The sequence below is a fragment of the Stegodyphus dumicola genome, chromosome X1, assembly GCF_044657685.1.
Source record: "Stegodyphus dumicola isolate Sdum_Otavi_A_Nest chromosome X1, ASM4465768v1".
In the NCBI taxonomy this organism is placed as follows: domain Eukaryota; kingdom Metazoa; phylum Arthropoda; class Arachnida; order Araneae; family Eresidae; genus Stegodyphus; species Stegodyphus dumicola.
Window position 1 is genome coordinate 200,259,281 of NC_140780.1, and position 576,716 is coordinate 200,835,996.

Consider the following 576,716-nt stretch of genomic DNA (forward strand, 5'->3'; position numbering starts at 1 on the left):
ACAGCTCTAATGTAAACACATGCACTATAGGAGCTCTAACATGCATCAACGAATAGATGTAGCTCTGAATTCTCATTTATCTCTACATATCGTGGAATACTAATTTTCTCAAGATATTTAATTTCATCCTGCCACTTCTGAAAAGTTTTCTGGCAAGGGGTCATCCCATTTTAATTTCATTTCTGCACTCCATTTCTGCACAAATACTTCGATCTGGAATATTCATTGCAGCTTTCGATATTTCATCAATTTCTAATGCTTCAATAAACATTTCACTTCCATTCAAATTATTTCGCAACTTCAGTTCCGCTTTTTGGTAAACATGGAATTTAGGAGTCTGCGCCAAATCTATATTCAATTTTTTTCTCTGCAGAAGATTGATTCCCTCAATTTTCAAGAAAATGTCGCCAACCAGCGGCCGAGTGGTAAAGTCGCTGAACACTGGTAGTTCAGTCCGAGGTTCGAATCCCGCGAACGGGCTGGCTGCATGGGCGTTTTTGTGGTTTTCCCCATGTGTAACGTGTATACGAGCCAGTTTCCCTTAGAAAGTCCTTCACGAAGGCATCCCTCCTCTTAGGCAGATAGCCCTCGAGGCTTTGCCATAATCACACACACACACACTCAAGAAAATGTATAGGATAACTAACATTTTCTTGACCAGGAAGCAAAATGTGGACTAGAGCAAGAGGTTTGGTTTAATTTAACTCATTACTTATATAAGTAACGCGTCTATCATTTAATTCCGGTTCGATTTCGGCAAGGATGGTCGTCATTTTCTCGAAGCTAAGACAAGCCTTTCCAGGGATTTTCCTCAAACGATCTTTTATACTCCGGCAGAATTCTTCATAATGGCGATCATCAAAACAAATATCAAAAGAGGAATGAAAAGAAAGATAAGAAACCTTTAAACTAGGTAGCTGTGCTGTGGCACAGAGAGGACAGTCATCCGAAAGAGAAGAAAAATCCTCTCACATTCAATTAAATACGATGCTCACTAAAAATTTGTTCCTACCGCTGATTCAAATTGTGTTAAATGCCATACCTTTAGATGCGTTATTGGACACGGTGGCGTAAAGTAATTTTTTAGGGTAAAATTTTTAGAAGGTACAGGTTGTTTGCTGCGGCGGGAAGCGCATTTTTATTTCCTCCCTAGGAAACGCAACTCGCGACTAATTTGGCGATTTACGAGGTCTTGGCGAAATTGTGTTGCTAGCGCATGCTCAAAGAGGAACGAACTATCGTTATGCAATGTCGTACTTTGTTGAGGGCTACGTGATCCTCGGTATTTTGTAACGTTAGGTTTTATGCAGTTGTGCATGCGTCAAATTAAGTACTGATGCAGCAGACTTAATGTATGATTAGTGTGTGGGGGGGGTATTAAATAAAGTTAAATGGCGGTTCATTTTTCAACAGAATGTACTTATGGTGCTTTTTTTTACGCTTGACTACGTGTCGAGCTATTGGCAGTTATTAGCACTGCATATTTTTAGCGTGCTTGCATTACAAGAATGATAAAATATTAGGTATACACGAAAAAACGCCTTCAGCTGAGCAAGAGTTCACAGGATATGATAGCAATGTAGATAGTAGTCCTTTTTTTCGGCTTATGGAATGCTGGAGTTGTACATACTTTGTCTCAGCACTTGTGTTATTACATCATTCCTGTAAATTTGTGAGATTTATTTAACCATGATATTAAATAATGAGTATACTTGATTGAAAGTGAAAAATAAAATAATAATTATTCTTTCTAATTTAATAATGATTATTCTTAGCTTAGCTTACATAGTTCAGTATTAATAATTCTCAAGCTATAACATGTATTGTATATATTTACCTATTAAATAGTTCTGTTAAGATATATATTGTTTCTTATAAATTATCAAATGGATGTATAAAAATTAATAATTTATTTCATTTTAACAGTCTTTAACTCATTTCATCTTCTTTTGCTTTCGTTTCCTAGTTCAAGACATAAGCATATACGCACATATATCTAGTTTCTGAAATGTATTTGGTGGTCGTGTGTGCTTAATGCATGATATAATTAAAGAAAATAAGAGTAGAATATCTCCTATAACAAAAGAATATATTAAGTACTAAATTACAATTTAAATTACATTGCAGAGATCAACGCAGAGCTCGAAACACAGTTTATGCTACCTTCGTGTACAGTTGTTTTGTGAGAAGTCTGAGTGAGTAAAGATGTCGCTTTGCTGCTCCGATTAAGAACTGGATTTTACACGTGGCGCCATCTCATGAATAGAAGTTGAAGTATCTGTCGGAACGCCACATGTATATATGTTACTCTAAAAGTGCGAATTCTGGTAAATCCTAGATTTTACCAGTAAAACCTAGCTTTTACCAAAGTGGCTTGGTAAAAGTCTGAAGTGTGCTTTAGTATAATTCCATTACGGACTTTTACCAAGCCTTTGCGGTAAAACCTAGGAATTACCAACGCCTTCCGGTAAAAGCCCGAAACGAGGGATTTAAATAGCCTCTGAATAAACCTGAGCACGCAAAGCCCATCACAATACTTTTCTGTTCCTGCTCCTTTTAATTTGTGCCATTTGCAGTCTAGCTTCGAGCGAATTCAAACAAGCGCAAGCAGCTACGATCTAAAATACAGAGGCATAGCTATGGTTTTCAGCACCCAGGGACAACTAAAGATTTTGCGCCCCTTTCTGTGTGCCGAGAATAGGAAACATTTCATTTTAAAATTATGTAACATAAATTTGGCACCCCCTGAAAGCTGTGCCCAGGGACAGATGTCACCCCTTGCCCCACCCTAGCTACACCACTGCTAAAATAAAAGCAGTATGTTTCTATTTCAACATATTTTGCATTTTTTATTTTGCTGAAAAAAAATGAGTAAAGTTATCCGAAGAAACGTTTTACGACATTTTGTTTGAATCTGTAAAAAATAAGCACGACAACAGCTTTTATTTAACAAATGATAAATACACTTCTTTAATAAAGAAGCAAAAACAATCAGTTCATTACAGAAGGTTGAAACTGAAGTCTGTACAGTAAAAACGTTGATGAAGTAATATATATCCTGCAGGACATTTTCACAACTTTTGGAGCCCCGAAAATTCTCCATTCCGACAATGGAAGCTTTGCAACCAAATCATAAACAGTTTATGTGGGGTGATAAAAAATAGTTCATGGTAAGCCGAGATGCAGTCAATTGCAAGGTTCTGTAGAACGGGTGAACAAGACGTTGAGAACATGTTGGCAACATGGAAAGGAAACAAATAAGATAGAAAAGTGGTCGAAAGGAGTAAACCTTGTTGAAGCAATGAAAAACAAAGCGTATCATTAGAGAATCAAATGTTTACCTTACAAAGCTATGTTTGGTTGTCCTATGAAGCTGGGACTTGCTAACTCAATTTTTCCACGTAATTTTATTAGTAACATGATCACTGAAAAGGACTTGGAAAACATTATAAATATTAATAATGAATGCATGGTTATTAACCATGATGAAGGCAGATTAACAGAAGATGAAGGCACTAATCTTGAATGAACAGTTAATATAGAAGCGCTCATAATAATAATAATACATATGAAAAAGAATCATGCATAACGATATAAGTAGATACCGAAGTTCAAATTGAAAGAAAAAGAACAAGATATATGCTTTGACACAACGGGTGCAATTATCAGTAAAGTTCAAAATGTGAAAGTGTTTCAAAAGGTAGCTAAGGAAGGACTTGAGAAGTACGCAAATAAGATGAAGATTGCGTCTACTAAAAACTTTCCGAAATCTGGTCTAGGATAAAATGTTAAAATAAAAGTACTTGATATTGATAGATCGAAAAATGGATTCAAAATCAATAACAGCTGTTATTATAGACATTATAGATGATGAGTTTTATGTTCTTGGTACTAAGTTTGGTAAATTAAAATCGTTGTACACACACACACACACACACACACAAAAAAAAAAAAAAAAAAAGAAAGAAAGAAAAAGAAAAAAGATTACCTTTTGCTAAGAAAATTTTTTAAACATCGAAGAAGTTGGCACACGAGAAATAAGTGTCCGTGAAGTAGTAAAAAACTTTCTTTAATTGGGTGACAGGGACTCAGAAAATGCAACTGTTTAAAGAAGTATACTACAAACATGTGTTAGTGGAGATCAGCTGATCTACTTTGTACTAATTCAAAATGCCATAACAGTAAACTTTGTTATAATAGGTAGTAAGAAGTATTAGGTGTATTAAAGAAAAACATACAACATTTTTCTTATTTTTTAAATTTCATAATTTTTATCAATTTTTTGAGCTATCGGTTTAATTTTTTTAACTATTGCTGAAATTATTTTAAAAAATTGTTCAAATCTCTTCAGTACTTATCGAGAGAACTGTGCATTAATTCAGCTTTTTCACGTGGGCTCTTATTTGTGAAATGGCATAAACATTGCATTTTTTTATTTTTATTTCTTGTAACTCTTTTTGAAAAATAATTGTAAGACAGTTTCATTGATATAATCTTAAATCATATCTTATTTTGATCACTTTTACAATTTAAATTCTCAATTAAAAAGTGTGTTTTAACTTTTTTTTTTTTGGCTACACTGTATACAATATATCTGCATGGAAAATCCTATCACAAGTAATTCCTCGTTTCGGGTTTTTACCGGAAGGCATTGGCAAGTCCTAGGTTCTATCGCAAAAGCTTGGTAAAAGTCCAAAATGGAATCATATTAAAGTATTAAAGCATACTTTGGACTTTTACCAAGGCAATTAGGTGAAAGCTAGGTTTTACCGCACTTCGGGCTTTTACAGTAACATATATATATATACAAACACTTACAAAGAGTGATATATTTTCCTTTATATATATATATATATATGGAGACATATCATGAGTGGCAATATATTCAAAATGTGTATTTTTGTTTTAAAGGAAAATTCAATCTGAGAAATACTTTATCGTGTAAGCAATGTTAATCATAAGTAACATAGTTAGGTAATATATTTTGAAAGATTATCTAAAGTAATTATTATGTTTATTTGTTTATTTTAGATTTTCTTTAACCTATATTTGAGTAATTTAAAATTACAGTCTCTTTAATAATAGATTTAAATAAATCATAAATGTATTTTTCTTATTTAGACATAAGTAATTATCATTTCTATAACTTTTTCCTCCATTAATTGACTGTTAGTTTTCGCGCTTTTAAAAATTTGATAATGATTTATAATTTAATAACTTGGCCTAATAAGAGATTAAAAAGTATATTCTATAACTCATAATGCTAGTGTTTTATTTTAAAAACTGTTATTAGAAATGTATTTTGAAATTGTATCACACAGAAAACACATATAATAGCTTATAAAGGACATCATCTATCACCTTTTCCCATCTGGCTTTTAAAACTAAGTAAAAAAAACCGTAAAGTTACTTTAGAAGCTGAATATTGTTTGATATCTTGTAACACAGCTGAGAACTTTGTTGAAATCAAAAGCATTGAGATTATAATATGTCTTGGATTTGGAAGTTGTGTGATTATTTGTTATTACGCATTACTAGGATTGTTTCTCCTTTACAAGGTAGAGGTAACCTAATTGTAACTTATCCTTAATAAATTACAATTTCTTATTCTCATTAAATAAATATAATTTACATGCCGTAACTCTTGGGTTGTGCATTTTTCCAATACTAACCATAGTCTTTGTGCATTGAACTGCAATATATAAAGCATTTGTAATGAAATCTAGAAAATGTTCCTTTTGATGTCATTTCAAAACAGAAGATGTATTTTATTTCCCAGTCCTCTATAAAAGCGTGCAGAACCTATTTATCGGGCCCTGTTTGACATTCTCATTCTGAGCATATGCGACAGAAATTAAAAAAATTATGCACGATGTTCCATCGATTTAATTTAATGCCCGCTTGACTTGTTTTTGGCTAGTGCTAAGCAGCATTTCCTAAACAACAAAATGTTCAGACCATGAACATCCTTGGAAAAGAAACTCACTGCAATTTTTTATATCCTGTATAGCATGGCTTTATACTGACTGCTGTTAGACATATAGTACAAAGTCAGAGATCTAGAATATTCGTGACATTGGCAATTTGGGATTTTGCTGCATATTAGATCTTAAGTTTAAATCCAGTAAGATGTTAATTATAAAATTAAAAAATGAAATGGTGATTTATGAAATAACAAAGTATGTATGACTTAAAGGGAATGTACAAAAAAGAAAAGCTCAATATGTATTTATTTGTTTGCTATATTAAACATTTATTTCAATGTAACTTGTTTAATTTTTTGTGCTAACACTCTCTCTTTAATTCTATAAATAGACAGAAATTCTTGTTCAATAGCAAAGTTCCCTGGGATTTACCTAAAAATGAGGAGGAAGCAGTGAAATTACTACAGAATAATTGGATTCCTCATAGCTGAAGATTTCGTAAAAATAATCCTGAAATGATGTGTTTTACCAATTCCAATACACCAAAATAACGTTGCAATCATAGATCTTGCCGAGAAAAAAAGTCTCAGATCTCGCACTTGGTTTGAAGGATCGCATCTAAATTTCCTTAGAGCTGTAAAATTGATGTCCCATTGGTACCATGGACTGACCTCAGTTGAGTTTTGTAATATGCAATACAGTTGTTGATTAGAACAATTATATGCGGAAATTTTTTTAACCATTTTATATCTAGGTATGTCTCATGCCTGTTTCTGAAGTCTGTTAATAAATGTTATTTTATCAAATCCTAGTTGATTGCTCATTTAAACTACTACAGTGCACAATCCTAAATGTTGGAAATTATTTCTAACAAATTTTAATTTTTATGAAAATTGTTGAAAAATATATAGAAGCATTTATCATGCCAGCAAATTGGAGTTAATGACAATCCTACGGACATTGAGCTGGTTAAGGCAATTCTTAATCGACATAAGATTTACAATATAGAAGCATTTACTGCAAGAGAAAAATTATTTCTAATGTGTCAGCTAAGTAATTTGACAATTGTCGTGTTTAATTGGCAAAATGACAATTTTATGTGCTACCTCTCTTGCAAGAAATACATCTCATTTTAAAAGCATGAAAATATTTTAAGACTTGTTTTTAATATTTTCCCCTCTTATTATACAGCAAGGACTATATACAACATAAGTTTGGCATATTATTGCTATTTTATGTTATGTGCTATTAATATCCACTATGCACTTACAAAAAATAACTATCTTGAAATTTAAAGTTTGAAAATGATGGCTATTATTTTAATTAATAGTGTCAAGCTGATATAATTACACAAAAATTTTGAAATTTTTAATTAAAATCAGATTTTTTAATACATAATGAAAGCAATCTTTCAATGAACACTTTTATAAACAAAATGGTATAAATCGAAGAACTATTTACCATTAATTTAAATGGAAAAAGGTTCTCGGATTAGAAAAAAAAAAAAAAAAAAAAAAAAACCTTTCAAATTATATTTAAACAAATTAAAATTACTAAAATATAAAATAATGTAATAAATATATAGTCATATATTATTAATTAGCATTTAAAAGGCCAGCAAGTGCATTATAATTATAGGTGGTTGAGTAATTATTATGTTTGGTATCCTGAGTTGTCAAAGATCTGATAGTAAAAAATGCAATTTTTTTATGCAGAAAGAAGAACGAGGATCATTTAGTAATATCTTAACCATTGCTTGAGTGTGTACTGTTCCTATGATTTCGATGCCTGTTTGCTCACAGCACTCGCAATTCAGGTTTATATTGTGCTATGGTTAGTATAAAATATTAAAATTAATATATTCAATATACAAAAATTTGTTTTCATGCATGATCAAAGCATTTTCAAAAAACTGCCTTAGATCAGTATACTTTCTTAAAAATTAAGGCATACATTTTTGCAGTTGTTACATTAAATAAATATTAAATAATAATTTCACTTTTTTATTAAAGAAAAATGAAAATTCATGCTTTCTTTTGTAACCCTTAGTTCTTTCTGACAGTAGATTTAAGACTTTTGTAAAACAAAAGTGGCATAAAGGATTAAATTATTATAGTTATACAATTCAGGAATTATAAATTTCCAAATATTAAAAATATTTATTAATCCTAAATATTTAAGGATTGTGTGGGCTTTCTACTAAAAATTCAGAATTTGCCATTGTTCAGATATAATTTCATTTTTTCTTTCAAATTATTGAGGCCATACAAGAGAGATTTTTGAAGAATGAAAAAAAAAAAAAATTGAGTAATACATATATTTTTGTTTTGATGCACTGTAAAATAAAATAAAAATGATAAATCTGTATTTATTTTGAGAAGTTTAGAATGAGAATTAAAGGAGTGCAGGTTGGTGGCATTTAAATTTCTCTTCCCTTTGTGGCATTTGTGTACTTTATATAGCATGGAACAAAAAGTCCCCAAGAATTAATGGGAACGGAAGAGGGGTAGGTGATCTTTGGATCTATCTCCTGGTCATTGTTTCAAAATCAGATTATGCTGGGCAAATTCATATCGTCACCTATAATGTGTCCAAGGTTTAAACTAATGACAGACATAACCAAGTGCACTCTTGGTCATAATGATTTCATAGACGTTCTTGATGTTACTGTCAGGAGTCTGTGATTCTATTTAGAATTTAACTAAATGAAAATTTACTATGTGTTATTAATTGCTTAAACATTCAATTAACTTACTATTAAATGATTCTTCCTTCTATCCTGTGTGAATAATTTTACATTCCGAAGCTGTCACTTCAATATACATATAGAAACTATAAATTTGTTCATTATTTTATAATGGATGCAGTATCCATAGAATTAATATGCTTAACAATTGCAATCTAATGTGCTTTCAGCTGTTGCAAAAAAATGTTTTCAAAGCTTCTTAGCTAGGGCAATTAAAATAATGCCAATATCTTAAGTAAAATTCAGTGTAGGAAATATGAAGTACTGAATATCACAAAGCATAATAAAACCCATTAAACATTAGGTAGAATTCCTACGTTCAGATACATGCTTATGAGACTGGCTTTATCCTCACCATTTTGACGTTATTTACTAACAGTGAACTCTGCGGATGTACAGTAGAATAAAAAATTTATTTTATTATTAATCATTATTTTACCAACACGAAAATTGTTGATAAACATTTCTTTCACCGAATGAATTGGGCGTAAGCAATTCCACGCTTCAAAAACATCACATCGATGTGTATGCCGAAATGATATTTTAATCGAAGTGCACAGATTCCTTTTGACATACTCATCACGACATCTCGTATACTTATTATTATATTTTTAATTCTGACATGAAAAGCAGCTAAACATTCTGCATTTCTAAAAATAGTCTCTTTCTTATTTAGTCTTGCATGTTTGCACACATAATCCTTCTTAAAAATAAACTCTGCTGCTTCCGATTTGCATTGTTTTGTTTTGGAAGATACAATCCAATGCACATGAGACAACTTCAGAATGTATTTTCAATTCTCCCAACGATCTTCGCTACTAAGATCGCATCTAATCTCAAAGTTGAAATCCTCTTTTCCTCCGAATTTAAAATACACTACTTTGTACGAACATCCAGCAAATAAAATTTTATAAAATTCATTTTCTACTTCGTTTAACACAGTTGAAACCATTACGAATTTGCAAAATAAAACACTTTCCCTTTTGTGTGTGCATGTAATTTCGCCAAGACCTGATAAATCGCAAAATTTAGTTGCGGGTTGCGTTTCCTACGAAGGAAATAAAAATACGCCGGCGGGAACAAAGGTGATAGCGGCTCAGAAGAAATATTGTGAATGGGTAGGTAAAGTGGCTTTAAATGTGCAGTTTAAAAAATGAGGATTAGAAGATGGTTTTTTGTGATATGAAATTTACAGTCAAATTAAACTCGCTTTTTAAAATCTGCTGGCGTGAAAATAAATTTTCATCAAACTTGATATGAACAAGCTGGTGAAAAAAGAAATCCAGACGCCGATCTTGCACCTGAAGGAGTTGAATTCTGAAGAGGAAATGAATTTGGAGCAGCTGGTAAGAAATATTTCACTTATTTGATGATACCCCAGGGTAAATCACTTGAGAAAAACAAGAAATCGTCCTTCAAATCGAGCAAAACCCTACTGTTACGATAAAGAGGAAATCATAAAATAAACAATTTCGCAAATGCTAAAAATCAAAATTATGATATCTGTAAGTAGCTCCTGTAGTTATATGCCAGAAGAAAGATAATCTCCCATTAACCGATATTAAATCGTGGCATTTCAGTGTTGATAACAGAAAACTAAATAGCTTAACAAAATGTCTGGTTTAATCCTCACCTATAATTGTAAAAATTATATCCACAACATATACAATAATGTCTGGATATTTTCGGATATGTATAAATCCAGAGGACGTGTTAAAAAAAGCACACTTATTACAAAACCAGAAAAGGTCACGCCTTCCTTAAAATGCCATTTGGTCTACACGGAGCTTCAACATTTGAAAGAGCTATGGACAGAATCTTAAGGTCTGTCCTTGGAAAAACCACATTTATGTGCTTTAGATGGCCAAATAGTCACAAGCGAGACAATTGATAAACACATTCGGGATCTGTAGAAATGTATTTCGATTCTAAAAGAAGTAGGTTTAAAAGAGAAAGCAACAAAATGTAAATTTGTAGCCAAAGAACTCCGATACTGGTCTAATCAGGTATCTGGGGAAGAATCGAAACGGAAGATTCCAAAACTAAAGCTATAAGAAATTATCCACTACAAAAAATGGCGAAATATTTGGCATCATTTTCGGGATTGTGCCGAATTTTCGGGATTTCGTTATTATCAAACTTTTATTTAAAATTTTGCTCACATAGCAGAGCCCCTATATTAGATTTAAAAAGGAGACAGGTTACAACCATTTGGCCCGCAGAAGCAAATACGGCTATTGATAAACTTAAAGTAGCATTAATCCAGGCAATCATCTTGGTATTACCTGTGCGACAAATTAGAAATCGTCACAGATGCATCTGAATTCCAGGTCCGTAGAAGAACAGGTTAGTTCACTCGGATAAACAAATGAAAAGATTACTCGCTCGGCTGTGACGTCATTGAAATTTGATGTAGTTGCTCGTAATAGCAGTTTTGAGTATCCTTTTCAAGATATTTTTTGTTTTTCATGGGGGAAATAAAAATTCTAATATTTCGAGTCGAAACATATTTGCCTCAGATACTGTTTACTTTGTAAAATAAGTCTGAATTACGAAAATTTTGCCGGGTAATTTATTTTCACTAGAAATCTCCCAAACCTTGTTATAGACTTTGCCTTTCAAGATTCAGCGCTTTATAAAGTTACTTATTTTAGCATGATCAAACTGAATACATATTTTCAAGAACTGAAAAATATGTAAATGCTGATATAGAAGAAATTCAAATTAAGGCAATTTGTTCTGTATCTAACTCTCTATCCGATATTTAAAACTGTACAAATTTTCCCTAATGTTTGGGATCTAACTTGGCTGCAATTTTAATTTATTTGTGTTGCTGGAGTGTATTACTTCGATCCGATCGGTTCTGCAATTTTTTTTCAAAAGAATTTTCTTCAGAAAGTATTTTTTATATTTTAAAGAATAATGCATTCAAAGCGAAAGTTAAATGCTCACCTGTAATCCCGCTGGATTATCGTTAATCGCTGATAATCGTAATATACCACCAATAATCCTGGTTAATCCAGTAATAAGAGTTCAATCCAAATCCGTTAAATTCTTTTACTTTAGCGAATAGGAATGTACAATACCTTGAACAGTTCTGTATTTTGAAAAGTAGTTAAAATATTCAAATAACGTTTCCCTAAATTTAAATGTGGCAGACATCTGTGTACCTCCTCCGTGGAATGGTGTACACACGTAGGTATCTGGGTGCGAGACCTTACCCCTAATCAAAGAGTTGTACTTTCCTAATCAATACCGAAAACATAAGCTAATCCGAAAATAATAACTTTTTTTAAAAAGAATAAATTAACAAAAATAATATGTGAGCTGAAATAATAAGTAAAGGCAAGGCGATGTGATACAACCACAGTGTTTGTACAGAATGGTCCACACATCACCTGTTCTGTGAAATTAGTGCTTCGCCACCATTTCGGTGCCGATAGATCATCAGGTAGCAAATTCCTACAGCTTGGCCTCCTAGATACCCCGACTTGAATCCTTGCGACTTTTGGCTGTGCGGATACCTCAAGGCCATGCTTTATTTAAGGTCAGATAGCGATGTGATCCTTGCCGGCACGCTACCTTTTAAAGTCGGAGTTTTGATTAAAAAAAAAGGTAGGCAGTCTAATCAGGCCTAGAGGAGTACACAAGTAAAATTTTGTGAATATAGCACTTATCATTTTAATGTGGGTGTGCCCAAAGTGGCACATTGAATAGAGCTTCGAAAAAGAGTGCTGAAACAAGCATTGTTGTCAATGAACTGACCGATGAGATGCGGAGCAACAAAGAATACAGACTCTCAGTTGTCCTAGATTATCGGTGAGCCCAGTCTGGGCACACCTAGGGTTTGCTGTTTGATTTTAGGCAAGATACGCTAAAAAAATAACAGAAATTTCATTTCAAATACTTCCTTTTATACCCTAAAAAAATCTGGAAGATTTCTTTGAAAAATGAGGGTCTTAAAAAACTAAACATGGCTAAAATATATGGACTGGTTTGTGTTGAGCTGCCATCTACAATAAATAAAGAAGTTTCAGAGTAACCTATAATAACATATAAATCCTTTTTCATTAAATTCTTCTATGCATACAGAAGGAAATTTTTAGGTGTGTCCAGACCGGACACTGTGCCGTAAAAGGTTGAAGAAAGCATAGGATGCCATGTGCGTAACATTCCCCAGTTCATGCTGCTTTCAACAGTCGAACATGCGATTTTTACGCTTCCAGATGGTAGCAGACAATGGTGGACATCATATCGAGCATGTTTTGTAAACTTTTGTAGATTATTTACATAAGCTATGATATGCCACCTAGGGGTGGTGAAACTCGTTTTTCTTTTCTTGGATAAAATTCCCATCATTTCATTCTGTTATTACCCAGTTTTCACGCAATGCCACTGTATAGTTTTCGCTGCGGATTGCTCGCAAATTTCAAGTTTAATTACGGACACCCTGCATTTTAACTCTTAAAACTACATTTTCTAAAACTTACCTTTTAAAGGCGTATTTTCACATTCCAATAGCAGACGAAGATGAAGAAAAAATTGGCATTATCACATCTTTTGGTCTTTACCCAATTTAATGTAATGAGTTTGGGTCTCAAAAATGCCCCTGCAACCTTTCAGAGGTTCATCAATGAAGTTGTTTTATGGCCTAGAACTTTGTGTTTCCATATTTGGATGATACGTTGATTGCCTCTTCTTGCACGGAAGAACAAGTTTTAAGTCCTTTAAAGTTTAAAGAAATTTTAAACGATATTCACTTTATGAACTGTTTGAACTTCGACACCAGCTTCGAGCTTTGGCGACGGATATTTCGCGCATGCGCACTTTTCCTATACGTTGGAACGGAGCCACTCCCATTGCAGAGTTTTCCTTCTTAACAATACATATTCTTGGATTCTAACCCCCATAGTACCGTATACTAGGATTAAACCGATTTTGTTTTATACGAGAATAAGCATTTTGTTTAGTTCAACATGCACTGCCCACGCTCATGAGATTCTCAAGGTTACTGGAAACTTGCTTTGCTTCTAAAAGACAATCTAATTGGAACAGCGAAAATTGGCTGTATGCTAGCTGCCCAAATGACGCTTACGCGAGCCAAGAAAGTGATCGCTTCCAACGTCGGCGCAAAACTCGATTTTTTTTGGGGGGGGGAAATCACAATATAAAATTCCTTGACTTTTTCTGGTCTTCCAGGTAGCGTGGCAACCTTGGTATGCAACCTTGGTATGCCTAAAAAAAACAAGTGGAAGTGTTTCAGTCCATTGTGCTGTATTATGTAATTTAAGGGCTTTTTGAGATGCCGATGGAAGCGTTCGATAATTCCATTTGACTGTGGGTGATATGCAGAGGTTCGAATCCGAACCGAAATCGCACCGAAGTTCGAATCGCACCGAAGTGTGCGAGTAAGATCTCTAAAAAGATTAGATTCAAAATTTTTACCCTGGTGAGATGTAATTGCAACTGGGCATCCAAATCTTGATATCCAGCCATGTACTAAAGCACGAGCAGCTGTTTCCGCAGTCATGTCTGTTGTTGTCAAATAGCTTCCGGCCATCTTGTGAACTGGTCTATGATAGCCATGCAAAACTGTTTTCTGTCGGACGTAAAAGAGCCTATAAAATCTATATGTATGTGTGCAAAATGAGCCGTTGGGTTCAGAAAATGCGCTGATAGGAGATTTGGTGATTTTAGCTCATTGACACTGACTACAGCTCCGCACAAAAGATTTTATTTCTTTTCTCATGCCTGGCTATACAAAACGTTTAGCGATTAAATCGATGGAGCATGAGAGAAAAAATGTAAAGTTTTGAAAACTATTAATCTCATAGACTGAGGAACAAATGGACGGGGATGTTTTGTAACATGTCACAATAAAGATGAATATCCTCAAGAGGAAAATGTTGTTTCTCTAATTTTAGAGAGGATGTATTTGATGCTAAGAGTTGAAGTTCTTCATCGCTTGATTGTGCAGCAGTGAATTTTTGAAAATTGATCACAGTAGATGAAATATCATCTATCTCAATTCGGGAAAGTGCATCGGTGACAATGTTATCAGAGCGTTTAGTATATTCAACATGAGTAGTAAACTGGGAGATAAAATCCAAATGTTGTAATTGGTGAGGACTGTATTTATTAGGATGTTGCTGAAATGAAAATTTAAGCGGTTTCTGATCAGTATAAATGAAAAAATTTCTCCCTTCAAGCATGTGCCTGAATTTTTTTACTGAAGAACACATAGCATAGAGTTCACGGTCGTAAGTGGACCAATTCCTTTGAGATTCACTTAGTTTAGCTGAATAGAAAGCTATAGGATCCCATTGTTTAAAAAATTGTATGAGCGAGCCGCCGATTGCTACATCAGATGCATCAACGTAATTGTGCACTGAGCATGGGATGCTGTAACAGGGTTGCTTTAGTGATAGCTTCCTTAGCCGCTTTGAAGGCAAGTGTTGCTTCATCGTCCCATTGTAATTGCTCAGTAGAAGCTTTGGAACGAAGATGTCTCTTTGTTTGTGTGGCCTTCAAGGAATTTGACTAAGGGTGCTAGAATATGAGCAGCTTTGGAAATACAATGTCTATAAAAATTAAATAAACCTAAGAATCAGCGTAATTGAGTGAGTCTGGGGCTGAGGAAAATCTAGGATGCATTTTACACAATCAGGGAGGGGTTCAATTCCTTCACCCGATAACTTAAATCCTAGGATCTATGGTAATCTATGGCAGATTGACCAAATTAGCATTTTTCTACATAATTTATATTCCTGAAGTTTAGAAAACAGCAGGTGTAAATGTTGTGCGTGTTCTTGTTCATTATTAGAAGCTACAAGTAAATCATCAATAACTGCGTAAACAAAAGGCAAGTCTCTAATGACTTCGTCGATATTCCGTTGAAAGATTAAGGAAGCATTACAAAGACTAAACGGCATTCTCAAACAAACCAAAAGGAGCACATATAGCTGTTTTATGTACATCGTCCAAATTTATGGGAACTTGGTGATACGCTTTTACGAGATCAATGTGATTAAACATTTGTTTACAATATAATTCCAAGGTAAAATCAGCTATGCAAAGAATAGAATATTTTTCTTTACCACTGTGCATTATGAAATCAACAATCGCCAACAGGTCTCCATTCAACAGACCCTTTCTTGGGCACCATGTGCAAGAGAGATGAATAGGGGCTTTCTGAAGGTCGGTTAAGAGCCATCTAGGTTTAGCAGCAACTGGAGGACCTTTAATATTTATATAATGCACAGCATCGTGCTTCACATGTTGATTGGGATCCGGTAATTTAGTAATATCAGGATATTGTGACAATAATTTACCAAATATATTATCAACACAAGAAGATTTTACAGGAAAAATATTACAAGTATTTAAATTGGCAGGTACTTTAAAATTTGTTGTTAAATCAATTAGATGCTTGTTGCATAAACTAGTAAATAAGTTAAAGTAATATAAAAAATCTGCACCTATGATCGAGCATGTAACATTACAAATATAAAAAGAAAAAGTAAAATTGCGTCTTAAACCGAAATTAAGTTATTGTTTTGCGACCATACACGTTAATGGACGAATCATTAGCAGCAGGAAAAGTTTGGAGTACTGGTGCCTTCAGTTAAGATTTATTTGCAACAATTAAACTGGCATCACTCCCCAAATATATTACAAAACACCTACCTGTTGATCGGTCACTAATGAAAAGGCGACGTGACGTTATGAGGATGGGAAGAGTCAGTCACCTCTACTCTTCCTTTTTCAAGTTTCCCTTCTAGGAACACGGAAAAACGCCCCTTTTTTTTTTGCATTATCCTTGAATTTTCAATTATACCAGCACAAAATTTTGTCATGCGATTTGGATCGTTCGTGGCCAGCAAAATTGGTACGAGATGAACTCCTGGAACGACGATGTTCGAACACTTCTTTTCGAAAAACTTTGATTTCTTCATGAAGTTGAGTTAAAGAAGGTTCGTTGTTAGAGACGATGGCGGATATATTAGTGTTGTTGATAGCTAAAATTCGATCAGCTACTTCCGCAGCTTTGTCTGAAGTAATTAGAGAGATGGAAGCTAAAATAGTTTGAACAGGAACATGCATCACTTGATTAAAGAGTTTAAAAAAAAGTGAATGGTCTATGTTAATCTCTGGAGTCTTGGATTTCGAACATCTTTTTATAACTTTTGATTTCATATCATCATATGGGTCGACTTTATCGGGCTGAATAATGACATTGCGAACAACAGTTACAATATTAGCTGGTAAGTGAGCTACGAAGTAGTTGAATTTTGTCTTTTGCTCCGCTGTCGGTTTAGGAGCTGCTAGTTCAAAAGTACATTCCAACATGTGAAACCAGAGATATGGATCAACTTGAATAAAAGGCGGAATCACTATAGCAGAAGTTTCGGATTCGGCCATTTTTCAGGTGGAACATGCGTCAGTGGGAAGAATCAAAACCAGATGTATCCGTTACTGTAATAAAGGATGGGTATTGTTGCACCTCTTGCTGATTGGCTACAAATCTTTGTATTGACTGCTTCCCCCCTTTCTATGCTAATTGCTTCCTGAATAAGTAAGCAAAATTTGGCAGTGTATTGGACCGTTGCCCTATTAATAGGACAGCCTGTAACTTAATAAAATCCAAACAATATCTGAACGTTTTTGTTTTACATGAGTTACTACATCAGATTACCGATATCTCTAAAGCGTTACATTTTTCCAGCGGAAATTTTTTAGAGTGGTCCAATATAGGTTAAGCAAAAGAATAACAAAGCCTCTCCCAGACAACTAAGGCAGCTACAATATAGCTCACAATTCTCTAATAATCTATGCCATATAAGTGGTCAACACAATGTGGTTCACACAGGCTATCTAGAATTGAGGACATCAATTCACCTGTTGTTGATTTTGGCCAGACAGCAGAAGCACAAATTAATGATGATAAACTGCAATAGTTGAAATTACATTTCGAATCATTGCTCATTAAACAGCACAAATTACCATGAGGGAAAACTCTTATATAGCGATCTCAAAATCCAATATCAGGCCATTCATACCTAAAAGCTTTCGGGTGAAATTATTTAATACAATTCATGGTTTAGCTCCCCTGAAATCCGAAGTACTGTAAAAGAAATTACTAAAAGATTCATCTATAACGATTTAAAAAAAAAAAGATGTTAAGCAATGGACCAAACTTGTATCGACCGTCAGAAAATTTAAGTAACTAAACATACAAAATCATAATATTCTCGATATCAAGACGAAACAGTAAGTGTCATGCACATTGGTTTAATTGGGCCTTATTCACCTTCTAATGGATACACGCTCTGTTTGACATGTATTAATTGGTTTACCTCTTGGATGGATGTAGTACTGTTATCAAATATCACTGCAGAAAGTATAGCAAGAGCTTTTTACGAACATTGGATTACCCAATTTGGTGTCCTTCTTGTGTTATTACTGACCTCCTGAAATATCCACGTGTATTTCAGAATTATTTCAAAATTTGGCCTTACTATGTGGTGTAAAAGTAAACCATACAACTTCTTACCATTCTCAATGGGAAAATTGAACGTCTACAAAGTACTTAAAAAGAGCTATTAGATGTCATACCTCTCCTCACTGAACAGAAACATTACCAACAGTTCTTATGGATTTGCAAGCTGCTCTACATGAGGACTGTAAATATACAATTGCTGAAAACTTTGTTTTGGTGCACATAATTTCAATTTGTAGAGATATTTGTGTCTTCTCTCCCATCATGTTTTCAGAGTAACGTAACTTCGTTACTAGTAGGAGAGTTATGTAGGCAACAATTATTATTGGTCATAATAACTACTACTACTTTCACTTCACCCATCGATAGCAACAAATAAAAGAAATGAAAAATAATTATTCTAGCTACTGAAGTGTCGTCAACAAGGAATAACCTTTTTAGTAAAAACCCAGCGCTACAGAGAAAAATAAAGATGTTATAATATGAAAAATTGAGTCTAGCTTTTTTTTTTTTTTTTCTGTAGCTGTCTAAATTTTATAAAAAAGATCATTGCAAGCGGCAATAGAACCAACTAATTTACGTAAAATGAAAATTCAAAATAAGTTTCACAACTATTTAAACATTGAATCACTTAACTTTAATTTAACAAAACATCTTAATTTAAGCATTAAATTAATTTACATTATAATTTTCTACATCTATGAAATGATACGCTTTGCTAATTTTCATTTTGACGACCTTGGAGCATAATGCAATTGCAAAGTGTGTACCAACATCATGCTATAAAAATTTAATAATATTTGTGATAGGAAAAACAAGTTAATTTTCACGGTCTTTCCTTCTACGGAACTTGATCTTAATTCGCTCTAGGTGTGCTATGCAAGATGGATAAAGGTCTGATCATTAGCCCCACTGTGCATGATTACACGTGTATTAGGGGTGTCGGTGCAAGATGGAAAGCAAGTAACATATTTTAGTGAAACACATAGTCCAACTCAAAAGAATTACACAGCTATGAATGGCAAACAGCATTTCTGTAGGCCATGTAAACATGTCGCAATTATTTTGGTATAGAAGCAGTTATTGTGCTGTTGTAGGCTTGAATTTAGGGAAGAATTTCTCCTCCAGACTCATCAGATAAGCTTTAAAATTACACGAACATAATAACTATACATACTCCAGGGAATGAAAATATTGTAACAGATGTTCTAAGGAGATTCATAGAAATGATGATTTCAGAACTGCAAGCACTTGCGGAATTTTAAAATATCTACGTGTATTTGAAACATCCTGATCATTATGGCATAACGGGAATTTAGGATTGTTAGGTTACAATATCATTTTGATATCGACCAAAAGAAATAGTTCTCTGATTTTGAGTAGAAAATTTGAAAATTGTTTGTGAGCTATAATACGGCTGTAGTCCGTAGAGTGTTTTCATTTATAATATTTTTAAGTTATAATTTTTAAGTTCTATGTTTTTTGCTAGCGGCGATTATAACCACGAAATTTGTCCAAACCACAAAAAAATATGCACAAGATTTAAAATTACGTATTAAAATGGCAGATAGCTCTTGGCAGCTTTGCCGTATTCAAATAACCTAATCTGTTTATTGTCAGGCTGCAAATTACGAAATCGTGGATAACTTGCTGTTCTATACTAAGAGAACAAATAATAATAATGAATTAGAATCTGTTATCCCAGCAAATTTAAGTATTTTCTAAATCAGGCCTATCCAAAGATTGCATTTGTATACTGTGTGAACATTTTAACTTTAGTCCTTTATTTCTTTTAAGTTTAAAATTCTTGTGTTTACTTTCAAAGTTCTACCTTTTAAAATTTATAGTAGGTTGTTTCTCAGCAACTTAAGGTGGGAGGATGTTTGATTTTAGATGACATTTAGTTTATATTTTATACATACTTCCAGTTTATTTTATTTACTCTATATTTTTCCACCATTAAAGAATGTTGTCTACAAGAGAGATGTTTTGTTCAAGATCCAAACCTATTTTCAAACATAAATGCTACATTAGAATATGTTTTATTAGTCTAGAGTCCATGATACACTGGTAACATTATATGCAAATAATCATATAGATGCAGATATTCTACTCAGCTTAAACTGCAGTTCCCAGTGTCTGAGATTAATTGTAATTTTAGCCAGAGCTCACCGGAGCCCTAAATAAAAAGGCTTTAGCTCTTCTTTTGTGTAACTGAACTGCACTTTTAACAAAAAATTCTTGAAAACGTTATTTTAGTATCACTTCTAACTTCAGAATGGAAATAAAACCTTTTGACAGAGGTTGGGACTTTTTAAGGAAAAAAGCCTTTGACATGACGAAGATTTATTCTCTAAGAAATGCAATGAATTTAATTTCCCGCTCCTGAATGTACTGGAAATGATCACTGGTCGTGCACTTCCAATGCTAACTTCTCATGGAAAAGAGCACATGCAAACTCTTTGAAATGATGTAACTAAACACAGGGAATAAAAACTGTCATTTTATACAGAAGTTTATTCTCAACTTGCAGATCTACCCTCATCTTTGGGTAATGTATTTTTTTTTCTTCTGGTGCATTCTGCTTCACAGCTAGAATTACACTGGCATGGAACCGTTGCCAAATGTGGTGGCCTCTTTTCTGCAACGCAACATGCTGACACCATGTATAACGGCGTTGAACGATCGTATGATACCGGGACGAGCTTTATCCAGTTGGAAAATGCCCCCAACTCATGAATTGCAGCACAAACAGTGCACTCACCTGCCTGATGTATAAATTTGCTATCAATATGTATGTGATAATGACGAGAGTGCTCCTAGTGTCACAGGAAATTTCTACCCATACCATAACTCTTGGTGAAGGTCCACGCCGCAAACAGCTTGGTTTCAAGCACTCAACTAAACTCCTCCAAACCAACAATTAGCCATCACAATACAGAAACGGCTTTCACCTGAAAATACAACAGATCTCTACTTCAACGTCCAATGAGCTCTATCTTGGTGATTTGGAGTTAGTTATATGGCAGCTACAGGGTTTCCAGCTCGAATCTGTCCCTCAAGTAAGCGATTTGTTACAGTTCGCTGCATAAGTCTGGTGCCAGCAAAATCTGGAATATTGGCTGCAGCTGCACCACAGATATGCAGCAGTGTGAGTGGTGGCACCTGTGTGGTAGGACAGCGGTCTTAATGAGACAGTTCCTTCCCTTCACCATTGGTGCCAACATGCATGCACAGTGGATCTTTGCAGTTTTGCGAAAATAAAATTCACCTTTTCGTAGCTCTATTACATGGCATTATTCAAGTTCAGTAAAGTGCTGATACTGCCTTCTCCTTCAAGACATTCTTGATTTAATTCTCGCTTACAACGCCCTATTGGGAAGATAAAAAGCACATTAAGTTTACATGGATTATTTAAAACAAATGTGATTTACTTATTTCACAGTGGTACAACCTAAAGCCAGTTATTCATCTGGCGGGAAATCTGAATAGATGCCATCCTTCAGACGTGCACATAAGATTCCCAAATTTCGTTTATCTAGCACAACTCCTTCTTGATGTTGGGACTTCATTTTCCATCAGTATATTTTAGAGGCAAAACTAAGGAGTTAACAGATCTCAACCTTTCTAATATTTCACTTCACAGCTTCTGATTTTCCCCAAAACAGTGTAAATATTTATGCTATTATAGCCAAAAGGTCACATAGAAAAAATTGAAGTAATCAAGAAGTTAAGATGAAAAACTAATCACTGTAATAAGAAAAGAACTTTCAAAGCAAAATTTACACACCTAGAGCTGGCTGATATTATAACCTGATGATTTCTCACTTTAGATGCTCGTCAGACCAGCAAAGAACAAGACGTGTGTTGCATTAAACTCGTTTTTCACTCAGATGCAGAACTACAGTAGTCATTTCTGATCAAAGTATTGCGTTACATAAAGGCAGACCAATTTCCGAATTGGTCAGTTTTATGGGAATGTCTTTACAATATCTCCCTAAAGATGATGTTAGCCATTTTGGCAGAGCCAGACTGTGACCTTTGTGAAGAGAGAAGGTCATGACACTCAGCAAACAACTGAAGGGGGGAGAGGGTGACCTATTCAGTCTATCGCTATTTGAAGGTGTCCTACAGCTAACCAAATGGTGTGTGGATGTTTTTATTTAGTGTTTACTTTTTCAATATAAGATAGCAATGTCTAATGCTGTGTACCAAAATCTGATTAATTATACTGGAACAGAGAATAATGAAAGTGTTTACAAATTTCCAAATGATGGCTCAGAAAATGAGTTGGGGGGGGGGGGAAAGAAGGTTGCTTGAGAAAATTTCGTTCAATCTAAATGTTGTTTGTAAATAGCATTTTTGCGATGACAAGATACACAAGCTGTCTTCAAGGGTAAAAATGGGAAGATATTGTGAATTCCAAGAAATAAAAGACTGTGCATATTTATCAGCAAATGACAAAAGTTAATTAATCTGAGGAAATGAAAACAAATAGTGACATCAAAATTAGAAAACTCGTAAAAGAAAATGTTAAATTCATGGTATATATAAAAATTCTGAATTATTTGTCATATTTTTGTCCAGCTCCAAGCACTTCAGAAAGCACATAAAGAAATAAATGCCAAAATATTTTATAAACCAGTTAATTTTATATAAAGAAAATGCGTAGAAACTTGGGGTTCAAAACAAATCCTTGCTGCGTTGAAGGTACAAGGGAAATATACAAAAAAATCTTCATTGCAGCAAATTGAAAAGGAAATTTTAATATACTACATGACCTAACATGGTGACAACTTGGGCATACACCTTTTCTGCGACGATACTTTGCAAGAATACAAACGCTGACTACTCACTAAGCTCCACCTACTAGGTACTTGTATCGCAATTTTGACGAAGACGCACAAATCTTTCTGCTTTCAGCCCTTGTGGATAAAGCTTCTGTCTTGTACTAGCTCAAGATCAGCAAAACTCATAATCCAGCACTCCCCGAGGGTACAACTGCTTTTAAGATGCCTCCTGCTATTAAATTTCAACCAGACATGAACACTGTCAGATGGTTTCAAATATATATTTAAAAAAAAAACTTCTGGTTATTTGGATGTCTGTATTCGAGATAACCGAGACTACAATACAACTGTTACACGAGGCCAGTACCTTGAAAATATCACTTCCAGCTTTCAAGACACTTTCAGCAACAGAATTGTAAAATTCCATGATAAAGAAGACTTAAACTTGAGTACTTCATTCGATGAGATCAAGGCAAGAAACAAGCTCACACGTGCATCTGTGATAAATGCGAAACTTGTTTAGTCGGTTTACATTGCCCTGAAGGCTCTCTATTCCGCCCCCAAATGTACCATACTTTTCCCCAATTACTGACTGGACCCACACTTGAAATGAAACGGACTCTAATAGTACACCCCTAATCGATCTTAACTAAAACCAGCCTAAAAAACACTTCAGACTAGCAATGGATTAGTTTTCCATAAGAAAACTATTAAACACATTAAAAACCAATAATCAATCATTTGTATTTGTAGCGAATAAATATTCGGCCTTGCAAAAATATGGAATCTACCTTGAATACCCTATGCACAAGACACAGAATATCACCCACAGCTAAAAGAACAACAGATCAATATTATTTTTCCTTTGTGGAAAAGAATAAAAAATGAATAATGCTGAGTTTATGTGCTTAATTTAAAAATCATTCCTAATTCAATCCAATACTTCAGTTTACTGAATGACTACTTAACTTGCAATTAGGTTGAATTTTTCTACGATAAATCCCCCCCCAAAACAATCAAAATACTCGTTAGAGGTCTTTAACTGCCTGCCGAATGAAATTAACCATTCATTTAAAGACCATAAGTAAAATGTAGTCAAAACTACCCAGCTCCACCACCTTAAAGCTGAAGTCTCAATTACCCATACTTTGTGTCCAACTTTAATCACTTGGCCTTGATGTAGCTCAAGAAATTAAATTGACTTTCATTCAGTTTGTTGTAACTTAAACGAACCTCACGAGACAAAGAAAAAGAGAGAAAAAAACTGCAACACTCCATTAGGGTTTTCTTTATGAAGGTGGATCATTTTGATTGCACATTTATTGATTTTATTTGCATTTATATATAATTTTCAAACATTTCATTCAAACATTTTTTTTTTTTTTTTTTTCAATTTCAGATTTTCACACCAATCTGCATGATTATAAGTTACTGTATGACTGAATAAATTTATAAATATATATGCTAAAGTAATTAATATGCATGCAATAAACCTAAAATTCATTAATTTCACAATACATTTTATGAACAAATACTTTTGGCCAAATTAAAAACATTTCAATAATAGCATTTATGATTTTTAAACACTTTGAAATAAAAGTTGTCATAAATTTGCATTTTGCCTGCATTTGATGGAGCTAAAAAATTATGCTATTAAATTTAGTCTAAAGTGAAGTACAAGCCTGGCAACCAAGGACTGAATCAAAACCCAAAGTGTATCATCACAGTGGCATCAGATAAACCCACATACCATTTCCATTTCCTTCTTGCATATGAAAAGGATGCTGAAAATTTTATATGCCCCATAAAGCATTTTGCAAAATTTAAATTGATTAAACTTTTGCTTCTCAAATACAGTCAAAATTCTTTAATCCGGACTCATCGGGACTTCGGCGAATCCGGATTATAGATCATCAGTTTAAATCTGGTAGGATGGAATGCAGAAATTATAAAATTAAAAATATGAAACCGCAATTTATGAAATAAAGAGCAATTCTGATCTAAAGCGTATCAAAATTTACAAAAAGCTTAATATTTGTTTACTTTATTAAACATTTCTTTCAACGCGCGCATGCATAAAGCATACATTATGCATAGACGAAATTAGAAATTGCAACCAGAAAGCTATTTGATGTGTATTCGTGATATTTATAATGACGAGGAATTTGATTTAAATCATATCAAAGACAGAGTACATCGAGATGAAATACTACATTTAGTAAGAAATTATAAGCCGAATAAAATAAAAACATCTGCCCTGAAGATAAGGATAGTGCTGACAGATCAACTTCCAGTTCACTGTGCCATTTTTTTGCAGCAATTCCACTTTTTATTTAATGGACTTCGAAACATACTTTCGTTTTGTAGATCCTTTACATATTAGTAAATATATATCAGAAATTCTATTTGACATAATCGAAAGTTCAAACTTACTTTTATAAAATTGCTCTAACAGTCTGAAAAAAGTAATAAGCCGAATCTAATTCGAAGATTAAGGACCAACGCAATCTGCAACATTAACTGAATTAGAAAATTTTAGCTTAGCTTATACTGTCCGTTATACATTAAACGCGCATTCATAAACGTATTTTGTGCACGCGCATACGCATATTCGCAGCCGTAAAGGTCTTGCAGGCATATGTCAATGCGACGCATGAGCAGAAAGTTTGTAGCTTTTAGGTCCGGATTATGGGTGTCCGAATTAACAACTTTTGACTGTACTGAATCTACTTCTTTAAGATTTCATTAATTTATTTTAAATTTAAGAGAACTGCTACAGATTTGGCTGAATTTCATGATAAAATTTGTACTGCTTTAATAGACACCAAATCTGAAGATTTTGATGCTGAATAAGAGAAAAAATTAAATGTAGCCCACATTCATACTAAAGCATGTCTTTATAAACTTTCAAAATTTTTACGAATCATTGGCAATAAATACGGGAGAAAAAAACAAAATTTAAGATCCCCCCCGCCAAATCTGGCTGAATTTAGCGGAGAACTGAAACATTGGCTCACCTTTTGGAGTCAATTCGGTAGAATTTGTGAAGATAAGTCAATTGGTTATCTCATCCAATGCATTGACAGTTAGCAGCAGAGCCCAAGAAATTGTAGACAACTATCCAACAGCTGCTGATAACTACGTAAAAAAAGGTTTGGATGCTGTATGATAAGAGTCACTTCTGAGGTCTTTAGAGTCAACTGGCATAACTACTGATTAGTATGCTGCCATGCTATTCTTATTTGTGGAAGTATGCATTCCCGAAAATTTGTTAAGAGTTAGTCCAGTGATCAATAAATAAAATTTTAAAAAAAAAAATACTCTTATGATGATAAACTAGCCCAATTATTTTCTTTCTTCACATGGAAGATGAAAAAATATTTTTTTTTTTTATCCAAAGCTGGTTTTAAATCAATTGAAATTTCAAATAAAAATCAAAGTACAAAAAAAAGTACAAAAAAGTACAAAAAAGACAAAATTTCTGTCCTGATGGATAATGATGTAGTGTTGAGTACTAAAGCTATGAAACCTGCTTGTCTATTTTGTGGCGAAACACACTATTCTCAAGACTGTTTTAAAGGCCAAAAAATTTCTTTTGAGGAAAATGAGGATATTTTAAGGAAAAAAAATGCCTGTTTTTGCATGTTTCAGAACTCTAAGGAAAAAGTAGATTATCAATCTATACATTCTGAATATTCAGATGGTTAAGCTAATTTTCTTTTTAGTTTAATTAAAAGAAGCATATGTTTTTGTTACTACTGTAACCTTGAACCAAGTTTTCTAATTTGAAATAAATTTATGTTTAAGTGATTTTGTGCAAATTCGCCACAGCAGAAATTTATAATGACAAGAAACAAAGGCCAATATTTTGGTCAAAGAGTAATTCTGATGATGATGATTTTTAAAAAATCCTCATCGCTATTCTGCAATTCGCAAACATAGACATAATTTCAATTTAATGTTACTTAAAATTTGAAAAGCATTTTTCTATAAGGCATTACTGATATATTTTACTAATAATGCTTTGATATTGTAATGTACTTAATTCCATTTGCTGGCATGTAGCTTTAAATGACATTTCAGTATATTCTACATAAAGTTACATAATCATTTTCACTAAATTTGCAATTATTATAATATACCAGAATTAATTATTTTATATTTATTGTAGCTGAAGGAAATATAACATATATTTTTACATTTATGAAATAAATAAAGTTACAGATGTCCTTGACAATATACAGAACTTAAAACTCTTCCTCTGTGACTAAATGTATAAAATGATGGTCTGTTTCCAACAGCTTCAAACGACCTATATAAAATAGAAAGTATATTAAATATGATTTACATATTTGAAGGTGAGTCTTAAGCAACTTTTAAGAAACATCACATAATTATAACTAATGAAAAATTTAGTACCATGTTCTTTAAAACTTAGACCATATTTAACATAATTTATACAGTTTCTTATGACTGAAATGCCATCTGAACAAATTAAGCATTTTATAAGGAATTAAAGTTTAAAATCAGATACATACTTGTGCCCAATTTCCCTAACAATATAACAGCATACTCTACATATAATTTTAAAAGCATGCTACAAGCAAAGATTAGAAAATGGAAAAAATATATTTCATTTTCAGATTAATGATTTTAAGAAATAATTATCTGCATTCTATTGATACAATGATGAATGCATCCTATTCCATTATCATTAATGCAACTCTGAAATTTAGCTATTTCAATATAGTACAGTAAAAAAGTATTTCACTTTGCAATTGACTCCTTATCACAGCCACTGAAGTAACAATATATTTATGTGGTTTTTAAAACTGTTTAAATCCTAAAAATACAAAGCAATCAGATCGTTTTACGAGATCACAAAGTCTTCTGTTAGGAAGATGAACTGTTAATCAACCAGCTAAGTACCTCATTTAACATGAGGATCTTTTCCCTACAAATGTATTGTTAATACCTTTAAAAAATTCATATTTTCTGGTATATAACAGTTATTGATAATCAGATACAAGAATTTGATAGCTAAGTGGTTTGTGTACATTTACAGAACTCTACCCCCCTCCAAAAAAAATCTGGACCAATTACTCATAACTACAAGAACTAAGATTTCCACTAATCAGAAACATAAAATTATTATTATTATTATTATTATTATTTTTTCATTTTAAATGCTCTCTACAAGATTCACTCTTTGCAAGTGATAAGACATCAGTGGTCATAAAATGACTAGCCATTACTCAAGGAAGTAATGAGGAATTGCTAGTAGCTTACATATATTAAGTACAACGTGACATAAACTGCTAATATACCAACAGTTAATATAATAAAACTGCATAAGGCATTTGATCAGAGTATTTAGGAAATATATATATCCCAAAGAATCAGAAACAAACTAGCGAATACCTCCAGCAGAATTTTATCTCCTGGCCTATTTGTGTAGATAAAACATGCAATTTTGCTTTTCCTACACTTTTTTGGATTTCATGGAACAGATGAATGATTGAGATTTCACAGAAACATAAATGAATGAAGCTGTACTAAATTGGTTACAATCCTGCAGAAATATTGCACAAATTCCATTGCATCCATAATTCATGCAAGGGTCTGTAGGCAAAGCAAGCTGTACAGAACTCAATGAGCTAGTTTCAAGACATGAGTTACATATGCAACTTAACAAATTATCACTAAATTTCAGTTTAAGTTTAAAAACACAACTGATTGTTGTAATAGCCTTTTAACAGCAAACATTTTACACTAGACAGCCCCTCTAATGCACAAAATTTACCAAAGATAACTGGAATTCCTCATGATTATGAAAAATGTGCAATGCCCTTGCAGAGACTTGAACCTGGACCTCTTGAAAATGCACCAAGTGTGATGACTGTTACACCACGAAGGCATGTGAGAAGCAGTGAGAAACTATTCAAATAATTCTATCGTAACTCCTACCCCAGCCTCAGGAAAACTTTGGGCTTCAAAATCCAAAAACATTAGAAAATTTAATTGAATTAGCCACGAAGTTCCAAAATCAATGCATAGCAGAGAAAATCAAATGACAGGGTATGATGAGAGGCCAAAAGAGCATGTTCTGCCTACTTCAGGCCAAGATGTACCATGACTATTAGTGATTTGATTCTGTGGCACTGAGTGCTTCTAACCAGTTGGCTTCTCTTGCCAGTTTTCTACAAACAAGTGTCTTTCCTGCATGTTTAAATTATTTTGTGAGCCATTAGGCTAATCTAGTAGATTTAAATTAGTTCAACATTATGTATTTAAGTTAAGACAGAAGTGTTTGACTTGTGCAAACCCAAGTTCGAACATTGTTATTTGTGTTTAAATAAAAGGACTATTTTACACCCTTCTTCTGACTTTGTCTGCAGTTTCAGACAAGAGGATTATTCTTCTGTAGTCTTTCTAGAACTCACAAGCTTATGCTACCAAAGAAAGTCAGACTCTACAATTTTATCTCAGCAACTCAATAATCAAGAAATATAATCGGTTGAACTGATTTTATTTCCTTTTATAATAAACAAAGTTACTCAGATATTACTATTTTATTTCTATTCCAACATTTGGTAATAACTGCAATTAAAAAGAATTTATATGCCAATCAATGGAAAACTATCCATAAAAATCACAGATCAAAGACAAATAATTGTTATGAAACTTCAAAAATAGATATGCAGTCATAGTTAATTTTTATGCATTCCATTAAAATTCTATTTGAGCACTCTTTTTGAATGACTTTATTTCCATATATAATTGTCGTCCTGATCAGTACACTGACTAGCACTGTTAGCAGCTGTATCATTAGGTTCAGGTTCAAATTCTAGATATGGCTCGGATATTTTTGCATTGCATTTGCAACGTAAGATCACTTTAAATATATGGCAAGTTTAAAGTCTTCTCAAGTGGTGGAACACCTTTGGATCTGTTCCCCAGAGGATTCTCCTTCAAAATTAGGATATCACTGTACAAAGTCATACTATCACCTATAAAGTTCCCAAGATGCACGCCACCAGATAGGATCTTGTATTCCTGAGCTCGATGTCACTGTCAAACAAATGAGACAATTTACAACACAAATCCAAAATAATATGCTTGTCAGTATATGGTTATAAATTAAGCAGCATTTCATAAAATGTCAGAAAACAATCTTAGGAAATCCCTATAGAGAAGTCCATTTCTTAAACTATCATAAATGTCGAGTGTTAGATTAAAATATTCTCTTCCAGAAGTATTAAAAAAGGTCACATTCATTATGTGTAGTTCCAATTTTGTAGTTTATAAATGCTCTGAATAGAACTTCACATATTTCCAAAATAAAATGTTTTGCCTTTTGGAACAAGCCTCAACTGCTAAAAATGTACTTCAGAAGGATGCATCAGGATCTAGTCACACATTAGAAAATCCAAGTCTACCAAGTTACAAATAACATTTACAGTGTAACTCAAATTTCATAAACTTGTGTGTATACATTACATGCAAATTCTTTCATGAATCAAAACTTAACAGTTTAAATTACTTGACATTAGGAAAGATAGAAGCAGCAGATGATATGAAAATTGCCAGCAAACAATGATTCACATAAATTATTAAAAAAAAAGCATACTTGTTCTCTAACTCTGTAGTAGCTCTTATTTCTTTAAAATCTCCAGCTATAAATGTTACTCCCCAAATTGTCACCAAAAGGCTCAATATAGTTTGTGCAATTATCTGTTAAAAAGTATTTTTATATATTACAGATTTTGAAAGTTACTAGAAATACATACACACACAAATGAACACATGAAAAGATTTACTTTCACTTAAACATATGAAATTTACTCTCAAACAAGCTAAATATAAATTTACACAAAAGCCACAGATTTAAAATATCAATTTGTCTACCAAAGGTAAAATCTCTATTTAATCAAATATTTTTAAAAAGGCAGCAATGTAATGACTATATTATGTTGGAATTTCCAGCTAATGGTTGCATCAAAATTTTGATATTTTCAGAAAATTCAAGACAGCGTATTTAACATCTTTTTCCCTTTATACTTATAGGAAAAATATATTTATGACATGCTTTGACTAAAGAAGCAAATTTATTTAATTACTGAAATTATCTGCATCTGCACTCTATAAAAACATGGACTGTGAACCTGCAAATTTTTTGCTCTAGATAACTCCTTACTTCTGAATGGCCATGCTCTTGTCTTATAATAATAATAAAATGTATGACTAATTAATTTTATAATTAAATAACATGTGCCCAAAGCTGCTGCATTCAAACCTTGAACTCGTAAGGTATATTTTAATTTAGTTGATTTTTCCTATTGTTAATCGTTTCAACCTACAACTCCCTACCAAAATGAGTTTTTAGAATCGCATTGAATGCAAATGAGTAAGAAACAGTATTAAAGGAAAGTTCAACTTACTTTGTGAGAGAGAGCTAGGAATGCTGAGTAGCGTGCATTTGCCTCTGGGTTAAAACCCTCTAAGCTACTGTTACATTCGGCTGTATGCTACATGCTTTTTGATAGTCGGCAGCTAGTTAAAAATTAAGGGCCAACTATGTTAAGAGTTGTGTTAGGTTCGACTAAATCTCTTAGATATACCGTAATTTCCGGAAGAAAGGCCGCATCAGCGTAAACTCGAGAAAAAATTAAAATTACACAGAAACGCCGCAATAGATTAAATTGCGCGTGACATCGTTGTGGGCCGTATAGATGCAAAATCTCAACCTATGTCCTGATATATGACATATCAGTTAAGAAAAATGCATGAAATGAAACCATAACTCAAAATATAAATTAAAGGTAAGAAATGTTGAAAATATATTTACATTCATGAATATACTTATACCCACTAAAGAAGTCCATATTTGTAATACTCAGACTATATTAAAAAAAAAATGTTGCAACAACGAAATATTAAATTTTACTTACAAAAGGAATTACAGCAAATTATACATCATATGAAGCCATCAATATCTGATTCTTCACTATCTGAATTAAAAAGATTTAGTAAATCCTGATCTAAATCCAAGTCTTCCAGATCATCACATTCATCCTCTTGGTTTGCACTCTCTTTATCTAAGGATATAATTTCAGCTTCTTTGAACCCTACTATTATTGACGATGTTTTTACCGATTTCCACGCACTTCCTACCCACTTTGCAACTTCTTCATAAGATGCTCTACGCAATATACCACTTTTGGTATATGCATGCAATCCTTCACTCATCCAACACTCCCACCGCTTTCGGCATTCAGCTTTGAAGGATTTGTTACCCGACAAATCTAATGGTTGTAAGATTTTTTTCAAACCTTCAGGAATTATTGCTACGGTCATAGACAATTTTTGATATCTGGTTTTCACTGACTCAAGTACATGAGCACGCATCGAATCCATTGTCAATAACCCTTTTGGTTAGAAAAAAGATCCCTTACGACACTGCCAAACTTTTTTGTAGCCACTCATGCATGATTGTTTCGCACATCCAGCCGTTCTCGTTTGTGCAAATAATTACGTCATTAGGAAAATCTCCCTTCGAAATAGTTTTCCGTTTAAAAATGATCATCGGCTTTAGCTTCTTACCGTTTGCGGCACAAGCTAACACACATGTAAATGATCACACATCATGCCCCGTTGTAAGCACAGATACAGTTTTTTCACCAGTTTCATCAACAGTTCTGTTTGCAGGAGAGTCGAAAGCTAACGGCGTTTCATCCATATTTATTATCTGTGACCAAAGAAGTTTTTTTTTTGTCAATAATATCTGTCACATATTTCAGAAAAAATGCCTTTTTATCCTGCCAGTCCATTGGTAATTGTTGCCCGTCCGTTGTTCTAGTACACCCAGAAATATTTTTTCTTTTCATAAATCTGCTACACCAGCAAGGCCCTCCTTTGAAATCATTTATGTTCATTTGTTTTGCTATTTTGTTTGTAAGCGAATTTTTACAGTCAAAATTGCCATTCTCTTTCCTCGTTGCTCCTTTATCCAGTTTGCAAGGTCGTCCTCTAAATTCGGCCACCTTACAGTACCACTTCTTTTGGCTCGTTTCTGTTGTGGCATATTTTAAAGTTTTCAGTTCTACAACGTCGAATACAACGTTGAACTCGTCCACTTCAAACTCTCGAGCTGCTGCTCTATTTCCAATTTGTTCAGCACGTGAAATTACATTAAGCTTAAAACCAGCAGTATAGCTTCTGTGCAGTTTAGGTGCCATTTTCAAAAATTTTTCCGCTCCCTTCTTACTTAAAAACTCTTCAAAAAGTACTTGTACCCAAACTGATGGGATCTGTATCTGACAGAATTCCTAGAAAAATCGATTCACGCTGAAGGGGAAATACGTCAGAGTTCATTATTGCGAGGCAGGTGGAGTTGTGTCCGCCATTAAAAAATTTGCAGAAAAGGCAGAGGTGGGGAAAGGATGGGTCCTGGAAGATTCATCGAATGACAGAGGAGAGAGACTATTCAAAATGATGAGAATGCTGATTTTAAAGGGGGAAGAATGTTATTGTTCTGAGATCCCATTTGGGGTGAATAAGGCATGTAGGTACGTTCAAGGAAAAGAATGTAAACAAAATAACGTTCGCAAAAAGCAACTGAGTAGTCTTTTGTGTGGGAACAACTGAGTGGCCTATGTACAATGACAAGACCATCCAAACTATGTACAATGACAATAGTATTCAAACTATGTACAATGACAGAGATATTCAAACTATGCACAATGACTATCATAGAAAATATTTTATTTTTAGTACACCTAAACGCCGCATGGGTAGAAACGCCGCACCCGCTGAAAATTTAAGTTTTAAACACGTAATAGCAGCGGCGTTTCTCCCAGAAATTATGGTAGTTATTTCTTATTTCTTATTTATGAGTTTAAGCCCAAGTGGAGACTTTGTTGTAAGCCCAAAGAAAGGGTCGATTGTTCATCTTATTTTGAGTAAATAAAGGATAATTAACGCTGAGTTTATGATTATTTGAAGTAAACGATAATTCGCTTAACAGTTCACTAGGTTCCTTGGCATTTAATTTAGCAGAATAAAAGTGAGGAACTCTACAACTTCATTAGAGATACATTTTTCATTCAATCAGTTCAGTTCTCACTTTGCAGCAAGGCAAAAATACATAAAAACTCAAAACATCTTAAAACAAAACACGAGTTTAAGATGTAAGCATACTTAGGCTTTGTTAGGCTTAGTAGCACTTGAGCAACATTTAAATTGTTGATTAACTCAAGTCATAAAAACCTTAACCGGAATCAAGAACAACATAATTCAGTCACTTTTAAAGCCAAAAAAAAAAAATTTACCAACATTATAATAATAAAAAACTGAGCTCACCATGCAGGGTATCAGAGTGGGAGTATATATATCTGTATAAATATACTTTTGACGCAACTGATAGCAACCAAAAAAGGGATGCGCACAGCTACATGTTAGAGCAGTCCCATATGCAAAATTTCAACGTTTTGAAGCTACTCATATTTGAGTCATGCGAGATACATACATACATACGCACATACAGACGTCCCTAAAAAGTCTCTTCTGAATCCCTTTTAAATCCATTTTGGGAAAAAGGTCCTTTACTCTTGCGCAACATAAAATTCAACAGTAAAATCACAACATTTTTTGTACATACAGATGTCATTCAAAAAAAAAAAAAAAAAAAAAAAAAAAAAACTCATGCGAAACAAAATTCAACAGTAAAATCATATTTTCTGTACATACAGATGTCACGAGAAACAAATCGTTCAAACGGATTCAAGAGCAGTCAAAATGAAAATTTTCCTTGAAATAGGGTATCTGAAATTTTTCGTGAATACAATACTTCCTTTACTTCGCACTAGGAAGTAAAAAATTCTCATTCTACTTTTCACAAGAATAAAGGTTTTCTGCAGATCTATATCTTTCCTACTTTCACAGAAGTATTCTAGGTTGGTTCATAGAAATTTTCAGTAGTGATCTTACTTAAATCTTAATTTTTTTCCTGTATATGTTGTAATTTATTTTAATTTTGGAGATGTATCGTTCTCTCAAAAATTGCCCAAAATATGAAACATTTATGAGCAAAAGTTTGCACTGGTCCAAAATATAAAACAAAATGCGCTGATAAATTGTGACAATGGGGAGATAAATCCATTGAAAAGTAAAGTACAACAAAACCGAAGAAATCTCCAATATTCTGGGACAAAATTATTTTTTTGCAAATGTTTAAAAACAGCTTTCAGAATTTTATGTTAGGTGAAACTGCAGTGAAGTTCTAAAAAGCAAAGCTCTTCGTAAGATCATAGGGTATAGATCCCATCACAAAAAATCTCACTGCCTCGTTTAAAAACGTATATGCTGTTCATCCTAGTTGCATCACCGTGGTATGATAAATTAACTGGATCTTGGCCCTCAAAACTTTGTGAAAGAGACAACGGCTGAAATGTTTGGAGACCCCTGTTCTAAAGCAAGTCTCTTTCTTTCAAATGCCAAAAATCGTTTGAGAAAATATTATTAAACATGCCAACACAAACTGTTTGTGCAGATATTTGCAGTGGTGGGAAACTTTTGTTAAAACCCAATATATAAAACAGAACTTAAATTCCTATCATCTGCATTCAGTAAAATATTAATAAAACAGATACTTTTTGATTATTTGCACCTCCACTGGAAAATCACAGAAAAGTATTGATGAAGCAATGCATTATGTCATCAAAAAGTATTCAAGAAGCAGACCACAATATTTTCATACTACAAAGAGACCTAGATAATGTGCGTAGCATACGTATGTTTAAGTACATTTAGATTTGCAGCCTGTAAATTCAATGGTCATTTTTCTTCTTATATTGCATCCATTACATTTATTTTTGTCTAACTAGAAATGATAAAATAGATCTGATAATCTAAATACATATGTTTGCCCTTTTTTATTTTCATACTTTGGACTGTTTTGCTATAGTGCACTGCTGATGTCTCAACCATTCTTGGGAAACAGACATAGTGGTGCACAAATAAACATTTATCTCCAAAGTTGCCAATAAGTTCGTGAATGCTCTCCAAGTCAAGAACAAATTTACTACCTTTTGGTAAGAGTGTGGATAATCAGAAAGAAAATAACTAGAAATGAAATAAACAGTATCCAGAAGAAAATATGTTTTGAAACAAGAGAGATGGGAAGAAGGAGGTAATTACATTTTGTTATTGCTTTACGTCATCTGTGCTTTATCACTTTTATGAAAAACCTCAAGGTTTGAAAAGACTGGGCTCACTGCGAGTTTAGGTCACTAAGAACAGCTGTATCTTTGTTTCACTGCAGCTCATTAACATAGAAAGGTGGGTCTACATCTGTGTTTCATTTCCCGTTTTCCTCTTTCTTCTTCCGCTCCTTTTTTTTGAGGGGAGGTTTGGTTATCAACTAAAAAATTGTTAGGGTGATTTTCAGAAGGTCAGGGATAATTTTATCAGTTAGCTGTTTGGTTTTTCACTAGAGCAGTTCTCTTTCACTTTGGTTCAAAGAAGTTTTCTTAGCGCTCCATTTAATAGTTTTGCGTTATAGACATTTATATTTTTATTTTATAGTTTATAATTTCAAACTGTAGATATAATATTAGTTTATTTTTTCGGATTTTTAATTATTTCCCAAGCGGATCAGAGAGGGCTGACCATTTCTAAAGCACTGAGTGCTAAATGAATTGCTTTCAGATAGCGAATCTGATACTGATCCCAGCACATGTGCAAAACGTGCAGTATCGGATTGTGCTTTTTCAAAGGTGGTGTCACTTTCTTCAAAATGTACTATGATGAAAAAATAGACTAAAGTGTAATTATGAAATGTAAATATCACATACCCAAGTTACTTTTTTATATCCCATTCATAAGCATGTAACCATTCATCATATAACCAAAAATGAGCTTTTTAGGGAGGGGTGTAGAATAGCAGATCTCCCCATGGCACACCTGGGTAATGCTAAATCTGCTATAGTATTCAGAATCTAGTGTTTTTTAATTGTAGGCAAAATCTCTTAATCTTTTATGTGCTTGCTTCCCAGCAATGCTCGTTTCAGCACTCTTTTTGAAGCTCTATTCAACCAGTGTGCCTGAAGCGGGCACACTAACAGAATTAAAACGATAAGTGCTTTCTTTGCAAAATTTTACTTGTGTACTCCTCTAAGCCTAATTAGACTCCCTACCTCTTTTTAAATTGAAATTCCAACTTTAAAAGGTAGCATGCCGGAAAGGGTTAAAGGAGTGAAGGTAATGATGGATTGGCAGTCTCCCCGTTTGAAATTAATCAATTTCTTGACTTATTTAATAACTTCGGACGAATGGTAATATATTTAGCAGAGAAAACCTTTTTAATTAACAACGAACTATTTTATTTAGCATTCTAAACATATCCAAAAGAATAACATTCCATGCGTTATCAGGCTCAAAGTAATATATAACATAACATCACTGTTGCCACAAAAAATCTACATTATAATGAACATATTAAATTATTGCGTATTAACTGAGTTCGTGCACGTTCCTGAACATCCTCCCACCTTGCAATTTTTAGGAAATTGCAACGTATTCTCTACTCAGTTCATCAGTTTCTAGTTCTGATTCTTCAGAGAGATGCCATTTATCTGGCTCTTTTTTAAGCCAATCCGGCCACTTCCACCATCTGCTCTGTAGCAACATTTTGGCATTGCACTCTCTAGAAGGAAGATCAGCTGGATTGCTTGAGTTTGGTACATAATGCCAGTTGTCCGGATTTGTGTATCTCCTTATTTCAGCTACATGATTTGTCACCAAAACACTCCAGTGGGAGTCTTTTTTTTTTTATTCATGTCAGAACTTCAGATGAGTCACTTCAAAAGTACACTTGGCACTTTGTCAATTTAAGAGCGTCAATGACTTGATGGTACAGCCGAGTAGCTATAAGTGCTCCAAGCAACTCTAACCTAGGAATAGTTACTTCTTTGGCAGGCGCTACTCTTGATTTACATAATACCAATTGTATCAAAAGTTTTGGAAGAATTTCTATTAAATTTGGCCCCTTTTTGAGGCAAGCATTCAAGGAATTCCCATTTTCATCCTTCAATGATGCATCCAATACAGGTTGCACTTTCGTAGTCAGACTGGAATCCTTGATTACTGCTTGATGAGACAAATAGTGACCAGTATCACTATTATTCGGAGCTATTTCAATTATACCTTCCTCGTGCCAGCCTTTAATAAAACCATTATATTCTTCGAAAAATCCCATCTTCTGCAGTCTTCGTGCATTGACGAAAAGTCTTTTTTTCGCTTCATCTTTATTATCTCCAAGAATCCGATGACTATCCTTCCAAGGCAAACAGACTTCATACCTATTGCCCTCGATTACTTTAATGTTCTCTAGGGAAAATTTGATCGTTTCAGTGTCTAAATTCTCCTTAGTTATCACTTCCGCCGGATCTTTTATGCTAATTGTCTCTAAATTCCATAGTTCTGCGAGATCCAAATAAAAAAGTCAGACGATATCAAGCAAGGTATTATGACTTTGCACTGGGACTTGTATGGTCCAACCCAATTTTCTTTCAATGGCAATAAGGTTTTTGTCAATTGGAATGATATTATTCGTCATCAACTGTCCCGAATAGTCGGCTCCTATTAACAATCCGACATCTGGTATATCTCTTCCAGAATCACAGATTTTGATTTTATGTTCTTGAAGTGAGGAACATATATGTTTGAGTTTCACTCTAGAAATGCATCCACAAATTTTGTCTTTATCTAAAACCGATAATTAGTATTTGAATTTATTTTCCGTTCCTTGTATTTTGATATCAAAAATACCATGGACCTGAGATTCAGTTTCAACTCCACCAAACAAATTGTGGCTCAAAGTCTCTTGATTTAATGGGACTAAAATCTAGTCTCTTTATTATGTCTTTCCGTAAGTAAGATCTTTGTGAACCACTGTCAAAAAGCGTTCTCACAAGTTCTTTTTTTCCATTATGGACAATCTTCACCATAATAGTTTGGAGAAAAGTTGTTTGCAGTTTTTGGTTAGACAACAAAGTCTCACTCGTTTCGTTAGCTGCTTCCTTTTTTGAACTTCTAGAACCTTTTAGTTCTCTGCACATCACCGTTACATGACGTTTGTAGCAAACTAGGCATTTCACAGAACTTTTACACTTTTCGACAGCATGCCCAATTTTTAGGCAGTTAAAACAAGCTTTTTTTCTTTCTTAGTAAATTTTTCTTATCTTCCAAATGAAAGGCTGTGCAGCTTAAAGCACTTATAAGAATGATGTGTTTCCTTGTCACATCAAACACAAAAATTAAGCTGTTTCTTTTTTGAATCTCTTGCATAAATACAAGCTGCTGTAGTTGGAACTGAGTCAAATTTGTCTGGAACAGAAAAACTTGTATGGGCCAACTGAAGACGCTCTTCTTTTTCAACTTCAATTCGGAGAGAATGCAATAAATTTTCCAAATTTTCAGAGTGTGCAACACTTTCCCTACGCTGGCGAGATGGCTCCCATGCCCTCAGAATTTCTTCAGGTAGTGAAGACTCTACAAGGGGATTCAGCATAGCTGCATAAATCTCACTTTTTACTCCTAACGTCTCCAAAGCTCTGAGTTGCGTCTCTAACTTATCATATACGTTGGATAGAATCATATTTCCTTTTTTGCTAACTTGAGCCAAAACCAACTTTAATAATTCACGAACATACATTTCTACAAGTAATTTGTTGCGTGCAAATCTAGATTTTAGCTGCTTGATAGCTTCTTTATAATTCGCGCCTGAGGGCGGATAACTATCTATGAGCTCTCTCGCTGGAGATCCAACGACTGTTGCCTGCAATAGGTACTGAAATTTATCATCGTCATCTATATTTACATCTTCGTCTATCTTCTTAAACTGTTCCCAAAATCCTAACCAATTTCGGGTCTCCCCATTGAATTTTTGAAGCTCCAACTTTGGTAATTTAAAGTTCCTTTTCGTGGAATTTTCTAAAATTCCAGGTGTATTCCAGGAGTGGAATTCACCATTTTGTTTTCTACTTTTGTTTTTAAACTGATATATTTATCACGATATGTTTCATTCGTGTCAAAATCAGCTAAATATTCACTTTCGCTTTCACTTTTCAACAAAAGTTCAGAAAATTGTGATTGAACTTCATCTAATCTCTTAAATTTTTCTTCCAACTGTGAGCTCAATACTTGGAGTTGATTAACCTCCACGTCAGGCTTCAGAATTTCAGCATCTAAAGCACTGGCAGTAATCGTAAACGATTGCCTTAGTGGCTTACGCTTTCTTAATAAAATTTCCATGATTTTAAATTCAATATGTCCAATATAATCAGATAATAAAGGATATAATCAAATAAATCATAAACTCACTTGATAAATTCCGATATGAAATCGATGTTTCGTTTTCTTCAAATAGCCATCGTCCTGTCACCGGACGCCAGTTGTTTGAAATTAATCAATTTCTTGACTTATTTAATAACTTCGGACGAATGATAATATATTTAGCAGAGAAAACCTTTTTAATTAACAACGAACTATTTTATTTAGCATTCTAAACATATCCAAAAGAATAACATTCCATGCGTTATCCAGCTCAATGTAATATACAGTTAAAAGTCGTTAATCCGGACTCGTCGGGACTTCGGCGATTCCGGATTATAGATCATCAGTTTAAATCTGGTAAGATGGCATGCAGAAATTACAAAATTAAAAATATGAAACCGTAACTTATGAAATAAAGAACAATTATGATCTAAAGGGTATCAAAATTTACAAAAAGAAAAAGCTTAATATTTATTTGTTTACTTTATTAAACATTTCCTTCAATGTAAGTTGCTTCGTTTCATGTGATAATACTTTCTCTTTAATTCTATTAAACAGACATAATTTCTTGTTCGGTTAAAAAGTTCCGCTGTTCAAGTCCCGTAATTGCTGTGCCGAGAATACCGACTTACTTGTCAATCGAAATGTTTTCGTTTTCAATAACCTCTGGGTCACTTTCTTCACTATCGGAAGCGAATTATAATCACGAGGAACTTGATTTAAATTATATCAAAGACGGAGTACATCGAGATAAAATACTACACTTAGCAAGGAATTATAAGCCAAATAAAATAAAAACATCTGCCCTGAATATAAGGATAGTGCTGACAGATCAACTTTCAATCCTCGGCATGAAATTGATAAACAGATTTCGGATTTCAAAACATACTTTCGCTTTGTAGATACAAATTACATATTAGTAAATATATATCGGAAATTCTATTTGACATACTCGAAAGTTCAAGCTTACTTTTATGAAATTGCTCTAACAGTCTGCAAAAAATAATAAGCCGGATCCAATTCGAAGATTAAGGAACAACGCAATCTGCAACATTAACTGAATTAGATAATTTTAGCTCAGCTTATACCTCCGTTACACATTAAATGAGCATGCGCACAAACATATTAGCAGCCGTAAAGGTCTTACGCGCTCTCGTAAACGCATGTGCGCATGCGTGAATGCGACGCATGCACAGAAAGTTTGTAGCTTTGAGGTCCGGATTATAAATCATTCCGGATTATGGGTGTCCGAATTAACGACTTTTGACTGTATAACAAAACATCACTGTTGTCACAAAAAATCTACATTATAAATAACATATTAAATTATTGTGTATTAACCGAGTTCGTGCACGTTCCTGAACTTTTTCATTCTGATAAGGCAACTATGCCATCCGGAACAAATCAATTCTTTTTAATAAAAGTTTCAGCTGTAAAGTAGGCCAAAGTTTCATGAACATCTCTACATATACCACTTTGCTGTTTCAATGTTGTAATTTAAAAATCCCTTGGTTTTGTAAAATCACACACATAGTCATATTCTACATTGATGTGTTTAATGTAACTCCTTTTTTCTTTTCTGAAAAGATTTACACAAGAGATATCCTTAAATATAATGTTACGTTAAATTTTTTGTTAAATGAAACTAAAATCTTCCATTAGTTGTCTCCAGCCCAAACAGCATCGCTGTATGCTTTTGCAACTGGCTTACCATTTGATTTTAAACATAATTTAACTGATTGTAGCTTTTAAATAGTGATTAAATTATACCATCTCAGTCCAACGTTGATGATTTTCCACTTTCCTGCTAAATATACTAACAGAATTTGCTAAGGTGGGTCTAAATATAAAAGTGCTCCCAAAGCTTCCCTTTATTTTTTATTGGGGAAAAAGTTCTCTTGTTTGTACTTCATAAAATCTGTACTCATGGGTGCATATCTTAGTTTCTAATTTGATTTGTTGCCAAATTTCTCAATTATACTCTCAATCTTGTTAGCTTCATGAAGTTTAAAGCTTCTATCATTTTCTCTTTTCATTATTAAATTTGTAGACACTTCTCCAAGATGTTGAATGTCAAAATATTCTTCGAGAATTCATTCAAATTCCTGAATTGACTCATCCCAGTCTCATGAATAATACATCATCAACATATACAATTATAAAAATTCTTATATATTCCTTGCTTAATGTGAAGGAGCGTGAATCAGCCTTTCCTTGGATATATCCTCATTTCCATAGAATTTCAGGTACTTTGTGATTCCAGTTTATGGCTGCTTGTTTTAGTCCATGCATACTTTTGTTAAAATCCACAGACTCTGTTTGCTTTCCCTGTAAAGCATAACCTTCTAATTTCGTCATACATGCTTCTTCTTTCAGGTTTCCATACAGAAAAGCTGCTTTGACTTCAAAATGATTTACATGCATGTTCTACTGAATTGCTATTGCGAAGATAATTCTTATTGTGTATTTTACAACCCCCTCCAAGTTCATGAATGTATAAAACCTCTGTCAAGTTTCATTTCCATTTTATTATTTTTGTCATTTATTCAGTATAAATATCCCTCCAATTTCATCCGAGTAGCATTAGCAACTCTTTTGTTTGCTCCATCTTACTTATATCTATACTTATATCAGTCCATGTACATGATTATATTATTGGTCATACGGCAACGGCATGCACCTCTTGAACCAACCGACCAAGTTTGAGTTTTGGAGTTTTAATCTCACAATCGTTCCTTTTCAAAATCATATCTGGTTTGCATTTCCATAGCCAATAATTATTATTTAATTTTGCACTGAATACTTATTTTTACAGCTTCTAGCACATTTTTGCTTCTGCTTTTCAAGTATGCTGTACACAAACTACATTAAATTTGTTTTGCTTTTCAAAAAGCAGGCTTCACTTCATCGATTCCTATTTACCACAGAGTAGATCTTCTGTTTTTATTTTTAATAGTGTATCTTGGTGTATGCATTCAGATGAAGTAAACATGCACTCAGTCTCACAATCAAATATCGAGGAGATGTGCAGTACATTTGGTTATCATTTAAATGCAGCTAACAAACAATAAGCAAATAATGTTAAGATCAAAATTCCTTACCTCTTTAGAGGTAATGTAAATGTAATATGTGAAAAAATAATTTAAATGTTTTCTAAATTTTAATTATTATTTTTTCACATATTTATTTCATAGCTGTAAGAAAGAAAAAGCAGTTGATGTCATCACAAGCATTATCTATTATCCACTTGCAGAGCTTGACAAGTTATGCAAGAGGGGGTTTTGGAAGGTCAATTCTATGTTTCAATTAAGAGGGTGAATGTTACATTGAAAGTGCTGTCTTCTAACTTTTGCTTCAATAAGTGATTCTACATAATTAACATAACAAAACTTAAAAGTATTCAAATTCAGAAACAAAGGCATTACTTACATCAATTGGTAAATAATCAAAGCCCTGCTCAGTAAGTCGCAAATATGATCGATCTAGAAATTAAGAAATTACTAAAAGTTAATGTACATTTTTAATCAACCATTTTAAAATTAAAGCATTTGCAGATGTATCTATCCTGAGAATAAAAATTTAGTAACAGAAATTAAGAAAAAATTTGGTAAAAGTAACAAAATCTATCACATCTTTCACTCCAGGGTTCATAAAGTAAAATCTAAAAATTTTAAAGATAGTATAAAAGTGAAAACATGAATGTCAGTTAAAATTGATCAATAAAAAACTTTGATACTTTTCCGTTTGGTCGGCGCAATTTTCCATTTCGCTGGCACAAGCGATAAAGTCGCCGAAAATGGTATAACTGATGCCAAACTGAATATCCTCGCTGATAACCTTTCATGCCACATTTTCAAAACAAGTCGCTGCTATTTCTTATCAGATTGAGTTTCTTTCAATATTGGCATACAGTTACATAGAATATTTTTAATTATAATATTGAAATAATTCTTGCATTTAAACTCATATTCCATACTAAGATTTAACTTGAAATTAATGCAGATAATTACTGAGAGAATCAGATTTCTGTAGCGTAGTTTACGTGAGATGAGATCATTTGGGATCACATGATATGATCCGGCGAATCAAGATGTTATACCATGAAAGCATAGTAAATTCTTAAATTAACGACTTTTTACAAATATGTCAAAAATGGATGAGAAACCAATGAAAATTTGGGTTTTGCCCAGGACAGAAGAAGAACCTGTCAAATTCTTTCAAGCGAAAGCCGTTTTGCCTAACATTGCTATTTGCGATAATAATCATGGGAAATTATATTTCGAGGACGAAATTCAATGGCGCTGCAACCTTTCAACTTGCCGCAGTAAAAGAAGTATATACGGAAAGGCACGTGGTTTGAATCATCGAGATTAAGTTTTTTGAAGTGTATAAGATTTATTTATGGTTGGAGTGAAGAATTAACATTAGTTAAATGGCGTGAAAAGGAGTTAGAAATCAGTCACGAAACAGTTGTGGATTGGAATAACTACATGCGAGAGATTTGTGTGGATTCTTTACTTAAACATCAACAACGCAAAATAGGAGGACCTGGTATGATCATTGAAATGGATGAAAGTATGTTCACAAAGCGCAAAAACAATGCGGGATGGATTTTACCACAATGGTGGATCTTTGGTGGAGTTTGTCGTGACACAAATGAATGTTTCCTTATGAAGGTGCCAAACTGATGCTTGACTATTATATTTGAGGCAATAAAGGAAAATATCGAAAAAGGAATTACGATATATTCAGATTCATAGAAATCATATTGCATTGAAAAATTGGAAGATGAAAGTTTCGAACATTACAAAGTGAACCATAAATACAATTTTGTAGATCCAAAAACTGGAACCCACTCACACACAAAAAGAAAGACTATGGGGTAGCGCCAAATGGCGGAATAAGAAACACAGAGGAACAGCACGTCACCATCTGGAAAGTTACCTCGCCGAATTTATGTGGCGAAAGGACACAAAAGACCCATTGGAAAAAATTTTAACCGATATTAAAATATTTAAGCCTCTAAAATAAAAATATTCTTAGAACTAACATTTGTTAACATTTTTTATGTGTATACAATGTGTTGTCGCCAATAAAGTCTCCTTGTCGAGATTTGCGCCAGCGAAATGGAAAAGTACCAAAACTTTTAGAGTGGATGTGAAATGTTTACGATTCCTATGAAAAGCGACTAGTTAACCAACAAATTTCTTAATAATCGATTTATTACAGAAAGCAAGTTAATTGGTAAGGTTGAGGCAAAACTCATTGAATTAATTGCAAATTTGGCTGATCTTTGGAATATGGTAACTGGTAGTTTGGCGACATTTTGGAGGCGATAAAGGTTACTACCTAGGACTTTGGCAATAATGTGAGAAGCACTCAGTTCCGATTACGCATTATTTTGTGTGAGGGAAATGAGATATATCATGTGACATTAATGGACAAATTACAGTTGTTTAATCGGAAAAGGGGGGAAATCTGGAAATTTCGTATTTAGCTATATTCTGTGTTGTGTGAAACGTGACATTAATGGACGAATTACAGTTCTTTAATCGGAAAAGGGGGTTAATTTGGAAAAGCTTCGTTGTGTGAAATAGTGTTGATTAATTTTCGGATTGCATGGCGCTGTGTAAAGTTAATTCTAAATTTTTAATGCGTTTATCTGATAATAATAATAAGTTGAGATTGTGTGAAAGGAAGGATATTACAGTTAAGTTTGAATGGCGGTGCAAGAAATATGGTGAAAATGGACATTTTGTGAAAAGGAGTGTAAGGAAGGGTACGTGGTTTGCTGAAAGTAGTTTGAGTACAGGTGAAATTTTATTAATTTCTTATTACTTGGTGAATAAACTTCCAGTTGACTACTGGATTTAGGATTTAGAAATTAGCAGTAGTACTGCAGCCACGTAATGGAGATTCTGAAGAAGATTAGTTAAGTTAGTATTTTTAATCATTTGAGGATATTATTTTTATGCATTGTTCTAAATGTAAGGAGTAAATAAATTAATGTGGTATTATTGGAAAATTGTTATTAGCAATGATTTAGTTTAAAGTAATTAGGATTGTAATCTAATTTTTATTAATTTAATGTATGTGCTTATTTGTATTTTAAGTAGTGTTTTTTAATTTAATTATATTTTAATTTAATGATCGTGATTTTGTGAGTTATATATTTGTAGTATTTTGGAATACATTTGAGTAGTATACGTTGAGTATTTTGATGCATTTTCGTGAAATTTTTCTAATTTATGAGAAAAAAGCAGTGTACATGGATATAGTGAAGAGTGTGCGCAATGCCATTTTTGTGCAATTCTGGGATTTTTTTTAAGTAAAAATAAGTCGACGTGTACATGGTTTAGTGATATTTTAATTAAATGATAGTTATTTTGTGAATTTTATGTTTGTAGGAATTTGGTATACGTTTCAGTTGAAGTAAACGTGTATGGAAATATTTAAATATTTGACACTAAGTATTTGTAACTATTTTTAATGTTTGCGTATAAATTCGTTAGTGACGTTTATAACATAATAGATAATTTAGAGGTAAAAGCTTTTGGATATTTTATTTATTTTATATGTGGAAATGTTCAGCCTTGGAAAGGGTATGTACTTTTTCGCAATCAGGTAATTTCATATATGTGCTTTTTATCGAGTTTAAAGATTAAGAAAATTTTCCTGCGTTTTCGTGCAAATTTTTGTAATTTATGAGAAAATAGCAGTGTAGATGGATAAAGTTAAGAGTGTGTGCAATGCCATTTTTGTGCAATTCTGGGATGTTTTTTTTAAGTAAAAATAAGTCGACGTGTAAATGGTTTATGTGTATGTGCTATTCTGAAAAACGCGCAAGGAATTTGCGATTCTGCACTTTTTCCCAATTTTGCAGTGAATATTTGTCATGATTAAGCAGTTTTGTTACATAAAATTTCTAGCATCAGTGTAATTCGGCTAGTAGATTGTTGGAAAAAGTGTTTAGTAAATAAAAAGAAAAGAAACATGTCTTTACTTCGTGAAGACAAAATGGCGGCGAAAAAAAATAGAGGGTTGCTGTAGCAGAGTTGGTCGCCAAATTTTCGCCAAAAAGTCACCAAGTTACCATAATCCAAAGATCAACCGCAAATTTTATTCAACATAAATTATCAATACTCCCAAACTATTAAACAGCAGTTGCTTAATGTTCATATTTATTCTGGTGAGCATTTATAAATTCCACCATATGAAACTGGTCAGAAATAATAATATTAACTAATATACACAAAAATTCTGCTTAAATTTCTTAAGCTGTTACAGTAGTCAAAGATGTTCAATATACTCACAAGAGAACACTTCTAGAGAAAATGGAGAAAATATCTTTCAGTGATCCATTTCATGATGTTTGGAGAATTTAATGAGACTGTTCTTTTAAAATCAAAAACTTTTTTTATCCATTATACACTTGAATTAAAACAAATAATATTTATATACCTATGTCTAAAAATCACATAATGTATGGTTATAACTCATGCAGTGATACAGCAAGGTTTAGCACATAGAAGAATGATAGAAGAAATTGAATTACAGAATAAATTTTATTAAACTTATTGCAAAAGCTGCTCAAATAAGCAACCACCAACATGAACGAATGCTTCCCAACTTTTCATCTCCTCAGTGAACTAAACGTCCAGTTGTAGCAGGCACCCAGGTAAAACCCTATTCCAGTAAAACAAATTTTTCACTTTTCAAATTTTAATATGCAACTTTCATATAATGATAAACATGTACTGGTGTGCGAGGCCAAAACAGGTATTTCTTGAATAGTGGCAGTGATATTAATATCCTGGCAAAAAGGTCTCTGTTGAAATCAGTGAAGATAAGAAAAAAGTCCCAAAATGAGAGACTGGACTATCATTCTGGCGAAGAAAAGATATTACCTCAAATGATCTACGGTCTCCTTACATCCAAAGTATTTTGCATGCCCCATGTTTAAAATGGGATGATGCTCCACATACATATTTTAACATTTGCTGGAACTATCAGGGTTCAGAAATTCTAACAAGATTTCATGTAAAAACACTAAATACATTTTCCCATGCAACTAATCTTGCAAAAGATATAGGCTAATCAAATAATCATGGATGATTATAGCCCAAGTATTTATTCAGAAAAGTGCACTAAAACAAATGCAAATGTATGCTATGCAAATTACTAGTTAGCCACACAAGAATGCCATCGATGAATTAGACATGTGCAGCAAAATCTGGCTGCCCTGCAATCCACTGAAGAAGTCAAGATGAAAAAAATAACCACAGAAATAAGCTGCAGGTGTCAAGGGCTGCATCCTCTGTGCCTTGCAGTATGCACCACAACATTAATTAGTCATGGGAAATTTTTCAAATGCTCTATCAGGATATCCAACACAATGCTGGATTTTTTTATAATACATAGTGTACTCGCACTCCTACTTCTAGTCTAGCCTAAGCTTTCCTCATATTCCCATCTGCAACTCCATACATAAAATGCATGTCCATCTCCTGATTCAAGAAATAACTATTTCTTTCAACCAGGTAAATGACAAGTTTAAGAATAAGTACTTAAATACACTCAATGGAAAATGTCCTCTATTGTTTTTAACACTCGAGTTATGCTTATGCATCGTAAAACAGAAAGTACTGTTTGGTGTGTTCTATCACCTCTTCGAATTTTGCCAAAAAGATCTAAATTGCTCTGCATATTTCTTCCTCATAAAACTGGTGAAAAATTAAATTTTAAAATATGAATACAAACTTAAATCTTTAATGAAGTTAAGCACAGCTACAGAATAAGGATTCAGAAACAAAGGAAAATTAATTTAAATTTATTTCACATATATCAGAATACTGCTATGAGATCATTAATGCTGGAAATATCTTTCATGTGTTTCCATATCACCTAAGTACAAATTTGGACATGCATAACTCACGATACTAAATTTACTCTAAGAAATAATAGTCATAGAATAAGAGCACGAGGTATTACACAGAAGCTGCAATTTATCTATCTAAATTGCTCCCAAGTAAAAATGCAGTATGACTAGAAATTACATATGCAGCGAGTCATTTACATGCAGCATTTAGATAGCTTGTTGCTTGGCACCTGCTGTAAAACCAGTACTTTCTGTTATTAGGATTGGATTCCGAAATGTATGTATGCATGCATGTGTATATATGTCTACACACACATGCATTTATACATATATATATATATATATATACATGCATACATGAAAACATATAACCATACATACATTTTGAATCCGGTCTTTATAACAGAAGATTACCAAAATTTTGCTCAAGGCTTAAAAAATTAGACTCTCAATTTCTCAACATTTATACTAGCAATTATTCAATTAAGAATTTTTTATTACTATTATACTAAGTATTTATTACTACTATAATAATTATAAGAATTACTATTTTCATTACACTAATATTACCCTAGAAAATTTCGTGTCTTCACGAATGGTAACACTGTCCTCACCCCCTTTTGTTTTGTTTGTACGATGCAATTTCAAATAGTTGTTTTCATATGTACTCTTTACGGTATTGTGTATCACACAGTGAGCGTTTATATTTTATGTTTATGGGAACCACCACTTCCTAGTATCGCCCAATGCCATTATAACGTTAGCACCAGTACAGAAGCATCGTCTTCAGGTGCGTATTTCCGACTAGTTATTTCCCACAAATTCACAAGTACTATTAACCCTAATACTATCAAAAATTGACATCGACATAACATAAATGACACAGAGTTATGCTGTGGAAGTACTTCCACAAAGGATCAGGTAAATGTAAACACCACCAACAATGGCGAAAATAGTTCAAACCCGGTTTTGCATGTTCGGAAGTAGTAATCATGCATGCCTCTTACATTATTTTAGGTTCCGTATACTGCTGTTCATAATTTTGTATGTTGTAGCATCACACTCAATGTTTGCCTTTACACGTATATTTATTCTTCATTTATTCACTATTATTTTGTCTTATTTCCAAGCTATCATTTCTGAATTTTTTAATAATAAATAAAAGGAATTATTTTTATTCAATTAAGGAAGTTCTCTGCAGTGGTGCATCTCGGAAAGATTATTGCCTTCATGAAAAAAACATGTTTACAGAAAACAGATCAGCGGTGATTCTGATACCACTTATTAAGAAGCATGTGGCAAAGGGAAAAACTTTCAGGACTGATGAACGATAGAATATTCATTCTTAGGCAGGCATGGGTATCATTTGCTCAGACTGTTAATCACTTCACAAATTTTGTTAATAAAACAACTGGTGCACAAGTACAAAGAATCAAACAGAAGTTCTTCGAGTATAAAATTTAAAAAAAGAAAAAAAAAGTGGTCCTCATAAAGGCAAGATCTATTCACCAAAAATTTAAACGTAGTTGCATCCTTTTACAGTAACTACATTTAGCAAGGAATTTTAAGGCAAATAAAATAAAAACATCCGCCCTGAAGATAAGGATAGTGCTGACAGATCAACTTCCAATTCATTGCGCGCCACGGCGTTTCCTGAATCTGAATTTTTTGTAATACAAATTCTATAAAAAAAGCAAGAGTACAATTTATATATAAAAATTTCACTACATGACAAACACTTAGATACTGATTTCAATGTCTTTAAATGTAATTATTATAAAGTTTAGATATATTTAAGTTCAGGTACACTCTTATTCTATTAAAAAATTTAATGTACTGAACAGAAGGCGCACTTTATGTTGTAGCATCAACGACTCAGTCAACCACTTGTGGCAAGATAACTTATGATAACAATTATGTAAAATTTAAATTCAAATAAATTTGTAGACAAAGGCTACACTAATCAATTTAATGCAAAGTTGGTTCAAAACGTAACTGGCATGGAATTCAACTATCAGCAATTATAATGCAGGACTGAAGACTACAAATCTTATCTTACCTAGCAACCTAGTAACAAGGCCTCTAAAGGCAAAACACAAGGCCTCTAAAGGTTTGTTTTACAAACTAAAAACTTCATTTAGATTTTGGTGAGAAAAAGGATGGGGAAATTGACAGTAAAGATGCCAAACATAAAAAAACTCTGGTTACAAAATAAAAGAACGTTACATTATACTTTGTTCCCTGATTAATTATTCACTACATGAAATAATGTAACGCATTTTTGTATTATTTTATTGGCTAATCTTTGGAATATGGTAACAGGTAGTTTGGCGACATTTTGGTAAGGCGATAAAGGTTACTAGCTAGGACTCTAGCAGTGTACATGGATAAAGTCAAGAGTGTGCGCAATGTCATTTTTGTGCAATTCTGGGATATTTCTTTAAGTGAAAATTGGGCGACGTGTGCATGGATACCATGTTAAAAATTGCGGCAAGCAGTGGGCGATTCTGCTCTGTCTCCCAATTTCGCACCTAATCTTCGTCATGATTAAGTACTTTTGTTCCATAAAAGTTCTAGCATAAGCGTAATTTGGCTAGCAGATTGTTGGAAAAAAATGTTGAGTATTAAAAAAAAAAAAAGCCTTTACTTCGTGAAAACAAAATGGCGTCCAAAACAAAACTAGCAAGTTGCTGTAGCAGGGTTGGTCGCCAAATTTTCGCCAAGTTACCATTATCCAAAGATTAACCATTTTATTTAAATGCTGTCCGAAACTGAACAGGATTTTTCAAACACATTGACCATATTTTTCGACCTATAGATGCAACACTTCTTCACTTCAGAAGTAAGATTTAGAATTAAGAAATAAGATGAGAGACCAGTATTTATGAATAGAAAATAAATATATATGCTGGCTAGCAGAAGGGTGCCTTCATACAGGACATTTTAAGAGAAACTGGCTCAAATTCACATTGCATGTAAGAAAAACCACAAAAACTCCTATATAGCCAGCCTGAACTACCACTGTTCAGTGGCTTATCACTCCACCACTAGTGGATTCCAATGACTGTTTGAATCTTTCACAGAAATCATCAGTTATGATGATTGTTGTTGTGTATGATTACCATTGGTACAAAATTTACTCATTATGATAATTTAATTTTAGCTTTTAAATTATAATCATAAATTACTTGTAATAAATTGAGTGATTAAAAAACACACACTTCGTAATATTTTTACCATTTACAAAATTTAATCAAACTATTTCTAACACTGGTACAAAATTTAATCAAACTATTTCTAACACTGGTACAAAATTTACTCGTTATAATTTAATTTGCTTTTCTTCACTTTGAAATATCTTGACTTAACTCGTGCTTAATATGTTCAATCAGTGAATTTTTTTGCTAAATTTAACTTACATATGCTTAATATCACGAAATAAATTAAATATAATGTTCAAAATCTTCAATATCATCATGATTTATTTTAAATCTTGACCATACATCGCTAAAACCATTACCCTTGGCAAGCTTGGAACCAAAAAAAAGGCACTGTTGACGAAAGAAGATACGGTTCAAAAAATGCAATCATTAAAATTAATCCAATATTCATGTTTTCTTAGACTAGCATAATATTAAACAAAACAAAAAATAAAATACTTTTTTTAACAGTAGCTTTAATATTCTATTAACTATTCAAAATACCCCAAACAGTACTTTTTTTAAAAGGTCAAGCAGAATTACTGTCTGAATAGCTTCATAATATTTTACCTGCTAAAATTTAACCTCTCCAAATTTTTTGTATCACTCATCAACCATAAAATTAAAGTTGAAATAACTTATCCAGAAAATAAATAATTTAAAATTTCATGAAATAAAAAATTTCATATATAATAATGGAAAAAATACAGATACATATGGAAACAATAGTATGCAAACTTACGCTGAGCAGCAGAATATGCAGAATGTATTAAAGATATTAACCCGACAGTAATGAAAAACTTTCCTATGCTGTTCTTCATTTTGACAGCAATATTTTACGAACTGATTTTTACTCTATGATTTACAGATCAATGAACAGAAATCTGAGCGACCTCGCCCGTTCAATCCCTCGAAAACTCATACATGATCATCCTCTAGCACGGTAAATTTCGCATGACTCAGCACTTGGCTTGCATCCACGCACTCATGTAAAAGGCATGTGCTGCCATCTACTAGCTGAGTAGTTTACTAGAAACCTTCTCATTCAATTAAAACTCTTGTTACCGTATTTGCCAGCGTATAAAACGCACTATTTTCCTTTGCAAAAACGGGATGCGTCTTATACATCAATATTCAGTTTTTGATAACATTCATTTCTGGAAATTTTGTCTATTCGGAGTTATGCTATTTTTTCTTGTTCATTGCGGAGTTATGCTATTTCTTCCTTGCGGAGTGTTACTTTGATACTTTGATACTTTTGATATGCCTGTTTCAGCAGGAATTATATCCCGCTATTACAGGCACCTCAAATAACCCCGGTTAGAGGAGACATAACATACAGTGCTTCGCAGGAATACCTTGATAAGGGACTGCAGGAAGATTGTGTAGATGTGGCCCAGGCCAGTGTAAATGAAGAAGTCATACTTTGAAACTTCAAAAATTGGCAGGCAGAAGTTAGGAGTATTTATGGAGGATTCCGATAAATGTGGGTTGAATAGGGCCTTAAATTGATGTCAATTTCTAGGAGCTCGTACTTAAAATTGTCAGAATAATTTACCTCCGCGTTGGTGATGGCTTTCTTGAAAAAATTATTATTTAATTTATTGATGAATAACGCCAGATTTTGGAGTTTAAGGTCTCTGTGTAGCTGTTCATTGCGAACGAACCAGGGTGCTCCTGTGATTTTTCGTAAGTAGTTGTTTTGAAAAACCTGCAATTTATTTAATACGGAAGGGGGAACAGAGCACCATGCAGGGGAGGCATATGTAAGGATGGGTCTTAATATTGATGTGTAAATGTGCTTCTTGCGAGCAAGATCCAGTGGTGAAGAGGAGTCAAGAACGTTTCGGAGCTTTCTAGAGACTCCTATGGCTTTCCCGATGGTCATGGAAATGTGGGGACCCCATGTAAGCGAGCGGTTAAAACGAACTCCCAAGTATGTAGCCTCTCTGACTTTGGGCACCGTTTCATTAAAGAGGGTCAGGTCTGCATCAGTGTTTTATCTTTTATGCCTTCCTATCAGTAATAATTTAGATTTTGTGGCATTAATGGACGTCCTCCATTTGCGACACTGGCTGTCACTTTCCTAATCACGTGTTTACCAATTTAAGATAATAAAACTACCTGCTCTTATTTTAGATGATTCATTTTCATAAGGTTGGATGTATTGGCCATTGTCTTGGAAAACGTGATGCTACATTTTTAAAAATGTGAAATGTGCTTAATATATGAAATATGCATAGAATTATATAAAATGTGATTAATTTTTTGAACAGTTTAATGTATTCTTTAAGTAGGTCCTTGATTATTGTACAGTCAAAAGTCGTTAATTCGGACACCCATAATCCGGAATGATCTATAATCCGGACCTCAAAGCTACAAACTTTCTGCGCATGCATCGCGTTCACGCATGCGCACAGGCGTTTACGAGAGCGCGTAAGACCCTTACGGCTGCGAATATGTTTGTGCGCATGCGCGTTTAATGTGTAACGGAGTTATACGCTAAGCTAAAGTTATCTAATTCAGTTAATGTTGCAGATTGCGTTGTTCCTTAATCTTCGAATAGGATCCGGCTTATTATTTTTTGCAGACTGTTAGAGCAATTTTATAAAAGTAAGCTTGAACTTTCGATTATGTCAAATAGAATTTCCGATATATATTTACTACAAAGCGAAAGTATGTTTTGAAATCCGAAATCTGTTTATCAATTTCACGCTGCTCTGCGGCAGAGGGGGGCAGAAACGTAATTATTAGATTATGATAGATTAGAAAGATTATGTCAAATAGAATTTCCGATATATATTTACTAATATGTAATTTGTATCTACAAAGAGAAAGTATGTTTTGAAATCCGAAATCTGTTTATCAATTTCACGCCGCGGATTGGAAGTTGATCTGTCAGCACTATCCTTATCTTCACGGCAGATGTTTTTATTTTATTTGGTTTATAATTCCGTACTAAGTATAGTATTTCATCTCGATGTACTCCGTCTTTGATATGATTTAAATCAAGTTCCTCGTCATTAGAATTCGCTTCCGATAGTGAAGAAAGTGACCCAGAGGTTATTGAAAACGAAAACATTTAGATTGACAAATTAGTCGGTATTCTCAACACAGCAATTATAGGACTTGAACAGCGGAACTTTGTAACTAAACAAGAAATTATGTCTGTTTAATAGAATTAAAGAGAAAGTATTATCACATGAAACGAAGCAACTTACATTGAAGGAAATGTTTAATAAAGTAAACAAATAAATATTAAGCTTTTTCTTTTTGTAAATTTTGATACCCTTTAGATCATAATTGTTCTTTATTTCATAAGTTACGGTTTCATATTTTTAATTTTGTAATTTCTGCATGCCATCTTACCAGATTTAAACTGATGATCTATAATCCGGAAAAATCGATAATCCGGAATCGCCGAAGTCCCGACGAGTCCGGATTAACGACTTTTGACTGTAGTCTATGTTCTGTATGTAATATAGATAATCCAGCTTTTTCTTATAATTTGCTCTGTGTAACTGTAGTATTATGTGAAATTTATGGATGCTGAGCTTCGAATATGGAACTTAAAATAGTTTTGTGCAGTAAAAAATGGTAAGTAACATGGGTATAAAATGCCATTAATTCGTTGTAATAGTTTGCGTATGAAAAATATAAACTTCTATTTTTGAAAAAATACCAGAAATGTATCAAATCAGGTAATAAATCTGGTTGGTCTTCAAGTTCGACTGAAGTGATATAACTTTACATAAGAATATCTAAAATTTTCAATGGGAATTCAGATTTTGAAAATAGTTTTCTATTTTTGATACTGTTTCATTGTACTAAGTCTTCTAGCTTTTACGAAATATCATTGTTATTCACAAATTTTCATGAAAAATGAAAAATATTTGAATTTTTCCTTGAAATTTTTAGTGTCATTCAGTAAGCACTTGAAATTAAACTTGTATAGCGCTCTCTAATTAATGTGAAATGATATATATTCTTTGAAAAAGATTGGGCTATGTTCTTAGAACCTACGAAATAGTGAAATGTTTGGTATGAAACGATAAAAATCTTACATGAAGTTCGGTATATGTTCACTCTCATTATTGAAGATCTCTTCCTAAATTCTGAAATAGTGATGTTTTTACTCTTATTATTTTCAAAATTTAGTACTTCATGAATTAAATAACTGTATAGATGTACAAAACTTTATCGAAAATTAAAATTTTTTATTAATTGGTTGGTTTTATTTAAATGTTTTAGAAGTAAATGAGCGGTATGTTAGGCAGTTTCTTTCAGAAATATATCTGTATTTGTAAACTCTGTAGATAATTTGCCTTTTCTGAAATTGTTCTAAATTTTTAAAAATATATGGGTGATATGATGTTATGTTATCATCTAGAGTGTCTTTTCTCTTTACAAATAGTGTCTAGAGTTATAATAGGATTTGAATCAGAATTATTAGTATCTCTAGAAGAAGAATTAGAAAAAAAAAAAAAAAAAGTCATGTTTTTGTAAAAAATAATGCGGTATCCGATTGTCATTATGGTAGAAAGTGTTATTCAAAAGTTTCAGAGTGGTAAAATATGATTCTGAAATAACGTTTTCTGAAAATAATCAATGCATTTCTCAATATTATAAATTAAAATAGTCAAAACTAGAAGGAGCATGAAAGCAATTGAAAACTCTGTTGCAGTCGTATAAAATTTAACTAGAAGATTAAAATTGTTGCTTGCATGATTAAACAATATCAAAATTTGGTTTGAAACTAAATCACTGAGTGCCACATATAGATGTCATCGTGATTGTTTCAAGGTCTTTTAGTAGAAGATATCCTGTTTTTTAAGTAAAATTGTTTTCCTTTCCGATGAAAGTAAGTCTGAAGCTAAATCTTTGGAAAAGTGAGATGTTCGGATTTTCGTCTGTTAGAAGAAATGCGCATGCCTACATAAAAATAAAATAGGAGTATCACTGAATTTTCTCGTTACTACTAAAGGGTAGATTTAGAAAATAAAGGAAAATTTCTAAAAACGTTGGTTCATTACCTTACTCTTACTTCTTAAAAGTTGATAAGTTATAAGAAAACTCTTTTTAACCGTATAACTGCTTATAGGAAATGATTTGTTATTCAGGTTTTATATTAATGCATTACATGATTTTACATTTCGTTTATGTATTGGTAAGGTTTTACTGTTCCTAACGAGGGGGGATTTTCTTAGCGTGTACGTGGATATTAATTGCATTTTCCTCAACAACGCTTGGGGGTAATTTAATAATGTATCGCATAAATATTTTTTTTTAAAATTCTAATTGAAAGTTAATTAAAATTATTTGAATTAGTAGTTAATGTATGTAAAGTGCTAATTGTACTACAGAATGATTCATGATTTTTCTGTGTATAGGCAGATAAAGTGAACTTCAGGTTTTTCCCACTGAAAGTAAATCTGGAGCCGATAAAAATCTGTTAAAACTCATTTTTAGGTAAATATATTGCTTTCTATCACACATTTTCTAAACATTTGTTGGGAATTCTGGGTAAATAACTTAAATTTGGTAAAGCTTATATCCTCATTTGGGTAAAATCTGAAATATTCTATAGTGAAAAATGCTTATATCATATTTAGTTCTTAATATTAAGAAAATAGTTCTATAATAGTTATTCTGTACTGTGGGAATACTGCAGGAAAAGTTAAATTATTTATATGGTCTTTGGAGTTTTTCTCTCAGAAAGAGGTAATATTTACCAAATTACAGTTCTCGAAAATGGATAGAAAGTTCCTATAATGCAAACATATATGTACAATTATAAGAAAACGTAACACTTATTTGGGTGTAATTTTGTATTGAAAAGGGGTTATTTCTCATCAAATGTGTATTAGTAAGGAATATTTAACTGCTATGATAAGTATTGTACGAAGAAAGTTCTGTATTTGTGATGAAGAAGTTTAAAATATTCGAAATTACAGTGGAGATTTGGGTAAAATGTCTCTTACTCATTCTCTCTTTGGTTCCTTCTGTAAATATAGGTATATTGGTAATGATATATGCTGTGTAAAGTACTTCACAAGATTTCGTTCATAAGAAAATAAATTTGTAAATAAATTAATGCAAACTGACATTTGCGAAAAGAAAAGAACATTTTAGTCTAAGAAATTAAAAATTAGACTAGATATGAAATTGTCTAGTGAATTAAGTTGGAACTGGACTAAATTTTAAAAAAAATGTGTTAACACTATGCGTTAAAAATAAATGTATATCAATAAAACAAACTTTCAAGAGATGAAATGATAACCAATGGGTAAAATCGATGGTCATTCATATTCATCTCTTATTCGATACTGGAAATGTTTTTCTTAGAAATTTCTTTTATACATGTAATGTCAAATTTCGTCAATTTCACATGAAAGTCGTTCATGAAGGCAGAAATATCCATACTTAGTGTAGGAAAAGGTAATAAAGTGAAGTAGTCGAGACATGCAAATTTTGTAGATGCACTCAATAAGTACAAATTACTGAATTAAAAGGTACTGAGCGTTCAAAAGAATAAGAAAGGTTGGTTTAGTTTGGCTTATTTAATTATGACAAAGCACACTAGGATTATCTGCCTAAGGGGATGGATGCCTTCGTGGAGGAATTTCTAAGGGAAATTGGCTCGTATACACGTTACACATGGAGAAAACCACGAAAACGCCCATGCAGCCAGCCCGTTCGCGGGATTCGAACCTCGAACCGTACTACCAGTGTTCAGCGACTTTACCGCTCGGCCGATGAATAATAAAAAATAATTTTGAGATTATGAGTACATGAAAGAATGAATATGGTTCTAAAATTATGAATGAAAGTTGAGATTTCCTTCTAAAAATTCGGAATCTATCAAACTAGCTTAATCAGAATCAAGATTAAAAACTGAACATTGGTAACAATGAAGAACATATATTCAGATATAAAGGGTATTAAGAATTAAAAGGAAATACTAGAATATGCAGGAAATGTTAAAGTTTGAAAATGGGAACGAAGTTAATAATGAAGTAAAATAGTAGGATCAATCATGGTAAGAGTACTACAGAATGATAAATTGTAGAATTGGCTAATTACACTGCTCGACATTGAAAATGCAACACCAAGAAGGAACGGTCAGAAATATAAGCAAATTTTAGAGTAGACGCACGTCACTGAGTTATGCGAATGATGTGAAATGCGCAGCTCTCCGACGCACGTGAAGTAAGATATAAGGGAAGGAACGTGCAGAATGGGCAATATTTGTGTCAATTTCTGCCAGACGAATTATCGAAGAAAGCTGGTTTTTGTCCCGGAGGATACGTGTAATAGGAGAGAATGCCAGGCCGCCGTCAACGAAGGCACTTCCAGCAGATAAAAGATTTTACGAGACGTATGGTGATCGGACTGAGAAGGGCGGGTTGGTACTTACGTCAAATCGCAGCTGATACCCACATGGATACAAGTACGGTGCATCGGCTATGGTGAACATGGTTGGAACAAGGAAATGTGGGAAGAAGGAGAGGTGCAGGTGCAGACAGAGTGACGTCAGCACACGTGGATCGACGCATCCGCCGACAAGCTGTGGCGGTCCCGCAAGTCACTTGCACCGCGATTCTGCAGCATGTGCAAGATACCCTGGATATTCCCGTGTCGACCAGAACCATTTCCCTGTCGATTGGTTGAACGTGGCCTGCACTCACGGCGTCCGTTAAGAAGACTGCCATTGACATCACAGCATAGACGCCAACGTTTAGAATGGTGCCGGACTGGAGCGATGTGGATGACAGAATGGCGAAACGTCGTGTTTTCAGATAAGTCACGCTTCTGTTTATCCAGTGATAGTCGCCGCATATGTGAGTGGCGTCGACATGGAGACAGATCTAATCCGGCAGTAACTGTGGAAAGCTCCACCGCGCGGACGTGGCATAATGGTTTGGGGCCCTATTGCCTACGATTCCAGGTCACCTCTAGTTCGTATTCAGAGCACCATGACGGACGAACGATATTTGGATAATGTTCTGCGGCCGGTGGCAATCTCCTACCTTCAGGGGCTGCCTAATGCAATTTTTCAGCAGGATAACGCCCGACCACACAGTGCTCGCATCTGCCAACATGCTGTGAAAGGTATACAGATGCTTCCCTGGCCACCGTACTCTCCTGACCTGTCACCAATCTAACAGGTGTGGAATGTGATTGGACGCCGTTTGCAGACTCTACCCCTGCCTCGTTCAGAAGACGAACTGTGGCAAATGGTTGAAAGGGAATGGAGAGCCATCCCTCACGACACCATCCGCATTCTTATTGACTCTATGCTTAGACGTATTTCTTCGTGCATCGCTGTTCGCGGTTGTCCTACGTTCTCGCTCTGTATTCTGACTATCATTTTGAAATAAAGATCACTTATTGCTGCTTGCTGTCTCTGTCTTTTTTCCAAATTTCATCACTTTCTGACCACTCCTTCTCTGTGTTGCATTTTCAATGTCGAGCAGTGTAAAATATTGCTATAAAATATGGACTAAGTAAATAAATAATATGGACTAATAAGGGCTATTCGACGAATTGGATATGAATAACAGTTAAATGTTGTAAAATAAAATGCTTAATTGAGATCTATCTCTATTTTTAAGAAATGTAAGCATGCTAATTTAGCTGAAATAGTAAAATCAAAAGTGCAATTACTATTAAAAATTATAGAACAGAGTTAAAGTTTAGAATATGTTGAAAACTAGAAACAACAACAAACTCTTACGACCGCTCCTGCTACTGAAAGCAACTGTGGTGTTTTGTAACTATTCTAATTGTTACAAAACGATTGTTAAAGTGTAACGATTGCTGCCAATAAGTGAGCTTGAATCCACGCTTCTAACCACTCCGTTATCTCACTTCGGATTAGGCAGGAGGAGACAGGTGCTAACTACCAAGGTGGGCAAAAGCCAATAGGCTAAAACAGGGCAAAGCCCGTCAACTAAGCAAAAGAGCTTAAAAAATTTTTTAAAAAATAAAAAAGCCAAGCGGTTAAAGAGGAGGGGATGCCTTTCGGCTAAAAATTAAAGAAACAAAAAGCTAAAAACTAGTCTAAGAAGGGGAGAGCTATTACGGCTAAAAGTAAGGGGAACAGGCGAAATGAAGCAAAGCCTATCGACTAAAAGGGGCTGAGAGGGAAGGCTAAACGGCGAAAGGGGAAGAGAAAGCTTTGTAAACTTAAAACAAAACAAAAAAAAAAGAAAAAAAAAAGAAAAAAAAAAAAAAAGAAAAGAAAAGAAAAAAGGAGGGAAGTCATGACGGCTAAAACAGGATGTGAAGGAATTTAGGAAAAAAAAAACACTTTTTACATAAATGAACAATTAATTAAAGCAGAGAAAAATTAAAATAAACATATATACAAACAAAATAATAATCATAACAAATAAAATAATAATCATAATCATAACAAATAAATTATAATAATAACAAAAATAAATAATAAATAACAATAATAACAAAATAATAGAAAAATTCAAATACACTTATAAACAGATACACAATTTCCTGCAGGTGTAGATGTTACGGTGAAACACCGAAATCTGGAGAATGTTGACTTTCACCGGTGAATGTCAACATTTACCTAGTCGCTTGGTGTGTCCAAAACATTTTCCAAATACTCTTACTTCTGACTTACACCGGTAAATGTCGACATTCACCATGTACTAATGGTGAATGTTGAACATACAAGAATATTATATTTTCTTTACCGTAATTCAGTCGCAAGTAAACGCACTTGAAACTTAAAATAAGAACTTAAAACACACAGTACATTCAAAATGAGAAAGGAAAATAATAGAAGCTAAAAACTTACTAAATTATGTGATTCAAATCTTATTTATTGCAACAACTTAAACTATTATGACACTTTGAATTGTACAGGAGGCCCTTGCTTTTACCACTGCATTTATTTGTGGAACACTTCCTTTTGCATTGACAGCGTGTACATACAGTCCTCTCTTTTCGATCTGCACCAGAGCATATCTGTGATTGTCGACATACACCGGTGAGGGTCCGAATGTACAAGAATGTAATGAAATATTCGATCTTTCACCGACGTATTTGGTGAATGTTGACATTCTCCGGTGAAAGTCGACATTCTCCAATATCGGACTTTCACGGTAACATATACACTGCACCACAACAGTAAACACTACACTACACTGACTAAATAAATGAGCATTACACTGAAGTGAATGGAAGAAAAAATAACAATCAGAATGACATAAACATTGTAGGATTAACGATAAACAATAAAGTCTGAGTCATTTACATGTATAAGTTGCATAATTGACTTCATGGCATTAAGAGTAGAACTGCATTTTGCCAATATTTCCAGTGAAGGCAATGGTGATGGAAAAAGAGTTGTACTTTCTTTTACTGTGATTGGACAAGACGTGATGTAACGGAGAGCTCCTGAAAGCTCTTCACTTGTCCCACAGCCACATCTTGTGTTCTTTTTATGAAATCTTTGCATATATTGCAGAAATTTACCATGATTTGTCAAGACCTTGATTTAAAATGAGATCTGATTGTATACGAGAGAGAGAAATTTGGGGAAAAAAGGCATAAGTTGAACGTCCTGTAGAGTCCTCATCCCATCTTTGCTGCCATGTTTTAAGCGATTCTTGCAGGATTTGATGTTTGGCCAAAATCTCTGAAAGTGGCACTTCAACATCTATCTGATCTTGTTGTGTTGCTCTTTTTGCTTCGGAATCTGCTCTTTCGTTTCCTGCGATTCCAATGTGAGCTTTAATCCAATTAAGCTCTAGAGAATGGGAATCTAAAAGAGTTTTTATGATTTCCTTTAAGCTAAGAATGCTTCTTTTCGTAATTTTATTACTATTTAAACTTTGAAGGAAACTACGACTATCTGTAAAAATATGAATAGGAATGTTGTCAGTTACTGTGGAACCTATCCAGATGAGTGCTTTTTTTAAAGCAAGAACCTCTGCTTGGAACACGAAGCCGTATCATTTAATCTATAAATTTCTGAATGAACTTCGTGCCCATTGTTGTACATAACGAAAGCCGCACCTACATGTTTATCAATCTTAGATCCATCTGTAAAGATTTCGATATTTTCCTGTGTTGGAGTATTTTTATGACAGGGAATTATGTCTTGATGAGAAGGGTGTGTGTGGAAGTGCGGGACGTTTTCTTCTAAGGTATTGTACCATATAACAAGATTGCTTATTTCCAAGTTTTCCTTATAATGAATTAGTCTAAAGAATTTTCTCTCCATCTCAGCTTTTATGTCTAAAGCTGAGAGCTTGCCCGAGAGAACTTGCAGGGCTGATGTGGGAGATGTTGAATAACACTTGGTAATACGTAAAAGAACTGACCTTTGTATTTGTGAAAGTTTTTGCTTTTGACGTACGGTTTCCGCGAACCACACGGGACACCCATAAAGTATTAATCGCTCGATAGCTCTGAGATAAAGCATTTTAAGTAATTTTCCTTTCTTGCTCCAGTTTTGAGAAATGATCCGATTTAGTTTATGAGTTAAATTTTGTGTTTTCTCCTTTAAATGTACTAAGTGTGGAATCCATGTGAGTTTCTGACCAAGAGCAAAACCCAAATATTTTAATGTAAAACTTCTTGAGATGGTAATGTTGTCCCACGTAATACGTGGAGACGATCTATGTAATTTAGTGCCTTTAGGAAACAAAATTAATTTGGTTTTATCAGTACTAAAATTAAGTTGATATTTATTGCACCAGTGCTTAAGTTTTTCTAAAGCTCTATGAGCCTTTTCTTCAATTCGCAGTCTGTTGCTACCAGAAATGATGACTAAAAAATCATCAGCATATGCTTGAATTTTTACGCCTGTGTCAAATTCTAAATTTAAAGCTGTATCAGCCAAAATATTCCATAAAGTGGGCCCTAGGTTGGAACCTTGAGGTGCCCCTTTCTGATAAGAATGTGAGATATTGACTCCATCTCTTTTATATTGTATTTTCCGGTTGCTCAAATAACTTCGAATTATGCGAAAAAGATTTCTTGGACATTTGACTTCATTTAACCTTGATAGTAATCCAGGCCACCAAAGGTTATTGAACGCTGATGCAACGTCTAAAGAAATAACACAAGTGTGAAGATTGTTTATTCTCTTGTTATGAATTTCATTAACTAGGTTATTTACTGCATCAATTGTGCTACGACCCGTTGTGAAACCATATTGTTGGCTATTGAGTATTTTCTTTGCAATCAAAAAATGAGTTAGTCGTCGTGCAATAAGCTTATCTAATATCTTCCCCCAAGCCGATAAAAGGCAAATGGGTCTGTAGGCATTGGGATTTGTAACATCTTTCCCTTCTTTTTGAAAAAGGACTAAATTACTAATCTTCCATTCTTCTGGAAAGTAACCAGTTTCTAAACATCTGTTTATAATTCGAGTCATTAGATTTGGATTAGCAATAAAGACTTCCTCTACGATATCTATGGAAAGTTCTTCGTCCCCCGGCGCTTTTCCTCTTTTTGTAGATTTCATGATATTTTTTATTTCTTGGGTAGTTATTGGGAGATCATCATCTGTGTCTGGAGTTATCATAGAACGATTTCTTATATCTCTGTGTTCTTCCTTATCATCATCAATGTTGTCCTGAGGGAAGTGAACACAAATGATATAGCGTAGAGTATCTTCAACTGTGCTTGTCCAACTACCATCTGTCCTTTTAATTTTACAGAGTTAAGTTTATATCCTTCTCCTTTAACTATATCGTAGTAAGTATTAAAGGGAGATTTCAGTTTTAAATTCTCCCAATAATCCTCCCAAGCCTGTAATTTGGCATTATATATATTTCTTTTATAAGACGCCGCTGCTTTTATTGTAGATTTGACGTTTATCTTTCCTCTCCTGATTCCTTGCATTTTGATAGTTTTTGCGCAATTTTTTTAGTTGTCTTCTTTCCTGCGTGAGAGCATGGCTCCACCAAGTTTTTGTAGTTTTGTGTGTTTTATTAGATGGTAAATGCCTTAAATGTTGTTTAAAGAGCGTCTTTAATTTTTCTGAAATTTCTTTAATTGTAGAATTAATTCCTGCATCAGAATTCAAATCAAATTCTGAACAAGAAAGATCTGTTATCTCCTGCCTTAATGTAAGCAATTGAGAGTTTTCAATTCTCAATTTGAATTTTTGAGAAGAAAGGCTCATATCCATGTGAATTTCAAAATTAATTGCTTTATGGTCACTTAACGTGTCTCTCGGATCAACTTCCCAATTTTCTGTTTTTAAACTTTGTAGCCCTTTGAGGAGAGTTAAGTCAGTCCATGAATTTCCCAGAGGACCTACAAATGTCGGGGGGGGGGGCTATTTTGTTCATTAATAACTGTGAGATTAGTTGTTGCTAGAAAGTCTCCCATTCATGTTCCACGACGGTTTGTTGGTACTGGACCCCACATACTATGTTTTGAATTAAAGTCGCCGCAGATAACTATTGGAAGATCACCTGCATCATTTATTATTCCTTCTAATGTAATTAATATTGGATTAGTTTCTGTGCTTGGTGTACAGTAGACCGAGATTAATATAAAAGCGGGCGATCCTTCTACTTTGATTACTGTTATTTCCTCCGTTGTGAGAATCTGAATGATTGAAAAAGAGCCTTCTTTTACAATTATTGCAGCTTTTGCTTGTATTTGGTGAGAATAGATCCTATATCTTTGTGGAAATCCACTTACTGCATTTTTAATGAGGTAAGGTTCTTGTATGCAAGCTATTTTTAAATTTGGAATATTTGCAATGTCAACTTTTAATTGTGCACTTGCACTCCGTGAGTGCTGTAAATTTAACTGTGTTATTTTAACTATATCCATAATTAATCTTTTTAATTAATAGATCCATTTCTCTTTGCTTACTTGCACAATTTTTACTTACACTACTATAATTGATATCCAAATTCAAATGATAATGCGTATTAGCATGCTTGCAGTTGACACATTTTTCTTGCGGAAAATTGCATTCTTTGTTAAGGTGTCCTCTTTTACCACATTTGAAACATCTTTGTTCTGTTGTACAAGATCTTTTTGTGTGACCAAATTCTAAACAATTTTTGCATTGAATTACTCGGATATACTCACGAATGTTTTTCCTTGTCCAACCAATATTAACCTTTTGAGATTGCATTATCGACTTAAAAGCTGTGGGGTCAAGTGAGAGAACCCAATTATATCCATGTTGACCTTTCATTTTGAATTTAATTTCCATGGTCGCATCACGTAGCTCATGATTCTGTGTTTTTAGAAGTTTCGTAATTTTCCTTAAAACCTTCCTCTACATTGTAGATTATGATTTTAGGATTAATTTTTGTCGGTTGTTTTGGTTCAACCAAGTCCTTTAATTTTGCATTTTCCTTAATTGCATCCTCCAGAATTTTAAGTTTTTTCTCTTTATTGGTTAAAATGCCTCCTTTGCGAATTTTCCTGACACTTTTAACTCCTATTTTGAGTTTTGCAGGACTTATACATTTTTCAACTTTTTCTTTTGTATTCTCTGATGTTGATCCATCCTCTTTTGGTAAACCAGCAGGATATGTTCGCTCTGGCCTTTATGTCTAGATTTTGATCGACTTCTTTCGTGCACTATCTTTGCAGCCTTCTCTGCATAAGTCTCTCGAATAATTTCATTGTTTTTTACCTCCACTAAACCTTGCAAATAGTTTTCTATGTTTTGTGATTGTTTTAGTTGTCCTTCGAGTTGTGCTATCACTGCATTTTGTTTTATTACAATTTTGAAAATATCCAAGAAATAAGATCTTAGTGTCTTAGAGAGTTTCTTTGAAATATTCTCTCGAGAAATGATACCCTCTAAATTTTCTAAGCATTCAAATACAGAATCAGTAAATTCACTGGAACAAGAGTCTTTGGAAGTAAAATTAGGCGGATTACAATCTTGTCCATTTGAAACTTTAACGCTAACGTCCTTAGCAGTACTATCTGTTATAACTGGATCTGATATATCTCCATGTGTATTACTAAAATGTGATTTTGAATGTGCTGAAACAGATCTTTCTGTATGTGGAGTTAAAAATGAAAACCTACCGCTATCCACACCTGGTGGCTTATGGTGTTCTGTGTTTTTCGTAGCTGCTATAGTTAAATAATAACTCTTATTAATCCTACTTTAAACCATTACAAAATATATAGTCAAACTAATACTTAAAAAGGGATGAAATGATGATAAATGATACCACTAAAGGTAATAACGATACTAGAAAAGAAGTTTTACAGGCAAATTGAAAGCTTTGGAAACTAGAAAGAAAAATAGCGTCAGAAAAGTATAAAAATTACATCTAAAATTAATTAAAGTTCATACATATGGTAGGAAAATGTAATAAACAAGTTAAAAATTAGAGTACTTTAAAATTACGAAATGTATAAAATGTACGAAACAAGTTAAAAATAACATCTAAAATTAAATAAAGCCCATATATATGAAAAGAAAATAGAGGAATTAAGCTAAAATTAGGAGCCTGTTTGAAATTAGGAAGGTTAAAACGTATGAAAGTCATTACAAATTAAATGAAAGTCATGTGAAAACATAACAAATTAGTTAAAATTCATAGTATGTTGAAAACTAAAAACGATAAAAAATAGAAAAGGAGTTAAAATTTACATCTAGAATTAAATAAGTCAGGTATATGGTAGGAAAATGTAATAAACAAGTTCAAAATTAGAGTACTTTAAAAATTACGAAGGTTTAAAAATGTATGAAACAAGTTAAAAATTACATCTAAAATTAAATAAAATTCATATACGAGTATATGGTCAGAAAATATAGGAATTAAACTAAAATTAAAAGTATATTTGAAATTACGAAGGTTAAAACGTATGAAAGAACTATAAATTAAATTAAAGTCATGTAAATAGTGTAAAAATATAGCAAAATGGTTAAAATTCAGAGTATGTTGGAAACTAAAAACATTAAAATATAGAAAAGAAGTTAAAATTTACACTTAAAATTAAATAAAAGTCAGGTATATGATGTGAAAATATAGGAATTATGTTAAAATTAGGACTATACTGGAAATTATGAAGGTTAAAATGCATCAGAGAAATCAAGTAAAAGTCATGTACATAGTGTGAAAATGTAGCAAATTAGTTAAAATTCATAGCATGTTGGAAAATAAAAAAGTTAAAAAATAGAAAAGAAGTTAAAATTTACACCAAAAATTAAATAAAAGTATATGATCTGAAAATAGAGGAATTATGTTAAAATTAGGGCTATATTGGAAATTTTGAAGGTTAAAATGTATGAAAGCCATCAAGTAAAAGTCACGTATATAGTGAGAAAATATAAATTGGTTAAAAATTAGAGTATATTAAATATAATGAAGGTTAAAATGTACAAAACAAGTTAAAAATGTTACATCTAAAATTAAATACAGGTCATCTAGATGATCAGAAAATAGTATATGAAATAAGTTAAAATACAGAATATGTTGAAGATCACTAACGTTAAAAAGAATGAAAAAAGTTAAAAATTATATCTAACAATTGAATAATATAATACAAGAAAACGCGTGTTTTAGTATTTACACTCATAAAATATAACAAATAAGTTAAAAGTATTGGCTAACAAGTCTGAAAAAACTCTGGGTAAAATGAATTTAATAATAAAAATGAGTAATGTAATTAAGATTACGGAAAGTATATCTGATATTACGAACAGAAGATTTAAGAAATAAGGTAAAATTCTGAGTGTATAGGATCACTCAATCTGTCAGGAATGCATACTCTTGGCAAACATAATGGTGACAGTATCAAGGTCCTGATCTCGAACAGTGAGCTGAATGCAGCTATGTTCTTGTGAGTGCTAGAAGAACTACAACATCAGAAGGGTGTAAAAGACCCTTTTATTTAAATCACTATTTACAGCAACTCCCAGCTCGGGAGTGATAACAGAAAAATAATGACCCCGCTTGAGTCTAAGCTGAACAATCAAACAATTTAAAGTAAAGCTTAAGTAGAAATTCAAATAGTCGCAGTTCTCAGAGCTTAAACGCGAGATTGGCCTATCTATGGTGCGTAGCAAGTCTTAGCTAAGTACTAACGCACTTAAATCACTTCAATAAGTATTACAATAATAGCGCTACGACGTAAGAATTTAAATACTAGCTAATTTGGCGAACGTCCACCCAGCCGAAGTAGCCTGAGACTAAAAGCTCTCTCACACTTGAGAAGTTTCTCACTAACCTTTAAATACAACACTTGGCTCCAACACAAATTAGCATAAAGCTGAACCGCGCGCTCATTCTGAAGGGAAGTTGAAATAAGAGTTTACAGGCAAGAGTAACTTAAAATAAAAAGAAATTTGGTTAGTTTAAATTAAAACCTTACAAATCATTAAATTTGAAAATAATCATCATATACGTAGTAAAACTGTTAGAATACGAAGAAAACACACAAAGGCTAAAAATTTATTAACGAAGGAAATCACATCAGTAAAATATAATCTCTTATTAAATTGTGATGACATGTAGCAGTTTTGTAGATATTCAGTCATAGGATAAATACAAGTAAGAAAATAATTATCTTCGAAAGAGGTTATACTGTGAAGGAAACATTTTATTATGCAGTAATTTCTGTTTAAAGAAAATAATTGTATGAGTCACTTAAAACACCAGCCTGATAAATATTTTTAAGAACGCAATATAAGTAAGTTTACACATTATCATATAACTACTAAATGCCAAATCATCAAATTAAAAAATAGTATTCAGTATTCTTTGTATTTTAATAAACTTCTGATTTGGTTTAAAATTTATTGCCTGTATTAAACCCATTATATGTAGCAGTATTGTAGATATTCAACCTTAGGCAACATGCAGGTAAGAAAATAATTATTTTCCAAAGACGTTATACTGTTAAGAAAACATTTCATTGTATACTAATACCTGTTTGAGGAAAATAACTGTATTAGTCACTTAAAACACCTACTTCATATACGTTTTTAAGAATTCAATATAAATAAGAAAGTTTACACATTATCATATAACTGTTAAATGCCTAAATCGCCAAATTAAAAAAGAAAAACCAAAGCACACGTCGTTTTTCTGTGACGTAGCAACTAACCTACTCGATAAGGCTTCCCTGTTCCCATTTTCAGATAAGCCTCCCTTCCACGGCTGCCCATTCCTTCTAGGGAGCTCCCTCAACTCCCGATCCCTAAGCTCCCGATCCAGAACAGTCACTTTTGCTCTACTCACGATCGATTCATCCTTCTGTTTGATGTGGTTTGCGTAACGGATAAAAAACATCAGCTCTTAAAACAGCAATCGATCTTGGTCGGTCTATGAAATTTTGTGTCAGCGTAACAAATATTTGTTGCCTTATCCTCCAGTTGTTTCGAAAGAGCGAGAACAGTAATATTATTTACAATTAAAAATTCAACATTTCTTTTAAAGTCTCTTTTCGAATTTTCCACTAATGTAGTGAGTGAGCTTACACTTAACAGTAAGAAGAGACTTGTTCAGGCTAGATATAGGAGTATCTATTATTTGTTGGTTTATTTGTAACATATCAGTGATTTCTTTTCGAATCACGCTGACTTGATTATCTACGTTAAGCATTGGCGAAATGTTTATTTTTTCTCCATTTTTCATTCGAATCAGCGAAATTATAGCAGTAGATAAAAATGTGTTAAGCGTTTAGGTCTTCTCTGGCGCCGAAAAGGATTTATGTTCACATTCATAGCTCCTTCCGACAAATGATTCACTTACGGAGGGAGACGCATTATTATTAGTTTCGAAACTAATCGCATTCAGGTATAATTCGCTTGAAATGTTTATTTCACTAGCATTATTCGGTGAGAAGGATATTTTTTGAAAATGTACATTATGGGATGAATTATTATTTCTTTTCTAAAAGTAAATCAGGTTGTTATGTTTTATACGAAAATTTTGAAGAACACACTATGTTTTGGAAAACGGTTCAAGCACACTCATTGCTTTTAAAGAAAACCAACCCTATCATTCACTGATATGTCTTAAAATTTAGGACATTTATATATAATATGATGAGCCGAACAGAAAACACACTTAGATGACTTTTCATTAATTAACAATATAGTACTTTTAGAATACTGCTTTTGGTTCGTGTTCTTAGAAACTCTAGACGCTTCTAAGGTTCTTGCGTGATTTCTTCGAAATTCAATTAAATCATTCAACTTGAACATTATTTTTCTTACCAAATTCGCTTTCGGACCATAATTTAGTTGATAGATCTAATTTTTATAATAAAACATATGTGAATATTGCATCAGCAAACCCATCAATTTTATGCTCTATAATTTCTAGCTATCTTGTACATTCGAAAGTAATGTCAACAAAGTTTAGCAAAGCACTAGCAGATCCACTCTGAATAGATGAGACAGACATAAATCGTTTAATGTGGGCAAAATCCTGTTCTCTATGATTTCAAAATCTTTCTTCCAACAGGGGCCAAGCAACTTCATAATTTTTATTCGAAACTGAGGCCGATTTTACAATTGTAAGTGCATCATCTTTAAGGGCTAATAATAAATATTGGATTGTCCTTTTGACAGATTATGGCTGTTAAATCATTAAAAGCTATCCATTCATAAACATTGCCGGTAAATGTAGGTAAAACTCAATTTCCGGAGCTCTACATTCGGGGCTATTTTAGACAATTATCAACATTTATTTTACCTTGTTCATTCTACGTACGTTTCACAGAATTTTTCACATTTGATTTATCTAAGAATGTTTTTAATATTATTTCGATTTTTCTAGATTGATTTCCATGTCTTCTAAATACCATTCGGCTTCACTAGTATCCACTTTTACAGGTAATTTAAAATAAGCCTTTTGTAATTCAGCTAATTACAAAAGGCTTATTTTAAATTCGGTGCACACAGTTTCTAATTTGACTTCTAATTCGGTTATAACATTTTCATTTATCGGTTCAGTCACCGGTGCTATAGAAGTTTCTAAACGGGAGATTTTTACCCTTTAGCTTGGCTTTTTCACGCTTTAACGAATTAATCTTTCTTCTATTAATATAAACATAAGTTATACAACAGAAAATTTTTGGAATTAAAGCAGTTTTGATTTTCACGCATTCACTATTAAATACGCTGATTCGTTTTTAACTCGGGTTCTGTCGGGATATGATAATTTAGTATTACTCACACTCGCTCAATAAAATCTCGAAACACATTATAATGCTAGACTCTATCTTTTATTTCGCAATTCTAGAACTTTTTCAACACTTACGCCACAAATGCGGGAACACACTCACTACTTTTCCTTTTTCGTACAGCACTGTCCATGGACGCAATTCCCAACCTTCCAGGAGCGTAGCTAGAGTTTCCAGCGCCCGGGGACAACTGAAGAATTTGCGCCCCTTTCTGTGTGCCAAGAATATAAAACGTTTCATTAAAAAATTTCGTAGCATGAATTTGGCGCCCCTTGGACGCTGCGCCCGGGGACAGATGTCCCCCCTTGCCCCACCCTAGCTACGCCACTGCACCCTTCGCAGTTATCAGGGAGGTAAGCCTGAAAAAAACCTGTCATTTCATAATAGAATATTATTCATATTTTAAAACGGTTAATAGGATGCAAACAGAGAAATAGACAATTTTGTTGGCATTTTGTTCTTTCTGAATGTGGAACAGCACTGGTTTCTGTGGTATTATTAATTTCCATAAAATCGAGACTCGGGATGAAAAATCCCACTCCCTTTTATCTGCAAGTATAAAATTGAAACCATTTGGAAGAACAAGGATTGACTTTCAAATAAGCAAGGAATAGGAAATGAATTATTTGAAGCATAATGCTGAAGTTCATTCATTCAAATAGAGAAATTATGAAGCTATAAATGTATGTTGCTTGTTGACAAGGTAAGAGAGTTCGCGATGAACGCGAAGATCCTCTCAATCGAGGAAACGATGTCCAGTTCGTGCAGACGCTTTTAAAATACTACTATAAATTAGAAATAATTAAAAAAAACCCCTCCTATTTAAAGCAACGTCAAACAAAATTCAAATTGACGTTATGGATAATATTGGAAGTGTAGTGCTGGATGAAATAAAGAAAGAAATAATGGAAACTACATTTGTAATAATAATGTCAGATAAAACTACTGATACTGCAAATCTGTTACAGTCTTCTATTGTTTTTCGATTTGTAAAAGATGGCAACGTTAATTGAAAGATTTCTTGGCTTTACAGATGTCAGCAGTGATCACTCTGTGGAATCCAAGTCGTCGTAAGGGCGTTTCTCCCAAACTGCAGTCGCATTGGGAGGGTCCCTATACAGTCCTCAACAGATTGAACGACGTTGTGATACGAATCCGTAAATCCCCCAATTCAAAACCCAAGGTCGTTCATTATGACAAATTAGCCATATACTATGTACTTAGTGCTTCTCATTCCGTAGGGTACATACTGGCGAAGCACGTAATAAATAAATATGGTAGTTCATATCTTTTACATTTATTTCACTATATGTAACAGTTTTTTTTTTTTTTTTTAATTTTTATAATGCTTTGCAATCCTGGGTACCCATAATTCTTGTGCATGAGTTTTTTTTACCTAGTTTCTGTGTAAAGTTTGTATGTAGTGTAAATGTTTGTTTCTTTAGTTATGTTATCTGTATGTTTTAAAACATTTCGATTCTATCGAATTTGGCTTCAGACCAAGGGTAGCACTGCCCGAGACGTGCAGTCCTTGGGAGGGGGCAGTGTTACGAAATTTACAGGCGCGGTGAGATAGCTTCCCCGCAAAGCAATTTTAGGGTTGCCATAAAAACGACAAAGAAAGGCAGGGTTGCCACATTTGACAAGAAATCGCCCATTGGGCGACATAATTGGCAATAAACCATGGACGGATGGAGAACCTTCTGGAACGAATTCTTACTGGTTTAGCCCAGAATGTTCTCGAACACAAGCCGAAAGCTATATAAACCCTGCTGGTCGTCAGTTAGTGTGTTGCCTCGTCTAGCAAGCTGATAGTCAGTCATTGAGCGAGTGTCTCGAAGTCTAGCGCCGAGTTGTTCGTCGAGTGCATCGCGAATTAGTGCATCGTCGAGTTTTGTCTTAGACTGTGCTGAGTCGAGAGTTATACTCTTGTGTATCGTCGAGTGCATCGCGTGGAGAGACTCGAGAGGGGTCCGTGACACTTAGCCGACGGGACACTTAACCGACACCAGTTAGCCGACACGGACATTTAGCCGACAGGACATTTAGCCGACAAGACACTTAGCAGACAAGGACTCTTAGCCGACAGGACATTTAGCCGACACGGACAGTTAGTCGACAGGACATTTAGCCGACAAGAACACTTAGACGACAGGACATTTAGCCGACACGGACAGTTAGCCGACAGGACATTTAGCCGATACACAGAATTCGCCGTCTGGGCATTTAGCTACGGGACAGTTAACTGTCAAGACATTTAGTCAACAGGACACTAAGCCTACAGTGACGTTTAGCTGACGCGTACCCAATCACCATTTAAATTTACAATCAATTACGAAATTTCTTGACTTCTCCATAAGTTCAATATTTAAGTTATTTTTTTCACCTATCAGTAAAATTCAGTTTTCGATTCTTGAAGATCTGATACTTGCTTTTAATTATTGTGTTAATTTAGCATTGTTTGATATGTATCGTGCTGTTTGGTGTATATTGGCTGAATTGAAAAAGCGCTGAAATTTCTCGTCAAGGAATATGAATTAAATTCCGAAAGGAAAAAGAATTTTTTTAGCTAAGTACGGCGGTCATTTAATTACATTTTAATATGGGATCTTCAAAAATTATCCGTAAAGCTTCTTCATTTAATCAACTTTCACATCATTAAAAATTTTTCTTGTTTACTCAAATTTCTAATATTTTTACGTTACATTACTATTTTGCTCATCACATCGTGTTACATTCTTTTCCTTAAAAAATCGTTTGGCTCCTCCCACTAAAGAAATTTTCTTTCCCTGTCATGAAAAATCTGAAAAATACAATAAAAATTATTGTTATTCTTGAATTATACATTTTTATAGAAACATATGGCGGTGAGGGTTAGTTTAGCAAATATATTTTATTTTGTTATTAAAAACAATTTAGAAAAGTGAATTTTTAAGACCAGCAAAGGTATAAAATTATTTGTGACCGCTATAATTTGCAGTTCATGCCACCATCCTTGAGATAAAAATTTTCTAACATTTTATTGACCACGCTTCTCGCTTAAAATACTTGCTTAAGTTAATGTTTATAGCCCTAAACTAGTGCTTAATGTTGAATTTAGAAATAAAATATTCTTTAAGGTTTTGTTTTATTCATAACTAAAGCTGCAGAAGGAGGCGGCAAAGTTCTTTAATATACTAAGGTTAGGCCAGGAACGGAAAAAGCGTGCCATTGGTTGCTGGTAGTGACGTCACCCGGGAGACAAGACGCATCGGCCGACGCGTCTGCTACATGATTTTGGTAATGGAAAAAATGTAAACTAAAGCAAAATGATCATTTTATATGTGGTAGATACACCGGAAATACCGGGTATATACTTTCCGATTAAGTATTTTGTTAAAGAAAATGTTTATTTTATGCACAGAATTCGTACGAATGCTGAAAATAATTGTAAACATTAAATTCTTTTCGTAAAGGAAAGCATTAGAAAATGAAAAACGTTATTTAAGTTAATTAAGGGAAATAAATATTGTAAAACAAGGTATTTTTCAATATATTTTCGTAGTATTGTTTGCACTAAATAAATCTTGTTGAACAGAACGCATGATGGCATAACTGCTAAGACCATGGCAAAAACATAATCAAAAAGTATTATTCTATTTATTTTCATTGCTCATGCATTTTTTTTAATACAAATGAACTTTGACATTCCATGAGAAATATATGATCGTGATTTTCAGTTTAAATTACTAATCTCAAGCAAAAATATATATAAAGAGATTTGACTTAACAAATTCATATTTAAATACCATAAAATTCTACAAATGTCTTAATATCCGTCATTATACTTTTAAATAGTATACTTATCACATTCTTTTTAAAGTGAAAATGCACTTCATACTGATTCACTTCAGATTTTAGCAGAAGTGCGTATATTTTCAGTATAATCTAAAAGTACTCTTATAATCCCTTCACTCCCAAGATTTCTATATAACATTTATCCTGACGTGATTATTTGCTACAGTAAAATGGAACAATTAAAATACATTTTCTTACACATATACGCACAATAATAATAATAATAATAAACTTGCCCTACATCTTAGTTTCGGCCCACCAGCGGTCAAGCGGTAAAGTCGCTGAACACTGGTAGTTCGGTTCGAATCCCGCGAACGGGCTGGCTGCATGGGTGTTTTCGTGGTTTTCCTCATGTGTAACGTGTATACGAGCCAGTTTCCCTGAGAAAGTCCTCCACGAAGGCATCACAACGCAGATAGCCCTAGTGTGCTTTGCCATAATTAAATACACCACCACATCTTAATTTCAATTCAGCCTGTACATAAATTAAATATTTTTAATTACTAATGTATTTTTATCAGGTTGTTTCTTAAAATACTTTTGTTATACTCGAAATATGCGTTAAATATTGAAGTATTTTTCTTTCTCTTATAATTAAAAACAAGTTATATGGAATCAAAATTAAAACATATGCAGCAGTTAAATAACACTGAACAGAATATCTTACTTACTCTTTCGCTATTTGTATTGTAGCATTATACACAGATTTCTTTTCCTTCAGGTTCAAGCATGTGTAAGTTATATCAATTAAATTACATCACACATACCTGTATGCATCAGTTAAACAACACTGAAGGAAATATGTCACTCACTCATTCGATGTTTGCATCATAGTGTGGTCGAGAAATTGTTCTTTCCTCACGGTGAGGCATGTATCAGTTTACTTAGTTCGCAAAGCTTAACCCAGACGCTGCTTCAATACATAGAATTACGTTTGGGATGTAAAGAAAGTAACCAAAAGATGTGAATGAAGTTGGATACGCGAATTTATTAACTAATCATTCAGGTACTCAGTATTGGTAAACATGACACTGAGTTTAAATATCTCACTACGATGTAAGTCTCATACACAAAATGAAGATTATGATAAAAATGATTTAAAATGAGAAATTTTTCAATTTAAATGTAAAATAGGAGTAAAATGAAAAATAAATGTAAAATTACATCACAGTTATGTATGAAAACTACATAACTTCATTAAAAAAATAGTTATTTTATCTGGTTGTAAAGAGTGTTTTCCGCTAAAAAACGTATTAACGTGTATAATTCTGAAACAACGCTATAGCACAATTTGCCACTTCCGCCTAGGTATAATAGCAAATTAACAACACAAATCAAATCAAACTGTTAATGCAACGAAAGTAAACAAACGCCAAGAACTAACGCTGTCACCCACATGACGTCATGCGTATGTGGCTTAACTTTCTCCCTGCACTGCGCATCGCTCTTGGGCCCCCCCTGGGAGGCGGTCACAAACCAAGTAGGGCGGAGCAAAGCGTATCAGATCTTGAAAAGTCACCGTAATGTGGAGCCATCTATCGATGCTAGATTTAACTAGATCCAGTCATGTCAATAGATAATATTATGTACTATGCTTTGAAAGTGGCGATGTGTAATTTTCGGTGCAAATCTCGCCAAGCAGACTTTATTGGCGACAACATACACATAAAAAGTTTTAGGAAATGTTAGTTCTAAGAATTTTTTTATTTTGAAGGCATAAACATTTTAATATCGTTTAAAATTTTCTAAAAAGCCAATAAATAAAGACAATAAATTTGTAAAAAGACAGTAATTTAAGAAGTTACTATGCTTTCATGGTTCAACATCCTGATTCGGCAGTTCATATCATATGACCCCAAGTGATCTCATCTCACGAAAACTACGCTACAAAAATATAATTCGCTCTAATTATCTATATTAATTTCAAGTTAATTCTTAATTTGTATTACAAGTTTAAATGCAAGAATTACTTCAATTCGTACGAACAGCTTATTCAGAAATTATGTAAAACCGCAGTGCTTTACTTCGCTAGTGCATTCTCAACTAGAATTGATGAATTTAACCCTTGACTTTGCTTTTTCTATATTTTCGCCTTCGGGTGAGCGGTGTGATTGCATTCTAATTGACTTAATTACCTCAAATAGCATTAGGGCATAAAATTTTACTATCTGATAAAAATTCTATGTAATCGTATGCCAGTATTGAAAGAAACAATCAATCTGATAAGAAATGGCTGCGACTTGTTTTGAAAATGAACAGTAAAAGGTTACCAGCGAGTATATTCCGTTTGGCATCGGTCGTACCATTATTGGCGACTTTACCATCTGCGCCGGCAAAACGGAAAGTACCATAATATGTTATATTAATGTTTTTCTTATAAAATAGAACTTTTCTCGATATCTGTTAAAAATGTATAAATTTTCATTTCATTTTTCATTCATTTCATTTTTTTCTCTCTCTCATTCCTTCTCTTTCTCGTTTTCGGTTTAGCTACACGGTAATGGGAAAATTTTTGGTGCCCATTTTTCCCAATGTAATTATAAAGTTCTAGCCTAAAATGGCAATTTTCATTGGAAAAGACTGGTTATGTATTAGGTAAAACGATCACTCTATTTCTGTTAGACTCAGCCGCTGCCGAGTGATAAAGTTACTGAACACTGGCAGTCCAGTCCGAATTTGAATCCCGCGAACAGACAGGCTGTTTTCGTGGTTTTTCCCATGTGTAACATGTATACGAGGCAGTTTTCCTCAGAAAGTCCTCCACGAAGGCATCCCTCCCCTTAGGCAAATAGCCCTCTGGCTTAAACATAATTACATAAACTTACTTGTGTTAGATGGCCGCTAAACCAAAAACGAGAAAGAGAAGGAATGAAAAAGGAAAAAAAAATTAATTAATGAGAAATGAAATGAAAATTGATACATTTTTAACAGATATTGAAAAAAGTTATATTTTATAAGAAAAACATTCATATAACATATTATACTGCAAATTAAACATCGCGACTTTTAAAACATAGTAAATAATATTATCTATTTACATGACAGATATAGTTAAATTTAGCATCGTTAGATGGCACTACATTACGGTGACTTTTCACGATGTGTCACTTTGCTCCTCCCTACTTTGTGCCCCCCTTCTGCAGCTTCAGTTATGAAAAAAACAAAACCTTAAAGAATATTTTACTTTTAAATTAAACATTATGAACTAGTTTAGGGCAATAAACATTAACCTAAGTAAGTATTTTAAGTGAGAGGCGTGGTCAATAAAATGTCACAATACCCCATCTTAAGAATGGGGATATGAACTGCAAATTATAGAGTTGACAAATAATTTATACCTTTGCTTGTCTTAGAAATTCACTTTTCTTAATTGTTTCTAATAACAAAATAAAATATATTTGCTATCAAGAATAACAATAATTTTTATTGCATTATTCAGATTTTTCAGAACGGTCTACTACTACGCTGAGGACAGTAGCCAGTTCAGTCTAGCCTACGATGTCTCTCAAGTAACTGCGCTTCGTAACACGAAATGAATGATCACACCTCACTGCGGATTTTCGGACGATATTCCTACAACCAAGTAATGCCTAAACAGTATCTGCCAGATAACTATAATTGCTCCCTACGAATGTGATTGCTCATTCATTCCTACTTCGCTAAAATGGTATCTGAATGCTTCGCATTCAAATCTCCTAAACTTAATGCTAGCACAGAAAAACCTATGCTCAGTAATTTCACTTGCTATATACAGGGTAAGGCAATGGCTGGATACCTACATCTGCGATTGCGTTGCTTCATAAGACAAGAAAAGGAAATTTCAATTGTGGGAGGAGCCAAACGATTTTTTAAGGGAAAGAATGTAACATGATGTGATGAGTAAAATATTAATGAAACGCGTAAAGATATTAGAAATTTGAAAGCATTTGGAAGAGCGAGATTGGAAAATTATTATCATTAAGTAAACAAGGGAAACTGATAATCATGTGAAAGTGTTCAAAAATACCCAGTTGCTTAAATGAAGAAGCATTACGTTTAATTTTTGAAGATCCCATATTAAAATGTAATTAAGTGACCGTCGTACTTAGCTAAAACAATTCTTTTTTCCTTCCGAAATTTAATTTACATTCCCTGACGAGAAATTTCAGCGCTTTTTGAATTTGGCCAATATACACCAAACAGCACGATACATATCAAACAATGCTAAATTAACACAGTAATTAAAATCACGTATGAGATCTTCAAGAATCAAAAACTGAATTTTACTGATAGGTGAAAAAAATAACCTAAATATTGAACTTATGGAGAAGTCGAGAAATCTTGTAATTGATCGTAAATTTAAATGATTATTCGGTACGCGTCAGCTAAACTTCACTATCGGCTTAGTGTCCTGTTGACTAAATGTCTTGACAGTTAACTGTCCCGTAGCTAAATGCCCAGACGGCGAATTCTATGTGTCGGCTATATGTCCTGCCGGCTAAGTGTCCTGTCGGCTAACTGTCCTTGTCGGCTATCTGTCCTGTCGGCTAAGTGTCCTTGTCGGCTAAGTGTCCTTGTCGGCTAAATGTCCTGTCGGCTAACTGTCCGTGTCGGCTAAGTGTCCTGTCGGCTAACTGTCCGTGTCGGCTATCTGTCCTGTCGGCTAAGTGTCCTTGTCGGCTAAGTGTCCTTGTCGGCTAAATGTCCTGTCGGCTAACTGTCCGTGTCGGCTAAATGTCCTGTCGGCTAAGTGTCCTTGTCGGCTAAATGTCCTGTCGGTTAAGTGTCCGTGTCGGCTAAGTGTCCTTGTCGGCTAAATGTCTTGTCGGTTAAGTGTCCCGTCGGCTAAGTGTCCGCGACCGTCTCGAGAGTACGTGGAGTTCCGAGAACGACCAAACAGAGTCGGAAGCTGTACTCTGGTGCTTTTCAGTGAAGCTATCTCCACCGTTACTGCCTGACAGTGTGAAGGCTGTGTCGCTTATTGTTCCAGCGTGTTTATAGTAGATTTTTGACGACTGTAAAAAGTGTTATTGGAGCTGTCCCTGATTAATATTAGCTAAATAAAGCGTGTTTCGATACTTCATCAAGTGTCGTCATTATTCACTCCAAATCTACAAACCCTGTACAAACGTGAAGGAAGAAAATAACGTAACAACTGGTGTCAGAAGAAAAGAAAAAACCGTAACAATATATATTTTTTTAAACTTCTAAATTTCCAGTGTGAAAAAAAAAACTTGCACTGGATATGACGGAGCAGCTACGTTTTATTGTTACTTAAATGGGGTCTGGGTCATAATCCCGACAGCCGAAATCCCGGCAAGCCAGAATCCCGACAGTCCAAAACCCCGACAGGGCCGAAATCCCAACAACCCAAAGTCCCGACACGGTCAAAATCCCGACAGGGTCTAAATCCCGACAAGCTACAATCCCGACAGGGTCAGAATCCCGACAGGGTCGAAATCCCGACTGTCCAAAATCCCGACAAGTTAATATCTAAATACAAACACTCAATTTAGCTTAATAAAATACAATTTTTAACTAACTATTACATATTACTAATTAAAAGTTTAAATCAAAAAATCATAAAATTTATGTCATTACTTAAATAATTTTTAACAAATTTAAATGACCGTTAAAATTTGAAATGAAGATTTATAAAATTCTTTTTATTAAGAAAAAGAAAACATCACTTACACATGCAAAAGACATATTTACAGTGACACATTGTGAGCGATAGCACGAAGATGTTCCATCACAGATCGATTATCACGATCGTCCGCAACAGTCATAATTCTCCTTTCTCTGTCATCATCTACCTTCCTACGTTTTGGTTGTTGTTCTCCGCGAAGAATGCCTTCAACTTGGTATTCCACATGCTCCTGTTCTTTTTGAAATCCTTCTATGATGTTATAAACGCCAACATGGCCCGTCCAATTAAGGTCTCCCATCTTCTGTGCCAATCCTCGACAGCATTTTGAGTGCGCGGAGTTATTATAGCTGCCTTTTCTAGATCACTAATGATTCTAGATGGCCTCAGTTCAATATTATTTTCTTCAGCGAAATCAATTAAATCTTGGAATAATCTTTTGTAATTTTCTTCAGATTTTCTAGTCATCAAAGCATATACTAGTTGCAGCTGTGGAAGTATGTTAAGGGGTCATTAGGCCTTATTGGGATTTCGCCCGTGTCGGTATTTTGACCCTGTCGGGATATTGGACAATCGGGATTTCGACCCTGTCGGGATTTTGGCTTGTCGGGATTTCGACCCTGTCGGGATTTTGGCTTGTCGGGATTTCGACCCCGTCGGGATTTTGGTTTGTCGGGATTTCGATCCTGTCGGGATTTTGGTTTGTCGGGATTTCGACCCTGTCGGGATTTTGGCTTGTCGGGATTCCGTCTGTCGGGATTCTGGCTTGTCGGGATTTCGGCTGTCGGGATTATGTCCGGATACCACTTAAATGGTATACAGTGAGTTATAAAATAGAAGTGCCCCAAAATAATTTTCGTTTCACACACACTTAACTACAGACTGAGAAAAACCTGTTTAGCCGAAACGGTTACTCTTAATGATATATTGCCCGTACCTATCCGCAACATTTTACGAGACAGTTCAGTACGCAAGCTGTCCAGTGAAGACAACCTGATTCATATGCTGTTTCTGAAATAAATATTTTTACCGTTTAAATATATAGATAAATATATAATATTTTTGATTGTATAATTTTTTACTTGTTTTAATTTTCGTGGAAATCTTTAATTTCAATTCTTAAATCTCCAAGACTCCACGGAAGACCATTTGCGAAACACACTGCTCTATCATATTATGCATTTTTCCTCTTCTCATTTAACCAGTTAAAAATTATCTTTTTTTTATACCTGAAATCCTTTTTGATGAATCCCACTGTCTCCGATAAGTTCTTACATGAAGTGAAGAAACCTGCAGCCGCATATTTTGATATATTAGATTCCAACAGAGTTCAGAAAAAATATTTTTTTGTCAGAAGTTGCGTGGAGAATTGCGAATTCGCTTCTGGAAGCAGTACCTAAGCCAGTTAGTGCAAAAAGCAAGAAATACAAATGGAGACTTGGAAGTTGGATACCTCGTTTTAGGGTGTGGAGAATCAGAAGGGGCGTTTTGTTACGTTACTTCCTTTTTGGTCGAGCCTGAGCGGACTGGAAGATCCGGTATAGTTTGTTTACAACGTTTCTGAAAATGAAGTCAGAAAATTGATTGCCTGCTTATATGTATTCATCTGAGTTTCTAATACATGTAAAAAATATGCTGATCATGTGTATAGAGTTGATGCAAAACACTTTTCACAATTCTGGAAAAAAAAAAAAAAACTGCATATTAAGGGTTCCGCGACATTTCATAAAATTCTTACGTCAATTTAATCACATATTTGATTCTGATATAATCCGGATATTTCACAGTTTTTCAAAGTTGACAATGTGTTTTGGATATTAGTTAATGGCGTTAAGACTCTTTCAAATGATATATTTATAGTTGAAAGTTTGGTTTGTGTGAATCTATTCATACAAATTGTGTTTCTCGAAATGAAATCTGAATACTAATATCCTGCTCATTTACACCGAAGAGACATTACATTATGACCTTTCATCTATAACAATGAGCTCGAACAGGAACGAAACCACTGCGCGTGCGCGGCTGATGTTGGAGTACATAAAGCGGCTATGCATTGTCTTTCCAAACATAGTGCGATTAGCGATAATAATGGGAAAAGCAGCTGATTTATCAGACTTCGATAAAGGTCTAATCTTAATGGCTCGGCGACTGGGAACATCAATAACAGAAATGGCGCGTTTACTTGCAGTTGTGAGCACATATCGAAAGTGGTGTATGGATGATGAAACGACAAGTGGCCGACCAGCAGTGTGTCGTCGACGGCGCATTAGTTCCAGAGGAGAACGGAGATTGCTACGCATTGTTCGCCATGACCGAAGAGCTACAACAGCCGAAATCACCATCAGCTACAACAATGGCGATCCAGACAGTATTTCTCAACACACTGTGCAGCGTACATTGCTGCGTATTTGTCTACACAGCCGGAGGCCAAAGCATGTCCCTGCGCTGACGGCACGTCATTGCCAGTTGCGTCTGCAGTGGGCCAAGAAACATCAGAATTTGACATTAGAAGAATGGAAGAAAGTTGCATGGTCCGTTTTCTGGTCCATCAACATCGACGGGCGTGTGCTAATACGCCGATTTCCGAACGAAACCCTGGCTCCCGGATGCACAGTTGGTGACGGGGATATTATGGTGTGGGCAATGTTTTCACCGAGCACATTACGACCCATAATCCCCATAGAACAATCCCTCACGTCTGTGCGCTACATAAACATCGCCGCAGACCAGGTTCATCCATTCATGACAACAGTATTTCCGGCGGGGAATGGTGTTTATCAACAGGATAATGCACCATGTCATAAGGGTTGAATCGTCAGGAAGTGATTCGAGGAACATTCAAGTCAAGTCTTGGATTCCAAATTCACCTGACATTATTCAATAGAGCATTTGTGGTCCCACTTGATAAAACCAAATTCGTGCTGCCGCGCTACCCCCTCGTAATGTGCGGGAATTGCAGAACCAGATGATGAGCGCTTGGTACCAGATACCTAAGACTACCTATCAGCACTTTAATGGAGTCAATGCCAAGCCGGGAGCTGGCAGTTTTGAGGGCTAAAGGTGGTGCTACATGTTATTAACAAGGTAGTCGTAATGGCCCTTCGGTGTATATTCATGGAGGTGTATTTCTGACTTAGATAATATGTCTTGAGTGTAGGTAGAGTTAATGTAAAAAGTATTTTAAAATTAATGTTGGAATTCCTCATTTAAATTATAAGAACTCTTTTTCATTCTCTGTTTAGCATTAAAACGGTTTTGTGAGTGTAATCATAAGATTAATTATGATACATAATTTAGATGCTTTATGCTGTCGGCAGCATTAATGTTGCGGTTACATGCCTAAAGCAAGAGAATCTTTTCAAACCATGTAATTAACATTCAAATGTTTGGTCTAAGTCAATTTAAAAAACTGATTACTTGCTTAAGCATCAGAATGATGTATTACTTATTCGATAACAATATGCTGTAACAAAGTAACTGAAAACAAAGTTTAAAATATTTGTAGTTATGATAAAATCCATGCCTCAGAAACTGCAAGGTAAATGTTTTTGTAAATGTAAATGTAATGATTTATTATACAAATCTGTTAAAATATACATCTATTTTTATGTTTTTCTAAATATAATCCCTATAAATCTATTTTTATATAAAATCTATTAAAATTTATTTCTCAGTTCTTATAGTTCCTTATTTTCAAACTCGCTTTATATGAAATTTACCTATAAGATAATTGATTTTGTGGTGAAAATAAAAATTTATATTTTTGATTGACTTTGCAAATTTGTATACATAATTTTATTGTATACATAATTTTATTATATTATTGGATGACTATTGCTGTATATGTTTCGATAAATTAATTCAAGGTCATTTTGTTACAAATAATTTCAAAATACATTTTTAAATATTTAATGCTGCGAAAATATAAATTTGGTGGATGGAGAAAGCATAAATGAAGAAAGGCAGGACACTTAAACATAGTCATACTGAACGAGAAACAGCTACGAAAGTTAATAAACATGTACTGACACTATTTTATCAATTCTTTTTGTGATTGAAATTTTGAGATTTTTAAAATTTTCTAAATGGGGCATAAAAATAAAATAATTACGTTTAAAACCTGATATAAGAAAACCTGGTATTATGTTATACCGATCTTTGGTTGAAATGATAGAGTTCAAGTGGAGCGAGGCCTACGTGATTGATATACACGTGTATACAACGTAGGCCTCGAGTCGGAGTTAGTAACATCACACGCCAGTTTACGTAGTTGTTATTGTCGTGTCTATGATGAAGCCTATTCAAATAGTGCCATGGGTGAAGTTGACACCCCTGGCAATCTGCAAAATGTTATCATTTTAGAGTTTTGGTCTCGTAAACAAGACCCCAATTTTTAAGGATAGCCGGACAATCAAAAGCGTGTGCAGTTGTCAATTCTGTGTCCGGACAGTTATCACAGTTTCTGTAGGTTTTCCTACATTCTTTGTCAATTTTCAGTCCTCTGTGATGGCCAGTTCTAAGCTTGGTTATGGTTTTAGTTTTCAGTAGATATCCATTAATGTTATAGAGCTGGTGCTTTATTGGAAGCGAATGTTCTTTCACTCTGCATTTGGCAGCGGCATTTGTGTTCAAGAGGGTGACATTTACGTTAGTATTACTGCTGAGATTTCGAGCCTCTACTCTCGAGGTTATTTGCGTTCTCGTTACCTGTGGTGGCAACAAGATGTACACTGCTTTCGAAAGCGCGACTTAGGATATGTATTAGATTTATATATAGCATTGTTCTAATATTGGTATTCTGACACAAAATCGGACTTTTTCTGAAATAACATACCCATTTTGTTTCCATATTTCGATTCTACCATTCAAATTACGCTAAACTGCCAAGTTTTGTAAAATTCCCAAGGGTAGTTTTTAAAAAATTAGCTCTCAAAATTTTAACTCCTCGGTGTTAATTGAGTTTGGTATATATTTATTAATTTCTCTTTTTTTATTAAACTTATTTGATTCTTCCTTTCACATTTCGAAATTTAGGTTCATTTCAAATAAAATTCCCCCATTTTTTATGATTTATTTTTTAAATTTGTATTTTTAAATAATTTTTATAAATTTTTCAAAAAATTTTTTAATTATAATCTATAAAATTTTTACCATCATCTTAAAGTAGACGCATTTCTAAGCATACCTGCAAATAATTACAGTTTTTTAATTCAAAATTTCCGAAGATATACGTGAATTTATATATTGGCGCGTTTTGAAATTTGGCATATTTGTTGAAAGCGATAAAACATCAAATGTGACTTACACTGCTAAAATTATTTGAAAGTAGAAATGATGTGACTTTTTTTTTGCGCTCATGCCCAATGTAAAAAGGTAGGGACGAGGTGGCCTTTTTTTTCCGCTCTAGCATAATGGAAGGGAAAGGAAAATTGGTTACCACATATTAAGAAGTACGCCAAGTAAATTATTCATGGCGCAACCTGAAAAACATTGTGCCAAGATAAATTTTGTTGAATTTCTCCGTAAATTTCGCACCAAATTTTACAAAATTTAATATCTACGCATAATTTGAGTCGTAGAATCGAAATAAGAAAAAAAAAAAAAAAAAAAAAAAAGGGGGTATGTTATTTCAGAAAAATGTCCGGTTTTGTGTCAAAATACCTATGTTAGAACAATATTGTATATAAATGTAATATATATCCTAAGTCGCGCTTTCGGGACATGAAAAACGCAATTTTAATTTCGTCAATCGGTCCAGTAGAACAGGAGATATAGAACTGCCCCCCTTTTTTTGCGCAGTGTACCTGTGATGATGAGCTTACGTGGTTGTGCCTAATAATGACTGTAGGTCATTATTAGGCACAACCACTACTGGTGATTAATTTAACATAAATCTACAAACTCAAAACTAGTGGTTCGATAATTGAAAATCGTTCCTAACTCTTGAATGACAGAGTCTATATATATCAGTAATCTAATATTAACTCCCTTGTTAATTTCTAATATTCAGCTTTTAGCGTCCAGTAATTAATGCCCATTAAGTTCTTTCCAAAGTCAAGAAAATTGGAGATACTTTGCTGCAAAATTCTTCTCCACGTTTACTTAAAATGAGAGCACAATAGCGGAGAGATCCGTGTATCTTAAGGCGGCTACGCACAGGTTGCAGAGTGAAAGCGGGCTTACAAGTTAGTAATTATTAATGAATTCCGTAATAATTAAGTTCGCTGACCGTAAAGAGGCTTCCGTCAACACATCCATCTTAGTTCAATATAACTTGTGATGTCAAATTTGATAGAATTGACTGAAAACCCTATAAACTTTTGTCAGGGGCTATCCACCGGCTGTAAACAGCACTTGCACCTGTAAGTCTTGCACTTAAATTTTAATAATTAGCTGAGAAATTGAATAAATGCGATAAAAATTGATATAGATGTGATCATATCGATGTTCTACATCCAGAAATACACCAGTTAGTGAGCAAAGTGCACTTGTGTCACGAATTTGGATACTGAAGGCGAGAGCGCAATATAAGTCAACCGTCATTCATCCATGACGTCTTCAGGAAAACATCAATGTTGGGCTGGAAATGATCACAGACAATTATCAAAAAACTATGAAAACAGAGAATAAACGTTTGCAGATATCGCCAAACGTATCTAATACATCTTCCATCAAGAACTACCCATAAACAAAAAGTCGGCTCGACTGGTTCCCAGAAATTTTAAGCACAAAAGGAAGAGAAATAAGAAAGGTTAATTTTGGCTAACTTTGTGACGAATCAGTTCTTCATCAATGGGAAATATCATGCCGATCTTATATACAAACTGAGAGATGGTGGAGAAGAGGCCAAGGAAAACTCAGAGAGAAAATATAGTGCAACACAAAGCATCTTTTTGCTATGCCGCAACTGCATGCTGCTTTGGTCAGTTTTGGCTTCACCTCCCGACCTGGCCCAAGGCTTCACCCCGTTGACTTGGCCTCGTCAAACAGCCGGTATAGTGGTTAGTGACGTTGACTCCCGTACCAAATGGACCGGTTTTGAATCCCGGACAAGACATGGATGTTTCTAAGCGTATAGTGTTTGCGCGGTAAGGGGACACGAGGAGCCGAAAGTGCTCTCGAGATGTTGGAAAAGAGGGATGGAAGGTCCCTTGGATCGGCCCGCCGGGATGTTCTCCCTCAAAATTGGAGCAGAAACTTAACAGTTAGCCAGGTTCAGCAATACCTCAATTGCTTGTGGTACTGGCCTAGCTTCTACCTGTATCTGTGAAGAATTCATTTTAACAGCGTCATCCAAACATGGAAGGTAATGTCACAGAGGTGGTTTCTTAAATCATTCTATAAGTTAACTGTAAACCAACAGCAACATAGAATGCATAAGTACATTGATATAGGAAGCGATTATGTAGAGAAATCATAATAAGAAACTGTATCTCAAAAACTTCTTTAACCGTGTGGCTTATACGTAACTTTTCACCTTTTCGCCGTAATTGATTTTCTTTCTTTTGGTTAATTATTTCCTTTCTCGAAACGGTTTGAGCTTCATTATGTAAACTAAGCACTTTATTTCTCTCAGTCATTTATTGTACTTTCAGTCGTGCCAATCACCTATCACAAACTGGCAGAAGCCAACTTCTTTTGCAACACATTCCCAGAAGCATTTTCAGCAACTTGTTGTAGTTTTCTAAAATTTATTATTCTGTATTTTGCTTGGCAGGCACCTTAATCTAAGGTTAATGAATCAGGATTTACGAGATGGGAAAAAAGGTTCATCTATTCACCGAATTGTCACCTTCGAAATAAATAGGACTCATTGCTTTAACGAAAAACAAATGAACTGCTTTAACGCCATTTGAATACTGGTATTCAGCCAGCTGCCCAAAATGAAATGAAAAAATAGAATAAACAATTAGGGAATGTAATTCATTGCATCATGAACGAATGCTGTATCATAACTATCAAATAAAACTTATATGATAAACTGCACCATGTAGAGAATACATAAAATTAATGCAGCTCTCCATACCAAGAATTTTTCTGTTGTAACAAAAATTTGTAGTTTTATCGATTGATTAGTTCAGCGCGAAAAAATATTTTTGTTTAGCAACAAAATCAGACATTTTGGTGCTCATTTCAATACATACTTGATGGCATCTGTAGGGCAAGGAGTGGAATGTTTACAGAATAACATTATAATTATCACCACTGATGCTTATTTATATTCTTAGAAATAATGGCCACTTTCATAACAGCAGTCACGAGAAGCTTCTTTCTATGTATCCATACATGTATAAAGTTCTTTTGACTGTTTATATATTTAAAACATAATTTCCATACATTTGATTAAATACACTGCTGGCCATCCAAAATACAACACTATAAGGAAAATGAAATAACAACGCCATTTTTATCAGACAAATAATATAAGGCGCGTAACATGATTTAAATTACAGCTCCATTAGAATTGTAGAATACAAAATTAAAAAAAAAAAAAAAAATTGTGCAGCGTCATGCTTGGCATTAACTGTTATGACCCGCCTCGTCAATGAAAGAAAGAGGCTCTTAGACACACCAGTCCAGGCTTCGTACGCACTTCTGCACGTGGAAATTAAGTACTTTTAAAGGATCATCAATGAAAAAATATTAAGGACCCATCAAGCAATTTGGAACTCAATAAACTAAAGCAATTATCTACATCCGAACTTCACTTTCATAATTTGTCAGAATACAATAAATTTGTAAGTAGGAAACATTATTATTAAACATAATCTAATATTTAACTTACTTACAAAACAAATTCAAGAATGAAATTAACTCCACAAATTGCTCCAACAATTAGTATAAAATTACAAAATTTCTTGAAACCTTTATATTTTACACTTAAAATAGTCTCACATAATTTAAAGAAGATTAGTGGCTTTTTATTTAAACTGTACTAAGCTAGCTTTATATTTATTCTTTCTTTTATGCCTCATTTTGTCACGTATTCGCTCAGTCCACACATCTATGCAAAATTTGCATAAAATTTATCTTAACATAAAATTTATGTTAAGTGGCGTAAGTTAAATTGTAATATAATAATTATACTATTATTATAAATATATTATTATATTGTTATTAAGTAGTATAATAATCAACATGACTTTTAACAGAAGCTTGGCTACTGCTACCTCTATTGTTTGCCTAGAGACAGAAAGCCGCTGATCAGAAAATTCGTGAATTCCAGAAATTTGTTCAGTTTTGAAAGTTAGTAACACTTTGTTTGACCCAGTTAGTACCATAGCTTCGTGTTCTGAAATTGTAACCCAGTTAATACTCATTATTTAATATGAAGTTCCAAGAGATGATAGGTTGTTCTGTATTATTTTAAATCATATTAGCTGTAAGGAATAAATCTTTATGTTAAATTTTATATTTTTGTGTTGCATCCTGCATACACAATAAGGAATAAGGAAAAGAGATGACTAACTCACCTTAACATGTAGAGATATCTTTTAAGGGTGAGCAATTACTTACAAATAATTAAATCATGTAGTTAGATACTCTTAGTCATAATAGATGTACACGGTTACAACTACAATTTTGTTTTTATTTCTAAAAAATATCCATTAAAAAGCACTAAGAATATTTTACAGCAGTTTTAACTTATGATAATGATTCTAAAATGATATTAGTATAACTATACATTAAATGCTACAAAAAATTTATGTTTGGTATCAATAGCAAACAAGAAAATGTTTATATGAGCCTTTATAGCTTGAAAATTTTCCAGACTCGTACTAAAACCATAAAATTAAATTCAACATCAATATCGCAAAATAATTAAAAAAGATAATATCTTTAGAATTTCCGATACACAGTCTTGCGCGCTGGAGATAATAATGGTCCCCCCCCCCGTACAGTCTTGCCATTGCTCATTTTGAAATCATTGAGTTTCTTAATGAAAAACTCATAAATGCTTTACAAAATATGAAATAGATAACAATATAAAAAGTGAACCGATATTTAAAGTTTTCAACGCAAAATGAAATTAATAGCCCTTTGGGCTCAGAAAACAGATTCCAAATTTGTGCTTCCAGATGCCCATATTTGGGTCGATACGTACGTTATTCAAAAATTTGGTAGCTCTAGGTACCGTTGTTTTATGACAATGCGAGAAACATACATACATTTATGCAGATTCTTAATTACTCGTATTTAATTTCTTTAAATATAATACATGGCGACAATATTTGGTGACAACAATTTGAAAAGTGATTCAGACTTTTAAAGTTTCCCATGCAAAATGCCGAAACGAAATTAATAGCCCTTCTGGCTTTTAGCCTTTGGGCTAAAAAAAATTCAGAAAAGAGAAGTGTAAATTGAATATTCAAGAGAAAACTGATACACATTTAAATATTCTGAAGCAATTACATAGAAAAAAACTTTTAGCATTATATATATATATATATATATGTATATGTATATATATATATAAAGATAAATGATATTAATTTTGAAATAATTACAGTAGCATTTTTACTTTTTTCTACTTTTTTCTAAGACGTGTTTCAGAAACTGTGGTTTATAGTATTTATTTTAGAACCAAATATTTCGAAGTCACCAAAATGGAAAGCAAGGCCACTTTAAAATACGACAGGAGAAAATAAAAACGTTTTACTAATGTTATTTTTTAAATACAGTTTTCATTCATTATCATTATTTTTATGACATTTATCAGTGTTGTTATGCTTATGAAAAACATAGTCAAAATCTCACAAATCTCCGAATAAGATATTTTGTTTACAAACTGATTTTGAAATATCCAATATGTTGACAAGTAGGCAAATTTGGCGCCGCGTAACGAAAGAAATTGTATCTCATAAATGGAACAGTTGTTTTTGATGTAATATTTTATGAATTTCTCATTCGCATAAAAAAGAATTACTTCGAAATGCTTATGTTTCAATCGAAGCAGGGCCTTTTATCTAAAGCTCGAGTATCAATCATTTGATTAAGAACTAGGAAAGAATCAAACGATAACCCATCAAATACATATTTGTCAATGCATCGCCAAAAATATTCGTTGAAAATGTTAATTCACTCTCACAATGCAGTTATAAAAAACGCACAGAAATCTCAGATGAGTAAAATAAAGGACCTTTTGCCGGTTTTCGCCGAAATTAAGACGCAAACCATATGAACCCTGCAGTCCACGCAGTTTCCATAAGTAGTAAGGGCCCGTACTCGTGCGGCGGAAGTGACGTCACAGAAAAGGGGCGTGGCCAGTATCCAGAGAGGCATGGAACCGAAAGTGACTATACCAGCGCCATCTTGTGATTTTTACGGAAGAGATGCCTTGGAATGATGTCATCAAAGTTTTGTTTTTATTTTGTGGCAACGATATTGTGTTTTTGAAAGTTTCTATTTTTTTGTGGCAACGACAATATTTTTTAGATTTTATAGCAACCATCTCTTGAACCACGTGTTTGGAATGACACCACTTTTAATTTATTATTTTTAATTATTTGACATGTGATTAATTATATTTAATTATGTAGTACATAATTAATTTTAATTATTTACTATTTTTAATAAGTATTTTAATTATTTAGTACGACATTATTTTAATTATTACCTTTCATTATTTTTTATTGAATTTAATATTATTTTCCCTGAATTTAAAAAATAACTCTACGAGCGGGATTCGAACTCGCCATCTTTGAGATGAAAAACCTGAGCGTTACCTCAAAGTTAGCCCATCCTCCTTACAACCATATTATTTGTTGATCCCATTTGTTCCTTTAACATTTGTGAAGCGGAAACAATTATAATGTCATGAAGCTGACAGATTGCGCATGCGCATTGACATGAAAACCGCGTCACACATTTGTACGCGACGTTAAATACAGACTCATTCCGTGCTTTTCCCCATGATAACAGTTCAGTTGCGCATGCGCAGAAATATGGGGTTACTTTAAATGTGTCATATTTGGCGCTTTATCTCGAAGAAAATACGTTTCAGTTATTTAAGAAAATGAGCAAAGCATTGCCGAGAGAATGAATGATCCGTATTAAGTTTATATAGCTTTTATTTAATTTACGTTATTTATTCTCATTTTTAGAGCCTTTAATCCAAAAAAATTGTTTGAAAATTTCAGGCTGTTTATGTCATAGGACATAAAATTTCGTTTCGGAAAGAAAAATAGTTTAGAAAATTAACAAACTTTTGAAGATACTTATTATTAATTTATAGTAACCATTAATTAATAATAAGCATCTTCAAAAGTTTGTTAATTTTCTAATTTTAATTAATAAACTCATATGACAATAAAGTGAATTTTTTTAGAAAAGGAATCGTTTGCCTAAAGAAAAAAAAATTACTCATGTATTTATAGTAGTAAACTTGAGAAACTTTATTTCAATCAAAATTTTATGTCAGTATGTATGTAACAGTAAACCAAACAGAAAACGTAAACTACATTCAGGAAGTCAATATGCATGATTTGTATGTATAAATCAAAATATATTATCTATATTTTGTATATATACATTTCTGAATGTGGCCCCGATAACAGAACAACTCTGATTTCTATAAACACTGGAAATGTAGAACTCAAATTTAATATTAATTTTCCTCAGTTGAGCTTTACATTACTCTAATTTTTTAAACACTCTGTTTAGTTTCAGTTCATGAAAAACTGTATTTTTCTGTACAATTAAGCTTTTGATTGTAGATAATTTTGTCATTTACTCTGATTCCCCCCCCCCCACAGACAAATAAATATAAGTAGCCACACATATTTCCATAAGATTTCATTCTTTATATTTATATATTGCATAACATCTGAAAGTACCAAGAATAAGCTGTGTAAAGCAGAGTACTTTTTAAAAAATTTATAGTTTAAATTAAGGATTCCCAGGCTTTTTCTCCATTAAGCCTTTTATATTTTTCTCTATAATGTATAGCATACAACATATCAATACAAATAATTGTGCATACATAGCTTAAGTATTATTGAAGTAGATTAAGAATATGCATAACAGATTTGGAAAAAAAATGATTTTTTAGATCTATGCTTTATTATTATTTTGAACTTTAGAGATATAAACAAGATGCAAAATAAACTTGCAAAAGATCCAAAATCATAGATTATAATTGCCCCAGAATTTGATTTTAACGAATGTAATGGCTGCACTTGATGTATTGAAATAATTTTTTTAATATTTGGCATAAAATTGCTTAATTCTTAAATCAGCTCGTTTAGAAATATTAAGCTTGTTTCTTGCTTTCCGTAGTAAGTTGTTGACTTAACTAAAGCTTCTTTCCAGTAAGTAAGAGGAAGAAATATTCTATAATATTGGTTTGGTAATGTCTATAATTTTGGGATATTTCTCTCTGATGATTTACCAAACTTAATGCACTCCTGTGTTTTGAATATAACTTGATTTATTTGTATAATAAGGTTTTATATCAGTGTACAATTACTTATCTTTTTTTATGAATCCTTTTTTTGACAGTCAGTGGAATCTTAATTGTGCTGATCAATTGTCATTGCGTATTTGGGTATCGAGTTGTTGACTATCATAGAAACCCTTTAAAAATTTATCAAGCCAAATGACTTGGTGTAAAGTCTAACTAATAAAAATTATTTTAAAACATTTTTAATATTAGAATTAATTTTAAATTGCTATTGGTTTGCATAATATCTCTTCATAAATCATTTTTATAAAAACCTTTTAGTAATTATTTTATGTAAGATCATATTGGATTGGATTATGGTAAAGCACTTAAAATTCCTATTGAGAATAAAAGTATTTGTGGAAGACTTTTTAAGTACAATGTAAAAAGGACAAAATTGAGTCAGCCTATTTATTTGCCAGAAATATAATTAATGCTGAACTACCAATATTTCAAAACTTTAACCATTCCACCATTTAAATTTACATCAGCAAATATTGCTAAAGATAAAATTTTAAATAATTGCCCAAGCTACTATACTTATCTCAGTATAAAATATGAAGAATGTATAATGAATTAAATTATTTACAAATTTGGATATTGTATTCCTCAAAGAATGAAACCAGTCTATACTGTTTATATGACAATTAATACTTATATATTTTTTAATTATATCCAAAGAATTCATTTTTTTCTGCGGGATATCTGTCAATGTTCTGAGGCAATATCAATATTGCATGGCACACTTAGATAAGAACTGAATTCAGTTTGGGCAATCCCTAGAATTAGAATTTGTGCCTTCTGGATTGATTTTTCATTCCTGAAATTATGTCCGATTCTTAATCCTATAATTACTGAATGACCTCTGGCATTAAATTCACAAGCCTGCAGTTTTTCTGTTATTGAATTTTCTTTGAATCTTCAATCTTACCTTCAGTTCTAGTATGGGCAGAGACTGTTGCAGTTACAGGATTTCTTCAATTAACAAATGATGTCAGATATTACTTTATTTCATATATTTTTACTTCTTTGTATGAAGTAAAGAAAGTACTGTAATCACAAAAAATGTCAGGTATTATATTTCAATAGAAATATCACTTTAGATAATTATTTTTACATATGGACAGAATAAAGGATTTTTCTCCCCCAAAACAGAATGGAATGTTTCATGACATCTGTATGCACATACATGTCTGGCATAACCAGAGTCATAGCTAGGGTTTTCAGCGCCTAGGGACAACCGAAGATTTCGCGCACCCTACTGCTTGCCAGGGATGGAAAACATTTAATTCTAAAATGTCGTAACATCAGTTTGGCGCCCCTTGGATTCTGCGCCCGGGGACAGGTGCCCCCCTCTAGCTATGCCCCTGGGTATAACTAAAAAATTATTGGCCGTAGGACATTAAAATTCTGTATACAGGACTGCTATAACATCTACTTGTGCACATCTTTTTTACTGCAGTCGGTGAAACTGAAATTGCACCTCAGCTTGGGTATATATACTGAATACACCATAACCGGTGGGTGTGTATATATATATATATGTATATATATATTGAAAGATTTTGCAGAGCAATAATGAAAATTATAAATACGAACAAAGATAGAATTGTAATTCGGCACTGAGACTCATATTTTGGACTTAATTTTTTTTTTCTGGCCAGTCCCATTTTTTTATCATACGGCTGGTTTGTGCTGGCTAGGAGGATCCGGGCTGTGCCCTTATAATAATAATAATATATATTCTGAAAGCATATACTATACTGAAAGTATATATATCTACCTCTTACCTGGCTTAAAAGTACCTCCCCAGTCTATATTTTCACAGTCGTTGGTCATAGTCATAAACTTCCAATGACAGAAGTGTATATGACAAAAATATTGATGTTTTAGCAATGTTAAACTAAAAAATTAATTTTCAACAAATAACAAAATCTAACTAAATTCATAACAGTTTATGCATGTTGTTAGTTTAACAATAATTAGCAACAGTTTATTTTTCTAAATATCTAACAATATTTAATAGCAATTTATTGTTGCAACAAAAAGTGTATATAATTAAATAGGACAAATTAAATAGTGTGTACAAGGAAGTGATGTGCTGTCCAAATCAGATTTTTTAAATTAAGTCACATGAAATGCATCTCATTTCATTAGTGTATGCCATTCTAATAATTATTCACTAAGACATCATTGCATTTACTAATGAGATTCCTATATCAACGAGTTTCATAATTTTGGTGTTTCAGGAAGAATGAAAATAAAATGTGCAGAAGATACATACTTACTGTACACATACACAAATAAAAATGAGGAAATACCCTCTAGTCTGGATAGCATATGTTTCACAACAACTGAAGTCATGCTTCATGTTCTTCTTTAAAATATTATTTAATTTCTAGACGATTTTAGCCAAATAAAATGTAAAAAATATATTGAATTTTTTTATACTGTAAAGCAAAGCTTCCTTGGTGATTCCAATTACTCGAGAAAATGTTTGCATACCTGAGTACAGAGCTATATATAAATTAGGAAAATTAATTAAAACATCTGGGGATATTAAATCATTAAAAAAATTATTCCATAACACATGCAAATCTAATTTTAAAGGCAAAGTCAAATATTCATATTAATGAGTTAAAATTGATTGAAAATCAATTAAAGAGAAATAGAAACCAATAATATTGATGATTTTGTATAAATTCTTTCTGTTATGGAGAGCACAATGCATACTTATAGTCCAAAGAAAGGCGTTCAGGTTGAACATTTCGATAATATATATTTAGATTTAAAATATTATTGAAATAGTCTCAAAATCATCCTAAGATTATGTTAGTACCCTCTGTACTTGTATCTGACACTGAATTCAAGAACAATTTTTATGAGATTGTTAATAAATTATACCTGTAAAAAATAAAATAGAAATTATTTTGCATAAAACAGCCTTATTTTAAATTATTTATTTGGTTTCTAAATGGTATATTTCATAAAATGTTTTCTGTGAAATACACGTCTTTCAAATTTCAGTGATAATATTCTGAATGTTCTACATATATTCCTCTTATTGCACGATACATATCCAAGCAGTACTCCAACTCAGCTCAGATGTATTGTTATATTTCCTAGCTGAAACTGTAACTACAGCAGTTGTAAGTAACAATAAGGCATACAGACTATCTCCCTATGTCAATAAAATGCCACCCCGATGGGAAAATGGTTAATGATGCTAACTGCTGTAACAAAGGTTCCAGTTTCAAATCCTAGGAAAGACATGAATGTTTATAATCATTTTGAATGCACCTGCACACAAAGGCACACTCAAAGTACATGGTAAGCTGAAGTCTTACTGAGAGATTGGTGTTGGAGACCCTCGGACCGCTACCTAGGATACTGTCCCTCCAAACTCTATCCGGGACAGAAACTTAGCAGTTAGCAACTGCCTAACTGTATGCACAGGTGCCAGCTTTGTTTCAGCCTGTACTTGTGTCAATAAGATATTGCAGTAAGTAATTCTGAAGAAGGCATGGATTATTGTAAGCATATAGTGATTGTGTAGTAAGGGTACACTCAACACACACAGCAAGGATAAATCTCCTTAAGAAGTTAGTGAACGAAAGACCCTCGAAATTCCATTCACAGTGAAGCTCAGCAATTAGCAAGACCCAGCAATACTTAATATGCTTACTTGGATGCAAAGTGCCAGTCTTGCTTCAACCTGTGTTAAGGTACTGCATTTTCTTATTGGAATATGAATTTTAGGTACTTACGTATTATCGCAACCAGGTTGGCGCGATTTGTAAGTTTAAGTAAAAAAGCATGAATAGAAAGAAAATGTACATTTTTTAATTACAGATAATTTTTAATACAGTTTTTATATTATTTTGTTTACTCTACTTACGGCAACCTTATGTTAATTTATTGAAGCGAGGAGTGCGTAGTTAGTAGATTCGTTCGTTGCCTACATTGTGCCATTCGTAGATGTTTTTTTTAAGTTAAAACATGTCGCTGTGTACATGGATTCTTGTCAAATATTTTTGGTTAGAAACTTTACGTTTTTGCTATCTAAATTTTTTGTTTTTGTTTCGGATTTTTAGCTTAAATCGTGTGTTCAAAACGTAGTTTTTGCATGTGCGAAAACCGCGTTTTTGGGAGACATTTTATGCTTAAAGTTCGAAATATAGACAAGAATCCATGTACACAGCGACATGTTTTAACTTAAAAAAACATCTACGAATGGCACAACATAGGCAATGAACGAATCTACGAACTACGCACACCTCGCTTTAATAAATTAACATAAGGTTGCCGTAAGTACGGTCGCCAAATTTGGCGATTTATGCAAATTTTGGCCTAGTTGCGTTAATACGTAAGTACCGAATTTTCAATCATCTTTTATTTGAGGAAACAGCCACAGTTATGATAAATAATAAAATAAACTTTTTCACCTCAAACTGCTGTGAGAAGCCATCAAAATAAATTACTAGTCTGGGCAGTTGATTTAATACGATTAAAAAGTATAATCTTATGTGATAAAGATACTGTATATATATTTTTATTATGATAAGAGTATATGTACTTATGCACATGTAAGTATTTATTTATAATAAGAGTTAGTATTTTATGTATATATTTAGTTATGTATGTATTTATATGATAAGAGTTATACATTTTGTGTACAAAATAAAATTTTTCAACTCAAGTTGCTGCGAGAAGCCATCAAAATACATTATTAGTCGCGGCAGTTGATTTATTAAGATTAAGAACTATAGTTTATGTGATAAAAGTACAGTACATATATATATATATATATTCATTAATACTACACATTCAGCTTTTGTGATAACAGTTATGTATACATTATTGCAGTAAATAGAGAAATCAATAAAAGTATCTCATTTACATTTCATACATTCAGTTTTTTTTCTGAAAGTACTATGAACTCAGAAAAAATTTACATTTATATTTTATTAGTATATTTATTGAAGTGCATATATGAAACTAAGCAGTTCAAAGGTTCACTTTTGGAATAATTTATTAATATTTCTTAAATGATTAAAATGTCTTACAGATGATAATATATACAAAGCGTTCTGAAGAAAAACGGTGTAGACTTATTCTTTATCAACCACGGGGCGAACCAACATCAATAAAAAGAAATTGAAAGGAAATCCATAAATTTATCAAAAAGCAGCAGTTAACACTTTTAAAATCTTAAATACAATGAGGAAGTTCATTTATGAAGACTTTATTTATAAATAATGAGGAAGTTTATTTATGGTTCACACGTGAACGCACTGTCATTTTGAATGAAACGTTTTCAGATAATCTTGAAATACTACTGGAAGATTTCCCAGACAGTCTGCTTCCAAATTCCATATTCATTTCATTTAGATGAATCATAGCCGATTTATAATTTCTAGCTTTTCAAACGCAAAAATAGAGTTTACTTGCACGTAATTTCTCATATCAATCACGCTTCATCACACCGTAATACGAAACTGACGGGAAAATGAGACTCTTTTGGCGCAATCTATGGCGAAATTTCGTACAAGTGGGAAGCAAGGATCAGTCTGTATTTAATGTGACCGCACATTTGTTTTTTCACGACGGCGAACGAATACAATCTGAGTGGCCAATCAGATTCTTGCTAACCACGAATTGCTTTGTAACCAGGAGTGTTTATTTCTTGAAACGGACCGGGATTTCTTTTGGCTTTCTAAATCACTCTGTTCTTTGATGTTTCAAATGTAATATTTTCCCACAGTTAAAATTCTCTTTATTTTATTGGGATATTTTTAATTGTTTTCTTTTTTCTTCTGATACTTACTAATAGTTAATTTATTAATTTTTCTATGTTTCCTTTTCCCAAACATAAATTTTAGTTTTAACTTTCGCAAATTGACGTTTATTTCTACAATAGTGAATTTACATTTTCATTTTTACTTTTTATTTTGCAAAAGTTTTTTTCTTTTTCCTTTTCGCATTTTTACTTTAATTTTTTTTATATTTAACTTTACTTTAAAAAAGTTTTTTTCTTTTGTTTAAACTTATTTTTTTTAGAAAAGTAATATTTATTTTTACAAATTTAATTTTTCCTTTTCGCTATTTATTTTAAAAAAAGGTGTTACTACATTTTTAACTTTATTTATTTTTACAAAAGTAATATTTAGTTTCATAAATTTAATTTTTTTCAGTTTTTGTTTGCACAAATGCAGTTTTTTTCCCCCTAATGTATTATAATTCTAAACGTAAATTTTAAATTTTTTCTTTCCTTTGAAATTTTTTTCCTTGTTATATTTTTATTTTAACCTTAACTTTTCCCCCTTGTGTTAAATACAACATGATGTTACACTTCCATTTCTCCAAAAGTAAAGTTACCTACATTTCTCTGTCTACGAAATTTTAAGCTGGGATTTACATGCATATTACTTCACTCTAGATGGATAATTGGGCATTTCTACCGAATTAAGTTTAGATACGTACCAAAAGTACTTCATTTCTTATTATTTTACTCTACAGACATTTATACGTATATATTCAGAACACTCACTTTTATTCAATAAGATTCATTTATACTTTTAACACACATTTTGCTAACTCTAATATTTTACAAAATAAACTAGATATTTTACAAAAATACCTTGTATTTTCTTGCACACATCGTACGTAAATCACCAAACATACACTGAACCTTGATTTTTCCTTAATGTGAAAACGTCACTCGGATTCTTAGTATGATTCCACCATTTACTGCAAAACTTTATAAACACTACTATATTTGAACTTATCACAGCCTTACTCTCTTAACAAGGTACAGAAGATTGAATTATATTTTAACTATAGAGAAGAATATCCACATTGTAACGTATTATTTTAAATTTGAATTATAGTCCCATTTTGTGAAGGAGAACTTAAAGTCTATAATACACATGGAATTAATATTCAGCCACGGAAATGAAACTTTATCGTCTTTTTCCCAACTTGGAATATAAAAATTTTTTAACTTGGAATATTTTTAACGTATTCATTGTAACTTAACTGAAAGGTACCCATATTTTACATTGTCAATAATTTATTTGGGACTGAACTCTTACAGCCTTTTGAGAAATTTAATTTATCATACCTGACAAATAACTCCTACATAGTTACGATACATTACACGAAATATTGAATAGAATTTCAAATAATGATCCGACATAGTAATTAACGTAAAAAATCTAACACAGTCATTTTAAGATAGACATTTCAAACTGACATTGCTTAACTCTTACAGCTTTATTTGACATTTAACTTCTCATAGATAATAAATAAAATTACACACAAATAATTATACATAATAGGTAATAATGACAGAAACTCCATATAATTATCTACTATAGTCATCAACTTTAAAAATTTTAACGCATTTTTAATATGTCATAAGAAAGACCACACTTTTTTGAAAAGCATTATTTTAATTAAACATTGAAACCACACAGTCCTGCGCACATGTATAACATTTTTATTTATCATGAGCATGACACATAATAAGTAAATAAAATTTTCACAAAGTACGAAACACATTTCTCTTTTAACTGACTGTACTCTTAAGAAAAATGCAGTATGGGATGCTTAGAACACTCAGTGCCACGGTTTCTCATTTCCCCACGCATTGACCAAAATATACATGTACTTTAAAATCAGTTAAATAAATTCAAATGTTAGTATTCAATCAGGAATGCTTCACAAATTAGATAAAAGAGAGGTACACAATGAACTTGAGTGATAAATACAGAAAAGCATGTAAGGACCGAGAAAAAGATGTATTCGTGGGGAACTTTTTTAAGATAAACTTGCTCTATTTTTGCACATGGGTTACATTTTTCATTTCAGATTAAGGAAACATTCAAGATAATTCCTGTATAACTAGGGATTTTATTCACACTTGTTAGTAATGTCATTTATTAGAACAGTCGCAGACAAATAGGACAAGTATGCCATTTCCAAGGAAAACAATTTTCCCAAGCCAGACTTTAATAGTGAAATATAAAATGGAATAAGAAAATGCCATATTTCCAACAAAATTAATATCTGAGTATGCAAAAACATGAAAAAGAAACGGATATTTTTTCTGAAAATGTTCCGAATTATTATGTGTCATGCTCATGATAAATAAAAATGTTATACATGTGCACAGGACTGTGTGGTTTCAATGTTTAATTAAAATAATGCTTTTCAAAAAAGTGATATTCTTTCTTATGACATATTAAAATTGCGTTAAAACTTTTAAAGTTGATGACTATAGTAGATTATAATATGGAGTTTCTGTCATTAATACCTATTATGTATATTTAAGTTAAGTCAGGTTTAAGTCAATACTAGTTTCATGAACAGAGCATGAAAAATAATGATGAATTTTTAATTTTATTTTGTCTGTAGTACATTTACTTATCCTAAAAACATCCACTTGGTTGACTGTACTTTACATTTAGACCTAAGTTGATAAATCAGAGTGATTTTGTGCTTTAAAGCTTCAAATTCAGAAATAATACAACTCAAAAGCAAAAAGATTAAAACGACAAGAGAATATACTGCAAGCAAGCGAGCGCGATAAATGACTTTTTGGGCTGATTTTCATGAATTCACAGATCGGGTGCAAAACTTTTAATGCACTGTGTATGAACTATTTATCAAAAATATTACGATCACTGTTATCCAACTTTACATAGACTTAAATTAAGCATTTCCTGTTAATTTACCATTTTTCCTGAGATTTATCTACGTATTTACTAAATTTTTTGCAATTTGTTTATAAATATAATACCAAAAGAACATAAGAGAACAGTTTTTTCTTGAAAATGTCCATAATTTTACCCAACTGTTATTTCTTTCATAGCTTTGAAGGAACCTATTAAACATATAGTTATCTTGTATTGACCAGACAGCCGTTGGTCTTGCCAATGTCTGAGGAAAGTCACAAAGCTAGGGAATTTAAGTAATATTTTACCAGTACGGAGAACTTCTTACGGCGTTTTTGATGAAAACTGACCGAATTTAGTAGTTAATTACTAACCTAGGAGCCTTTAACTATTTTTTTTTTATTCGAAAAAAAAAAAAAAAAAAACACCAGAAATTATCATTAAGATTTTCCATACAGATATATTGTATTGCTTTTCATGCCATTACATTTCCAATGAAATTTGATTCATTGTCAGATAGTTAAATGTTTGTTATTTTTTCGCATACGAATGCATTTCGTGTCTCACATACGCTCATTACATATGATTTAACAAAATTACAAACAAGTTAGAAGTTAAATGAATATTTCCTGAAATACTGTACATTTCATTCCGGAAAGTTTACATCAGTACCTTCATTTCGAAACCCCTAATGTTTCTTTTCCTGCATTCAAGGTAAATTTGAGTATAGAATTTTCAGTTTTGACGGAAGTTATTTGTGGGTGGCTGTGATGTGTTCGTGTTTTCATAAACCGTTTTCGTGAAACACCTTATTGGTAACCTTTAGAACAGTTTGAATATTACCATTTTTTACCTTACTGCCACTGCAAATCATTGAATTTTCAAATATTTTCCTATTTATCGTTTACAATGCCTCGTAAAGTCTTGAAAACAAATTTTTACTAAATAGTTATATTATTTGATTTAATTATTTTGTTACACGTTTGGAAGTTTTAACTTCAACAGCACTATCACGCTAAACGAGAAGTTAAGAAAAGGAATGTAATTTTTATCTTAGTAATCTATGGGAATAGATTAATTTTCTCTGACATATTCGTATGTAGATAATAGAGACCTTTAACCGAGCTCATACAGACTTGGAATATTTTCTCTAAGTCACCACGATCACTGACTTGCATTGTCATAGACTTTTTCTCGTGAAGTCTATTTCTTTCTTAAAAGTTTATGTACTAATTTCATTAGAAACATGTCTAAGAACATACCTCACCTTCATAGGAAACATAAGCGCTTTGATTGAAATTAATAATAAAATAAGAATCATTGTTTTGTAAATATATTTCTCTTTGACTCAAAAGTTTCTTCTTTATCATATTCGAAATGAACAATTAACTGTACATAACTAATATATTGTATTGATGAACCAGAGTTATATTTTAACTTACTGCATTACATTTCAAGTGAATGTGTTTTATTGCAGCTTTTAATAAAATCTTAAAGGCTTAAACGAGTGTTTCATTACTAAATGTGTACTTTCTAACTTCATTCTACTGAAACGAAAGCATTCATAACTTATTGCAAAAAAAAAAAAAAAAAAAAAAAAAAAAAAAATTCTACATAATTTACTTTTTGATTATACCATAGTATTATCTTTCAAAATTTGTTTTCTAGTCCACTGCTAATATATTACTAATTTTCGCTCTTTCAATACATTTCGTATGTGACAAAAAAAAAAAAAAAAAAAAAAAAAAAAAAAAAAAAAAAACCTCAGTTTAGAAACTTTTTTCCTTAACACCTTGTATTGCATTGCTAAACCGGGGCCATGCTTTCATTTTTATTACATATCATGCGAATATTTTAAAAAAAGCATATTTTTTCCTTCTGTTAGCACAATTTTAACCAGCATTTTACTATTACAGAGACTTCTTTAGTAAAATTTCAAGGGTTAAATTGAACGTTTCATTACTAATTTTGAAGATTCTGGATATATCCTATTTAAAAGTTCATAACCGATTAGCAAAATAATTTATATATGTACTTCGTTGTGCTCTTGGTTAATTTTTAAATCTTTTTTTCAACTATAACACTTGATTTCTAGCGAAGTATCGAAATGATTATTTGCTTTCCGCTTTTTCCAAAGAATTTCGTAGACACATATGTTCAGAAGAGAATATTTTCCTAACTTAAAAGTATTATTACCAAAATAGAAAAATATGCAAAAGTTTCCTAAAAATTTATATATTTGTTTTTTACAAACATGGACACGAATACCCACATTTAATTACTTAATGTGTACTTTCCTATATCGGAAGTAAAATTTCGAACAAAAAGTTTTTAAATAATGTCATATTCCATAAAACTTATGTCTTTGTGATGTCATTGTCGTTTCGCAAACGTTTTGAGAGTAGACGTTTAGACATTTCAAAACTGTTTCTCTTTGCTATTGGAAACTATTTTATCTTTGCTTTTGGTATATGCCAATGAATTCTCGATACTTTTTTCTCTTGGTTTATCTTCAGCTTATGAGTTATTTAAATACTTAAAAATATATTTCTAGATCTTTTATGCTGACACTTGCGATAGATTTTTTGGACGTTTTTGGAAAATGTATTTTATTCACGTGAATGGAGCTGATGTTTTCATAAAATTTTATTATTCACAGTATTAGTCAATTATGACAGAATGCCGGATTTGTTCTCTTTATGCAACATTCATATGAACTTCGGTATTCCAAATCCCTCACGCAAAATGTAATTTTTTTCTATCAGTAATAGGAAGACGAATGGAATAAATGCAGGTTATGCAGACATAAGGTAAAAACCTGGAAGTAAAAGAAATTCTCCAGATTTAGACAATTCAGTAGAATGTGCAAATATTCATCCTATTCGAAGTTTATTTTTTGAATTTGAAGAATATAAAGTGTAAATTTAATAAAAGGAGATATAAGGAAGATCAAGTACTCTGCAAAATCTGGATGGTAATTATACAAAATTAGTTATAAAGTAGGTTTTCGTAAAAAGCGGTTCCAGCAAAGGAGACATGCCAGCAATCTCCTGAAACTCTAAGTGGGCATTTGATTTTCGCTGTTACGTAGAATTTACAATTCTACTTAGCTTTTGTAAGAGCAAAGATCAGGTGCTCACTTACAGCTTCAGGAGACTGCCGGCGTGTTTCCTCCGCTGGAACCACTTTTTACGAAAACCTGCTTTACAACTAATTTTGTATAATTACCATCCAGATTTTGCAGAGTACTTGATCTTCATTATATCTCCTTTTATTAAATTTACACTTTATATTCTTCAAATTCAAAAAATAAACTTCGAATAGGATGAATATTTGCACATTCTACTGAATTGTCTAAATCTGGAGAATTTCTTTTACTTCCAGATTTTTACCTTATGTCTGCATAATCTGCATTTATTCCATTCGTCTTCCTATTACTGAAAGAAAAAAATTACATTTTGCGTGAGGGATTTGGAATACCGAAGTTCATATGAATGTTGAATAAAGATAACAAAACCGGCATTCTGTGATAATTGACTAATACTTTGAAAAATAAAATTTTAAGAAAACATCAGCTTCATTCACGTGAATAAAATACATTTTCCAAAAACGTCCAAAAAAATCTATCGCAAGTGTCAGCATAAAAGATCTAAAAATATATTTTTAAGTATTTAAATAACTCATAAGCTGAAGATAAAACAAGAGAAAAAAGTATCGAGAATTCATTTGCATATACCAACAGCAAAGATAAAATAGTTTCCAATAGCAAAGAGAAAACAGTTTTGAAATGTCTAAACGGCTACTCTCAAAACGTTTGCGAAAAGACAATGACATCACAAAGACATAAATTTTATGGAATATGACATTATTTAAAAAATTTTTGTTCGAAATTTTACTTCTGATATAGGAAAGTACACATTAAGTAATTAAATGTGGGTATTCGTGTCCATGTTTGTAAAAAACAAATATATAAATTTTTAGTAAACTATTGCATATTTTTCTATTTTTGGTAATAATACTTTTAAGTTAGGAAAATATTCTCTTCTGAACATATGTGTCAACGAAATTCTTTGGAAAAAGCGGAAAGTAAATAATCATTTCGATACTTCGCTAGAAATCAAGTGTTACTGTTGAAAAAAGATTTAAAAATTAACCAAGAGCACAACGAAGTACATATATAAATTATTTTGCTAATCGGTTATGAACTTTTAAATAGGATATATCTAGAATCTTCAAAATTAGTAATGAAACGTTCAATTTAACCCTTGAAATTTTACTAAAGAAGTCTCTGTAATAGTAAAATGCTGGTTAAAATTGTGCTAACAGAAGGAAAAAATATGCTTTTTTTAAAATATTCGCATGATATGTAATAAAAATGAAAGCATGGCCCCGGTTTAGCAATGCAATACAAGGTGTTAAGGAAAAAAGTTTCTAAACTGAGTTTTTTTGTCACGTACGAAATGTATTGAAAGAGCGAAAATTAGTAATATATTAGCAGTGGACTAGGAAACAAACTTTCAAAGATAATAAATACTATGGTATAATCAAAAAGTAAATTATGTAGAAATTTTTCTTCGCAATAAGTTATGAATGCTTTCGTTTCAGTAGAATGAAGTAAGAAAGTACAAATTTTGTAATGAAACACTCATTTAAGCCTTTAAGATTTTATTAAAAGCTGCAATAAAACACATTCACTTGAAATGTAATGCAGTAAGTTAAAATATAACTCTGGTTCATCAATACAATATATTAGTTATGTACAGTTAATTGTTCATTTCGAATATGATAAAGAAGAAACTTTTGAGTCAAAGAGAAATATATTTACAAAACAATGATTCTTATTTTATTATTAATTTCAATCAAAGCGCATATGTTTCTTATGAAGATGAGGTATTTTCTTAGACATGTTTCTAAGGAAATTAGTACATAAACTTTTAAGAAAGAAATAGACTTTGTAAAGTTGCGCGCTTCCAACTTGCACCCAACAAAGTGGTGACTGCTGACAACTGGAAATAGACCAAAGCACGGAGTATAATAAAGGAGGTGAAACTGCCTAGTAGAAAAACGGTCCTAAAATGTCGCATTCACTAGATGGCGCTGTTGTTCCATCTTAGTAGTTCCAAATGTAAACATTTATTGAGTAGCCAGGCGGCGAAGCTTACAACCGAATGAAAAATGTTTATGTTTTTAATGTCATGGATTGCGTTATTATCAACGTTATAATATTTTGCTCACTAACGATTGTATTTTATTCCTCATTCTAAAATTAATTTACAGCTTTCATGCTGTAAGGCTTGTAGTACTTTTTATGAATGATTAATTTAATGATCATTTTTCTGTCCCTCCCTCTCAGAAAAATAATCATATTACTAGTAATAATACTTGCTGTATATATGTTAAATTTAATTAGAATAGTTTCTTCGCGTCTCTCATTTTGTAAAATGCTTAGATACACAGATTGATATAAACTGTGGCGAAATTTTAATGAAGCTTATAGAATTTTTTGCTTCAGTTAGTAAACTTTCTGTACTATCATAATAAGTTATTCTTTTTTATGAATCAGTTAATTTTTTATGTCAGTTTTGATTTTGATATTTTTATCGTTTTCTGTTAAAAATTTCCATATCTTTGTTATTTGAGAAGTATGTTTCAAATTGATTTCAAAAGATTTTAAAATAGAATTCGGATTTGAATTCAGTTGGTTATGCTGAACTATATTATTCATAATTAAATATAAAGAGTAAAAAATATTGACTAATTCAATCTATCTTTAATTTTGTCTTGCTTTAACTAACTTCTAACCAATAAATGCAGTATTTTAACTAAAAATATAATGCAGATCTTTTTTATTTTAAAAGTACATGTCCACTTTTCTTTCCAAAGGAGGAAAATTCCATCCCATTCAATAGCCTAAAAGATGAATTTCTTATGTTCAGAAACATTTTATCACAGTTATAATGATATGATATTTTCTCGCTGTTAAGTTTCAAATTGGTACATGTAGCTTTTTTGAAAAAAAAAAAAATGTTTTCTATGTGTTATGTTTACTGAAAAAGATCCCCTATTTTTTATTTTCATTTGTTGAACTGATCATTTACTAATAGAGTCTAATTACATTTGTTGTAAAACTACCAGTTTAATATCAGAATACCTAATGTATGCTTGCTGCGGTATTTAAAGAACATCATTAACTATATAAAAGTCTGTTTTCTCTTGCAGTAATTATTTAGTTTTTTATTCTCAATTTAATATCTCTTTTTCAACGATTAAAGACTCGCAATGAAAGAAACAAGTTCAATTAAATAACAAAAATTTAATAAAAATGTAACAGTAATTATATAAATAATCCCGAAACAATCTTAGCAGTATTGTTTTATATTGTTACACACAAGGGTGAGCTATAGGAAGTGTGTGTAGTGTTAAGAGAATACTTCAGTAGTACAGTGGCTTACACAAGGTAGGATCATGGTATTTGCCATGTCATGGTGAGCTGTCCAATGAAAGGAAAAGAAGAGTCCTGGATACATTTTCAAAGATCGTTTATTTATCGATTCTCGTCAGACTTTGCTCCATATTGATTGCATGAAGTCCGCCACAGTAGAATCCCTCCTGGCACGTAAACAAAATTGTATTTCTCTGCACTGAGTGTAGTTTCACAGCCTTCGTTAACAACATTCAACATTTCTCATACGGTAAGTGGAGACAAAAAGTCAAACATACTCCAGAAAGAAAAGTATAAGGGCTGTCTCTCAAATTCGGAAAATAACGGCAGCTGTCATAACTTTTTTTTTGGGGGGGGTACATAAAACATCTCCAGTACTAATACCATAATGTAGTAGGGCTTATTCCGCTAACTGCAAAAGAGGGCGAAGAAATGCCAACCACGAAAAAGCCAACTACGACATATTTTGAAACAAGAAGAGTACACGCAGCAGAAATCCAGAGGGAAGCTAATAGGATAAAAACTTGGAAAGCCAAAACAAAAAGCTTTAAACGAATAAAGTCTTCACATGAGAAAAGAGGTAAAAACACTTAAGAAGGACTTTTTAATTAAATTTTGCATCAATACATTAAGGACCAGAATGAATTTAGAAAGGGCACTCATATCATAATTTAGAATAACGAAATAAAAAAAAAGGAATTCTTGATAAAATTAAAAGTACAGACAATGCAGAAGATAAGAAACAAACTGAAAATATTCCACCGCGAGAACAACCAATCGTAATATTTCTTTCACTTTGCAGACAAACTGAACTGAAATTAGTTATCTGATGACATAGCTTGGTTATGTTATAACAAACCTGTTGGCAAAAATATTGTCGCCAGATGAAATCCCTTATCTGGTTCTAGATGGCTGTAATAATTCCAAGGACATAAATTTAATGTGACCTCATCAGATATTCACCCCTTTTTGAGGGAAGGAGGAAAAATTAATTATGTGCATAATAAAAATTCCGGTATCATGGTGCCAGCCTCATATAAAATCATGACAATCGCTATGGAGCTAACAGTCTGAAATACATATTACATAGATTACATTTTAAATAAAAAGATTTTTTCATTTAGGTATCACCAAAACCATGCCATTTACACAAAAACAAAATTTTTAACATTAAAACATAGAACCACTTATTTAAATATTCCATAATTCAATACAAGCAACTTTTTATGCAAAATACATATAAGTGCATGATATAAATATGGTACATAAAATTTTCGAATATACCATATTGCAAGTACACAGTACAGAATTGTAAATGAAGTATTTCTATGATAAAGCAAAATGCAATTTTTGTACATCCCCAGTTACACTTAATTAGATAAATCACATACAAGATGAAAAAACAATACAAACCATTATAATCACATCATACCAGGAAATTTTGAAATCAAACACTTATGCACTTATATATTAGGCACAATGTCGTTGAATCTCGAAATGATATTTAAGGGTGATCAAGCCTTAAACTCTAATGATTATGCTCACACAATCAAGAAATCAACAAAAGACACATAAAATTAAATTTCGAACAATTTAACATATTGCATAACTTGTAATAATGTTCTATGATAGTACAAGAAATGAGTGGGAAAAAAAAGAATTAAGTGTACTGAAGTGTGGGAGAATCTTTTAGAAGCCAAACAAAGGCAACTGATGTGAATTCTATAAATGGCTGAGAAAAAATCATTGTCAAGTGCACAAATAACATAATTTACATCATTTACTTTAGAAGAAAAAGTTTTCGAAAACCTATGCTGGAATGTAACCTTAGATTTCACATACACTATATCATTAACATTGAATGATCTTAATATGGCATTTTTCAAGTATTCAGTTCTATTTGCTTTATTCCAACATCTCATAGGCATGCTCATAACTTAGTTTTAGTTGTGTTAAAAGATCACACAAATATTGTGATTTTTCCACCTGAATGGCCTTGGATCAGGATTAAACATATTAAAAGGTAATGATAATTTTCTTCCAAAATGCAGAATATTAGAAGAATAACCAGTTGAAGGATGAACAGTACCATTATAAATATTTTGATGGATAAGCAATGCATTTTCAAATGGAATACCTTTTTCATGAAGTATAAGCAAAGAGCTCTTGATTATTATTAACATGTTCATTATTAACATGTTCATTTTGTTCATTATACTCAGGTCTCTGAGGAATACAGTGAGATAATTTAATATCCATGCATTTGGTAATCGATTCAAACACCAGTGAAGGATAGTGTGTCTAAATCAAGATCATTTCTGGTCTTCCAGGTACATATATTGTAATAAATGTGCTGTAATAGTTTCACCAGCGAGATTTTTGAGAAGTCATAAAACAAAATGTTTAGAAAAATTATCTAGAATAATGAGATCATGTCCACAATTTTGTACAGGACAACCAATATACACGGAAAAAAGTCATTTGGATATTTAGGTATTCTGATAGCTTTAAATGGGGCCTGTTTAGGAGTGAAAGATTTGTATTTGTTACGTAAATGATACGGGAGAACAAAATTCTTTGTGTCATTATACATACCCTTCTAAAAGAATCTTTCAATAAGATTTCGTACGTTTTCTGAACTCCGAGATGGGATATATGAGAAATTGCTCATTTTCACAGGATTTCAGTGCTAGTGGGACAACAACTAATTCAGCATTAGGCTCTAGTGTAGAATTGGGTGCCCCTTCGATTGGCGACATTTTTTTTTTTAAGTTTGGCGATGAAACCTCACTTCTGGTTACCACGATAGTTTTAACTTTGTTTTAGCGTCCCGATTTTATTTAAATGAAAATAGATTGATGTGTACATGGACATATTTAAAGCAGTGCACCTTGCCTAGGTTGTGCAATTCTAGGATGTTTTTTTAAGTAAAAACAGATGGGATTTTTAAGTAAAACATGGACACAGATCTTGTGCAATTCTTTGACTTCTTATTTTGATTTTGTGTAGCGGCCACCTTGAAATTGTGCCTTCCTGGCGCCGATCTTGGCGTCAAAAAAGAATCACCAATAAACAAGGGGCACCCAATTGTAAACTTTTACCCAGCATTATTTCATTTATTCAAAACAAACATAAGAAGCTTATTGAATCATTTATGAAGAAATTATGTACTTTTGCTGAATTAAGCAAGGCAGCATTTTTCAAAATGTTGGTAATTTCTGAAGTACATGGATCAGAAATTTGCTGAGCAAGATTGCTGATTCACCTGGATCTAAAGTGAATTTGTGTTTCAAAAAGCATTGCAATCTAATGATATAGTATAACAATTAGCATTTGCATAACATTAGCCACATTAATTTTAAATTATTAAAATCAGCTATTGCATCTTTAGTACATATTAACATATCATGTTTGGATAAAAACAAACAGAACAGCAAGACAAACAATATACACTGGCTGAAAAATTAAAATTGGACCAGTTAGCACCCAATTATTTAGACATGGGAACAAAATACCATTATTAAATCAAAACAATGAGAAAGCAAGAAATATTATCTATAAATAATATACAATTAATATCATTGCTTACAAAGTATTACACACACTGACCAATGAATTAGAAATGCAAGATCAATATTTTATTGGATCACAGTGCATATTACCCTACGAGGAGAAAATTTTTAATAGCGATTTAATCAATGGATCTTGGCCATTACACTTAACTTCATGTCCAAACAGGTATTTAGTAGGTGATTAGCTAATTCTACTTTTCAAGACCACAATTTTGTACTCATAATTTCAGAGGCAGCAGGATTTTATAGACTAAGTGCATCAGTTGCAACTTAACAAAATTTGCGAGATAATTAACAATCTTATGCACATAATACCCATGCCTGCCATTTGTCAGTCATAATAATTGGTTCCTCTGCCATGTGCTTCTTAACCAGACAGTTGTTGGTTTCTTTCCTAAGGCATGAAACCAATGACAATGAAATATGCCTAATCCATTTCCATTGAGACATAATTTCATGTTATGTCTCTCAGAACACACATTCACACTTTTCACAGGCACATTTCTTGCAGCAGGTGCTTTTCTTTTACGTGACGGTTTGGATAAATATGAAGGCAGATTTGGAAAGATTGAGGGTATTTCTCCTTCTTGGAGTCTAGGGCGGCCCATTTTCAACTTGAATATTGTCCCATCGAACAATTTCGTCTCGTAAAATTGTTTTATATCACTTTCTGCAAAATGATGCTCACATACAACATCCTTCTCTGAAAGTATTCGGTCGGCCCGAGGAATTGCATGTCTCCATTTGTCTAGGAGCACAGGATCCTGTAAAATATATTTCAACAAGTATGTATAAATATCAGAATTCAGTTACATAAAAAATTAAAATACTCTTGTTGTATGCAATTTTTTTAACGTGACTTTGATGCAAATTTAATATTTAATGATTAAAATTTAATTTGAAAATAGTAATGGCAAATTAAAATTTAATTGCAGCACTAACGCTTGAATAGTTTTACACATTCAAATTTAAATTCCTTGTGCATAATGGTTCTCACTGTGCAGTGTATCAAGATTTAAATCTTAATTTTTAACAGCTATTCAATTATGTGATTAGGTGGCATGATTTTATAATATTCATAACTTATTTAATATGCTGAATTTATCTCATGGAAAATCAATTTTTCATTACACTTATCTGCTGTTATGTTTTCACTCAACCATGCAAGTGAAGTTAATTTTAAGCAGCACAGTGTTCATTTCCATTTATTATAAACACCTACTTCAAACGGAAAAGAAGGGGAAATGAATTAATCTTCTTTTCTGTAAATGAAATAAAGAGGCAAATATTCCATCATTCTTGCATAATTCCAAAAATTTATTTAACTTTAAAATCTCAGGATTGCCTACTTTCATGCACGAAATGCAAATGCACATAAGTTATGTGAAATATTTAACTAATTTCCAATTTAAAGTTCTGTGAAATATTTAACTAATTTCCAGTCTATTACTTTTTAAATACCCTCTTTTTTAAGAGGGTATTTAAAAAGTATACTAGCAATCCAGACGTTCTGTAAAGTTATATAAATTTGTTTGACTGTGATCAGGCATGATATAAATGTTGCTCACCTTTGAAGCTCTAAATATACTTGGATTCTTGATTCCCAAGCTTTTATTCTTCTGCCTAACAGATGTATAACAACTGTTGCATCCAGGGACGAAGCAGGTTGCATTACAAGAATTACTCATAATGGAAATTGATACCAAATCAATATTTTCTGTATTGCTGCCTATGGCAAATCCTACGAAAAGTAGAACAGCTAACGATTGCAGTGCCCTCTATAAATAATGCGACAAAAGTCGACCATTTTTCGGAAAAGTTGTAATACCAGTTTCCCCTCCTTGTTATACTCCGTGGACCAAAGTCTTGAGAAGGGTTTAAATCCCTTTTTATTCAACTTTAGAAATTACAAATGCGTGCTCTTGACGCTCACAAACTACGCCGACTCGGCGGTAAAATAAAAATAAGAAACTGAAAAGAGATACTAGCAAGTGACTAACTACGAGGCTCTCTAAACGTAACTAACCTCACCGCGTTCTAAAATACCGCTGATAATTCAGCAAACTCTGAATATTACGTTGAAAGATTAGCAATTTGCCGAGGCAAGCACACAGGCCGAAACGCGTGGTTCTTCAATTTCCAACTAGCCACCTCCACACTCGTGAAGCAAGAAAGCACCCTTTCGAACTCGTTTCCTTTCTATTTAACTCAGAGTACTTCCGCTGATAATTTGAATCCTTACGCGTTCTACTAAAATTTACATACTCTGGCATTGGCAATTCCAGAGAAAGTAAGGCTTGACAGGAAAGATAGTTTAAACTTAAAATAAATGTTAAAGTAAATATAAACCCTACATTTGCCGCTACCAGAATTTGGAAAACTTGAAAGCAGGTCCTACAAACGACCTGTTGAAAAGTTTCTACAATTGTGAACTAAATTTTAAGAGCCTCGTTTACATAAAAAAAAATCTGTTATCTCACAAAAGGTATAATAAATTTCTGTATATACTTATTTAATTCTCTCTTCTTACAGCAACTTTTCCTGGACTTCAGCAATCAATCTGTTCTCTTCCTTCCAGCATCTGGAAGGAATAAGTATCAGTATCTTTCTAAATACATTATAATTTACACTTTCTTGACACTGAATAAGTTTTTGTTTTTGAACGATTTATTTTCCTTAGTTACTGCTTAATTCACATTCATTCAACTATTCAAACATGAATTTAACTTTACCCTGGCTCTCCACCATGTGTGGTGTCAAACGGGAATATTCGTGTTTTAGTATTGCAACACTTCCCCTAACCACAATGATTTGTTAGAATTCAACGACCAAATAGACACACCTTACTCGACATTCTAAAACTCGATGAGCTATTTTAACATTCTTAAAATTCAAGTGTAGGTGGAGAACCCTACAAAACACATTCTTTCTAACTTCCCCCTCATTCATCTTTAGACATGCAGGCTTTCGCTCTAAAGCATGATTTTATCTACAGTTTAATACTTAAATTTGAATTCATTGCTTTTTGAGCATTTACTTTTAGCATCTAAAATTTTATGCTTCTAGACTAAATTCTACTTTTACATAACTTTGAAGTATTTACGTATATTTACAAAATTCTAATACATATGATTTTTACAATTTACCATAAAATGAATAAGAGAAAAATAAATTTTTACTTTACTGATGATTCGCCAAGCTGGCGGCACTGAAACTAAAGTTCTTATTAATACAAGAATACGAAGTTATTTATATCTTCGGCCAAATTTTGGCTTTAACATAACAGAATTAGTCTTTCGACCAACAGAAACTGCTTGTTCTTAGATTTTATTCTTAAAGAAAATAATACTTTTGCCTTAGCTAAATAAAGTAAAACAAAACTAAGTCTCAACCGAGATAACTTGACTTCCGTCAAAACATAGAATTTCGTATTTACGCATAACATTTCGGAACAAAAGAAAAAAAAAATATATAGAAGATTTTAACTTATCTTTGAGTTTTGGATGATTGGAACTCCGACATTATTTTCTGGCAGAACTGCTCCCACGTTATAGGTTTCATGGACGTCAGTCTTCTCCTTAATGTCCTCCGAGTGTCGTCCACGTTGCTTTTTCTTTTTCGCCCTCTGCATGCTGGCCTCTTGGAGTGGTAGTCGTCGGGTTGCTGTCTTTTCCGTTTTGCCCCTGGACGGCTGGTCTTGGCGTCCTCCGGTCTGGAGTCATGCTTGAATTTCTTCTGTTGGTGGTGGTCTTTTCGTTCCTCCTGCTGTCTTTTCATTTTCGGGAACGGCGGCCTTGTTTGCACCTGACTCTCTGGCCCTGGGAGCGTTCTCCTCGATGTAGAATTTCTACTGCGATACGTTGTAAGTGGTGTTTTCCTCTTTACCAAGGTTTCTTTACGCGGCGGCTTTGCTTTCTTGTTTTTCTTAAATGCTGGAGTCTGAAAGTTTTCGTTTCTTCTTTTCGGTACCGTCGCATGGGTTGTAGAAGGGCTAGGTTTCTCTTCAGTTCTCTGCTTCTTGGGTGGTGGAACGGGTGACGTTACTTTACAGATTTCCCCTCTCTCGTTCTTAAGGTACAATACGACTCCTTTGATTTCCTGAATTACATAGGGGCCTTCAAACTTTGGAGCTAGCTTTGCCATAAAATTGTCTGGGGCACTTGATAAAGAAAATTTCCGCTTCAATACTTTATCCCCAACTTTAAAATCTGCTTCACGGCGTTTTCTATCATAATATAACTTTTGTCTATTTCTTGCCGTATCCGAGGTTTTAAGCGCCTGATCAATCAACTTTTGCACATCTTGTTGTTTAAACTCCTGCTCTCTTTGTTGCACAAAGAATAATTTATCTAAAGGCGTAATTAACATTCTGCCTAAAAATAATTCTGCTGGAGTTTTTCCCGTAGTATCATGATGTGCCGTTCTTAAAGCATAAGCTAATTCATTTATGTAGCTATCCCAGCGCTTGTGATGTGTGCTCACGTAACTGCGAATTATTTTTACTATGTTTTTATTAACTCTTTCTGCTATGTTAGCCTGTGGTCTATACGGAACCATTTTGATATGGCGTATGCCAAGTCCATTGCATATGTTTTCAAATACTTGACTAATGAATTGTTTTCCGTTATCGCTAATGACTTTTATCGGTGCACCATATTTTAAAATGTATCTGTGTAAGAATGCATCTGCGACTGTTTTGGCTGACGCGCGTTTAAGAGGAACAATTTCTATCCATTTTGAAAAATGATCTACTATTACTAAAAGAAAACGATTTTTATTTAACTCGCTCTGGGGGAAGGGACCAAGGAGATCTATTCCTAAAATTTCATTCGGAAATGTAGCGCGAATGCTATTTAAGTACCCGGCCGGGCTGTAATTAATATCATTTATTAACTGACATTGATTGCAGGACCTGACATACGCCGTTACTATTTTGTATAATTGCGGGAAATATACCGCCTCGCGTACCCTTTTTAAAGTCTTTCTGACCCCTAAACGACCTGCTGTTTTCGCGTCGTGTAATTCCTTCAAAATGCTAAATCGAAGCGAGGCTGGGATAACTGGTTTGTACTCGAGATTTTCGTTTGTTGTTTTCGTATAAAATAATAAATTATCTATTATTTCATAGTTTTCTGCTCTATTTCTTATCGCATCGATATCTGTGTGCTCAAAGCTTTCGGGGTCTTTCAAATATGCATAGATACTTACAAATTCAGGATCAGCTTTCAATTCAGCAATAATTGTATCTCTAGAATCTAAAATTTTTGAAGTCAACACAGCGCATTTAAGTTCATTACCTTCATCGTCTAGTTTTATACGAGAAAGTGCGTCAGCTACATTGTTTTCCTTACCCGGTTTATATTTTATTATTAGATTATATTCTTGGAGTTTTAAAGCCCATCTTATTAACCTGGGCGTTAGGTTTTTCCCCGAGTAAAGTCTACCAACAGCCGCATGATCCGAAAAGACTGTTACTGGCGCTTTGCCGAAATAAACTCGAAATTTGTGTACAGCCATTAACACGGCTAATATTTCTCTCTCTCTGTAGCTGTATAATTCCTTTGTGTCTGATTCAACGTTTTACTAAAAAGTGCCAAAGGATGGCTATTTTGCATAAGATCCGCACCCACAGCATAGTCCGACGCATCTGCTGCAATTCCCAGGTTTTCGTCCCCCTCCGGGAATTTCAAAACAGGGGCATTGATAAGCGCTTCTTTTAACCTTTCGAAAGCGGTATTTGCTTCTGCTGTCCACGTGAATTTACTTTTCTTTCTTTTAATTACTAACAGTGGTTCAACAATATTAGCGAAATCTTTTATGAAAGCCCGATAGTAAGAACATAACCCAAGGAAAGAAGAAAGTTTCTTGGCGGTGTTGGGCGGTGGGAAATTCTTGATTGCTTTTATTTTTGAATCTTGCGTTTCTATACCCTTTTGCGAAATTTTATAATCGAGATATTTAAGTTCTTTAGTTGCGAACTTGCATTTTGAGGCGTTAATTGTAAAACCGGCCTCTTTTAATAATTTAAACACTTCTTCTATGTCTTTAGTATGTTGTTCCAACGTACTACTCGTTATAATTATATCATCTAGATAGATTAAAGTCGATTTTCCTAGGACAGGCTTTAGAACAATGTCGATAGCTCTCTGGAATGTTGATGGGGGCCCCACACAACCCAAAGGGCATGCGTAAAAATGCATAAGTTTTATAAACGCGGTTTTATGTATGTCTTCGGGTCTCATAGCTATTTGATAGTAGCCAGATGTTAAGTCCAAAGTAGTCATGTATCTAGTAGATTTAATCTTTCTAATAATTTCCTCTATAACCGGCAAAGGGTAAACTGGGAATTTAGTAATACTGTTCAGTTTTCTGTAATCGATAGCAAACCTCCAAGCCCTTTTATCCGACGGAGGAAACTCGTTCTTTTTCCTACATAGTACGACTGGACTCGCGTACTCACTATTTATGGGCGTTATTATTTTGTTCTTTAACATTTCCTGAATATGTTCTTCTATGATGAGGCCTTTCTGTTTATCATAGCGATAAGGTTTAGTTCTACAGGGTTTGTCTGCAGTTAACTGTATCTCATGCGTAACTATTTGACAGTTACCAGGCCGTTCTGAAAACAAGTTTGAAAAAGTACTCACCACTTGCTGGATGGCTTGACTTTCATGGTCATTCAAATGGCTAAGGTCAACTTGAGGTTGTTCCACTGGTTCCACCACCCTCCGGTCCATCTCCAGCACAATAGAACTGTTCTGAAAATTCAGTTTGGCCCTCGCGGCCCTTAAAAACTCCATACCTAAAATAAATGGATTTTGCAAATTTTTTACTACAAAAATTAATACTTTGAGGCTTTCATCTTTTACCTGTATGTTTAATGATAATTTCCCGATGCATTGACAGGTTTTTCCTTGCGCCGCTATAATTTCTGTGTTTTTATTTTTAAATAATCGTAACCTATTAAAATTCTTCTTGAAAAATGTATCACTCATAAAATTACCTTCTGCCCCTGTATCAATGAGGGCTTCTACTGGTACATCGCCAACCAGGACTTGTATAATTGGTAGAGGGGAGTTTTTTACGATGACCGAATTTAAGTGTCTTTTTGAGGGTTTTTTCAAAACGTCCGGGGTCTGGACCCTCGTTTTCACAGGCCCCCTCTACTCGTTTAAAGCTTTCCTTTCAACTTCTGGGTACGCGGACGGTTGTTTTCGAATTTCCTTTTTGGGCCTTGACCTTCGAGCTTCGATGAGTTAGCTTGATAGCTCTTTCCCCCATAAGAGCGGTTTCCATTTCTGGTCTGCTCATTTGAAGATTGTCTTCGGATACTTTGAGAATACGATGCCCCTCTAGTTTTTTCCGCTATTCTGCGATTTTGAAACTTGACCGCCAATTCGAAGAGCTCCTGCAATGTGCTTGGGTTTCTAATTTCAAAGTAATCTTGAACAGCAGGTAACAATTTTGGTAAGATTATTTCAATAATCTCCGCGTCGGGTTTCTTCCCATACAGCATATCCGTCAGCTTAATTTTTCGCAGAATAAAGTCCGTCAACTCTTCTATATTCCGTTGATAAAAACTATATAGTTCGGCTTCTAGCCTTGCTCGATCTTTCACTATGGGGAAGGCATCTAATAACGATTTTTTGAAATTTTCAAATGTATATGTCTGGCCTCCGAATGCCCCTAATAAAAATTTGCCTATATTCTTCCACCATAGCGCGGCCTGTCCTCTTAGTGCAGATGTGGCGATGGCAACTTTTTGTCTTTCAGGCACAGGGTGGAGCTGGAAGTGATTGTCGAGGCTTTCTAGAAATATCGCCACCGAATTTTTTCCGTCGAAATCGACGTTTGACTCTGGCATTGACGCTCTCAACGTCTGGACCAGGTATCCAAATCCTTCCAATTGGCTTGCCATTTCTTGTTGTTGTCCCGCAGCTTCCATCCAATTTTCGGCCATTTCAGTTCGACAAGTGTTCGGGCGCCAATGTAAAGTTGCGCGCTTCCAACTTGCACGCAACAAAGTGGTGACTGCTGAGAACTGGAAATAGACAAAAGTCTTGACAAGGGTTTAAATCCCTTTTTATTCAACTTTAGAAATTACAAATGCGTGCTCTAGACGCTCACAAACTACGCCGAATCGGCGGTAAAATAAAAATAAGAAACTGAAAAGAGATACTAGCAAGTGGCTAACTACGAGGCTCTCTAAACGTAACTAACCTCACCGCGTTCTAAAATACCGCTGATAATTCAGCAAACTCTGAATATTACGTTGAAAGATTAGCAATTTGCCGAGGCAAGCACACAGGCCGAAACGCGTGGTTCTTCAATTTCCAACTAGCCACCTCCACACTCGTGAAGCAAGAAAGCACCCTTTCGAACTCGTTTCCTTTCTATTTAACTCAGAGTACTTCCGCTGATAATTTGAATCCTTACGCGTTCTACTAAAATTTACATACTCTGGCATTGGCAATTCCAGAGAAAGTAAGGCTTGACAGGAAAGATAGTTTAAACTTAAAATAAATGTTAAAGTAAATATAAACCCTACATTTGCCGCTACCAGAATTTGGAAAACTTGAAAGCAGGTCCTACAAACGACCTGTTGAAAAGTTTCTACAATTGTGAACTAAATTTTAAGAGCCTCGTTTACATAAAAAAAAATCTGTTATCTCACAAAAGGTATAATAAATTTCTGTATATACTTATTTAATTCTCTCTTCTTACAGCAACTTTTCCTGGACTTCAGCAATCAATCTGTTCTCTTCCTTCCAGCATCTGGAAGGAATAAGTATCAGTATCTTTCTAAATACATTATAATTTACACTTTCTTGACACTGAATAAGTTTTTGTTTTTGAACGATTTATTTTCCTTAGTTACTGCTTAATTCACATTCATTCAAGTATTCAAACATGAATTTAACTTTACCCTGGCTCTCCACCATGTGTGGTGTCAAACGGGAATATTCGTGTTTTAGTATTGCAACACTTCCCCTAACCACAATGATTTGTTAGAATTCAACGACCAAATAGACACACCTTACTCGACATTCTAAAACTCGATGAGCTATTTTAACATTCTTAAAGTTCAAGTGTAGGTGGAGAACCCTACAAAACTCATTCATTCTAACTTCCCCCTCATTCATCTTTAGACATGCAGGCTTTCGCTCTAAAGCATGATTTTATCTACAGTTTAATACTTAAATTTGAATTCATTGCTTTTTGAGCATTTACTTTTAGCATCTAAAATTTTATGCTTCTAGACTAAATTCTACTTTTACATAACTTTGAAGTATTTACGTATATTTACAAAATTCTAATACATATGATTTTTACAATTTACCATAAAATGAATAAGAGAAAAATAAATTTTTACTTTACTGATGATTCGCCAAGCTGGCGGCACTGAAACTAAAGTTCTTATTAATACAAGAATACGAAGTTATTTATATTTTCGGCCAAATTTTGGCTTTAACATAACAGAATTAGTCTTTCGACCAACAGAAACTGCTTGTTCTTAGATTTTATTCTTAAAGAAAATAATACTTTTGCCTTAGCTAAATAAAGTAAAACAAAACTAAGTCTCACAAACTACGCCGACCCGGTGGTAAAATAAAAATAAGAAACTGAAAAGAGATAACAACAAGTGACTAACTACGAGGCTCTCTAAACGTAACTAACCTCACCGCGTTCTAAAATACCGCTGATAATTCAGCGAACTCTGAATATTACGTTGAAAGATTAACAATTTGCCGAGGCAAGCACACAGGCCGAAACGCGTGGTTCTTCAATTTCTAACTAGCCACCTCCACACTCGTGAAGCAAGAAAGCACCCTTTCGAACTCGTTTCCTTTCTATTTAACTCAGAGTACTTCCGCTGATAATTTGAATCCTTACGCGTTCTACTAAAATTTACATACTCTGGCATTGGCAATTCCAGGGGAAAGTAAGGCTTGACAGGAAAAACAGTTTAAACTTAAAATAAATGTTAGTTAAAATAAATATAAACCCTACAACTTCAGGAGAAAAAGTCTATGACAATGCAAGTAAGTGATCGTGGTGACTTAGAGAAAATATTCCAAGTCTGTATGAGCTCGGTTAAAGGTCTCTATTATCTACATACGAATATGTCAGAGAAAATTAATCTATTCCCATAGATTACTAAGATAAAAATTACATTTCTTTTCTTAACTTCTCGTTTAGCGTGATAGTGTTGTTGAAGTTAAATCTTCCAAACGTGTAACAAAATAATTAAATCAAATAATATAACTATTTAGTAAAAATTTGTCCTCAAGACTTTACGAGGCATTGTAAACGATAAATAGGAAAATATTTGAAAATTCAATGATTTGCAGTGGCAGTAAGGTAAAAAATGGTAATATTCAAAGTGTTCTAAAGTTTACCAATTAGGTGTTTCACACAAACGGTTTATGAAAACACGAACACATCACAGCCACCCACAAATAACTTCCGTCAAAACTGAAAATTCTATACTCAAATTTACCTTGAATGCAAGAAAAGAAACATTAGGGGTTTCGAAATGAAGGTACTCATGTAAACTTTCCGGAATGAAATGTACAGTATTTCAGGAAATATTCATTTAACTTCAAACTTGTTTGTAATTTTGTTAAATCATATGCAATGAGCGTATGTGAGACACGAAATGCATTCGTATGCGAAAAAATAACAAACATTTAACTCTCTGACAATGAATCAAATTTCATTGGAAATGTAATGGCATGAAAAGCAGTACAATATTATCTGTATGGTAAATCTTGATGATAATTTCTGGTGTGTTTTTTTTCGAATAAAAAAAATAGTTAAAGGCTCCTAGGTTAGTAATAAACTACTAAATTCGGTCAATTTTCATCAAAAACGCCGTAAGTTCTCCGTACTGGTAAAATATTACTTAAATTCTCTAGATTTGTGACTTCCCTCAGACATTGGGAAGACCAACCGCTGTCTGGTCAATACAAGATAACTATGTGTTTAATAGGTTCCTTCAAAGCTATGAAAGAAATAACAGTTGAGTAAAATTATGGACATTTTCAAGAAACAAATGTTCTCTTATGTTCCTTTGGTATTTATAAACAAAACGCAAAAAATTTAGTAAATACGTAGATGAATCTCAGGAAAAATGGTAAATTAACAGGAAATGCTTAATTTAAGTCTATGTAAAGTTGGATAACAGTGATCGTAATATTTTTGATAAATAGTTCATACACAGTGCATTAAAAGTTTTGCACCCGATCTGTGAATTCATGAAAATCAGCCCAAAAAGTCATTTATCGCGCTCGCTTGCTTGCAGTATATTCTCTTGTCGTTTTAATCTTTTTGCTTTTGAGTTGTATTATTTCTGAATTTGAAGCTTTAAAATACAAAATCACTCTGATTTATCAACTTAGGTCTAAATGTAAAGTACAGTCAACCAAATGGAAGATTTTAGCATAAGTAAATGTACTACAGACAAAATAAAGTTAAAAATTCATCATTATTTTTCATGCTCTGTTCACGAAACTAGTCCTGACTTAAACCATTCGGAAAATTTTCAGAAAAAATATCCGTTTCTTTTTCATGCTTTTGCATACTCAGATATTAATTTTGTTGGAAATATGGCATTTTCTTATTCCATTTTATATTTCACTATTAAAGTCTGGCTTGGGAAAATTGTTTTCCTTGGAAATGGCATACTTGTCCTATTTGTCTGCGACTGTTCTAATAAATGACATTACTAACAAGTGTGAATAAAATCCCTAGTTATACAGGAATTATCTTGAATGTTTCCTTAATCTGAAATGAAAAATGTAACCCATGTGCAAAAATAGAGCAAGTTTATCTTAAAAAAGTTCTCCACGAATACATCTTTTTCTCGGTCCTTACATGCTTTTCTGTATTTATCACTCAAGTTCATTGTGTACCTCTCTTTTATCTAATTTGTGAAGCATTCCTGATTGAATACTAACATTTGAATTTATTTAACTGATTTTAAAGTACATGTATATTTTGGTCAATGCGTGGGGAAATGAGAAACCGTGGCACTGAGTGTTCTAAGCATCCCATACTGCATTTTTCTTAAGAGTACAGTCAGTTAAAAGAGAAATGTGTTTCGTACTTTGTGAAAATTTTATTTACTTATTATGTGTCATGCTCATGATAAATAAAAATGTTATACATGTGCGCAGGACTGTGTGGTTTCAATGTTTAATTAAAATAATGCTTTTCAAAAAAGTGTGGTCTTTCTTATGACATATTAAAAATGCTTTAAAATTTTTAAAGTTGATGACTATAGTAGATTATTATATGGAGTTTCTGTCATTATTACCTATTATGTATAATTATTTGTGTGAATTTTATTTATTATCTATGAGAAGTTAAATGTCAAATAAAGCTGTAAGAGTTAAAGCAATGTCAGTTTGAAATGTCTATCTTAAAATGACTGTGTTAGATTTTTTACGTTAATTACTATGTCGGATCATTATTTGAAATTCTATTCAATATTTCGTGTAATGTATCATAACTATGTAGGAGTTATTTGTCAGGTATGATAAATTAAATTTCTCAAAAGGCTGTAAGAGTTCAGTCCTAAATAAATTATTGACAATGTAAAATATGGGTACCTTTCAGTTAAGTTACAATGAATACGTTAAAAATATTCCAAGTTAAAAAATTTTTATATTCCAAGTTGGGAAAAAGACGATAAAGTTTCATTTCCGTGGCTGAATATTAATTCCATGTGTATTATAGACTTTAAGTTCTCCTTCACAAAATGGGACTATAATTCAAATTTAAAATAATACGTTACAATGTGGATATTCTTCTCTATAGTTAAAATATAATTCAATCTTCTGTACCTTGTTAAGAGAGTAAGGCTGTGATAAGTTCAAATATAGTAGTGTTTATAAAGTTTTGCAGTAAATGGTGGAATCATATTAAGAATCCGAGTGACGTTTTCACATGAAGGAAAAATCAAGGTTCAATGTATGTTTGGTGATTTAAGTACGATGTGTGCAAGAAAATACAAGTTATTTTTGTAAAATATCTAGTTTATTTTGTAAAATATTAGAGTTAGCAAAATGTGTGTTAAAAGTATAAATGAATCTTACTGAATAAAAAAAAGTGAGTGTTCTGAATATATATGTATAAATGTCTGTAGAGTAAAATAATAAGAAATGAAGTACTATTGGTCCGTATCTAAACTTAAATGGGTAGAAATGCCCCATGCATTGGTTTGAGTGGGCTTCATACCATAAAAATTTATTGCTGCTTATAAGATTTGTTTAAAGTCGGTAGGTCTAGGAATAACGAAATGTGTAAAAGTCTATATTTAATTTTTTTGGGGAAAAGGAATCAGAAATATTACATAAAAATTACATTTGTCAGACATAGTTTGGTGAATCGTTTGAATAAAGGTAAGATGTGTAAAAGAGAATCCGCGAAGTTATGTATAGTTGGCCAGAAAGTTAGTATAGTCAATAGTACTTAATGCAATACATTAGAAGAGAAAGTTCTGAGTATCTCCATCTTAGGGGTATAAAAAAGTAAGAAATGTAGTAGGCCAGTTAAAGTATATAGAATGAACATTGTGCGTATTGGTTTAAAATTACAGAAAATATTATCCATCTAGAGTGAAGTTATATGCATGTAAATCCCAGCTTAAAATTTCGTAGACAGAGAAATGTAGGTAACCTTACTTTTGGAGAAATGGAAGTGTAACATCATGTTGTAGTTAACACAAGGGGGAAAAGTTAAGGTTAAAATAAAAATGTAACAAGGAAAAAAATTTCAAAGGAAAGAAAAAAATTTAAAATTTACGTTTAGAATTATAATACATTAGGGGGAAAAAAACTGCATTTGTGCAAACAAAAACTGAAAAAAATTAAATTTATGAAACTAAATATTACTTTTGTAAAAATAAATAAAGTTAAAAATGTAGTAACACCTTTTTTTTAAAATAAATAGTGAAAAGGAAAAATTAAATTTGTAAAAATAAATATTACTTTTCTAAAAAAAATAAGTTTAAACAAAAGTTAAATGTAAATAAAAAATAAAGTAAAAATACAAAAAGGAATAAATTTGAAAAAAAAAAAAAAAAAAACTTTTGCGAAAAATAGAAGTGAAAAGGAAAAAATAAATTCGTAAAAATAAAATATTACTTTTGGAAAACCAAAAAAGAAAGTTAAATATAAAAAAAGTAAAGTAAAAATACGAAAAGGAAAAAGAAAAAACTTTTGCAAAATAAAAAGTAAAAAAAAAAAAAAAAAAATGTAAATTCACTATTGTAGAAATAAACGTCAATTTGCGAAAGTTAAAACTAAAATTTATGTTTGGGAAAAGGAAACATAGAAAAATTAATAAATTAACTATTAGTAAGTATGAGAAGCAAAAAGAAAACAATTAAAAATATCCCAATAAAATAAAGAGAAATTTAACTGTGGGAAAATATTACATTTGAAACATCAAAGAACAGAGTGATTTAGAAAGCCAAAAGAATTCTGGTCCGTTTCAAGAAATAAACATTCCTGGTTACAAAGCAAATCGTGGTTAGCACGAATCTGATTGGCCACCAAGATTGTATTCGTTCGCCGTCGTGAAAAAACAAATGTGTGAAGCGGTTTTCATGTCAAGGCGCATGCGCAATCTGTCAGCTTCGTGACATTATAATTGTTTCCGCTTCACAAAGGTCAAAGGGACAAATGGGATCAACAAATAACATGCTTGTAAGGAGGATGGGCTAGCTTTGAGGTAACGTTCAGGTTTTTCATCTCAAAGATGGCGAGTTCGAATCCCGCTCGAAGAGTTATTTTTTAAATTCTGGGAAAATAATATTAAATTCAATAAAAAATAATGAAAGGTAATAATTAAAATAATGTCGTACTAAATAATTAAAATACTTATTAAAAAATAGTAAATAATTAAAATTAATTATGTACTACATAATTAAATATAAATAATCACGTGTCTAATAATTAAAAATAATAAATTAAAAGTGGTGTCATTCCAAACACGTGGTTCAAGAGATGGTTGCCATAAAATCTAAAAAATATTGTCGTTGCCACAAAAAATAGAAACTTTCAAAAACACAATATCGTTGCCACAAAATAAAAACAAAACGTTGATGACATCATTCCAAGACATCGCTTCCGGAAAAATCACAAGATGAGGCTGGTGTAGTCACTTCCGGTTCCATGCCTCTCTGGATACTGGCCACACCCCTTTTCAGTGACGTCACTTCCGCCGCACGAGTACGGGCGCTTACTACTTCCATATGTTGCCAAAGTTAAAGTACGCATAGACAGTGTATGTTGGGCCACTTGCTGCTAATTATCAACCAGACGTGTTAGACGGGCAAATATCCGAAGAATGGGCAGGCCAATGCAGCAGTGCACCTTGGAGGGCAATGGAAATTACGTGCCACATGGGGGTGCGTACTGTTCTGTTGAAACTTACCTCAAGGCAAGCATTGAAGTTAAAGGAGACAGCAGCTTCAAAACTCGATACATGTAGCACTGGATGTTCATTATGTCGACAACGCATATTAGATGGCTGCTGGAGAAAAATTCACTGGCACCCAAAACCATAATTTCAGGCGACGGACTGGTATGGCTACATATAATGCAAGGGTTATGATGTTTATCAACTCTGTATCACCAGACTTGGATACGACCATCATGGGTGGTGTTGCTGGAAGAATCAAGTTTCGTCTGAAACAAAAATGTTATGCCATTTGTTTGTTCACCTTCAGCATTCAACGCATCACTACAGTTGCATACAAGTATGTTGCAGAGTCAAAGGTTATTGCAGCACATAAAGCATTCCAAAGACTCCCCTCATATGTAAATAATGTCGAATGGTACGTGCTGACACAGGTTGTTATGCAATAGACACTAATTCTTGCGCTATGGTTATATATATTGCTGTGCGATTCATCACTGTATACACAACATACCTGATCTCTTATTCTGTGGTGTGACGAGGCTGTTCTCATCGCTCGGGTCCGTTTATCCTCCATCAACTGATCCTATATTTGCATCACTGTGCCTTAATTTCAGGCAACACGAGCATATACTTTTCGGAAAGATAATTAGCAGTTCATCCTCCGTCGAGCTCATAAACTTGTTAAAATGAATAACAGACTTTTTTTTTGCAGAAGCACAATGAAACATCCCATGGACAGGTGAGCAAGAAAATATTATCGAAGATGTATGATGGAAATTTCAAGTCCATTAGATGTTTCCTGCATACAATTGTATTTCGGATGGCCAGCAGGTGTACTTCTAACACACTTTCATTTTGATGCGAGAAAATTAATTATTATATTATTGAATAAAAAGAATTAGGAAATACTTTGTTTTTATCCCCAGCTAAGTGAATGACATAGTTTTCGTTTTTAATCGTTTGCTTCCAATTTTCCAACTCTTTCAACAAAAGGAAAATTATACATAACTAACTACCTAAGCTTTATCGTCACGTCTTATGTGATTGTTTAATACCTTAAGAGAATTTATTAAAAACAAAATAAATTTCAGTGCAAGCATAAGCCTTGTAATTATGTAAAACACCTTCAAATTTCATTTTGTATTATGTAAAACAGCTTTAAATTCCATCTTGAATTTTCCGTTCTCTGCTCTCCTCCTAGTTAGAAATATTTTCTGCCAAAGCCATGAATCAGAATTACCTATCTGTTATTAAATCATCACCTTAAGATAGTTAAACATCAGTTTTACATTACAGACGAGAGCCAAGCATACAGTTAAATCAACTTTATTTAGGTATGAAATTATATTTAACAAGAATATGTATAATATATAAAAAAACAACAAAAATTTTAAAAGCTAACCTTTAAAACAAAGGAAAGTTAAATAATGCACTAATTTCTACATTCAAATTAAAAAAGAAATAAAAATGCCCAAAGCAAGGCATTTTTTCTTTTTTGCATATATCTTTGAAATGACAGTAAAAACTTTAAAAAAAACTTTTCTCTTGTAAAAAATGAAATACCTTTCATCCTGGAACATTGGAAAAAATATTTACTTCTAAATAAAATATAACCAACTCACAGAAATTTAGTTTTATTAATATGCAGAAAATGAGTACAAATAACACAGAAAATAAATTCGGACACTTCTCAGTTTCGAAGGTCTCAGGTGAATAAAAAATGAAGTACTCAGTTTTTACATGCACAAATATTGCTGATGAATCATCAAAAGAAAATTCATTTGATATGTAACAGATATTTAGTATAAATAAAGGACAGTTTAATTTTCAGCTGATCACAGCTCCAAATTCAGAAGATAAATAAAATATACTGCTAATCTGAATATCAGAAACTACAGCACGAAATTATCCATTTCGATAAGAGCGAAATTTCACATGCATAACAAACATTTATAAAATTACTACACGTACATCAGGCGCTGCCTATAAAGACAATAAATAAGTGAAAAAAAATTCACTTAATATGTTAAACATGCAATTTTTTCAAATTCATTTAACCTTAATCATAGTCTCATTGAGACTTTCTATACCATGCTCTTTAACTAAAATTAAATGATGCATGGCGAAAACAGTCATTCCAAGTAACAAATACTGTTTTAACATTTTCTGCAAGACAATGTCAAATAACTGTCTCATCGAGACAACAATATAAAACTGAAATTTCTTTGGGAAACGTTTTTGTCAATGAGAAGAGGCTTCTCTACAGAACTCTAGGGTAAGTCATTCTACATAATAATTTCATTACACAGAAGCAATGTTTCTAGTCTCCTATTCAGTTTATAGATAATAACTGTTGTGCCTGAAAAGAAAAACTAGTATAAGTAAACATTATTTGTGTTCGAAAGTACAAGTAATATTTTTCAGATTGCATATCAAATATACTGAACATGCTCTTTCACGAAGCAAAACAATAAATATATAAGCAAATACACAAGCTGAAGCAAAGTTATAATTATAAAAGTGAAGACAAACTTGAAACATAATTTTACAGGAAATGGAATTGTTACGAATGGATACATATTTAGTAAGATTTTCAAAAGCAAACACCTCTTATGTTACATACATAAAAATGTTTAAGTATTCAAATTCGGCTAAATGTACTATTACATTATAATGGTGCTAAGTCGGCTGCTATACGCACCAGTTACAAATGATTTCACATAACTCTGCAGTCAGCTGTAGTTTCAAAAAATGAAACTTAACTGAAAGTTACTTCAGGCATATGATTCAGCTTTTTGAAACAATAATATTACAGACAGATCCTGTCCATCTGAATCCATTTCTATTGCATATAAAATAATTTTAGTGCATATGAGTAGACTACACAAATAGAGACAGCATATCTATGATGTGATAATAGTACATATAACAAAATAGTAATCAGTCCTTGCAAGATTGCCATAAAGATCAATTTTGCTATATATTATTTCAAAACTAAAATCTTAGAAATCAAAAATATTTTACTCCGTGACACACATTATTATATTAATGCATTTAAACACACATTATTATATTAATGCATTTAAACACACATTATTATATTAATGCATTTAAACACACATTATTATATTAATGCATGGAAGTATACTTCTCCTAATGTTTACATATTTTTCGAACGATTTCGATAAAGAATTAAAAAGTCCGATGTGGATACTACATGACTTCCTTGTACGGCCTATTAAATTATACACATTTTTGTTGCATTTCATTTAAACTTATTTCCTCGAATTTAATTGGAAATATATTTCTCATTCAATTAATCTGAATTTATTTTTCGAACGATTTCGATAAAGAATTAAAAAGTCCGATGTGGATACTACATGACTTCCTTGTACGGCCTATTAAATTATACACATTTTTGTTGCATTTCATTTAAACTTATTTCCTCAAATTTAATTGGAAATATATTTCTCATTCAATTAATCCAGTTCTCACTTCGTGGCAAGGCAAAAATATATAAAATACCTTCATTAAAAATCGAAAAATATGGAAAAACATTAAACACCACATGCAGTTAAAACAATCAAAAAATTTTTTACAATTAAAATTAGAAAAGCAATTCGGCCAGCGGACTAGAAGGCAGATTTTTCAGTGCACAAAAACTGAAAGCTTACTTTTGGTCCCACTCGAAAAAACACACCGAAAGTGCAGAAACTGACTTGATTCACTATTCTGCTAAGTTTCAAATGCAAACAAATATGGCTATTCCATTAAGCTTAGCCGCACTTAAACCACTTTTAAATTGTTTACAATTTTTTAACTACTGCATGTATATTAACTAACGGCATAAAACCTTTAACCAGAATATAAGAAAAACATTATTCAATAATTTTTAAAGCAAAAAATGCACAATTTACCAACATATAGAATACAAAAACTGAGTTCACCAAGCCGAGTAACAGGACAGATATATACGTATAGCACCAAAAGTGTATATATATACATACATATATACAGGATGATTCGCTACCAGATCGACAAACTTGCAGGGTTAGGGGGTACAGAGACGACTCGGAATCACATAGGAATGCAGAATCGCAAATGCCGTAGTTGCGAGCTGTGGTGCAAAGCAGAGAAAAAAAACAGAAACAGCAACACATTAACGGGACAGAAAACATTTTATTGAAAGGTTGTAGTACAAGAGGTATTTGAAATTACGACCAGAAGTCGTTTGGCAGGCCTGAAAGCGGCGCTGCATGGAATTCCTTACGTTCTGGAAGATTTCTGACATCTAGAGATATTCGAGCGACGAGGTCTTCAACTTTTTTTTTTTTTTTCTTTTCTTTTTTTTTTACACTGCTAAGGAGGACAACTGACCGGGAACAAGCCCTTGCAGTATGATGTCCGCCCTGCAGACATTTATTAAGTCTAAATTAAAAAAAAAAAAAAAAAAAAAAAAAAAAAAAAAAAAAAAAACTTAGAAGTACAAAGCTGCATTGATACAAAACTGGTAAAGGTAAAACAAAAACAGTAAAATTTAAGACTAACATTGGAATTTCAAGCCTGCAGTTATACATCACACTGACTTACTATAATTCCGCACATTACAACATATTATGCAATATATTACTATAAGACTGAAAAACACACTAACATAGTAAAACTGATACTACAAATAAAACACACTATATACACTGTTCGTATCAGAAAAGTACACACTGACATAGTAAAGCTGATATTACAAATAAAACACAACATATACACTGCTCGTATCAGAAAAGTAGACAATTCTGTACATGATGCTGTACTGTAACGCTAAAACTAAAGAACACTAGACAATAACCTTTGGAAACAGTCACAGTGAAATTAGGAATATAATATATTCTAGCAGAGTTAGAATACGAGTCATTTCAAAACATTAAATCCAGCAAAATATTTCAATACATATTTACAAAGTTCTACAACCAAGAAAGTCTGATTCAATACTACTATTATACATCACACTTACTTATCATTATACGACCCTAAACTATTATACTCCACATTAATAGAAAAAATTATTCAAGATACTTAATGGAATACTGTACATACATTGAAATAAAATGGCGAATACTACAAAATAACAATCAATATACAATGTGCTTATCAGAAAGTTGGTTCTGCGGCCACGAATATTTGTTATAAACTGTTGCATTTTGCACAGTACTAGAAACTGTTACAAAATATTTGCACACAATATTTCATGGTACTAGCCGAGAGCTCTATATATGTATTTACTATTATACCGCAGACTTAATTGAAAACATAACACAACGCACTTACTACTTAACAGGTCAATACACTAAGACAATATGTAAATAGAAATACACAGAATACAATACAAAAATTAAGTAAACACAATAAAATTTAAAGTCAACTGAAGAAACAGGCATCTCGTGCACCAAACTCTTCATATGATCCCAGAAGATGTCTATGCATGATAGGTCCGGTGATCTGGCAGGCCAGTACAACCTCTCAATAAAATGTTTTCTGTCCCATTAATGTATTGCTGTTTCTGTTCTTTTTCTGTGTTTCTTTGCACCATAGCTCTCAATTACCGCATTTACGACGCTGCATTCCTATGTGTTTCTGAGTCGTCTTTGTACCCCCTACACACCCTGCAAGTTTGTCGGTCTGGTAATCACCATGTGTGTATATATATATATATATTTGGTACGGCCGATTATAACCAAAAAGGGAGGGGCGCAACTACATATTATAGCAGTCCTATATAAAAAATTTCACCGTTCTAAGGCTAATCGTTTTTGAGTTATGCGAGATATGTACCTACGTACAAACGACATGAAAAATTATCTTCTGAATCCATTTTACATTTCGTTTTGGGAAAAAGAGTTCTTTATTCTGTCCTTAAGTACAGATGTCATTCAAAAACATCCTTCAATGGCATTCGATAGCGGTCAAAATGGAAATTTTCGTTGAAATATGATGCCCGAAATTTTTCCCGATTACAACACTTCCTTCACTTTGTACAAGGAAGTAAAAAATCAAATGTTTCGGAATAAAAATTTCCGGCAGCAGCTTATTATTTGAAATGAGGAATACTGTCTGTTACTTTTAAATTTATCTTCTTTCAAAATGTAGCACGCAAAGAAGATATGGATTGAAGGATATGTTTTTCCGAAGAGAAATATCCCTACTCCGAATTTTAAGAACTTGGTGAAATATTAAAATTATTATATTAAAATATTAAAATTTCTAAGGTCAAAATTATTAATCGGAAAAGGAAGCACCGTTAATCATTGCTTCTATACGGAAAGAAGACTCGAAATGAATACTTGAAAAAAGGTACGTACTGTTTCTAGTGCTGCTAAAGTTAAATCTTTGGTAACAAGAGAAAATTCGCCGACGCAGAAATTAATTGCAAAGCTTTTAAACACAACTGTAGCAAAAAAATAAATAAAATAAGATTTATAACTTAAAAAAGATAAAAAGCAGAATGCTCAACAGCTTTACCTTCTGCTCAACGCAGAACCAATTTGTAGAACCCTGTATGAAAACTAGCAGGGGATAAATGGATATACATAGTGACCCTTAATGGAGCATGCCTTACCTAAACGAGTTCAATAATAACAGCAAAAAATGTCCATTTATTATCAAAAACGAAGGGAAAAAAAAAGGGCAAACCTGGTTCCGTCAATGCAAAGAAAGTTTCAGTAAAGGGCTAATGATTGTCGCAGGATTTTCTTACAATGGAAAACTAAAAACAAGAAGAGTGAAAAACTAAAAAGTGTTAAAATCAACTCGATGTACTATGAAGAAAAATTTTTACGTCCGATATTTACAGAAGAAATTCCATTTCTTTACCCCAATGACTTTCAAAGAGTGAAACTTCATCAAGACAATGCAACAAGTCATACTTCGAAAGGTAGCACTGTGTTCCTTGAAAAAATGAAGACTGATACAGGAATTACATATATAACTTTTCAATGTATGTCTCCAGACGTTTCAACTATGGACTATTGTGCCTTTGATCTCTTGACAAGAGCTCTTTGAAGCGCAAACCCAAAACGATTGGATGCACTCTAGAAAGTAGTAGAAGAGTAATGAAAATCAATACCCCTGGAAATTTTATGAAAAACCATTTTATCATGGACATCACGGTGCAGACTTATAGCCCAGAAAAAAGGCTATCAAATCGAATATCTAAAAAAGTACTCTTTTTACTTTAAACATTAATTAAATGGACCTGAAATCCATCTAAAATGTGTAAATACCGTTTCTAAATATCTTTGGCGGTGATACCTATTTGTGTGAACGTGACACTTATTTATTTATTTTTACTAGAGTTCGATAATGGTGATGTCTTGAAATACAGCCACATTGGTTTCTTGTGAGTCAGAAATACTGAGAACTCTTGAGTCGGAAAAAGATTATGAGGATTGGGTTAGGAACAAAATTTTAGTAATACATTGTTGTATTACTAAAATTGTTTAAAATACAAGGTGTGACACAAAAGAAATCGAGACTGGTTCAATAAATCATTGTATTTACAGAATAATTTCTCCGTGACATTATCACCTTCAAAGTAGTTCCCTTCAGCTGCCATTGCTGGTAACAGTTCTGGAACGGGGTTTTTGGAAGGCCCTTCAGGAGATTCTCCGTTTTTGCCTGACCATCTTCAGCTGAGGTAAAATGGGTTCCATTTAAGTAAGATTTAACTTTAGAAAATAAAAAAAAAAGTCGCATGGAGCCAAATCAGGTGAATAAAAAGGATGCCCCATCACAGTAATGTTTCCATCACTCCACAACTGTGGCCTTTTTTCCCCTAATTTTTCCACGAAGTCTTTTTAGAACTTTAATGTAATAGTATTGATGAACAGTGTCCACTGGGAGCCCTTTCAACCAGGATGAACGTGCTGGGCGCCCCGAAAACCACTTATGCTATTCAAACACACCTGCATGAGACAAAGTTTCATCTCCATAAACCTCGGTTAACATTTGAAATGTTTCCTCCGTGGTTGATTTCTTAAGTTTGACAAGAAACTTGATGTTGATTAGCTGTTTAGCTTTTACATTACATTTTTCAGGCCGAATGCAATTGCACGTGTTTACTCAATGACGCAATTCTCCCCACTGGCGTGGTCGGTTAAGTCGGAAATGGGCTCATGGATACAGGAGGTATATGGCATGACGTCACCTAAACAATTGTTGCCAACCCCACTCTGTTTTCAAGCTACACACTTAGTTTCTTTTTCTTTTTCTTGTGTCATACCTCGTATAATTTAATCTTTCTGGTATAGATTAAAAGGGTTTTTTTTTTTTCCCTTTGTTATTTTGACCCCACTCTACTCCTCTGATTTTATATCACTACTTTAAATAATTTTTTTCTTAAATTTAATATTCTACTTCTTGTTAGATAAGATCAGTGGGGTTTAAATCCCAGCACTGTAGAGATCTTTTGAATATTTTAGAACATTTAAACAGGTATTCCAGAATGTTTAAACAGCAGAGCAGCCAGTGTTGCAATTTCATTGCAATATACTGTGGAGAACTCTTTATTATTATTATTTGTCCGCTGCCCCGAGAGAGGGCGCTACCAGCTTTCTCCCTCTTCCTGTCTGGAGGAAAATTTAAACTGGTTACTCGGTTCCTGGCTGCCGTCGGTGAAGCACGCACTCACCTCTCTTTTCCTCCGTGACGTTATCGTAGCTGTAATATGACTTTCTTGATTTTTACTCATGCGGACTTGCAAACTGAAAAATGCTCATCTTGTAACTACATGCAATATGATTGTGTATAAGTGAATATATGTTAAAATATATATCATCCTAGAATTAAATATAAATGTTAATATTACCGAGTCAGATTTTGTTAACATTCAACGTGCAATCAAAAATGGCATCCATTAACAACAGCCATAGTCTGGCCGATATGTCTCAAATCACACAGAAGATATGCTATAAATTCCCCAAGAATGAAAGCCAGAGATGAAATCTTTAGGAATTGAACAATGGATTTTATTGATAGGTGAGAAAATTACCCAAATTTCTGCAGAATGTGTTCAGTTTTGCAAATGGTACAAGGAAGACATGGAATCATGACACGGATATTAATGTTATTTCTAATAAAGGAATGTCTTCTTTGATGGTAAGACGAAAACTTTTTGTTTATTGGATCGCAATTTCAAGTTATTGATGAATTCTTTCATATTCATAAGTTTTCGAGTTTTTGCTTCTCAGTTTTTTGCATTTCTTGCCAATCGCGGAAGAGAAATTTTAAATTCTTCTTCATTTATTTGCTTCAGAACTTTAGCAAATTCTGAATTAATTGCATTGAAAACCTTTTCTGAATTGTCACGAATTTCTTATAGTTCTCTTAAAATTTTGTCATACATTTAAATAGCTGCAGTGAGATCTATCGATTTCAACTTTAAATCTTACTTAATGACAACATACATGAAAATGTTTTTGCAACGAAAATAATGAATCAATAAAGTACAACACTTCAATTAACTGAAGAATATATAAAAACTTGAAGATTCCATATCATGCCAGTTCTCTATTATTTCTATTGCTTGAACCAAAGGTATTAGTAATTCCTCCATAACCATAACAGATTCGCGTCTTTCTGTCCAACGAATGGGATAAATTTTCGAAAAATTTTCTTTAAGTTGGGCACAAATTTGATATGAATTCGAGCAAAATAGAATTTTAAAATGTTCATAAAAGAATAATATTTTCTATCACTTCGATGCAATTACAAATATATTTAATGAGACAACATCAGAATTTGCCAAATTGAGCGTATGAGGACGACAAATGAGCATAGAATGCTGAAGAAAATCTCTCTCTTCGTTTAGCTTACACGCCTTGGCTATTCCGCACATGGCTGCAGCACCATCCCAGCCTTGATTTATAGTGTATTTAAAATCTATGCCTATAGATGGAAAATTATCTAGAATAGCATTTTCCAAATATTCTAGGTGTGACAACTCTATAGATACGAATTGTAAGAAAACACTCTCTATTAAAACTTTGAAATTTTCTTTCTTTGAAAGAAAACGTTCTATTTTCTTTCAAATTCCCAAAAGCCAAGGCACCCAAAAAGTCGAAAAAGTTAGCAGACTGATTTACAAAGAATAAAATCTTACGCACAAATTCTCATTCACGAAAGCCAAGCAAGTAAGTGTTAAATGAACTACAAACGTTCGTTTCCGTGATTAAGGAGCAGGGCCTCACTAATTAATAAGCCAGATGAAAATAAACACCACAGCTCAAGACGGCCACCTCGAAACACCAACTAATGCATAAGTTCACCTCATCGTGTGCTCCCATCCGAATGATTGTATGGAGTGCCAATGGCCTCGTCAGCAGGTTATCGGAACTACAGCATTTTTTCTAAATCATGATAGCTCACCAGCGGCCGAGCGGTAACGTCGCTGAACACTGCTAGTTCGGTCCCAGGTTCGAATCCCGCGAACGGGCTGGCTGCATGGGCGTTTTCGTGGTTTTCCCCATGTGTAACGTGTATACGAGCTAGTTTCCCTTAGAAAGTCTTCCACGAAGGCATCCCTCCCTTAAGGCAGATAGCCCTCGAGTGCTTTGCCGTAATCTAATGAAACCAAAAACCAAACCATCTAAATCATGATACAAATATTAGATAATCACTGAAAAGCAAGACTCTCCAGGAAAAAAAAGAACTAAGTATCCCAAACTCAGAGGTAAAGAGAAGGGCTAGGTAATTCCTTTGAGTGACTCTTCGCCCATGCGATCCTCGTAGGAAGACATAACAGGACGTAGTCTGACATCACTATGTTGCATCAGCTCAGATATCGCCTGTTTATAACTGCAGTTTAATTTTGCTGCGAAGCGATATTCTAGCAATGTGGACATCCCAAATTAATTTTAATTACATTTTTTTTTTTTAATTTTTTTTTTTTTTTTTTTTTTTTGTAAAACAGCGTTAAATTCATCTGGCGGCCTAAAAGCCGCATGCAGCAATCGAATAACTTTATATATTGTAATTATATTAATTAGCATTATTATGGCAAGAATTTAAAGAAAACATTTAAGATTTTAATGCTCTCAAGTCCAGTTTTACGTTATTTTCATTACCAAAAGCGATCTGAGTTAACACTTCAGGAATGGAGTTATAATTATACTGTGATATAAATCTTATTCAAAGATTTGAAAATACAAATTTAATTAACTTTTAGAAGAGTTTGTCAAATGACAAAATAACTTATCTTCAGTTAACGAATTTTTGTAATACTAATACTCGCTATGTTTTTGAGCGCATTTACATGTGAACAGTTTTTTTTTTTTTTTTTCCGTACATGAAAATTAATTAAGTCTACGAAAAACTCCGACTGCCGATGAGTTTCTACAATTTTTGATAATACTTACTACAGTCAAAAGTCGTTAATTCGGACACCCATAATCCGGAATGATCTATAATCCGGATCTCGAAGCTGCAAACTTTCTGCGCATGCGCGTAAGACATTTTCGGCTGCGCATATGCGTGTGCCCATGCGCATAAAGCCTCGTTTCCACTACTGCGTGCAAATGCGTTGCGTCAATTGAAGACACGCCTATGGCATCCATACAAGCGTCTCCACTGCCGCCTATCCGTTAAATATTTTCATTTTCCGCCGCTAGATGTCACTGTAATATTTTGGCGCCAAACAAGCAGTTCGCGAGTTACGACACTGAACATCTGCATTTTTCCCGCTTAAGCGAGTATTGTTTCTTTTGGATTTGATATGGATCCTGACGTAAACGCAGAAAAGTTTTGTTTACTAAATTCCATGTTATTGGAAATTTTTATTTCTGCTTATGAACTGCGAAAGTAAAGCACGCTAGCAATTTTTTGATAAGCAAGTTATAATGCATATTATGAACATCACTTATTCCATAGAAGCTGAAGTAAATTTAAAAAAAAAATTGCGTTTCTAGAAGCCTTAAATATTAATGAAATAATATATATATTATTAAAACTAAAATGTACTGTTAGTGAAAAAGTAAATAAAATAAAAAAGTTAAAGGAATTAAAAAATAGTTGGTACTTTAAAAATACAGAACAACTGTGAAGAAAGGTTCACAATATTTACACAAAATTTGCTATGCTTGTAAACTCCAGACTTCAGGGTCATACCTGGACAATTCGTTAGAAATCTCGTTTGTTTTAAAATGCACTATGGGCAGTTATATTTTATGCATAATCCATAAAATATTATTTTTAATTTAAACATTTTTAATTCATTTCTCTTTTTATAGAAGAAGTTATAAAAATAAGATTTTTCTCTTTATATATATATACACATTAGGTAAAAAAAATAAAAATATTTAATTAATTAATTCCTGCGCTTCTGCTGGAGAGAACTGAATTTAAAAGCAATTATTATAGTAATTTTTTGTTAAAAATGTTTAGAGAAATTACACTGTCTCATGTTAATTGGAATGAAAGTTTAGAGTTGTAAATATCCCAAAGTCTGAGCACATGTATATACATTAACATAAAAGTGAAACAAAAAAAAATATATATATATCTACAGGGTCTCAAAATAAATTAAATTTAAATAATTCTCTTGCGCCATTGCTGCAAGGAATGAAATTTGAATTTAACAAACATTTTCTATTCATAAAAAGCAAATTTAAAGTTAATTAAATTTAAATGAAATTTAATGCAAACAAATAAATGATTAATTATTGCTGTGAACTAATATACAATATCATTTAAATTCTGAGAGCATATGTAAATCAAGTGCAAGTATCAAAATCCATGAATAAATATATAATTCCAAAAATTTATTAATCCTATTATTTACTTATGCATTTTTATAAATTTTTTAGGATTAAATCTATCCTATTATTCACTTATGGATTTTTATAATTTTTTAGGATTAATAAGCTATCCTATTATTCACTTATGCATTTTTATAATTTTTTTAGGATTAATAATCTATCCTATTTTTCACTTAAGCATTTTTATAAATTTTTTAGGATTAATAAATTTTTGGAATTATATATTTACCGTATATACCCGCGTATAAGTCGAGATATTTTGGACAAAAAAAAGACTTCAAAGTGGGGGGGGGGGTCGACTTATACGCGGGGCCATAAAAAATTAAAAGAATCGGAAGTTCAAAAATTTCTTTGTATAATGCAGTTGTTTTCTTCCCGCACTCGAATTGGACGACTTATCAAATAAGTCACTTACTTGAAGTAATTTCATGACTTCAAGTTATGTGACGAACTACAGTGGTGGCCAAAACTGTGGACACTTTTGGAAATTTTTATGTTTTTGCCCCTGAAAAATGCGAATGCCTGCGAAATACCCTCTGAATGATTATAAAATCATTTAAAAAATGTTGTATTAGCAATGAACTAGACGGCACGGAAGATGATACTTTTTTTGAAAGTGAAAATGACGACGAAGGCTGTAGTAGTGATTGTAACAATGCAGAGTTCGAGACTGAAAATATGTATAATGATGAGCCAATGACGACAGAAAAGTTCTATGAAATGTTTAGCGAATCTGACCATGAATCAATCAGACGTTGAAGGATTTTGTTTATTTACCAAGGTATTTTTTATTGTATATTTACTTTTTTTTCTCAGATGATTTTGAATAAATGTAGTACTTAAAATTTTTTTTCGAAGTTTCTCAATCGATTTCGGAAGTGGGGGGTCAACTTATACGCGGGTTTCTTATTTTCTACAAATTTTTTATGTCGAAGTGGGGAGGTCGACTTATACGCGGTATCGAGTTATACACGAGTATATACGGTATTCATGGATTTTGATACTTGCACTTGATTTACATATGCTCTCAGAATTTAAATGATATTGTATATTGTATGTTCGCAGCAATAATTAATCATTTATTTGTTTGCGTTAAATTTCATTTAAATTTAATTAACTTTAAATTTGCTTTTTATGAATAGAAAATGTTTGTTAAATTCAAATTTCATTCCTTGCAGCAATGGCGCAAGAGAATTATTTAAATTTAATTTATTTTGAGACCCTGTAGATATATATATATATTTTTGTTTCACTTTTATGTTAATGTATATACATGTGCTCAGACTTTGGGATATTTACAACTCTAAACTTTCATTCCAATTAACATGAGACAGTATAATTTCTCTAAACATTTTTTAACAAAAAATTACTATAATAATTGCTTTTAAATTCAGTTCTCTCCAGCAGAAGCGCAGGAATTAATTAATTAAATATTTTTATTTTCTTTACCTAATGTGTATATATATATAAAGAGAAAAATCTTATTTTTATAACTTCTTCTATAAAAAAACATATGAATTAAAAATGTTTAAATTAAAAATAATATTTTATGGATTATGCATGAAATATAACTGCCTATAGTGCATTTTAAAACAAACGAGATTTCTAATAAATTGTCCAGCTATGACCCTGAAGTCAGCGGTATACAAGCATAGCAAATTTTGTGTAAATATTGTGAACCTTTCTTTACAGTTGCTCTGTATTTTTATCAACTATTTACGTATAAACTATTTTTTAATTCCTTTAACTTTTTTATTTTATTTATTTATTTTTTCACTAACAGTACATTTTACTTTTAATAATATATATATCATTTCATCAATATTTAAGGCTTCTAGAAACGCAAAAAAAAAATTTTAATTTACTTCAGCTTCCATGGAATTAGTGATGTTCATAATATGCATTATAACCTTACTTATCTAAAAATTGCTAGCATACTTTACTTTTGCAATTCATAAGCAGAAATAAAAATTTCCAATAACATGGAATTTAGTAAACAAAACTTTTCTGCGTTTTACGTCAGGATCCATATCAAATCCAAAACAAACAATACTTACTTAAGCGGAAAAAATTCAGATGTTCAGCGTCGTAACTCGCGAACAGGGCCAGATTAAGGGTGTCGTAGGCCCTAGGCACTCCAGCAGCGTAGGCCCCGAAATAATAAACATTTTTTAACTGAAATTGACCGCTAATATTAAGTAATAATTTTGTTGTAGATATAAATCCGAAAATGTGATGATGCGGTAAAATAACATTATTTTATTTTGGGATTTTAATGTTTTTATTTTTCATAGAGCCATTTTCAATAGCCATAATTCCAGAATTGAGTTTATTTGCAACAATGCAACTTTTATATCTACCAAATTCCATGCAGAATTCCAGGGTTTTAGTACATGAACATGACAAGACATTAGCCGCCGGGAAAACCTCTCGGACGGGCACATGCGTTTGACACAGTTGGCCACGTTTCCATGCCCACTACCAAACGCTTGCGCGCGATCGAGAGGTTTTCCCTGCTGCTAAGGTCTTTTGTTTTAGTAGCTCAGTTGTGTAATAAGTTAATATGTAAACACTACGATAGAGCGTGTATGCCTGTGCTTGTATTTAATCATGCTCAACCCCAAGTCAATCTTTAGTTTAAAAACTGGAAGTTAAATTTATTATAAGTAAGGTAAGTAAAGGAAAGTTGTTTTTATACTCTACTTATTTCAACCTAGTTTTTGATTCTGGAATATTGCTTCATTCCATTATAAATAATAGAATTTTCATTTTATCACTTCTTATTAGTATAATAGTCCGCCGTAGAATGCAGCACAATGCAAGGAACTTTGAGTAGGCCTACTATGGGGTGGTTTGGCCATACTATTGTAAAAAATCTCCAGTAGTAGTCGTAGAAATAGTACAGTCCAAATCATTTTTGGAATAGCTTAATTTTAATCCATACTCGTAAATCCGGGTTTCGTTTTTACAAGTTTAAAATGCATTACTTAACAAATTTAAAATAAATTTTTAGCTTTCTGATAGCATAATAAAAGCGACGGGCGCAAACTAAAATGTATATTTAAAGGTGACGAGAAGAAGGAGAAAACAAGTTTAAATTTTAGTTTGTGCGTGCCCATCGCTTTTATTATGGTATATCAGAAAGTTAAAAAATTATTTTAAACTTTTAAGCGCAATTTATAAAAGCTTTTTTTAAATATTTTTTTTTAGCGAAAAATGTCTGATGGATATAAAAGAAAACACCAAAGTGGACATGAAAAACGCAAAAAGAAAGAGAAAGTGAGTGAGTCGCTTAGTAAAATTAAAGGTTCTTTATTGAAATATGTTAACATTTCTAAGGAGACAGAAGATAATGCAGATGCGGTAGATATTTCGTCGATCGAGGTTAGACCTAAAGAAGCTGAGGCTTGTTGGGACTCGCAAGAATGTTCAACCAATAAAACTGAGAATGTCACAGAAGACGAGGCTGACGGGGGTTTACGAAATTTTAACGACGCTTCCAAGCAGGTGGTGCCTGAATCACTACCAACAACATCAGCCTCAAGTATTTTCAGTTCTGATCCAGCACGGTGGACAACCATAAGCGCAGATCTTATCGATTACTTCTCTCGTAATCACCCTGTGCAGAAATTGGATATAAGTTTTAAGTTATACGCCACTAAATTTGGCGAAATAATGAGATGTCCATCACAAGATTATTTTTTCAGAAAACTGAACAACAATGATATTATAAAAAGGGACTGGTTGATATTTTCCGAATCTACTGGCAAGTTTTTTTGTTATAAATGTATTTTGTTCAAATCGGACCTACCTGGAAATCCAAACCTGTGTAACCAATTCCTTACAGGCTTTAATGACTGGAAAAACGCACATTCGAGAATTTCAAGTCATGAAGTGTCAAAAGAACATTTTGCATCTATTTCTGCTTTAGTGAACTACCAACAAACTAGAAAAATTGATGAGACGTTTGATATTGTCAAGGAAAAAGAAAGCACATATTGGACAACGGTTTTAAGAAGAGTAGTGGAAGTAATTAAGTTTTTGGCCGAAAGGGGACTAGCGTTTAGAGGCGATAATGAAATACATGGTGATCCTAGTAATGGCAATTTTCTTGGGTGTATCGATCTCTTAGCCAAATTTGATCCGTTTCTAGAAGAACATGTAAGAAGATACGGTAATCCAGGCCGCGGAAAAGTATCATATTTATCCTCCACAACGTATGAAGAACTAATAATTTTACTGGGGTCAAAAATATTGGAAAAAATAGTTACAGAAATCAAAGAAGCCAAGTATTATGGAATCACTGTGGATTCTACACCTGACGTTAGCCATACGGATCAACTCTCCATAGTTATTAGATATGTCTCAAAAACTGGAGATATATATGAAAGATTTTTGATGTTTGTTAAAATAGAAAAACATGATGCCAAGTATCTTTTTGACACTCTAATTTCAGTTTTAGAAAATCAGGGAATAGACCCAAAATTTTGCAGATGTCAGTCTTATGACAATGAGGCTAATATGAGCGGAGTGTATTCGGGAGTACAAACTAGATTTAGGGAAATCAACAGCGCAGCCACTTGGGTACCATGTGGAGCTCATAGTCTTAATCTAGTTGGCACAGCGGCGGCAGAAAGCTGCTTAGAAGCTGTAAAATTTTTTGAAATTTTGCAATCGCTCTACAATTTCTTTGCAGCATCCCCTCAAAGATGGTCCAAACTAAGGTCTTTGGGAAGTAAATTTGGTGTAAAAAGACTTTCAGAGACCAGATGGTCAGCACGTTATGAGGCTGTAAAAACATTATGTGCCCATTATGATGATATACGTGGTATTCTTACAAATATTTCAACTAGTGAAGGTATGAAACCTACAACAGTGATTGAGGCACAAACCTTAATCCATCAAATGAATACTTTGGAGATGGTATTACTCACAGTTATTTGGGAAGATCTACTAAAACACGTCAATATTGTAAATAAATCTCTTCAAGAACCTGGCATCGAGTTTAACACGATGGTGCGACTTTACGACAGTTTAATTCAATATTTATCTCACTGCAGAACTGAGGACATGTATAATAGCTATTATCTTAAGGCAAAAGCCCTTGCACCAGATTCAGAATTTAAAGAATCCGAAACTAGAGTTCGTAAGAGAAAACGACAGTTCGATGAAGGGCCAGATGAGACTCCCTCTCGCAGTGCCAAAGATTCCTTTAAGATTAATGTTTTTTTTATTGTTCTGGATGTGCTTTGCGCTGAAATGACAAAGAGACGCACTGCGTATACCAGCCTTTATGACACATTTAGTTTTCTTACGGATAATACACTGACCGAGGACATTATCAAGGTTAAGGCTCAAGCTCTGGTAAAAATGTATCCGTCTGACTTAGAAGAAAACTTTGTTGATGAGTATTTGATTTTTTCAAATTTGTACCCCAAAACCACCTCTATAACGGATCTCATCAAATTACAAATAAAGGATAAACTTGTGTCAAGTTTCCCAAATGTTAATATTGCATTGCGCATATACCTTTCGATATTGGGTTCGAATGCAGAAGGAGAAAGATCATTCTCCAAGTTGAAGCTTATAAAAAATTTTATGCGTTCAACTATGGGTCAAGAGAGAACTTCGTCACTGGGCCTTCTGTGTATTGAAAGTGATGTCGCTCGCGGCATTAATTTTGAAGATATAATACACGAATTCGCTGTGTCAAAATCCCGAAAAAAGGACTTATTTTAGGATCTACTTAGTAAACCAAACGTTTTGTATTCATATTTTTTGTGTATTTGTATTTACATATATTATTTTAACCTTCACTATATAATAATATAAAAATGTTTATAAGTTTTTGGGGTATTTTTATTTCAATATATTTTTTTTCAAAGCCCTAAGACCTTTGGCCTTCGTAGGCCCTAGGCACGTGCCTACTGTGCCTAATTGGTAATCTGGCCCTGCTCGCGAACTGCTTGTTTGGCACCAAACTATTACAATGACACCCAGCGGCGGAAAATGAAAATATTCTACGGATACGCAGCAGTAGAAACACTTGTACAGATGCTGTTGGCGTGTCGTCAATTGATGCAACGCGTTCGTAAGCAGCAGTTGAAACGAGGCTTTAATACGTTTACGCATGCGCGTTTAATGTATAACGGACGGTAAATTATCTATTTCAGTTAATGTTGCAGATTGCGTTGTTCCTTAATCTTTGAATTGGATCTGGCTTATTATTTTTTGCAGACTGTTAGAGCAATTTTACAAAAGTAAGCTTAACTTTCGATTATGTCAAATAGAATTTCCGATGCTGGACCTCCCAAAGGATCTACAAAGCGAAAGTATGTTTCGATGTCCATGAAACAAAAAGTGGAATTGCTGCAAAAATTGGATAAAGGCATATCGTTTGTTTCTCTAACCATTCCGAAATCTGTTTATCAATTTTACGCTGCTCTGAGGGGGTGACGGCGCGTTTATGTCGGAAATAATCGGCACTTCAAATCATAAAAAAAGCAAATTTTTTTGTAAGACATTTCGTAAATCAGTTTGTACTAAATCCTTGGTCAGTCGATGAAGAGTTTGAGCCAAAAATACTACTTCACGGGCATGACTGGCTTAATGGTCCCACCATACAGAATCTCAGCAATTTAACTACACCCCAAGAAATTACAAATACCATCAAGACTCTAAAAATCCGAAAAGTGGGAGGTATTGAATGCATTTTTAGCACAGCTATAAAAAACATGATCAGCAAACTGACCTGCGTATTGAATGCCTGCTTGATGAACTTTTATTTCTCTCAAACCTGGAGGAAAGCAAAAATGACTTTAACCCTGAATCCTGGTAAGGCTCTCACGTTAACAGGAGGTTATAAACTCATTAGTCTCCTACCAGCTCTAGGGAAATTTTACAAAAAGAATCATCCCCACAGAATGTGCTCTTACTTTCAACTATTCCCCCTTCCCCCCGGGAACAGTTCGAATTCCAGAAACATGTTTACAATGAAGAAGCAAATTGTCCGAATTACTGAGTTTGCAGGCGCTGCATTACATAGCAAACTTTATATTGCACTCCTCATGCTGGACGTGGCAAAAGCTTTGGACAGCCTCTGGCATGAGCGGCTTATCTATAATCTGATCAACCAGAATCTGAATCGGAAGCCTATCCTATTAATTAATTTGTTCATCAGAAATCGAATTTTTCATGTGGCTGCAAAAAATTGTTAAACTCAAACAAAGACTATAAGCGCGGGAGCAAAGCAAGTATCAATAACTGAGCTTTCCTCTATCTATTTTATATTACGGATTATCACAAATCACAACTCAATGATTGCGTTGAATGCAGATGACACCACCTTGGTGGGTTAAGTCCGCTATTTAAACCATGCAATAAGGGAATTTCAAAACTGCAGTCCCAGGAATAAACAGTGATGTAAATGCTGGAAAATCTGTATTAATAGCAAAATCTCAACTGCTCGGTTATAAAGATCAGAATGCCACACTAAACTAATTTTATTATTTAATCAGAGTTTTCTTTAGGTTTGTCATCATTAACATAATGTTTTAAGGGAAACAAAATATCAGATATTTGAAAACTTTTATTTAATGTAGTATTTTCTGTATTATTCTACATTATGTGTATAGTATAATAATAAAATGATTATTATTCTTTTAAATTAAATTAATTATTTAATTAGATAGTTTTCTCGTGTTCATTATGATTAATATAATCTTTTAGGGGAGGAGAGAATATAAGATACTCTACCTTTTTTAAAACGTTCCATATTTTCAGTATTGATCTCCAATGTGTGTTTCCTTAACAATAATAAGACATTTTTCAGTTTTGAGGAAAGCTATTTACAATTTGCAGAACTTTTTAACATTCTCGGAAAGCGAAGTTAAATTTTCAGGTGAAGAATTTTTGTTTTTAAAATCTAGCAGATCATCATATGGTAAAACTGAGCAAAAAATGTTGCATTTACTTTACTGGTTACGATTACAGCAACAAAACTAGCTCTATAAGAAGAAAATTATAATCAGAGCAATAGCAAACCATGGTAAAATTCCCTCAGTTGTCCCAACTGTAATCAGGGGATCACGCATAGCATATCGTCAGTAAGGGAGGAAATCCAGTTGGGTTAGTCTATTTCTTAAGGTTCATGTTTCTCACACCTTGCCATGCTTTCAATCTGGAACATCACCTTTAGTGATTCACACAGTCATGACTCTTATTAGCACAAACTGGAGAAGATACACAATCCTTGTAGCTTGACACAGAAACTGAAGCCTGTCTGTACAGAATTTCTTTTTCCTCCTGAGAAAAGGGGCCTGTATCTGTTTACCCCTGAAGTCAATAGTTTTAATTAAAATCTCAACCAAACACAAGGTTCCTGTTTTTCCTAATTTTAAGCTCTACTTTGGGGTGTTTCTCCCTTTCGATACTTACAACAGTTTAGTAACAAATGTGACACGTTCGTAGATTATATTTCATTTTTTTTTGTACATTTTTCACCATTTATTCTTTATTATGGTGACTGTCATAGTTGCCAGTTTTAGTTCAACACTTCGTCACTGACCATTTCAGTAGTCTTATAAATTCAGATGCTCTAAATCTTGAGTTCCACTAAACCAGAATTTTCATATTCTAGTTTAATACTGATATCTAGAATTCATTTTAATTTAACTAAAAACCAAAAATTTCAGAATTGTTTAATTATTATATATAAATTTTGAATTTAGTAACAATATAGTTAGTTACATGATGTTCAAAAATGTTAATTACAAGCATAAAAAACTTCCGTTTTAGAAATAGTATTAGTAAAGTTTAGAATTAGTAATTATTTCTAAAATAATGCTTCTTGTTAGTAGATTAAAGTGGTCAGATCCAACTGGCTCGTCAAGTACTATTTTAGACTTCAGTGTTAAAGTAATTTCCACTCATACATGTATAATGATTAACATTATACATGTATGAGTGAGATACATGTATGAGTGAGAACATTAACATTAAAAGTTTATTAATGGATGGAAAAAACAAGAAAATACTTTATTTACATTTCATTCCAAAATTGCAACATTCACTTCTTTGAAAGCAGCTTGATTTTGATTAGCTGACAATTTCATGAATTCATAAACTGAATTTTCAGTTTAATGAAAAAGGTTATAGAAGCACCTGAAGCACTGCATAAAAGAAAGGTTGTGTAGTGGATTTCTAATTCAGGAAGTGCTTTGTAAGGTTAGAGTTTGCTCAGAATATCATGTTATGCCTCAAATAACAAGAGGAAATGCTTATCAGCAAGTTTCGATATATTCAATACAGGCAAGATTATTGTCTATTGTGTAGATTATCGTTCCGTGATATTTCTAGTCTCACCGGTCGTTTATCCAGCCACTGTCATGCGAATATGAAATCAATGCACTGCTGAGGGTCATACTGAACAGCGCAGTATCTCAACTCCCTCGGCATTTTTGCAGCATGCCCAGCATTGGCTTGTAAGGTGCATCGATGTGGATTATCAGCAGGGTGACCATTACTTCGTCTTCCTTTGACAATACAGCATAGAGAGAGACAGCGACTCTGGTGTGCCTAATGACAAAGCTGGGTACAGGAGTGGTACCATGTTGCCTTTTTAAAGGAGTCCCGGTTCTACATGTAGCATAATGATAGCTCTGGTGTGCCTAATGACAAAGCTGGGTACAGGAGTGGTACTATGTCACCTTTTTAAACGAGTCCCGGTTCTACATGTAGCATTCTGATAGCTGTATAAGTGTCTGGAGTGTCTGATACGCTCGCACATCACCTGCTTGCATTTGATAGCGGTATAGGGGTCCTGCACCTGGTATGATGGTTTCGGTAGGGATTGGGCACATGACACACACATCTCTAGTTCAGATCGACGATAATTTGAATGCAGATGGGTACGTTTCTGACATCTTACATAGAGTGGTTGTGCCCTATCTTTGAGGCCCCCAAATGCCTTGTTCCTATAAGATAATGCAAGACCACATGTTGTACATCATGTTCTAACCTTCCTTGATGCACAGGGTATTTGTCTGCTTCCCTAGTCTGCAAGGTCTCCAGATCTATCACCCATTGAAAACATCTAACCATCGGTTGCTGAGAGACTGGCCTGCCACCCTTTTCCAGCTAATACGGTTGATGACATGTCGCATAGACTTCAAGCAGCATGGAATGAGTTGCATATTTCTGTCACCGAACCCCAGTTTGACTTCATGCCTAATGGGAAAAGGGCCATTTTAACTGCTAGGGGTGGCAGCTGTTCCTACTAATTTAACACCCCTGTAAAACTCTACAATGCTTTAAAATTTAATCACTTTGTCTTCATGCCATACTGTTTATGTGCAATAAATATCTTTTTTTGGATTTGTTTTCCTTCATGGTGTTGTAATTTTAATGGCCAGCAGTGTAATTATCTACACTCCCATAAAAAGTGTGATTGGGAAAATGTTTGGCTGTCTTTATGGTTCAAAGGTATTGGTTCCACCCATAAATAAAACTGCCATAAAACCAGTTTCCTACCTGCATAACACCACCTCGCTTGCAGTTTTTGATATTGCATTTTTTCAAAATATGATCATTCAGAATGTAAACCATCACAAAATGCAAAATTTTCGCATTTTATATTGCTGTCCAATTCTAAAGGTATGAAATGACTCCTTTCTTAAAAAAGATGGACAGGAAACACTGATCAGGGAAATTATGGATAAATACACTGCTCGACATTGAAAATGCAACACCAAGAAGGACTGGTCAGAAATTTAAGCAAATTTTAGAGTAGACGCACATCACTGAGTTATGCGAATGATGTGAAATGCGCAGCTCTCCGACGCACGTGAAGTAAGATCTAAGAGAAGGAACGTGAAGAATGGGCAAACAAATACTAAAGATAATAAGGAGTTAAAACTTTAATTTGACTTACAGCATGTTTTTCCAGTTCAAGATATGTGGATTAAACAGAAATTCATAGCTGAATGAAATAAAAAACAATAAAAAACAAAGAAGGAAAAGGCCGAAAAAGATGCACCACATCTATTGATGACAGAAGAATAAAAAGACTATGTCTCCAAGATAGAAAAATGTCATCAGAAGTGATCTGAATGATGCTGGTATTTCTGTCAGTTCAAGAACAATCAGGAGAAGATTAACAGATGTTGGACCGAGAGGTAGAATTCCACGGGGAAAAAAAAAAAAAAAAAAAAAAAAGACTGTAGTGGGCAAAGGAACACATTAATTGGACAGATGATCAGTGGTCACAAGTTATATGGAGTGATGAAACTAAGATATTGTTATTCGGTAGCGATGGGCGAAAATATGTAAGACGTAGAATAGGAGAAGAGCTACATCCTGACTGCATTCAAGCAACTGTGAAGAACCCAGTTAGTGTTATGATTTGGTCATGCATGTCACCAGATGGTATTGGTCACCTTCATGTCATCGATGGGACACTGAATGCCAGAACATACATTGACACTATTCTAGAACCAAAACTTCTACCTTCCATCAGAGATCTCTTTCCCAACAATGCTTCGTTTATTTTTCAGCAGGATTCTGCTTCTTGCCCCATGGCCAAAATATCGAAAGAGTGGTTTCGTACAAACAGCATTAAATTGTTGTCATGGCCAGGAAACAGTCCTGACCTCAATCCTATTGAAAATTTGTGGCACCGTTTGAAAACTTGTCCGAATGAGGCGCCCATCAAATAAAAGGGAACTAATTGAGGCTATAATTGTTTACTGGCATCATGTAATAATGAAAGAAGAGCTTAAAACTCTTGTCAGCTCAATGAAACGTCGACGTGAAGCTGTAATCAAAAATAAAGGGTACCCTACTAAGTACTGATAACTCACTACAATCATCACTATCTAATGTATATCAATAACTATTATCATTTAACTTTTTTGTATTGCAAATAATTGAATTTTGTGTTTTGTATTGAATTCAGTAATAAATTCTCTTTAAAATGGATATATACAAGTTTGCATTTTGTGAAACGTAACGTTTTCTATAAGCATACAAAGTTCAAAAACATAAAAATTTCCAAAAGTGTCCACAATTTTGATCACCACTGTATACATACATTGATGCTAAAAAAATAAGTGACAAACACTAAAAGATAATGTAAAAATGTAAAATGGGGAATTAAAACTTACAGTTCATATATGAGGTACAGGCTGTATTGGCAAATGGAAAAGGCAACTAAAATTAGGATAAAATGCAATACGATGGTCAAATCACATCGACTTAAAACGGGGTATGCTGGACCTATGTGTCAGTTCACAGACAGCAATAGATCTGTAAATCTGAGATAGCCAAAGTGGAAAGCATGAGCTGAAGATACCATCTGCAGAATGAAATGCATTAGAGGGCTGTCGGGATGTTGCAAACTGGTGCAAGAAAATTAGCCGTTTTGAAACAGCATGCATTCTACAGTCATCAATAGGCTGTGGAGTCATTTTCAAAGGGATCGAAACCCCTATACAAGATGTGGGTCTGGACGGCACAAGATTAAAATAATGGCAGACAATTGCTTCTAGTTGCTATGTGCAAGATGCTGTAGATCACTAACAGGACATCAGATGGCACTGCACCTCAGTGCTGCTGCAGGACAGCCCATATGCCCCCCAAAGTGTGTTGTGCCCACTGCATGTAGCTGAACTGTGGTTCGATGAGCTGTGGTTTGTGTTCCTTCGTACCCATCGCATGTCAGAATTGGCTGAATTAGTCCTGTGAACACCAGGGCAGTGAAGTTGGTGTACTCTTTATGGATAAGTCTTGATTTAACCCCCAGAAAGATTTCTAAAGGACAGTGATATGGCATGCTATTGAACATGCTATTGAATGCTAAACATTGTTGAAAGAGACTATTACAGAGGAGGAGGAGGCTTAAGGAAGGGTCGCACCAACCTCTACGTGATTCGTGGTGGTTCCGTCAGAACCATCCAATATCATGATGAAGTTGTACAGTGCACTAGGAGGAAGGAGCACCCAGACCTGACATTACTCAAGGCAACTTACACAGTTAATTGCCCCAACCTCTGGAGGCAACCCACAGGGAGACAATTTTTGTTTCACAAAGGTCTAGATTTTGAATCACAAGTTAAAGGTGGACAGCTATGCATCCACCGAAAAGCACAAGCACAAAGTTTGACATTGACCGTACCCCAGTGTTGACCAAGGGAGCCAAATCCTCCAAGGACAACCTTCAATATCAAACCACATAGCACCCCCACAGCCAAAGGGCAAACCAGTACCATACGGTACCTGCCAAGCCTGAACCTACCACCGAATAAACGATGGTTCTAGTCTTGTGAAAACTGTTAATTTTTTTCCAGAAGTCGAGTCTGTCTAGATATTGACCTAGCCAGAACACTGGGCTTGCTGCCAGTCGATCTCGGGGGGGGGGGAGATGAAATTCTACAGTCTTGTTCATTCTTTTTTATCGATGCAATGAAAATCAACGCAATATTTATGGATGATAATGTCAGCCTCCATGGAGCTCGAGTAGTGCACAGTTATCTGGAGAATAAAAAAATTCCACATCTGCCATGACCTGCTAGATCACCGGATTTGAATCCCATATAATGTCAGACATGTTGGGATGACAGATAGCAAGTCGCAGTGCACCGCCATTCAGCCTCCATGAGTTTCAACATGCATTACTACAGGAATGGGAACTACTGCCACAATAAGTGATCAATGACGCTATAGACAGCTTGATTCACTATTGTTAAACATGCATTTCAGCTAAAGGATATCATACCCATTATTAGTGTGATGATTCCATTGTACCTTTTTCTGACTTATTTGGTCTTCTGCGATGTGATAGTCATAATACATGTGTTTGCTTCATTGTTTGCTATGTGGTTTATAATGCCATGCCAATGTCTTGGATCAATTTCACGCATATACATTAGACAGGTTTTGTTTTATTCCGTGTTTTGCTTTTGTTGCTTATTTTTTTAGCAGGAGTGTATTAGATATGAATTTTGTGTCCTTAACTGCATCTAAGTAGCCTGTTAACTGCTTTTTAGTGTTCCTATCTAGGAACTCTATTATATTACAAGAAAATAAACATCTAAAAGCTAAGTTTAACCTTGCAGAAGTACATTGATGAAGCTAATCTTTCCTGAAATTCTGTTTTTGATACTAGTGGAGAAGACGTTACACATCAAGAATTTTATCCAGTACTCTTGTAGATTTAACAGATGTAGGTTTATATTCATTCATTACAAAAATTTCCAAAACTTTAGTTACATAGCTTTCTTGATTTAAAATAGGCTTTTCAGACTCTTGTCTAATGTCAATTCCCAAAAATTTAAGCATTTTTGTAATTCCTCACATGGTGAATGATTTATAAAATTCATGGACGAAGTCATCTATTTCAGAACTTAAATTTCCAATAACCATTAAGTCATCTTACGTATGCTGCGATGATAAGATATTTGAGCATATCTTTACAATATTTAATAAAAATAAATAAGAATTTATTTATGCAACACTTATATTAAAAATTTCTATTTGAATAGTTATAGAATGCTAGACGTATAATTTTATGGCATTTTTAAAATGAATTTTGTAAAAAAAACCGTATATATCAAAATATATAAAAGTTCAACAGTTTCATATGTAATTAAAAATAATAGCAAATCACAAAAAATTCTTAAGTTCACAATAATATTACCTCTTAATAGCAGTTTAGCCCATGGTAACTGCTTTTTGCTGACGAATCTGGAAAGAAACAATTTAAGAAAATATTTTTAAAAAAAATTACCAAAGTATCTTCATATCAGGAAATATAAATTCCTAAATATTTGTAACGGTTACAGCAGCAGAGACAGAAAAAGAAACAAACGTACAACAAACACAGGAATATATATATATATAAAAGGAGAGACAGAGCTGATTTTAACACTAAACAAACCTATGTGATTGTCTAGTGTCCTAGGAGCAAGTGCCTTACTTAAACTGTAACCAGATCGAAAATCGCTTCCATTGCTGTCTTATCAAACATAATGTTTTGAAAAATCTTTACCTACTAAGATTTTATAGAATTAGGTCCTGTGAACTCTCCGAGAGTCCAAAATTTTGCTGCTTTGATGTTTTGCTAAATTCTAAAAATTTTGTAGTTAAAAATTTGCCATCCCTAAATTCTGCTTCCCAGTAAACTCACTTTGGTTGCACAGGCTCTGACATCGTTCATAGCCAAAAGATATTTTCTGCTCCTTATCTTTGTTATGGTTAACAATATACCTGTGTTGCATAAATGCATATTAAAATATACATACTATTTAAAAATTCACTCTACTTTCATAATTATTGCAGGTTACAAATTTCAAGAATATAATTTCAAAACAGTATTACTATTCTACTAAAATCTAAAATGAACTTTGCAAATAAATTTCATTAAAATAATACATATATCGCTTACACACTACTCCTTATCTTTGTTATGGTTATCTACTCACACTATTCACATACTACTATCTCTTACACACTACTCACACTATTCACATACCATTACTTTCTTGCAGCCACACATCATCTTCTTCTTGCTCCAAAACTTCCAGCCATTGTTGTTCTATTTCATTAATTTCTTCCCCAACTTTAATTTCATACTCAGCCTTAAATAAATAATATAAAAATACACATATACATACAAATCTCTTTGTTAGTACAATGCAATTCACAAAATCAAAGTATGTTTGGAGGGAAAATCTAAGTCATAATTGAAATCAATGCAATGCAAATGCAAGTGTAATATATAGCACATTATTTTCTATACATACAATATTAGGAATTCTTGAAGAAGCTTCCACATCATTTCCAATTATCAGCTAGACACTTTCCTCTCAAACATATTGAATAAATAACTGAATGATATCTTTGTTTCTCTTCATATTAAGTGATTTCTTTATTACTTCAGTTACCAAAAGGAAAGCTTAATACACACTTAAAACTGTGTACATAGCTTTATGTACTTTTCGTGTTAAAATGTATACACACACATATTCAGAGTCGAATACATAAGCATAGATGTGTGTGTCTGAGGAGCTGTAATTATGGAGAGGTTATAAGCACAAAGGGGGTTTTTGGTGATTTAGGTGCAAAGAACATGTAAGTAAAGCAGGAAAGCTGCCATGGTCATAATGTAAACCAGTTTACTACTGTGAAGCTAAATCGTGGAGTGGTAAATTCTCTTCGCCAATTCGCGAGGTCTACACGAAACTGATGAATATGATACAAAACCAAAGAATTTAAAAGATTAATTCTTCAACAAAACTTTTCGTGATAATTAAAACTCAGATTTTCAAATTTTTTACTTAAAATAAACAATTCATTATTTACTCTACTTGCACGAATCATTGATTTGATTTACATCTATACAATGGAGGGGAACAGCATAACAGAAGTTTGAACTCTTAATAAACTTGACTTTCAACCTTCAATACTGGCTCAACAACTATTTTGTGCATGCACAAAAATGTATGAAAGATGGATGATCTGCTTAAAGTCCGGCTCGACAGCTGTTTTGCTCAAGTGCAAAAAGTATAAATGCTGGATGGATTAGCTCCTATAAAGTAAACAGAATATATTTTCCCCTCCAGTCTGATGGAGCCACTTCTGCACTGGCAAAGCTTTGGTTCTTAACGTACACATACCGTATTTGACGGCATATAAGACACACTTTTTTCCTAAATTTGGTCTCAAAAAAGTTACCTGCGTCTTATACGTGAAGGTAATTGCATTCAATAATTGTTTATTTGGCTTTTACAAAACATGAGAACTAAATGAAACCATGCTATTGAAACTGTTTTTCCTTCTGTGTGGCCGTCTAAATAAGGGTGCATCTTATATGCCGTCAAATACGGTACTCCTTTATGACAATCAGCATGTTTCTTGCAAGAGATGGGTAAATTTTAGAAGGTACCAGGTAAAATGAGTAGCCATGAATATATACACAATAGAATGAGATGGAGAACTGTCGGTAGATTGGAGGCAGGACAATCACAAGTGCAGGTGGCTACAAAGCTCAAAGTAATGCCCACTCTAATATGCAATTTATGGAAACAGTTTTAACACTGGATTTGTACTGAGAAGAGCCAGAAACAGAAACAAAATGAGAATCAAGGAATTAGGTTGACGGCATGGGATGGGTTTTATCTTTTTTTAAAATTAAACTTAAATAATTATATATATGTATGAAATAATAATAATTGTAATTATCTTGATAACTGGGGCATAGCTGAAACAAATTTGGGTGGTTATTTCTCTGCATAGTTTCACTGATGCATGATGAAGAAGAGACTTGAAGATAGATGTGACTGAAATAAACATAACTTTTATTGCCGGATAATGAAATAATTATTGAAATATATTCTTCTCCACACATAACCATTAGTGCCATATGCACCCCATTTTACATAGCATATCACATTTCAGATTACTTGCTGGCAGCAAGACAAAGCAAAGAGGGCAGCCAGGAAGAAGAGTCGAAATAAAAGAGTCAAAGCAAAAGAGAAAAAGACTGTGTAGCAAAGAACTTTTATACTAGATTACATTTCGGATCACGTAACAGATTAATATCCAGATGCTGGGTTAAGTTTTGATTGCATTCTAGGAATAACTGCGCAACAGAGAACAGATGACAGATCTTTTTTCAGAAACACATGAAGTAAAGATTATTTTAGAAAAGTTATTGCTTTATTATTTTTAGAATGAAGAAAGGACTTAAAGGACTATTGTTTATTTATTATTAGAAAGAAAGATATTTTTTCATATACATATATTCATAAGGCCGGCTAAAAGCCTAAAACCAGTTACAGAACTAAAAAAGCAAGAACTCAATAGTTCCATCAAATATTTCTAACATTCAAATACTGCACATCAGGGCTTAATTTCCAAAATTAGAAGTACCGGAGCCCTATGGAAGATCGTCAGCAAAGAGGAACAAGAGTAAATAAATAAATAAAATGACTATTAAACTCATTAATAATTTTAAATTAAATAGTTAATTATTATCAAATTAATTAATAGCTATTTAATTAATGTTTATAAATTGTTATTCAATCAATAATTATTATATAATTAATTAATTATAATTTAATTGATAATTATTGGATAATTAATTATTATTTATTGAAATAATTAAAGGTTGAAGTAAGTAAATAAAATGTAAAGAGATAAATTGAAATTTAACCCTTTGCGGCATGGTGGGTCAATATATGTCCCACCTAATTTATATTTATTTTCTCAGTTAGCAATTTCCGTTAGAAACTTTCTAATCTTTAAAAAATAATCTATTTTAGTTATTATCTTTCTCAGTAGATGTCACTACTATGCCAGGGCTTAAGTTTATACGCAAAAAATATTCAAAATAGGATCACAAGAGTGATATCCATTTATCTCGCATTTTTCAATATTTTAAAAATTTTGGTATACAATTTATGATATGTATGAATCTTTTTAATATTCAAAGGTATTTTATTTTCAAAAATCTTAATTGGATTCAATATTTTATAACATTAATTTTGCAGTTGAAATAAGTGGGTTAAAATTTGTCCCACCACTTGAATTTCCGCTCAATAGATGGCAGCACTCACGATTATTTTTCTTTTCTTTTTTGCATCTACTTTTTTCGTGATTGCGCGTGCTTTTACATCCGTTGTATGCTCTGATGTGCTAAAATGTCTAGAAAAAAATTAACAACTCAGGAAGCTTTGGATCTTTTTGCTGAATTGCCATCCAATTGCGACTCAAATGCTTCAGATGTCAGTTCTGATTCAGATGAAATTGAAATCCAGGAGAGAATAACTGAGGTTGAAGTTATTGCTGAAGAAGAAAGGGAAGTAGTTATAATTTGTTTTGCTTTTTAAAGACACAGACCCATCTATGCATGTAGCACTGTAAATATGAATCGGAAGTATCTACCCACAAATTTATGTCAAGAGAATATATAGACTTTTCAGTTAGCGATGATTCTATTTATTGCATAAAATGGAAGGATAAAAGATCCGTTTCTATCCTGTCTTGCTTGGAAAAGGCAACTGAAATGAAAGAAATTAATAGAAAAGAATGAGATGGAAAGACAAAAAAAGTACTGTGCCCAAACAGCATTATTTCATACAATAAGAACATAGGATATGTCGACTGATTGATCAACTGAAAGGACTATATGAAATAGACCACAAAAGCAAGAAATGGTGGCACATGATCTTTTTAGATGCGAGTATAGTAAACGCATTTATTCTATTTAAGTTTGTTCGCAAACCGATCATGATGTAAACACAATGAAAGATTTTCTTCTCTCAGTTATAGAAGGTCTAATGGCACTTGCAGGCAAGAAAGAGCTGAAAAGAAAACTGAAATCCCCAGTTCAAATAAAAACTAAAAACTCGTTCGTACAACCAGAAAAGAGACTAAAAAATGTAAGTCACACGCCAAAGATAACGAGCAGGAGAAGATGTGCATATTGCAGCACATCGAAAGAAGAACGACGAACATTTTGGATGTGTGAAACATGTGAAGTGTCTCTATGCTTACAAAAGAATGAAACAACATGTTTTTCAAAGTTTCATGAAAAAAGACCTTTTTTTCAATTTTAATCATATATAAATGTTTTTGAATCAAGTGCCAATTTTAATATTTTATTTAGTATCATATGTACGGGTATCAAATTTTAATCTTAAAATAATATTCAAGAAAATATTTTCTTTTGTTCTTAAAATTTAAAAATATGAAATATATATATGTAAAATGTGCATATGCAAAATTATACAAGTCATGCATGTATGCAATAAGTACAAAATGCATTTTAGTGTGTTTATTATGAATATTTTAGAATGCACGCTTTATTTTGTTTATTCATTCCACATATGATTTTTTTTTCCTGCTATACACCAATATGCTATAAGACATGTGCTAGTTGCATGGTGGGACAAATGGTATCCCACCTTTCCCCGTAAAAAATAAAAGCGCAGAATTTTTTTCAAGCTTTAAAGGCACTTAAGTAAGTCCATCTGACTTATTCTAAGGCATTTTTTCAAAGATTAAAATATATTTTAAATATACGTGTCGCAAAGGGTTAATAAGCGACTTTTAATATAATTTTATTGTTAAAATAAAATTTTCGAGATAAAATTTCTACTAAAATTATTATTCAATTATATAAAAGAAGTGCCGCAGCTTTCTTATTCAGGGCTCTGGTGCTTTCCAGATAGAATTATTTATTACAAAAACTAAGAAGCCGAAATCCGGTGGGCTCCAGCCCAATTTAAGCTCTGACTGAAAGGGGGGGGAGTTCTTCTATCATCACAAAAATTAAATATACTTAAAGTATAGCTGATGAAAATTCCAGGATGAAACAGAATGAGGGTATAAGTGGGTGGAAACAAAAAATGAGGGGAATCTTGCTGAGAGAGAACGTTCTCTTTGACAACGGCTCTGCTCTCTGCTGATATAATTATAGCCATCAAGCAGATGTGTGTCAGGGATAAAATGAGTCCTGAATCTGACTCCTAAGGATGAATGTAAAGTTGGTGGTTACGCTTTTGCCCCCATTAGTGGATACTGTGGGAAGATGATGTATAGGATGTGCTTGAGCAGTTTATCTCAGTATTTCACTCTTATTGTACTCACTGTTACTTAACGCACATTTAAGAACACAAATTTTCCTTCCTGCGAGGATAACTAACTGTAAGCACTGATACACTAGATACGATGGCATGGCGAAAAATTTACGCGTTTCTAAACAAACTTCCCCATATTTATTGCCTTTCTTAAAGGAAAAGGTTTCTGCATGTGAGTGAGGGGACTTTACTTGAACGTCTCATGTTCTCATGAGTTCATATTTCTAAGGAAATAGAGTATTGCAATGTCTGCTTATTGTTAAACTAAAACGTTAGGAATTCTAATTTTTTTCTCCTTTAAATAGTGGTTCAGATTTATAAAAAGAAGTACTGGAGCTCATCTTATTTAGGGCTCCGGTGTGCTCCAGCTAAAATTGTAATTTATCTTAAAAATTGAGAAGTACTGGAGCCGGGCTTCGGCGCAATTTAAGCACTGCTGCACACTGTAGTTTGAATTCCTCCCCAAAAAAGCTGAATTATCAGTTTCTACATAGTCATGTGCCCAGTCACTTAAGTGAAGAACTGTGCTTTTTACAGATGAGTTAAGACTAAGCTTGGACACTGATTCTCATCATACCTGTCTGCATCTGGTGAGAGCCTAGAACACAATACATACCTCCCTCATCAGGGAAAAGTATCATTAGGAAGGTGGCAATATAATGGTTTATGCTGGCATTAGGTTGGATGGCCACACATCTTGCTTGTGTTTGACAAAAGTTTGCTAACTGCTATGAGGTCCAGACAGGAGATCTTAGAGCCAAGGGCGCAGTTGGATCTGGGCTCTTCTTAATTGATAACAGCGCTTGTCATATAGGGCTCAGCTGGTCGACAATTACTTGGAAAGTGAGGATGATCGACAAATGGTTTGGCCAGCCTGCTCTCCTGACCTTAACCTTAAAAAGCATGTTTCGGATACTCTTGGGACAACAATTTCATCTTGCCATCCCCCTCTGAAAGCCACCTGTAGCTGAAAACTGCTTTGCTGCAGAAATGGGATCGACTACCAGTGACTCCTCATCTGGCTCCTGTCCAGCATGTAGTCACACTGTGCGACAAATCTGGCCGTGAAAGAGAGACAGAATCCCATATTAGACACATTTTCAGTTTGATACCATAACGCGGTTATCGGACACCCCCCTTCTGTGAACTTTTAAAACAATCATACATATATAAAATAACTTTTGAATGCTACATCTCTTTCTCTGATACAAATATACTCATATATTCATAACAAGCTTCATTAAAATCGATCCATTAGTTTTTCAGAAGTTCCATAAAATGCTGAAATTCTCTTAATTTTGCAAAGAAGCTTATATAATAGTTGTGCTATATTATTTTACAAAAAATGTTACACACAAGATATTGCAAAATTCTTCATATAAAGAGTGGCTGATTATTGAAAATAATCATTGATTAAAGAACAGACATGTTATACAAATTTATATGGGAATGGGAAGACTTAACATTGATGTGTCATAGATGCAATCACAGTTCACATCCACAGCTTTAGATATGCATATGAGTACTGCACTACCCTGTGTATGCTCCTTCTGAACAGAAATGAAGAAAACCCAAGATTTCCAATTTTCAATTTGGTATCCTCAGTATGAAATGAAGAAAAAATGATAAATTAACTTATCAAAGACACCTGAACCTTTGAGATCCAATGAATATCTTAATTTGAAATGAAATCTAAAAACTTCTGAACACCTTTGCCCACTGATATTACTTCATTCAAGGAAGGATCATCGCAGCACAGTGTGTTTCTGTCAAATTAATATTCATTGTGATTTTACCGCATTCAATGCTAAGTCACAGAATCCTTTTCTAAACTCTGAATTGACTTATTTTACATGGAAGTTTTACTGAGCGCTTTCGCTCTTCGATTTCTCGATTGAAAAAACATGTTTTCTCATGAAAAGTAAGAATTTTTCTTGTCTTGTTTTTGCAACAGAATCCTTTTCTAAACTCTGAATTGACTTATTTTACATGGAAGTTTTACTGAGCGCTTTCGCTCTTCGATTTCTCGATTGAAAAAACATGTTTTCTCATGAAAAGTAAGAATTTTTCTTGCCTTGTTTTTGCAACTTACTCTAGGATATTACATGTATTTGCATTTATTTCATATCAATTGTTGTGATTCATAGCATACATTTGGGAATTAATAAAACTCGTATATTTATTATTAATCCGTTCTTTCCACAATCACAAACTGTAAAACGCATTAATTTGATTTGGAAGCTGAACCTCCTTTAAATAAAATTCTAAAACATATTTTCCCAAACTTTTTGCCCTAAAAACCTCCTTTACTAGGTTTATCTTCTTTTTTGATCAGCGCTCCATAGTATTGATACAAAGATAAATTAAAAGCAATTTGAATGTGATCTGCAATTATTGACTCATAATGCTTTAAACACATCAAATTTATAATTAAAATGCTTTAAAAATAAGGAAACAGAATGCTAATGAATACATTCAAAAGCATTTACAAGAATAAACTTGACAAAACATGCACAGATTCATGTCACAGCAAGAACAGTTGTTTATATTGAGGAAAAAACCTGTTACAACACGTGAGTAAAATACGATTACATATGGACTTATCGTAATGTTTTTAGTATTTTAGATTGATAGTTAATAATGTCTGTTCCCTCTGAAATTAAAAAAAAAATTAACCTACATAAAACTCGGACCAATATGCACAAAGGGTTGACTGACATAATTTGTTATGGGTCTCGTAAATTTGCATAATGAACAATTGCATACACAAAAGAAAATTAAAATGTAATTTCAAAAATATTTACGCAACCAAATTTTCCAAGCATATTCTTATTGATTACTTGCTTCTCAATGCCCTCTTTTTCTTCAACTGAATAATACCTGATCCCAGAATTCTTCAGTGCTCAGTTAGGAAAACATTGCTTTAGAAAGAAAGAAAATGAAGAAAAAATAAATATGGACAAAACCACCTTAGTTTAGGATTTCATAGTTATAAATATCATCCTCAGAAAGAAGAAGCTAAAAAAATCAACTGCCAGAGTGACTGTGCATTATTGTCCTGAAGAAAAGCGTGACAGAAATCGCAGGTATAATCTCTTCCTTTAATGTTATCTAATGGAATATTCCTAACACACGAAAAAGCATGCAGCAGTTACAAAATAACAATGCCAAAGTTTCTAAAATTTAACACCTTCCACATTCACCATGATATGAAAACTTGTCAAAGACTGAAAGTTAGATCTCAACTGATGGTAGATAATCTGGTGGAAATTTATACACTTTAATTCAATAGCATCTGAATTTGGCTAGCTATCAGTTAATTAGGGCAAAGCAAAAGCAATTTATCTCTTATATAAAAGACATTTACACAAAAGACTTTCTAAGAGATAGTGGTGCTTGCAATTACGTTGAACATGGAAGAAACCATGCAAACTTCATGCATACAACCCATTCACAAGTAATCAAACCTTACAACAAACTATCAGTTTTAAGTCGCCTTATGATGCATGGTTGAGCATCTGGATTTGAAAAGTGTGCTAATAAGCTTAATGATATTATTATAAACATCTATAAATATTTAACATCTATAAATAGTTTTAAACAGATTTTTATTCTTTATATAAGTTCCGAAAGTTGCCATACCAATGTATTTCTTGAAACACAAAAATTTCCTAACAGATTTGAAATACCAAGTAATTATTATTAACAATAAATTAACACATAAATCAGTACACTGCAGTAATTTATATAATGCTGCAAAATGTCATATAAAACCACATTTTCAAGAAGTATCCAACACATCAAAACAAATATGAAAGCCACAAAGGTAGAATTCAATTATAATGGCAGAACAAGGTATTTTCTCTCCATCAAAAATAATTTAATGGTATTAATTAATGCATTTTCATCATAAATTAATTTACTTAACCTGACCTATATGAATTATAATATAGTGTCCTACATATAGTTCAAATAGATAAATTAATTTATAATAAAAATGCATTGAAGGAATACCTGCATTTAGAGAGATGCTTTTTGAAACTTTATTACTGAATTTAGTCATCACCCCCCCCTAATTGCAAACCTTTTCAAAATTGCTTCCTAAAATTTTTAATTGTTAAGCTTTTACATACTAAAAGCCTACAATTTACATAAAATTGCAAGTTAGAAGCTTGTTTACAGTAAATGGCTGTCTGTTTGCAGCAAACTGACTGTGACTGTCAAAGTTTAATTATAGCATAAATGTCAAGAAATATCACTTTCTTAGTCATACCTCTAAATGCTTCAGTGGAAGATTTTCAAGAGTTTGAGATGGCCATGGACCTATGGATGTAGGTACTGTTCCACCAGATTTAAATTCATGTTTCTGCCTACATGGGCGTTCTATGTAATGCACACCATCCTAAAATGATCAGTTTAACATATTTCAGTAGTCTGCTCAATTGCAAACACAGCAATAAAAAATATTATGCATTTGCTTACATTCAAAAAAATGATTTTGCTTTCTTTTTAAAAAATACCGCTAGTAGCAAATAAATACATCTGTAACTAATAAGAAAAACTTCAAACAGAGTTACACTCGTAATAGCTTATAAAAGAAGATTATCAGCGCATTAGATATGGAAGAAATGTAAAGCCACAGATAATAGCTGTCAATAAAATATACTAGGTGTGTGCATAAGGCTTATGGTTTTCAATGAAGGACTTAAGTTGTTGCAAAACATACTTATTTATAGAGTACAGCATGTTCATAAAACTCCTAATGCAGCCTCCATTTTTGCAACCATTGGTTGTAGACGTATACTTCCATAGACAAAGCATCAGTTTCTATTTGTTTAGTTTAACATGAGTTTGGACTACTGAGAGCTCCGTTACAGCTTTGCCTTTTTAGATGTTCTTTGCACTGCACTGCGTTTAACGTTCTTAGTAGTTTGCAGTGCAATTACTGATTGTGCTTTGTGATACTAAGAAGAGCTATGCGAGTATTTTTGGGGAATTCCCAGATCTGTGAAGGATTCCTTTTCGTGAAATAAATTTTATCAACTTGCAATTGGTTCTGAGTGCATTCAATACATTGCGAGTCCATAGGCAAGCAAGAATATTCTAGAAAACTGCAGTTAGCCAACTCGTAATATTATCTGAATAAATTAAAATAAAAAACATTTCTATCTCAAAGAATTTTTTTGTACTGCTATTAGAAATAAATCTTCATGTAAATATTATATTATCTAAAAACTTACACATTACTTGCGTAAGAATGCGTTTGGCATACCAGATGTAACAGAACTTCAAATTCAGGAATGCTGCATGATAGTAAATTATAAGAGAATATACCTGAATGAGATAGAATTTAAAAGAAATATTCTGAATTATTCCCAACCATCTCAAGGAAAGTGGTAAAACTTCCTTTTTGAAACAGAAAAAAATCTAATAAAACCCCCAAACTTTAAAACTAAATATCTCAGCGAATCTCTTCATACAATAGTCAACCTTATTACCTCTATTTTACAGAATGAGTACATACTTCTACTAAATATATCTATATGGGCCAGGGGACTGTAAAGAAATGTAGATTTCATAATTTTTACAAAACTGAATTATAAAATTTTAACATACGTAAAAATGTATATCATAATTTTAAATATTTTTGTTGGTAGAAGTAAATGGTTTTGACTAATGGTTGGCAAAATAAAGGCCACATAAAGATTTCAGGGTTTGTAGTATATTCTTCATTAATAATTATAATCTTCTGCCAGAGCCAGAATATACTACTTGTGTAGAGACATTAGGATTATTTTTCGAAGCCAAGTTGATGAAAAATTAACAGCGCCTTTGGCAGGAATCGAACTACGGACCTCTGGAATACCGCCCAGCGTGCAGAACCACGAACGCACGCTAGGAAAAGCGGGAGGGATACCTTACATACTCCCCTTTTTAAAGGGTGACTGGGGCTTTTAGGGGACCTAACTGCCAAATCCTGGGTGTAGAGAAACCTCATCCAACACTCTTTTAGTTTGGGCACCACTGTAGAGACATTAGGTATGTTTTGAAAGCAGGAGAATTGAAAAATTAACAATGCCTTTGTTGGGAATAGATCCACGGACCTCTGGAATACCGCCCAGTGTGCAGAACCACAACAACACGAAGGCATGCTAGGAAAATAGGAAAGATACCTTATACTTGTACCTAAAACACTTTTCGTAGTCCATCCATTTAATGAATTGTGGGAATGGTTTTATCATTCAAGCATGTAGTCAATAAAATGGTTCTGAATGAAATCCCTGCCCCTCCTCGTACCAGTACTTGTAAGACACAATTTTCAGAATTCTTTGTCCACACTGGATTTCAAACGAGCAGAATTTTCTTATCTTAAAACAATTCTCTAGAGAAGATGCAAGTAAATGAGTGAGGGTTTTTTCTCGAATACCAGATGATAGGAAGAGAAGTACAACTTCTGTATCCCATCTTGTAAGGTTTTAACATTCAAAATCTTCCCTTTGGATAGACACATTATGTTCACATAAAAAGAAGTTTATGAAATGCTTCTAAGGCTTACTGTTCATTAAAAGTCTTATGGAAAAGAAGTGGTAACTGTGAACTGAAAACCTGATAGACTAAATGCATTCTCTAGTCTAGAAACATGAGCTCTGAAATTGTATAAATCACTGGAAGAAGCATTCTATTAGTTTGTTGCATGTTAATTTATAACGTGTCAAAAATGCTTAAGCAAAAAGGTTTAGTCCCGAAAGAAATGGATAAATTACTAAAACATCTCGATGTTCTTGGTAAATGCAGCCCTTGACACCAAACAAAGCTGCATTTAAACTGAGAATTTCCTAAACAGCACTTTGCAATTTATTTAAACAAAGAAATATAATTGATTGATAAATGCAAATATCCCAAGAAAGTGCTCAAAAGACAGAAAATTGAGAGACATTGAAATTGCTTTTCTACAATGGTTTCAAGCTATAAAGCTAAAAATATTTCTATTTCTACAGCTTTCTCACTAATTCACAACATGATAAGAAAGAAATTTATCTAGTGACATAGGACTACAAGTTGGAGAAACAGAAATCCAATATTATTCATAAGAAATTGTATGGTCAGAAGAATGAAGTGGATCATCATACAGGTCATAATCATTAGTTAATAGATGTGTTACTTGGATTGCTAAGTTAATAGAAGGCCATACAAAATTTATAATGAGGATGAAACTGGCTGTGTTACAGAAGATTACTAGAACACACATAAATTTTTTAAGTTGGAATGAAGATGATTTAAAAAAACTAAATAAGTTACTGAATTAATAATGGGCAATATAAACCCAACAATTAAGAAGACAACATCAGTTATTGACAAAAGCAGAAAACATATATGTTTGCAAGTAGCCAAAAATTTACGTCTCACTTGCCATAGCAATAAGAACGCATGGATGACATATACTATTATTGGGCATCCTCAAAATCCCTGAACAACTTTAGCCTGTTACTGTGATCCTGTAAGAAGTAGTGCTGCAAATATTTTAGTGTTATTGCACATATATCAAAACTTTTCCCAAAAATTTGTTTTAGTTTAATATACTTAAAAATAATGTAAGGATCTTCTTTTTCTTCTTCTTCGTAAGCTCCACAGCCTGTTACAGGCCAAGGCTGTCTCTCCAAGATTCCTCAACTTGACCCCATTTGGTAAAATAGCCCTGCATTAGTTAACTCAAATTAACCTTAAATCCTCCTCAACACCATCTATCCATCTAGTGCAGGAATCCTCAACCTTTTTGTCCCTAAGAGCACATTTTAGAATATCTGCTGGATGGCGGGCACCATTTACTTTTCAAGGTGAATTTATAGTGGACAGAGTTAATAACACATGCACATAGAAAAAGAGATTGGTCGCATTTCACTTTGTGCTGGTGTATGTGTTGGATGCAATTTCTATTTCATTAAAAATGAGAAAACATTCATATAGAATTTTATTGAAAACTAAGACATTTTTATTGTGATTGCACAGCGTCGGGCACATGTTAAATGATCAGCAGGCGCCGTGATGCCCGCGAGATTAGGGTTGAGAACCCCTGATCTAGTGGTTGGTCTTCGTCTTACTCCCTCAATTCTTGAAAAAGTTATCTTTTTGGTTGGAAATGCATCATCATATCTAAACACACACACATTGGCCCATGTGTTAGATATCATCATATCTGACACATGGCCCAGCCATCTGATATGAAATGCTTTTACAATTCTCACAATAACAGTTTCAGTATATTTCCTATATTTTCCATATAGTTCATGATTACAGAGAATCCTCCAAATGCCATTTTGTTGTACATTAGAAGTCCAGAAATCCGCAAAACTTGGAAAAAGAGGTTGTGCAGATTTTAGGATTTTGCGAATTTCAGGACAGAAAAGATAAATCAGAATATTCAGACTAAAAGTGCAAAATAAATAAGACATATTAGATACATTTAATTAAATTATTAAATACATTATTGCAATAACTTATTATATGCATTAAATTAATATTACATATATAAATTGATTATATTATTCGTTGTATTATATGTACACAGCATCGAGGTTTGCCGATTTCGCCTCCTGCAAAGATTTCCGGTTTTGGATTCCGGTGTTAGAATCACTGTTGCTGTAAAATTTCAACAGCTTTCCTTTATTTTTTCGTATATTATAAACAATCGTGTCGAAATCCCATATGATTCTGCTATAAACTGAGGAGTAGCACCTGCCTCCATCTTTTGCAGAATTTGCACTTTTTGTATTACCATCAGTGCAATGTGTTTACGTTTTCCAATGTTGCAAACAGTAAAATGAGTACGTTTCTTATCTGTAATTGTATTAAAAAGGGCTTAAATTTAAAATAGTCTTAAGTTATCTACAGTATATCCAGGTAAAAAAAAAAGCAGAACAAAATAATCTCGTGAAATAACAAAGCTCAGAAAATACAACAACGTGAATCGTGAACTTGAAAAAAGAGTTGAGTGAATTGTCTGCTTTTTTACCTTGATGCAGATTAGAGGGGGGAAAACTTATCATGATGTCAATAATTTGGTATTTCCATGATGACTCATTATTATTCGGTAAGTATTTTTTTTTGATATTTTATACTCAATGTTGCAGTTTTCCGAACTTATAAACTGAATGTTTGTATTTTGAAAGGCATTGCGGATTTCAGGTCGGTGGATTTTCGGTATTTGACTACTGCTCCAAAGATCTTTTTTAGGATTTTTCTTTCAAAATTTGATATCAGGTCTTTCTCTGCTCTGTTTAAGTATCCAACATTCACTTCCGTAAAGGGCAACAGGCCTTATTAAAGTTTTAAATAAATTTAATTTAGTTTTTATGTTCATTAGGTTGGATTTAAATTGTTTTTTAAGGCTGTAGTAACATCTATTAGCCATAAACATTCTATTTTTTATTTCAATTTTTATATTGTTGCAATTTGTGATCAATGTGCCCAGATATTTAAAATGTTTTACGGTTTCAAAGGTTTAACTGTTTATCTTCAAGGTGGATAAATGAAGTTTTATTAGGTAAAATCATAAATTTATTTTCATCCTCATTTATGATTAGGCCCATCTTCCTTGCTGAATTTTCAAGCAAGACAAATGCCTTGATCACAGCTCGTTTTGATAGCCCAATGATATCAATATCATTATCAAAAGCCAGCAGTTGAACGGTGCTGTGCAAGATGGGTCCACTTACGTTTATTCCAGAGTCTCTTATGGCCTTTTCTAGAGCTACATTAAACAACTTTCTACTTTTAAAACTTTTTTAGAGCTATATCAATATAGCGAGTCTCCCTGTCTTAATCCTTTCTCAGTGTAAAAAGGTTTTGAAAGATATATTGAAATTTTCATTCTACATATCACCTTTTCAACAGTCATGCTCATGAAGCTTATCAGTTTCTTCGGGATATTAAATTCCAACATCGCTTGAGTAGTTTTTCTCTGTTAATATTCTCATAGGCAGCTTTAAAGTCAACAAACAGGTGGTAGGTGTTGATGTTACATTCTTTAGTTCTTTCCAAGATTTGCCTAATAGAATGCAATTATCAGTTGTTCTTCCCTTTTGGAATACACACTGGTCATTCCCAATAACATTAGAAGTATTTATAAGCAATCTTTTATACAAGATAATGGAGAAGATTTTATATACTAAATTCAGTAAGGTAATTCCTCAGTAATTACAACTTTCTAGCTCGTCTCCTTTTTTATAAATAGGACAAACAGATCCTTCTTCCCACTAAGTGGGCATTTGTTCCTGTGTTAATATACAACAAATTAGATAATGGATTGCTTTATTTCAATTTGTTTCATTGATATTTAAAAGCTACTCCTTGATGCCATCTGGTCCACCTGATTTATTACTAGAGTAGAAGTCCAGAAATCCGCAACGTTTGGGACCAGAGGTTGTGCGGATTTTAGGATTTTGCAGATTTCAGGACAGAAAAGATAATATTCAGACTAAAATTGCAAAATAAATAAGGCGTAATAGATACATTTAATTAAATTATTATTACATTAATACAATAATTAATTATATGCATTAAATTAGTATTACATATATAAACTGATTATATTATATTGTTCATTTACATTAGGCTCCTATTTTTAAATCAGCATGAATCTGCTTCCCCTTTTCTCTCAGGAGTAGTCCTGAAATAGGTACCTCACCACTCCGCCGCTGCCGGAACCACTCGTACAAGACAGCATCGAGGTTTGCCGATTTCACCTCACGTAAAGATTTCTGGTTTCGATTCCGGTGTTAGAATCACTGTTGCTGCAAAATTTCAACAGCTTTTCTTTATTGTTCCCTATATCATACATAGTCTGTATGGCAATTCCATACGATTCTGCTATAAACCGAGCAGTAGCACCTGCCTCTATCTTTAGCAGAATTTCCACTTTTTTTCATTACCATCAATGCACCATATTTACATTTTTCAACATTGCAAGCAGTAAAATCATGAGTGAAATTATCTGTCGTATTAAAAAGTGCTGAAATTAAAAATATTCTTAATTTATCCACGAAAAATCGGGATAAAAAAACGACATCACTAAACAATCTTGTGAAGCTCAGAAAGTACAACAATGTGAAGCGTGAACTTGAAAGAAGAGTTGAGTTAATCGTCTGCTTTTTTACCTTGATGCAGATTAGAGGGAAAGAGACTTTTATCATGATGTCAATAATTTGATATTTCTGGTATGACTCATTATTATTCGGTAATTATGACGTCATTATCAAGTAAGTATTTTTTCTTCGATATTTTGTACTTCATGTTGTGGTTTCCACAACTTATAAACTAAATGTTTATATTTTGAGAGGCAACGTGGATTTCAGGTCGGCGGATTTTCGGTAATTGGCTGTATTTAACTTTTCGATTGCCAGTTCAACATCATATAGAGTTGGTGGATTATGCTCCATAACCTTACCTTCACAACTCGTAGAGGGTAACATGTTATAAGTAGTTATCTTCTCTTTCCTATTTCTATCCAAAAGCAGACCCTTAAAATACTCACGCCAACAGCCCAGAACCTCCTCTATGTCTCTGGTGATTTCTCCATTTTTTCCACCTACAAATTTGAGGATCAAGGGCTCTGAAAATCATCATGTCACAAGGAAGTTGAAGCAGGACATTCAAAAGTGAATGTTTGGTATGGGATGCTGCATGACAAGATTTTAGAAAAATTTTTCTTCCAATGAACAAACAATAGCGTTAAAGTTTAAATTTGCCTACAGCTAAACGACCGTAAACAAGATGTCATTTTCTTATCACATGTCAAGGTTGTGTAACTTCAGCGACTAGTTATAAAAGCTTTGAATCTTGCTTGTGAAAGTGTGACAGTACTGAAGGTATAAACTGTTTTATTCCCAAGCAACAATAAAATCCTTCAGACATGGGTTATTCTCAGATGTCCTTTTTCTTTCATGACATGTGGATGACACCTTGGCATCTACTGCTGGTTTCACCATCATTTACCCACTTTGCACAAATACAAACCACAGCAGATCATGAACAACCTCCAAGTCATGCATTTTCGGAAATACTCGTTCTGAGTCTTCAGACTATTATAATCTGCCCTCTATCAAATTTGCTTAGATCAGCAACTTTTCCCATCACTTACAAAAGTAAGTTCAAGAATGATTCCTTACCTTCTCCAGCAGCAGTTAAATAACATTCACACTTAATCATGTGCTCTCCATGTCATCCAGATGAGTTCACTGAAAAATGTGGAGTTGGTCATAATGTTTTGGCTCATAAGTGTATGATGTATAAGTGTTGCAAGGTACAAGAAAGGTCAATAAGGAACTGGGATATTTTCTTGCATTCTTGTAGAAAAGAGCTTTCACACTGCTGAATTGTTTCTGATGGTGAAAATTGACTAGCAACACTTCCCCCTAGAATGTTCCACACATGTTCTACTGGGTTCATCTCTGAGGAACATGCTGGTCATTCTATTTGAAGGATTCCTTTTTTGAAAAGAAAATTGTTCAACAGCTGAACCCGATGTGGTCTCGCATTATCGTCTATCAGAATGAATTTATCCCTAATTGTTGCAGCATAAAGGACCACAATATGTCTAAGGATTTCATCCTTAAATATTGCTCAGCCATTGGTGCTCCATTCCTAATAATATGTAGGTCAGCACTCAGCACGGTCACTGATAGAAATACCGGCCAAGACCATCACTCTGCCTCCTCCAAATTGGACACTTTCATGCACAAATGCAGAAGTATTCCATGTACCAGGTCTACAGATGATGATTTGCCTATTGCCAAGTTGTACATGAAAGCAGAACTCGTCTGTGAAAAGCACATTGCTTCACTCATCTTGTCTCCCATATGCACCTGTGCCCACCTTCTGCTGGCAGCACCGTGGTCCTGTGTCAACAAAAAACAAGCCATAGGTCTCTGAGTATACAAACAATCAGTAGTTTTGGAATCGTTTTGAACAGTCCGAGTTGAAACGTTGGTACCAATAGCCCTCTAAAGGTGCTGGTGCAAGAAAGTGGCATTCATAGTGTGGTTTCTTCTGGCTATTAGTGTTAAATACCGATCCTCATTTTGTGTTGTTGTAGACATACAACTTTGTGCTGATCTTGGGCGAACATTTCCAGTTTCCAAAAATCGATTCCAAGCCTGAAAATGACACTTTGAGAAAGTGCTAACACTTCTGCCACTGTGGATTGCATCTGACCTGCCTCTGAACGACTGATGGCTATCCAGGCAACCAATCAGCTTAATTATCTTGCTGAGTCATTGCATTCACTGTTATACAACATTCAACGCATGTCAGTTGTTTCTAATCAGCTCCTACAGGAAGAATGCTGAAAATCATTTTTCATTCCTAAACTAAAATGCAGCTTTCAATGTCACAGACAAAATTTGCATATTCCCATATCTGTAAACATTATAATTTTCTTTTTAATCTCTTCTCTTTCATTTTTATTTAAAAACTTCTCGATTATATGGTTATTTCAAACTCCCAATGTACCTTAACTGTTTTGAGCAGTGTGTAGTTAGCTAGATTGTTCAACTGAAGGGAATAGCATATGACAGCAAACTACTGGTATATCATTACTTTAACCATTCATGTTTAGTTCTTGTTTCTTTCATATGCAGAAAGTTAATTTTAGTTTATTATTTTAAATTTCAATTTTAATGAAAAATTTTGATGTGAAGCCAAGCATAAAACAATGCAATAAGAATCTATTCAACACTAATATTTATCTGAAAACCATCTACCAATATCAATATAATCAATAAGAACATTAATAAGAAATAAACTGTACAAAATAATACACTATTGATAATGAAATAATTTTAATAGACGTATAGAAAACCATCAGAATATTGTTACTAATCAAACAGCTACTCTAAGAAAATTTAATTTAAATATAAATTTGACAAAAAATAGATAATGAAAAATAAGTTTTTGTAACAACATCTTACCTTAGCAACAGTTCGTTCTCTTTCCTGTATTCTTTTCTCAATTTCCCACAGCTCTTCTTTCAAAATACTGGTATTTGGATTCTTATCTGATGCATATTCACTTATCTAGAATAATTTCAGATTGAAAAAGATTTGTGTCATTACAACTCATATGCAGGAAAAATATCATGTGATTCTAGTTCTTCAAAATATTTTACTGGAACACTTCAAAGCATTTTACTGGAATAAATTTAAATAAAAACATTGAGTAAAAATATTTTACAAGGTGTTCCAGAAATAGGTGTGATAACATTACATGGGTATTCAGTAGGTTAAAGAAAATAAAATGCCAGTGGAATGATTTCAATGGACTGTTTCATTCAAGAGAAGAAACTTTAAAATCTTTTAATGCCACTACCAGTTAGACAAATGAAGGTACAGGGTGAAGTATTTGTAGGCCTGCAGAGTCCAATAAGATGTAGAGTAATCATCAATCATTTGATGTCAAAGCAAGCAATATTGCATCAGAGGAATATGGACTACCTGACACATTCACAGATGACATGCATCATCCAGTATGTTATGCTCCTATCAGATGAAATCAATGGATTCAAATCTGGTGATCTACTGATACACAGAATATCTCCAAGAATAAGTAATAGGTATCCCTTTGTTTTGCTATACAGAAATTACATCATAGAATTCTGAAATTGCATAATTATAGAGCAAAGCTGTACACTGAAACCATTCCAATGGCAATGACTCCAGAGAAAGAAAAAAAAAAAAAAAAAAGGGGGGGGGGAAGCAGAATAAAAAAAAAAAAAAAAAAAAAAGCTTTTGATTAGAGCATTTTGGAAACAAACAAAAACAAAATGAGACAGCGAGAAGAAAATGATGGAACTTCATTTGGTTTTTGTTCCAACTTTTAATTGAACTCGATTTTTGAGAGTTTTGATTCTGCGGCAGTTGGATATATATTGTTTAAATGATTATTGTTTTAAACGAACAATGTAAATAATAGTCTGTCTGCATAATACTAAAAAAAAAACTAGTTATGACTGATTATATCCGAGTATTCTAACTTTAATTAGCAACAGCCCTTTGCTCCATTTCAATGAGGTTATTTCCTTTTTCCCTCCTAAATAGCAAATGCTTGCAACAAATTTCTTTAAATGGCATCATTTCAAAATCTGTCTATGTCATATGGTTCTTGGATAATGTTCATGACAAATATACTTCCTTACAAAATTACTTGACAAAATTACTTGAAATTAATGTTTCAGTCAATGATGGCTCAGAAACATAAAATCAACCACTCAAAATAAAGCTAAACCAAAATTAAATTATTTTGAATCATGGTTTTATCTCAGACATATTACATTCTCTCTCTTGCTTCTATCCTGCCAACCTCTTTGCTCTTCGCTGTCATACTTTTTTTAAATTCCATCAAAATTAATTCTTATGAAGATGTAGAAAAGATTTAAATGTGATCCAGAACAGGCTTGCAGATTGTGAACATTGCACTGTGTAATTCAAGTTATGAATGTTTTTCTCAACAATAAAAAATTTAAATCTGCATGACTGCTAACACCTTTCATTCAACTACTTTATGCATCTCTTTGCTAACAACTTCTAAATTACTACCTTTTCCTCCCTTTTGACTAAAAATGTTTTTCCTGATTTGAGTTTCCTTTTTTTTCTGATGAACATATTCACTAAATTTTGTGACATCATGTACATACATATATATATAAAGGTGAAGCAGTTATTTTAGAAGAAACTGAAGTATTTAAGGTAAGGAATCGAGTCATCTAAAAAAAAAATGATCAAATGATGAACTGGATGCACTACTAAAAACACATAAACAGACCTAAGCTGAAAGAAAATGTAGTTTTGGGAAAGGCAAAGTAATAAGGCAAAATCTCACACTTCAATATACCCCAAAAAGCTAAATGTCCTTTGTAATTACATAAGTTACAAAAATAAAAAAAAATAAAAACAAGAACATGAAATGGAAGACTAAGGTAGTACAATGGAGCACGATGACATCACCAGGTTGAAAAAAGATAAAGAATGAAATGTTGCAAAAGCCTTCATTAGATAAAAGGCACATGTTCAGCTACATTTGCCATATTAGTGCATTTCCATTTCTACTCCAATAAACACACAAAATATTGAATTAATTAAAAAATCTCAACACTTTAATGAGTACGAAGAAAAACCATTTCCAATTTAGCACAGAAAGATTGAAACAAAAATGAAAGAGTGCAAAAAATGAATATATTGTCAGCATGCGCTTAATCTAAATGAAGAATTTTATTCTTCCTTTCCTCAGTTTTAGTTAATTTCAATATCTACTATGAACTTAATCTCAGGATTAGGCCTAAGATAACAGTGGTTAAGAATCTCACCAAGAGGTACTGGATGTATGGTCTTGAATATCTACAAATGTGATTCAGACACCAGTTATTGAATGTGGGTTAAATTGTCAGTCTTCATTGCCCCTTACCTAATAGGTCACTGCCAGGTTTGGAGCTTCCAGACACATTAAAGTTTCCTTTGCTAAGTCTTTCGCCCTATTAAATAGTTTCAGCATTCGAAAATTTGTGTCCTTTTATGCAAGCACTTGTGAAAAGTGACTTTTGTATTTTAGTATTTTGCTTCTAGTTCATTGTTTCCCTTTTTAATCTCTTCTCTTTCATTTTTATTTAAAAACATCTCGATTATATGGTTATTTCAAACTCCCAATGTACCTTAACTGTTTTGAGCAGTGTGTATTTAGCTAGCTTGTTCAACTGAAGGGAATAGCATATGAGAGCAAACTACTGATATATCATCACTTTAACCATTCATGTTTAGTTCTTGTTTCTTTCATATGCAGAAAGTTAATTTTAGTTTATTATTTTAAATTTCAATTTGAATGAAAAATTTTAATGTGAAGCCAAGCATAAAACAATGCAATAAGAATCTATTCAACACTAATATTTATCTGAAAACCATCTATCAATAATCAATATAATCAATAAGAACATTAATAAGAAATAAACTGTATAAAATAATGCACTATTGATAATAAAATAATTTTAATAGACATATAGAAAACCATCAGAGTATTGTTACTAATCAAACAGCTACTCTAAGAAAATTTTATTTAAATATAAATTTGACAAAAAATAGATAATGAAAAATAAGCTTTTGTAACAACATCTTACCTTAGCAAGTATTAACATCTTACCTTTTTAGTATAATTATTTTAACTAATAAATATTGAATTTTTTTAGCATAAATCCAGTAAGTTCCTAAAATACTTTGGTAAATACTAAATTAAGAACGATATGGTTTTTTTTTTCTCAATGTAACATTATGCAATACCTTTCCAAATCTACACAGATAATACAATAAGATCCCCAGGATGTAAGAACACAGATAATATAAGAAAAACTTCCCCAAAAAAGAAATAAAAAGGATAAAAAGGAACATTATTGAAAAAATAGCATGGAGCACAATGTGACAGAAGGCCGAAACACCCATGTGACAGGTTGCCAAGCAAGAAACTTCCAGCCTTTAGTAGGGGGTATGATCTCCTCTGACAATTGTGCAGGTTTTACATCGTCTGTCCACGCTGAGTATAAGGATGTCAATGAATTATTAAGGCATTGCTGCCCATTCTTCTAGTAGTGGCAATTGCAGCTCTGGAATCATTACTGGCAATAATTGCATGTTGCTATGCATCTCCCTAGAAAATCCCATACATGCTTGATAGGATTTAGATCTGGAGACCTTGCCCGCCAATCCATGCACGCAATATCTTTACTTTCCAACAGCTCTTTGACAGCAATTATGCTATGAGGTGGAGTGTTGTCGTCCATGAACTAAACCCCTTCACAAATTTTAGGAATGTGGACTATAACAACAAAAGAAAGCAGGTGTGTCGTAAATGTAATTTTTCTCCAGGTTAACTGATGTTCCTCCATGTCATGTTCAAACACCTACTAGTGAGGGCCAACAAAGGATTAATTGACAGTATTGATGTTGGCCAGGATCACACATTTCACCCTTGGATGCTAACGAATGTATCCTAAAATGTGTTTTTAAGTCAAAGGTTTGAAACTTGAAGGCTAAATATAAATCTAAAAGTATGCATGTTAAAATATTTGTAATTAGGCACACAGTTCAGTTAAGTTTTTATTAAATAGAGTAAGGCATGCAAGGGTTATCTGCCTAAAGTAAGAGATGCCATCGTGGAGGAATTTCAAAGAAAAACTGACCTTTGAGTGGTTATTAAAAATAATGCATGTAATTTTTATTCAAATTATATTTATACATATTTCTTATGTATTTTCTTAAAAATGCATGTTCATATTTCTTATTCAAATTATATTTATGCATATTTCATATGTATACGCTAAATTATTATAAATTACTCAAAAAATATAGTGAATGCACAGAAATTAAAGATTTGCACATGCCAGAAATGAAAAATACGAAATACGTATGGGAAATATGCATATGCTTGCAAAAAGCCTGTATCTGCCTTTAACAAAATGCTTAAATATTTATTAAATTATTCATAAATGTATTTGAAATGAAGGATTTATTCATTCATAAACTCCTGTGAAAGTTACTGTGAAGAACTCTAATTATTAAATGCATCTAAATTTATAATGATTATAAATGTTATCTAAATATATAATAACCTTAACATTGAATTGTAAACATAAATTGAAATCTTGTTGACAAATATGTTTATAAAACTATTTAAGCAAGAATTGTTCGTACTCGTCTATGAGATGCATACTTAAGGAAGTAATAAAGAAGAGTTTTAGAATATGTATTATTGAAATTAAAGGTAAAAAAATCTAATAAATATAATTAAAATAATTAGTCCATTACATTTTATAATAACTCAGTTACAAGTATTAAATAATATTTAAAAAAAATCTTTTTTTATTCCCTTTCAGAAATATTCAGAAAAATTCAAAGTTAAGTACATGGAAATAAGCACCAATATTTAACGTACTTTGCTATTACAATACAAGGAAATTAATTAGAAATGGACTGAATAGAGCATTAATTATAAATTGACTTAGACTTTCCGATTTAAAAATGCCTTAAAAGCTAAAAAATCATGTCATATTTGAGAAAATATTTTAGAAAGATCTATAAATAGAAAAGAAAGAATGCAGAATTTTAATATTAATAAAACAATAAACTTTTATCTTAATTTTTGTAACCCTTAACCAAATAAAATCGAATTATCTTAAATTTGTTTCTAATTAACAACTTGTGAAAATATTTCATTCAAACTAAACCCTTCCGAGCAAACTGTTCTGTGAAAAGTATAGCATTAATTCTGTTCAGAATGAAATGTTTAAAAATGTATTCTTTTCACATAAAAATACATTTTCATTCAAGACTCTGAAATATTGTAAAAAAAAGAAAAAATATATATATTTATATGTATATTTACGATGTAATTACAAAATATTTACATCCGATCGTGTCAAAACCATTGATCTTAATGGTAAGACACTAAATGTTTTGGTCACCACAAATGCATCACCAGTGCTTCATAGCAGTGTATGGGGGAAACCGGTCATGGCCTCTCCTTCTTACTTCTTACCTCCATGGATTTTCCCCCATTATTCCATGGACATTTATGATTTATTTGTGAACACATTCTTTAATTTATTACTTTGCCATAATCAGTTCCAAAAGAATTTTGACACAAGTAATTTATAGCATATGCCTACAACCAAAGTTGAGGAAATAAAGGCTGGGTAAAGACTTGCGGACACAGCATGTTCGTCTCTCTCTTTATATATGAGAATGAAACTAAATACAAAGAATACATATTTGCACAATTTGAGCAACATGTTTCTCTCTCTTTATATATGAGAATGAAACTAAATACAAAGAATACATATTTGCACAATTTGAGCAGCATTTATTTAATTAAATAATCTTCAGTTTTCTCTCCTTGTATACATATATGTAGTTCTCAGACACTAAAAATCTATTATTTTCATTTTAGTTTTATCACTTTAGGATCATAATATGTTAGTAATACAAAAATTTATTAAATTAGAAATATATTTAATTTATGCACATAATGTCACAAATAGCCTACATGCTAATGCTGAAGGCTGGCAGTGTTTTCTTTATGCTGATGAATATGCTGATGAACTTTATGCTGATCAATAGTTTTCATGACAATTGGCATAGAAATACTTGTTACTAAAATCTATGAACATCCGAAACCTTTTTTCTAAACCGATGATTTATTTTTAGTTACATACAATCATTTCGCTGTTCAGCTTGTGTATAGCCTGAGTATGATTTCCATATTTAAAATAAAATATCTTGGTCATTTTTGAATGCACAGGAGTTACCATTTTTGTGTTTTATTTTTTTATAATGACAACAAAATTTTCCTAAATATAAGGATCAAGGAAAACTATAAAAAGTTAGATTCTGTAACTTTTATAAAATTAATATTTTTCAAATTTAAAAATGCCAAAACATGACTATTTGCATGATTTAAACATTTTTGTAATTGGAAGTATGGACAAACCAATATTGTGAATATAAAGTCTGGGTAGAGACGTTTATGGACTCAAGAGTGTGTGTGTGCATGTGTACATATATGAAATAAAAATGCAAGAAAAAGACAGGAGCACTGAGGATGCGTAATACCCAGATAGGATAGATCATCAATCCATACTGAAGATGAAGCATTCCGATTGCGTAGTATATGTTGAGTTCGTAATATGTTGAGTTTGTAATATCTAAAAACTTGGCAGTCGAGACAGTTTTAATTCCACTTTTATTTGCAATTGATATTTGTGGCCGCAGTTCGCTTGGTACTCTAACCATGCCTATTCAAGAACATTTACATTTTTGATACTATTGCAATAGGAAGTAGCATAGTGAAATTACGTCCAAGCAGAGCAGAGAAAGAAGCTGAAGTGCGTAGTTAAGCAAGATGGAAGCACATGAAGAGAAAGGTTTTGGTTTGAGTTTAAAGTTTCAGCTCCTAATTATTATATCATCAATGCAGTGCAAGAAGGAATGATCTAAAAATGACGCAATCGAGAGAAGTTATTATGATTTTTAGAATCGAGAGGAATAATTAAAGAGTTTACCGTTACTTTAAATTATAATTTTGATTCACATATTTTTAATCTTACACACACACAAATATATATAAATGACATACGATATAAATAATATATGTCGTAAATAAAAGCATAACAAGGAAAAGCCGGAGCAGTGTTGATGCGTGCCTAGATCCATATTGAAGAAGAATTTTGATTGCGTAGTATTTAAAAAGCTTGGTGGTCGAGGCAGTTTTAATTCCATTTTTATTTCCAATTGATATTTGTGGCCACAATCACTTGGCACTCTAGTTGTGCCTTTCCACAGAAGATTTACATTTTTGATATTGTTGGGATAGAAAGCAAGCCAGCGAAATTACATCTTAGCACAGTAGAGAGCAAAAGCTGAAGTGCATAGTTATGAAAGATGGAAGCACGCAAAGAGAAAAGTTTTGGTTTACAATGACAGTTTCAGTTCTTAATTATTACGTCATCGGAGTTGCGTGGACCATAGAGTGATCTAGAAATGACGCAATGCAGAGAAGTTATTACGATTTTAGAATAGAGAGGAAGAATTTATGTTTATAGTTATATTATAATTCTGATTCATATATTTTTATCTTACATATATATATTTGCGCAACAAAATAAATGCTATTAATTAATTAAATAAATGTTAATTAGTTTTCTCTCCCTATATACATATAGCAGTTCTCGCACTCAAAAATGGAAATGTTATTTAACAGATACATCATGTGCCATGAGCATACGTTTTCACTGCCTTAAACCAGCATGCTTGTAGAGAATATTTACACAAGATGAAGCTGTGGTGGCAATACTGCCACTCATGACCTCCTGGAGAGTTTTAAAAGACCAGTTATTTTGGAATGGGGCTCCAGTATAGAGATAAAAGTCCCTTTGTTAGAAGCATAATTTTCAGTACAAATCCTACCTTAGTTGAGAAGAGATTGGGCTAAAAATTAACACCAATTATTTATGACTGCATACTATTTTCCTGCAAGAGAACTTTTGGGAAGCAATCCTAAATATCTGTTGAAGCAGATGCTAAGATGAATTGCAAGAATCTCCACACAAAATGAGCAGATGGAAATAACTCAGCACAACAGATTTTTGTCACTTCGTGATGAGGTGACTGACAAGTGAAGTAAGATACATAACAAAAGAAAAAGTCCCCCCCCCCCAATTGTGAGAATATAAACTGATGTCAACTAGGAACTTCTACCAAACTGCAAGGAAGACTTTGAAAACAAAGTAAAAAGATAGTCAGTTTTCATACATGCACAGAATTACAACCACTTCAACAGAATACAGGAAATATTAAGAACCATGAATACCATATATCATACCAGATGAAAAATGAGAAGACAGTCAAAGCAATCTTGAAAAACATCCCTCACTCAACTGTGGGGTGGGGAATTAAGAATGATTTAACCCAAAAAAACTTTCCTATCCTGTAAGTGAAACAAGTCACAGGGGAAAATGAAGACACCACAGAAAAAGTTTTGATTTATTTCCTCAAATAGAAAAGAAGCCGAAATGGCCGTGTACAATACAAACATCACGAGCATAAATGTACAAACTGAAAAATTCAAGCCAAGCGGACTCAACCGAGTGCTATAAATGCCTGTAGTTTTCCTACACTTAATCTTTATGCTTGAATATCACATGCTGTGTGATTTGTGGGAAAAATTAGAGAAGCTGAGAATGGCCATTAAAAAAAAAAAAAAAAGAGGAAACTAACCTCCATTTTTGCAGTAGACTACACATTACCAGTTAGTTTGGATTTCCATAAGACCTAAAGAACTTAATACAACCTCAAAGAAAATCAGAGCAGAAGACAGCAAATCCTATACAGAAGAGCAACGAAAATTTTCTTGAATTAATGAAAAACTGAAGCTACCTCAGCCTGCCAAATCTAAAGGAAATACAGTGAAATCCTAAGAAATACTAATTCCATAGAAAATTTAAATGAAGAAAGGCTGTCTGATACAAACCGAATTACCATGATCAGAGATATTACATCAATCCTTAATGAAAGCCAAATCTCCTGCAGAAATACTGATAATTATTCTCAAAAGTACTGAAATATTTCTGAATTAGACTGCTTCAGATTAAATGAAGATTGTCTCCAGCTTGGCAGCAAAATGGAAAATTATTTACTTTAACCATTGATTGGAGTCGGAGAAATAAACACTTCTCATGTCGCTAGATGGCAGAATAAGGTTAGCAAAAATTTTTTACCATTGGCACAAGCACTTTATTAAAATTGCTTTAATACTACCTTAAAGCCAACACCTTAAGATAGTGGGTTAAAACTTAATCGATTACATGCCCACAGCACCTTCACATTCCATGCTACACCAGTTATCAATTAGTGAAAAAATTTTATGAAATATGATCAGATAAGCTATCAAATGGAAGACTCAAGATTACAGCACCGAAGGCTAAAAATGACATCTAGCAATATATTCCAAACTCTACTCTTTAAAGATATTGAATCATTCACTACTGATTGTATAATACAAGCCAAGAATTCATCCTTTTCAAATCTGCAGTTTATGAATATGAGAATTCTTGAGCCATTTCTTGTTTAAACAAAACTTGAAATTATTCATATTACCTGAAGAGATTTTAAACTTTAATATTTCAACTGATTTTTAAATTCATTCTATCTCCTTATTTTTGGATCACACGTGCTTGAACTATGGAACAATACAGTGTGTTATTCAAAATTTCTGTGACAGAAAAATTTCACGTTACTACAAACATGCATATAGACACATTTCTATTCTTCCAATATGTTAAAGAAAGCATTTAAAACAGAAGCATATATTCTTGGACAGAATACTAACCTGTAATTCATATACACTGGTACCAATGCAGTCCTCAGTAGATTTAAAGCCTTTCATGCTGTTTATGCTGAAATAGTACATTGGAACTTAGATGTCACGCAAAAAGCAATAATACAGACAACTGATTGGTAAATGAAACAAAATATAGCTAACTATATAGTTTTTTAAAACATGCTGTAATAACTAATTCTATGAATATATATATATAATTTAATTTCTTTTTACAATTGAAATTTTGTTATTCATGATTTAATTCAAGTCCCCATTAAACATTTTTAACAATTTACATTCAAGTTACTTTAAAACATTTTCGGAATTAAACTTATTAACTATGGATTCACTTTTTTTAGATAATTCTACTAAAATTAATCTTAGGAGATAATATAATCAATATTTCTTTAGTACATAAATTATTATTAACTTACTTTGCAGCTATTGCGCAAGTAGTAGAATAACTCGATTTCGCACTAAGTGAATTTAAGATATATATATATATATATATAACAAGCCTATAGAAAGTTCTGTCTTTTTTCTTCCCATATCATCTGTAGTTAGTTAAAAAAAAAAAAAAAGAAATAAAAGAGAAGAAGCAATAATTTGATCGTACAATATTTCTTATTCATCAAAGTAGGTTTCAGCATATAAAAAAAAAAAAAAAAAAGAAAAGAAAAGAAAAAATCTTGTACCATGCAAAGCAGAACAGTGATTCCTTTTTTTGTAGAATTCTTTTGACTTTGACAGTATATAGTAAACAAACCTTTGGAAGACTTTTGCTTACAGATGTCCTACAACTGCATACTGTTTGTCATATTCGAGAAATTAAAATCTTTTAAGGGATATTATAAAATATTATGGGTGAGCCAGAACCACCCAGCTGAACTATAATGCTCGGCTCCACTGGGTGAGAACAGTGTTCTTCATAGTTCAGATTGTGGCTCTGTTCCATTCATAGAAATGAACACGCGACTGCCAAGTTTTGTCTATGCTCTATATTGTGCTTCATGAATACAGCTGCAGCTTTGGCCATAATCAAGATTTTAAAATTAATCATACAGTACAACAACCAAAAAACGTAATCTTCTTCTACTTACTGATTTTGGGATTTTGTTAAGGAACTTTTTACATGTTAAGGGTTTGACAAGATATTGAATAACCAGTCCAAATGAACAGAATGAATTTTTATTTTAGCTTCCGGCATTAACAAAACTTACAGCTCGATGACAATGATTTACATGAGTATCCCAATGGATTTTAAACCATCTTTAGAAAATATATGTCCCATATATTTCACTTCATTCAGCCCAAATTTACATTTATTTAAATTAAATTTAACATTCTTTTCTCTGGCTCTGTCCAACAACTTCTTTAATCTTGAATCATGTTCTTTTTTATCTTTACCCCAAACTAATATGTCATCTATATATATTTGAACTCCTTCTAAATCACTAAAAATTTCAGAAAAACTTCTGTAGAAAACTTCTGGTGATGAACTCAGTCCATATGGTAACCTCAAAAACCAATATCTACCAAACGGAGTGTTAAATGTAGTAAATTCACAACTTGAATCTGACAGTTTAATTTGCCAAAATGCTTTGTTTGCATCTAAAATACTAAAGGCCTTTGCATTTGTCATTTGAGATGAAATTTCTTCAAAGGTTGGTATGTGATAATGTTCTCTCAGTATATTTTGGTTAAGGTGCTGAGGATCTAAACACACTCTTAAAATACCATCCTTTTTCTTTACTACCAATAATGAATTCGTGAATTCTGTTGGTTGCTTAACTTTCTTTATAATACCATCATTTTCCATTCTTGCTAATTCCTTTTTTAATGGATTTAATAAGCTAAGTGGAATTTTCCCACAGGGTTCTATTTTACCAACAGCTCCTGGTTTTAATTTAATATGATATGTATATCCAGTTAAATTTCCAGTTCCTTTAAACAAATCTTGATATCCTTTAAAAGATTCTGGTAACTTTTCATTGGAATCAGGATTTACTGTACAAATCCTTTGTATTAAGTTTAATTTTTGCAATGTAGGTAAACCTAAATTAGCTGGAACAGTTTTATCACATGCTACGACTTGAAATTCTACTTCATCCTTGTCCCCTTTTGATGTTTCACATAATAATTTACATTTTTCGACTACATTAATTGTAGTACCATTGTAATTATTTAAAGTGACTTTTGATTTAGTCAAACATTTATCTCTTAAATTTAACTGTTGAAATTTAGGCAATGTTAACACATTAAACCGAGCTCCAGTATCCAACTTAACAAATAAATATTTAGATATGTTTATTTTTAGTTTTTCAAACCATTCTGTTTTATTTTTAGAAAATGGATTTGCATCTTCTACTGACCCTAAAATATATTCATTACCATTATTATGTAACTCATGCTCTAAATTATTCTGTACAACATTAACATTTTTATAAGTGCACATATTAGAAAAGTGATTTTTCTTTTTCCAATATAAGCAAATCTTATTATAAGCAGGACAACTGCATAACTTATGAAAAGTTCCACATTTTCTACATGGTTTTGGATGGTACTTATTTCCTTGATAGTTTGAAGAAGAATTAGTACTTTGTTGCTTTTGTTTTACATGATAGTTTTTCTTACAAGGCTGACCTTTTTTCCTGTGAAGGTAAAAAATTATTACGTTTCATCGCTTCTATTTTATTTTCTTCAGTTAAAGGTTTCAGCTGAAGTTCTGCTAATTCAGAAGCTTTACACATTTTAATACATTTTTCCAATGTTAACTGATCTTCCCTTAATAACCTATCTTTGAGATTTTTATTTAGAATTCCACTTACTATTCTATCTGTTATTAAACTATCTTTTAATTCTGCAAATCCACAGTTGCTACTTAATTTCTTTAAATCGGTTAAAAAATCATCAAATGATTCACCTACATGTTGTGTTCGACAGAAAAATATATGTCTATTAACACTTTCGTTTGCTTTTGGTATGCAAAAATTTTCTAAAGCTTCAATTACTTTGTCAACATCCTTCTTATCTTCTTCCCTTAAATTAAAAGTATTAAACTTTTCAAGTGCTTCTTCACCAATAATATGCAATAAAATAGCTACTTTAATTTCAGGTGATTTAGTAATACCACCAGACGCTAACATGTAAATTTGGAATTTTTGTTTCCATTTCTTCCAATTTTCACTTAAATTACCTTCGAAATTTAGATTACTTGGTGGCTTTAATCCATCCATATTTAAGTTAGGACTTTAAATAGTTTATATATACATATTTTTAGCCACTTCAAATAAAAATAAACAATGCATTTACCAGCGATAGAAGTTTCGATTTCACTATAAACAACTTCCCATCATGTTTTCGTTTTGAATATCTTTACCCACGCTGCATGTTTCTTCAAAAAAGATTTTCTTTTTTAATCTACAACCGACTTGACTTCGCCATGTGTTGTTTTTTTATACGTTGGGTATGTGCTCAGTGATGATTAAAAGATGTACACAATTATCGTTTATACTACATTGCTCATCTACTATTCTATATTACAGTTATGATTAAAGGTAATAATAGATACAGTTACAGTTACATATATAACAGGTTGCAGAGGACTGTTTTCTATTACACTGTAATCATGCAATCCATTAGCAGCTCATGTTCGTGCCACTGCAGGAACCGATTGTGAGATGATATGGCTTGTTGGCTTCAGGAAAAACATGCAGGATATATTCATCTAATTAGCAGAATTTTTCAAATGCACACAAAATAGATAATTCCTTTAGATATTATATTAATGAAAGCATCTTCTAAAGCACATATAGTATCTTCTAACGTCTCATTCCTCACAAGGACTTTCCCCAAACAGAATTTGGTCTCACTTGTTTCATGCATCCATACCAAAACACCAATGGTATAAAACAGGCCACCTCTATAACTGTTCTATGAAATTTGAACCTGCGTAGTAAAGCAGAATGAATTTTCATTTTATTAAAGGCCATGTCTAATTCCCATATACATTGTAAATTATTCAGATTATAGTTCTAGTGAAACACTGTGCTGATAATATGAAGTTCTATCAGATTTTTGCTAATGTGCACAAGATCAAAATCTTGAACTGGAAGAAAAGTGACAGAACAATCCCCTAGACCTGATGTTTTGATTAATCACAAACTGTGAAATAATCAAATACCTAATGACATCAGTCTCCTTGGATGGACATACAGCAACAGGCACAACAACTGATGCTGATTCAACAACTGGCAGATACTGCTCTGGTATAAGTGCTACTGGAACTGCAAAACCTACAGAATATATGCACACACATATATATACACACACACATAGCATATAAATTTTATCAAAATGTTTTGATTTCATTTCCTCAGAAGAAAAATTTTTAAGAAATGATAGAGGAAATGCATGCCAGATGCGGAGAAGAATTTTCTTATTGAATGGGTAAAAGATGCTAAAGTTCAAGAGAAAATGAATTAGAAATTTTTGCCTCAATTACACGAAAAAAAAACTAGCACTCTTCTTTTAGAAGGTAAATTTTAGAAATTTACTATCTGCTTGTCTTAAATTATCAGTAAAACAGCTGATGGAAATATATATATATTTTTTATTTTATAGGTCCTTATTATTTTTTATAAGATCTTGAATAACCAGGCCAGATGAAAAAAACTAAACTTTTATTTCAGTTGAGGTATTTGCAGTTCTTATAGTTGAAGAAAAACAGCTAAAGACATCTCAAGGAGAACACATAAGGAAGCTGAAATTTTCCTAATGAAGCATGCAAATCACAAAATCACCCACAGCAAAGACTAAAATCACTATTATACATTCAAAAGCAGATTACTCAACAACAAATTAAGTCTTAATTTTTAATTCACACAGCTGTTCCTCACCTATTTATATTACTATAAAAAAATGGGGAAGACATTATCAACATTACTGGAGCTTTTGATCCCAGGGTCGCAAGAGTATGCTTTCTGGAAGCTTTCAGAATGTTTTCAAATCGGAAAGAAATTGTCAAAAGCTGCTAAGGTCAGTAAGCATCTTTTAACTATTATCTCTGTTACCCATTGAACTATCTGCACAACTGTAATGCCATTTCATTCAGAAATACAAATTCTACGAAATAAGAAATTAACACAAATAAAATAACTAGCCAAAAATTAAAGCTTATGCAAAATATGTGATAAAAATTACTATAAAATAAATACACAAACAAGCTAGAGCAAATATACAATGCATAGCTACATACACACACAAAACATTTACAATATAGATTACACTAGCTTATAGTTGCATGAAATGACTTTGAGAAAATGTTCAAGCGTTTCATTATCCTTGAGGAAACGAATGACATTGCTGAAAACTAAAATAACTTCTCTGTTCTAAACTCACTACTCTAAAACATGACTGTAATATGAAGTCTTCATAGCGCTGCTGTAATGCGTGCAGTTAAACTTCACAGACTACCTGTGATTGCAGTTTCAACTTAAAAAAGAACTTAATCTTCAACGAATTCATGGTTAAATCTTCAACCAATTCATTGTTAGTAATTGTAAATTACCTATTTTACTTGTCCAACTAACTATAGAACATGGGTCTGACATGACTGTCCACGGTCATTATTCTTTCAAAATTTTGCACGGTATTCTGAAAAAGAGTTTAGTACCTATTCCTCCTGACCAAGTGCTAGTATTAAAATGCATTATCCCACCAACCAACTTGGCACTAGTAACTTCAACTGCTCCAGACTCGCTCATGAGTTCGCACTGATCGCGCACTGATCAAAATGGTATATAAGGATTTACATTCAATAAGTATCGTAGAAAATGAGGAATTCCGAGAATAATGAAAGGCTTTGAATTCAACCTATTCCTTACCTTCTAAATCCTTGCTTCCTGCTGCTTATGAAGGGAAAAAAAAAAAAAAAAAAGAATAGTTTAAAAAACGTTCTTACTGCTGTACAAAATATCTGGTTGACTGTAGACTGTTGGAGCAACCAAGAGGCTGAAAGTTACATGGCTGTGACAGGCCATTTTATTGACGAACACATGCAAAGGAAAGCAGTACTGATTGACTGCTCAATTTTTGATGAACGTCATTCAGCCAAAAATATTGCAGAAAATATCATACACATTTGCCAACCATTTTTTTTCGATGGAAAAAGTGTCTTTAATAGTGACTGCCAATGCCAAAAATATGATTAACGCTGTCGACAGCGAACTAAAGTTAAAAAATTTAGGATGCATTGCACACTCTCTCAATTTGGCTGTCACAAATTCTCTAAACGAGGTTAACGACCTTCTAACGAAAATTAGGGATATTGTGATAGTTTACAGGAGAAGTAATATCGCTGCACTACGTTATAGATCATATTTCAGACTTTATTTTTAAATTTAAACTATATGTTTTAATGACATCTGTAAATATAACAATAATAATGATTCATGCACTTATTTTGTATGAAATAAGAGAAAAGTTTACAGCAAAAAACATAATTAATACACAATAGCAATAAAATTACAATTTCTGCCACTACCCTATTCTCAAAACATACTCTGAATGCCTTTCTTTTTTGGAAAGAAAGGAATGTAAGTAAATAATAATAATAATAATAAAATCACATGAAAGTTGCTTTCACCCCAATTAAGAAAATACCTTCAAATTTTGGTAATTTTAAAATAACTTCAAAATTCAATCTGCTGATTTTAAACATTTTTATTTTAATCAAAATATGTCACACTTCTTGTTACCCCCTCCCCCCGCCTTGTCACAATTTCACTAACCCCCCCTCCAAGCGCGACATCATTTATGGACGACTCCTTTCACAAAATTGATAGACCACCCATCGATTTTGCTGCACCTGCACACAAGACACAACTGAAAGCGAAAATGTTTCCATCCATCCACTTCCCGCGCCAATCCTCCCAACCCACACTTGGCCATGAAAGACAATCTACACAAACCCAACACCAGAAACAACCCGCCGCGCTCTCCTGCTCCTCAGACACTTCCGTAGTTGATATGTTTTCTGATACAGTAAGACCCCGCTTAACGCTGTTTCGTTTAGCGCTCTTTTTTTTCAACCCGTGGATTCCACGAAATCGCTCGCAGCATACAGGGATTCCCCGAAATATTATGCAGCGATAGGTTTCAAATACATATCCGAAAGAGTGTACTTGTATTTCTTGTTTGGTGCGGTATTGTACAGACATATTTTGAAGGGGTAAATGTGGAAGATGTCGAAGAAATAATTCAAGAAGCAGCGGCTAGTCTTTCTAATGATGAGCTTAAGGAATTAACTGAACAAGAAGAAAACAAAAATGTTGACAGCAGTGATTCAGAAGAAGAGCAAAAAGAACTTTTGATGGTGTTTGTAAAAAGGAGTTGTCTACCATAACTGAAATAGTGGATCAATTCATTGAAAATGATCCGAATTTTGACAGGAGCTCAAAAGTAAGGCGTGGTGTTAGAGATGCTCTATCCATTTATGAAGAACTTTTAAGAGAACAACGCAAAAGAAAAAGGCAAACAACATTAGATGCTTTTGTCACAAAAAGGCAGAACACTGAAAACGTGGAAGGCTAACTAAATATGACTGACTGAGAATTTTATTTGTTTTTTTTTAAGAATATTCGTTTTGTTATTTATATTTTGTTTTTATTTTTGCAAGAAATAATAATGTGGTATTAATTTGGGCTTTAAGAAATAAATGTTTGGTTTTATTTTTATTAAAAAAACATACTTTTTAAATTTAATACCTAACCAATTTCCTAGCCATCTTCCCCTAACCCCAATATTTACATGTAAAGATAGCCTCGTTTAGCGCTGTTTCGCATTACGCTCTACTTTGATGGAACGTATCCCCCGCGTTAAGCGGGGTCTTACTGTATTCAAAATCTTACTCCGTACAGACAAAATCAAACACGTGGTGACGTGGCAGAGTTCCTTCAGTGCGCAAAATCGTTAGCTGCGTATTTCGGTACTCCAAATCGTTACTACGGTACTCCAAATCGTTACTAAGGTACTCCGGTACAGCAAACCGTTACTAGGGTACTCCGGTACAGCAAACCGTTACTCCGGTATTTCGTTACTTCGGTACTCCAAATCATTGCTTGGGTACTCGGTACTTGAAATCGGTTTTCGGTACTTTTCAAAGTAACGGTTACTTGAGTAACGGGTATTTTGTACCGGGTACTTGTCTGTACCTGTTATTGAAAGTACCGAAGTTGCCCATCACTACCTACAACTTAAATGCACAAGGAGGATGTATGAAAGCAACAGAGAAATAGTTAAGAGCAAGTGAATTAAGCTTACTTAAAATCTTTTTAAAAATAAACAATTTTAAATATTTAAACTTATATGATTAATTTGCATTGCAATCTAATTGCATACTAATACCCCATGCTTACATTAAAACTGTGTTTCCACACAAATTATTTTACAGTTAATATTAGAAAAATATTTCTTTTCTAATATTTCTTCCTTTCTCTTATTTTCTCTTTCTATAAAAACTATTTCTTTAAGTAAAAGAAATAAATTTCATCCGTTCATTACAGTATGACCAATTGCTGCTGCATTCAGCTATCACACAGGCATCAAAATATCTTATTTTAAATAATTTATCCTATAATTAACATAACAGAAAATATTTTTTCAATATAAAATATATAACCAAAATTATAAACACCTATTCTGTATGTGTGATTAATTTGTATTGGAATTTTTGTCGTACACATATTAGTAATACTTTTTTTAATATTACTTTACTGTTATTTTAAATTTTATATATATATATATAAGAACTGCTTATTTTACATATTCTTCCACCTCAAAAGATTTTATTCTGTGTAAGTAATTAAAAGATAGTACTATTATTTTCACAGAAGTACTAATCAATGTAGACAATAATCAATGTAGGCCTCCTACAGCTGAAGAAGTTCCTTCTCAAAACAGTATTTTAACATTTTGACACATTAAATAGAAAACTGTAATAATAATCAATTTACTATATAAAATTGAGAACTCTTTTTTTTTTCCCTTTCTTTCTTTTTTAAGTTGGCAAAGAAACAATTATTTTTTTAATACTAATAGATCACAAAAGTACTATTTCATGAAGAAATTACAGAATTGTTACATTATAACATAATACAACAATAATGCAGTGTCACCCTGCTAATACATTTTAGTACCTAACAATAAGTTATACAGTTATAAACTGTGTATAAAAACATTCAGTAGCCAGATTTGATTTCAAAAAACTAAATAATACAAGTAAAAAAAGTTTAAAATTTACTGATATTTCTATCATTACTGTTAGTAGATTATTATATGTCAAATAATCACAATAGAGTTTTAAAAATCATGCCTCTCTCAGTTTTAAAATTTTTAATAATTTCATTATGATAATTCGATATGAATCATTGCTCAAAACAATTATGAAGGGCTTTAACTTAAATTTGTGACGAATGTTAGATTTTAAATAAAATATATTTATTATTAAAAACTAATTTTAAATCGTAATAAAATTACACAAATAAAAATGACTTCTAAAAGTATCACACTAGTAGTCGTACTAAGAAATATTATAAAACTATTTTATAATTGCATAATTTTCTTTTTCATTTTTATTTTACAGTAGTCTGAATTTCATGTAATAATGAACAACATTCCTTATTGTGTTCACAGTATTGTTTGTAAGGTATTCCACTGTTATATTTTAAAATAAACTTAATTCTTGCTGTACATAAATCACTCTTCTTGGATGTCTATATTATTATTAACAGAAGAAATAGTATGGGCTAGAAATAGTATGTGTTTATTATCTTCTACATTTGTAAACTATATAATTACAATATATGTATAATATCAGGAAAAGTATAAATAACCTTTCTTTCATTAGAAATTGCGTTTTTGTTTTCTGAATGTGGCTCCAAGTACTCTCTCAGTTCATCATAAATTAAAATAAATATTAATTTTAGCAGTCTAAAACAGGCTATGAAAACATCTTCTGGAAGAGCAAATGCATATGTTTTCTATAAATTTGCTGATGATCTATGACCCTATTTTTCATTTAAATACAAAAAAAGTAGCAGTAAAAACAGTCATCATCTACATGGAACATTAATTGCATAAGCCTGATCCACAACTTCTGTACTCACAGAATGGGATGTTGATCAGATCTGTTTTTCACTAGCAGTGACACCTGGTGGCCGACAAATTACAGCTGACTCTTGGAGCGTATAAAAGGTGTCCTGGCTACATACTTAGGCATGAGCTGCAAAACCTGCACGTGGTAAGCTCAGATTTCTTTCCCAATAACTTTCGATCGGTATCGTACTTCTTAGTTTCTTTATCCTTTTTTCATGATCCAGAAAAAAATTCTTTTTTCTGTAAATTAAGCTTTCAGTGGGCTTGATGAAAATATGTGCACCATATTCGCAGACATTTTTTTCTTTTTTGGTGCATCGAAAAAATCAGGTGCACGTCTTATTTGGTGGTGCTTGGCATTCGTGAACATGTGGTATAACAACTTTTTATAAGAATTTAAATATGCTACCTTCAGCAGCTGGACAACCAACCAAGAACACATACATGTACTTGCAAAGAAAGCATTTTCAACATCTTAGTGCCATCTGGCTTGTAGTGAGAAAATTAAATGTTTATGGATCTAAAAGAATTATCATATGAGACAGCTATGCGACATAGAAAAAAAAGTTAAATTTACGAAAGAATGCTGAAAACGTGATATATCCAAAGAAGCATTTGCGCAGTATCCAAAGATTATATTTGAATTACATTCTTGCATCAAAAGAAGAGCTTAATGATTGCTTATGCAGATGGACAGATAAGAAAGAGGCTTTAAAAGGTAAACTGTCAAATACTAGAAAAAGCAAAAGAAGTAAGAAACTAAGAATTTTTTAGTCAGTAATGTTGATTAAAAGGAAGGCACAGATTGTTTTTAAGCAGCTTTGCTGAATATCAGTGTTCTTCATAAACTTTTCTAGTACTTTTACTGTGGAAGCAAAATGCTTGTGATGTATAGGTATTAATTTCTAAAATCAAAAGTGCCAGAGCTTCATAGAAGGCCGTGATGAAGAAGGGAAAATTAAATAAATAAAATAACTAATTAAAAAAATGACTGATGATTAAAATAAATTAAAATGTAACGATACAAATAAAATTTTAATAAATTATTAAATGCATGATAAATAGTTAAATAAGAGAAATAAAATATTGGGCCTCTTCTTAATTGAAGCTCTAGTTGGGCTTGAAGTTCATTCAGGAAACTAGGCAATAACTTAGCTGGTCTCCGGCTGAATTCAAGCCCTGAATATACATATAATGTACTATTGGGCATGCAAGTAAATTTTGGGTTTTTTTTTTTTTTTTTTTTTGGGGTAACTTTGAAACTTTACTCGGAGAAATTGGAAGAATGTATTTCATTCACAATATAGTTCATTATTAGCTACGACTTTTCCCCCACCTTTCAGGTAGCATATGGATTCTGCATTTAAAAAATTCATTTTTTCAAGCGATCCAAGAACTAACCCAATTTTTGACTTCTTCGTATGAAGTAAAGTGCTGCTCAGCAAGTCATGAGTCATTGACCGGAACAAGTGGAAGTCAGAAGAAGCAATGTCTGGTGAACACAGCAGGTGGGGTAGGACATCCCATTGAAGCACTTTTGAGCCCTAAACTAGATTTTGTGATGTAGCACAGACTGGTTGCCTTGGCAACGCAGCTCAGCTTCAACCACTTATGCCCTTTATGTCCCCGTCTGAATGCAGCCTAATGTTCCCCAGTGATGGGACATGAATCTTGGTTCAACCACCCTTCCAACTCAGTGCCTACAAACTTTAGTGGCCTTCCTTTGCGTTCTTTGCCGCTGGTGTCAAAACCGCACGAGCACCGGAACCAGTACTCACATGTTTTTAGCATGTTCTCCATATGCTTCACACAGCAATCAATGCCCATCAGCTACAGTTTTCTTCAAATTAAAACAAAAAAGAAGCACTTCCCACAAATTTTGTTTTGTTGGTAGAAAAGTTGACATGGGTTGAGCACAAGGAAAGTTTGCTATTTGCACTTCAGTGAAATGAAACAGACTAATTTTTAGACAGAAATGCTGGCGCTTTAACACAAATATAGTTAGAGGATTGTCCAATAGGATTCAATACTAGTAATGTGATCTTATGTAAATGCCTCAAAACTTATTTGTACACCCAATATTTCAAGAGATGAGAGAAAAACCATTTTTTTTTTACATCATCAGCGGAAAACCATAAAAAGATTAAAGCATCAGTAATGAGAATAGAGAGAATGGTAGAAACAATATGAGAGTAAGGAAAGAAATTTTAATGGAGAAGTGTAGCTTCAAAAACAAAGAGAGAAGATCCTATGCTTCTTGACCACGATGACCTATAATGTCGCATATAATTCTAACTATTAAGCAGATTGTGACTAGGCAAAAAACTTTCCCCCCGAATCTGATCCAAGGACAACATGAGAACAAATGTAAGGTCTGTACAAGTGACAAGTTTTGTACCCCATATTTGGTTACACAGTTCACATCTACAGGAGCTTTGCAATAAGAGGTCACTAGCACTGGACGTGCATGACCAAGGTAATCTTTTTTAGTTAAAACATTTTCCTAAACTTATAAATTCACTGTACTACCTGCAGAATAAGCCTTTGAAATGCAGATGGTGGATTTTCCTTCCTTAATAGTCTTAACACCTCTGTCCATCCCCCCCCCAAAGAAAGACAAGTAAGAATTCGGAAGTTATAATCAATTTTTAACACATATTTATTTTTAAAATAAAATTTGCCCACTGAAATTGAATTTCATTTACATGCACTCTGGCTAGAATCCCGATTTACCTCAGAAATGGAGAAGTTGTGGAGCTGGGCTGCAGCTCAATTTAAGCTATAGATGATGTCGGCCAACACACTGTGTGAGGGCACTACCTCTGAGCCAAATGGGTGCCAAAAGATGGTTGTTGAAGAAGAGACCTAGAAAGAAGTTTAAGTAACAGAAAAGATCATGAGAGACAATAGTTATAATGGAACTCAATTGTAAATACTGTACTTTATGCTCAGAGTTCAAGGTCATTACTTTAGTTCAATGTGTAGTGTGAGTGAAGAAATACCCAAGATATAAAGAGGTGTTAATTATTGATTTGAGAAATCGGAAAATAAATGGATATCACACATTCTCATTACAAGAAACAGATGGAATGATTCAAGCCCGATTCTGAGGTACGGAAACTTCAAGCTTTTTCCTCTTATTGAAAATAAAAGAAGTATATGAAGATCATATTATGTATTTTTGAAAATATAGTGAGCGGTTGGGCAAAGTATATAAGAAATGCTTCAGTAATTTATGTAATCAAATAATTTAGTAGCAAGAAAAATGTTTAAAGATTAAGAAAGGAAGCTTTAATTGTGGTGGCAAAAGAGTTAGGCCAAAGCATTGCAGTAAATCATAAAATAATTGATTTAAGTGATGACTGATGAAGAAAATGATTGATCAAGAACTTAATCGGAAAAAGTTCAGATTTGACAAAGATCTTGGTTTCTACAGTAAATGAACATATAAAAGAGAAAAAAATGTGATAATGAAAAATTAAAGGTGGATTCACCACGATGGTGAAAAATTAGAGGTGACCACGATGTGATATTAGAACTAGAGAAAATGAAGCTTGAACCTATAAAAGTGCAGTTGGAAAACACAAGAATTCACATGGAGGCTAGGAATTCGAACACAGGTAGGGATGGACAATAACTAATGCTAATTCATTAGAAACTCCAATAGAGAGCATTAAGAAGTTGATCCTTGTGTTACTGAGTTAGCTTGAAATTTGTAATTTATTTTTTACCTCACACATGAAGGAGATTTATCCATTAACATTGCATTTTCACATTATTAGTCAAAACCACTTTTTTTTTTCATCTTCTATATAGTGTTTTTCCTTTAACGTTTTTCTGTATATTGTAGATAAAACATCATTGTTCATAGGCCCCCCCCCAAAAATTTTCTTTCACATAAAAATGTTTTATAAAACTAAATGATAATCTTTGTATTTTTTGGTGAAGTCTTTTTCTTTTAATTCTGAGTGGATCTCATAGAGGACACAATCAATCAAACAATTTTATGAAGGCATGCCAATCTTCTAGAAACATTAGACTGTATAATGGCGTGAAAAAGTGAGGTTATTATTTTGTCTGTTAGAATAAGCATGCATTTTTTGTAATAATTAATGTTGCACAATATTAAATATGTTGCAAAAATATGACATCAGCTCAAAGCAGTGTTTTATGAATATACACAGATAGTGGTATTCTTTTTTTACAGACTCCACAAAACAATTGTTCTAAAATTATGAATATTTAAGAAAACAGTTTTTAACAATGAATGAAGCATTATAATTCATGAAGGAATCAGATGAATAAAATCTTATAGAATTTTCATTAGACGATGATGGACAAGGTGAAATGGATTTGATAGTGATTCCCTAAGAGCCAGGGCAGACCAGTGGTCGAGCAGTAAAGTCGCTGAACTAGTAGTTCGGTTTGAGATTTGAATCCCGCAAACGGGTTGGCTGCATGGGCGTTTCCCCCATGTGTAACATGTATACAAGACAGTTTTCCTTAGAAAGTCCTCCACGGAGGCATTCCTCTCTTTAGGCAGATAGCCTTTGAGGCTTTGCCATAATCAAATAAACCAAACCAACCTCAGAACCAGATATTGTGACCGATTGAGGATGTTTTACATGATAATTTGCCAGTGCTGAAAGATGTACATTTAAACAAAGAAAAAAGGAATTTCATGGGAAAATTTTCTCCTGCCCAGACCTGTGGACAAAGAATCCATCAGTATGCACATCAATGACACGTTCTATGGATACTAATATCAAGGCAGAAATTGTATTTAGCTTATAGTAATAGTTTTCCTGGTTTCCTTATAGTAATAGTTTCTGTGTTACGAATAATATCATGGTGTGAATTAGTTTCAGATTATTAATGTATAAAATCCTGCAAACTGATGAGTTATAGTATGTGAGATCTATGTCCTTAACAAAAGAGATATTTACGTGGAGGAAATTCTATGGAAAATGGGCTTACATTCACGCTACACATAGGACATTGTGTTTTAACCGCTTCCCTTACAAATTTGTTTGAAAAAATTTCAAAAAATCATCACATTTTTTAAATTTCATTATTAAATACAACAAAACGAAACAAATCAAAATATGAAGTTTTATGTTGAATTTTTAATTTTTTGAAGGTGTAAAAGCATTTATTAATATTAGTTTACTATCCCGAGTTATCTTGGGCAAACGAAAATAGTTAAATATTAATATTTGTATGATTGTTTTTGAAACAAGGGACAACACAGAGTGATACCTAACGTTCTACACTGGTATCTGGTCTCTTTTCTTACTGGCTTACCGCTGGAATCCCTTTCATGGGAGCACAGAGTACACTGTCACGTTGCATTTGATTTTCCCCCCTTCCCCACCTCTTCATAATCACTATCTGAAAAATCATCGCTTTCGCTATCTTGCATCATCAACATTATTTTATTTTTTTCCTAACGCATGCATCCTTCTTTATACATTACTAATCCACAAGCCAATGTATACTATACAATAAGGAAACACGCGACCAGTCCCTCCAAAAGAACTGCGCAACCAACAAAATTTCACAAGCTGCCAATCAAAGCTGAATATTTCCTCCAGACCGAGTAAAACCATGATAAAAGAAATTGTACTAACAAATTCTGCTTCGCCCAAGTTTTCTTGGAATAATAATTAACTACAATATATACGAACCCAAGATAACTCGGGATAATCAGGCAAGCGGTTAAAATACGGGCGCATCAACAAGCCTAGTGATTAGTTATCGGTACATGGATCATGGATAGGATATGCCTAAAGTAATAAAAGTTCTTTAACTTTTAAAATTAATAATAAGAAAAAAAAACTGAAAGGTTTTAGATTTTAAATTATGCCCAAAGGGGCTTTTTTTTTTAACGTTTTGTGTGTTAACTTTATTTATTAACTATCATATTATTTGCACTTAAACCATAAAATTCAATTCAACAGCAATATTGCAAAATAATTTTAAAATGAGCATATCTTTAGAATTTTCGATATGCAGTTCCGCGCGCTGGAGATAAAAAGGTTTTTCTTTTCCTCGGTAGAGTGTTGCCATTGCTCGCTTTTAAATTGTTGAGTTTGCTAATAAAAAATTCATTAAAGTTTTACAAAATACGAGATAGATAATAAAACAAATTCCAAATTTGGGCTTCCATGCCCATATTCAGGTGAAAACATACATTATTCAAAATTGGATGGCTCTAGATACAGTTGTTTTATCACAATGCGAGAAACATACATACATTTATGCCAATTCTCCATTATTTAATTTCTTTAAACATAATACAGGGCGATAATATTTGGTGGCAACAATTTGATTCAGACTTTTAAAGTTTCCCATGCAAAATGCCGAAACAAAATTAATAGCCCTTCTGGGGTAATGCCTTTGGGCTAAAAAAAATTCAGAAAAGAGAAGTGCCAAAACGAAAATAACAGTCCTTCAGGGCAAATTGCCCCTTTGAGCTAAAAATTAATACAGTACAAAGTCCGTAATCCAGACTCGTCGGGACTTTGGTGATTCCCGATTAGGGGTTTTTATGTATTATAGATCATCAGTTTAAATCTGGTAAGATGGCATGCAGAAATTATACAATTAAAAATATGAAACCGTAATTTATGAAATAAAGAGCAATTATGATCTAAAGGGTATCAAATTTACAAAAAAAAAAAAAAAAAAAAAAAAGCTTAATATTTATTTGTTTACTTTATTAAACATTTCTTTCAATGTAAGTTGTTTAAGTTGCTTCATTTTTTTGTGTTAATACTTTCTCTTTAATTCTATAAATAGACATAATTATTTGTTCAGTTACAAAGTTCCACTGTTCAAGTCCTGTAAATGCTCTGTCGAGAATGCCGACTAACTTGACAATCAAAATTTTTTCGTTTACAATAACCTCTCTGTCACTTTCTTCACTATCGGAAGCGGTATTTTTTGGATCTAGAACCATATTACAGATTTCGCCGTCCGTTAATTGATTGATGATTGCCAGAGCTTAAATTGCGCTGGAGCCCACCGTAGCCGGGCTCCGGTAATTCTTAGTTTTTAGGATAAATTATAATTCTACCCGGAGTGAACTGAAGCCCTAAATGAGAAGACGGAAAATAGATTGCTATACATTCTTTTATGGAACTGAACAACAATTTCAGTAGAAATTTGATCTCAAAAATTTCATTTTTAGCAATAAAATTATATTAAAAATTACTTATTAGATTTATTAAAATTAGAGATAAATTAAAAAAAGACAAAGAAAATCTGAAAGTTTTCAGACTTTAAATTACGTCCAAAGGAGCGTTTTTTTTTTTTTTTTAACATTTTGTATGTTACTTATTTAATATCCTGTTCTTTGCACTTAAACCATAAAATTCAGTTCAAGATCAATATTGCAAAATAATTTTAAATTGAACATATCTTTAGTATTTCCGATACACAGTCTCACGCCGGAGATAAAAATATTTTTTCTGTACAACGTTGCCATTGCTCGCTTTGAAATCGTAGAGTTCGTTAATAAAAAATTTGTTAAAAGTTTTACAAAATTATGAAATCGATAATGAAACAAATTTCAAATTTGGGCTTTCAGATGCCCATTTTCGCAGTAGGATTACGTCATTCAAAATTGGATGGCTCTAGGTACCACTGCTTTATCACAATGCGAAAAACATACATACATTTATGCAGATTTTTCATTATTTAATTTCATCAAATATAATACAGGGCGATAATATTTGGTAGCAACAGTATGAAAAGTGAAACGGTTATTCAGAGTGATTCGATGCAAAATCGCAAAATGAAAACAATAGTCTCTCAGAAGCAAAGCCCCTTTGGACTAATAATCTAATATATATGTTTAATTTAATAATAAAATTATTACATTAAATTATATTTAAAATCACTAACGAAATAAATTTTAATATATTTCTTTAATTATTGATCACTTTAATCATTAATTGTTTTAATTATAAATTATTTTATTTATTTATTTCATCTTGTTCCTCTTTCCTGAGGGTCTATGGTAGGGGTCCGGCTCTTCTAATTTTAGAAATTAAGCCTTGATGATTGGGGCATTGTCGCCACAATGAAAAACTTCTATTATACCATCTTCATTTATTACCGCTTCTCCACATTTCTTTACATAATCCAATAACTGGAAAATTTCACCTTGGTTTGCAATGTCCGAAAACCTTCAAATTCACAGCTATCATTTTCATTGTACTCACCATGAAATATGGTAGCTGGCCATAAATTATGCCAAGCATTTTTTAACGTATCTGGAGACACATCCTCTCAAAGCATACAAAAAAAAAAAAAAAAAAAAAATTGTGGCTTTTGAGGTCCGGATTATAGATCATTCCGGATAATGGATGTCCGGATTACGGACTTTCTACTGTATATGAAATAGTTTTGAAAATAAATAATTATCTTCAAAAAGTAAATTTAACTGTATTTATATTTTTTAATAAAAACTAAAACTCAGTGGCGCAACAGCACTAGTGGGCTATGGCTTATAATGCCCCGAAATCTGCTTTCTTGACCTTGGGCACTGGAGTGTATCAGCATAAGCCCTTGGCAAGTGGTCAGCTTGTTGCAGGACCTCCGATGTTAAGTGCCCAAGCGAACTTGGTAATCATGTTATTGACCCATTAAGGGATGAAATACTGAGTCAACTTTGCACAGACCAGGGATTGAACCCTGGACCAGTGGTGAAGCTGTGAGACACACTAGTCACTTCGCCTCCGGGTTGTCATTTGTTTTAAATACAATATAAATTTATTTCAAGTTCATTTGCTTGTTTAAGTAGAAAATGTTGTTTGAAAGAAATGAAATGCTAAGACTGATGTAGAATTGTAATAATCATTAGCATAAAAATATCTTAATTTTGGGTTCAAGATTATTTTAGAAATGAAATTTATTTTACTTATTTCTTAGATATCATACAGAACAATGTGGTAATATTTATTTTTCCCTTATGGCCTCACCAGTGGTTAAATGGTTAAGACAGCTGGATACATGCAGTTTGACCTAGGTTCAAACCCAAATGAATGAACAGGTTTGCCTGTTTGGTTTTCGCAGTTTTCTCCATGTGCAACAAGATCTAATTTCCCATGGAATGGGCTCCATGAAAGCTGATAGCTGTTGTGTGCTTTGTTATATTTAAATAACTCTAACTCTCATACTATGACATCTATCACACTGAATAAAGATAGAAGATTTTGAAACAAGTTTTTAAATAAGATTCCAGATCTCCACAGAAGAGCATCTAAAATTGCTAAGCACAGGTATAGTTCGACCGTCTATTGCGAAGCCTCTGTTGGCATTTCGCCAAAACACATAGAATCATCCCAAAGGGGCGTCAGTTAAGTGATGCGAGGTGAGGGATCATGTCAAAGTTCTTTCTTCGTTGGTAAAAAGGAATTTTTATGATCGACGGAGGGAAAATCCTTATGTCATCGGGTGATGATGTTGCATCAATTGTCTTTCGTGCCTTTAGTTTTTTTTCTTTTTTTTAGATTTGTAGAAAAAATATGAATAAATTATTAAAAAATAAATAAACTATTAAAAATTATAAAAGAAGCTCTTGAAAGCGTAACAATAGAAAAATGGAAAAAGTACTGTACTCATGTAGAAATAGTAGAAAATGACGACTGGAAAGAAGATGGTTTGATTGAAGATTTATGCGAATCTTTGATTATTTCCTCTGACGACGAGGAAGAGAACTTGGATATGTGTAGTGACTGTGATACAAAATAATAAGTACTGAGGTAAGAAATTTCGTTTTTTTAGCTGCCCAGTACATGTAATGCTCTGCATATGGCTTTCAGTGCAAAAATCAAAGTGATGTAATATTTATTTATTACAATATAGTTATTATAATTACTATAATTACTCAATAAATATAATAATTATTTATCACTGTATAATCATTATAATTAATTAACAGGAAATTTTTGTCAGTGTGTAATAATGCAGATAGATCATAGCTTGAAGATAAAAAAGATAAACTAATTATCAATTACAACGTAATTATAATAATTATTATTGCCATATAATTATTATAATTAATTATAATAATAACTAATTAATGAAAATCATAAATAAAATATAATTGAATAATTATAATAAAATTTACTTATTTTTTTATAAAATAATGTTATACTGCAAAACTAATTTTAGAAAACACTTGCATTTTTAAGAATATACAAAAATGCCTAATATTAAACACAATTTAATAAAATAGCTAATAATAAATGATGATCAGCATATCAACTTAGATTACTTAAAAGTAATTTTGTCTTCTTATGTCTGTGCCCTTTGAATGCTGTGGAAATAAACAGGGAAAAAGTAAAACAGAAAAAATCCCTATGACATGATTCCACCCTGATTCCATCCACCCCATTTTGAGAATAAAGTGGTGCAATGAATGCGTGTTTGAGCTCATGGTCGCCGGTAAGATGGTCGAACTATAGTTCGACAAGAATTCAAATCCTGGCGAACGAGCTGGTTGCATTGAAGTTTTCTTGGCTTTTTTTTACAAGTGCAATGTGAATACAAACCAGATCCTCTTAGAAAGGTTCCTTTCTCTTGGGTACAACTGTGTGCTTTGCCATAAACCAAATACATTAAATCTGTCTGTATTGTATACAATTATAATTCTATATTTTTAAAGAAATCTTAAGGCAAAAACATGTAAATATCAAAATGCATGAGATGGTAAATATTTTTAAGCAATTAACATTTTAAGCAGCAAAATTTCAATTAAGCAAAGCTAAACATACTCATGAACAACTGAAAATTAGAGGAAAAAAACAAAATAAAATTGGTATAAAACTCTACGGGCTACGAAAGCAATCTAACAAAACTTTCTTTCCATCAGGAGCTAAAAAATTCTAATTAAATATGAAGGGTTGTATTTTTATAGCATATTAGTTAGATTTATGAGTACCTACTGAATGTTTAGTTTTCATAACCTTCATCATAATGGTGAAAAGATCATTAAGTGTGGGACAGGTGAAAAAATATTTTACATAAGATAATTTTTTCAAAATGAGAAGAAATGTCACAAGTGAGTATAAGTAATTATACAACTCACGTAATTATACAACTCAATTAATTAAAAATATGCAAAAATTCTGACAACTTTTCCCAAACAGAATAATATTTCTGCGTACAAGAAGCACAAATTTAGTTCACACATGGTATTTGTCGCTCTGAAAAGTAGGTCATCAAAGAATTTTAAACTACTTCCTGATAGGCTATCAAGCTCAGATTTTCTAAACATATTGATTGCAGATGATAATACAATATGGTAAAATGAGTTTTAGAAAATTCTATTTAATTTTTTTTAATTTAGCACATTTAATTTGATTTGATTTAACATTTAATTTGACATTAATTTTTGCATATATTTTTATTTATAAAACAAACAAAAAAAGTCTCAAAACTTTAATGATTGCAGCTGTATAAAATACTCTTAATAAATGCATAGATAAAATAAAATAATAAATAAATAAATTTTATACTGCATAATAAAATCTGTATAAAATTTACACAGGTGCAAACATTAAAATTTGTATTAAACTGCATGAATAAAATTTGTATAAAATTTTTAACGTAACTTCTAATTTTTGGGCGAATTACTGAAAGTCAGAAAATTTTTTTGTCTATTTGAGATGAGAAAAAACATTGGAAGTAAAAACAAAATGAAAAATTTCATTGAAGACGTGTTATTAAGACTAAAAATACAAAAATTTTAAAAAGTTAAAAAATTTTTTTTTTTTTTTTTTTATAAAATAAGCTTTTATTCAAAACTTATAAAATTCTTAATATGCCAACAGCAAAAAACAATTTATGGCATATTTTAATTAGAACAAGAGATTAATTAAGTCTCATTAGAATATTCACATGTAATTTATACCATGAATCATAAAAGTGTAGGCATTTAAATAACGAAATCAAATAGTCGAATCACAATGTCTAAAACATAAGCCCTTTATAAATATATCAACACACCATTATTATTCATGATTTTTTCATGATTTTCATGTTTTTTTAATTATTATTCATGATATAAAGTTGTAGATTATTTTTGTAAAGAATATTTTTGAATCTCTAATTCCTATTAATCTATGTAATAAATTATGGTATTCTTCTGTTATCAGAACCGGATTAAAAAATGCATGTATATATGGATGTATGTGTTTACACATATATGCACATAGACACATACACATGTGCATACATACATTCCTGAATACTTCCTGATAGCACAATAGTATCTAAATTACTTTTTGCTTTTTTATTCATTAATCATTTTATGAGTTATAAAATAAAAGCTTATTTTATAAAAATCTTTTTTTTTCTTTCATTATTTCATTTCTTAAACAACTAACACAGAAATTATTAATTCCTTTTCTATTCACTTTATAACTGGTAACAAATTTCTTGTTTCTTTAGAACCAGTGTAAGGCTTTCATCATAAAACATAATAAATAGTTCTTCCAGTGCTATTGAGGGTCATTACCTACTGTCTTGTCAGGATTGGAGGGACGCTTTTTTCCCTTTGGCATTTGAAGGTGAAAGTAAGACAAAAATCTGGGATAGTCATTCTCAACCTATCTTTTAATTCTTTAAAAAAAAATAAATAAATAAATTGGGGGATATATTTGAAATGACAAATTTCAGTTATGAACTGTTTAGGAGCCTGAATAACAGAATGAAAAAATCCAGGGTCAAACTGTTAAAGGGCGAGAGGTGGCTTTGATGATAAGAAATAAAACTAAATCGACATGCAATGCATTCATGAAGAACTTTATGAGAACAAACATACGTCAGGTATTAGCTAGTTACTAAGGTACTAATTTTATTGCAATATTAACACAAGAATTTAATGCTTGGTTGGAAGTGAGTGTTAGGTTTGCAAACCAGGTCATCCACTAAGTTCTGGATTAGTTGATTGGAACAATTAAATTCTAAAGCATATGCTTATGACACTATTTGAAGCGACTGTAAAAGTTAGGACAAGCCCATCCCATACCCATTATTCGCATCTAGAGAGATCCCAAATTTTATTACTGGACTAACACCATTTAAATCGATGTATGGTAGGATGTCAGAGTTGATGATATTAAAGTAATCATGAGCAGGAGAAATTCCATTACCTATAAAACTGGGTTAAGTGCAGTTGGGTATCTATAGGAGATAAAAATTAATTTACGAATGGCAGCAAAGCAAGCATCCAGAATCGCACAATTGAAATAAGGCGTATATGGCAAATATGCTAATTGAGAGGCAGTGCATAAAGCATTCAAAGCAACAGATCAAGTGTATCTATTAACCTTTAAAGGTCATCAATGAGCTTGGCTCACATATCAGTTATTCACCATAGTGGAAAACAACATACATAGCTCACACTACAAATTTCTGCTTAAATGGTAGCAAATGACACACAGAAGTGAGCTTGTTCGTCAATATAATCCAATGGTTTCTAACGTTACAAAAGAGTTCAACAGAACAGATAGCAGTAGGAGTATTAGATAATTTCTTGCATTATAAGGATGAATTTGGAAGGTTTTTCAGGGAATTTTATTCCTATGTTTTGAACGCACATTGTAGCTAGCAATGGCATCAAAGGTAAAGCTGAAGCACATTTTTTTTTTAATGAGGAACCCACTTCTGAAGATGAAAATCTTTTATTACATAATGAAAATGATGCGGATTCAGATACAGATTCAGCATTTGGGGCATGTTATCGGTCTGGCAGTCATTAGGCTGATCCAGACAAAGTGGAGGCCATCCAGAAATTGGCTAGGCTTCAAATGAAGAAGTAACTGAATGATGCTCTGTGTCTGTGTAATTATTACAGAGATCACACCTCACAATATTCAGGGACAGTTTACCCACTAACAGAGCTAACTGAAAAGAGAAGTTTTGAAAGGTTGGAAGATAATTTTAGTAGTGTTTATCATTCAATGTTAGATAAATAAAAATATACAGTCATTATTTTTTTATTATTATGATATTATATGCTTTGTTGATTTGAAAATTAATGGTCTAACATGTCTTGCTGGGTTTTAAAAATTCAGTACAAAAACATCATTATGCTCACACATTAATAACACCTTAAACAATAATGGCAAATAAAGTATTATTTTTATTAAATTCATTACTTATAATAATACAATGTAAGTTTTTGTTATTTTTTAAAAATCAGAGTAAAGCAGTAATTTTCTATAAAGAAGCATGCAAATTTTCCTCTTCAAAAAGGTCTCCACTCAGAGACAGCGACATTTAACAAAGCATCTAGAGAGAAAACAAGTGTTATCTGTTCCCAACTTGAATGATAGATATCCTGCACATTTGGGAAGAAAGAACTGCTTAATCTCGCAACCGCCAAAGTGTTAGTTCTAAATTCTAGTAATATATTCTATGCTAGGTGGACAGGATACACACATACAGCAACTCACTGTAATGCAAATTCTTATACAGTGAAACTGAAAGATGGTGATTATAAAGAGGGTTTATGTAAATAAAATTAGGAAACTGAATCCAAATGTACAAGCAGTGGGTGTAATATTTGAGAATGAGAAAGAACTAGAAAGAGCCCATGCCACACCAAGCATGAATGATAAGTCAGATCATTTTTGTCTTTGCATGGTACACTTAAGTCATTTAGATGTTGATAAAAGGAAAGATATGATGAAGTTGTTGGGTAAATATAAAAACTTAATTCCTTAAGCATTAAGACCCCAAGTAGGCAAACAAGATGAAGAAATGTTATCAATGATACTGACTGAAGAAACTAATCTGCAAATTTCAAACTTTGTTGTCTGTATCATGCAGAAAGATGCTCCTTTATGAATGTGTGTTGATTTTAGATCTTTAAATGAAGTTAAAAAACTGAGCAATTTCTCCATGTGAAACCCAAAGAACTGCTACTCCATACTGGAAAAACCAATGTGATATCAACTGTAGATTTTTCTCAAAGAATATTGGACCATACCCTTGGAAAAGGAGAGCCAAACATTAGGGTGCTTCAAGAAACTCAGCCAAGTATTGATTTAAAGTCGTGTCTTTCAGGCTGTACACCACTACAGGTTCTTTCCATAGAGTAATGAATCGAAAAATCACTAACTATTAAGATTTCATTCAAGCCTATGTTTATGATATAGCAGTTTATTGAGAGAGCTAATATGAACACTTAGTGCATATTGACACTACTTTTTTAAACTGTTAAAACTAAGGTTTTTCAGTAAATCTTGAGAAATGTTCCTTTGCTAAGACTCATGTGAAGCATTTGTATGTTATCAGTCTGGCAGTCTTCAGGCTGATTCTGACAAAGTGGAGGCCATCCAGAAATTGGCTAGGCTTCAAATGAAGAAGTAACTGAACGATGCTCTGTGTCTGTGTAATTATTACAGAGATTACACCTCACATTATGCAGAGACAGTTTACTCACTAACAGAGCTCATTGAAAAGAGAATTTCTGAGATGAATGGAGAAATACAACAAGGCATCTGAGGAATTAAAAGGGTGTCTTATGGAGACACACAGCGTTTATACCACAGTTCTAAAGTTACCTTTTAGAATTCAGTATGATGCATCCTCAACAGGTATTAGTGCCTGCTTATCTCAATGGACTGATGATGTGATGTATCCAATTATTTATGCTAGGTAGAAATTAACCAAAGTGCAGCTATTGGAAAGGAAGTGGATGCTGTAATCTAGTGCTAGAAAAAGCTCGAAATGTGGGTGGATCTTTGGATTATGTGTAAAAACAAATATGGATCACAATACATTAACGTTCATCATCAGGAATGCATCGGAATCTTCTAAGCTGCAGTGATGGCCATTATCCAAATATGATACAACAATTTCATAAGGTCCAGGTGTCAAGTTGACCAATGCTGATACGATGTCCATATTGGAGACTATCGAGTGACTGGAGTGAAAAGGAACACTTTAGGCATCTAACTATCAAGTGACTAGCATGAAAAAAAGCTCTTTATATATATATATATAAACTCTTAAGCTTTTTTCTTTTTTCCCACAGCTATTATGTGGAAACAAAACATTGAATCATTCTATTGCATTCTACAATAATTTTGATTATTAACTGTTTATAGAAGTGGTTTTAGAATAGATGTAGATGTAATATACTAGCATAATGTAGTACTTTTATTATGTATCTTCCAGTTTCATTATTTGATTGAACTGGTGACATTAATATATAAGTGACTTTCTTGATGTTACCATTCTTTTGGTCATATTTTCAATACGATTTTACCCTGTTTCAATTTTCAATTAGGTATGTGATATATGGGTGATGTCAGCTAATGCATGGGAGTTTATTGCTCTCAGACAGAGAGGCACATAAAGTAAGTTGTTGAAGAGAAGACCTAGAGAGGGGTCTAAGTAGCAGAAGGGCTCATAAGAGCCAATACTTGTAATGGAACTATACTGCAAATATTGTAATTATGTATATAGTTCAATTATTTTTAGTTCAGTTTAGTCGAATCAATGTGTAGCTGTATGTGTGTGAAAAATACCCAAGATATAAAGAGGTGTTAATTATTATTTTGAGAAGGTAGAAAGTAAATGAATATCACAATGCTTCCCCCCAAAATAGAAAAAGTTTGTGGTGAATGAATTTTTACATAAGTATCAAGATTGAGATCTTTATAACATAGATGAAATTGGTTTTATCTTCTTAGGAAAGACAGTTTTTAGTCCAAAAAAACATTATGATCGTGAAACGAATCGGATATTGTGTACACATGACTAGCATCAAGAAATGAAATCTGTCACTGGTACATATTTAACATCAAGGTGCCTTAAAAGAATTAAGGTGGAATGCCTGTCTGTTAGCATTCAAAGCTGGGTTAGCATTTAGAGCTAACCCTTAACTATGGGCACCTTTTGCACTTTAAGAAGAAATAATCAAAGAACTAATAAAAAATCTCAAACTGAGAAGCAAAAAGCTTTTATTAGTGTGAAAAACTATAAAGTTCATACTGAAATCAAAGGACAGAAAGCCACTGGGTTGATACAGATGCTATTGCATGTCACATCAGTTATGTGACCTCTGGACTTATCTTGAGTTTTAAAGGTCATTTTTGAAAGTTCCAGGCCAAATATTGCATCAAAGCTACCGATGACAGCAATGACTTCTACCATTTTGATTATCAATACATTTTCAAAAGAACAACTCTCATAAGAAATACAAAAAATTGCTTTTAACACTACAGATTTTTTTGGCTGAAAATTAAACATTAGAAGGTAACGAGACTAGTGTGAAGTATAATTGTTTGCTTCTGTAGCGTTTGATGAAGTTGCTAATTGTGGGAAAATTGTACAAAAATCGTGCCTCCACCACTATCGTATTGCATCTGTATCAGGTGAAGCAATAATTCCTGACATCATAGCAGACATAAAAGCACCCGCTGACAATGGAACTTCCAAAAGTGATAACTAGGAAATTTCTCAAAAGCTCCCTGCTTAAAGAACTTTTTGCAATAAAAGACCTCTTTTGAGAGTTCACAGAATTTTAAAATGTGATGTTGTTGAATGAGGAAACAAATTCAAAAGATCAAAAATGATGCCAATTAATTTTAAAATAATTTTCTTTGCAATAATGTGATAGGTATTATGTTTATTGCTTCATATAAATGTTTAAAATAGACATAATACTTAATCAGAATTATATAAAATTTTGCTTCATTTAATTTTTTTATTCACTTGTAGCAATAAAAACTTACATTACAAGTCACTCTAGCTAACAGATGTTTTCTTGGTCCCAGGGAACAACAAGGGAGGACAACAACAAGGCTTGATTGAGATGACTGATGATACTAGAGTAGCTGTTTTACTTCACGTTAAAAATGAAAGCAACCTGTGATGTATTTTGTATTGTGAAAGGAAGCGTTAACTGTGATTAAGGCATGCATGAAAAGAATACTGACAACTCATACAAATGTATATGGTTACAGGAAACATTTAAATATGCCTTAGCTGTTCTACAATCCACGAGAATGACCAAAGGTTCTATAAAAGCCAAGTCACAAGCCTTATGCACCCTTAGAATTCCAGTCAAATTAGCATATTTTTACCAGACATTTTTCTAATCTAAATTCTTTCAGTGATGAAAAGCTAAAGGGTAAAAATTCATAGGGAAAAAATGACAAAATTTCCCACTCATCTAGATCATAATTCTGATTGTCTGCACAACTGAACACAGTATTCTGGCTCCAGACATCTACTCTCACATAAAACAGACCCTGAAAAATCTTAATCTTTGTGATATTTTGATAATGGTATATCATAGTTTACTATGAGTTTCGATTGCTACTTAAGAGCACATTATAAGGGTGTATACCTCATATTATAAGAAACTAACATATACAGTATATTCTACAACCATCTATATTTACTTTGCATGGAGTTTTTGCAGTTTTTCTCTACATAAGTAAATAACAGCTGATTTCTTCTGAGAATGTCTTTCATGAAGATATCTTTCCAGCCAGGCAGTTCTCAAGTGTTAATTACAAATAAACCAACAAACTGAAATCCTTTTTTTATAGAATTTTATAACATATCTACTCTTTTACTTTTTTTATTTACCTACAACTACTATATTAGACAGCATTCCCCTTTAGCAATGTATTTTTTTTAAAAGTTGAACTGCATTAAACTTATTTTTATTTATAGACATTGAATTTAAGCTTAAAAATTTCATTACAAAATATCTTTAGAGTTTTTAAATTCTAATTGCCTAATTCTATTTAATTACTAGAAGTTATTAAGTGATACTTAAAGCACATGGAAAGAGGAATATTCCTAAGCTCAAAAACTAACATTTCAATGACAATAAAGTTCTATACATAGAAAAATTAAAAACATTAGTGTAGTAAAACAGCAAAATACTAAAGTTCAGTTACAACAGGAAAACACATTTTTATACAAATAAAACCTCAAAATTGTGTTGTAAAATTAAGTGATTAAAAAATACCTACTTGATGAAGTTGCTGCATAGAAAGATGGTGCTAATGAAGCTGATGGTAAAGGATGTCTAACAACAGAGGTAGGACTAGTAAGCTCTCCCATTTGTGAAACAGCATTTACTTGTATAGGGGCAGGTCCACGTATAAGACTTTTTGAACATCGTGATATTGGCCCATACTTGGAAACCAATGGTGGATCAAAAGGAATAAATTCATCTTTTTCTGATGGACAGAACAAGGTGCAGTTAGGGCAGTCCCTGCAGTAGAGAAAAAAAAAGCAAACAACTAAAACTTGAATTCAATATATTATGAAAATATAATTGTCTATTGAAATAATATTTACACATTTAAGACAGAGACTGGACTGCAAATGAATATTATAAGACAATACAATGATTCTTCAACTATAGCCCCTCCCAAAAAAAACCATGCCTATCCTAAAAATAAGATGAAAGAAAAAACTGCAAATAGCTTTTCCAAACTTCTTTATATAATATTTGTAGTATTCTGCTAACTATTGTTTTCTAATGAAGATATAATTAGTGCTGGATGAATATGTAGGAAGAGCTGTCAAATATTTACCATTAAAAGGCCAAAATTTGTTTCATTATGTTGCATATTACAAATGACATACATTAATCAAAAATATTTCCTGTTGAAAAATTAATAATAATTAGACTTCACAACACATTAAGTTCAGTATTCTATATTACTGAATGCAGTATTAAACAAAGCACTTTAAATTCTAGAATGAATAAGGAAAAATATTGATACATATTAGTTTTTAACATTCATATGAAATTATGTTCTATGCAAATGGACTTTATGCAAAGTGAGTAATATAAATAAAAACAGTTTCCAAATTAACACATTAAAACAGATGAAGATTAATCACCATACTGCTAGCTTTCCAAATATTTAAGAATTAACATATAGCACATAAAATTTTGAAAAGCAATGAAACTGAAATTTGCTTTATTTGAAAAATTTCATTAGGTATAGCAAATGATAAAAATTTATTCTTCTGGAAATAGCACTTAAGTTATATATTTGAAATTAGCATAATAATAGTCACCGAACGATAAATGATACTGATCCTGCTTCAAAATTTTAACATTTTTGTTGCCATTTCACTCAATCAAGACTTACAGGAAGAAATAGAATTTGTGTGCTCCCAAAATAAGAGGTTACAGATGAAAAACAAAGCTATGGCATGACTATCAAATGTTTAAAATAAGACTAATAATTAGAATAAGTCTGTCCCAAACTTTAAGTGATGAGCTATTGGAAAGAAAGTACAGTACTACAGTTTATGTAGTTAGTAGTAACACTTACACAGGGTAATTTTATTTAAATTTACTATAACTTCAGAAACATCCTTAAAACATGAAAACTCTTCTAAAGCATTTATCATTTTTCATCCACACGTTACATTCAATGGAGTTAAAGGCTGTTGATATCCATCATATGTCATATTAACATATGCAATATTTAAAATATTTTTGCAAGTAAAATATTATTCATCTAAGGGCTCTAATGAGATTTTATGTTTCTGCTCTTCATATGAAGAATAAACACAGAAACAGTTACGATGCCACCGAATTTGGAGGATATTCTCACTCAAGCACCATGTGAATACACTGTTCTGAAAAAAAAAAAAAAAAAAAATCAAAGCACCAAGAAGAACTTTTGCAATTGGGACGAAATTTGGTATGCAAAAACATTTTGATCGAACATGCAAATGATCAAAGTTTCAAGGCAAATGAACAGGAATAGCAATAGTAGAAGGCATTTCTAGTGCGCAATTCGAAAAGTATAAAACCAATAATGGAGGTGGAAAAATTTATCTTTTTTCGCTGCTGCCATTGTAATTCTGTAGAGAAGAAACTAAAGATGCCATTATGACAATATCGAAGACCTTACATACAACTAAACGACTTCGAACATGGTCACATTGTAGGGTTGCGTGAAGCTGGGTGGTCATATCGAGCAATAGGCCGCCATCTGCAGCGTTCAGACACTGCTGTGCAAAAATGTTGGCAGCTATGGTTGCTACAAGGAAATTGCCGACGAAATGAAGACCATAGAGCAAAAATGCGAGGCAAGATAGGATGATTATTCGCCAGGCTTGACCCGCCCCCTACCGTATCACTGTCGACTATCCAACGCAATACAGCAATGTCTATACCTCCCGTGGCACCGCACACCATCTCACGGCGCTTGCCCGAGGTGGGATTACGCTCACAGAGGCCTTTAAGACGTTTGCTCCACAACATCAAAGGAGTTGTCTGGAGTGGTGTCGCAGCCAATCATCATAGATGCCATCAGACTGGCATCGTATAGTGTTCAGCTATGAATCCCGCTTCACTCTTGAAGCTGATGACCACCGTGTTCGTGTCTGGAGAGGACAGGGCCAGCGATCTCAATCAGGCTACTAATTTGAACACTCAATGGGTGATTGTGAGTCGTGAGCAGGTACTATGACCTTGATTTTTTAATCATTTTATTATCTGTGTATGAGCTAATAGCAACCACTTCCTTCATGGTGCTTGATTTTTTTGCAAGAGTGTGTATATCATCTTTTTGATGAATTCTGAAGTTTCAGCACATTTCATAAAAAGATTATAAAATATCTAAACATTCAACATAGATAAATTAAGTGTTGACACTTGATGCTTTGTAATCTTTATTATATAATACTCAGTTAAAATACAATTTGTTCAAGTACAAATTGTATTTAACTGTAATAAATAAAAATTGTATTTAAATAAATAAGTTTAAACAAATATTCGTAAGTCAAAATTATAGAATATTATCAATAAGCATGAAATATATGTTGGTATGCATATAGTGATGGACTGTCGCCAATAGCGCGATAAACTGTATGAACTGGAAAACCTGCAAAAGAGTTAACTGCGTAATTCTCTTATTCTTTACATTTACTTTTCTCACTCCTTCATGAAAGGACAGTGATATGACACTCTCTATAATATAACACCTTTTTCAATGTATATATTTGGAATACTAACGAATTTTTATCTATTTTCCTGTATTAATAAAGAATGTGTTTTGTGATCTTATTATTTCCGTCTACACCTATTTTGGATTACAAGTTAATTAGGTATGATCTCGCTTGATGCTGCGCTGGATACAAGGTAAGAAGAATCATTTTGCTCTCTATTTTTATTAATTTGTTGTGAAATTTCGAGGCTATAAAAATGTTTTACAACAAAAGATTATGAGTCCTGAAGAAAAGATCATAGCTAATTAAATAATAATAAAGAAAAAAAATCATAAACACTAAACTGTAGTTTCATATGAAAAAAGAAAATTAATTTTTTTGACGATACAAAAATGTTGAATTCAAGTCAAATGCAAATTGCAAAACTGAATTCTAGCAATTACTCAACATGGAAATTCAAAATGCAAATGCTACTAATAAAGGAGGTTCTTTAAGATGCAATCGAAGATGTACCTCCAAGCCCCATTACAGAATAATGGAATAAACGGGATCAGCAATGTCGTGCGATGATAAATTTATTTATCGAAGACAGACAATTAATTCACATTAAACATGAAACTACTGCTAAAGCCACCTGGGAAAAACTCAGGCAAGTACATGAAACGTCTAATCTTTCAAGTAAACTATTTCTTTTGCAAAAGCTTTACAGTTTGAAGCTTGAAGAAGACAGAAATATGTAAACACATATAAATACATTACTGGAGTTAGTCGATAAACTCAAATCAGCAGGTAAGAAAGAACATAAAGACGAACACGTTTCGGCACTTTCGCTTTGTTCAATGCCTAGTTCTTAATGCCTAGTTCTCAATGCCTTGTTTTACAAAGGCATACAGGCCTTAACTCCTGATGTGATCGTAAGGGCACCATTTATTATGACAGCAGGTCATCTTTAGTCATCCTCCATATATCTTTAACAGCTCAACGATATGTTGATACCATCCTGCAGCCGATTTCACTACCCTTCATGGCACGCCATCCCGGGGCCATTTTCCAACAAGATAATGCCAGGCCACATACCGCTCGCATATCTCTGGACTGTCTCTGTATGGCTGACACTCTTCCTTGGTCAGCAAGGTCAAAGGACCTTTCACCAATCAAGCATGTCTGGGGCATAGTAGGCCGCCAGATTCGGGCACGACAAAATATCACTGATCTGCAGCGACAACTGATGAATACCTGGCTGAATGTGTCATAGGATGACATTAGGAACCTCTACCATTTCTTGCCTCGAGGAATTCAAGCATGCATTGCTGACAGGGGCGGCTCGACCAACTACTAATTTGAACACTCAATGGGTGATTGTGAGTCGTGAGCAGGTACTATGACCTTGATTTTTTAATCATTTTATTATCTGTGTATGAGCTAATAGCAACCACTTCCTTCATGGTGCTTGATTTTTTTGCAAGAGTGTGTATATCATCTTTTTGATGAATTCTGAAGTTTCAGCACATTTCATAAAAAGATTATAAAATATCTAAACATTCAACATAGATAAATTAAGTGTTGACACTTGATGCTTTGTAATCTTTATTATATAATACTCAGTTAAAATACAATTTGTTCAAGTACAAATTGTATTTAACTGTAATAAATAAAAATTGTATTTAAATAAATAAGTTTAAACAAATATTCGTAAGTCAAAATTATAGAATATTATCAATAAGCATGAAATATATGTTGGTATGCATATAGTGATGGACTGTCGCCAATAGCGCGATAAACTGTATGAACTGGAAAACCTGCAAAAGAGTTAACTGCGTAATTCTCTTATTCTTTACATTTACTTTTCTCACTGCTTCATGAAAGGACAGTGATATGACACTCTCTATAATATAACACCTTTTTCAATGTATATATTTGGAATACTAACGAATTTTTATCTATTTTCCTGTATTAATAAAGAATGTGTTTTGTGATCTTATTATTTCCGTCTACACCTATTTTGGATTACAAGTTAATTAGGTATGATCTCGCTTGATGCTGCGCTGGATACAAGGTAAGAAGAATCATTTTGCTCTCTATTTTTATTAATTTGTTGTGAAATTTCGAGGCTATAAAAATGTTTTACAACAAAAGATTATGAGTCCTGAAGAAAAGATCATAGCTAATTAAATAATAATAAAGAAAAAAAACCGTAAACACTAAACTGTAGTTTCATATGAAAAAAGAAAATTAATTTTTTTGACGATACAAAAATGTTGAATTCAAGTCAAATGCAAATTGCAAAACTGAATTCTAGCAATTACTCAACATGGAAATTCAAAATGCAAATGCTACTAATAAAGGAGGTTCTTTAAGATGCAATCGAAGATGTACCTCCAAGCCCCATTACAGAATAATGGAGTAAACGGGATCAGCAATGTCGTGCGATGATAAATTTATTTATCGAAGACAGACAATTAATTCACATTAAACATGAAACTACTGCTAAAGCCACCTGGGAAAAACTCAGGCAAGTACATGAAACGTCTAATCTTTCAAGTAAACTATTTCTTTTGCGAAAGCTTTACAGTTTGAAGCTTGAAGAAGACAGAAATATGTAAACACATATAAATACATTACTGGAGTTAGTCGATAAACTCAAATCAGCAGGTAAGAAAGAACATAAAGACGAACACGTTTCGGCACTTTCGCTTTGTTCAATGCCTAGTTCTTACGATACGCTCATTACGGCTCTTGAAGCCAAAGCAGAATCGGAACTGAATCCAGAATTCTTAAAAGGGAAATTAATTGACGAATTTAACAAGAGAGTTGAAAATAATTCATCAGATTCAAAGGCATTTAAAGCCTCATTTAAAAACAAGACAAAGAGAGAAAAGTTTTGCTCATATTGTCATAAAAATAACCATTTTAGATCAGAGTGTTATCATCTAAAATCGAAACAAAAAAATGAACTGCGCCAAAACTCAAAGAAAAAGTACGCGGATTCTAAAACACGCCAAGAAAAGAATGTGGGTAACCTCGCGATGAATCTACAACTAACAAAAATTAAAACACCGGAAATCGAATCCAGACGTGATAGCGTCACTCTGTCTACTAACTACACCGTACATCAATCATCCGAGAGTTTTATTTTCGACAGCGGAGCAAGTAGCCACCTGGTAAATAATAAGAAATATTTCACGGAATGTAAACCCACAAATCCGTCAGATATTATAACTGCGAATGTATTAAATCGTATTATATTCAACGTATTAAATCAACGGCGATAGGAACTGTCCATTTTAAAACATTAAATGCTAAACAAAAAATAACTGAAGTTCTCTTATCAGAAGTTTCATATGCTCCTGAATTAGAAATGAATTTAATCTCAATTAAGAAAATAATGGAAAAAGGACTTTCGTTTCTGTTTAAAGGAAATAAATGTATGATCATGAAGGGAGATCAGATTATTCTAGAATCTCATGCAATTAACAATCTTTACCAAATTAAACCAATAGACAGGAATAATGAACCATCAGCTCATGTAGCATTTCAGTGCAAAAATGAGAACTGTGTTCAACTTTGGCATAGACGGCTTGGTCACAGAAACTATGATGCAATCAAACAACTTGTAAACAAAGAACTCGCTGAAGGAATTAAACTAGATAATTGTAAACATGACACCAAATGCATTCAGTGCATAAAATGTAAACTAACTGATTTTCCGTATCCCAAAGAATCGAAATTCAGAGCATCTAAACCGCTAGAACTCGTTCACACTGATGTTTTAGGACCAGTACAAACACCGTCTGTCAGTGGATACCTATACTTCGTAACTTTTATTGATGAATACAGCAGGTTCACAATGATTTACCTAATGAAAAAGAAAAATGAAGTAATTTCTAAACTAAAACAATTTATTGCTCTTACAAACAATAAATTCGGGACAAAGGTAAAAATGTTAAGATGTGATAACGGTGGTGAGTACACAAGTAAGGAACTTGAAGAATATCTTATAAAACATGGTATAAATCACCAGCTTACTGAACCGTATTGTCCAGCACAAAATAAAGTCAGTGAACGCAAAAATAGGTCTTTGATGGAGATGACAAGATGTCTTTTAGCTGACTCAGGTCAACCTCACAGATACTGGGCCGAAGCAGTGCTGACTGCAAATTATTTACAAAATCGTATGCCTACAAAACCAAATGCAAAAACATACGAATTACAGAATAACAAGAAACCCAACCTCTCTCATCTGAGGACTTTCGGGTGCAAGGCTTTTGCTTACATCCATAAATCTAAAAGAGGTAAACTGGATGATACTGCTATAGAAGGAATACTCATCGGATACGACAGCAGAAGTAAAGGCTACAGAGTTTTAATTCCTGGAGACAAAATTATAATAAGTAGATCGATACAATTTATTGAAGACACTGGAACTGACGAGCCTGTAATCATCTATTTAAACCAGGATGAAGAAAATTCTAAGGAAGAAAGCTCAGAATGGGAAGAAATAAAAAATAGAAGAACCCGAAGAGGAAGAAATAGAACACGAAGAACCGTTGGAACTCAGAAGACCGAACAGATCCACAAAAGGAAAACCTCCTGATCATTACGGATTCCATGTCAAATATCCAATCTTCCCCCCGAACCCAAAACCTGGAAGGAAATTCAAAGTTTCGAAGAAAATGAAAAAAGAAAATGGCTAACAGCTGTCCGAGAAGAAATTAATTCACTAGAAGAAAACAACACTTGAGAATTAGTTGATTTACCAAAAGGAAGAAAACCAATAGGATGCAAATGGTCTTTCAAGACAAAGCTCAATGTAGAAGGGAAAATTGAAAGATACAAAGCCAGATTAGTCGCAAAAGGATTTAGCCAGAAGTTTGGATCTGACTATGATGAAACCTTTGCTCCTGTAGTAAAATACACAACGCTACAAACCTTCCTATGTGCAGCTTCGTATAAAAACATGTCTGTCAGACATATCGATGTCAAAACAGCTTTCCTTCATGGAGAACTAGAAGAAATTTACATGACTCAACCCGAAGGATACTCAAAAGCTGGAAATGAAAATAAAGTTTGCAAGCTGAATAAATCTATATATGGTTTAAAACAAGCCACTAGAGCTTGGAATCTGAAAATTGGAAAAATACTTCTAAACATGTCATTTAAACAAAGTAAAGCAGACCCATGCTTGTTTTTCAAAAACATCAATGGAAAATTCATGCATATAATATTATATGTAGATGATATGCTTATAGGAAGTGAAAGAGAAGATATAATGGAAACAATCCAACAATTGAATGCTAAATTTGAAATCAAAAACCTAGGAGAAGTCACCTACTACCTCGGCATAAACATTGAAAGATTTAAGGATGGAACTTTTGCCATAAACCAAAAGAATAAAATCGAAGAAATAGCTCAAAAGTTTGGACTCCAGAATGAAAAACCAACATATACACCAATGGAAACAAATTACTGCAAACTAGAAGCTGAAGACAACCTTCTAGAGGATAATACAGAATATAGACAAGCAGCAGGGGCATTATTATATATTGCAACAATCAGCAGACCAGATATAGCATGTGCACTCAATCTACTGAGTAGAAGAAACAAAAAACCTCGGAACACAGATTGGAATGCTGTCAAGTAAGTCATTCGATACTTGCACACAACTAAAGACTTTAAGTTGGTCTTTAACAGAATTCAAGAACCTATACTAACTGCATATTCGGATGCAAATTGGGCAAATGACAGAACAAGAAGAAAATCCATTAGCGGATACATATTCAAACTAGGAAATAACTGCATTTCATGGAGCAGCAAAAGGCAAAACTGCATTGCACTATCTTCAACTGAAGCAGAATATATTGCAGCAGCTAATACAGCACAAGAAGCACAATCTAGGACTAAAACAAAATCTGCCGATTACTCTCTATGAAGATAACAAATCATGCATCAAACTATCAAAAATGTAGAATAATAGCTCCAGAACAAAGCATACAGACGTGAAATACCACTACTTGCGTGAACTTCAACACAACGGGATCCTGAGCCTAGACTACTGCAGAAGCTCCGACATGATTGCAGATCTACTCACCAAACCACTAGGGAAGCCTGTGTCCGAGAAACTTCGAGAATCACTGCAAATGGCAATCCTGCCCATCAAGTAGGAGTGTTGGTATGCATATAGTGATTGACTATCGCCAATAGCACGATAAACTGCATGAACTGGAAATTCCTGCAAAAGAGTTAACTGTGTAACTCTCTTATTCTTTACACTTACTTTTCTCACTCCTTCAGGAAAGGACAGTGATATGACACTCTCTATAATATAACTCCTTTTTAAATGTATATATTTGGAATACTAACAAATTTTTATCTATTTTCATGTATTAATAAAGAATGTGTTTTGTGATCTTACAATTTCCGTCTATGCCTATTTTGGAATTACAAGTTAATTAGGTATGATCTCGCTTGATGCTGCGCTGGATACAAGGTAAGAAGAATCATTTTGCTTTCTACTTTTATTAATTTTTTGTGAAATTTTGAGGCTATAAAAATGTTTTACAACAATATAATACAATGAATAAATAGAGCTTGTTATTTTACATATATATTTAAAAAATTAATTGTAAAAAACATGTAAGGAATAGAAATAAAACTGTAACTGTCACACATTGCTACTGTAAATAAAAAGGACTTGTACCTTTCGATGACTCAGCACAATGTTGCATCTTGAGAAAAGGATGTTTAAGCAAAAAATAAAAGTTTCTTTTTTTTATTTTTTTATCAGAAATCTACCCTTTCTTGCCATAACCACCTACTTTACCAGGCTGATTCTTCTCTGAGCCCAGTGTTCTCTCTGATCAAACTTGGTTCTATGAATACAACATTTTCAGCAATTCAAGGCTACCCCAAATGATGTGACAATGTGTAATCAGGTACTAAAAGTCCTTCTCCCAATGCTACTAAGAATATCAAAAGCACTGCAACTAACTGTATGTTCTGATGAATGCTATTTCAAAAATCATTATGTACTTCTTTTTAAATCTCAAACAGAACTGCACAAGCATCTTCTGTCCACATTTTCAACATGAGTACATAAAATCAATATTTAATCTAAGTAATGTTGGACATTTAATTACAAAATAATTTTTATTGTCCAATTTATTGATAATTTAGTCACTTGTGATGTGCACACTTTGATATTATGATTACAAATTTCAATAAAACCTCCCCCCCAAATCAAGATTTATATATACAATCAGAGGAATGCAGAACCATGGAATAAGATACCACCAAGCTGAGGATTCTGGATAATCTTGCAAAGTTTTACTATAAGAGGATGCCCTATTTTCTTGCCATACAATATCTATGCAAATAAAAAATCAGATAAATGACAAAAATTCTTCCTCATCCAAGTAAAAACGTTTGATAGCAAGTTTGGTAAAAAGAAACATCCAATGAAAAAAATTTGAGCTACAGTAATCTTGGTAATTTTCTTGTTTCTATTCTTTATACTTTTCTTCAACTATTTTTTTAAAATGTGTTATGGATTTTTAGATCACCTGTATCTAACTTGCAGAGAAGCATATAACTTAGTATTTACCACCTTCCACCCAACCCTATAAAATTATAAAGAGCCTTAAGTCAGCAAATATAGTTGCAAACACCTGGCCTGCACATCTGAGAAATATGCAAGAAAATCAAGGATAAAATTATAAGAAACATTTATATTGTGTAAATTTCTCCACTGGTGTGATTCCAGTGGTGAGGTCAATAACATATGAGAGTATCTAATCATGAAATCTTTGAATATTGTTATTCTGAAAAAATAAATAAATAATTTTCATTAGAAATGTTCTAATGAAAACAACCCCAAAATAATACTTGCAGCTACTTAGAACTTTTAAGTCTCAAGTTGCTTATTTATGCTGACAATAACTAAGGTCATTTACTCCTTTAGATTTAACAGATATACAGAAACAAATAACTATTTGCAGTAAACATGTAACATGGGGATCGGAAAGTAATGTCGTTTCTGAGCATGTCGATATTTCATTGTCATTTTTCAACTCATTATGTATCTCAAAGGCATGCCAAAGTCATTTTAAGGTTATTGTGATTTGCTCACTTTTGAAAAATTCAATATTAAACTTTTTTTTTTTTCTGCAATTTTGGGTGAAATGGCCAGCTAAATACCAGAAGAGCATATCCGGCATTGTATGCTTTTTGAGTTTCGTAAGGGTAGTAATGCAACAGTTGCGACCAAAAACATTTGCAATGTTTATCCACATGCATTATATGTTCGTAAATGCCAAAGATGGTTTTCCAAGTTCAAATCTGTTAATTTTGATCTCTCTGACTCCTATTGATCACGAAGACCAACAACATGGCTAAGGGCAGAAGTGGAAGCAAATCCAAGTCAGGCAATCGAGGAACTGTCAAACACCCTTAATGAACCTTGGTCGACCATCCAAGAACATTTAAAGCAGATTAGGAAAATAAGCAGAGCAGGTGTTTGGGTCCCCCATAATCTATCCAAAGAGAACAAAGCCAACCGATTCATCACATGCAACATATTGCTTCAATGGCACCATACAGAATCATTTTTTGATTACTGGAGATGAAAAATGGGTCCTACATGATAATCCAAAACACAAGAGGCAGTTTTAATAGGAGTTACCAAGGATTTACATCCCAAAATGGCACTTTTGTGCATTTTGCAGAAGTGTTCATTTTGAATTGCTGAAACCTGGAAAAACTTAATGCAGATCTTTATTATGAACAATTGGATCGAGTGAACCAATCTTTAATGGAAAAATATCCGGCAATTGTCAACAAAAAAGGCGTCATTCTGCAATACAAGAATGCAAGACCGCACTGTGCAAGACATGCATTGAAATTAATGAATTGGAGTGGGAGGTACTGCCTCACCCTCCATACTCGCCTGATACTGCACTCTTGGATTTCCATTTATTTTGATCCCTACAACATTTTCTTTGTGGCACAAAATTTGAAATTTGGATGACATCCAAAATGCCATCTTGAGATTCTTTACTCAAACATGAACTGATTTTTATCGGTCCAGGATTGAAAATGTGCACACTAGATGGCAAAAGATTGTTGATAACGAGTGTGATCATATTATTGATCAAAAATAAAAACTTGTTAAAAATTTATTCATTTGAATTTAATGCAAAAACATGACATTACTTTTCGGTCCCCGTACTATATTACCATGACGAAATTGCTGAAAATAAATCCAATAAGATAAATATTTCTTCAACCAGGAATTGAAATTTAATGCAAGAAATTACATTTCAGACAGCCCATTCTCCACTTGTGCTTTAGAACCAGGGGGCACAACATCCTTACAGGAAGAGCTCACAGATGTATAACTGGCCATGCTGCAATTTGATGAAGACGGGACATAAGAGAATAGGCTTGCAGATGTCCAAGGTGAATAAAATGATACTACATTGCCATCTTCCACAGTTTTGAACAAGCAGAACTGAAAGCAGAATTAAAATCAAAATACAGAAAACAGAAGGTCTTCTCCAAAGGAAAACAAGGTTCAAATATAATTTTTTTTGAATAGATTTAAACATTAGCCAAGTAAGAAAATAGTTTAGCTGTCGACAGTTAAACCTTAACAGTATAGAATTCTATGTGGCACTTTAGTGTCTATATAGCTGCAAACCTTGAAATATGAAACAGCAAGTTCTTGTGTGACAATGAGGAGATTTTAAAGCTTTCAATACTGTGCTGTGATACCATTTCAAAAGAACTCCAAAATGACTTAAATTCATTTTACGAGTTTCATTTTGTTTCATTCATTTTCTCGTATAATGCATGATTTAAATTACTAACTAATATTTCTAATGTGATTCTGATGTAAAATATATTAATAAGATATTCTAAATTTTATATTCCTTAGCTAATTTTATTTCACAATTTTCTTACAGAGAAAATTTTGAAAGGGAAAAAACATGTTATTTGTCAAAGTACTTTTAAATACTAAGATTACAATAAAACTAATAATTAAACTACTTTGTGAGTTACTTTAGTAATACACCATTTATTAACATAAACACAATTAAAAACAAATATTGACTGATTAAACATTAACTGAATTTCCATAAAAAGTTCTACAAATATCTAACGTAAATTATGACAATTCATATAAATAAAATTTAATAATTATCTGAAAATCACCAGGTAGTAGGGGAATGAAATTTGCACAATTTAAGTTTAATTAATTCAATAAATTAAGTTGAACTTAAGAAACTCTTTTCCCACTAAAGATTAAAAGTAAAAAATCAAGAGACTCAGTGATCTACTGAAATGCTGGAAGAGTTTGTAGCTATGTCTTTACTATCTACTTTAAAATTAATTGGGGACCCTGTAAAATTAGGTTAATTCTTCTACATCAAACTATAGCTGGAATACTTTCTTAAATATTAATATTACACTTGCTTCAAAAATCAAGCATGCACTGCAGACTAGCAACTTTCAAAAGCATAGCTGATTTTGAGTAGCTGAATATGGCTGCAGATGCAGATGGCAGTGGGCAAATCTATGTTTCACCCAATCATGATTGATTGCCTGAACATATGATAGTCAGACAGTTGATGAAGATGCCAGTATTCTGAAGGATTTGAGGATGTACATTTAAATGCTGATATGAAGAGTTTGTAGAGACATTAGGTATTTTTTGGAAAGCCGGAGAGATGAAAAATGAGCAATCGCCTTTGCCGGGAATCGAACTACGGACCTCTGGAATACTGGCCCAGTGTGCAGAACCACTACACCACGAAGGTGGGAGAAATACCTTATATACTCCCCCTTTTAAAGGGCGAGTGGGGTTTTAAGGGACCCAATCGCCAAATCCTGGGTGAGAAGAATCATCATCCAACACCCTTTTAGTTCGGGCACCACTGTAGCGATATTAGGTACTTTTTGGAAAGCCGGAGAGATGAAAAATGAGCAATCGCCTTCACCGGGAATCGAACCACGAACCTCTGGAATACCGGCCCAATGTGCGGAACCACTACACCATGATGGCCCGCTAGGAAGGCGGGAGAAATACCTTATAAGTTCATAAATTTTTCAAGATAATTTTTGATGGTATTCAACTATGTAAGGCTGAAAAAAAAAATGGCAGATAGTGAGTCACAAATTTGGGACGCATTAAAGAAGGACTGTACGTCCAACATTTTATTCTTCCATGCATATGTTAGCACTGGAAATATGCAAATTTGGTGACTGATAATGTGGCGCACAATGGATGCATGTTGGAATTTCGATCTATACTGTTACTTAAAGTGAATGCGGTTTCTGAGATTGATCAATATTGAGTAATTATGGCTCGAAAGCCTCATTTAAATGAAGGTCAAAAGTTGCGAATAATTGATAGAATCAAAGATCAAACAGAAAGGGAGGTCGCCCAATACTTGAAATCCTTTACAGTGTCATATTGAGTTTGCAGCCATCAAGCACTGGTTCAGTTGACAGACAGCCTCATCAAAGGTGAACAAGACAACTGCATCAGTACACTATATCTGTTGTACTGGGCTCAAAGAAACTGTGAAGTGACTACAAAAGATTTAGTTTTAGACTTTCAGGCTGCCACAGGACCTTGAACTAGCCATTCTACTGCTGCATGAAGGCTTGACAAGGTTGGACTGTATGTGAGAAAACCAGTGGTTTGTGTTTCTTCAGCTACGAGAGATGCCCATTTAAACTGGTGCTATTGTCATGTTCATTGGAGACAAGACAACTGGGCCCGAGTGCTGTTTACTGACGAGCCCAGATATAGACTAGAACATTGGTTCTCAATGGGAGTGGTACCAACCCCTAGGAGGCAGTAAAAGGGTGCTGAGGGGCAATGAACTTATTTTGGGCGGTAGGGGCGATGAGCATGTATTTTCATTCGAACTTAATTTAAAATCCCCAGAGAATTTATTAAATTTGTTCCATTTGTACCAGTAATAAAAAAAAACTTAACGCATTTTTATGAAATTTTAAGAATGGTGAGACAAATCAGCAAAAAATTAATCCTGACCAAAAAATAAAGATTTGTCGTTTTTCCTGAACATCAGAGCCAAGTTTCTGAAGGCACCGTTTGTTTCAGGGGTACTAGCAGCCTCACTAAAAAAATGTGACGATGGTTTATGTCAATATTAACTGCTAAATCGGTGAAAGCTCATGCCACGGGCAAAAAGTTGATATTGCCAGCTGTCAAGGAAGTTTTAAAAACAGTTTTATACCATCCAGCCTCACAAATGTTGTAAAAAATGTCTCATTAAGCAATGAAGAATTGATAACATGGCAGAAGATGTTAAAGCTTCATTTTGCAAAATTTTGATACCCACCGAATTTTGTCTTCAGGTTGATAAATCAACCTTGCCAGGTACTTATGAGGCTTTACTGTAAGCATATGTCCGGTTTGTGAAGGAAGGAAAAATTATTCAAGAAATGCTTTTTGCAAAACCTTTGACTGCAGATACTAAAGATGAATCTATTTTTATACTGTCAAAGATTATTTTAATGAGAAAAATATTCCTCTAGTGAACATTATGTCTGTTGCGACTGATAGAGATCCTGCAATGATGGATCAACATCATGGATTCATCGTCTTTTTGAAGAAAGTGGTACCAAGTATTTTAGCTGTTTACTGCATGATTCAAAGACAGCAATTAGTTGAAGAAAAGAATCAGCTACCGTTCGCATCAGTCATCAAAATATGCAAGCTCTACTGTGAATAAAATTTGCAGTAATGTTCTCAATGATCGATTATTCAGGCAGCTGTCTAAGGACAACTATGAAAAATTCAGTCGCTTACTTCTACACACCGAGGTTAGCTGGCTTTACAAAGGCGCCTGCCTCAATAGATTCTGGAATCTTTTCAGCTACATACTTGAGTTCCCAAAGAGAAAAATGTAGCTCTGAAAGAAAAATTACTAGAATTTAAGGCTGATATTGCTTACATGACCAATTTATTCACAAAATTCATTGGAATTAATTTGCAGTCTCAAGACGAAGAGCTCAATTTGATCACAACAAAACAGCCTTCATAAAAAAACCCACTTTGTGGAAGGAGAACTTTGGTCGCAGCAAGCTCAGCCAGTTTCCAGTCTGCATAAGAGCAGTGAATCCCCTTCGATGAAATATATATTTACTGTCGACACCTTTAGTCTTTGCACAAGGACTGTTCTGAGTGGTTTCAGGACATTTTGTCCTTGAAAGTCCTCAGTGGGTCATGAACCCTTTTATAAATATTGAGACAGCAGAGGTTCAGCTTCAGGAGGAAATAGCCGAATTTTCAACTAATGAAACTTAAAAAGTTTTGAAATTGGTTTCTCTTCCTCCTACCTCGTTGAGCGAGGCATCAGTGCTGTGACTGATACCATTACAAAACAAGAAGTCGACTCCAAATCATGGAAAGAGGGGATTTGCACCTTCATCTCTCTAAAAATACTGAACGCAAAGTTCAGAAACTGGCTCTGAACGATTAAACACAAACATCCCACAGATCATACTTGACTGTTTCTTGGGTATTACTCTTTTAGCGTACTTTTTGCTCTTCTTTTTTGATTATTTAATGAAGAATAAAGAATTTTTAAACATAAAACAATGCTTAAGGAATTTTTTCTGGCATTAGTCATTTCACTTTTAACAAAGGGAATGTAATTACCTTCCAGGCAAAAACTATTGAGTTAAATAAAAAAAATTTTGTAAGTCTACTGAAAAAAAATCCCTTTTCCATACCTAAATTACACGATTTTCACAAAGGGGAAAGCTTTTTCACTTCTTACAGGGCGGCAGCTTCAAAAAGGTTGAGAAACACTGGCCTACAGAGTGATTTTTGACATATTTTGACCTGGAGAGAGGAAGGAACATACAACTTGTCTTTCTTTGTCCATGAAATATCCCATTTTCACAAACCCGGTTTAATGGTTTGGGGAGGAAACTTGACAAATGGCTGCACGGAGCTGCACATCTTTTAAGAAAGTTTTGTAACTGTTCAGAGATATGTGGACGTATTGGAACGCCATGTTAGACTGTTTAAGAGTGCTGTTAGCCCATAGTTTTTGCTAATGGATGATAATGCTCAGCCTCATCAAGCATGTGTGGTGTCAGAATACTTACAAACAGAAGATATCACTCAAATGGATTGGCCACTTTACTCATGTGGCTTGAATATGAGTCAGTATGTGTGGGATGCCCTAAGGCTTCGAATTCCAGCACACGAAAATCCTCCCCGGACCCTCAAGGAGCCCAAAAGTACACTTTTAGAAGAGTGATGTGCGGTTACACAAGACTTGATCAGCACTTTGGTAAAGTGTATGAAATCAAGATGTGAGGTACGCATATTTGTCCAAGGTGACCATACACCATATTAAAGATAAATTATTTCCACAAGAGGTGACTTAATTTTTCCATCATTTTCCAGTTCAGATAAATTTGGTTTTAATTTCAACATTTTGTGAATAATCAACTGCCAAACATTGTAATTTATGTTAACTAATGCTTTTGTCCAAATTTCTATTAATATAATTTTTCATTATGTATCAGTTGCATTTTATTTCTGTCATTATCCTTCAATTTTGATGACCAGTGTATTTCACGAGCAAATGGATGTAGCAATTTAGTGCACATATTTGACAGACTGGTTCACCAAATTTAAAAGTTGCTATGGATATAAGACAGTTAAAAATGCCAGCTGAAAAATTTGCAGATGAAGTCATCAAACTAATTAATAGTGAAATGTCATCTGCAGAAAAACATTATAATTCTGATGAAACTGATCTTTTCTGACAGCATCTGTCTCAAAATACCTCAGCAAACTCTGCAGGAAAAGCCCCGACTTGCTCCAGAAATTCCGAAGTGAGATTAACGATTCTGGCACATGCAAATACTGCAAGAACGAATTTTCCATAATTGGGGAAAAAAAAAAAAAAAAAAAAGGACCTTGGGCATTTAAAGCAGCAAAGATTTTCCTACTCATATATCATTCAAATAAAAAAGTATGGATAACACAAATATTAATAACTGGTTTGAAAAATCATATCATACGCAAGACTTCGCAAAATTTGAAATTGACTGGTTTACTGGATGATGCAAAATTTGTCCTACTTATACACAACTGTTCAGTTCACACATCACTTAACCCTTTGTTGCATCATGTCCACTCTAGTAGACAAAAGTTTAAATTTCTTTATTCTTCTGTAAATGCCTTAACAGATTCCATTCCTGTGTTTATTCATTCTATATTATTAGAACTTTCAACTGTCGATCATAGACGGCTGTATAGCAGCACTAAGTAAAGCATTGCTATTTGGAAAATGGCTGCTACTTCTGTTTCCAAGTTAATACAATTTCTCATAGTAAACATTATATAATATTGCTTACATTTTCTTATACTGCCATTTTTTTATTAATAATTAGTAATTTTAGACATTTTATTTTAAATGTCAGTTTGAGAAAATTGTGGAGTGGATAGATAAAGATCTACTGAAAAGAGTGAAATGAAACCCAAATGTACTGCTTATCAAGCCAAAAAACCACTGGAAATGTTTATGCTTGGCAAGGAATTTCTAGAACATTTGACGTATGAGAATCCAATAGGTACAGGTTACAAAATCGTAGCACAATAAATTCAATCACAATCGACCAAATGAAGGTATTTCGGAGGATCTGTATGTACATGTCAGTTGTAGATTTACTTACCATTTAGAAGATGGTAATGATCACTGCACACAAGGCAGGAAATGATTTCAAATGCAATGACCGTAAATCGTTGGGAAGAGATTTGTATGCATGTACGTATATGCATGCTGCCCACTGTAGTGAACTAACTGTAGCAATTATTTAAAACGAAATTTGAATAAATTTTTTTATTATTATTACTAAGGTTATTTTAAGTAGAAAAAATACAAACATTTTCGTTTAACTTTTCTAGATTGTTTGTATGAAACAAAGGGTTAAAGGTTTTAGCAAAAGATAACATCTTTGCCTTATTTTTTTTAAATGTACATCCATCATTCATCCATGGATATCAGAATGCTGAACACACTGAAATACAGATACAGTACATTTTAAAAAGCATATTAAATTTTCTGTATAGTGGCAAGACCATTAAAAATTTTTTAAAATATTTTAATATAAAAATATATGCTGTATGGAGCACTATAAGGTCAAGAAAAGACATGACTGCAGATATTAAAAAAAATGCATGGCATAATTTATAGCTAGGTACCCCATTTCAAGGTGATAATGATCATAGTTGCGAATCTGAAGGCTTACACACATCATAAGTAAATTCTGAAATTTTTTAATTAATGAAATTTGTAGAGAAGGGATAATAAAGGAAAATGATAAATCAGAAGTCTTCCATTGTGACAACAATGTTCCAATCATCAATGAACTAGTGATGTAGAAATCAGAAAAAAAAAAAAAAACGTAGATTATATCCAGGCAATATTGCTACCGATAGTGAAGAAAGTGACAAAAAGGTTGATGAGAACAAAGATTTTTACAGATAGTTTAGTGGGAATTCTCGCAATGGCAATTAAGGGACTTGAACAATAAAACTTGGCAAGAAATTAAGCATATGTATAAAATTCAAGAGAACATACAAGCACAGAAAATGAAGTAACATTAAAAGAGATATTTGATAAAATGAACAAACAAATATTAAGATTTTTTCATGAATTGTAATTCTCTTAAGATCATTAACACTGTACTATTTGATACACAACTATTTAATATTTTTAGTTTTATAATTTCTACATGCCATCTTACTCAATTTAAATTGATAATGTGTAAAATTTGGAAACTTCTGGAGCTCAGAACTGGTGAAATCTCAATGATTCCATATGTCAGACCCTGTACTGCAATTGTTAAAAGCTGCAGTAATACCATCGCTAATACAAAATTAGAAATCTCCAAGAAAATTATTATGCATTGCAAATAAATAGAAAAAATAAGTTATAAGACATCTCTCATGCATGCGAAATAAACATTAAAAAATGATTAGCTTAACACTATGATCCGCTTTTTATTTAGTCGTGACAGCGGAAAGGTATATTTACACTTTTATGATAAAGGCATTAAAAGCTACACTTTAACACTAGCACTTTGGCTGTAATAGACATACCTCTGTTATTCCATAAACCATTGGTATGATACATGATCAACGTAAATTGAATTGCAGGCATCACGTTTTAATATACAATAAATTAGACAATGAATTAAATCATTCATGATTTAAACCCACTTTATTAAGAAATTGAAGTGCTAGAGACTTCTGGGAGAGTATTTTGAAAGTATACTCACCTTTTGCTTTTTCACTGAAAGACAGAATGTAATTAACTAGCTTTGGATAATTCATATGTATGTGCTGAAGTGTTGAAAGTGCATATGGTATGTTTTTTTCACTTCTTGTGTTGTAAATGGTGTGCAGGGAAATTAATACTGTTATTATTAATGTGTGTAAAATTATGATACAGTAAGACCCCGCTTAACGCGGGGGATACGTTCCATCAAAGTAGAACGTAATGCGAAACAGCGCTAAACGAGGCTATCTTTACATGTAAATATTGGGGTTAGGGGAAGATGGCTAGGAAATTGGTTAGGTATTAAATTTAAAAAGTATGTTTTTTAATAAAAATAAAACCAAACATTTATTTCTTAAAGCCCAAATTAATACCACATTATTATTTCTTGCAAAAATAAAAACAAAATATAAATAACAAAACGAATATTCTTAAAAAAAAACAAATAAAATTCTAAGTCAGTCATATTTAGTTAGCCTTCCGCGTTTTCAGTGTTCTGCCTTTTTGTGACAAAAGCATCTAATGTTGTTTGCCTTTTTCTTTTGCGTTCTTCTCTTAAAAGTTCTTCATAAACGACCACGCCTTACTTTTGAGCTCCTGTCAAAATTCGGATCATTTTCAATGAATTGATCCACTATTTCAGTTATGGTAGACAACTCCTTTTTACAAACGCCATCGAAAGTTCTTTTTGCTCTTCTTCTGAATCACTGCTGTCAACATTTTTGTTTTCTTCTTGTTCAGTTAATTCCTTGAGGTCATCATTAGAAAGACTAGCCGCTGCTTCTTGAATTATTTCTTCGACATCTTCCACATTTACCCCTTCAAAATATGTCTGTACAATACCGCACCAAACAAGAAATACAAGTACACTCTTTCGGATATGTATTTGAAACCTATCACGGCATAATATTTCGGGGAATCCCCGTATGCTGCGAGCGATTTCGTGGAATCCCCGGGTTGAAATAAAAGAGCGCTAAACCGAAACAGCGCTAAACGAAACAGTGTCATGCGGGGTCTTACTGTATATTGTTTTTCATTAGCAATTTTATTTTTGTGATTTTACTTACTATCAGGTACTTTTGCATTGCACTTATAAGCAATTTTTATAAGAAGTAATGATGTGATACATAAAAACATACACACCACAGTCTCATAAGATATACTAGCAATACAATAAATTTATAAGTTAAGTTTATTTACAAAATCAGAGACCTATTTCTTTTCAATACATCAGAATTCATTTATTAATCAAAAACTATGTTTACTTATTAAAATCATGCTCATTAATTAAAGCAGAGCTTAGTATTGGGATTCTCGGATTTTCAAATGTAGTTTACTGCATTTATTTGCAAATATTATTAAACATACAATTTTGACAGTAAGTTATTTTATGTAATTACATATCTTAATATAATGTGCTTATATATGAAACATTTTAAATTCTATTTTTATGTAAAATATTACTTTGCATGTAGGTTTACAGGAAATGCTAAGGTTTGTACAGTACAACTACCTAATATTAGTACAACTACCTAATATTAGTGTACAGTACAACTACCTAATATTAGTAATAACACAGATGTGTATAGAGCTGTATCTTTACTCAAAAGTTTGTCTTATTACAATAAACTATACTGCAGTCAAAATGAGTTATACAATTGATTCAGAAGAAATTGATAAATTGCTTCAATAAGAAAAATTTGAGAGATTTAAGTTCAATTATTTTATCTGGCTTTTCTTTACACTACTTCTTGCTTACTTTTTCAATTCAAGAAAATGTATTTATATTTGTCATAACAAAGGGTGCGGTAGCGTTCATAGCGTAATTTGACTTGCATAGCACAATGACGTACTGCATGAATGCGTGCCAGCTCGTGCCCTATTCGTGTACTAATGAGCTGCCATTTCGAGTGTGACAGTGCACAGCATTGTGCCTTTGCTGTTGAAAGTTATTTCAAGAATAACTACTCTGTTATTGCTACCCAGTGTCTATTTTGGCAACATTTCAACTTAAAACGTTATGGGAAAGTTCCAGATAGATGGACCATTGCGACAGACATTTCCAGGTAGAGTAATTTCCCATTTTGGTGACATTTCCTGGCCGCTTCGCCCACTTGATCTTTCATGTGTCGACTTTGGGGGCACCTGAAGCAAGAGGTTTTCTGAACACGTTGTGCCATCATTCCTGAGTTAAAGTATCGCATCCGAACTGCCGGAGGCAATGTCCCAGGGAATACGTTATGGTAAGCTTCCAACGCCGCCTAGATGAATGTGTTGTGCAGAGGGGGCATCATATTCAAAAAGTAATCCCCGCAATGGACAATGACTTACACAAATGGCATACCTTTAACTATTAATTGACATAAGAGGTAATAAATAAATTACAGTAACTGCCTTATGGTTTGCTTTTAATATCCTACTATGAACGCTGTCGCACCCTATATTACCTCCAATTTTGGTAATGTCAAAACATAAATTTTTTTGTTGTTTATGCTACACTCCTGCATTATGTAAAGTAATTTCTGCAATTCCAATAAAAATCTACCACTCTTGTATTTGGAAGAAATTAAGAAAAATGCTGTATCATCACCTTATTGCTGAGACTACACCCACTGAGAATACAGTCAGTCGCACAGACAGAACAAAGACAGGCAGATTGCCGCAGCAAAGAGGATGCTCATGAAGGAGCAAGATGGCAGGTAATGTGCAGATAGCCTCCAATAATTCAGTGTTGCTCACATTTCAGTTAATTACTCATAATATTTGTAACAGGAGTTAAAAATTATTGACTTTAAATGTGCTTGCAGGCATCAGTTATGATTGCATCCACTTCTTCCACGTACCCAATATCTTCAGCACTCATTTTAGATCAAATGTAATATATGCATGTGTATCTACATGCTGAATTTCTTCTTTAAGAATTTAAGAACACACTAACAGAAAATATTGGGAGCACGTTCAGGATTAGGGTACCAGAAGATATAGGTAGGTGAAGAAATTTATTTCATCATTAAGTCTTGTTAAAATGACTGTTAAAACGAAAAAAAAAAAAAAAAAAAAAGCCTATTAAAAGTGAGTGAGAAAATACGTTTAGTCGTACCTACTAATTTGAAAGTAACAGAATTGCAAAAGCTAATAGAGAGTTCAGATGTGTTTAAAAAGGACAATGACTCTGTTGCCAACTTAATTAAACAAAACCATAGAAGACAGACTAGAAAAATCAAAACTGGTTCAGTTGCAAAAGGAACATGAAACAAAAATTCCAAAAACACAACATGTTCAGTCAACTTTGAGAAGCTTGGAAAATAACAAGTCAGAGATAAATTTAGAACATTCATAAAATGTGTCAAAACCTTAACTATACCCGTTCTGGCAAAACTGGAAGCGTTGAATTTGTTCTTTGCATCAGTTGAAAGGGCATTCCGAAACAAAAATATTTCAGATAAGTTAAAAGCAGAAGTATTGATAAACATATTAGGGGAAAAGGCACAGAATGTTTTAATTTTCATCAGTAATGAAGAGTTAAAGGACTAGGATAAAGTAAAAGCTTTGAAGTTAAAAGAGTTTCAACCAACTCCCATAGATTGTTTAACCTTCTGAGTACAGATTTTTGGATCTGTCATGAAAATCTGTTTTTAAACAGCCTTTATTAGCTAAATTTGTATAATTACTTGTTCCAGTTGCTATTTTCATAAACTTACATTCATTAAGCTGACATTTATATAATTAAAGAAAGTAAGAAAACAAAATATCTTAAATTACGAGATAATATATATTAAGCGACAAAAAATCTCATGACTGGATAAAGCCCGGTCTTGGCGCTCAGAGGGCTAAAGAGTTTAAGAAAGCACAGAGAACACAAGCTGAGAATTTCAATCAGTTTTCATTAAGCTTAACTGCAATGTTTGAGTACTACTGTAATTTGAGAAGCATTAAAGATTTCAATACATTAAAAGAGCTAATTGTCTCTCACAAAATGTATGAAACAGTAGATTTGGAAACAAAATGTTCTGTTAGACGTAAGCAGGGGGAAGACTGGCTTTAAACCACATAATTTAGGAAGAGAACGTGATTTGTATCATTCTTCTGAAAGAAAATTTTTAACTGATGCCAATAGTTCGCGATTCAAAAACTTACTTACCAAAAGGCCTAGCTTTGTGAATACAATGTTAAAAAAGAGCCAACTAAGCAAAAGGAATCATCAAGAAATCCTATTAACCAAAAAAAAAAATAGAACCGATAAGACTTGTTTAAAGGTGGTTCGCTTAATTTTGCATGTGACTACCTGAAATGATTTGAAGGAATGAAGCTTCGTACAACGAAAAAAAAAAAAAAAAAAAGGAGTAGTGTTAGGAATTCAAAACAAGATGAATCATGTGCATTAGCGTGACCTTGAATATATTGATTTATTCCTCAATTGAAAAAGTTTCGAGAAGGAAATTAATAATTTTTAGGAAATCTCTTTTCCCAAACGTTAAGAGAACTGAAAAAGCAACACGTGTAAGAAATGACAACAAACAGAGATAATAATTTCATTAACAAAGCTGGCTGAAATTAAAAAGGAATTGAATGTGAAATTGAAGCTATCACATTCTGATTAGAAAGAATCCCATTCGAAGTTTGAGGAAAAGAAATATATGCTCAACATCAACTTCTAGAGAACCTTCACTAGATAAAGAGAAGCTGGAGAGAAAATTATCATCAAATAAAGGTGATGATGATGATCATAAATCACAAGTCAGAAGGTCTGCATCAAGCAAAAAATTCTTATGACCAACTTCAGGAATAGTCAGTTTTGAAAAGTCCGAGGTGTTGCAAAGGAAGGTAGCAATAATGATGTTAATACGTGTCATACTTCAGACGGGAAAAACAGATGCAAAGGGAGATAGCAATAATGATGTTAATACATGCCATACTTCAGATGAGAAGAAAGCAAATGTAAAAATTCCACAAAGAAAAGGCAATTAAACTGATATGACGTTGAGAAAGTTTGATGCCATGATGGACCAAACAAGATGTCCACTGCAGTTGACTACATAAAGCCATAATTTATATTTTACTAATGAAATGTTATTTATTTTATTTCTTTCCTTTATGTTCTTTTTTGCAATGTGGTTCACTCATTCCAGAATTCATGAAGATTTGAGTGGTAAGCAGTTTTGCTACACAGTAGATAAGAGAATTATGAATAGGTGTGTAAGAGTTTTGGCCTGCAGACTACTGCTGAGCTGAAAATTAAAGTCTGGGGACTTCAGCACTGGTCTTAATGTGAATTGTAGGTCTGAAGATAGATTATATTTAGGTAAGTTGTATGTTTGAGTTTCTGCCACAGGCTAGACAAGCTTGCAGCCACTAGTCAAGTTAGATTAAATTCTTGAATTTACAGCAAATGTGGAAACAGTTTGTGTTTGAACCAGGTCTGATCATCTGGTAACTTTTTGTGGTACTTTTCCTTTTTGCTGGCACAAACGATTAAGTCGCCAATAATGGTACAACTGATGCCAAACGGAATATCTTCGCTGATAACATTTTATGGCTCATTTTCAAAACAAGTCGCAGCCATTTCTGATCAGATTGATTGTTTCTTTCAATACTGGCATACAATTACATAGAATTTTTATAAGATAGTTAAATTTTACGCTCTAAGACATTTTGTGGTAATTAAGTCAATGCAATTAGAATGCAATCACACCGCTCACCTGAAGGCGAAAATATAGAAAAGGCAAAATCAAATGTTAAATTCATCAATTCTAATGGGAATACACTAGCGAAGTAAAGCACTGTGGTTTTACATAATTTCTGAGTAAGCTATTCGTATGAATTGAAGTAATTCTGGCATTTAAACTTGTATTCCAAATTATGATTTAATTTGAAATTAATGTAAATAATTGCTGAGAGATTTAGATTTTTGTAGCGTAGTTTACGGGAGATCACTTGGGGTCACGTGCAGTGGCGTAACTAGAACTCTTGGGCCCCCATGCAAAAAATTTTCCTGGGTCCCTTTCCCAGTAAATTTAATTTGCTAAAAAAAAAAAAAAAAAAAAAAAAAAAAGGGAAAAGTTTAAAAAAAAAATTAAGGATTCCAGGAGCCAATGTTTTCATGATGATTTTTACCACATCTGGATTAATTGTTAAAAAATAAAAGCACTTTCTTAGGGAACGAGTTGAAAGGTGCGTAACATGAAGAAAGAATAAAAAGGAAAATAATTTCCCTTAACCAACTGGTGAAATGAAAATTTGCTTTAGTCTGGGTATTTGACGTCAGATGATTTTAATTCAGTTATTTAAGAGTTTTTGTGTGAGTGCGAGAGACAGATTTTTCTTTCCTTTCACTGAGATGCATACTGATAATAAATGAATAAGTCTATATAAAAAAAGGAACATGTCAACGTATAGCATTTAGAAAATGAAGAAAGCCTAGATTTGGCGAGATATTTATATAAAATCCGAGAAGTTTTAAATACTAATATTTTAAATTTTTACATAAAATCTGTGCATACCTAAGTTTTTTCGCTTAATTTAGCAAACTTAAAATTAATTAGTTATATTATAAACTGACAGACAAGATAATTGATAAATGTACTGAAAAGCTATTACATTAATGTATAGTACTCTGTGATTTACTCGGCTTACGAACATGATTTATGCACAAATATACAAGTAATAAATAAGAACTTTTATAATGTAAATGATACATTTGTTAAATATAAAACATATTTATCATAAACTTCATAAAGAAAACTATTTAAACATACAATTTTTGTAGAAAATATGTATGGTAAAGTTTTTTACTGTCTTTTTAAAAAACCTTTTGGTACACTAAATTACTTGTATACATGATTTTTATAAAAAAATATGGATGCTAAAGTTTTTCACTGTTTCCTTTTAATTTTACTCAGTCTGTACTGCTCTTCTCTCATTTTTTCCTCCCTCAATAAGTGGAATGATAACATTGGTGGCCAAAATTCCTCATAAAGAAAAAAAAATCCTTCTTTTAAAATTTGCGTCTCCTAACCTTCCTTCATTTCCGCAAAATTATTTATCAATACTTGGACGTCCATTTTCTCAGCCATCTGAGCTTCAACGCTCAATAGTGATAGGTTTGACAACCGATCTTGTGTCATACTGTTTCTTAAATATGTTTTTATTAGTTTTAGTATTGAAAATGACCTCTCACTCGTGGCTGTGGTTACAGGTTGTAAGAATTATGTTAATTTTATTAACAGTTAAATTTTAAGTTAAAGTTCCTTTCCTGTCAAATTCTTAACTTCAACTTACTACTTCCAGCCAGAACGTAGTTTTGGAATCTTGCTGAATATTTAATGAGTAGGAGCAGTATTTAAACCACGAAGTTACTTACTGAGTGAGAGAGAATCGGAGTTTCTGATTTACGCGCGTCTGCCTTTTTGGCCACTCTCTCTCTCAGAGCTGTTATTACGCACGGCCGTATTCAGGCCCTGGCTAAGCTTCGTAGTCAAATAAGTTAAGGGGCCAGCTCAATTTGATATTCGAATATTTTTAGGAAATTCTTCACAAATTTATGATGAAATCATAAACAGTAGAAGGAAATTTTATTGATATGTACCCAAAGAGCTTTGAAAATGATTGTGTGATACGAAAGAGAAATTTTAAAATAAAACACAAAATACTTATAATATGAGGATTTATCTAAATTTAAATACCAACTGTAGCAAAATATGACGATTCCCTTCCAAGTTTCAAGGTCACAGAAATGTTTAATAATTTAGAGTTAAGCTTATTGACACTAACTTATATTTGAAGATGAGTACTCACACTCTGTCGGATGGATTCTAAAAGTAGTACACATAAATACTTGGTTAGGAAACAAGTATAAAATTTCTTCATAATTAGTAAAAATAAAATTGTATGAAACAAGTTTTGCGTACTTCGTAGAGAAATGCGCAAAACTTCATTTAATGAAAATAGGTTTGCTGTACCCCAGGTGGATCAGAAAACAAAAATCAGTTAGGAAAGGCAGATATATTTTTAGGAGCATTAATATTTATAATTATTGTTATCTGTTTTATTTGTGTCTTAGAAAGCTATTTATGTCTCAGAAATTAATGACCTCAGATTTCCAGTCTTTACATTGCTTACAAATTAAGCAGTATCTATTTTTTCATCTTAATCATTAATTTATTAATGACAAAAATATAAAAAATAAATATAATGTATGGGAACATATATTAACGGAAGCTATTTATGTCTTAGAAAAGTTAAGCAGTGATGTCGAAATAAAAGACAATAATGTACAAAGGGATTTTATGAGTGAAAATCGCATCATTTGCTATTAAAACGTGTTAATTAAATTTTTTAATTTGCAAAAATTATTGAAATATTACAATAATGGGGAGAATTCTTTTCTAAAATATTCCATTCGTTTGTGTAGTGAAAATAGCAATGTAATTCGCGTTCTTTCAGATGTTGAAATGCAACTCAAAACTATTAGGGCAACGCTGCCATTGATATGTTTAATATTTTCAGTAATTAATTTATCGAAGTAGAACAGTCAAAAGTCGTTAATCCGGACTCGTCGGGACTTCGGCGATTCCGGATTATCGATTTTTCCGGATTATAGATCATGAGTTTAAATCTGGTAAGATGGCATGCAAAAATTACAAAATTAAAAATATGAAACCATAATTTATGAAATAAAGAACAATTATGATCTAAAGCGTATCAAAATTTACAAAAAAAAGGTTAATATTTATTTGTTTACTTTATTAAATATTTCTTTCAATGTAAGTTGTTAAAGTTGCTTCGTTTTATGTGATAATACTTTCTCTTTAATTCTATAAACAGACATAATTTCTTCTTCAGTTACAAAGTTCCGCTGTTAAAGTCCTATAATTGCTGTGTTGAGAATACCGACTAATTTGTCAATCGAAATTTTTTCGTTTTCAATAACCTCTGTCACTTTCTTCTTTATCGGAAGCGAATTATAATGACGAGGAATTTGATTTAAATCATATCAAAGACGGAGTACATCGAGATGAAATACTACATTTAGAAAGGAATTATAAGCCAAATAAAATAAAAACATCTGCCCTGAAGATAAGGATAGTACTGACAGATTAACTTCCAATTCATTGCGTGCCGCGGCGTTCCCCCCCCCCCCGGCCACAGAGCAGCGTGAAATTGATAAACAGATTTCGGAATGGTTTGAGAAATGAAGGATGTGCCTTTATACATTTTTTGCAGCAATTCCACTTTTTGTTTAATGGACTTCTAAACATACTTTCGCTTCGTAGATCCTTTAGATATTAGTAAATATATATCGGAAATTCTATTTGACATAATCGAAAGTTCAAGCTTACTTTTATAAAATTGCTCTAACCGTCTGGAAAAAATAATAAGCCCGATCGAATTCGAAGATTAAGGAACAACGCAATCTGCAACATTAACTGAAGTAGATAATTTTAGCTTAGCTTATATCGTCCGTTATACATTAAACGCGCAAACATAAACGTATTACATGCATGTGCACACGCAGATTCGCAGCCGTAAAAGAAATATGCAGAAGGTTTGTAGCTTTGAGGTCCAGATTATAGATCATTCCGGATTATGGGTGTCCGAATTAACGACTTTTGACTGTATATACTTTTAGTTGTGTGATGGCATTTTTACTATCATTATTATACTATTATTGATGATTTCAAGTACTGAATGCTGTGGGAAGTAAATTAAAAGCAAAAGTAAAGTAAATTGTAAAATTTCATTTCAAATAATGGTTTGAAAGTACTCCACGAAGTCGTTGTTCCCCTTAGGCAAATAGTACTCGAGTGCTTTATATAATAATTCAATTCAGTTCCGTTTAAATAACGTACAAATTATTGCGCATTACTCAATTATACGCTTAAATGTTTCACGTTGTTAAAATAAATTGTAATTTATTATATTTTTTTCAAACGAAAGGAGATTAATATATTACTTTCAAAACAAATTTAATGTCTTCAGAATTATCTTTTACAGATAAGTGTGAATTTTCGGTAGATGGGTAATTTACAGGTTGAGACACACCACAGCTCTTCTCTTTTCTAATGCAAATCAAGTAAATCCTCAAACGAGTTCTGTGCCTTCAGATTTAATTCTCAATTTGGGATTTTAAAGAATTTCTAACCTGCATTTTATCTGCAATGTCAGAATATTTTGAAAATTCTGATATGAAAAATTGGATAAATATTTATTTACTCATTATTTCAAGTAAAAATATTCATCCATTCCCTTTCCTTTCCCCATGAATGAAGAAGTAATGAATTTCGAATTTACGCCGGAAATTAACTGAAATATTTGGCCGCTTAATGTTTGAGCATTTGTGTGTTCATAGCCTGTCGTAAAAACTTCCCTCCTTTTTCGGACCTTGAATTCATTCAAAGATCCCTAAGCCAAACGGGAAATCTCTCCTTTCCAAATGTGGTGTCATAAATTCTTTGCATTTCCTGGACTAGAATGGCATTTCGACATGGGGGTGGGGCAAAGTTCTTTCATGTCACAACTGTTCAACTTACGTCAATGATTTTGCATTCTTAAGAAAGAAAAGCAAGTAATCTGGAGTTAGCAATTAATACTTATGAATGATTCCCCCCTCCAGCTTATTAGTGTAAAAAACAGAGAACAAAAAAAGCAATCCGCTTTTAACTTTTCCATTTTGTACTGTCAATCGTGCTTCTAAATCCAAAGTGTTTCTGTCCCTCACCTTGCCTCTTTGTGCGACTGCACAGGTTGCAAGTACCATCATTTTTTACATTGTGAGAACTATACATTCAAACATGCAGATTCTTTCTTATTTAATTTCTTTAAAAATAATACAGGTTGAAATTATTTGGTGGCAACAATTTGAAAAGTGGTGCGCTGTTTATAGCGAACCAACGCAATACATGTTATATTAAATTGTAAGAATCATTCACATTAATAAATTCAATTTCAAATTGAATATTAGGACTGATTTTTTTGGACTTGCATTTAATGGAAAAGCTAGTAAGAGATTCAATATACGAACAAAATTAAACGCTATGGAATGAAATATTATGAAAATTATGAATTACAAATAGTCCTCGAGTGGAAATATGTCTACTGATTGTTCTACTTAGGAAATATGTCTACTGATTGTTCGATCATTATGCGAATTATACAGAAACAAATTAATATATAAAATAAGTACTTTATAATAAATAGTTACAATTAACTTTCATTTCCACTGCGTTTTGATTTGGGATTGCAAAAGAAGAAACCTTTCCTTTAGGGGGTCGCCTTTAATAATTTTTAGGTTTGAGACTAAGAAATACAAAGGAACTTTTCCTATTTTCCGCTCACTGCTATCCCTAAACTGGGGTAGGTCACAAAGTTACTATAGTCAAATGCTGGAATTTTAACTTTTGCAAACACTTGAATTTAGTTGTTTCAGGTGCTTCCAAGGGCCTCCTATCTGCGTCATACAGAGAATTGCATCACTGTACCATATAGGTAAGGGGCCCTTAGAAACTTAAAAGAAACGTATTCTATTATACATATGCTTAAAGATTCTAAAGTTAAAAGTAAAATGGAGTCAAATCAAGGCTATTCCTCAACTATATTAATATTAACAATCATGTAAAAGGGGTTTAACACAGAATTAAAACAAGAATTTATAGTAGTACAAATTCTAAAAATAAAAATGAAAAACAAATGGGAAAAAAATACAAGATAAAAAATATAAAAAAATAGTAATTAACCTTCTTTTATAGAAATTCTAATTCCGAACTCATCAAAGGAAAATGAATTAAAGCTTCTATATATATATGCAATGGAATCCGACTTTTAAGTTTAAACATGTAAATGTAGTTCAGCAGAATAATTAAGAGCCCCCTATGCGACGGCATTCCTTGCATACCCTTATTTACGCCACTGGTCACGTGAATCAGGATGTTGTACCATGAAAGCATAGTAAATTCTTAATGTCTTTTTACAAATTTATTGTCTTTATTTATTGGCTTTTTACGGAATTTTAAACCATATTAAAAAGTTTATGCCTTCAAAATAAAAAATTCTTAGCATTAACATTTTTTATGTGTATACTGTATGTTGTCGCCAACAAAGTCTGCATGGCGATATCTGCGCCGGCAAAACGGAAAAGCACACTTTTTGTTTGTATATTTTAATTTAATCCCTTACAAGTAGTGAGACAGCACAAAGTTTCCTTCTGTGTCTTATTACTTAGAAAATGAGAGATTCTTATACTGATAATTCACATAGGAATTTAGGTAACACCATATTAGTATTGAAATTTGAGCTAAGTTACTTGTACTCACAGCTGGTTGTTACAAGCATTTCACAAATAAAACCACTTCTGAGTCTGCAGCACCAATTCAGTCAACAATTTGAAAAAATGCTAGAATTGGGGCAGCTTGGCAAAGATCCTCTCTCCGAATAGGATAGACAAAGAATGTTACAAGAGCAAAGAATTTTACAGAAATAAATGTTGTTTGGCCTCTGTGAGTAATTTTTGAAAATATGTTGACCAAGAATTTTTCATATTTTTTTACTAGGTAGTTTCAACAGAAACCAACCTAAACTGAAAGACACCAGACTTTTTTCAAGAGAAAGCTCTACAGGATTCTGCTTCTCTGAAAAGTATGACAGCAATTGCTATACCTAATAATAAAAACGTAAGGAACCTTCCTACAAAATTAAAAACCATGTAGCTTCAGCTGGTAAGTTCATACCATTTCAGAAGCTATCATTAAACGTTGTACAATCAATACTGTCATCAGAAATCTTGATGAAAAAAGCCTGCAAATTAGCCTCCAACATCCCCCTTTGTCAAGTAAGATAGATTCAGTATGGCCAATGATGTGTTAGATACCTAAGACTCACATCATGTATATCAAATTGGTATTATAAACGGATGAATAGACTGATCTTGCTGGGCTGGAAATTAATTCATATTTGTTCATTTCTTTTACTTAAATAGCTATTACTTCAAAGATATACTTAAATATACTTAAAAAGCTAATAGCTTTTTGACCACCATCAGGGACTGAAATATTTAATATTTCATGTGAATTTTTCTCCTCAAATGAAATACCATTGGAAAACAATTCAGATATATAGAATATAGATCGCAATATTGCAGCGATTTTCAAAATTAAAAATAAGACAAGAAAGTATAACAGCAGCTACTGAATTCTTCAGAGACCTTGAAGCTTATATTACCTCAGGAAAAAAGTGTTTTCTGAGCTTATGATAGTTTTGAATGATGTTACTAGAAATTATATAAAATCATAACCTGTTAAATGCAGGCACTTCAAACTAATGTGCGAATATATAGGAAGCCACACAAGTCTTTTCTATTGCACATGGAACTGAAGTAGTTGTCTTGAGGAAAAGTGTTGACACATTTGATGGAGCTGCATACAGAGGTTCTAGTTCTAGCATCATTAAAGGACAATAACACTCTATTAGTGACAATTTCAAATAAAGACTGGAGGTGCAAGCTAATGTCTTTGGTCAATGTTTTTAGCAAAATAAATGGAATGAATCTATCACTGCAAGAGGAAAAATGCCATACTTTTTTTATGTAAATGTCATTGCACCTTGTGTAATAAGCAACATATATATTGGTTTGAATGCATGAAAAAACACATCAAACTGCTTTCCTCTTAAAAAAAGCATCTTTAGTGAAACTGTTATGAATTGAAGAAAAAATATTTGTGGTCAGATACATGCTTACACTAAGAGTTGTAGAACTTTTGTGAAAAGTTCTAGCTAATAAACAATTACCAGATTTTCTTTTTAATTCTAACAGCATGATCCACACAGAAAAATGCACATGAATTGACATACATAAAAATGTATGCTAATATGTAAAACATGGCAAACTGCAGGGCTGTCAAGGCTTATTCCAGTGTACTGATACATGGTAGCTATTCTTAGAATTCTAACAATAATAACAGAACTACCATATGTATTTGAACTATGTTGACATGATGACTGTGATCTAGTTTTCATAATTTCTAGTTATAATTAGTTATAAAAGGATATTTTTGCTTATAACTGTATAAATAAATATATAGAATAAACAAATCATATAAAACAGGAATAACTGATGAATAAAAACTAAATGTTGAAATTAAGGAGGGAAATACTTTAAACATATCAATCATACCAAGCAGTTCAGAGTAAAATGTTTCAATTTTTTGCTGAAGAATAATATCCTTTTTAGAAACAAATAATTCTGACAATTTTACCAGAACTGAGTTAATTAACACGATACATACTGATGCTTCAACACTGCAGGGAGGAATTGCTCCATTTTCGGAAGGAATAATACAAGCAGGTTTTGTGCACTGAGCTTTTTCTAACTGAGCTAGCAACTGCTTCCTTTTCTGCTGAAGAGCAGCTAATGTTTGGCATTCTAATCTCTAAAAAGGAATGAGGAAATGAGAACATTTTACAGTATGAAACTCCAGTTAGCTAGCAATAAAAAACGCCAACAGCTAGTTTAAAACAATAGTTTTATAAGAATAAGTTATGGAAGTCATAGCATAATTTCTGCTTGAATGGAGGTCCTAATAGTTTTGAATCAATTAAAACTGATTAGTCCAAAAGTACTCTTTTTAAATTTACATACATTAAAATGTACACTAAACAATATCTTAAACAAATTATCAGCTCCAACAATAAAATGAATTATACACACTGTGAGCGAAAAGTTTGTCAAAACTTTAAAAATTCATAAAAAAGGAAGAAATGATGATAAAGAAGTGTGGTTTAAAAGAAAGGGCTCGCAAGGAAGTTGGATGTTTTTTAGAAGCAAAAATATTAGTTAAAAATGTCACCAGTAGAGGGCACTAACATGAGAGATTCAGTAGAATTTTGCACACTAATCTTGCAATACAAGACCACGATACATAAGGATATCTCATTTGTTTTCATAATGTTATCAATACCCGAGTGAGCGTTGTTGGTGAAGTTCTATTTGGATGGAGAGTCAGCAACTGTTGCAATGCAAAAATTTTGCACGGCAAAATGATTGAAAACAAGAAATGACCTCATAAAGGAAGGATACAAACAGTGAGACAAAATATGTTTTATTATGCTTAGTACAGCAGAAACCAACAAATAAGAACAAAAACAAACAATGATCATCATTAAGAAGATGATGTCTCATCATCATTAAAGAAGATGTTCGAATATATGACTCTGGACCGTGATGCAGGGCCACACTTCTCCTGCACTTGTAAGATCTGCTTCATGAATGGAATACCTCATGGAAATGCAAAGTGCACAGTTGCAAAGTGCAATGAATTAGAAAACTATTTTCAGAAACAATGGAAGCTGAATGCCAGCTTTTAAGCACATGTTCATTTGAGACAATAGGGTGAGTGTTGCCAGATATATAGGCATCAACACCATCTAGTGGCAAAAAACGTGGAGACTTTTTATATGACCGAATATATATATATAAAAGAGGAATAGGAAAATCTCATTTATAAAAAACTGCAATTTATCTTCAATTAACAGAGACAGTAGAGAAAGAAAATATCAAATTAATAAATTCAAAAACCAGTTCCAACCCAAACCATCTTTTTATGAACCTTATAATGAAAACAAGAACTGTCAGTATAGCCCTGCTGACAGCTTTCAAATGCCTGCTTCAAATCTGAAAATTACATCTCCTAAATATTTTTTAATACTTTATTTCATACTGATATTTAATTTATCATATAGAACAATCATCTAATTTCAATTTTTTAAAGTTTAAAACAGAATAAGTAATATAAATGAATGTGTACATGAAAAAAAAAAATATTTAAAAAGATAAATAAAAATATATATACAAGAAATTTTAGAAATATGGTTAAGTTAATTGCAACTATGATTCATGTTCTATCCATATTTTAATTTTTTATGAGTGCATGTTACATTGTACTATAAAAGTTGCCAGGATTTCTAGCTTTTCATGTTATCATGGTCACTGCTTTTTAGTCAAAGATTTTATAACCATGTACATGTGTATGTATCTATGTACATATAAATATTGGGTCAGCCAAAAAGTTTAGTAGTTTTTGATGATAAATGAAAATAAAGCAGTACTGAAACATGAACATTTCATTTAATCACTATTCTGTTCTATGACCTTTTTGACATCAATTCAGCAGGTTTTTCAGCTGCCAAATTCCTCCTTTTAAAACATCATTAGGTTTATTCATAAAGAAGTTACTGGGGTGCTGTTTGACAATCTAGAAGTGAGTTCCAGGCTGTTCAGAAAATTTTGAAATCACATGAAAAGAGGAAAATTGAAAAGGGCAAGGTCTGGTGAATATGTCGGATGACATAAGATATTAAAAACATACTGTATAAATCTTTATCTGACATTTATGAAAACGTGGGACCAAATATTGTCATGATGGAAGACAACACCTAAATGATAGATCAGATCTGGGAGCTTTGCTTCGAATTCTGCTTTTAAACTGCTATTTTGGAATGGTATGTTTCCAGATTTATTATGTGTTACTATAGCAAGAATCCACAGTATACAATTCCTAGACCAACCATACACAAAGCCTTACTTTTTGGGGATGCAGACATTACTAAAGAAGGTTCTTTTGGCTAACCCTATACTCTTTTTCTCATAACATCATTACATAGGATCCACTTCTCATCTTCAGTGATAAGCTACTTCAAAAAGTAGCTTCTTTATTTCTTTTCAATTTCAGCAAAGAATCACATGCCAAAAACTCGAGCAAGCATATTCTGCTCTGTTAAAAAATGGTATAGCCATACATCATAACGACTTAAATATCAAATTTCCTCCAAATGATCATGTACTATATTTTGTCTGTCACAGAAGTCCATTAAGAGAAATCTTTAAGTAGATTTTCAGTGAGAGCTTCTTTTAATAGGTCCTTGTTTACAGAGGATGATCGTTTAGAGCGAGCATTCTTTTCAAAGCTGAAATTTCTATACTTCACAAATCATCTATGAACCAAGTCATCAGAAACAACATTTTATTAATATACAACACAAATGTTTTAAGCAGTCTGACTGGGATTTTTTATTTTATTAAAATAAAAGAGCATAATATGATAAAAATGAACTCCTGTGTTTTCCACTGTTGGTTAGACATACAAACAAAAATTATCCCATGACACATGTTAGAATACTACACTATGAGCAGAAGAGACCAAATTTAAACATCAGCTTCAGTCAAGATCATTTATTGCCAGCAGTAACAAAATAAACAGAAGAAAGTGTTTAATCCCAATTTAAAAAATTGCAGAATTAGAATGGTCCAATATAGTCCAAAATTTTTCCCACAGCTGAACTCGAGACTTCTGATTTACTTGACTGATGCGCTGATTATTACATCAGAAAAGCATAAAAGATAAATGCCATTCATTCCTTACAGTTTAAATTTTAACAAACTATAATAAAGGTTCCAACTAACTAGTTACATGTTTTACTTTATAAGTTTATAGTACAAAATCTAAGTTTTTTGTTTAATGGAGGGATTTTATATAGTTGAAATTAAAAGCCAAAACATAAAGTCTCAAAGTTCAAGTATATAATTTTCATTTTACACAGAGTTGGAAGGCTTTTTTTTATTATTTAAAGAAAAAGAAATCCTCGTGCATCACAACGTATCACATGAGACTTACAAATTGTAAGTAAAAAAAAAGCAAAATTGTAAATAATAACATCAATTTTCATTAATACAGTAAAATCATACACACACACACAAAAATAAGTATAAAAATGTATAAAGAAATCATTTACAATGTTTAAAGTAAAAGTCAACAAAATCGTCGAAAGCTCGGTAGGCTGAAGCTGAAGATACAAAATCACAACATTTGGGCTGCCAATGAATTCCAATTAATTTTAATCTGCATTTCAATAGATTTCTTGCTTTATCAAGCAACAGGCAGTCAAAAAGCAAGTGGAAAACACTTTGCTGAACGCTTAGATTGCAATAACACAAATTGAAAGACGTCAGCTTAAACAGTTCAGGATAAACTTTACACTTACACTGGTGTGCAAAACTTGAGCAACAATACAAATTTTAATCAGATAACCCTGCAGTTTCAGAAAAGGGTTTCTTGCTATCAGTACAACGAACACGCAATTCAGTAGAAAGGACATGCATATGCAAATGTCAGGAAAAAAATGTCACAGACTACGTGATCGTACGCAAAACACATGTGCTCCACTCGAGACTACCATAAAAGGAAGGACGGAGATGCAATTAAAGACATTCGCTGTAAGTACAGGTGAAATCTTTCATGAAATATGGCTAGAAGAAATTATCTGGATGACTTCACAAGTGAAAGAATGATCGGAAAGCTGGAGGAGGGGCGTAGTGTGACCAAAGTGGCTGAAGATTTTGAAGTCAACAAAAGTGTCGTTTAGCGGGATTGGAAAGCCTTCCAAACCATAGGTACAGCTATTAGAAAGGTTTGTGGTGGACGCTCCAGGACAGCAACTGCAGCAGATAACCGATATATCATCCTACAGGCGAGAAGAGCCCAAAACCAGTCAGCAAGCTCCATAGCTCAGCAACTGTGTACAGCAACCGGCGACAATTGTCGTGGTTTACTGTGTCCAGACACCTTCACAAAGACGGCCTATTCGCCCGCCATCCTGAACACTGCATCCCTTTGAAAGTTGGCTATCGGCGCCACCATTTAGAGTGGTGCAAGGAGCGCAAAAACTAGGCATCTCATCAATGGAGTCGTATCCTCCTTACGGATGAGAGTCATTTTAGTGCCCCAAGCGATTCTCAACGCCAACTTATTTGGAGAGAAGTAAGGACATGGTTTAATCTCAGTAACATCACGGAAAGAGACCATTACGGTGTCCTGGAGATCTCGTCTGAAGAGGCATTATGCTGAACGGGCGGACAGAGCTCCACGTTTTCGACATAAGTTCTGTAACCGGAGATCACTATTGTCAGGAGGTGATCCTTCCCTATGTGCGTCCGTTCCGAGGTGCAATTGGACCAGACTTCGTTTTTTGGATGACAATTCATGGCCACACCGGACTCCTGCTGTTCAGAAGCCACTGAAAAGTGAAGATATCACTTGAATGGATTGGCCAGCCTACTCCCCTGATTTTAATCCCACAGAACATGTGTGGGATGCTTTGGGGAGACGCCTTGAAGCACGATTACATCCTTTGGCGAACACCCAACAACTGAAACAGCTGCTGATTGAGGAATGGACACTCTCACCTCAAGATCTGTTGGACAATCTGCTGCTGAGTATGGGGAGATAGTGAGAAGCAACCATTGCAGTAAAGGGAGGGCATATCCCATACTAAGGAACATCTGCTTGTTGTTCTTCCTCTTATACAGACAATCATGTGTAATGTTACTATGAGTTCAAAAAAGCCTGTTTTTGTTTAATTCCATACTGTATGCATTGTATTCATTTTTGCACAATTATGCTTTCGTCATCATTAAAATACAAAATGCTGTTTCTTATTTCTGAATTTCATGTCTCTCAGATGATATCTCATGGATTTACGTCAAAAAGAACACCTGTTGCTTAAGTTTTGCACACCAGTGTACTATGTCCAGACAAAAATTGCATAACTTTAAAATTAAGCAACAAGTCCTTACTTTTCAGTCTTTCAAAAATAGTTGGGAAGAATGTTTTTGTAACAGATCCCTTATCAGAAGAGATATAATAAAAGTTCCACTGCTCAATCATTTTAGCTTTGAATATTTTTTGGATTTTGGAATATTTACATCAACATTAATATCATTTTTAGTTGCATTCTTAGCAAGCAGCTGGCAGGTTGTAAAGTATTTTATCCCTTCTTAACACATGTCTGTGTGGTATAACCGGAAGAACATCTGGCTGGCAATCGGGAGGTCTGCAGTTTGAAGCCTGGTGAGGGTAATGCACATTTTTCACCTTTCCTGCTTTGACAAACCTGAGGGTCTCTATAAGGGAATTATATATTTCACCTCTTTTTTTTTCCTCCTTTCATTAAAGCACCTTCAGATACCATTCCTTAAATTGCAATCAAATCTTTTCAAATTTAGAAAATTGCATAACTTAGAAAGGGGGATTCAAAATTAATGATTAATGACAGAGCAAAATAAATTAATAAAATTAGTGGTAAATTAATACATTACTGTATAGCAATATGTTTAATTAGTACCTGAGGTTTCAGAACGGGCTTGTATGGTGACGGAATTTCTTGGCAATGCACAGCATTCATGACATGGCTTATAGATTGTAAACATGGCAGAGACGTTGATACTGCAGCTTCCTGAGAAGAAAGACAAGGAGAATTTTGGGCAGATTGCTTTGCTAGACATTTATTATTTAGTTTCAACTTAGTTGAAGGTACATTTGCAACAGCAGTTGGAATGACACCAAGAATAGCAGGTGATAGTGATGAGCCACAATTTTCCGAACATAACAGACTAGTTGTAGTTAATGCTTGATAGGATGAAGATGTAGACAGAACTTGAGATGATTTTGTAGGCAATGGTTGAAATGCTGGAGTATCTGGATTAAGCATATGGAGGGATGAATGCACATCAATAAAAGTCGGACAGGAAGTAGATCCCATATCACTGATTTTGGAATTGCAGAAATGAACATTAGCACTTGCTAGAGATGAATCAGGAGTATCACAAGGAGAACCTTTAAAAAAGATATCTATTACTGATATAAAAAATATTTAAAAAACAGGTAACAACTTACTTTGTTGCACATTTTTTAAACATAATTTATTATTAATTATATTCTTTTTCTTGCCTTGTAGTATCTGAAATGCCATAAATGCCAAAAACAGACTTCCTCAGAAAATACAAGGATCATATTATTAGCACATGAATTACAATCTCTTAAGAACAGTGCATTTACCTTCTTACTAAATCAAAATTAAATTAAAGCATTCATTCTAACAGATATGCAGACATTTGCAATTTCAAAACATACTTCATTAAAAATGAAAAAGAGCACAGTAATTATTAAGGGGAAAAAACTGAATATCAAATTCATGACAGATAACATAACTTCCATTTAGCCCAGGATTCTTACCAGGGAGTAATTACTCCTGGTTTGATTTTATAGTTTCAGAAGGGGAATACTGTCAGCCTGTTCTTTATTTGTTAAATATTTAGTTTAGTTTATGAATATTAGACAGCACTCATTTGCAGGTTTTGGTATTTATCAACCTCTTCTATACTTTTTCTTGTTTAATTTATAAAACACATTGAAATAATATAAATTTAAATAAATGCATATGTATTTTTTGAGTTCTGAAAGGAAGGGGGATGATTATCTAACAACAGTAAAACAAAGGTGTATGGAGCAAAAAATGTTGAGAACCACTGATTTAGTCCCTTATTATTTCCTACTTTACTTAAAAAAAAAAAAAAAAAAAAAAAAAAAAAAAAAGCAGTACGCACTACAAGCGTGCTTACACAGGTTTCCATGAATTCAGGAAAAATTACAAAAATAGCAATAACTTTTTCAAAAATAACCTACTGATATCAAATCTGAGGTAGAATATTGCAATATGCAAAACAATGGCACTGCATTTCGGAAGCATCACCCGTGAGTAGTACAAAAATGCATGTACATACATGTAAATACATAAATTTACCTGTAGAACAACAGCGGAGAGCCATTGAAAGCTTAGAAGCAGGTCGTAGTTCATAGACTTTCCAACAATTTTCGAACCTCAAATTTACATTCACGAAGTTCAGCCTATGACGGCCAAGTGTTATACTGAATGCTGATGATCAACATTTATGTTTATGCATATGAAAGAATGGAACTGCAACTATTCTCCAATCTTGGGATGATGCTCACAAATACTTCTACATCGACCCCATACATAACACCTATTATTCAGCCATTTTGAGCGTGTAAGGTGAGACTCTTCCCTCTAATTGCTCAGAGCACCATTCCATCTAGAGAAAACAAATTACTCATTTACAAAATCATTTTACCTTCCATGTTAAGTTATGCCTGCCCCATCTGGGCATACTCCTGCTGTATTAATCAAAAATAGACTGCTCAAAATACTGTTTTATGGCAAATTTATAATGCATCTTGAATAAAATACATAATGAGCTGAAAGCTGTTCCACTCTGAAAAGCAAATAATAAATTGGCTAAGCAATTCCATGAGTAACCCCGTTTAACTGAAAACGGATACATTAAAGTATATAATTATGACATACACAATGTAAGCAATGTTAAAACTCCCAGGGACAATTCTGAATATAAATATAATTTAATAGGTAGCAATATTTATTCTCTCTTTGCCTTCTACTAATGTTTACTTTGCTATGTAGATATTCTGCTATTTAGATATTTGTGCCTAATGAACTGCTTTAGAACTTTTAAAGAACTTCAGTCTATGAATATTCTAGTGAATAGAATAAAATTTGCAATAAAAATTCTCATTCGATACGAACACTGCCTCATGCACAGGCACTCTTGTGTTTGCAGCGTTCCACTGAGATGAGAACCTCAACCTCAATCTAACATAGGTCTTCCCTTGTTGGAATCATCAGAAGAATGATGTCAACATCTACTTGGGGCAGGAGGCTTTACCAAGGTGGTCCGAACTCAAGGTCTACCCATGTGCTACTCACTCTGCACCACAGGAGGGAATGCTTGAGGTGAGCACATCAATATACACTGGTGTGCAAAAATTAAGGACGAGACGGTTTTTTTCAATATAACTTTGTACAAAAGTTTCCAAATCAACACATTTAATATCGTACGATCCCCAATACGTAAGGACATGAGTAATGTAAGCAACACTTACTAAAAGAGAAATCAGAGGGATAAAAAGAAGCTTTATTGAAAAAGTAGCATGGAGTGCAATGCGACTGAAGGCCGAAACATCCCTGTGATGGGTGTCCAGCAAGAAACATCCGGTCTTTAATAGGGGATATGACCTCCCCTGACTGCTAGGCAGGTTTCACAGCATCTGCCCATGCTGAGAATGAGGTTGTCAATGAGTTGTTGAGGCATTGCTGCCCATTCGTCTTGCAGCGCCAATCGAAGCTCCGGAATCGTTACTGGTGGTAAGGTACGAGCTGCCAAGCCTCTGCCTAGAAAATCCCATACATGCTCGATGGGATTGAGATCCGGAGATCGTGCCGGTCAATCCATACGTTCAATATCCTCACTCTCTAAGAGCTGTTCGGCAGCTACTGTGCGATGACATGGTGCATTGTCGTCCATGAAAAGGAACTGCAGACCCATAGCGTCTCTTAAAAGACGCACATATGGAAGAAGAATCTCGTTACAATAACGGGTGCCATTAACTGAACCTGCATCGAAGATGTGAAGATCTGTACGACTACCAAGCATGAAGCCTCCCCAAACGAGAGCACCACCACCTCCATACCTGTCCCTTTCAATGATGTTCGAGGGATGATTGCGGCTTCCCCGCTCTCTCCAGATGAGTATGCGATGAGAATCGCTACTCAGACTGAATATGCTCTCATCTGTAAAGAGTACTCGTCCCCATTCATTGTCTCTCCAGTTCCGGTGTTCCCGGCACCACAGAGAACGCCTTCTCCGATGGGCAGTTGTTAGAGGTACACACCGTACAGGGCGTCGTGCAAACAGACCACCACCGTGCAGTCTTCTGGCCACGGTAAAACATGATATCGGTCATCCAGTCGCCTGTGTCATATGTCTAGCTATTTCTCCTGCTGTCTGCCGCCTGTTTCTTCTGGCCTGTAAGGCAATATACCGGTCATCTGCAGGTGTGGTTCCTCGTGGACGACCACTACTAACCCCCCGGATAGCTGTTCCTGTAGTTTGAAATTGTCTCCAAAGTCGTGAAACGATGCTGTGAGCAATTCCGAACTCTGCAGCCACACTTGTCACACTGCGGCCTTCCTCCAACTTCCCAATGATTTGACCTCGGGTAAAAGCATCCAGATGTCGTCTAACAGATTGATTATTCACCATTTCTCGCTGAGGCAGCAACTCAGTGTGATTTTAACTGCTATACGTCGTGCAATCTCTTTGCGAGAAATACTGATCTTACACTGACAACATGCTTTATACTACTCAGACACTCCCCCATTACGTCTACCCGCATATCTGCGCATGGGCTACCGTACATCACCTTACTTAATCTCCTGATTGGTCTTTCTGTCCGCTCTGCCTCTTTGTTCAGCTGATATGCTAATGTTTCGACTTCGTCCTTAATTTTGGCACACCAGTGTATCTACTAGATGGCTGATCAATGGAGAGCTGTTTCCTACCTGAATGAGTCCAGGTTTAGCCTTCAAAGACAGAGTAGATGTTTTATTTGGAAAACTCAGTATGATCTGTGAAGCATCAATGATAAAGATTCTAACAAAGTATGAAGTATTTGTGCTTGGGATGAAATCCCTTCAAGTCGCAGACCACCATGTGGAACTGCTACAACTCAAATCTATAAAGAGGACATACTCGATGCCACTGAAATAGGTGATAATTTTATCCAACAAGATATTAATGAGACCACACAAGGCTTGTATTGTGGAAGATTATCCTCAGCTGCAAACTATTTAGTGGAGTGGCCAGCTTGATTTCTGGACCTAACTTCTATTAATCATGTTTGGGATGCTCTAGGACAGAGTTTTTCAAACTATGATACAGGTACCTCTCATGGTATATTATTGTTGGTGATACAACAGTTATACAAAAGATTGAAATGAACGTTCAAAATGAATGCAAAACAACACTCTTTTTGGAACACATGTTTTTAATTCTTATTTTTGCAGCACAAAATTTCAAACTTCAGAACCTGTGCTCTAAAAGATGTATTGCTACTCCTCAGACCCTTGCTACACTAAAAACTGCTTTGCAAGAATTATAGCCCTCACTTTCTATTGACCTCACAGCCTCCAAATTGATAACATCATCCATCACATACTGCTGAGAGAGCTGCTCCAGATGATGACATGGTATATTGAAAATATCTTTTCTATACCACACTGACATAAGTCAAACTGTCAATTTCCTACATGTGCTAATTTCTAAACTATCATAATTTAATTTTGTTTTCATATTACTTTCCCCTTACTATGTGATGTATACTCTACCTCAGTTTTCTTAAAATCAATATATAGTTTTCTGAGTCGTAACTATCTTTAAGACTTTTTTCTTAATATATGCAAACCAGAGTGTAACATATACCATGCTATCTATGGAACCATAATTTATTCTCAAAGTTCCTCGTCAACCAAATTATGCATAATGAGAAATAAGCTCATATAATATAGGAATGTCTTACTATAAGAGTATGCAGAACCAGCTGCACACATAGGGACCGATTCACAAGGGGCACCAACCAAGTTCTGAGAAGCGACATTATCTTGGTGAGAGACAGAAGTCAAATATTATATTGCATCAGTAAGCAAGCTTACAAAACCACTACTTGGTGTCATAAGTGAACGCTGATTAGTGAATATGGCAACTATTTGTTTGTCTAAAGAACAGAAGTATTTCACATATTTTATTTTTATAATTTTCCCATTCTAAACTTAGCTCCTTACTAGGTTTATTATTTCTTTGAGAAGCACACTTTAATTTTCAAAGTGATTTTCTATTTCATTATCTAGAAATCATATCTGTGCATTTTATTTTGCAAGCTTGCACATACAGTTACTTTGCTTTCTTTTTTACCCATATTAAAAAACCATTAAAATTCGATAAAAGAAACAAATTTTCGATTCAGAAATTTCCAACGAAGCTTCAGTAATTAGATCTAAAAAATAAATTTTAAAAATATTTCTTGCACTTTTTTAATAGATCAAGTACTTTCTTCATTGAAGCAAAGATCCTGAAAAATATGACAACTCTTGACTAAAAAATGTCAAAAATTTGCTATGTATAACAACTCAGTGTAAAGTAAGCAGCCATGAAGAGATGATCACAGTACCGTGCAGTGTACAGGATCTAATATTTCGAGGAAGTAAAAAACAACAAACACAGCTGCTTCCCTCATTCACACATATTTATTTCCAAGATAATTTTCCTAATGTATGATTAACCTACGAATTTTTTTAAAATTACAGTATTAACAGCTGCAGTGAAATGTTTTTGTCTATGCTGAAAGTGAAAAAAATTTATTTGAAGTCCTGCTTAAGTCAAAAGTAAAAGCTGAATTACCTTAAACCTCTGTGGACTGAAAACAATCTTGCTCAAAGGTAATACAGTCAAATACCGAAAATCCGCCAACTCCTGAAATCCGCACTACCTCTCAGAATATAAACATTCAGTTTATAGGTTCCGGAAACCGCAACATTGAGTACGAAATATCGAAAATAAAAATACTTACTGAATAATAATGAGTCAAAACAGAAATACCAAATTATTGATATAAAAAAGTTAAAAAAATAAGATAAAATAAGTAAGATAAGTTTTTTTCCTCTAATCTGCATCGAGGTAAAAAAAGCAGACGATTCACTCAACTCTTTGTTCAAGTTCACGATTCACGTTGTTGTATTTTCTGAGCTTTGTTATTTCATTTCACGAGGTTGTTTAGTGCTGCCTTTTTTTTTTATCTGAATATTTTGTGGATAAATTAAGAATATTTTTAATTTCAGCCCTTTTTAATACAATGACAGATAAGAAACGCATTCGTGATTTTACTGCTTGCAACGTTGAAAAACGTAAACACATTGCATTGACGGTAATGCAAAAAGTGCAAATTCTGCAAAAGATGGAAGCAGGTGCTACTCCTCAATTTATAGCAGAATGGTATGGAATTGCGACATAACTGCGTATGATATTCAGAAAAATAAAGAAAAGCTGCTGAAATTTTACAGCAATGATTCTAACACCGGAATCCGAAACCGGAAATCTTTGCATGAGGCGAAATCGGCAAACCTCGATGCTGTGTACATATAATACAATGAATAATATAATCAATTTATATGTGTAATATTAATTTAATGCACATAATAAATTATCGCAATAATGTATATAATAATTTAATTAAAGTATCTAATATGCCTTATTCATTTTGCACTTTTAGTCTGAATATTATGCTTTATCTTTTCTCTCCTGAAATCCACAAAAATCCTAAAATCCGCACAACCTCTGGTCCCAAGCTTTGCGGATTTCTGGAATTCTACTGTAGTACAATGACATCTTCGGTGACTTTGTAGAGACATTAGGTTATTTTGAAGCCGAAGATGTGAAAAATGAGCAATGCCCTCACCGGAACTCGAACCACAGATCTCTTGAATACCATGAGCCGAGTGTGCTGACCACTACACCACGAAGGCATGCTAAAAAGGCAGGAGAAATACTTTATAACTTTGCTTTACAAAAACCCTGAAGAGTTCATTTATAATACTTAGCAAATAATAAGAATATTGCATCTTTTACTAGCTAAAAAGTATATTTTGATTTGAAATATTAATAAGCTTAATTTATATGGGGTGACAATGTCTAAAGTACCAAAAATCGGCCTACGAGTAATAAATATCTTACTTGAGGAGGCAATATACTAACTTTTGATCTTTTGTCTTCCACCCCTTTCCTTTTGCTCACAAGAATAAATGCCCAACTTCTATAGCTTTCTGTTCTAACAATAAGGAACTTTAGTCATATGTTGAACTTTAGCCACATCTAAATTTGAATTCACAGATGTGTTGTCAAATAATCAATTTGAAAAAAAATCTAAGCCTCAATAATTTATTGCAGAATTACAAGGAAAAAAGGCTAAATCCTGGCATAAAGTACAAGATGAAAAAAATTTGCTTGCAAATGTGTTTAAGACAAATTTAGGCATGTGAAACTTTTTGCAGCATTTTTATTATTTCAAGAAAGAGATCCAAAAGACTGCTGATGGCACAAAATATTTAGAAAAATGGAGGTCTTTTTAGGCACATGGCTCGTATGCATATTACCCATTAGGAAAATCACTTTGCAGTTAATCTGTTTGCAATGATTTGAGCTGCCAACAAACTGTAATTTTACCCTTCAGCAGCCAGTGGTCTTGCATTTCGGAAAATTTCATAATTCGATTTATTTTGCTTATTGCAACCAGCTGCAATTAATGAGTGCTTTGATATATTTTTTTTTAAATCGCACCTCATCTGTGCTATACATTCAACAAGATATTCAGCATATTTGTCATGTAAAGTATATATCACTTGCATTTTGTTTGAGTAACTACAAAATGAGACAGCTTTCCACAATCAAGTGACTTCCAGAATTTCTAGTATTCTGGCCTAATTTTTAAAGATTAAATTTTCATCACTTTTATTTACATTTCATTTTAAATTACAGTGTATTGACAACCAAAATATAGCTTTTGCTTGTTATTTCTTCATTCCTTATCTTACATTCTCATTGCAGGAATAGATCAACATAGTGACTTTCAAATTTTTAAAACTGAATTTGTAAAATTTTTGCAAAATAGTGCTGTATTGCTGAAAGTCATTATTTTAAAATTTTTTAAATTGTTTACCTAAGCCTAATTCTTTTACAGTTTTGCATTTTTAGAAAAGTAGATTCATATATATATATCTACCTATTTATCTATCTAAATATATCAGAAAACATTAAGGAGCAAAAAATTTGTTAAAAAACCTAAATTACCTCAATTTTGATAAAAATATATTTTTATTCGCACTTTGCTATTTTAGTGCCCTGAAATAGAAGTACTAATAAGCAGTTTATCAGAGAGATTTTAATATTCTAACTTCATATCTGGGAAAAAGAGATTTAAATTACTGAACAACAGTCAGAGACAGTTATTACAAAACTACTTAGGAGTCCAGTCAGTTATTCTTAAAGATAAATTTGACATAATGTACACAGCAATATGCTAGAAATTAATACATTGTGCAAAAAAAAAAAAAAAAAAAAAAAAAAAAATTAAATGGGTTTATTATTAAGTCTAAATCAGCATACATTTCCTTAGGTCATATTTCTTTGTAAGAATTATGTTAATTTTATCAACAGTTAAATTTTAAGTTCCTTTCCTGTTGATTCTTAACTTCAACTTACTACTTCCAGCTAGAACATAGCTTTAGAATCACGTCTGAATAATGAGGAAGAGCAGTATTTAACCGCAAAGTTCTTCAGTCTCGGTGAGAGAGTTACCAGTCGGCCGTACTTCAGGCCCTTAATAGCTTTGGCTATATTTCTTTAGTTTTGATTAGTTTTAGTTTAATTCTCAGTCTCTTAATTTCAAGCCCAAGTGTCAGCTTTTATTGTAAAATCAGAGTTTGTTAAACTTTAGTTCGAATAATAAAGAGTTATTTACCCTTCCATCTTGTTGTTTCCTGTCACACGAACTCAAGCGATTATTCGCTTATCAGTTCTTAAGATTCTTCACATTCAACAGTAACTCAGTGAGGAACTCTACATCTTAATGTAATAATGCCAACATTTAAATGATAAGTAGTACAGTCAAAAGTCTTTAATCCGGACATCCATAATCCGGAATGATCTATAATCTGGACCTCAAAGTTACAAACTTTCTGCGCATGCGTCAACGAATAATGCATTAACGCATGTGCATAATACCTTTACGCATGCACAAAATACGTTTACGCATGTGCATTTAATGTATAACGGACGGTATAAGGTAAGCTAAAATTATCTAATTATCTATTACAGTTAATGTTGCAGATTCCGTTGTTCCTTAATCTTCGAATTGGATACGATTTATTATTTTTTGCAGACTGTTAGAGCAATTTTATAAAAAATAAGCTTGAACTTTCGATTATGTCAAAAAGAGTTTCCAATTCTGGAGCTGCCAAAGGATCTACAAAGCGAAAGCATGTTTCGATGCCCAACAAATAAAAAGTGGAATTGCTGCAAAAAAATGGATAAAGGCATGAAGAAAGTGACAGAGAGGTGATTTGTTTCTCTAACCATTCCGAAATCTGTTTATCAATTTCATGCTGCTCTGCGGAGGGGGGGGGAGGTATGCTGCGGTGTGCGATGAACTGGAAGTTGATCTGTCAGGGCAGATGTTTTTATTTTATTCGGCTTATAATTCCTCACTAAATGTAGTGTTTCATCTTGATGTACTCCGATATAATTTAAATCAATTTTCTCGTCATTATAAATATCACGAATACACATTAAATAGTTTTCTGGTTGCAATTTTCAAATTTTGACTATGCGTAGTGTATGCTTTACACATGCACGCGTTGAAAAAAATGGTTAATAAAATAAACAAATAAATATTAAGCTTTTTTTTTTGTAAATTTTGATACCCTTTAGATCATAATTGCTCTTTATTTCATAAATTATGGTTTGATAGTTTTAATTTTATAATTTCTGCATGCCATCTTACCAGATTTAAACTGATGATCTATAATCCGGAATCGTCGAAGTCCCAACGAGTCTGGATTAAAGACTTTTAACTGTATAGTTTATCATACTTAAATAATTTTTCAGATAATAAATAATGCACATGCAACCTGCTTTAATTCCGCTTTTCTTCCACTTCATTTCCTCACTCTCAAGATAACTAAAAACTGTAATAACAGTCTATTTCACATATTTTCCTTATTTAAGTTAGTATTCTGATAAATTTTCAATCTAATTTTGTCTGTGATTTTTCTTTAGTATTTACCCCAAATTTTTCACAAATATTTTTCAATAGGTCAGAAAAAAGACTCCTTATTCTGGCTAAATTTCAATTGTTCAAATACCTTAAATGAAAATATATATAACAAAAGAGATACTGCTAAAATACTCAATATTAATCAAAAATCTATCAACACTATTGATAAAGCCTTCTCAGAAAGAGGGATGAACTTGTGAGAAGAAAAAACTCTTCACAAGATAGAGCTTGTCAAACGAAATTTATGCTACATGAAAATACAAAGACTAGAAATACAGAGGTCTTCTGTGAAGTCATCATACATTACTTTAAAAAAAAATTATTAGCAAAGTGTACCATCAGAACATTTAATAACTGCTTAAAATAAGAATCCATACATGCATCTTAATGTTAAGCACAAAGCCCAAAATCCAGACATATAATATTCTGAATAATCTAATATCTGAATCTGTGGGCCTCCAGAATCTTTTAAAATTTTCTTTGCCATTTTTAATCAAACAATTTTTTTATACATTCTTAAAATAATCAGAACTAATGAATACTGTATGTCAGTAATATCATAATATGTATTTACAGGTGTTAAAACAAAAAATATCACCAGAACGATAGAAAATATTCTTGTATTCTTGTCTAAAACCAATAAATACTTTGTTATTACAAATTACTGAAAATATAAAATAAGAAATTTTTTAATTTTTCATATAGGATTAAATTTGATTTGGATAATTTATTTCCCATGACACAAATTCAAGCAATGAAAACAGTAGAACATTTGTTTCTTGTATCGAAATTCAATTTTAACACATGGGCAGTCCACCTTCCACTTTCATACCGAGCTACATCCCTGGTGTGGCCCAAAAAAACTTTTAAATGGGATTTGAAATCAGCACAAAAATACCAATAAAGTTAAATATCTAAAGGTTCAGTAACGAAAGAAATGTAAACTTTGTTGTTCAATGAAACTGTGTACAAATATTTCTTCCAAAGTTGAAAATGTTAAAGGTTACTTATGAACATACAATTCATCACAAGCTCCAATGATTTTCGTGCAATTACAAGTCAAAATCCTGTAGATAATGAGCTGTTGACAAATTACTAGATCCAAGCATCAAAATTTGACAGAAATTATTGCTTAAATGGACTTAATCAGCATACAGTTTTTTGGGTCATATTTCTTAATGCAATAACAGCAACACTTAAATGAAAAGTATATTTTTATAATACTTAAATCACATTTCAGATAGTAACGCATGTGCAAGCTGTTTTAATTCTGGTTTTCTTTTACTTAATTTCTCTGGTGTCAAAATAATTAAAAACTGTGATAACAATCTATTTCATATACTTTTCTTATCTAAGTTATTATTTTGAGAAAATTTTCAAATTAATTTCCCCTGTAATTTTTCTTGGTATTTACCCCAGATTTTTCTTATGTATTTCTTAATAGGTTAAAAAAAGGGCTTTTCATCTGGTTAAATGTCAGTTGTTCAAATACCTTAAATGGAAATAAATATAAAAAAATCTGTCAGCAGTATTGATAAGGCCTTCTAAGAAACATGGATGATAACTTGAGAAGCTCCTCATTAGAAAGAGATGGTTGAGCGAAATTTGAACTGCATGCAAATACAATGACCACAAATACAGAGAACTGTTTAAAATTAAAATCCATATATGCATCCTAAAGGTAAGTAGAAAGCCCAAAATCCGGACATCCAATATACAGCATGATCTAATATCTCAATCACCAGGCCACCAGATTCCCCCCTCCCTCAGTAGTCTATGAATGGAGAATAAAATACAGGCAAGTGTGCCCTAAAAATCACTTTTCTCCCGAAATCTCTGCACGTCACTTTCAAACACCGCTGGCTACAGAATCACAGCATGTCCAATAAGAATACATTGACTGGCATTACAGTCACACTAGCTTTCAGTCCCTCAGTGGCACTTTCTTTTTATCTGATTTGCACAGTTAGGGAAACATAATCAAGTTCCAAGGAACTTCAGTAAACTTTACAAACTGCACTTTTCCTCAACTTTCTAATTTGATCCTGCATCTTATTTTTTGTAGGCTATTATTATTAGAGCAAACTTAAAAAAAAAAATTGAACTTTGAATTTTTGATTATGTTAAAAAGAATCTCTAATTCTGCAGCTACAATGCAAAGTATGTTTTGATGCCAATCAAGCAAAAAGTGGAATTGCTGCAAAAAATGGATAAAGGCATACCCATTTCGTAATAATGCATGGAGTATGGCAATACAAAATCAAAAGCATATGACAGAAAAAAAAATTTTGTTTTTCACTAATCCCGACACCCCACTTGCCATGAATAACCAAAAAAAAAAAAAAAAAAAAAAAAAAAAAAAAATTCATTATGCTAAAAGTAACGGTCATGACAAAATGATGACTGAATGGGCGCAAACAGCACTGCTGTGAGAACATGCCATCGAAGGATCTAGTCAGTACCAATGGCTCATGCCAAAGCATTTTATGATGAAATGAACTTAAAAAAACCAGTATACAAATTTGACAGATTGGCTAACAAAATTAAAAAATCACTATGGCCAATTAAAAAAGCTTTAGATGAACAATTTGCAGAGGAATTCATCGAATTAATTTAATAGCCAAAAAAAATCACAAGAACATATTTAAAATGCTTATGAAACTGCATTATTCTGGGAATATGTGCCTTGAAAAGCTATGATTACTTGAGAAAAGGCCTCAAATGATAACAAAGGTTCCAAACCAAGATTAATGGTTGGTTGACATTTAATGGCACAAAACCTTGAAGGTTATTATGCACCAGGCGAATGGTGAATAAAATCCTAAAAGCACAAACACACTGTATCAGATGAATTGTTGAAATGAACCTGTAATGCTGATGAAGGCATGGAGAAATGACTTTGAGAAATACTCTAGCAACAGGTAGAGCAGGATAAAATGAAAAAACTTCAAATCATATAGTAAAAAGAGATGTCTTTTAAAAATCTTATGACGTTGATTTGAGGGTTTTTTCCAATGAGATCTGTTAACATTTGTAGAGTTAAAATGATATTCACATTTCTGACTAAAAGCAGGACAGCAGGTTACAATGAGATTGACTGAAACGGGAACGTTGCAAGTGCCACAAATAGGTTCATTATCTCCCTTCAAGAGATACTGATGTGTCAGTCTGTGTGCGAATTTGTAGGCAAGTTATTCTTCTTTCGATTCCCTCTCGACTCCCAATACTCCAAATTGGGTTTTACCTGACTTAATTTGTTAAGTGTCTGGCATTCCCAGAGTTCTTGCCACCTGGACAAGATCTTTGTTCTAATGTAATTTCGTATGTCTGTAAAAGGGACATCATTTTCAGAGGTAATATCAGCAGATTTTGCTGTGACATCGGCGAGTTCTTTGCCTTTGATGCCAGTATGTCCAGGCACCCAGCAGTAAGCAATAGAATAACCTGCATTTCTCAAATGGAGGTGTGCCAAGATTAATGATTTGGGCATATTCAAAAGCTAAAGAAATGCATGAATATAAACTTTTCACAAATGCATGAATATAAACTTTTCACAAGTGCATGACCTTGTGCATTTAACTCAATAGCTGCTGGTGCTGCGTTGAAGTAATAGTCAAAATAAATGCACATAAATACCAAAGATATTTGATACTAGCAGATGATATTGTGTAGGAAATAATATGAAGATTATTTCTGTAAAAAAATATTTCTCAAAAATAATTTTTTATAATTAGTCTCATACTTTAAGTAAAATTTAAGCAAAATTTTTTACCAGTTATTTTTGCCGAAAACATTTAACTAGAGTCGCCACTTTAGGGGTGATATATTTTTAGCCAAGGTCACTGCTTATCAGAACATTCCATCAATCACCTGTTTTGTATTTGTGTGGTGATGGAAGGGAAAATAGGTGTTGCACTGGTGCAACATTAGCGGGGAAAAAGGTATTCCCCTTTTTTACACATGCGATTTGATGCTCTGGTTGATATTCATCCCATGCTAAATGCATAAGAAGCCCTTCAAAGATTTTTTGATGAAGAAACATGATGATAATGACCGCAATGAAACTGACACTAGAAATTGCAGATGCTAGTGATGAAAAAGAATGAAATAATAATGTTTTGAATAATGATAGTGAAATTACTTTCTTGTACAAAGTAAAGAAAGTATTATAATCACGAAAAATTCTGAAAATATTTCGGCAAAAGTATCCATTCTGACCACCATTGAATGCAATTTCAATGATTTTTTGCATGGCATCTGTATGTGAGGACAGAATACAGGACTCTTTTTCCCAAACGAACTAAAACTGATTTAAAATGGGTTCAGAATGGATTTTTTTTTGGGGGGGTACCTGTATGTATCTCACATAACCCAAAACCAAGTTGTCTGAGAACGTTGAAATCTTGTACATATGACTGCTATAACATGCAGTTGCGCACCTCCATTTATAGTTCAATCAGCTGCACCAAAAGTATATAAATATACACACACATATATATACGTACATACCCACTCTGTTACTCAGCTCGGTGACATCAGTTCTTTTTATTCTTATATGTTGATGGATTTTGCATTTTTTGTTTTAAAAATTATTAAATTATGTTGTTCTTGTCTTCCGGTTAATATTTTTATGCCTTTAGTTAATCTGCATGCAATAGTTGAATTATCAACAATTTAAAAGTTATTTAAGTGCTACTGAGCCATTTTTTTACAATAGCAGCCATATTTGTTTACATTTGAAACTTGGCAAAATAGTGAATTAAGTCTTCCTGCACTTTCAGTGTCATTTTTGCAGAGTGAGACCATAACAATACTTTAGTTTTGTGCACTGAAAAATATGCCTTCTTGCCTGCTGCCCAAATTGCTTGTGTTTGCTTATAAACTGTAATTTTAATTACAAAAATTGTTTTAGCTGTATTTGATGTTTTATGTTTTTCTACATCTTTCAAATTTTAATGAAGATATTTTGGATTTTTACGTATTTTTGCCTTGCCGCGAAGTGAGAACTGAATTAACTGAATGAGAAATATATCTCTAATGAAATTCAAGGAAATAAGTTTAAATGAAATGCAGGAAAAATTGCATATACTATATCAATATTCTGTAGAAGAAAGTCGTGTGATGTACACATTAGATTTTTTTACCAAATAACTGCTGGGGAAGTTGAAGTTCACATAAGAAGTAAGTTTCAGCCTTCTAAAATGATACGAACAAAGTCACTAGTCATATGAAAAAGTTCAAAAAACAGAAAACTTGAAATGGATAAAAAAGGAATCCTCAGTTACGAATTCATCTTCTCGGTCATCTAAAAAATAAAGGTTTTAGTGCTACAGAAATAATTCAAGAGATCCTCATACAGATGTGCCACTAGAAACTGTGAAATATGTCCATAAGAAAGACAGGAGTTATTATGATGTACAATACGAAGATAAAAAGAAAATAATTTTTGTTCAATGGAAAGACGATTCAGTTGGTTTAACATTAGGAAAAATTCAAATCATTAAAAACTGTTTCCTGTTATTCAAGAATGCAAAGGAAAAAGGTTTTTGTATCTCAGCCTCACCTCGTAGAACAATACAATGCCAAAACAGGAAGAGCCGATTTATGCGACAATTCAGTAGCTAATTATGGAATAAGAGTTCGTGGCAAAAAATGGTGATGGCCAATAGTTGCTAATTACATTGATGTATCCTAGCACGACTTTCTGCTACTGGAAATAAAAAGTCTCTTTTAGATTTTAGATGCAAGATTGCATTATTCTTTTTGCAAACTCCTATTGAGAGTGTAAAATGGGCCAGAAACATATCAGCAACAGGAAGACCTAGTAAATTCAGCATTCAAAAGCCACTGCATGGAGATGGTAGACATTTTATCATAAAGTCCAAGGATAACAGAAGACTTTGTTGTAAAGAAGAATGCCATAGCCAGACTGTTTATAGATTCAAAGCATATAGTGTAGTTTTACATCATGACTGTAGTGAAGGTTTTCATACTTGAATCTTTCAATTGAAAATAACCTACATTTGTAAAAAAAATACAATGTAAATTTTAATATTAAAGAAATTACAAGAAAAGTGATTTCTGCATTTATAAATCATTATACAGCTAAAAAGTAATCCAGTGGTCCACTCAAAGAAAATTTCCCACAAGTACAATAAGACTTGCTCAACATCCGTATTCTTATTCTGCTGATGTTGCATGAATGCAATACTCGATTTTCCACAGGCAAGAGAATTTTTTAAAAACTTTTCAGTGTAAATTTATGTTATATATACTTAACTTAATACTTATTATTATTATTTCTATAAAAAATTCATTCCTTGTGGTTTTGGTGGTTAATGGGTTAAAGGAGTAAAGGTTTTACCCATCATTTTATTATTCAAATAAAAAGCATTAACCCTTTCTAGACTGGCATCCCATATATGCATTCCCTAGGAATGTCTCTTACAGCTGGGCATGCCACCCATGCATCACTGGAGAATGCACATAAGGAATGGCTTATGAATAAATGCATTTTAAGTTGAAACATTTTTCAAAGATGCACTGAATGATGTTCTGTGTCCATTAGTTTTGAACTTAACACAGTTTTAAAATCCTGACCTTCAGTTTGATCACTTTCTGTGTAACCTTGGTGTCAGCTGTTCCAAATGAGGGAGGGAAGCATCATATAAACAAACAGAGCTCGGGCTCTTTAACTTGCCATGTAGTGCTTCTGAAAATTATTCCTCAACGCAAACAATTTTTAATATATTTTCATGTAAAGGAAAAAAAAAAAAAAAAAAGATCATTAAATGCTAATTTTAACATATATGACAGCTTAAGTAATAATCTAAAATGGCATAAAAATTATGACATCAGGACAAACATTTTTTTTTTTTAAATAGTCTTAGCGAAGTAAAACCCCCATCCTATGCAGCAATTCCTTTGGACTCCCATCCATCCTGATGGAACATCTTAAACAAAGGCATGCTGTCTCGAAAGGGTTAATAAACTATATGTGTGAAAATCATATTACTCATTAATGTTTGTGCTCGAATCCAAGGGATGGCAACATTTGAAATCGATTTACCAGTCATGCAAAATATATCCTGATTACAGACCTCCTACTTCATTTAAAGTTTCTGTGAAAGATAACATCTCCATCTTACTCTTTCCTCCAAATATCACATCCATCATTTACCCAATGGATATCGGAGTTCCACTCAGGCTGAAATGCAGATATAAAATAGCTTTTTAAAAATATATGGTAATTTTCTGAATTGTTGCAAAACTATTCAGGAATTTTCAAGATATTTTAGCATAAAATCTTCTGTGTAGAGCATTGCAAGGTCACGGGACCATGTGTCTGCAAGTATTTAAAAAAATGCCTAGCATAATTTTATGGTCAAATACCATATTTACCATACCATAATACCTATGTTAGAATAACGGTGTATATAAATCTAATATACAAGGTGTCTCAGTACAGCGGTGACAAACTTTCAGGAGAGATAGAGTATACCTAGACGATGGGAAATCACATAGCAATGCATGGTTGGAAACGCTTCCTATCGCGGTAGTGATGACACAAATTACAAGATAGAAAGGACACGAACAGGGTGAGAAAACATGCTTATTATGCTTAGTACATTAGAAACCAAGAAATAAGAACAAAAACAGACAACAATTGTCATCAAAGAAGGTGTTCGAAATTAAGACCCCTGACCATGATGCAGGAACCGTATGTTATGCATCTTCCATGTATTGGAGATGTGACGCCTGCATCACAGTCAAGGGTCGTAATTTCGAACACCTTCTTTGATGACGATTTTTGTCTATTTTTGTTCTTATTTCTTGGTTTCTGCTGTACTAAGCATAATAAACATGTTTCCTCACCCTGTTCTTGTCCTTCCTTTCTTGTGATTGGTGTCATCACTACCGCGACAGGAAAGCGTTTCTGACCATACATTGCTATGTGATTTCCCATCATCTAGGTGCCCTTTCTCTCTCCTGAAAGTTTGTTACTGCTGTACTGATACACCTTGTATATCCTGTTGCACTTTCGAGACATGAAAAATGTTATTTGAATTTTGTCAATTGGCCCAGTAGAACGGGAGATAGAGAACTGTCCCTTTTTTTTTTTTTTTTTTTTTTGTGCAGTGTATATGTGATCAAGTTTATTATTACCACATATTACTGGATACAAATATTATTAATCACATACACACACATATACAATGTGAATGTGATAAGTAATATGTATGTATATGATTGATAACATGTAATGAATATTAATGCAATAAGAATAGTATATACATTGACATTTTTAGTGCAATGTTTTATGTGTTTTCAAGTTAGGGACTAGATTTGGATAATATTTGATTAAAATACAAGCAGTTGTGGATGCAGATTTTAGCTAGCTAATATATCAAATACGCCTGCGATCCCATAAAGCAGTTACTTGCACTTCTTCAAAACAAAACGCACCTACACACTAACGAACTTCTTTTCTGCAAAATTAATTTCAGAATTTTATACTAAGTTACCAAACAAAAAAACAAAAAGTTTGAAAGATCTCAAATTATGCTTCTCTCCCTCCCCAAAAAGTAGTGAATTTTCTATAAACTAAACAATTATATTTTGAAAGGTGGAAGGGTTTCCACAAAATATTATTTACAGCCCTGTTGTTCATTATAATATATCATTAGGTACATGTGAGGAATGAATACTTGAAATGCGACTTTTGGTAAAGGGAATACTTTAATTTTGATTTGAGATAGTTAATTCTATAAGGAGGCTAAATGGGTTTTACTAGAGACATTTGAAATTATGACGCTCTAAATTATGACTGAAATTATGACGCTCTAAAATTGTCTCCATTCTGTTTCATTCATTCAATGCATTCTGTTTAATTCTGTCAAGTTAATTTTTACACTTCTGACTTGGTCTTCTGAGATCTTTAAGATACTTAGAAATGACTAGACATCTCCTTTCTAATGCAGCCCCTCTTCTAGTAAAGTACTTTTTATTTGTACTATTTGCCATAAAATTTTGTGTACAGTTCAAAACAGGTTGTATTTATGAATTAACAACAATAGAAAGGATAAAACAGGGCAAATGATTACTTCAAGAAACGTTCTTTGATTGAAATAAGTGTTTCAAATTCCAGAGACAACAGGATTGTCTTGGTTACAAAAAGAGGAAAAAACAAATGGCCATCTTTTATTCCTATGGACACTGTGGCCATTGTATTGATCATAAAGAGTTTAAATTGCTCCTAAGTGGTAACTGCATCTTTGGCCATAGGTACTAAAGCAGTCTTTCTATCTGATGCCACGTTTAACTTCTGAATCGTTCATAAAATATCAACAAATAAATTAATGTCAATTGCATTCTTGTTTGCATGAGCTTTGTGTTGCACATTCATTTTAACTACACTGATATTTTTGTTGAAAATCAGTAAATGTAACTGTTGTAATTTAGCCAGTTTCATTCTAATAATTTCCTTGAAAAATTAAAGAAAAATGTTATTGACATATTTTGTAACTGGAAAAATCATCCTATTTTATCTGACAACAAGTATTGATTGGTGTGTAGCAATTAAGATATATTTGACTGCATGAACAGCATTTTAATTTAATTGGACTATGTTGATATAGCTAATCGTATACCAAATACAAAGAAGTCAGACTTTACTTACAAGACTTGATTTCTCACTAGTTCTTAAAGTCACCTCCAAAGATCTTAAAGCTAACAATTGATCACTAAATTTTGTAGTGATCCTGAGAGCCAATCAGATGCTTGCACCACAAAACAGTTAAAATATCAAATCTGTCACACAGCAGCTCTTTTACGATAGTGGTTTGATGTTTAACTCACTTAAGGCCATCCCCCCGATCGAACCCCATGGTCAATCATCAAGGGCACGAACATTCATATGCTACACTTTTCATCAGTGCTAACAGATGATGATATGAGCAAGCAAGAGAGTCTGAAAGTTACACAAGCAAGCTTCTCACCTTGGGACAGCTACAGTTTAAATATAAGAATGATAGCCATGACCGGAATGCAGAAAGTGTGAATTTGATGGTTCACTAAATGTCATGCAGCACTATCAGAAGCAATGCTATATGGTCATATAACTGCCAACTGCGGGAGGCAACCAAAAGTTCAGATGGGTTCCTCATCATACATCTGAACACTATTGTTAAAAAATACAAGATTATAAACTTAAAAAAAAAACATTTCAAAATTATGATGAATAAAATCTCAGAGATAGTTTATATTTCTGTGAATTTTATAAATTTGAAAGCTATGATAGAAATTTCAGTTAAAATAATTTAGTAGCTGTATAATGGATTCACATAAATAAATAAATAAATTATGATATATTTTCACATGATTTGATAAAGCCAATGAATGTTTTAATATTACTTAAGCTAACTCGGGTCACAGGTGAACAACACTGAAGCCCTTTGACTTCTTAAGTGCATTGAAAAAATCAAAGTAGTGACAGTTTCAAAGGTCATGTAATCTGTTAAAATTTTAAAGACAGACAATAAATATCAAGTTAATGCTCTTCTTTTGTAACTACAGTCCCCTTTTACAGCATTTTCTATCATTTCAGCCATTTTTTTTATTCTCATGTTCAAATTTCTGTTAAGCTTCTTCCTTTTTAGTATTTAAATTGCAAAAGATTAATAAATGGTGACTTTGAGATATTCATGAATATTTAAAAACACCATTATGTAATCTGTGCTTCTTTCACTCTTGTGAATTTTTCTGTAATAAACTCTGAAACTAGCTATTTTTTACCTCAATTTTCAACACTTTAATGAATAAAAACCATTACAATTTAGCATTTTTAAACTTTTGATCATGGTTCAACAACAAAACAGTACTAATATATCAGGTAACATGCAACTACATGCAACTATTCCATTGCTCAGACGATCGTAATAAATTTTACTTTAGTATGTTGATTAATATGTCTAAATCATGAATAATTTATGCAATTATATATTTTTTTAGTTTTTCAATCAACGAAGTCATCAGCTTAGAGGTTTACAGGTCAACAGGTTTTAGTTACACAAAAGTGGGAGATGGCATTAATTAATGACCATTTTTATAAGACGACTAAAAAGATCGCTATAAGAAATTAAAAATACATATATAGACACACACACACACACACATATATATATCTTTAATGATGTTAAGCTTAAATCTTCATATATAATAAAATTTCCACCAACATAAACTTGCATGAAACTAATTTAGTTCAGAAGTACTTGTTAAAAATATAATGGAAATTATATTTCTACCCCAAAATATCTAAGAAATGGCTTGTAGAATATTTCTACTTTGAACAACTTTAAGTAATCAATGATATGTTCTCACTTTCTGAAATGAATGGCCCATCAAAAGCACTGTTTGTTATTCCACACTCAGGTGCCATAACAGGTTCTGATACAATATGACTAGAAGGAAAAAAATATTCAAGTAGTTTAGATCTTTAAAAAAATTTTTGCTACACTATTAAGCATACAGTTTTAAACTGGCACTAATGTTAAAATGCATTACCTATTTGCATTAATGGATGGTGAATCATTTGGAGGCATAATGTCTTTTAATCTACACCCTGAATTTTCAGAATTAGGGCTTCTAGCATTAAGACCGGTATTCCGATTTCCAATATTATGCTTATTTTTTGCTCTGTACCTAAAGTAATACAGATAATGTATTAATGATGAACTGAAAGTAAATGTAAACATTATTTTCATTAGCTGCAGAATTTCACAAACAGATGTATAAAAATCTTTAATAGATACTTTATTAAAGAGTACATACTTTTCCAGTTCGTCTTGAGAATGAGCAAAAGTACAGTTGGCACCACGAGGGCAACTTCCACGTTGAGTTAAATCTCGGCACATACTTGTTTTATATTTTGCATTTAGACTTTGTCGGTCCTCTTGTAACTTACGACTGCCATAATTTTTTACAAAATCCACTAAACCTTTAACAACAATATTTGTAGCCTTTTGAGCATTCTCCAGATCTTCCCATGATGGTGGTAGTGTATCTAAAAGGCAAAAAAGGAAAAAATTATAACAAGCGATAATAAGCATGTAAATTGCTATAGAACAGCCATTAAAATAATGATGGACCATTTATTCAATTTTTAGGTTCATCCTAATTCATCATATTTGAGTTCCGATTGGCCACCTCAATATCTCACATATCATTTAACCCATTAGCTGCTGGTGTTGCGTTGACGCAACGGTCAAAATAAATGCATCCATAAATATAACTACCTAAGATATTTTATACCAGCCGATAATTTTATATAGGGAATATTATGAAGATTATTTCTGTAAAACAATATTTGCCCTCATCAATCATTTTGTTTATAATAATTAATCTCATACTTTAAACAAAATTTAAGCAAAAATTTCGACCGGGTATTTGTGCTGAAAATATTTAACGAAAGAATAGCCGTCTTTATGAGTGATCTATTTTTAGTCAAGGTCACCGTTTATCAGAACATTACATCAGTCAGATGTTTATATTTGTGCTGGGAAGGAAGGGAAAACAGGTATTGCGTTGACGCAACGTCAGTAGGAAACGGGTAGTCAATCTCCTTTTTCACTCATTCCTTTCAATGTTCTAGTTCATGTTCTGGTTGTTTAAAAATGTGTAGAACGAGGTATCTTACATTAGAAGAAGCCCTTCAAAGATTTTTTGATGAAGAAACAGATGATGATAATGTTAATAATGACCAGAATGAAACTGATATTGTTGTTGTTCCCCCAGAAATTGCAGAGGCTAGTGACAAAGAAGAAAGGAACGGCAATGTTTTAAATAATGATAATGATATTTTACCAAATGATACTGCTGGGGAAGTTGAAATCCACGTAAGAAGCAAGTTTCAGCCTTCTAAAAGCAGTTATAGTCATACTAAAAAGTTTAAAAAGCAGAAAACTGAAATCTTGAAGTGGATAAAAAAGGAACTGTTAGTTATGTCTCAGGAAGAACATGAAGAAAGAGATAGAAGAGAAATTATAAAAGACAAAACACAAGGTAAAACTAGTGCACAGATTTTCGATTTTCTTTTTGGTTTACACATTTACTCTCTTCTCATTGAAGAGACAAATATATACGCTCAGTTAAAAAAAAAAAAAAAAAAAAAAAAAAAAAAAAAAAAAAAAAAAGGAGCCCAGAATTTATTGCATCTGAAGCCTATATGAGAAGATTTATTGGAATATTATTCCTTACAGGATATCATTCTTTACGTCAAGAAAAAATGTATTGGTCTTTTGATAAGGACATTTCTGTTCCTGTTGTATGACAATTGATATCACGTTTAAAGTACAGGAATATGAAGCAGAATTTGCATTTGACAATAGTCAAATTGACAATACTATAAATTATATGAGGTGAGACCATATGTAAACTTACTAAAAATCACTTTTTACTACTGGAAATATAGTCTCTTTTAGATTTCAGATGCGAGAATGCATTATTTCTTTTGCAAACTCCTATTGACAGTGTAGAATTAGCCAGAAATAGATCAGCACCAGGAAGACCTAGTAAATTCAGCATTCAAAAACCATTGCATGGAGATGGTATACATTTTATCGTAAAGTCCGTTGATAACAAAAGACTTTGTTGTAAAGAGTACCATAGCCAGACTGTTTATAGATGCAAAGTATGTAATGTAGCTAGCTTTACATCATGATCGTAATCAAGCTTTTCATGCTTGAATCTCTCAAATGAAATAATCTGTATTTGTAAAAGAAATACAATGCATATTTTAATATTAAATTAATTACAAGTAAAGTGATTTGTAGATTTATAAAACGTTATACAGCTGAAAAGTAATCCTGCGCTCCACTCAAAGAAACATCACACGAGTACAATCCTACTCGCAAACATCCGTAGTCTTATTCCGCTGACGTTGCGCGAACACAACACTCGCTTTTTCCACAGATAAGAGCAATTTTTTAAATTTCAATGTAAATTTATGTTACAAATGCTTAATTTAATATTTGTTATTATTTTCATGAGAAAAGAAACATTCCTTGTAGTTTTGGCGGTTAATGGGTTAACATTATTATATTTATTTGATTAAGGTGAAACTGTTAAAATATCAATTTATTTGATACCAAACCAATAAATCAATAAAAATTCTAAGCACACCTAGCTAGAAAAAATTAAAGAACATCTATAAAAAGGTGCTTTTATGTTGATTCTGTTAAGCGTAGTTTGATGAATGATGGTTGGTTGGTAGCTCAAGCTCAAAAGTTATCACATAGTTCAATGGGATTTGCTTCTGTTACATAGAAATCTTTGTACCCATTATTTAGGCAAGTGTGGAAAGGTGCCTAAGAGGTGCTCCAGATTCGAATTTCAATGATTATATGAGTAACTGAATAAAATTTTGATGTGCCAAAGGTGGAACATATAGTTGAGAAGGCAGCAAATCGTGAGAAATAAGGGCAATTGGAAGAAAGAAAGCAGTACAGATAATGGCATCTAAAAAAAGTCAAAAGCGTCATCTGAAGAAACCTTAAAATGGTTTAAACACACTGATGATATATGCAGACAAAATTGTAGGGTTGAAAATGTGCCTCAACAGAGTCTCGAGATTGTTATTTGGCAATGACTACTAAAAGAAATCCACATATAACATGAGACAAGAAAGTAAGGAAGTTTGCTGAAGTTACAAGAAGTTTACTACCCAGACATACCGTGACACACAAGATGCATAAAAGAGGGCTATACACATAGAAACCCATGATTTGAATCCAACTAATTTGACCTGCAAAATATGTTTGATTGCACCAGAGCAGAGATCATCATGACCGAAGTATCATGCACTGGAGCAAAATTATTTTACTAATTAGTCTCGTTTTCTTTTGAAAAATGATTTCAGATGTGTTACGATCAAGAGGGAATAACATGTAATAAGAATAAACATCATGAAAAGTATCCGTACTAAGAAGGTGGAATCATGGCATGAAGGGCATTATTTTGAATACCCATACATACATACCTGTTTTTACTAGTGCAACTATGAGTGCTGAAATACACAGAGAAGAGGTTCTTGATCCTTATATCAAGTTGTTTATGATGCATATTTCCAAAACTTATCCCACTTTTTTAATTTTTGACATCACGGAAAAATATACTAGTTTTCCTGGAGAATTCTTGCGGCATGCACTAAGCAGTTGAAGTGCGAGACTTTTGCATTAGCATAAGAAGGTATTAGGGATTCTAATTAAACATAGCAGTAATATTCTCATCGAAAATATAACACACTATATATGCTTACACATTAACGAGCGATATGATAAAAAAGTTGATAAATTAACAATATTTGAAAATTCAGACAAGTTGGTGGTATCCTGGGGTATAGGAATTTAGTTAGTGATTAAATATCATATTTAAGTTCTAAAAAGATGCTCATTAACTTAAACAGAACTTAGTAAATTAGTGTATTCACTTGCTAACACTATTAACTATATAGTATGAACATGTGTTCTTTTATATAATTGCATACTTTGACTTGTTTCTGTAATGAGAAGACATCACTCAGATAAAATGTATTTTAATATTACTATCTGCACATAGGATTATACAAAATTCTGAACACTGTAGTACTACTATCAATCTTCAGATGCCTTTTACACTGGAGTTTGCTAATCATTGTAAAATATATCATATTATAAAAATTCAATCACAGCAATTTTGTTAGAATATTTACAGATGTGAATATTCTAACTGAATTTCCTTTCCATTTCTTAGTATTTATTGCATAGTTGATAAAATATTATCTCAACTTAAAATTTTTTGGTTGCTTAAAAAACAATAAAAATTGACTAATCTTCACAGATGAATATGAATACTGTATTCGCAATATTACAAAAATAGCATGTTAATATTTAGTTTGTAACAGATGCAGCTAATGGTACAGAGAAAAAATGTTGAAATAAAAAAAAATCTGCCTGTTAATTCAATAGCTGAATTATTCCTATTTCTGAGAGAAATTGAATTTCAATACCGAAATAACAGGTGAATTTAACACAAACATTTTGAGCCTTCAAGATATAAGCTAAATGTGTACCATAAAATTTTGTAATGAGAAGAAATAATTTGCTTTTATTCCCAGAAATCAAAGAATTTTTGCTGATGAAGATTTTACAAAATATTGCTTCATTAAAACAAATACGGGTATAACAATAATGAAAATATTATTCTATCTGCTTTCTCAGCTAATAAATTTTATGCATGTATATTAAATTTATTCCATATTTTATCAGTAATGAACTTTCAAAAGTTATCATGGAATGTCACTGCAATTCCGAACTGAATTTGGTAATTTACCTTAATTTTGGGTATAGGTAAGGTTACTATATCTAAATTATCAATTACAAGATATTCTTTCAAATAATACCTGACTTTTCATAAAAAAGCACCATTTTTTTTATTTCAGTATTTTTAAAATGGCTTAGAATTATAACTGCATTAATAATGGAGGGGTTTTGGTTACTAATCTGGAACTGAATAGTACTTGAATACTTGTCTACAGTCCTTACCTCTGACAGAAAAACAGTATTATTTTCTTGAAACAAATATCCCTAAAATTCTTTAAACATCATATGTTTGAAATCAGAGTTTACCATAACCTTTGATTGAAGATATTGCTGTGAGATTTATTTCTTTTCACCACTGAGTGTTGATCAAAGAAAACACTCTTTCATTTGCTGCATTACTACTCGGTATTGAGGGAGGGAGGAACTAACAGACTTTTAGATGTTCTCTGAATATTTTAATGCTATTGTTGCTTTGAAAAATTTACATCACTGCTCATTAAGAATTAAATTTTGATCAACACCAAAAGTTGTGACACATTTTTGCACACTGGAAAACTGATCAAAATACTTTATGTCATCCATAATCACACTTTTGCTATATACATATGAAAAGGTGTGCTTATATCTTTAATCACACCTTTGCCTACTCCAGACAAAGAATAAGTTCACAAAACTTTCCAATGAAAACATTCAAAGGTGTCTTCACTTTTGCACGTAGTCAATACACACTTCATAAAATTTAGTATTTTTTTTCTGAATGTACATTACATTCTGTTTTAAACTATTTTCATATACAGTGGAACTTCGAGATACGAGCACCTCTATATACGAGATATTCGAGACATAAGGAAAGTATGAGCAAAAATTTGTCTCTAAACATGAGCAATGACTCGAGTAACGAGAAACGAGCAATGCTGTTAGTATGCGTGGTGCCATTTTCCGATCCGGCTCAATTCGGGGCATCCCCTCATTAGATCACTCAGTAGTCTTAGATCTACTTGAATGTGCGTTTGTGACTTAATTGTTTATTACATTTAACGTGAAAATAATTCTTTCACGATGCCTCCCAAGAAGATTGTTGCTTCAGATAGTGCTGGAAAAAAAAGAAAAGAGGAAGCCATGGTTGTTGAAATTAAGAAAGAAATCATAGATAAACATAAGCGTGGTGTAAGAGTAACGGAATTGGCAAAGACTTGCGGCCTCTCGACATCGACAATCTGTGTTATTCTGAAGAGGCAGGAAGAAATTAAGAAACTTGATGTAGCCAAAGGAGTTACAGTTACTTCCATGCCCCATCCAAAACTCCTAGAAGATGATGAGAAGCTGTTGTTGATGTGGATTAATGAGAAGCAGTTAAAAGGTCAGTGTCAGAAGCTATCATAAAGGTAAACTATGGTTATATTATTTACCAGTGTTATTTATTAGAAAAATTGATTTTTATGTTGGTATATTTGGGGAACGGATTAACAGGATTTCATTATTTTCAATGGGGAAATTTGTTTCTAGACACGAGAAATTCGCTATACAAGCTCAATGCTGGGACGAATTAAACTCGTATCTTGAGGTTCTACTGTATTGTTTTAATTTTAGGATTATAAATTTATTCTCTAACCTGGCTTTCAGAGTTTGATGCTAAAACTAATGGACTGTTTACTTCTATAATAGAATTCTTTTCTAATTGTAGCAGAAATTTTGTTGTAAAAAATATGCATGTTGTAATGAAGAAATTACAGGGAGTTATTAGAATTTAATCCGTTCTGTTAATCCATTCCCCAAATATACCAACATAAAAATCAATTTTTCTAATAAATAACACTGGTAAATAAAATAACCATAGTTTACCTTTATGGCAGCTTCTGACACTGACCTTTTAACTGCTTCTCATTAATCCACACCAACAACAGCTTCTCAACATCTTCTAAGAGTTTTGGATGGGGCATGGAAGTAACTGTAACTCCTTTGGCTACATCAAGTTTCTTAATTTCTTCCTGCCTCTTCAGAATAACACAGATCGTCGATGTCGAGAGGCCGTAAGTCATTGCCAATTCCGTCACTCTTACACTACGCTTATCAAAGAAAAATATTAACCCTTTGCACTCGAGCGGTGCCTCTAAGGCACCACTGCATGTGATGCGATAACTCGAGCGGTGCCTGAGAGGCACCATTCGAATCGATGTGTTTATTTTTGTTTGACCTAAGGAATATTGCTTGAAAGATCTACTTGGCCTATTGTAGATCATATTACGAGGTGTCTGAATAGGATGCCTTATCTCAAATAAAGGTTGTCTTTGCAATGATTATGTGATTAAATGTCTTATCTAAAAAATACTTGCGACCACGGGTAGGACTCTGTCTTCGACATCAGTTCGAACTCAACCTTCTTACTGATCGCAGTATTTCTTTCAAAGTTACTGAGCCCAATAAGTATGGAACATGATGAAGAAGTTACTTCTAGTGAAGATGAGTTTAATTTTTCGGCAATAACGAACGAAATTACATCACTACACAGACAGCTTGCCCATGAGAACGAAGACGGAAGTGATAAAGATAGTGTCAATGTTAGAGGAGCAAGAAGACGAAAAATCCGAATAATCGATAGTGAACCTGGAAGCCAAAGTGATTGTACTTAAGATACTGAACCTTCAGAATGGACAGTGTGCACGGAATCCGAAGAAATCCCCAGAAGAATACCGTTTGTATCCGGTGAAAGACAAGTAGGACTGCATGTATTTGCACACATAAAAGAACCAAGAGATTTTTTCAAATTATTTTTCACCGAGGAATTAGTTATTGATATAGTGCAGGAAACTAACAATAATGCTGCAACGAAGGTGGAAGGGAAGACCTTATCATCCCGTTCTAAATGGCGATCATGGTACGATGTAACAGTTACCGAATTTTGGGCGTTTATTGGGGCAATCATAAATATGGGGACAATGCCCCTGGCAAACATACAAGAATACTGGTCGAAAAATGATACTAGTTATATTCCGTTTTACTCAGACACGTTTATGAGAGACCAATTTTGTCAAATAATTTGGAGACTTCACCTCAAGACAATACCCTCAGAAAACACAAACCCAAGAACCCGTTTGCAGTTAATATCTGGTTTCCTCGAGTATATAAATGAAAGGTTCTTGAATTATTTTGTACCCAGAGAGCAGATTTGTGTGGATGAATCGACTGTCAAATTCAAAGGCTGCACATCATTCATTACGTACAATCCAATGAAACCTACAAAATGGGGTATTCGGGTTTATACGCTCGCAGATTCAAATACCGGCTTCATTTGTGCTATTCTGCCGTATTATGGATTTCTAACAACAGAAACTTTGATAAGACCCGATCTACCGGTATCAAACAGAATACCACTACATCTATACAAAATGATACAGGATAAAATTCCCGGTGTTCAGGGACACCACATGTTCATGGACCGTTATTATACGAGTTACATATTGGTGGAAAAATTATGCAAACAAAAGTACCACTTAACTGGGACGATCATGACAAATAGAAAACACCTGCCATGTGAAATACGAAAGCCAAAATTTGAGAATCAAACCACATGTACATATCGTAAAGGTAATATTTTGGTTCTTGCGTGGAAGGACAAGAGGATTGTGATGGCTTTGACTACTTGGAATAATGCGGGAATAACTCCTGTAAGAAGAACTCTACGAGGCGGTATTGAAGTCATTATAAAAAAGCCCAATGTTATTGTAAATTACATCAAATTTATGAGCAGTGTTGATCGAGCTGACCAAATGGCTTCGACATATTGTTTTTTAAGAAAACCCGTAAAATGGTGGCGAAAACTATTTTTTGGGGGTTTGGAGATCTGCTCCATCAATTCATACATTCTTTATAAATCGGTAAAGAAGCAAAGAAACGAACAGCCGCTTAGTCACCTACAATATTTGAAAACTTTAGTGGATCAAGTGAGAGGAGACTTTCGACAAAGCACAGCTTCTACTTCACACAGCATTTCTGAAGCAATCCGACTAAATGGGAAGCTGCATATTATTTTAATGGGGAAAAAAAAAAAAGATTGCAAGATTTGCTCCCAAAGAATGTCCCAAAGGCGACAAACTGTATACTACTGTGACACATACCCCGACAAGCCAAGGATGCATATTGGAGATTGTTTTGTAAAATATCATATGAAGCAAAATTTTAGAACGTAATGTTTAATACGTATGTTTCATTAAGTTAAAAAAATATGGATAATGTTAAAATATATGAGTTTAAAGTGTTTTATGGTGTCTAAAATTATTTTAAGTTAAGAATAAGGAACTCATGATATAAGCAGGAGTGGCTGATTACTCTCATTTTGCTAGTTCACCCGACAGAAAAGTGCCTCGAGCATTAAGGGTTAATAAAGTAGAAACAGATTTTACAGGCTAAGAGAGAAACAGCTTTTAGAACAGGAAGTAATTTAATGATATCCTTTCGACTGCTGGAAATAAAGTCAAACTGTCCAAAGCTGATAATGCTATGAGATGAAAGTTGTTGAAAATTCATTTCAATAAACTCATAGAAGTTTTTGAGTTTTGTATGAATTGTATATATTTATACATGAAAATAATTTTAATTTTTAAGAACTACACTCTATGCATCTCCCTAGGAATGTAGCAGCATCATGTTGCAAACAAAAATGCATAATATGGACTAACACCATACATTCCTTTTAAAATCAGAAACTATATTTATTCCAGTTTTCTGAGTAAATCCACCAAAATTGGCATCTGCATTGACACCAAAGTAATACATTAGATGATATGTATTTTATAGTCTCAGATATGTCAGCAGAAATGGTCTCAAAGTTTCATCAGGACACACATTTCTCTTTCAAAACACCTGAAATGCAAGTGTATAAATATATGTATAATTTACAGATTGCTACAAGGAGTATTTATTTAACAAACTTGTAATCTGACCAAATTCTTCACACAGCATTTTCTTCATACTCTTCTCCCATCTTATCGTTGACATGGTTAAAATTTTATTTCTTGTTTATTGCAAAACTGTTCAAGTTACATCAGTTTTTATAAGATGTTTTTTTAACTTTTCCTGCCAGTGCACCTTTGCGTCTTCTGTCTTTCTCCGCAAGTAAAAGATAAAAGTGGTTTAAGATGTAGGTTGACTATAAAAACACTACATATGCAAGATATGAATAGTTATAGTTTACGATATGATACAAGTCAAATATAAAAATAGTGTGTAAGTAAGACGTAAAAATATTTTAAGTTGTAAGTGAGATTAAAAACAAACAACAGTTTCCGTTTTGTGCTGTCAAGATGGGAACGTGGTTACTGACTCTGACAGCAGTACCAAAAGGCCTGGGTTCGAATCTCGGAGAAGGCATGAATGTAATTTGTCAACGCCTTCATAGAGGGCAACAGTGGCCCATTTAACAGTGCCTCCCTAATAAAGCGACCACCACTTTTAGCCTTAGTATTGGCTAATGCCTATAAAGGTGAGAGCCTGCCACAGGGGGAAAATAAAGATTGGTTTTGTTCTAATTGAAATAAAATTGGCATTATTATACAGCATGTTTCAAAAAGAATATACGTATTTCGGATGCATATGTTTATTAAACTGTATGACATACGAATATGAAACTTTACACACATATGTACAAACCTCTCAAGTTCAGATTACGGATGTTACAGATGTTCAATATGTCCTCCATCAGCGACACGAACAATATCACATCGATACTCAAATTCCTCCCATACTTGGGCAAGCATGTCCGTTGTCACTGATGTTATGACAGTACGGATCTGGTTCTTCACCTCTTCCAAGTTCTGTGGGAGTGGTGGTACATAAACGTTGTCTTTAATGAAACCCCACAGGAAGAAGTCACAACGTGTCAAATCAGGTGACCGTGGAGGCCAGCTGAGACATGCTAAGTCACCAGCTCCTTGATAACCAATCCAACAGTTCGGTAGAGTTTCATTCAGATAATCCCACACTTGGCAACACCAGCGGGGGGGGGCATCTTGTTGAAAATTGAAGTTGTCTTCGTGCAGCCTCGGAAACAACCAGTTTTGTAACATAGTGAGATACTGCTGACCGTCAACCGTGTTTCCATCAAAGAAGAATGGGGCGTAAACAGATGATCGGGATATCAAAAACGCATTGACTTTGGGTGAATCTCGTACATGTTCAATGGCTGCATGTGGGTTCTGTAGGCCCCAAATTTGAACATTGTGTTTCTTTACATGACCACTAACATGAAAAGTCACTTCATCACTGAACACGATGCATTGTGTGAGAGTGTTCTCATTGTCAATAGCATCGATCCCACTGGCACAGCGAGTTGATTTTGAAGGGCTCTGTTGGGAAGCAGTTTGAATTCGTGGAACATTTTCGTCAGGAACACGAGAGCAGCCAGGACTCTTTCCTTTACATACACATCCTGAATTTACAAACTGTCGATACCATCTGCTAATGTTTCATCCATTCGGAGGATCACTTAGGTACCTAAACTTGAAACATCTTTGCACTGTAATCACGGAATTGCACTTCGCAAACTTGAGAATACAAAATGATTTCTGCTGCGGAGTAGCTATTTTAAACATGTGACAGTTACCAAGCAAAACGGAAGACAACTGACATCTAGTAGCTATTAATATAAAGTAGACTATGTATTCATTTCACCAATAGCCGAGCCGATGCACAGTGATCGATAGTTTGGACAAAATAACACTTTGTAATACGTATATTCTTTTTGAAACATGGTGTATTTCATGGTAATATTTTTCAACTTAGCTTTGTGTTATCTTCTTGTAGGTTCAATATAACATCTTAAATTTTATATATACAACAGAATCTCGATTATCTGAGATAACCAGGACCAAATGAATGACAACATGGGAACCTTCATGGTTTTCCCAATGTGTTAACATATGTATGAAATGAATTCTTTTAAGAGGTCTTCCACAAAGGCATTCATTTCCTTAGGCACAGAGCACTTTGTGTGTTTCACCGTAACCAAAACAAAGCAAGACCAAAGCATAGCTAATTTTTACGTTTTCCGTATCATCATTATCCCCAGTATTACTGCATTTCTCAAAATTAATGATTTGGAAGATTTCAGCATTCGAAACTTAAAAATTTAGTTTGTTTTCTAGTCTTATTATTTATACTTTTTACTATCTTTTGAAACATGCCTATGAATTAATTGCGAGTTAGTGTTGCTTTCAATTTGAGAATATGCCAACCACATTTTTTACTGCAATGCACAAGAGAAAGACTACTAAACACTAGAAATGGCTCCATACTTTGTTATTTCCCTCCTGTAATAAATAGTATGAAGGCAATGCTCATCACATCCATTAAGGTACTAGTGATTCCAAATACCAGTCACACATTAGGAAGGAAGTGATTTTGACAAAATTCTTTCTCTATTAAAGCATCTATTTTGTTGGCATATGTCTTTTCTCTACTGAGCTCTTCAATCACAGACATTTTATTAAGAAATAAAGATAGCATCTAAAACAATAAACTCTTGTCTGCAAAATTAAGAGAATTTGCACATTATGTTGAACTTCTGAAAAACTAGTACAAAGATTTTAATGAAATTTGGTATGAATATACATTTATAATAGAGAAAGAGCAGTACCTTTTAAAAACCATTTATGAATGCATGATTATCAGTAAAGCTCATAACACAGGAATGTCAAAAATTCACATTGATATTGAACTGAAATGTGTCTAATCTATGATATGGTTCCCTCTCACAGCCGGGCAGGTCTTCCAGCATGACAGCATATTGGACAAGAGGCAGTTGAGGAATCCCTGTGGCAGTTGATCCCACTCCTGCAGCAAGGCTCTTTTCAACTCTGGGATGGTTCTCGGAGAGAGAAAGTGTGATGAAATTGTCATTCCAAGAGCATTCCAGACAAGCTTTATAGGCTGGTCACTATACGCAGAGAATATCCTTGTTTTCCAGGTTATTATTGACCCACTGAGCTATATGTGGACAAGTGTTGTCATCCATTCACAAGAACCCAAGACCAACTACGCCCCTGAAAGGTCAAACATATGGTTCTATATATCATACCAACTATGCAGCCTTTGTCAAACACATGCAGATGTGTGTGGCTATCCAACATAATGCCTGCTCCAACAATTACATCTATGCCACCATAATGATCCCTTTCCCTGATGAGAGAGGGATGGTATGTTGTTCCAGGCTCTCTCCAAGTACAGGTACACAAAGAATCATTGTCCAGGCTGAATCTCATCTGAATTCGGGTCCAAGGTGCATGTTGTCTACACCATGCTAAATGTGGTTTCTTGTGTGCTGCAATGAATGGAACCCAAACAGCAAATCTTCTGGCATACAGCTCTATCTCATGAAGCATTTGCACAATTAATAGACCATGAAATTCAGGTTCCAGTGAAAGCATACAGCTCACGTGAGAACTGTGACAGTTCTGAAGTGAGCTGCATTCTATGCGCTGTAGCACACAATTCTATGTGCTGTAGCATATAGAATTGTGTATTACTGCACTGAAAGTGCCAAATAAGAATCCTCATTCATCATTGTGGATCTTGGTCAACCTGGTCCAGGTTTTCTTGGTATGGATCCAGTGTCCTGATACTGCTTCCACCAATTGCAGACAACACTGGGCATTACACTAAGCTCTGTAGCCACCTGTGCTTGTGACTGGCCTGCCTCCAGTCTACCAACAATTATCTATCTCATTAAATGGTCGTGGCTACTCATTTTATCCAACTCCTTATAAAGTTTATCAAACTGTTGGAAGAAATACGGCGAATGTCATGAAAGAATACGAGTACACAAATCATCGAAAAGTACTCATGTGCTTATATCCCTATCCAGAAACACAGTTCTACAGGCATGCACATATACGCTAATTTATCCAACTGAATATTTACATAATTAATACTTTTCATAAAAATAGACATAATTTGCAAATTCTTTTAATTTTGCACATGAGTGTATTTTGAAATGAATAAAAAATAATGTAATAATGATAGATTGTATTTTTCTCTCAGCTCCAACTTATAATTTTCACAGTATTATAATTTAGACTTCAGTTCATACCTTAAAAAGTTCACAGAAAATACTTATGAGGTAATTGTACAAGAAGTGAAAAAATATTATTACTTAGTTACTTCTGAAATTTTATAAATACATTAATTTTACTATATATTGGTTTGTATTAATGCATAATATGCACTCTACTGAACAGATGATACTAGTTTTGTCAACAAACTACTTATACACAGACAGATGAAGTTACATTCTAAAATTCTTGTCACTATTAAATTGCTTAATTTATTTTAATGCATCACCTATCCTGGATTTTTACTGCATTTTTTAGTACAGATTGAATGGTATTCACTTTTTCTAACAGCTCCCTTCATTTATATTCATATAAATAAATGAAAAATGTATTAATTTGAGCGATTCAAACAATATAAAATACCTTTCTTAATTCAATTCAGATTTAGTGCAGAATTGCCTACTAAACATTCCTATAGTTCACTAGCGTTATTAACATGTTTCATAAGTAAAATTCTTTTAGAAGAACTTAACGCGATCTGCACATTTTACTGGTAAACTTCTGATACAGCACTTACAAAGTTTAAGGCACAACAATCAATTACATAAAAACTGTTGCACTACAGCATTAACACATTAAATGCCAACCTTATTCTGTCACATCTAAAGCCAAGGGAATGATTTAGCATTAATTGTATTAAAAAAATTATCTTGTGACACTCATGATTCATACCTTCCATTACGCAGATGTGAAAAGATTTACCGAATTTAAAGCAATGTCTGAATAACAACACTGAAAAGCATCTCCTCCATTATGTGACATATTTTTAGGCAACATTCTTGTATAATTTGAAATCTCACTAGCTCTGAGCACATGCGAAAAGCGAAAACATTTCAATGTCAGAAAATCTGTCAGTCTTTTGTTTACAAATCGATTTTCTTTTGGGATATGAGGAAAAATCTGTTTTACTTTTTAAGGCATTCTCACAACTTATACTTTGCTCACATTATCTAAAATATAATGATTAAATAATAGATTGCTTTGGAAGAGTAAAACCGAATACCCATAAAAAGCTTTAAAATAATATTCACCTGGGCTTGGATCAATACCAGCTAATAATTCCAAATGTGGCCTCAGGACAGATAAATTACCAGGATCACCAGTACGTTGCAATGCTATGACTAATTCTTGAACACTTTGAGAAAATGACTGTGGAGTTTGCAACTGAAAATGGAAAAAAAATTGAAATATTCACTTGTTACAAAAATGCACAGTTTATTATGAGATACTATTAAAATCTGTGTGCATCTGTCTCTTTGTTTGTTAATAACATCATCTCCTCTGAAATGGTGGGGAGTTGAGTTTCAAGAGAGATACCCCCAGATTCTAAAAATACCTAGGAAGCCATTTTGACCATTCTCATCTTCCTATCACTTTAATCAACCAAGATATTAACTAAAACTTTGAAAACGCTAATTTTCGCACTTATTTTTTCCAAGCGGCTTCAGTGTCACATGCTGGAGATAAAAATACTGTATTTTGAAAAGTGTTTCTACTGCTATCTTTCAAATTGTAGAGTTTTAAAAAAAATTGTAAGTTTAAAAAAATTTGAAATAAAAATAGCATTGCTAAACATTACACATATTATTATCATATAAGGTCATATTCTGACACTGAAGAAAGCATGCAATTGCATGTGATGCATTGTATGTGTCAAGAAGTTTTTGTTAATGTCAGCATTTTAAATAAATAGCTGCTGTTGGAAACTTGTGTGTTTCAGGTTACAATAATTGACATGATATGTTATTGCCACATTAATTCATTTATTGATATTGAGAAAAAGTTGTTATATTAAATTTAAATCATGACATCATACGTACACTGAAGTGTCAAAAGTTTTTGTTTCTGGGTTTGGCAACAAAAATTATTTATGGACTGGTTGTTGCTTGGAAAGAATTAACTGATTTCATTCATACTGAAGTGCTTTCATACATTTTCTTTTCAGGTGCACATAGAACTTATAAATTTTGCTTTGGCAGCAGAGTATTAAAATATAATGCACATAAAGATTTGAAAAATTTCATATAGGTTTTTACATAAACTCCACAAATGAAAAATTTCAATCAGTTTTTGAAAATAGGAGCTATATTTATTATATACAAATTAAATGCAATACAGTAGACTGCCAATTTACCATAGTAATAGATAGGGCAACATCCACAGAGTACACTCATATTTTTTGAAAGCAAGAGACATGAAAAATTCGCAATGCCCTCACCCTTGAAACTGGACCTCTCGAATATGCACCGAGTGTGCTACCATTACACCACACAGGCACACTAGAAAGGAGGAAGAAAATACCTTATATACTACCCCTTTTTAAAGGATGACTGGGGATTAAAGGACCCAAATGCCAAATCCTAGCACTGACGAATTAAAGTCCATCACTTTTTAGTTTGGGTGCCATGGTAAAATCATTAAGTTATTTGGAAGCAGAAGTGAAAAATATGCAATGCCCTCAATGGGACTCGAATCTGGACTTCTCAAATACATATCAAGTGTGCTACCATTACACCACAAAGGCATGCTGGAAGAAGCGAGAAAATAGTTTATAACACTTAATTCAACAGCAGTTAAAAAAGAGGAAACAATAACTATATTATATGTAACAGAAAAACTATTAGCAATTTACTTTAGTTTTGAGCACTCTGAATTCATGAATATGTTCATTTAGTTAGATAAATTAGTATTCATAACAAGAACACATTTCAAAACACAAAGAGTAATGTTTTTGTTTATATTACTCTTGAATTTTATAGAGCAATGGGGAACAGAAAATTAATAGACGTGCACTCAATTTATTTTTATGAATGATTTAACTACGTTTTTACATTCCAAATTACGAGGGCTATCCAGAAAGTAGATTACGTTTTGGAATAAAAAAATAAACAAAGTATAGGAAACAAATTTTATTATATACAGATGAAAGCCACACTCAAATACTACTTTTCTACATAGTCACCATACAAATTAAGGCATTTATTGTAGCGATGTACGAGCTTGGAAATTCCTTCGTCGAAAAATTCGGCCGCCTGCGCCTTCAACCACTTCGTTACCTCTTCTTGCCTTCCATCTTGCACAAAACTTGTGGTAACCAAGCTTTTCGCTGATGATTTCGTGCAACAAACTTCGCGAAATTTGTGGAAAACTCAAAGAAAGTTCCGTTATTGTGAAATTTCGATTTTCACGGACTTTAGCATCGACTTTTTCGAGAAGTTCGGCGGTCACTATGCTGGGTCTCCCACTTCGATCTTCGTCGTGAACATTGGTTCGGCCATTTTGAAATCTTATGACCCACTGACGCACTCCACCTTCAGTGATAATGTTGTCCCCATACACTTCACGAAGCTGCCGATAGATTTCTATCGGTTTACAGTTTTTTGCAGTCAGAAACCTTATTACTGAGCGCACCTCGCAGCTCGCGGGATTTTCAATTAACGCAGACATTTCAAACCGTCACAGTATCTGAACGGAGCACAGCACGAACCTCTCACTAGCACGGCTAGATGCAGACTGAGCTGCGCAACGCTCTGACCCCAAGATGGCCGCGCTAGCCCCGCCCCTAGCGGACACAGACGGAAACGTAATCTACTTCCTGGATGGCCCTCGTATGTAAAATTAAATTATATGCAGATGTGAATAAAAATAATTCCTAAATGTTGAGATACCATATCCTATTACCGCTATTACACAATGGACTTTATACCCTTTTTTGTATTTTCCATAGAATTTTTTATTTATTCTGATGGTTTGTGACTGTAATTTTACTACTGTTCAGCAATAAAAAAAAAACTTACCCTTTTTTTAAACAGGGGCCAATTAATTCATCCTTGCTTAGTTAGGAGTTGAAAGCACTTCTAGACTCCAAAACATTTTTTTCCCCCTGCTCATATAAAAGCTTTTAAAAACAAACCAATTTTTAAAATGGAAATGTTTTCTACACTTAGTTCCTTTTCAGACATAGCATCGAGCACCATCTTTTCATGAATTTTGCTTATTTAATAAATTTTGCATCACCACTGCTTTGAATGCCTCAGGAGATAACATAGGAAAATGAAAACAAAGTTGACCATCAGATTCTGGTATTGCTCAGAATAAAATGATGCATGGTGTACAAACTGATATTTAGGTGCTACTGTTGACAGGATATGGAATTCTATTCCAACACAATATCTGTTATAGTTTTACAATTGATTTCATTTATTGAGCTGATTTTTTTTTTCCTTGTGTGAGCGTGTGTGCATGTATTAGTGGTATGAATATTAGGAAATGCATTTTACAACCGAAGTATTAGTTTCTGTCACTCAAACTTCGGAATTTTACAATTTATTGTTTATTAAAATGTCGCTTTATATAAAATTCGATAAAATTAAAAAAGAAATCACAAAAACCACTCATAAAACTTAATACACATATGGTGATCTGTATTTGAATAAGACACAAAGTTCTGTTCTACTGATTTTCTACTACTGTATGTAATTTCTTTGTAAACTTTCTCAAATAATGTATGTTGATATATTTGTATGCTAAACTTCAAACACCCCAAATAAGTTTTCAGTAATTATTCTTTAAATATAAAAAAGGGGGAAACCAAATTTCTGGAATTTAAATGTCACAAGCTGGGTGTAATTCAAGCACTCTGGCAGCAAATATCACAAATCTGCAGAACTGAAGTAACTTATTCTTAGAGTAAGATGAACTGCAAAATAAAGCTAAAACTTTCAATGGTAATGAAGACTTTTATGAGTAAATAGTTAAAGCACACATTTGTGAAGGGTTTCATCATTTTCAATGGGGAAGAATGTCAATGAAACGCCAGCAATGCTTCAGCTATTCTTTTACCTACATACTGGTGAAAATGTTAAAAAAGTTGCTAGGCACTTTACCAGCATTTATTTTATATCACTTCTTACATTATGACAATCAGTAACCATAAAATTTTAAGCACATAACAATTTTGTGCAAAAAAGAAACATCGTGGTTTAGATTTCCCAATTACTCAATCATTTTGTTTTATTCCATGGCAGTAACTTCCATGCTTTCTCTTTCAATGACAGTAATTTTAATATGCGACTTCTTTTACTCCTAATATTTGGCTCTTCTCATTCCATGGCAGTAACTCTGATACATGACACTCTTTATTCCATGGCAATAAAAGGGTTGCTCCATGCATATCCATGGCAGTAATTATTATACAGATTAATGATTTAATATTAAGTTCTAATTTACAATATTCAATCTCTTTAAACATCATGCAGCCAAATCCCTCACAGAACAGCAGTTCATTTCCTCAACTCTATATTTTATATTCTTGCATACAACATGTTCATCATAACAAATTCTTGCATACACACAACTGCATTTTTTTTATCTTAGTAAGTTACACACATAAAGAGCTTTACAGAAAAAAAATTCAGTTGCATAAAGCGTAGCCATTTATCACAATCGTAAAGGCTCTATAAGTCTGTGGCCCTATATACAACATATCACCCAGCCTGCTTGTTTTTATGAAGAAAATTCAGGATTATAAAAAATTACCTGACAATTTTTGAGCCCTCTAAAACTAAAAATATGTTGGTCATATTAATACTTCATATTAGAACCTAATATAAAATATTTTTTGACATTCTTCTATGCACATACACAGTATTTATACACTAATAAAATTTGTATTCTGACAGATGGAATGAAATTTAAATTGAATAGAGTGTACATGCATTTGAACATAAATACAGTACGGAACTTTAATGAAAATTAGGAACTTTTTACTGTACCTTATCAATAATGGACTGCATATGTGATTTATGAGCTGTATCACCATACAGAAGTGAGGACCATTGCTCTGGTGCAATACGTAACCCTGCCTCAGTTGCTATCTGTACTATCTGAGCATCATGCTCCCTTCTAAGAGCTTCATATGTGCGAAACTCTTCCTTTAGCTGCATAAGTGATGAATCTCCTTCCCTTTTCGAAACCTAGGCAGATTTCTGATTTTAAATATATATTTTGTCAAACATATAGTAAACTATATTTCATAAAATTATCGCGGTGTTGTTATAAAGTGAATATATAATGCATAAATAAAATCAATAACTAAAACAACAATACAAAAATTAATTAGCTTAATGGTGACTTCCCTCTTTCTTTCTTTCTTTCTTTCTTTTTTTTTTTTTGGTACAATTTTAAATAACTTAGGTAAAAGGTTTTTTAACTAGCTTTTAAAACACTTTGATTACCATTACAAATTCAGATACAATTTGAGGAAAGAAAAAATTAAAGGGAAAAACTGAAGCTGAATACATCAAATGCAGAAATTTATGAACAAAAATTTGCAAATCAACTCAGTTAAGGTTTTAGAAAAGCTTACAAACTTTTGAAAACTGCAAACACATTTTAGCACCATATACAACTCTCTCTATATATATCTATATAGAAATTTAATATATATATATAGTTGAATTTAACAAATATTCTATCGTTTGTATAAAGATAATTTAAAGCAAATTTAAATATAATTTTTAATTTAAATTTGATTTAAATTAGCTTTATATGAATGATAGAATATTTGTTAAATTCAAATCTCATTCCTCGCAGAAATGGCACAAGAGAATTGATTTAATTTTACTTTTATGAAACAATATATATATATATATATATATATATATATATATACAGTACAAAGTCCGTAATCTGGACGTCCATTATCCGGAATGATCTATAATCCGGATCTCAAAACCACAAACTTACGCATGCATGTTTAATGCGCGTGTCCGCTGCGGATGCACATAAAGCCAGTAAAGCATTTACCCATGTGCGCTTTTGATAGTGAAGAAAGTGACACAGAGGTTACTGAAAACAAAAAGAATTTCCATTGACAAGTTAGTCGGTATTCTCGACACAACAATTACAGGACTTGAATAGTGGAACTTTATAACTGAACAAGAATTTAAGTCTGTTTATAGAATTAAAGAGAAAGTATTAGCACAAAAAACGAAGCAACTTAAACAAATTACATTGAAAGAAATGTTTAATAAATTAAACAAATAAATATTAAGCCTTTTTTTTTTTTGTAAATTTTGATACCCTTTAGATCATAATTGCTCTTATTTCATAAATTACAGTTTCTTATTTTTAATTGTATAATTTCTGCATGCCATCTTACCAGATTTAAATTGATGATCTATAATCCGGAAAGACCCGTAATCCGGAATCGCCGAAGTCCCAAAGAGTCCGGATTATGGACTTATTATATATATATGATATTTTGGCAGTCGGGCACATCAGTGAAGGTTGGCATCAAAATACGGGCACGGTTAAGTGGCTAACAGTAGAAATAATGACATCGAAAGATTTCATTTTTTAAAACTCCATATCTTTATTCACTTAAAATGGCAGATCATTATTCCTTTTGATATTTCAAGATTGCCTATGTGATAGTAATTTAGACTAAATGCGATTAATTTTAAATTTACTGAGTGATATTATTCAAACAAAGACAGATGGAAAGAGCAGAAGCATATTACAATGGCAGGCAGAGAAAAGCAATCTTGGAAAACCAAAAGGAATAATGATCTGCCGTTTTAAGTGAATAAAGATATGGAGTTTTAAAAAATGAAATCTTTCGGTGTCATCATTTCTGCTGTCAGCCACTCACCCATTTTTGAATTTTGATGCCAAGCTTCATTGATGCGCCCAACTACCAAAATATCACTATAAAAAATAACCGGTAGGATTGTAACTGGTTTTTGGCATTGAACAGTTTATCAGTATTTTATTTATAAGTTCGAGGCCAAAAGCATGGACCTATTTATAGCAAAGTGAAATTCATGTTAATCGCATCGTTTTTGTTCTGTGATATGTTTTTCGCACACTGAATGCCAGTATTCAAAGATCAGGTAATATATTTGCTGTATCATTAATAGTGTAATATTCTTTAAAGGAAAAACCCTTGGGGTTAATGAATAGTTAACTAAGTGTAATTTTTGATAATTATTATGTTACACTCGTTAAGTTTTTGGTATTGATCAAACTTATTTATTGTACTTTTATTTATATATATATTGTTAATAAATTGGTTAAGTTTAAAACTTTTGTCTTCTGTGTCTGCACAGTATATAAACCTTAGGCAGCTTCTATTGCTATTTCTGCTAAATGTTTTTATAACTTTAAACTTTGGTTTTGCATCATTTTGGTTATGGGCCCAGCCCCTGAGTTATATCTAGTGCAGACTTTTGAAATTTAAAAATTAATTTAGGACTTAAGAGACTGAGGTGGTGGTTTTTGTTGAATTTCAAATATGGCTACTGTTAATGTTATGCACAGTATTGCTAAACTTGATGCATATAACTACTTTACATGGTCTAAAGATATGAAGTTTGTCTTAAAGGAGAAAAATGCTTGGCCTTTGGTTAAAGGTATTGGAAAATGTCCTGATTTAAATGATGTTAAGGGTATTACAAAAGAAATTGTTGCCGACTATCAAAATAGAAGTCGTTTGGCATTATCATTGATTTATATGAATGTAAGCCCTGAATATACGAACTTAATATGTGAAATAGATGATCCTGTAATTGCATGAGATATGCTTGCCAAATTCATTCAGCCAGATTATCGAGCTAGACATATGTCTTTGTTTTCAGAGTTCTTAAATTGTAAATTTAAGTCAAATGAAAGTATTAGTTTCTTTTCTTCCAGATTAAAACGAATTACTGAACACTTGGCTGATATTAATCAAGTTGTAAGACATGTCTATATATGTTTTCAATTTCTTAGGTTTCTTCCAGAAAAATATGATCAGGTAGTTCAGAATGTTTTGAGGTGGCCAAATGAAAAATTTATATTTAAAAATATTGAACTGGAAATACTTGCAGAGAAAACGCGTTTTAATTTAAGGGATATAGATAGGAAAAATTCTAATAAGACCACTTTGAACTTCTATAGTCTTATTAGAATAAAGTACTCACTTTGAACCCAAATTTAAGCAAAATAAAGGGTTCAAGTGTTATAAATGTGGCGGTACAGGTCATATACAAAAGTACTGTAGAATGAAAGGTAATTTTTCCAGATCACCCTCGCCTGCTTCTTCTGTATCCTCAGCTGTATCTAGTGGTAATAAAACATCTCCTAAACGTAAGTCTAAACCCAAGTTATGTAAAGGTAAAAATAATTCCCATGTTGAGTCCTTTTTCATAGCTCAAGTTTATGTTAACAACTTGGAGGAAAATGATGATAGTTGGATTTTTGATACTGCTGCATCTCATCATTTTTGTAAAAATTGTGAATTGTACGATACTTTTTCTCCTGTGAAGAATGAGAACATGCTAGTAGCTGTTGATGTGGCAACTTTTCCAATTCATGGGAAAGGCACTGTTAAAATGAAATTTGGGGATAGAATTATTTTGTTTAAAGATTTTTTATACTCACCTGAACTGAGACGAAATTTAATATCTGGACCTAAAATGGATATTAATGGAGCAAGATTTTATGGTAAAAATGGGCAAATTAAAATTACTAATGATGAAAATGAAACTATTTTTAAGACTAAGTTGATAGGATGTAATTATCACGCATTCCTGAAAATACTGAAAAAGGGGGGCAAATCTGTGAAACTTGAAGCATCCATAGTTCAACATAACAATAGTGAATTATGGCATGGTCGGTTTCGTCATATAAATTATGATGCTATTGTCAGGACTAGTAAGAGACATTAAATTCGAGGTCTTCCTGTGTTAAAGAATTTACCTAATTCGTTTTGTGAACATTGCCAAATCAATAAGCAAAAACGAATTTCCTACAGACCTTTAGAAGGTATTCAAGTGAAGAAACCACTTGAAAGGGTTTTTTCTGATGTATGGGGACCTATTAATATGCCAGGTAGGAATAATGAACATTATTTCATTTCCTTTATTGACGAATATTCTCATTATGTGGAAGTGAACCCCACTGTAGAGAAAAGCCAGGTATTTGAAGTCTTTGAAAGGCATATAGCACGTGCTGAAAGATGTCTGAACCTTAAGTTGAAATACTTTAGAACTGACAATGGACGAGAATATGACAATAAGCAATTCAGGACATACTGTAATAAAAATGGAGTAAAGCACGAATTCACAGATATATACACTCCGGAACAAAATGGAGTTTGTGAGAGATTTAATCAAACAGCTCTCAACAATGTACGTGCAATTTTACATGATAGTGGTATGAGTCCTGAATTTTGGTCAGATGCAGGAATGTTTTTTGCATATTCATTTAACAGAATTTGTCATAAAGGTCAAGATAGAACCCCATTCGAATTGTATACTAAGTGAAAACCATCAGTGCGTCACCTTAAGGCATTTGGAACGATTGCCTATGTGGGAATTCCAAAAGCTAAAAGAAACTCTAAGCTTGATCCAAAGGAAACGAAAGGCCGATTAATTGGATACAGTGTAAGAACAAAAGGATACAAAATTTGGTTGGAAAATGAACGAAAAGTAGTAGAAACCCTAAACGCTACTTTTAAAGAGTCAGTTGGAATGCAGAGAAGTTGCTGTGGAACTGCACTGGGCACCCTTCTTGATTTGGAATTTGAAGAGAGGGACGAGTTCCAATCTATTAATACTCCAGTTGGCTATTTCCCTGAAATGGAGGAAAGAATTGATACCAGTATACCCTCTTCTATACCTAGCACTGACACTCAATCTACATTGAGACAGGTAACTTGGCTTTGTAAACCTGTTCCAAGGCCAGACGGCACTCGTATGGATGTGTACTATTTTGAGAAGGGGTCTAATCAAAGACTACGATCACCAAATGATGTGGTTAAGTATTGCACTGTGAATAATATTCAGTATGATCCTACCTTGTTTGATTTCAAGGGAGGCAATACTTATAATGGTGAAATCGACCCAACCCAACTGGTACTCCTTCAACGTCATATACCCAAGATAGCTGACTACAGGTTTCAATTCCAAACATTTATAACCAAGCAATGAAATCCACAGAAAAGGATAAATGGATAGAGGCGATGGAAGAGGAAATGGCCAACACGCAAAAGCATAAGGTATGGCATCTTGTTCCACTTCGTAAAGTCAAGACTCCACTAGGTTGCAGGTGGATTTTCAACATTAAACGTGACGAATTTGGAAACATTGTTCATTTTAAAGCTCGTTTAGTGGCTCAGGGTTATCGGCAAATTAAATACGATACCTATGATAAAACCTACTCTCCTGTAGTTAACTTTTCAGTAACAAAGCTCTTTTTCCCTCTCCTGGTTGAACACCTTGGATGAGCGACGTAAAGTGTGATGTAAAAAGTGCCTATCTCTACGCTCCTTTATCTGAGGAAATTTACATGTCCCAACCTCAGGATTATGTAGAGCGAAATAAAGAAACTTTTGTGTGTCATTTAGATAGGGCCTTGTATGGTCTGCATCAGAGTTGACGATTATGGTACTACGAGTTAGATAGAACACTATGTAACCTAGGGTTTACCAAGTTTGAGTGGTGTAATTGTGTCTATCGATTTAAAGATTTTGTCATTCTGTTGGTTTATGTTGATGATATTGTTGTGTTCGGAAAAAGTGAAGTTCAGGCTAAACGGATATAAAAAGTTCTGAGTTTACATTTTGATTTGAAAATTTTGGGTAAAACAAGAAAGCTCTTGGGTGTAGAATTTGAATATGAGAACAACAGTGTCCTGATTCATCAGCAATTATATATAGAAGACATAGTTAATCGATTCATGTCTTTTAAAATACAAATTACTTCCCTTCCAATAGTTAAAGGTGTGAAATACTCAAAGTCTCAAAGTACCAGTACACAAGAAGAAACGACTGAGATGATAAATTATCCTTATAGAAATGTTTTAGGATGCCTATCATTTCTTTGCAATCGTACTCATCTGGATATAGCCTATGCTGTTAATATATTTTCTCAGTTTCAAAGCAATCCTGGTAGTTTCAAAGGGAAGGATTGCTTAAACTTTTAGGATATGTTTCAAATACCAGACACCACAAACTTAAACTGGTATGCAAGGAACTGAAGCTCAATATATATTCAGATTCGGATTTTGCTTCAAGCAGAGACGATATGGTGTCTATTGGCAGACAAAAGCTTTTTTGGAAGAATCACCTGTCTCTTGGCGTACATTTAAAGAAAGGAGAGTGAGTTTGTCCACTATGGAGGCTGAATTTATTTCCATGATTGAATCAGCAACAGAATTGGTTTGGTTTAAAAACATTTTGGATGAATGCATTCAGTTTAAAATTGCAAGTAACTATGTTTCAAAACCTATATTGTTTGCAGATAACATGGATGCTATAAGTTTTACAAAATCACCCATCAGGGAAATTTTTGATCTAAAATATGTTCCAAGCAAAGATAATCTGGCTGATTCCATGACAAAACCGCTGACTAAACATAACTTGATAAGACTTTGTGAACCAATTTTCTTGAAATTTCTTTTCGTGTGTATTTAACTTAAAATTAAGAGTTTTGTTTAGATATTTGAAGTTGTGATTTCCGGTGAGTAACGTTCCTGTTTCACGAAGGCAGCATCTTTAATACAAGTGTTTTTCCAGGTCTAGCAGCATTGTATATCCAAGCTGTGATTTTCCATGAGCAACTACAGTGAGTGGCTTTTGCCAGTTCAAGTGCACTCAATGTTTAGTTTAATTTTTCAGCTGCCTTCTTGGCCAAAACCATGGACCTATTTATAGCGAAGTGAAATTCATGTTAATCGCATCGTTTTTGTTCTGTGATATGTTTCTCGCATATTGAATGCCAGTATTCAAAGATCAGGTAATATATTTGCTGTATCATTAATAGTAACCCCTTGGGGTTAATGAATAGTTAACTAAGTGTAATTTTTGATAATGATTATGTTACACTCCTTAAGTTTCAGGTATTGATCAAACTTATTTATTGTATTTTTATTTTTATATATATTGTTAATAAATTGATTAAGTTTAAAACTTTTGTCTTCTATGTCTGCACAGTATATAACCTTAGGCAGCTTCTATTGCTATTTTTGCTAAATGTTTTTATAAATTTAAACTTTGCTTTTGCATCAGGAAACACAAGAAGTATCATCAGAACTAACCGTGCATTCTAAATGTGCGGTGAGCCAAAAGTCATCTTGAGAGGCTGGTGGTATGGGAAGAGGGGTGGGATACTTACAGACCCATCCTCCTGGGGTTCTCTTCTTCAAAATTGAGGGTGAAATTGAGCAAACTCGTAATGTCACCTATATGGTGTCCAAGGCTCTTGCCAATGACAGGTGCAATCATTCCTCCTTGCCACAAAGAATTTCATAGGCTTGTTGTGATATCAGAGAAGTGAGATTGGTCACAACAGAATTAATGAAAAGGCAAAATTTTTAAAAGAATCAAGAGAAACTCATTTGAAAAATCTATTGAGAAAAACTACAAATTATCCCTAGTATTTGCAGATCTTTTTTATATGACTGTCAGTTATTCGCAATCCCAACATGTTTTCAATAAAGAGTAAAACCAATATATAATGAAATAACCCACTAACAGCCTACCAGCGCACAAGCAGTAAAATCGCTGAACACTGGTAGTTCGGTCTGAGGTTTGAATACTGCAGACGGGCTGGCTGCATGAGCAATTTCATGGTTTTCCCCATGTGTACTGTGTATACAAGCCAGTTTCCATTAGAAAGTCCTCCACAAAGGCATCCCTCCCCTTAGGCAGATAGCCCTAGTGTGCTTTGACATAATTAAATAAACCAAAATAACCCAACCCACTAACTGTAAGAATAATTTGAATGCATCCTATTTTTATGATTAAGTTCATTAAATTACCTCACAGTAAATATCAGTTCAGCATTCAAAATTTTTATTAGCATAGTTTAAAATTGATTTTTTTCCAATACTCAGGCAATTTTAATGATATTCAAGACATTCTCTAAAATGACATCAAACAATCTTTTCATGATCATCAGGCTTAAAGTCATTTTAGACAATAATTCTTAATGGAGTATTTATTAATGTTAATGGAGTAATGGGATAATTAATAGTAGTAATAACAGTTAATGGGAGTATTATTCAAAAGTTCATAATTTAAATTATATTTAACTGGAAACCAAACATCACAATTCGGAAATTTCCTTTCATGAAATACATTCACTCACTCATTAGTTCAGGATCCTAGAAAGTAATGTTTCACACCCATTCTTAGAATTCACAAATAATTAAATAGATAGTCACTGAAAGTCACAGATAATATATAATCACAAAAAATTAGTTAAACAGATAGACACAGATAGTTATTGAAAGCTTTGCAAAGGGAGCAATGACATTTCTGTCTCAAATTGCATGAGGGTAGGTACTAAATAAGAAAATCTGCTCAACTGCACAGACTCATGATCCAAGTTTCATAGCTCACAAAAGATGTAATGACGCAAACAAAGACTTCAGGTTTGCTACACTACTGAGTTAAATCAGAAATATACAGGGTGGTTATAATAGAAGTCCCACTTTGAAATAGTCATAAAAAGAAAACTACTGGACCAAATGTTATCAAACTTAGTAATTGTGTCAAGGAGGTCATGAGAATTTATTTTCCATGAAAAAAAGAAAAAGTTTGAAAACTCGATCACCAGGGATGAAATGGTGCTGTATGCAATATTGTTAAACGAAATAAGGATCAGTGTCTAACTTAACCTTTTTGTTACATGGGTTTAACATGTTGTATACCCTTAAGAAAAACTGACCTAAACAGAATTGCCATTTAAAGGCATTAAAAGTGATAAAAGTCAAGTGCACCATCCATGTAATGGAGAAATCCATGCGTGAAAAACCACAAATTAGCAATTAGAAAATGTGAGATCACAAATCAGTCGGAGAAGTGTGTGCAATCCGGAAAATCCTTTTCTTACAGATCACTAATTCGTGATTTCTGAAGCCTGAATTTGGCCCTAAGACATGAAGGTAAACGTTTTTAATTGTTTCTAAAATGAAACTGTTTGTGGGTCTATGTAAAACCGCAATGGCTTGTAATTGGCTTACAGCAAGAAGAAGCAAATGATTAATGCAAATAATCTAAACAATTTGGCCGAATTGAAAAATGTGATACACCAAAATGCCCGTAACTTTCTTCCTGATATGCTAAGAGCTGCTTCTGAAAATGCATTAATACGATTTAACTTGTTTTCGGAAAATGGTGGAAGCTACATTAAACATGCTTCTAACACGTTCCAGAAACCATTAAACACATTTTAAACCGATGTCTTCACATCTTATTTAGTTTAACAAACTGCATACTGATCCATTTGCCCCTGGTGGCGAGTTTAACCTTTTTTTTTCACGGAAAATAAATTCCCATGACCTCTTTTACATGATTACCAAGTCTGATAACATTTGGTCCAGTAGTTTTCCTTTTATGACCAAAGTGGAATATTAATTATAACCATCCTGTATTTTTTGTTATTGGAATATCATTTTGATGAACGAATTCCATCATGGTGATATTTAAAATTCTACTTTACATGTAGAAGACAAAAGTATGCAATATAGTCCTGAAAAATCAAATTTCTCCAAAAATTTTAAGGAGACGAAAACAAAATTTGGTACATATTCGTTATTAAGACGAAATAATACAGCGTTTCTTAACTTCAACAGAATTTTATAGATATATTTTGTGCAGCTGCAGATTTTTTCAGCACTTCACTGCATGTGAGCAAACATCGAGTTACAGGCACACATTTGTTAACAAGCCATTCTGAAACACTATGACTGAGGTGCTTGATGCCATTCGCTCACGGTACATCTGGTACTGAACCTGTTACCCAGCCAGAGACCATCCAAGTTCATCACCACACGTCAAAGCACCAAACCTTTTCATTTTTAAAGTCCTTTGACCTTAAATTAAGAACAAAATTTGACACTGGTGCACAACAGGCAGTTAATCTTTTTATCAAATGGTCCAAGAAACACAAGCTTATCATTCTTTGTCTAAGAATAAGGAATGCTAATCAGTCAAAGAAGGAAGTACTTGTGTGCTCCCTGGATGGATCTTGATGGAAAACTATCAAAATAGATGACTGAAATACTTATGCATGATTACTGATGATTGTCTAACCTGGCATGATCATATAATGCACATAAAACAATGCTTGCACAAACCATCAAAGTTCCTGAATACAACCACAGCTACTAAGTGGAGAGTATCATCACAGACTTATTCAAAATGCTGGTATCAGAGTCTAGCAGAATAAGCAGCAATACATGGGGGTTCTAATGGGGTTACAATATTACCAAGAAAATGTTACAACAGCTTAGCTCTGTGCAATGTTCCTTTCTTCTGAGCATCTGTCAGGAATATTGCACTTCCCAACCAGTAATCTAAATATGACTGCTGGACTTCTCACTTCACTTATTCGCATAGCATGATAGTGCTCTGGTATGCATATTATGACTCAAAACCAATACAAATATGTGGAAGTAATTTTATCTCTACACAGACTATAAACACATGTTCAGGGTATGTTAACATACTGATATTGTCATATCACATGGCAGAATTTAATATTACAAAGAACTGAGAGCACCATCTTTCCTGGAGCCATATGCTATTTAAATGGAAGGCTCAAAGGCAGAACAGGAAATGGCTTTTGTGTGAACATACTACTTTCTTGAACATGAAATCTGGATCAAAATAATTCAATGTCTTAGGCAGAAATGGGTGCATTAAGAGCAGCTACGCAACTCTGTCTTAAAACTCACCACTTCATGCTAATCTATACAAACTCAATATCTGGCTTGCATGTCATTTAAGGAAGATTTTAAAAAAATATTGTCAAGGAAATTCAAAAGCTTTTGATCTCCCAGTGATATAACATGAGACAACTCCAGTGTGTCTCGGCTAACTGGGGTCTTTGGCAATGGAGAAGCAGCTCCCACATATATACCATTCACTAAACTGTGTGTGAAGATAACTACAAAACCTTAATTAATGGAGCAATATGAGATCTGGGATGATGAAGGATGAGTAGAAGAGTGTATGCTTTTGTACCAAAAATGAGTGAAAAGCTACATAGCAGTATATCCGAACTCAGAGAGTTTCACACATCATGGCCCATATAAGATTATCTATATTATTTCGATCTTCAGGACAGAAATGCGTGCACATGTGGAGAGGTTGGAAATCCTAACCACTATTTATTCTAACATTTATTTTGTTTGTATTATATCAACCTATGTTCACACCAAATTTTATTAAACACCGTCCCATAGTTCTCGAGATCGTAGACCAAATATGAAAATTCTCTTCATTATTCAACCAGTGTACTTTTAAGGGCCATTAATGAAAAAAATCAAGAACCTATCAGCAAATGGGAACTGAATAAATTCAATTAAAGATATTATCTATGGCTGAACTTCACTTTTGTTCACACTTTTTTTCACATTTCACTTATGACACACTGAGCAACAAAATCTAGAAATGGCAACACTTTAAGAATTTAGGACACACCATGGAAGCAGAATTTAAGACCTAGAGAGATTGCATCAAGTGGAAAAATGCCTGGTGCCAGTTCTGTTTATAATGCACTGAGACATATAAGATTAACCTTTTAAATGGGCAGTTTTCAATGTCTTTATAAATAGAAAAATTCCTTTCTGTAAATATCTGTCCATGTGATAAGATTAGAAGCCTTTTTGATCTTCTCCATGTTTGCGCCTAGCGAAAAATAGAGAAAATAAAGGGAAGATAAACATGTTAAGGCCCATATCACACGGCGGTTTGTTTCGGAAGGACAACTGTTTCGGACAACTTTTCTGCCTGGTTTAGTACTGAGCAAAAGATGCTCGATTTTTTGCTTCTGTTCGGCAAAAGTTGCAGGTTGTTCATTTTCAACCAATCAGCTATCAGCTTCGAATCCCTCATCATCATCATCAACCAAAACAACATTCAAGATGGCGGACTGCAATGGTAGCAAGTGGTGTACAGAAATCGAAGCTGAACTTATTGAAGAAGTGAGGCAAAGGCGATGTTTATGGGATATTACAGATCCCAGTTACACCAAAAAACTTCTGAAGCGGAATGCATATATCACAATCGCTCAGCATCTCGCAGACAAATGGCCTGAATATGGACATACGTTTATGCCTGGTAAGTTTATTATTGCATTTTGTGCTGTTAATTAAATATAAACATTTACTATGTATATATAAATATATCATTTGATGTTTTTCATGTTACGTAAGCATAATTATGTAAAGAAAAGTATGTATTTTACATTCGCGATATATGGGCAAACACTTGTAAAACACAGGCGGCTTTGTCGCCAAAACGAATGCCAAATTTTCGCTGAATCATGTTTGTAAACATTATCGTGATTCATGGTATTCACCGCGTTAACTTACCAGGTGAATTAAAAAATTTACTTATTGGAATAGCGTGTGACGCAATTACTTCCATACCCTTAATATCTGTTTTGGTATTTCTACACTCGTATGAAAATGATTTATTTATGCATATGGGTATAATCTATATTGCAAAGGAGCATATTTTACTAAATTGCAATGGATCACCCGAAAAGATGTAGCTAAGAATAAAAACCTTTAAATTTCCGAATATAATTGTACCAGTTAAAACTTAGAAATCTGATTTTTATTTCAGAAACAGATTTTCTGGTAAAATTATTATTTAAAAAGTAAATAAGGAAAGTTAAATTTAAGCAGAGCTGACTAAAACTTTAATTGATCAATATCTGAATAATATTTTAGACTATAAAAAGAAATGTATACTGCTTTTTGAGATTTCTAATAAATAAATAAAAAAAAAGATAGATAAATAAATAAATAAATATACACCTATGTGTCCTTTGAAAAATATTCAGTTAAATTTAAAAATATGTTTAAATCTAATAAAGGCCCTGTCAGGGATATAAATTTTTGAAAAGAAACAATCTTATACTGCAGTGTTTACTGAAATTTAGAGTGGCTGAGAATATTAATATATAGACATTTTTAATTTATGCATTTCTTTATATAAGCATATTTAAAAATATGTTTACAAATCTAATATTTATGTATATTTGTACATTATGTAATATACGTACACTGGTGAAATAAATTAAGAGAATTTTTATATTTGATCTATGATCTCCAAAACTAGTGGACGGCCTGTTTTTCTGCTGACTCGGCCTACACACATGTGTATGCTTATGTATTTGCCCTACAACACTTGCATTTTTATCCAGATGAAGTGGTTATTCTTTCAGTTCAGTTCTTTTCATGCAATTCGATAAAATATACAAATTCTCTTAATTTATTTCACCAGTGTACATTACATGTATTTCATTATTAGTAAATTTGGTGCATACAACTTCATTTGTGAAATAAGGTATACTCATTTATATATACATGCATGAATTATATATATATATTTATTTTCTTTTATGAAAGTAGAATATTCCTGTGAAATTTTTTATAATTTTTTACGGCATCGGCTTTGAATTTTTTTTAAAACTAAATATGGATAGTAATTCATATCTTCCATAAATCTATGGCAGTGAATCGGAAGATCAATTTATGTTCATACAAACAAGATTAAAAATATAATCAGGGGTAAAAAAGCAAACAAAAAAATTCTGAAAGCTTTCAGATTTTACATTACATTCAAAGGGGTGTTTTGGATAAAAAATTTCATTAAAGTCTGACAAAATATGAAATAAATTACAACAAAATTCGAGCTTCCAGGGGGAATGGAGGGCTACATTATTCAAAATTTGATGGCTCTAGCTATCATTGTTTTTTCAGAATGCAAGAAATGTATACATTCATTCATACAGATTCTTCATTATTACTTTTCTTAAATATAAAATAGGGTGATAATATTTGGTGGCGACAGTTTTAAAAGTGATTTTGCGTTTTTAGTAATATGATGCAAAATACCGTTTTGAAATTAATAGCCGTTCTGGGCTAATGCACCTTTGGGCAAATGATTTGTCAGAAATTACAAGAAAATGGCAGCTGTGTTAAACATCTATATGCAGGTATACAAATGTAATATGCATATATACAATTAAATGCATATAAAATTATATCTACATATGTTACATATGTACATATGTGATAAGGTGTCCTCATTTTTAGATGCATGTATGAATAAAAGCATACTTACAGACATATGTATTTCTATAAAACATATATATATGTCATTTTATATTGATGCAATTATATATATATGTGCATATTATATTTACATACCAGCAGATGCACAGCTGCAGCTTCTGTCAAATTATTTTTTATCATGTTTTTATTTTATTTACCACTAATTATATTTTTTAATTTATTTGTGTTAACATAGATTGATCTTCAGATCCACTCCTTATATTGCCACAGATTATAAACCCCTTTCTACAAAATCTGTTAGAATTAATAATACTACATAGAATAAAATTGTTCCATTTTACAGAGACTGTGATGACAAAATTTCAGAACCTCAGGACATATTTTAGGAAGGAAAGAAAAAAGGCGAAGCTGTTTAAAAGTGGAACAGGATCCACTGGATTTGTTCCAAAGTGGGAACGTTATGTACGGCTTCAATTTTTAGACGACTCTTTTACTGCTATGGCCAGTTGTAGCAATATGGATAATTCATCTGAGTGTATTGTAATGGTAATTTTTAAATCTATACATTTTTTATATTAAAAATACTATCCATTAAATTAGCAAATTTATATGTGTGCTGTAATATAAAAATCATACAATGTTTCTTTCTCTGTGTTTACGGCTCATGTGAAATTTAAAATTTTTTATCATTTGCCACTCTGGATTCATATCTTGGCAATCAGGGTGGTTGCATGTTTGTTTTGCCCAAGTGTTCCAGTTTCTCTTTCGGAAATCTACCATGAAGCCACCTCTGAGATGTATAGTCCTTGCAGAATCTACCATATTCAATAAAACAAATTTAAAAAAAACATATAAAAGTAATGAAATGAAATTTGAAAGGTTTCAGTGTTTTAATTACGCCTAAAGGCATGTTTTTTATCATTTCGTGTGTTACCTTTATTTATTAAATATCATGCTCTTCACACTTAAACCATAAATTTCAGTTCAAGAGCAATATCTCAAAATAATTTTAAAATGACCATATTTTTAGAATTTCTGATACACAGAGTCGTAGCTAGGGTTTTCAGTAGGTGCTTGCCAAGGATGGAAAACATTTAATTCTAAAATGTCGTAACATCAGTTTTGCCCCCCTTGGATTCTGCGCCCGGGGACAGATGGCCCCCCCCTTGCCCCCTCTAGCTACGCCGCTGATGATACAGTCTCCCATGCTGGAGATTAAAATGTTTTTCCTGTACAATGTTGCCATTGCTTGCTTTGAAATTCTTGAATTTGTTAATCATAAATTCGATAAAAGTTTTACAAAATTAAATCAATAATGGGACAAATTTCAAATTTAGGCTTCCAGATGCCCATATTCATAGAGGATTACGTTATTGAAAATTTGATGGCCTTAGGTACCATTGCTTTATCACACTGTGAGAAACATATATTTATGCAGATTCTTCATTATTTAATTTCTTTAAATATCATACAGGGTGATAATATTTGGTGGCAACAATTTGAAAAGTGAAACAAAGCTTATATTGAATCAACGCAAAATGCGAAAATGAAATTAGTAGTCATTCTGGACAAATTGATTTTGGATTGATAAACATGGTTTGAATTTATTTTACTCTGGTATCCTTCAGATCCTTTGCCACAAGAACCTATTAACCTACCTCAAATTTACATAGTCATCTATTTTAATTTAACTATTTTACTATTCCCATAATTTTAAGTCTAAGCACTTTATTCCTTTTATTAAATAACTTTATTCGTAATGTTAGTTGAATCGGATTTATTGTTCATTAATTAACACGTTGACTGCCAACTACGAGATAACTCGTAGATTGCGTTCTTTTCTAGGACGGCAACTACGAATTATCTCGCACTATGTTTACTTGCCATTTTTGTGCAGCTACGATTAAACTCGGAATATATCAGTGCTAATATTGATAGATTGCTTCTGGGAAAAGAAAAAAAAATCAATGCTAGCTTGCATAAACAGAAAATTTATTAAAAAATTAACAAAAAATATAATTATAAAAATTAATAACATATGATTAAATAGATTTGGCTTTTCGGACCGGAATCCGAAAAGTGCCATGGCCATCAACATGTTAATAGAGTTGATAATATTCATTTTTTAAATATTCTTTTTCTTTCAGAATTTTGTTCAAGAAACTGAAACGTTTTCAGAAAGTGTTCTTCCTCCTACAAGCACAGAAGAAACATGCAATCTATTAGAAACCCCCAAAATGTCTGGAAGTCAATTGGTTGCTCCAGGCACAAGCAAAAAAAGAAAAAAACCTGAAGATGAATTTTTTACTACAATGACAAAATGTCTAAAAAACATAACAGAAGAGAAAGATGTGAACGACTTGTTTGGAGCGTATGTTGCTGGTCAGCTGAAGACAGTAAAGTGTCCTGCTGATCAGGAACTGTTACGGATGAAAATTCAAAATTTGACTTATGAATTCAAATATCCACAATAAAATTCTGTTAAACGTGAATATACTTGTTTATTTATTTCTAATATTTTCTCTTTTTAATTATAAATTTGCAGTAATTTCATGGCAGTCATTAATAGATGAACTATAATAAAGTGATTCACTGTTTTTATGTGTGTTTGTATATATGATTAAGAATATACTAGAGGCTTTAATAAATTATTAATAATTAGGAACTACTTGAGATATACATGAGTTTTTATTGGAACATGCAAAATAATTTCAAACATGCCTTAGTGTATGTCACACATGGCTTCTTGCCAGGGAATGGATCCAATACCATTAAAATAATTGCAAAATCTATCTCTGACATCTTTTGTCTCCTGCGAACCATTGCGTGCACTTCGCTGCAATGAAATAAATTTAGAAGTACTTTCGTTCCATGTTCCTTTTCTTATACAATTATTTTCGAAATCCTCAGTATCTAAACTATGTTCAGGAGTGTATAAATTTGTTGTTTCTTTTTTGCTGTGCAACAGGTTGTGCAGACAGCAAGCTGCCAAAAAAGTATTGAGCCTTTTGTGGCGATGTCAATATTGTTGTTCCGAAAAGTCGAAATCTGGCAGCTAGAATGCCAAATGCATTTTCTACAATTCTTCTTGCTCGTGACAGTCTGTAATTAAAAATTCTTTTTTCTTTTGTGAGATGCCTTCCAGGATATGGCTTCATAATGTATTGGGTTAGTGGAAAAGCATCATCTGCCACTATGACATATGGAACATTAACATCTGTTCCTGGCAAAGAGTTTGGTGCTGGCAAAAATAATTCATCCCTTTCAACCAGTGATTTTAATTTACTTTTGTCCCAAACACCTCCATCACTAATTCTTCCATTCATTCCTACATCAACATATATGAATTTTAAGTTAGCATCAAGCAGTGCAAGTAAGACAATACTGAAATAACCCTTATAGTTATAGTACGTTGAACCAGAACCAGGTGGTGGTTTAATTTTAATGTGCTTGCCATCTAGGGCACCAAAACACATTGGAAAACTCCACTTTAAATAAAAATCTGTAGCGATTTCTTCCCAATGCTTGTTTGACGTAGGCGTGTCCATGTATTCAGCTTTCAAGACATCATACAGCGCTTTACACACAGCTGGCAAGATACCCGAGATAGTATTTTGGGCAATTCTAAACTGATATGCCAATGAGCTCTGAGTTTCTCCTGAAAAATAACAACAGAATTAACTGCATGTTATCTCTTCTTTCATTTTAAATAAGAATCAGCTCATATTTTTAATAATTTAATATATCGGACACTTACCTGTGGCTAGAAATCGAAGAGTGATAACCTTTCTCCAGCTGGTATAGATAATCTCATTTGTGTATCTTGTTTAGATATTATTGGCGAAACCAGGCTTAAAATTTCCTCAAATGTTGCAGTATCCATCCGCAGCCATCTTCGATAGCCTTCAGTGTCCTAAAAATTTAATAATTAACATTATTAAACTTCTAAGCAATGGCTAAGTTAATTACAGTTCATACCTTTAAAAGTCTGTATTTATGACCAAAACATCAAAAGCACAAACAATGAATATGTATTTAATGCTTATATCTATACAATCATTTAAGTAGATGTAAATTTCCTTGACATAAAACATGCCAAAATATACTAAAATATAAGAAAGTTTGAATTTGAAGCAAATATCTTTAAAATGCAAAACTGATAAATACCGGGTGATCAAAAAGTCAGTATAAATTTGAAAACTTAATAAATCACGGAATAATGTAGATAAAGAGGTAAAAATTGACACACGTACTTAGAATGACATGGGGTTTTATTATAACAAAAAAAAAAAAAAAAAAAAAAAATACCATTATCGGGCCTTTTTTCTTCGAGGAAATGAGTGATTCTGGTTTTGTAACTGCTATCGTGACGGGTGAGAGGTACGCTGATATGTTACAGAATCGCATCGTCCCCAGCCTGGCTGATAAACACCTGCTGGAACGTACGATTTTTATGCAGGATGGCGCTCCACCCCATATTGCTAGACGCGTGAAAGATCTCTTGCGCGCGTCGTTTGGTGATGATCGTGTGCTCAGCCGCCATTTTTGTCATGCTGGCCTCCCAGGTCCCCAGACCTCAGTCCGTGCGATTATTGGCTTTGGGGTTACTTGAAGTCGCAAGTGTATCGTGATCGACCAACATCTCTAGGGATGCTGAAAGACAACATCTGACGCCAATGCCTCACCATAACTCCGGACATGCTTTACAGTGCTGTTCACAACATTATTCCTCGACTACAGCTATTGTTGAGGAATGATGGTGAGCATATTGAGTATTTCCTGTAAAGAACATCATCTTTGCTTTGTCTTCATTTGTTATGCTAATTATTGCTTTTTTGATCGGATTATTGCTTTTCTAATAAAACCCCATGTCATTCTAAGTATGTGTGTCAATTTTTACCTTTCTATCTACATTATTCCATGATTTATTAAGTTTTCAAATTTATACTGACTTTTTGATCACCCAGTATATTATATACATCATAAAAATCTAAAGAAATTCCTGAAATTTATCATATGCAGTTGTATTATAACTGCAACAGATTAAAAATTGCAATAATTGCTAGGGAACTTAGTTGAATTTATAAGGAAGTTATAGCTGAGATAGGATGAATGTAAAATTTCAAAGAATATGGCACTTTTTGCTAGACTAACAGTATTATATAAAATTAATTACATGAGTGCAGCCTAGATATGGTGGAATTAATAAAGTTCCAGAGATTACTAAAGGTACTCTATATAAAAGGCTTTTGTATAAACATAATATTTATATTACTTGAAGCATGGGGAAAAATATATAAGTTGAAATGTATTTTTAACAGTAAATTCTGTGTTGGAAGTAAAACAGGCACTCTTCTGTTATCGGAACTGGATTCAGGTAATGTATGTATATGTGCTTGTGTGTATGAATATATGCATTCATTGCCTGCATGTATATAAGTATGTATGTGTGTGTATACATATACATAAATATGTACATATAAAATCTATACACGTGTGCATGCATACATACATTCTGAATCCAGTCCCATTAACAGAAGAGTACTGAATATTTGAACAATTAATTATTTACACGAGAATCAAATATAATCAGATATAATAACAAATATATAAAAATAATTAACATGATTTAACGAGGAATGCCAAATTGCTTTAACACTTTAGTGTGTCGGAATTAGTTTTTAGTGTGTCGGAACATTTTCAAGAAGAGGCAGACAAATCATCACAATTAATTTTAAAAAGGCAATAAATAAAATAATGAAATATTCAGTATAGCTAACTGGAACAGATAAGTGACACCATATATTACTTACTAATAGTTAAAATCAGCAAACTAAATAAGAATGCATGTACTCAAGCAGCATAAAATTTTAAAGAATATTTTGAACAGTCAACATTTGAAAAATAAATTTACTCTTCTGTTATTAGGACCAGATTCAGAAATGTATGGATGTATGTGTTCATGTACTCCATATGTATATGTGTGTACACATGTATGTGTATACATTTCTGAATCAGATCCCGATAACAGAAGACTACCATAAAACATTCTCTATATGTATGTACATATGTATGTGTATACATTTCTGAATCAGATCCCGATAACAGAAGACTACCATAAAACATTTCTTAAATTTATGCTTTTAATATATACACATATACTTTGTTATGTAGTTAAATACATATTTACAGTGCACATACATACAAATGCTAATACAACTACATAAAAATGAAAGTGAATGAAAATAAAATATTAAAAATTAAAGCATTTAGAAAAAAAATCTTGAAATATCTATCTACAATCATTTGCAATGAAATTCTGTTCTAAAAATTATATGGAAAGTCTTAAGTACGTTTCATGAGTTATAAACTATCCACATTTTATTTGTAAAACATTGGATGCATATGTGCACATATTTAAACTTAAAAAAGAAATAGCTCTTACCTCTAATGCCAGTTCACGCATTAAATTTTCATAGCAGCCCAGCATTTTACGTCTCAACAGCCATTGTCTTGCCCACATTTTTCTTTTAGCCTTTCTTTTTTTCTTAACGAGGAAAGCAGCTGCAAATATAGAGGCTCCTAAAATGAAACATTCTTTTGAATTCGACATAGCGTTTGATGGCCGTGTTTACTTCGCTCCCAGAATTGCTTCTATCTGTATTGTCACAGAATCACAAGCAGACGATTTAATTAATGTGTCGCCAACTACGCTAAAAATAACTAATTTTGGTAACCTTTGTGTGTAGTAGAGAACCAGTTTTCCCTTTACATGTTAACCCCAAAGTGATCTACGGTGATTAGCTGTTGTATATCACGTGACAAAGCAGAAAAATTGTTCCAAACAGTTGTCCTTCCGAAACAAACCGCCGTGTGATAGCCGCCTTAAGAAAACGACTTCTAGAATCAGAAGTGAAACATTCAAATATTATAATTAAGACACAATAACACGCCGAATAAATACTAATTCAGATGTCAAACAACAAAAATCAGCGTTATATTTTCAAAATTTTCACAGGACTAGTTTCGATGGTTTTACCACCATCCTCACCTGCAAAACTGCAAATGAACAAGATAGGAAATAATAATTAGATAAGATTAGAAAGCCTGGACAAGAATAAGCAAGTGGTGCCATCTGTTGGTGAAACCAGAACTAAAATATAATTTCTTTAAAGACCGAAGGCAAAGATGGATTGGAATTAGGATCGTTAACTAGAACAGAGAGATTTTTTTTAATGTGAAATGCCTCTAGAAAATCCAGTTCTCCAAGGGAAGATGTTTTTTGAATAATTTTGGCAGCAGAAAAATTGAAAGTGTTACTTTTGGACCCACAATGTTGCGCAACAGAAGACATCTGTGTTTCCTTTTTTCTAACATACGCCTCATGTTCCTTGACGCGAAACTTTAAGGCTCTCCTAGTTTGGTCAATGTAAATCAAACCACACTGGCAAGAAATCCTATAAATACCCCAAGAATTCATATCCAGAATGGGGTCCTTGAGTATGGAACTTGGAATTTTATTGATGGGAGAATAAACAACCCGAAAGTTAAATTTCTGCGAAATCTGTGCAACTTTATAGCTAATTGATGGAAAGAAGGGAATGACAACAGAATTTTTATAATTTCCTAAAACAAAAGTGTGCCTTTTAGTGTGTTGAGATGAGAATTTTTTAACCGCTTGATTAATAATGTTGGGTTAAAATCCCCTGTCAATAGCTATTGCTTTTAAATAATTTAGTTCTTCATCAAGGGCTAGTTTGGAGGAGCAAACTTGAAGAGCACGGAAAACATAGGAATAAAATGAAGCTAACTTTTGTTTAGTCGGATGACATGATTTAAAGTGTGGTGGAAGGCAAACCGATGAAGGTTTTACGGTAAACCGTAGTACTGAAGTTGGATGTGTTACGTGTGACCAGAATGTCGAGAAATGGAAGAGAATTGCAAGTCTCTAGTTCAAAAGTGAGCTGAATAGCAGGATCAATAGAATTCATTGTTGAAAGAACTTTACTTCAATCATCTTTATTACCTTCAAACAGGGTAAAAGTATCGTCTATGTAGCGGAACCATGCGGGGAAGTTTAAAGTTTGAAACAATTTTGATTCATAATAATGCATGTAGATATCAGCCAGGATGGAACTGAGGGGCCTTCCCATGGCTAATCCCTCAGTTTGTTTGTAATATTTATTTTGGAAAACAAAATGTGTTTGTTTCAAACAGAGTTGAGTGACAGAAATTAGCTCATCAATTTTGATGCAAGAGAAAAGAAATTCGCGAAGTCAGGTTTCTAGACATCTTAATACACCCTCCATTGGAACATTGGTGAATAATGATTTTACATCAAAAGAAACCATGCTTAAATTCTTAGGAGGAATGTTTTTAACCTTTTTTACAAACTCTATTGAATTTTTATGGTGTAAATGTTATTGTCTAATAGAGTTGAAAATCTAGAAACTAAATATTTAGCGAATGAATACGAGGCAGTACCTAAATTTGAAACAATAGAGCGGAAAGGAATACCACTTTTATGAATTTTCGGAAGAGCATATAACCTGGCACAATTCGCAAGAGATGGGATAAGCGAATATTTTAAGTTGCTTGAAATGATTTGTGAAGATTTGATTGTAGTTTTTATTTTGACAGGTCCAAAGGTGAAGGATCTTTAGGGATCGGATTATATGGTCCTTTGTTTAAGAGTTTAGTGACACCATCGATGTAAGTGTTCTTATCCAAACTGAGGGATTAGCCATGGGAAGCCCCCACAGTCCCATCCTGGCTGATATCTACATCCATTATTATGAATAAAAATTGTTTGAAACTTTAAACTTCCCGGCATGGTTCCGTTACGTAGACGATACTTTTACCCTGTTTGAAGGTAATAAAGATGATTTAAGTAAAGTTCTTTCAACAATGAATTCTATTGATCCTGCTAGTCAGTTCACTTTTGAACTTGAGACTTGCAATTCTCTTCCGTTTCTCGACATTATGGTCACACGTTACACATCCAACTTCAGTACTACGGTTTACCTTCCACCACACTTTAAATCATGTCATCCGACTAAACAAAAGTTAGCTTCATTTTATTCCTATGTTTTCCGTGCTCTTCAAGTTTGCTCCTCCAAACTATCCCTTGATGAAGAACTAAATTATTTAAAAGCAATAGCTATTGACAGGGGATTTTCACCCAACATTATTAATCAAGCGGTTAAAAAATTCTCATCTCCACACACTAAAAGGCACACTCTTGTTTTAGGAGATTATAAAAATTCTGTTGTCATTCCCTTCTTTCCATCAATTAGCTATAAAGTTGCACATATTTTGCAGAAACTTAACTTTCGGGATAAAATTCCAAGTTCCATATTCAAGCACCCCATTCCGGATATGAATTCCTGGGGTATTTGTAGGATTCCTTGCCAGTGTGGTTTAATTTACATTGTCCAAACTAAGAGAGCCTTAAAATTTCGCGTCAAGGAACATGAGGCATATGTTAGAAAAAAGGAAACACAGAAGTCTTCTGTTGCTCAACATTGTTGGTCCGAAAGTCACACTTTCAATTTTTCTGCTGCCAAAATTATTCAAAAAACATCTTCCATTGGAGAACTGGATTTTCTAGAGGCATTTCACATTAAAAAAAATCTCTCTGTTCTAGTTAACGATCCTAATTCCAATCCATCTTTGCCTTCGGCCTTTAAAGAAATTATATTTTAGTTCTGGTTTCACCAACAGATGGCACCACTTGCTTATTCTTGTCCAGGCTTTCTAATCTTATCTAATTATTATTTCCTATCTTATTCATTTGCGGTTTTGCAGCTGAGGATGGTGGTTCGGTAAAACCATCGAAACTAGACCTGTGAAAATTTTGAAAATATAACGCTGATTTTTGTTGTTTGACTTCTGAATTAGTATTCAAATATTATGTTTTCATTGTTCTAAAAATTCTCCAAAAAGTAAGAAATTCATTACAGTCAAAAGTCGTTAATCCGGACTCGTCGGGACTTCGGTGATTTCGAATTATCGATTTTTCCGGATTATAGATCATCAGTTTAAATCTTGTAAGATGGCATGCAGAAATTCTAAAATTAAAAATATGAAACCTTAATTTATGAAATAAAGAACAATTATAATCTAAAGGATATCAAAATTTACAAAAAAAAATTGCTTAATATTTATTTGTTTACTTTATTAAACATTTCTTTCAATGTAAGTTGTTTTAAGTGGCTTCATTTTATGTGATAATACTTTCTCTTTAATTCTATAAACAGACACAATTTCTAGTTCAGTTACAAAGTTCCGCTGTTCAAGTCCCGTTAATTGTTGTACCGAGAATACTGATTAACTTGTCAATCGAAATTTTTTCGTTTTCACTAAACTCTCTGTCTTATTCTTCATGTCTTTATCCATTTTTTTCAGCAATTCCACTTTTTTTTTTTTTAATGGGCATCGAAACATACTTTCGTTTTGTACGATCCTTTGGGAGCTCCAGAATCGGAAATTCTATTTGACATAATCGAAAGTTCAAGTTTACTTTTATAAAATTGCTCTTACAGTCTGCAAAAAATAATAAGCCGGATCCAATTCGAAGATTTAGGAACAACGCAATCATCAACATTAACTGAAATAGATAATTAGATAATTTTAGATTATATCGTCCGTTATACATAAAACGCGCACGCGAAAACGTATTCTGCGCTTGTGCACACGCATATGCGCAGTGGTAAAAGGTCTTACGCTTACGCGTAAACGCCTATGCGCATGTGTCAATGCGGTGCATGCGCAGAAAGTTTTTAGCTTTGAGGTCCGGATTATGGGTGTCCGAATTAACAACTTTTGACTGTATAAACTTTCTGTAAAATACATCCATTACATGTTTATATCATGAAGACATTTTTCATTTTGTTATATTCAAGGTCTAAAATCCTAAAGAAAAATTACCCCTACTATTTCTGCAATAGTAAACAGCCAAAAATATTTTTTCAGGGGGGGGCATGAACATAAAAAAGTGCAAAATTAATTTTATAGAGAAAACTTGTGCACATTATGAGAACTCTGAATATTCTGAGACAATAACAAGAGATAAATTCTTACCATGAAAAAATTAAAAAGAAGACATTTCACAGTAATTTTGCTTTTGCAAAGAGTTGTTTAGTAAATTGTGCATTTATTACCTCCTTTATTTTTCAGATTTAAAATATTGTACAATAAATCCCCCAAATGGAAGGTACTTTATGTAATATAACAAAAAATAAAAATATTTCATTTTAATGTTATTTCTTTAATATAATTTCAATACCTTACCATTAATTTAATGATTTACAATGTTGTAATTTTTAAAAAAAATCGTCGAAAAGTTCCCAGGCCTCCGAATTAAAAATCTTCTAGAAACTGATCTTAAAATCTCCAAAATGTTGATATGTCATCAAATTTAGAATGTTTAATAAAAGAATTCACATTCCTAAAAGTGAAAAGTTTTTTAAGAGTTCTTCATTAGAAAAAATGAAATAACTTCAAAATGCTTATGTTTCACTTCTTGCCCAGAAACTCAAGTATCCCAATGTTTATATTAGAAATGTAAACAAATTATAACCATTCACTTATTCAAAAGACAACCATACTTGTCAGTGAATCGGCAAAAATATTCCTCCAAAATGCTAATTCACACTCAAAATGGTAGTTGTAAAAACAAACAGAAGTTTTAGATGGTTAAAATTAAGGACATTCTGCCGATTTTTGTTGAAATTAAGGACTTTTAAAGGCCAAAAGTCTATTCCCCAAAACCAAAGGACTTTAAAGGACTGTATGAATCCTGATTCAGCAGAAAGCTTGCCCACCAGATAAAAGATTAGCACTGCCAATTAGCTAATCCTTGTTACACTCTATCAATACACTATTTTACAAATTTTTCTGATTCTGCATCTATTTTCTTTAAAATTCTTTACATACTGACATGATTCTTGAAATACCAAACAACAGCAGTTTTCTAGCAAGACACTCACAACGATTTTCATTCTTTTACTATTCAAAATGTTTGTTGTCTTCTGAAATATAAAGGAATATTTCAATGCATCATGTAGTTAATATGCTATAAAAAACTTTACAGAAAAAGCTAAAATAAGGATTGGAGCAAAGTACTTAAAAGCTGTCTCCGTTGGAGAAGGGGTATGCTTGTAGACGTCTTTCTAAGGAAAGCTGGCTTGTATTCATATTACATACAACAGGAAAATCATAAAAACTCTCATGCAGTCAGCTCATTTGCCAGGATACAAATTGTGGGTGAGACTACTATTATTTAGCAATTTTACTGCTTGACTGATAGTATGCCTTCAGATAACATCAGGATTTTAAACCAAGGCCTAATATTTCAATATTTTAATGTTATGAAACTACATATGAAAGATATCAAAATGATGCCTCTTCCCACAAAAACAAAAATAATGAAGTTGAAATACCTTAAAACAAGACGCTCTATAAAGTAACTGAACCACATGGCCTATACTAGTTTTAGATGCTTGAGGGAAATGAGGAGCTAGACGTTGTACAACAAACATTACTAAGACTTTCCTCGACAATGCTGATCCATCTTCTAATGCCAGTAACACCAGTTTTAAAACTTCTTCTTGCATGGCTATAGAAAACATATAAAAAAATGAAACATTTTAAAATATGCTTAGGAAACCTATATATTAATGTATTACAAGGTTTTTCAATGTATTAAACACCAGTAAGATTATCACAGTTAGCTAAAGGTAAAGAGGGTGGAAGATAATATTGGTTTGAAGTAAATATTAAAATTTTAATTTACTCTAAGCAATAATGGTAACAAGTACAAACTTATTTCTTGCATTCTGAAAAAAAAAAATTACTTCAGAATGAATTAAATCAAGTAAAAGCCTGCTAAATAACAGATGACTAGAATTGGAAAGTATTATTTTGAAGAATTTTCATGTGCTATGGAAGAAAATAATGAATAAATGGTTATAATACTCAGAATAAATGGTTTCAAGTATGGAACTGCTGGTTATTCACACACGAAAGACATATGTTTAAAAAATTACATATTTCACTGCATCCAGTTTGAAGCTGCACATAATTACTTTTGTCAGACGATGATGTTACTAATTTAGTAGATGCCAACTAAATCATAAACTATCTTTTACATAAAGTGATTTAAAATGCTTTGACAGAACTTAGAGATGGAAAAATACACCTACACAAGTACTTTTTATCATACAATGTATGGAAGTAATTCAAGTGGCAAAACGATATATGGCATATTTCAGTGAACACACTTCAAGGTAAATGAGCTATTTCATGAATCAGAAGGCAGACATACATTTTGTGGGTACAGCTGAGAATAGGAAGCTCAAACATTGTAACAGAGCATTTTCCTGCAAGACACATGCCAGATCCTAAGCCCAGTGAGCAACAACAAGTACCAGTTTGAACTAGTTTCTCTGCCACCTTCTTGTAAGGTACAGGGCAATCAAGGAGTGTGAGGACACCACATGTTATGGAGGAAATTCTACATAAGGATCATCCTAAATGCAACACTCAAGAAATGTCCCATGCCGTAAATGTATGCCAATTGACAATGTGCTTTCTCAGTTTCCTTCTCATACTAACAGTTAGTCTTAGCTAAACACTATACCATTCAAGATGGCATATGTATGGACAGATAAGTAGATACACTGGTATGTAAAACTTAAAAACAATAACATTTTTCACCTAAAATTTTAAATTGGAAAGGCCTGAATAACATAACCTCATATATAATCTGCTTAACGCCAAAGTGATGAGGAAAGCAACACAGTAACTTTAACAGATAAGAAATATACAAATATCTTTTTTCAACTCATGCTGCAATGAAAACAATCACTATCAGAGATTAAATAAAGATAAGGGCTGTTCTTAGCCTGGTACAATCCCTTAAACAGAGATACGTGATTTGCACTGCATGTGCACATTTCAAAAGAGACTATCAGTAAGTTCTAGTGACAGCTCTGACCATTCCTCTGTCAGCACAATACAAACTACTGAATGCAACTATAATAGCCCCCACAAAAAGGTGCTTTCTGATTATCAACACCACCCAACAAAAAAATTTTGAACTCTAAAGTAACATTAGAGAGTATTTGTAAACTTGTTGGCAAGTAAATTTTTCACCAAGATAATGCATAAAAGGCAAGAGCCAGTTTCAAAATGGCTGTGGAGTAAGAATTCCATACAAGTGTAATACAAAAGTGAAAAAGCAAGAAACACTTTCTCTTGAAAAAACTGAGAATTGCACAACCTTGACATCACACAATATCAACATTTCATACCAGTACATTTTTGCAACATCATGGGTTGCACACAAGTATTTGGATGACATGCTGCTTTACCTTGTGAACATTTTTTCATGACTTCTGGTAAGAAAAGTGCATATAACCAGAAAGTGCCAGAGGTTGCAATGATGAATTTCTTCTAGGGATTAAATACAGGCAAAAGGTAGTCTCAGTAGGGACTATGATCATGTTTAATGTTGATGTATCTTTTGCAATGAATTGCGTACTTTGAATGAGGCTGTCATTCAGTTCTTGCAGTAACAATGACATTCTCGTCTTTGTGTGCCGACTTGACCTATAGTCGATGAATGCAAATATGTGCCAAGGTGTCTATGCAGAGTACCCTAGATATATTCAATAGAATTTAGGTATGAGGAACAATTTGACCAGTTCTTTTGAGCAATGTTCTCTCGTTCCAACATCATATCAAAGCTACAATACATAAGTGTGTTACATTACCACATACAAATAATATCAGATTTATTTGTATGTAATAGAGAACCCAATTCATCTGAAATTGGAGTAACACCTCATGTTAAGGAGCAAGGTATGTTTACTATTATTTTATGCTTTTATGCCACATTTCTTTGAATTTAGTGAATGATTTGGAAGCAGCTAAAATGTGGTCTCAACTGAGACTCGCACAATTTCACAAATCTGTTTCTGACCATAAACTCGAGACAGGAAGAGCTACAGGCTACATGAAGTAGAATTACCTCACTACAATAGCATTTCACAAATTATAGTACTGCTTCCTCTATCTGACACTCTGTATAGTCATCCAGCAAAATGCATTCTTAGAAGAGAAAACCGCAAGATCCATACTGATTCAGCTAATATTTGTGGGGTTACATTATGTGGCAAGTTCTGGCTAGATTACATGATATACAGGACCACTGCTAAGACTAATTTGCTATGACTAGTAAACCTATGCTATTATACACTGTAATCCAATCCTCGAGTTCTTAGCACCACTCTAAGCACTAACAATGATAAACAGGTGTTAAAGAAACTTTTTTCTGGGCAAACTGTTCATCTTTATGCATCCACTGGCCAAAGCAAATTGCGATACCTGAAGCCCACAGAACTATGCAGTTAATTTACACTTTACTCTACTTTACCACACTGCAGCATCAAAAAGTGGTCTTCAGTGGGCAGTGCTGTTCATGGGCAATTAACATCACCCTTTGAATAGTTGTACCTAATGCTCTGATTGATCCCAAAGCAGAAGTTTCTTTTTTTATCTCCTTGATTTTAATTTTAAGTTGGAGTACCAATAAATATTTCAGTTGCTTTTATACACTTTTTATCATTAGTTTGCGTCATACGAATTCAAGTTAAAATGGGACAAAAATTTATCCAGCAGTCTAGTAAGATTAATTTGTGTTGATGTTAAATACAATTAGATTTACATTGTGTTCACGTTAAATACAATTAGATTGTGACCTTATACTGCTGCCCAAAGTGAAAATACAAAACAAATTCAAAGATCCAGTCTTGTCGGAATTTTTTCAGATATTAGGTCATGAGTTTAAATCTACAAGTAGTAAGATGACATAGAAATTTTAAATTAAAAATATGAAATAGTGATTCATGAAATAATGACGTATTTACCCCTTAAAGGAATGAAAATTGAAAAATAAAGCTCAATATTTATTTGTTTGCTTCATTGATGCAAGCTATTTAACTTGCTTCATTTTTTATGTTAATGCTTTCTTTCTAATTCTACAGATAGGCAAAATTTCTCATTCAGTCACAAAGCTTCATTATTCAAGTCCTGCTCCTGCAATTGTCATGCCACGAATTCTCACTAAATTGTGAACTGGAAATTTTTTCCTTATTAACAACAGTCACTTTCTTTACTATTGATAGTGATATATGGTATCTGGATTTAGAATCATACTACAGATTTTGCCATCCATTAGTTGATTATGATGAAGCATTGTCATGACAAACTTCTGTTATATAATTCTTATTTAATACTTCTCTACAAATTACATTAATTGGAAAATTTTGCTTTTTGTTCATGTTATCTGAAAACCTTCAAATTCATGGCATAAAGCTTAGCTATCTTCTGTAACACACTACTGGCGATGAGTCATGAGATTGGCGACTAAAGACATGTTCCAATGAATTTTGTCTTCCTTTTACAATGCACTAATTTTATTATATTATATATGACATCTGCACCTGTTCCCCACACATGCTTAAGGCTTATCTGAGTCCCAAATAAATAAATTTCCACATGTACTTAAGGCTTATCCAGAGACACCGCTACTTATTTTGTGGTCCGGTGCAGTGTCTGCATGTCCTAAATTCTGCTGCCAAGAGCCCCCTTAAATTCTAAAAATTTTGCTACCCTTAAATTTTGCACTCAGTGCCTTCCCTAAATTCTAACGTTTTTGCCATCCTTTTAACTTTGCTCTTAATGCTTCTCTAAATTCTAAAATTTTGCCTCTCTTTAATTCAGCCACATCAGCACTAAGCTTAGCTGAATAACCAATCAGTTATTCAGAATCCAAATAGCACTAAATGCAATTTTCCGGCCTATGAGTATCATGCTAAAATCTATTTTTTGCATATGGAAAGAAATTCCTGTTAAATTTCTCGTCAACACATTCAATATTTGGCAGCAGACTTAGCTGAAGACTGTAAGCATAATATCAACATGAAAGGTTACCATGGTCTTTGGTATTCAATTATCAATATTAAAAATTTAAAAAATTGTTTCGACATTGCTGCTTAAGTCATTTCTCATTGATAGTCATGCGGTGATGAAAGAAAAAAATAAATAAATAGTGATTCAGGAGACTAACAGGAGTGCTGAAGTGAAATTAAGAATCGGGCTTTCCACATGTTTTATTATGAAAAAATAGCAAATGTACAAGCACAAATTATACAAAAATTTCTTAAAGGAAAAGATTACTGGTTATCAGGAAGTCTGAATATTAGATCGTTTCATACACTGGAGATCCAGATTTGGGATTTTGTACTTACAGCTTTAGAGAATGGTAATATTATGCAAAAGGATATTAGTGCTGCTTGAACAATCACTCGCATTTCCAGTAACATGAGACAGTACATCGTTTATAATGATCAAGGTGTAGGATATTGTTGTATGGGTTGAAGCCAATAATGAAATAAACCAGCTGATAAGTTAAGTCTAAGACTGATTCTACAAGATTTTGCAGAGCTGCATAACACTAAAACTGGGAAGTATTATTTGAATTTTGCGAATTTTATCAGAAATTTGCGAACATTTAAATGCAGCGTCAGACTGTTTAAATATAATTTTAAGACTTAAAAATGTACCAGAAAATATTTTGAGTGAAATCATTAACGAAGGTGAACTATCAGAAAATATTTTAGCTACAGTCATAAACAGTGATGAAAGGTATCCAATCGCTTTTAGAGATGCAAAAAATGAAAGATATCCATCCAATTTTGGGCATTATCAAGAAATTCTTACAAAGGATAAGAAAGGATTTATTTTAAATTTTGGCCTTTGTAGAACAAAAGATACTGATTTTCATGAAAATCAAGACAGCAGATCATATAATGATTAATAACTCCGTTTTAGAGACAGATTTTTATTTATTATTTTATTCACTTGAACTTAACAAAGACTATTACAAACCATATTGGTTAATTTCAAATAAGGACAGATGTTGCCAACAGAAATACAGCACTGGCAAACATTCCATAAGGAAAAAAAAAAAAAAAAGTGTGACGGAAGTTGTCATCATATCACAAGCTGTATGGAAAAGAAAAACTGGGAAGCAAATAACTGCATTGATCAAATACTGGAAAACTCTGTAAAAGATGAAATCAATTTCAATAAGTTTTAGAGAGATTAAATCCAGATAATTTCAGCAAAAAATAACAATGGTTTTCGCAGACACAGAGAAAGTACCTCAGATACATACATAGCTAATTTTTTATCAAATGTCAAATTATTGGCAGAATATGACACTGTGATGAATGATGTTACAAAAATGCTCTCAAGCACTGTTAACTATTTGAATTGTGCAACATAAAATGAGTTAATTGGTTGTTTACGTATTACTAGTTGTTTGAAAACAAAACTTTTGAACGAAATTAAAAGTTCCCTTTTTTATTTCTTTGCACAAAGTAAAGAAAGCACCATAATCGCGAAAAACTTTGGTTATCATATTTCAACAGAAATATCCATTTTGACCTTTCCCGAATGCATCTGGGGTCCACCAGCAGCAGAGCGTTACAGTAGCTGAATACTGACAGTTTGGTCTGAGGCTCAAATCCCTTGAACGTGCTGGCTGCATGGGCCTTCGTAATTTCCTTCCCCCATGTGTAATGTGTATACGAGCCAGTTTCCCTAGGAAGACCTCCACGAAGGCATCCATCCCCCTAGGCAAATAGTCCTTAAGGTTTTGCCTTAATAATATATACCAAATCCCTTTGGACTTTTTTTTTTTTTTGTGCAACGTCCGTATGTCCAAACAGAATAACGGATTCTTTTTTCCAAATGTATTGTAAAATGGGTTTAAAATGAATTCAAAAGGGATTTTTTCTTGACATATGCATATTCGCACGTACATACGCATGTATGTACATATATATGCATCGCACAACTCAAAGACGATTAGTCTCAGAATGAAATTTTGTACATGAGACTGTGCACATTTCTTTTTTATTGCAATTGGCAGTATACATATATATATAATATAATTACACAACAATCCTTCTAAAAACAAAACAAAAACATGCCAAGTTCTTTTCGTGCATTAAGCTGCAGAAAAATTATCATTAAACACATAAAGTAAGAAATTTAGAACTAATATTTTACAAAGACTAGAAACTGAAATTCATAATTAATAAGGTTCAAATAAACATATAAATGCAACAATGAATTTAAAATATTAAACCAAAACATTTCAAACAAGCCAAACTCCTCTTCAAAAACCATGGAATTTAAAGAAAAATGAACAAAAACTGAAGAGGAATTCAATCAATCTCAATGTCACTTCATCAGGGGGTGAGGAACTTTGAAACTAATTGAAATCTCTCTTCTACAAAAATCCTTGCTTTTCTGTATCTAGAATTAGCCGATGAACCACCTCAATGTATTTCAATTATAATAGTTTACTCGAAAATTCTGGGCCTTCCCCAAAGTAAGGGGAGAAAAGTAAATCTAATTAGAAACATTAGAAAAAACTTTAAAAAAATAGAGAGAACTCCTTCTCTTTAAAAGAATTAAAAACAAAAGTGAAAAAAAAAAAAAAAAAAAAAAATAACAAAATACTTCAGTGAAAATTTTTTTAAAATTTAAATGTTAACCTTTAAATAACTAATCCAATGAATTAAGAAGTAGTTGATAAACCTATTTAGACCCTACAAAACGAAATTAAGAACTCCTTCCACTCTTATTAGCCATTGTCTAAATTTGAGATGCAAAACAGAATGATACGTACATTTTTGCCATTTCGGTATCATTGGTGAAACTAAAAAATCTTGTATGTAAATGTAATTTTTGAAACCAATTATTTAATGTAAAACCTAATTAAATTTAGAATAATCTTAAAAAAGAATTCTATTCTTTTCAAAGTATTGAAAACGAAAGTGAAAACACAAAAGTGAAAACTAAAATACTAGAGAGAATAATTTCTTAAATCAAAATGTTTACCTTTAAACAGATAATCCAATGAATTAAGATGTATTTGAAAAACCTATTTAAAACACAAAAAAAGAAATCAAGAACTTCCATCACTCTGATTAGACTCTAGTCTAATTTTTTGAGGCTGTACAGTATTGCTTGTACAGGTTTGCCATCTTGGCTTCATTGGCGAAACTAAAAAAACCTTGGCAAGAAAATTGGTTAATTAAGTTAGGATCATTTGAGGAAATAATTTTGAGATGCAGCAAAAAATGTGTATAATTTAACAGGCGGTACTAGAAAGCCATGTGTGTACATATTAGATTTTTAACTAGTATTAATCCTGATATGATAAAAGTCATTATTAAAATGTTGGCTTCTGGAAACCACGATTTTTTGGGGAAAGTACTGTAAATTTATTAGGGAAGCTCAAGAAATTTTTTTGCATAGGGGCCCTAAAGGTTTAGTTACACCACTGGCAGTGAGATCCCATGACAATGATAAAACTGTGATCATAATAAAATCAGGTATTTGTTAGTTTGGTACATTTATATTTACCGTATTGGCAACACCAAGTTCTCTCTTCTCTGTGTGCGAGCTATGGATGCCGACGTAATGTTGTGTACGCGTTGTTAAGTTTCAATAAAAAATGTGAAAAGATACGTTTCTTATTTTTCGATTTGCTTCTTCATATGACATCGATTTATTTAACATGGTAGCAGAGCGTGGTTTGTGAATATGAATGAAGAATTTAGTAGTTATAATTTGTTTTAAAAGTTACCGGTACTAGTGTAAAAATGGCATGTACAAGAAGCAGCGATATCGGAATACTGCTATTTGATGGTTCGTATTATTTTAATTAAGTGCGTATGATGAAATTTCTTCAATTTAAAAAGTGTAAAGATGTGGTTCAGCGAAAAGTCAGTGAAAACAATGACGTGGAAAAATGGGAAGAAAAGGATATCCAAGCTACAAATTACATTTACGGCGCCATAACAAACAAGCAGTTGGAATATATTCATGAGTGTGAGACCGCATTTGATATAATTACAAAATTTGATGCAATGTATTTAAAAACTTCAACATCTCTACAAATTGTTTGTCGAAATAACTTAGAATGTGTGAAATTAAAAAATTATCCTGATGTAAATATATTTTTCGATGATTTTGAGAAGTATGTGAACGAACTGAAACATGCCGGCGCCACCGTGACGGAACAAGAAAAATTGAACTATATGCTAAGAGCATTACCTTCAAATTACAGTCACATTGGTGACTTAATAGATGTATTACCAGAGAAGGACAGAACAGTCGATTACCTAAAGAGCAAAATCAAATCAAAATTACTTGAAGAGAAAAATGATTATGAAGATTGTGCACCAGCAGAAAAATCAAATGTGTTCAAAATCGAAACAAGCAAATTGGGTCCACAAGGGAATGTCTGTTATAATTGTGGAAAACCTGGTCACATTAAAAAGAATTGTTGGCATGTCCATCAAAGGAACTATCGTGGTAATGGCTCCACTAATTATCGCGGTCGAAGTTCTTCAAACAGTTGAGGACGTAGTTGTGCTTTTAGTGGACATCGTGAACGTGGAGCATACTCTAACCAGAGAATAAACACTCATCAAGGCAATAGTTTTCACACCACTATTATTGAAAGTAACATGACAAGTTCCAGTGCAAATACTGTGACGAATAAAAATGAAATCGATTGGTTACTGGATAGCGGATGCACAGACCACATTATAAACAGTGATGAATATTTCAAAGAGCAAGTCACTTTGAAGGACCCTATTCAAGTGAAAGTCGGTGACGGAAGGATTTTGAAAGCTACAAAGGTTGGCAATATAATAGTTTCTTTTCCTGTATATAACTCTGAATCTATTGTAACATTGAAGAATGTATTTTATGTAAAAGAAATGAAAGCAAATTTATTAAGTTATTCGAAGATTACTGATAATCATAAAATAGTTTCAAAAGAAAAGTTTTCTAAAATATATGATGAAGTCTCTGATTGCTTAATTGAATATGTAAATGAAATTCAAAATTTAACAGGGAAGACTATCACAGAACTAAGATGTGATAATGGTAGTGAATATATGAATAGCAATATATACAAATTTGCAAGAGAATACGGTTTCAAGATAAAGTTATGCCCACCATATGTACACGAATTAAATGGTACTGCTGAGCGTTACAACAGAACTATAATGGATATGGCAAGATGTCTTTTAGCTGAAGCAAAAGTTGACAGATGTTACTGGCCTGAAGTAATTAAAGCTGCTGCTTATTTGAAATCAGGACATTAACAAATACTATTGTAAAGAAGACACCATATGAAATATTTTTCAATACGAAATCATCTGCTAATGAATTGAAATTATACGGAAGTAGAGTGTATGTAAGAATACCAGAAGAAAAGAGAAAGTCGAAGTGGGATAAAAAGGCTGAATTTGGAATTTTACTTGGGTATACAGAAGTTGGATATAGAGTTTTGATGAATAACAGAATAATAGTTGCCAGACATGTTGATATTATTGAAGAAGACATAATGTGTGTAGGTTGTGATGATGAAGATAAGAATGATGATGCAAATAAGAAGAATGAACCTCAAGAAGTGTCGTGTGAATCGAGTAATGATAACTCCAAGGACAGTGTGATAAATGAAGATGAAACAAAAAGTGGAATGAGACCAAGAAGGCAAATCAAACCACCAGTTCGATTTCATGAAGAATTCAATACTACTGTGTTAGTGCAAATTTTTGTGATGCTACAGTTCCAGGTAACTTTGAGGAGGCGACAACATGCAGTGAGGATGGACACTGGAAAGAGGCAATGGACAGTGAAATGAACAGTCTTGTTAAAAATAACACTTGGACACTAGTGACTAAACCAGAGGATAAAGCAATTCTAGATGTGAAGTGGGTATTCAAAAGAAAACCAGGTAATGTTTTTAAAGCTAGATTAGTGGTTCGAGGTTTTCAGCAAAAAGATAGTATTGAGGACACTTACTCCCCTGTCATCAAGATGCAAACCTTAAAATTGTTACTTTAATATTCCTGTCAGTATAATTTAAATATTCATCAAATGGATGTTGAGACTGCCTTTTTAAATGGTTATGTTGTGTCTGAGGTTTATGTTAAACAGCCACAAGGCTATAATGATAATTCGAATAGAGTGTATAAATTAAAGAAAGCACTATATGGGTTGAAAGAAAGCCCTCGTGCTTGGTATGAGTGCTTTAACGAGTATATTGAGAGTCTAGGATTTCGTAGAAGTAAATATGATTATTGTCTTTATGTAAAATCTGAAAATGATGTATTGTATATATTCTTTTATTTGTTGATGATTTGTTGATATGTTGCAGAGATACTCGGGTAATTAATGATATTAAGGAACAACTTCATAATAAATTTAAAATGAAGGATTTAAAAAAAGTAAAAAGCTACATTGGAATTGATATTGAATATGATAATGAGAAAAGTAATATCTTAACACTGAGTCAGGAAAATTATATTGAATCTTTAGCTAAACTGTATGGTATTAAAAATTCAAAGCTTCATGATACACCAATGGAGACTAATCTTAAACTAAGCCAATCTAATTTAAATCAAAATGTCAAATATAGAAATCTAATAGGAGCACTCTTGTATATTAGTCATGGTACTAGACCAGACATATCTTTCAGCATAAATTATTTAAGTAGATTTCAAAATTGTTATGATGAGACACATTTCAAATATGCTTTGAGAGTTTTAAAGTATTTGTACTTAACAAAACATCTAAAATTAACCTATAGTAAAAATCTTAAAACTGATATTATGAATTGTTATGTTGATGCTGATTGGGCAAGTGATATTGTTGACAGAAAGTCAACTACTGGATTTGTTATTGAATTATTTGGTAATCCAATTTACTGGAAATCCAAAAAGCAAAATTGTGTGACAAAATCTTCCACTTTTGCCGAATATATTGCTCTATCTGAGGCTGTGACAGAAATTAATTTCTTGAAAAATGTTGTGAATGATGTTTTTGCTGATATAACTCACCCCATTAAAATTTATGAAGATAATTCAGGAGCTTTGGCCATTGCTAATTATGGGAACTTCACTAAAAATTCAAAACACATAGAAGTTCAATATCATTATGTTCACGAAAATGTTCAAAATGGAGTAATTGAAATTGTAAAGATTGATTCAGAATCAAATATTGCAGATATCTTTACTAAGTCTTTAGGAAACATTAAATTTATGAAATTTAGAGAAGGTTTGAAATTGAAATAAATTTTGTATACTGTTTATTTAAGTGATGTTTATTTAAATATATTTGCTTGAAATTAAATAGATTCTGGTAATGTCCTTATGTAAACTAAATTGTGTTTAACTTTGATTTTAACATTTAAGTTAATGAAAGAAACTTTTTTTAAAAATAATTTGTGTTAAGTGTTGAATGTTATTGTTTATATCTATGCTTAATTGTAAATGGTAAAGACGAAAAGATTGCTTATATCTATGTTTGTTTGTAATTAGTAAATATAAATGTAAGGAGGCATGTTAGTTTGGTACATTTATATTTACCGTATTGGCAACACCAAGTTCTCTCTTCTCTGTGTGCGAGCTATGGATGCCGATGTAATGTTGTGTACGTGTTGTTAAGTTTCAATAAAAAATGTGAAAAGATACGTTTCTTATTTTTCGATTTGCTTCTTCATATGACATCGATTTATTTAACAGTATTTATGCTTTCCTTAGATTGCAGTTTGGGCTCTATGGAACTGCTGCTACATTTCAAAGGAACATGAACATTATCTTAAGAGCAATATTAAGGAAGTTCACACTTTTTTACTTGAGCAACATAACGATAACAAGAATACAACTGAGGAACATATTGGTGTTTTAGAGAAAGGTTTTACATTGTTGCAATATGCTGGTATAATACTCAAAAATGCAAATTTACCCAAAAAGAATTTCATTACTTAGGGCACAAAATATCGCAAAATGGCACTGAAATAGTTGAATTGAAACTGTAGCAATAAAAAATTACCACCACTCACTAAAGTAAAAATGTGTCTTTCTTAGGACTGTGTTCCTATAAAAGTTCAGTGAAGATTCCGCAAATACTGAATACTGCATTACTACTATTACTACTAAATAAGAAACAAAACAAACAAACAAACAAAAACAAAACAGAACAACAACAAAAAAAAAAAAAAACCTAAGGCTTGTTTGCTCGGTGAAGGGTTATATGGTGCTTGAAAAATTAAAACTCTCATTGATTGCCACTCCTTTCTTAAAATTTCCCAACCCAAAGTAAAAGCTAGAAATTGCCACAGATGCATTTGATTTTGCCAATGGGGCAAAATTTAAGCAAGAAAATTAATCTGTCACTTATTCTAGTGAAATGCTGAATGAAATTCAATAGTATAGCATAACAGGTGCTTGCTTTTTTAAATGCCATTTAGAATTTTATGGCTTATTTTGATAAAAAGCCAGTAACAGAACACACAGATCACATCATGATCTCTTATCTTTATCTAGGAAAAACTCACTAGTACTTAATGTGGGCATTAGAACTGAAAGAGAATAATTTGAAATTTAAAATACACTAGGGAAAGATAGCATGGTAACCCATGCATTATCAAAGAGTAAATTAAATTATGAATGAAAGTAGATAAAGTGGAAAATGTTAACATCCCCAATTTCATGTTCCCATGAAAAAGCAGTAACTGAATTCAGAGCAGATTCTGAATTGAAAAACAATATTCAAACACATATTGATTTAGTAACAGGGATATTAAATAAATCAAATAATTATGAAACAACGAGCTTTTATGTTAGAAAGTTTTACAAATAGCAGTGAGGAATTTCTGGTAATACTCCCAAATACACAAAGATTAAATATTTTGTATTGAATCGCATGACTTGCTATCATCTGGCTTTTAAGAGTCGGAAAGACAGTATAAGAGGCAAACATTCTACAACTTTCAGTTACACAGTTTTTTTTTTTTTTTTTTTTTTTTTCATTCAACATTATCAACAATGTAACCTTAGCCAGGACAGATATCTAAATAGCATAAAATCAAATTTTCTTAATGAAACTACCAAAATTATCTACTATGGACTTATTCTAAAAGCATAACAAATACGCCTAGATTCCTTTCAATAACCATTGACCACTTTTCAATATGGGCAGGAACAATATCAATTAAAACAGCCTCTGAACAGACAGTTTCAGATGCATTTTTAAATGAATTTATTTTAAAATGTGGGGAGCACATTAAAAGTAATTTCTGACATCAGTTCAAAGTTTATTAATGAGGTATTATAAGACATGTGCACAGGTTCTGATATAAAAATTTAAAAATGGCTCTATATCATCTAAAAAGGAAAGGCTTCCAAACCTGAACTCTCTATTTTTCTCAAAGTATATATAAATATCCGCTAATTAAGAACAAATAATAATCAAAGAATATAAATATCTGCTAATTAAGAACACATAATAATCAAAGAACTAGCAGCTAATACTCTAAGGAAAATCGAAATTAAGATACTAAATATGGGATTTTTTAATCACGAATGATGAACTTTCTGATGAATATGAACACCCATAATGACCTTTCTGACAAAATTTTAAAATTTCAAGAAATCTCTAAAACAGCCCAATATTGCCAAATATTGTTCAATTAGTATATTTCAATTTCCCATTCATACTGATTTAGCAGCCAAATTTTGTTAACATGATTTGCTTCAACATGATGAAAAGAATCTGTAGCTATTTTAAGTATTGTGTTATTCCCAAATAATTCCAAATTTTATCAAAACATTCCCTCAGCCTTTCAATAAAACTGAGAACCACACTTACATTAATTTTAAACAAATTTAATGAAGAAAAATACAATGGATTCTATGCCTTCAGGAAGAAAGCTGTTAACATTAACATTTAACCCCTTCGCGCCGACTGTCACGTCTACGGGCCAGACACGAACACACTCACTTCCCGGCTGACACGCAGGCGTGCCAGAGCATTTTCCCATTCACTACCGACTGTCACGTATTTGTGCCAGTGTCCTGGAACGTTTTTCAAACTATAATTTCTGCCACAAGATGGCACTATATGTCCATATGGTTTCAGATACATGTACATTAGACCTTCTACTCGAAATGAGAGAAGCATGACTCATATACACGTGTTTTTGAGTATATAAACAAAAGGGGAAATAAATGTTTCCGAATGGCGTGATTTATGACATCTCTTTAAATCGCACTTTATTCGCACGTGGTAGTTGTTTATTTAAGTAGAGAAGTTTTATTTGCGCTAAAGCGTTGGGTATTTGGGTTTGCAGTTCAGTTTTTAGAAAATAATTAGATCTTGTTAGACGTGAATTCTTTCTGTTTTTACCATTGCAATGTCGAAGCGTCGAAAATGTTTAACAGAGTATGAAATAGCAGAAATGATGCAAAATATTTCAGATATTGATTCTGAAATTCTGATATTGATTCTGAAAGATTAACTGAAAGACATTTTCCAAAACTTTGTTCAGAAGAGATTTATAAGAAAATGAGACAACGATGCTTCGTTTGTTCACATTTCCGGAAAAATCCTCCAAAACGGCAAATGAGTGCAAGGAATGTAACGTAGAACTGTGTGTAGATCCCTGTTTTCAAATTTTTCATACGAAAAGAGAATTTTAAGTAATATATTTAGTTTTCAGATGTATAATGTTAAAAGTCATAAAATGGTGAGTAATGAAAATAAAATGTGTAAAATATGCATTTAAACAAGAAATAAGGTAATTAAAGTATATAGTATAAAAATATCTATAAAGCATAAGCCGTTTAAATACTCTATACAGCATTATTAAACAATGCGTTGATACTTCGGAAATTTCATGGATTTAGGCTTAGTAGCAAAAAAAGCCCCCTGCCCTGGACAGACGCTCGCGTAAGACACTGCCGGCCTCCATGATAAGCGCGTGTTTGCGCTACCCGGCTCGAAGGGGTTAAATTCCAATACATGAAATAAGATAAAACATCTTTACTAACTAAAGACAAGCTTCGATTTGCCCAACTTTCAGGATTATATTTGTCCCATAACATTGGATCAAGAAAATATTTGCACCAAGTTTCATCTTGTAAAAGACTATCTATCATTTGAATTAAAACCTTTATGATCAAATTAAGTCTAATTATTCAAATTCTTAATGTTTTATTAATGTTACATTGTAGAGCTATTAGGTTATTTGGAAGCAAGACACTTGAAAAATGAGCAACGCCTTTGCCGTGAATCGAAACACGGACCTCTGGAATACGCACCCAGCGTGCAGATCACTACACCACAAAGGCACATTAAGAAGGTGGGAGAAATACCTCATATACTCCCCCCTTTTAAAGGGCGAGTGGGGATTAGGGGACCCAATTGCCAAATCCTGGTGGTGGAGAAACATCATACACCACCTTTTTTAGTTTGGGTGCCACTGTAAAGACAATAGGTACTTTTTTGCGGGAAGCAGGAGATGTGAAAAATAAGCAACGCCTTCGCTAGGAATTGAACCATGGACCTCTGGAATACAAGCCCAGCCCAACGTGCAGACCACTACACCATGAAGGCATCCTAAGAAGATGGAAGAAATACCTTATAGCATTATACATGACTATACAGTAACCCCCTTAACACGAACTCATTTAAGGTGAACAAAATTTCGGTTCTGCAGAGATGTAGGTGATTTTATGGGAAGTTTTATCGGCTCACGTGAATTTTGGTTAGCACGAATCATGAACTGTTTTTTAGTCTATTGTGTCTTTAAATTATATCATTTAACATGAACTTTTAAAGTTTTTCATATTTTTCTCATTTTGTTTCTCAGCTAGAGTTGCATTCAGAGATATTCCATTCCATTTAATTAGAAAAAAAAAAAAAAAAAAAAAAAAAAAAACAGAATATACTGCATGCTTTAAAACATAGCCAGCAAAAGAAACTTTGCTCAGCAATAGTGATCATCGTGCTAACAAATGAACTTCAATCAACAAATGTAATTCTGTGTTCAGATATGATTTTTTACAAAAGTTAGCTATCATGACTAATATAAAACCTTGAATAATTCTGAATTAGCAAGGCAAAATTACATACCTGTCTTCTTCCATTGCTCACTGCGGTGAGTTAGCATCTTCTCTTCTTTCTAAAACTCAGTAGGACACAGCATACTAAATGAATAATTCCAGTTAAAATCTAAATGAATTCCATTTACTATAAAATATTTGCATAGATTTACTGGACTGTAGTTTAGTTACACATGAATTTTCAGTGCACACCAGCATGTCTATTTTTCAAAAATTCTAGTGGCACTGTTCAACAGACTTGTAGATAATACTCTGGTAGCCTTCAGGATACAAATGTTAAATTGGAAGCAGTTAAAGAGGCATGCATAGCCAAGAGGAAGAAGACAGGCATAGGATCTGCAAACAAAACTAAAATTCTACAGGAAGTAGACTGTTGTGTATTGAAGAAAAGTAAAATTATCCAAAAGTAAGGAATTGCCGAATTTACCTTATCCACAAGATTTAAAGATTGTGAAAAAAAAAAAAAAGTCTTAATGCTGCTGCATTGAGTAACAGGAAGAAATCTAAGCAATTTCGCAGTGCTAAGTACAAAGATGTTAAAAATTTACTTCACAGAATGGTTCAATCATATATGTGCATCCAATGTACTTGGAAGTACAAATATGATTCAACCAAAAGCAAACAAGATTGCAAAAAATTCATATATTCAAGATTTCAATTATTCTGATGGTTGGCTGTATCACTTTCAAAAGAGACTTGATTTCTTCATTTGAAAAAGGAGACAGAAGCACTTATTTGGACTATGCTGGATGTAAAAAAATCTATCGCCACATCCTGAAAATTTCTGTCACACAACAGATATGGAACTCTTAGCAGAGCCTGGAGACAGGAAGATGCTAATCCTGTTAACAAGTCAGATGGAAACAATGATAGCACTTCATCTGACGAATGGAAGTTTAGAAGACTTGCAAACCCTTGTGTTAGTTTTGAGGAGTTTGTTAGTGCAAATGATGATACTGTCGTGTGAGCTTCAGTGACAACTGAAGTGCAAGAAATGTTACCAGAAGGAAGTGAAAAAGACAATATGATTCTGCACACCCACTAGAAAATGTTACACACTTTAACACAGTAGAACACTGGCAACAGTTCATCAACAGGGCTCTGGAGAATTTTGTTAAAGTTTGTAAGGATCTGGATACTTGTCAAAAGGAATTTATATCATCTCCAAGATGGACTTTCTGGCTGGATTATCAACCTTTTCCAAATATGATGGCTTCTCAGCTGAGAATCTAGTCCATGTTGCTGCATTTAGTTGCAAGCACACATAAACAGTGTGTGTGTAACCTTGAGCGCACTGACAGGTTAAACTGATCCTAAGTACATTAATAAAATGTCTTTTACAAAGACATAAGTTAGTGTAAATAAAATTTTAAAAAAATGGCATTACCACAAACAAAATGTAAATTAATTACATTACGCAGATACAACTTGAATCATCTTACCTGACAACATATGGAATATTTATTTAAAAAATTTATAACAGATTGCAATTCTGTTTGCAAACTTATAAATTCATTGCTCCATCATAAGACAGCTTCACTAAGGTGATTATCTATTTCTTTATTAAATTTTTAAATTCTTTCTTAAGCATTTTTGCATAAGCCTTTTCCCAGGAAAAAAAAGAAAACAGCATCAAAATGAAAGTTCACCTACAGAGATTGCAGAATGAAAATAAAACCCTTGCATTCAATATGTAATATTTTCTTAATAAGATGTAACCCTCTTTTCGAGGCCAAAAGTTCAGAAATCAATCATTAAAGCGAGGTACTTTTAGCTAGTTCTCTTGCAAAATAATTGTTATGTCATTTCATGATAATGGAGGAAAAAACATTCTCCAGCTGTCCTCTTGTACTTCCCAAGCAGGTTCATTGATATTCAGTTCAGGAAACTGTGCAAAATATTGATGTTCATTTTGTGTTTTTCAAATTACTCTGTCAGCAGTTTTACTAGCACACAGTCATCTTCACACATGCATGTCCCTCAAATAATAGGTCTGAGCAATTTGCCAAACTTAGTCTATCGACAGTTTTTGAGTGTCATGATAATACAGAATAATGAGTTTTCCCACAGCATTCAAGATACTGTAGCTCAAATTGACAGTAGCCTGCCACCATGCTTCAGTATGCACATGGCAGCCCAGATAATGTGCTTCTGTAAGAACCTTCGCCACTGAAGCTTAGTGGCACAGCTAGAGGAGGTGGAAAGGCAGTGTGCCCCCACGTGCCACATTTTTGGGAGCGACATTTTTTGTGTGAAACCTTGTTTTATAGGTGTTAGTCATGTGGATCATTGAGGTATGTATAGAATACGGAAATTCTGCTTTGCATACCAAATTAAACTGAGAGGGGGAAAAAACACATTTTACTCGAGGTAAAATATTCAAAGAAATCACCACAAGATTTCAACAGCTTTATACCTTTTTATAATGTAGAAACTTTTGTATGAAAATGATGATTATGGTGACTTTAATAAAGAACTCCTCATTAAGAGAGAAAAATTTCATGAGTTTTATTTCTGCTACAGCTAGGAAAATGAAACAAAAAAATGTAAGAGTAATCTTTTGAACTAATGCAGTTTATTCTAAAATACAATCTCCAGAACAAAGTTCCAAATATCACAATATTATTACAAACTTTCCTCACAACTGCTACAAAAACTGCTAATTGTGAGAAAAGTAGTGTTTTCTACGTAAAAATCATATAGAAAATATCTTAAAACTATAAATGTTTATTCTGCATTTTAGAAATCTTTTTCTACTCTCTACATTACAGTAACTGCAGCAATTGAGTAGACTTAGTTTGGGGGGAGGAAGCATAATAATATAATATTAAAATGTTGGAAGTAAAATTTTTCTTCAAAAGTAAATGTAGTTTAATTTTTTCCCTTCATGTTATTTTCTCATATATTCATCATATCATATTCTAAATACCTTTCTTTCAATCTTGCCAATTACAGCAATTGGTCAAAGTTCTTCACTTTTCTAGGTATGTAGACATGAGCCTGGATACTGTAGCCTTCGATCCATTAAAAAGGATAAGTTACCTCGATAACAGAGACACTAGACAGTCAAGCACTAATAATTTATCCTCTTTTGAACTACAATACATTCTCAATTTAGAATCCTTTACTTCTCAAAGCTTGAAGTTAAAAACCTCTAATACATCTGAAAATTCCAGCTTCAAACTTCGCTGCTCTCGATAAGATTCAAAATCAATCAGAACTCTCAAATGGAAATGCATACACTGGCTTGGAATCTAAAGTGCTACATTCATCCAATGTTCCATTTTTATTGTCCAACCCCAGGACAGTTTATATGCACAGCTGATTATATAACATCATTATACTCAAAAGTTATATAACTGAACAGATATACTGTTTATATCGTTATGAATTTTGTACACACGTAAATAATTTTAGTGATATTATATGTAAAGTTTGAAAGAGAATATGCTCTGCTGGAAAAATAAGAATACAGAGGCAAGTCTATTTAACGTTGCGTAAATGGTTACCTCTATAAATTGGCAACATCTTGCCAAGCTGGGGATGATTTTGGCAACTCCTTTTTGGGCACAAATTTGGCGACAAACCGTAAAAGTCATGAAAATTGGCGAGAATTTGGCGATATTGCAGTCCAGTCCTTGTATAACTGTATTGGGTATTGTAACTGATCCTCTATGTAACTGTAACTGTATACAGCTCTTACATGCCTTCCAGTAATTCTGAGAAGTAGAAGGTACTAGAGACTTCTATGTGGCTTAGAGAAATCTATTCAAGACAGGAGAGAGCATCAGTTTCTCAGCAAGAGATATTTAGATAAAGCGTGAGTTCGGAGTACTGAGATACATCCATATGAGCTTCGCTCTTTAGATGTGCTTTGCATTGCATTGTGTTTAATGTTTTTAGTACACTGAAGTGTAATTACAAATTGTACTTTGGGATACTATGAACAGCTGTATGAGTATGTTTGTGGGAAGTTCCAGAACTGTAAAGTGTTTCTTTCGGTAACATAATTTTTATTCAGCTATCACCATTCTGCATGCATTTAATCTATTACGAACTCGTATACACGCAACAATATTCAGTAGTAGGACAACTGTAACTGATCATTCATCTCACCGTATTAAAACACCATCACACCATGTATACAAAAGATAAATTTCCAGCCTCTTTAGTCGCACTTATTTTTTTAATTAAAATGGATTAAAAAATTTATAAAACATATATTCTTAATTTATACTTGTAGGCTTGGTTAAGTTAATTATGGCTAAGCACTTAAGGGCTATCTGCATAAGGGGGATGCCTTCGTGGAGGATTTTCTAAAGGAAATTGGCTCGTATAAACGCTACACATGGGGAAAACCACGAAAATGCCCAAGCAAACAACCCGTTTGCTGGGTTTCCTACCATGGACCGAACTCTTAAGTGTTCAGCGATTTTACCTCTCGGCCGTTAATGAGTTTGATACTTGTAGAATTGGAAAAAATATGATTTAAAGTAGAGATGCAACCATTAATCTTACTTATTATATTTCTATAATTTTAAAAATATTCTTTTCCAAATTTCAAAACTATACTTCAACAAATATATATTATACAATGAACTACCTGGCCCTAAAAATTGGCAACCCCTGGCTCTTACTGCTGCCCATAGATTAGCAGATAATTGCTGAGGATTCTGATGCTGCAAAATTAGTTCTGTTACGGAACGCTCTCCAAGAGATCTGGCTGCTCTCATTCCTCGTGCTCTACCTTCCTCTTCAACCAGCTGACAATTGATCAATGTTACCAATTTCCTCTGCATAGGTCTAGTCAAAGGACTGTTCTGAGGAATTCCGTTTGTAGTGCCTAAAAAAAAATATTTCACACATAATTTTCAAAAAACTTAAAGGTAGCTTTCATAAAGGAGGTAAAAATTTGACAAATACATTAGAGAAAGTATTACTGATCAAAACTAAAAATATTAGAAGATTCTCTAGCATATAAAAGAAAGATATTAGAAAGATCTTATGAAGCAGGAATAAATCTGAATTCTTACAACACTATATTTCAAAATTTTCTCATAACAAAAAATAAGTAAAAGCTAATATTTCATACTGAATCTATAGCTTTTCTTGGAAAGGAAAGCTTCTGAGTGCCACTATGGAAATGAAATTTCTGGCCTTCATGTTTTCTTTTAAAAATCATACTTTTTTTTAAAAAAATTTAATCAATTAGAAATAGTCTAAAAATATATATTCTTAACTTATAAATCAAAATTGTGAATTCTAGTTCAGTAGTGCTTTAAATACTTTGCTTTAATATTTTGATTTAAATACTATCAATTTCGTTTTCTTAAAAGACAGAAATATCTTAAACCATCTTGAGTTCAATTTAGCATAAATAATATATTACTCTGATATTTAGCAATACTAATATTTAGCATAATAATATGCACATATATTACTCTCATGCCTATTTGTGGCATTTTGTGTCATGAAAACTGACGCAGACCACTGGAAACCTACAAGAAATGCTTTCAGGCTAAGTCATGAATTGTATTTTCTCAAAACTGCAGATAATCTGATTTTTTTATATACATCCTCTACGAACAAGATTCCACTCAGTAAGTTATTCCTTACACAATTATAATAGATCCTTTTTTTACAAAAGAGGTGCAGGTTACTAATAATAATATGCAAAAAATTACTAATTACTAATATGCAAAAAAGGCAACGATAAGAATCGCAAAAATGACATGATTTAATCTACATGCAACAGATCTGAAAATGCCCACATAAAATTTGATTTCGTAAAAGATAAAATTACGAGTTTTGCATTGGTGTGTAGCTCATATAAACGACGTCTTTTAGAAATCAGCGTATGGGAAGCTAACATACATACCTGTCTTCAGTAATGTATGAATAACGGTTCCCCAAAAATTTTAAATAAGACATTCACAAATAACTTTGATCACTGTTCTACACAATGAGTATATGAATTATTTAAACCGAGTCAAGAAAAAGAACTATGCGATTCTAAGTGAAAAGAAAAGCTCAAATCAGGAGGAATACCGTTAACCCATTACTCGCTGGTGCTGCGTTGACGCAATGGTCAAAATAAATGCGAATAAAAATATAACTACCCAGGATATTTTATACTAGCTGGTGATTTTCTGTCGGGAATATTATGATGATTATTTCTGTGAAAAAATATTTTTTTCAAGAATAATTTTGTTTATAATATTTGGTCTCATATTTGAAGCAAAATTTTCGACCAGGTATTTTTGCCGAAAATATTTAACGAAAGAATCGCCGCCTTTACGGGTGATCTATATATTTAGCCAAGGTCAGCTCTTATCAGAACATTCCATTAATCACCTGTTTGTATTTATGTGAGAATGGAAGGGAAAATAGTAGCGCTGGTGCAACATCAGCGGGAAAAGGGTATTCCCCTTATTTAATCATGCCTTTGCAAGCTCTTAATAATGATGACCAGAATGAAACTGATACTGCTATTGTTCCACCAGAAACTGCAGAAGCTAGCGCTGAAGAAGGAAATGATAATGTTTTGAATAATGATAATGATATTTTACCAAATGATACTGCTGGGGAAGTAGAAGTTCACGTAAGAAGTAAGTTTCAGCCAATAATTTTTGTCCGGTGGAACGATAATTCAGTTGTAACTGTTGGTTCAACATTTGGAAAAATTCAGCCCGTAAAAAACTGTTTCTCGTTATTCAAGAACGCAAAGGAAAAAGGATTTAGTATCTCAGCCTCATCTTATTAAACAACAGAATGCCAAAATGGAAGGAGTCGATTTAAGCGATAGTTTAAAAGTGTTCGTGGCAAAAAATGGGTGTGGCCAATATTTATTAATTACATTGATGGATCCTTGACAAATGTATGAAGAATATCACGACTTTCTACTACTGGAAATAAAATGTCACTTTTAGATTTCAGACGCAAGATAGCATTATTCCTTTTGCAAACTTCTACTGAGAGTGTGGAATTGGCCAGAAATAGATCATCAACAGGAAGACCTAATAAATTCAGCATTCAAATGCCATTGCATGGAGATGGTAGACATTTTATCGTAAATTCCGAGAATAACAGAAGACTTCGTTGTAAAGAAATGACGTAGCCAGATTGTTTATAAATGCAAATTATGTAATGTAGCTTTACATCATGATGGTAGTGAAGCTTTTCATGCTTGAATCTTTCAGTTGAAAATAAGCTGCATTTGTAAAAGAAATATAACGTAAATTTTAATATTAAACTACCTACAAGTAAAGTGATTTGTAGATTTATAAAACATTATACAACTAAAAGGTAATCCAGTGTTCCACTCAAACAAACTTTCGCACAAGTAAAATCATACTCACTTAAATATCCGTATTCTTATTCCACTGATGTTGCGGAACGCAACACTCGATTTTTCCACAGGTAAGAGCATTCTTTTTATTTTCAGTGTAAATGTATGTTATAAATACTTAATTTAATACTTATATTATTATTTGTATAAGAGAAAAAAATCATTCTTTGTATTCTAAATTCATTATTCATCTTAGTGAAAAGTAGTCATATAGTATTCTCTAGGAATTATCTACTTCTAATTAAAAACACATTATAGTAATATATAAAGAGAAAACTTTATTAAATAAGATTAATCACAAAAAGCCTTACCACATTATCCAAAACCATAATAATTTCTCTAGATGGCAAATACAATTTTTTAACTTAATCATTTACCATCAAAGAAAATATTAACGTTGCCAAAATATTAAAACTTAAAATTATACTTTATAAACATATACTATCAATTCCCGCCTTATTTGTGCTTAAAGATGTAATTTTAATTAGTCAGTCATGTCCATAGTTTAATAGTTGACCTTTCAATTTTATCGTATGTAGATATTTTGTTAAAATATCCACTTCTTGATTTTGTGAACACAACTGAAGTATGATTTGATTCATTTCATATTCTCAGATCTTTTACACAGAAATATTTTTGTTTCCTTGAACTACTACTTTGTTTTTTTTTTTTTTAATCCATCTATTAATGCTTGACAGTCTTTTCTTATCCAATCTGGGTAAGAAAAGGATTTTCTATTTTCCAATGCACTTTGGGGATGGCATGGATAGCTTAATTGAAAACTTCACTAAAGCAGTTAAAGATGCACATGATGGTGCTGAAAAGGAGGTAAAAAAGCACGGATATGCTTTAATCAAGAAATTACAGATTGCACTTAACAGGAGTCGTGCTAGGAAGGAAAATATGTCGGGATGATTCTAAGAAGGCGAGACGTTTCAACAAGATCATGTACAATTTACACCAGAGCGATTTACATAGGACTGTTAGTTAATTTAAGAGTTGTGTAACGTCGCGAATGTGCCAGTAGTATGGAAGGTAGCACTGATGATGCATCAATTTCTTTATTCACCACACAAGAAGCCACAGATACAACATTCAATTAATACATTTAGAAAACGTTAATAGATATCCGAGTTGGCGACACGGTAAGAGACGTTAAACAAGATAGCACTCGTCATCACTGGACGAATAAAAAATCTCCACACCTTAGTTCGCTGGCGGAGATTTCCAACTCGGATATGTATTAAAGTTTTCTAAGCGTATTAATTGGATGTTGTATTTGTGGTTTCTTGTGTTGTGAATAAAGAAATTGATGAATCACAAGTGCTACCTTCCTTACTACTAGCACATTCGCGCCGTCACAGACAAAAGAAATTGAAGGTTCCACCGAGATCAGTGTGACAAGAGACAAGGTATGCGTTTTCCACAGTATTCATTTCCAGGCCTGAAAAATATAATTTAGTTATTTATTGCTTTTTAGGGAAATCAATTCCCAAAGCAGAAGTAGCATGTCAGTGCATAAGAGTTTTAAACACTCAATGTGTTGCTTTTATATATCTAACAAGATATCTTCTTTTTGTGGTATATTTGGGAACAAATTTTCCCACTAACACATAGCACATCAGTGCATAAGCGTTTTAAATCAATCAAAGTGTTGCATTTATATATTTTAGGAGATATTTTTCTTCTGTAATATAATGGGAAAAATCCATTCTCGTAAATAAATAGCACATTAGTGTATTTACGTTTAAAGATTCGCTATAAATTGGTGTGGCGGAATGTAAACTGTATATTTGTGTATATGTAAAAGCACATTAGTGCAATATTGCAATTTTCAGTTTTAAGTCATTAGTTAGAAGAAAATTTATGTTAAATGTTTGTTAAGAAATAAGTTGTTGAATGTATTAAAAACTTGTTACTAACTTCTTGTTAAAAAAAGCACACCAGTGTTTTATTTTAATATGATGTGTATTTTCTGATAAGTAGAATGTTAAATTTCATCATTTCAAAAATTAAAGCTTTGAGCAGTACGGAAAAGTTTTAGTAGTGTTCTGGTTTAAATCTACTCTCATCGAATCACGTAGTTATTGCGTTGGCATATAGTTTGCAACGGAAATGACTGTTTATGATAACGAAAGTTAATAAGCGGTATTTATACTTATTGGCGCCAGTCTGTTTTTTCACTGTCTGGCTGTGCTGGATGAAAAGAATTTATTATTTTTTATACGAAAATATTCGGTAAGGATATTTATTCGTTTTGTGTTTTAATGCAAATAAATTCAAAATGATTAATGTTTTTCAATCTTTTATTTTCATTTGTTTAACTTTGTAAGAAGATAATTATGTTTTTTATAGGTCTGCTAAATTTTATTTTTATGTGTATTATTTGTGAATAACTATTTGTTGAGTTCTTGTTTGTTTTGAACAATTACTTTTGTGAAAATGGCATTTTTAGGGGAAGCTAAAAAAAAAAAAGGATGTATTCCTTGTCGCGACAGAACTTGGGGAAATAGCTTTAGAAGATATAAAAGTGATAGATTTAAAACAATTAATAACGAAAATAATAATAGTAAAAATTATGAAGAAAAATTTGTCAAAAATCTGTTAGAAAGTTTTATGAATGAAGGATAGAAAAGGAAAACTTAAGAGAAGCAAACAAAAGGCGAAAGAATTACAGTTAGAACAGGAAGCCAGGGAGAGGGAATTTCAGATATTACAACGAAATAAAGAAACTGAAAAGCAACGCCTTAAGGCAAAACAGAACACTGAATCTGCTAAACCTGGAGGTGAAACCTTATTTAATCAAAATTTTCAGAAACTTATGCCCAAGTTTAATTCAAAAACTGATGATACAGTTTATTTTTAGAACTGTTTGAGAGGCAAGCTAAAGTTCTAAAATTGCCCACGGATCAATGAGTGTCATATCTCATTGGTGTCCCTCCGGTTGAGGTAAATAATATAATTGCTACGGAGCCTGAAGAACAGGCTAGAGATTATCAACATATTAAAGGATTATTACTTAAACGATTTAAGTTAAGTGCTGAGAAGTTTCGCCAACTTCTTGTTAAGACTAAGAAAAATCCGGATTCTACGTGGTACGATTTTTATCACGAACTTAAGACATTTTTAGATGGGTGGCTTAAGAGATTAAAAATCGAAACATTTGAGCAACTTATAAGGCATTTCCGCCGCCTTCTTAGTGCGCCTTCGTGTAGTAGTGGTCTGCACGCTGGGCGCGTATTCCAGACGTCCGTAGTTCGATTCCCGGCGAAGGCATTGTTCATTTTTCACTTCTTCCTGTTTCAAAAATAACCTAATGTCTCTACAAATTAAAGGATTTAATGTTGGTAGATCAAATTCAAAAGCGCACGCCTAATGAGTTTAAGGAACATTTTATAGATGAATGGGCTACGATCACTTCGCCAAAACAGTTGGTGGGTAAAATTGAGGAATTTGAAGATGTGAAAAAGACGATGTTGGAAAAACGAAATTGGGTGAACTGAAAACGAAAACAGCAGGTAGACAAATGGGTGTTTCTCAGTCCCCTGTTTCAAAAAATAGACAAAACCCCTCAGGGCACAAACTTTAAAAAAGATGATGATGCAACACGCAATGTTGGGCAAAGGGTCAGACTCGAATTTTGATAAGAAAAAAAAAAAAAAAAAAAAAAAGACTTCAGTGCTATGAATGTGGATCTTTTGACCATTGACGACCTCAGTGCCCTAATTTTAAAACTCAAAAAGCAGATTTTTATCGGATAAGCGGGAAATCAGAAAAGAATCTGTTAGATCCCTATACATTAAATAGGAGAGTAAATGGTTTTGAAATACTTATCCTAAGAGATACGGGAGCAACGGTAGATATTATTTGTCATAAACACGTAGACAGAGATAGAATGAAGGGAGAACACGTACGGGTTCGACATTTGCTGGATGATCATGACTTGCTTACCTGTTGCTGAAGTGGATATTGAATGCGATTTGGGTATAGTAACCACCAAAGCAGCTGTTATAGGAAACCACTTAGACCAAGGACGATATATCTTAGACAACCAAACAGCGGCTCTTCTCAGAGAAAGTGAGAAAAATTATTCTTCATATGTCGGGAAAGTTAATGCTGTCGTTACTCGATCTCAAGCACGACAATTTAAGGAAACGGAAAATTTAAGTGAGACGAATCAAAATTCTGAGCAGAATGAGTCAGAATTGGAAGAGGAGGACGATGCTCATAAGAAGTCTAAAAACAGAGAGATACTGCCTTCTGTCGACCTTTGTGTCCCCAAAAGTCCTGCGATACAAATAGGCTCAAGTACTTTTATTGCTGAACAACAAAAAAGTAAAGAACTTGCCCCTTTATTAGAATTAGGAAAAAGCAGAAGTAAGACAAATTATGGAATTAAAAATGGGGTTTTAGTTAAAAAGAAAATAAATACGTTAGGAGGAGAGAAGAACACTTGATTGTTGTTCTAGAAAACCTCAGAGAGCAAATTAGTCATAAAGGAACTTCAGGTCACTTGTTCACTTGTTGGAACTTCAGTTCTAAAAACAAAAGACCGGTTAATAAGACACTTTTTCTATCCAAACTGTTATAAAGACATTGAAGAATTAGTTAAAAGCTGCGACTCTTGTCAACGTCTAGGAAATGTAAATGGCAAAAAGAAAGCACCGTTGGTAACTGTACCAGTGATATCTGAAGTCTTCAGCAATGCTTGCGGGCCTATGTCTACATCTACTGAAATATCTTATTACAGTAATATAATAAATATGGTGAAATATCTTATTACAGTAATGTGCTTAGCCTCTAAATATTCTGATGCCGTCCCGGTGCCGGATATAACGTCAAAATCTGTTGTAAATGCACTTTTGCAGGTATTTAGTCGGATGGGCTTCCCAAGCGAGGTTCATACCGATGAAGGGAAGCTCCGTCAGCGAGCTAAGGTGTGGAGATTTTTTATTCGTCCAGTGATGACGAGTGCCATCTTGTTTAACGTTTCTGATCGTGTCACCAACTCGGATATCTATTAAAGTTTTCTAAATGTATTGATTGAATGTTGTATCTGTGGCTTCTTGTGTTGTGAATAAAGAAATTGATGCATCATCAGTGATACCTTCCTTACTACTGGCATATTCGCGACGTCACAGTTGTTATGGATTTGGAGCTTTAGTAGATTAACTGTAGCAAAAATTTATTGCAGATTTGACCACAGCTCATATTAAAGTTGTAGCGATCCTCCCTTTTATCTATTAACTAAGTGTGGATGAACTAGTGAGCTACTAAGCGAATAATCGCTTAAGTCCAGAAAAAGAAAGGTAAAACTCAAGAAGGGTTAATTACCCTTTATTCCTCAAACTAAAGGTGTACAGACGGTCCCTTTCTCAGGACGTACAACAACGCCTCCACTTGGGCTTAAACTCAAAAAGGCAAACGGGCACTATTCCAGGAAATTTAATTCTCTCTACCGAAGTCGGTGGAACTTCGACTTAAATACTACTCCTTTTCATTTGCATTTAATGCGGTTCTAAAAACTCATTCTGGTAAGGAATTGTAAGTTGAAATCAAAAAAGATAGGAAAGCAGCTTAAAAATAACCGTTATAAACTTAGGATAAACCTTAGAAAGTATGGAAATTTCCCGGTATACAAAATACGCTCTAAAGAATTTTCTACAGAGAGATATACATGCCTATGCTGTTGCCTATTAGCTACCAGAAATTAAACAAGTTATTCCTATTTCCTAATATAGCGTTCTTGTTTCCAAAGCCCGAACAGGCGATGGGCATCAAGAATAAATGCTATTAAAGAACTGCATCCACAAATAACTGAAATATACCTTACACACAGAAAAAGAGGACAGTTCTATATATCCCGTTCTACGTACCGATTGTTGAAATTTAACTTGCGTTTTCCATGTCTCGAAAGCGCGACTTAAAGTATATACAGTGGTGGCCAAAATTGTGGACACTTTTGGATATTTTTATGTTTTTGAACTTAGTATGCTTATAGAAAATGTTACGTTTCACAAAACGCGAACTTGTATATATCATTTTAAAGAGAATTTATTACTGAATTCAATACAAAACATAAAATTCAATTATTTGCAATACAAAAAAGTTATGTTTACTTTAATATAAATAAAAAACACAGTTATGAAGTGGTTTGTGATGTCTAGCTTTCATGGCTAATCACTGTTCTTGTTCTGAGAACCAATCAAATGTTAGTAACTGCTAGAAGAAGCTGACATCATGTTTACACTTGAAGCAATTCATTATTTTGCTTTGTTCTGTAGAAGGAGGACCTGTTTCTTATACACTGCAATTACAAGTAGGAATTTTTGTAAAAATTTTTAATATTTAGTCAAGAGGCAATGACATCAAATAAAAGAGTAGATTGGACACCTAGAAGGAGATGTAATATTATTGTTTTACGAGAAAGTGGTCTTTCCTATGCTGAAATTGCAAGACAGGTGGGTGGTTCAGTGACTACATCTGGAGTCCGAAAGTTTTGTTTACGATATCAGGAGACAAATTCAATAAAAAACAAAGAAGGAAAAGGCCGAAAAAGGTGCACCACATCTATTGATGACAGAAGAATAAAAAGACTACGTCTCCAAGATAAAAAAAATGTCATCAGCGGCCATCAGAAGTGATCTGAATGATGCTGGTGTTTCTGTCAGTTCAAGAACAATCAGGGGAAGATTAACATATGTTGGACTGAGAGGTAGAATTCGACGAAAAAAGCCTTATCTTAGTTTTCAGCAACGAAAAAAAAAGACTACAGTGGGCAAAGGAACACATTAATTGGACAGATGATCAGTGGTCACAAGTTATATGGAGTGATGAAAGTAAGATATCGTTATTCGGTAGTGATGGGCGAAAATATGTAAGACATAGAATAGGAGAAGAGCTACATCCTGACTGCATTCAAGCAACTGTGAAGAACCCAGTTAGTGTTATGATTTGGTCATGCATGTCAGCAGATGGTATTGGTCGCCTTCATGTCATCGATGGGACACTGAATACCAGAAAATACATTGACACTTTTCTAGAACAAAAACTTCTACCTTCCATCAGAGATCTCTTTCCCAACAATGCTTCGTTTATTTTTCAGCAGGATTCTGTTCCTTGCCACACGGCCAAAATATCGAACGAGTGGTTTCGTACAAAGAGCATTAAATTGTTGTCATGGCCAGGAAACAGTCCTGACCTCAATCCTATCGAAAATTTGTGGCACCGTTTGAAAACTCTTGTCCGAACGAAGCGCCCATCAAATAAAAGGGAACTAATTGAGGCTATAATTGTTTCCTGGCATCATGTAATAACGAAAGAAGAGCTTAAAACTCTTGTCAGCTCAATGAGACGTCGATGTGAAGCTGTAATCAAAAATAAAGGGTACCCTACTAAGTACTGATAACTCACTGCAATCATCACTATCTAATGTATATCGATAACTATTATCATTTAACTTTTTTTGTATTGCAAATAATTGAATTTTGTGTTTTGTATTGAATTCAGTAATAAATTCTCTTTAAAATGATATATACAAGTTTGCATTTTGTGTAACGTAACGTTTTCTATAAGCATACAAAGTTCAAAAACATAAAAATTTCCAAAAGTGTCCACAATTTTGGCCACCACTGTATTAGATTTATATACAGCATTATTCTAACATAGGTTATATGACACATAACCGGACTTTTTCTGAAATAACATACCAATTAGTTTTTCCATATTTCGATTCTACGACTCATTATGCCTAGCTATTAAACTTTGTAATTTTTAATGAGGACTTTATGAAGAAACTTAAAAATTTATCTTGGCGCATTTTTTTTTCAGTTTGCGCCAAGAGTAATTCACTTGGGGAACTTCTTAATTTATAGCAACCTATTTTCCTTTCCGTTTTTTCATTGTACACGAGTGGAAAAAAGGTTATCGTTCATACTTTCAAATAATTTTAACAAAGTGTGTGAATCACATTTGGCTTTATTATCGCTTATAACAAATATGCCAAATTTCAAAATGTGCCAATATGTAAATTCACGTATACTTTAGGAAATTTTGAATACAAATCTAATATTTTGCAGGTATGCTTAGAAATAAATCTACTTTAAGATGATGGTAAACATTTTATAGGTTATAAATCAAAATTGCTTTCGAAAAATTTATAAAAATTATTTAAAAATACAAATTTTAATAATAAATCATAAAAAATGAGTGAATTTTATTTGGGAAGAACGAAATTTCGAAATGTGAAAGGAAGAACTAAATAAATAAAAAAAGGGGGGAGAGAGAGAGAGATTAATGAATATATATCAAATTCAATTAACATGGAGGAACTACAACTTTGAGAGCTATTTTTTTTTTTTAAACTACTCGCAGAATTTTTACAAAACTTGGCATTTTGGCATCATTTAAGTAGTAGAATCGAAATATGAAAAAAAAATTGGTATCTTATTTCAGAAAAAGTCCGATTTTGAGTCAAAATACCTATGTTAGAATACATGCTATATATAAATTTAATATATATTCTAAGTCGTGCTTTCGAGACATGGAAAAACGCAAGTTGAATTTCGGCAATCGATCCAGTAAAACGGGAGCTACAGAACTGTCCCCCCTTTTTTTGTGCAAGGTGAACTATTTAATTTAACGAGCAGATTCACAGTATGCCAAAAGTTCAGCTTCCATTGTAGATAGAGCAACTATTCTTTGTTTGTTGTACATCCAGTTCATGAAATTTTTACTACTTTAATAAAATCACTTCCAGATGATTTTCCATCACCAACTTGCATCTGAAGTAGCACTTAATTTCCCATTGTCTGAAGTGTATGTTAAACATGCATTTTGTGTTCCTTTAATATATCTAAATAGCCTCTTCACAGCTTTTCAGTTTTTTTTCTCTGGGATCTTGATTTGATCTTGACAAATTACTTATGGCAAAAGCTGGCCTTGTGCCTGTTGCTAAGTGCATCAATAAACTTAACGCTTCTTGATATTTTGTCTTCGACACTGGTGGAGAAGATGCTATGTCATCAATATTCCTGAAGTCTTGACAAGTTTATAATCATTCATTTCAAAGTTTTTTAAGATTTTAGAGTTTTCTTGGCTGAGTATAAGTCTTCCAGATTCTTGCTGGATGTCTATTCCTAAAAATTCGTGTGATTTAGTGACTTTTCATAATGTAAATGATTTAGATAGTTGAGATATGAAGTTATTTATTTCAGAATTTGAGTTTCCAATAACCATTAAGTCATCCACATATACTGCTATGATAGGCTAACTTTATCATTCTAAATATAAACACCACCATGGATCTGGTCTTAATTCCTTTTCTTAAGAACTTTACATAATTCTTCATTCCAGTATTTTCCTGATTGTGGTAATCCATATATACTTTTGTTCACAAAATATACTTTATTGGGATCTGATATAAATTCAGGTGGTTGTTCCACGTAAATTGGTTTATCCAAGTAGCCATTTAAATAAACAGTTTTTACACCCCCAAAAAAAAAATCTTATTTTGTATTTTTTGTAAACTGCAATCGATAACAATGTTCTAAAGGTTGCAAGTCTCATTATTGGACTAAACCCATCTTCCTAGTCAATTACTTTTCTTTGATTAAATCCGGTTGCTACTAATCTTGCTTTGTAAATTGTTTCTAAATTACCCTTGTCATCCCCTTTTGAGAATATCTTGCGGGTTTTAATAAATTTCTATCGATGGGTCTTTCAACTAATTCCCAAACTTCATTAGCATCCATTGAACTTAGTTAATCTGTCATTGCATGTAGCCAGACTTGACTTTCAGCGGATTCTACAGCTTCATCATCTGTCTTAGGTAATTCTTAATTCGTATAGTATACTACATAGTTTTTTAATTTTTCTGGTGGCTTCGTCGCTCTCGCTGGTCTTTTCTGTACAAAATTTTCATTACTACCATTTCCAGGTTCCTCATTTATTTGTGGATACTCTATTATTGGCTTTTTCAATGAATTGTTTTCGTCGTGTTTATTATCTGTGTTTGATAGTAAAATTTTCTCGGTTTCATCTGCTGTATCATCATTTCTATGGTATCTGCCAGTTATTTCTGAACTGTTTACACTGCCATTAGTTTGTTCCTTGTAAAAAATAATAAGTTATAATATTTGATTTTTATCGAATTTTAAGGACTTAATTTTATGCCTAACCTATTTCTTCTTTTGATCAGATTTAGAACGAATCCGATAGCATTTGTTGCAGATATCAAGATGGCTTTTCTCCAGATTGAAATAGATGAAAGTGAACGAAACTACACCAGATTCTTCTGGGAAGAAGATCCAGGAACTGATGACGAAAACAAGAAATTGGAAATTTTTCGGATGACAAGGGTGTTATTTGGGGTGAGATCTAACCCGTTCCTCCTTGCAGCCACAATCAAACATCACTTGAAAAGGTACGTAGATATATTTCCTCTGACTTCAAAGCATCTTGATGAATCATTGTACGTCGACGATTTTATTTGTGGGCTAATCACTGTTCAACAGGCTCTAAAGACTTGTAAAGAAAGTATGGATATTCTAAAAGAGGCAAGCATGGAGCTTCGAAAGTGGAGAACCAATTCTCCTGAACTAAGTAAAGAATTAAAGAATTTAAAGTTCAATGTAGATCAGGGTGAAGAGTCTTTAGATACAAAATTGATAGCTTCAAAAGTATTGGGAATTGGTTGGGATGAACAAACTGACACGTTTTATTTCAATACCAGAAATCTGGAAACATTTCTTTTAAAAAGAACTAACACAAAAAGATACTTACTCCAAGCAGTAGGTCGACTTTTCGATCCAGTAGGTTTTATAGAACCGTATACTATTAGAGTTAAGTACTTGATACAAGAAATTTGGTGTTTAGGATTAGACTGGGATGAAAAATTGCCCAAACAGTTAGAAATTGCTTGGAATAAATGGTGTGATGAGATCCAAGATGTAAAGGAAATAATTATTCCCCGATATTATTTTCAAAATTCTTTGCCTAGTCATGCAATCACTATTCAATTACACTGTTTTTCAGATGCATCTAAGAAAGCTTATGGTACTGTTGCGTACTTACGCATAGAATTAAAGAAAGGAAATATCATTTCTAGGTTTGGAGCATCAAACAGCAGGGTAGCTCTGTTAAAAACATTTCGATTTCTAGATTGGAACTCATGGGTGCACTTTTGTCTTCAAGACTGAGCAATAAAATTGCAACTGCACTAAGTTTTCCAGTTACTCGATATTTTTGGACGGATTCCTCAATAGCTTATTACTGGATCAAAGGCGATCCAAATAGACATAAGGTGTTCGTGAAGAATAAAGGAAATACAAAAATACAGCAATCCAGAATAATGGCATCATTGTATAGGAAAGAATAATCCCGCCGATTTGATTTCTAGGAGTTTATCCTTAAGCGAGCTCAAGAATAATCAGCTCTAGTGGCATGGACCCTGTTGGTTGACAATGAATAATACAGCATAGCCATCCTCCTTAGAATCAATGGAAGAAAGCGAAGTAGATGTCAATAAGTTAGAGTTTAAGAAGTCAGTTGTTGTAAATGCAACTGTTAAAAATAGTCAAAATGAAAACAATTTGATCACAAGATACTCCTCATTCAGTAAATTAATTAGGATAACTGCTTTATGTTTGAGATTTATAAATAACTGTAAAGCAAAACCAGAGTTGAGAACAGACTTCATATGTGCTTCTGAGTTAAGACATGCTACTGAAGTTTTAGTAAAACTCGTACAGTCAACTGAATTTCAAAGGGAAATAAAGTGCTTGAAAAACGGACAATCTATTCCAAAAAATAGTAAAATATCATCTCTGAACGTATTTCTTGACAAAAATGAGGTACTGAGAGTAGGAGGAAGACTGGAGTATTCTGAGTTTTCTGAAACATCAGATACTCTTGCCAAAGGCTCACCATTTCACTAATTTAGTTATTGAATATTATCACAGAAAATCCTCACATTCTGGGGTACAGAGTACATTATCTTTAATAAGACAGTCATATTGGATACCGTCTGGTCAAGATCGAGTTAGAAGAGTAATAAATAAGTGCATGACTTGCTTTAGAACGAAGAATCAAACAGTAAGCCAGATGATGGGTAATCTACCTAGGGACACAGTCGTGCCTTTTAGACCTTTCGAGAAGGTCGGATTAGATTTCGCAGGACTATAATCACGAAACCTAATTTGAAAAGGTCAAAGGTGACTTTAAAGTCTTATATTGCATTATTTATCTGTTTTTGCACTAAAGCAGTGCATTTAGAAGTCGTTTCTGAGTTAACAACAGAAGCTTTTCTAGCCTGTTTACGACGATTTATTGCTAGAAGATCCAAACCAGCCGTTATCTGGAGCGATAACGCCACGAATTTCGAAGGTGCAAGAAATATTCTTAATGCACATAATGATAGTTGCAAATCTAACCCAATTCAAGGATATAGTGCAGAAGAAGGCATCCAATGGAAATTCATCCCACCAGCTTCTCCTCACTTTGGCGGACTGTGGGAAGCAAACATAAAATCAGTGAAACGGATTTTGTTAAGGGTAGCAAAATCAGCTATCATGAATTTTGAAGAGTTAACTACTTTAGTTACTCAGATGGAAGTAGTTCTGAATTCCCGTCCATTATCACAACTTTCTTCCCATCCGAATGACTTACAGCCTTTAACTCCGGGACATTTTTTAATAGGAAGTGCTATGTTATCCTTTCCTGAACCACATACTGCTTCGAATTCTCTTTCTTTTCATTCCAGGTGGGAACTAGTTCAAAGACTCCAAGCCAAGTTCTGGAAAAGGTGGCATTAAGAGTATCTAAATCAACTACAGAATCGTGCCAAATGGAGCAGTTCGCAGCCAAACATGCAGATTGGTCAACTAGTACTGCTGAAGGACTCCAACCCCAATCCTTTGCATTGGACATTGGGTCGTATCCAACAAGTGTATCCTGGTGATGATGATCTGGTCAGAGTAGTTGAAGTTAAAACCTCTACAGGTGTTCTTCGGCGATCCATCAACAAAATTATTCCTCTACCATTTAAAGACTGAATGAACTTGAAAAACTTTTATTTTATATTTAATAGTTTACCAATTTAATATTTAGTTTAGTGTAATTTTAGTGACTTTAAATTTATTTGAATATCTGGAAATTGAAATATAAACTCCATGGCAGTTTAAGTGGGGAGAATGGTAAGACCCGCCTAACGCTAGAGGGCGCTGAGAGCGCCATTGAGAGTGTGCTGAGATTCGATGCAGTTACTCGATGGAAGGTGTGACGCAGTTGTGAGATTCTGAGATTGAGATATATTATATTTAATTAAATCAATTTATATTTTATTGATTGGTGGTTATTGAATTTGATTTATTGATATGAGATATAATGTTTTGCTGAACCACCACACTTTCGACAAACTTGGATTACCACTGAATCTTAAAACCACCGCATTATTCTGTGCCCAAAAACGAAGAATCACCCGAAGTTAAAAAGAAAACTGAGATTAGTGCTGAAGTGGATCAAGCTCTTTCCCACTTACCTTCTACTCCAGACGTAATGCTGCAAACATTCAAAGTTATAGTTAGAGGTAATGGGAAAAAATGTGTCGCAAGAGCTATTATTGATACAGCTTCACAGCAATCGTATTTATTACGAAGCACAGCTCAAGAAATGAACTATGAACCTCAGAACTGTGAACATTTTCAAAACTCTTTATTTGGAGGGAAAATTCAGGGGTATGCAAATATGAAGTTTTTATCAAGTGTGTGGAATTATAACTGTAACTTTAAAGTTCCTAGTCAACAAATTATTTGTAAGTCAGTGCTACCTAGTGCCAACAAACTTTGTCTGAAGGAGTTAGCTACTTAGAATATGAATATTGTGGATGATTGTGAAGATCCTATTGAAATTCTTATTGAGGCTGGAAAACTCATGACAGGTGTTCGTCGTGAGATACCTTGTGGTCTCGCAGCCATCGAAACAAAACTTGGATGACCAGTTATGGGACGAATGGCCAATACTTCGAGAAGCGAGTGTACATCATCATTATTAATTACGTCCCTCTTGTCTACAGTGGAGACAATAACAGATTTATGGACCTTAGACACACAGACATTACTGACCCATCAGTCAAGAAAAGCCAGATTGAACTGCAAGAAACTGCTCGATTACATTTCCTAAATACAGTCCATGTAGTAGATGATCGTTTTGAGGTTGATTTGCCCTGGTTGGAAGATCATACACCACTGCCAGATTATTTTGATTTAGCCGAGAGGAGACTGAACAAAACTGTTAAACATCTTAAAACCAAGACCAATTATGAAGCTTATGAAAATGTTTTTAAAGAATGGCTAGAAAAGGGAGTAATTGAAGAGGTTCCTAAAAACGATCAAGGTCAACTTTTTTACCTTCCTCACCGAGAAGTTAATAAAGAGACTAGTACTACAAAACTTCGACCGGTGTTCGATGCTTTGGCCAAAGTAAAGGAGTTTCCTAGTCTTAATGACTGTTTGGAAAAAGGCCCAAATCTAATAGAGCAGATTGCGAGTATTTTAACACAATTTCGAAAAGAAGAGATAGGTGTTATTGCTGATATATGAAGAGCCTTTCTACAAACAAGTGTTTCCCCCCACTGTTACAGACTTTTAGGTTCTTGGCTTGATAGTGATGGTCAGCTAAAAGAGTACAGGCACCGTCATGTTAGTTTTTGGTGTAGCAAGTAGCCCTTTTCTGCTAAACTCTACTATTCAGCTTTACTTACACACTGTTTTAGAGAAACTAGAAACTGGTGAATCCTCATATCCAAAAAGTATTATTCAAAAAATTATGCAGGGTTTCTATGTTGACAACTGTGTCAAAAATAAAAATGAACTGAATCTTTTTATGAATATATCAGCTGAAGTAATGGCTGAGAGAAAATTTGAGCTTAGAGGGTGGGAGTTCAATGACATTAATGATGATGCTTCTACTGATACGAATGTGCTCGGTTTAACATGGAATAAACAATCTGACACTCTATGAATAAATACTGGTAACATAAAAGAGTTATGTTCTGAAAAAGTAACTAAGCGGTTAATCTTATCTACAGATCATAGATTGTTGGATCCTCTTCGTATATATTGTCCTGTCATCCTTATCCCTAAATTATTGCTTCAAGAAACGTGGAAGCAGAAGATAACACGGGATGAAGAAGTTGATACCTGTACGAGAACTGTATTTTTAAATTGGCTGAAAGATAGTGACTATCTAGAAAAGATCTCGTTTTCCCAGACATTTTGGTTCAAGAACAACGAGTAAAAATACTTCAGTACATATTTTCTGTAGGATTCAGAGAATTAAATGAGCAGGACACCTGTGCAGAATGGATGAAAATCGTATAACTAAAAAGACCATTTGGCACTCGAAAAAGAGGAAGACTTAAACTTATGCGGATCGACTGTTTGGCTTAAGAATTTTAAAAATAACTAAGATATATTTTCTGCGATGCCAGATGCTTATGCCGTGGACGCTTTTATCCAAATAAAAACTTTTGACTCTGTTAAAGTACAACTGATACAAGCCAGGAGTAGAGTTTCACCAACTTGGAAAAGAAGAATTGCAGCTACTGTAGTATCACGACTTTCGTCCTCAATTTTATCTGAGATACACAGTGAAGAAGTTTAGTTCAGGACCGATTCTTCCAATGTTTTAGCATGGATAGCGAGAGAAGAAGCCTGTAATATCTTTGTCCAGAATAGAGTGAAAGAAGTAAGAAGACTAACAAATTAAAATTCATGGAGACATATTCCTGGATGCATGAATCCGGCTATCTCCCGAGTAGAAGTTGTTCAGTTCTAAATTTATTGAAATCTAACTGGTGGCTAGGTCCAAGTTGGCTTTACTTGCCTGACGAAGATTGACCAAAAGGTGATTTAAATTTAGATGAGAGTGAGATTTTTAGGGAAAAGAAAAAAGGGCATAGTTTCACCTGTAACAAAATGTTTAGTTTCTACATGCTTGGTTACCAAGAGAAATTGGTATTAAAGATATTTTTAAAGGTACAAAAAGATAGTTAATCTAATTGCCTGGATCTTAAGATTGAACAATTGTCGGTCTGAACAAATTGAGAGAAAACATGAAAACCTTGATTCTGATGAAATTTTTTAGGCTGAGAAGTTATTGATTAAAATGGTTCTAGAAAACTGTTTTGTGAATGAAACGAATGACAAATTAAAAACTTTAGGAGTATTCAAGGATGAAAGTGGAATCCTCAGACAGAAAACTAAACTTACTTTCGTGAGGATAGAGAAGAATTTAAAATGCATAGCTGTTCTTCCATCCAATCATGAGGTTGTCAAAAAATTAGTGTGATATCACGATACAAATGCACACGCTGCTACACAAATTTTGATAAATATTCTACAAGAGAGATTTTGGATTCTGAATGCTTGTAAAACTGTGAGATCTCTCATTAATCAATGCAAAGTGTGTAGAAGATTTTCGCAAAAAACCTAGAAACGTATACTACGCCTCCTCCAGAAAACAGCCTACGAGAAGTAGCTGTATTCAAAATCTGTGCAGTTGACAATTGCTATGACCAATTCAATGATTACACCCAGTTGAAGTATCCAATGATCATCCGATTACTGAGAAATTTTTAACCGAGAAGGTGGGAGACAAAACTTGTGAAAACTTTGTCTCTGATGACGTATGTGTACCTGAAGCTAAGATTCAAAAGACTAGAGCAGGTCTTACAATCAAAGTACCTAAGACTGGACTTATGAAATATTTATAATTTTCTTTTGTAACTTATGAATTATTTATAATTTTCTTTTGTAAGTTAAATTTTTAAGATAAAAAGTTAACTTAGGTGGGAAGATGTCAAGTTAAATTATCTTATTAGATCTCTATCTAATATTAACTTTGTTTAATGTAATTTAGATAATTACATATGGCAACAGTGGAGGGTTTTTATATTTACGTTTTTGAGCTTGTTCTTTTTTTATTAGAAAATGAGAAAAATGGCTTTGAGTTCCATTTCAGTGTATTTCATAATTAATAAGTATTAATCTTACGCCATTTATATTGTTTTGAGATGTTGAAGCTAGAGTTGTCACTTATTAGATCTGTAAATAAACTGTTTGTGTTGTAACGAGATTGTTTCATTGAATAAATGATTACACTCATTTCCATTACAAATTCTTCTGGTGTTCAAAGGCAAAACAAAACATATATTATACCAATACAGAGATATATGCCGAGTTACAAATGATGATCGAATGCACTATATAAAAGACATCATCTGTTGAATCTATGTCAGTACTTCTTGTTTTTATCTTGCTTTTGAGCAGACAAATATTTGATAATATAAATCTCAATTAATTGATGAAAATGCAATTTTTCAATTTGCAGAACATAATCTGAATGTATTCGCCAGAATTCTTCAGTAATGTATAAAAAAACCTCAAGAATTTTACATGATAATGCAAATGCTATTAGGAAATAATATAGAATGCATTCAGAATTGTACTAACATGATATTTGATCCTTTCCATTCCATTCTTGAAATGAAATTCATAAAAGAGATTATTAAAGATAGCATACTTAAGTATATAAATGTACAGACACACGTAACATAAAATTCATAATTTAATTTCCAAAAGCATTAAGTCCTATTTCTAATTATGCAATTCTCTCTCATTTGACACCTATTTAATATATGGCATGCCTAATCGTATTTCAGCATATTTTAATGCATCAATCTCATATCAGCTATCTGAATTTTTTGGGGGCAAATCTTTTTTGGACAGCTATCTGAAAAGACTAACATCAATCTAAGCAACGTATTGACTTTTCCTACAGCCCATTTTATTTGGAGTTGATGACATAATGATACCAAAAAGGGCATGAAACGTTAACCCGATTTTATATACAGGATTACCTTTTAAAAACAAACTGGGTAATTGCTCTGCTTGACACAGGAGAAATACAACAATGGCTTAAAAAACAAAACCTTAAGCTAACGGAACTGTCTCTCTATCTTACTTCCAACCAGGAAAGATGTAGTTACATGCTTTTGTGGTTGACAGACTCAAACATGAAGATCAATAGCTCATCCTTTGATCTACTGCAGGCACAGCAGAAGAACAGGTTAGCCACATGAGGTTTTCTTTATGTGTAAAATAAATATGATGGCTTACCTTAGCACATGCTCCACAAATAATTCCTTCCCCATAGTCAGATAAGCCGTAGTATGATTTGACGCAATCAAATAATCCAACCCAATCAATCACCTTTCCTAACCTATAAGCATATATATGCACTCCATTAATGAAATGAATTTATTTAAGTTTAATGAAATGAATGCTGCTTCCCTTCCTTAATTTTAAAACCACCAATAAGATATTTATTTTTCTTTTCAATAACTGTTATTCACTGGAAAGACAATGTGAAGACCTCAGTTAGCAGCATTTAGGCAAATACATTTTTACTTTTTGAAAGGCGATAGAAATGACGACAAATAAAAGACATGGTACGTTTAAAACACCCCAAACCTTTTTGAGATGTTTATTGTTTACAATAAATCACATTCACAATAAACTGACACTGTTTCCAAAAGATGATGCGTAAGATCTTCAGCATTATGGAAATTCACTGAAGTCATTTTACTTAAGACTTCTTTAAAAAGATTTTACAAGTGGTGCTATTTTCATCGCAAATATCATAAATAAAATTTGTGCTGAACATTCTATAAATGGTGGATTACAAAATTTCCAATTGCACTTTTTTAATACGCTACTGTCGACATGCTGAATAAAATGTAATGATTATAATGAAATTCTGTAGTAACAGATGAACTGCAAGCTGATTTCTATACACTTCTGATTTTAATTTTTTAAAATGGTGATACATGCTTTGATGTATATGTTCATAAGAGAAATGAAGAAAAAAGTGCTTTTGAAATTAAAATTCATTTGAGGTAATTTAAAATTCAATAGCAGAATTAATTTCAAGAGTTGTCAGAAATAGATATCATGCTTCTTTAGGAGAAGCAAATTATTGTCAAGGCTTTCCCCTCCGCACATACCATTTTATATATTTTTCAATGCTGAACTCTTAATTTTAGACATTCTGTTGAAAACTGGAGCTTTCCGATCGCAAGTTCCACCTCCCTTCGCAACCCAAGCTTTGCAAATACCATCAAAGCAGAAGGAATAACACAAGAAAGAGATAGCTCACATTTTTTCTTTTTTTACGCATGAACTCGAAACCCCTCTGGGTATAATACTGTTGATTACATAATTACAGAGATTGTAACTTTTTCCTTAGTATGTGCAAGAAAGTATTCTATTGACTGTAATTTCTTCATAAGAATAAAATAAACTAGTAATGCAATAAAATTAAGAGAAACATCATCATTACAATTAAATTGAATGGTGAAATTACAATAGAGATAGATGTGATGAGTTTATGCAAAGACCAACATGATTTAGGGATTAAAAAAGTTATCAGGTGTGTGTGGGGGTACACCTTTTCTTGAGAAGTCTACTGATATTCTCATTCTCATCAGAAAGATTTACAATATACTAGTACTACAGATATAAACAGCATCATAAATAAAGTCATAATAGAAAGGTTGATAATGTTTTCCGCAATTTGCCAAAAAATCTAAGTCCTCATAATATTATACTACTACATCATTTTAAGAACAGATATGTTTATTTTAACATTAGATGACTTGTGAATCAGAAATTTAACAGAAAAACTGGGTGTAAAACTAGTTGACCTTTTTCCAAGAAGTCTCAAAATTCTACACAAACTTCATTGATTAGTGTTGCAAATAACCTTTATTTGCGATTATATTTCCCATTTGTATTTTACAACATGTGTGGCAACATGCTTTTTATATTTTTCTCTTGGCAATGTTTTTTTTAGTTGTTGTCACTGTTTTTACTTTTAGCATGTAGAATTTACTGTACTTGTGCCATTTTGTGTTTCAATATATGTTAATTTAGATGAATCTCTGCTTATTTATTTGTCTCCATTCCTAACGTTAGACTTCATCAGGTTATGGGCCCAGCATGATACAACTGTGCGGGGAAATTTATGAGCGAAGTGGAGATAAACATTACCGGCAGTTTGTAAGCCTAACATGGCAGTTCTTAAGCCTTACGTGAGTCGGCAAATTAGTTCGCAAAAATGGAAGCTGCAAAGATATTGGTTCAGCCGTTATGCGGAAAAAGTGATTGGCCTATTTGGAAATACAGAATTAAGTTCGTATTAAATTATCACGAAAACGCTTTAGAAGTCATGGAAGGAAAACTGAAGAAGCCAGAGGAGCCTGATCACGCGGCCGCCGAAGAGATTCGAAAGAGATTTAGAGATGATATGAAGGTTTTTAATAAAGCAAATAATTGCGCTATGATGGTTCTTACGAACTCCATGACTGAAGACACTTTACAAAAGGTAATGAGATTTGACAGCACAAGAGACATTTGGCTGGAACTTCACAAAGTATTCGAAGATTCGTCCGATAACCAACTTTATAACATATGTTTACAGTTCTTCAAATTCAGTTGGTCAAATGATGATATGGCAGCTCATTTGTCAAAATTGAAAAATCTATGGAATGAACTGAACAGTGCTTGAAAATAAGGAAGAGAACAGACTGCCAGAAATGCTGTTGATTTGTAAAATATTGGATACTCTTCCTCCCAGTTATCGTACTTTCAAATCGAGTTGGTTACTTCTTAGTGATGAAAAGAGAACTTTAGATGAATTAACCACACAATTGTGCACCCATGAAAGAGAATTAAGGAAAGATCCAAATTTTTTAGAAACTTTAGATCAGGAAGCATTGATAGCAAATCCGGAATTTAAGCGGAAATCATCTATTAACAAGAAAAACAATGGCAAGTGTAATTATTGCCACCAGAAAGGACATTGGGTCAGAACATGCAAGAAATGGATAGCTGATGGAAAACCGCTGAAACCCAGTCCACATATAGGGCCGAACAAGGGAAGTAAAAACAGTGTTGCTGAAAATATGACACTTCTAGCTGTAGATGATACAATATTTTCTGCAGAAACGAATTCTGATGATTGGTTTATTGATAATGGTGCCTCGAAGCATGTCGTCAATAACAGGCACTACTTTATAGACTTCAAAAGATTTAAGCTTCCTCATAGCATCACTGTGGCAAATGGAAAGTCATTACCAGCAATTGGAAAAGGCACCATCAAGATAATGACCATTGTAAATGGGATGAATCAAATCAAAAATCTTGAAAATGTCTGGTATGTTCCAGAAATAAGTAAAAATCTATTTTCTGTGTTAGCATCTCAAGATAGAAATCAAAACAGTGTGTTTGAATCAACATTTAAGGACTGCTATTTAAAAATAGATGGTGAAATAGTTCTGCGTGGAACAAGAAATGCTGGTGGGGGTCTCTTCAAAGCCGTGATGAAGACCTTAGTTCCTGAAACTCACATTGACATCAACATGACTGAGAATAATGAATCAACTCTCCAACTTTATCATGAACGATGGGGTGACCAAGATAAAAGGCACGTAAAGGCCATTGTAGAGCAAGAGTTAAATATTAAGATTAAGTCTGATATGAAATTATGTGAAGCATGTGTATACGGAAAATCCCACCGTTTAAAGTTTGGAACCAGGAAAGCAGTTACAAAAGCTGGAGAATTGTTCTCGACAGATATTTGTGGGCCATTTGATCAGTCATTTAGGAAATACCATTACTTTGCAATGTTCAAAGATGCCTACACCAAATTTCGATACTGTTTTTTCTTAAAGCACAAATCAGAAGTAAAAGATGTGCTTGAAAATTTCATAGCTCACGCTAAGAACTTAGAGCATACGGTTAAAGAAATGCTCAGTGACAATGGTGGAGAATTTGACAACCAAGCCGTTCGCAAGATCTTGAACAAGCATGGAATCTCCCAGAGGCTCACAGCTCCATATACACCAGAACAAAATGGCAGTGCTGAACGAGAGAACAGAACAGTCCTAGAAATGGCCAGAACTCTAATACTTGAATGAGGAAGTGGACTTTCCAGCTTTCCTATGGGCAGAGTTAGTCAGTACTTCAATTTATATATTGAATAGAACAGGCAAGTCTTCAGTTCCTAATTCAAGCCCTTATGAATTATGGATGGGAAAGAAACCCAGAATAAAACACATGCGCATCATTGGATCGACTTGCTATACTCATATCCCAGTTCAGAAGAGGAGAAAGATGGACAAAAGGGCAACTAAAGGCTATCTCCTTGGGTATGATGGAGATGAAAGGTACCGCACCGCATTTACATCAAAGAAACCAGTACAGTAATCTGTTCCCGAGATGTCATATTTGAAGAGAAACCTTCCATGACTGGAAACATTATAACATTGCACCCACAACAAGTTTCTAAAAGAAATTCATCTCAAGATGATGAAGTGGAAAATAAAGTAATAGACGAAGGCCCTCAACAGGAAAAGAAGGAGGTGGAGGATATACCAGAAAAGGAGACTCGACCCAGAAGACAAATTTCAGCGCCTCAGTGGACAAAGGATTATATCATGGAAAATTCAGAGATTTATGAAGAAAATCCTCCAGAAATAAATGGAATTGCAAGTGGAATGCAGTGCAGCTGACAATCCGAGAAACAGAAATATGAAGGCTCAACACCCAAGAAAGCTTTCCAGAATGATCCTGAAACTTTAAAAGAGGCATTAACTAGTCCAGATGCAGAAAAATGGAAGTTAGCCATGAAAGAAGAGTTGGAAAATTTGAAACGAAATGAAACTTGGGACATAGTGCCTAGGCCAGAGGGAAGGAAAGTTGTGAAATGTAAGTGGGTCTTCAAGAGAAAGCTTAACAAAGATGGACAAGTGGAAAGATATAAAGCTCGTTTAGTTGCTCGTGGCTACACCCAAGTCGAAGGAATTGACTACAAAGAGACATTTTCTCCTGTAATAAAAACAAAATCAATTAGAACTTTATTAGCATTCTCAGTTGAGCAAGACTGGCAGGTTCATCAACTTGATATTACTGCAGCCTATTTAAATAGAAGACTGAGTGAGACAATTTTCATGGAACAGCCATCCGTGAGTCTGCATGAGAAAACACACAGAGGAGTTTGCTTGATAAAGAGAAGCCTTTATGGACTTCATCAGTCTGGGAGAGAATGGAATATGTGCCTCGATAAATTTCTGAAATCAACGAGCCTAACAAGATCCAGAGCAGATCCTTGTGTTTACTTCAACAAAGAAAAGGAGTTAATTGTAGGTGTGTATGTGGATGATCTTCTTGTAATGTCCAGCAAAGAATTCATCATTCAAGAATTTAAGGATAATATTGCAGCTACATTTAAAATCAGGGACTTGGGAGAAATACATCACCTTCTTTCAATTAGGATAAGTAGAAGGGAAGATAGCTGTGTGACTCTTGACCAAAGTGTCTATGCTAGTGAACTCTTGGAAACAACCAATATGCAAGATGCTAAAGGAGCATCAACACCATTAGCTCCAGGTATGAAATATACAACAGCCACTAAGGATAACATGTTGAATGCTGAAGGAGCATTAAAATATAGGCAGGCTGTTGGAGGGCTCTTGTACCTAGCAGGAGGAACAAGGCCAGATTTAGCTTTTGCTACTACTTACATGAGCCAATTCAATAATTGCCCAAGCAAGGAACATTGGGCTGGTGTACAACATATCCTTTGTTACCTAAAACAGACCAAGGAATTAAAGCTGACTTTCCAAAAGACAGGAAAGAATTTGGAAGTGTTTTGTGATTCTGATTGGGCTGGTGATAAGATTGACAGACGATCATTTAGTGGCTATGTGGTGCTACTAGCAGGTGGAGCTGTCTCATGGAGCAGTAAGAAACAACAGACGACTGTATTGTCAACAGTTGAAGCTGAGTACCTCTCAATGTGCCACACAGCCAAGGAAGTACTGTGGTTCCAAAATTTTTTTAAAGATATTGTGGGAGAACATTTTTTAAACCTTCCAAAAAGCATATTTGTTGACAATCAGGGTGCCATTTCTTTAGCCAAAAACCATGTCACTTCAGAGCGTAACAAACATATTGAACTCAGGCATTTTTTCTTGAGAGAAAAGGTTGAAGAGAAGTTGTTAAACTTTACGTATGTGCCTTCCAGTTCAAATGCAGCAGACATGTTCACAAAGAGTGTGCAAAAGAAAGCCTTGTTCAATCAAAGGTTCTGTGTAGGACTGAGGGAAATTTAATCAAGGGGGAGTGTTGCAAATAACTTTTATTTGTGATTATATTTCCCATTTGTATTTTACAACATGTGTGGCAATACGCTTTTTATATTTTTCTCTTGGCAACTTTAGTTGTCACTGTTTTTACTTTTAGCATGTAGAATTTACTGTACTTGTGCCATTTTGTGTTTCAATATATGTTAATTTAGATGAATATCTGCTTATTTATTTGTCTCCATTCCTAACATTAGACTTCATCAATTAGCCGCTACTATTAGAGGTTTAAGAGCAGCAATGCATATTGCTATATTTTTCACTGCATCATCTTTTATGTTATTATAGTTCTCCTGCTTGAGTGTTTCAGTTCTTGAATGAACAACACCAAAGAAATTAGAAGTGCAACTATTACAGAAGAAAGACCTATTTGTGTTACTATAATTTCTGCCCAGCTTCGCTACAGTTTTGATTGAAAGTGACACAGGTCCCCCAAACCCTTCGACAGTACTTTCCAACCAATGGTTTTGAGAGTAACCATTCTATAGACAAAACAGTCACAAATGAGACTCCGCTGATCATATACAGACTAGACGGTGCTATTTATGATTTCTATAGTATAATAACATATGGAACAGAAATTCAATTATTTGAAGTATCGAGAATCACTGCTATTTGAGATGAAACAGACATCCATAGCTATCTTGAATATAAAATCAATAATCTAAAAATTTCATATACTTATGGTTCTGTATCAATTTTACCTACTTTCATACTTTATTGGATTTAATATTATATTAAAAAATATTCGGTTGCATTTACTTGAGGTACGTTTACAGCTAGTTTAAAGCATAAAAGTGTATTCCATTCTAAATATATTTCAATATGAATGATTTGTCTGATTTTAACATGAATGATGTCTTGCACTGAAATTTTATATAAAATGATAAGAGATTACAAAAACAAAACTCTTTGTAGTATATTTCACAGCTTGAAACTTTCATAAAAACTGTGCTTTAAAATTTGCTTTATTGCATTTTTTCCCTCCCTCACCCCAGGTCCTCTACTAATAGTGTACCCGTTGTGTAAGTATGCAAATTATTTCATCATAAAGGCTTCTTTCATATGAGAGCTTTGAAGTCATAAGGCTAAAAGTCATTGAGTCTGTTCACACCTGCGTAACATGGCTTAAGCAGAGAAACTAAAGTTGAGTGCATAAATAAACTAGTATGATGATCTGATATTCAAACTAGGTAGGCCACTTATCATCGGGTCTTGTGCTCTTCCCTGGTACAGGTTCAGAGAGATACTTCATGCAAAGTATAATTTCTGCTCCCGTGAGGCTGGTGATGCCTCACGAGTAATCGGGTATTGTCATCAGCCTGATGATGACCCTTCACTGCGAGATTTGAGGTGGGCATATAATCCTATTATTTCACTAATTTCTTACTTATTTGTAGCAATGCTCTGTATTTGCCTCAGCGTTAAAACTACAGGTGCTGTACCTATCTGCTGTTAACACACAAAAATTCTGTTACTATTCCACTTTGAATAATTATACGCTAAATAAGGTGTGAATGTTTTGAACATTCAGAGCAGAATTCGTGGCAAAGACTTTATCAATCATTAGAAAAGCAGCATATTTACTTACAGATATGATTCATGTAATATGGAACCTCTACTGATCTAGGCTTTATAGCGCATTAGGTAAGTTTTAACTCATTATAACTGCATAATTAATTTACGTCACTTATCTGATTTATTTCTGATTCATTGTTAAATGTGGATAAAACCACAATCAATAACATTAAAAAACACTGTGAAAAAAAATGTAATGCACTTATTTAGCAAGAACAAGAAACTATTCTTGTGAAGAAATGCTTGAAGCTAAAGACTTAAATGCAAAACATTTTGTTAAGTAAGAGCCCTCTCATATCTTCTGTCATTATTTTTCAATGCTGTATGTTGATTATAAACACCTCTCTGTTACTCATGAAGGACATTTCAGCAATTCAAGTAAAACATCATAAACAAAGAGTTAATAGCTATTAATAAAATATAAGTTTATATTCCCAGAAAAGCAGATTTAAATTTTAAAACATGTACTGATTTGTGTAAAGTAATTGGATTTAGTCATGAAATTACGTAAAATTAAACCTTCATTTTCAAGACAAATTTGCTGAATTTCATAAGAAACTAACTTGCGATCCCTCTTTAGTTAATTTCAGTTAAGTTACAAGGTTTAGCGTAAATATGATAACACAGCCAAAAATCTGTTAAATCTCACCATAACAGGTCTTCAGTCCATTACATCTGTAATACATGTAATTAAAGATCTAGAGCAGAAAGTGGTAAAACAATTATTAAATAACAGAATAAAAGTTATTTAAGCAATTTCATTATTTTTGACACTTAATTCAATCAAGCATGAAATGTCTGAGCTTTGCAAGTACATTATTGTAGCTAATAATGCAGTTAACATTCACATAAATGAGCAATAACTCTGTACCACCTGTTCTAATTGGTCGATTGGTAGAGCTAAACTTGAATTTGCATTTTTATGTCTAAAAAGTGCAACTTAGGATGAATATTAGATTCATATACAGCACTATTCTAACATATGTATTTTGGTACAGAACCTGACATTTCCTGAAATGGCATACCGATTTCTTTTTCTCCTACACTTTGAATTACACCAAAATACCAAGTATATTCTAAAAATCACATGAGTAGCTCTTTTTAAAGGTTAATTTAGGTTATTTGAATTAGGCAGAACTGCAAACAATGTTATGTCCTCAGAGGCAGAACTCAGTTCGTTATTTTTAAAGTGCAAAGAGAAATTATATTTTTTAAAGTCTAATCAGAGAATGCAAGGGTCTGTAATAATGACACACAAGCCATGTGATGGTAAGCGGCACTTCCAAACATGATGTTAATGTTTATCTTTCCATGGATGTTGATTTTATCACCAGACACAGTCTGAGGGGTAACGCATGGCGGCATCCATATGAGCATTTCCAGATTTTTTTCAGATGATGGTAACACTGGCTCCTGTATCAATGGTCATATTGCAAGGAACTCCACTTATACACCCCATGATGAAAAGTCCATTACTGCTGCCACTCACTGCAGAAACCTGATGTGCTTCAAAATGGGCCTGCTTCATATCTGGCAACTTCTGCCTCACAAGATGGCCACTGAATTGTTCATGCCTCTGCCTAAGGAGCAGTCTTCACTTCTGTGCATTGGGGTGTTCTGCACTTCCTTCATTATGTGATCTTCACCACCACCGTTCCATCCCTTTAGGATCAGTTTGTTCTCACTCCTATTCTTCTTCAAGGCATTGACTTGCTTGGTTAAATCATCTAGACAAGCAATCACTTGATCTACTGGCTCCTGGACATGAGCAGCTCTGACTGTGTGGCAATTTCTATGGGTTGCTCACTAGGCTCACTCGAATTTCATGGCATACAGTAAAGCACTCTTTAGTTTGTTGACATCTGCCATTCGCAGGGCTTTCTGTATCTCAGGATCTTGGATGTCATTGATGAAATACTGCAGAGACAGTATTTCCCTTGTTTCTCTTATCAGTCCGAAAAGACAAGATCAGGCAACCTTTCAACATGCATGGCCAGATCCTGAAGTGTTTCCACGGGCTTCTGTTGGCGAGATTTTAACTGAAGCCTGCTACAGCCTTTTAAATACTTGCCTCGAAAATGCAACTCCAACACACTGAACAGAGCTTCAAAGTCTCTGGTTTTCAGGCAGATAGTGAAAGATATTCACTATAACTGCTCTCACAGAAGCAGCGAGATAACAGGCCTTAATTTCAGAATCCCATCCATTTGCCACCATAGAGAACCAAGTCTTGTACACTTGCCAGGTCTTTCCATCATATGTAGACAGCCTTAGAGAGGGTTGGAAAGGTGGATGTACGAATTTAAAGGGGTCAAAATTGTGAATTTAAAGCTGTCATTAAAGACGGATTCAAGTTGTCAACTTCCTTGGTAACAGCAGCAAAATTCTGTCATCAGTTTGTTGTTCGACAGCAGTAACTCTTTCTTTAATTTCTCCAACTCATTTTCAATTATGTCTATTCTGCCATCCATAGCCTCAAATTTGTTTTCTATTATGAGAATAATTACTTTTTATATTTCCTCTCAACCTGCTTCAGTCTTATCTTAAACTGACTTGACGGTCCCTTCTATCTTTCTTGACTTGCTTTCATTTCTTTTTGGCTTGCTTTTATGTCTGCTTTGGCAGCTTTAATCTCTTTTTTAACGGATTCTTGACTGGTTTTCATCACTTCTTTGAATGCAACAAAGCCAGCCACAGACAGTTTTAATTTCTCTTCCATCACTCTTATCACTGGCATTCGCCACTTCTGACACCAAAATCCCCTCAGTGTGTATGGGTTCGTAATAGATTGACTGAGTGCAAACAGATCCATTGATAGTTTGATGAAATTTATTTTCACAAAAGAAGCACTTTACAATTCAAAAACTTTTTACAAAAGTACTCGTATAACTCTTCTCAGTATGACAGAACAAAATCAGTCGTTACGACTAAGAATGTTAAAGAGAACGCAATGCAGAGCGAAGCTCGCACGGAGATTTAACCCTGAACTAAAAACTGATCCTCTCTACGGTCTTATATAGTTTTCCCATGGCAACCAGGAAATCTCCAGTATTTTCCCTTTCTTGAAATTACAGGTAGGCATACATGTTACAGTCACATACAAGGAACAGATATGATTACAGTTAAATATAGGGGTCAATTATGGTTATTCAATTACAGTTGTACAAGGCTTGGTTGCGATTTGGTGACAAAAATTACACGTCAAACCATCACCAGCATGGTGATATCTTGCCAATTTAACAAAATAACCATTTTCCTTAATGTTAAATAGATTCCCCCCCCTCCACAATCTTATTTTGCCATTGCGTTTCGCTTCTTCAAGGTACACGCTACATTACACAAGAAATATTAAAATTTTAATAATTTCACTAAAATTAATTACATATATATAATGCCCATAAGAATCAGGGGATGAAATTAGAAAAATTTAACTGTCTACTGTTAAAAGGGAAAGATATAAAGCTGAGATACCAGAATGAATTGGGGACTTAATTCAAAAACCTCAAATTTGAGAAATTGCAGTATACAGATGAGATATAGAATCTGTTAAAAATCACTATTATTGAAACTGGCAAAAGAGTCTTAGGAAAAGCAAAAGAGATCAAGAACATAGGGCTGCCACTTTGACCTTAAAAATAAGGCATACAAGAATATACTTCAAACAAAGCACACTAGATTAGCTGTTGACAAATAAAGATGTGTTAGAAAAAATGAAAAATAGAATCACTGTGCTCAAAAGAAGAACTTTCATGAAGATCTTCTTAGAGATGTTAAACATTTCAGTGGAATTGGTCTTCTGTGCACAACTTACAAAATACAGGATGCGGCAGCGTTCATAATAGGACATTAAAAACACACCATAAGGCAGTAACTGTAATTTATTTATTACCCCTTATGTCAATTAATAGTTAAAGGTATGCCATTAGATGTGTAAGTCACTGTCCATTGCACGGATTACTTTTACAATATGATGCCTGTCAAATGATGACCCCCTCTGCACAACACATTCATCTATGCGGCGTCGGAAGCTCGCCATAACTCGGCGTAATGTATTCCCTTGGACATTGCCGATGGCAGTTCTGATGCCATCCTTCAACTCAAGAATGGCAGCAAAACGTGTTCGGAAAACTTCTTGCTTCAGGTGGCCCCAAAGGAAAAAGTCTGCACATGAAAGATCAGGTGAGCGAGGCGGACAGGAAATGTCACTAAAATGAGAAATTACTCTACCTGGAAATGTCTGTCACAAGAAATCCATGCAAATTCTGGTTGTATGCGAGGTCACTCCGTCTTGTTGAAACCACAATTGTTCCACATCGACCATACCTAATTGGGGAAGAACGAAGTCTTGCAGCATCTTTAGGTAGCGTTCACTGGTGACAGTTAGAGTCTCACCGTGGTCATCCTCAAAGAAGTAAGGGCCATTAATCCCAAATGAAGCAACTTCACACCACACTGTGACATAAGAGCTGTGCAAGGGCTTGATATGCAGTTCATGCAGGTTTACATCTCTCCAATAATGCATATTCTGTTTATTCGTTGAACCACATAACTTGAAATGCGCTTCATCTGACATCAGGATGGTGTGCGACATTCGTGGATTCAGGCAAAGGAGTTCACGCATAGTTAAACAAAATGTTTCTCAAGCAATCCAAACGCGAGGCCTAATTTCCTGAACAACCTGTAGCTATATGGGTGAAAATAGAGATCTTCGTGCAATATTCTCCTGAATGGAGCGATCGGACATATGCAAAGTTTGCGAATGACCACGAGCAGATCTTTTTGGGCTATGCAATATTGCAGCATGAACATTTTCCACAGCTTCTGGTGTCTGCACAGTTCTTTTACTTCTTCCCAGTTTGCCATTGCAAACAGAACCTAGCAATAACAGAGTAGTTATTCTCGAAATAACTTTCAGCAGCAAAGGCACGATGTTGTGAACTCCACCGATCCATATCACTGTCACACTTGAAATGGCAGCTCATACGTACACGACTGCACAAAATGGCAGCTCATTAGTACACGAACTACATGAATGCACACCAGCTCGTGCCACATACATGACTGCATGTGGCACGAGCTAGCGAGCATTCATGCAGTTCGTCATTGTACTACGCAAGTAAAATTATGCTATGAACACTGACGCACCCTGTACTTTCACCTATTCTTTTCAACAGTGATAATGCAATCAACGATTATCAGAAAGGCTTTAGGAGGGAAAAATAGACTATTGAGCAAATTTTCAATCTAAGGCTGATTTCTGAAATATGCAAAGAATTTAGAATCAAAACACACAATCCTTTTATCGATTGGAGAACTGTATATGAATGCATTAACATGGAATTAATTACTCATTGAGGAATTGCATGAATTAAATATTCCAGAAAAACTTGTTGCACTACTCACTTTGACTCCTAAGGAAACCAAGATAAAAATTCGTTTACAAGGTGACCTTCCAGATCAACTGAGGTCAAGAATAGAGTGAGACAGGGGGCCTGCATTGCCATGTCTCCTGTTCTATACTACACTCAAAAAAGTTATCAGAGATTCTAGGATCAATACTAGAGGAAATATTTTTAATGAAACTGCTCAATTACTGGCTTATGCAGATAATATTTGCATTTGGTACTGTTCCTGCTGTTAAATAGGCATTCATGGCACTGGAAATAAGTGCACAAAGAATTAAACCTTTCTGCTAACAAAAATAAAAATAAATATACACCTTGTTTAAAATCTGACTCATCACTTAGTCATTTAAAATTGGCATTTGAAAAAGTCTACAATTCCACTTATCTGGAGGCAGAGATGAATTGTAAAAATGAGATAACTTCTGAAATACTTAAAAGAATCTCTGCTGCAAATAGATGTTTTCATGGTCTGAAGAGCTATTTAAAATACAACTTTCTCAAGTTAAGAACTAAATTACTTGTTTACCAGAGCCTTATAAGATCTGTTCTGAATTATACGTCAGAAGCTTGGGCACCAACTTTATGTGATGTAAGCTTTGGAGATTTTTGACAGGATATTTATTGCACTGCATACTTGGTGGAGGTCCATGTGACTGGATTGTATAAAAAAGATCTAATTTAGAACTATATAAGATCTATAGATAACCTGATGTAGTAAAATTCTTCAAACTACAGAGACTTACAGAGCCCAGATGGGCTGGTCATCAGGCCAGAATGCATGAAGATTGGTGTCATAAGAAAGCATATCTGGTAATGATCATGGGAACCAGATGTCAGGCTAGACCCTCAGTAAGCTTGATTGATAATGTTGAAAATGACCTAAAGAATCCAATCTGATTGATTTTTCTTATTATGCTAACTTTTTATAAAAATGTCCTAGTTTCTCATTCATTTCCATTTCTTGTATTCACTACAGTAAAATATCTAAAATTGTCGGGATATGTTTCAATTACAGCTATGTCAAACAAGAGTAAAGAACACAAGAACGCAAAAAGAAAAAAGAAAAAGAAAGAAAGAAAAGAGAAAAAAAAAAAAAAAGAAAGAAAAGAAAAAAGAAAATCTAAGTGTTCAAATGCATGTTTCAAGAGAAATGGGTAATCTATATTTAGAACAAAGTTTCTTAAGTAACAGCTTTGCATTGATGTGAATTGGTAGTTTTCAAAAAAAAAAATTAATTCTGTTCTTCCTATACTAACCTTTAAATACTAACATTCTAGCAACATATTACCTATTTAAGCACACATTAATTCTGATATTTCTTCATGTCTCTCCAACTGAAATTTAAAAAGACTGATCTCCTTTTTTTAATAACAGAAACTATTTTTGCAAGAATGCACACTAAATTAAAAAGATACGCATAAAAAATGATTTCATAAAAGGAGACCGAGCGATGGAATTTTGATATTCACAACATAGAAAAAGGACAGAAACAGAGCCTCGGCTAATTACAGGCTTCTAATAGCTAATCCATTATTAGTAGCTTCCAAATTTTAACTGCTAAATATTCACTGATGTAAAATGTACAAAGAAAATAACATGACTTAAAGGTGCTTCCATTAAAAAAAATTCATGATTGAGTGAAATTACACATATTATAAATATGACTAGAATTGCTTGGATTTTAAGCAGACATGTAGAGGACAACTCGAAAGATCTTATGCAAAGTTTAAAGAAAGATTAGGAAAACAAACATTTTTACAAAGAATGCCATGCATTGGAGGGTGGTATTTGCTAGAAACTGCACTGAGCATCAACTTCATTATCATTTCATACCATACGACAGAAAACATTTCTGATTCTCCTTTTTGACCACCATGATCTCCTGACCTAAGCCCTATAGATTTTCATCTCTCAGGTTACCTCAAAAGTTTTGTCTACTAGAAACCCATATTTTCTAACACTCAACTTCATTGCAAGTCACAGAAATATCAATACATCTCCAAGAGGCCTGCCTTTTTCAACACATTCTCCAATACATATGTAGATGTTGCAAAATATTTATTACAGCATATGGAGTGAATTTTGGGCTACTTCCTCAGAAATTCTAATCCTAGATGCCTAATTAGCATGTTTTTATTAACTTATTTGCATTCCTTTATTTGTTCATTTTTAACGTACGTAAAACGTAAATAATGTCTGTAAAACGTGAGACTCGTAAAATTACAATGTTAGACTGGCATTCATTTAATAAAAAACTCAAATAGCATTTTTGTAAAATCTAAACTGATCTTTCTTTTCTCTTTACCTGCTTAATTATACATGTTGTAAAGACTATACAAAAATGCATAATGTGTTTGCTTGATGGTCACATTGGCCTATAAGGCATTAAGTGAGAACTCAGAGATAACTAAAGACCGTTACTGCATGTTAATAATTCTGTAATAACCATAATTGCATGTTTGCATGTTAACATGTAATAATTCAGCAATAGAAATTCTTTTATCATTCTGTGCTTTATTATTTATAATAAAATATTACAAAACAGAATAAAATATCAACATTAAAAATTTTAAGGAAATCTGAATACACACTGAAAATTTATTAAAATTTAAAAATATTAATTAGTCCTCCTTATATAAATTTCATTACCAAACACTAAACTAGCTCATTCATGTAAAATTTATGATTTTGAACAACCTTACATGAACTAGTGCTTGAGTTTAATGTGAATCTTCTCAATAGAGTAATTAAGCTGGCTTTAGCAAATGGCACATATACGCCCCTTAATCTGCAAACACGTACACATAATGAAACAAAAAACATTAGTAAAAATTCATTTCTCTCAGTAATAGGTGAAGGTTGATTAGTGATATTAAGGGCATGCATGTAAAACAGACTATGAAAACAGGACCTTCATATTCAAGGGACCTATTCTAAGTGTAAGAGTATGACATCAAACTGCACAGGGAATTGGAATCTTACTCCTACCTTTTTACAGTACTTGGACAAATTAATAAACAAACGTCCAGGCTACACTACTTACTATAAGGAAGCAAAATCTGGTACTTTTCTGTTTTGCCGGCGCAAATCTCGCCAAGCAGACTTTATTGGCTACACGATACAGTATACACGTAAAAAATTTTAACAAATGTTAGTTCTAAGAATTTTTTATTTTGAAGGCATATACATTTTAATATCGTTTAAAATTTTATAAAAAGCCAATAAATAAAGATAATAAATTTGTAAAAATACATTAATTTAAGACTTAACTATGCTTTCATGGTTCAAAATCCTGATTCGCTGGTTCATATCACGTGACCCCAAATGATCTCATCTCATGTAAACTGCGCTACAAAAATCTAATTCTCTCAGTAATTATCTGCATTAATTTCAAGTTAAATCTTAATTTGAAATACAAGTTTAAAATGCAAGAATTATTTCAATTCGTATGAATAGCTTACTCAGAAATTATGTAAAACTGCAGTGCTTTACTTCACTAGTGCATTCTCATTAGAATTGATGAATTTAACCCTTGACTTTGCCTTTTACATATTTTCGCCTTTGGGTGTCCGGTGTGATTGCATCTTAGTTGACTTAATTACCGCGAATGGCCTTAGAGCATAAAATTGAGCTATCTGGTAAAACTTTTATGTAATTTTATCATTAACTTATTTATTGTCACATAAAATCTAAAAATGATGCATTTAGGATATTTTTTTTATGTTAAATCCACTGTATTACATATATTTATGACACCTGATCCATTGTACTTATGAATAACTTACTCTTGAGTAAGAAAGAGCATGTGTCTTCTGAAATATACAGTTTTTCGAACTGACAAATGTTCATTTTACCAAATACTAAAGTTGAAGTACACCATATATCCAAATATGGTGAAGAAGTTAAGCATTTTTCAAGATTAGTTGTGACTTTCAAAGGGTCTTTTCAAACTGACAAATGTTCATTTTACCAAATACTAAAGTTGAAGTACACCATATATCCAAATATGGTGAAGAAGTTAAGCATTTTTCAAGATTAGTTGTGACTTTCAAAGGATCTTAATATGATGCTCAATGTTTTAAAGCATGAACCTCAAAAAATGTTAATAGCAATATATAAAAACAGTTATCACTTTTCAGCTCAGTGTCTATTAAACTGACAAATATACAATAAATCTACAGTCAGGCAGATGAAAAGTTATAGTGAAAATATGAAAAATCACTTTTCTTACTATTTTCAGCTACACATATACATAAAAGTCAAGTAATCTATTAAATATTATGTTTGCAAATTTAAAAATAACTTTTCTTACTATTTTCAGCTACACATATACATAAAAGTCAAGTAATCTATTAAATATTATCATCAGCAAATTACAAATGTCTTTCATAACACTATAAAAATGAAGCAGATTAATAATTTACTCAACATAAGACTGCTGTATTACAAATGCAACTCATTTTGTATTTTAATAAATTACATTACGTATCTATTTAAAATCATTTCTAAAATAAATCTTACCAGGAGATGCAGACTTTAGGTATAAAGCTAACTCTTCCACATATTTCTTTGTTTGTAGATAATGTTTGTAGTCTTCCTTGGATACCAAAGGAACAACTGTAGGTGGTTTATCTGGAATTCTTCCACCAACCAGTTGCAAAAGTGCATAGTTTTCAGGTAACTGGTTAATGTCAATGTTGATGGTGGTTTGATCAAATGGGCACTGTTTTCTCTGAAGTTTTGATAAGCAATTTTTACACATAGTATGACCACAGCCAAGACTGATAGGACGACGGACACTACACTCAAATTCATTGTAACAGATAGGGCAGGACAAAAAATCTGTCCACTGTGGTGCTTGCACAGGCATGGCATAAAATTAACACCAGCAAAAATTATTATCACTGCAAACAAAATACAGCCAATTAATTATAAAATTTACAAGAAAAAATAGAGCATAATAATATATTTTCTGAAAATTAAAATAAATTCTTCCACTCAATTAAGGTCATTCTAACAGTCACAATGCATTTGAAACAAATATAACTACTAACCCTAGCAGTTAAAGTTTTACATATTTTTTACAAGAAGTATATTCTTTGTGGAAGACTCGAGAAATAATGATTTTTTGTTTGTAAAAAACATCCATAATTAATTAGAATCAATAATAATTTTTATTACAAATGATAATTAATTCATACGAGGGGGGATAAAAAAGGTTACAAGGGTTACAAAAAATTATTAACAATAGACAGAAAATACAAAAAGGAATTAAGAGGCAAACTTGTCTATCATTTTTCCATATAATCGGCAAATCTATTTAGGCATTTATCTGAACGCAGGAACAAATTGTTTAATATGGCTTTCTAAAAATCATGCCCACTGGGTAGTTCTCAGTGGCTGTTTTCACATCACTGTCTAAAAAGAACCTCATTTTCCAGATAAATGTTCCTTCAACTTCAGAAAAAGAAAATAGTCACTGGGTGCTAAACCTGAACTATATGGAAGGTGACTACAGATTTCCCACTTAAACTTGAGAAGTATGCAGGAGGATGGCACCATCACTCAAAATGACAGGGCGCTTGCGTCGGATGGCTTCACGTAATCTTGTCTAAGTAGCAAAGTAACGATCGGCAGTAACAGTAAGGCCACCCTCCAGATACCCAATAAGGACAATGAATCACCTCCAAACGAGACCACTTTTCTAAACGTCTTGCCATTTCAATCGCTCTGACGCATTTGCAAAATTACTCTACCTACCCGACCAACTGTTGCTGACAACCAGTGCCATCTGCCTACACTCTGGGGATAAAGTATTCTCTTCACAATAACTGCTGATGCTTGTAAGCTATATTTGGTGCTACTTACGTACTACACAGAATGAATCAATTGTCAGTAGATAAAATATGTTTATTTTTCTTTTCACTAAGGAAGGCCTTGAACTCCCTAATTATCTGGAAAAATATAAATGAATTTTCTCGTCCAGAAATACTTAACTATACCAATAGAATTAGAGAATGTAGAAATATATAAAAATTAGCTGCTAATATTCTAAAAATGAGCTAGAAAATTGAAAAAAAAAAGGGGGGGATTTGGTGATACAGGCCTATTTGCCAACTTTCAAAATTTCAGAATCGCAGGTTTAAAAATTTAAAAAGCTACTAAGCTGGTCTGTTCACTCAATGAAAACATAAAATAATGAATGAAGAGAAAAAAAATTTACAAAATGTGTTTTGGCTATTGATGCACAGTAATTTAAACCCTAGAAAATTAGGTCAGAATGGCAAGAAATTTATTACTGTGGTAAGATGCACTATATTTTAATCATTTTAGCACAATACAAACACTAACTCCTTTATGTAATAATAAATATGCTGATTATAGATTGAACATATAGCATAGATGAAATGCCATAAATCAGTGATAAAAGTAGTAAAACTGCTTTACCCCACTTGCAAAAGTTTCAAAAATGGAAATCTCTGGCAACCAAGCAATAAAACCACTGAATACAGGTAGTTTAACGTGAGTTCAAATTACAGTAATGGAGTGGCTGGATGAGAGTTTTCATGTTTTTCCCCATGGATAATGTGAATGTGAGTCATTTCCCATAAAAAGCCTTCCCTACCTTTTAAAATAAAAACCTGTAGATTTTTCACTTGCTTAATTTATTTTGAACTCATTGCAAGCTATATATATATTGCAATATATATATATATATAATATTGAAGTCTTTTTTTATACTGTGCCAGAATTTTACTAGTTTTTCATTTAATACGTTACATGATTAACCATTACATGATGGCTGGTGATCCTCCTCACAAATTCATTATTAAATAAAATAACTGTTAATTTGGTTTCAAATGTGTTAGATAATTCATTTTTAAAGCCAGTCTCATCTTTCTACAAATACTTTGTCAAAAATAATTTCCCTTGGATTTTAATGTTCTTTTAAAATCTCAGAAATCAGGTTTTTTAGTGTAAAATCCTCTTAGGTAAAATCTATTACCACACTACACGTATATAACCACCAAATGCAGACATAGTTTAAAATTAAAAGTCTACACCAGTGTCTCAAATTTTTACACTTTGACCATTAAACTGACAGCTAGTTAAAATAAAAGTTAGTTTCAGCTTGCAAAATACACATTTATAAATTTACATTTCAGTGTATATAAGATGGCATAAATAAAGTGTAAAGAATTGGATTACAATTAATTAAAAAAAGAAAAAGACTAGAATTTTGCAAGGTGACCACAGTGCAAATATTTTTTCGCCCTAATAAGGTTATAGAAAGAACAGAATTCTCAACCCTCCGTTGAATGTGATATAAAAAATCATAAGTTCAAGCACAATGCATCGACTAGTTTTGCATATGACATTTATTGACTTAAATTTAAAGTAATGCCACAACACATATTTTATTTATGCAGAAAAAAAATTTTATTTTCAATACATGGCATTTATTGAACAAATTAAATACACACATCAACAAAACATAAAACCACAAAAGTTAAACAAAATTTGCCAATAAGTAGGAGCAATGAATATGACAGATTCAATGCAAAACAAAATATGTAATTAATAAGTTTCAATAATAGAATCATACTTACAATTTTTTTAGAATATGTGAAAACATAGAATTATACAGAACAAAATCTTTTGAATAATACTGCAGTAAATCCTGAGAAAAAATTTGCCTTCGATGACTAAAAACATAAAAATATTTTGTAGGTTTCTTTTGAGGGTGTAAAATAATTATATTTTTTTCACAAACCCAATTAGAGTTCACATAGTGCAGATTGCAATGTTATTGGAAAGCTAATTATATGTTTGCAATAAAACATGAAAATTAATGGAAAACAACAATACACAAAAAACTGAAAATACTTTTGCTCATTTAGAAGTACATAATATTATAAAAAATTCATTTCTAATTAGAGTGAAGAGGAAATTCAAAATACAAATCTACTATATTTAGCAATGCAGCTCTGTTTTGGAGACCTCGTGAAACTTTCAAATTTATTCAGAAGGGTCATCATATGTGATCAAAATCATCAGAAAGTTTGCTACTGACCATCAAAGACTTTTTTTAACATTTTTTCTGATTATCATGTATGGTGTATTTGCAGCTAATTTTTTTACCATGCTAAAAAGAGATTTTGTTAATGAAACTCTTGGCCAGAAGCTTACATTTAGTGCTATTTTAATTAAGAATAACTGATATTGTTCATCATAAACCCAGAAGCGACGGTAGAATATGGCCACACCGGAAGGCAGAATTTAGGGAAGACAAAATTTTTGGAATTTGGGAAACCACCGAGCGGCAAAATTAAGGGATGAGAAGTTTTTTATAATTTATGGAAAGCACTGGGATCCAAAGTTTATGAGTGGCGAAAACTTAGAAAGGCATTTTGTAGCAGAATTTAGAGTCCGCAGAAACTGCACCAGGCAGTATCTAGTGCTGGCCCTAGATAAAGCCTTAAGTATATGTGGGAGTTTATTTATTCAGGACTCGGATTAGTTTTAAGCATGTGCAAGAAATAAACGTAGGTACAGTAAATAACTAAACTAATACAATTCAGGCTTAATTCAGTAGGCAATAGGAGCAAGACAAAATTTAGCGGAACAACTTGGCTTTCATTACCAATCTTGTGATACACAGCCAATAATCTATAACGGATGCTATTAAGCTAAGCTAAAATTATCTTAACTGATTCTAAGGCATTTCAGTTAATGTAGTAGACTACGTAGCTGCTTTATCATCTCATTTGATCCAGCTTATTATTTTTTGGAGACTGTTATTATTACAGCAATTTTATAAAAATTAAGCTTGAACTTTTGATTATGTCAAAAAGAGTTTCCAATTCTGGAGCTGCCAAAGGATCTACAAAGTGAAAGCATGTTCCGATGTTCATTAAACAAAAAGTGGAACTGCTGCAAAAAATGGATAAAGGCACATCCGTGTCAAAATTATGCAATGACATGGCATTAAAAAGTCAACTGTATATGACATTAAAAAAAAAGAAAAAGAAACTTTTTGAATTTTTTGTGGATTCCAACACTGCACTTGTAATGAATAACAGAAAAAATATCCATTATGCTAAAAGTGACGATCATGACAAAGTGATGATTGAATGGGTCAGACAGCGTCGCAGCAAGGGCGTGCCATTGACGGGTCCAATGCTAATGGCTCAAGCCAAAATATTTCATGAGCAAATGAACTTAAACACTGAGTGCACATATTCGACAGATTGGTTAACCAAATTTATGATATAAGACAATTAAAAATTTCAGGTGAAAAAGCTTCAGCTGATACTGAAGCTGCTGAACAATTTGCAGATGAATTCATTGAACTTATTAGTAGTGAACAATTATTTCCAGAACAAACTTAGAATGCTGACAAAGCAGATCTTTCTGGCAATATGTATTGCGAAATACCTTGGCAACATCTACAGAAATGTCTCCAACTGATGTCAAAGCAAGACTAACAATTTTAGCGTGCGCAAATGCTGCAGGAACACACAAGTGCAAATTTTTCGTAATTGGTAAACATGTAAGAACTCAAGCATTTACAGGAGTAAAGATTTTGCCCGTTATATATCGTGCAAATAAAAAAGCATGGATAACAGAAGCGTTAATGAATGACTGGTTTGAAAATCATTTTATGCCCGAGGCTCGGCAACATTTGAATTTGGTTGGTTTACCTGATAACTCAAAAATAGTCCTGATTGTAGACAACTGTTTGATTGACTCATACTTCACTTAAAGTTTTAGAGAAAGATAATGTATACATATTATTCTTTCCTCCAAATTGTACGCCTGTCATTCAGCCTATGGATATTGTAATAGTGCACAAGCTGAAATGCAAATATAAAGTAGAATTTTTAAAATTTATGTTAAATTTCTTGAAAAAATGGCAAGACTATTCAAGAATTTTTGAAATATTTTAGCATAAAATCTGCTGTGTGGAGCATTGCAAGATCATGGGAGGATGTGTCTCCAGATACGTTAAAAAATGCTTGGAATAATTTATGGCCAGCTACCATATTTCATGGTAAGGATGGCGAAGATGATAACTGCGAATCTGAAGGCTTTCGGATATCGCAAACTAAAGACGAAATTTTCCAGTTAATGGATTTTGTAATGAAATATGGAGAAGCGATAATAAATGAAGATGCTATAGCAGAAGTTTTTCATTGCGATGACAATGCCCCAATCATCAATCAATTAACAGACAGAAATCTGTAGTATGGTTCTAGATCCAGAAAATACCGCTATTGATAGTGAAGAAAGTGACAGACAGGTTATTTATTGGAAACGAAAAAATTTTGATTGGCAAGTTAGTCAGTATTCTCGACACAGCAATTACAGAACTTGAACAGTGGAACTTTGTAACTGAACAAGAAATTATGTCTGTTTATAGAATTAAAGAGAAAGTATTAGCACAAAAAAAGTAACACAAAGCATCTTTTTGCTATGCCGCAACTGCATGCTGCTTTGGTCAGTTTTGGCTTCACCTCCCGACCTGGCCCAAGGCTTCACCCCGTTGACTTGGCCTCGTCAAACAGCCGGTATAGTGGTTAGTGACGTTGACTCCCGTACCAAACGGACCGGTTTTGAATCCCGGACAAGACATGGATGTTTCTAAGCGTATAGTGTTTGCGCGGTAAGGGGACACGAGGAGCCGAAAGTGCTCTCGAGATGTTGGAAAAGAGGGATGGAAGGTCCCTTGGATCGGCCCGCCGGGATGTTCTCCCTCAAAATTGGAGCAGAAACTTAACAGTTAGCCAGGTTCAGCAATACCTCAATTGCTTGTGGTACTGGCCTAGCTTCTACCTGTATCTGTGAAGAATTCATTTTAACAGCGTCATCCAAACATGGAAGGTAATGTCACAGAGGTGGTTTCTTAAATCATTCTATAAGTTAACTGTAAACCAACAGCAACATAGAATGCATAAGTACATTGATATAGGAAGCGATTATGTAGAGAAATCATAATAAGAAACTGTATCTCAAAAACTTCTTTAACCGTGTGGCTTATACGAGGGCTATCCAGAAAGTAGATTACGTTTTGGAATAAAAAAATAAACAAAGTATAGGAAACAAATTTTATTATATACAGATGAAAGCCACACTCAAATACTACTTTTCTACATAGTCACCATACAAATTAAGGCATTTATCGTAGCGATGTACGAGCTTGGAAATTCCTTCGTCGAAAAATTCGGCCGCCTGCGCCTTCAACCACTTCGTTACCTCTTCTTGCAGCTGTGCGTCGTCATCAAAACGCTGCATAGCCAGCCACTTCTTCATTGCTGGGAATAGGTGGAAGTCGCTCGGTGCCAGGTCGGGACTGTACGGCAGATGAGGAAACAACTCCCACTTAAAAGATTCAAGAACTTTACGAGTGACATTTGCCGTGTGGGGCCGGGCGTTGTCGTGAATCAACAAGATCTTAGAGCTCAACATTCCTCTGCGCTTGTTTTGAATTGCTCTTCTGAGTTTTTGGAGAGTTTGGCAATACCTTTGAGAGTTTATTGTAGTGCCTCTTTCCAGGAAGTCCACCAAAATTACACCTTTTCTGTCCCAAAAAACAGTCGCCATCATCTTCCTTGCCGACATTGTTTGCATGCATTTCTTGGGTTTTTGGGGAGAACTTGTGTGCCCCCACTGCATTGATTGCAATTTCGTTTCACAGTTCACATGTTTCACCCATGTTTCGTCACCAGTAACGATGCGATCGAGTAAAGAGTCACCATCCTTATGGTAAGCGTCCAGAAAGTTCAACGCTGCAGCCATTCGCTGATTTTTGTGGTCCTCTGTCAAGATTTTTGGAATCCATCTTGCACAAAACTTGTGGTAACCAAGCTTTTCGCTGATGATTTCGTGCAACAAACTTCGCGAAATTTGTGGAAAACTCAAAGAAAGTTCCGTTATTGTGAAATTTCGATTTTCACGGACTTTAGCATCGACTTTTTCGAGAAGTTCGGCGGTCACTATGCTGGGTCTCCCACTTCGATCTTCGTCGTGAACATTGGTTCGGCCATTTTGAAATCTTATGACCCACTGACGCACTCCACCTTCAGTGATAATGTTGTCCCCATACACTTCACGAAGCTGCCGATAGATTTCTATCGGTTTACAGTTTTTTGCAGTCAGAAACCTTATTACTGAGCGCACCTCGCAGCTCGCGGGATTTTCAATTAACGCAGACATTTCAAACCGTCACAGTATCTGAACGGAGCACAGCACGAACCTCTCACTAGCACGGCTAGATGCAGACTGAGCTGCGCAACGCTCTGACCCCAAGATGGTCGCGCTAGCCCCGCCCCTAGCGGACACAGACGGAAACGTAATCTACTTCCTGGATGGCCCTCGTACATAGAAAGAAATGTTTAATAAAGTAAACAAATAAATACTACTTTTTTTTTTTTTTTTTTTGTAAATTTTGATATCATAATTGCTCTTTATTTCATAAATTACGATTTCATATTTTTAATTGTATAATTTCTGCATGCCATCTTACCAGATTTAAATTGATGATCTAAAATACGGACAAATCCCAAATCCAGAATCGCCGAAGTCACAACAAGTGCGGATTTCGGACTTTGTAGGGGTGGTACTAATGGTTTTCAATTTTTGTTTAGATGGTACGGCATAGTCAAAAGGTTGAGAACCGCTGCCATAGAGTAAAAATTCTATTCAGGGAGATAAACATAAAGTTGCATATATTTATGCCTTCAAAATTCATTCGATATGTTTAATAAATATTTGCAACTGATTATGAATACTGTTTTATAAAAGATTATATTCCACATGGAGCTTTAGATTAAAACTGGGACAGACCTTGGACTTAAAGCTCTTTGCATGCTTCACCATAACTCAATATTCGATGCCAATCTCATTCAAAAGTGAAACTATTAATTGCCCTCTAAATTTGCACTCAGAAATCTTAAATGTGATTTGGTAAATGGTAGGCAATGATGCCATAAGTCAGCAACTTTATATATAAAAATACCTGCACATAAAAGTACACGTATGCTTGAGTAAAATTATAATTTTGCACATAAAGTTGTCAAACTAGTTGAATGTTGCCCCCTTACAGCATAACTTGAGTATTTATTCAATAGGATTTTTATTTTTAAACAGAACTCTCACTATTTACATAGTTTAGTGCATTTTTATAGAATTCAGCACTTTATTTTTGATGAGCTGCATAAACAGAAATATAAATGTAGACCCAATATTCGAAGACATGAGCATATAACCACTCTTAGCATCCTACATGGGATATGCTCTTTTAGTTTCACACATATATTTTTAAGTATAGAATAACAAAAAAAAAAAATAAATAAATAAATAAATAAATAAATAAACAATACATATAGGCATATTTGGGCAAAGTTACCTAAACCTACTAGAAATAGTGGATTTTCCAAAAGCATGGTATTTCTCATAGTAAAAGCCTTACTTACACAAATAGCTAAATTTTAGGCGAAGACAATTTAATAAGCAGTTTATTTCACTAGTTTGCCTTATCATTTCCACACACAGAATTACGAGTGCTGTTTGCAAACGTGAAGCTTTCAGCATTTATCTGCATCCTGAACACACATTATACACCGTTGGCCACCCAAACTGTAACACTAAGAAAGATAAGAGATATCACAACAAAATTTATTTTGTAAATAACATGTTGACCAAGTATCAAATGATTAAATTTATAAACTTCTGTGAAATGTGGTTCCTTTCAGAATCTGTAGTCAGAGTAGCCAGCCGCTATTGCTGGAGATCACCGCTGCCACACGCCTCGGCATTGATTCAAAGAGACTTTGGATGTGTTCTTGGGGCACAGCAGACCAAACAGCTTCCACGTGTTGCCAAAGTTGATCTGGTGTGGCAGCTTGGGATGTAATCTGGGTCAATCATTCAGCAACCATAGACCACATGTTTCTATCGGTGAAAGATCCGGAAAGCGAGCCGGCCAGGGAAGCTATTCAATCTGGCAATTGACAAAGAACCCTTGGACAATGCGTGCCACATGTGGTCGCACATTATCCTGTTGAAATATGGCTGTGGGCAAGCCCTGACAGTAAGGTAGGACAACTGGCTCCAACACCACAGAGATGTAGCACTGGCTGTTTAAAGTATCATCTTAATGGCAATGCGTACTACAGGAGTGCAAGAGTGATATCCAATACCGCCCCATACCATAATACCCGATGCAGGAAGAGTGTGGCGGTGCATAACGCAGCTGTTCAGCATCCTTTCTCCACGGTGTCTCCAGACTTGAATCCGACCATCGTGGTGTTGCAGGCAGAAGGGTGACTCGTTACTAAAAGACAATTTCATTCCATTCTGCCGTCCACATTCTTCTTTCATCGCACCACTGGTGGCGCAACGTCTGTGGTAAATGAAGCAATAGGCGTCTTGCGGACAGACCACTCTACTGCAAACTATTGGCAGTGGGGATCTAGGCAAAGCATATTGTGCTTCCCTTAAATAAAGCTAAGACTAAAATAAAATTCCTGCTTTATTCCGTAAATCAAAATAAAATAAGCTAATACTGTAGCCTTTACATTTAAAAGCATTTGAGGGAAAGAAAACTAGCATAATGCTAACTCAGAACACACATTCTCCGATACCGGCGTACATATATACATACTCGACCAACCCGCCAATCTTGACGTCATCAGCAAATCAGAGTCAACCATGTTAGCTTAACGTTGATTGACCTCTGATCAAAATTTCCATAAGGAAAACTAAAGTCAACAAACAGCCCTCTTTTCCTCATGCAAAGACAAAAACAAAACTTACACAGAATTACAGAAGCTCATAGTTTAATTCTATTATAAGAAAACACTTATTGCCTTTAAACACTGAAAACATCTAAACAAAATTTCCTTAAATTAACAGCAGTCACCGCTTTTGTAAATAAATCCGCAGTATTTAATTTACTGGTGATAAATTCAAGGTCAAACACTCCATCATTTACTAGTCTTCTAATAAAGCGATATTTTATGTCTATGTGCTTAGTCCGGCGATTTTCTACTGACGATCTAGAAAAATCAATGACAGACTTGTTATCGCAAAATAGTTTACATTCTCTTAAATTAAACTTTAAAATTTCATTTTGCAATACATTTTTTGTCCACATTAATTCCTTCGCTGCCTCCGATAAGGCGGTATACTCCCACTTCCATGGTTGATAAACTTATACATTTTTGTTTAACAGTTTTCCAGATTACCGGTACTTCATCTAAATATAATATAAATCTTCCCATGGACATGCGGTCATCCCTATTACTTGCATAATCAGTATCTGAATAACAATATAAATTTAGATGTTTAACTTATATAATTTAGTACTATTGAGATAACCAAGCAATTTCAACAATGTTTCCCAATGCCTAATTCCAGGATTTTCCTGAAATTGTGATAAGATATTCACTGCATATATAATATCAGGCCTTGTCCTCTTAGCTACAAAAACTAAACATCCTAACAGATTTCTAAAGGGTAATTTCTGCACTTGTAGATGGACAATCTAATTTTGTAAGTATAGTGCCTTTAGCTATGGGAAGTGAAGTTATTGGTATCTGGGAATGTTTAAATTTTTCAAAAATTTCTTTCAATATATTTTTACTGATGTATACAAACCCCATTCTCGTTCTCTAAGAATTCAATTCCAACTAATGTTTTAGTTTTGCCTATTACTTTAAGATAAAAAAACTTACTCAGCTATGAAATTACTTTATCTATACTATATTGATCTTTACTAAATATCACAATATCATCTACAAATAACAAGAGAATTACATTTGAACTCTTATACAACAATTACATACACCATTGCATTTTCTTAAAATGTACATTTTCTAAAGTACTTTCAAATTCACAAAACCACTCATGGCCACTTTGCTGTAGATTGTAAATGGCCTTGTAATAAACACACTTTATTTTCCCCTTCAATAAATCCCTCTGGTTGGGTCATATATATTTCCTCAGTTAGGTTTGCATATAAATATGTGTTCTTTACATCTGACAATTAATCCACCCATATAAACATACCAGTATAGTGAAAAATATTCTTATGATTGAAAAATTTACTACAGGACTGTAAATATCAAAATCTTCACCTCTTTTCTGCCTGAATCCCTGTGCTACTAAACATGCTTTATATCTAACCACTTCATTCTTTTCATTTCTTTTTAGCATATATTACAGTCCTATAGTAATATTTACAGTCCTGTAGTAAATTTTTCAATCATATGAAAACTTTACTACAGGACTGTAAATATCAAAATCTTCACCTCTTTTCTGCCTGAATCCCTGTGCTACTAAACATGCTTTATATCTAACCACTTCATTCTTTTCATTTCTTTTTAGCATATAGACCCATTTGTTTCCTAGCATAGTTTTATTTTTTGGCTTTTTGACTAATTCCCAAACCTTTCTTTTCTTCGTTGTGTCAATTTCTTCTTTCATTGCCTTATCCCATTCTTCGGCATTTACTGATTTTCGTGCTCCTTTAAACTTTTGTTGGATAACAATTTCTACAGCATTTGCCTCTTCAGACATGGAACTAGTCTCCTGTTCTACAAAATTAACTTTCCTCGAGGATTCGTTTTTTCCACTAAAATCAAACTTATCTTTTTCAAATTTAATATTTATTGCCTCACAATACTTTTCAATATCATTATAGGATCTAAAATGGGTGTCTGTTCCCTCTACATAATAATATATACGTGTTCCGTCTGGTTTTTTAACTGCTTTCAATTTCTGGTCCAGGATGCCATTCGCTGCATTCAGTTTTTCATCAAACTTCTCATTACAGGTTTCTGTGAATCTGCGTTTTTCTGGTACACATATCGTATAACCCCTAGTTTCCTTCGCATATCCTACCATGATTCCTTCTTTGCACCTCATTTGTAATTTATTTCTAATCTGTTTTGGCATGCCAACATAGACTTTACAATCAAGTATTTTAAAATAAACAACACTGGGTTTTCTGTAGTATATTTCATAAGGGGTTCAGTTGCTTTTATGACATACTCTGTTCCACGTATGTATGAAATAGCCAAGAGCTTCTGCCCACCATTTTTTCTCATTTTACCATCATTAAGCATAGATTTAACTGCATTTAATGATGTTAAGTTAAAACGTTCACACACACCATTCTCTTCTGGCATGTACACATTTGTGCATTCAACACTAATTCCGTTTTTGGCTAAGTACCCTTCGAATTGCCTGTTACAGAATTCCCCACCGTTATTGGTGTTTATATTTATTAATTTTCTATTCATCAGTCTTTCCATTTGCCTATGATAATTCTTAAAGTTGTAGAAGGAATCATTTTTATTTTTCATACAAGACACTGTTACTAATCTACTACAGTCAAAAGTCGTTAATCCGGACTCGCTGGGACTTCGGCGATTCCGGATTATTGATTTTTCCGGATTATAGATCATCAGTTTAAATCTGCTATTGGCATGCAGAAATTACAAAATTAAAAACATGAAACCGTAATTTTTGAAATAAAGAATAATTATGATCTAAAGGGTATCAAAATTTACAAAAAGAAAAAGCTTAATATTTATTTGTTTACTTTATTAAACATTTCTTTCAATGTAAGTTGTTTAAGTTGCTTTGTTTCATGTGATAATACTTTCCCTTTAATTCTATTAAACAGACATAATTTCTTATTTAGTTACACAGTTCCGCTGTTCAAGTCCTATAATTGCTGTGTCGAGAATACCGACTAATTTGTCAATCGAAATTTTTTCGTTTTCAATAACCTCTGTCACTTTCTTCACTATCGGAAGCGAACTATAATGACGAGGAACTTGTTTTAAATCACATCAAAGACGGAGTACATCGAGATGAAATACTACATTTAGTAAGGAATTATAAGCCAAATAAAATAAAAACACCTGCCCTGAAGATAAGGATAGTGCTGAAGATCAACTTCCAATTCATTGCGCGCCGCGGCGTTCCCCCCGCCGAGCAGCGTTAAATTTGATGCTAAAGCAAAGTTTAAAGTTTAAAGAAATTAAACATTTAGCAGTAGTAGCAATGAAAGCTCCCTGAGATATGTTGTGCAGACACTGAAGACAATAAAAGATTTTGAACTTAACCAATTTATTAACAATATAATAAAGAATAAAAACACAAAAATAAATGTCAACAATATTAGAGTATTAGGAAAAATATAATATAATCATCATTCATCAAATATTTTTACCTGGTCTTCAAAACACTGGCATTCTATACAAACAAAAAATGTCCTAAACAGTGACTATGCGGCCTAAAAATAAAGCTGGCTACCCATTCAATAAGTCCATAATGAATGGTCAAGAAAAACACCTGAAAATTTAAATGAAGTTCTTGAAAACACTTAAAACCGGCCTAACTCCGTTTGCACAAGGAATCGCCGTTCACGTATTTTTAATTCCGCCTTCATTGAAGAACATGGATGCCACCCACGGCAGTCACTCGAATGGTAGCCTCTGGAACCAAAGAACTTTATTCTCGAACCATCATCTCGCAAACCGGAATCAAGGCATTTTTATTCACCGGACTGCATGCATCCTTTTGAAGGGGCTGGAAACCGCTCACGCACTTGCCGGTAAACCAGGAACTAGAAGGGTTGAGCCAGAGCGACGCGAGATACTTATAGCAGAAGTAGGAATGACGTCATCTCACGGCAACCAATCAGCTATCGGCACGAATCGGCTTTTCAGATGACGTAACATCATGTTTCGTGTTTGCATCTCACTTAGGTTGAAACAGTCCGTTCTCAATGCAAACAGTGGCAGCAAGAAAAAGAAGTAGAAGTAACTACTTTATTACATTAAAATAAGGACTAAACTAAATAAACATTTCAAGGAGGAGAGATGATGCAGTAAAAGGTTTAAAAATAAGCTATATTTTCCAACAAAATTGATAAACAGATTTCGGATTTTGAAACATACTTTCGCTTTAGATCCTTTATATATTAGCAAATATATATGGGAAATTCTATTTGATATAATCGAAAGTTCAAGCTTACTTTTATAAAATTGCTCTAACAGTCTGCAAAAAATAATAAGCCGGATCCAATTCGAAGATTAAGGAACAACGCAATCTGCAACATTAACTGAATTAGATAATTTTAGCTTAGCTTATACCGTCCGTTATACATTAAACGGGCATGCGTAAACGGTTTATGCGCACGCGCACACGCATATTAGCAGCCATAAAGGTCTTACGCGCACATGTAAACGCGACGCATGCGCAGAAAGTGTGTAGCTTTGAGGTCCGGATTATGGGTGTCCGAATTAACGACTTTTGACTGTATAGTCATCCACAATAGCAAGGAAATATTTTACTCCCACCCTTAGATGGAGCTGGGAGTGGGCCACAAACGTCTAAATCAGGGGTCGCCAAACTTTTTTGATCATCGCCCCCTATATAATTTTTCGAAATCTCCATAGACCCCCAGAAAGGTAATTTTCAGGTAATTAAAATGAAACTATATACAGTCAAAAGTCGTTAATCCGGACTCGTCGGGACTTCGACGATTCCGGATTATCGATTTTTCCGGATTATAGATCATCAGTTTAAATCTCGTAAGATGGCATGCAGAAATTCTAAAATTAAAAATATGAAACCGTAATTTATGAAATAAAGAACAATTATGATCTAAAGGGTATCAAAATTTACAAAAAAAAGAGCTTAATATTTATTTGTTTACTTTATTAAACATTTCTTTCAATGTAAGTTGTTTAAGTTGCTTCATTTTATGTGATAATACTTTCTCTTTAATTCTATAAACAGACATAATTTCTTGTTCAGTTACAAAGTCCCGCTGTTCAAGTCCCGTTAATTGCTGTGCCGAGAATACCGACTAACTTGTCAATCGAAATTTTTTCGTTTTCACTAACCTCTCTGTCACATTCTTCATGTCTTTATCCACTTTTTGCAGCAATTCGACTTTTTGTTTGTTGGACATCGAAACATACTTTCGTTTTGTAGATCCTTTGGAAGTTCCAGCATCGGAAATTCTATTTGACATAATCGAAAGTTCAAGTTTACTTTTATAAAATTGCTCTTACAGTCTGCCAAAAATAATAAGCGGGATCCAATTCGAAGATTAAGGAACAACGCAATCATTAACATTAACTGAAATAGATAATTAGATAATTTTAGCTTACACCGTCCGTTATACATTAAACGCGCAGGCGAAAACGTATTCTGCACTTGCGCATACGCATATGCGCAGTAGTCAAGGTCTTACGCGCACGCGTAAAACGCCTGTGATCATTTGCCAACGCGGCGCATGCGCAGAAAGGTTTTAGCTTTGAGGTCCGGATTATAGATCATTCCGGATTATGGGTTTCCGAATCAACGACTTTTGACTGTATTAGTCTAAATATTTAATAAATCAGAAACAGTAAGTAAAGTAGCTACAGATTTTTTACTTCTTAATGAGATGAATGTGCCTGGTGTTTCTTGGCAAGGTTCGCTATAATGGGTTCGAAATTAGTCAATTTTAACCGTAAATCCCCTCGAAGCTCTACATTTAATTTATTTCTGTTTTTAGTTAAAATTGAATTAACGTGACTGAAACCGGCTTCAACCATATACGAACTTGGAAACGCCAGCATAAATGGCTGAGCCATTTCGTAAAGTTTCACATATTTTTGCTTTATATTTATATTAGTCCAAAATTTATGTATTGTCAAATTTTTAATAAGCGTTTTTGCTTCAAGATCGGACAATAGTTCAGCAAGCTCATCTTGTATGTTGATGTCGAAGTTATCAATTTGCGCCGAAAATGGCACAATAATCCAATCAGGGATGTCGATGTTTTCCAAATCAACAAAGCGCAGTTTAAAATCGTCGCTTAATTTTTTGAGATGATTTGTATATATTTCCAAGTCTTCTTCTTTTATTTTTAATTGTTGCAGATTTGAAAAATACTTATAATCCTTACGTAGCAATGAAGATCTAAATAAATTTAATTTTACTTGGAAGACTAACAGTATTGTCCGAGCTTGGATAATTGTTACATCTTTTCCTTGCAGTTTTGTTTGAACGTCATTAAATTTTCCAAATAAGTCTGCTAAATAAAAGATATGGTTCTTATTGTTTTGGAGTTCATTGCTTAGAACAGGATTTATTTCGTTCAGAAATTCTGTCGTGGAGTCAAATAAATTGACGAGCCGTTGCAAGCATACACCTCTAGACAACCATCTAACCTTGGTGTGCAGAAGTAATTGGTTAAATAACTCATTGTTTTCCTCACAAAGTTTGGCAAATAATCTTGATTTAAGAGGTTGAGCTTTAATTTGATTAATAGATTTAATACAAAACTGTAAAGCTTCATGTAACTCTGAACTCAGATATTTTGCTACTAAGTTGTGTCTATGCAACACACAATGAATAGTACGAATACCGGGCACTTTTTCTTTCAGGCATGTAGCAAAACCTCGGTAACGCCCTACCATAGAAGGTGCGCCATCTGTGGCTACTGCTATTATATTTTCAAGCGGAATGTCATATTTATTTAAATATTCTTGTAAACATCTAAAAATTGTCACTCCCTTCCCATCGGTTTCAAGATATTTAGCAAATAAAAATTCATCAATGACTTCTCCTTTAATTTTATTGAAATATCTAACATACGCCATAAGAATAGCAGAAACGCCAAAAACAGATTCATCAAGTTGTATAGAGAACTTGCAATTTTTTAGCTACTGTGTTTTCTATTTCTTCGGCCATTTCGTCAATACGCCGTTTTACAGAATTTGCTCTTAATGGCAAAGACTTTAAAACATCAGTAGAGTCTTTTTTCATCACATTCTCAATGACGTCTTTAATTAAAGGTACTACAATTTCTTCTGCGATCGTGTGGGGTTTTCCCCTCTTTGCTATATTAAGCGAAATCTTGTACGAAGCAATTAATCCTCCTTCATTTTCAGTTTCAGTAGACTGTTTCATAAAACTTTTTAGAGTTGGTCGACATGTGAATTTTTCTTTGAGTTTTTTGAAAAATTCTAATTCTTCATTTATTTTATCTAAATGAAGCCTTTCAAGATGATCTTTCATTTCTGACGGTTTCATGTATTCATTTCCAAAAGTTTTTTCGCATATAAGACACATAGGAATAGTTTCATTTGTCGGTGAACAAATAAATCTAAATTTTAAGTAATCCAATGAATAATACCGACATTTCTTTTTAGATACTGAAGCTGTCATTTTTAAATTAGTGTTCTGTAAATAAGTTAAAATTAAGTTGGTATATTATACTAATCCACATTATTAAAGCTTACCTTTTCACAAGTAACAATAATTAAAATTGATATCAAAACTAAACGAATAGTTTATAGAAACAATAACTAATTATCCAATGTTAGATATAATAGTAGCAATAATGACACTACAAGCATTTAATACTGTTCACAGTTCACAAAGATAGCTGAAAATGCATATGATATTTGCGTTTGTAGCATCCAGTGTAGAATTGGACAAGCGCACATATGCATCTGACTCGTATGCAAGGCTCGTATGGTTTGCGATGGAGACAAAGGGCGAACCAACGACACGATGCGTAACTGCCGTATAAAAAAGAAAAAAACTAAAATAACTAAAACCACACACATAGGAAGAAAGAAAACGGAGTACTGAAGATTCCCTTTGCGCTTAATGCATAGAAAGCAAAGATCAGTGTCGTCGCTCGCCAAGTCTGCGCCAAAGGCTCCTAATTGGTTGATGGGTTCGCCAGCAAGAGACACGGTTAAGCCTCAATCGCTCTTCTGGCTACATACTATGAGTCATGAAAATTACAAACTGGTCATAAGGTCAAGTTGTGACGTCACGGTATACATACGAAAACCCATAAGGAAAAAGGGGGCAGATTGTTTTCTGATTTATTATTTTATTTTCTATAAAGAATATAATATTAAGTCAATTATAAAAATATTTTAAATTTTTACATACGCAGTTAGATATGTGTGATTTGCGTATTAAGAACTGTTTTTCCTTCGAGTCCCAATAGACTCCCATTCGACCCCTTGGGTCAGATAGACCCCTACTGTTGTTAAATAGACCACTAGGGGTCTATACAGACCACTTTGGTGACCCCTGGTCTAAACAAACCAACTGCAATGGTTTATCCGATCTCTTTGAAACAGTTTTAAAAGTTATTCTACTAGATTTAGCAATAATACACGGTTCACGTTTCTCCATTGGTTTTTCAATTTTTGGTAAGCCTATCGCACTTTGATTCTTACTACAGTACAAAGTCCGTAATCCGAACTCGTCGGGACTTCAACGATTTCGGATTAGGGGTTTTTCCGGATTATAGATCATCAATTTAAAATGATACAATGCAGAAATGATACAATTAAAATATGAAATCGTAATTCATGAAATAAAGAACAATTATGATCTAAAGGATATCAAAATTTACAAAAAAAAAAAAAAAAAAAAAAAAAAAAAAAAAAAAAGCAAGCTTAATATTTATTTGTTTACTTTATTAAACATTTCTTTCAATGTAAGTTGTTTAAGATGCTTCCACAAAAAATTCAAGAAGTTCCTTTTTCTTGTGTCATATATAGTGGACTTTCCAATGCCATACTTCTCGCATAATTTTGAGACGGATAGGCCTTTATCCATTTTTTGTTTAATGGGCATGAAAACATGCTTTCGCTTTATAGATCCTTTGGCAGCTCCAGAATTGGAAACTCTTTTTGACATAATCGAAAGTTCAAGCTTAATTTTTGAAAAATTGTTCTAACAGTCTGCAAAGAATAATAAGCCTGATCCAAACAGAAGATTAAGGAACAGGGCAATCTGCAACATTAACTGAAATGCCTTAGATAATTTTAGCCTAGCTTATACCGTCCGTTATACATTAAACGCACATGCGTAAATGCATATGAGCATTATGCGTTTATGCATGTGCATAAGTTTGTAGCTTTGAGGTCCGGATTATAGATCATTCCGGATTACGGACTTTGTACTGCAGTATTCTTAACATAATCGAAATTTACGTGGTAAAATCTCCAATGCCATAGCGTCGCATCGTCTATTTTATTTAACTTTCCAATTTCTGTACCGTAACCAGTTTCCCTTTTATCTGTTGCGTATCTAAATGGTTTTACGTGATAAAGTCTGTCATATCGTTTAGCGTAGCATACTCTATCCCAATTATTACAGTATATCCACATCTTCCCTTTTGAAATCACAAAATGAGCATCTGTTTTCTCTAACCTTGCTCCCGATAGTAAATTTTTCCTTAGATTTGGATTATATAGCACATTAACTAATTCAATCCAATTTATTGAATTGCCTAATTTTACTGCAAATTTGATGATACCCTTTACTAGCACTTTACTTTCACAATTTCCTACAGCTAAAGACATATGTATACCGTTTATTTCTTTAAAATTTATCATTAAATTTCTATTACTACAGAAATGAGTTGTAGCTGCAGTATCTACGACCCAATTAAATTTATCTGCGTTATCTCCTTTATCTGTACTTGTTACATAATTTTCTACTCATATTAATTCTTTATCCTTAAACTGTTCATTTTTATCGTCTATTTAGTGTCATTTTTACTTACATTTTCTTTACATTGAGCGATTACGTGTCGAAATTTATGACATCTGAAACAAGGTCCTATTCTCATATTCTCCATTTTTTTTTTTTTTTTTTTTTTTTTTTTTTTTTTTTTTTTTTAGATTTAGTTTTATTTTCAACTCTATCTCTCCCTGCACTTGAACTAATAGTATTAAACACACTTACCTTACTGTCTTCTAAATCGGCATTTACCTGGCGAAGTCGGCTTTCTTCCCTTACCAGTTCTTCAGCAATTTTTTCGAGCATGAGATCTTCATCCTTCCACCTACAGATCAACTGTACAATGCCGGAGTATTCCTGGGGTAATCTCCTTATTGCCTGAAATCCTTTAAAAAGATCTGCCAAGTTGTGACCAGCTTCAGCCAACTTCTTTGCAGTCATTCTTATCCTCGTGATGAATAAACCTATTTCTTCATTTGGTGTATATCTAATGCTAAAAAATTCATCCAGTAACTGAAGTATCCTTGCTCTTGTTTTGGGTTCGAATTGCTTCAGTAGAACATCTCATGCTTCTTTACCACTTGAGCATTCTTGTATCAGTGGCCTGAACTCAGTTTTAATTCCATAATATAATCTAGTGAAGGCTGTATTCTCTCTCAATGTGAAGTCCTGCTTTTTACGCCCTTTTATCTAATTCTTCTTCTTTGTCCTCTATGAAGCTCCAACAATTTCTATCCAGTAACAGCATTTTCATTCAACTTTCCATCGATCCCAGTTGTCATGGTTTAACAGCTCAAAACCTTCAGGTAGTAATGAGATCTGCAATTAAGTGTAAGCACAACAACTTGAACAAACTTTTAAGATAGGTCAGCCTCTTTTCATGGATAACAGCCCTCTTCACCTACACTCCTTCAATGCTGAGTTGAACTGGGTAACAGACTAGCTGTTGGTGCCGGACCCATAAGCCTACGGGCAGTGGGGATCTAGGCAAAGCGGTGGCCGGAAAAATGCCCAGAGGAAAAATGCTCACAGGTATAAAAGCTCACAGGAAAAAAGCCCACAAGGAAACATGCCCACATAGAAAAAAGTTCACATGGAAAAATGCTCACATGGACAAAAGCTCACATGAGATATGTTCACATGGACAAATGCTCACATTAACCTTTTCAGGAGCGGTAAATAAAAGCATGAAAACTACAGTAAAATTTTGCATGTACTCTAATATTTTATACCACTGCTGTGCGAAATTTTTTCCTGTAACTGCTAATAATTAATTTTTGTTTCTTTACTCTATTTTTGCATACTTTTGATGTGTATCTATAGAAATTGATGTTTGAATGTAGCTATTCAAGTTTGGAGCCAAAAAAGTTATAAAATTTCTGCAGAAATTTAAAATTTTAGAAATAAAATTAACATTTTTAGGCACTTTCATGATGCCTCTCAGTTGAACATTATGAAGCAGCCTTCAAAAAATCTCCTAAAACCACAAACTGTTGCGAAGGCTTTCATAACGCACTAAATTCATTATTTAATTGCAGCCATCCCAGTATGTAGTTTTTATTTGATGGACTGAAAAAAGATTTAGCCTTTCAACGTTTGTTATTAGCTAATGTAAATACAAGATGTACTGAAGTAAATGAAGTAAAAAAAAAAAAAAAATGAAAAACTTACATTTGGTAATCGTGAATCATGTAAGAAACTATGATGAAATCGATGATAAAATTAAATATTTTAAGTAATTTAAATAAAATAATCATTCTAAATTTGCATTCATTATTCTTCTAAATGTTTATATTATAAAATGTGTAACTTATATTTATTATTTTTTTAACAATTAAAATTGTAATAATTTTTCACTGTATAATTCTGTTTCATGTTTACTTCCTTTCTCCTCTCCTTTTCTTAATTCAAAACGGCCCATTTGTTAATCTTATATAGCAACTGAATCTACACATAAGTTATAAAGTTTTTGAAATATATACCATAGATGTTTTGGTAATTTCAAATAATTTTTCTTCAGAAAATTCAAGTAGGTGTATGATGATCAAATTAATAAATTATTGATTCATTAATGTAAGGATATTTCTATGTGAATTATTTATCAGTGGGCTTATTTCCTTGTGAGCATACTTCTGTGTGAGCTTTTTTCCATATGAGCATTTTTCAATGTAAGCTCTTTTCTATGTGGGCATATTTCTGTGTGGGCTTTTTTCCTGTGAGCATTTATACCTGTGAGCATTATTCCTGTGGGCTTTTTTTTTCCTAGAACCAGGCAAAGCATATTTTGCTTCCCTTAAATAAAGCTAAGTCTAAATAAAATAAGCTAACACTGTAGCCTTTACATTTAAAACCAATTGAGGGAAAGAAAACTAATAAAATGCTAACTCACAACATATACATTCGCCAATAACGGCGTAAATATATACATACTCGGTCAACCCGCCGATCTTGACGTCATCGGCCAATGAGCGGCAACCACATTAGCTTACCGCCGCTAGACCTCTGATCAAAATTTGCAAAAGGAAAACTTAATTTGCATAAAGTCAACATAAACGGCATTGAATGGTATGCACAGACACTGGATGATGTGTTACAGACTAAATAAACTGTGCTATGGTTCTTGATGTGACTGAGAGATCTGTCACTGCCTTGCGCACAATGTTCCTGCCATCATGTGAAGTGGTGCACTGAGGTGGATGCGATCGAACATGTCGGTCCGTCGTACCCTTCTACATCCAACAGTCACATATCCGCATTACAGTTGTTTGGTTTCGTCCAACACGACTACCGATTTCTTTGAAAGATAATCCACACTCTCGGTAGGCCACTATCCTTTCTGTTGGCTTTAGTTTTTCCTTATTCAAATTTTGATCGGAGGTCAATCGGCGATAAGCTAACGTGGTTGCCGCTGACTGGCCGATGACATCAAGATCGGCGGGTTGGCTGAGTATTATATATATGTACGCCGGTATCGGCGAATGTGTCTTATTATGAGTTAGCATAATGTTAGTTTTCTTTCACTCAAATGATTTTAAATGTAAAGACTACAGTGTTAGCTTATTTTAATTAAATTTACGGAATAAAGCATGAATTTTATTTAGATTAGTCTTAGCTTTATTTAAGGGAAGAAAAATATGCTTTGCCTTTATCGCCACTGCCAACACTTTCTCTGTCGAACTCGGATGCTTGATCAAACGATGATCGCTGTTTACTACGAGGCATAATTTATCATTTTTTAAAAAAAAGTCACAAGAAAAACAGAATTGCCGAACTTGAAATCATTGAAAACTCCAAGCCTTAAATAGCACTTTGAAGTGGCACCACAGGCGTGCGTGATGTGCATCTGCGCTGAAATTCTAATCATTTGCATATCTCACCTCTGCTAATGCATGTTGTAAATTTCATGTTATTTGCATGCTTCCTTTAGGGTGTTGCATTTACGGTGGCCAGCAGTGTACTTACTGCAAACATGAAAGCTGCCATAGATAATATAAAAAATCTGAAACTTTTCCAAGAATTTCATTAACAGATACAGATAACAGGTATCTGGACTCTGCGTATGCTTGCGCATGCTCTGCGCATATATCTCTCTATGCTTATAGCTCTGCTTATAGGGTGTTGCATTTACGGTGGCCAGAAGTGTACTTACTGCAAACATGAAAGCTGCCATAGATAATATAAAAAATCTAAAACTTTTCCAAGAATTTCATTAACAGATACAGATAACAGGTATCGGGACTCTGCGCATGCTTGCAGCCATGACAGGGTTCATAGCCACATTTTAGTTAAAAAAATAAGCACCTATAAGCACTTTTCAAGCACATTTTAAGAAAAAAAAATAAGCACCTGCCTAATTACATCATACACAACTGCATAACCTTAAAAATTAGACTTGTAATTTAAAATATGAGAAATGAAGTACTTATTAAGAGAGAATAAGCATTACCTCAACCATGGAAAATAATTACTTTTTTTGGTTTTTAATTTTAAATAATAGTTCAATTTACAGAACTAGTTTAGAATGAGAGAAAAAAAACTATGAAGAACTAAACTATATTACAAGATTTAATGATGAAATTTCAGTTCAAAATAGAGAAAATAAATAATAATAAAGCATATTTATTGTATTCGCTTGGAACCTAATATTAAATAAAATTTATTTTCCCACTCATATTGCTATTTAAATAATTTAAATCTAAATTCTGAACATTTTCTAAATTTTCATTGTATATCAGTTTTCTCTTAACAGATATTGCAAGCAAAGTAATTTAAGTAAAAAAGAGGAACATTTCTGAAATCAGAAGACAGAAATTTGCTTCATGCAGTCATCTTTAACAGTAAAAGCTTAACTAACTCGCATACTTGGAAATTGGCGAATATTCGGACAGTCGAGCGTAACTTGAAGGAGCGTAGGGGGGGGGTAGACTGTAGCCGCTCTTTAGATTTTTCCGCTAAATAAATGCTTTTGACATTTCAATATGTGCATCATATAAAAATAAGCCAACCAAACTAAAAAATATTAAGTTTAGTAAGGACAGTAAAACTCTTTTAAGTGCTCATAAACAAATCTCGGACTGAACATCAAAATTAATTATCTCTGCAAAATATCGCAAACGCTATTGCCCAATACGTGCGCCGTAATTCTTCCCTACGTGATATTACGCAATCGGAATCAACAACTGCCGGTATTGAGAGAAAAAAGAACTAAATAACTGGAGTGTTTTTCATTCTAATTTTCAACAGACGACGTTAAAATTCCGGAATAGAATCATTCTTCGCTTGGGTTGGTAGACCGCAGAACTTTTAGTCCTATTCAATCCAGATTGGAAAGTGACCCCCCTCCCAAAAGAAAGGTCCGTTGCTTGTTTTGCAGCGAACTGTAACAGTTTCAATATTCAAGATTTTGCGGAGAAAGGGGAGACATCCCAACCTTCGTACTGTTTAATGTATTGGCCAAAAAATATGAAACTATTTTGACTATTCGATTACTTTCCCTTTATTTAGCCATTCCGAATATTATTCCTTAGAAAGCTAATCTGTGTTAAAACACAACCATTTTTGGAAGTTTACTATACTTCAGCAGTTACTGCAACTATGTTGTTATAAACATTCATACATATGCTCATAATATAAGCATAACGATCATAATAAACACGAATATGAACTGACCAAGCAGAACGAGAATGCAAATCTTTTTAAGATCTTGATATAAATTCAAACGTGTGTAGTATTTGGGTGGGAGGAAAAGAATGCCGAATATAGCGGAATTTTCTACTGCTTTCGCAATTCTTTGACCAATAGAACGACGGGCACCTGTCTGTACTCTTCGTGCCGCAATTCTTTGACCAATAGAACGACGGGCACCTGTCTGTACTATTCGTGCACACCAAAGGTTATGTTAATGCAGAGAAAGGGAGAAAAGCTATTTCCGGGAGTATGACTCACCATCTGACATTCCATATTAGGAAGAAAAGTTGTTTATTTAATTTCGGCTTTGTTACGGCGAAAATAGCATGTTCATTAAAAAAAAAGCACTTAAAAGCAAAAAATAAGCACTAAAAACAAAAAAATAAGTGCTTTAAAGAAAAAGTAAGCAGCTATAAGAGCCTTTATATTTTATTTTCAAATATAAGGACTTATAAGGACCGCTACGAACCCTGCATGATGCATGGTGTTGTTTGAGTGGAGAAATAAAATGCTTGTATCTTAGTAAATATTTGAATTAAGTGAGTGAAAGTGCATTTTTCTGACTTGTTTTGTGTTCCAATCTGTGTTTTATAACTTTATTTCGAACTAGAAGTCGTATTTTTGAAGATTCATGGACTTTGAATTTCTGCGAGTGCTAGCCGGATCATTAGCATACGATGAATTGATTTTTGCTTATTATTTCATGGATTTACTGCGCAAATGAATGTCGACTGAAAAAATGATGTTGAGAAAGAATTTACAGGTGTTGATAGTGAAATATTAGATTGTTCTGATATAACGAAAGAAAAGATGGATTGTGATAATGAAAAATTAAATGGTGATGAGAAGTTGGGAAGCATCCTTTCTGCTGTTAGGGCCCTCTATGAATTTGTTGATAAATTAAAAGTTAGAAGGGTCTCACGTGAGATTACTGAAGGATTGGCAGGGGGAATCGACAAAGTTGTTGAATTACTTGTTGCACAGAATTTAAGAAGTATTGAAGATAATTTTATACATTTAAAAACGCATGTTTTATTGGACATTAAGCAGGGCATTGATGAGATTAAAGGTACTCTTCGGGAAAATCGACATAAACAAGAGAATAAAAAGAATAGATTTATGGATAATAAGAATTGGAAAGAAAATGAATTAGTTGTTAGACCAGCGATGCCTGGAATTGATGTCTATGATGAATTAATTGTGAATGTAAAACCTGATGATATGGATGCACAGATTATGAGTTCTTTTGTTAAAAGAAACGGTGATTTAGTTATGAGATTTAAAGAGAGTAAACAAGTTGATATGGTTCAAAATGTTATTGATCCTAAAGAAAATTTAAAAGATAAGTTGTATAACACAGAAAAAAAGATTTATACAGCCAAAACTTATTGTATATATTGTGTACAACTATGTAGAAGATGATGAAATTGCTGATAAAATTAGGAGTGAGTGTGGTTGTTCCGGCGACTGTGTGCGTCCATTATTTAGGATAAAATGTAAAGAATCAAGTGAAGTTACTCATAGAGTTTTTCGTGTAGATCCCCCAGTGTCAATCCTCAATTTTAGAGGATAACAGAGTTCGTGTTGGATGGAAGGCCTATGTAGCAAAACTTTATCTTAGGCCAAAGAGATGTTTACGTTGCTTCAAATTTGGACACACCACTAAACACTGTAAAAATTATGTTACTTGTATCAAGTGTTCAGAATCTCATGTAGTTAGAAATTGTATTAAAGAAAAGGAAATACTATGTGCTAACTGAAATGATTCGAATTTGAAATATGGTACACGTTTTGATGTGAATCATCATGTTTTGGCAAAGGATTGTGAACTTTATAAGCGTGAGATTAAATTTATTTCTCAACATTTGCATATATTGGAATAGTATTGTTTTGGATTTTAATTAATTATAACTGCGATTGGGCTGTTTTTTCTGTGCTTGTCATTATTTTAACTGCTTTATCTGTTTTATGGCATGTAATTTTATATTTGTAATTGTTTTATTTTTTATTAATCCCTTGGATATGAAAATATTAAATATTTATCTGAATCATTGTGCGGTAGCAGCTTGCCAGTTGGCCGCGGTTGAAAATATTTTAGATAAAAATTTTGATTAGATTACAGTGCAAGAGCCTTATTTTATAAATGATAAGATGCCATATTTAAATAAAGGGTGGAGAGCGGTATATGATGAGAAAGGCAGATCAGCCATTATTGTCACAAATGATGAAAGTGAATTTATTGTCGACTGTAAAATGAATGAATTCATAGCCATTTCTTTAAGGATGGATCAATTTGTTTTAGGAATTGTGTCCGTTTATTTTTTCCCTACAGAAAATTTACATTTACATTTAACAAGGTTGGAACAAGTTTTGGAAATGTATAAGTATTTTATTATTATTGGTGGTTTAAATTCCAAAAATTTTAACTGGGGGGCAAGAATAGTTGATAATTGGGGATCTTTAACTATGGATTTTATAATACAGAATGATATGATTTTATTTAATCAAATGGACTCTTTACCAACTTTTGTATCTGCTGTCGGGGAGGGTTGGACAGATTTAATCCTAGGTTCTTCCTCATTATCGACATTTAATACCGAACTGAAGATTTATGAAGAGGAAAGTTTAAGTGATCACCGGTATGTCTCCTTTGAAATCTGTGATGTCCAGCCAATATATTATAAAAATATTGTGTTCACAAAGAATATTTATAGACTGAATAAATTTTGCAGAAAACTAAGACCAAATATAGATCAGATGAGAAAAAGATTGGATGGAATTTCTGCTATCCTTGATGAATTTGTTGAGGAATTTGAAAACTTAATAGTAAAGAATGCTAAGAAACATCTAATTTTACATAAAAGGAAAGTAGAGATGACATATTGGTGAAACGCTGATTTACAGAGATGTAAACGAAGAATAAGGGCTTTAAGAAAACATTATCAAGTTAGACAAATTGATGAAGACACTCGAAAAGAAAGAAAAATATTATATAAAAAGGAAATGGCTCTCTATCAAAAAAAGATTAAAAAGACAAAATATGAATATAAGATGAAGCATTTTTTGGATAATAAAGACTACTATGATTGCTACTTTCGATTGGCAACACGTAAATCTAGACCTTCCCAAATGATTATAAGGAAAGATGAGCAGAGTACTGATGAATTTTCTGATGTTATTAGAGATTTTTTTATGGAAAACTTTGATTCTGGAAATCCTGAGGATGGTATTGCTAAAGATGAACTTTTAACATCTCCAAACTTTGGTGCTGATCATGTTTTATTTTCTATAGATGAGATTCGTTATGTTGTGGGAAAATTGAGAAATAAAAGTGCTCCTGGAATTGACTGTATACATGCTGTTATGGTTAAATGTTTATTTAAAAATTTTGAGAAATTTTTCGTTCTACTTTATAATAAATGTTTTAGTTTGTTGACTTTTCTGGGAGTATGGAAGATCTCAAGAGTAATATTCATTCCAAAGGGTGACCAGGCAGTTAGACGTATTTGTTTATTGAAGTTCTTTAGAAAAGTTCTGGACAAATTGCTTACCAATAGGTTATATCATTTTTTCTTGGAGAATAATTTTATTTCAAATAGACAGTTCGGTTTTGTTTCGGGAAGATCAACAAATGATGCACTTTATGATTTAACAAACACTATAGTTCAAAAGAAGAAAGATTTTCATGTGATAATTGTTTCTTTCGACGTTTCAAAGGCTTTTGATTCTGTTATTTGGAATTCATTGCTCTCCACCCTTGAGAATTTTAAAATACCTAAAAATATTTTTGCAATTTTGTGTAATTATTTTAATAACAGAAAAGTTGTATTTTCTTATGATGCTGATTTTAAAATTTTTAAAAATGTGTATAAAGGATGCCCTTAGGGCTCGCCTAGTGCTCCGCTGCTCTGGAGCGCCGTTATTTTTAAGTTATTAAATGTTTCTCTTCTTGAATACGTAAATGTGATCTGCTATGCAGACGATATTTTATATGTAATATATGATGTATCTTTAGAAAAATTAGAACAGCGTTTTCAACTGGTGAGTGATATTCTAAAGAACTGGGCCGAGGATGAGAAGTTGATTTTTAACTTGCGAAAGACTTCATATATGTTTTTCCCTAAGGCCGGCCAAAATACTAGACCACCCAGGCTAAGATTTTATGGTACCCTGTTGAAAAGAGTAGATCACATGAAATATTTAGGCATAATTATAGATGATAAATTCAATTTTGAACTTCATTTTAAAGAAATTCAGAAGAAATCTGATGCCATTTTATTATTTTATAAAAGAAATTTTCCAAAAAAAATATTGATTACTAAAAGAAATATACTCAGAATGATTTATAATGCTGTTATCATACCTATAATAATGTATGGAATAGGTAGTTGGGGCTCTAAGGCGGCGAAACTCCAAAGAATAAGGAATAAGTTATTAACAATTCAGCGGCCCTGGCTTCTGTCACTGACTAGGTGTTTCAAAACTACTCCATCCAAAATTCTCTGCATCTTGGCCGGCACACCGCCTCTTTCTATATTTTATAGGTATTATTACGATAAATTTTTATTATCTACTAATAAGATTGATTTTATTCATTATGAGGAATTTTTTGCTTGTTGTACTGCTTTTTATAACTTGGATCCTTATTGTATACACCCTGCTAAAAGAGTTATTATTGATTATGAATTTCTTTTTGTTGAATTTGGTGAAATTGACATTTTTACAGATGGTTCTGGAATCGATGGTAAGATAGGTTTTTCTTATGTTGTATATTACTATGGTACTGAAATTTACAATGATAAAATTAAATTGGAAAATTTTAATTCAGTGTTCCAGGCAGAATTGATAGCTATTTTTTATGCTTTGAGATGGATAAAGGATAAGACATTATAAAATATCAATTTATAGTGATTGTCTGTCTGGTCTCCAGGCCTTAAAAAATTACGAATGTAAAAACTCATTAATTGTTGATATTAAATGTCTCTATGAAGAAATCACCAAAATTCATGTTGTGAAATTTAAATGGGTTAAGTCCCATGTTGGGATTTTGGGTAACGAAAGGGCCGATGTGTTGGCCAAGGAGGCAGTTTTGGGCGAATCCGGGGAGTGTTCCATTGTCCAACCATCCAGAAGAATTCTTGTAAATAAAATAAAACAATTTTATATTGATATGTGGAAAAAGGATTGGAATGAGTTTGATAGAAAAAAAAAGGATTACAGTTATAATTTGATCCCTACATATAATAAATATATTTCATGCTGCCTGGATCTTAATCAAATTATCACAGGACGTGGACGCTTCCCAGAGTACCTAAAGAGATTCGGTCTACAAGAAAATGAGTTATGTTATAATTGTGGAGTTACGAGTTCAGTTAAACATTTTGTAAATGAATGTGATTTAACTTATGATATAAGAAAAATTATTCCGACATTTACTGGAAAAAACACTGAATTTGAATTTGCTAGGGAATTAATGAATTTTATTAATAATAATCATGTTAATGTCGGAATTTTGATTTAACATGTGTTTAGTGATTTTATGATAGAACATGGTCTGTGTCTTGTCCTTTTGTTTAGTTAGTTTCTAACCATTGATTCTATTTATTTTAATCATTATTGTGCCGTTAAGCTCCATTAGGTTATATCCTAATGGGCGTATTTTATTATGTGTTTAACTTGGCACCCCCCTGGAAAAGTCATAAAATCAAATCGATTAGGTGGATGGGGGGCTGCGTCTCTTTCTGTACAGATAACAGGTATGCTATCTTCCTCAGGAAGATTTAAATAGTTTCATTCAAACAGCATTTTCTGTTAAGATTCTTTGGTATTACATTACCAATGAATCTTCATTGTGGTCACAGCAGATAGTATGGAACAATGAAGCCCGTTTTCATGTACGTGGAGCAGTTAACATCTATAACTGTCGCATTTGGGACACGGAAAACCCCCATACCTTCCAGGAGATTCCACTTCACTCACCAAAAGTTAGTCTGGTGTGGATTCACAGCTTCATTCATTCTTAGACCTTTCTTTTTCAAACAGGCTATGTGCAGTGGTCTTGTGACATACACTGTGATGGCCAGGAGATGAGAAAACATGCTCAAAAATTTGGTTGCACCCCAAATGCAACAGCGCCAATATCTTGATTCAATTACCTTTACACAGGATGTAGCACCTACCATACATTGGACTCTGTGTACAGCAATTTCTTATGTAGCATTTTACTAACGATAGAGATATTAATTTTGCTTTTTCAATAACCTGCTCATCTCATTATCCAGATCTTAATCCCTGTGATTTTTGGCTTTGAGGTAACTTAAAAAATCATGTTTACCAAGAACGTCTGAAACCTTGGCAGATTTGAATCACTGGATGTGAGAAGCATCTCAATCAACCAATTACAATCCGCAGTTGAACAAGTTGTTCACAGACTGCAGATTTTACATCTTGAAGAAGGGAACCATATTTCCCTGCATTGATAAGGTTGTTCCGATATGAATGCTTGGTACGTTCGAATGAAATGTCTTGCAAATGTGTATTTTGTGTCTTCATAGCATACTTTCTGTTGTACAGCACTATCTGTTGGTGTTTCTGAAACGAATTTTTTTTTTTTCCGTAATTTGCTTTCCCATGCCTTGAATAGTATATTCAATAATTCTGGAGCCTTTTCACTCAGTTGTTCGATGCACAGATAGCTCAGAGCAGGGGTGTTTTAATTCTGACCACCTTGTACTTCAAAAAATTTTAAAGCTTAGAGAAGATACATTACCATAATTTAGCTAATTTTAAATTCAAAATGTGCCACTGACTTCCCTCCTTCATTCTACATCATTACATAATCTAAAAGAAGTGGCATATAAATTTTCTACATACTTAAATTACACATGCTTAGTGTTTTATTTCTGCATGCATTGCTAGGGTTCAATTCTCACATCAGTTTTCTCTCCATATTTTTTGTATCAGAAATATACGTTCCTAGCTTATTTCCTAAACAAGACTTTTTTTAAAGTTTCTTTGAAACATATTTATAAAGTTTCTTGCAGAAAAATCTGCTTTGGTAATCCTTAACTAAGTAACTTACTTGTACACTGCGCAAAAAAGAAAGGGGGAGACAGTTCTATATCTCCTGTTCTACTGGGCCAATTGAGGAAATTTATATTGTGTTTTCCATGTCTTGAAAGCACGACTTAGTATATATACTAGATTTATATATAGCATCATTCTAACATTTTGACACAAAATCATACTTTTTCTGAAATGACATTCCAATTTTTTTTCCATATTTCGATTCTATAACTCAAATTATGCCTAAATATTTAATTTTGTAAAATTTGGTTTGAAATTTACTGAGAAATTCAAAAACTTATCTTGGCATATTTTTTCAGTTTTCGCCAAGAATAACTTACTTGGCAAACTTCTTAATTTATAGCAACCTATTTTCCTTTTCTTTTTTTCATTGTAGACGAGCTGGGGGAAAAATCATCGTTCATACTTTCAAATCATTTTAACAAAGTGTGTTTTATCATTTGGCATTACTATCGCTAAAAAAAAAAAAAAAAAAAAAAAAAAAAAAAAAAAAAAAAATTTGAATAAATAGTTTGACAAATTTTGAATAAAAAAACTCTAATTTTTTGCAAGTGTGCCTAGAAATACATCTGCTTTAAGATGATGTTAAAAATTTCATAGGTTTTAATGCAAAACGTTTTTCGAAAAATTTATAAAAAATATTTTTAAATACAAATTTAAAAAATAAATCATAAAAGATGCACGAATTATATTTGGATTGACAGTAAATTTTGAATTCTGGAAAAAGGAATCAAGTAAGTTTAATAAAAAAAAGAGCTATTAATAAATATATATCATATTCAATTAATATTGAGGAGCTAAAATTTTGAGAGCTAGTTTTTTTAAAAAACTACTTAGTTTGGTGTAATTTGAGTCAAAGAATTGACATATGGAAAAAAAGTGGCATGTCATTTCAGAAAAAGTCCGATTTTGTGTCAAAATACCTATATTAGAAAAATGCTATATATAAATCTAATACATATCCTAAGTTGCACTTTCGAGACATGAAAAACGCCAAGTTGAATTTCGGCAATCGGCTCAGTAGAACGGAAGATATAGAACTTTCCCATTCCCCCCCTTTTTTTTGGCCTGTTGCTGCACACAGTGTACATAATCCTCCATTTATTACAGCTAGAACAAAAGTGCTATAAAATATTTAGATTGACCAATACCTTGAAGATAACTGTTAAAATGCTTCACCATTTTTCATAAAACATTCATGCAATACCTTGCAGCGTTTTAAAATGCTACTGTTTCTGGAAACACAGTCATTGTTTCTTCATATAAATGTAAAAAAAAGGGAGTCAAGATACCGTAATTTCCGGAAGAAACGCCGCGGCGTTTACGTGTTTAAAACTTAAATTTTCAGCGGGTGCGACATTTCTACCCATGTGGCATTTAGGTGCACTAAAAATAAAATATTTCCTATGATGCTCATTGTACATAGTTTGGATGGCCTTGTCATTGTGCATAGATTGGTGCTGTTCCCACACAAAAGACCACTCAGTTGCTTTTTTGCAAACGTTATTTTGTTTACGTTCTTTCCCTTGAATGGATCTACATGCATTATTCAACCTAAACGAGGTCTCAGAACAATAACATTCTTCCCCCCTTTCAAATCAACATTCTCATCAGTTCGAATAGTCTCTCTCCTCTGCCATTCGATGAATCTTCCAGGACCCATCCTCTCCCCACCCCTGCCTTTCTGCAATTTTTTTCAAAGGCGGACACGACTCCACCTGCCTCGCAATAACGAACTCTGACGTATTTCCCTTTCAGCATGAATGGATTTTTCTTGGCATTCTGCCAAATACAGATCCCATCAGTTAGGATACAAGTACTTGTTGGATAGTTTTTAATTAGGGAGCGGAAAATTTTTGAAAATGTCTCTAAACGGCACAGAAGCTATACATTTCTTACCTTTAATTTATTTTTGAGTTATGGTTTCATTTCATGCATTTTTCTTAACTGGTATGTCATATATCAGGACTTAGGTTGAGTTTTTGCATCTATACGGCCCTCGACGATGTCACGCGCAATTTAATCTATTGTGGCGTTTCTGTGTAATTTAAATTTTTTTCCAGCCATTTTTCTCAAGTGCGGCGTTTACGCTGATGCGGCCTTTCTTCCAGAAATTACGGTAATTTCCTGTTTGTCTGATACAGTCAAATGTCATTAATCCCGACTCGTCGGAACTTCGCCGATTCCGGATTATCGATTTTTCCGGATTATATATCATCAGTTTAAATCTGGTAAGATGGCATGCAGAAATTATAAAATTAAAAATATGAAACCGTAATTCATGAAATAAAGAACAATTATGATATAAAGGGTATCAAAATTTACAAAAAAAAAAAAAAAAAAAAAAGCTTAATATTTATTTGTTTACTTTAATAAACATTTCTTTCAATGTAAGTTAAGTTGCTTCGTTTTTTATGTGGTAATACATTCTCTTTAATTCTACAAACAGACATAATTTCTTGTTCAGTTACAAAGTTCCGCTGTTCAAGTCCTATAACAGCTGTGTCGAGAATACCGACTAATTTGTCAATCGAAATTTTTTTGTTTTCAATAACCTGTGTCATTTTCTTTGCTATCGAAAGCAAATTATAATGACGAAGAATTTGATTTAAATCATATCAAAGACAGAAATGCTACATTTAATAAGGAATTATAAGCCAAATAAAATAAAAACATCTGCCCTTAAGATAAGGATAGTGCTGACACATCAACTTCCAATTCATTGCGCGCCGCGGAGTAAAGATAAACAAAGTTTAGATAAACAAACGTTAAAGTTTAGACAAACAAAGGATATGCCTTTATCCATTTTTTGCAACAATTCCACTTTTTGTTTAATGGACTTCGAAATATACTTTCGTTTTGTAGATCCTTTACATATTAGTAAATATATATCGGAAATTCTATTTGACATAATCGAAAGTTCAAGCTTACTTTTATAAAATTGCTCTAACAGTCTGCAAAAAATAATAAGACGAATCCAATTCGAAGATTAAGGAACAACGCAATCTGCAACATTAACTGAATTAGATCATTTTAGCTTAGCTTATATCGTCCGTTATACATTAAACGCGCATTCGTAAACGTATTTTGTGCATGCGCACACGCGTATTTGCAGCCGTACGGGTCTTTTTCGACGCATGTGCAGAAAAATTGTAGCTTTGAGGTCCAGATTATAGATCATTCCAGATTATGGGTGTCCGAATTAACGACTTTTGACTGTATATGATTGTACTCTGTTAATGTTTTTATAGTATTCAAGGCATAAAAAGCAGCTCCGGAATATTATGCTAGAAGCGGTACTTTCCTTCTAAAACTTTTCAATGTTCCAGCCTTTTAGACTTTAAATTACAAGCAGAAAAAAAATCAAAAGATATTTTTAATACTGAAGTTTCTTTCCAGTATTGAGGTGCAATCTTCACATATACTGCTGGAAGGTCCCCCCCTAAGGTTAACCAGAATCAAGCCTAACGAACCATCTTTTTTATTTATAAAATTCATTCTAATATATGTTCTATTGTGACTTCATATAAATGTAAAAGAAATTTATTCTATACATTCTAAAAGAAGTATAGAATGTAGCTTCAAAGTAAAGCAACAGGATAGAGACATTTCATTCACATAGATCTTTCTTAGCATATTGGAAAGTGATCTCACAGGACCATCCATACATATAAAAATTTGACATAAAATTACTGGGTGCCCACCAGCGGCTGAGCAGTAAAATCGCTGAACACTGGTAGTTCGGTCCGAGGTTCGAATCGCACAAACAGGCTGGCTGCATAGGCGTTTTTGTGGTTTTCCCCGCATGTAATGTGTATACGAGCCAGTTTCCCTTAGAAAGTCCTCCATGAAGGCATCCTTCCCCTTAGGCAGATAGCCCTTGTGTACTTTGCCGTATTCTCAATACACCACCACCACACCATATAATTACTGGTTCGTGTGGTGTTTGCACCCATTTAGCAAGATGATTTACTTATGCCCACATTATTTCACTATTCAGAAGATTAATTTATGATGAATTAATTAGTTTTGTATGAATAATTTAGTTTCTTAGGAAGATATATTGATACAGTAGTCATACTGTAAGGTTTTATTGTTCTAGATGCAGATGTCACGAAATTCAAATCTAACGCATATTTCTTTTTGAAATTTTACATGTTGAATATTTAGGTAGTTTTGGAAAAGTTGCACAATTTCAACTTCTAAGTTTAAGCACTTTCGGAATTAAATAGATACAAACTTTCCCAGCAGTTAATCTGACTGCTGCAGCAGTTTCTAGTGTTAAGGAGTAACTGAAAATATCAGACTGTCTACTAGAAATCTGGACACGTTTAAAAAATTTCCGTAACCACCCAGAACTTCTGAAAAACTTCTATATCTGTAGTTATAAATACTTTAGGTGTTTGTTGTATGTAACTAAATAGTATCAATGTACTTGCAAAAAATTAGTTGAAACAGATTTGTTCTCAAATAAGTGAGACTGCTTATATTCCACAATTTCTTGTTAAGGCAGAGCCAGCTTGGGCAGATATAGACACTTCAATGACTAGGAGCCATTCTATCACAGCAACTTAGTAGAAAATTGTAATTTTTTGCCATTATATCAGTAGGTGAATAACACAATAAATTAATTTTTTCATCATGTCACAGCAGAGAACTGTGATGTATCTGCGAAGTAGCTGGTATAAGGCTATAGAAAATGATGATCTATATGTTCTTAAACACAGAAATATACTTTAGTATAAAGATTTATTGTGTCTAAATTTTTATTAAATTGTCCAATATAATTAACTGCAGGAATTTATTCATACCTCAAACTGTGCTAGCAAGATTTTGTCTCTTGTAAGAGTTATTTTATTTTATTATAGAAAAAGCATAATATGTATGTTATCTGTTAAAGTAATAAACAAAATAATAGTGATGTATAATTTAGTTTTTAGGTTTTTGCAACACAGTGTTTTTGTTGTCAGTTGAAGTTAACTTGTTTGACCGCAATTTGTGATGTTGTAAACGTCCAACAAAGTAATTATTTTAGTAATTCAAATTATTATTTTTACCCTGCTGTTTGTTTTTAAATTTTAGTTTTAGACACACTTTTCTATAGTCAATTAAGTAGAAAAATTAAATCTAAATTAAGATGTTGCATTACAAAATGCTTTTATAATTTCAGAATAATTTTTAAAACCTATTAATTCATATGCAGTGCAATAGACATACAGAAAGATTATGTTCCTAGTTAGAAGCATGTTTTATGAAAGTACTCTTAAGTATATCTTAAAAACTTTCAGTTTAGGGCTCTAATGGAAGAAAATTAACTTCACGGAGAGCTCCAAAAGGACAGCATGAAATTTTTCAGACTACTTCTGTGCAGATATATTTTCAAGATGCTTATGCAAACCTGTAGGACTTCCACACTTTAAAGAAAATATCTAAATTATAAAGTATCACTATATATGCTGCCACACAAATGTGCATTTAGGTGCAAATGTGCATTATATTGACAGATAGTTGGCACCTGCAAAATAAAATTCAATTGTAGCACTTTCTGCAAACACACATTATTTGTTCAAAGGATGGTGAAATAAGCAGCAAAAATTTACGTATAATTACCTTAAGACATGTTGGGATAATCTTAGCTTAAAGTTTATGAACCTCTATATAACCAGATGATTAGCAGATTTTTCAATAGGTTACACGGATCTACATTCTTCTTGCTTCTGATTAGTTAAATAGCGATTTTATAGGGTCCTTTACTGTGACATTTTAATTTAAAGTCCATCAGATCATATTAAGACTGTTAAGCAAGTTATCATCCCATCTGAAAATGTACAAAAAAGTCTTATGGTAAATATTTAAGCTCAAACTGAACAGAAAGTGCAACTTATGTGTACAATCAAAACTCTGCCACTTAAGTATACTAAAATAATATTAAGTTGAACTTACAGTTTAAAAAGGGATCGTAACCAGAGGCTAAAATCTAAAATATGGCCTAACTAAGCTGGCTCAAACTTTAATGGCGCTACTTAACTCTGGCTAGCAAATGACTAATGTCGGAATATTAACTGGCAAAGCTGGGTGACAGAAAGTAACGCTGCCAAAAGCTTTGTATCCAAACCATTCAAAACTCTCACCATAAGTACTCTTTAAATCATTTGCATTCTGATAAAGGCTAACAAGAAGGAGAAGTTGTGTTAGAGATCGAAATTGTAAAAATTGTTTAATAACATATCTTTCAGTTTAATCAATCATATTTACCTGGCACTAGTCCTATATAGTATACAACAGGTAAGCAAAATTAATAGCCACAAATGGAGAAATATTAAAGTGCATCTTTTAGTAGTCATTATCAAACATGGAGTTTTCATCCAATTTTACCTTATCCTACTACAAAGCATATACAGTATAAAGTCTTTAATCCGGACTCGTCGGAACTTCGACGATTCTGGATTAGGGGTTTTTCCGGATTATAGATCATCAATTTAAATCTCGTAAGATAGCATGCAGAAATTATAAAATTAAAAAAATGAAACCATAATTTATGAAATAAAGAGCAATTATGATATCAAAATTTAAAAAAAAAGCTTAATATTTATTTGTTTACTTTAGTAAACATTTCTTTCAATGTAAGCTGTTTAAGTTGCTTCGTTTTATGCGCTAATACTTTCTTTTTAATTCTATAAACAGACATAATTTCTTATAATGTCTGTTTCATCATATAAATGATGATACAAGTATATTTTTATCCCAATTATAATCTTCATAGCCTAGTGTATATAAATGATAAAAGAATTCAGTTCTAATGAGTTATAGAAGTTCTCGTCACAGTATTTTAATTGCAAATTGCAAAGTTCCGCTGTTCAAGGTCCTGTAATTGCTGTGCCGAGAATACCGACTAATTTGTCAATCGAAATTTTTTCGTTTTCACTAAACTCTCTGTCACTTTCTTCATGCCTTTATCCATTTTTTGCAGCAATGCCACTTTTTGTTTGATGGGCATCAAAACATGCTTTTGCTTTGTAGATCCTTTGGCAGCTCCAGAATCGGAAACTCTTTTTGACATAATCGAAAGTTCAAGCTTACTTTTTATAAAATTGCTCTAACAGTCTGCAAAAAATAATAAGCCGGATCCAATTAGAAGATTAAGGAACAATGCAATCTGCAACATTAACTGAAATAGATAATTAGATAATTTTAGCCTAGCTTATACCGTTTGTTATACATTAAAATGCGCATGCGTAAACGCATATGCATGAGTGCTACGCATGCACAGAAAATTTGTAGCTTTGAGGTTTAGATTATAGATCATTCCGGATTATGGACGTCCGGATTAAAGACTTCGTACTGTACTAGACATATGTATACCAGATACATGTAAGCCATACTTCAAACCAAACCCACCGAAAGCCATATTTCAAACCAAATACACTGAAAACTTAGTTGTTGCATACAAAATTCCTAAAATAACAGAAAATAATAACAGTTCTATTTAAACTAGTTAATGTACATCAAAATTCAAGAATTATGCAATACTTACAAGTTAGCCTTTCGGTGACTTTTCATTTTATTAAGAAAAAGAGGAATCTGTAACTTAAGTAAAAAACAAAATGCTCTGCTACAGCTCTGGAGTAAAAAGATTTTTTGTAATCTAATATCATTCTAAAGCTTTAAAAACAGATGTCCAGAGAACAGCAGCATGACTATAGTGAGTATCAAATGAAATGGTGATGATGATGAAAAAAGTGCTTGAATAGCAACTTTTTAACACTCAAGTCAGGTATTTTCCTTTTTTCTTCAAAATATGCAATTTCCATTAGTAGATGAGTATCTAATAATGCAATTCCAAACCTAAAAACAGAAATAATGTGTGTCTTAAGTTAAACATCCAAGATATGAAATTATATGCAATATCATTAATATGTTATTTGCAGAATGTTTTACAAGATGCTCAAGGTATCATTTCAGTTTTTATAATAGAAGAGACACAGTGACCATTAATACACATTATTTTATCAATACTTCTAACTATTTCAAAAATGCTTAAGAAATCTGTTTCAATATTTTTTCCATCAACATGTAAACATATGCTTACATGCTACATATAATACACTACAAGCATTATTCCTGTATCATATAAATGATGATACAAGTATATTTTTATCCCAATTATAATCTTCATAGCCTAGTGAATATAAATGATAAAAGAATTCAGTTCTAATGAGTTATAGAAGTTCTCGTCACAGTATTTTAATAAGCATCATAAATAACCCCCCCCCGCCCTCCCCAAAAAAAAGCTAAAAAATAGAGGAAGTTCCTTAGAGCTAAGCCAAAAATTACAGATTTCCAAGTACACTGATACTGCACATAATAAATACCTTGCATTAAGAAACACAGGCAAATACTCTTTCATATTATTATCATGTTGCACACAGTGTTAAATTTGTTTTGGTTTCTGTTTAAAAGGCATATATAAGTGTAATGTACAGAAAATGCATTCCAAAAAAAAAAAAAAAAAAAAAAAAAAAATACTGCTTCATATTATATTACCAAAGAAGAATTGCAAGTCCTTCTGTAGAACAAACAGATGTAACCAAGATGACATTTACACGGGTTTACTGCATCCAAGCTGAGTGTAGGGATTATGTCATTAATGCATTGTGCATACAGAAAAATTACTTTCCACAAAGTTAATTTTCTAGAGAGAAAATGTCTTAGGTACAATTCAGATTAAGAAAGTATATAAAATTTAAATAAACCTAATTATTGTTGTCATTAAATGGAAAAAATAAAACTAAATTTATTGGGTTTTTATTCTGGCTTAATAAGTATGTGATACAATTATAAAAAAAAAAAAAAAAAAAAAAAGCTGCTTGGGGCAGTGACTGACACAACTCCCTAGGTTTTCTGCCTTCACAGCAGTTTTCAATGCTTCTCATAAAGTGCCTTTTTTCTTCATTTGGGTCAATTTCGAATGCAATATCAGACAGTTCCAGCAGCTTTTTTAACTATTCATTTACCTTCTTGCAAGTTAAAAATGCATTGTCTTCATGATCAATGCCTTTATTGTCTGCAGGTGTTCTAAGATCATCTAATCCTTCACTGTCATTTCTTGATTAATTTTAACTTTGCTCTCTTCCTCTCTCTGAAAATTCTTTGCTGCCATTAGCTTTTGTAATAATCTGTATGATTTCTTTGGCTTCATTTTCAAATTGAAATCCTTTAAACTTGCTGATTACTTCTGGCTACAGCTGATACAAGTAAACATTCGGTGTTTATAAATGAATACTGAATGCATATAAATGAAATTCTAGCAATTGACAAATTAAACGGAAACAATTAAGATAACACACATATGCAAAAGTGTGTCCTACAAATCTGTGCTTGGCAAGAGCTTATATACAAAGCTTTCATGCCTGCTGAAACCATCAAGGACCTAATGAAATGGGAATAGCTCCTAGGCACATCCAAATGGTGAAATTCCAATCAAGCTGAGGTGAACAGAATGACAGATCTGTTCAAAAGAAATGCCATGTATTAAAATCATGTTGATGAATATGAAAAAGTAAACAAACAAATCTGAGAAGGGATGCCCCCTCCCAAAAAAAACCTGCCCCCTCCCCAAAAAAAGTAATCCCAAGAAGATGAGGAACTGCTGAGTTTTCCACTTTTAATGAAAGACTGGGAACATACTACACACAAATGAATTGAAAAAATATAAGATTATGTACATACCTCATACATGTAAACATTTAAGTAAATTCAAATTCCCAGCATTTTCAACACTGGCAGTATTTTTAATATTCTTTGAAATTTTGCTTTACAGTATTGAACAATACAGGTCAGAGTCAGAAACAAAAAAAAAAAAAAAAAAAAAACTCTCAAAATAACATAGAGGAACATACACTGCACAACGAATAATCTGCATTATGAACACCACCTTTGAAAGGACTGCACATTGTGCTAGGCACCACTGTAATGCAAAATTTTGGAATTTATCTTTAACTTCAGAGTTCTATGGGGCATGACTGGCAGGTACACAGATTTAAACAAAATGTAAATGCAATCTCTCTAACAAGAGTGTTGACTTTGTGGAGAACTTTCTAATGAAAGTTAGTTCCAGCTCTTGTTACAAATAAGGAAAATTATAAAAATGTGCCAGCTACCCATTTGCCAGGATCTGAATTTTAGCTGAACTACTAATATTCTGTCATCTTACTCACTTAGCCACTGATGAGCTCTATGAAGCAAAAATATAAGATAGTTGTAGTATGTTAATATGTGACAAAATCTCTATTTACAGAACATAAGAACTTTATAGCCATTCAATGCAATCATCTGCCACATTTATAATTTTCTACCAGAGATTTAAAAAAATAATAAAAATAAATAAAAAATGTTGAATGCCATTTTGGTGATGCAGGTACAAAGTCCGAAATCTGGACCTGAAAACTGCCAACAATGTTTTTCTCGTAGGCTTTACGCATGCGCATTCCCCCTCCATGCATAATAAAACATCTGGAGGGTCCCGATTCTTATTTTCATTTCAACACTAAATAAAATACCTTGTTATTGAAGAAACAGTCATTTTAGCATAAATTTGTACGATCAGTAATTTGGCTCCACTGCTGACACACATCTCAAACCTAAACATCCCACATATACACATCGTTGATCTGACTCCAACCTGGCGAATCATTACTTATACTTTCCTTTCATCATCACATGTTTATCAAAACATGACAACTTGAGTAATGATTCATATAGTGATGCCTAAACAATTTTTTATGTTAGTAATTGAATAATAAAGAAGTATGGTACTCCTTTATGTTGACATTACGCTTGACGATGAATACAGATTTCAGTTAAATACGCTAAAAAATATTGACAACGGAAAATTTACCAAAAATTTCTTTCCATATGCTAAAAATAGATTTTTTTGATGATACTCATAGACCTATAGATTACATGTAGGGCTATTTAAGAATAACTGATTTGTTATTCACATAAACCCAGAACGAGCGCCAGGGCTCGTATGGCCGCACCGATTCGCAAAATTTAGGACCACAGAGACTGCATTAGGTGTCAAGATATCTAGCACCAGCCATAAATAAGGCTTAAGTATATGTAGGAATTTATTTATTCAAAACTCTGATGAGCTTTAAGCATGTTCAAGAAATAGACATGAGTATAATAAATAACTAAACTAATACAAGTCACAATCATCTCAGTATGCAATAGAAGCAAGATAAAATTTAACAGAACAACTTGTTGTTAGTCGTCAAGTTCCAAATATGTATAGTGAAGGATAGCTAAATTAGATGATGATAGCCTCTAATTTTAAAGGTTTTCTGATATCGCACAACAAAGGTGAAACTTTCCAATTAACAGAATTTGTAAAGAAATGAAGAAATGTGAAGAAGCAGTAATGAAGTTTTTCATTGTGATGACAATGCTCCTCAATCATCAATCAATTAATGAATGGCGAAATCTGTAGTATGGTTCTAAATCCAGAAAATACCGCTACCGATAGAGAAGAAAGTGACAGAAAATTTACTGAAAACGAGAAAATTTCGATTGAGAAGTTACTCGGAATTCTCAAAACAGCAGTTACAGGACTTCAACAATGTAACTAAACAAGAGATTATGCATGTCTACAAAATTAAAGAGAAAGTATTAGCACAAAAAAAAAAAAAAAAAAAAAAACGAAATACCTTACATTGAAAGAAATGTTTAATAAGGTTAAACAGATAAATATTAAGCGCTTTTTTTTTTTTTTTTTTTTTTTTTAAATTTTGATACCCTTTAGATCATAAATACTTCATTATTTCCTAAATCATGATTCCATATTTTTAATTTTATAATTTCTACATGCTATCTTACTAGATTTAAACTGATGATCTAATATCCAGAAAAATCCCAATCTGGAGTTGCCGAAGTCCCAATTAGTCTCGATTTCGGACTTTGTATTCTATTAGTAAATCAGAATCTTACAGTTTGAGGCATTTATTTTGGTGAAAAAGCTCAACATTTCATTCAAATTTAAGTTAACTTAGGTCTGGAAAAGATAGAAAATGGCTATGCACCTCCCACTACTATCATGATAACGAATATCTCGAAGAAGCAGAAATGTAAGATAGTTGTAACGCAAGACAGATTGTTCAGAAATTTCAGAAACAGAAAGGTGAGATAGTTGCAACACAAGATAGAACTTGTTCAGAAATTTCAGCACTTTGCCTTAAAGTCGGGTTAAGACAGCATTGCAAAAAATATTGTAGCATTCTGAATTGACAAGAACAGTGGTGAGGAACTGCATAATGAATTGCCATGTGCAACCTTAGAGATTCCATATGCAGTACAAAGTCCGAAATCCATACATTCACTATCCAAAATGATCTAATTAATATCTGGACCTTCCAAACACCAATATTTTTTTTTAATTTTTTTGCAAAGTCTAAGAATGAAGATAGCAGAAATGACATAAAAGTGATTTTTCTCCCGACTAACTGAGATTCTTTAATATTGCTTTCAAACATTAGCTGGCCACTGTGGCCAATGGCAGTACATCAGTCATGACCGCACTTTCAGCCCTTGAAGTGGTTGTGAGAGGGTGAACAGTTTTCTTTTGTTGACATAGCAGCTGGGAAGTGAGAGACAATTAGATGCTCAACAACTTCAGTTCAATTAACATAGCAATTGCTCATACTGGCTTTCTTTTGTTGACATGGCAGCAAGGAAGACAGAAAAAATTAGATTCTGAAGTAGTTAATTTCAGTTAACATAGTAAATTGTGCTCTTCCATTAACTTTCTAAAATTTTATCCAGCTTATTACTGTTTGCAGGCTTTTGTTATTACAACTAATCTAATCAAAATTTAAGATTGATATTTTGACTATGCCGAAAAAAGTTTCTGGAGCTTCAGCAGGATCTGCGAAGTGAAGGCATATTTAATACTTCTCTTCTATAATGACTGCTGCACAATCTGGGCTTAAGAAAGTGAAGTTTTAAAATTTAGGTAAAAACAATAACCTTATTTTGGTGTAGATTTTGAAAGCGATAGAAGGTGAAATTTTCCAGTAATGGAATTCATGAAGAAAATGATAATAAATAAAGATGATAGAACAGAAGATTTTCACTGTTATAACAATGCCCTAATTAGCAGCAACTAATGGACAACATAACCTGTATTACAATTTTAAACCCAAAATATATTGCTACTGATTACGAAGAAACTGACAAAATGTTTTTGATAATGAAAAGATTTCAACTGCAGTTTTAATGTGAATTCTGGACATGACAATTACAGGATTTGAGCAATAGAACTTTTTAACTGAACACGAAATTAAAGAAAAATTATTAGCAAAAAAAGAAAGAAAAAAGAACTTAAACAACTTACATTGAAAAAAAATGTTTAATAAAACAAATAAATACATATTATTTAACTTTATTTTGTACATTCTGATTCCTTTAAAAGCATAAATGCTCCATTATCTCATGAACAGCTATTTCATACTTCTAATTTTGTAATTTCTATGTCATCTCAATAGATTTAAAATCTGGAAATTTCTGTAATCCAGAATCATCCAGGTTGATGATCCAAAATGATGATTATCTTAAGGGACATGCTTTTATTTTGCAGTTATGGTTGTAAATGCTTGGTTAAAAAGGCACAGTAGAGGAATTTGTGAACTTTACTGAACTGACGAGGCATTTACAATATCAAAATGCTGCACTAAGAATGTACCAAAATGTTAAAAATCATTTGGGACCATGGTCCTACCTCAACAGCAAAAGATCTCACTGCTGATCTACCTCCATCTGTGACTAAAAGAACTGCAGATATGATCTTGGATGCCAGGCCAACCTTATGTGCTCCATTTATTCTCTACTATATCACAAAATGAGCTAAATGCTGTCAACAATCATACTACTGTTCATTAAGATAATACAAAGTGTTTTTGATAATGAAAAGATTGCAACTGCAGCTTAATGCGAATTCTGAACAATTACGGTATTTCAGCAAAGGAACTTTGAAACTGAACACGAAATTATGTCTATAAAATTAAAGAAAAAGTATTAGCAAAAAAGGAAAAGAAAGAAAAAGAATTTAAACAACTTACATTAAAACAAATAAATACATATTCAGCTTTATTTTGTATTTGCCATAAGCTTTCAAAGAGTTTAATAAAAGTATTTTTAGTTTCAATACTTAGTTTATTATAATAAAAGTATATTGTCATTAATCAGTACACCTCTTTTTCAAGCAATCTCCTGGAAAAAAAATAATTCAAAGCTTCATAATTTCCCTTTTTCCTCTACCAAATCTCTGTAATAACAGAACAGCAATGGAATAATAATGGAACAGCAAATCCCTTGTACAAACATAAACAGTAATGACCTTGTGTATTCCCATATAGTGTGAAATAAATGTTTTCATTATGTAACTCATCTCTGAGTATTTAAACTTTTGGTTTAGCTTATAGGTGACCAAAAATTTTAATTAAAATATACCAGGGATACATACCTTTCAGTAAACCCAATACATACAAATATTTTTTTTTTTTTCAATTATTCTTTACATTAACCTTTAACTTCTGTGAGCGGTCTGAGAGACCACTGAGGATTTTCTAACCATCGTTTCCACCCCTAAAAACGGAAAATGGTCCCTGTCCTTCCTTCTACCTTCCCAAACCCGTTCCACAAGGTTACATATACAGTTTCACACTTCTAGCTTTATTATGGTTTCAGTTATCACATTTTTTTTACTTTTTAAGGTGTCTGGGAGACCGCTCACAGCAGATGTGTACCAGTTTTAGTAACGATAGACGCTATTTATAGGATGCTTGTTTTTTGTAAAAATGATAAATATGGCTTCAAATTTTACAAGAAAACATCCCGTATATCTCACTCAAAAAGAAATTGAATATCTTGTCAATATTTTCGATGCAGAATATTCTGATTCTGAAGAATTATGTCTGAAGAAAACAGAAAAAGCAAAAGTTTCTGCAGATGAATATCAATTTTTCTAATGACTGTGAACAAAACGATAATTATTATGGAAAAAAGCACTTCAAATGGAGCAAAAAAGAACCACTATCATAATAGAATACAACACCTCAAAGATTGATCAATTCTGGATACTTTGCTCTGATTTCTGCTCTTAAAAGTACCATTTGGGAACAGCATTTTTCCTAACTTATCATCTGATTTGATGGCAACAACTGTTAGAATATACTTCCTTTGTGGTCCCACAAAACACTACTTTTTCAGATGTAACCCCTCTCACAATATTACTAAAGGTTTTTTTGGCTTACCCTATGATCTTATCATGATACACTATTGTATCAACTTTTCATCTCCAGTACTGAACCATTTCAAAAAAGAAGCTTTTATTTCTTTTCAGCAAAGAATCACATACCAAAACTCAAGCATGCATGTTCTGCTTTGAGAAAGCATGTAACCCATACATCATAGCAACTTACACACCCAGTTTTCTTCAAATGCTCATGTTGTGCACTTTTTGGAACATTTTGTCTACTTGATAGAGTAATTTCTGTGTTTAAACATCTTAAACCATCTCTGAACTGTGTCATCAAAAACACCACATTGTCCATATACAGCATAAATTTTATGAGGCGTCTGACTAGCATTTTTTCTTTTTTCTTTTTTTTTTTTTTAACTAAAAGAACATGTGACGAAACGTAACTTTCGAGTTCTTCATTTTTGACACTGCAGTGAAAAAATACGCCACAATACATGCTAGAATCATGCAATGTGAGCGGAAAAGATCAGATTTAAATATCTGCTTCACTCATGCTCAGTCCTTATTAGCAATAGCAAAATAATTAGGAGAGAGCATGCTTTCAACCAAAAAAAATCACAGCTGGATGACCCAATATATGGTTGGCAAAAGAGTATTACAATAGTTTAGAGCCCACCATGGTACAGAGCAGGGTTTCTTAAACTTTTTTTCAGTCGTGACCTCCTTTTATCACTGAGATTTTTTCGCGACCCCCCAGGATCCCATATTTTTTAAAAATTTGTTGGGACCCCATAAGTATTGCACAAATCTGACACACAGGTGAGTGAAATTGTCAATTTGTTCACTGGTACTGTAATATACTATTGCAGTTTTAGGTCATCAACATTAATTTCTAATTTTAAGACAGAACAATGTGAAAATTTTAAATAAGTAACAGACGAAATGACAGCATTACGTGCAAAGCAAGGAAAATGAACGTTTATATTATACAGAGAATGCGTCGAAACAATTTCGTTTTTTTCTTTGTCTGTATTGTTTATCTATTTTCAGATACATTGTGTAAAAATATTTAGTAACTGTAAAATTATTATATTAAGTTAAAGAAATATCAAAGCTGCTAGAATTTTTGGCAACCCCCTGCTGCAGGTCCCGCGACCCCCAAAGGGGTCGCAACACACTTTTTAAGAAACCCTGGTATAGAGGAAAATGAAAAAGCACAACAGCTGAATAAGAAACAGGTAACTAAACTGTATAAACCCCATAGGGCAGTGGCACAACATTTAGTAAAACTACCTACAAGATAATTATAAAATTTCAGGTAAACATCTAAAGGCAGGTAGAGGAGACCTAAGCAGAGTTTGAAATGTAATATTGGTACAGAAATCTTGAGTTGAGATGAGTAGTTGGAAGTGGTCCATTGGCATAAATTATATTTCTCCAGACAGATTTTGAACCAAATGCACTGTTATCCAAACATGATGCTTACTGACACGCATTTTAAACAGCTATTTAAAAGATATATAGAAAATAATTTCCCAATAACCAGGGCTGTGGAGTCGGAATCGGGTAGATTTTTGGGTAAAAGGAGTCGGAGTAGGAGTCGCTAAGAAACACATTGACTCCGACTCCAGTTTTTACTGAACAGTTAAATTTGAAGTGAATTGAAAAAAAATTAATGACAAACTGAGTTAATATTTTTATTTATGAAATATATACATTAATAAACAGTTATTTTCTATTTTATTGACATATTAGTAAATAAATATAAGGGAGCAAGATGGACATGATATTTGCCATTATTAATTAAACTGATTCATTTAGTTACTAATCTCATTGGTGAATTTAGGTAAGCAGCGAGAATTCCCAAAATTGATGCCATTCTTAGGAAGCGAGCAGGAAAAAGAGCAATGAAATGGAGAAGTACATATTTAATGATATAGTGGTTGTTAGGATTAAGAACTTTTTCAGAAGATGTAAATAACCCTAACATTTCACTAACAGAAAGACTGTGGAATGATCTTGCAGAACTGGAAACCCTTCTTTCAACACCGTATATAGCCATAAAAAAGCTACAATCTGAAGAATTAACAAGAGACGAGAATGTTAAAAGATGTAGATAACCCCAATGGTCCACTAACAGAAAGACTGTGGAATGATCTTGCAGAATTGGAAACTCTTTTTTCTATACCGTATACAGCCACGAAAAAGCTACAATCTGAAGAAATAACAGGAGGCAAGACTGGAAGAATGAGATGTTTGTTCTTTCTGAAGTGGAAGGTTTATCGCAGAAGGAATCATTTCTTCAATGAAGAAAAGAGAAACTAGTTTGCTAGACAATAAGATCATGCTGGGTTCAATATATATAGATCCAAATCACCAAATTTTGTTGTATGACAAACAAATTAAAAAGGCAAAGAAAGCCATCTATGAACTTCCATTAAGAATGAAATTATTATCAGAACAACTGGAGTCTTCAAATCAGGACAGTCAAACTGCAGATATTGTAACTGTGTCTCAATCACAGTCTTCCACTGATGAATTAGATTTTGAAAAATATTTGGATAATATCGAAAAGGCAAAGGAAATGAAAATAAATAACCAAGAGCCTTTAGATATAAAAATGAAAAAATACAAACAAGATTTATACACGGCCTTTGAAGAAATAGATAAATATGATTGCTCTTGCAAGATCGCTCTTTTAGAACTTATAAAAATCTATCCTGAAAAGTTAAAGGCAGTAGCCCTAACAGTAACAGCTCTTTTTCCTACTCAAGTCAGTGTGGAAAGACACCTCTCAGATCTGAAGTTTATCAAACCAGATCTATGGTCCTCTAACAAAGAGGATCTTGCTGAAGTTTTACTGTTTCTTAGAAATTACTAATGCCAGTTTTTCCATTTCATAATAAATGCTAATTAATATAAAAAATTTGCTATGCATCAACTTTTTTCTGTAGCATCTATTAATTCTTTTATATTAAAAAAATAAGCTGTACCCCTATGTATATGTTTACATATATATGAAGGAGTCGAAGTTGGAGTCAGAGTCGTAGTCATTAAAATTCCAGGAGTCGGAGTCAGTCATTTTCCCTACCGACTCCACAGCCCTGCCAGTAACACCAGTGGAATCTCCAAATGCTCAACCAGTTAACAAGGAGCTGTGCAAGAATGGATCACTTTATGATTGCAATCATGATGTGAGAAGAGGAAAGATACTGCAGAACTCCTGCAGAAGAAAATGCTATCATATTTACAGTTGAAGGTAATTACTGCTACAAGCTCAAGAGATGTTGGACGTGCATTGGGTATGAGCCAATAAATAATCTGGATGATTTTAAATGAGGAAGTGCATATATATCATTTGCCAAGAATGCAGGCATTGAAACTATACGTTAATATATCCACATATTAATATGCACATATCCTTCACATATTAATTCTGTCTGCTAACACCTACAATAGGCAATAGGAAATCTTGAATTTTCTCTATATGTCTCATTGACTGATTAAAGAAAATGTATGATAAATTGTCAGACTAAGTCACAAATATAAACAGAGAGCATTTTCAATGCTACACTTATCCTTGAATATTCAAAAGCCAAATGATAACCAAACATGCCATCACAGTTTGGATATATAATAAACCATACACTTAAAACTGATGAGGCTAATTTTGGATATTTGGACATGTTTAACACTTACAGTTCTTCCCTACGGATGCATGATAATCCAAACAGCATGAGATCACATACCTACTAGGAAAGATTTTCAATTAACGTTTTGGCTAGCTAGATACAAAATTACTCAGTGGAAACATACATTCTACCTAGTCACATAAACAGCCACATGAATGGCATCTTTCTACAAGATATCTAGACAGAACACTTTCCAATCCATCAAATACATATTTGTCAATCAACTGCTAAAAAACTATTCCTTCAAAATCACACTCAAAATGGCAGTCATAAAAATCAGACAGAAATGTCAGATTTTTGAAGACCTTTTGAAGATTTTGGCTGAAATTAAGGGCTTTTAAGAACCAAAATTTATTTTCAGAAGAACCTAAGCACTTTTAAATACATTTAAGGACCACAAAAACCTTGTTTATAATATGCAGTATAACTCCTGTTAGTCATTTTTATTAGCCTTTTGAAGGATACTTTGCATGTGTGTGCATGTTTTCATTCTTTACTCAGTTTTACCAAAAAAATGTAGTTAATATGTTTCATAGAAATAAAATTTTTTAACACCATTAATTCTACTCGATGGAAAAAAAAAATCACTATAAATGACAAACTAAAACTTTCGTCTACATTCAATTTTCATTAAATTAGAGGAGAGAATTTTTTTTTTTTTTTCAATACCCAGATAGTGTACAGTTTCACTTAGTACTGATACTGGTGGAGCTATGGAATAGAAAGAAGAGTGAAACATAAATGTAGCATAAGAGATTTAATAAATTCTCATGCCAAAAAAGCATATTTATCAGTTATTAAATGCAAATAAAATCCATCACCCTAGAAAAGTCTAAAAGATTACTAATAAGAATGTGTTGATAATTCACTGAAAAAATTTAAATAATAGAAACTGTACAAATGAAATTTAAATGTTAATTGGTGAGTCAATTTATTAAGGCAAAGCATGAAGGATTATCTGTCTTAGTAGAGATTTCTTCATGAATGAATCTCTAAATGAAATTACTTGGTTTATATTCACATCAATGATGGAAAAAATTATAGAACTTGCATATTAATGCAACTGCCTTAGTAAATGTAACCAAATTCTTAGATTGCACAAAATTCCAACAACCATACACATAGTAATGTTTCAGGCAATCAACAGACACAATAATACTTCTGTTTCAACAAGCAGCATGGTCATTTTTTTGTGCATTCTTCCTGCATTCCAAGTTCCAGCAGTCTTTTTTTTTCTTTTTTTTTCGGACAAATCATAATAGATTTCTCTCAATTTCAGAATATGCACTTGAGAGATTTGCCTAAAGTGGAAGAAACTGCAGTAAACTTTCTAGGGGAAGAAAGCATTTTACCACAAAATTGCTACAGGAGACAATTGCTTTGAATCAATTCAAGTGATACCATCAAAATTTCCATCAGAACAACAAAACAAAAAAAAAAAAAAAAAAAAAAAAGTCTCATAAATAGGTTACTGACTCATTTCTGGAATAAATGCCTAATTAAAACATAAAATATGTATATAATAACCATTAACTATTTGCAAAGCTATTTTAGATATTTGCTTATAATTGCAAATATCTAAAAAAATATTTGCAATTATATGCAATTATTTTTTTTTTGTCCGTAAAAAAACTACTAAATTGCACAAAGGTAGCTGCACTAACACCTAAGTATCAAAATCATCTCATTCACACAGAGCTGAGTTTGCAGCATTCAATGGTCTTGTTATTTAGCCACTGGACAACAATAAATATGTTTACCCAACATGAATCAAATCACAGTTAGAACATATAATATATCAAACAGAGTATATAATTACTATATGTCTACTTCCCCAAAGCACAGCTATTCAAGAATAGAAAGAAAAATTCACAATTCAGTTTTTCAGTACTTTTTAATTATTAACTATTTCAGTATCATATTATATTTGTGATTTTTGCTAATGGACTTCAAATTATTTTTTCCCTAAACTCATATTCAAAATTATACCACTTAATGAAGTGATATCATTGAAACAAATATCACTGATTGAAAGATAGTATCATTCTACTCTGTGACAAATAGTTAATGGTTATGCAACAAATGGAAAAAAGTACATTGTCAAAAAAAAAAGGGGAAACATGAACTTGGAAAGAAATAAAAACTCTGCTTCTGCAAAAATTTCACTCAGGGAAGTGGGAAAAACGCTGCTTTATATAAAATCTCATATACTGTCAACCTGTCTCGCATGTTGTCAGACAGCTGACAAGCATAACTTCAAATATTCAAAATAACAAGGTATAAAGTCTTATTATGTCATCTTTAATCTAACACTATTTTTAATCCTGTCGTCCTACTATAGATGGAGGGGGAATTGCAGTACTCTTAAAATTACACCTGCCCATCGGTGAGAAGTTAAGTACATCAGACTGCTCAACACATTTTGATTTAAATCTCATCAAATGGTATGGCTATATAAGCATTTTCAGGGCTTCTCATGTGTAATATAAATAGGAGACAGTGTGTCTCAGAAAATCCTTTAATAAAGTAACCATCCTCCGTCAACCTTACGTTGAACGACCTAATGGGTTTTATAATACTTATAAATGGGTTTTATAATACTTATAAAATGCACAATCCAATCTTAAAACTTCAAAATTATTTGTAATTCTTAATTTTTAAATATAATTATAATTTCATAAAATAAAATAAGAAACCTTTATTTTAAAGGCTTAAAATAAATTTCAAAGGGTTATTAAATTTTCCATTTTTTCTGACTTGACTTTCCAAAGTGGAAGTTTCATAAAATCAAAGATAAGCAAACTGATTTTGCCTTACTCATATCTGACACCTAACACAGCAAAGGATAAAATGTATTCATGCTAAAATGTTACATTTCTTTATACCAGTGGTAATCAAAAAATACACTGGTCAAATTTATTCTTGTAACTCTGACTATCCCAAATTACTCTCTGTTGCAGAAATTGCTTGAATAAATGAGTAACTCTTTCTGCTGGATGCTACATATGTTTTTCTGCTGATAATACAAGAGTCTAACACGTATATTATCAAATTCAAATCAGAAATTCTATTTATGTCTACGAAAACAGACTCAAATTTTAGAAACTTTAATTATGTCTTTACTTTTTTAAATGCAAAAAACAAATAAAACGCATGTATAGCAAAATACTTTCGTTATTTTTAATTCCTCTCTGTTCTTTCCATAGACAGAATAAAAACTCGCATTTTAATTCTGTGCATGGAAAATGAAATTAATGAAACTATTAAATATACTAAATTCCTTAGTGTCTTTTATAGAAAAGATGAAGGGAAAAAAAGGGGGGGACTGTCTGATGTTATTTCCTTTTCTACCTTACAATCGCGATTTTATCCAAATACATGAAAAATAAAAAAATAAATTAAAAAAAAAAAAAAAAAAAACTAGTTAAAATTGAAATGATTTCACACGCTCATATTCTTCTCAGTTTAACACAATTTCGTGGCTTTTAATTAATTTTAAATGTAAAATCTTACCAGCTGCCATAAGTAAATCAGAAACCATTATTTGAGAATAAAATTCACTACAGAAATAAATTTTCACCTACAGCCTTTACATGTGAAGCCCTAACTTTCGACTATACTATATATAAAAGGAAATTTTAATACATTTCATACAAACTGTGAAACATTCAACATATTTCTTTTCAAATAGTTCAATAATTGTTTTACAAATAAAAATGTAGCATTTAAGCGACTTACGACAGAGTATCGGCTTGGTCGGTTGTTCTAACATTCTACAAACACATAAATACGCGCTAATGTTTATAAGTGATGTTATACTAAATTACAAAGAAACGGTGTAATCATTACTATTGTGAAAAAGGAAAAGGGTATACTGAAGAAACCTTTTTTCTTTTTTTTTTTTATCGACAGTACCATTCACAGTACTCTTCACTCTAGCATAGTTACACTATTTTCTCATTAAATAAATAAATAATAAAAAAAAAAGAATAGAAAAGAAAAGAAACAATACTAATTCTATGTGACGTGCAGCTTCACTTCAAAGCGAAGCAGTCAAAAAGAAAAATCACAGTGCTGTTACTATTAAAGAATTTAAGCACTGTTAACTTCAAAATAAAACCTTTTTCAGAATAACTGCTTTTTATGTATCAGATGTAGATAGTAAATATTCTCGTTTTTAATTCCGCATAAAATGAGATACATACCGAAAAAAAAGAAGAGGAAGCTAGTGGTCACGTGCCTTATGAACAACAACCTTCACATGTTCAATGTTTACAATGGAGTCTATTGCAAATGTTCCACTAAATGCAGGGCTGGAATAACCATTGAGCAATATAAGCACTTACTTTAGACATACATGAACGATGGCACCAGAAAAAAGTCTTTAAAAATTCAGGGAAAAAAAAAAAAAAATGTGCACAAATTTTCCATTTCCGGTTTTTCCATGAAATAGTATAGCTAAACCCAAACCGAGAAAGAGATGGAATTAAAAAAAAACTGGCGTAAGCATATGTGAGGGCACCAAAATCTTTTAGCGCTTAGGGCATGTAAAATTCTTAATCCAATCCTAAATTAAAGTGTTGATTTTTTTTAACTTAGAATTTTATTGGTATTGAGAAAATTTTTAAAAGTATGTGGAGAATCGTTCGCTTTTTCCCCAACATATGGCAGCATTATTCTGAACTTGATTACTTTCGCCCAAGGTCCGTAGAAATGGACTAGCGTCTCAAAACAGGGATGGCTGTGAACGGCTCCTTATGAGAAAATTTTTTTAACGAACTGCGCATGCGCCGTTTCTTTTTTCACCAACAAATGAAGGTAAACCTATTGTAATTTCTCGCCAGATTTTCGCGTTTGATTTGAATTAGCGTAGGTGTTGTCAGTGAGATTAATAACAGCGATAATAAAAAAAAGTCATTTCAAATGCAAGGAAATATTTTTTGCTCTTTTTCACACTATATATGCTATCATCGATAGAATTCAAGAACTTTTAGTAATTAGGTCAAAATTAATTTTAACGTGTAAATTTCAAACTCACAAATTTGAGTACAGATTTTCATCAGATGTCTGAAGGCAGTTACTATATTTCAGTACAGTAAATCCTGGAATATGAAAGAAAAAAAAATTTAATTGAAGTCTATTCTTCAGCTTCATTGTAATTCCTATGGATACATCTCTCTAAAATAGTTTATTACAGAAGTTTCAGATCTAAAAGAAGTTCATAAAAGTATTGATCAATGAAATTATTTCCAATGGTCAGTAAAATTGGTTGCAGTTTCAGACACTGTTGCAGAAGTTCTCACATACAATTGCTGTTTATTGTGCAAGTAATATTGAAACTAACTAAAGTGCTTGCATAGATTTCTGCATCTTGGAGGAACAAATGGAACATTAGTGGAAACAAATTATGTATATATTGATACTGTATAATTTGGGAGGTTTCAAAGACCCAGCAGAAAATATGGTGGCATTGATATCAGTTGCATATTTACTTTTCCAAACTATTATATCTGAAAAGTACGAAAAGCATTTCATCTACACTATCAGCTTCTTACAAAAATAACTGAGGCTCATCTTAGTTATTTTTGTAATATAGTATGCACGTATTAGTAAAAGATGCTGTGAATATAATTTGCTGTACAAGATAAAAAACATGAGTGTTGTCAGGATTTCTAAATATATGTTTGAACAATTATGTACAAAACATTCCTTCAAATTCACTTGAAAGAAATGAGGAAACGAAACTGAAAAAATTCAAGAATCAGTAAAAAGCAACTTTGTTTTATATTTGGATGATATTGTCTTAATGCTATGTTTAAAATCACAATTTCTTAAACTGTTTGTTTTAAGTATACATTTATACTTCTTGCAAGGTTAAAGTGGCCTTAAATCAACATAATTTATTATATTATAAATAATGAAAATTTGTCATTGTACATTACTTATATAAAGAGAAACATAAAGTGACATAGTGTGATAAGTTAGGTTTGTAAAGGTAATAAATATTTTCATTGTGCAAGACTTGAATGTTCAATGAAGAATTTTTCAATCTTGGTATTATTTATCGTATAAAACATCACAATTCAAATAAAAGTACTATTTTGTGGTATAATTCCATTATAGGAGCCGTAGCAAATTGCAGCGAAAATATATGCGCAAAATCTAGCGAAAGCGGCGATTTCACATCACGTAAATTTAAATAGTTCTATATTTGTAAGTCACCGCCCACACGATATATTGTTTAGGGAAGTTGACTGCGATACCACAAGGCCTGGGCCACAAGGACTTCGATACCACAAGGAGAAGGCATGGTTATAACTGCCGGTTCCTTCATAGATTTTTCCGCACTCCCCTATTGGTTTATTAGGTGCCTCCATAATAAAGTGACCACCACCTAGCCTTAGTTGTGGCCAAGCTGAAGGCCCGCTGTTGGGGGAAGGGGAATATTTGTAAGTCGCCATTGAAATACTGGTTTATTTTTTTAATTCTTTTTTGATAATGATATGGATCTAACAATTTGCCAATTGCCCAATGACAAAATGTCTGCAATAGAATTTTTTCAAAGAAAAGACATCATTCATTATAGAATATTATGATCGAAAAACCATGAGATGAAATTATGCTTTAGCGGTAACTCAGTAGCGAAATGGAGGTGCAGGAATGAACCTGTATTCTGAAGAAAGGATTAAGAAGTCAGATATTGGTTCGAAGGAACGAAAATCCCCTTCCTTTTAACTGTAGGCAGGCTCACCTATTTTTGGTATCAAGAGATGACATCTATTGAATTTTGTGAACTCCAATTGAAGATGAACCACAATACAACTGTAGACTGGAAGATATGCGTGAGGTGTGTGCCATAGCTTTAATTTCTCAGCCTAAGAAATTAAAGCTATGGCACACATTGGACATGGCAGATTGTATCTGCCATGTCCAAATGCATAATTGATGTGAATTTAATCACAAGTTTGATTCTAATATATGGAGTTTTTCTAATTTTGAAGAAAGTGTTTTGGATATTGATTAATAGCATTAATACTCTTTCAAATAATGTAGTTATTATTTAATGTAGAGTTTATGTGAATCTATTCATGCATGTTGTTCCTGAAAATTACATCAGAACATTAAATACCTGTTTATTTATATTCATGAAAAAAATATTTCAAACCTAGGTAATTATTTGTTACGATTGTATGTAGACCTAATATAAAGTGTTTCGCATTTGTGTTAGAAGTTGGATGTTTGAAGATTTTGCTTTGAAAATTATTTCAAACCTTAAAAACTATGTCTTTAGTATTACAAAGTTTGCTTTATCTAAGTGTAATCATATAACAAGTTAGGATATATAATTTAGGGCCCTAGTCTGGACACGGTCGAGATAGAAGAACGGGTCGTTTTTTACGATCTACTCGACAAAAAGCGAGTCTAGTGTCATCGTCTCGATCATTACAGAGATCGACACGTCGGAAATTTTTCCGTCAGCTGGACAGCTGCCGTTTATGTTTCTGACTGTCGTTTTAGAGCTAAACTGAGGACGGCGGAGGTCACGGATTGTTTTTAGAAGTGTACGTAATAGATATTTTAATTTCTTAAGATTTGTGAAAAACTCGAGTATTTCGGAATAGAAATAACGCATTTGATGCTGACGATTCTACATTATTTATTTATTCTACTTTACCAATGCCATAATTAAATTTTAGTGAAAATAATATATTTGGTGTTTTCCTATTTCACATATAAAGAAGGGTGCATACTTTTAATTTAATATTGTAATTTTTAAACTAATGTATATATCAATGTACTTAATTTCATGTTTTGATGAGTAGTTTGTAAATTTTGTGTTTTAAATTATAATGTATTTTCCTCTACTTTTATTTTAATTTGCAGTGTATAAAAATGTAATACATTAGACATGCATTAAAGAATCTGCAGTATATAATTCAAACTATGCAATCCTAAATTCAACATTTACATTAAATTGCTTTGAGTTAAAAAATTTATTTAAGTAGTTTTAACTGTACCGATATCAATGTCAATTTCCAACAGTTTTTAGAATCTCCTGTATAAAACAAGTTAAATTTCTATATAATTTTAAGTTAAACTAAATTCTTGTAAATAATATAATGCATGATTTATAATTAGTTATCAGATTTTTTAATGTGGTCTACTTTTAGATATTACATCAGTTTTCTGTATTTTTATTCAGATCTAAAAAGTGCTTCGTTTTGGTTTTATGTAATTACGGTAATGACTCGAGGGCTATCTGCCTTAAATGAGGGTTGCCTTCGTGGAGGACATTCTAAGGGCACTAGCTTGTATACACGTAACACATGGAGAAAACCACGAAAACGTCCATGCAGCCAGCCCGTTCGCGGGATTCCAACCTTGGACCGAACTTCCAGTGTTCAGCGATTTTACCACTCGGCCGCTGGTGGAATCGATTTAAAAAGGGTATAAATAGGAATATGTGCTGCAATTTCTTTCACTGCATCTGTTAATATATTTATAATACAGTATATATATATATATATTATTTCCTAAACCGTATTGATTAATTGATTATATTATCTCCTAAGTTTAATTAAAGTAGAATTATTTTAAAAGTGTGCATCCATACTGGTAAGTTATATTTTGAAAGATGTTTTGAAGTAATTTGAAAGCAAAATGTTAATAATGTTTTAACGGGGACTGGAGTTAAATCATCACGAAGAATAATATTACAATTGTAAAAGTAAAAATTAAAACATGTAATTATTGTCATTGATCGGAAATTAGTTGACTTTTCAAGGGGAACTTCGCACTAAATGGATTTAAGTTCATACAACATTATATATATATATATATATATATATATATATTTAAAACAGATTTTGTGTGCCTTAAACTTCTATGCTTCTGGAAGTTACCAATGATATATTGGTAATGACAGATACATTGATAATGACGCCCATGCGTCCAGCCCGTTCGCGAGATTCGAACCTCGGACCGCACTACCAGCATTCGGAGATTTTACCGCTCGGCCACTAGTGGGATCGACTTAAAAAGGGCATAAATAGGAATATGAACTGCAATTTCCTTTCACTGCATATGTTAATATATATATATATATATATATATATATATATATATATATAGGTTATGATATGTTTTATGATTTAACCTATAGTTATTTAATTCTTTTTATTTTCCTTCCTATTACTTTTGTTAAAAATTTGTTATATTTTTACTCACTAGTAAATCGTCTTTTAATGCATGAAACCAAAGTTTTCTGCTTATTAGTACCTACGATACATAGTATATTTGTAGCTACGTGATAAGTATAATTCCTGAATAAATAAAATTATTGATATAATTATGGATTGCTAAAAATTTAAAATTTTTTTTTGAATTATTATTGAATAATTTAAAAATTATTATTTTCATTAGCAATATTAAACACGCGTACGCGATGCTATATTTCAATGATTTGACTTATGACGTTGTTGCATAACCTTTTCAAACAAAATAATGTATTTTAATCATAAAATTCCTGTTAACAAATAGTTTACAAACATGTAACCTTTTAGAAAATTTCCATTTTGCAAAAGATCATACGTAAAATTTTGTTTACGTTTCTTCACATACCTGAAGTTTTGAAAAGGCCATTTGTTTCTGCGTTTAAAATATCCATTAACATTTTTCCATTTCTTTTTTCCATACTATTTACTAAATGTGCTATCCAGCAGCTTAATAGCAGAGGATGTTTTCGGAAAATGTCACCATTTACTGGAACTCGTTGCTTATTTTTTTTTCTTTTGCTACCGCCATCCTCAGTAATAAACACGTGCGAAACTACCCCCTTCCCCTGAGCCTCGAGCAATGTAGAGGTGAGGACTGGTTGCTATGCAATAAACGTCACTTCCGCACGGAATTTCCACTTCATTTTCCGTCGACGGAATTTGAAGGGCCAGACTCGCTCTCCCTTCTGATGTCGAGTGGAAAGAGAATCCGGACTGGTTATCCGATATCGATCTCGACCGGTGTGCAGACTAGACCCCTAAGATCTTTTATGCTTGTTCTCAGCATTAAATATCAAGTTATGGTTATATGCCAAAAAAAAAAAAAAAAAAAAAAAAGAATCTTTTCAAACTATGTGTCTAACATTCAGATGCTTGGTTTAAGTCAGTTTATTTGAAAATGAAACTGAAGAAATTTATTGCTTGCTACTATTATTAGTATGCGGTGTAGCTGAAAATTGAGTAAAAACATTTTTGTATCTGAAACTGCAAGATAATTTTCTTTTTTTCCCTTTTTGTAATTTATTGTGTACTTTTCTTTATACCATTCTATTAAAACTTGTTATTGAGTTCTTACATTTCCTTATTTTTCAAGTGTTGGAATACAATATGAAATTTTTCTGCAGTATAATTGATTTTTTAGTAAAATAAAAATGTATTTTTGATTTGTGCAATTTTCTTACTTTATGAAATCACAAAACTTGTTTAAGAACTACAAAACTTCTTTAAGAACATCTTATTACAAATAATGTTTAAACACTTAATACTTCTAAAATCTAAATTTATAGGTGATGAAAGCATAAATGAAGAAGTACGTCATACTCAATTAATCACACTACATAAGAGAAACATTTACGAAAGTCAGTAAACATGTATTGCCACTATTTCACCATTTTTTTTTAAATTTGCAATTTTAAAATTCTCTAAAATGGGGCATAAATAATACAATCATAGAAATAAAATGACTGCATAATAGGTATATAAAGCGGTTGAAATCTGATGTAAGAAAGTGCATTTTATTATATTACGCAACGATGAATTTCAGTCATGAAGTTGGAAGGTTTGTTTAGAAGGAGATTCTGATGTAACCCTAGAGTTTCTGTGGAAGCTTCTGTTGTTGGCCGTGAGGCATCCCTCCTTAAGGCAGATATCTGTAAAATACTTTTCCATAATCCAAATAATCCTAATCCCTTAGTTCTCAGTGAAGGTATTTCTTCTGTTAGGTAGCTAGCACACATTTTATCATTCTCAATTAAACTAGCAAACCTCTTTAAATTTAATAGCTTTCATCCCCATAGAACATTTTAAAATTTAGGAAAATATTTTTTGTAATCTACATGAGCATTAAAGTTATATATGAATGGAAAATACTCAAATAATTATACCAAAACTAAATAAATATGATTATGGTTATTAGAGGAAAAAATTCTGAAATTCGTAGTTTTTTTTTTTTTTTTTTTTAGTTTGTTAAAGATGTCTTCAAATCAATCCATAATAAAATTAATACTTTCAGGTTAGGTTAACTTCATATGAACTGTCTGCCTAAGGGAAGGGATGCTTCCATGGAAGACCTTTCTCAGGGAAACTAGCACACAAAGTATTTATTTTTATGACAGGAATTACTCTTACTTTGATCTCAGAAGCACTATCATAATATTCGAAAAATGTCTCTTCTGCCTAGTGATGGCTCGGAAACTGAACGTGAATGTTTTTACGGAAAGAATTTTAATATTTAACTGTTCAGTTTTCATTATTCGCAATGAACGCTGTCTAAATAGCAGATCTTTCATTTTCAGCATTTAAAACAGTTATCATATGCGTGAAAAATATTATTTATATATAATGTGAAAAAGGAACCACTCTCACATTCGAATTTACCGATAATTGATAGAAACAACGCCAAGTGGCGTATAATAGCCAAATGCAGTAGCCCAATGATCATTTGAAAATAAATACATTTCACGATGTCCGTGAGCATGCGCATAACATGCCTTCCGTAAGGAGCCGCTCACAGCCATCCCTGTTTTGAGCCGCTAGTTAGAAACGGACCTTGACTTTCGCCCACGGAGTATAATGAAGGAAGTATGGTGTATGGTGTATTTAATTATGGCAAAGAACACTAGGGCTATCTGCCTAAGAGGAGGGATGCCTTCGTGGAGGACTTTCTAAGGGAAACTGGCTCGTATACACGTTACACATGGGAAAAACCACGAAAACGCCCATGCAGCCAGCCCGTTCGCGGGATTCGAACCTCGGACCGAACTACCAGTGTTCAGCGACTTTACCGCTCGGCCGCTGGTGGGCCCTAATGAAGGAAGTGAAACTGCCTAGTAGAAAAATTTCTAAAATGTCGCGTTCACTAAATGGCGCTGTTGTTCCATCTTAGCGATTCCAAATGTAAACATTTATTGAGTAGCCAGGTGGCAACGCTTACTACCGAATGAAAAAATGTTTAAGTTTTTAATGTGATGGATTGCGTTATTATCAATGTTATAATATTCTGCCCACTAATGATTGTATTTTATTCCTCAAATTATAAAATTAATTTACAGCTTTCATGCTGTAAGGCTTGTAGTACTTTTTATGAATGATTAATTTGAAGATATTTTTCAGTCCCTCCCCCTTAGGAAAATAATCATATTACTAGTAATAATACTTGCTGTATATATGTTAAATTTAATTAGAATAGTTTCTTCGCCTTCTCTCATTTTGTAAAATGCTTAGATACACAGCTTGATATAAAGTGTGGCGAAATTTTAATGAAGCTTATAGAGTTTTTTGCTTCAGTCAGTAAATTTTCTTTACTATCATAATAAGTTATTCTTTTTTATGAATCAGATGTCAGTTGTGATTTTGATATTTTTATTGTTTTCTGTTAAAAATTTCCATATCTTTGTTATTTGAGAAGTATGTTTCAAATTTATTTCAAAAGGTTTTAAAATAGAATTCGGATTTGAATTCAGTTAAGTATTCTGAACACTTGGTTATGCTGAACTATATTATTCATAATTAAATATAATGAGTGAAAAATATTGAAACTAATTCAATCTATCTTTAATTTTGTCCGGCTTGAAATAACTAAATGCAGTATTTAATAAAATAGACTAGAAGAGAAACACGCTAATGTGACAATCAAAATCGTAAAAACAACCTTGTATTTAGGACCACGTGTTTCTGAGACTCCTTCCCCCTTCATTTTTCTTCTTTCTAGGTATTTCTTTCTTCTGATGAGGAGGGACCTTTAGCTGCCCTCGAAATCGATTGAGTGTTTCAATATACTTACGCTAAATGCAGTGCTGATAAGGACCACGTGTTGAGACTCCTTCCCCCTTTATTTTTCTTCTTTCTAAGTATTTCTTTCTCCTGATGAGGAGGGACCTTTAGCTGCCCTCGAAATCGATTGAGTGTTTCAATATACTTACGCCAAATACAAGGTTGTTTTTACGATTTTGATTGAATAAAATGACAATAAATCCAGTATTTTAACTAGAAATATAATGAAGATCTTTTTTATTTTAAAAGTACATGTCCTCTTTTCTTTCCAAAGGAGGAAAATTCTATCCCATTCAATAGCCTAAAAGATGAATTTCTTATGTTCAGAAAAATTTTATCACAGTTATAATGTTATGATATTTTCTTGCTGTTAAGTTTGAAATTGGTACATGTAGCTTTTTTGAAAAAAATGTTTTGCATGTGTTATGTTTTACTGGAAAAGATCCCATATTTTTTTATTTTCATTTATTGAACTGATCATTTACTAATAGAGTCTAATTACATTTGTTGCAAAACTACCAGCTTAAAATCAGAATACCTAATGCATGCTTGCTGCGGTATTTAAAAAATATCAATAACTATATAAAACTAAAGGCTGTTTTCTCTTGCAGTAATTATTTACTTTTTTATTCTCAATTTAACATCTCTTTTTAAATGATTAAAGACTCGCAGTGAAAGAAACAAGTTCAATTAAATAACAAAAATTTAATAAAAATGTAACAGTAATTATATAAATAATCCCGAAACAATCTTAGCAGTATTGTTTTATATTGTTACACACAAGTGTGAGCTATAGGAAGCTAGAGTGATTTGTTAAATTTGTGTTTAATTTGCAAGTGCCTTGTTCTTTCCCACCAGCAGTTGAACAGCAAAAGTCACCAAACACTACCGGTTTGTTTTGGGGTCGAATCCCGCCAACAGGCTAGCTGCATGGGCATTTTCCGGTCTTTCCACGTGAAACATATATACAAACCAGTTTCCTTTAGAAATGAAGGTATCTTACCCTTAAGCAAATCGCCTGCAAGTTGTTTGGTGTAATTAAATAAAGCAAACCAAATGTGAAAAAATAACAAAAAAATAATGTGTCTTCAAGATCTTTAATTAACATATTATTGTAAGTTCAATTAATTCAACATTTTAAATAAATTTTGGTGCAGTATTCAGGAAAATCCTGAAGTTTCACTAAGGGTATACTGCTGAAGAATATATTTTTTTAAAAAAATAACATTAATGAATGGAAGTTAGAATTACATATATTCCAAAGTTGGATAGAGTATCAGAGTATTAATTATACTGTTAAATATTGCATAACATGTAAAAAATGAAATGCATAAAAGAAAAATTTTAATTAACAAGATTTATAGACTGAATTGGAAATTTTGTTCAGTAATATTTGCAAACAGTTTATAGTTACAGTTTATAGCATAGAATCATAATTCAATTTTAAGGATTGTTCCGAGTTGGAAATTTTGTGGGGTCATTATCGTGGTGTGTGTGTGTAATATCTGTAGCGTTAAGAGAATACTTCAGTAGTGCAGCGGCTTACCCAAGGTAGGATCATGGTATTTGCCATGCCATGGTGAGCTGTCCAATAATAGGAAAAGAGAGTCCTGGATACATTTTCAAAGATAATTTATTTATCGATTTTCGTCAGACTTTGCTCCATATTGATTGCATGAAGTCCGCCACAGTAGAATCACTCCTGGCACCTAAAAAATTTGTATTTCTGTCCACTGAGTGTAGTTTCACAGTCTTCGTTAACAACATTTAACATCTCTCATACGGTAATTGGAGACAAAAAGTCAAACATACTCCAGAAAGAAAAGTATAGGGGATGCCTCTCGAATTTGGAAAATAACGGCAGCTGTCATCACTTTTTTTTTTTTTTTTTGTTTGGTACATAAAACATCTCCAATATTAATACCATAATATAATAAATAGTGTTTACTCCGCTAACTGCAAACGGGGGCGAAGAAATGGAACCCACGAAAAAGCCAACTACGACATATTTTGTAACAAGAAGACTACATGCAGCAGAAATCCAGAGGGAAGCGAAAAAACAATGAAAAGACCAAGAGATTAACTAATTCCCGCTATTTATAAGCTACCACAGTTACGCATCTCAACCAATGAAAATATCAAGGAATTTTAATTTATGGAGTACTTAGCACGAAGCCTTTATCTCCACATCATCAAAGATTAAAAATTTATCATCATCAAAAGAGGGGTTCATCTAATAGGATAAAAACTTGAAACGCCAAAACAAAAAGCTTTAAACGAATAAAGTCTTCACATGAGAAAAAAAGTAAAAACACTTAAGAAGGACATTTTAATTAAATTTTGAATCAATACATTAAGGACCAGAATGAATTTAGAAAGAGCACTCGTATCGTAATTTAGAATAGTGAAATAAAAGCTTGGAATTCCTCTATTCTTGATAAAATTAAAAGTACAGACAATGCAGAAGATAAGAAACAAAATGAAAATATTCCACAGCGAGAACAACCAATCGTAATATTTCTTTCACTTTGCAGACAAACTGAACTGAAATGAGTTGTCTGATGAAATAGCTTGGTCATGTTATAACAAACCTGTTGGCAAAAATATTGTCGCCAGATGAAATCCCTTATCTGTTTCTAGATGGTTGTAATAATTCCAAGGACATAAATTTAATGTGACCTCATCAGATATTCACCCCTTTTTGAGGGGAGGAGGAAAAATTAATTATGTGCATAATAAAAATTCCGGTATCATGGTGCCAGCCTCATATAAAATCATGACAAACACTATGGAGCTAACAGTCTGAAATATATATTACATAGATTACATTTTAAATGGGAAGATTTTTTTCATTTAGGTATCACCAAAACCATGCCATCTACACAAAAACAAAATTGTAAAACATAGAACAACTTATTTAAATATTCCATAATTCAATACAAGCAACTTTTTATGCTATTTTGCATAATATAAATGCATGATATAAATATTTATTAGTATTTCTATGATAAAACAAAATGCAATTTTTGTGCATCCCCAGTTACACTTAATTAGATAAATCACAGGATGAAGGAACAATATAAACCATTATAATCACATCATACCAGGAAGTTTTGAAATCAAACACTTATGCACTGGTATATATTAGGCACAATGTCGATGAATCTCGAAATGATATTTAAGGGTGATCAAGCCTTAAACTCTAATAATTATGCTCACACAATCAAGAAATCAACAAAAGACACACATAACAATAAATTTCGAACAATATTAATTTAACATATTGCATAACTTGTAATAATGTTCTATGGTAGTACAAGAAATGAGTGAAAAAATAGAATTAAGTGTACTGAAGTGTGGGAGAATCTTTTAGAAGCCAAACGAAGGCAACTGATGTGAATTCTAAATGGCTGAGAAAAAATTATTGTCAAATGCACAAATAACATAATTTACATCATTTACTTTAGAAGAAAAAGTTTTCGAAAACCTATGCTGGAATGTAACCTTAGATTTAGACACTACAGACAAGTATCTTCATCTCTGACAACTTCCTTAATTAAAAAAAATCCATCTATTCATAGCTCAAAAATTCAGAAAAGATAACATAGAAGTCTAAAAATAACAATAAATAAGTGAAGAATAAATTACACATGAAAAAAAAAAAAAAAAAAGCAATGAATGTGCAGCACAGTAGTACCAAGTGCAGTTTGACGCGCAATACTGAAATTATAAAAATGTCAAAACAAAACTAACCTTTATAGTCATATGTTTATCAATTATAACCCATTTTTCACACATGTAATTAGTTGTCCATCGAGCAAATAAAATGAATTCAACTACAGAATTTACAGTCCACAAACAATGCGGTTTGGAAATCTTCTGCAGACTTTCAGTCAACAGTGGAAATGTAAAATCCCTTTTAGTAGCAGCAGCATGATCTGCAACCAATGGAGCGTTCTTTTTATTCACAGGCACATTTCTTGCAGCAGGTGCTTTTTTTTTACGTGACGTTTTGGATAAATATGAAGGCAGATTTGAAAAGATTGGGGGTATTGCTCCCTCTTGGAGTCTAGGGCGGCCCATTTCCAACTTGAATATTGTGCCATCGGACAACTTGGTCTCATAACATCGTTTTATATCACTTTCTGCAAAATGATGCTCACATACAACATCCTTCTCTGAAAGTATTAGGTCGGCCCGAGGAACTGCATGTCTCCATTTTTCTAGCAGCACAGGATCCTGTAAAATATATTTCAACAAGTATGTATAAATATCAGAATTCAGTTAGGTACAAAATAAAAATACTCTTCTTGTATGCAATTTTTTTAACGCGACTTTGATGCAAATTTAATATTTAATGATTAAAATTTAATTTGAAAATAGTAATGGCAAATTAAAATTTAATTGCACCATGTAACGCTTGAATAGTTTTACACATTCAAATTTAAAATCCTTGTGCATAATGGTTCTCACTGTGCACTGTATCAAGATTTAAATCTTAATTTTTAACAGCCATTCAATTATGTGATTAGGTGGCATGATTTCATAATATTCATAACTTATTTAATATGCTGAATTTATCTCATGGAAAATCAATTTTTCATTACACTTATCTTCTGTTATGTTTTCACTCAACCATGAAAGTAAAGTTAATTTTAAGCAGCACAGTGTTCATTTCCATTTATTATAAAAACCTAGTTCAAACGGAAAAGAAGGGGAAATGAGTTAATCTTCTTTTCTGTAAATGAAATAAAGAGGCAAATATTCCATCATTCTTGCATAATTTCAGAAATTTATTTAACTTTAAAATCTCAGGATTGCCTGCTTTCATGCACGAAATGCAAATGCACATAAATTATGTGAAATAATTAACTAATTTCCAATTTAAAGTTCTGTGAAATATTTAACTAATTTCCAATTTAAAGTTCTGTGAAATATTTAATTAATTTCCAAACTATTACTTTTTAAATACCCTCTTATTTACTAACAATTACACGTTCTGTAAAGTTATATAAATTCGTCTGACTATGATCAGGCATGATATAAATGTTGCTCACCTTTGGAGCTCTAAATATACTTGGATTCTTGATTCCCAAGCTTTTATTCTTCTGCCTAACAGATGTATAACCACTGTTGCATCCAGGGACGAAGCAGGTTGCATTACAAAAATTACTCATGATGGAAATTGATATCAAATCAATATTTTCTGTATTGCTGCCTATGTCAAATACTACGAAAAGACGAAAGGCTAACGATTGCAGCGCCCTCTATAAATAATGCGACAAAAGTGGACCATTTTGGGGAAAAGTGGTAATACCAGTTTCCCCTCCTTCTTTATACTCCATGCTTTCGCCATTGCTAAGCGCATTCTTTGATTTTAGAGACCGATCTACTACTACTACTACTAAGAACATATAGTGCATTTGAGTTTTAGAAGGCAGTGCTTCATTTTACTCTGCATTTAGTGAAGTAAGACAAAATTAGTTCATATATCAGTAAAACAATCAATATAATAAAATATCATATTATTACTGATATGTAATACTATTATATTACTACTGATATGTATGAATCAATATAATAAAATATCATGTTACTACTGACATATATAATCAGTAATCAATCAATATAATAAAAATATCAGTAAACTAAAATTAGTAGTGTGTGCAAAATATGAGACGAAAGTATTAATTTAAGTGGCTGCCACCAGTCGATGAATAAGTGAATTTCTGGTGGAAGGTCCAATTCAATGAATTTAAAAGTCTAGTACAAGGAGGTTCTATTTTAACCTCCTTGGTCTAGTATGAGTAAACATGTTAAGGATGGAGACGTTCTGTTTTTTGGACACTGCTATGCAACCAGCATGTGATCTAGCTTCTTTAATGGCAAAAGCAATTGTAAGGATCCTAAGTTTTACTAACGTTTATTTTATTTTAAATCTTAACTATCACTTCTTATTTTCTACTTCCGGCCAGAATTAAAAGCTTTAACTTATTTATGCAAATTTGTCTTGCTAACGCCAAGTACTTAAGTTGTGGCTTTTTGCCAAACAAAAGAGAGGAAGGAGTTATTAGAAGCACGCCGCTTGCCATAGTAGGTTTTACTCGGTTGCTGGTTGCCTTCAAGGCCAGAGGTTTAATCCTCTTGATAATTTTAAACGTATCGTAGTTTTAGCAGTTCTCTGTACTACATACGGATTTTTGTTAAATAACGGCCAATCTTAAAGTTAGGCACTTGTATATTAATCCAAAGTTAGTTTTAGTTAGTATTTTTATATTCTTACGTTCAGACCACAAGTGGTTGTATTCCGAAGTTCCGGAAATCGCTGTAAAGATAGAAAAATAAAGGGTTTCGTATACCCTTCCTGTGTGTATTGTCTACTTCACAATTTATTGAACATAGCTTGAGTAAGCTCCCTGTTCCGAGTCAGGACAGTTCATGTTTCCAAAGCAAGTAAAGAGGAATACAAGTCCTGATAGTGGTGCCCGACGAAGAAGAATAACCATGGCCGAGTTTCAAGAAGAACTTGTGGTGCCTGCAGAAGCGGCTCAGAATCCAGAAATGCCAGCTGCCGCCCTGCAAGGATTTGGTTACATCGTCCAGACCATGCGCGCATCGATAAAACCAGAAGCAACATTCAATGGAAACTCACCGGTAACCAGTTTTTTAGAAAAATTGGATGACCACTTCATGCTGTATCCAGTCCATGAGTTCCAGAAAGTCACCTTTCCAGAAAGCTACCAGCGCTTTGAGGGGCCAAGCGCTTAATTGGTTCAAATGTATAGGAAGAAACCTCTTGGGTCAAGCGGGAAGCCCCACCTATACTTACGAAAATTTCAAGACTGCCTTAGTAAAAGCCTTCCCTGTCGTAAGAAATCGTTCAAAGTTAGAAACGGAACTCTTCAGCATATACCAGCAGTGAATCGAAAATTATTCTACCTTTATTTTAAGAAAAATTCACGTCTTTAAACTCTTGTATGGAAACCGTCCGGATCCTGAGATAATCCAAGTGATTTTGCCGAGGTTACTTCCCCAAGTACAAGACTTTATTGAATTAAGGAATCCGACTACACTGGAAAAGTTATTTGAGCTAGCAATCCAGTTTGAAAGTATAAGAACGGCCGACATTGAAAGAAGACGCCAGTATGAGCAACGAAGCCAATTTGGTGCGCCAAGACCACAGCAAAGGCAAGAACACGGCTACGGAAGCAAATCGAATCAGTGGGCAAGGAAACCTGAGTATCCAAAAACAACCGGCGAACGTCGACAGTTCAATAGTAAGCCAGAAAAAAAGTCTGAAGGCCAGCGGAAAAAGAAGGAAGGCATGGAAAGGAAGAAAGAAAATGTAAACTAAAACGGATTTCTGCTGACGGGAGGGTGCGGAAATCCGAAGGCCAAGAAAACCCCTCTTCTTTCAAGTTAAATACAGTTATTGTGAAAAATTTGACTCTTCCAAAGATTGAAGTTTTGGTGAACAACATTCCAGCAACCGCACTCCTGGATACAGACGCGCAGTGTTCCTGTGTGGCAGAAGATTTTTTTAGGTAGTATTTCCGTAGATACAGAATATATAATTCGGATAATACGACAGTTTTAGCTGCGCAGGGAGAAAGATGCAAATGCATAGGTAAAATACCACTATATATTCGCATCAAGGACGAGCAAGTAAAGATTATGTTTTTTGTCGTAAAAAATCTACAAGCACATGTGATTCTAGGGATAGATTTTCTTTCAGAGGCAGAAGCAACGCTGGATTTTAACCAAGCGTCCCTTAAGCTGACCATGAAACCAGTTCTGGAAGAAAAGAGAGAACCACCCACGTTGAATCTCAACCACCTGCCTACGGGAGAGCAACAAAAAATTCGCCAAGTGGTAAGTGAATTTGCTTCGTTATTTAGTGATATTCCCGGATTTACTCAAGTTACTAACCATAGTATCGACACAGGAGATTCACTGCCAGTTCGCCACAAGCCGTATCGGTACCATAAGAATTAAGAAAAAAATTATAGAGTGGCCCATTCGAGATATGTTACGTAAAAGGATCATAACGCCCATCTCAAGTAGTTATGCTAGCCTGGTTGTGTTATGTAAGAAAAATAATGACTATCCAGTAACACATCCGAAAAGGTGGCGTTTTGCAATTGACTATCGTAAATTAAACTCCATGACTAAATATCCGGTATATCCGTTACCTATTATTGAAGAAATTTTAAGGAACATAACTTCTACGAAATACATGACTAAGTTAGACTTACCGACTGGTTATTTTCAAATAGGTGTTAAACCAGAAGATGTGCCTAAGACTGCTTTTATAACCAAGGTCTGGCACTTATGCATTCTTGCGTATGGCGTTTGGCCTTTCAGGGGCACCGGCAACATTTCAGCGATGTATGGACATTGTGCTAAGGCCTGTTCTAGGAAAGACCACATTTATCTATTTAGACGATATCATTATTACTACTGATAATCTGGACCAACATGTACAGGATTTAAGACAGGTGTTTTCATTATTAAATGAGGCTGGTCTAAAAGTTAATGTCGAAAAGTGCAAATTTGCAGCCCCTGAATTAAAATACTTAGGTTACAAAATATCTCAGAAAGGAATCGAGACAGACGAATCAAAAATAATCGCTGTGCAAAAGTATCCGCCGCCAAATACGACGAAGAAGCTCTCTTCTTTTCTAGGACTTTGTTCATATTATAGGTCCTTTATAAAAGATTTTGCAGCTATTGCTGAACCATTGTTAAAATTAAAAAGGAAAAAGGCAAGATTCTCGTGAACGGACGAAGCTATAGTGCTTTCAAAAAATTAAAGCAAGCATTAACGCAAGCCCCTGTTTTGAAATTTCCTGAAAACGATGAGAATTTAGAAATTTCAGCCAATGCTTCGGATTATACGGTAGGAGAATCAGCAGCCCGTGGCATTTTTTAGTAGAACTTTAAATCAAACACAAAGAAATTATTCCGGGACTGAGAGAGAGGCACTTGTAGTTCTATTAGCAGTGCAAAAGCTCCGAGTCTATTTTGGAAGAGCGCCAACAACAGTGTATTCTGATCATGCGGCGGTAACTAGACTGTACTCAGCGAAAAACTTATCCCCAAGGTTAATAAGATGGGCACTCAAGTTACAAGAGTATAATCTGGTAATTAAGCACACCCCCGGAAAGGAAAATATCGTAGCAGATGCCCTATCCAGAATAAAAATAGATGAAGAAGGTAATACTGTAAAGGTGGCAATGCTCACAGCATGTACGATACATTCACGAGAAACTGTAATAACCGAACTGGGTAAGGATCCGGAATTTAAAAATATTTATGATTATTTAAATGATCCTGAAAATTTTAGCCACCAAGATATTGTGGCGATAAGAAATAGGGCGGCACATTACGAACTAATAGATGGTCTATTATTTTATACAAAAACTACGAATTCCAACAACGTATTTCGACCTGTTATCCCAGCTAGTCTTAGATTAAATATACTGCAGGAGTTACACGACTCCCCTTTAGCTTCTCATGCTGGTATTCGAAAAACCATCCAACGCGTACGCGAAGCAGTTTATTTTCCTGAGCTGCAAAAGTTAACAAGGGCGTATGTCCAGTCCTGCCCAACATGTCAAGCAGTTAATTATATTAATTTCCGCCCGGCCGGGTTTCTTAATAGCCTTAAATCGGAATTTCCAAATGAAATAATTGGCATCAATTTATTGGGCCCTTTCGTAAAAAGTCAGTTAAATAAAAGTCGGTATCTCCTTGTTATGGTTGATCATTTTAGTAAGTGGACCGAAATTATTCCCTTAAAACGAGCCTCCGCGAAATTAGTTACTGATTCTATTTTAAATAAATATATTTTAAAATACGGGGCGCCCCTAAAAGTTATATCGGATAATGGTCCTCAATTTGTAAGTAATATATTTGAAGACATGTGCCAAAAACTGGGCATACGTCATTTAAAAATGTTCCCGTATCGGCCGCAATCAAATATAGCGGAACGGGTCAATAGAAATATAGTGAAAATTATCCGCAGTTATGTTAAAAATTTTCATAAGAGCTGGGATAACTACGTCAATGAATTAGCTTTCGCCCTTAGGACCGCAAAACATGATACGACGGGCAAAACTCCTGCTGAGTTATTTTTAGGCAGAAAGATTATAACGCCGTTAGATAAATTATTTTATGTTCAACAAAGAGCCCCAGAATTTAAAATGGGCGATAGAAAAATTAATTAAAGAAGCAAAAAAGAACACTGAAGTAGCACAGAGAAAACAGAAGCTTTATTATGATATGAAACGACGGGGTATAACTTATAAAGTAGGGGATGAAGTGTTAAAAATTAAGCATTCACTTTCTTCAGCACCAGAAGATAAAACTGCCAAATTTTATCCACGATTTGAAGGACCATATGTCATAGAAAAAATAACTCAGGTTGTAGTAGTGTTAAAAGCCAGGAATGGTGAAACCTGCACCGCAAACGTTGACCATATAAAAACATTTTATAATCGTAATAAAATGCCAATATTTCAAGATCTTTTGCAGGATCCGGCACGGCAGGCACAAGCTCCAGAGGTGGAACAACGAAAATTACAAGGGCAAGCCATTAGTAGACAGGAGCAGTTGAAAAGAAAGTTCCCCCGTTGGAAAACTGAAGGTAACAAGAAAAAGAAGCCGTTCCACCGACCAGAAAAGAGACGGAACGACCACCCCCAGAATGAAGAAGGGAGAAGTACGACTAATCCAAAGAGAGTCAGAAGAAATGACAGCAACTATAACACGGCTCAAAACGGAAGATCTACCCATCGGATAGGAGTCTAAGCAGCAAATGTCGACGAATTGATGAAGGAAGACCAGCTGCAGATGCAAAGAAGCAAGAAAAATTTGAACAGCCAGCAACGAGATCCAGGCAAGAACGAGAGAGAGTTGTCCCGGTTCCGCCAAGACCAGCTGCCATCAAACGGCCGAGACCACAAGCAGATGCTAAAAAGAAGGTCTTCAAGGGTGACCGAACTGGAAGAAAAAGAAAGCTCATGGAGGAAGGACCGAAGGGCGAACCCGCACAAGAAGGAAGATAAACCAAACGGTAGTCTTCGATACTTTCCAGGACTGGGCAGAAAAAAGGATGTCTGAATATCACAAAGATATGTAAAACTTTATGTTACTTTGAAACCTTAAGTTAATTTTTCATTCTTACTCCAAGTGGCAGAATTCAAGAAGTTTTACCTCATGTGAGGCCTACCTTTATCGCCAAAAAGGCGAGAAATGAGTTGTTACCTATTTTGGTATTATGTTTTTCAATTACTCGCGAGTAAAACTAAAATTAATGTATAATAGGAATGTGTAGATACTTGAATGTTGTAAAAACATTGATAATCTTTGAGAAAGGTATCTTAAGAAAATTGTAAAAATTATTGTATAAAATTTTATTTAAAAGATTCTGGCAAGAAAGAAGTTTTAGTTTGAAAGACTTTTGAAATGTAGTATTTCAATGTAGAAGAATTGGCACTTGCTTGCAAAAGAATAGAAGTTAACAATGTACTACTAATGTATGTTTTAAAATGCGTAAAATTAACGGCATGTTAATATGTCCTTATATACAGTGTGAACTGTTATCTTAAAAGTTAAGAAATACTGTGATATGTTAAAAGTGAAAATATTAGAGTAATGCCAAAAATTTTAACTTATTGGTGTGGCTGTAAAAAGAGCAAATTATTGTGAATACGTGTTAAAGGTTGAATGAATGTAGTTAGGCTCTCTGACGCTACACTTCAGAGTTAGCCACTTTTCAGAATAGTACCTCAGGGTTTAGAGATGAATATTAGGTGTGTTCTGAGGTCTTGTTATGTTGAATTTTAACACGTTAGTGTTTTGTTTGCAGGCGGTAGTGTTGAACACTTGTACATAGACACGATCGTGTTTGGTGTTTTTATTTACAACACATGTCAGAGAGCACGAGGAGATAATTAAATAACGTCATGAATGAAATAAGAATGTTAAAAGAGAAATATAAATATTCATGTTACTTGCCATTTGATTGTGTAACATTTAATTAAACTAGTTTTCCTTTCAGATCTCTGGAAGGAACCAGATTTCAACTAAAAAACTCCTGTTTATAGATGCAGTACAGATGAAAAATACTTGTCCATGGAGTTGATAATGTAAAAACGACTTTTTAATTTCTAGCTTCTAGAGAGAAATGTTTGTAAAAGATTAGCCTCGCGGTAGATTCTAGAGCTAAAAGTTTTCAACAAGGTCGTTTTAGACCTCAGTTTCAAACTAATTAACTCTGGCGGGAAGTATGTAAGGATCCTAAGTTTTACTAACGTTTATTTTATTTTAAATCTTTACTATCACTTCTTATTTTCTACTTCCGGCCAGAATTAAAAGCTTTAACTTATTTATGCAAATTTGTCTTGCTAACGCCAAGTACTTAAGTTGTGGCTTTTTGCCAAGCAAGAGATAGGAAGGAGTTATTAGAAGCACGCCGCTTGCCATAGTAGTTTTTACTCGGTTGCTGGTTGCCTTCAAAGCCAGAGGTTTAATCCTCTTGATAATTTTAAACGTATCGTAGTTTTAGCAATTCTCTATACTACATACGGATTTTTGTTAAATAACGGCCAATCTTAAAGTTAGGCACTTGTATATTAATCCAAAGTTAGTTTTAGTTAGAGTTTAATTAGTATTTTTATATTCTTACGTTCAGACCACAAGTGGTTGTACTCCGAAGTTCCGGAAATCGCTGTAAAGATAGAAAAATAAAGGGTTTCGTATACCCTTCCTGTGTGTATTGTCTACTTCACAATTTATTGAACATAGCTAGAGTAAGCTCCCTGTTCCGAGTCAGGACAGTTCATGTTTCCAAAGCAAGTAAAGAGGAATACAAGTCCTGATACAATAACTAAAAATTAAAATTATGCACTTTTATTGAATTGTACACTATGGCATTAGCTTCTCATTTTCCTTATACAAGAAGCTCACGCAACCAATCTGATTATTAAAATATGTGGAACGTATACAAACGCCGTTACTACAACGGATTACTAGGACAGATCAAAGCGAAACTGCCTCGCAAGTGACTTACAACGTAGACAGCTACTCGGATTATTTGCTATTACGTTCTCTGCTTCCAAAGAAATATGTGAGAAATTTCTTTTTTTAATCCCTGTGGACTATAAATAATATTCCTAATCGGATTTTAATAACGTGTCTAACTAAGCTATGTCGTTGAGTTTTAAATAATTATTTTCCTTGGATTATTTCTATTTTATGCAAATAATTTATCTTTCTATTCAAATCTTTCTATGCAAATAATTCTATCACAAATTTTGTTTTTTCACCTGTTGCATTTTATCACCGCTAGTGAAATTCTCAGTATTATACGTGTGATATTTATGTAAGCTATTATTTCACTTTCATATTTCAATCTTGTGTCATTTTTTACACTACCGGAATTTTCTATATAACACGTTGAATCAATTCCGTTACCATTTCTTTCTCGCAAGACAGTACATCCGAACAAATTTCACGCGTGCCGGTAAAACCACCACCGTTTTGGAAAAACATGAGCCGTATTCTCCTAGCGTGCGACGAGATCTCGATACGAGAGTGACGTAGCAAGCGACTCCTTCTCGTTTGACTGCTACTAACGATTGAGCAAAAACTAGTATCCTGAAGCGTATCTACCGTGCGAAACGTTAGGCTTTCGCCGATCGAAAGAGGTAGTAGCTCCTCCTTCGCACCGCTCCCATTTTGACGTTAAACGATAGTACAACAACCAATAAGAAGGCTTTTTGAAATCGTAACTTTAATTTTTTTTTTTCGTAAACAGATTTGGGGGAAAGTGTTTTTTCATCTCCTTTTAAAATAATCCTAATATATAGAAATATGCCATCATCGTCGTCTTTCCAAAAACCGGATCAAAATTCTACGTTTCCCCAGAACTATCTCCCAATCAGCCTTCTCAGTCAACTTTCTAAAATAGTTGAAAAAGTTATTCTTTATCATCTTAACCCATTAACGGTTTGACCCGGATTTTCTCGTTCTTTTATGCAGGTCTCTTAACGGTTCGTTACGGATTATTGTAAGTTTAAATGTACCCTCGAAAGCGGACAGTCCCGTGTTTTTGTATTATCGAAAAAACACGCCAAAAAGATTAGCCCGTATTTTTGTATGTCTTCCGACCACCAATGCCTAAGGGGACAAGGGTCCATGCAATCCTGACGACAATGGGTAATGGCTGTCATTAGCGTGGGGAGAAATCTTCTTGATGTTTTGGGATAAAGGCCTTACACTGACTCTAAAGAAACAAATTTATTACCAGTTACAAAGTGGATGCATATATAAAGGGATTTAAGAATTTCCGTTTTAGAGCAGTTATTGAATAAAAAATAGAATTTTTTACAAAATGAACGTTTACCTATAAGAGCATTAATGAATTAAAACGAGAAAAATAAAAGTAATAAATGCAAACATAAAAATCTGAAAATGCAAATCTTTCAGATTTTACATTACGTTTGCGTTTTTTTAACGGTTTGTGGGTTACCTTTATTTTTAAATATCATGCTCTTCGCACTTAAACCATAAAACTTCAGTTAAACAGCAATACCGCAAAATAAATTTTAAATGAGCATATCTTTAGAATTTCCGATACACAGTCTGGCCCGTTGAAGATAATTTTTTATATTATTATTTTCATACAGTGTTGCCTTTGCTTGCTTTAAAATCGTTGAGTTTCTTAATAAAAAATTCATTGAAGTGTTACGAAATATGAAACATATAATAAAACAAATTCCAAATCTCGGCTTCGAGATGCCCATGTTATATTATGTTATGTTACGTTATTTAATTACGGCAAAGCCTCGAGGGCTATCTGCCTAAGGGGAGGGATGCTTTCGTGGAGGACTTTCTAAGGGAAACTGGCTCGTATGTACTCGAGATGCCCGTATTCGGGTGGAAATGTACGTTATTCAAAATTGGATGGGTCTAGGTACCGTTGTTTTATCACAATGCGAGAAACATACATATATTTATGCAGATTATTCATTATTTAATTTCAAGGCAGATAGCCCTCGAGAGCTTTGCCGTAATCTAATAAACCAAAACCATTATTTAATTTCTTTAAATATAATACAGGGCTGTAATATGTGGTAGCAATAGTTTGAAAAGTGAACTGACATAGTTTTCAACGAAAAATGAAAAAATGAAGTTAATAGACCTTCTAGGCTAACGCCCTTTGTTTTAAAAATAATGTATCGTGTAATTTAATGGGAATACGAGATTAAATAATTCTCTTTAAAAAATTCTTCTACAAATTTATATCACGAATAATAAAAATGTGAGGCTGTCTTGATAAATTTATAAATATTATACATCTGACAATGCGATTCAATTATTTGATAGAGGACTTTTTAACGAGAAAAGTCTCATATTCATGTTATATATAGGAAAAAACATGGAAAAATACCATTCAGCCATCGTATTCATTCGTCAGGGTGTAAATCTATGTCGAACTACCAGTATTTACCGGCCACTAATATGGCCGTAGTTTAATAGGGAAAATAACTGTTGGATTGTAAGGCAGCTAAATTAAGGAAAAAAAAAAAAAATCTCTTCCCAAATTAAGTTTTTTATTATAATTATGAAAGAGTTCAACTCATTTGTTAATTTTCAGATCGTTAACATTAGTGTGGCTTTAATGAATGATTATTTAGACCTGTTACAGGAAACAAATACATCAAAAGTTTCCTTTAAAATATCAGGAATTATTGAAAAATCTTCTGTAATTTATAAACGAGAAAACGTATTTAACCAGATTTTACATGTGTGAAAAAATAATGAATTTTGATCTCCCCTAGTAGAGACATTTGTAATTATAGTTGCAAATTCAAAGTGAGAAATCGAGGTGCCTGAAGCCAGAAAACACTATCGATTCTTCTTGGCCTCTATTTTCAGCGACGAAATAGATCAACTGCATGGAATTTTTATGATTTTTCTCAACATGTAAACTAAATGCGTGTAAGTGTTTCTTAGAAAGCTCGTCGGAAGTAGAATATCTTTATCTCTGTAGATAGATATCGTGTGCTTTAGTAAATTTAGCAAATCTAAACACAGGGCCGACAGTACTATGTTTGAGGCCTTTCTCTAACATAGTCGAATAGTGTATCGAATAGTCGAACAGTGAAATCAACCTACATCACCCTCTTTTACTTACTTTTACCTCAATATTATATATTGCATCCACAAAAATTTCTCTAAATTAATGTTATTTGGATTCGAAAACCATTTTATGCTTAAATACATCTGTGCAGATGTTTGTCTTTTACTCACTGAGAGTTAATGCTTCTTGAAGATGTCAATTCATGAATGAAAAATTATTTCTTGCTTTTCCGGTTTCCCTAACCGTTCCCACAAAGGCCGAACCTTTGGGCAAAAACAGCCCTCCTATGATGTTAATTCCTTAGCAAAAGAAAAAGCACTAAACGGGGTAAAGTAGTAGAAATCTTGACTTTCCTTTTCACTCAAAATTCAAGCATTCCCAAAATCTACTATAAAAGATATACTCCCTAAGGTATAAAATTTTTGTGTAATGAAATTATAAAATGCAATATATATATATATGCATTCTAATATATACATATGCTAAAATATGAATGCATATATATATCATTGATTATATATATATATATATATATAATCAATGATATATATATGCATATATATATATATATATATATATATATATATATCATTGATGACAATTAAACCATTAGACACACTCACACACATACATACATCAGTAGGTGAAAGAAGAAAATAAATCCTACTGGTGAAAGATTGCTGAAGAAATTCAAAGCATAATGAAAGTTTCTTTTATCTTGGAATCAAAGAACTTTTTTATCGCTTTAGTTTTTGGGAGACTATTAGATTAAAATGTAATAAATAAATAAGTATATGGAAGAAAAATAAATCTTTAAAGGAAGAAAAAGGAAAAATAGAACCAAACAATCAAATCATTTTCAGCATTAAAACCAGTTTTAAATGCGACAGTATATTTTTCTACCGATACGAAAACTTAAAAATAGACAGAAATCTGCATTGTTTCACCTATCAATATACGACAAATGGAAAAACGATACAAGAAAAAGTAAATTTGAAAAATTTGCAAAGCGGAATAATTTCGAATGCTGCACAAACAGAAAGATACCATGCAGAGACATTGGATTATTTTCGAAGCAAGAAATGCGAAAATTCAGCAGTGCCCTCATTGTGCTTCTAATAAGGAGGTCTTCCAAATTCTAGCTGGAAGGACTTCCATTTATAACAAGATAGTGAGAATGGCATAATTCCTTATTATTTGTTTTCATTTAAAGGGCGAGAGAGAAGAAGCACGAGGCACTGTCGGAATAATTCATGTGTTAATGAATTATCGTCTGGCATGTTTTCGTTGGGGTGCCATTGAAGAGACATAGCGTTTTTACGAGAAAAAAAAAAAAAAAAAGAAAACACGAAAAATCCGTTATCCTAACAGCGGAATACGAACCATAGTCATTCCGACTGATAGTCCGATCTACTGTCACTTACACCCCGAGTTCAAATTCTAGCTGGAAGAAGCTCCATTGAGCAATTTCCAGCTCAAAGAAGATTGAGATAATTTCTTATAATCAATACGGATATATAACTGATGATTCTAAAATTTTATTATCATTAAGACTGGAAAAAATACACGATTTAATTCATTTTCATACATTTTAAAAGAAGTTAAATTTTTCAGAGAGTTACTATAAAATATTTATTAGACTGTCAAATTTAAGCATTTCAATTATTTATATAATAAAGGATAAATTTTATATTTATATAATAAAGAAAAATCGTTAATAATATCACTCTGATTTTAGTGGAGATATTTTAAGAAATAAATAAGTGAAAGCTGGAGGAAGAAAAACTATTGCAAGTTATATGTTTATCTTAAAAGTAACGAGAGAAAAACTATGTTAAAAGAAAAGGCACGCATATCGAAATTGTTTCCTGTACTGCTGACAAATTGTTATATGGCATACATACTATAATGTTCATGAATAATTGATTGCTACTAGATTAATACAGGTATAGCATATTTCTAGGGACTGATTTGCTGTAATTTCCAATTTGATTTTTACATACTTCTATATTTAGGACACTAATTACATCACACTGAAGATTACTCAATGCAATAATTGAATTGCAGTTTTATAGAAAATTATAAAATTATCAGTTTCAATAAACAAATATATAATATTTCGATGACTCAGCAGGTAACATAATTTATTACCTTTCAAGGTTTTTTCGAAACCACCTCGGCAGATATAGAATCAGCCGCAGACTGTACTAACTTTAACAAGCGCAGTATCTGAGTGTTCACATTTCTGTTTATAACTGCAATAAGAACAAGTATAAGTTTGAAAAGCTTACCAATGGCTATGTGGATAAAAGAGATGATTATAAGTATTTTGACCTGGTTTTGGTTTCTGGTCAATACGTTGGCTGTAGGGAAGATTTCGTGATTTTTTCCATGTGACTAGTTTTCTTTATAAATTCCTCTAAGTCTTTCGCTAAGTACATACAAAGTTGCTACATTAAACATTAGTAAGTGTTTACATAGGTAAACATTTTAAAAGCGACTAGCGTAAAGAAAGATTATTTAAATTATGTTTTTAAAATGCAAATTCAGAACACTGAAAACCAAACAGTAAACATTATAAGACTAATTTAATAATCTTTGGTTTGGTTTACTTGAAAACTTTACTTAAAAAACGTTGAAATTTACAATGTTTACAACAAACTATTATTCTGCCATATTCATCGATTGCGTTAAACAAAATCTAAAATTATTTAACGTAAAATGTAATTATCCGAAAATTATGTAAAATGAGAATTTTTTCCCACTATATCTGTAGCTTAAAATGGCTAGAAAAAAAGATAGCTCTAGATAATGAGTATTTCTACAATGAAAAAACTCTATTGACTAGAAATAGTCTTTGGAGACCTTAGTGTCAGTTAGCCTGCGGAGGTCAGGTTCCCTTCCAAGTCGTTTTCTTTTCTCAGGAGGCAGGGGTAGAAAGAATTCTTCCCGATTATTATTACTTTTAGCAAAGACGTTTACAATTATCTATTCAATCCTTGCTAATCAGACGAATTTGAGAAGAAAGGGAAAGTTGTAGATAAATTTTGCTTCTTCCAGTGCCAGTTACAAATCGTACAGTTGTTCAATAACATTTGAACTATATCATTAACGTTGCATATTACTGAAATGTACTTGTTCTTTAAAGTCCTTGATCTGTTCTAAAAATAATACCGCAGAAGTTTCAAAAGTGAAGTACAATTTAAAGCTACTTAACATTTCTATGCATATAAAAAAGTAAAACTGTTTAAAATGCATATAGTTTAACGCTTCCTGTTTTATTTGGAATAATATTTCAAAAATAAAACTCGTGTTGGTTACGACCCAAGCAATACTTAACGGGATAAAGAGCCGTACTTTGATAATGCTAGGATCATGCATTCAGTTTCGCCGTTTTAATAAAATCCATTATGATACTTATGCTGGTAATTATAAACTGCATATACGGATACAGAAGTATGATTAATACACTAATATCACAGAATATAAGCTTTTTATGCTCTGACAAGTTTTGTCAAGATACCAGTTTTTAGTTCATATACAAGTCGTAAATTCCCTAGCCAGATTCCTTTTTTATATAAATAGATGCATAGAGGACAAAATGAAACGGTTAATTATATTTTTTATTCTTTTTCAAAATTTAATTCTTTTAGATATAATTTTTAAAGGTAAACGATATTCTGCTAAGTTATAATACAAAAATTATTACTAATAATAATTTATATCCTAATATTTATATCCTAATTTAATAATATTTATATCCTCATTTATATCACTCAAAACAGAATTGGAAAACTCATTCAAATCATATTTAATCAAAACATTTTACGAAGTTATGGAAAAAAGGAATTTTGGATTTTGTTTGATTTTTAACGGTGAATTCAATCATTAAAACATTTTTACCGTGTTTCCTCATTCATAAAACATTAGCAAAATAATTTACTAAATAATTCTTAGATGTAATAGTATTCTTGTTTATCTTTTGTTATATGACTAAAAATAAATAAAAAAGCGGCTGGTATTCAATATTTATTTTTATTTAATTACAAATACTTGGCTATTGGTACTCAAGACATAGTCTTTTTATATTATCACTTTTCTATTAGGTCTTGAAATTATGTTAACGACCTAATAGAATTCGGAAAACCCTATGATTGCATAAAACTGCGGGAGGTGCTAATAATGACAAATTTTAAATGAAAATAGAAATTTATTTAAATAAATTTATTTAAATTCTATTTGTGAGTGTCTGCTTTATGTATTTAATGTATCAAATGCAGAAAAGTGAGAAAAATCCATCCAACACAGAGAAATAATTCTTTCTAGTCTGTGGTAAGATTGTATCAAATTCATTTAAACTTCCGTTTCAATTCGAAATGCGATCTCTCAAATCAACGAAGGAATACATTTTTGGCTTTAAATTCCACATTAGTAGCAACTGTATAATAGCTAAACTTACCAAAATATTTGTCAACCGCCAAAACTCTAGAAATTGCTATAAAATCCCGAAAAATATTAGGAAGATTATTGCTTGCCAATTCCACGCTGAAAAGACGAAGATGAGCTTGACTGTTAACGAACAACTTGTGGAAAAAATTCAACGCTAAAATATAAATGCATATGCCAAATTTTCCAAAAATTTCTGATAAATATTGTACTCTCATCCTAAATATATATGGACTTATAATGTGATGAAAACTGTAAAGATTTAAAAAAAAGGTGAATCAGAGGCCGATGATAATTAAGTAGAGGCTTTATTAAAAGATGGAATTTCACGCACATGGCAGAGCACGTTTCTACATATCACACCATGACCAAGAACACTACAACTATTGCCAGATCAGCCTAAGCAAAACTATAAAACAGTTACGGTTAAAATACATGACATTAAAACAAGAACGGGGAGTAAGTGTGATTATTCTCAACACCCTCCCTTAATCACATATTATTTTACATTTATCTCTTAAATAACATAATCTTGGTTTAGGCAAGCATTTAGTAAACAAATCAGCTAACTGATTTTCACTAGAAACATATACAAGATTTATATCATACAATTTTACAATATCCCTAATATACTTTAGTTTAATGTCCAAATGTTTTAGTCTAGCACAATTACTTTCATTTAATATTGCTTTAATTACAGACTGATTATCCTCATAAACTGAAACTTTAATATTGTCGACTCCTAAAATTTCTTTAGATACATTATAAAATACAGTTAGGTCTTGAATATCTTTTGCTAAAGCCAAAATTTCTGCCTCAGTAGAGGACAGAGCAATAGATGTTTGCTTTTTAACAGACCAAGCTACAGGACAATCATTAAAGAATATAATATACCCTGAAATAGATTTTCTATCATTTGTATCTGACCCCCAATCAGCATCAACATAAACATTTAACATAATATCAACACTATTATTACATTTACAAAATAATAATTTCAATTCAGATGTCCCTTTTAAATATCGAAGAATTTGCTTCAGACCAGCCCAAGTATTGTTAGTGGGTTGTTCTTGTATCTGACTCAGACAGTTCACAGAAAACAGAATATCAGGACGAGTTGTCATAGACAGATACAGCAAAGCACCTACAAGTTCACGATAAGGGCCATGAAATCTTTCACCATTCACAAAATTTGATGAAGTTGACTTAGGCACTAGAGGAGTATCAGATGGCTTACAATCTAACATTTTAAATCTATTTAACAATTTTTCAACATAAGATTTTTGGCCTAAAGTAAGTTTTTTCTGTGAATATTCAAAACTTATTCCAAGAAATTCATTTGCAACTTCAGCCTTGGACATCTCAAATTCATTTCTAAGTAATTCAATCACAATTTTTACCTCTGAATCATTAGAACCAGCAATTAGCAAATCATCCACATACAGCACAATAAATATTTCACTCTGTTTAGTTCTTCTTACAAAAGTACATGCTTCACAGTTAAGTTGTTGGAAGTTTAACAGAATTATAAAATCAGTAAATCTCTTGAACCACTGCCTCGGTGCTTGCTTAAATCCATAATGACTCTTAAGAAGCTTGCACACACGACCACTGTTGTCACTGTAGCCCATTGGTTGTTCCATGTAGATTGTTTCTTGGAGATCACCATTCAGAAATGCAGTCTTTACATCTAATGCATAGATTTCAAGATTCTTTTGAACAATGATAGCCAGCACAAGTCGAAGTGATGATGTACTAATTACAGGAGCATAGGTCTCAAAGTAATCAATACCTGGCTTCTGTTCAAAGCCACGAGCAACCAATCTAACTTTGTAAACATTGTTTCGTTTGATGCGCAACACCCATTTACAGGATATTGGCTTTTCATCCTTTGGCAAGTTGACTAACTCCCACACTTTATTTTTATTAAGAGAAGCTATTTCCTTATCCATGGCTTTCCTCCATAGGACTTGCTCTTCTGTTGGCAATGATGTTATATCCTCATATGTTACTGTATCAACAGTTGCCACATTAGCTTCATACACAAAGTAATCATTCAACTTTACAGGTAATTTTATATTTCTTCTTTGCCTAGTAATTTCTTCATGACTTTCTTCAAGATTTCTGGATTCTACATCACTTGAATCACATGTTACTTCATCTTTAGCAGGATCTTTACTTTCTATGGAAAAATCATCTTGAACTGAGATACATTTCTTTTCCTCTTCATTGAACAACACATTTCGAGAAACCACAACATGATTTGTGACTGCATCCAGTAAACGATAACCCATGGTAGAGTATCCAATAAAAATCATCTTTTTTGATTTTGGATCCAATTTCTTTCTTAAGTTATCAGGAACTCTCATATATGCATCAGATCCAAACACCTTAATAATATTCAAATCAGGCGGCTTCCCATATTTGAGCTTATAAGGTACATTTTCAACAGTTTGATTTGGAATTCTATTCTTAAGATATGCAGCTGTCTGTACAGCATAGCCCCAGAAGGATTTAGAAAGCTTTGCTTCACATATTAGAGCTCGGGCCTTCTCTAAAAGATATCTGTTGGCTCTCTCAGCCACACCATTTAAAGGAGGTGAATATGGAGGAGCAGGATCTATCATAACACCACTTTTCTTGCAATGACGAGCTAGTTCACCAGACGCGTATTCCTTGGCATTATCACACCGAATTTTGTAGACATCAGAATTCTGCTTTAGGAACAATTTAAACACTTCATTTACGTCACTCTTGTGCTTTAAGAGATGCACTTCAGTAAATCTAGAAAAATCGTCTATGATTGTAGCAAAATACTTTTCACCTTCCCTAGTGGGTGGATCAATGGGACCACATATGTCAGTGTGTACCATTCTCATCGGCACATGCTCTCTGCTTCTAGGACCTTTGTTCATAGGAGTGTTGGAATGTTTTGCCAATATGCACTCTTCACAAAAGCTTGAAGGTGACTCAGATACTGGCAAACCCATTTCTTTTAATATTTTATCAGATGAGTGCCCCATGCGCCTGTGCCATAATTCTGCACTATGATTTGCAATGTATGTTGAAGCTTTAACTGGTTCAAATTGACTCACATACTGTCCTTTCTCATTGAGTTTAGCAAACTCAAATTTTTCATTCCTCTTTTCAATAACAGCTACATCATTCTTAAAAATTACACTGTAACCTGCTTTTTGAATATTCTTCACAGATATTAATTGACCGTTCAAATCAGGCACATATAACACATCTTTAAGTAATATTTCTCTTCCATTTAATGTTCCAGGTACTGTACCAATACCTTCTACCTTTAAAACATCATTTTTCGAAGCACATGCAACAGTTCCAGAAAAAGGTTTAATTTCTTCAAATTACTCACCTTTATTACACATGTGTGTAGATGCTCCAGAATCCAGAATGAAATTTCCAACAGGCTCACCAACCATGAATGTTACTGCAGCCGATTCTCTATAATCTGATTTATGCTTAAATCTGCAATCCTTCCTGTAATGCCCTGGGCGTCCACATCCAAAAGAAACTAATTTTTTCTTGCAAAGCCTGGCAATATGACCTTTACTTTTACATTTGTGGCAGATAATATCACGCTTATCAGCGCTAAAAGCTACGTTATTACTTGAGCCAGAAATACGAGAATCGCAAGAATTTCTCTCACCTTGCAATTCTTCAGCATTCAAGAGCCTTTGCATAACAAAGTCCAGCGTAAGCATTTCATTTGGCTGGTTCTCAATCGTCGATTTAATAATGTCGTACTCAGAAGGTAGCGACATCAACAAATAAATAATCACATCCATATCTTTGACTTCAGCACCCGAAAGCCGCAGTTCATTTACGATAGCCAACAGTTCGTTAATATGTGACTGCATACTGCAATCTCGGCGTTTCTTCAGTGTCGATAATTTCTTTCGTACTAATATTTGACTAACTGCACTCACCTTATGGTATTTATTCTTTAAACTGCTCCAAATTTCACATGCAGAAGATTCACTCGACATGGTCGCCAATATGGCATCATCTAGAAGGGTTAGCAGCAATGCGTAAGCCTTTTTTGCATCTTTGATTTCAGCAACTTTCGTTTCATCCGCTTCAACGTCTAAATATTTATCAAGATCTTTGGCTGCAAACACAGCTTCTACACGGCGCTTAAACAGAGAAAAGTTTTTACCGTTAAACGGCTCAACACAATACTTTGTGTTCTCATCACGTGCGGCCATTTCAAATTTCACTTAACGCGCGATTCCGTTCCAAATAATAAATAAGTTCCACAAAACAAATATAAATGCTTCGCCTCTAGCGTGTTCAATATCAGAACCACGCTCTGCTGTAAAGATTTAAAAAAAAAGGTGAATCAGAGGCCGATTATAATTAAGTAGAGGCTTTATTAAAAGATGGAATTTCACGCACATGGCAGAGCACGTTTCTACATATCACACCATGACCAAGAACACTACAACTGTTGCCAGATCAACCTAAGCAAAACTATAAAACAGTTACGGTTAAAATACATGACATTAAAACAAGAACGGGGAGTAAGTGTGATTATTCTCAACAAAAACTGAGTCGGTAAAAGAATGGATTAAAATTTAATTTCCAAAAATAAATTGGCCTACTAAAACTAAATAAAATAGATAAGTAAATAGTAAAAAAATTGCGTAACAAAATAAATAATGATCTTTCTTAAAATATTGCCCAATAAAACATGTCGAATAATTGAAAGTTTACAAGCTTGGAAGCTAAAATTCTAAAAAGATTTCGGAAAATTCGGCCGTCACATGTTAAAAGAAACAAGTCTACAGGCTACTAGTACAAAGAAAGAGGAGGGAGACGAAACTAAACGCAACAACTACTTGTCGCCATTCAATAGCGGAGGCAATTTTATGGCTTATCCATCACACTAAGGGGAAGCAAACATACTGCCTTAGGCTGGGCCATCTTAGAGAGATTTCAGAAAACGAAAGCGATTTTTTGGAGGGGTTTGTTGTCTGACAACGCGACCGTTTTCAAAGCATTTCGTTCCGAGAAGCGGGCTCGTTGATGGGTTAAGGAATGTATATATGTATGCATGTGTGTATGTGCATATATGTGTACACATATACATACATACGTATGTACATATATATACATATACACTCATTTCTGAATTTGGTTCCGATAATAGAAGAGTACTGAAAAATCTTATTTCAAGATTATAAGAATTGAGGAAGTATTGATAACTGACATTCAGTTTCTTGCCCTGTCCCTGAAAAATGCTTATTTGTGCTTCATTTAATTTGTCAGAATATAAATATGTTTGACAAAATGTGCTTATTTCTTTCCTCAAATAATTTTATTATAAAATTTTAGGCACATATCTATAAGCCAATAGTTTGTCCCTTCCTGCAGTGCCAAGAAGTTATGAACTGCACTCTGTCTCTATATGAACGTGTCATGAAGACAACAAGAACATTTTGCATTTATTGCCAAGATCTTCATATTACGATCAGAAACCTGCAAAACATTACTGTTGTGCATAAAGATCTTATCTAAAGCTTAAACAAGAATAAAGGAAATATATGCTATCAATAACAGAAAATATAATGTTTGTCAGGATTTTAGAAATACGTTTGTTTGATAACTTTCAAATGTGTTTTGAAACTTATTAACTAAATGATAATAATCTACTTAATATGAAATAATATTCTATAGTATAAAAAATATAAAATTATTGAGGCGTGTTAATTAAAATCCTTTGGTTTACTAAGAAAATAAATTACATGAGCATTATATAAATCTCCTTTCAAATTTACGGAAAGACATTTTTATAACATTATGAAAGCTGAATTATTATTCAAAATTAATCCTACTTCAGAAAATTCTCAATACACAGTTTTATAGTTTTACATATATGTAACAATTATGAGTACAATCTCATAAAAATATATTAACATAACCTTCTCATTTGTGGTGCCAAAAATCAAGATCCGAAAGAGAGCTACATTGGAGCTACTCACATTGTAAGCATTGTAATTATGCACAAAAGTACTTTTATGGAGCTCAGAGCAAATTTACATTTTAGACAAGACGATAACTATGCCCCTAATATAAGCGAGTACTATTGCAGTACAATAAGGTCTTGTCTAAGTCACAAAATGCTACTTAAATGAAAACTGAACTATTACATTAATTCAAATATCCACAATATTATTCTACATTATTATTCTACAGTCATTCACATTGTATGCACAATACATTGAAACATTATAGACTAAACATAATAATACCTTTCATACAATTCAGAACTAAAATACATAGTATGCAAGACAAAAACTAAGGCCTCTATTCTAAACTAGTATTACTCCAATACAATAAGAACTAGCCCAAATCACAACATGCAACTGAAATAAAAACTGAAGTACCAATCACAGAAATCTTAGGATAGATTTCGATACCTTTACAAGACAATACATTAACTAATAAATCAGCGTCCTTTTGACCTTTTCACATTGTAAGCACACTGCATTAAAACATTATAAACAATATACAATAATATACAGTAATACCTTTCATGCTATAAAGCACGTTTGCATAGAAAGCGGGACAATAGCTATACCCCTAATCCAGAGAAGTACAATACAGGTAGAACAGGCTCTATTAATAATGCGCACTTAAAATGAATATAAAATTATATTACTCTAATCCTAGGAAACCTAGTATAAAGCCGGTTATCTTAACAAAACAATACATTGTCTATAAACCAATAATAAAGCAACTCCCACTGACTAAGAATCAGGATGTGCAAGAACACTGAACAAACTTTTATTCTAATAAAAACAGAGTTACTCACATTGTAAGCACAATATATTAGCATGTTTTAGCTATAATAATACATATTACACAATAATATCTATTTTAGCTATAAACAATAACTTACATGCAATTAAAAGCAGATTTACATAGTTTTACAGGACAATAACTATTCCCCGTACATGAACATGTACTATAGCAATACAATTAACTCAAGTCTTATTAAAAAATGCATCTCATAATACTACTCGACGTGTGCATACCCAGGGGAAGAGGGGGAGTATGTCAGCACTTACTGATGCATGTTTTTCTGCACACTTCTTTATAATGTCTCTCAGTTTTGTTCGCAACCCAGTGAAGACCCCTCTGTAGTTTATCATTTTATTGAGACTAAAGGACCACCAGTTTTTGCTACGTCGCGGCGTCTGCCCGCCGATATGCTACAAGCCGCGCGACTAGAATTCGAATTCCTTGTGTTTCAGGGTATTATTCGGTCATTCAAAAATCCACGGGTCAGCCCTCTTCATATGCTCAAAAAGGCAAATTTGTGAGTGGGGCCCCTGTGGTGATTACCGTCGCCCTCAATACAATTAATTCTTCCCCCACCGAAGACTGTCCACAGATTTTTTTATGAAAAAATCATCTTTTCCACTCTCGATCTTGCCCAAGTATGTCATCAGATTACCAGTGCATTCTGATGATATCGAAAAAACGGCAATAACTACCCTTTTTAGCCTATTCAAATTTGTCCGTATACCTTTTGACTTGCGCAACGCTGGGCAAACCTTCCAGTGTTACATTCACCAAGTCTTGTCCGGTTTAGACTCTGAGTAGCCTATTTAGACGATATAATAGTCGCTTCCAAGTATGACGACAAACACACTAGGCCAGGGGTTCTCAGCCAGTGGTACGCGTAACACTGGTGGTACGCAAAGAAGCAAAGTATTTTTAATTAATAAATTCAAAAATTAAAACCCCGACATCTTGATCGAGCTTTTTCTCTAACACTCGTAAATTTATGCGATCTGAGCTTTGTTCAAGAGTGGTCGTGGTAGTAGTACTTTGTACTGGTGGTACTAAAAGTTTTCAATTTTTGTTTAGATGGTACGCGTTAGTCAAAAGGTTGAGAACCGCTGCACTAGGCATTTACATGAAGTTTTCTCCCGTTTACGTGACCATGGCTTATAGCTAAACAATGCAAAATGCGTACTGGGACAGAACATTGTCACATTCTTGGTTGCCTAATAACCTCCTCTGGCGTTCAACCCTCGCCGCAAACATCTAAAGTCATTACTGATTTCCCCAAGCCAGGATCTATAGCCCAACTCCAACGCTTTGTTGCAATGTTAAACTTTTATAGGAGATTTCTTAAAAGAGCTGCAAACACTCAGGCTCCCTTAAATGACTTTCTCAAGGACTTTACGAAAAATGACAAGCACACAATCCTTTGGACTGAGGAGACCTGCGAACTATATTTATTTATTTAAGGCCAGCTGACTTCCGACCTTAGGTGATATACCAAACGGAATATATCAGCTCAGCGGAGATATCTAGCACTAGCAGCCTCCACCCGCCAAGGTAGGGGCTGGCTGATCAACGGCATTTATTATCATTTTTCAAATTTTATTCAGAGTAAGTTGTATGTACAGATTACATCTTTAGATTACAATCGGATTTTGATATGTATACAAGGTAATTTTAACAATCTGTTTCAATATACTAGCAATTGTGACATTTGGCTATAAAACAATTTTGACATCTTTCTATAAATATTATACAATTACTACAAATGACATTTCACAGTTATTGGAATACATATTGATATTATGTTACTAATAAATATACTTATAGAAAATATTGATATTTACTATATACAAATAATACCGTATAATATTACAATATTACTGAAACTAAGTTTTGATATTTACAGTATACAAATATTGGAGTATAATTTTACAATATAATATAAAAAGCAATAAATAAAATTATAATATAATGTTATTATTTACAGTACACAAATACTTAATACAATAGTGTGTGTATTTAATTATGGCAAAGCACACGAGGGCTATCTGCCTAAGGGGAAGGATGCCTTTCGTGGAGGACTTTCTAAGGGAAACTGGCTCGTATACACATTACACATGGGGAAAACCACGAATACGCCCATGCAGCCAGCCCGTTCGCGGGATTCGAACCTCGGACCGAACTACCAGTGTTCAGCGACTTTACCGCTCGGCCGCTGGTGGGCCCTTAATACAGTATACAATTGCTTAATTTCGCTTAATTAATACAGTTGCAATTGCTGTATTATTACTATACAATAAATTTCAACTGTTATAGACTTTGCATATTTGTGTCTTTACAGATACAGTACATAATATGTTTACAATGAAATTAATAATATTATTATTAAAATAATAGAAATAGAGTAAATAATAGAATTAGTACTATAATAAAAAGTCATTAACAGAAATTAATATAGGAATAAATATAAGAGTAATTAACAAATAAAACAAATAGGTATTATGACATTTCATCCTTAGCATTTCTACTGTTAGACTGAATGGTCTTTGTGCGAGAGTTCAAGCTGACGCAGATGTTAAAAACGTTAGCACAAAGACTGCTGTATCACTTAGATCAGATATTTTTTGCTTTGACTTCACTTCTTGTACGAACCCCAAATCTATTGCAATCTCTTACAATGTAAATGAAATTTTTAAATGACAAGTTTGTTCATTGGAGTAAAAATAAATTCATTAGCTAGTATTACCTATTTGAAATATCCTTAATTTTGTTTTATTTTTTTTTTTTTCTTGATGCGCAGTAACAAAACTAATCATCGAATTATTTCCCGTATATTTTTATATATTTAATTTAAAATTTATTTTTTATATGAGAAAAAATCTTTAGCTTAGATATTTAAGGTTCTGATTTAAAATTGCAATTATTTAATTTAGAGTTTTTTAAGTTATTGTACTTTTCCTACAGCAAAGAAAGTTTGAATTATGCAAAGTACCAGTTTCAAAGATTAAGAAGGTAGTAACCGTTTTTAGTTGTTCTTGATAAAAAGATTACTAGAGCAGTGGCACTTCTTTTTTAAAATTAGGATGAAAATTCAACAATAATCATAATAAAATTTGGCAGCAATTTTTTTACCATTTCTAATTTTTAAATATGTAAGTGTTGCAACTATCTTTCTTATTCCGTTAATATTTCCTTTTTCTTATCCTCATAAAAAAAAGTAAATGGCTTCAAGAATTGTATCTTCCGAGACTATCCGCACAAAAACTTTTCAGTGTCCTTAAAATTAGATTAGGCGAACCTAAATACTTATCTAAGTTTATTTCAAGGTTTTGGTATAGGGTGTACTCCAACTGCGCTAATGAAAATCCCCTCCTCGGGTCGAGCTATAGTCCAACTGCGTTAACCAGAATTTCTTCCCCCTGATGCCTACAGGGTTACAATTTAACTTTTCGAAGCCAATTGTAGCCAAGAGGAAAATAAAAATAAATAAATAGAATTACATATCACAAGACCAAGTAAAAAAACTATATAACAAGCAGGCTAATTACTTGAATAACAGTAAAAAATGCGAGAGCTAACAAAGAAAATAAAAGGTATTGGTAAACATACATATTAGCATTACAAACATCTTTCATTTATTATAATAATATCATAAATTAAATAAATATAAAGCATACAAATTATATTTTTAATAAATTACATCAATAAGAGTCAAGATGTCTGAACTAGACTGGAAAATTTAATAGAGTTTACTAGCGTGCAAAAAATGATTTCATATCAAAGTGTGTTAAAGTGTGCTAAAAATATTTTTTGTTAATTAAAGTAATTATGTAAATGTTTGCAGAAATTAAATTTAGTTAAATTTAAAAAAAGCTTAGCATGAAACATATTATAACAACATTACTATGCATTTGGAACACTGACGTATAAATTGTAAATAAATTTAAATTATTATGCAAAGAAGTTTTTTCTAAAATTTATCTAGAAGAAAGGAATTAGATAAACAATACTGCAAATTAATATAATCAGTCAGGCCTCTCAATAAATAAAAGTTTATTTTTTTAACCAAAAATTAAAAATTGGGATGCAAAAGTTTGAGTAATATACTTGGAAATATCTGAACATATAATTAATTAGAAATGTATAATTAAATTAATAACAAGCTAATTAACAGTAACATTAAGCTTAATTTCATTCAATCTAAAACAAGAAATCGATGAGGAGCTCAGCATAACTGAAGTTTTCATGCTATTTTACGTAGATTTGCGTATAAAATAAATATTTGCACTTGTGAAACAAGTGAATAATGTACTGATAGTCAATAGGAATTAAAATACAGTGGTTAAAAATATGGTGGTGTGGCTAGAGCGGACGTGGTCAGAGCGGACAGTGGTTACAGCGGACACGTGAGGGGAGCTGGGTGGGCAGAGCGGACATTCTTGCACCTGTTGTGTTATTTCCTTAATCAGTCAAATGTGATCTATTGTGTAGTTTCGAGCTTTGCACCTGCTGTAGAGATAAGCCGATACTTTTGAGAGAGAAGGCCTTTCTCATTTTCTCAGTAGATGTTCGATTCTGAAGTGTGTATGTCGTTTTATATCGTCGAAAAAATCTGTGATGGAACCTATAGCCATTTCAACACAATTACTCTCTACAAAAAAAGGAAAAGAATGTTTAGTTGTAGATGATTACCCACACCGTTTACACCGAAAAAATAAATTAGGAATGAGTTGGGTATGTGTAAAAGAAAAGACACATCATTGTAAAGGAAATGTGAAGACAAAATTTCAGTACGAAGTACTGAAGAAAACTGAACATTCCTGCCCGCCCAACGTTGCTGAGATCGAAGTTAAAAGGAAGTTAGAGACTTGCAGAAAAAGAGTCCGAGAAGAAACATCAGTTCCCGTTCCCCAGATATTTCAAGAAGAACTTTCAGAATTATATCAGAAAGGTTATGATTTCGTTGCTAAAATACCGACATACTCCAATGCCAAAACTGCTTTATGTAAGGAGAGGAGAAAGGCTTTGGGAGCTACTCAAAATCCCCAAAATGCCAATGACATTAAGTTTGCAAACGATACACTTTTGCTTTCTAATGGAGAAAACTTTCTTCGCTTAGACTTTCAAAATGACCAAGGTAACAGGATTTTAGTATTTGGAGGAGAAGAATCTCTGTAACTTTTGGAAAATGGAAAGACGTTTTTCTTAAATGGAACATTTAAAAGTTGTCCGAAACAATTTGCTCAAATATATACAATACACGTCGATTTAAGGAGTACAGCAACTGAGACCAACGTTTACCCAGCGCTTTTTGCATTTCTGCCTGATAAGAGACAAGCAACTTACATTGCAATGCTTCAGGAAGTGAAACGTTGGTGCCCTAAGTGGAAGCCGGACATTATAAAATTGGATTTTGAAGCCGCAGCCATCAATAGTTGTATGTTAGAATTTCCCAGTTCGACTATTTCCGGTTGTAACTTTCATTTTAATCAATGTTTGTGGCGTAAGATACAAGAAGTGGGTCTAGTAAAGGAATATAAAGAGAACGAAGATATAAGAAATGTTTGTAGAATGATTTCTGCATTAGCTTACTTGCCAATGGAACACATAGATGATGCTTGGAGCATTGTATGGGAAAAAGCTTTTAGCATTGACAAACTTACCACATTCATTGATTATTTTGTCGAGCAGTGGATGGACAATCCAAATATGCCCATTAAAGTATGGAACGTATATGGACAGCGTCATAGGACAAATAATTCTGTTGAAGGGTGGAATTCCAAATTAAATGCAATCACTGGCAGAAACCAGCCTAATGTCCACTTATTAGACAGAATACTAAAAGAAGGAACACAAAAAGTGTCTTTTAATTTGAAATCCAGAGAATTAGGCGACCCTGGAATAAAAAGGAAAAAAACATACGTAAAACTGGATGAAAGAATTGAAAACATCCTTAAGGAATTCGAAACATCAAACAATTTAGAAAAATGTCTGAAATCTTTAAGTTTTGTAACTAGGTTGGACTAAATCCAATGGTAAATGATATTTATGCCTTTATAATAAAGGTTAATTAGTATTTATTTACTTGTATTTATTTTTCTTTTATTTACTTGTATCTGTTTTATATATTTTACTTTTAGTATTTATTTTTACTTACATTAATGAAACTAATTAATTTTATGGCAGTTGCATCTGTTCTAATATTTATTTGACTCTAAAATACAGTTTTCCACAAAATCCCTGGAGTTCGTTCATACCCTTCATTCTATTGTTACTTACTATTAATTTTTAAATATTTCTCTGAAAGTTTTTATTTTTATTACATTTTGCTATGTTTAAAATGCATTTGCACTATAATATCTTAACAATTTAATATAAATAATTAAATTTGATTGGCAAAAATGTATTTATCCTTGTAATTCGATAATCGAGTGCAAAAACAGAAAACTTCGGTGAAAAAAACGTTCTCCCACGTGAAAGAGATTTGCCACTTAAAATACTGTTTTAAACTATATTTGTGATTTTTAAAAGTATTTATTTACTTATTTATCTGCACCCTTTATCTATTCCATGATGGGGAAAATAATGTGTCCGCTCTGACCACGATGAGTTTCGCAGTGTCCGCTGTAACCACTGTCCGCTCTGGCCACGTAACCAAATCTACAACTTGGAAAGTTTTTAACTCTTACAGAGAATAAAAAAGATCTGGCTCATCATTCCTTTAAGCATCATAAAACTTTAAAATGAGTGTAAAAGAAATTTATTTTTACTTTAGCACACGCCAGACTTTAAATTAATATTTGTTTTGCATGCACAAATTTTACAATATTGATAAACGAAAAGAGGTTCCCGAAAAGAAAGATCAGTCTTAATAGAATGTCCCATTAATGGCGATAAATGACTTTTTGTAGCACCCAATCTTTCTGAGAAAGAAATAGGGGACAGGAAACGTCGCGCAGTTCGTGGATTAAATAAGAGGGAGACGGGTATCTTTGATCAAATTTGGCGCATCTCGTACCCTACCTTGGTATATGTAGGTTAAAAATATGAAGCATTCCCAATATAACCCGTATATTTTAAATGTCATAATAATACATAAAATCGGGGATTTCCATTTTTTAATTAGAATTTAAATACATTAAACTTTTAAGTTTTAAGGTAAGTCTGTAAGTATTAAATAAATAACGGGAACTATGCATAACAAATTATACATTGTAAAATACCAGAACTTTATTCTTATTTACATATTTCTATACGACTTTTGTAGTCGTATAGAAATATGTAAATAAGAATTAAGTTCTGTAGTTTTCTCAATTAATCAGATTAAAAAAATATAAAAGTATAAATTGAAATATAAAATATTAATTAATAATTAAAGTTTTGAAAAATTAATTTCAAAAATTTCATTTCACCAATGTCATTCATAATTGGCGCAACATAGTCATAATGAAACTTAAAGCTAATAATATTTCCATGTGTGCAGGTAAGGTGATAAAATAAAATGCAAGTATTAGATATAACATTTCAATGCAATTCATAGATCAGAAATAATAAACTGATTATATCCTCAGAGAATCATTAGGAATTGAAAAGAAATTTAAAACCTTCAAATCTCTTTGTTCATTAATGAAAGGGAGGAATTTATTGAGGAACTCACGAGATGTGTTGAGGATGTATCCACTCGGAGAAAGTGATTCCCCATCCTTTCTTTTCCTTATACAGTTCCGCTGTGATCCTAATGCAACACCGCTAAGAAGATAAGGGCGACTAAGTAACGTATCAATCACCCCTTTTCATTTTCAAGTGATTCTAGGGGGTTGGAAAAGACGCTGCGACGTATGTGTGTCGGAGCTTCCGGTCTAGCCGAATATCTTTCACGACGAGAGTCAGCCTACGCTAACGGATGACGTTGCATTTCCTGTGAACGTATCTCTCTCGGGGCAAACGGTGAACTGGTTAATTTCCATGCATGTTTCCTTGTAGTCTCGTGCCTGTTTCCAGTGCCAGCGATCCAAGATCTTTCGACATACTAGAAGTCCACTTCAGACTTTTCCACCCACAACACAACGGTTCGACCATGCATATGTCGATTTGGTTGGCCCTCTTCCTCGTTCTAAATGGTGCAACTTATCTGCTTACTTGCATTGACTGGTTTACACGTTTGCCGGAAGCCGTTCCTTTGCCTGACATTTCTGCCCAGACTGTTGCCCGTACATTTATCGAATGCTGGATTTCCCGTTTCGGGGTACCCACCATCATCACCACGGACCAAGAAACGGAATTCGAATCAGCGCTTCTTCTCTCCCTGACGTCTCTACTTCGAACAAATTGCACCCGCTCGTCTCCGTATCATCCTGCCAGTAACGGACTTGTCGAACGCTTTCATCGCTCCCTTAAGCAAGCCCTTAAATGCCACAGCAGCCCTCGTTGAACAGAATCCTTTGCTCTAGTTCTTCTTGGATTTAGGTCTGCCTTTAAGTCCCATTAAGGCACGGTGGCAGAACTGGTGTGTGGTTCACCTCTTACAGTTCCCGCCGATTTCTTAGATCCTGTGGCAGCAAACGAAGTTGAACCATCGGAGTTTCTCAGCCAATTACGTAAAATCCCATGACGTCTCAACACCATTCGTCCATCCGGATCTTCAAACATGTACCCATGTCTTCCTTCTTAGAGATGGCGTCCGGAAGCCATTCCAAGCACCTTCCTACGGCCCTAATCATGTGCTTTCTCGAAAAGCAAAGCATTTCAGCATCTCCATCCACAATAGGACGTCAACAATTAGTGGTGACCGCCTTAAGCCTGCATTCCTCCTGGCTGATGACTACCCGTGTCCACCTGGAACTTGTTTCCCCAGCCGTCGGTTCTCAAGTTTCAAATGCATCACTCAATCTTACGCCTTTTTCTGACTCTAAGCCTTCTGAATGCTCCAGCAATATTACGACTCACCCGACAGTCACCCGCTCCGGACGAAGGGTTTAAATCAACCCTTGGTATCTCTAGCTCTTCGTATCTTTGGTACTTGGGGGAGTACTGTGGGGAATCGTTCTGTTTTTCCCGAAGAGATGGCAGCACTCTCCGGAACTTCATTTCTTTAGCCGTCGCAAAGTGCATTCTGGGATTTTAGAGAACATTCTGTTTTTTGGACACTGCTATACGACCAGTATGTGATCTAGCTTCTTTAATGGCTAAAGCAATAATTAATAATCAAAATTACATGTTTTTTATTGAATTGTGCTCTAAGGCAGCATTTCTCAAACTAACGCGTACCATCTAAACAAAAATTGGAAAACTTTCTTATCACCACTACATTTTAAAATGATTATTTTTCAATCTATGAATAGAAATATCAATAATAATATTAACATAAATAAAAAAATTAAAAAAATAAATAAATAAAAAAAAAATTTAAAAAAAAAAATCTGAAAGCTTTCAAATTTTACATTACTCCCAAAGCGGCGTTTCTTTAACGTTTTGTGGGTTCCTTTATTTATTAAATATCATGCTCTTCGCAATTAAACGATAAAATTCAATTGAACATCAATATCGAAAAATAATTTTAAAATGAGCATATCTTTAGAATTTCCGATACACATTCTCGCGCGCTGGAGATAAAATTTTTATTCCTTTACAGTTTTTCCAATGTTCGCTTTGAAATCATTGAGTTTTTTAATAAAAAATTTGTTGAATTTTTACAAAATATGAAATCGATAATAAAACAAATTTCAAATTCAAATCAGGGTTTCCAGATGCCCATATTCGGTGGAAGATTACGTTATTCAAAATTGGATGGCTCTACGTACCGTTGTTTTATCACAATACGAGAACCATACATACATTTATGCAGATTCTTCATTATTTAATCCCTTTAAATATAACACAGGTCGATAATATTTGGTGGAAACAATTTGAAAAGTGAAACGGACATTAAGTTTTAAACGCAAAATGCCAAAACGAAGTTAATAGCCCTTGTGGGCTAACGCCGTTTGGGCTTAAAAAAACCTGAAAGCTTTCATACTTCATATTACGTCCAAAGGAGCGTTTTTTTTAACGTTTGTGTGTTACCATTATTTATTAAATATAATGCTCTTCGCATTCAGAACACATAAAATTCAACAGCAAAATCACAAACTATTTAAAAACAGCATACCTTTAAAATTTCTGATACACATTCTCGCGCCCTGAAGATTAAAATGTTTTTTTTCGTACTGTGTTGCCATTGCTTGCTTTGAAATCGTTGAGTTTGTTAATAAAAAATTCGTTAAGTTTTGCAATATTTGAAATAGATAATAAAACAAACAAATAAGATTGCAGTTAAGTAATTTGGAAACTATAATTATGTTGATTTACAACAAAAGCTTTTAATTCAAAACGAAAGATTCAAATAGGTCAATGTCCTATAAATATATAACAAAATATTCAAATAGTTTAATATCCTATAAAACATTTTTCTTTCATCCAGTTATCAAAATAGCATATGGAATCTTTTTATGGAAGAAAAGCAATTAAGGAAGACAGAAACGGAGAACAGAAAACAGTATTCAAAGCTAAACAATTAAAAAAAAATATTCCAAGCCAAGTAGAATTTTTTAAAAAAGTATTTCTGTTTAGAATGAGGGGAAAAAGGTATCAAATTAAGAAATGTAGTTATTATAAATATTGAAAGCCAAACAGTTTTTTTAATATTTTTATTTTGAAAGAGGGGGAAAGGTGTTAATTTAAAAAATATAGTTACATTTTTAATAAGGTATAATAAGAACTCAGATTTTTAACACCATTTAAAAATATTGAAAAACTATGAAGCGCCTTTAAGTATTAAATTCTAATGAATGAAAACAAAATTATGTAGCTTGTGGACAGGTAATACTCAAGAGTATTTGCAATATAATACGCTTAGAAAATCACCAAACGATCACTTTTGCATCATATACACTAAGTTCTGCATTTTCTGTACGCTTTGGTTCATGCATATATATAATAAACATAAATGAATTACAGTTATATACACTTAACAGAGCGAGATACAACCTTAATACGATGAAAAAGTTTCAAATGGTTATGTTGAATATTTTTAATAATTTAAAAATTCCGAATATTAAGGAAATATTTTAATACCTTGAAGAGTATATTTCCTTACTGGATCACTAAAACATTGTTGTAGTTACCTGTTCACTAAAACAGGGGTAAATCACGCTTATCATTTAGAAAGTAATCTTGTGCTGCCTGACATGCATTTGCATCTTTACATTCATGACATTACATTCATTGCATTTTATTATGTTACATTCATGCCATTCTATGGCGTTATATTAAAGCTGCAATAAATCGACTCAGGCGAACGCAGTTCGCAAACATCAGGCACCCGCGCGGCAGCGCTATCCCGGGCTAACCATGTTGACGATTTTCGATCTGTAATGTGTCCGAGCATAGAAGAGGGAGAACATTAGGTTGAAAAAATTGTAGGGAAAGACAATTATAGAATTTCCGAAGTAGACATCACGTCGATCAGGAGCAGTGTAGGAACAGTGTCTTCGATGAAATGTTTCAGAGCTACGCCAGTGGCGCCGCTCAAATTAGGCTGGGAAATGCAAGTAAAATGAGGAGTACTTTAACTTAGGAGGAAGCAAAAATTAAGGAGTGCAAAAATACCCAGCACTCTTAACCAAAGCAAGAGATGGTACCAAAAGTTAAACATAAACATTTAAATACAGAAAATTACATATTTTTAAAACATTCTATTACATATTTTTATAAATGTATTAAAGAATTAATTTTTTAGAGACCTACTAAGCATTAGCACAAAATAAGCGACATGGGAAGTTAAGTTAATTTAAAGCGTTTATTTCCTCTATAACAGAGTAGACGATGTTAGATTTAGTACTTAAGTCATTTGCAGCCTGCATAACAAGCAGTTTACTAATTCAGAAGTCAAACAACAAAAATCAGCGTTATACCTACAAAATTTTCACAGGACTAGTTTCGATGGTTTTACCGAACCATCATCTTCAGCTGCAAAACCGCAAATGAACAAGATAGGAAATAATGATTAGATAAGATAAGAAAGCCTGGACAAGAATAAGCAAGTGGCGCCATCTGTTGGCGAAACCAGAACTAAAACATAATTTCTCTAAAAGCCGAAGGCAAATTTGGATTGGAATTAGGATCGTTAACTAGAACAGAAAGATTTTTATGAATGTGAAATGCCTCTAGAAAATCCAGTTCTCCAATGGAAGATGTTTTTTGAATAATTTTGCCAGCAGAAAAATTGAAAGTGTGATTTTCGGAGCAACAATGTTGAGCAACAGAAGACTTCTGTGTTTCCTTTTTTCTAACATATGCCTCATGTTCTTTGACGCGAAATTTTAAGGCTCTCTTAGTTTGGCCAATGTAAATTAAACCACACTGGCAAGGAATCCTATAAATATCCCAGGAATTCATATCCGGAATGGGGTCCTTGAGTATAGAAGTTGGAATTTTATTGATGGGAGAATAAACAACCCGAAAGTTAAATTTCTGCAAAATATGTGCAACTTTATAGCTAATTCATGGAAAGAAGGGAATGACAACAGAATCTTTCTGTTCTAGTTAACGATCCTAATTCCAATCCAAATTTGCCTTCGGCTTTTAGAGAAATTATGTTTTAGTTCTGGTTTCGCCAACAGATGGCGCCACTTGCTTATTCTTGTCCAGGCTTTCTTATCTTATCTAATCATTATTTCCTATCTTGTTCATTTGCGGTTTTGCAGCTGAAGATGATGGTTCGGTAAAACCATCGAAACTAGTCCTGTGAAAATTTTGTAGGTATAACTCTGATTTTTGTTGTTTGACTTCTGAATTAGTATTTATTCGGCGTGTTATTGTGTCTTAAGCAGTTTACTTTTAAAAATTTGCGTGACCTTGTGTAGGTTAGTTCCAAATGCTCTTTGAAATTCAGATAGAATTTTCATTAGTTCCAATAATTCCATCAGATTACTGCCGTTTGGCAAACTACTGGAGTTCATGCCGTTTCTACCGTTGTTGAGATTTATAGAAAAAAAATTAAGTCCATAGCATCAGGTTCCGAAGAGGAATAGGCATTTTGTTCTTCACTACCTGATTTTAAAGTCCGAGCATAGCTCACACCATTGCCGCGATCAGATGAGGGCTTTTTAGGTCTCTTAAGGCCAAGGAATTTTTCTCAACCCCTATACGAAGCTGGGTGACCCTCTTTCCCGCAGTTGCAGCACTTAGGGACGTCTAAGCGTCCTTTATCGCAGTCCTGACTCTTATGATGTCCAGCGCATTTCAGGCATCGTGGAAAAACATGACAATTCTCCGAGGAGTAGTACCATTTCTGGCAGTTAAAGCACTGCGGAACTTGGAATTTCGAAACATATTTTTCCACCGTACCTGAAAAGAGGCACAGGTCCAGTCAGTTTATGGATTAGACCGATTACTTCGTTTTTAAATAACTGTACTTGAAATAAGGACATGAAGTTGCAATGTGTCGTTGCATGAATATCGCAGTGTCACTTCACAACAATATCAACAGTGTAATTTCACAAGAAAGTCGCAGCGTGACTACGCATCAACGTCGCAGTGTGACTTCTCATCAAAGTCTCAATGCGACTTTTAATCATCGTCGCAAAGTGACGTCACAAAAAGCGGTTGTGCCATATCTACAACGTCAATGCGACATTGAGATCGCCGTAGGGACGTCACCGTGCTGTTGTGGAGGCATTTACTCTTACTTTAATATATGGATTAGCATAAACATTTACGCTTGTAATACTAAGGCATTAAACAGATTTCATGGAACATCTACATTAAGATAATCATGGAAAAATTACGTTAAAGAGAATTCAGTTTACCCTTCCCGTCACATTTACATTAGTTGCTAAAATTATTGTACAATTTCACTAAAATTCCTCAAAAGTCAGTCTCTTGGACTAAAATCAAATTTTCTGCCCTTAATCTAAACTGAAAATCATTGCGCATAAATGCTTAATTAAATTCAAAAGTGTCTTGCTACATAATAAAAGTGAAATGACTTCGCTTTATGTAAAACTGAAGATAACCAGCAACTGCTACACTTTTAGATCTGTCGCACTTTCAGAATACGTGAAAAAATAAATTGTACTTATCTTTTATTTCCCTAGTGGTCGCTCATCTTCTTGGTTATAAATTCGTCTCACGACGGATAAATCCCAGCCGTCTGCGCTCGAAATCGCCTCCTGGGACGTGGTTCACCTTCTGGCTGAATCGAAATTTCCTTTTCTGAGCCCTATCCTGTAACCTCTAGAACTTGCGTTGTCCCTGGAAGAACTCTGCTGCCGCTGCACTCTTCCTAATCCGTTGATTAGCTGTAGTGGTAGTTTGATTTTTGGGAATAATCCTCTGTTTGGAGTTTCGGTCGTAAAGCTTGCAGTGCGGAACCATCGCTTTCATTTGGACTTGGAACATTTCCATTGATCTCTTAGCTATCGCTGGTCGCCCGATGGTTGTTCGCTAGCTCTCATGGATCGTCGTCCTTTCCGTTTGACATTTGCTTCCTCTGCAACTTCTTTCCTCTTGAATCTTCAACTCTCGGCTTTTTCGACTGTTTTCCATTAGTTGTAGTACTTTTTTCTATTAGAAATTTGCGTTTTCGATGCAGATGGGAATTTTGTAACTTTCCTTGCGAATACCGTATTTCTGCCAGGCTGTGAGTCCTGGAAAATATCTTAAGAGTCATGTCAGAATGTTCGTATCATTTTTTCAACAGGATAATATATGCAACCAGCTCTTCAACATTTTTCCGTATCCTTTGAATCCAGCTTCTCATATCTTTTGAATTACAATGGGCTTTCAAATTTTTGGCAACGTTTTCCGATTTATCTTCAGTTGCACACGATAAAGTGTGCTTAACTTTTAAAACTTTCTCCCCCTTTAATGTTAATGTCCATTCTTTTTTTTTTTTTTGTCATAATACAACTTTTTCTTTCTTCTCGCTAAATCTGAAATACGGATAGCTTCGTCGACTAGTTTTTGAATGTCCGTCATTTTAAATTCCGGAGAAGTCTCCTGAACAAAAAGTAGTTCATCCGAAGGGGTAATAAATTTTCTTCCAAAAAAAAAAAAAAGAAAAAAAAAAGAAAAAACAATTCTGCTGACGGTTTCCCCTCAGTATCCTGTTTAGCCGTCCTCAAAACAAATGCTAATTGGTTGACGCATATATTACAACACTTACGATATTTTTTCACATAGCAACGTATAATCTTAACTATATTCTTATTTAGCCGCTCTGCTGTGCTTGACTACGGCCGATAAAGTACCATTTTTAAATGCACTATGCCAAGCCCTGAACATGGTTCCTCGAAGATTAGACTATCAAATTGCTCTCAATTATCCAAAATTATTTTTAATGAAGCTTCATATTTTAAGGTGTATTTATTTAAAAAAGAATCTGAAAAAATTTCTGTGCAAGCTCTTTTGAGGGGAAGTATTTCTACCAGCTTAGAAAAATGATCTAAGGTAACGAGTAAATATCTATTATTATTGAATTCACTACGTGGGTACTAACCTAATAAGACAATTCCTATTCATTCATTTGGGAAAGTAATCGTTATACTATTTATATATTCGGTTGGACTATAATTAAGATACTAGAAAGCTATAATTAACTAACTAGAAGATATCGTGTGACTTGACATACTGACTAACAAAGTGTTGTAGCTGTGGAAAATAAACCGCCTCAATAACTCGTTGTACTGTTTTCCTTACGTCAGGGTTCCTTAAACGTTTTCCAGTCGCCACACCTTTTTATCACTAAGATTTTTTCGCGACCCCAGGATCCCATAATATTTACAAAACTTTTGTGGGACCCCATAAGTATTGCGCAAATTCGACACACGCGTGAGTGAAACTGTCATTTTTTAACTTGTACTGTAATATACTATTGCAGTTTTACGTCATTAACTTTAATTTCTAATTTTAAGACATAGAACAATGTGAAAGTTTTAAATAAGTAAGACGGAATGACAGCGTCACTTGAAAAACAAGGAAAATGAAACGTTTATATTATAAAAAGAATGCGTCGAAACGTTTTCGTGTTTTTCTTTGCCTGTATTGTGTTATCTTTATCTATTTTCAGATACATTGTGTAAGAGGCTTTAATTTTTCGCGATTTTCGCGAGCCTGTCGTAATCGCGAAAATTTAAGCCTCGCGAAATACTTTTTTTTTCCACCTCAAATAATAATAAAAAATCAGAAATTTTTTCACTTACCCAAAATTTAATGATTTATTGCACAGTTTCAAGCTTTTTCTTAACAACTTTCTTTCTTATAACTATTTTTTGAATAATATATAACTATATTTCTCGAATATAAAAAAATAAAATTAATAGAAGGCAGCTCATTCACTTAGAATACTATTTATACCAGCTTCTTTGAAGCCATTCAAAATTATCTCATGTTTGGCTTCAATACCGTTAAATACGCGCACAAACCAAGAAGCATGAATTGGTTTTAGTCGTGATATTCGCAAGGTCCACAGATTCTTTTTCCTCTAGAAATTGAAGCTCATTAGAATACCACTCAATAAACTCATTCTTGAGCAAACGCTTGAAATCGCCATTTAGATGGGAACGGGGCGACGAACTTTTCGAAGAAAAGGAAGTTTCTTAAAATGCTTTATGCAAAAGATGTACTTTTGGAATTTTTCAACTTTCCCAACGTTACTTAGGTACTTTTGAAAATTTTCAACTTTTGGTTCTGTTCATATAAAATTCGCGAAATTTTCAACTCGCGAAATCACTGATATATTCATTTTCGCGAAAATAAGGGCCTTTACAGTAATTGTAAAATTATTATATTAAAGAAATATCAAACCTGCTAAAATTTTGGGCGACCCCCTGTTACAGGTTACGCGAAGGGGGTCGCGAATCACATTTTAAGAAACCCTGCCTTACGCCAAGGTGGCCTGAAATTGGCGAATCAGGCAATTCCTGCAAAATGTTCAACTTTAAACTATCTGGGAAAACCGGTCTTAATTTGTTGTTTTCCTTAGTAGCTTTTGCATAAAATAAGAGGTTATCAATTATTTCATAATTCGTGGCTCTATTCCTAATAGATATTATGTCCTGGTGCTCAAAGAAATCGGATCTTTTAGATAAGTATAAATGTCTTTAAATTGGGTGTCCCTTTATAATTCAGCAATAATAGTTTCTAGAGAATGAAGGATTTTTGCAGAAAGCATAGCATATCTTAGTGCGTTCCCCTTTTTCATGTATTTTTATTCTTGATAAGGCGTCAGCGAATACATTTTCTTTTCCTGGCGTATGTTTAACGATTAGCATAAATTCTTTCAATTTAAAGGCCCTTCCAGTAAGTCTTGGCGATAATGGTTTTCCGGAACACAAACGACCCACAACTGTGTGATCTGAATAAATGGTAATCAGTGTCTTTCCAAAATACACTATATATTTTTTAACTCCTAATAGAACTGCTGAGGTGTCCCTTTGTATAGTCGTATAATTCCTCTGTATGGGATTAACAGTTTTACTGAACTATGCCACCAGCTGTCTCTCTTGAGTGAGCATGGCCCGAACCGTGTAATCCGAGGTATCTGCTACAGTTTCTAAGTTCTCATTACCTTCGGGGAATTTCACTACCTGTGCTTGAATTATCGTCTATTTAAGCTGTTGAAACGCTGTATTTGATTCGGATGATCAAGTAAATCTGACTTTCTTATAAATTTTAACAGTGTCTCAGCAATCTTAGCAAAATCTTTGATAAAAGTTCTATAGTAAGAATACATGTCTAAAAATGAGGACAAACGTTTCGTTGTATTAGTTGGAGGGTAGTTTTTTATTGCACTTATTTCCGAATCTTTTGTTTGAGGTCCTTTTTGCGACATCTTATAGTCTAAGTAACGAAGTTCCTTGACAACGAAGTTACATTCCGAAGCATTTATTTTTAACCACGCTTCGTTTAGAAGCAAAAGCATTTCTTCCAAATCCCTAATATGTTCATCTGTAGTGTCGTTAGTTATGATTGTATCATGTAGATAAAGAAAAGTGTTTTTGCCGAGGAAAGTTCTTAATATCGTATCCTCTGAAAAGTAGGGGGAGCTGCGCATAAGTCAAATGGCGTTTTTAAAAATGCATAAACCTCTGTGATAAATGCGATTTTCGGAACAACCTTTTGGCTTTACACACATTTAAAATATGCCGAAGTGAGATCTAACGTTGTCACGTAATTTATAGATCTAATTTTTCTAATAATCTCCTCTATGACGGGCAGCGGATAGACAGGATGTTTAGTAATACTGCTTAATTTCCTGTAATAACAACGAATTCCCACGCTTTATAGTTCGTAGGTGGGAGATTATTCTTTTTACAGCATAGTACTACATAGCATTAAATATATACTACATAGTATAGTATAGTACAGCATAGTATTAAAGAAGCTATTGCATCAGTTCTTCCTCCTAGTAAGGATGGAGATATTCAACCTAGAACGCCACTACACCGTCCCGACGCAAAGGATAATTGGGTTGTACGATTGGATAAGGACCTTGGTTCACAGGGTAGGGTGTATCTTAGCTTCTTCTCTTGTCCATTTCGTAAGTACGTACGACTACAACGCTGCTTTAATTATCAGCGTATTGGACATCTAAGCAGGCAGGGCACGTATATATCAGCCTGTGTACAGTGGTCGGCAGCACAAGACCATCCCATCCCCGACTACAAAGCATCTCCATTTTGTGTAAATTGTTCTGAAGCCAACCAGAGAGATAACATTGGTTTAGATTGCGCTCAGGCTTCAAATTCGAAGATATGTCCATCTTATTGAAAAGCTCTTCAGCGGCTGATATAAACTACTGCCTAAGCTTAACAATATATGGTTTAAATCAGATCTTCGTGACTGTAAGGAACAAGGATACCCCGATTATTTTGCATTTGACTGTACTTACACTAGCCAGTTTCACCTAACAAAGCCTCTAATAGTCTATTGGACGAAATGGGCACAGCAACTATTGATAAATCAAATTTTTGTCAATAAATTATTACGAATTACTGAGATCCATAATAGCCATTACACCTTCGCTGCCAATCAATAATTGAAACTTAACACCTTCTTTCCTTTTTAGTCCCATTCTACCCTCCAGTATAACTTGATTGTAATGATATGAACTGTAACATATATGTTTACATGATATTATTATAGCAAATGCATAGTATTGGATATTTAAATTATATATTGTATCTGTGTATTATTATCTGTATATATGTTTTTTGCCCCGTATACAACACTGTCTGCGACATGTAAACCCCATATAAATGTAAATAAATGCATAACTCGTTATATAATATGTGTGGATAGTGATTGAACGTTAACATTGTAAGTGTTTCATTATTAGTAGCATATCATGTCTGGTATAATGTCTAATGTATAATGTATATCAACATGTATATCATGTATCACCAGATTATGCATAACGTTCTAAATGTTTATCATACTTCAAACTTTGAATGACATAGTTAAACTATACCATGCTATTCTATGCCCGAGTGCATAAATGCAGTTCATATTGTAGTGTGATCGTATTAAATATTGTATCATGTATAAGTAATGCTGTCGTTATTTGCATGCATATATATAGTAATTAACATCCTATCTTCTGTCTCTCAGACATTACAATGTCTATGGAATTATTTTAAAAGTGACACAATATGATGTAATACTTGTCTTAACTTGTGGGTCTGAGCAAAACGTTATTATATTCTGCCATGAGTGCTGCTATAATACTGTTATAATATGTAAATTATACTTTCTTTAGTAGTACACTTATATGTTTTATTGTCTTTATATTTACTGGTATGATTTATTGTATAACGTTATATAATGTAATGATTTGTTGTATAATGTTAGAACTGCCTGTAAAACGTTTTGATTGACACATTTGTAGGGTTTATATTTATTTTAACTAACATTTATTTTAAGTTTAAACTATCTTTCCTGTCAAGCCTTACTTTCCCCTGGAACTGCCAATGCCAGAGTATGTAAATTTTAGTAGAACGCGCAAGGATTCAAATTATCAGCGGAAGTATTCTGAGTTAAATAGAATGGAAACGAGTTCGAGGTGTGCTGTTCTTACTTTACGAGCGCAGAGGTAGTTAGCCAGAAATTGAAGAACCCCGCGTTTCGGCCTGTGTGCTTGCCTCGGAGAATTGTTAATCGTTCAACGTGATATTCAAAGTTTGCTGAATTAGCAGCGGTATTGTAAAACGCGGTGAGGTTAGTTACTTTTAGAGAGCCTCGTAGTTAGAGTCTTGTTATTATTTTCTTTTCAGGTTCTTATTTTTGTTTTACCGCCGGGTCGGCGTTGTTTGTGAGCGTCAAGAGCACGCAATTGTAACTTCTTAAGTTGAATAAAAAGGAACTTAAACCCTTAGCAAGACTCTGTCTAAATTCCAGTTTCAACAGTCACCTCTTGGTTGCGTGCAGGTTGGAGGCGCGCAACTCTACATTGGCGCCCGAACACTTGTCGAACTGAAATGGCCGAAAATCGGATGGAAGCCGTGGGACAACACCAAGAAATGGCAAGCCAATTGGAAGGATTTGGATACCTGGTCCAGACTTTGAGAGCGTCAATCAAGCCAAACGTCAATTTCGACGGAAAAAATTCGGTGGCGATATTTCTAGAAGGCCTAGAAAAATCACTTTCAGCTCTAACCCGTGCCTGAAAGACAAAAAGTTGCCATCGCCACATCTGCACTAAGAGGACAGGCCGCGCTATGGTGGAAGAATATAGGAAAATTTTTATTAGGGAAATTTGGAAGCCAGACAGATACATTTGAAAATTTCAAAAAATCGTTAGTAAAGGCCTTCCCCATAGTGAAAGATCGAGCAAGGCTGGAACCCGAACTATATAGTTTCTATCAACGGGATATAGAAAAGTTGACGGACTTTATTCTGCGAAAAATTAAGCTGACGGATATGCTGTATGGGAAGAAACCCGACGCGGAGATTATTGAAATAATCTTACCAAGATTGTTACCTGCTGTTCAGGACTACTTCGAAATTAGAAACCCAAGCACATTGCAGGAGCTCTTCGAATTGGCGGTGAAGTTTCAAAATCGCAGAATAGCGGAAAAAGCTAGAGGGGCATCGTATTCTCAAAGTACCCGAAGGCAATCTTCAAATGAGCAAACCAGAAATGCAAACCGCTCTTATGGGGGAAAGAGCTATCAAGCTAACTCATCGAACCTCGAAGGTCAAGGCCCAAAAAGGAAATTCGAAAACAAACATACGCGTACCCAGAAGGCAGAAGTTGAAAGGAAAGTAGAGGGGCCTGTGAAAGCGAGGGTCCAGACCCCGGAAGTTTTAAAAAAAACCCTCAAAAAGACACTTAAATACGGTCATCGTAAAGAACTCACATCTACCAATTATACAAGTCCTGGTTGGCGATGTACCAGTAGAAGCCCTCATCGATACAGGAGCAGAAGGTAATTTTATGAGCGAAACATTCTTCAAAAAGAATTTTTATAGGTTACGATTATTTAAAACCAAAAATACCGAAATTATAGCGGCGCAAGGAAAAACCTGTCACTGCATCAGGAAATTATCATTAAACATACAGGTAAAAGAGGAAAGCCTCAAAGTAATAATTTTTGTAGTGAAGAATCTGCAAAATCCTCTTATTTTAGGTATGGAGTTTTTAAGTGCCGCGAAGGCCAAACTGAATTTTCAAGACAATTCTGTTGTGCTGGAGATGGACCAGAGGGTGGTGGAACCTGTGGAACAACCGCAAGTTGACCTTAGCCATTTGAATGACCATGAAAGTCAAGCCATCCAGCAAGTGGTGAGTAATATTTATTTTTCTAACTTGTTTTCAGAAAAGCCTGGTAGCTGTCAAATAGTTACGTATCAGATACAGTTAACTGCCAAAAAACCTTGTAGGACTAAACCATATCGGTACGACAAACAAAAAGACGTAATCATCGAAGAACATATTCAGGAGATGTTAAAGAATAAAATAATAACGCCCATAAATAGTGAGTACGCGAGTCCAGTCGTACTATGTAGGAAAAAGAACGAGTTTCCTCCTTCGGATAAAAGGGCTTGGAGGTTTGCTATCGATTACAGAAAACTAAATAGTATTACTAAATTCCCAGTTTACCCTTTGCCGGTTATAGAGGAAATTATTAGAAAGATCAAATCTACAAGATACATGACTACTTTGGACTTAACGTCTGGCTACTATCAAATAGCTATGAGACCCGAAGACATACATAAAACGGCGTTTATAACAAAATCGGGCACTTATGCATTTTTACGCATGCCCTTTGAGTTGTGTGGGGCCCCATCAACATTCCAGAGAGCTATGGACATTGTTCTAAAGCCTGTCCTAGGAAAATCGACTTTAATCTATCTAGATGATATAATTATAACGAGTAGTACGTTGGAACAACATACTAAAGATCTAGAAGAAGTGTTTAAATTATTAAAAGAGTCCGGTCTTACAATTAAAGCCTCAAAATGCAAGTTCGCAACTAAAGAACTTAAATATCTCGGTTATAAAATTTCGCAAAAGGGTATAGAAACGCAAGATTCAAAAATAAAAGCAATCAAGAATTTCCCACCGCCCAACACCGCCAAGAAACTTTCTTCTTTCCTTGGGTTATGTTCTTACTATCGGGCTTTCATAAAAGATTTCGCTAATATTGTTGAACCACTGTTAGTAATTAAAAGAAAGAAAAGTAAATTCACGTGGACAGCAGAAGCAAATACCGCTTTCGAAAGGTTAAAAGAAGCGCTTATCAATGCCCCTGTTTTGAAATTCCCGGAGGGGGACGAAAACTTGGGAATTGCAGCAGATGCGTCGGACTATGCTGTGGGTGCGGATCTTATGCAAAATAGCCATCCTTTGGCACTTTTTAGTAAAACGTTGAATCAGACACAAAGGAATTATACAGCTACAGAGAGAGAAATATTAGCCGTGTTAATGGCTGTACACAAATTTCGAGTTTATTTCGGCAAAGCGCCAGTAACAGTCTTTTCGGATCATGCGGCTGTTGGTAGACTTTACTCGGGGAAAAACCTAACGCCCAGGTTAATAAGATGGGCTTTAAAACTCCAAGAATATAATCTAATAATAAAATATAAACCGGGTAAGGAAAACAATGTAGCTGACGCACTTTCTCGTATAAAACTGGACGATGAAGGAAATGAACTTAAATGCGCTGTGTTGACTTCAAAAATTTTAGATTCTAGAGATACGATTATCACTGAACTGAAAGCTGATCCTGAATTTGGAAATATCTATGCATATTTGAAAGACCCCGAAAGCTTTGAGCACACAGATATCGATGCGATAAGAAATAAAGCAGAAAACTATGAAATAATAGATAATTTATTATTTTATACGAAAACAACAAACGAAAATCTCGAGTACAAACCAGTCATCCCAGCCTCGCTTCGATTAAGCATTTTGAAGGAATTACACGACGCAAAAACAGCGGGTCATTTAGGGGTCAGAAAGACTTTAAAAAGGGTACGCGAGGCGGTACATTTCCCGCAATTATACAAAATAGTAACTGCGTATGTCAGGTCCTGCAATCAATGTCAGTTAATAAATGATATTAATTACAGCCCGTCCGGGTACTTAAATAGCATTCGCGCTACATTTCCGAATGAAATTTTAGGCATAGATCTTCTTGGTCCCTTCCCCCACAGCGAGTTAAATAAAAATCGTTTTCTTTTAGTAATTGTTGATCACTTTTCAAAATGGACAGAAATTGTTCCACTTAAACGCGCGTCAGCCAAAACAGTCGCAGATGCATTCTTACACAGATACATTTTAAAATACGGTGCACCGATAAAAGTCATTAGCGATAACGGAAAACAATTCATTAGTCAAATATTTGAAAACATATGCACTGGACTTGGCATACGCCATATCAAAATGGTTCCGTATAGACCACAGGCAAACATAGCAGAAAGAGTGAATAAAAACATTGTAAAAATAATTCGCAGTTACGTTAGCACACATCACAAGCGCTGGGATGGCTACATAAATGAATTAGCTTATGCTTTAAGAACGGCAAATCACGATACTACGGGAAAAACCCCAGCAGAATTATTTTTAGGCCGAAAGTTAATTACGCCTTTAGATAAATTATTCTTTGTGCAACAAAGAGAGCAAGAGTTTAAACAGAAAGATGTGCAAAAACTTATTGATCAGGCGCTTAAAAGCTCGGATACGGCAAGAAATAAGTAAAAAGTGTATTACGATAGAAAACGCCGTGAAGCAGATTTTAAAGTTGGGAATAAAGTATTGAAGCGGAAATTTTCTTTATTAAGTGCCCCAGACAATTTTACTGCAAAGTTAGCTCCAAAATTTGAAGGCCCCTATGTAATTCAGGAAATCAAAGGAGTCGTATTGTACCTTAAGAACGAGAGAGGGGAAATCTGTAAAGCAAGTCCCGACCAGGTGAAAAAATACTATAATCCAAATGATTTGGAAATCCTTAAAAGTTTCTTGTAGGACTCAAGCCTAAAAGAAGTAGAAGGTCCAGAAATAACGACAACCGTTCCCCCACCCAAGAAGCAGAGAACTGAAGAGAGACCTAGCCCTTCTACAACCCAGACAACGGTACCAAAAAAAATTAAAACTTTCAGACTCCAGCATTTAAGAAAAACAAGAATGCAAAGCCACCGCGTAAAGAAACCTTGGTAAAGAGGAAAACACCATCTACAACGTATCGCAGTAGAAATTATACATCAAGGAGAATGCTCCCAGGGCCAGAGAGTCAGGTGCAAATAAGGCCGCCGTTCAGGAAACTAAAAAGACAGCAGGAGGAACGAAAAGACCATCAACAACAGAAGAAATTTATGGACTCCAGACCGGAGGACGTCAAGACCAGCCGTCCAAGGGAAAAACGAAAAAAACAGCAACCCGACGATTGCTACGCCAAGAGGCCAGCATGCAGAGGACGCAAAAGAAAAACTAATGTGGACGACACTCGGAGGCCAGTAAGGAGAAGATTGACGTCCATGAAACCTATAACGTGGGAACAGTTTTGCCAGAAAAGCATGACGGAGTTTCAATCATCGAAAACTCAAAGATAAGTTAAAATCTTTTTGAAAATTTTTTTCTTTTGTTCCGAAATGTTAAGCGTAAGTACGAAGTTCTATGTTTTGACTAAAGTCAATATGTCTCGGTTGAGACTTAGTTTTTTTTTACTTTATTTAGCTAAGGCAAAAGTACAAAATCTAAGAACAAGCATTTTCTGTTGGTCGAAAGACTAATTCTGTTATGTTAAAGCCAAAATTTGGCCGAAGATAAAAATAACTTCGTATTCTTGTATTAATAAGAATTTTAGTTTCAGTGCCGCCAGCTTGGCGAAGAATGAGTAAAGTAAAAATTTATTTTCTCTTATTCATTTTATGGTAAATTGTAAAAATCATATGTATTAAAATTTTGTAAATATACGTAAATACTTGAATGTTATGTAAAAGTAGAATTTAGTGTAGAAGCATAAAATTTTAGATGCTAAAAGTAAATGCTTAAAAGCAACGAATTCAAAATTTAAGTATTAAACTGTAGATAAAATCATGCTTTAGAGCGAAAGCCTGCATGTCTAAAGATGAATGAGGGGGAAGTTAGAATGAATGTGTTTTGTAGGGTTCTCCACCTACACTTGAATTATTAAGAATGTTAAAGTAGCTCATCGAGTTGTAGAATGTCGAGTAAGGTGTGTCTATTTGGTCGTTGAATTCTAACAAATCATGGTGGTTAGGGGAAGTGTTGTAAGACTAAAACACGAATATTCCCGTTTGACACCACACATGGTGGAGAGCCAGGGTAAAGTTAAATTAATGTTTGAATAATTGAATGAATGTGAATTAAGCAGTAACTAAGGAAAACGAATCGTTTAAAAACAAAAATTTATTCAGTGTCAAGAAAGTGTAAATTATAATGTATTTAGAAAGATACTGATACTTATTCCTTCCAGATGCTGGAAGGAAAAGAACAAGATTGATTGCTGAAGTCCAGGAAAAGTTGCTGTAAGAAGAGAGATTTATATAAGTATCTACAGAAATTTAGTATACCTTGTGTTACATAAGATTTTTTTGTGTAAACGAGGCTCTTAAAAGTTAGTTCAGAATTATAGAAACTTTACAACAGGTCGTTTCTAGGACCTGCTTCCAAGTTTTCCAAATTCTGGCAGCGGCAAATGTAGGGTTTATATTTATTTTAACTAACATTTATTTTAAGTTTAAACTATCTTTCCTGTCAAGCCTTACTTTCCCCTGGAACTGCCAATGCCAGAGTATGTAAATTTTAGTAGAACGCGCAAGGATTCGAATTATCAGCGGAAGTATTCTGAGTTAAATAGAATGGAAACGAGTTCGAGGTGTGCTGTTCTTACTTCACGAGCGCGGAGGTAGTTAGCCAGAAATTGAAGAACCCCGCGTTTCGGCCTGTGTGCTTGCCTCGGAGAATTGTTAATCGTTCAACGTGATATTCAAAGTTTGCTGAATTAGCAGCGGTATTGTAAAACGCGGTGAGGTTAGTTACTTTTAGAGAGCCTCGTAGTTAGAGTCTTGTTATTATTTTCTTTTCAGGTTCTTATTTTTGTTTTACCGCCGGGTCGGCGTTGTTTGTGAGCGTCAAGAGCACGCAATTGTAACTTCTTAAGTTGAATAAAAAGGGACTTAAACCCTTAGCAAGACTCTGTCTAAATTCCAGTTTCAACAGTCACCTCTTGGTTGCGTGCAGGTTGGAGGCGCGCAACTCTACACATTGATTATTATCTACTGTCTGCCATCTACGACGATATGAATCAAAAATGACTATGATATGATTATGGCAAAAATGACTATTACAACTCTGACAAAAATGACTATGACGAATGACTATTATAACTCTGACAAAAATGACTATGACAACGACTATGATATGATTCAGTTGAAAGTGACAACTATTATGTCATGATGGCAAATGATTTTGTACAAGACTCTGACTGTATATACTCTGCATAGTATTATTTATCTTTTGTGTTGTATGTCTATGTTGATTGTATTATCACTGCACTGTGATGACAATGATATCTTTACAAGCTATGTACCTAAAGCTGAATGTAAACGTATCACCTAGTGCTGGTGTCCGCCGATAACATCGCGGCAAAAACATCGCGGACGAAAACGTCGAGGAGAAAACAATGCAAGGCGAAAACGTCGTGCTACAAAACATCGTGGGAGAAAACATCGCAAAGAGAAAACATCGCAGTTCTAAAACATCGTGCTACAAAACATCGTCGTCGAAAATAAAGCGATTCAAAAACTTCGCAGTTTAAAAACATCGTCATCGAAAATATCGTGGTAAAAAATAAAGTATCTACAAATCATCGCATGACGATAACTTCGCAGACATGCTTTTTTCAGGTTTTAATTATTGTAAATGTATATTCCCATAATGATTTGTGAGCGCAAGATGTAAAGAAGGATAGTTTTTATTTTCACATATTTTATTAACTAATAAATGTTTACTGAAAAAGTAAGAAGGAAACTTAAGCATAAAAAATTAAATGCAAATTACAGATTATACTTTTCGTGAAAAATTACCAGTAAAAACTTTATAAATAAGATTTATTAATGACCTTTGTTAGTTAACTATGTCGGTTTAAAATTCTATTAAGTGCTATAAGTTGCATTAATTTTCTATGCTTAAGTTTCATTCTTATTTTCTCAGCAAAAATTTATTAGTTAATAAAAAGTATGAAAGTAAAAATTATCCTTCTTTCCATCTTGCGATCACAAATCAATATGGGAATATCAATTTACAGTTATTAAAGCCTGAAAGAAGCATATCTGCGATGTTATTGTCATGCGATGATTTGTAGATACTTTATTTTTTAATACGATATTTTCGACGACGATGGTTTTAAACTGCGAAGTTTTTGAACCGCTTTATTTTCGACGACGATGTTTTGTACCACGATGTTTTAGAACTGCGATGTTTTCTCGTTGCGATGTTTTCTCCCACGATGTTTTGTAGCAGGACGTTTTTGCCTTGCGTTGTTTTCTCCGCGACGTTTTCGTCCGCGATGTTTTTGCCGAGATGTTTTCGGCTGTAACCCCTAGTGCTAACTTGTTATGTACATCTGTAACTATTACTGTATATATCAAACTATTACTGTATATTTTTGTTCAATAAATGCCCGCCATGAGAGCATTCTTCTGCTTAATTCCTTAGGTCGGGAGCTCTCATGGTGGCGATCAGATCAGCATAGTACTACTGGACTAGCCTAGCTTAAGGGACACCCACTGGAGTTATTTTTAGAATTTCTTGTATCTCTTGTTCTATAATTTGTTGTTTAACATTGTCATAACTATAGGGCTTTGCTCTTATGTAGGAGGCATTTCCGTTGTTGGTACTGTGGCTCAAAATTTGCGTATGGCCGGGTTTTTCATCAAGTAATTTACAGAAATGACTTATTAATCATTCCAATTTCTTTTTTCCCGTCGGTAAGTACGTTAACTCAATTTCAGGGGTGTGTGCTTCCTTTTCCATTATTTCCTTCCTACAAAAATTTATTTTGACACACGCTGACTTTAAAAAAATCCATCCCTAGAATTAATGGTCCCCGGAGATTTTTTACAAAAAAAACCGGACATTTTGCTGTTTGTTCTTTATTTGTACATATAGTGTGACTTTCCCTACACATGTACACCGCTTGCCCTGGGTGGCAACAACTTTTACTCCCGCTACCACAAATGTTCTATATCTTCTGAAATATATTTTGCTAAAAACGTTTTCTCATGTGAAACTGTATTGTGCTCCGATGTTTAACAGCGCATCCGCTGGAACATTATTTAACAGTATTTGTATTACAGGCACAAAATACTTAATTACTACTGGATTTAGCTGAATCCTAGAGGGATTTTTCTTACCTGCGAGGTAACTGTATCCTCTCATCTTTAAATACCGCTGATTAGTTTAAATTTTGTTCGTTTCCTTTTCCCAGTTTCCTTTCATGCCCTTTTTCTTGGCGATCGGCGCTTGTGGATGTAGATTTTCCCCTATTTTCAAAACGTTTGTTTCCATTAAGTTGTGGTCTGTCATGCGGATTAGACCTATGAAATTGGGCATTCGGCCTCTGGTCATATTCTATTGTAAGCGTACTTAAAGAAACCCTCCTGCTTTCGAGCTTTAAACTAATTCTTGAGTGCGCTTGTATTTTTTAATTCTGCAATTTGAGGCAGCTACCTAGGCAAAACGACTTGAATCACACCCGCGTCGGGCCTTTTTCTATATAACAAAGTAAAAATTTGAATTTTTCTTAGTATTAACTCCGTCAGTTCTTCGACCTTCAAACTCGTATTTACTGAAAAGCTCGGCTTCTAACTTGGATCTATATTTTACTACATGGAATGCTTTTACGATGGCATTTTTAAATATTTCAAACATGTAGGTGCGACTTTTCTGGAACACCCAACAAAAATTTGCCAACGCATTTGTACCAGTTTTCTGCCTGTCTTCTTAATGCAGCAATCGTAAACTTTGAACTTCTGATACCGGATAGAGCAAAAAATGCGAATTAAAATGTTTAATAAAAGTTATTACTGAACGCCTTCCATCAAAAGTCAGCGTTGGTTTCATATATGCCCGCATGGGGTCTACGACGAAGCAAAATCCTTCTGTGGGTTTAACTGGTACCTGAGGATCATGTGAGGACCAAGCTAAAAGTTGGAGCTGGCTTGCTACATGGTTCACTAATAAGTTTTGGTTACAATATTTAATATTTTTTCGAAATACAAACGACCCACAGCTGCGTGATCTGAATAAATGTTAACAGGTCCTTCCCAAAATACACTCTAAATTTTGAGCTACTAAGGTTTCCCTTTTTGCAGTCGTATAAATCCTCTGCGGAAGACTAAAAGTTTTACTGAAATAGGCCACCAGCTGTTCCTCTTCAGTGAAGACGGCGCGAGCCACGTAATCTGAGGCATTCACTACAGTTCTCATAACTTTTAGCAAATTTTAATACCGGTGCTTTGAATTAACGCCTGTTTAAGCTGCTCAAACGCTGTATTTGCTTCAGCCAACCAAGTAAATATGTCTTTCCGTATAATTTTCACAATGGCTCAACTATTTTAGCGAAATCTTGAATAACAATCCTTTAATACAAATACATGCCTAAAAATGAGAATAACTTTTTTGCAATATTAGGTGGAGAGTAATTTTCTACGGCTATTACTTTGGAATTTTCTGTTTTAGTTCCCTCTGTCGATATCTTATAGCCTAAATAACGAAATTCTTCGGCCGCGAATTCACACCTGGATGCATTTAATTTTAGTTCTGCATCGTTTACAAGCGTGCAGAAACTTCCTGAAAAACCCTTAATATGTTCGTCAATCGTCTCGCTTATAATTATTAGATCATCTAAATAAATAAAAGTGATTTTACCCAGGTCAGATTTCAGAATTATGTCCATGGCCCTTTCAAAAGTTGCGGGAGCTCGGCATTAGCCAAATGGCGTTCTTAAAAAGGCATAAACGCTTTATTTTGTGATATATGCGGTTTTTCGGAACATCTGGATTTACGCAGATTTGAAAGTAGTTGAAGTAAGTTGTAAAGTTGTAGTTCGCAGATTTAACTTTCCGGATGATTTCTTCTATTGTGGGAAGTGGATAAATAGGATATTTAGTAATACTATTAACTTTTTTATAATCACCTGCGAATCGCCATGCTTTGTGATTGGTAAGTGTGAATTTTTTTTTTTTTTTTCGACATAGAATTGCGAGTTAGCGTAAGAGCTACTTATTGGAATTATTTTCTTTCTTAACATCTCTTGTATACGAACTTCTATTACTTGCTCTTTAACAGGACAAGGAACCCTTGTAAGGACAGGACTTAACAGCGAAAGCATTTCGGGTGTCGATACAGTGGCTCAAATTCTGAGTATGGCCTGGCTTGTCATCGAATAATGTAGAAAATTGACTTATCAATCATAACTTCTTTTTACTTTCTGCTGATAGGTGCTAAACTCCAGGCTCCGGGGCTTGTGCATCTTCATCCCCAGCTGCAGTGTGACCTGAAAATAAATTTTTGCCGCTGCTGATTTCAGAAAGTCCATGCCTAGAATAACTGACAGTTGGAGATTTTTTACAACGAACAACACTACTTTTTGTTGCTCATTCTTAATTTGGACGTGGAGTGCAACATTCCCTTAGCACATACACTGCCTGCTTTGAGCGGCAATAACTTTTGCTCTCGCAAAGCCAAACAAACTATATCTTCTAAAGTATTTTCGGAAAAATTTCCTATTGAAAACTAAATTGAGCCTCAGTGTCTAACAATGCTGCTGCAGGGACATTTTTCAACAATACTCGTATTAATTCAAATAAACGTTGTATTTGAGGCAGGAACCTAGCCAAAATAACTTGAATTACCTCATCATTAGTTTGTTTCTGTCGTACAGCAAATTAAAAGATTGGATTTTCTGTAATGTGAACTCATTCAGTTCTTTGACCTTACTGATATTTAATGAAAAGTTCTGCTTCTAACTCGGCCCTATCTTTTACACTGCGGAACGCTTTGACGAGGGTATTTTTAAATATTTCTATTTATAGAAGTGACTTTCTGGAGACACCCAACAAGAATTTGCCATTGCATTTGTACCAACCAATTTAATGCCTGTTCTCTTAATGCGGCGACTGCTACCGTTTGTTTTCGAACTTCCAGCACTGGATATAGTGCAAAAATAGAATTTAAATGTCCAAGAAAGTTAATTACTGAACTTTATCCATCAAAAGTCACCGCAGATTTCATTCAGGACCGCATTAGTATCCACAATGAAGCTAAATTCCTCCACGGGACTAACTGGTGCTGTTGGGGGTTTGAACCCTTGAAGGGGGCTTGACTAATATTTGGGTTTCCTGGTGATATGGTCCGCTATGGTTCGGGCAGCACTGCAGAGAATATGCCTTTTCCTAAATGTAACTTGTGGCAATTCCTCGAACTTGTAAGCGGCTTCGCTATATCTAACATGAAACAGAAAGGTAAGAAGGGTGTAAAAGACCCTTTTATTTAAAACTAAATAAGTTGAACAGAAGGTACACTTTGTGCCTATAAATCAGCCAGGTAGTGAACTCAAGATCGAATTGCATTCTGTCAGGAAAAAGGAGAGAGAAGGGACAGTACAGATTCAGAACATAACTGATTAATTAGCGTAAATAAACCTTACAAATGAAAATGCAATATCTTAAACTCACAACTAATATTACTTGGAAGTGTAAAGTAAAGAATTATGTCAAATGCAATAGTAATGTATGATGAATAAGAATATAATGTAGGAATTGATAAAAATATCCCACGTTGCTTGGAAGTGTAAAGTAATAAATTAGTATCATGTCGCATACAACTCTAATGTACGATTGGTAAGAACATGCGACACCAGTGTACAAGTCTCATATTACGTAAAAATATAAAATAAGAAATCAATATTTACATCACATGCAGTTGTAAGGTACGCTTGGTATGTATGGAATGTAAGGTTTCCATATAAATGTCCCCTGCCACTTGCAGGGGCGTAGCTAGAGGGGGCAAGGGGGGCATCTGTCCCCGGGCGCAGAATCCAAGGGGCGCCAAACTGATATTACGACATTTTAGAATTAAATGTTTTCCATCCTTGGCAAGCAGTAGGGGGCGCGAAATCTTCAGTTGTCCCTGGGCGCTGAAAACCCTAGCTACGACTCTGGTCACTTGGAATGTAAAATAATAGATTACTATCTATGCCCACATGCACCTGCAATATAAGAATTAGTACTCATTTCATATGCAACTTGTCATGACGTGATGACCACGCATGCGCAGTTCAGCCGAACGGCCTGCAACGCCTCTCTCTCATGAGACTTACTAGAGAAGAGTAGTTAGTAGGTAGTAGCGAAGTAACGAAGGAAACGTGCTGTATGTCAGCTTAGATGTAAAATACGCAGTTATACTTGTGTGTGTTAATCGTTTGCACTTATTACTTTTTTTGTGTGTTAATAAAGTTTTGTGCTGTTAAAATGGCTGGTTTATGCAAGGCCCACATTACGATACACCTACGGTAGGAATTAAACATATATACAGAATCTACAAGCCCAACAAGAAGGATATGACAGTGGTGTCAGAACAGGAGGATATGTCATTCTGCAAAGTTCTCGGATAAATGCGTAAGTGAGTCTTCAGAAAGGTAAGAAATTTGTTCAATTTATTTTGCGGTAAAGTGGAATTCAAGGTTACAAAAATGCCTGAAGAGCTAACGAAATCTAAGAAGGAACGAAAAATTATTCGTTCAGCCATTACTAAAGGAACAAATGCTATTGAATCATTAATTGCAGCCGGTAACCTAGAAGACCTTGAAGAATCACTGGAAATTTTAAAAGTAAAAGCTATTTCTTTGAGAGCGTTAGATGAAAAAATTAAAACTTTGACTGATGTTAATGACATTGAAACCGAAGTCGAAAGTGCCTCGGAATACGAAGAAAGGATTGCGAAATGGAGCTTTAGAGGCACAAAATTATTGAAAGAAAAAAGAAATAGCAATAATTCGCTAGTTTCTAATGGTTCTTCTAATGATAGTAACAATTTATCTATTTCTGGTGTCGATAAAAGTTCTGATTATAATGTTAAATTGCCAAAGATTATGATTGATAAATTTTATGGGAATGCTGAAATGTGGCAGACATTTTACAATTCTTTTGACACGGCAATAAATCAAAACGAAAAACTATCTAAAGTATATAAGTTTAATTACTTGCTTAGCCTGTTAGGCGGTGCAGCTTTAAAAACAATAGAAGGCTTTTCTTTATCTCCAGAAAACTACGACGAAGCTTTTAAAATTCTCAAAGAGAGGTATGGTCGAAAAGATCTCCTTATTAATTCTTACATGCATAAACTTTTAAATTTACGGCCTGTACAAAGTTCTAATGACATTAATTCTTTGAGGGAATTGTATGATACCTGCAACGTACAAGTAAGGTCACTAAATTCGATAGGGGTCAAGACCGAATCGTATGGAAATTCACTATACCCTTTGTTAATGAAATGCATACCTCAGGATATAACGCTTGATTTTGCTCGTCAAAACGCAGATGAGGAAACTTTTAATGTCGACAACCTCATGAAATTTTTAAAACGGGAAATTGAAAGTCGCGAACAAATTTCATTAAATTTATTTTATTCTAAGAGTCACGCTAACTCTCTTGGAAGGCATTCTCAACCAAATGAAAAGCGAAACAACTTCCACACTCGGAATTCATTCAACGCCAACAAATTTGGCGCCAGCTATTCTCCTAACGTAAGCAAAATTGCAGTTGTTCGAACTTTCCCTTGCTTATTTTGCGAAAGCGAAAATCATGCTTCGGAAAAATGCGTTATGTTCCGGAAGAAAGGAAAAAGAGTTTAAGGGCTTCTAATCGGTGCTTTCTTTGTTTCGAAAGGAACTGTAGAATAAAAAATTGTCCTTCTCAATTAAAATGTTCAAAATGCAATTCTAAGTATCATAATATATTGTTGCACGAAGGTAAGGAAAGGGTTGCTAAAGAAGAAATTAAGGATAGTTCTAACGCCGTAACTGCGCAGATTTCTTCTAAATATTTTACTGCGAATCAAGAAGTTAAAGAATTAATAGATGACTTGCCAACCGTTAAACTTATAGGTGATGGTAAATTAATTAATGCAGTAGCAGATAAAGGCACGCAATTAACCGTTGTCAAGGCCGACAGAGAAATACCGTACGCCACATGGAAGTGTTATCCTCACGTCAGCTTTCGGGCAAACTTTAAAAGCTCCTCTCATTAACCTACCTTTAGTAATGTATTCTGAAAATGATAAATTTATGTCACCTATTTTTATAACATGTGCAATGGTGGATAAGTTATGTAATGGTTTACTCTTGTCGTTAAGTGCTTTTAATGAGTTAAGGGGAGATGATAAAAGAAAGTTTAATTTTGAATGTAGAAATGTAAACATTGCTACTGATAGTTTCGGTGAAATGCCTTTTCATGAAACTGAAAATTTTGACGAAATACTTAACCATGATAGGGAAAACCTAATTAATGAAAAATGTAATGAAACTGTTAAGAAGATAATAGAATGTTGTGTTCTTCTATATGAAGAGACAGGTAAGGATGATTCCAAAGGTAGCACGAGACACGGTCAATGTGTTTCGGATTCAGACGGTCAATGTTTCGAGACACGGTCAATGTTTCGAGTGCAACAAATGAATGACCCATCTTTAAAAACATGCGGGCAAAATGTTAAGAACGGAAGTAATAACTTTATTGTTATTGACAACTTTTTGTATCATAAAGATAAAGTTCTAGGAGAAAGAGTTTACCAGTTAGTCGTTCCTAAAGAAACGTTCCTCCTTTCTTCTTTCGAAACTTCTTTCGAAAGTTCTTCCTTTCTTCTTTCGAAGAAAACAAATTTTGGACTTAGCTCATTCTAGCTTATGGGGAAGTCACCTGCGAACCAAGAAGACAGTCGAACGTTTGAGACATTCGTTCTATTGGCCTGAAATCAAGAAAGAAGTAAATGAATACGGCAGTGCTTGTACTTCTTGTCAACTTCAAGCGAAAAAGCGTCCCTTTGATGAAGTTCCGATTACGCCAGTAACACGTCCTAAAGAACCATTCCAGGTAATTAATGTAGATATCCTGGGACCTGTAGAGCCGAGCTGCAGAGGTTACAAATATATTCTGTGTGCTGTTGATCAATGTGCAAGGTGACCCGAAGCGGTGCCATTGAAGAATTTGAATGCCAAAGCAACATGCGATGCATTGTTGCAAATCTTTTCACGCACAGGAATTCCTCAGATTGTTGCTTCAGATCAAGGAACTAATTTTACTGCTTCGTTGACCCAAGAGTCGGATCGTCCCCAAGGTTCTCGACTCCTTATCATCCAAGTTCAAAATGCCTGGTAGAAAGATTTAATGCTGTTTTAAAGGGAATGATACATCATATCGTTAGGGAACATTCCAAAGATTGGGAGAAATATCCACCGTACTTACTTTGGGCTTATCGAGAAGTTCCTAATGCTACGACTGGTGTTAGTCCGTTCCAAATGCTTTATGGAAGACGTCCTAATGGCCCGTTGTCTATTTTGAAATCGTCATGGACTAATGAAACTCCTGTTCCTCATGAACAGTTAAGTTCATTTACCGATTATCAGAATGATTTGAAGACGAAATTGGAAAAAGATGCTGAATACGCAGGACTTACAGATGTTGGAAAGCAACAAGCTTATGCAATCTACCGTAATCGAAAGACTCGTCATAAAGAATTCAAGGAAGGTGACAGGGTTATAGTTTTAATTCCTGATAGCCAAAACAAAGTTTATGCTAGATGGACGGGACCTGCTACGATCATCAAAAAGCATACTGATTATAGTAGAAATGCCTGATATTTCCTCGAAGCACGTTCACGCAAACACGATACGAGAGTTCAATACCGCTGTGAATAATGTCGATGTGATATATGATACAGATATTGATTTCGGCGAAGTTGAAAACGTTCCAAGAATTGTTCCACGGAAAGCAAAAGAACACTATTCTAATGAAGAATGTGATTTTACTCATCTTGAACCGCATAAGAAGAAAGAACTTATGGAAATTTTAAGAAGGCATAAGAACCTAAGAACTGGTGTTTCAGCCACCACTGGTTTCTCTGCCTGTCTGTGAGATATTATTTCGCAATGCGCAGATTGTATGCGTAGTTCGCATTTTGTTCTTGCATTCTTAAAAACCGCTAATTGTAACTCTGTCGTTTTACTTTGTGCTGTGTTGTGTTCGAAAGTTAAAACCGCCGAATAAAGGTTAAATTTTACAGTCCACTCGCAGTGATGTATTCTTAGGTTTATTAATTTAAAGTTAAGATACCGCTTCGCAACATTATTTGGTCGTCATACGCCGGAGCTTCGAGAAAAACCCGCGCTTGTGAATAAGAATTCTACGTGTCCGTAATGGAGTTGATAATGCAATTTCGGTTTAGAATTCTCAAGACTTACGGAATGCATACAATGTTCGAGGTGAGTGAAATAGCTAACGCATTTTAATTGCATTTGAGATTTCCTTATTGCTACTATTGTTGTGTTTAAAGTATTAGTAAAATCGAGAATTTAGAATATTTTCAAAATGTCAGATATAGAAAAAAAACGAAAGAAAATTTTGAAAACACAGTTAACTAAATTCATTGAGAGAATAGATTATGATAACTTAGATAATGCTGAAGCTGAATTAATCTTAGAAAAATGTAAAATCTTTAAGGAAGATTTTAAATCTCTATTTAGAGAAATTTATACAAATTGTGATGATGAAAAAATAGACACTTTCGTTGACGAAGAACAGTCGATTTTAGAGAAAATTGAGGAGGTTCACTTAAAAATTATTCGTAAGTTAAAGATTTACAAGGTAGTAAATGCAAATGGCGACAAACCTGTCGTACCTGAATCAATCTCTGAAAGTTTAAAGTTACCAAAATTATCTTTACCCACATTTAGCGGAAATTTAACTGAATGGATAACATTTAAAGATTTATTTAACGCTAGTGTTCGCAACAATCCAAATCTTTCTGGAGCTCAAAAATTACAATATTTAAAGAGTTCTTTGAAAAATGATGCTTATCGCATTATTCAGTCAATTCCCATAGCTGATCAAAATTTCAGTATTGCTTGGAATTTACTAGAAGAGAGATTTTCTAATAAGAGAGAACAGATATTTGCTTTTATTAAAAGAATTCTTAACGTTTCACAATTACAAACGGAATCTGCATCCTCGATATTAAGTTTAGTAGATAACGTAAACGAAATAACTCGCTCATTGGAAATATTAGATCAAAGGATAGATAATTTTAGTGATACTTTGTTGTTGTATATTATGTTGCAAAAACTTGACGTTTCGACAAAGTTGTGGTGGGAGCGTCAATTAAAAAAAGATGAAATACCAAAGTTGAATGACTTGATAGAATTTTTGAAGAATTACGCTAGAACATTACAGAACAGTAAACCTTTAATTAGTAAAACGCATAAATCAGATAAAGCAGTGTATAATAGGGTTACTTCTCTGATTACTAATTCTACCTGCTTATTTTGTAAAGAAGATCATTTTTTATACAGGTGTTCTAATTTTTTAAATTTACCAGTGCAAAAACGAATAGAGTTTGTTAAGACTAATAAACTTTGTTTTAATTGCTTGTCTAATGTCCATAAAGTTAAAATGTGTAAGAGTGTAAACACCTGCAAGCATTGTTTTAAGCATCATCATAGCATTTTGCATTTAGAAAATAATTTCAAACCAAAAAATGCATCTAGATTCCCATCACCGGAAGCACAAGTGTTTGTTCCGAAATCGCAAATTAAACCAGAAAACAACTTGAGTGAGGGTTCTCCAACTGCTTGTGCAAACAACTATGAAAATAAACATTTTGTAGCTCATGCTAATGGTAAACGTAGTCATGTACTTTTGTGTACTGCTTTAATTAAGGTTCAAAACTCAAACCAGGAATTCATAAATTGTAGATGTTTACTAGATTCAGGTAGTGAAAAATCATTCATTCGTCGGAAAACAGCTATCAATTTAGGACTGAGCATAAAGGATTCGAAGATATTAGTGTCATGCTTAGGTACTTTCAATACAACTACTACTGGAGAAGTTGACTTGTTGTTTACACCTCATTTTAATACCAATTACAGAATTTCAACATCCGCTTACATAATAGACAAAATTACAGGAAACATTCCAAGTGTAACATTACCTTTGAATTTATATGAAAATTTCCAGGATTTAACTTTAGCAGATCCTACATTTCATGAATCGGGAGAAATTGATATTTTACTTGGAGTTAATGTATTCCTTACTTTAATAAATGGCGAGGTAATTAAAAGGGGCAAAAATCTTCCATTTGCATGTTGTTCTAAGTTAGGATGGATAATTGCTGGAACTACACATTTTGAATTCCCAAACCGTAAGCAGGTTTCAGTCAATACGCTAAACGTAAACACGGAGGAATTAGTTAAATCATTTTGGGATTTGGAACAAATTCCCACATCGAAACCTTTAACTAAAGAGGAAAGATTGTGTGAAAATCATTTCGTGGAAAATCACGTGCGTAGTGAAAAGGGTCGTTACTCAGTAAAACTGCCATTCAAGCCTAAAAGAAATGAGTTGGGTAATTCCAGACCATCAGCCTTTCGCAAGTTTCTTAGTCTGGAACAAAAATTAATAAAAACTCCTGAAGTATATCAACAGTATAAAGACTTCATGTCCGAATATTTATCACTTGGACACATGGAAGAATTATCCGATGATAATCCAGATAAAGTAAATTTTCGTTATTATATACCTCATCATCACGTGCTAAAAGAATCCAGTCTTACCACAAAATTACGCGTCGTTTTCAATGCTAGTGCCAAAACTACATCAGGGATATCGCTTAATGACACGCTAATGAATGGTCCCAAGGTACAAGACGACTTATTTACTATTCTTTTGAGGTTTAGATGCTATCCCATAGCCATTACTAGTGACTTATTGAAAATGTATCGACAAGTTCAAATTCATGATGAAGATCGCGATTACCAAAAAATATTTTGGAGAGATGATCCATCGAAGCCGATTAAAACTTACAGGTTGTGCACAGTTACGTACGGCACTACTTCCGCTTCATACCTGGCTACTCGCGTACTCAAACAACTAACAATTGAGGAAGGAACTAAATTCCCAAAGGCAGCTGAAATAATATTACACAATTGTTATATTGATGATGTCCTATTTGGTTCAGACACAGTAGAAGACGCAGTAGAGTTAATTTCACAACTGAGTGAACTTTTACAAAAAGGTGGCTTTCAATTTCATAAATGGTGTACTAATGATCGCTCGATTTTGGAAACTGCTTTGAGTGCTCGGAACTCAAATTCTTCATGTGCAGTAGTTGATACTAAATCAATAAAATTATTGGGTTTGGAGTGGTATCCAACGCAAGACGAGTTTACTTGCCACTTTGGAAATCTCGAAAACAGAGAGTGTTCTACTAAAAGAATAATTTTATCTTCTATTTCGAAAATCTTTGATCCACTTGGTTGGTTAGCACCTTTTATAGTTGCAGCAAAAATCTTGCTTCAAGACATATGGAAATTACAAATCTCGTGGGATGATCCCTTGCCAGATGAAATCAATCAAAGATGGAAAATCTATTGTGAAGATATCGCAAATCTTGAATGCATTCATATTCCTAGGAGAGTATTATTGCCCAAATCTACAAATGTAGAACTTCATTGTTTCTGTCACGCATCAGAGAAAGCTTACGCCGCAGTAATTTATTTAAAGTCTTCAAATCATTCTTCAATTTCGGTGCAGCTACTAACATCAAAAACTCGCGTAGCTCCCCTGAAAGTAATCTCTATTCCTCGTTTAGAACTCTGCTCTGCAATTCTATTAGTGCATTTGGTTCAAGCTGTGCAGAATTCATTGCAAATTCATGTTGGCAGTATTTACGCATGGAGTGATTCAATGATAGTTTTGTCCTGGATACAATCAGAACCAACACGCTGGCAAACATTTGTAGCCAACCGCGTTTCAGAAATTCAATCAGTCTTACCTTCATCGCATTGGAATCACATAAAAGGAAAGGAGAATCCAGCTGATTGCGCATCAAGAGGTCTTTTGCCTTCAGAGCTTTCTACTCATGACTTGTGGTGGACAGGTCCTCAGTGGCTTAATTCAAATAATATTCCGTTCTCTATCAACTTACCATTTTCAGAAGAGTCTTTAAGGGAACAACGGAAAAATATTTCTTGTTCAATTGGAACAGTCGCTTCGCAAATTCCAGTCCTTAATGAAGTTTCATCATTTTTGAAACTTAAAAGAATCATCGCATGGTGTTTTCGGTTTGCGAATAATTCAGCTAAATCTACCGCAACAAGACTTAAGGGTTACCTTAAAACCGAAGAATTGCAATACGCTAGAAATGCAATTGTTAGAGTAGTTCAAATGGATGAGTTTTTTAATGAATATAATCTTCTGAAAAATAATCAACCGTTAAACTCAAATAGTAAGATCCTTTCTTTGAACCCGTTTATCGATAAGAATGGACTTATACGCGTTGGAGGAAGATTAAGACAATCCAACATCGCGCAGGACAGAAAATATCCTATTTTGTTGCCCAAGAAACATCACATAACACAGATTATAGTGAATCATTTTCATATATTCCATCTTCATGCAGGCCCCCTGCTATTGCTATCAGTAATTAGAAGAGAATATTGGATAATCCACGCTAGGTCAGTTGTAAGACAACAGATTTGGAAATGAGTGAAATGTCATCGTGTACGAGCTAAAACATCTACCCAGATAATGTGTGATTTACCATCGTCTAGAGTCGTTCCGTCAAAGGTTTTCTCCAAAGTTGGAATTGACTACGCCGGGCCATTTCAAGTGAAGCCCAGGCAAGGTCGAGGAGTAAAACCAATGAAATGCTACATTTGTGTATTCGTGTGTTTTACTACAAGAGCTATACATATTGAATTAGTAGGTAATCTTACATCAGAATCATTTATTGCCGCTTTAATGCGCTTTGTGTCTCGAAGAGGAAAACCAGGAAGATTTTCCTAGCTCAGATAATATTGTGCGTATCGTGAAGATCAAAACCGCTAACGGAGTTTTGAAAAGGCCAATTCACAAACTTAGTGTTTTGCCTATCAACGATTAAGTTTTTTTCCTAAAGCATTATAACTTTGTACTTTGCTTTAGCTATATAAGTTCCTGAATTGTATCAAGGCTTCTGTGCATCTGTTTTGAGAACAATTTAGTTTCATTGCATAATTTCATATTATGTTTTCTTGTGAATATTTTGATGATACATTTTTGCATAATTTAATATTGTTATGATAATTTCATTTTGTAAAAGCTATTTATTTTGAAACGATGTTTCAACGCCGGGCGGAATGTTTCAGCCACCAGAGCTCTCTGCCTGTCTGTGAGATATTATTTCGCAATGCGCAGATTGTATGCGTAGTTCGCATTTTGTTCTTGCATTCTTAAAAACCGCTAATTGTAACTCTGTCGTTTTACTTTGTGCTGTGTTGTGTTCGAAAGTTAAAACCGCCGAATAAAGGTTAAATTTTACAGTCCACTCGCAGTGATGTATTCTTAGGTTTATTAATTTAAAGTTAAGATACCGCTTCGCAACAACTGGTATTCCGAAAATCGCCAATGTGAGAGAACACAGTATCAAACTGAAACCTGGAAGTATGCCAAAAAAGCGCAAACCGTATCGAATACTTGAAGTTCCAAGAAATGAAGTTGATCGTCAAATAGATAAGCTTTTACAGCTAAAGCTAATCGTTGAATCAGAAAGTGAATATGTGCATCCAGTAGTTTATGTATCAAAAAAATATAACGGTAACATGTGCAGACTAAAAGACTATGCTGAGTTTATTGATGACGTGACTTAAAATGACATGATTATATTCCCCAGTGAGTGAAGCATGACTGACGTTATGAACTATGAACTATAAGACATTTTGACTGTTTAGTTTGATTTTTTTTTTTTTTTTTTTTTTTGCTGAAATGCTAATTTTTTTCCCTAACGTTATGTTATAAGTTTAAAGATTTAGCTAGGGTTTGCTAAAGTATTATGTTTAATTTTAAATGATTAATTTGTATTGTCTCGTTTATATGATAACTGCTTATATGATTATGATTATGTGAAGGATTTAAGTTTGAAAAGTTAATTGAATGTTACATCCTTTTTAAATGAATAGGAGTACTGAATTTATGTTGAAGTAATTTTAATTTAAAATGGTAAGAATTGGTTAATTAAGTTCGAAAATTTCATGAATGTTATTTTATTTTGTTTCAAGAAATGTTTATATATGTGGATTTGACAGGTCATTGAAAGACGCAATCAAATCTTTTCGAGGGGAGGTGTCATGACGTGATGACCACGCATGCGCAGTTTAGCCGAACGGCCTGCAACGCCTCTCTCTCATGAGACTTACTAGAGAAGAGTAGTTAGTAGGTAGTAGCGAAGTAAAGAAGGAAACGTGCTGTATGTCAGCTTAGATGCAAAATACGCAGTTATACTTGTGTGTTAATCGTTTGTACTTATTATTTTATTTTGTGTGTTAATAAAGTTTTGTGCTGTTAAAATGGCTGGTTTATGCAAGGCCCACATTACGATACACCTACGGTAGGAATTAAATACATATTCAGAATCTACAAGCCCAACAAGAAGGATATGACACAACTGTAATGTAAGATTGGTAAAATGTAAAGCACTCGTAAGTCAAACGGAAAGCGATGTATGTATTAAGAAATTGTGAAACCAAACGTATATTAGAGGATACTGTAATGTTTTTAAGATTTAAATAAATTATTCAGGGTTTTAAGGTAAGAAGAATAATAACTTTGCAAGACTAGTTTCCAAAGTTTAAATATAAAACTTGCTTCTTCAACTGCGGAAGTACAAATGATGAAAGTGAAGCCTGTGCTCAGGTGATAACAATGAGAGAAAGGAAGGTCAAGATACTTGCCCTTTCCCTATTCACATCTTGTGCATATTTAAAAAAATAAGATTTTCTAAACCATTTAAAAAACTAGGAGAACTATATCCCAAGTAGCACATGACGTTGCAAACTGGTCCGAGAGGTTGCAAAGTGGTCATGGTAACTTTTACGACGTCTTTACAACATTGCGAAGACGCAAAATATTTGCCGTTGCATCTTGGCAATATGTCGACGTCGCTGAAATGAAGAGAGACTAAATATGCCCTTTCAAGGATATGAAATCCGCATAAGATTTACTTTGCAATGTTTCACTACTTTATTTCATCTAAATATATTTATCTAAGGTAGATTCATCTAATGAAATATAAATACTTTTGATTTATTAAATTTAATTAGTATTAAAAATATGTGCTAAATAATTGTTTAAAATTTTGTTAAAATAATTAATGCTTAAAATATTTTTTATAAATATTATAGCAAAATATTTAAAAATGAAACTAATCTATAAAGTAAGTTAAGTTACGCAATTTATATATTTTGAAAATTCATATTTCCGAAATCAATGCAAATCATGTTAGGAATTATTTCACTACTGAAATATGACTTTATTTATTATTTTTGACTTAAGGACGAATTTATTTGAATTAATACGTTAACATTATATGAAACATTTTAACGCATACAGTGGCAAAAGGTACAATTTTCGCGAAGATATGATTGTGCGTGAAGATGTATACACGGATAAAAATTGGGCTATTTTAAGAATTCCGAGAAAACATCCAATGTTAAAAGACGATGCATATTTAACAGCTTTCCAATATATATGACGGAAAATTCATAGACAGTCAGGAGAAGCAAAACGGTACATTATTTACTGGATGGCTTATAGTATAAACGAACATCTCGAGATTTGAGTGCTTTGGCTAGCTGCCAAATTTGAACAAGTAACTGCGCATTTAATTGAGATTCTAGCAGTTCTTTCAAGTAATTTGGTAAAGATGCCATCTGCAAGGCATTTGAAAAGACTGACTTCATGTTTGAAATTGAATCAAGCAATGACTGATATAAATAATATTGCTTATATTAAAAGTAAATGTCAATCAAAGAACGCATTGTGAATCTTCTCATCATTCTGTATCTACTTACTTCAACTGCCTTCAGCGAGTGAAATTCCATTGCTGTGAGCTCCTGCTTGGAAGCCTCTGAATTGAGGAGAAATCGTGAGAAAGCTGAATTTGTTCTTATTTTGTTTGTGAATATCTGTTCTACAAGAAATATTACAATGCTAACCGTGAATATAGTGTTGTGTTTTGGTGTTTTATGATTACATTTTCCAGTGATTAAAAAGCTACAGTGTCTCAAAAAAGTGGTGGGACACTTGTGCTTTACGAAAGGAAACTGTAGTAAAATAAAATAAAAAAACATGTAAAAATTTTTTGTGGGTGTGTTTCATACTTAAATTTAGTAACAATTATTACATAACATACATTTTCTCAAAATATTAAAATAGCAATTTAATAAAAATAGAATTGTTTAGAACGGAGCAAAAAATGGCTCACATAAGTGATGGGACACTTACTTTTCCATCAAATATTTATTCAAAAATTTTACTTCTTAAAATGTTTTAATATTTTGTTGGATTTCCTTTTACTTTTAAAACGTGATTTAATCTTCTTGGGATGGCTTCGACTAATTTTTTTTTTTTTTTGTGATTTCTGGAGTGATTTTACCCCTATTCTTCTTGAAGCAGTGATTTTTTTTTTTTTTTTTTTTTTTTTTTTTAAGAAATGGTGTGTGCGAATTCTTGATTCCAATGTTTGCCAAATATTCTCTATGGGATTTAAGTTTGGAGATTGTGGTGGTGTTTTTATTATTTCAGGACAGTTATACAGCAGCCAGAGTCTAACGTTCAAAGCAGTGTGCTTGGGGTCATTGTCCTGGTAGAATTTAAAATCGTTATGAAGGGTCAATTTTCGTGCTGAAGATTTCAAATTTTGATTTAAAATGTCAATATACTTGTACTGATTCATTAGTATACTTTCAATAAAAACAAGATTACCAACTCCAGCGGACGACATACACCCCCATACCATAACTCCTCCTCCACCATGTTTTACTGTTGGCACCAAGTTCTGTTTGTTTGCGAAATTATTTCTTGGGTTTTCTCTACACCAAGATTCTACCGTCAGAACCAAATATATTAAATTTACTCTCATCAGCAAATATAACTTCATTCCAGTAATCAGAGTTCTTATTTATGTTGGATTTTGCGAAAGCCAGTCTGAGTTTTCTATTCTTACGAAGAATTTTTTCCTGGCTGCTCTACCGTGACATCCAGCTGATCGAATTACTCTTCTAATAGTCTCAGGATTAACAATTATTCAATATAATGCTTGTAAATTAGCAGCAACTTTAGGAGCACTCATTCTTCGATTTTTTTAAATATTTTGAACAATAATTCGCTTTATTCCATTGGATAGCTTTGATGGTCGGCCAGGTCTTCTTTTATCCTGAATCATATGATTCTTTTTATATCGTTTAATGATATTGAAAACTGTTGAATGACTCATGTTAACTGTTTCAGCAGTTTCTCTAATAGATTTTTCACGTTCAATATGCAAATTAATAACTAATTTTCGAATTTCAGGAAAAGTTTCTTTTCGTTTAGCATTCATGGCTGCACAGAGCTAAAAAACACAAAAATTCCAAAACAAACTGGAGAGAAAGACTGCAGACGATTTTATAAATTATTGCTAATTGCTTTTGAGTAAAAATAAAAACCCAAAAAAATATTTTTATCGTAGTACGTAGTAGTATCTAATGGTGTCCCATCACTTATGTGAGCCATTTTTTGCTCCGTTCTAAACAATTGTATTTTTATTAAATTGCTATTTTAATATTTTGAGAAAATGTATGTTATGTAATAATTGTTACTAAATTTAAGTATGAAACACACCCACAAAATATTTTTACATGTTTTTTTTATTTATTTTATTACAGTTTCCTTTTGTAAAGCACAAGTGTTCCATCACTTTTGTGAGACACTGTATATGGAATCTGCAATCTCTGATGTATGATAGCAAAACTAGTGTTAAGGAAACATTAGCATTTCTATGAAATATTGTAATCTATAATTATGTGATATTTAGTTGTGTAATATTAAAAAGCACTAAATATTTTTTATTGATTGCAAATTGCAGTTTTATTACTTTTTGTTTGGTATCTATTCTTCCAAACACTGTGTAATTCGCGTTTTTTTTAAATATCGCCATTATGTATTTTTATTAGATTATCTCAATAATTGAATGTTGGAAATTAGGTTTTATTTTTTATTAAATTTAAGTATATTCCATTTTCTTCGCTTACTTTTTATGTGCTTGTGATAACAAAGAAATTCATAATAAATAGAAACAAAAAGTTTCATCATATGCTATTTAACGAAGAGCTTACTTTAACGTACTATATCCTATACTATATTATTTAAATTACTTCTGTACAGTAACAAAAGGAAAGTTACCGATTATAAAAAGTGCATGAAATAATCATTGTAATCTACCACTATTCTAAAATGTAGAAACTAAAAATAAGTAAATACATTAACATATGATCGAAAGAAATGGTGTTAAGAAACATCAGCTTTACAAGTAAATACTGCAATCCATAATTTTTTCACTTTTAATTGCTTACTATTTAAAAAACACAAACATTTTTTTATTAATTGGAAATTTTAGTTCTGTCACCTTCCTTCTGCTATTTATACTTTCAAACACTACAAGTTCATGTTTTTTCTTAAATAGTGCTGTCATGTATGTTATTTGTTAGGTTATTATTTCATTTTAGATATGAATATGGCAAGTTATTAGATTTAGGTATATTTTTGTATAAAATACTTTTGATTACATTTATTAACTACTTTATACAGTCTTTCATTTGCATATCTTGGAGATATTAGAGGTTAATGGTTATATTTTTTACTGTGAAATGCGAATAAATTTATACTTGAGTTCAGGTAAAATACTGATTATGTTACCTTAAGAACAGCTTCCTAATTTATCATGACAGGGGCAATTTTCAATGTATCTGAGATTTAACAGAAATAAATGTGATAATGCTGTGATCAGAAACGCTCTTTTTTTTACCCACATATATATCTTTACTTTTATTTATGTCTAATCGAGTTTTATTTACTTAAACCTACTACAGTCAAAAGTCGCTAATTCGGACACCCATAATCCAGACCTCAAAGCTAAACACTTTCTGCGCATGCGCCGCGTTCACACATGGGCATAGGCGTTTACGCGTGCGAGTAAGACCTTTATGACTGCGCATATGCGTGTGCGCAGAATACGTTTTCGCATGCGCATTTAATGTACAATGGACGGTATAAGCTAAAATTATCTAATTATCTATTTCAGTTAATGTTGATATTTCAGTTGCGTTGTTCCTTAATCTTCGAATTGGATCCGGCTTATTATTTTTTGCAGACTGTAAGAGCAATTTTATAAAAGTAAGCTTGAACTTTCGATTATGTCAAATAGAATTTCCGATGCTGGAGCTCCCAAAGGATCTACAAAACGAAAGTATGTTTCAATGTCCATCAAACAAAAAGTGGAATTTCTGCAAAAAATGGATAAAGTTATGAAGAAAGTGACAGAGAGGTGATTTGTTTCTCTAATCATTGCGAAATCTGTTTATCAATTTCACGCTGCTCTGTGGGGGGGGGGACGTCGCAGCGCGCAATGAACTGGAAGTTGATCTGTCAGCACTATCCTTATCTTCAGGGAAGATATTTTTATTTTATTCAGCTTATAATTCCTTACTAAATGCAGTATTTCATCTCCTTGTACTCCATCTTTGATATGATTTAAATCAAATTCCTCTTCATTATAAATATCATGAATACACATCAAATAGTTTTCTGGTTGCAATTTTCTAATTTCAACCATGCGTAATGTACGCTTTACGTATGCGCGCGTTGGAAGAAATGTTTAATAAAGTAAACAAATAAATATTAAGCTTTTTTTTGGTAAATTTTGATACCCTTTAGATCATAATTTATTTCATAAATTACGGTTTCATATTTCTAATTTTAGATTTTCTGCATGCCAACTTACGAGATTTAAACTGATGATCTATAATTCCGAAAAATCGATAATCTGGAATCGCCGAAGTCCCGATGAGTCCGGATTAACGACTTTTGACTGTATTAATGTTATATATTTATAATAACCACTTTCATAATAACTCTCAATTAAGAAAAAAATTATGAAATCTTAAATAATCGTAACTTAGAATTTAAGTTATTAAAAAAATTATAGTTTAAAGTACTGAAAATAATTAAAGCTATTATTAATTATGCATATTTAGTCTAAAAGAAATTTAAAAACTATAGTTTAAAGTGCTGAAAATAATTGAGGCTATTATTAATTATGGATATTTAGTCTAAAGAGAAAAAATTGTATTATCTTCTGATTTTCAAAAAATGATACATTATTTAAACTTTAGAAAAATACAAGGAATACAAAATTTTAAAAAAGAAGAAAACTATATTAATTATTAAGCTTATTTTTCTGCATAAATCAATATGTAACACAAGGGCATAATAACGACATTTTCACAACTGTTGCAAAAAGGTGGAATTTTGTGAACATTTAGGCGTTGTGATACGATGCGCTCACAACCAAAGTATCACCTGCGAAAAACGCAATAACAACGTCTATGCAACAAAAACCTCATCTGCAAAGACGTAAGAAAGATGTCTTTGCAACGGTTGCAAAACAGTGGAGTTTCGAAGACATCTGGGCATCTTAAAGATGACATATTGCAATGTTTTTGCAACACGACTCGCAACAAGTTTGCATGGTTGTTATGACGTTGCCGTGATACTTGGGATGAATAACTAAGGTAGGTACGAATGCAATTATGTTAGAAATTTCAGTGTTGTGAAGTGGGAAGAAATTATGCTACTATATTAAACACACTTGACAGGAGGATACCAACTTACATCAAGATATAATTCGGCACATGTGGGTAAGTATGTTTATGGGCAGAGATGATATTCTTGTCAAATGATGTGATGGCTTGCTATGCTGAACATCCTTTGTAGATGAAAAGATTGAATTAATTATGGGCAGTAATGTCTCCATATTTTTATCTCACCCCTCAGCAAAAAACTTAAAAAGTTCCAAGGTTTAATATAACATTACTTAACATTTTGACTACCCCTGTTGTCAATATTCCTTTGAGAAAAGTAATAACCACTATAAAAGATCCTAAACAACTTTATTACAAAGTTTAACTGCAGTATAAGGCTGTGTTAATATACCAAATTACCTAATCAACTGCAGGGGGTTAATTAACACACTGTATACATAAAAAGCAAGGAAAATCTAATAATTTTATGCTTTTTTGCAATGTACTACAATTTATTTCCCCCTAGAACCCTTATAAATAATCCTTTTTTTAAAATAGATGTTAGACTGGGAAATGAACTAGTTCAGAGTGATCTCAGATTACATTACTTTAAACACATAGCCATGTGTATAAAACAGAGCTTATCCCTTTTAATACAAAGTAGTAATTTTTTTAAAAGTAATCACTGAGCTAATGTACGATTAAAAAGTGACAGCTTTAAACATCTAAAACTTTTTTTAATCATAATATAAAAATACTTCATTCAAAACACAACTTTCTTTCTTCCACTCTAGTCATGCACAAAAATTTATTGCTATTTTGAACATGGTTAGTATCTAATAATTTAGAACATAGTTTAGCAAATTTTGGCATTACATTCAAGAAACAAGCAAGAAACTTATAATATAATTTTAATAATGAAATTACATGCAGAAGTATAATAAATACAGTAGAAATCTAACAGTTTAACAAAAGCACTGAATTTTTTTTTAAAAAAGGATATCTTACACGTATCAAGGTGAATAAATCAGACTTCTCCTTTCACAAAAAATGAATGAACCATAAATGATGCCAGTTAATTTACTGCTATTCATTGGTCCCAAAAGAGCATAAAATACATATTCTATATGCACTTAATTCATCCTTAGTGACTTGAGAAACATTTTGATTTAAAAAATTTTAACCACGAGCTCAAGATAAACCCTCTCACAATTTTTAATTAAAATAATCAGACCTAGAATTCAATTAAATGCATACATTCAGTCACATAAATTCAAATTCGATAACAATTTTACAATATTTCCTTAGATTCTCATACAAACTGAGAGAGGATATATCAACTAAGAGCCTGTTTTTACAAATTACTTTTAAGATAATCTCAATGCTGATTTCATTTAATGAAAACCTGATTATTTGCAGGCGGTAGCTAGCGTTTTTCTCAGTTCAAACATTAATAGGAGACAAAGATCACTAACACCACTAAAGTAAAATTTCTTCATTAATGAATGGATGTCTGTAGGCTGGATGCTTATGCTACCGGCACATAAAATGAAAGGCACAAAATATTTTTATTTTGAGCATTTCTAGCACTAGTTACATGCTTACAATGACTGTTTCAGTTTTACACTTCTGTATTGTCTTACAGCACTGCTTCCATATTTATACAGTCTCATATCATCATACATATTTGCAATCTCAATGCATATAAAATACTTTTTATTGCAAGTATGAAGTCATGTATTATGAGCTGCAGCAATGTAATTCTGCCCTTTATTACAGCTTCCCATAAAGCATGATGCAGTAGGATATACATTTATTAACACATAAAAAATGTTTGATGTTCACTATTTGCCATTCAGATTTATACCCAGAATTTTGAACCATGTACTTTATCTTTTTATACAGTTATCTAAAGCCATGCTTTGAAGAAAAATGCTTAATCTATTCAACTTCATTTTTTAACTGAGTAAAATTTCTGGTTTTCTTTTCTAAATATAAAAGCAAAACTAAAATTTCTGGAGATGTCAAAAATCAGAATCATTTGGTTTTTCTCATTTCAATGCTATTTCAGTAGTTCTGAATATTTCACTATCCATGTACGTACTGCAATTTTTAACCCAGGTTGCTTTTCTCTGATTTAACTTACTGCTTGAGACTGTTCTCTCAGCTTCTTTAACATTTGTGCTTTCGAAGGGTGAAGGAATGCCGATGTTTTTAACTTATGCTTTTAAAGGGTGAATGAATTCTGAGGTTTTCAGCATCATTAAATAATCAGAGAAGTACCTGCCACTGCTTTTCCTCATTTATAAGGAATGTCTTTTAACACTGAACTCAGCATTTGGAAAAAAAATACAAAATAAGACTGCTCATCTAAAAGTACAAAATGAAAACTCCAGTTGCTAAACACTGTAGATTGAAGGCAGTGTGAGGGAAAACATAAAATAACAGATACAAACAGGATCATAATTTGCCTGCATCTCATCGTTAGTTTATAGTATACTTATTATACATGGACCCTGCAGTACATTGGTTTCTAGTTTACACAAAAGATGTGCACTTTTCCCCCAATATTAATTAACTTAGACCCAAAACTGCAAATCATTGATTCATTTAAAAACAACTAGCTTAATAATAATAATAATAATAATAAAACCAGCTTTTAAATAAATAGAATAACTAAAAATGTTTTAGTTTATCACTATACTGAGATGCGGTGCTCTTTGGTAAGATTCCAATATTTTAAAATGCTATCAAATTTATCAAAAAGCTCACCTTTGGCTACCCAAAATGTCACATATAATAATTTTTCCTCAATTATCTATATGGATTTAGCAACTAATTTTAACATTTCTTTTCAATGTACAGACTCAGTTTTATATATATATATATATATATATATATATTTTCAAACCAATCTGAAGTTTAAAGTTAGAAGAATTCTAGACATCCCTATTTTGGAACAATTAATACTGTGCAGAGTAAGTACAGTAATTCCTCAAGCTATGTAAACAATGCATTCTGTGAACCTTCACATAACTCAAATTTTAAACGATTTGGAAATTACTTAAGCGTAACTTCAAAAGAAACTACATTTATTAATATATGTTTAACACATGCATAATATATGTTTATATTAACACACGCATGTTTATTATTTACACAGTTTTATTTTATAAAAGGAGTATTATGCAGCACTACACACAGTGGTTTATGTGAATATAAGCTAAAAAAAGTATGAAACACTCTTAAAAAAAAAAAAAAAAAAAAGACTCGGGAGTAGAAATTTGGCTCTGTACTGGGAAAGACAGGATTAGAGGTGGATAGTTGTGAACAGAAATGCTGCTCTCTGACAACTTTTACCAATCTTGATATTGTAGTTTGAGAGCAGTTGTGGGTAATTTCAGTTGTAATCTTGAAACTGGTACCAACAGAACCTCACAATTATGTCTTAAACTGTGTTGTCACATACTTTTTGTCATTATAAGTAGCATTGGCTTAATATATGAGAATGAATACAATTGCTAAAATTTCCAAGCCACTTTAACTGCATTCAGATGGCAGTCTTCTCTCATTCGGTTTATGTCAAGACCTAGCCTTCTCCAGGATAACCAGAAAGCTCAGTGGTCCAGTCAAAAGTCGTTAATCCGGACACCCATAATCCGGAATGATCTATAATCCAGACCTCAAAGCTACAAACTTGCTGTGCATTCGTGAACGCTATTAATGCATGTGCGCATAATACATTTACGCATGCGCGTTTAATGTATAATGGACAATATAAGCTAAGCTAAAATTATCTAATTATCTATTTCAGTTAATGTTGCAGATTGCGTTGTTCCTTAACCTTCGAATCGGATCCGGCTTATTATTTTTTGCAGACTGTTAGAGCAATTTTATAAAAGTAAGCTTGAACTTTTGATTATGTCAAATAGAATTTCCAATATATATTTACTAATATGTAAAGGATGTACAAAGCGAAAATATGTTTCAATGTCCATCAAACAAAAAGTGGAATTGCTGCATATCCTTTGTTTCTCTAACCATTCCGAAATTTGTTTATAAATTTCACGCTGCTCTGCGCGGGGGGGGGGGACGTCACGGCACGCAATGAACTGGAAGTTGATCTATCAACACTATAATTATCTTCAGAGCAGATGTTTTTTATTTTATTTGGGTTATAATTCCTTACTAAATGTTGTATTTCATCTCGATGTATTCCATCTTTGATATAATTTAAATCAAATTCTTCGTCATTATAAAGATCACGAGTACACATCAAATAGTTTTCTGGTTGCAATTTTCTAATTTTGACTATGCGTAATGTATGCTTTACGCATGCGCACGTTGAAAGAAATGTTTAATAAAGTAAACAAATAAATATTAAGCTTTTTCTTTTTGTAAATTTCGATACCCTTTAGATCATAATTGCTCTTTATTTCATAAATTACGGTTTCATATTTTTAATTTTATAATTTCCGCATGCCATCTTACCAGATTTAAACTGATGATCTATAATCCGGAAAAATCGATAATCTGGAATCGCCGAAGTCCCAATGAGTCTCGATTAAAGACTTTTGACTGTATTTGATTCTATATCATATCCTCAAGCTAGAGGGGCAATTATTCAATCTCTGAAATCGATAACATACTTTTTGTTGTAATCATAGTGCCTTTCATGCTTTCAACAATGCAAACTTTATCCTACACTATGATATTCAGATTTGAAACATGTCAACTTATAGCCTGAGCTATTGATGTAATTCTTCCATTTTCATACATATGAATTATTTTTAACTTTTCTTCAAATTCTACAATTGTAATTTTTTTAATTTATTACCAGCATGCTTCTGCATATGAAATTTAAGGGTAAATAACACTAACAATGATAAACAACTGACTAAATTTATCACTTAAATACTATTTGAATGCAACACAGTTTGGGGCAAACATTATTCTTATTGGTTCTTATTTCTTACTGGTAGGTTTCAATTTGAATGTTATGGTCTTTGCACCCTTACACAACTGCAAATTTATGTAAATGGGAAAGGGATTAGTGCACTAAATGCATTTCTATTCAATGTATTCTATTCTCCTATTTCTCTCCCCTTTATTAAAAAATCCAGCCTCTCCCCATACAAAAAGTGAATTCTAAGACATAAATCGGCGAGATTAATAAAATGGAAAATACTCCTGTGATATCATTACTGAACAGGCAATCAGAGATATTACATTTCTTGGCTGAAAGGAGAACGGCATCATTTGGGATATATCACAACCCTGATTTCAGAAATGAATTCTGATTAGGAAGTGCTTCTGTTCCATCCATATATTGAGAATGTTAATTCTGAAAATCAGCATAGTACACACCGCAGTTAAACCACTCCATTACTTCTGTTTATCACAGCTTGAGAAACTAGGAATACCATCACTATGTGTAACATCCTGTCGCTTAAACTTTCATCTACATTAAATATGATGACACAATCCTCAGAGATAAAATTTCAATTCCAATATATAAAATAATGCTTTCAGAGGGCATAAAAAATACTTCATGAGTAACAATTAAAAAATGTGGAGATAGAAAAATGTACCACGTAATCTCTAATATAAAGTACAAGCAAAGGAATGCTAATGAACAAACATTTCTGTTTCAATTACTTCCAGTATTTTTTTTAAAGATTTTTCAATACGATTTGTACAGCTGATTACATGAAATTAAAAATTTTCTTGCAAATGTCTGTTACATTTTCAAATCACACACCTTATAAGATTTAAAGAAAAAAATTGATATTTGGGGGAGTGGGGACTGTTGAAAAGAAAGAACGTACATATAATTGGGTTTTAAAACTATATTTCACTAAAAATATTCAGTTAATCATGCCCCTGCATCCATTCATTCAATATTTCAATGTTAAGTGATTTTAGCATGCCTAAGGAGGGTGCAGAGAGGGAGAGAGAAAACTTTGCACATATAAATAAAATAAAAGAACCACATAAACTGCACAATCTATTCTATACACCAAACGAGACAATGATTTGTAATATAGTCATTTATCTTCCTACAACACGAGCAAGCTCATTTCAAATTTACACCATCAAATAATGATGAAGCTCCACCAGTGGCTGTGTGGTTAAGACCACTGAATACTGGGAGCTCGACCTAGGTTTGATACCCGGCAAGCAGGCTGACTGCATCACTGGCTTTAGTGGATTTTCCCAGGTGTAATATGAACATGAGCCAGTTCTTAGAAAGTACTCCATGAAGGTATTCCCATTCTTAAGCAGGAAGACCTCATGTACTTTATTCAAATAATGTAACTTAACCAAACAGTGATGATAAAATTAGTCCATCTGAAAGTCTGCACATGATCTCAAGTTAAAGGCCAACATTCAGATACACATTTTTCTCAGCCTTGTCCTCAGCTGAATAGCTGATGGCTAGGCTTCATAACTGTCAATGACGAGACAGTATTTGACATATCATCCTTTGTTTACATATCAGCATATTACAAAAAGAATGATTTTTTTATTGCCACCACGCATTGAAAGAGCAAATATTTTATGGTGTACGTAACAATTATATCATGCCCAGTGCCACAGAGGCTAGTGCATCGCGCAGCAGCACCACAGGTCCGAGGTTCGATTCCCGGGCTGGGCAAGGTCGACTCAGCCTTTCATTCCTTGATTTACATCACTTGGGTTGATAAAATGAGTACCAAGTTTGCTTGGGGACTAAACACTGGGGGGTCCTGCGACAAGCTGACCACTTGTTCAGGGCATATGCTTATGCACCTGGGGCCCATGATCAAGAAAGCAGATTTTGGGCATTGCAGGCCTTGGCTCATTAGGGCTGTTATGCCACAGAGTTTTATTTAGAGGAGGTAACAATTATTCACTTCCCAGTCATCTTTCTGAGGATTAAGCAAAAATATCAGAATTCATTACATTAATATGCGCAAGGAAGAGAGGAAAAATGTATAATTTGTATGTATACATTTTTGTAGTAATGAATAAAATTTGTATACTTTTAAATAAAAAAAGTTAGTTGTACAGTATTCAAAGTATTATTCAATATACTTTTGTGACTAATATATTTAATGTTAATGCTTTACTGAGACTAATTTATCTATTAAAAACGATCCTATTTACATATACACAAATATTATGTTTTATACAGTGTTTGTATTAACCACAGTATTAGAACATATTACTTACAGATACAGGGGCACTTTCATACTTATAAAATTCAGGGGGGGGGAATCATGCAAGTTAATATCAACCACTGCAGGGAAAATTTATGAAAAAGTGCAAATGCATAGGCTTTTTAAAAATACCACTCATTTAAAAAAAATATGGTTACTATAAAACTTTTCAAAATTCTCCATAAAGTATTACAAATAACTTCAAAATACCAAATTTCATACTTATATCATCCTTTTATAAGTATACACATTCATAATTAAAAATATTTCATATTAACAGTATTTTATCTGCATTATAAACTATAAAAATTTTAAAACCCATTAAGTGCTTCCTTAGCTAATTTTAATGTTTTAAGGAACTCCACTTTAGAAAACCAAGTTCCACTGCGCAAAACATGAAAAGGTGAAATTCTAAAATTGCAGAAAAATTCAAGAGGAAAATGAAAATTTGGTTCTTAGTTAATATGCTTTATCTTTAACACGATTAAATAAAAACAGAAGAAAGGAAAACAGTAACAGAATATTTCAGTTCATAATTACTAAACAGCAAATATTTTTTCTTTTATTAACATGTATAAATGTGAATTAGTTTCAGAATCAGATGTCTAGAGTTCATTTAATATAAAAAATCTTCTACGAAGTAGGTAAGCCTTATAATCAACATATAATTTTTTAATACAATGCATAGTACTATGGACACATATTCAAGAAAGCAGTTGTAAATGCAAAATGCATAGTATGTTTTAGATATTATGTTTTAAATAATTATGAATAATATGAAAAACAAAGTCAATTATCAGGTTTTGGCATTCCCACACAGAAAGTTACTCTATTCCTGAGAAAGGAAAGCAACAATGATTTCCGTAGTGATTGCTTTGTTAAAAATTCAGTAACATGACATGAATGCTAAGAGATGAACTCCTTCCACATTGTTCTGTGACTAGATATTTACATGAAAGGCCTTTGTTTTCATTTTGTACAAGAAATCAATTAGGAGTCAAAAAAGTTAAAAAAAAATCACTGGAAGCAACTGATGAATATACAATGGATCCATGGCTCTCAGAGCAGTATGAAGAAAACAGTTCTTTTTACATTTGCAAGGAGTGCTGAAAAATTGCAGCAGTTTCTTATAAAATTTGTTCTTAACTCATTCACTTAGCATTTGTAAGCATATTTGACAACCTGCAAATAAAAACAATAAATAATAAAGGAACAAATCAAAGAAACAAACTCACAAAATTAAAAGCATGAATTACACATAAAATGTCTTACATTAAAGTGAATATATTGGCTAAGGAAAGAGGTAGTTCACCAATGCATAATGATGCTTGAAACAGCTTGTATATTTGCAGCCACTGATTCGAGTTCACATCCCTTCAAATACTATTTCTGATTGTGTATATATATTTTTTTATTTCTGTAGACATGATTTATATAATTTCAAAGAATTTTTTCCCGTGCTACCGCTGATGGCACAGTCCTGTGTAACACGTCAAAAACTGAAAATTGATAATTAATTTTCAAGAATAGATCCACTACAGCATACTTTTTTTATATTGCAGTGTTTTTGATATTTCAATGATAATAACTATCTACCACTGATTTTGGAGGTCAATACAGTAATGAAATGAAAGAAACATATCTTCTAATATGTTTTATGATGATGATGTGACAGCAAAATGTTTATTAACAGTCATATAGATGCATATGATATGATACATTGACGTAATGATGCAATATAAGCAAATGAATATGACAAATTATTCATGGTAGAAAATGCTACTAAAAAGGGTACATTACCTGATCAAAAAGAAATGAAGTATTTACTGACAACCTATGCTTCAAAGTACACTCATGTCCATAAATTAGGGATAATGCCAGCTTCGGCAATTAAAGGTTCAGAAACAAAACAAACATGATTTATTCATAAAGCCCATTTATTAAACTAAAAACAGATAACAAAAATGATGGTGTATGTATGATACTTTTTACCATAAAAACCTTGATTTTTGCTCCTAGGAGCAATTACAAAAAATACCTCCTTTACAAAAACTTAATATTATATGGTTGGTATGATGGTCAATACATTGTATGTCTCCCAGACAATGAAATACAGTCTGTACAACACTTAGGCAGGCTGAATATCAAATTATCGAGCTGATCTTGGGAGAAGATTACCCCACTCAGCAAGCAATGCTCTCTGAAGTTCCGATACACATGTAGGAGATGCTTGATGGGCTGCAATTAGCCGGTCAAGCATGGCCCACACATACTCTATCAGATTCAAATCAGGTGAGAATGCTAGCCATTCCGTATGGTTGATATCTTCCGATTGAAGGCATTCCTTTACAATGTTTGCGAGGTAGAACGGGTGTTGTAATTTATAGACACAAATTCTGCTCTTACGGCACCCTTAAACAAACATACATGTTGTTTCAGAATGATGTCCCAATAAATTTGGCCGGTCGTGGTTCTGAACATGCAAATATTTTCAGGAGCCCAGTATAATTCCACCCCAAACAAGCAATTTTGCACTACAATAGCACCATTATTCAATGATGCCTTGGTGTTAGCGGGTACCTGGAGTTCTCCATATGAAAGTCCAATGTGAGTTAGACTGCAAGCTAAACTTGGACTCACTGGCAAACATCACACAAGCATACTGTGACGATGTCAACATTGCACGTTCTCTACTCCAGGCTAACTACTGGCAACAGTGGGTTACCATGAGCGGAACACATCTGACAGGCCCAAGAGTAAATACACCAATTTGTCCCAAACGTCTGCACATGGTTTGACTTGAAACTGTTGCACCCACGACTGAAGATAGCTGGCAATACAGGTCTGATGCTGTGCATCTTTTGGCAGTTACTGCTAACACCAGTCGCCATTCGCTGTTGTAACTTAAGGGCGACTTGTACTGTAACGTCTACTGACAGTTTCATCATTTTGGAATCGTTGCCCAACCCTAGAGATTACGTTTTGGGCTATTCCAAGTTCTTTTGATACTTCCATCTGAGTATGCCCCCATTCCAAGTGGCTATTAATTTTACCACATAAAAAATCATCCACATTCGTCTTGTGTGTGTGTGTTATAACTTGTGTGTGTGGCACCAAGGTGCTTATAAAATGCTTGTGAACAATTTTACTTTGCCCTTATAGACACTTCTCTTACACTCTCATCATTGTGACGTACTACTACCGGCGTCATCGGATGGCTTCCTGTAACTTGGAGATTATTCTTGAAGATGTGTGCAATAATTCTACAGGTGAAATTTTTACTTTAGCATTTGATTTCCATGTGATTCTGAATTGCTTTTAATTTATGGGCAGGAGTGTATTTTCAAATGATCCTCAAAATCTAAGTGAAATTGCTGGACTATTATAATCACAGATGATTTGGCAGAGATGATTGCAAATACATCTGATATGTATTCACATCTGTTACATAAACATCAGAAGTAATTAAGTAAAATATACTACTGTGCTCGAAATAAGAAAACTTCTAGGACTAAATATTTTGATGGCATAAGTATAAAAAACCAAACCTTAATTTGTAATATTATATTCACTTGTGTTACATAAACATTAGAAGTAATTAAGTAAAATATACTACTGTGCTCGAAATAAGAAAACTTCTAGCGCTAAATACTCTGATGGCGTAAGTATGAAAAAACCAAACCTTAATTTGTAAACAAGAAGATCTGGCCATTGCAATACCTATTTTCCAAAAAATAATGACATGAATTAGATTCCAAGAACTTTCAGTTTTTTTGTAGTTTCATAAATACAAATAAGCTATGTAAAAATAAAATATTATTAAATTATGTTTCATAAGCATGTATGCAAAATTACATCCACCATATTCATATAGTCCTAGAAAAAACTAAAGTTTTCAGAATAGTTTTTTTCTTTTCAATTTTTTTCATGGATGAAATTACACTTTTTTTAAGACTTAACATTTTTAAAAGAGCAATTTCTTACAAGCTTGTTGTTTACAAAATAAATTTTATAGTTGTTTTCCTAGTTTTAAATGACAGAAATCCACAACTAGATTTTGAAATTTTCAAATTCTGATATTGTTAAAGGCTTTTAGAATTAAGACAGTTAAAAAAAACACTACTGGCTACAAATGTTTAAATAGGGGGAGGGGGACCTTTTCAAAAAATTGAATGATTTTTGCCAGAGATGCAAAAATCATGCAATACTGCCAAATGGCCTGCATGGTGATTAATATTAATTGGATATTATAAATATGTTTAATTTACTGTATAATTATAAATTTACCAGGAAGCTCTCTCCCCAGCACTGTAAGAGCTGTAGAAGAAGAGAATGGAGTATATAAGATAGCAGAAGATGAAGAAAGAGGAAATGTTGGTGAAAAAAAATGGAAGAGACAGAAAGAGTCAATACTAGTTTATGTTTGTACAGGGAGGTCGAGACAAGGAGGTGGGCAGAACATTGCTTGATCTAGTATAATTATATATTATCTTTGTATAATTATCTGTATTTGTATCTTTGTATTTGTATCTTTGTATAATTATAAATTTACCAGGAAGCTCTCTCCCCAGCATTGTAAGAGCTGTAGAAGAAGAGAATGGGGTATATAAGATAGCAGAAGATGAAGAAAGAGGAAATGTTGGTGAAAAAAAATGGAAGAGACAGAAAGAGTCAATACTAGTTTATGTTTGTACAGGGAGATCGAGACAAGGAGGCGGGCAGAACATTGTTTGATCTAGTCAACAGTAACACTATGACATATATTACATTGTAAGAGAGCAGTTAATTAGTTGGCCTATTAGAATAGCACTGATTATCGAGTTAAATGTTACAAGACTCCTCAAACATGAAACATGGAAATTTCATTCTGTACGAAAAACTAAATAAAGTTGTAGCTGCTTAAATTTTTACTTAAAATTTGAGAAAAGATTTTCTTTTTGGATTCTGAAATGATTTATAAGCTGTTTATTATTAAGAGCTGTTTCTTTGTCAGACTGGGCTGCTGACATGAACTCTTAATAAATTTTAAAAAATCATGTACAGCAAGGAATATATTTTTTGTTGTCTTGATTATAAAACAACATATCAATATGTAGTATTCAACTGGTATTTCAGTTGCTATACCTTGAAAGCAAAAATGAATGAGGTATGAATAATGCAAAGGGGAAAGGTCCATTTATCTTAAAAATGGATAAAAAAACATTTAAGGTATGAATACTGCAAAAATAAAGTAGAAAAAGAGGAAAAAATTGAAAGATAAGTAGGTGAATTTTAAAAAGAACTTTATCAAGAGAGTTGTAAATACATATAAGGAAATCACCAAGATAATTTGTCTATTTAACGTTTTGATTAATGGTTTGGTCGCAAATTACAGATATCAAAATCATTTAATTTCCACGGCATTATCTAGAGAACACAGAAAGTTTTTCGAAAGGTCAGAGCTACTGAAAGTAGATCATGATGCAATGAGTCAATGTCTTATTTAAAATCGAGTTGATTTAGTCTGCAAGTAGACAGAAAATGACAGTTCATCTGATATAAAAGGGATAAGGTATAGAGCAAGTATCATGACTGATGGATACATTGAGCTACAAATGAGAGACAATGGCAATATGATGGGTTTATATTGCACATCATGTTTATACGCTTCATGGTGCCATTGGCAAAGCATATTTTTTCACAGATGAAAATGTCACCTCATAACACCAAAGCAATGCAGAGTGAGGATATCTCTGAGGATATTTAATATGCTATGAGACTAATTGCAGCTCACAGTTCAATGGTAGAAAACAAGCAAGAAATAGTGGCTAAAACAGAGTTTTTATTTATTTCTGTAAATCAAAATTAAGAACTTTTAAGAACCTTTAAGGATTGTGCATGGCATAGAAACTAACAACCTATCAGCAAATAGAATGGAAGAAATTAAAGTAATTATCTATGCAACTGCATTCACTCTTGCAATATTATTCCGAGCATAAAACAGAACAAATGCAATCTAATATTTAATATAAAACAGTATAGCATAGATTATTATTAAACAGTTAAATATTTAACATAAAATAAGCTAACAAAACTAACTTTCTAAAAGGTTTTAGGAAGATAATATTAAATTATTTTCATGAAACACCCACAATGATTCGCTCTCTGCCCTTTCACATTTTTTTTTGTTTTATTTCTGAACATAATATCAACTACTAGTTTATTGGGATAACTAACAAGGGCAATGTCCACAATAAACTCAAAATCACACTTAATCTTGGGGCTACTAACAAACAAAGGAAAGAGGAATAACAATAACCCATATTACTATTAATAGAAAAATATTTTCAATAATTTAAATAAATTTTTGTATTTGTATTGTACTTTAAAAGTGTACATTAAATACATTAAAGATGAATAAAAATTAGAAATGAGGCATTAAAAACAATATTTACACAAATGTTACAACAACACTGAATTCAAACTGATGTAAAAAATTGGCTGAAATGTTTTGCTTCATGGTACAATATTCAGACACACTAGAGTACGTAAGATTAAATTATATCCTGCTGCAGATAGAAACAGCTCCAAACACTAAGCATCATCTGCAATCACTGGAGTTACCCGACAGATTGTTTCCTTTTTATATTTTCCACTGACAGTTAAGTAATTTATACAAGATTAATAATCTTAACACTTTGTTCTAGATAGGGCCTAGTTAAGTAGTAGTAGGCTACATTTCATGCTATCTGGAGCAAAACTTTCATCATTTGTTTTTACTAATGAATTTTAAAAGACAACGGTAAAGAACACCAAACATGTCCCACAAGTTCCTAGCCCAAATAGGTCTTAAAAGATTCAACTATGAATTTTATTATACAGAGTAGAGAAATTCTTCATGTTTAAAAGCAACATAAATACTTAGAGACAATTTTGTTACTCGTGAAAACATCCTGACAAAAACTTCCTGATGGAAACACTGTGGAGCAAAAACATCATTGAATAAAATATTACAACAGAAAAAAATACAGAGAAAACTTCACACTAAAACATCATTGTAGAAAAAGTAGTCATGACGAAATTTTGCAGTTTAAAAAATATCATTGTGCAAAACATTGTGGAATAATAATAATAAAATATGAACATAGAAGAAAATTTCATGTGTTTAAGATGTTCAGAATTTTGTAAAACATGTCTTTGACAGTGAAATTTTGAGTCCATTGAACAGTCTTCAAGACGACTACTTATGATGTAAGCTGATTTTAAACTTTTGTGAAAGTGGTCGTCTGATAGATGATGTTTAACATATTGAATGCCATGCTAATTTCACATGATTTGCCTGCCTGGCCAACATATTTTGGTGAAATATTAATTACAACAGACAAGTTAATGAACTTGTTAACTCTTACCATGTCATGAACTTGAAAATATGCCTGCTAAAGCTAGAGTCACATGATGATTTTGTAAAGTGCTCTACGAAAATAATTCGAAAAACCTAGGTAGGCTAAAGGAAAAAAACTGTACTGAAAAAGTTGTGACAAACTGTGGAAACTGAATTAGCTCCTCTTCATTTGCTTGGAGTATTTCAATGCAACACAAATTAGGAAATTTACATTTGATCTTCTAGAGGCATTTCACATTCAAAAAAATCGTTTTTAGTTAATGATTCCAGTTTCAATCAATCTTTAGTCTTAAACTTTTATGGAAATTATGTCATAATTATTTTTCATTTTTCATCAATAGATGGTACCAGCAGCTTGACTTCCTTCCTCTCAATCTTATTGTCTGAATATTGGATTCTCTTTCATCATTTGCACTTCTGCAGTTGAAGAAGTTCTATACTTAAAACCTTGAAACTAGTTTTGGAAATTTATGAATATTACATTGATTCTTGCTGGTTTAACTCTTCTAAAAATCCTACAGATGTTCATTGGTGTTAAGGTCAGACTATGGGTAGGAGTCTTATAGGACAATAGTAAAAGACGCATAACTTTTTATGTCAGCAGTACGTTTTGGGCTATTATGTTGATACAATTTAAAATATCTAGAGTCAACCGGGGTGAATTTCATAGTTTCAGGGGTACAGAGTTAACTTTTTATTTAGTTAGGTTGTGGGTTTTGGAGTTCTTATTGTGGCCTCATGTTGTTACCTTCTGTGACAGTGAGGTTTCTTCATTGTTATTTGGTGACTGTGCTCTCTTTTGTACTTTGATGGTCATGGAAGGAAACAATTTTCCTCTGCTACCAGGTAAGACTTCAATGGTTGCTCTCCACTATGTGGCTCATCTCACTGAGGGCATTTGTTCTTATGGGAACAGGATCTTGGAAGACAACTGGCAGGACTTACGAAACAAGGATTCTTATATTTTAAATGGCTATGTGGGTACTTTGTTCAATATGGAAAAATAGCGTGCAAAGTTTGTTAAATTTCTTCAGATTACTTGGGCAATTTTCTTATTATGTTAGAGAGAAACAGTGTTACGGGAAAAACCTGTTGTGGGAGGGTTCTTCCAATTTATGAATCATGTTATTACAGGATGCAGTGTTGTAAGAGGGCTGGCTACCTGTATATGTATTTTTGAAGTTTTAGAAAGGAGGGGGCATAGACTTCTAGCACTGCTGAAATGGATGCATGGGTCGAAAACGTTTGAGCAGCCCTGGTCTAGAGGTTCCCAAATAGCTTGTACTTCACTTAAATTTTGCTTGACAATGTCAATAATAGCCATAATTATTTACTGTACCATCTATAAAGTCTTAGTTCCCTAAGTAACAGCTTGCCATGCAACTCCAGACCATTTGGTTGCTGCCGCCATATTTTACAATAGGTCCCACATTTTTTATATGGATCATGGTGTCAGCCAAACATTTTGCTCACCATCCAATTTGAAAATGTTATACAGTCAAAAGTCGTTAATCCGAACTCGTCGGGACTTCGGCGATTCCAGATTATAGATCATCAGTTTAAATCTGGTAAGATGGCATGCAGAAATTATAAAATTAAAAATATGAAACCGTAATTTATGAAATAAAGAACAATTATGATCTAAAGGGTATCAAATTTACAAAAAAAAAAAAAAAAAAAAAAAAAAAAAAAGCTTAATATTTATTTGCTTACTTTATTAAACATTTCTTTCAATGTAAGTTGTTTAAGTTGCTTCGTTTTTTTATGTGATAATACATTCTCTTTAATTCTATAAACAGACATAATTTTGTGTTCAGTTACAAAGTTCCGCTGTTCAAGTCCTATAATTGCTGTGTCGAGAATACCGACTAATTTGTCAATCGAAATTTTTTCGTTTTCAATAACCTCTGTTACTTTCTTTGCTATCGGAAGCGAATTATAATGACGAGGAATTTGATTTAAATCATATCAAAGACGGAGTACATCGAGATGAAATACTACATTTAGTAAGGAATTATAAGCCAAATAAAAACATCTGCCCTGAAGATAAGGATAGTGCTGACAGATCAACTTCCAATTCACTGCCCGCCGTTAAAGATAAACAAAGTTTAGATAAACAAACATTAAAGTTTAGATAAACAAAGGATATGCCTTTATCCATTTTTTGCAGCAATTCCACTTTTTGTTTAATGGACTTCGAAACATACTTTTGCTTTGTAGATCCTTTACATATTAGTAAATATATATCAGAAATTCTATTTGACATGATCGAAAGTTCAAGCTTACTTTTATAAAATTGTTCTAATAGTCTGCAAAACATAATAAGCCGAATCCAATTCAAAGATTAAGGAACAACGCAATCTGCAACATTAACTGAATTAGATAATTTTAGCTTAGCTTATACCGTCCATTATACATTAAACGTGCATTCGTAAACGTATTTTGCACACGCATATTCGCAGCCGTAAAAGTCTTACGCGCATGCGTTGTCGAAGCATGTGCAGAAAGTTTGTAGCTTTGAGGTCCGGATTATAGATCATTCTGGATTATGGGTGTCCGAATTAACGACTTTTGACTGTATATGCTTTCATCCACAAAAATGACATTTTCCCCAAATTCGTTTTACTGCTGTATATACATTTTAGCAAATACCAGTCAAGATTTTCGATTTTCTTTGCTAATGCAGGGTTTTCTCTGAGGTACTCTACCATATAGCTTAGGTTCTTTTTTAAACATTTCTGACAGTCTCAGGATTTAAAAATTTCACAGACCTACTTTTACACTGCAACATAAATTTTGCTGCACTTGGATTAACGTAAATTTGTCTCACAATGCACCTCTCATCATGTTCACTAAACATTGTTTGACACCCTGATCTTTGATTGTTTTCAACACCATTTTCTTGAATGTCTGGATAACATTAACAACAGCAGACTTACTTCAAGATTTATCTTATATAATGATCTGATTTTGCATTTTCCGAATGAATTATTACCAGATTCCATACATCAATTGAAATATCTTTGTTTCTTGCCACTGTATCATAAGTAATCTTTCCTACTGAAATTATAATCTAGAAAAAGTGGTAGTTAATGAAATTTTATCGATGCAGTATATAGTATTTTTTTAATTTCTCATTTCAAAAGAGTCCCAATACATTTGTGTTTGTAATTAAATTATATTTAAAAGGCTAAAAATTTTTTCCAAGTATTGCACCATGTCCTAATTTTATTTTTGTTTTAATGTGATTCATATTTTTATAAATAGCTGCACATACTTTGCACATAACATGTCCCAATACTTTTGAGTGATTGTATGATAGTTCTGCTATGGAAGTTGAATATTGTTTAATGTGCACTTTAAAAATCACACGTCAGAATCTTTTGATTTCCCTGTTTGTACTGGACATCAATAGTTTTAATTCACGATTTTCATATTTTTAAGCATGTCTGTAATAGACTTATGAATAATTACAAAAGAACTTAGAAAGAACCATTAATCATCCAAAAATTATTGCTAATTTCCTGTGAAAACTACTGATTGCATTAAAACACAATTTTTGTGCATTTTGATATTTTTATTTGTCAACATTCTGAAGGGACTTTATTTTCTACCACAATGTTTTCAAACTGAGAAATTTCCTTCAACGATATTTTGTACTGCAATGTTCAAGAACGGCTAAATTTTTCCCCTAACATGACTTTTGTTTTGCATTACTTTCTCCACGATGATTTTGTAATGATGTTTGAGGAAAAACAAAATTTAATACTTTATTTTTTAATAATGCATGGGACTAATTTAAGTTACAATACAGTATTTAACCGCTTGCCTGATTATCACGAGTTATCTCGGATTCGTATGTATGGCAGTTAATTATTATCCCAAGAAAACTTGGCGAAGCAGAATATTTGTTTTATCCCGGTTTTAGTCAGCCTGGAGGAAATGAAAGGAAATATTCAGCTTTGATTGGCAGTTTGCCAAGTTTTGTTGGTTTTGCGGTTCTTTAAACAGGACCGGTCACGTGTTTTCCCTATTGTATAGTATATGTCGGCTTGTGGATTAGCAATGTATAAAGAAGGATAGTTGCGTTGAAAAAAGGAAAATAATGGCAATGATGCAAGAAAGCAAAAGCGATGATTTTTCAGATAGTGATTATGAAGAGTTTCCAGATGTTATTCCTGCTACTGAAAAAAAAATCCAACGAGACAGTGTAATCTATGCTTCCATAAAAGAGATTCCAGAGGTAAGCCAGTAAGAAAAGAGACCAGATACCAGTGTACATAATGTCAGGTATCACTTTGTGTTGTCCCTTGTTTCAAAAACTCTCATACAAAGACTTGTATATAACTTTTTTCATAGTAAACTAATATTAAAACTAAATGCTTTTACACCAGTAAAAAAAAATAAAAATTCAACTTAAAACCTATATGTTTTGTTTCATTTCCTTGTTTTTAACAATTAATTTAAAAAATGATAATTTTTTGCAATTTTTTTCAAAAAAATTTGTAAGAGAAGGGGTTAAAAGACAAGTTTTATGAACATTGGCAACATCTCTGTAATTAGTAACAAATGTTTCTAATGCTACGTAATTTGCAACTGGATGTAAGAGGAGCACTTTAAAAAATTTATTTACATTTCTTCCTTTAGAGTACTTACACCTTGTAAAAAAGGACTGCTTACATGCTGCTTGGACAAAAAATTTTCGTATTGTTTGAAACATGCATATTAAACCTAACTCACAAAATCATGATTTCTATTAATCACGTTCTCTTGCAAGAGTTAATAGCAGTGGTTATATCTTTTGAAATTTGTACAATCTTCACATAATTTCCAAAGGAAGATATATACAGTGGTACTTCAATATACGTTTGCTTTGGAATAAGTCAATTTGGTATATATCTTGTTCGGACATAAAGTTTGTGTTTTGTATACAACGTTTATTTGGAATACAATTCAAGTTTGATAATTTGCAAGTGCACACATTTAATTTGTTTACCGCTTCTGAGACAATGCCATGAATGTCCACTGAATTTCAACATGCCTATTACCTACTATTCAGTAAACAACTTGTGTTACAACTTTGAATCTTCAAGAGATCTTGTTTTTTATTGTACACATTTTGTAAATTTATCAGCAATGAGTTTTAGCAAAGTTAACGAGAATGGTCAAGCAACAAAGAAAATTGTGAGGATCATCACGGAAGTGAAAACAGAGATTGTTAAAAAGCATAAAGATAAAATGTTTGGCTATTGCAAAACCACATGCCAAGTACGATGGTGCCTACAATTGTGAAAAACAATGGCATTATTAAATCAGCTAATGTTGCTAAGGAGATGAAAATGATCAGCAAACTAACCTCAGAAATCACAGCAGGCTGAAAAATTGCTTTTACCTGGAAAACAGAAAAATCTGTATGTACAGTATATATTTCACTCACTCCATTTGTATTTTAGTATTAAACAGTAGAATTTTTTTAAAGAAAAACTTATTTTTCCTTCATCTCTTATTAGAAAGGTTCACTTGATTTACGTCCAAGGATATGGAAACACTTAATGACTATACTGAGGTACCACTGGAGAGCTAATAAAATGAATACATTACAGATGCCTGTGACAATTAGAACTAAAACAAGTGTAAGAATATCATATGAAAATTTGATTCTATTTTCCATTTGCTAATTTCTGAGAGAGGTGTACTAAGCTTTTGCAATGATTTTTAGGACTCCTACAACTGGAGCTGGTCAAAATCAGTGAGTCAAATGTCACGTTCACCCCTTTAAGTGAATTTTAGTTAAGTAAGGAATGCTTTTACTGTAATGTTTTAGGAGCCAAACATTAACTTAAAATAACACAGACAATAATTAAAAATTTAAATAGTCAATGCCTGATTCATGATATAAATATTTACCATTCCATTGCTTCCTCAAGTCCATCACCTTTTATAGCTGATGTTTTAAAAATTTGGAAGGTCCTATTTTTTAATAAATCTAATCCTAAGGCTTGATGTACTTCAGCTACACTCAGAGCACCTTCAATATCCTGTTTGTTAGCCAAAACAACCAAGATTGCCTTCTTTAACTCATCTTCCTGTATAAAAATAAAATAAAATTATAATAATATAACTAACATTAACAACAAAATACATATCAAGCTGTAATTTACTGGAACAAATTTAGTAGAGCATTCGGCAATAATACCTTCTTTTTCCAAAAATAAGACACTGTCTTACTTTCTTTTTTGGTCCAAAATACATGCTAGGGCTTATTTTCGGGGGAAGGCAAAAATAAAAGTATATTTATGTATTTTTATTTAATATTTATTTTACACAGAATACAGATATTTAAATTTATTCAATTACAGTCATGTCATCTTCTTCTGGAACATCATCATAAATAAAATTCTGAATTATATTCTGATTTTCTTCCAAATCCATTTCTTGTTGAATCATTGGTCCGAATCTCTCATGTCTTGCGATATAGCTATCGTTAATTTAATACTTCTTGTCTAAGTAGCCTGTTCGTAGTGCATTGGAGACATCACTATCAGTTATTTTGTCCCATGACTTTTTAACCAATTCACAACTTCTTGTAAGCCTGGTTTTACAAAATTACCTCGATGATTTCTCACCATTCTGTTTTCAATATATGCATTCGGAATATTTTGTTTCAAACATTTCTCTGAAATACGAGTATTAGGAAAGCTAAACATATTATTACTTAATAAATAACAGCATTTTTTAACGAATTCTTTTTGTCACATTATTTTAACTAGGGATTATTTTCGGGGGATGTCTTATTTTACAAAAAGTTCCGAAAATCACGATAGGGCTTATTTTCAGATGTCTTATTTTACAAAAAGTTCCAAAAATCATGATAGGACTTATTTTCAGAAAAAGACGGTATCTTACATATCCAAACAACCTTAAACTAGAACAACAAAATCACTGATAAATATAAGTACTGTTGACTGATAACAAACGCAGTTTCAATTTTTAACATTTGGGAACAGGTTTGAAAAGCAGCTAAGAAATGACATTTGGGAATAGATTTGCACAGCAACGAGATTCAACAAAAGCATCTTTTAAATTTATCAGATACAAAACATTTTCATTTATTGTTGATATAACTGCTGACTTTGTGGTTATCTCATGATCAGCTGCATACACTGCCAGCTAATGTCATCAGTTCTGTAAAGTTCAAGTGTCACGTAGTAGCTACTGTGTTTTCATGAAATTGTTGTCTTAATGAAGTTGATTGTAAAGTTGTTAATTTCAGCAATGTGGGGTCATGTCTTGCAAGAACCAATGCCGAGCCACAACCGAACTACTGTAATGGCAACCTGTCTACATACATGAAGTTTGGAATTCAACCCAAAGCTTGGTTGTTTCAAGACTTTGTTTTCTTCACTTCAAAACCTTGGAGGAAATAGTAGCCGTAACAATCTACAATCCTATTGATCCTACATTGTGGTTTGCTATGTGTGAATCAACTTTTGTTTTAACTATACCAAAGCTTATTATAGATCCCAAGGTGGAGAGACAAAATTTAACTACTGTGACACTCATTTGCCACCGAAGGTTGCTTCTTAGGTTCGAGGCAACATAGTGAGCACACTGATGCTTCTTATTAAGACCAGAAAGTTAGCATTACTGAGCATTGTGGGTCCTCTCAGCAACCGAAGACGAAGGTGAAATGATCTCTTCTGATATTTTCTGCTGCCAATGGTACACCAATTCCGGTTTATGGACAAAATATTTAAGCCATAACATCAGACTTTGTCGCAATTCCAATTTTGATTTTTATGCATGTAAAGTGTCAACCAATATTACTGGATCTGATTTTCTACACTATTTTATATAACTACCTGATTTAAGGAATAGAAAACTTGCTGATATAAAAATTAACTTAAAAATTAATTGCAGTTTCATTAACAAACATTTCTATTCTATCAAAGCAATTATTGCAAATAGTGTGCATGATGCATTATTGTCTATCGAGCTGAATTGAGAGATTTAAAATATGAACTGAACAAGCAAGGAAGAAAAGTGCACAATAATAGTGTGTACATATATATATGTGCGTGTAATAAATTCTGTAAAATATATTGATGATTAGATGATAGCTGTATAGATACATAAGATGACATTTGCAGACAGACATGGCTGAAGACAACAATTTATTTCTAAACACTTAACTCAGGATACATATTTTCATAAACACATCATTATGGATGCGATATGCACCTCAGTTAATGCTTAGAAGACGGGTGACTGAAAAACAGCCAGAGCTGCAGAGTCTCAAAATGATGGCTGTGGCTGAAATTTTGGGCAGAGAAATCCCCCCCCCCATTTACGGCATGGAGAAAGTCATTGTGCAATAACCTTTTTGTGCCAATTGCCCGACGACCTTTGCAACTCACAAGTGTAGGGTTTCGTAAATTCCCTTTCATTTTTCCTCCATAGTGCAATGTTAGCTGGAGGCAAAACTTTCAGTTGTGTTTGGGATGATTAATTTACTCTCCAGAATTCTACATAAGTAACCTAACCATACTGATATGCATATGCACATTGTATATATCTATGCAAATGAGGTGTGCGTGCATATGCAACAAAAATGAGAATATGTAGCATGTATAATTGTGCACGTATATAGAAACAGATATATGCAGATGATATGCACATGTGGATAAAAGCATACACATGTATGTATAAATACCATGCATATATGATAACTGTGTATATATATAGATGCATCCATATATTTATGTGTATACATACATTTAAAAATCAGATTTAAATTCAAATATTATATTAATTTACATTTTTTTCACATTCAGCCTAGAAGTTTTATTCAAAAATACAAAATGCTCTTTAAAAAAAAAGATATTCCAATATATCCAATATATTATATATATATATATATAAAAGATATTACAAATATTAATGATTTTACGGAAAGAGACTAATTCCTCTTATAAAGCCAGGAATTTCTATGAGATCATCAAAAGTAATTACTCTTATATATTTGCTTTCTATATTTTTGTTATAAATACTTGCACATCCAAAATGTGGGGAATGTATTAAAATACAGTTTTAAAGCATTTACTCTTCATTTCCTAGGAGATAATCAAAATGAGTAATAATAATTAGAATATAGATACATATACAGTCAAAAGTCGTTAATTTGGACACCCATAATCTGGAATGATCTATAATCCGGACCTCAAAGCTACAAACTTTCTGCGCATGCGTCGCTTTGACGCATGCGCGTAAGACCTTTACGGCTGCGAATTTGCGTGTGCGCAAAATACATTTACGAATGCGCGTTTAATGTATAACGGACGGTGTAAGCTAAGCTAAAATTATCTATTTCAGTTAATGTTGCAGATTGTGTTGTTCCTTAATCTTCGAATTGGATCCGGCTTATTATTTTTTGCAGACTGTTAGAGCAATTTTATAAAAGTAAGCTTGAACTTTCGATTATGTCAAATAGAATTTCCGATTTATATTTACTAATATGTAACAGATCTACAAAGCGAAAGAATGTTTCGGAGTCCATTAAACAAAAAGTGGAATTGTTGCAAAAAATGAATAAAGGCATATCCTCTGTTTATCTAACTTTGTTTATCTTTAATGCCGCGGCGGCAATGAATTGGAAGTTGATCTGTCAGCACTATCCTTATCTTCAGGGCAGATGTTTTTATTTTATTTGACTTATAATTGCTTACTAAATGTAGTATTTCATTTCGATGCACTCTGTCTTTGATATGATTTAAATCAAATGCCTCGTCATTATAATTCGCTTCCGATAGCAAAGAAAGTAACAGAGGTTATTGAAAACGAAAAAATTTCGATTGACAAATTAGTCGGTATTCTCGACACAGCAATTATAGGACTTGAACAGCGGAACTTTCTAACTGAACACAAAATTATGTCTGTTTATAGAATTAAAGAGCTCTATTATCACATAAAACGAAGCAAAATCAAAAAATTTTGATTGTCAAGTTAGTCGGCATTCTCGACAGAGCATTTACAGGACTTGAACAGTGGAACTTTGTAACTGAACAAATAATTATGTCTATTTATAGAATTAAAGAGAAAGTATTAGCACAAAAAATGAAGCAACTTAAACAATTTACATTGAAAGAAGTGTTTAATAAAGTAAACAAATATATATTAAGCTTTTTTTTTTTTTTTTTTGTAAATTTTGATACACTTTAGATCATAATTGTTCTTTATTTCGTAAATTACGGTTTCATATTTTTAATTTTATAATTTCTGCATGCCATTTTACCAGATTTAAACTGATGATCTATAATCCGGAATCGCCGAAGTTCCGACGAGTCCGGATTAACGACTTTTGACTGTACATCCTTTTGCTTCAACTTCTTTCTTATAAGAAATTGTACCCATATTGATAACAGTCAGATCATACCTTCGGTCAATCGAATATCACCTAATGGCATATCAGTGAAGTCGATACCCACTGTTGGTTTTCCAAGGTTCTATTCTCTGCTGCAGCTAAATAAAGCTGTTTTTCCTTCGCGTACACACATACAATGAACATACAGGTCAGTTTCATGCAGAAAGTGCTTTACAGAGAAAGTGCTTTATTGGCTGAGCGATAAATACCACTGAACACTGGTAGTTCAGTCCGGGATTTCAGTCCCGGCGAACGGGCTGGTTGCATGGGCGTTTTTGAGATTTTCCCCATGTGTAACGTGCATATGAGCCACTTCTCCTTAAAACATCTTCCACAAAGCACATAATAAATAAATAACAATAAATATAGTCTTTAATGATGTTATTTCTCCATATAGGCAAACATCGCTAGCATAATCATACAGTCTAATTCATCTATACTATGTAATTTATCTTAATTCATATTTTACCAGGAAAATTTAACTATTTTCCACATAAGTTTTTTCTTTTAAATTAAGAATGAAAGTGTTTATAGAACTGTGCTGAAGTAACAACGAGAAATGCTATTTTAATAACATCTGTAATTTCAGTATTACTCACATTCTTGTACATAACGAAAATACGAGCTAAATTCTTGCAGAAGTGATCTGGATAACAGCATCTATATTTTGACAGAACAATTATCTGTTTATGAGAATTCCAGTCTTTATACGCACATATAAATAAATGCTGGAATATTTAGATTGCAACCAAGGTATAAAATGCTATCTGCCCAAGGGAGAAGGGTCTTCCTGGATGACGTTTTAAGGGAAATAGGTTTGTACTCATGTTACACATGCAGCCAACTTTTTCACCAATATGTGAACCAAACCTAGTCAGCAGAATTCATCGATTTTTATCACTTGACCTCTTGTCGGTCCATATAAATAAATAAAGTTAATAAATCCACTTGAAATTTTATATTAGTATTAATTTCAACAATTTTTCAGTATTATCAAAAATGTATTTTTTCTTTATACTCCCTCTTTTATTGTAATTTTTGTATTTAATATTGCTGCTTGAAATATGCAAAATGCAATGCAATGAAAATATAATCAATACAGTACAAAGTCCATAATCCAGACTCGTTGGGGCTTCGGCGATTCCAGATTAAGGGTTTTTCCGGATTACAGATCATCAATTTAAATCTGGTATAATGGCATGTAGAAATTATACAATTAAAAATATGAAATCATAATTTATGAAATAAAGAGCAATTATGATCTAAAGGGTATCAAAATTAACAAAAAAAAAAAAAAAAAAAAGCTTAATATTTATTTGTTTACTTTATTAAACATTTCTTTCAATGTAAGTTGTTTAAGTTGCTTTGTTTTTTGTGGTAATACTTTCTTCTCTTTAATTCTGTAGACATACATTATCTCTTGTTTAATTACACTGTTCAAGTCCTGTAATTGCCATGTCGAGAATACCGACTACCTTGTCAATTGACATTTTTTCGTTTCTAATAACCTGTCTGTCACTTTCTTCAATATCGGTAGTGGTATCTTCTGGATCTAGAACCATACTACAGATTTCTCTGTCTGTTAACTGATTGATGATTGGGGCATTGTCTTCGCAATGAAAACTTCTGTTATAGCATCTTTACTTATTACCGCTTCACCACATTTCTTTACAAAATCCATTAACTGTAAAATTTCACCTTTAGTTTGCGATATCTGAAAACCTTCAAATTCACGGCTATCATCTTCACCATGAAGTACGTTACTCGGCCATAAATTATGCCAAGCATTTAAAGTATCTGGAGAGACATCCTCCCACAATCTTGCGATTCTCGACAAAGTAGATTTTATGCTAAAATACATAAAAAATTCTTGAATAGCCTTGCCATTATTCAAGAAATTTAACATTGATTTAAAAAAACTAAAACTAAACTCAGTGGAGTAAGAGCCCTAGTGGGCCACAGCTTTCTTGACCTGTGGGCCCTGGGATGCGTAAGCATATGCCCTGAACAAGTGGTCAGCTTGTAGCAGGACCCCCAGTGTTTAGTCCCCAAGCGAACTTTGTACTCATTGTGTTGACCCAAAGGATGGAAATGAAGGGATGAAAGGCTGAGTTGACTTTTCCCAGCCTGGGGATCAAACCCTGGACCTGTGGTGCTGCTGCGCGATGCTACCGGGCCTCATGGATTTTAAAAATTCTACTTTATATTTGCATTTTCAGCATGCACACTATTCCAATATCTATAGGCTGAATGATGGACATACCATTTGGAGGAAAGAATAATATGGATACATTATATTCCACTAAAATTTTAAGTGAAGTATGAGCCAAACAGTTATTTACAATCAGGACAGTTTTTGTGTCATCAGGTAAACCAACCGAATTCTGCTGAACCTCGGGTAGAAAATGATTTTCAAATGAACCATTCATTAACATTGATGTCATTCATGTACTTTTATTTGCATGGCATGTAACAGGAAATTTTTTACTCCTTTAAATGCTTGAGGTCATGTAGTTTTCAGATTACAAAAAAGCAGCATTTGCACATGCTAAAATTGTTAGTCTCGCTTTAGCACCAGTTGGAGCCTTTACTATTGAGGTTGCCAAGGTATTTTGCAGTACATATTGCCAGAAAAGACCACTTTCATCAGCGTTATAAATTTGTTCTAGAGATAAGTTTTAACTATTAATGAGTTCGATGAATTCATCTGCAAATAGTTTAGCAGCTTCAGTATCAGCTGAAACTTTTTCACCTGAAATTCTTAATTGCCTTATACTATAGCAATTTCTAAAGTTGGTTAAACAACTGTAGAATATGTGCACTCCGTTTTTAATTTCTTAGTGCGATATTTTAGCTCAAGCTATTAGCATTTGACACAACAATGGCACGCCCTCGCTGTGACGCTGTCTGACCCCTTCCGTTATCACTTTGTCATAATCTTCCCTTTTAGCATAACGAATAATTTTCCTGTAATTCAATGGGAGTGGGGTGTTGGAATACACAAAAAATTAAAAAAGTCCCTTTTTCTATTTTATGAAATACTCCTCGCATAATTTTGAGACGGATATAGCTTCATCCATTTTTTCCAGCAATTCCACTTTTTGTTTAATGGACATCAAAATATGCTTTCGCTTTGTAGATTCTGTTGCAGTTCCAGAATTAAAAACTTCTTTCCACATAATTAAAACCTGAAACTTTTATTTTCATAAAATTGCTATAACAGAAACAGCCTGCAAAATATAATTAAGCTGGATCAAACCACAAAGTTAAGGAAGAGCGTAATCTGCTATATTGAGTGAAATTCCTTGGAATCGGTATAATTTTAGCCTAGCTTAATAGCATTTGCTATACATTACTGGCTACGTAGCATGAGATTGGAGACTAAAGATGAGTTGTTCCATTAAATTTTGTTTTGCTTCTGTCACGCACTGAGATAATTAAGCCTGATTGTAATTAGTTATTTATTACACTTACGTCTATTTCTTGCAGCTCTTAAATTCTGCTACCCAGTGCCTCCAGCATTCTAATTACCAGCTTTCTAATCCTTTTTCTGTCCTTAGATTTTTGAATCAAAGCACTTTCCCTAAATTCCCAAAATCTTATTTTCCCTAAAGTCTGTGGGTACACAAACTATGGTGCTGATTCTGAGTTTACGTGAAAAACAAATTAGTTATTCTTAATTCAAATAGCACTAAATGTAATCCTATGTTTTGGCCCATGAGTACTATTAACAAAATCTATTTTTAACATATGGAAAGAAACTTTTCTTAAATTTTTCCTCTTTAATATTTCTTAGCGCATTCAACTTAAATTTGCAATCACTGCCAAGCATAATTTCAACATAAAAGGTTACCATACTCTTTGTTATTAAATTAAAATAAAAAAATTGTTTGGGCATTGCTGCATAAGCCATTACTCAAGTTGTCATGCGTTGGTAAACATGCAGTGATGAAAGCAAAATCTAATAAATAATGATTAACCAGGCTGGGGTCAGGATATAAAATATTACCAGGTGTAAAATCAACGATGTTTTGATCTAGAATGCTTCAGTTTGAGATGTATGCCAAACAGTATGCAGCTACGTAGCCAAATTACTGATCACACAAATTTATGCTAAATTATTGTTTCTTCAATAATGAGGTACTTATTTAGCACCAAAGGGAAATTAATAATTGGGACTCTCCACATGATTTAATTATGGGGGGGGTGATCAAATGCACATGCGTAAAGCATTAAAAAAGAAAAAAAAAAAGTTGTTGCCAGTTTTGAGGTCTGGATTTTAGATCATTCCAGATATTGGACGTCTAGATCTCGGACTTTGTATTATTCTTATCTCAGAATTAACAAAGGTGACCTTAAGGAAAGGTTTCAAAACAGTAAGTTTCTCTTTTCAATTGCAGCTAAAAAGGGGATGAAAATGGATTTGGATTACCCTACCTTTTAAGTGAAACCTTTCCAAACGCCCCAGACTTTTAAAGGTTAATGGACAACACAGAGTAGCAAAATGACACATGCTAGCAGAGCAAGAGAAAAGCGAGAAAGCAAGTGTGCATTCTGCAAGCATGAGATATTAATTCAAATGTTTAATTAATCTCGATTGAAGAAAAAACATCCGTAATTTCTTATTTTGTTATGCTTACATAAAATGGCATGATAGATATATTTGATAGATTTTGAGATGATACACTTTAGTACTGGGACAGGAAGAAGGCATATTAAAATGAGGGATAAAAAGGACTATTGACGGATTAAAGTCAGTAGTTCATATTTTATGGCCATTTTTTTATAGCTTTGTTGCCTGAAAACTTTAATCATTTTTTACTTGCTATCTTTTCATTATTTCCTCTGCTTTTTAGCCAGAATTAGTTCAAGTTCTAATGCTTTAGATCAGTCACCATTTTGTCTTCAAAATGACCCTGCAAGATCCAATGAAAGCTTTCTAAATTAAGCACTACCACATGACTGGAACGAGATTATTTAGCTAAGAGTTCGTCTAATACACAACTTTGGAAGATCACCTTCCCCTTTTGTTTTTCCTTACAGTAAGTATTTCTTTCCACCAATCCTTTTTCGATGACTGTAAATGTTTTTTGTTCTGGTAACCCACCTACTCCAAGTTTAAACCGAAGAATTTAGACAATCTGTCCTTGCGTGCGCAATTCTGTTAAGAAAATTAATACCATTTTGAGGCGTGTCAACCTGGATTATAATAATAAGTCTTTTTTCCACTTTTAAAATTTTTATATTTCATTTTAACATAGTTTAAATTTTCAGATCCAAAAATGATTAAGGTTTCATTTTTAGTTCTACCACCTGTTACAGTCAAAGTCGTTAATTCGGACACCCATAATCCGGACCTCAAAGCTAAAAACTTTCTGCGCATGCGCATAGGCGTTTACGCGTGCATGTAAGACCTCTTACGACTGCGCATTGGCGTGTGCGCAAGCGCAGAATACGTTTTCGCATGCACGTTTTATGTATAACGGACGGTATAAGCTAAATGATGATTGCGTTGTTCCTTAATTTTCGAATTGGATCCTGCTTATTATGTTTTGTAGACTGTAAGAGCAATACTATAAAAGCAAACTTGAACTTTCGATTATGTCAAATAGAATTTCCGATTCCGGAGCTCCCAAAGGATCGTACAAAATGAAAGTATGTTTCGATGTCCATCAGACAAAAAGTGGAATTGCGGCAAAAAATGGATAAAGACATGAAGAATGTGACAGAGAGGTTAGTGAAAATGAAAAAATTTCGATTGACAAGTTAGTCGGTATTCTCGGCACAGCAATCAACGGGACTTGAACAGCGGAACTTTGTAACTGAACAAAAAATTATGTCTGTTTATAGAATTAAAGAGAAAGTATTATCACATAAAACAAAGCAACTTAAACAACTTACATTGAAAGAAATGTTTAATAAAGTAAACAAATAAATATTAAGTTTTTTTTTTGTAAATTTTGATACCCTTTAGATCATAATTGTTCTTTATTTCGTAAATTACGGTTTCATATTTTTAATTTTAGAATTTCTGCATGCCATCTTACGCGATTTAAACTGATGATCTATAATCCGGAATCGCCGAAGTCCTGACAAGTCCGGATTAACGACTTTTGACTGTACAATTTTTTATAAAAGTAAAAAAAGATAGGAACTTCAAGGTAAGAAGGCAGCTCTTTTTCAATTGTAAAATGTTTCGTAACTTATATGAACAATGTTTTCGTATTCTTTATGTCAGATTTTCTTTTATTTTACTATAATTCAATAATTTATATGATTTAAATGTAGTTCAAAGGGGCAACTTGCCCAGAAGGACTATTAATTTCATTTTGGCATTTTGTGTTGATTCACGATAAGCATTGTATCACTTCAAATTGTTGCCGCCAAATATTATCACCCTGTATTATACTTCAAGAAATTAAATAATGAAGAATCTGCACGAATGTAAGTATATTTCTTGCATTGTGATAAAACAACGGTATCTACTGCCATCAAAATTTGAATAATGTAATCTTCCATAGAATATGGGCATGTGGAAACCCTAATTCGAAATTTGTTTATCGATTTCATACTTTGTAACACTTGAACGAATTTTTGATTCAAACTAAACGATTTCAAAGCGAACAATGGCAACACTTTACCATAAAAAAAACATTTTTATCTCCAGCGCGCGAGACTCCGTATCAGAAATTCTAAAGATATGTTCATTTAAAAATTATTTTGCAATATTGCTGTTGAACTGAATTTTATGGTTTGAGTACGTAGAACATGATATTTAATAAATAAAAAACACCCCTTTCAACGTAATTTAAAATCTGGAATCCTTCAGATTTTATTAATCCTTTTCTTTTTTCTATTTTCTTTATTTTCACTCTAATAAGGTATGTTTCTTATATTTACTGCAATTTTAATTCAAACAGTGGCGATAACATGTAGAGGTAGCTCTTCAACAGTTTAAGACTATCAGCAAAATAATATTTCAAAAAGAAAATTAATTCATAACGGTCAGTGTCAAGAGGAACAAAACATGTTGTTCAGCACTCATTAATCAATCCAGTTTAATGCTAGAAATACTTACCTCTTGATAAGTTTGCAAGCATCAAATAAGGGTGATTAATTTCTTATTTTCTCTTTGCTTCTTTAATTATAATGATTACACCATTGTTTTAAAAAGTTATAACTTCCCGTACCAAAAGATTTCATCTCTGACTATATATATATATATATATGTAAGATAAAAAATATGTGAAGCAAAATTATAATTTAAACTAACAGTAACTCTTTAATTCTTCCCCTCTGTTTTTTAAAAATTGTAATAACTTCTCTCAATTTCTGAATTTTTTCACTCAAACCAAAACCTTTCTCTTCATGTGCTTCCATCTTGCATAACTACACATTTCAGCTTCTGTCTCCTCTCCTTGGACGTAATTTCGCTATGCTGCTTTCTATTGCTATAATATCAAAAATGTAAATGTTCTTAAATAGGCACAACTAGAGTGCCAATCGAACTGTGGCCACAAATGTCAATTGCAAATAAAAATGGAATTAAAACTGCCTCGACTGCTCAGTTTCTTAGATGTTGCAAACTCAACATTATTAGTACACTACGCAATTATAGTGCTTTCCTCTTCCACATGGATTGGCGATTTATCTTATCTAGGTATTACACATCCACAGTGCCCTGTCTTTTCCTTGTGCTATTACAGTCAAAAGTCGTTAATTCGGACACCCATATTCCGGAATGATCTATAATCAGGACCTCAAAGCTAAAAACTTTCTGCGCATGCGCCGTGTTGACACATGCGCATAGGCATTTACGCGTGTGCGTAATGTTGGAAAATATAACTTATTGTAAACCTTTTACTGCATCATCTCTCCTCCTTGAAATGTTTATTTAGTTTAGTTCTTATTTTAATGTAATATAGTAGTTACTTCTACTTCTTTTTCTTACTGCCACTGTTTGCGTTGAGAACGGACTGTTTCCACCTAATTGAGATGCAAAAACGAAACGTGAGGTTATGTCATCTGGAAAGCCGATTCGTGCCGATAGCTGATTGGTTGCCGTGAGATGACATCATGCCTACTTCTGCTAGCTCTAGCTCAACCCTTCTAGTTCCTGCATTCCTGGCACTTGGGTGTGCGGTTTCCAGCCCCTTCAGAAGGATGCATGCAGTCCGGTGAATAAAGTTCCTTGGTTCCTGTATACAAGATGATTGTTCCAGAATAAGTTCATTGGTTCCTGTATACAAGATGACTGTTCCTGTATACAAGATGACTGTTCCTGAATAAAGTTCCTTGGTTACTGTATACAAGATGGTTATTCCAGAATAAATTCCTTGGTTCCAGAGGCTACCATGTGAGTGACTGCCGTGGGCGGCATCCATGTTCTTCAATGAAGGCGGCATTTAAAATACGTGAGCGGCGATTCCTCGTGTTCAACTAATGCAAACAGAGTTAGGCCAGTTTTGAGTGTTTTCAAGAACTTTTTGATTTAAATTTCAGGTGTTTTATCGACCATTGATCATGGACTTTTTGAACGTGTAGCCAACTTCATTTTTTTAGGCCGCATAATTACTGTTTAGGACATTTTGTTTGTATTGAATGCCAGTGTTTATGGAGACCAGATAAAAATATTATTTAATGAATGATGGTTATATTATATTTTTCCTAAGACTCTGATATTGTTTAAATTTATTTTCTGTGTTTTTATTCTTTATTATATTGTTAATAAATTGATTAAGTTCGAAACCCTTTTATTGTCTTCAATGTCTGCACAACATATTATCTCAGGGAGCTTTTATTGCTACTATTGCTAAAATGTTTAATTTTATAAACTTTAAACTTTGCTTTAGCATCATTTTGGTTATGGGCCACAGCCCCTAAGTTATTTTTAGTGCAGACTTTTGAAGTTTAAAGTTAATTTAGGACTTAAGAGATTGGGGGGCGGTTTTTGTTAAAATTCGAATATGGCTAATGTTAGTGTCATGCATAATATTGCTAAACTTGAGGCATGTAATTACTTTACATGGTCCAAAGATATGAAGTTTGTCTTAAATGAGAAAAATGCATGGCTTTTGGTTAAAGGTATTGAAAAATGTCCAGATTTAAATGATGTTAAGGGTATTACAAAAGAAATTATTGCCGACTATCAAAATAGAAGTGGATTGGCATTATTGTTAATTTATATGAATGTAAGCCCTGAATATAGAAGCTTGATATGTGAATTTGATGACCTGGTAGTGGCATGGAATACACTTGCCAAATACTTTCAGCCAGATTATCGGTCAAGACATATGTCCCTGTTTTCAGAGTTCTTAAATTGTAAAATTAAGCCAAATGAAAGTATTAGTTTCTTTTCTTCTAGATTAAAACGCGTAACTGAACAGTTAGCTGATATTAATCAGGCTGTAAGAGACGTATATATATGTTTCCAGTTTCTTAGGTTCCTTCCAGATAAATTTGATCAAGTAGTTTAGAATGTTTTGAGAGGGCCAGATGAAAAGTTCATTTTTAAAAATGTTGAACTTGAAATACTAGCAGAGGAAACGCGTCTTAACTTAAGAGAGATAGATAGGGAAAACTCCAATAAGACTATAGAAGTTCAAAGTACTCACTGTGAACCCAAATTTAAGCAGATTAAAGGGCTCAAGTGTTATAAATGTGGCCGTCCAGGTCATTTCAAAAATACTGTAGAATGAAAGATAATTTTTCCAGATCACCCTCACCTGCTTCTTCTGTTTCCTCAGCTGTATCTAGTAGTAATAAAGCATCTCCTAAGTGTAAGAATAAACCCAAGTTGAGTAAAGGTAAAAATAATTCCCATGCTCACTCCCATTTCATAGCTCAAGCTAATGTTAACAATTTGGAGGAAAATGATTATAGTTGGATATTTGATACTGCTGCATCTCATCATTTTTGTAATACTTTTCTCCTGTGTGTGTTCTCCTTCGATACTTTTTCTCCTGTGAAAAATGAAAATATGCTAGTAGCTATTGATGGGGTAACTTTTCCAATTCATGGGTACTGTTAAAATGAAATCTGGGGATACGGTTATTTTGCTTAAAGATGTGTTATACTCATCTGAACTGAGACGAAATTTAATATCTGGACCTAGGATGGATATCAATGGAGCAAGATTTTACGGAAAAATGGGCAAATTAAAGTTACTGATGATGAAAATGAAACTTTGTACAAGGCTAAGTTGATAGGAAGTAACTATCATGTATTTCCGAAAATAGTGAAAAAGGGGGGCAAATCTGTAAAATTTGAGGCATCTACAGTTCAGCATAACAATTGAATTAATTATGGCATGGTCGGTTTGGTCATATAAATTATGGTGCTATTGTCAGGACTAGTAAGAGACATTCAATTCAAGGTCTTCCTGTGTTAAAGCACTCACTTAATTTGTTTTGTGAACATTGCCAAATCTATAAACAAAGACGAATCTCCTATATACCCTTAGAAGGTATTCAAGTAAAGAGGCCGCTTGAAAGGGTTTTTTCTGATGTACGGGGACTTATTAACATTCCAGGTAGGAATAGTGAACGTTATTTCGTTTCCTTTATTGACGAATATTCTCGTTACGTGGTAGTGTACTCCATTGTGGAGAAAAGTCAAGTGTTTGAAGTATTTGAAAGGCATATAGAACGTGCGGAAAGATCTTTGAACCTTAGGTTGAAATACTTTAGGACTAACAATGGGCGAGAATATGATAATGATCAATTCAGGTCATATTGTAATAAAAATGGTGTAAAATGGTGTTATTTTTTGCAGACTGTAAGAGCAATTTTATAAAAGTAAACTTGAACTTTCGATTATGTCAAATAGAATTTCCGATGCTGGAGCTCCCAAAGGATCTACAAAACGAAAGTATGTTTCGATGTCCATCAAACAAAAAGTGGAATTGCTGCAAAAAATAGATAAAGACACGAAGAAGGTTACAAAGAGGTTAGTGAAAACGAAAAAATTTCAATTGACAAATTAATCGGTATTCTTGGCACAGCAATTACGGGACTTGAACAGCGGAATTTTGTAACTGAACAAGAAATTATGTCTGTTTATAGAATTAAAGAGAAAGTATTATCACATAAAACGAAGCAACTTAAACAACTTACATTGAAAGAAATGTTTAATAAAGTAAACAAATAAATATGAAGCTTTTTTTTTTTTTTTTTTTTTTTTTTTGTTTTTGTAAATTTTGATACTCTTTAGAGCATAATTGCTCTTTATGACTGCATGCCATCTTACGAGATTTAATCTGATGATCTATAATACGGAAAAATCGATAATCCGGAATCGCCGAAATCCCGACGAGGGGGATTAACGACTTTTGACTGTATTACATATATATGAATAAATACAAAATAAAAGCACTCGTGGAAAACCTATTACAATTATGAAAAGCAGCAGCAGGAGATGGTAATAATGCAAAATAAATTGAAAATTAATAAAAATATATTTAAAATTCCTCCTATATTCAGCTCAGAACAAGCCAGAAGCACAAAGGCAAACTGCATGACAGGTACAAAAAATATTAAAACCAAAAATTGAAAAGGATAAAATAAATTTACATCTATTGCTGCATCGTCAATTAGAGGGTTGGCGCAACACAAGAAGTAAATACATAAGTCTGTTTCTGAACCAATAAATGTTTTTAAAATTTTGCATTATATATATTTATATGTAATAAATTCAGGACTCGGAAGCAATGACCAGGAAATTGGAGGCGAAGGTAAATTAAATCTTCAGTTTTATTTTCGGAAAAATGTTGCAACTACACACAAATTGGCACATTAAATGTGCCTGTTCCAAGAGATGTTACATTTTAGATAAATTTTGCAATAAGAAGGAAAGAGCAGACAGACTACAGCGCGGCCAGGCCAAAGCATAGAAAGCAAGTGCATAATATTCAGGATGAAATCTCAAGTCAGACTGAGTTTGTTTTGGTTCTCAAAGCATTTTGATTGGATAGTTAATATTGCTGTAAAATTATTATTGGCTGCTTGAGTTTTAGTTCAGTTTACATCATCATAATCATGTAAGAGTCATATGACATAGAATAGTCTCGAAATGACGCAGTGCAGAGAGAGGTTACTATTTTTAGAATAGAGAAGGGAAATTTATGTTGCTAATTTAATCTTTAACACATTCTTTATTTTTCTTACATATTCCCCTCCTTCAAGAAGAAAAAAGGCGTAGCAACAGAGAAACCTTAAAAAAAAAAAAAAAAAAAAAAAAAAAAAAAAAAAGCGTCAAAGCACTAGCAAATGGGGAAAAAAAATAAAAAAAAAAAAAAATTCATACAATTTTGATCCTGTAAAAATATAACTTATAAATTTTAATTTTTAGAGTTCTATTGAATTTTTCAGCATTTTAGTCCACACGTTGTTTTGTTTGAGAGTTCACATAATCCTAATTCTTCAGGGAAGGTTCTTGTTATCACAGAATATCATAAAATAAACTTTTACTTAATCATTACTTATAATTAAATGTAATGCACGTTAATATTTAGGATACTAATTTCCATATTGATAAATTTTATTTTAACACCATAAATATAATAGGAGTAACAGTTTCAGAAATTATGGTTTCACTGTTGTTATCTTTTATTTACAATTCCTTTATTTTACCATACTGGAAAACCTCGCAATACTTCAAAACAAACATATCTATCAATAGGGCTGTCCCCTTGAGCTAACCAGTGTGTTCTCTGCAGTGGTGGCCCAGAGTGCCTAGGCAGTTACTTGAAAAGGCCTCTGTTCCTTGCATAACGTAACTGGCCTTTGAGAACTGCACTAATACATTCCACAATAAAAAAAGTATAATGATAATAAAAAACAAATTACACACACTCATAAAATGAGAGCCTCCAACATTATCTTACATGAAGAGGGTAAAAGGAACAACTGTACAGAGGTAATTACGTTGCTAGTTGAATCTTTAACATATTCTTTATTTTTCTTACATATATATATACACACACACACATATATATATATATATATATAGAGAGAGAGAGAGAGAGAGAGAGAGAGACATATTAAAATGAACTGAAATTGATATCACCCTATGACCATAACAAATATATACAGATAGCATAATTATTGATAAAATTTTAAAACATGAATATGGTAGTGCCCCCATATCGGCAGAAAATATATACCAAGAACAATTCATATTAAATAATTTATACCATAAACATATAACATTACCTCTTTATTAAACATGATATAGAGAGTGAGAGTCTAGTCTGGATGATAAATTATATACAGTAGGATATTACTAGCATCTACTTCCTTCGATAAGTACGCATATGGGAACAATGAAGAGCAAAATGCTGTGTGCCCGAGGAAGAAGTGTATGACCTCCAGCAAATTCACTAATATATATCTGCATTGTAAAAAGCACAAATCAGATGTAATCAGTACTATGAGAACACAAGCCCGTTTCTCTACAGACCACTTCCATCCTTCCATTTAGTTACAATAGTCCAAAATATGCATTCAAGTTCACATGCTCAACATAGGAAAATTGTACTGGATGAGCCACAGTTACTTTATAACATTACATCTAATTCTCTTTTAGCATGTACTTTGTAACTTAAACAGTATTTTTTCCCCTTGTTGTATACTACAAATATGGGAGCATGACCATAATTTTATAATTATAGAAACAACAAACCTCTAACATTGACACCAGTTCATGCTTTGACACTCCAAGTCGATCTCTATCCGCACTGTCTACCACATAAATTATAGCATCTGTATTAGAATAATAGCATCGCCAATAGGGCCTGATACTTGTTTGACCACCTAGGTCCCAAACCTGGAACTTCAAATTCCGAAATGTCACTTGTTCGACATTAAAGCCAATAGCTGAAACATTTTTCAAACAACATGTTTAATCACAATATAATATAGCTTCAGCAATTAATGTGAACTTAACAGTACTTTTCTGTTTCGCCGGCGCAAATCTTGCCGAGCAGACTTTATTGGCGACAACACACAGTATACACATAAAAAATTTTAACAAATGTTAGTTCTGAGAAATTCTTATTTTGAAAGCATAAACATTTTAATATCATTTAAAATTATGACAAAAGACATTAATTTAAGAATTTATTACATGCTTTGGTACAGCATCCTGATTCGCCGTTTCACATCATGTAATCCCAAGTGATCTCGTATCTCATCCTACGTAAACTACGCTACAAACATCTCAGTAATTATCTACATTTATTTCAAGTTGAATCTTAATTTGGAATACAAATTTAAATGCTTGTACGAATAGCTTACTCAGAAATTATGTAAAACCGCAGTGCTTTACTTTGCTAGTGCATTCTCATTAGAACTGATGAATTTAAACCTCAACTTTGCATTTTCTGTAGTTTCGCCTTCGGATAACCAATGTGATTGCATCCTAATTGATTAATTACTGTGAATGGCCTTTGGGCATAAAACTGAACTATCTGAGTAAAAATTCTATGTAATTGCATGCCAGTATTGAAAGAAACAATCAATCTGATAAGAAATGGCTGTGACTTGTTTTGAAAATGAGGCGTAAAAGGTTACCAGCGAGGATATTCTATCTGGCTTCGGCAGTACTGTTTTTGGCGACTTTATCGCTTGCGCCAGCAAACTGGAAAAGTACCGAACTTAATCATATAAATCCTATTTGATAATCAGTTTGAAAAAGAACATACACCATGGAAATAATTAAAGAAATTGGGGAAATTTTCATAATAGAATATAAGTATTTTGTGGTAAATACATACACATATGAAGGAATAAAAATTTAAAAATTTACTTGGAATTGTTGTAACTATTTCTCCAACTTGCAACCTATATAAAATAGTAGTTTTCCCAGCCCCATCTAAGCCCAATATAAGGATTCTCATTTCTCGACTTCCAAGCAAATTCTTGAAATAACTAAAAATTCCACCTGAAAGAAGAGCATATTTTTCATAATATATCAAATACATCAATTTCAGATGATATATATTTACACATTGATAAATATGAAACTACACAAACAATGACAAGACAAAACCAAATAAACACAAATACTATTTGTCAAACAAAATAATTCATATTTTTATCATTCTGTCTGCCTTGTGTGTTACACCAACAGCATAATCAGGCCTGCAATAAAAATTCTTCAGAAAGGTTCATCAGGAAAGCATTATAATCTGCTGAAATCAGGATAATCCTTTAAAGCCAGTGTCATGTATTTTACCATTAGAATCAAAGTATTAGGCTAATACAAACATTACAATTGATACTTTGCAGTTTCACTGAACTGTCATCTGTTCCTTAGGAAGTTATCAATATGTTGTACTCTAATATTTAGCTGCTTTTAATTACTTAATACTACTCTGATCAGAAAACTGTATTTTCATTCAGGCTCCAACCTGTTCAACAAATCACATAATTACTATAATGATAAGCACCCAATTTAATTATGTAAACAACGCTTAATTTCACAAGCTGTTATATAGTTTGACAATTATATTATTCTTGCGTGAGAAAACAGTAGGCTTATTAGTATTTAATCCTCTCAGATATTCTAAGAAGAACAGGAAGGAAAGGAGAAGGAAGGGAAGGTCTAGGAAGAAAAGATCGCTTTGCAACTCTACACATTGCACCGGGCTGTCCCTAAACAAGAATTGTCACTGATCATGACTTTTTTAGAAAAAATTTTTTTAACCTCAATTAATTTCTTTACTTATAAATAAAATGTTTTAACTAAAAAGGTTAACACCAACTTCACTTATTCAAAGAATTTAGATATAATGCTATTTATTCACACTGCAATTACTTCGAAATTTAGCATTTATTCTTAATAGTTGTAAATATATTTCCCTGTTTTTCCGAACAATTTTAACGCAGAATGCTGACGAGAAGAATATAGCTACATTCTATAGTTTCAAAATAAGAAATATAATATAATTGATCGGAAAATACTATTTTATAGAAATAAATAATTCAATTATCACGTTCCCACAGAATAAAAGTGTGAAAGAAATCATACCCATATTATGAAACAAATGGACACTTTTACTTCTAAAAGTATACACAAAACCGTTACTTAACACCACATTAAAGGAGAAACCAAAACATGCGATCGGTAACAGAATAAATCCCTCACACACTCATCAAACGTGTCTCGCATCTGCTGTTGCCACTGCAGACAAAAAGTGTCTTTTAAATCGACGCATAGCCGATAACTAAACAATAGGTAATATGCTAACCAAACGTATTGTTTTAAACGAATAGTACCTGTTTTTCGCTATAACATGGTGCCATTCATTTGATAAATATACTGATTCGTACAATTTGCAAAGTCAGTGTAATTTTATTCAACAATATGGTTCGCAGTGTTATCCATACGCTGTATGGCGGCCATGAGAAGTCGTGAAGTCACACTGCTGACATTTTCTTAGCTTCATTTTTGTAACGTCAGGCTTACTCCATCTGTTCTAACCTCTTTGGTTACTATGATCTTTCTAAAGAAAAATTACCCGTTGCATGACGAGAAATGGTTGGAGATCCTTGCTTGAAATTCCGAGTGTCATTTGCAACAAATCAAGTACCTCTATTTAAAACTTAAATTTTATTTGAAAAAAGACTATATTTCAACGACAGAAGTAAGTTTCAAAGAGAAACCTATGTTTCTACTGATGTCAAGACACAAAACATGTTAATACATTCAAAAGTTCAAAAGAATGTAACGAGGCTAAGGTTTTTTTTTTCTTGTTTTTTTTTCTTTCTTTTTCTTTTCTTTTCTTTCTTTTTTTCTTTTTTTTTTTGGTGTGTGTTAAGTAAGAACTTTTATGAAACATCTAAAGTAGTTTGTCAACAAATAGAAATATAGGTTAGAAAACTCAGATTCATTCATACTAAGGTCTAAGAATGGAAACTATAGGCCTCATTCAATTGAAACACAGATGAGCCCTCAAGCAGCGATCATTAGTACACTGTTCTTCTTTCGTTTGAGTTTCGCTTGATTGCTTGAGCTTGATTGCCCTAGATTGCTTTCTCCTAGATTTCACTTGAACGCTTGAGCTCTAGGAGACAAGTTCAGGTTACTCATTCTCCTGTACTTTTCCGTTTTGCCGGCGCAGGTGATAGAGTCGCTAATAATGGTAGAACTGATGTCAGACGGAATATTCTCTCTGGTAATCTTTTACGCATCATTTTCAAAACACGTCGCAGCCATTTCTTATCAGATTGAATGTTTCTTTCAGTACTGGCATACAATTAGATAGAATTTGTACCAGATAGTTCAATTTTATACCCAAAGGCCATTCGCGGAAATTAAGTGAATTAGGATGGAATCACACCGCTCACTCGAAGGCGAAAATGTAGAAAAGGCTAAGTCAAGGGTTGAATTCTTCGAATAAAATGCACTAGCGAAGTAAAGCAATGCGGTTTTACATAATTTCTGAGTAAGCTATTCGTACGAATTGAAATAATTCTTGCATTTAAACTTGCATTCTAAATCAAGATTTAACTTGAAATTAATGTAGATAATTACTGAGAGAATTAAATTTTTGTAGTGTAGTTTACGTGAGATGGGATCACGTGATATGAACCGGCGAATCAGGATGATCAAGGATGAAGAAAGTTAATTTACGGAGTGCGCTAGGCTAGGCTTTTAACTCCAATGTCCATAGCTTTTTGGAACGTAGTTGGCGCTCCGCTTAAACCAAAGGGCATTCTTAAGAAGGCATAGACGCCTGATTTTGCTATGAATGCGGTCTTCTGGACATCCTCCGGCTTAACGGCGATTTGAAAGTAACCGGAAGTCAAATCTAGGGTTGTCATATACTTCGTTGAGCGAATTTTTCTAATTATTTTGTCAATTATTGGTAGGGGATACGTGGGATATTTTGTTATATTATTCAACTTACGATAATCAACTGCAAACCTATACGCGTCCGGGCGTTCAGGCGGTAGCCCGTTCTTTTTTCTACAAAGGACCATCGGACTTGAGGGCTCGTGCTTGGTATAATTATTTTATTCTTTAACATAGTTTTTGCGTGAGTTTCCAAAATTTCTTCTTTTACTTTATCGTACCGGTAAGGTTTTGACCGGACTGGAGGGGCATTCCCAGTGTCTATGGAATGATTAACTACCTGACAAAAACCAGGTTTGTCGTTAAACAAAGAATTAAATTTCTTTATCAGTCCTTCAATCTTCTTTTTCTCTTCAAGCTTCAAATGTTCTAGGTGCAATTCCGGCATGGAAACTTCATCTTCTTCTACCGAGTCCATGTGCACCTGGAACGTGTAATTCTGAAAATTAAGATTTGCGCCGGATGCGCGTAAAAAATCGACCCCCAATATAACGGACGTGAGTAAATTTTACACGACTGAAAAATTAACTTTTAGAACCTCGTTTTTAATCTGAACATGCAGTGCGGTTTTCCCCAAACATACGCACTGTTTGCCTTGGGTGGCAATTACTTTCTGTGCCTTGGCTTTAAACAGTCTGTAACGACAAAAATGCTTTTTTAAAAAATTCTGAGAGGAATGAACATTGTGCACCTGTGTTCAGGAGTGCAGTGGTTGGTACATTATTTACCAGAATCTGTACCCCCGGCATAGCTAGATTTTGTACCACCACTGTATTTAAACAAATTTCTGAGGGGTCTTCTTTGCCACTCGGTGACCGTTGCCCCTTCTCGATCACCTGTTTGCGTTTAAATTCTGGTTACCAGCCGCCTCTTTTCGCTGATTTTTATATCCACCGCCCTTAGATTTATCTGCGCTCTTGTTATTGAACTTTTCACTTTTTCCCGTCTGCCGATACGCCTTGTACTGAACTTGTGGTTTCTTTTGGGGAGTAAATCTTGAGTACTGCCCAAACTGACTTGCACGCGCTTTCTCCGAGTTTCTTCTACTTTGGAATTTCACTGCAAGCTGAAATAGAACTTCTAATGTTTGCGGATTACGCACTTCGAGGAAATCTTGCGCTGCTTCTACCGTCAGCGCAAGATTCGTCAGCGGTAGAAGGTAGAATTACTTCGATAATTTCTTTATCGGACCTTTTCCCGTATAATAGATTAAAAATATGAACTTTTCTTAAAATGAACTCCGTCAAATCCTCGAAACCGCCTTGGTATTTATTATACAATTCTGATTCAAGCTTCTCACGATCTTTAACGACTGGAAATGCTTTTAGTAATGCAGACTTGAAATTTTCCCAGTTATATGATTCAGATCCTGGGTCCCTTAACAAGAACTTTCCTATACTCTTCTGCCAGCTAAGGGCTTGACCTTTTAAGGCTGTAGTAGCGATGATCACTTTTTGTAGCTGATTCACAGGGTGTAAGGTGAAATGTAGGTCCAATTGCTCCAAAAATGTCAGGACTGAGCTCTAGCCGTCAAATGTTGCTGTTGGTTTCATAGATGCACGCAACGTTTCCACGAGGAATCCAAACCCTTCTACTGGGTTCGTGGATGTTAGAGGGACCTAAAAGGTCGGAGGGGTCAACGTAAACTTCCCGGATTCTAACGACATGGTCCGTTAAAATCCTTTTCGGGCGCCGAATGTAGAGTTCCTCACTTCGGAATTTTAAATTAATGTTGGAAGTGAAGAATCTAAGAACTGATAAGCGAATAATCGCTTGAGTTCGGTGACAAGAAACAAGAAGATAGAAGGGTAACTAACCCTTTATTATTCCAATAAGATTTAACAATACTACTCCGCCTTGGAGTGCACAAACAAAGCCCGAACTTGGGCTTGAAGTTAAAAGACAAAGAATTAAACTAAAACTAAGATTAACTAAAGAAGTATAGCCGAAGCTATCAAGGTTGAAATTGAGTTGGTCCCTTAACTTATTTGACTACGAAGCTTAGCAAAGGCCTGAGTAGGGCCGAGCGTAATAACAGCTTTGCGAGAGAGAGAGAGTGGCCAAAAAGGCAGACGTGCGTAAATCAGAAACTCTGACTCAGTAAGTAACTTCGTGGTTTAAATACGGCTCCTCCTCATTAAATATTCAGCAAGATTTCAAAACTACGTTCTGGCCGGAAGTAGTAAGTTGAAGTTAAGAATTTGACAGGAAAGGAACTTTAACTTAAAATTTAACTGTTAATAAAATTAACATATCCTTACAACACATTTTACTGAAACATGAAAGCCTATTTTTTAACAATATATGAAAATATACGAAGCTGATTTTTTTTCAAAAGCGCACCCTCCTGTGCTTGGAATCCATTCCAATCGACGAGAATTAATTACCTATTTTCTTCGTATTTCTTCATTTGTCGGGAAACAGAACATACTTAAGTTCTTTTTGGATTGATACGAATAATTTGATGAAGTGGATCCACCCATATTTCTCGGAATTAGGTCGCAATCCATCAATAAAAATGTAAACAACACAACGCAAGTGCGCTTCATTTAGATATACAGATGATGAGTCAGCTCCCCTTGCTAGGAGCCTTATACACCCTATACTTTGGTATGAATTGCTGTCCATCTATTAGACCTAAAGGATTGCCCTTAAATTCTAAGTACTTTGGCACTTTGAATTCTGTCTTTTTTAAAGCACAAAACATAGCCACCACATTGATTCGAACGTTTTTGCCACGGAATGATGGGTTCCGAGTGATTTCTACAAGAACGATCGATCGCGAGTTCAGAGTGATCGTTGTGTTTCAACTGAATACCAAAACAGCAAAACGAAGCTCAACTGATGACGTATCACGACTAACGATCACTAAATGCTTCAATTGAATGAGGCCTTAAGGTTAGCCAGATTGAAGGATCAAACAAATCTGTATCATTTTTATATGTTATGGATAAGCGCTAAATGATGATTACGAGATCTAAAAAGACATCGCTTATTCTACATCGCTACTCCAATATTCTATATCACAGTTATGGTAAATAACAAAAATAAATACATTTACATATATAACATCTCCATTTTCTAAGAGAAATAATAATAAATAATAAAATATATATTATGAGGCTATAAATATTTAAAAGAATAAGGCATATTCTTTTAAATAATAAGGTTTTTTAAGAGTCCTACCAGATCGAATAACATAGTTATGCTCATTCGCAAAACTTGGTGATACATTACCTCTTTCGGTATCTGATGGCTCAACACTTAACCAATGTGTTGAGCCATCAAATACTGAAAGAGTATACAGAAGAATTTACAGATACATGTAAATTTGATGTACTCCTAGAAATCTCAGGTATCTCGGGTTCACCCACATCTTCATCTTCATCACGTTCATTTTCATAGTTGTTTTGCACTGCAAATCCTTTCCGATTAGTTCCTCTAAGAATGCCTCTTCTGTTCCTTTTTACAATTCTTCTATCTGGTCTTATAATCCTGTATGGTCTTTCTGCTTCTATAATTTTCCCATTTTCTTTTAGCTTTTCCCCTTTCTCTTTTATGCACTCGTGATCTCGTACATTCAGTGGTTTTAATGGTCTTGCATCCCTATCATAATAGCTTTGTTGTAAGGTTTGTCAATACAGTAAATGTTGTTTATGCTCTTCATCTCGTTTAGTTTGAATGACGTTATTTTTTATAGGCATCAATCCATTCACTTTTCTTCCAAACATCAATTCTGAAGGTTGTAAGGTTTATGTTAATTTTTCTAACAGTTAATCTTTAGTTAAAAGTTAATTTCCTATCTTCCTAAATTTCAGCTTACAACTTCCTGCCAGAACGTATTTTCAGAATCGCGTTTGAATGCAAATGAGGAGAAGTATTTAACTGTGAAGTTCTACTGACTTCGTTAGAGAGCCAGAGATTCTGACTAGCGCGCGTTCGCCTTTTTAGGCTACTCTCTATCTTAAGCTATTATTACGCTCGACCGTACTTTAGGCCCTTGATAGCTTCGACGTTAGGTAGCATTAAGGGCCCAACTCTGTTAGAATTTCGATAGCTTCGGCTATATCTTTTTACTTAAGTTTTAGTTCTTAATTTCCTGAGTTCAAGCCCGAGTGGAGGCTTATTGTAACTCCAAGAAAGGAGTCTTCTGTTCAACCTTATTTGGAATAATAAAGGGTGACGTTTGTTCTCACGTTTTGTTCTCTGTCTCACGAAGTCAAGCGATTATTCGCTTATCAGTTCTTAAGGTTCCTCACTTAAACTGTAACTTAAAGGGACACAGGTTGGAATCTTACAAGGTGACTTAATTTCAGCTGAAATAGGAGAGTTACGATATTCTAGTAATACTAAATATGAATCCTTATTGCCAACTACAGCTTTTCTAACATTCGCTTGACAGTTTGAATATGTCTTGTAACCATTCCATTCGATTGTGGGTAATATGGACTTGAAGTTCTGCTTTCAAAATTACATCTCCTAGTAAATTCTTTAAATTTCTTGCAACTATACTGTGGACCATTATCTGAATATACTATTTTCGGAATGACATGACTTTCAAAAAATGATTTCAATTGCTTTATCTCTGTTACATTTGACAAATCTTATAAATGTCCGATTTCAACATATTTGATAAAATAATGTATAACTATTAGATAATTCCGTTCTTGAAAGTAAAAGCGATCTGTTCCCAATACTTCCCATAGACCATTAGGTATTTCCTTAGATATCAATGGTTCTTTATTATTAGCTTTTTGTAAACTTTAAACATGCTGGACAATTCAGTACCAAATCTTCAATTGCTTTCAACTTTCCTGGCCAACATAATATTTCTGTGGCTTTGTTATTGCGTTTTACTACTCCTAAATGACCATAATGAATTCTATTTAACATATCTTTTCGTAAACTTCTTGGTAAAACAACACAGGAATTTTTCAATATTAATTCATTTGCTTCTGATAGTTCTCTAAAGTTAAAATATAGTTTTGCAAGTTCTGGAGCCATGCATTTTTTATTCAGCCATCCAGTTTTAATTAATTTTCTTAAAACTTGTAGTTCTGTATTTTTTTCTGTTTCTAGTTGAAAAATTTCCATTTTATCTTTACACATTGGTATACATTCTACAACCAATCCAACATGGGCTTCCATGCCTCTTTCGAAGAAATCTGTTTTCCTTGTTTATATTTTATCTCAAACTGATACGGCTGTAATCTTATTTGCGTTCTTTGTAATCTTACTGGGCATTTATGTAATGGCTTTTTGAAAATTCATTCCTACGGTTTATAGTCACTTTCCACTATAATATATTCTCCAAGTATATACTGGTGAAATTTCTCACACGCAAATACAATGGCTAAAGTTTTCTTTTCAATATCAGCATAATTCTTCTGTGTATCTGATTAATGCCTTAGATGCATATGCTACTTTCTTTCTTTTCGCCATCAACGGATCAGCTGGCCCACTGGGTTAGGTGCTCTTCAGCCTGTTGGATCTCGTAGATGGAATTAAAAATAAATGCATAAATAAATATAAATAAAGAGCTTAGTACTGCGTCCTCCTGTAATTGACCACGCTAAACGAGGAACATTGAAATAAGGACCAGAACATGGAAAGAAGGTGCATGGTGGGGACTGCTGAGACTGAGAGAAACACTTATTATGGTAGATGTTAGGCATACAGTTATACAGTTATGGTACATGTTAGGCATACACTGTTATGGTACATGTTAGGCATACACTATTATGGTACATGTTAGGCATACAGTTATATTAAGGATATGCTAAATAATCAGGTACAGATGTAAAGATGAACAAATGCATTACAAATTGTGGGGTTTCAGTCATTAGGACTATTTAGCTTTAAGATTACGTTATTTTTTTTCTCTTCTTGGCGCCTTGCATGGCGCAGATGTTCATTACAGCAACCCTGTAAACGCTCGCTCAATATTTATTGCTCTTGTTCTAGTAGTTTTATTGCTCTTGTTGTTAGTAGTAAGTCATCGCTTGAAAGATGGCACGCACGTGATTAATGTTGCAAAATAAAATATTAATTAGTACAGTCCATTTCGTTAATTTTGAATTGTTTTATATAACAACGCACGCATCACATGAACAGTGGGATACATTAAAAGAGTTCTGGATTAATCATAAAATTAAATATAATTAAAAAACAAGACATTAAGTAAATTAATATATGTACTGAGCGGGCTGCTGACGGCACGGTGACCAAGGAAAGAAGTCACTCCAGACAGTCAGCAATGCTTTTAGCAATGGTAGTGCAGTCTCTAATGCAGCTAAGTGCATATTCATTCTTAATTGTGTTCTTGAATCATGCTGGCATATTGATTTTATTTTGAAACGGAAAGGGAGGGATGCCCCGTGGAGATCTTTTTAAGGGAAACTGGCTCATATCCACATTACACATGGGGAAAATCACGAAAACGGCCATGCAGCCAGCCCGTTCGCCGGGACTCGAACTCCGGACCAAACTACCAGCGTTCAGCGACTTTTACCGCTCGGCCGCTGGTGAGCTCGGCATATTGATTGCAGCTGGTCTTTTTAAATGTGAATTCGCTATGTGCGTGCAATCAAACAGATAGTGATCTGGATCACCAGGACTACCAGAAATACATTGGTCACTGTCTCTTAAGCGAAATCTGTGAAGATAGGACATATATGGGCCATGCCCTGTCAGATACTGTGTGAGGTGCGAAGAGCTTCTCAGGCCCGCGCCAAGCGTAATCGGCGCCGTCGTGCAAATGCCTAGCGAGCGCCTTTATGTAGTGACGATATTAAAGGGACATTACTTACATTTAACACTGAAAATGAAGCATTATTAACATAATAATATGAAAAACCAAAACAATCCCGGAGAAGACATGGATGTTTGTAAGTGCATAGTGTCCGTGCGGCATGAGGGCATTCTAAATATGCGAGGGAAAATCCTCTCGAAAGGTTAGTGGTAAGGGAAAACATGACGCTCGGACTCGTCACCTCAGGGTGCTCTCCATCAAAATTGCGGTCGAAACTGAGTTAAATCGCACGCTCACCTGTAAGGTGCTCTTGGCAACGACAGGCGTATCTTGTGCTCCTTTCCACGAGTAATTTCGTGGGCTTGGACTGACTATAGGTCAGACAAGTGAGTATTAGTCAACAACAATAACAACATGTTAAAAAAAGTAACACTGCAAGGGGAGCGAAATTAATATACTAAACGCATTGGACACCAACGATGTTGTTAAACACTATTTATTATCTTAAAATTAAAAAAATAATAATATACATATCTAATAAGTTTGCACTGAATAAATTGCTGTACGCAGCGTAGTATACGACAAGGCTCAAACTGTGATTACAACAGGCCACAAAAAGTGCTCTAGGGCTGATATCTAGGGATATATTAAAAATTATTTTCTGCACACAGCTGTGTTGTTGGCAACGATATAGCGTAGAGTTTCAACCGGCGATACTACATTTCCTCCAACAGTTTGCAAAAACTGCAAGTTCATGCGTAAGATCTATATTATTTATATCGCTTTGATTTTTATCAGTTAATGCTTTTTGCCGTTTTTGACATAAGTTGAGCTAATCATGTAAGTTTATGTGAACGAAAATACGTGATCCCGATGGGTATGTAAAAGTACAGGGGGCACCAGAGACGCACTCGACAAATTGCTTTGTTCTTATTTTGTGTCTACTGTTGCAATCGTAGTAATTTTGTTGCAACATTGATCTTTTTTGTTTTTTTATTTGGTGATTGCTTGTTGTTATGACTTTTTGGACTTCCAGTTGGTATAGTGGTTAGGAAAGCTGACTGCGATACCGAAGGGCCTGGTTTCGTATCCCGGAGAAGGCATGGTTGTAACTGTCCGTCCATTCATAGGAGGTGATGGTGGCCTACCTATTAGGTGCCTCCATAATAAAGAGACCACCACATCTGGCCTTGTATAGATTAATGGACTGGGTTACACTGTAACTGTTTACAATCTGCCATTGGAAAAAAAAATGCTTGTTGTTATTGTTATTCT

At 33.2% G+C, this 576,716-nt stretch overlaps 4 protein-coding genes and 2 long non-coding RNA genes across 14 annotated transcripts; 3 read left to right on the forward strand and 3 right to left on the reverse strand.

The window, feature by feature from the left end:
• Positions 1–1,242: 1,242 nt before the first annotated feature.
• LOC146993396 (uncharacterized) lies at positions 1,243–6,730 on the forward strand. The gene is made up of 2 exons (XR_015038642.1): positions 1,243–1,664; positions 6,316–6,730. It is a non-coding gene; the product is annotated as an uncharacterized LOC146993396 (long non-coding RNA).
• Positions 6,731–27,106: 20,376 nt separating this feature from the next.
• Positions 27,107–53,322, reverse strand: EMC5 (ER membrane protein complex subunit 5). Its single transcript, XM_035349130.2, has 4 exons — positions 53,114–53,322; positions 43,723–43,775; positions 30,590–30,693; positions 27,107–27,271 (listed from the first exon to the last, which is right to left on the reverse strand). Exons 1-4 carry the CDS (start codon positions 53,190–53,192, stop codon positions 27,178–27,180), a joined length of 330 nt encoding a protein of 109 aa, XP_035205021.1. The 5' UTR covers positions 53,193–53,322; the 3' UTR covers positions 27,107–27,177.
• A 70,682-nt stretch (positions 53,323–124,004) lies between these two features.
• LOC146993397 (uncharacterized) lies at positions 124,005–130,476 on the forward strand. Its single transcript, XR_015038299.1, has 2 exons — positions 124,005–124,179; positions 130,281–130,476. It is a non-coding gene; the product is annotated as an uncharacterized LOC146993397 (long non-coding RNA).
• A 710-nt stretch (positions 130,477–131,186) lies between these two features.
• On the reverse strand, positions 131,187–440,278 carry LOC118202998 (uncharacterized). 9 transcript variants are annotated; one of them, XM_085807994.1, is made up of 22 exons: positions 439,673–439,972; positions 424,521–424,831; positions 422,597–422,804; positions 384,665–385,047; positions 346,154–346,393; positions 324,925–325,100; positions 298,177–298,377; positions 293,434–293,566; positions 278,773–279,004; positions 278,506–278,643; positions 278,323–278,402; positions 256,532–257,037; positions 250,642–250,785; positions 228,344–228,537; positions 216,083–216,327; positions 191,095–191,206; positions 186,921–186,987; positions 176,972–177,076; positions 167,281–167,409; positions 157,898–158,003; positions 157,064–157,110; positions 131,187–131,927 (listed from the first exon to the last, which is right to left on the reverse strand). In XM_085807994.1, the coding sequence occupies exons 4-21, from the start codon at positions 385,011–385,013 to the stop codon at positions 157,067–157,069; spliced, it is 3,201 nt and encodes a 1,066-aa protein (XP_085664120.1). In that variant the 5' UTR covers positions 385,014–385,047; positions 422,597–422,804; positions 424,521–424,831; positions 439,673–439,972; the 3' UTR covers positions 131,187–131,927; positions 157,064–157,066. The 9 variants fall into 9 exon arrangements, 6 of the variants coding, with proteins under 6 accessions (XP_085664120.1, XP_085664121.1, XP_085664119.1 ...); XM_085807995.1 differs by lacking the exons at positions 422,597–422,804; positions 439,673–439,972 and adding an exon at positions 440,140–440,278; XM_085807993.1 differs by lacking the exon at positions 422,597–422,804.
• LOC146993398 (zinc finger MYM-type protein 1-like) lies at positions 137,726–148,110 on the forward strand. The gene is made up of 3 exons (XM_085808250.1): positions 137,726–137,746; positions 138,596–138,715; positions 145,711–148,110. The coding sequence occupies exons 1-3, from the start codon at positions 137,726–137,728 to the stop codon at positions 148,108–148,110; spliced, it is 2,541 nt and encodes an 846-aa protein (XP_085664376.1).
• Positions 440,279–526,724: 86,446 nt separating the features above from the next.
• Arl1 (ADP ribosylation factor-like 1) lies at positions 526,725–567,012 on the reverse strand. The gene is made up of 5 exons (XM_035370388.2): positions 566,864–567,012; positions 565,640–565,774; positions 564,515–564,708; positions 546,322–546,500; positions 526,725–534,215 (listed from the first exon to the last, which is right to left on the reverse strand). Exons 1-5 carry the CDS (start codon positions 566,865–566,867, stop codon positions 534,185–534,187), a joined length of 543 nt encoding a protein of 180 aa, XP_035226279.1. The 5' UTR covers positions 566,868–567,012; the 3' UTR covers positions 526,725–534,184.
• Positions 567,013–576,716: the final 9,704 nt, after the last annotated feature.

Excerpts from the sequence above, each read along its gene's own strand:
- EMC5 (XM_035349130.2), bottom strand. The coding sequence starts at position 53,192 with ATGAAGAACAGCATAGGAAAGTTTTTCATTACTGTCGGGTTAATATCT. Across the intron at positions 43,776-53,113 it reads TGCATATTCTGCTGCTCAGC|ATCGATCATATTTGCGACTT; the intron begins GTAAGTTTGCAT and ends CTTAATTTCTAG. Across the intron at positions 30,694-43,722 it reads TTGATTATTTACCAATTGAT|ATAATTGCACAAACTATATT; the intron begins GTAAGTAATGCC and ends ACTTTTTAACAG.
- LOC146993398 (XM_085808250.1), top strand. The coding sequence starts at position 137,726 with ATGGGCTCATGGATACAGGAG. Across the intron at positions 137,747-138,595 it reads TGGGCTCATGGATACAGGAG|GTGAGAAAATTACCCAAATT; the intron begins GTATATGGCATG and ends TTTTATTGATAG. Across the intron at positions 138,716-145,710 it reads AAGGAATGTCTTCTTTGATG|GAGACAGAAGATAATGCAGA; the intron begins GTAAGACGAAAA and ends AACATTTCTAAG.
- LOC118202998 (XM_085807995.1), bottom strand. The coding sequence starts at position 385,013 with ATGCCTGTGCAAGCACCACAGTGGACAGATTTTTTGTCCTGCCCTATC. Across the intron at positions 216,328-228,343 it reads GAGAATGGGCTGTCTGAAAT|GGACTGCCCTAACTGCACCT; the intron begins GTAATTTCTTGC and ends TCTCTACTGCAG. Across the intron at positions 158,004-167,280 it reads TTCCACTGAAGCATTTAGAG|GCTGAGTATGAAATTAAAGT; the intron begins GTATGACTAAGA and ends TATTTATTTAAG.
- Arl1 (XM_035370388.2), bottom strand. Across the intron at positions 564,709-565,639 it reads AATAGTTACAACAATTCCAA|CTATTGGCTTTAATGTCGAA; the intron begins GTAAATTTTTAA and ends AAAATGTTTCAG. Across the intron at positions 546,501-564,514 it reads AACTGGTGTCAATGTTAGAG|GAAGATGAGTTAAAGAAGGC; the intron begins GTTTGTTGTTTC and ends ATTTTTATACAG.